Source organism: Bos grunniens, chromosome 8 (genome assembly GCF_055505025.1).
Source record: "Bos grunniens cultivar Pamir isolate PY7600 chromosome 8, Bosgru_T2T1.0, whole genome shotgun sequence".
NCBI lineage: Eukaryota > Metazoa > Chordata > Mammalia > Artiodactyla > Bovidae > Bos > Bos grunniens.
This window is the reverse complement of record NC_141172.1, coordinates 8,102,872-8,605,511: the sequence shown is the minus strand read 5'-3', so window position 1 is coordinate 8,605,511 and position 502,640 is coordinate 8,102,872. Positions and strand designations below refer to the sequence as shown.

Here is a 502,640-nt window from a genome sequence, read left to right as displayed (position 1 = left end):
GAGGCAGACCCTCGGCAGGTCTGAGGTGGGGCCCAGGAATCTGAATCTGGAAGCCCACGTGATTCTGATGCCTGGGGCCTGAGGACCACACTTAGAAAAAATCCCTACACATCATAGATTCTCAAACCCGTTAGGCAGCAAGCACATCCTCTGTATCACAGGACAAATAAGCAGGTGATGATGAGTTGTTTTGAATACTTCTTGAGTTTTTTTTTCCCTTTCCCCTTTGTCCCCGAATCCTTGGCTCTGCAGCAGCTTGCCTGTGGTGTGGGGTGGGCACGTGGGAAGTGTGGACACCTGCCAGCCAGCCTGGTGGGTGCACTGCAGCTCCAGGGAGGGACAGGGCAGTTCTGAGTCACCTTTCCTAATGAGCATCGCTTGTTGACTGACTGGAGGGGAGGAGCTCATTATTCATGTTTGGCCCAGGGCCTTCTCTCTTGATTACAAAGGAACAGAGGCCCCACGGCTTCCACAGTGTTCACCTCTGTGGAAAAAGAAGTGGAAAGATCATCAAAGCAACACTTTAGTTCACCCTTTTCATTGAAAAGAGTTAGATTAGCTGGAAGGAAGCTTATGAGGCTGTTTGGCAGAGAATTTTCACACTTGATCTATTCCTTTCTTCCTCCATCCATTACCCCTTGCCCAGCCCACCTTGATCCCTTGAATAGGGACATTGTCTGCTCCAAGTCATCCAAAACAAAGCCTCTGTTCTTTTGAGCAATTCCTGCCCCCCCCCCCCCACTCCAGTGCCCAGATGCTTCAGAAACACAACCCCTAAGAAAACAACAGGAGGTTAAAGAATATCATGTCAGTATCCCTATTCCTGTAAAAGGGCTGGCCTAATCCAGAAACTTCATTTCTCATATTGTCCTTGTTTCAAAATCCTACAGTACCTTTTTCTTGGTCTCTTGGTAGAACTCTCAAATAAAGCCCCTAGAGCCAAACATATTTGGAATTAAAAATTAAGTTGGAAAACAGGGTGGAATTTGTGGAGCTCAACTCCAAAGTGTCTTCCTGGACCAGCCACAGCTAACACTTCAGGATGATGGTTTCAACATAAACAACCTTCTTTAGTCATGAGACAGCTCTGTACAGAGGCGTAAGGGGAGGTTCTTCCCTCCCCAGAAGAGAAAGGTTCACTTTGTCCTGGCCCCTGGTTCTGTAGCCCACAGGGACTGGAAAGGAGAGAAGCCTTAGCTCCTCTTCCTGCAGCCTTGGCTCCCATTCTCCATCCATGGCACCCAGGACTCCTACTGGCCCCTGGACAGCTTCTGGGCTAACCTTGTGTAGATTAAAAAATGTCCATTTTCATCTGTGGGAGTCCCTTCACTAGGTCTTGAGAGGCGAATGATTTGCTAAGATAACACTGTTCAGAGGGGTGGCTCCCATCTGATGTCATTCTAGAATGGCTCCTATCACCAAGTTTGAAGACCACGGTGCTCGCTTTGAACGTGGGGCATAAGTTTAGATGAGAGAGAAGCTGGGGTGGCGAGGGGAATGCCCATCTTCCTTTCTTTCTTTGCGGCTCTTTTTGCCCACTTCTCCATGTTTCTGCCTCGTGGCATCTTTTTCTTTGCTTTTGCTCCTCTGTAGCTCTGTTTAAGGCTTCCCTGGTGGCTCAATGTTAAAGAATCCACCTGCCAAGCAGGAGACTCAGGTTTGATCCCTGGGTTGGGAAGATCCCCAGAAAGAAATGGCAACCCACACCCGTGTTTTTGCCTGGAAAATCCCATGGATAGAGAAACCTGGTGGGCTGCAAGCCATGGGGTCACAAAAGAGTCAGACACAACTGAGTGACTAAGCAACAACAGTCTTGTTTAAACCAGGAGCTCTTTTTTTTTGGCTGCACCACTCAGTTTGTGGAATCTTAATTCCCTAAGCAGGGATTGAACCTGGGATATGGCAGTGAAAACCCAGAATCCTAACCACTAGGCCACCAGGGAACTCCATTAAACCAGGAGTTCATGGACCCCTTGAATATATAAGAATATGGCTATTTTATGGGAAGAAGCCCACAGTTTTCACATTGTTCAAGTGGACTGAGAAAAAAGAACAATCATTCTAAACTTTCCCCTCCCTTTTCCTTTCTCTGACACTCTCACTGGCCCCTTAGGATTCTGACTCCTGTTCTGTTCTGACCCTTCCTCCCTGATCCATGTCTCTCCTATTTCTCCGCTCATGTGCTAAGTCGCTCAGTCATGTCTGACTCTTTGTGGCCAATGGACTGTAGCCCGCCAGGCTCCTCTGTCCATGGGATTCTCCAGGCAAGAATACTGGAGTGGGTTGCCACGCCCTCCTCCAGGGGATGTTCCTGACCCAGGGACCAAATCCCTGTCTCTTACGTCCCCTGCTTTGGCAGCAGGTTCTTTACCACTAGCGCCGTTTGGAAAGCCCTTCTTCTCTCCTGCCTTCTCTCTTTCTCCTTCTGTCTTTGGCTTATTGCCCCGTGCCACCTTTTTATTTTTTTCCGTGAAAATAGGGTATAATACAAAAGTGAATACTAATAATTGTCACACATTGAACAATGTTCAGTAAATGAAGGTTAAATTTCCCTAGTTATCTTCTTAATTTTAATAGCCACTGAACTGGATATTTTTCTCTAAAAAAAAAAAAAATTCAGGAGGGGTAATTGTTGGCTACTTTTTTTTTTAAACTCATCTGTGACGGTTCATTTTACCCACTGTGAGCCCTCGGCTGTGAATGAGAGCATAGCTTCCTGCCCGCGGTCTAATCAGACATCGGGAGGGCAATCGCGCCCCCTCGTGTCGCAGTTTTAGATTGCATGTTGCGTTAGATGAGGAAGGTACCTCCAAAAGCAAGAAATCTAATTATTTAACAGAATTTGAATCCATGAACAGGATTGCTTTCAGCAGCTTGCTGGTCTACCCGAATGGGGGGCTTCAGAGAGAAAGAGGAAGAGGGAACAGGGAAGGGTCTGACTCTTTGTCAGCGGAGCAATACAAGACTCCTCAGCCATTAGATAGAGTGGATCTTTGTCCTTAAAGAGTACAGATTGCAATCCCACCTTCTGGTGTTTCGATGTTTTGATATATTAATATTCCAGTATTTTGCTGGCATAATGCTACCATTATGGTAATTTAAAAAATCTGAAACGCATCTTGAGATACATTTAGAGAGTTAGACACTGAATTAATTTTCAAATGGTAAAGTTTACTCATCTGCAAAGTGTTGTTTTATGCCTGTATAACATTCAAGAAGAGAAAAAAAATCAACTGACAGAGAATCTCTTGCAAGAATGAGTCTCTATTTTCAGACTTTAGAAACTTCATTTCTCATATTATCCCAGGAGAAGGAAATGGCAACCTACTCCAGTATTCTTGCCTGGGAAACCCCATGGACAGAGAAGCCTGGTGGGCTACAGTCCATGGGGTGGCAAAGAGATACGACTTAGTGACTATCCCTGCTTCAAACCCCCTAAAGTACCTTTTTCTTGGAACTCTTTATCTCTTGGTAGAACTCTAGAATAAAAACCCAAGAGCCATGCTTATCTGTTGGGAGTTAAAAATTAAGTTGGAAGATAAGGTGGAATTTGTGGAGCTTAATTGCAAAGTACCTTCCTTGGACCAGCCCCAGATGCCACTCCAAGGAAAGGGAAGAAGCCTGGGGCAAAGGTCAGCATTAGACACTTGAGGTGGAAGGTTTCAACACAAATATCCACCTTCTTTAACCACGAGACCGGTCTACACAGAAGTGCAAAGGGAGGTTCCTCACTCCCCAGAATTCTACGGTGTCCAAATGTAAAATTGCTGTTGTTCCCCGGGCATTCATCTTGTTCCTATGTAATGTGCAAAACTGACATCCATTCAGGGATGGGAGGAGGACAGCATTCATGGGAGCCTCAGGGACCAAGGGAGGATATGGTTCTGGAGGTGAGGAACAACGATGGTGTTACAGGCTGTTGTCAAAATGCTCCTATGTCAAAACAGCTGCACTGAACTCTCAGGAACCTAGTAAAATACGTAGTTACCGAGGCGCCGGGAGGGAACCATGTAGGGGCAATTTATATTGATTGCAGGCCAAGCAGTGGGAAGAAATGAACTTACCATCTCATCTTTTTTAAGAGACATGGGATGAGGTGCTGTGAAATGGGAGTGGGAACCAACAACTACCGAGCACCTACTGTATGCCACTCGCTGCCTCTCATTTAACCTTCAAAACAGCTCTGGGTGGTAGGTAGTATTAAGCCCTAGTTTTCAAGCATCGAGAACTGAGAATCAGGTTAAACGGCATGATTTTTTTCATGTTCCTACGATGAATTTTCTGAAATATCCCACAGTAACTCCCTGCAAAGCTGAATCAAAGGTGCGGTCAGCTGTAGTTGCCCAGACGTCACTCTCTAGGACTCTCCATTCTTGCTGGAGTGTAGTAACGTGGAAAACGTTAATTCCACTCCCACCCCCGCCCCCGCCCAGCACTTTCTCTTAGGGAGAATAGAATAAAAAGCTGTAAGAAATAGTCGATGGGCTTCTGAGGGTGAAGTGGAGTTATAACCCCTGGCTCCTAGCCGTCCTTCTGGAATGCGGAGAAGGCAGTGATTAACTCATGGTTTGCTGAGGTGGTATGCAAGGTTAGAGAGAGCCGAAGGTTTTGGACGGCGCAGGAAAGGCGGAGCGGCTGCCACCAGAGGGCGCCCTTCCCTCCAGCCTGCACCCCAGACCCGTCCACACTCAGCGCAACTCTAGCCCCAGCCTGGTCTCCACCCGCATCTTTTTCTTTTCTCCAGTCCTTTTCTTTCTCCCCGCCCTCCTCCCTCCGCGCTCACCCGCTCCCGCTCTTCTCTCTGAGGATCATAAGGTAGCAATGAAGGAAACCTCCTGTAACTGCTTTTCCACCGCTAGGCACTTTGTTGTGTCTATCCGTGGAGGTCGTTTGACAATTTTATGTGACCTTCACTTTGGGTAAATCTTTTCAGTCCTTAATAACAACGTTGCTGGAAATTGTTTTACCAGGGGAAATACAGCAAGCCCACCATACTAGAATTAAAACAGGCCTTGCTTTTAACTTTTAGAGTGACAGCTAGTTAAAAAGCCAATTTCCGGGTGACCACGTAAATGTGTGTCTAAATTAATGGGAAAGGTGTTTCATAAAACAAAGCCTAGCCTTTTTCCAAATTCCTTTTAAAAACGAAATAATCCAGAATTTGTAGAAAATAGTTGGATCTTTTCCCCACATGATAAGAGCAAAGACATAAGTGGGAAGATTGGGAAGAGAGAGGGGATCACACAGAGGGATGGGGTAGAAAAAGAAGTAGGAAGATAAGGGAGATATAGTGGGAGGAGGGCAGAGTTTGACCTGAGGACAAGAGGGTGAAAAAGAAGAGAAAAGGGAAAGAAAAGAGGTGTAATGGTTCCTGTATCACATGCCCAGAATGACTTAAGTGGGTAGAAATTAAAGCCTGGGTGTTAGCACCTTAAGTTTTCCTTGCCTCTCAGGTGGAAGGTGAGGGGGAAATCCAGGGAAAAGAGTCCTAGAGAAACTGCTAACTCCACCATCTTTCTCAGAGCCTGTGCTCATCTTCTGTACCCACAGCAGAGGAAACTGCAGAAGGAAGGTCCAAATCTGTTCCCCTCGCAAGGTGAGTGTGCTTCCATCTGCCAGGCTGTCTGCTTGCTTTGCACGTCTCCCCAAATCATATGCTAACAGCACCCATCGTCTGCCATCCTGGCACAAGCCCAAGAAGACGCAGCTAAATTAGACGTGGGGGAGAGGAGGAGAGCACGGCTTGTTTTCTGCTCTGGAATTTGTCGTAATTCATGAGTCACTGCCATTGTTTAGTCGCTCAGTCGTGTCCGACTCTTTGAGACCCCATGGACTGTAGCCCACTAGGCTCCTCTGTCCATGGGATTCTTCAGGCAAGAATACTGGAGTGGGTTGCCCTTTCCTTCTCCAGGGGATCTTGAGGCCTTTGGAGGTCCGGACAATTGGGATCCTTAAGGAAATGGCAACCTACTCCAGTGTTCTTGCCTGGAGAATCCCAGGGACGGTGGAGCCTGTTGGGCTGCCGTCTATGGGGTCACATAGAGTCGGACACGACTGAAGCGACTTAGCAGCAGCAGCAGCAGAAAAGGATTCAGGGTTTTGTGTTGAGCTTGCCCAGCCTCTCCTCATTCCCTTTGACCTGGTTGGTGCACTTCTGAACATCAGCAGATTTTTGTGGGACAGTCTTGGGATTCAGTTGAAATGAACGCTCCTCCAAGATAAGGCTCTTTAGTTCATTTTTGGTGGTTTGGGGTTCATTCCTTTTTCGATTCAAACAACAAGTATTTGTTGCATGACTTCCACATGCCAGGACAGGAAACAGGGTGGGTTGAAAGATCCCTGCTGTCTCACAGAGAATCTCTTCTCACAGAGCAGGACAGGCAGTAACCAAAGAAATAAACAAGAAGTCCATCAACAAGTAACATGAGCTACACAAAGAATTACAATACGTCTCCGTAATAGCGAGTGAATGGGTGGGCTTCTGGCACGGGTCGTCTGAGCTAGTGACATCACTTGGAGTATCAGAGGCCCTCGCCCTGCCAAGATGTGAGGGACACATTGCAGGCGGAGGCACGGCTGGTGCAAAGGCCCCAGCCCAGGACTAAGCGTGGAACATCTGAGGAACAGAGACAAGGCTAACTTGTCCTGAGCCCAGTGAATGAACAGAGTGGTGTGGGATGAGTTGGAAAGACATTGGAGGGTAGCCGGGATCATTGAGGCTTTTCTGACTCAAAAGAAGGAATTTGAAATGTTTTTCCAAGTGCAGTGGGAAATCATCGGAAAGCTTTAAGCTTAGGGATAATTTGATCTGGTCTGTATTGGCTCAGATGGTAAAGAATTTGCCTGCAATGTAAATTTGATCCCTGGGTCGGGAAGATCCCCTGGAGGAGGGCAAGCAACTCACTCCAGAATTCTTGCATGGGAAATCCCATGGACAGAGGAGCCTGACAGGCTATAGTCCATAGGGTTGCAAAAGAGTTGGACGTGACTGAGTGACTAACACATGCACACACATATTTTTAAAAAGGTCACTGGTGGGTTTGTGAAGAGGGAACAAGTCTGGAATCAGGGTGGATACCACAATGGTAAAACAGAAATTCACTGTGGCCCAGACTTGATGGTGGTAGAGTTGTAGAAGTAGAGATGTGGAGAAGAAAATGGATTAGGGTGCATTGTGAATGTAGCATTGAAGGCCCTGAGGAAAATGAAAGAAAGAGACCCAGGAACATCCCTAGATTTTTGGCTTAAGTAACCAAGTGGATTATGTTGCCCTTTTCTGAGACGAGGTGCTTGAAAGAGGAGCTGGTATGGATGTGGGAAGGTAGAGTCAAGAACTCTCTTCTGAGCAAGTTCATTTGAGATGCCTGTGAAACCATTCAAGGCTTCATCTAGAGTTCTGGGCAGAGGTCAGGGCTGAAAATACCAAATTTGGGAGCCATTGGGCTGTAGGGAGAACCCCCTAGTGCTGTTTTTTAAATTGCTATTGCTTTTATCTTCCTCTGCTTCCCTGGTGGCTCAGATGGTAAAAAATCTGCCTGCAGTGCAGGAGACGTGGGTTCGATCCCTGGATCTGGGAGATCCCCTAGAGGAGGAAATGGCAACCCACTCCAGTATTCTTGCCTGGAGAATTCCATGGACAGAGGAGCCTGGCGGGCAATAGTCCATAGGGTCACAAAGAGTTCAATACGATTGAGCGACCAATTCTTTCCTTCCTTTTTGTCTTCCTCTGCCCACATTCTCTTCTAAGACCATGCAGGCTTCTTTTCTTGATCTACTGGCTCTTTTTCTTTGTATGTATGACGACCTAGGCTGACCAAAGTCCTTATTGACCCTGATCATTTTTCCATGTTGGAAATATGGGAGTAGGACCACGTTCCCATCTATTCCCATCAGCCTCCACTATCCCCAGTGGGATGTGTATACAAACACACTCCAGTTTGTATACAAACACACACACATATACACACTTTTGGGTCTTACAGCATATATATGTAAATACAGGTTAAGGAAAGCTCATTGAATTGAGCAGTTGGGGAGGCTTCCAAAATATCAATATCAAAAGATAATATCAATTTTTAATGACCTTTACTGGTGGCTCAGACGGTAAAGAATCTGCCTGCAACGTGGGAGACTCAGGTTCGACCCCTGGGAAGGGAAGATCCCCTGGAGAAAGGAATGGCAACCCATTCTAGTATTCCTGCCTGAAGAACTCCATGAACAGAGAAGCCTGATGGGCTACAGTCCATGAGGTCACAAAGAGTCAGACATGCCTGAGCAACTAACAGACCCACACCCGGTTTCTCTGATGGAAAAACTGAACTGCAGGTGGATCTAGGTTTTCATGTAAGCTTATCAGGGTAGAGGCAGAGACTAAGCCCCGTTCTGTATCTCATTTGCTGGAGAGCAGAGCTACAGAGACGTGGTAACACACCTAGGGGTGCCTTCATCCCCAGCCTGAACTGATACCTGCAAATACTCTGCCTGTTGCTGTCATTGGGTCCAGAGGAAACAGGAATGAACTGCGACTCCAGAGCCCAGCACTGAGCTCTAGCTCTGACCCTGAGATCCAAAAGAAAGAAGGAAAATGATTACTGAGGATTCTCATGTGGCAAAACTGTGCCAGTGCTCTTCAGGTTTCAGTCTTAATTTTAACAGCAATCCTGCGAAGTGATTCCTGTTATGCCTGTTTTACAGATGAAGAAACAAGGGCTCAGACGGGCGTAATGACTTCTTGGTGTTTGGGAATCAAGCCCTGATCTATTGGAAGCTATTGTCCTGTGTTGCTCCACCTTGTCATGTACCTAAGGGCCAGATTTTTAACCTCTCAGGCCCAGACTGTCTTCATTTATTAAATGGAACATGACATTTTTTATTTTTATGGGTTCATCTAACTCTGATATTCTGGATTGTAAATGCATTTTAATTTTCTACTTTTCTAAGCAAGAGTTTTGAATCATACTGTGAGTGACATGCTTTAGCCAGGGTGTGACTTTCACCCTTTCACTGAAAGAGGGGATAGTTGGGGATAATTGACCTTGCTTGTGGAGTAGATTTGTTACCCTGACACCCAGGAGTTAAAGGCCACTTAGACACAGAAAGGATACTGACATAGCTTCTTTGTTCCCCTTGTTTATAGCTTTTGGTTTCTTCTTTTTCTTTGTCTCTGGAAAATGCTTCTCATTTTCTGAATCCTTGTGCTTTGAAGACCAATTTTGCCAGAGAAATGTCAAAGGAGACACGGGGTTAAATACAGAATTGATTCTGTTCACTTTGAGCTGCAGTAGCCTGACTGTCACCCCAGACCTCGTCATCCTGGTGAAAGCAGAGGCTTGGCATTCTGGGATCACCACTTCCTTTGCCAACAGCAAAGGGCAAAGGGTTCCTTCTTAATTGATGTTTGCCTGTCTGGATCCTGAAGAGCATTCTGATGGTAGAAAGGAAAGGCAGCACCCCGCCTGGCAGCATAATGTTTTGGTCAAAATCTGTCTTCACTGCAAAAATTCTCATGGTGTGATAATCTCATCCCTTTGGGTGGTTGTCCATTTATAACATGTTTTAAGACTTTAGCAAGGCAAATATTCTTAGTGTTCTTGACAATTATCTATTCATGAAGAATTGTTATTATTAATTTTGTATAAAATGTATCATGAATGAGGGTTGGATTTTATAAAGTAACTTTGCTGTATCTATTAGTATGTTCATATGATTTTTCTTCTCTAGATTGATATGCTGGGTTCCTTCCATTCGTTGATTTTGGAGGGTATGCAAGGCTAGAGTTTTGAACTAGCCTTGTATACCCAGGATAAATTCCATTATAAAAGAATGGTATAAAATTATTTTCATATAGTGTTGGCTTCAACTTACTAATGATTCTTTAAAGATTTTTGCTTCTGTGTTCATGGGAGATACCAGTTTTGTTTTCTTTTCTTGTGAAGTCTTTGTCTGGCTTTGGTATTGAGATAGTGCTGTCCTCATGGAACGAGTTAGGAAGTGTTCCCTGTGCCTCTCTTTTCTGGGAAAGATGCTAAAGGAATCGATACAATTTCTTCCTTAAATGTTTGTTAAAAGTCATCAGTGAAGCCATCTGGGCCTAATGTTTTCAGTGTTAAAAGGTTATTAATTATTGATCCACTTACTTTCTTTAACAGAGAAAAGCCTGTACAGATTATATATTCTCTTTGTGTGAATCTTCGTAGAAAAGAGTTTCGGGGAAAAAGACCTGCATCTTCAAGGAATTGAACCATTTCATCTAAGTTATCAAATTTGTAGGCATAGGTTTGTTCATTATGTTCCTTTATTACTCACAACATCCATGGGAGGTGTAGTGATAGCCCCGCTTTCACTTCTGATATTAGTAATTTCTCTTTTCTTTCTTTTTCTCTTTATTAGCTTGGCCGGAGGTGTATCCATTTTATTGATCTTCTCAAAGAATTGGCTTTTGGTTTGCTGATTTTCTCTGTTGCTTTCCTGCTTTCAATTTCATTTATTTCTATTCTAATTGCAATCTGCCTCCCAATGCGGGAAACTTAAGAGATATGGGTTTGATCCCTGGGTCAGGAAGATCCCTTGGAGGAGGCCATGGCAACCCACTCCAGTATTCTTGCCTGGAGAATCCCATGGACAGAGAATCCTGGTGGGCCGCAGTCCACAGGGCCGTAAAGAGTTGGACACGACTGAAGTTACTGAGCACTCATGCATGCACAGTATAAGCTTAGATGACTGGGTTTAGATCTTTCTTCTTTTGTAATAAATGTATTAAATGCTATAAATTTCCATTTTTGCACTGCGTTCTCTGTATATGATACATTTTGATAAGTTGTGTTCTCAATTAGTTTAAATTTTTAAAATCTTCTCTTGACACTTCTTTGACCCATGTGGTATTTAGAAGTGTATTGTTTAGCCTCCAAATATTTTAGAATTTTTCAGCAATCTTTTTGTTACTGATTTCTAGTTTATTTCCACTGTGGTTTGAGAGCTACTTTGGTTCCTCTCTTTTTTTTTTTTAATTTGTTAAGGTATGACATGGAAGCAACCTGTGTCCATTGACAGATGAATGGGTAAAGAAGATGTGGTATACATATATATACACGCAATGGAATACTACTCAGTCATAAAAAGAATGAACTAATGCTATTTGCAGCAACATGAATGGACCTAGAGATTATCATACTAAGTGAAGTAAGTCAGACAAAGACAAATATTGTATGATACTGCTTATATGTGGAATCTAAAAAAAATGACACAAGAGAACTTATTTACAAAACAGAAATAAACTCATGGACATAGAAAACAAATTTATGGTACCAAAGGGGAAAGGGAGGGAGGGATAAATTAGGAGTTTGAGATTAACATTAACTATTGTCTATAAAATAGGTAACAAGGATCTACTGTATAGCACAGGGAATTATACTCAAATCTTGTAATAACGTATAATGGAAAAAGAATCTTAAAAAGAATATATAGTTTTCTCTTGATTAGTATTAATGTGGTGTATCTTTCTCCATTTCTTGGATTTAAAAAACTATTGTATCACATCTATCACCAGTGAAATTATTACTTTGAAGAATGTAACCACTCTTGGAAAAGGCAGGATAGTAAGCCATTTTCAGTCATTCACACCTTAGCATAAGTCAGTGTATAAGCTCCTTTCAGTAAACAGATAAGGACAGTTTTATGTGGAAGGAAATGGAGAAGCTGTAAGAGCTGATGAGTCAGTAGCTGAGAAAGGGAGATGGAAGCCCTACGGAGAGAAAGGAGAGGCAGTCAGATGTAAAAAGCAGATCTTGTGCTCCTTAAGATTTTTGCTCAAGGCTGATAGTGCCTGAATGTGTAGGAGCTTTCCTTTCTAGGTGAGTTCATCAGTAGCTGTGTACTGAGTGTGGACCTGGATATGGAGCAGGAGCTAGGAACACACGAGGGCTCCCAGAACAACCCAGTGATCACCTAGTGGCTCCGAACAGTCTGTCTTAGAACTTGCTGTGGTTTTGCTCTCTAGGTATATGAAACTGAAGGGAAAACAAAAGTAATTCACAGGCTTATTCCCCAAGGTTCCTTTTTTGCTTCCTTCCTTAAGCCACATCATCTCAAACCCTTTTTACTTGGACTGCATCAAGGTAGCCTAGAGTTCCCAGTTATGCTCAACCCCAGGAAGTGGGATGTTCTTTCAAAGCCCATTTCCTGTCAGAGTGTCTCAGTCTTGAGAGGATCTGTCCAGGCAGGACTAGCCCTTCAGCCAAGCTGAGTACATGGTGCGTCTTGATGGTCTGATTTGAGGAGCACCCACAGGGTTCCCACACTAAAAAAATTTCTTCCCCACTCATGCCTAAAATCCTATCCGTGATGATTCATACCTGTTGTTAACACCTGGTGCCTGGAAGGGAAAGACACCTGGCTGTTTACTTCCTAATTTTGCCTGGCAGTGGCCCAGGATTAGGATCATAAAGGGACTTCTGAGTGTACGAATTGGAATGTCTTGCAACTTCTCATAAATGCTGACAAAATTCAGTATGAGGCCTCAAGGCTTTGGGGCAGAGGGAGAAAATCAAAGAGGCTTTCGGTGATTATTTCTTAGGAAGCAGGTTAACACCATGGGCTGGGTTTGACCAAACTTAGGCTAGATCATGGCATTCAACACATGACCCATTGTATACCCTTGTTTGTGTTCACGTCATGCAAAAGGATGTGAAATAAGGTTGCATGTTGGCGTCTATTCCACTCTGTCTTTATTGGGCCATATTTATTATATGGTAGTGATTTGGTAGCTTGACTAAAGCTCTGTTGAGTATTCAAATGACCACTTAACTCTAATCTCCCTTCTTTCCATTTATATCCCATTCTTAGTTTTTATTTATTTATCTTTTGGCTGTACCAAGTGGCATGCAGAATCTTAGTTCCCCGACCAGGAATTGAACTCGTGCCCTCTGCATTGGCACAGACTCTTAATTACTGGATTGTCAGGGAAGTCCCTGACAATGGAGAAAAGGGAACCCTCTTACACTGTTGGTGGGAATGCAAATTAGTGCAGCCACTATGGAGAACAGTGTGGAGATTCCTTAAAAAACTGGAAATAGAACTGCCTTATGATCCAGCAATCCCACTGCTGGGCATACACACTGAGGAAACCAGAAGGGAAAGAGACACGTGTACCCCAATGTTCATCGCAGCACTGTTTATAATAGCCAGGACATGGAAGCAACCTAGATGTCCATCAGCAGATGAATGGATAAGAAAGCTGTGGTACATATACACAATGGAGTATTACTCAGCCATTAAAAAGAATACATTTGAATCAGTTCTAATGAGGTGGATGAAACTGGAGACTATTATACAGAGTGAAGTAAGCCAGAAGGAAAAACATAAATACAGTATACTAACGCATGTATATGGAATTTAGAAAGATGGTAACAATAACCCTGTGTACGAGACAGCAAAAGAGACACTGATGTATAGAACAGTCTTATGGACTCTGTGGGAGAGGGTGGGAAGATTTGGGAGAATGTCATTGAAACATGTGAAATGTCATGTATGAAACGAGATGCCAGTCCAGGTTCAGTGCACGATGCTGGATGCTTGGGGCTGGTGCGCTGGGAAGGCCCAGGGGGATGGTATGGGGAGGTTGGGAGGGAGGAGGGTTCAGGATGGGGAGCATGTGATTTTTTTAAAAAATATTTAATAAACTTAATAAAAAAATAAATAAATAAATAAATAAATTTTTTTTATCTTATCTTCCATTCTTTTCCACTCAGCCAGTTAATATCCACATACCCACAGCTGTCTCCACACCATTTTACTTTCTGAGAATGACTGCATGTGGACATTTATGGGCATCAAATGTGGACCTGTTTTTATCTCCCTTGGGTAAAGCCCCACTTCTAACTGCAGGCTTCCTGGAGCCTCCTAAGTAACCTCTTCAGGCCCTGCTCCCTTCAGTCCTCCCACTTCCATGGGATAGTCCATCTGAGAAAGTCTGTAATTCAGTGGGGCAAAGTAGAAACATCCTGGACACAGGCCAGAGGCTTGAGCTTGAACTCCTGATCCGTCATTTTCCACTTGTAGATGATTCTGTAAGATAAATGGCACCTAGCCAGTTCTACCTTAGTAATAAGATCTGACTATGTGGAGGCAAGAACGTGACGTGTTAACCAATGTTCAGAGCAGAATTATTCACAATAACCCAAAGGTGGAAACAACCCGGATGTGTATTAACATATGAATGGATAAAAAAAAGGTGGTATATTCACACAGTGGAATATTATTCAGCCACAAAAGGAATAGAATTCTGACACACGCCACAACATGGATGAACTTTGAAAATAGGCTAAGTTGCAGATGCCAGATACAAAAGGACAATTATTGTATGATTGTGTTTATAGACAATACCTAGAATAGGCAAACTCCTGGAGACAGTAAATTAGACATTAGATGTTAGTGGAGAGTGGGTAACGTAGAGAGTGGGGAGTTATTGCTTAATAGGCTCAGAGTTTCTGTTTAGGGTGATGAAAAATTATGGAAGTAGTGGTGATGGTTGTATAATTTGTGACTGTCACTAATGCCACCAAATTCTACACTTAAAAAATGGTTCAGGGGAGGAGGAGCCAAGATGGCGGAGGAGTAGGACAGGGAGAACACTTTCTCCCCCACAAATTCATCAAAAGAGCATTTAAACGTCGAGTAAATTCCACAAAACAACTTCTGAATGCCGGCAGAGGACATCAGGCACCCAGAAAAGCAATCCAACTCTTCGAAAGGAGGTAGGAAAAAATATAAAAGACAAAAAAAGAGACAAAAGAGGGAGGGACGGAGCTCCGTCCCGGGAAGGGAGTCTTAAAAAGAGAGAAGTTTCCAAACACCAGGAAACCTTCTCACTGCCGAATCTGTGCCGAGCTTTGGAAGCACAGAGGGCAACGTAACAGGAAGAAAAAATAAATAAACAATTAAAACTCGAAGATTGCGAGTCCTACGGTAACTCCCCCAGTGGAGAAGCAGCGCAGACGCCTGCAGGCGCCATTAACAAGCGGGGGCTGAGCAGGGAGGCGCAGCGCGGGCTGCATCGCTTAGAGTAAGAATCTGGCCTAAATACCCTGAGCACTATCTGAGCGAAATAATTTGGGCTAACAAACCAGACTGTGGGATATCTACTACGCGAAAAGCCAGCCCCAACCTAAGACCGCCAGGCCCGTGCACGGAACAAAGAATTGAACAGAGATAGCCGGCTGCAGACCTTCCCCCTCCGGTGATAGGCAGCCAGAGCCGGAAGGGGGCAATCGCAGCCCCAGAGAGACATTATCTATAAAACTGTAAGCAGGCTTCTTTGCTAACTAAAACTTCTTGGGGGTCTGGACGGTTAACATCTGCCTAAGAAGGTGCGCCGGTTTTGCGCCCAGATAACCGAGTGGCGGGGAGGCGATAAGTCGCAGCATTGGCGCTCGCCAAACACCTCATCACTTGAGCTGCTCGGACCTGGGAAGAGCACAATACTCAGGCCCAACTGAGTCTGCGCCTCTGAGGACTATCCGAGTGCCTGAACCTGAGCGGCTTGGACCTGGGAGGTACATGCAACCCAGGGCCAGCCTTGGATTGTTCCCGGCGGAACAACCTAGAGCCCGAGCAGTGTGGGCAGGGAGGCTACACGCGCAGTGAGCGGGGGCAGACCCAGTGTGGCTGAGGCACTGCGAGCGCACGCCAGTGTTATTTGCTTGCAGCATCCCTCCCTCCCTCCCCACAGCGCGACTGAACAAAGAGAAGAAATACAGTTCCACCCATCAGAACACTGACACAAGCTTCCCTAACCAGGAAACCTTGACAAGCCACCTGTACAAACCCACACACAGTGAGGAATAGCCACAATAAAGAGAACTCCACAAACTGCCAGAATACAGAAAGGACACCCCATACTCAGCAATTTAAACAAGATGAAGAGACAGAGGAATAGCCAGCAGATAAAGGAACAGGATAAATGCCCACCAAACCAAACAAAAGAGGAAGAGATAGGGAATCTACCTGACAAAGAATTCCGAATAATGATAGTGAAATTGATCCAAAATCTAGAAATTAAAATGGAATCACAGATAAATAGCTTGGAGACAAGGATTGAGAAGATGCAAGAAAGGTTTAACAAGGACCTAGAAGAAATAAAAAAGAGTCAATATACAATGAATAATGCAATAAATGAAATTAAAAACACTCTGGAGGCAACAAATAGTAGAATAACAGAGGCAGAAGATAGGATTAGTGAATTAGAAGATAGAATGGTAGAAATAAATGAATCAGAGAGAATAAAAGAAAAACGAATTAAAAGAAATGAGGACAATCTCAGAGACCTCCAGGACAATATTAAACGCTACAACATTCGAATCATAGGGGTTCCAGAAGAAGAAGACAAAAAGAAAGACCATGAGAAAATACTTGAGGAGATAATAGTTGAAAACTTCCCTAAACTGGGGAAGGAAATAATCACCCAAGTCCAAGAAACCCAGAGAATCCCAAACAGGATAAACCCAAGGCGAAACACCCCAAGACACATATTAATCAAATTAACAAAGATCAAACACAAAGAACAAATATTAAAAGCAGCAAGGGAAAAACAACAAATAACACACAAGGGAATTCCCATAAGGATAACAGCTGATCTTTCAATAGAAACTCTTCAAGCCAGGAGGGAATGGCAAGACATACTTAAAATGATGAAAGAAAATAACCTACAGCCCAGATTATTGTACCCAGCAAGGATTTCATTCAAGTATGAAGGAGAAATCAAAAGCTTCTCAGATAAGCAAAAGCTGAGAGAATTCTGCACCACCAAACCAGCTCTACAACAAATACTAAAGGATATTCTCTAGACAGGAAACACAAAAATGGTGTATAAATTCGAACCCCAAACAATAAAGTAAATGGCAACGGGATCATACTTATCAGTAATTACCTTAAACGTAAATGGGTTGAATGCCCCAACCAAAAGACAAAGACTGGCTGAATGGATACAAAAACAAGACCCCTACATATGTTGTCTACAGGAGACCCACCTCAAAACAGGGGACACATACAGACTGAAAGTGAAGGGCTGGAAAAAGATTTTCCATGCAAATAGGGACCAAAAGAAAGCAGGAGTAGCAATACTCATATCAGATAAAATAGACTTTAAAACAAAGGCTGTGAAAAGAGACAAAGAAGGTCACTACATAATGATCAAAGGATCAATCCAAGAAGAAGATATAACAATTATAAATATATATGCACCCAACACGGGAGCACCGCAGTATGTAAGACAAATGCTAACAAGCATGAAAGGAGAAATTAACAATAACACAATAATAGTGGGAGACTTTAATACCCCACTCACACCTATGGATAGATCAACTAAACAGAAAATTAATAAGGAAACACAAACTTTAAACGATACAATAGACCAGTTAGACCTAATTGATATCTATAGGACATTTCATCCCAAAACAATGAATTTCACCTTTTTCTCAAGCGCACATGGAACCTTCTCCAGGATAGATCACATCCTGGGCCATAAAGCTAGCCTTGGTAAATTCAAAAAAATAGAAATCATTCCAAGCATCTTTTCTGACCACAATGCAGTAAGATTAGGTCTCAATTACAGGAGAAAAACTATTAAAAATTCCAACATATGGAGGCTGAACAACACGCTGCTGAATAACAAACAAATCACAGAAGAAATCAAAAAAGAAATCAAAATTTGCATAGAAACGAATGAAAATGAAAACACAACAACCCAAAACCTGTGGGACACAGTAAAAGCAGTCCTAAGGGGAAAGTTCATAGCAATACAGGCACACCTCAAGAAACAAGAAAAAAGTCAAATAAATAACCTAACTCTACACCTCAAACAACTAGAAAAGGAAGAAATGAAGAACCCCAGGGTTAGTAGAAGGAAAGAAATCTTAAAAATTAGAGCAGAAATAAATGCAAAAGAAACAAAAGAGACCATAGCAAAAATCAACAAAGCCAAAAGCTGGTTCTTTGAAAGGATAAATAAAATTGACAAACCATTAGCCAGACTCATCAAGAAACAAAGGGAGAAAAATCAAATCAATAAAATTAGAAATGACAGTGGAGAGATCACAACAGACAACATAGAAATACAAAGGATCATAAGAGACTATTATCAACAATTATATGCCAATAAAATGGACAACGAGGAAGAAATGGACAAATTCTTAGAAAAGTACAACTTTCCAAAACTCGACCAGGAAGAAATAGAAAACCTTAACAGACCCATCACAAGCATGGAAATTGAAACTGTAATCAAAAATCTTCCAGCAAACAAAAGCCCAGGTCCAGACGGCTTCACAGCTGAATTCTACCAAAAATTTAGAGAAGAGCTAACACCTATCCTGCTCAAACTCTTCCAGAAAATTGCAGAGGAAGGTAAACTTCCAAACTCATTCTATGAGGCCACCATCACCCTAATACCAAAACCTGACAAAGATGCCACAAAAAAAGAAAACTATAGGCCAATATCACTGATGAACATAGATGCAAAAATCCTAAACAAAATTCTAGCAATCAGAATCCAACAACACATTAAAAAGATCATACACCATGACCAAGTGGGCTTTATCCCAGGGATGCAAGGATTCTTCAATATCCGCAAATCAATCAATGTAATACACCACATTAACAAATTGAAAAACAAAAACCATATGATTATCTCAATAGATGCAGAGAAAGCCTTTGACAAAATTCAACACCCATTTATGATAAAAACTCTCCAGAAAGCAGGAATAGAAGGAACATACCTCAACATAATAAAAGCTATATATGACAAACCCACAGCAAACATTATCCTCAATGGTGAAAAATTGAAAGCATTTCCTCTAAAGTCAGGAACAAAACAAGGGTGCCCACTTTCACCATTACTATTCAACATAGTTTTGGAAGTTTTGGCTACAGCAATCAGAGCAGAAAAAGAAATAAAAGGAATCCAAATTGGAAAAGAAGAAGTAAAACTCTCACTATTTGCAGATGACATGATCCTCTACATAGAAAACCCTAAAGACTCCACCAGAAAATTACTAGAACTAATCAATGATTATAGTAAAGTTGCAGGATATAAAATCAACACACAGAAATCCCTTGCATTCCTATACACTAATAATGAGAAAACAGAAAGAGAAATTAAGGAAACAATTCCATTCACCATTGCAACGAAGAGAATAAAATACTTAGGAATATATCTACCTAAAGAAACTAAAGACCTATATATAGAAAACTATAAAACACTGGTGAAAGAAATCAAAGAGGACACTAATAGATGGAGAAATATACCATGTTCATGGATTGGAAGAATCAATATAGTGAAAATGAGTATACTACCCAAAGCAATTTATAGATTCAATGCAATCCCTATCAAGCTACCAACAGTATTCTTCACAGAGCTAGAACAAATAATTTCACAATTCGTATGGAAATACAAAAAACCTCGAATAGCCAAAGCGATCTTGAGAAAGAAAAATGGAACTGGAGGAATCAACCTACCTGACTTCAGGCTCTACTACAAAGCCACAGTTATCAAGACAGTATGGTACTGGCACAAAGACAGAAATATAGATCAATGGAACAAAATAGAAAGCCCAGAGATAAATCCACGCACATATGGACACCTTATCTTTGACAAAGGAGGCAAGAATATACAGTGGATTAAAGACAATCTCTTTAACAAGTGGTGCTGGGAAATCTGGTCAACCACTTGTAAAAGAATGAAACTAGAACACTTTCTAACACCATATACAAAAATAAACTCAAAATGGATTAAAGATCTCAACATAAGACCAGAAACTATAAAACTCCTAGAGGAGAACATAGGCAAAACACTCTCTGACATACATCACAGCAGGATCCTCTATGATCCACCTCCCAGAATATTGGAAATAAAAGCAAAAATAAACAAATGGGACCTAATTAAACTTAAAAGCTTCTGCACATCAAAGGAAACTATTAGCAAGGTGAAAAGACAGCCTTCAGAATGGGAGAAAATAATAGCAAATGAAGCAACCGACAAACAACTAATCTCAAAAATATACAAGCAACTCCTACAGCTCAACTCCAGAAAAATAAATGACCCAATCAAAAAATGGGCCAAAGATCTAAATAGACATTTCTCCAAAGAAGACATACAGATGGCTAACAAACACTTGAAAAGATGTTCAACATCACTCTTTATCAGAGAAATGCAAATCAAAACCACTATGAGGTACCATTTCACACCAGTCAGAATGGCTGTGATCCAAAAGTCTACAAATAATAAATGCTGGAGAGGGTGTGGAGAAAAGGGAACCCTCTTACACTGTTGGTGGGAATGCAAATTAGTACAGCCACTATGGAGAACAGTGTGGAGATTCCTTAAAAAACTGGAAATAGAACTGCCTTATGATCCAGCAATCCCACTGCTGGGCATACACACTGAGGAAACCAGAAGGGAAAGTGACACGTGTACCCCAATGTTCATCGCAGCACTGTTTATAATAGCCAGGACATGGAAGCAACCTAGATGTCCATCAGCAGATGAATGGATAAGAAAGCTGTGGTACATATACACAATGGAGTATTACTCAGCCATTAAAAAGAATACATTTGAATCAGTTCTAATGAGGTGGATGAAACTGGAGACTATTATACAGAGTGAAGTAAGCCAGAAGGAAAAACATAAATACAGTATACTAACGCAGGTTTATGGAATTTAGAAAGATGGCAACGATAACCCTGTGTACGAGACAGCAAAAGAGACACTGATGTATAGAACAGTCTTATGGACTCTGTGGGAGAGGGTGGGAAGATTTGGGAGAATGTCATTGAAACATGTGAAATGTCATGTATGAAACGAGATGCCAGTCCAGGTTCAGTGCACGATGCTGGATGCTTGGGGCTGGTGCGCTGGGAAGGCCCAGGGGGATGGTATGGGGAGGTTGGGAGGGAGGAGGGTTCAGGATGGGGAGCATGTGATTTTTTTTTAAAAAAAAAAAAAAAAAAAATGGTTCACATGGCACATTTTATGTTACATGTATTTTGCCACAATAAAAGATAGTGAAAAGAACAAACCCAAAACCTGGGGGTTTAATAATAAAACTATCAATGTGACTCAAGATTCCTGGCATGGGAAAAGACCCATAGAGCTAGGAAAAGACTAAAAACTCAGGAAAAAAAGTATTAAGACCTAAAATCAAGCAAACATGGATTGTTTGGGAATGGCAACTTAGATAAAGTGAAGTTACCAGGAGTGGGGAGGCAGATACAGCTGATGAGTAGATGCCAGATCAGAAAAAACCTGTGTCTAGAGTCAACCCAACCCAGGAAAGGGTTTTTAAGCAGAAAGGAACATACATGTATCAGCTTTGCTCATGGGAAAAATCACCCCAGCAAGGGTGGGGGATTATTGTACAAGAACACCATTGAGGAGACTTCCCTGGTGGCCCAGTGGCTAAGAATCCACCTTTCAATGCAGGAGGCACGGGTGCGATCCCTGGTCAGGGAACTAAGATCCTACCTGCTGAGCAGTGGCTACGCCTGTGCGCCACAACTTCTGAAGCCCAAGTGCTTTGGAGCCTGCGTGACGCAACTGCGGAGTCCATGTGTCCCAACAAAAGACCCTGTGTGATGCAGCAAAGAGCCTGCGTGCGCCACTGAGCCCTGACATGGCCAAACGAGTGACTGAATTAACAGAAGGACAACACTGAAAGCAGAGTCAACGTCTGGGTCAGGCTGGAGGGCAGGTGCACCGCTAGTCTGCACTGTCAACAGGTCAGAGCCCCTGAGAGCCAGCTGGAGCGACAGGAGACCCAGCAGTTTCTCTTGGCTGTCTTACGTGCCTTCAGCTTGGCTCAGTCGCTCAGTCATGTCCAACTCTTTGCAACCCCATGAACCGCAGCACACCAGGCCTCGCTGTCCATCACCAACTCCCGGAGTCCACCCAAACCCATGTCTGTTGAGTCGGTGATGCCATCCAACCATCTCATCCTCTGTCATCTCCTTCTCCTCCTGCCCTCAATCTTTCCCAGCATCAGGGTCTTTTTCAAATGAGTCAGCTCTTCGCATGAGGTGGCCAAAGTATTGGAGTTTCAGCTTCAGCATCAGTCCTCCCAATGAATATTCAGGACTGATCTCCTTCAGGATGGACTGGTTGGATCTCCTTGCAGTCCAAGGGACTCTCAGGAGTCTTCTCCAACACCACAGTTCAAAAGCATCAATTCTTCAGTGCTCAGCTTTCTTCACAGTCCAACTCTCACATCCATACATGACCACTGGAAAAACCATAGCCTTGACTAGACGGACCTTTGTTGGCAAAGTAACGTCTCTGCTTTTTAATATGCTGTCTAATATTCTTGGTCATAATTTCCTTCCAAGGAGTAAGCGTCTTTTCATTTCATGGCTGCAATCACCATCTGCAGTGATTTTGGAGCCCCCAAAAATAAAGTCTGCCACTGTTTACACTGTTTCTCCAACTATTTGCCGTGGAGTGATGTGACTGGATACCATGATCTTTGTTTTCTGAATGTTGAGCTTTAAGCCAACTTCTTCACTCTCCTCTTTCACTTTCATCAAGAGGCTTTTTAGTTCCTCTTCACTTTCTGCCATAAGGGTGGTGTCATCTGCATATCTGAGGTTATTGGTATTTCTCCCAGCAATCTTGATTCCAGCTTGTGCTTCATCCAGCCCAGAGTTTCTCATGATGTACTCTGCCCGCCTTCACACAAGCTTTATCAGCTATAACAGGAGCCCACGTGTGCCTTGCACTGGGCTCAGCCTCATACCAAGACCCTCAAGTGGGAGAACGACCTTGTGGATGTAAGCCCAGTGACACGACAGCTGGGTGAGCCCCGGAAACTCTCACCTAAATGTCCCTCTTCCTGCCAAGGTCATCTCAGGGCAAACACCCTCAGAAGGGAAATGAAAGAGGGGCGTTTTCCTTCAAGCTGAGAACATTCTGATTGCTTCACTAGTGCCTGTTCTATTTCTCTTACCCAGACTGAGTGAGCCTCTCCCAGCTTGGAAAGAATGCACTTTCTCCTGCTGGGTTTGGTCTCCTTGCCCATTCCCCACCCGCACTGCCCTGGAGGCTGTGTGGGGGCCCAGATTCTCATGGCGCTGCCCCACTGCCCATGGCTCCCCACTAGCATTGCTGCCCAGTTGGAGGCTTTGCTCTAAACCCACAAGGGCTGCCCTTCTGTCTGCTCCCAGAAACGGCTCCTTGGCAGCCTCCCGGCTTTGAGACCCTGAAACCAACTACCTGGCCTCGGTGTTGGGCGTGCTGGCACTCCAACTCTGCATTCAGTGACCTCCTGTTGATAGCTTGAAATCTACCAAGACCCTCAAGTGGGAGAACGACCTTGTGGAATGTAAGCCCAGTGACACGACAGCTGGGTGAGCCCTGGAAACTCTCACCTAAATGTCCCTCTTCCTGCCAAGGTCATCTCAGGGCGAACACCCTCAGAAGGGAAATGAAAGAGGGGCGTTTTCCTTCAAGCTGAGAACATTCTGATTGCTTGTGGAAGCGTTTATGATGTTAAACTCAGCCACTCTGCAGTGGTGCCGAATAGAATCTCAGAGACAGAGTTTTGGGTGAAGTAGAAAATTATAGCTTTATTGCTTCACCTGGCAAAGGGGGACACAGCAGGCTCATGACCTGAAAATCTGTGTGTCCCTACCCAGGAGGATTTGGTGAGGAGTTTTATAGCAATGGTACAAGGGCGGGGTTGTTGATAAGGATCTGGGTTTGTGCAGGGTCTAAGTTCCTTTGATCTGGCCTTAGAGGATCCCCTAATGAGCTTTTTGATTCCCGAGGTTATCAAACTGTGACCTTCTCTCTGGCATGAAGGATGCTTCAAGTAGTTAGCATCTCCTGTTTGTTCAGGTCTCTAGTTCTGCAGAAGAGCTCAAAGATATTGCTAAGTGTATCCCTTAGGGTGGAACTGGGATTCTATACCAAGGCTGCACTCTTGTTTCTTGGCCTCTCCTCCCTTATCTCTGCAGCCTCTCCCTTCCCTGATTAGCAGCTATTTGAACCTGCCCTTTGGAGAAGGAAATGGCAACCCACTCCAGTACCCTTGCCTGGAAAATCCGATGGACGGAGAAGCCGGGTAGGCTACGGTTCATGGGGTCGCAAAGAATCGGACACAACTGAGTGACTTCACTTCACTTCACTTTGGGATTCAAGGAAGGTCATGGAGGCTAGGGCTTTCCTGATAGCTCAGTTGGTAAAGAATCCACCTGGAATGCAGGAGACCCTGGTTCGATTCCTGGGTCGGAAAGATCCAGTGGAGAAGGGATAGGCTACCCACCCCAGTATTCTTGGGCTTCCCTGGTGGCTCAGCTGGTAAAGAATCCGCCTGCAATGTGGGAAATCTGCGTTCAGTCCCTGGGTTGGGAAGATCCCCTGGAGAAGGGAAAGACTACCCACTCTAGTATTCTGGCCTGGAGAATTCCATGGACTGTATAGTCCATGGGGTCACAAAGAGTCAGACAGGACTGAGCGACTTTCCCTTTCATGGAGGCTGAAGCCTATTTCCTACAAACAAGAAAGGAGGACACAGAAAGTTTTCTATGCCCAAGAGCCCCACAGGCTTCTGCTCAGTTTTATTTACATCTGCAAACACCATGAATTAGAGCTTTTCTTTCTGAAGAGTCAGTTGTTTTTATCAGTATACCTCCAATTGGACTTCTCGTTCCTTTAAAAGAATTAACAAACAAATAGATGGAACTGGAGGTGTTAGGGCTTTGTTCTCTTAGACATCTTCTGGGTCCCCATCATCTCCAAAAGCAGGAGGCAGAACTCAGTAATGATTTTAAGCTTATGAAACCATGTAGTGAGATGAATTGGGAGAGGCTGGCTCAGCTCAGGAAGACTGGATCAGTCCTTCCAATGAATATTCAGGACTGATTTCCTTTAGGATGGACTGGTTGGATCTCCGTGAAGTCCAAGGGACTCTCCAAGAGTCTCCTCCAACACCACAGTTCAAAAGCATCAATTCTTCGGCACTCAGCTTTCTTTATGGTCCAACTCTTGAAAAACCATAGCTTTGACTAGACGGACCTTGTTGGCAAAGTAATGTCTCTGCTTTTTAATACTCTGTCTAGGTTGGTCATAGCTGTTCTTCCAAGGAGCAAGTGTCTTTTAATTTCATGGCTGCACTCACCATCTGCAGTGATTTTGAAGCCCAGGAAAATAAAGTCTGTTACTGTTTCCATTCTTTCCCCATCTATTTGTCATGAAGTGATGGATGATTTTAGGAACAGATTTTATGATCTCAATCCTTGCATCTCCTCATATCTAAAGAAGCACTAAATCCATTCATGGTGACATCAGATCCTCATGACTAGCAAAAAACCTTTTGTAAAATGAGTGCTTAATGGTATTGAACTCCCCCTTCACCAAAACCTTATATATTGACTTCCCCCCACTACTTCTTTGGAGCAGTCTCTCAGAGCTATCTGAGATGCTGCCTCTTGGGCTGCAGTCCTCATTTTGCCCCCAATAAAACTTAACAGCTCTCAAGTTGTGCATCTTTTTTAGTTGACATCCCCAAGCTGAGGCTCTTATTGGCCTCCTGAACAAAAGTTGAGTTCTTCACAGGAGGGTGTTTGTGTGTGTTTTCCAGTGATGAGATCCTGCTTACAGTTCTCCACCCACAGCCTCTCTGACCTGGTGCCTTCCTCCCTGGGCACATGGACAAGCCCTTCCTGCAGGAGGTCAGACACCTCTGATCTACTATCTGTGAAGCTAAAGGCTATCTTCTTCCATTAATACCTCTGGTTCCACTGGGAAAGCCTGAATGGTGTTAGAGGACAGAGAGAAGAATGCTGTAATCAGTTTAGTTTTACTGTGTTCAAGTTGACAGGGTTTTGATATGTTTGAGATTGTGTGCTGCTGCTGCTGCTAAGTTGCTTCAGTCATGTCTGACTCTGTGCAACCCCATAGACGGCGGCCCACCAGGCTTCCCCGTCCCTGGGATTCTCCAGGCAAGAACACTGGAGAGGGTTGCCAATTCCTTCTCCAATGCATGAAAGTGAAAGTGAAGTTTCTCAGTCGTGTCTGACTCTTAGAGACCTCATGGGCTGCAGCCTACCAGGCTCCTCCATCCATGGGATTTTCCAGGCAAGAGTACTGGAGTGGGGTGCCATTGCCTTCTCCATTGAGACTGTATACAGGATTACTAAATAAAAAAGACTGAGTGCAGAAGAATTGATGCTTTTGAATTGTGGTGCTGGAGAAGCCCTTGAGAGTCCCTTGGACAGCAAGGAGATCAAACCAGTCAATCCTAGAGGACATCAACCCTGAATATTCATTGGAAGGACTGATGCTGAAGATCCAATACTTTGGCCACCTTATATGAAGGGCCAACTCATTAGAAAAGACCCTGATGCTGGGAAAGATGGAAGGCAAAAGGAGAAGAGGGTGGCAGAGAATGAGATGGTTAGATAGCATCACCGACTCAATAGACATGAGTTTGAGCAAACTCCAGGAGATAGTGGAGGATAGGGAAGCCTGGCATGCTGCCGTCCATGGGGTCGCAAAGGATTGGACATGACTTGGTGACTGAACAACAAACCCCTCACCGCTCCCAGAAGGAATCAATCCTGCCAATACCTTGATCTCAGACTTTCAGCCTTTAGAACTGTGAGACAATAAATTCTGTTGCTTAGGCCAGTCAGTGGTAGTTTTAGCTCTAGTAAACTAATACACTCCCCTAATAAATTTACTTTTCTTTTGTGCCCCATCAGGGTTTGCAGATAAGCAAAACTGTCTTGGTTCACTAAAACCTCAGAATTTTTTCTTTATCATGTAAAGTGAAGGGAAGCTAAAATACTGCATTTCCATCCAAAATTAGAACTAGTCCCCCACAAGTTAGAAATGTTTAAAAAGTTATTTAGTAAAGATAAAACAACCTTGCATGCATGCTCAGTCTTTCAACTTGTTGGGACCCTATGAACTATAGCCTGCCAGGCTCCCGGGTCTATGGGATTTTTCAGGCAAGAATACTAGAGGGGCCATTTCCTCGCCAAGGGATCTTCCTGACCCAGGGATCGAACCGGCATCTCCTGCATTGGCAGGCAGGTTCCTTACCACTGAGCCACCAGGGAAGCCTTAAGACATATTAAACTCTATGTACATTGTTTCCAAGGTTCTTTTCACATTTGGTAACACATATATTTTCACATACAATCACAGGCCATGTGCTTTCTTGGGTTCTGTTTTTAACATTATTTGATAGAAATATTTCTAGTTAGTGATGATATTAATATTTTTATTCAAGTAGCTACATATTATTTTTTTAAAAGATGGTATTAGCTCAGATGGCAAAGACTCTGCCTGCAATGCAGGAGAGCTGGGTTCGATCCCTGGGCCGAGGTTGTTTTATTAAATAAGTGAGCAACTAACACACACGTATTATTTTTATGCCTTTCACGTATTTTTAGCTGTTTGTTACTTTCTAATTTGTCACTGTGAATATTTTTGTATAATTTATTTTTACCCCACTTGAACTGTTTCCTTGAGGGGTATACAAGAAGAAAGACAATTCTGTAGTTTATGTTCCGTATTACCGTTATTCTCTAGACAGATTGAGCTGATCTGTGGTTTCACCAGAACTAAAAACTGTGTAGGTTTTTCCATAATCTTCATGTCACTTAGTTTCATGGTTTTAAAATTACTTTTCCTAACTTAAAAAGCTTTTCCGAGACTGACAGTTGCTTAGTTTTTCACTTATATCACTACCCGGGAGGGGGCCCTAGGCACTTTGAAAGCATCATTTATTTTGATCTTTGAGATGTGCAGCAACAGGCAACCAGTACTAGCTCCCTGTGGTCCCCCTGAGCGCCCGGCGCCTCCCCTGCCTCGGCCGGTTCCCGCACACGGTCCCCGCCGGCCCTGGGTTAGTTCTCGGACGCGCCCGCCAGGGGTCAGCGCAGGCTCGGCGGCGGGCTCCGGCTTCCCACAATGCACCGGGCGCTGGGGTCTGGAGGTGACCGAGCTGCGGCTACGGCGGCCGAGCCCCGAGGGTTTGCAGGCGGCCTAGGGGCGGGGCGTCAAGGGGGCGGGGCACTATAGGGCGGGGCCAGAGCCGCAGCTGTGGCCTCGGTCGCCCGCAGCTGAGCCTTTCCTGCGGGCAGCGCCCGGACTCCGGTCGCTTGCTTCCCGGCCTCAGAGACCTGTCCACCTGGCGCTGTAGCAAGGTAGTGGGGGGCTCTTCCGGGCCATCATATTTTTTCTTGGTGGTGGGGTGGGCTGTGAAATCTTAGCTGTTGCCAACCGGAGAAGCCCTAACATTGCTAAAATTTAGGGATGGAGCAACCAGTTTCGCTCCGAATAATTTAAAACTCTTGTTTCTGTCCCATTCTCCCTGTGCCCTCCAGTCTCCGCTGGGCTTTGGGAAGCCTGATTTGGGGTGCCCGTGCCAGGGTAATTTCAAACTCTAGGTTCATCTCTCATGCCTTATGTAGGGATGCTAACTAGCGGGTGGGGTTAGAATGCGTGAGAACTTTTATGGGTGTAGGCTGGTTTCTTCAGATGTGTGCCTATGTAAAAGTGTGAGTAGGGATCCTGAGTCCTCGCTGTTTCAGGGAGTTAGAGGCGTCTGTCTCGTGCCCGCCTCCGCCACCACGTAGCCACCAGGAGGTAGCAATCCTGGGATCTAAGCCAGTGGGTGCCCTCAAATTCTACACCCCAGGACACTGCTTCCTAACTGTCCGTGCCGCCGCACCCCGGAGCTCCTCAGCACAGCTGACCCTCCTTTGGAGATCCAAGCTTTTCAAAAAAGTAAAGTTTGGCAGACACAAAGCGCTGGAATATGCGGGCACCTGGGACAGCTTAAGCTTGTTGGAGGTCTGTCGTCCTCAGCCTGTTTCTTGGTCACACTGCATGGCTCAACCCAGTCGGTCTACTTTCTGTTACCCCAGTGCTCCCCTTGGTAAAAATGCCGATCTGAAGTAATCCCAGTGAAAAACCTGCAAGTCTAAAGTGACTCCACCTTTCCCCACTTCTAAAGGCTTAGAAAAGCTCTTTAGTGCCCTGATCCTTAACTTCAGTGCAAAATCATAGTTTTAAAGGTTTATTTTTCTTTAAAACCCTCACCCAGTAAATATCAACTGGTTGATTTTACTTGTGAAATCCAAGCAGTTTCATTTACTGGTTAGTAATAAAGATCGTAACTAGGAAAACTTATCAAAATGAGAAATTGATTCAGATGACCGTAATTAACCAAGTAGCTGATAACAAAAGGCAGATGGGAAATCAAGTAAGCTTGGGTCTAAAACATTTCTGCCTCCGAGAAGTTTGGAAAGATAAACTTTCCTTCTAAAAGTAGAAGGAACACAGATTCCCCCACCCCTTTTTTTAGACTAGACAGACCTCTTAATTTGAGATGATCAAAAATAAGAAAGCTCTTTCAAAGTGCTAGCACCTCACCTGTGTCCACCCAAGGAAAGAAGTTAAGTCTAGGAGTTGTTAGGATTCTAAATCTTTAAGTAGAAGTTCTTAATGATCCTTAACACCATGTCTGGGTACGTTCCTCCAGAAGTGTCAGTTCTCCATCAAATATAAAATTATTAATTTCTCATTATGTATAATATTTTCTATTTGGAAAATGTTTTCCATATCTAACATTAACATTTACTTAAAAGCATTGTGCATTTCTGAGTAAAATGGTACAAATCTTTAAAAGGTTAAAAGCAAGGGAAAAAATAGTCTTAGCTAGTCTACATCAGTGATTCTCACCCTGAGGTCCTCAGTTAGTGGCAATAAACCCTAGACATAAAAATCAAAATCTGGGGAAACTTCCCTGGTGGTCCAGTGGTTAAGAATCTACCTTGCAATGTAGGGGAGGCAAGTTTGATCATTGGGGGAGCTAAGATCCTACATGCCTTGCTTGCAACAACTAAGCCTGAGCATCAGAGCTACTGAACTTACTCGATGCGGCCAAATAAATAAATTTTAAAAATTCAACAATAAAATCAAGTCATTAATAATTAATAATTGCCAACACCTGTAAGAACTAGACTGCACCATTTGAAGCTTAAAAGGAGCTGATTAATGGTGGCTCAGGTGGTAAAGCATCCCGCTACAGTGGAGGAGAGACAGGTTCAATCCCTGGGTTGGAAAGATCCCCTGGAGAAGGAAATGGCAACCCACTCCAGTATTCTTGCCTGGGAAATCCCATGGACATAAGGATCCTGGAGGGCTATAGTCCACTGGGTTGCAGACTTAATAACCTCAGATATGCAGATGACACCATCCTTATGGCAGAAAGCGAAGAAGAACTAAAGATGATGAAAGTGAAAGAGGAGAGTGAAAAAGTTGGCTTAAAGCTCAACATTCAGAAAACTAAGATCGTGGCAAATAGATGGGGAAACAGTGGGAGACTTTATTTTTGGGGGCTCCAGAATCACTGCAGATGGTGTCTGCAGCCATGAAATTAAAAGACACTTACTCCTTGGAAGGAAAGTTATGACCAAGAATATTAGACAGCATATTAAAAAGCAGAGACGTTACTTTGCCCACAAAGGTCCATCTAGTCAAGGCTATGGTTTTTCCAGTGGTCATGTATGGATGTGAGAGTTGGACTATAAAGAAAGCTGAGTGCCAAAGAATTGATGCTTTTGAACTGTGGTATTGGAGAAGACTCTTGAGAGTCCCTTGGAGTGCAAGGAGATCCAACCAGTCCATCCTAAAGGAAATCAGTCCTGAATATTTATTGGAAGGACTGATGTTGAAGCTGGAAACTCCAATACTTTGGCTACCTCATGTGAAGAACTGACTCACTTGAAAAAACCCTGGTCCTGGGAAAGATTGAGGGCAGGAAGAGAAGGGGACGACAGAGGATGAGATGGTTGGATGGTATCACCAACTCAATGGACATGAGTTTGAGTAGGCTCCGCGAGTTGGTGATAGACAAGGAGGCCTGGCGTGCTGCATCCATGGGGTCGCAAAGAGTCAGACACGACTGAGCGACTGAACTGAACTAAATGCCAGTTCTTTGTTTTCATGCACTGATGAGAAATAGCTTTGGGATGACTTCTTATCAGGCGGTCGTGTCATCATGACTACAAATGTAGAGATCAGAATATTTCTCAGATTCTAGGAAAAGGAAAGCATCTCTCAGAACTGTGCAGACTCAAGGAACTCAAAAGTACCTTGAAAGTACCCTTTGGTTTCCATCCTTTGTGGTGCCAATTTTTAAAAAATGCCCCATTTCATAGTAATACTAATTATTCTCTAATAGTCATGTAGTATGAGACTACAGAAGCAGTTATTCTGATTAACTCAAGAGTTAATCCTGTGTGAACTATTTCAACTTTCTTACAATAAAAATGCCACCCTGTTTTTATAGTCATCTATTTGTTCAGTAAACAGCCTGGCACTGTGCTAAGACCGGAAGTACAGAGATGAGTCTTCTAAACCCCTGACTTTGAGGAGCTGATATAGTTGGGGAAATCAACAGATGGTTATAATGAAGCATGTGCTTGGTATGGTGATAGATCTCTGCTCCTGGTGCCGTGGGCCTCGAATCTAATCTAGTGGAGCCAGAAAAGTTCTGGAAATGTCAGAAACTAGTAATTAAAGGATGACTGGCTTTAGCTAGGATTGGAGGAAGGGTGCTCTAGGTGGAGGGGACAAGCATTAAGAAGACCATGGGGGTGGGACTTCCCTGGTATTGCAGTAGCTAAGACGTAGTGCTCCCAGTGCAGGGGACTAGGGTTTGATGGCTGGTCAGGGAACTAGATCCCACATGCCACGACTAAGAGTTTGCATGTCCCAGCTAAAAATACCACGAGCTGCAACTGAGGCCTGGTGCAGCCAGATGAATTCGGGGTAAAGTGGCAAGATCGGAGAAATAGACTGAAGAAAGAAAGGCCTGGCAAGGGTGAATGGTAAAAACCTAAGTGGGAGGGGCAGGCGCCTGTCTGCTTTAGAGAGTTCACTCTGAATCTGTAGTGGAGGAGGGACTCAAGAGGCCAGGGGGCAGGAAGCTGTAGCAAAAGAAAGAAATGAGGAGAGCTTAGCATCTGCAGAATGCATGGCCCTTTCCAGCTCTGTCATCTGTTACTTTGGTTTTCACAACCACCCTTTGCAGTCAGTAAGGTGAGATTCACATCTTCATTTTCTTTTCTTTCTTCTTATTTTAAAAAAATATTTATTTGGCCATATGAACTCTTAGTTGCAGCATGCGAATTCTTAGTTGAGGCATGTGGGATCTAGTTCCCTGACCAGGGACTGAACCCAGGCCCTCTGCATTGTGAGCACAGAGTCTTAGCCACTGTAACCACCAGGGAAGTCCCTACATCTTCATTTTCTAAATTCTTACCTCACTGCTTTGTGCCTCATCCCTGACCCTTATAAAAAACCTGTAAATTAAGTATTATTGACCCACTTACTGACCCACAGTATCCACTTTATAGAAATGGATACTGAGGCAGGGTCAGGCTCAGACCTAGGTCTAATGTAGAAAGCATTACTTATTCCAAACAGCAGGTGGGTCCTTCTCCTCTAGAGAATGAGGCAAGACAACCTTCTGGGCAGATCTGCACCCAGGCAACATCTGTACCTGGGCAACATCTCTCAGCTTGGCAGAAGGGCTGCCGTGCCAGCTCCTTAAGCACTTCCATCTCTGCATTTAAAAGTCCCATTGAACAAAACAGTGTGGTGGTTCATCAAAACAATAAATGTAGAATTACCATGTGATCCAGCAATTCCACTTCTGGGCATACACCCAAAAGAAGTGAATGCAGGGACTCGGGTACTTGTACACTTGTGTTCATGGCAGCGTTATTCACCATAGTCAAAAGGTGGAAATGACTCAGGTGTCCATTGATAGAAGAATGGGTAAACAAAATGTGGTCTGTACCTACAGTGGAGCATTTTTCAGACTTACAAGGAAGGAAATTCTGACACAGGCTACAACATGGATTAACTTTGAGGACATCATGTTCAGTGCATTAAGCCAGTCACAAAAGGGAGAATAGTGTGTGATGCTACTTAGACAGTCAGGCTCACAGAGACAGAAAGTGGAATGGTGGTTGCCAGGACAAGCGGAGTAGGGATAGAAAGTTGCTGTTTAATGGGTAGAGAGTTTCAGTTTGGGAAGGTGTAAACAGTTGTGGCGATGGATGGTGGTATGGCTGCACGGCAATGTGAATGTACTTAATGACTCTGAACCGTCCATTTAAAAAAGGATACAATGGTCAATTGTACGTGTATTTTGCAAAAAAATTAAAAAGTCTCATTGAGCAAGTGACTTGCCCAGAGTCACTGAACAAAGCTAAAACATGGCCTCTGCCAGACAGTCATGCCTGGTCATTATAAGGAAGCTCTTTGGGCAAGCAGAGGTGTGATCTCACTTTCTTTTTAAGCAGAAAGAGAAACCAAGTTTTGCATTGTTATCACACTTACTGCAGCAAATTCATAGGACTCCAATCCTTGAAGAAATCTGGGTGCTTAGAACGTGGGGTTTGCTTGCTGGCTTTGTCTAGGTATCAAGGTGGGAAGGCGGTGATAAATGGAGTTTGTTGATTCATTCATTCATTCGATATTGAATATTTGAGAGCTTTCGTTGTGTCAAAAACTGTCTCCAGTTTCCAATGTTTCTGTCTAGCAATCAGCATCTGCCAGCTCTGTTCTCGGTGCTCTGCCAGTTTCCCTTGGACATAAAGTCCTAAGTTACATAAACCTTCATTGATTCCTGGAAAGGTCAATAGGGAAACAGGTAGAGCTGGAGGGGAGGTGATTTGAGGTGAAGTGGGAGGTGCCAGATGCCTAAGAGAGTTGCGATTCCAGTGAAGAAGCCGCCCAGCCCTAGATGAGTCTCCTGGGGTGTGTCCAGGGGCTGCAGATGCAGAAGCAGTGGGTCCGGCTCATGGACCTCGCCCCTGGCATAGGCCAAGTGTGGGCATTGCCTGTGTATTGTTGGTTTACAGTGTTGTGCTAATTTCTGCTATACAGCAAGGTGACTCAGTTACACACAGTCGTGTCCAACTCTTTGTGACCCCATGGACTGTAGCCCACCAGGCTCCTCTGTCCAAGGGATTTCCCAGGCAAGAATACTGGAGGGGGTTGCCATTTTCTTCTCCAGGGGATCTTCCTGACCCAAGGATCGAGCCCAGGTCTCCTGACATTGGCAGGTCAGGTGGATTCTTTGCCATCTGACACAGGGAAGCCCATACATTCTTTTTTTTAATACTCTTTTCCATTATGGTTTACCCCAGGAGATTGGATATAGTTTCCTGTGCTATATAGTAGGAGCTTTTTGTCTATCATTCTAAATGTAATAGTTTGCATCTACTAACCCCACACTCCTAGTTCCTCCTTCTCCCTCCCCGGACCCTTGGCAGCCACGAGTCTGTTCTCCGTGTGTGTGAGTCTGTTTCTGTTTGGCAGCTAGGTTTGTTTGTGTCATATTTTCGATTCCACATATAAGTGATATCATATGGTATTTGTCTTTTTCTTTCTGACTGACTTCACTTAATATGATCATCTCTAGGTCCATCTGTGTTGTTGCAAATGGCATCATCTTGTTCTTTTGTTATGGCTGAGTAGTGCTCCGTTGTATCTGTGTACTACATTTTCTTTATCCGTTCATCTGTTGATGGACATTTAGCTTGTTTCCGTGTCTTGGCTATTGTGAATAGCACTGCTGTGAACACTGGGGTACATGTCTCTTTTTGAATTACAGTTTTATCTGGGTGTATGCCCAGGAGTGAGGTTGCTGGATCTATATGGTTATTATATTTTTAGTTTTCTGAGGAACCTCCATCCTGTTTTCCATAGTGATTGCACCAACTTACTTTCTCACCGACAGTGTAAGAGGATTTCCTTTTCTCCACACCCTCTCCTGCATTTGTTATTTGTAGGCTTTTTAATGATGGCCATTCTGCCCAGGGTGAGGTAGTACCTCACTGTAGTTCTGATTTTCACTTCTTTGTTAGTGATGCTGAGCATCTTTTCATGTGCCTATTGTGTGCTAAGTCGCGTCAGTAGTGTCTGACTCTTTGCAACCCTATGGACTATAAAGCCTACCGGGTTCCTCTGTCCGTGGGATTCTCCAGGCAAGAATACTGGAGTGGATCAACATGCCCTCCTCCAGGAGATCTTCCGACCCTGGGATCGAACCTGCCTCTCTCACGTTTCTTGCACTGGGAGGCGGGTTAGCGCCACCTGGGAAGCCCGTTGGTCATCTATGTTTCTTCTTTGGAGAAATGTCTGTTAAGGTCTTCTGCTCATTTCTGGTGGATGGTTTGTCTTCTTGGTTGAGTTCTATGAACTCTTTGTATACTTTGGAAATTAAGCCCTTGTCAGTCATGTTATTTAGAAATATTTTCTCTTGTTCTATAGGTTCTCTTTTCTTTTATGGTTTTCTTTGCTGTGCAGAAGCTTGTAAATTTGATTAGGTCCCATTTGTTTATCTTTGCTTTTATTACTATTGCCTTGGCCTTGGGAGACTGACCTGAGAAAACAGTGGTACAATTTTTGTTAGAGAATGTTTTGCCTGTGCTCTCTTTTAGAAGTTTTATAGTATTGTGTCTTATGTTGAAGTCTTCAAGCCATTTTGAGTTTGTTCTTTGTATGGTTTGAGGGTGTGTTCTAACGTCACTGGCTTATATACAGATGTCCAGTTTTCCAACACACTTGCTGAAGAGACTTTTTCCCATTTTATATTCTTGCCTCCTTTGTGGAAGATTAATTGCCTGTAGGTGTGTGAGCTTATTTCTGGGTTCTCTATTCTGTTCCATTGATCTGTATGTCTGTTTTTTTTTTAACCAGTTCCATACTGTTTTGATTACTGTAGCTTTGTAGTATTGTCTGAAGTCTGGGAGAGTTATGCCTCTTGCTTTGTTTATTTGTCAGGATTTGCTTAGGTGGTTCTGGGTCTTTTATAGTACCATGTAAATTTAGATTATTTGCTTTAGTTCTGTGAAAAATATCATGGGTAATTTGATAGAAATCACATTAAATCTCTAAATTGCTTTGAGCAGCATTGCCATTTTAACAATACTAATCCTTCCAGCCCAAGAGCATCATATATCTTTCCATTTCTTTGAATCCTCTTTGATTTCTTTTATTAATGTTTTCAAGTTCTCAGTGTACATGTCTTTCACCTCCTTGGTCAGGTTTACTCCTGGGTATTTTATTTTGGTGAGAGTTTAAAAGGTCTTGCTTTTTTTACATTCCCTTTCTGATATTTCATTGTTAGTATAAAGAAATGCAACTGATTCCTGAATGTTATTCTTGTGTCCTGCTACTTAGTCTAATTCATTTATTAACTCTAGTAGTTTTATGTGAAGTCTTTAGGGTTTTCTCTATATAGTGTGGCGCTGCCTGGAGTTTTAACGTCTGCATGGAGGATTAGAGTGATGCCCATAGCAGAAATCCCAAAAAAGTAGATCAAAAAAGCAATACATGGAGACAGGCAGGGGTACAAAAAGAGAGAGTGATGTGGAAGACAGTGCAATCTGGAAAAAGGCCCAAGCTTTATGGACTGACATCCTCATTTTGTGCCCCAAAGGATAAAGCCTGGTTGGCTATTCATAACCATGTGCATAAATGTGACTAGAGCCTATTAAACAATCCAGAGCATTTGGATCTATCTGCTTCCAGGAGATTTGAGGTTTGAATACAAGGTAAAGCATAACTTTATTTATTTGTTAGAGGTATTTTTATTTTATTTTGTCTATTTTTTTCTGTTTGAGGGCTCTCTCTGGTTTCGGAGAGCGGGGCTATTCTCTAGTTATGGTGCTTGGGTTTCTCATGCTGCTCAGTGCAGCCTCAGGGCACGTGGGCTTCAGTAGCTGCGGCTTGCAGGGTTTAGAGCTCAGGCTCAGTAGCTGTGGTGCACTGGCTTAATTGTCCTGAGGCATGTGGGAGCTTCCCAGATCAGGGATCAAACTGGTGTCCCCTGCATTCCAAAGCACGTTCTTAACCACTGGCCCACCAGGTTAGCCCAAAGCATAACTTTAAAAATAAGGCTCTGGGATAGTTTAGTGAAACAAGCACTAGATTTGTAATGATGAGGGGAGGAAGGGCACATCAGAAGAGGCAGGGAGCCTGGCCTGTAGGAGACACACTGTCCATCAGAGCCTTTTTTCAAAATATAAAACGAAAATGGTCCTCGCAGCAGGGTGGAAGTTGGTCCTACTGGGCATCTGAGATGAGATACTTTGGCACAGTGTTTGGTTTTACGTTTCTTGGAAGTCATGATGTAAAGGAAACAGGTACGGTTACATCATTTGATTATTCTGGCAAGATAAAGTATACAGATTCCACTCTAGAGGAGAGCTTTTTTTCCCTGGAACTAAACTCGGGGAAGGATTTACCTCATGGGTTCCCTGAAATACAGTCTCGAAGCTGTGGACAATATCTTCAATAATGTTTTGTGGTTAGCTCTGAAGGTGTCATGCAGATGAATGGATTTTACTTTTGGTAGAAACCATCTGGAGTCAGCGCTGAGCATGAAAAGTATTTTTCTGTTATGATGCTGTAGCGGTGGGATTCCCAGACAGTCACTTTCAGGAAATTCCCTAAGGATGAGTCATCAGAGGGACCTGGAGAAGAGGGGGCTGAATTGGACACCTGAGCAGGAAAAGATCTAATTGTCCTTTGAGCTTGGTCATTTGTACTGTTCTCACAAGGTAGAGGATCTCTTGGCAGGAAACCAGAGCTAAGTGGTCCAACAGGCATTTAAGCTTTGAAGGAAGAATAGAATGAGTCCTGTGCCAATCTTGACACAAGATGGCAGACTCTGGGGATCGTCATTCCTGCTTCTGGTCAACTACCAAGCCCTCAAACACTAAACAGGAGGTTGTGCTGTGGTGCAAAGGGCATGGTCCTTGAAGTCAGATAAAGCTGCTTTAAATCCTAGCTCTGCTGCTTGCTGGCTATGTGATTTCACCAACTCCTTAATTTTTCTGCTCTTCAATGGGATATTAATATCTGCCTTGTATGAGTCATTTTACTGATCAGAGATAAGATATATAAACAGTCATAAACAACGATAATGCTGCTGCTGCTGCTAAGTCACTTCAGTTGTGTCCGACTCTGTGCGACCCCATAGATGGCAGCTCACCAGGCTCCCCCGTCCCTGGGATTCTCCAGGCAAGAACACTGGAGTGGGTTGCCATTTTCCTTCTCCAGTGCATGAAAGTGAAAAGTGAAAAGTGAAAGTGAAGTCGCTCAGTTGTGTCCGACTCTTAGCTACCCCTGCAGCCTACCAGGCTCCTCCGTCCACGGGATTTTCCAGGCAAGAGTACTAGAGTGGGTTGCCACTGAAGCAATGATAATAGTAGTAAGCAATTTTGTCAGTTATTATTATGTTTATTATCAAGATATCCGATGTCATGTTTATTCCAACTTAAAAATCCATAGTATCATTCAGGTTTTTCCAATTTATTCAAATAATGACTGCCACTCCCCTCCCCCCTTTTAAAAAAACTATGTATTTCTTCAGGGCCCTCGAGCACATCTCTAGTTGTACCGTGTGGGTTCAGTAGTTGTGGTGTGTGGGATCTCAGTTCCCCAAGCAGGGATCAAACCCATGTCCCCTGCGTTATGGGGCAAATCCCTAAGCCTGGATCACCAGGGAGGTACATCCCAAACTTCCAGCAGAGGAGCCTCTTGTCTGTCAGGTCAGGTGCTCAGTCGTGTCTGACTCTTTGAGACCCCATGGACTGCAGCGCGCCAGGCTTCCCTGTCCATCACCAACTCCCAGAGCTTGCTCAAATTCGTGTCCATCGAGTCGGTGATGCCATCCAACCATCTCACCTCTGTCGTCCCCTTCTCCTCCCGCCCTCAATCTTCCCCAGCATCAGGGTCTTTTCTGGTGAGTCAGTTCTTCACATCAGCTGGCCAAAGTAGTGGAGTTTCAGTTTCAGCATCAGGCCTTCCAATGAATATTCATTCAGGACTGATTTCCTTTAGGATGGACTGGTTTGCTCTGCTTGCAGTCCAAGGGACTCTGAAGAGTCTTCTCCAATACCACAGTTCAAAAGCATCAAATCTTTGGTGCTCAGCTTTCTTTATGGTCCAAATCTCACATCCATACATGACTACTAGAAAAATCATAGCTTTGACTAGATGGACCTTTGTTGGCAAAGTAATGTCTCTGCTTTTTAATATGCTGCCTAGGTTTATCATAGCTTTTCTTCCAAGGAGTGTCTTTTAATTTCATGGCTGCAGTCACCATCTGCAGTGATTTTGGAGCCCAAGAAAATAAAGTTTGTCACTATTTTCATTGTTTCCCCATCTGTTTACCATGAAATGATGGGACCAGATCCCATGATCTTCATTTTTTCAATGTTGAGTTTTAAGCCAGCTTTTTCATTTTCCTCATTAAGAGGCTCTTTAGTTCCTCTTCACTTCCTGCCATAAGGGTGGTGTCATCTGCATGTCTGAGGTTATTGATATTTCCCCAGCAATCTTGATTCTAGCTTATGCTTCATCCAGGCCGGCATTTCGAATGATGTATTCTGCATATAAGTTAAATAAGCAGGGTGACAGTATACAGCCTTGACATACTCCTTTCCTGATTTGGAACCAGTTTGTTGTTCCATGTCCAATTCTAACTGTTGCTTCTTGACCTGCATACAGATTTCTCAGGAGGCAGGTCAGGTGGTCTGGTATTCCCATCTCTTGGAAAATTTTCCATAGTTTGTTGTGATCCACACAATCAAAGGCTTTGGCATAGTCAATAAAGCAGAAATAGATGTTTTTCTGGAACTCTCTTGCTTTTTCTATGATCCAACGGATGTTGGTAATTTGATCTCTGCTTCCTCTGCCTTTTCTAAATCCAGCTTAAACATCTGAAAGTTCTCAATTCATGTACTGTTGTAGCCTGGCTTGGAGAATTTTGAGCATTACTTTCCTGGTGTGTGAGATGAGTGCAATTGTGTGGTAGTTTGAACATTCTTTGGCATTTCCTTTCTTTGTGATTGGAATGAAAGCTGACCTTTTCCAGTCCTGTGGCCACTGCTGAGTTTTCCAAATTTGATGGCATATTGAGTGTAGCACTTTCACAGCATCATCTTTTAGGCTTTGAAATAGCTCAGCTGGAATTCTGTCACCTCCACTAGCTTTGTTCGTAGTGATGCTTCCTAAGGCCCACTTGACTTCACACCCCAGGATGTCTGGCTCTAGGTGAGTGATCACACCATCGTGGTTATCTGCGTCATTAAGATCTTTTTTGTATAGTTCTTCTGTATATTCTTGCTACCTCTTCTTAATATCTTCTGCTTCTGTTAGGTCCATACCATTTTTTTAAAAATTTAAATTTATTTATTTTAATTGGAGGCTAATTACTTTACAATATTGTATTGGTTTTGCCATACATCAACATGAATCCGCCACGGGTGTACACGTGTTCCCCATCCTGAACCCCCCTCCCACCTCCATACCATTTCTGTTCTTTATTGTGCCCATCTTTGCATGAAATGTTCCCTTGGTATCTAATTTTCTTGAACAGATCTCTAGTCTTTCCCATTCTATTGTTTTCCTCCATTTCTTTGCATTGATCACTGAGGAAGTCTTTCTTATCTCTCCTTGCTGTTCTTTGGAACTCTGCATTCAAACGAGTATATCTTTCCTTTTATCCTTTGCCTGTGAGATTAGATTAGATTAGATTTGATTAACTCTTGTCTATAGTAACTGACAATAATGATGTTTACCTCTTTTTTTTTTAAGTTTCCTCTTTTTTTAAAAAAAATTCTTTTTGGCTGTGCAGGGTCTTCATTGCTATGCAGGCTTTTTCTAGTTGCAGAGAGTGGGGGCTACTCTCTAGCTGAAATGGCTTCTTATTGTGGGGGCTTCTCTTGCTGCAGGAGTACCAGCTCTAGAGCACAGGCTCCGTAGTTGTGGCGCACGGGCTTAGTTTCTCCGCAGCATGTGGAGTCTTCCTGGATTCCCTGAGCCACCAGGGAAGCGCTCATGTTTACCTCTGAACAGGCATTATGCTGAGTGCTCTACAGACATTATTTTATTTATTCTTCACAGCAACTCTCTGCAGTACGTATCACCTGTCACGTGTAGGTGCTCAACGAACGTTGTCCACTAGTATTACTGGTATCAGTTTTAATAATAAACTGATGACATAAAAGAGAAGAGGACATCTTTGCCATGGGAATTGGTGCCTTTAATACACAGGGCAAATCTGGCCCATCGCCTGCTTTTGTACAGTTGGTGGGCTAAGCATGGGTTTTACATACTTAAAGGGTTGAAAACAAATTAAAATAAGAATACTATTTCATGGTAAGGACTTCCCTCGTGGCCCAGTGGTTACAACTTTGCCTCCAGTGCGCGGGGTGCAGGTTCTATCCCTGGGTGGGGCGCTAAGATCCCACTTCCCTTGTGGCCAAAAAACCAAAAAAAAAAAAAAGTAAAACAGAAGCAAGATTGTAGCAAATTACAATTAAGACTTTAAAAATGGTCCACATCTAAAAATCTACATCTAAAGTCCACATCTTTAAAAATAAATAAATAAACGAGAGCTTCCCTGGTGGTTGGTAAAGAATCCGCCTGCCAGTGCAGGAGACAGATTTGATCCCTGGTCCGGGAAGATCCCACATGCCTCGGGGCAGCTAAGCCTGTGCACCCCAAGTGCAGAGCCTGGGCACTAGAGCCAGCGCTCTGCAACAAGAGAAGCTTGCACACCGCAACGAAGAGTAGCCCCCACTCACCGCAACTAGAGAAAAGCCCCTGCAGCAACAAAGACCCAGCACAGCCAAAAATAATTGCATATGAATACATAAATGAATGATTTTTTTTAAAGAATAATATTTCATGAGAAAATTATATGAAAGTCAAATTTCAGTGTCCGTAAATGAAGTTTTATTGGAACACAGCCAGGCCCTTTGGTTTACACATTGTCTACATCCGCTTTGCTGCTGGAGCATCAGAATCAAGGACCTGTGACCCAACCAAAGCTGAAACTATTTACCCTGTGGCCCTTTACAGGAAGGGCCCTTTTCTGACCCCTGATTTAGAGGAAGACCTCCAGAGGCAGTTTTGGTGGAGAAGCTCACTCAACCTCAGTATAAGCCAGACTGCCCGGGGTGAACATTAAGAAGGGGAATCTAGGATCAAAACTCCCATCGGCCTCATATTTGTACAGGGGACAAAGGGACTACTGTTCTGTTCCCCTGCCAGCATGGACGGGTGGAGGAGGGAAAAGAGGGCTTGGGTCAAGCCTTCTGTATACAAGTTCTAATCAGGAGCTGGAACTTTGTGAAGGAGCTAAGAAATCTGGGATCTGTGAGCTGTTCATTTTTATGCTTTTTGCAGTTTGCTTTTTGTTTTGTATTTGTTTACTTTTCCCTTTGTGCTTAGGGAAAATTCTTTTTCAACAATTCTAATCTTATCTAATCTAAGCCAAGGGAAAAAATGATTGATTCACACCTGGGCTGGGATAAAGTTCAAACTTCTTAACTGCTCTTAAAACCAGCCCAGACGCTGGTCCCTTCTCACTTGCGCAGGCTCATCTTCTGACCTCTCCCCACACCCTGTGTTCCATAATGCAGCCCACAGCCCCAGAAGTAAGCCTGTTCCTTGTCTCATTTTTTTCTTTCTTTTTTTTTTAATGTTCTGCTATTCCCTCTGCTTCCCACTCTTCCACACCTTCCCTGACTGGAGAAATCCTCATCCTTCGAGACTCCACTGAAACGTCACCTCCTCCAGGAAGCCTTCCTGGCTCTGCCCATCCTGGAAGAGATGACAACATCCACCTTTTGGCCTCCTTTGCCTCCTGTCACGGCACCTGTCACTCTATATTGGCACTGTTCCTGAGTCTGTGCCTCCTTCAAGGTTAGGAATGATGTGATATTAGTTCGTCACCTTGCTTCTAGCACGTGGTAACCTAGACGTGTGAAAGCTGAGGAGAGTCAGAGTGCTCTGAAGGGCCAGGAGGTAAGGACTTTCCAGCTTAAGAACCTGGAAATGTTAGGTCAGAAATGGGGTAGATAGGGACTTCCCTGGTGGTCCAGTGGTTAAGAAGCTCTCTTGCATTGCAGGGGGTACAGGTTCAATCCCTGGTCAGGGAACTAAGATCCTACCTCCCACAGGGCGACTAAGCCTGCATGCCATAACTAAGGAGTCTGCGTGCTACAACGAGAGATCCCACATGCCACAACGAAGATCCAATGAAGCCGAATAAATAAACAAATACTTAAAAAAAATAAGAAAAACAAATGTGGCAGAAATGAAAACCAGGCAAGGAAGGCCTTAGAGAGCAAAGTGCTGCCTGTTTTGTTTGTTTGTTTGTTCTTTATAACGAATATTGAATAATTTAGTAGGAAATCACCTCAACTCTGAAAGACCAAAAAACCAAAACACTATTCAGAGTGTTTACATCATACCTCTCTGAAGACAGAGGTAATTGTGATTCAGAAAAGACATTTCAGGAGGGCCTGAGACAAATATGGTCCAAAAACTTTGTTGAGATGAAACTAAATATAAGGATAAAAGTTGAAACTATAAATGACTAATGTGATTCGTAGAGGAGGCCTTCAAATACAGTTCTCTCTCACATGAGCTCTTATCATTCTCAACTGAAACTTTTGTCTTGATACTGGAAAGGACCTTATCTAGTGGCCTCTTGGTATTTGGTATTTATTCAACCCAGTGGTTGTATCTGGTCTTAACAGCATTGTTCCGGTCACTTCGATCTCTTAATTAGATGGTCACTGAGATCTCGAGACCTTTATTTTGCAAGCACAGTTTGAGTTTTGTGTTTTAGACCCAGATTCATTATCATATTCCAGCCTGCTGAATCTTATCGGGCACTCCAGATGCTGTCGTGTCATTTTGTGAGAATTGCCTGTGGTTTCTGTCCACCAGATTGGCAGTTAACTCTGCAGAAAACCTGCGGATCCTATCAGCAAACTGAAAAGTTCCTCTTTTAGGTCAGTGATGAAAACTATCCCAGTACACCCTAACGTTTTTTAATGTATGAAAGAGACTGTTTATAAATCAGTTGCCTCAGTATAAGCCAATACTTACTTTCAGATTCTATCCTTTCCTTGATGTACCCGATTTGGGGGAAACCACTCCATTGTTTGGTATTTGTTTGGTTGCCAAGTCGTGTCTGACTTTTTGCGACCCCATGGACTGCAGCATGCTAGGCTCACCTGGCCTCCACAATCCCCCAGAGTTTGCTCAAACCCCTGTCCATCGAGTCAGTGATGCCATCCAACCATCTCATCCTCTCTAATCCCCTTCTCCTGCCTTTAACCTTTCCCAGCATCAGGGTCTTTTCCAATGAGTCAGCTCTTTGCATCAGGTGGCCATAGTATTGGAGCTTCAGCATCAGTCCTTCCAATGAATACTCAGGGTTGATTACCTTTAGGATTGACTGGTTTTATCTCTTTAGATTCCAAGGGACTCTCAAGAGTCTACTCTAGCACCACAATTTGAAAGCATCAATTCTTCGGCACTCAGCCTTCTTTATGGTCTAAACCTTTATGCTGCTAAGCCCAACTCTCACATCCACACATGACCACTGGAAAAACCATAGCTTTGGCTATGTGGATCTTTGTTGGCAAAGTGATGTCTCTACTTTTTAATACACTGTCTAGGTTTGTGATGGCTTTCCTTCCGAGGAGCAATGATAACTGGTTTCTGTCATCCAGTGTGTCCTCATAGCTTCCAGTCAGTTCTTCTGTGTTTTCCTAGTCTCTCTTTCTCACTAGGGCTTCCCAGGAGGCACTAGTGGTTAAGAACCCTCCTGCCAATTCAAGAGACATAAGAGACGCCGGTTTGATCCCTAGCTTGGAAAGATTCCCTGGAAAAGGAAATGGCAACCTCCTTCAGTATTCTTGCCTGGGAAGTCCCATGGACAGAGGAGCTACAGTGGGCTACAGTCCATGAGGTTGCAAAGAGTTGGACATGACTGAAGTGGCTTAGAATACACACATAATCTCTCTCCTCCACGGCAAAGTTTCAGATGGCCTGCATTCTCCTTAAGCTTCCACTCCTACCCTTCTTCCCACCTGGCCCCTGTTCTCCTCTGTCTCAGCAAAGGATCCTGCTGGCTACTCCGTGGAGAAGATGGAGGCTGTCAGACTGTCATGCCATCTAGTTCCTGCTGCCACACCAGGACGTCTAGTTCATTCCTCCCACATCCTTCTGTCTATTTCCAGTGAAGAGATGCTCTTCCCTTGAATTGGAGCCAACCTCTAAGTCTATGCCTGCGCTCTGGACCTTCTGTCTCCTCCCTCCTCAGGGTCCCCCAGCTGACTGTCCCCCTTCCTGCATCCTCCCTGTTAGCCTTTACACATTCTCCCACAGCATCCATCTGAAAGCATCTCCCTCCCCAACCCTCCCCTTGGCAACTCAACGCCTCGACTTAGAATTATTTCTGCTCTGCGTCCTCACCTCAGCCCCTCACCCCTTCAGTCTGGATTGTACCTCTATCCCTCCACTGATACTGTCCTCACTGACGTCACCAACTCCTGCCTTGCAGCTAAACCCAATGTGGATGTCTAGGTCCGTGTTGGCCTTACCTCTCTGGAGCATTCAGCTTTACCAACCACGTGCTTCTCTGAGAACTTCTCTTCTGCCCGACTTCCCGGGCTCCTCCTTTCCTCTCTCTTTCTCCCTGGACTCATCTTCCCGTGTTGCTTCTTCAGTGGTGGTTCCACACTGGTCTCTCTACTCCTACTGTCCCCTCTCTTCCCTGAATTCTTTTGGTTTACAAGCCACAGATCCCAACTCAGATTGAACTAAACAACCCACCAAAACACCACCATCACCAAAAAGTCACAAGGAAAATTCAGTAATTCGTGTGTCCAAAACATCCAGTCATAGATCTGGAGAAGATTCTTTGAGAGTCCCTTGGACAGCAAGGAGATCAAACCAGCCAGCCCTAAAGGAAATCAACCCTGAATATTCCACTGGAACACTGATGCTGAAGCTCCAATACTTTGGCCACCTGATGCAAAGAACTGACTCACTGGAAAAGACACTGATGCTGGGAAAGATTGAGGGCAGGAGGAGAAGGGGACGAGAGAGGATGAGATGGTTGGATGGCATCACCGACTTGATGGACAAGAGTTTGAGCAAACTCAGCGAGTTAGTGATGGACAGAGAAGCCTGGCGTGCTGCAGTTCATGGGGTCGCAAAGAATCGGACAAGACTTAGTGAACAACAACGAGATCTGGGATAGCCGATCCAGAGGCATAAAATAAGAACGTCACGACAGCTTCACCGTCTCTGCCTTAGTTTCGTTTTCCTTTGTATTGGCTCCATTCTCAGGCAGCTTCTTTCTAAAAGATGGCATGACGCCCACCAGCAACTCCTGGCTTATATCCAATCCTCTTAGGAAACACAGTGGAAAATTTTCTACCCAGGTTCTTAAGCTGGGAGTCTAGGAATCATTTCTGACTCCTGTTCCCCCACATCTAAGTCACCAAGTCCTCTTCCACCTTCTTAATCTCTCTCCATCCTCGTTGTTGTTTAGTTACTCAGTCGTGTCCGACTCTTTGCGACCCCATGGACTGTAGCCCGCCAGGCTTCTCTGTCCGTGGGATTTCCCGGGCAAGAATACTGGAGTGGGTTGCCAGTTCCTTCTCCATGGGCTCTTCCTGACCCAGGGATCAAACCTGCATCTCCTGCATTGGCAGGGGGATTCTTTCTCACTGAGCCTCCTGGGAAGCCCCCGTCCTTGCTGCCGGTGTTCTAGTTCCGGGTGCCATTTTTCATTCAGATTCCTGCTGCAGCCTCCCTGTGATTTTCTGCCTTGAGTCTTGTTGCCCTCCAGCCTGTTCTTCACATTACAACCAGGATAATCTTTTGAAAGGGTTATGTGATGCCCAGCCACAATGTGTAGGAAGCAAAAGACAAAAGTCCTTGTTATGTTCTGGAAGGCCTTGCATGAAATAGCTCCTGCCTGCTTCTCTTAGCACATTATACCTCATCCCAGGCAGTTCAGCTGCAGATGCCAGACTAGCTAACTCCCTCCCAGCTCTGCCTTTTCATACAGTGCTCCCCCAACCTCGACCATTTCCCCTCCTGAGACCGCCACCTAATGAGCCTCTTCTTATTCATTTAGGCCTTGCATTTGATATAACTGTATTGAGAAAATCCTTCTATACTGCGTTATGTACTCTTCCTGCTAGAATATCCTCATTTTTCCACCTTAGCAATTATCACACTTTATCCTCATTGCTTGTTAAATCATTTGTAGCCCTCAGCAGACTGTAAGGTCCATGAAGGCAGATGTTTCTCTTGTTTTGTGAAATATCCCCAGCATTGCAGAGTAGAGACTTGATAAATATTTATGATACTGTAAAATAAAATAGGATGTGATTTAGGTGATTTTAGACTATACGTTGGTTTGCGAAGCTACTGGGAAGTCTAATGTCTATTGCTTTTCTTTTTTATATGCTTTGTGCGTGCGAAGCTGCTTCCATTGTGTCCAACTCTTTGTGACCCCATAGACTGGAGCCACCAGGCTCCTCTCTCCATGGGATTTTCCAGGCAAGAATACTGGAGTGGGTTGCCATTTCCCTCTCCAGTATATGGCTATTGGCCCTTTTTTAAAAACAAGAGTTTGGCAATTTCCTGGCAGCCCAGTGGTTAGGACTCATGCTTCTAGGGTGGAGGTGGCACGGGTTCGATTCCTGGGTGGGGAACTAAGATCTCACAATCTGCGTGGTGCAGCAAAAAAATTTTTCAAAAGAATTAAAAAAATAGTAGAGCTTTAGAATTAAAGTGGATCTAAACAACCATCCTGCACTAATTCACTGCAACTGACAGATTAGGAAGCGGGAGCTCAGAGTGACTCTGTGACTTGTGCAGACCACGGGGATATTCATGGTGGCCTTGAACTCAACTCCTGACTTTTAGTGCAGAGCAGTCTTCTCTTCATCATGATATTATTACTTTGAACAGACTAGTGTAGTGCGATTTTTGTATTAACACAAAGGAACCTTACCATCTACAGCCTCCCGTGTTTTCCTTGTTAAGATGGACTTAGTTTTCCTGGTGGCTCAGATGGAAAGAATCTGCCTGTGGTGCAGTTTCAATCCCTGGGTCAGGAAGATCCGCTGGAGAAGGGCATGGCAACCCACTCCAGTATTCTTGCCTGAAGAATCCCATGGACAGAGGAGACTGGTGGGCCACAGTTCATGGGGTAACAAAGAGTCAGACATGACTGAGTGACTAACACTCGCTGATTCTGTACATCTTGGTGGATCTGACACTTTATCAGGATGCAAATCTCCCTGGTCTGTAGATGCCCAAGAATCCTTTAGAGTTTGTTCTCTATGTCAGTGGTCCTCAACCCTTTTGGCATCAGGGACCATTTTTGTGGAAGAAAATTTTTCCATGGACCAGAGGCAGGGATCATCCATCATTTCAGGATGATTCAAACACATTACACTTATTGTGGACTTTATTATTATTCCATCAGCTCCAGCTCAGATCATCAGATATTTGATCCCAGAGGTTGGGGATCCCTGCTGGACACCATTGGCCCACAGAAAACCAGAAGCTATACGTTTGGCTCCCTCGTTCCCCCATTTCTCCTCATAAGGGTGGTTACTGAGTGGCTGTCATCTGGATTTAATCTGAGGAACACTCGTGTTGTGTAAAAGAAGTAACAGACTGGTTAACTGTTTGTGAGAACCACTCTTCTCTCTGTGAGGCTTGCTGACTGATGTCCATATGAGATAGGAGCGTAAAAAGAGAATTGCTTCCATAAAAACAAGTTTAAGTTTGGCAAAGACTGGGCAGGAGTAACTTTCTAAAAAGAATTGTAAGAACTTCCATGGCCGTCCAGTGGTGAAGATTTTGCCTTCCGATGTATAGTGGTGCTGGTTCAATCCTGGCTGGAGAGTTAAGACCCACATATCCACATACCCCACAATACATAAAAAACAGAAGCAAAATTGTAACAAGTTTAATAAAAACTTCAAAAATGACCCACTTCAAAAAAATCTGATAAATAAATGAAAAGAATTGTAATAGAGTTGGGTATAGGTGAGAAGACAAATATTGGGGACAATTTTTATTTAATAGAAAATAATTTTATATTAAAATGTTTTCTTTATTTAAAAATTTAAAAATGAAAGAAACTGAAAATGGAATCTGTTGACCAAAGCATGATGAAACTTCAATTGACCTATTCTCTACATAAATGTCTTCAAGTACTCTCTTAAAATGTTTAGTGTGGCTTCCACATTATGGTTCTTGCTTTAACTGATTCTTTCAGTTAACCAAATTACCTACCCTTCAGTCTGTTGTAGGTGGACTTGTTATATGTGGTTATAATTTTGCTTTTGAACCAAATTTTAAGCTTCTCAAGGGCTGGGACTGGACCTACATATTTCATTTCCTGTAAATCTTACAGGCCTAATGCAATACTCTGCGTATGTCTCTGATGATGGGATTTTATTTCCCTAACCAGCTCGTCTTTCCTTAGTGGGCCAACTTGTCTTTCTCATCTGGGTTAACATTATTATTTTGTTTTCATCTTTACTCCTTCCTTCTTGCTAATTCAAGGACATTGTTTCTTCTGAAAAGAAGAGCAAGAAAGAGAATAAATAAGGAGAGCATCGGCCTTCCTCCCTAGGGGGCTTGCCATGCCTTTGCCATAGGTCTTGATGCTAAAAAAGAGACTAAAAACGAAGCTAAGGACAAGTTAAAAATATATTTAAAACAGATGTTTGTGCTTAAATTAAAACATTCCAAATGCCACCCTTTGACCCAGCAAGTCTACTTCTGGAAAGCTATCCTGTGGAAGTATTTACACACATGCAGAGAAGACTTAGTTCTGCCATGTTCATCTCAGCCTTCTTTACAACGGAAAAGGTTTAGGAACAACTTGAATTTTCTGCCTTCAGTTTTCAAGGACATAACCTATAAACACAGAGGAAATCGATTATTATTAAAAAGAATGTATGTACTGACATATTAAAGAGAGTCACAAGGGCTTCCCTGGGGGCTCAGTAAAGAATCTGCCTGCCAATGCAGGAGACACAGGTTCAATCCCTGGTCTGGGAAGATCCCGTGGAGAAGGAAATGGCAACCCACTCCAGTATTCTTGCCTGGGCTATAGCCCATGAGATCTCGAAGAGTTGGACATGACTTAGTAACTGAACAACAACAACAACAAAAAGATAGTCACAATGTATTAATTGGAAAACAAGCTATAAAATGTATACAATTCAACCCATTTTTTAAAAAGACAAATATGCAGAAATGACTAGGAGTATATGCGGAAAGATTATATAGTGGCAATGAGATACCTTTTTTTCTCATCTGTGCTTTGAACTTTTTTTTACAATAAACTTCTGTAAAGTTTCTTTAAAGATGAGTCCAAATGAAATAGTTTCTATTACTGTCATTGTTGTATATGTCTTTTTCTTCAGAAGTAGTTGATTGTAAATTGTTGTTCAGTCGCTCAGTCCTGTCCAGCTTGTTGCAACCCCATGGATTACAGCACACCAGGCTTCCCTGTCCTTCCCATCTCCTGGAGCTTGCTCAGACTCATGTCCATTGAGTTAGTGACACCATCCAACCTTTTCATCCTCTGTCGTCCCCTTCTCCTCCTGCTCTCAATCTTTCCCATCATCAGGGTCTTTTCCAGTGAGTCGGGTCTTTGCATCAGGTGGCCAAAGTATTGGAGCTTCATCATCAGTCCTTCCAATAAACATTCAGGGTTGATTTCCTTTAGGACTGGTTTCATCTCCATGCTGTACAAGGGACCCTCAAGAATAGGAAAAGGAAAACATTTCCTTTACTTTCTTGCCTTCATACCACTTTTTTCCCCCAAGTACAGTGGATTCTAAATCCACTTATGTTAAGTTGGAGTCTTGTGAGAAGGGAGGAGGTGGCTAGGTTTTATTTGCTAATTCTCTTTAGAACTTGGGACATTTGGTTTCTGGCTTTTTGTCCAGTAACTCTCTGTAAAATGTGAACTCTCTCCTCATTGCAGCCCTAGCAGAGAGATTGAGAACAGCAGCAGGCTTCACTCCTTGCCTGGAACATGGCTGATCTCTGCTACAAAGCCATGATAACACATAATATTAATAAATACTAACTTAACCACGATTCATAATTCACCCGGCTACCCAAGGCAACTCATCATTCTCACCCTAACTACTGTGGACATTTACTAAATTGTCCAGTTAATTCTGAACCATTACTTATGCATTAATTCAGCAAATACCTGAAAACTGGCAATCAGGATTCAAATCCCGACTCTCCCATTTAACTCTGTGAGCTTGGGGAAGGAAGCTGATTTCTCTGTGCCTCCTTTATAAAATGAATAGTATAATTCATCACTGGAGACTTCCTTGGTAGTCCAGTGGCTGAGACTCTGTGCTTCCAAAGCAGGGGACCCAGGTTTGATCCTTGGTCAGGGAACTAGATCCCACTTGCTGCAACTAATACCTGGTGCAGTCAAATAAACAGTAAAATAATAATAATAATCCATTATTGTCGTAAGGATTAAATGAGATACAAAACGTGTAATGCCAAGCACGTAAGAAGCTCTCCTGTGTGCGAAATGGGCTTCCCCAATGGCTCATTGATAAAGAATCTGCCTGCAATGCAGGAGACACTGGTTTAGTCCCCGGTCCATTAAGATCCCCTGGAGAAGGAAACGGCAACCCAGTCCAGTATTTCTGCCTGGAGAATCCCATGGACAGAGGAGCCTGGTGGGCTACAGTCCATGGGTTCGCAAAGAGTCAGACATGATTTAGAGACTGAATAACAACAACTACAGCAAGGTGCCAAATACTGAGATTCACATTTCTTCACTCAACGAACATTTATTGAAGGTCTAGTAGGGGCCAGACCGTGCTGTCAGTGTTTGGATTATATCAGTGAGCAAAACAGATTTGCCTGTTATCATGAACTTAAATTCGAGCAGGTGCAAAGAGTAAATTCAATGTAGTTGAATCCATGATTATTGATATTATGAATCACTGTTATTACTACTAGTGTATTATATGCCAGCCACTGTGCAATTGATTTTCGTATCTAATCTTATTTTCTTATTAACCCCGTGAGGTAGGAGCTTTTGTTGTTGCTTGAGAGTGTGGAAACTGAGCCTCCAAGACGTTATGTAAATGAAGTTGGCAAGTGAGCGGAGGGGCTGGTATTTAGACCAGGTTGCCTGGCTTCATTCACTGCCGCACCTTCATGCCTTTGCTTGGTGAGTCATTGGTGGTTGTCATTTTTGCCTACAGTTCTTTCTTGACATCCTTGCCAACATGTTTTGCTCTGAAGTAGAAGTTTGGGAGAGAAAGAAATTTGCGTTTTCCTCATTTTGTATTAAATACTTAATTATCCCTGCAGGAGATGATCAGAGAGGGAATAAATGACAGCTCTGCTTAGTGTTTCTCTGAATCAGTTAGAAGTCACAGCTGACTTCCCTCCGTGTTCAGAAAAGATGTCACGGTTAGAGCGGGGAGTCGAGGTGCAGCCTGGAGAGAGGCGCGTCGCTGGGGATGGGGAGACTCCCAGCGGAATGGTGTTGACACTGGTCATCCTACCAGTTCAGGTGAAGGCAGTGGAGTTGGTGCCTCCCGTGTGTGTCTTCTGGTGTTGCATCATCATCGTTTCCGGGCTTGCAGTCTTTAGGAAAGATTCAGCTCCTCAGCTCTAAAGATCCCTCTTCCTCTGCTCTTCTGGAGTTGCCCAACAACCGGGCATGTTCATGTCCCCCAGAGTCAGGCTGAATAAATCTTGCTAGAATTTAAGAGAGTATTGAAATATTTCAAGTATTCAGAAAAGTGCAAAGAATATCATCTACTCACAATTTAGTTTTTTTTTTTTTTTTTTAAATTTTTCTTTATTTGACTTCTCTGGGTCTTAGTTGCAGCATGTGGGATCTAGTTCCCCTGACTAGGGATCAAACTTGGGTCCCCTACATTGGGACCACTAGGTCTTAGCCACTGGACCACCAGGGAAGCCCCTCACGATTTAGTTTTGTCAAACCTTAACATTTTGCCTCTGTGCTCCAGTTTTTAAATTTTTTTAAGTTTATTTTTATTTTTTAAATTTATTTATCTATTTTTGCTTTTTGGCCACATCAAGAGGCATGTGGGATCTTAGTTCCCTGACTAAGGATGGAACTCAAACTTCGTGCAGTGGAAGCGAAGAGTCTTAACCACTGGGCTGTCAGTGAAGTCCCTCCAGTTCCTTTTTAAGTAAAATATATAGATGTAGCTGAAACGCTCTGTGTACCTGTTCCCAAGTTCACTCTCCTTCCTCCCTTCCTCCCATCCAGAGGCCACCATCGCATTCGTTCATCCCATCATTGTTCCATGAAAATGCATGGATAAGCACCCTTACACTCGATGCCTAGAGGCACATTCTTATACCTGTGTCTTTGTATGCAAGGGCGGGAGTGTCTCTAGGATGTTGCTGGGGCATCATGAATCTGCAGTGACATGGCCACATTTCTCTCCAGGATGGTTGTGCCAGTTGATGGTGTATATGACAATTTCTGCCTCTCCATGACCTCAGTCATGCTTACTGCTGATTTTAAAATGCACTGCCAATCTGATGCATGTGAAATTGTGTCTCACAGTCGTATTTGTGTTTTTATTATTAATGAGATTGAGCATCTTTTCCTGTGTTGGTTGGCCACTTGTGTCTCCTCTTTGTTGAATTGTCCGCATTCTTTGCTTTTGCATCTATTATGTTGTCGTTTTTCTTATTGGTTGTAGTAGTTCATTGTGTGTTCTGGTTACTAATCCTTTACCAGTCACTGTGCAGAGATCGTCTCCAAGTCTCTTGCTTGTCTTTTACTTTGTTTATGGTATACATTGATGTACAGACAAGTTTAATTTTGATGTAGACAACTGTTTTGCAATCTTTTATTATTCATGCTCTGAGTCTTTTTAAAAATATGTATTTATTTTTGGCTGTGCTGGGTCTTCGTTGTTTCCTGCTGGCATTCTGTAGCCGTGGAGTGCAGCGGCTACTCTCTCGTCATGGGCTACTTCTCCTTGCAGTGGCTTCTCTCATTGCGGAGCACAGGCTCTAGGGTCACAGGCTTTAGTAGCTGTGGCCCACGGGCTTAGTTGCCCCACAGCATGTGGGATCTTCCTGGACCAAGGATCAGACTCATGTCCCCTGCATTGCAAAGTGGATTCTTAACCACTCTTCCACCAGGGAAGCCCCTGAGTCTTGCTTAAAAGAATTTTCCACCCACTCTAAAATCACGTGTATATTTTCCTCTATTTTCTTTCTAAGCTTTTTGAAGGTTTTGATTTTTGCATTAAGCATGGGATCCATCTAGAATTTATTCTGTGATTGCTGTAAGGTTGGGATCCATTTTTCTTTTTCTGCCATACAGATAATCAGCTGGTCCAGCCCCTTTATTATACAGTCTCTTCTTTCTCCACTGAATGGTTATGTCTGTCTGGTACCAGGTTTCCATACTTTCAGGGATGCGCTTGGGGCTTCTTTGGTCGACTGATCTTTTACCTGTTCCTGGGCTGGTATCATACTGTCTAAATATTATAGCTTTTCATCTATCTCTTGATGTCTCACAGGGAGAGGTGGCCTCTCTTGTTTTTCTTTTTTCAAAATTATTTTTTGTTATTCTTAGTTCTTCCATATGCATTTTAGAGTCAGCTTATCTAGTACCTTAACAGCACTCGTAAGTACTTGATCTTGAACCATCCTGGGCTTCATTAGACCATCATGCTTTAAACTCTGTCTGCTTTAAACTCTGTAGCGGTATCCTTCCTGGTAAACTTGCACCACAGCTTCTAATTCCTATGTTCACAGATCAGTTAGCACAGATTACTTTTTTCTTTTTAAATGTAATTGTAAAAAAAATATGTATGACAAAATTTGCCATCTTAACCATTTGAAGTGTGACTCAGCATTAAATACATAGTATTATGCAGGAATCACCGTTCTGGCAAAACTCCATGATCATTAGGCAGTAATTTCCTATTCTCCCCTCTGTAATCAATAGGCAATAATTTCCTATTCCTACCAGCCTCTGGCAACTACCATTCTACTTTCTGTCTCTATGAATTTGCCTTGTTAAACATCTCGTATACGTATAGTCTTACAAAATCGTTCTTTTGTGTCTGGCTTCTTTTAAGTAGTATCATGGCTTCAAGCTTCATTCCTGTTGTAGCATGATCAGAACTTCCTTCATTTTTAAGGATGACTAGCATTGCATTATATGGATGTGACATTTTGTTTGTCTGTTTATCCCATGTTGGACATCTGGGCTATTTCCTCGTTTTGACTCTTGTGGATGATGCTACAGTAAGCATAGGTGTACATGTATTTGTTTCATTCTTGTTTTCATTTGTCTTGGATATTTGTATAGGAGCAGAACTGCTGTGTTATAAGATGTGCTATGTTTAACTTCTTCAGGTATTTTTTTTTTTCACAGCAGATGAACCACTTTACATTCCTACCATCGATGTCTGAGGGTGGGATTTGTGCAATTTCTCTACATCCTCTCCAACACTTATCTTCCGCATTTTTTAAATTATAGTCATCCTTGTGGGTGTGAAGTGGCAGCTCACTGTGGTTTTGATTTACATTTCCCTAATGATTAATGATGTCGAGCATCTCTTCATGTGCCTATTGGGTATTTGTTTATCTTCTTTAGAGAAATGTCTAATCAGGTCCCTTGCTCCTCGCCTCAATGCCCCTGCGTTTAGAGAAGTTTTAAGTTTACAACAAAATTGAGTGAAAAGTATAGAGAATTCCCATATACCACCCCAATCCATGCACAACCTCCCCCACAATCGACATCCCACACCAGAGAGGAGGTATATGTACTAAAATCGATACACCTGTACTGACACAGCATTATCACCCAGAGTCCATAGTTGATACTAGGGTTCATTCTCGGTGTGTACGCTATCGGTTTTGATGTGTATAATGACATGCGTCCACCACTATAGTAGTATACAGAATAGTTTCCCTGCCCTCCACATCCTCTCTGCTCCACCTGATGAGCCCTCCCTTCCCTCTAATTGCTCCCTTTGCCATCTTAACATCATGTTATCTGACTTTGTATTGTTGACCTTTGGGAGTTCTTTATGTATCCTGTGTTGTTGCTGCTGTTGTTTAGTCACTCGGTCATGTCCGACTCTTTGTGACCCATGGAGTGTAGCCCACCAGGCTTCTCTGTCCATGGAATTTCCCAGGCAAGAGTACTGGAGTGGGCTGCCATTTCCTTCTCTAGTGTATTTGGCATATTAAATCCTTATTGGATATACGGTTTGCAAATATTTCCCCCCATTCCTCTCTTCCCCCATTCCTCTCTTGATAGTGCCCAGAAATTTTTGGTGCAAAGAAATGTTTAGTTTTCATGAAGTCCCATTCATCTGCTTTTTCTTGTGTTGCCTGTGCTTTTGGTGTTATATTTAAGAAACCATTGCCAAATCCAAGGCCATAAAAATTTTCCCTTACATTTTCTTCTAAGAATCTGATAATATTAGCTCTTAAATTTAGGTCATTGATTAATTTTGAATTAATTTTTATATATGGTATCAGGCAAGGATCAACTTCATGCTTTCGCATGTGGTATTTAGTTTTCCCAGTAGCATTTATTGAAGAGACTGTTCTTTCCTTATTTATTGGTCTTGGCCCCCCTGTCAAAATCAGTTGACTATAAATGTGAGGGTCTATTTATGGACTCTAAATTTTATTCCATTGCTCTATATGTCTCTTGTTATACCAGTACCTTAGTTTTGATTACTCTACCTTTGTAATAAGTTTTAAAATTAGGCGATGTGAATCCTCCACTTTGTTCTTCTTTTTCAAGATTATTTTGGTTATTCTAGGTCCATTGAAATTCCACATGAATTTCAGTATGGATTTTTCATTTTTTCAAAAAAAAAACCCACATCCTTGGGATTTTGGTAGTGATTTCATTGAATCTATATGTCGATTTGGGTAGTATTGTCATCTCAACAACATTAAATCTTGCAATCTGTGAGCACAGGATTCTTTCCATTTATTTAGACATTCTTTAATTTCTTTCAGCAATGTTTTATATTTTTCTCATTTATCACATTTTATGTTGGTTGTTTGCTGATAGTAGGAAGATAGTAGCACATTTCTAGAATACAGATAAGAGGTTTTAGATGTAGAGTCTTATAAATTTTACCTGTAAATGAAGAAAGCAACATAGTATTTATTTTAGTACCAGAATTGGTGTCCCTAGTCATGATCTTTTAGGAGCCTTGAATTAAGAAAAAAATAAGCGTGTCTGGGTTACAGAATCTCAGATTTTGTTGACCTCATTATGCTCAGTGGGTCACAATGAGATTTACCCTATGTTGAAATTTGACCTAAAAAAAAATTCACAGAGTTTATTGTTGAATCCATGTTTAATATTGCAGTAACTTTTCTAATTCCATCTTCTATCAGCATATTCATATTACAATCTGTGTCATAAAATCATGCAGGGAAAAATAGGTATTTGACTTTCTGAATTCCTGTCTTTCTTTCTTATACCCTAACTTAGTCATAATCCTTCAAATATTCAGATTTACTGGCACATGCCACTTACCCCTCCCCTGCCATCATTAAGTTAAACAATGTTCTGGGAAGATGACTTATGTTACTCAAATTTTACTAAAAAATTCAGGGAATTAACATTCTCAGATTTTTCTGTCTCCTTAAATACAGCATCTGGCTGTACTTCATCCCAAGAAAGAATGACTCCAAACCTTTTTCTTTAGATGATGGTTCTGCATCAAAACAGTCCTTAATAAAGAAAGCAAAGAACTATTATTTAAAATCTTTTCAGGCTTAGAGGGGAAAAAGGCAAATATTTGGGAACCAAAGCAAGACAGTAAGAAGGGTGCAGACTTAACCTCCTAGCCATCTGCAGTCCACTTGCGTTTGTATGTTGACCTTGGTAAGGTTAGCAAGAGTCTTCTAATATTATCTCATATATTGAAGTCCCTTACTACCTTGGCACCTAAAAATCTGACACCTGATTTAATCTTCATAATAAGTCTATTAAACAATATTATGTCTGTTTGATAAGTAAAACAGCCCCAGAGGTACTGGATAACATGGATAACTCCCATGGTCATGCAGAGAGTAAGTAACAGGGCTAGATTCAAACTAGAGCTATCTGGTTCCAAAACCCTTGCTCTTGTCTGGTCATTTTCCTAGTCTTGGCTTCATTAATCCTATATTTTCGGACTAAAAATCTTTCATTCCTTGATGGGTATTTGGCAAACAAGATCCTTGGCATCTATTTCTGTTTCTACTATTCACCAGTGATTCAGCCTGGTCAGTGGGGTTCTGAACCACCAGGACAGCACTAGATAGAGGGAAAGAGACTAAATGGAGGGTTGCTGTTGACAGAAACAATAGGAGTTGGTTGGCCATTGAGTGGGTGGGCAGGAGCAGGAGGTGTCAAGAAGAGTCAGCCTGCAGGCTCATTGATAACCATTTTACCTTTTACATAATGCCCTCCAGCGTCCTCTGTCTCTGGGATTCTCTGGACAAGAATACTGGAGTGGGTAGCCATTCCCTTTGGGGATCTTCCTCATCCAGGGATCGAACTGGGGTCTCTTGCTTTGCAGGCAGATTCTTTACCATCTAAGCCACCAAAGAAGCCCCCTTCACATAGTAAATCTTTTCATTTCAGAGAAGCACCTGCCATCAAAAATGCTCTTTTCAGAGGCATTCTGACCCTCAGTTGTTTATAATTTACCATCTGGGAGCAATTGGAGGGCGGTGACACATAACACTTTGGATTTTGCTAAGGCGGAACAATCTTGAATTGCGTGTGCCCTGAAGCTCGAGAATAGTAGGAGGGAAGTGCTCGGAGAGCACTCAGCCTCTTCGACTCACTGCACCGTTGCTTCCTAAAAACTTAAATAAATGACTCCCATAAAGGTCTGAAATGCCATTTACATTTTCCAGTTTTACATTGTTCCTTTTTACTGGAGTGTAGTAGCCTTTTCTTTGTTTTCTTATTTTGATCTGTCTGGCACCCGATGCGTTCTGAGAACGGAGGCGCTTCCCTTCAATCACGTGATTCAGATGGAGCTTCTACGTTCTTGCAGCTGATTGGCTCAGGGTGAACGCCTGACCGTCACTGGCCAATCAGAGACTTGTCTCAGGATTTTTGAATTTACAACTGGAAACAGATGGAAGTTTACTGTCAGTGGTGCTCCTTAACCTCTTAGTGGCTGTATCTCCTGCTATGTGGGGTAGGCGATGAAAATGGCATGTAGTGAGATGCATGAATGAGAGACAGGCAGGGTCCTGATAGTGTATGTATCCTGGGTCTTGTTTTCAGGGAAGCTTACTGCACCTCTTCCTGAATTTGGTTGTGCAACCATTCCTTGAATTCTGTCCTCCAGCACACTCCCCTTTCTGTCATTTGGATTTCTATTAATATATTTTACAGTCAAAAGAGTCCTGCCTAAAAGGGGGAAAGTTTTGTGCAGTAGTGCTGTTCCCAAGTTTGGAACTCAGGAAGGCTTTAGGATAGATTCCTTGCAAATATCAATGTCTGCTGTACTGTTTTCAAGCATTAAAAGTTGGCATCTAACTTTACTGATGACCCTTTAAATAAAACTGTTTGTGAAATGGTAAGAAACTTAGCCTCAGCTATGCACAAGCCTATTCAAGTAATTTGAATGTTAGCTCACTTTTCTCAGGATTAACTAAGAACCTGAGAAAAAAGTTGGTTGAGTTTCAAAATGTATTTTTAAGTTCCTGAGATAAATTGGACTATCATCAGCATTTGGGTTTAGAGAGTGGAGGCAGGAAAGTGGTTTGACTTGCTAGATGTCAAGTTTCAAACCCAGGGAGAGGAAGACAGTAGGAAGGCATATGACTCTCAGATGGAGAGAGAGAGAGAGAGAGAGTGTGTGTGTGTGTGTGTGTGCACGCACGCGCGCACTCAGTCTTGTACAAGTCTTTTGAAGCACCATGGACTGAAGCCTGCCAGGCTCCTCTGTCCATGGGATTTCATAGGCAAAAGTACTGGAGTGGGTTGCCATTTCCTTGTCCAGGGGATCTTCCTGAGCCAGGGATCGAACCCAAGTCTCCTGCATTGGCAGGTGGGTTCTTTGCCACTGAGCCACCAGGGAAGCCTAGTTGGCTGGAGAGGATAGGACCAATGCAGACATCTCTTTAATGACTGCGCTTTCCTGCCCGGGAACTGTGGACAGTTCCACTGGGCCCATCCTGACTAGGTAAGTCAAAGGGACCTATAGTCATGTAGTGTCTTCAGCATTATAGAAGAATTTTTTAAAAAATTATAGTATTCTTATATTTCTTGTTTACAACTGTAAAATTCTTTTTTTTTTTTTTACAAAAACAGAAGCATTTTTATTTCAGTCCTGTTGAGGGAGTGAGAGGGACAGAACACACAAAGTGAGGGGAGGGGGTCTCTTTATTCACACACGACATCAGGACCAACTACAAGGAACAATACCCATTTCCACCCCTCCCCTCAACTCCTACGTGGGGTCCAAGGCCCGCTGAGATTAGATGGTACAAGAATTAAGACACTATTGGCACAGTACAATGGCCAATTCTTATGCTGCCCATTTCAATTTCCATTAGCTTTTTTTTTTTTAATGTGAACCATTTTAACGGAGAAGGCACTGGCGACCCACTCCAGTACTGTTGCCTGGAAAATCCCATAGATGGAGGAGCCTGGTAGGCTTCAGTCCATGGGGTTGCTGAGAGTTGGACAGGACTGAGCGACTTCACTTTCACTTTTCACTTTTCACTTTCATACATTGGAGAAGGAAATGGCAACCCACTCCAATGTTCTTGCCTGGAGAATCCCAGGGACGGGGAGCCTGGTGGGGTACCGTCTGTGGGGTCACACAGAGTCGGACACGACTGACGCGACTTAGCAGCAGCAGAACCATTTTAAAAATTTTTATTGAATTTGTTACAACACTTCTGTTGTTTTTGTTCTGATTCTTTGGCCGTGAGGCATGTTGGATCCTAGCTCCCTGACCAGGGATTAAACCTGCACTCCCTGCCTAGGAAGGTGAAGTCTTAACCATTGGGCCACCTGGGAAGTCCCTCCTTTCTTCGTCTTTCAAAGTTTCTGGATTACATAAGAATAGTGGTTTGACTTGGTTTATATAACAAGGTGTATACAATATATACATCTTTTATCTTGTATGCAGTAGTTTTTGGTTTTTAAAAGTAATCTATACTCAGTAAAAAAATTGGAATGCACATCAAAGCATAAAGAGTAGGGGAAAAAAAAACAAACACCCATGATTATACAACTTGAAGCCCGCCACATTCACAAAAGCCGGCAGATTTCTCAGTGGTGTCTTGGGGGAGTAGTTTCCAAGCTTTACTTGGCAACCAGCCAGGTATCTGTTCCAGACTGTTTGACCTCCTGGGCTTCACTCCTCCTTTAATAGAAGTTTACTTAATCAACTCTGTCCTCCCCTTTCTGCCCTCCCATAGTGAAAATTAAAGCCTTCTTCTGGAAGATTCTGGTAACTGATGAGGATGGGGGGTCATGAGCATCCTGGCCCCTGGGGAGAGGTGGAGCAGTGGGCTCTGGCTGTGGTGAAGGAGGGGCACCTGGTGTGGACGTGGTTCATCTGGCAGTGGCTCAGAAGCCCTGGGTCCTGCCAGTGTGCGAGCTGTGGGCTCTCCACTCTCCCAGTGTCCCTGTGTTCACTGAACTACCCAAAGCTTAAGTCCAAGCTCCACCCAGGGCAAGGAGGCCTCCTGCAGAAGCCAGGTTCCTCCTCGTCCTGCTCTACCTTGTTGGGGGATGTTTTTCATTGTTTCCTTCATTGCTTTGAATAGGAAGACATTCACGTGGTTCAGAATATGTCTGTGCCTTTTAGATAGCAATTCTCCCACCTGCCCTGAGACCTTCAGCCTCTTCTTACCCTCCCCTACTCACTGCAGGTAATCAGCTTGTTTAAAAAAAATTTTTTTATTGGTGTATAGTTGCTTTACAGTGTTGTGTTGATTTCTGCTGTACAGCAAAGTGAATCAGCCATATGTATACACATATCCCCTCTTTTTTGGATTTTTGTTCCATTTAGGTCACCACAGAGCACTGAGTAGAGTAACCTGTGCTATCCAGTTGAGTTCAGTTGCTCTGTTGTGTCTGACTCTTTGCGACCCCATGGACTGCAGTACACCAGGCTTCCCTGTCCTTCACCAAGGATAACTCTCAGCTGGAGAGTGTGTATGTGTGTGTGTGTGTGTACACTCCTGGAGCTTGCTCAAACTCATGTCCATCGAGTTGGTGATGCCATCCAACCATCTCATCCTCTGTCGTCCCCTTTTCCTCCTGCCTTCAGTCTTTCCCAGCATCAGGGTCTTTTCCAGTGAGTCAGTTCTTCGCATCAGGTGGCAAAGTGTTGCAGTTTCAGCTTCAGCATCAGTCCTTCCAATGAATATTCAGGACTGATTTCCTTTAGGATTGACTGGCTTGATCTTGCAGTCCGAGGGACTCTCAAGAGTCTCCTCCAACACCACAGTTCAAAAGCACTGTGCTGTATGGTAGGTTCTCATTCTCTGATTTATCCATAGTAGTGCATATATGTCAATCCTGGTTTCCCAGTTCTTCCCACCCTCTTGGTGTCCAGACATTTGTTCTCTGTCTGTGTCTCTATTTCTGCTTTGCTGGTAGGTTCATCTGCACCATTTTTCTATGTGATATTTTTCACTTTCTGACTTCACTCTGTGTGACAGCTTTTAGTTTTTGTGTGTATTCATTCAGAGTTTACTTAATGAATGTTAAATCAAATACAGATACATTCTTTAAAAAATTTTTTTTAAATTGGAAGATAATTGGTTTACAATGTTGTGTTGGTTTCATCTGTATAACAGCAGTGAATCAGCTATGAGTATACACACATACCCTCCAGTATATTCTGTATTTTCATTTTCCCCTTCTTGCAAACAAAAGGAGGCATTGTACACACATTTTCTATACCTTGCTGGGTTTATTTTTTCCCACCACTTAATATATCTTGGAGACTTTCAAAAATACCAGTGCATTGAAAGCTTCCTCATGCATTTTTATACCTTCAGAATCTTCCACTGTATATAAGGAGCATAATTTATTTAGCCCGTCCTCTTTTCAAGGATACTTGAGTTCTTTCCAATCTTTTGTTATTTTGAATAATGCTGTAATGAATAACTGCATATATATGTTATTTCTTAAGTATGGCTAAAGGATTAAGTCCCAGGAGTTACATAACTGGGTCAAAGGAGATAATTCAGTTGTTATTTTGATCTCTGTGCCCACATTCCTTCCACAGGGGCTTGTACCAATTTATCCTTCCACTGGGAGAGTCTGAGAATACTTGTTTCTCTTGGGGGATTATTACATACTGCTCACATGTTACTTTGGAGGGTTCTTCAGTTGTTTTACTTTGGATGTTGTCTTCCCAATTAGATGGCAAGTTTATTGAGAGCAAGGGCCAAGCATTTTATTGCTTTTGAATTGTCTGCATTTATAAATAATACAATATGGGACCCTAGGAGTACAATAAATTTGTTTCTAGTGTTATTTGGGAGAAGAAGCCAATTAAACCTTAATGATAAAAAGATTTCTATACTTGGTTAGAATTCAGCTGAACTGATTTCTCTCCCTAAAGTAATTATGAGGTCTTGTTTCAATAATTATGGAATAAATATTGAGATGAGGTGTTACAGCAGATTCACTTGCTGACACGTGGGCTTCTCTCCTGGCTCTGTGTCATTTTTTGTTTGTCGTTTTGTTTTTAATATTTATTTGGCTGTGTTGGGTCTTAGTTGTAGCCTGCAAACTGTTAGTTACAGCATGTGGGATCTGGTCCCTGAGCAGGGATCAGATCCAGGCCCCCTGCACTGGGAGCATGGCGTCTTAACCACTGGACCACCAGGGAAGTCCCCGAGTGTCCCTTGACCCGATTCAATCCAGTGGGGTCTTGGCATCAGCCAGTCTAATTGAGAGCCTGTCCCATCACTGCTTTTCCTCTCTGTGTGCCAGTGCCTGCCCCATGATAAGCAGGAGAACACAGAGCTGCTTTTGAACTTTGTGTATCTATTAAACTATAATGACACAAGGTAAACACTGGCTTCCCAGTGGTAAAGAATCTGCCTGCCAACGCAGGAGACCTGGGTTTGATCCCTGGGTTGGGAAGATCCCCTGCAGAAGGAAATGACAACCCACTCCAGTATGCTTGCCTGGGGAATCCTTTGCAGAGAAGAGCCTGGTGGTCTACAGTGCATAGGGTGACAAAGAGTAGGACACAACTGAGAGACTAAACAGCAAGCGGTGTAAACACTGTGCCATTGTAACTTCATCTCCCTACATCCTAGCGGCAAAATCGTGCTAATGGTCTTCTGTCCTCTCAGTCTTTACCATGCTGGATTCCCCCACATGTATGATCCTCTGCTGGTATTCAGTGGTCTTCCAGTTTTTTGCTTGCATAGCATCCAGAGGAATTTTGTGAGATTACGTGCCCCTTCACACATTTACAGCCTATATCTAAAAATTTATGACAGGTTTAAATAGCTTGTAAAGGATATATTTTAAAGTATATTGTCAGTATTGACTTTAAAAACATGATTGTTCAGTATACCTGTACACATGTGTATTTCTACATGTGATAAGCTTGTATACACACAAATATTTATCCATCATACTAAGAAAATATCCCTCTATTCCTTTTTTTTTTTTTTTTGCTTTTTTCTCCAATTTTTAATTGGGCAAATTTTCCTCTCTTTATTTGCTTGGGATTTTTTTCTTTTACTGGCAATAAATCTGTCAATATAAAGTGTAGGATTTGATAATTTTTGGCTATTGTATGTAATTGCATAATCTCACCACAAAGTATATTCATGTTGATGCTGTATTATTGTATATATATCACATATGATGTATATTATATAAAGTGATCCCAGAACCCACTGGCAGATACCAAAATCCAAAGATGCTCAAATCCCTTATATAAAATGGTGTCATATTTGCATATAACCCATACATAGCCTCTCTTTAAATCACTTCTCGATTACTTATAATACCTAGTACAATGGAAGTACCATGCAAATAGCTTTAAATTCAATGTAAATGATATATAAAAAATATTTGCCAGTGTGCAGCAAATTTAAGTTTTGCTTTTTGGAACTTTCTGGAAACTTTTTTTTTCCTGTATTGTTTTTTCAGTTTGCAGTCGGTTGAATCCAACAGATTCAAACCTGAGCATGTGGAAGGCTGACTGTATCTGTATATATCCGGATTTGTGCATATACATATGTGTGATCTGCATACTCAGAACTGTTACATGATTCTTCTAAATGTATTCAGAGGAGTCTGATAGTGTTTGATACCCACCATCATCCACTAGAACAATACAGGAACACATGCTCTTTAACATCAGACCTTTTTATCATTCCTTTTTCCCCTTGAACTTGAATTTCCGTTCTATTTCTCACAGAGACTTTTCTTACATACATTTTTATGCTTGAAGTCCTTTACTGGTAGTCTTATTTATTAATAAGCAAAAATGTTAGTATTAACCCATGGATAGTAATATATTTTTGTTTCCTATAGCCTTACCTCCTATGACCATTGAATAATTTCTTCTGATGGAGCTGTCATTATAGTTTGGTAAAAATAACAATCTACTTCAAATGCTGCTGCTGTTGCTAAGTCGCTTCAGTCATGTCTGACTCTGTGCGACCCCATAGACGGCAGCCCACTGAGCTCCCCTGTCCCTGGGATTCTCCAGGCAAGAACACTGGAGTGGGTTGCCATTTCCTTCTCCAATGCATGAAAGTGAAAAGTGAAAGTGAAGTCGCTCAGTCGTGTCCAACTCTTAGCGACCTCATGGACCGCAGCTAGTAAATATAAAGTTACATTTTAGTGGAAATACATCCCTTAAATGACTGTGATGGGCTTTTTATCACAGTTGTTCAGTTGTTAAGTCATATTCAACTCTTGGTGACCCATGGACAGCAGCACGCCAGGCTTCCCTGTCCTTCATTATCTCCTGGAGTTTGCTCAAACTTGTGTCCATTGAGTTGGTGATACCATCCAACCATCTCATTGTCTGCTGCCCACTTCTCCTCCATCTTTCCCAGCATCAGGGTCTTTTCCAATGAGTTGGCTCTTCTCATCAGGTGGCCAAAGTATTGGAGCTTCCGTATCTGTCCTTCTATTAGTATTCAGGGTTAATTTCCTTTAGGATTGACTGGTTTGATCTCTTTACAGTCCCAGGGACTCCTAAGAGTCTTCTCTAGCACCACAATTTGAAAGCATCAGTTCTTTGGCACTCAGCCTTCTTAATGGTCCAACTCTTAACCATACATGACTACTGGAAAAAACCATAGCTTTGACTATATGGACGTTTGTTGGTGAAGTGATGTCTCTGTTTGTTAATATACTGCCTAGGTTTGTCATAGCTTTTCTTCCAAGGAGCAAGCATCTTTTAATTTCATGACTGCAGTCACCGTCTGCAGTGATTTTGGAGACCAAGAAAATAAAGTCTGCCAGTATTGGGGGTTGGTAATTACTCTTTGCTAGAGTGAGTCAGGGGTCACCATCGATTTTATGTCTCAATGAAATTACTGAAGAATTTTGTTCATATAAAAATAGCTTCGGATGGAAAGCATTTCGTTACAGCACTCTCAGTTAATTCTTTTAACTCATTCTGAGTCCCAAATTCTATATGGATCTATCATCAAGAATTGTTTTTTTGAAACTTCCCTGGCAGTCCAGTGGTTAAGGCTCCAGATTTTGATGCAGGAGGCACAGGTTCGATTCTGGTCAGGGAACTAAGATCCCACATGCTACAGAGAATGACCCTGATGCTGGGAAAGACTGAGGGCAGGAGAGGTGGCAACTGAGGATGAGATGGTTGGATGGCATCACTGACTCAATGAACATGAGTTTGAGCAAACTCTGGGAGATAGTGAAGGACAGGAAAGCCTGGCATGCTGCAGTTCAAGTGGTTGCAAAGAGTTGGACATGACTTAGCATCTGAAAAACAAATGCCGCACATGGTAAATAAATAAATGAATATTTTTCATGTCCTGTCTGTCTGTGACTCTACAGGGTCCCCTTTGGTTCTGTTGAAACCTCCTGACTCACACAACCACATTTAATTTATCCTTATAGTTGTTCGCTGCTTGTGCACCGGCACTGGTTGTTCCCATCTTTCTTTCTGTTTGATGCCCAGGAAAACATGCCCTCGTATGATTAGGATGGGTGAGAGGGGTCCTGGAGAACGAAAGAATTTGTTCATCACAGTCAGGGTCTCAGACAAATACACTGTTGAATTTATCTCGAATACCTGGAAATCGATTCTGTAAAACCACCGGTGCCTCCTGCCATGGAGAGAGAGTTTGCTTGCTCCCACTTGCAGCCCACTATTCCTGATGGTGACTGTATCCCGCCAAGCTCCTCTGTCCATGGGATTTTCCAGGCAAGAACATTGGAGTGGGTTGCCATGCCCTCCTCCAGGGAATCTTCCCAACTCAGGGATTGACACTGAGTCTCTTACATCTCTTGCATTGGCAGGCAGGTCCTTTGCCATTAGTGCCACCTGGGAAGCCCATTCTTTCTAGACTTAACTATTACTGTAATGATAATTAACTATTACTGTAATGGTGATATAGTGAAGGACAGGGAAGCCTGGCGTGCTGCAGTCTGTGGGGTTGGAAAGAGTCCAACACAACTGAGTGACTGAACAACAACTGTAATGATCATTGCTCATTAAATGGAATCTAGGTCATTAACATTATTAAATATTATTAAAAAGCAGATACATTACTTTGCCAACAAAGGTTCATCTAGTCAAAGATGTTTTTTCCAGTAGTCATATATGGATGTGAGAGTTGGACTATAAAGAAAGCTGAGCACTGAACAATTAATGCTTTTGAACTGTGGTGTTGGAGAAGACTCTTTAGAGTCCCTTGGACTGCAAGGAGATCCAACCAGTCCATCCTAAAGGACTAAAGGATTTTCCTAAAGGAAATCAGTCCTGAATATTCATTGGAAGGACTGATGCTAAAGCTGAAGCTCCAATATTTTGGCCACCTGATGTGAAGAACTGCCTCATTGGAAAAGACCCTGGGAAAGATTGAAGGCAGGAGGAGAAGGGGAACGACAGAGGATGAGAAGGTTGGATGGCATCACTGACTCGATGGACATGAGTTACTTGAGTAATCTTTGGGAGTTGATGATGGACAGGGAAGCCTGGAATGCTGCAGTCCATGGGGTCACAAGGAGTCGGACAGGACTGAGTGACTGAACTGAATTGACCATTACTATTAGTATTATTTTGACCCAGATTCAAATCATCTGAATCTTCTCAAGACAACTCCAACAATATTCCCTACATCATGACTAATATCCATATCTCCCTGGGTCTGGCAGATTGGCAAATATCTCCTAAGTATGAGTAATGTATAGAGTAGCCTTGCCTGCTCTCAGAGAAGCCGAGTCTCTGAGGCTCTCTACGGTTAGCTCTTTTGCTCTGAATGGCGATTCAACCTTCACTACAGTAACTATAAGGCAAGCTAACTTGATTGCAATTATACGGTGCATCTGGGCACTGGGGCATGCTTTTTTTATGACATAGTTGTTAAAGTAGTTACCTGCATCAGTACTTAAAGTGGAGTGGGTGTTAATATCATTGAGCTTGTCAGCTCTTGCCTTTTTTTTTTTTAAGATAATTTGATGTGGACCAATTTTGAAGTCTTTACTGAATTCATTACAAGGTTGCTTCTGTTCTGTGTTTTGGTTTTTTGGCCGGGAGACATATGGGATCCTAGCTTCCCCACCAGGGAGGGAACTGGCACCCCCTCTATTGGAAGGCGAAGTCTTAACCGCTGATCCACCAGGGAAGTCCCTGGTCTTCCCATGTCAGCAAATGCTTCTCTCTGCTTTACTTTTATTAATTGATATATCCTCCATTACCTCTTGACTTTAAAAAGTACATCTACAAGCTTTCAAGAGTTTGACAAGAGGCATGTGTGTTGCACAAAGTCAGGGGACAGTGGAGAGGAGAAAAGAGGAAACCTTGTCATTTTTGTAGAGAACATGGAGAAGAGTCAAGACAATGGACAGACATGGAACAGGATCCTTGCAAATCATAGACTGTATGGGCTGTCTCTGCTTCTGATATCACCTCTAACATTTTTTACTCTCGGATAATAACGGAGAAGATCCAACATTACAATAGGTTTTAAGTTTCCCTTCCAGTAAATCTCCACTCTGACATCTCTTCCCGGGCTGACAGCAAAACAGGGCTTAAATCACTGGTGAATCACAGGATCTGAATCACCTCTACCAAAATGTCAAGGTACAGACATCCTGTAAAGGGGGTTTGGTACTGGTTTCTAGTAGTGCTGATTTTTAATGGAGTATTGAATTAAAAAAAGAAGTGAGTTAGAAATTTTTGTCCTGTGCTGTGTGAGCTAGGAGTCTCCAGAGAAACAGGACCAGTGTGTGTGTGTGTTTATATATGAAGATATTTAGTATAAGGAATTGGCTCATGTGATTACAAAGGCTGAAAAGCCCTAAGATCTGCAATCAGAAAGCTAGAGACCCAGGAGAGCTGATGGTTTTATTCCAATCTGAGCCCAAAGACTCAGGAAAACTGACAGTATAAGTTCTAGTCCAAAAACTGGCAGGTTTGAGACTCAGAAAGAGCCAGTGTTTCAGTTTTGAGTGTGAAGGTGGGAAAAAGCCCGATGTCCCAGCTAAACAGTCAGGTTTAGAAAAACAGAAAGAGTTCCCTCTGACTCAGCTGGTTTGTTCAGTTCAGGCCTTTGCCTGATTGGACAAGGTCTACCAGCATTAGAGAGGGCAATCTGCTTTACTTAGTCTACCGATTCAAGTGTGACTCTCATTGAAAGAGACTGTCCCAGACACACCCAGAACCATGTGTGACAAATGTCTGGGCCCTGTGCATCCCCAGCCCCACCCTTTAGCCCAGTCAAAGCTGACACAAACTTAACCATCACAAATACTTCTTCCTCCACATTATTTGGTCTTTGGATAATCACTTCAACTTTTATGAAAAGAAAGAAGGAAAGAATAGGATGAGAGCAAATTCTTTTCCTGACAGCCCCACAGCTCCTGCTTTAAACGTTGGTTGGATCCTTTACTCATTCACCTGATGTGAACACGTCAGTCACTGAGTTACGATAAAAGTACTAGCTACTCAGACTTTTCTTTCCACTGGCACCACTCTGAGGAGAAGGGAGCCCAGGAAAGGAGAGTTACAGAAGTGATTTCTTAATTTTGAAAAAATGTTTTCACCACACCACATGGCATATGGGACTTTAAAGTTCCCTGGCCAGGGTTTGAACCCGTACCTCCTGCATTGGCAGCATGGAGTCTCAACCACTGGACTACCAGGGAAGTCCTGGGAGTGGTTTCTTTATTGTAGGTATGTTCTGCCTTTGCCGCAGTTATTTTTCAGATAATAGACTGTGTATTAGAACCTTGCTTATTAGAACACAAACCCAGTTTGTGTTTTCCCTTAAGTAGTATGGAGACACTGGAGGCTTCTAAGTGGGTCATCGTAATGAGTATTTGCTTTCCTTATGATACTTCTTGTTATTCAGTCATGTCTGACTTTTTGTGACCCCATGGACTGCAGCATGTCAGGCTTCCTTGTCCTTCACTATCTTCCAAAGTTTGCTCAGACTCATGTCCACTGAGTCAGTGATGCCATCCAACCATCTCATCCTCTGTTGCACCTTCTTCTCCTCCTGCCTTCAGTCTTTCCTAGCATCAGGATCTTTTCCAATGAGTAGGTTCTTTGCATCAGATGGCCAATATTTTGGAGCTTCAGCATCAGTCCTCCCACTGAATGCTGCTGCTGCTGCTAAGTCACTTCAGCCGTGTCTGACTCCGTGGGACCCCATAGACGGCAGCCCACCAGGCTCCCCCATCCCTGGGATTCTCCAGGTAAGAACACTGGCGTGGGTTGCCATTTCCTTCTCCAATGCATGACAGTGAAAAGTGAAAGTGAAGTCGCTCAGTCGTGTCCGACTCGTAGCGACCCCATGGACTGCAGCCTACCAGGCTCCTCTATCCATGGGATTTTCTAGGCAAGAGTACTGGAGTGGGGTACCATTGCCTTCTCTGCCTTCCACTGAATATTCAGAGTTTATTTCCTTTAGGATTGACTGGTTTGATCACCTTGCTGTCCAAGGGACTCGCAAGAGTCTTCTCCAGCGCCACAGTTCAAAAGCATCAATTCTTTCTTATGATATAGTTTTCTTATTTATTTGTTTGTTTATTTTTGGCTATGCTGGGTCTTCGTTGCTGCTCACGGGCTCTCTCTAGTTAGAGAGTAGGGGCTGCTCTTTGTTGCGGTGTATGGGCTTCTCATGCCATGGGTTCTCTTGTTGCAGAGCATAAGCTCTAGAGTCTGCAGGGTTCAGTACTTGTGGCATATGGGGTTAGTTGCCCTGAGACATGTGGAATCTTCCTGGACCAGGAATTGAACCCATGTCCCCTGCACTGGCAGGTATATTCTTAACCACTGGACCACCAGGGGAGTTTTCTTAAGGCAGATCAAATTAGCTTCTCTTGGTGGTAATGATCATTGGATATAGCAGTTATATCAACCTGACTTTACCAGTTCTCAAAGTATGTTTCCTGGGTCAACAGCAGCAGCATCTGAGAATTTGTTAGAACTAGACAATCTCAGTCTCACCCCAGACCTACTGAATCAGAAACTCTAGAGGTGGAACTCAGAGATCTGCATTATAACAAGCCTTCTCAGTAAATCTCAAGTTTGAGAACACCTGACCTAGTATATTTGCAGTTAAGTTGCTTGCTAGTGATGTATGTAATCTTGAAATTGTGCCCAAAGCTAGAGAGGCAGCCAATGATAACTCCAGAGAACTGCAAAACTATCCAGATCACATTCTTCCTTTGAGCGGATATTTTCATCACCGTGCGGTAAATGTAAGGCTTGCTCAGTTTGGTCAGATGTCCTTTGATGTGTTTTCGTTGGTTGGAAGAAGGCAGGCTCGCCCACTAATGATGTGTGTCCTACCTCAGTGTCCTTTCATGGTGCATTAGAGAGGATCCGGGGTTCCTCTCTGAAAAGTCTGGGACAGGCAGACCTAGTTTGCTCAAGGGTTGAAACGCAAGTTGTGCTTCCTGTGGCCCAAATGCAGAGAAACGCATGAGGGGGAAGAGACCTCTGCAGGCAAATTTCATACTGAAGTTCTGCCTCTTAGCGTTTTCTTCCTCTGTAGGCTTACCAAGCTTCTGAAGATTAATGAAGCTCATTTAAAGTGGAACAGTGATTAAGCACCCTTATTGTTACTGTCAGCAACTGAGGGACTTACTGCTTCCCCAGCTCTGTTTCAAAGAAAAGTCTTTCAGGGCCTGCTGCTTACCTGGGTAGCAGCTACTGTGGAGAGAGTTATTTTCACATTTTTTCTTCTCAGAATTAAGTAGAAGGGGGAGAATTACTCAGGATGGAAAAATATGCTTGTTACTGGTAGTAATAACAATTTGATATTGATGTTCTTTAAAAACACATGTAACATGTACAGCACAGGGAACTCTGCTCAATGTTATGTGGCAGCCTGGAAGGGAGAGGAGTCTGGGGGAGAATGGATACCTGTGTATGTATGGCTGGGTCCCTTTGCTGTGTACCCGAAGCTATCGCAACATTGCTAATCAGCTATGTTAATCAGTACTCTAGTATAAATAAAAAGTTAAAGTACACATAACAATTTTTCCTTGCAGATTCCAACAAGAAATTACTTCCAAACTGAATTAGGTGTTCCTGCATGTAACTCCCTAAGCTTCTCCCTTTCATAGAATTGAGTACAGTGTTCAGATTATCTGCCTACTTGCTAGTTTCCTTATTAGAGGAAAAATTCTAAGAGGGCAGAGGTGTTTTTTTTTTTTTTTTTTTTACCTTGCTCATTGTATCTGTGATACTCCTCACATCATATGTGTTCAGTGAATTTTTGTTTAGTGAATGAATTTTGTGATCCCCCTAGGTGTCACAGCCTATGAGTGGTGCTGACTATAGAGAGGCACATAAGGCAGGCTCCTGGCCATCAAGATATTACAGTCTTGGGACTTCTCTGGTGGCCCAGCAGTTAAGAATACACTTTGCAATGCAGGGGCCACAGGTTTGATCCCTGATAGTGGCACTAAGGGGCTTCCCAGATGGCACTAGTGGTAAAGAACCTGCCCACCAATGCAGGAGACATAGAGTCACAGGTTCGATCCCTGGGTTGGGAAGATCCCCTAGAGGAGGGCATGGCAACCCACTCCAGTATTCTTGCTTGGAGAATCCCCATGGACAGAGGAGCCTGGGGGTCTACAGTCCATGGGGTTGCAAAGAGCCAGACACGACTTAGCATGCATGTGGGGGTGCTAAGATCCCACGTGCCCAGGACAGCTAAGCTTGTGTGTGGCAACTACTGAACCCTCGCGCCACAGCTGGAGACCTGTGGGCTGCAAACAAATAAGAAATAGGTTTTTAAGATACTATAGTCTTGTAGAAAAGACAGACAAGAGTGGTTACTCCATAGGATAAGGAAGACTTCACAGAGGAACTGACATCTAGTGGGCTTTTGCAGGTTGAATAGAAGTTTGCCAGGAAGACAAGCTGAGGTGGGAAGGCATGAGGAAGGTGTCAGATTCAGGCACCAGGATGGGTCAGGATACACAGTTGTGAAGCTGCACGGGCCATTCCCAGGAGGTGATTCAGCGCTAGTGAAATACCAGTGGTGAATTTACAGAGGGGAGAATGGGTGGGAAATACACTCGATTGTGAGGCCAGTTAAGGGGCTTAGAAGTTAGAACCATGGGGATTCATTAAAGGGATTTAACCATGGAGGTCATGAGGTGGCTGCTGAAGGATGAACTGCTTAGGAAAGATGAGAGTTGACAGGGTCTGCCCCAGGGTGGTGGTGGACACAGAACCGTCTGTAGACTGAAACTGACCAGAGGGAGGGGAGAGGAGAGTCGAAATGACCACTCTGGGGACAGAGCTGCCCTACTGTCCAGATTTAAAAGAATTTGTTTTAATTTATTTGTTTGGTGCGCTGGGTCTTGGTCATGGAACTCAGGCCCTTTAGTGGTGGCACATGAGCTCTCAGTTGTGGCATGTGGGACCCAGTTCCCTGACCAGGGATCGAACCCAGGCCCCTGCGTTGGGATGACCACCAGGGAAGTCCCTGTCCAGATTGTTCAAATCGATGCAGAGTGGGCATACGAGGAGACATTTGGCTCATTTTAAACATACTGAGTTAAGAAAACTGTGCACCATTTTTGCAGAAAAGTCCAGAAAGCTGCTGGACATTCTGGAGGCTTAGAGAAGAGGCCAGGGATGGGGTGATCCTCAAATTTACTCACACCTGTGTTTGAGCAAATACATAACCAAATCAGCCTGTGAGTGGCTGAGGTCACATAGAGAAAGGATGACGCTCAAGAGAAAAAAAGACGCTAAGACAGAGCCTTGGGGAGTCAGACATGAAAGGGACAGAGAAAGGCAACCCAAGATGGTGAGGAAGTGGAGGTGCGGAGCACAGGCAATGTGCCAGGCTTGTGTGCTTGGTCATGCCCGACTCTCTGCGACCTCATGGACTGTAGCCCGCCAAGCTCCTCTATCCATGGAGTTCCCCAGACAAGAATACTGGAGAGGGTTGCCGTTTCCTCCTCCAGCAATTCTTCCCAGCCCAGGGATCAAACCTGAGTCTCCTGTATCTCCTGCATTGCAGGCAGATTCTTTACCTGTTGAGCCATCAGGGAAGCAGTGCTTCAGAATCACCCATGGTGCATGTTGCAGCACAGATCTTGGGACCCCTCCACCCACCCCCCTGCCCCACCCCCGCCACACACACACAGGGATTCTGATTCGGTAGGTCGGGGGTGGGTGTGAGAACTGCATGTCAGACGCTCTCCGATGCGGTGCTGATGTTGCAGGTCCACAGACCACCCTTTGGGTGGTGTTGGAACAGATTGTGAGGAGAAGGCAAAGGGCTGGTGGTTGCGGGGTGGCTTGAGGTTCCTGGGGTCGTGAGGATGTGGGCATGATTGTAGGTGGAGGTGAAGGATGTAGCTGAGACAGGGAGAGGTGGAGAGGTTCGACACCCTGGAGAGAAAGGGGATGGTCAAGGAAAGAAATCCAAGGACGAGAGGAGAGGAACTGCCCTAAGAAGATGGAGGTGCCAGTGATCATGGTCCCAGGAAAAATATGAGTGGGCCGTCATGTCCTTCGTGACAGCCAAAGCCCCCTTGAGGAAGGGGATTTACTTGTAGCTCCCCCCTCTTTTTTATCTCCCACCTTCTGCAGCTGCTGTTTACCTTCACCTCTCTGACTCTCCCACTGTGCCTAGGGCCCTTTGTCTCTCTGCCAACATCCTCCCAGCCCTGTCACTTCCGCATACAGATCCATAAAGAGATGACTTGCTACAGATGAATGCTCAGTAACGAATAGACTTTCTGAAACACAAGGCATTTCAAGGATAAAGGAAAATTTCAAAAAATGTTTGATCATTGTTGTTAAAATTGTGTCTCTACCACCTTCTTGCTAGACTGCCGTCAAGCTGTTTGAGAGCACCCCTGGGATGTCGGTCCTTGGCGTCGCAACCATAGCAAAGCACAAAACCCGGCTCTCTCCCCTCTGCTAACCAAAGCTCGCTTCCTTGTAGCCTTAGAGCCTGCAGCCAAACTAGAAAGGCTTCAAAAGTCACTTTGTATGATTTAAAAAAAACAGCCATTACCCCGACGATAGCTGTGAGCAGCTACATGCCGGTGTGTGTCACATTGTCTGAGTTCAAGACAACAAAAATTTATTGAAGGCTGGTCCTAGAACAAGCACCAGGAGAGGCGCCGAGACCCAAAGATTAGAGAAATACTGTTTGGGTTCTGAGAGGCCCTTCATGTCCCTCTTTTTTCTGAGTCCTGAACCAGGTGATAGAGGAAGCAGACTGAGATGAAAATATCACCTTCCTTGCTGCTAACGCTGGTCTGGAGGGTATAGCTTGGACCCGGGGGCAAAACGGGCATCTCATTTCTTCCTCCATGAACAGAACTCTCCCCGACACATAGGCTAAGCTATGGGAAAGCAAAGGAAACTGCTTTCTCACTACTGCATGAGCAGAGATGAAGGTATATGGCCTGTGGGACAGACATCTCCAAGAGGGAAACTCAGAAGGGGCCTGGGCAGTGTGTGTGTGTAGTGGCCCTGTGTGTGTGTGGGCACTCAGTTGTGAGTGACCCCATGGACTGCAGCCCACCAGGCTCCTCTGTCCATGGGATCTCCCAGGCAAGAATACTGGACTGGGTTGCTATTTCTTCCCTCAGGGGATCTTCCCAACTCAGAGATCAAACCCAAGTCTCCTGCATTGCAGGCAGATTCTTTACTGTCTGAGCCACCAGGGGAGCCCTATACCTAGTCTTATTAATCATAGAAGTACTTTTTTCTTCCTGGAGGAGGAGGAAATAAGGGAAGTAGGTCGAGAGAAGAATAGACGTGTTCTTCTCAGTACTGTGGACAGAGAATATTTCCTATGTTTTTAAACAATGTTCAGTTTATTTTTTAAACAAATATTTATGTATTTTGGCTGTGCTGGGTCTTAATTGCGACTCACAGTGTCTTCATTGTGGCATGTGGGCTTCTTAGTTGCGACATGTGGGATAGTTTCCCGAGCAGGGGTCAAAGCTGGGCGCCCCCTGTATTGGAAATGCAGAGTCTTAGCCACTGGACCACCAGGGAAGTCCCTATTCTAAGTTCTTGGTCAAAGAAGCCTAGAGAGATGGGAAGAGCATGGTTTCTCCATCACTCTCCAACTATATAATCTCTCTCTCTTTTATTTTTGAAATAACTTTATTTATTTTTGGCTGTACTGGGACTTCACTGCTGCACAGGCTTTTCTTTAGCTGTGGTGAGCAGGGACTACTCTCTAGTTAGTGTGGCTTCTCATTGCAGTGGCGTCTCCTGTGGGATGTGGGCTCTAGGGCTCGTGGGCTTCAGTAGCTGTTGCAGCTCCCGGGCTCTATCGTTGTGGCACATGGGCGTAGTTGCTTTTCTGCTGTATTAGCAGGCAGATTCTTTACTACTGAGCCACCAGGGAAGGCAACCATAAGCTCTATTAGCCCTTGAGTTTTATAATCAGACCTCTGGCCAACTGAGGATGGGGCTGCCCTCCTGAGATACATGTCTTGGAAGTGAGAAGACAGAAGTGCCAGGGGTTATATTCCAAGCATCAGGGGCAATTGGTTCAACTTTCAGAATATCTTTCCCTTGTGTAATGCTTCTGTGTACCTGCCTGGAAGCCAGTGTGGGCTTTCCAGCTATGCCTGCAGAGGAGTCCATAAAGGGACAGAATGGAGTCATTGATCGGATTAACCCCAGCACTGTGCTTTGCTCCGAACCAAAGGCTTATTTTTCTATTCTAGTTCTCAGCTCAAGAATGTCCAGCCATGTTTTGCTGCGAGCCCAAAATTTAGCATCAGAATATTACAGTAAAACCATGCGAGCAACATAAAATTGCCTTGAATTAGAATACTCCTCCCATGATTAAATTCCAAAGGGAATTTAAGTTCCTACCTCAAGAAGCTTCAACAAATAATTACAACCCAGCCTGAGCGCTGGCTTCCGCCATGGCTCAGTGGTAAAGAATCTGCCTGCAATACAGGAGATGCAAGAGATGCATGTTCATTCCCTGGGTCAGGAAGATCTCCTGGAGGAGGGCATGGCCCCCCACTCCAGTATTCTTGCCCGGAGAATCCCCTGGACAGAGGAGCCTGTCAGGCTACAGTCCCTAGGGTTGCAAAGAGTTGGACACGACTAAAGCAACTGAGCACACACACTGAGCATTTTAGGTTAAAAATAAAAACACAACAACTTACAGGAGGCAGGGTTGATTCTATCTGAGAGAGTGGGGAAAGTATTTCACATTAGTAATAGCTTTTAAAAAATATCTTATTATGAAAAAATTTCAAACATACAGAGATGCTGCAAGAATAGTAAGCATTCACTCAGGTTCACCAATATTAATATTTTGCTGTATTTGTTCTCTCTCTCTCTAGGTAAACACATACACACCTTTTTATTCCCCCAGTGGTGCTGGGAGGCATACGGTGATCTTCATTCCTGGACCAGGGATGGAACACGTGTCCCCTGCAGTGAAAGCATGGAGTTTTAACCGCTGGACCACCAGGGAAGCTCCCCTTATCATACACACACACTATTATTTTTATTAATTTTGCTGAAACATCTTAAAGTTGCAGACATCATCATACTTTGCCCCTAGATACCTCAGGATGTCTCTCTTAAGAACAAGGACCTTTTGGGACTTCCTTGGTGATTCAGTGCTTAAGACTCTGAGCTTTCAATGCAGAGAGTGTGAGTTTGATCGCTGCTTGGGGAACACTAAGATCCCACATAGCTCGTGGCATGGATTCACAACATATAATATTGTTTTAGTGCTATTATTATATGGTAAAGGGTCTTTTTTCTAATTTTATTGCTTGTTCAAAAAATGTATTTTATAGCACATTTTTTCCCAATGTATGAAGAGCATCTAACCCAGGGTTTCACATTACATTTACTTGTTATGTTTCTTTAGTCTCCTTTGATCTAGAACATTTCCTCAGCCTGCCCCTCCCTCCTTCCTTTTTTTTCCCCCATGATATTGACATTTTTAGAATATAGGTCAGTGTTCTGGTAAAATGTACCTCAGCATGGGTTTATTTGATTGTTACCTTGTGGTTAGATTGCCTCATACTTTCTTTTTCCCTTTGATATAATTTCAAACTTACATAAAAGTCAGAATTATACAGAGTTTTGCACCTTCTTTTTTGTAAGTTCCAAATGATTCTTCTCCAGATTCACCAACTTTTAACATTTTATCACATCTACACTTGTCTTACCATTTTCTCTTTCTCTTCCTCTCCCTGTATGTGTATTTTTATGTGTGTGTATAGAGAGTAGTTAAAGAGTCTGAACCAGTTAAAATAGTATCACCCTGTTAGTAACAGATTTGAAATTTTTAATTTTTTAAAAAATACTTATTTATTTGGCTGTGGTGAGCCTGGTTGCAGCGCTTGGGGTCTTCACCGTGTTGTGCCCGAGCTTCCGTTGTACTGCACAGACTCTTTAGTTGCGGCTTGTGGATTCCAGGGATGGGGGCTCAGTAGTTGTGGCTCACTGGCTTAGTTGCTCCATGGTATGTGGATTCTAGTTCCCTGACCAGGGTTTGAACCTGTGTCCCTTGCATTACAAGGCAGATTCTTAACCACTGGACCACCAGGGAAGTCCCAATTTTTAAATTTTAAATTAAAATTGTGTATATTTAAGGTATACAACATGATCTGGTATACATGTACATAGTAAAATGGTTATACTAGTCAAGCTAATCAACATATTCATTTAATCACCCTGGAATTGTTAACCTTTTATTGTGGTGAAATCTAACCTCTTAGCAAATTTCCAGTATTCAGGCCAGTGTTGTTACCTGCAGCTATCATGCTGCACACTAGATCCCCAGACTTAGTCATCTTGCAACTTTGTACCCTTTGACTGACATCTCCTTGTTTCCCCCGCCTCCACACCTCTGGAAACCACCATTTCACTCTCTGTTTCTCCGTATTTGATATCACTAGATTTCACATATAAGTGAGATCATGCTTTTTTTTTAATTTCTGCATCTGGCTTATTTCACTTAGCATAATGTCCCTGTGTTCATCCATGTCACAGAAGTCAGGGATTTTTTCTTCTTCTTTTTTAAAAAAGATTATTTATTTGGCTGTGCTGGGACTTAGTTGAAACACTCGGGATCTTTAGTTGTGGTATGTGGGATCCAGTTTCCTGACCAGGGAGCGAACCCAGGCCCCCTGCATTGGGAATGCAGAGTCTTAGCCACTGGACCGCTAGGGAAGTCCTTCTTTTGAAGGCTGAATATAGTTCCACTGTGTGTATCCATCCAGTGGATAATTAGGTTGTTTCCATATCTTGGCTATTGTGAGTAACAGTGTAGCAAACATGGGAGTACAGATTTCTCTTCAAGGTACTAACTGCATTTCCTTTGGGTATATACCCAGAATATGGTAGTTATCTTTTTAATTTTTTAAAGAATCCCCATACTGTTTTCCATATGGCTGTATGACTTCACAGTCTCAACAATGGTCTGCTAAGTTTCCCTTTGTTCCACATCTTTGGCAACACTTTGTCTTTTTGATGGTAGCCATCCTAACAGGTGTGAAGTGACTTCTCATTGTGGTTTTGATATGCATTTCCCTGATGATTTGGAGAAGGCAATGGCACCCCACTCCAGTACTCTTGCCTGGAAAATCCCATAGACGGGGGAGCCTGGTGGGCTGCCGTCTATGGGGTTGCACGGAGTTGGACACGATTGAGCGACTTCACTTTCACTTTTCACTTTCATGCATTGGAGAAGGAAATGGCAACCCACTCCAGTGTTCTTGCCTGGAGAATCCCAGGGACAGGGGAGCCTGGTGGGCTGCCGTCTATGGGGTCGGATTAACGATGTTTGGCGCCTTTCTTGTACTTGTTGATGATTTGTCTTTGGAAAAATGTTCAGGTTTTTCCCCCATTTTTTATATGGGTGTTTTGGTTTTTTTTTTTTTGTCACTGCGTTTGTAGGAGTTCTTTATATATTTTTTAATTTTAACCTTTATCAGATATATGGTTTGAAAATATTTTCTCCTAATCTATAGGTAGCTTTTTCAATGCATTGTTTCCTTTGCAGTGCAGAAGCTTTATAGCTTGTTTATTTTTGCTTTTGTTGCCTCAGTTTTTGTTGTCATGTAAGTGATAGCTTTTTGAAAAAATTCTTGAGGAGTGAAGAAGCTTTCCAGTTGGACGAAACAACTTGGGCGTGGGAAGGGAATTAAAACCAAAGGGATCAGCATGTCAGAAATGTAAGCCAGTGTGTGTATGATGTAGCTGGTGAAGAGTCAATATTTTAGAGTAACCAGGATGGGGGAGAAGTGACCAGGAAGGCAGCTGGGCTTTGTTCCATATGATAAAAAGAGATGTTGATGGTGTTAAAGCAAAGAGATGACAGGATCAGATTTAATTTCTAGAGAATTAAACTGCAGGGCAATTTGGAGGAGAAAGGGTAAAGCCGTGCAACAAAGTGGACATTGCATTAGACCAGACGGTGATGAAGGCCTGAGGAAGGGGATGTAGGGGGGAATGTTTGTTGAATTCCAATTATGTGCTGGCCATTTCTGCACATGGTAGCTCATTTAACTCTCACGAAACCCAGAGGTCAGAGAGGTTAAGTAACTTGGCCCAGAACAATCATTGTCAGCTTATGGTATGGTTAATATTTGAACTCAGGCTCATGTGACTCTAAAGCCCACTCTGAGCTACCACAGCATCATGAAGGACGGGGCAGGACTGATAGGATTCTGAGTATCAAGCTCTGATAGCCAGTTGGACACAGTGGGGAAGCAAGGGAGACAGGAAAGATAACTAGTTAATGTTAATAATGGAAATGTTATAGGGAAGAAAAAGAATTGGAGTAGATAGAGAAAATGATGACTTTGTTAACAGGCTCTATGAATTTGATTTTGAAGCCTTGGTTTTTTTAACCCCCTGGGACAAGTTATCTAGAGAGTAGTTTGGCTCAAGAGCTCAGAAGAAAGGTCTAGGTTAGAAGCAGAGATGTGGCTACTGGAGTTTTGACTGCATTCACTCCGTGAGTGTTGAATGAGAGCAGAAGATGGTGGAGGGCAGGATCCCGGGCACATGAACACATATAGGGTGGTGGAGAAAGAAGAGCTAGTGAAAGAAAAGAGTGGTGGGAGAGCTAAAATTGGACCATTTCAAGAAAGTGGGAGAAGGCAATGGCACCCCACTCCAGTACTGTTGCCTGGAAAATCCCATGGATGGAGGAGCCTGGTAGGCTGCAGTCCATGGGGTCGCTACGAGTCGGACACGACTGAGCGACTTCACTTTCACTTTCCACTTTCATGCATTGGAGAAGGAAATGGCAACCCACTCCAGTGTTCTTGCCTGGAGAATCCCAGGGACGGGGAAGCCTGGTAGGCTGCAGTCCATGGGGTCCCACAGTCGGACACGACTGAAGTGACTTAGCAGCAGCAGCAGCAGCAGCAGCAGCAGCAAGTGTCTAAGACTACCATGTGTTCTGCAAAAGGATTCCAAAAGAAAAGATTCATCGGGATTAATGACTAAGGAACTCACCGGTTACCTTTCTTCCCTGGTGGTCCAGTGGTTAAGAATCCACCTGCCAATGCAGGGGACATGGGTTGGATCCCTAGTTTGGGAAGATTCCACATGCAACAGGGCAACCTGCAAGCCGCAACTACTGAGCCTCCGGCCTAGAGCCCAGGAGTCATAACTACTGAGCCTGTGTGCTGCAACTGCTGAAGCCCGTGCTCCCAACAAGAGAAGCAGCCATCGAGAAGCCCTCACCCTGCCACTAGAGAAAGCACACGCGTAGCAACAAAGACCCAGTGCAGCCAAAACTAAACGAGTTCTGGTGGCTGATGATCGAGTTAACATTATGAGGGTTTACTATTTGCCAGGCGCTGGGCTAACAATTTATATTCATTATCCAGGATAATCCTTACCATAATCCTAAGAGGTAGGTACTATTTTATTCCCTTTTTCTGATGAGGCAATTATAGCTGAGAGAATGTAGAGAGGTTAAGTAATATGCCCAAAGTTATACCACCAGTGGGCTTCCCGGGTGGCACTAGTGGTAAAGAACCTGCCTGCCAATGCAGGAGACATAAGAGATGCAGGTTTGATTCCTGGGTTGGGAAGATCCCCTGGAGGAGTGCGTGGCAATCCACTCTAGTATTGTTGCCTGGAGAATCCCTGAGACAGATGAATCTGGTGGGCTACAGTCCACAGGGTCGCAAAGGACAAGACTGAAGTGACTTAGCATGGATGCATACCACCAATAATAGAATAAGGATCCAAAATCTCAACATTTCTGAGTTCAAAGCCCGTGTTACAAGATGATGATGCTTTAGGCCTGAGTCCGTGTACAAGGAAAACCCCTGTGTAGAGGAAAATCCCTGTGGTGAGGATGATACTGACTTTATGTAGCAAAGAGAGAATAGTTGATGGAACCATGTCTAAAGGAAAGATATTACATCTTATTAAAAAAACAGAGTGCCTTTACTTTGGAACTTCTCTTTGTCAAAAGCCAGATATGTACCCAGATGTCAGCTGAAGTAGCATTCTCTTTTGAGATTTAAGTAAGATTGGCTTGTCTCCATTCTGTATCCACTGGGGAGTTCAGTGCCCACTCCAAGATCTCTGTTAATTCCTGGGAGGTGATCTTATGGTTTGTTTGGCTGTTGCATTTCTGCTTCCACTAAATTTTATTTATTTATTTCTCTTTGAACGTCATTGTGGCATGTGGAATCTAGTTCCCTGACCAGGGATGGAACCTGGAGCCCCCTGCTTTGGGATCAGGGAGTCTTAACCACAGGATAGGACCACCAGAAAAGTCCCAAATTCTTCATCTCACTTGTACCTCAGTTCCCATGTTCTTATTCCTTGGTTCCATGCTGACCCAGGTGTAGAACTCAGACCTACCCCGGATCTTTTTTTTTTCTTGGATTTTCCCCAAAATCACTCACACAAGGCATTTGTACATGTATCAGGTATTACTGAGGGCTTAGGGCATTTTATATCCTTAGCAACACAACAATGTAAAGCCCAATAATAGATATTTCTATTTTAAACATACCTGCAGTTTCCCGATCCCTGGAGCTCTCTCCCTAAGCTTGAACCTCCCACATGGTTGTTTGAGCCTCATCTCTCTTTACCGCCCCACCCACCCCATTTCATCTTCTCTTTGCTCTTTCAGTCCTCATGTTATTGGTCTCTCTCTTTTTTTCAAATGTAAATCTGTTAGCTATCTCTTTGTTTCAGTTTTATTATAAGGCTAGCTTTCCTCTTTCGTATTTCAGGTGTTCATATGAAGTACTTTCCTCAATTAGGCATTTTCTGCCCCTAAGAGGAGCCCTGGCATCAACTGCTGAAATATTAACTTTGCACCCCGGTGTTTATGTTGCTGTTGTTCAGTCTCCAAGTCATGTCTGACTCTTCGTGACACCGTGGACTGCAGCACGCCAGGCCACCCTGTCCCTCACCCCTCCTGGAGTTTGCCCAAGTTCATGTCCGTTGAATCGGTGATGCCATCCACCAATATTTATCAGATCATATTTATAGATGGGTTTAAAAGTTGGAAGAGGGAATTTAGAAGAGATCCTGTCTGACCTGCCTTCTTAGTGCAGCGGGAAGCCCATCAGTCTCATAAAAGAGATTCTGTTTGTTGCTTCTGTTTTCTCTGTGAATAGAAGACATGCTCCTCTGTTGAGATAAGGATGGGCATAGTTAGGATCTGACAGCCATGATGAGGGATTCTGTCAATAGAAATTAACCAGATTTATAAAATATTATAAAATGTTACATTTACATAGGACGATATTCCTTTAACTAAAGCCTGCAGACTTGTAAAACTGATTCCTTTGCTAGAGCTGGATTTTTCAGTTTACTGAGTACTCTGGTCAATATGAGAGAAGTAGAAAAAGCAACAGAGAAGGAAGAAGTCAATGTAAGCAAACTGAAGCCAGGATAATGGACATCATAGACCTCGCTAATCCTTTCTCTCTCCCAACGTCCGTATGAATACACATTAACTGTTGTGGCATTGCGCTGGGGCCAGAGACCTGTTCATCTTGCAGCCAAAAAAGGAGTTGCATGAGTTATTTATTGTTCCATAACACGATACCTCACACTTCATCATTTAATACACAGCAGTTTATTATATCTCAGTGTCTGTAGGTCAGGGATTCAGCAGCTGCCTAGCTGGGCAGTTCTGGCTCAGGGTCTTCCATGAGGCTGCACTCATCCAAAGGCTTGACTGGGGCTGGGGGGTCTGCTCCCAGTGCCACTCACCTGGCTGTGGGCAGGAAGCCTCAGTTCCCATCACAAGGACCTCTCTGTCGTGTGACTCGTGACATGGCAGCTGGCTTCTTGCAGAGGGAGAGATGGAAGAATGAGAGAGCAACCCCCTGGCAGCTGAACAGCCTTGTATGACTTAATCTCAGGAGTGACGTGCCATCACTTTTCCTGTGTTCTCTTGGCCATACAGACCACCCCTGGTAGCGTGTGGGAGGGGCCCACAAGGGTGTGAATACTGGGAGGCAGGGATCACTGAGGACGTACTGGAGGCCTGCTACCACAGGAGTCTTTCCACAAATGTTTTTAAGCATGTCTGTGTGGGCTCATACTTAATTCATTTTTAAAACTGAGGTATAATTGCTTTACAGTGTTTTGTTTCTGCTGTACAACAAAGCGAATCAGCCATATGTGTACATACATGCCTCCTCCCTCTTGAACCTTCTTCCCGCCACCGTCCATCCCACCCCTCAGGTCATCGCAGAGCGTGGAGCTGAGCTTCCTGTGCTCTACAACAGCTTCCCACTGGCTGTCTGCTTTACACATGGTAGCTCTACGTATGTCAATGCCAATCTCCCAGGCCATTCCATCCCCTCCTCCCTCCCACTCCATGTCCACACATCCATTCTCTACATCTGCGTCTTTATTCCTGCCCTGCAAATAGGTTCATCTCATGAAGGAGTATATTTAGTTAACTGACTTTTGGATTTACTGGACTAGTAAGATAGAAAATAACTGGTAATGGTAGGGGGCAAAATAGGTATGTTTCAGTATTTTGTCACATGAGGAAGATAAAAAACTGCCATTTACCATTACTATAATTCCATAAAAATACCTTTTAACACAAGAAAAGGGAAAGGACATAATCGCAAAGTGAAGAACAAATAAACTGTAAGAATAATAATAATTATTATTAGGTAATAAATTCAATAAAGTAAATTGAATAAATTTAGCTTTACTAAAAACTCCGTAACTTGCCTTTGCTTATCTCATTTAACTGTGGATTGATGAAAACTGCATTCTATCTACAAACTGTTAGTCAGAAACCACTGAGACAGACATAGAATGTCTTTAGAGATGACTGTGAGAATCATGTAGAAACATATAGTCCATTCAAAGTAAGTGAAAACAGAAGAAATAGAAGTGGTTAATACATAGAGATAGCAGTTTTATAAAATTGTGCTTATGAGGTGGAAGGAAGGCACAGAATTGGCAATTATTTAATTTACCAATTTTTGTGAGGTTTTTTTGCTAATTCGTGTTCCCACTGATATTTACTTGTTTATTATTTAAGTTAATTAAATATGAAATATAAGGAAATATTGAGAATCTTTGCAACATAGTTAAATGTACATAAAAATAATACAAATGCATGTAGTATTTGAACTTTTAAAGGATTTTCATAATTAGCATATTTCACATGTGGTTAAAGCATTTTTGGATTATTTACATCACTTATGTCAGCCATCCTTTTTCTAAATAATCACCTCTTCACTTTATAAATAGGCTTTTTTTTATAACCTACATAGTGTAATGATGGGTTTAGTACTTAAAGAACATCAAGTTTGTAACAAGAGGATGAAATATCGGACATACTCTGTTAGAGTTGAGTTTGGGTTTTAGTTTTGGCCTCCAGAATTGACGTATTTGTTGACATGTGGTCACACTTCCATCTGGTTCAATTTTTTGACCTGTGGTATAGCAGTTGTGAGGCTTCGGAGGCTTGGGTTGGGGAAGGGGTCAATGATTATTTTGTTCTGGGATTGACTGTGTCCACTTGCATCATGTTCTTACCATTTAGTGTGAGAATTCATATTTGGGAATATTTGAGAAAATAGTATTTCTCTTTAAAATCTTGTTGCAAACCTTCATGAATTGGTTTAAAATCTCCACATTTTTCTTTTGAAAATCTGCTTGGCAGAAACTACTGTTTTTTTTTTAATACCTAAATTCATATGTTATTTAAAAGTTAATATGTTTTTAAAGTTTTGAGCAAGATTACATTCAGAAATTGCACTTTCAATTTTGATTTTTCAGCCAGATTGTTCAAGTAAGAAGCTAATTGATCTTCTTTAAGTACTTCTAAGACACTTGGCTAATTTTCAGTTGGAATGCCTTGTTTACAGGAAGGATTTATAAGTGGAAGTAGTGAGCAGTTGATTTTTTGAATCTTTGTGTAGTGATAACTTTGGTATTAGGACCATCTTAGAGTCATGGAGCTGCCTACAGACATGACATTGGAACTCAGCCATCAGTGACTCAGCCTGACTTGTCTTTTTTTCTGCTTATAGATCTCATTACCTTAAGTTCTTCAAGTAGGCATTCATGCCGTGCTGTGGCATGTTATGCTTAACTAGGCTCGTTTTCACTACTCATTGTCCTAATAGGGCATGTGTTAGGGGCCTGTATATTAGCCTTTGGGAACATCTGTAGCACTATTTGGAACTTTTAGGAGCAAGCTTAGGAAATTCTGATCGCATTTTGAGATGCACTGAATGTTCAAAAGCTGTGCTGACAACATGAGCAGAGAGTAAAAACTCACAGGAGAGGGGGCTTCCCAGGTGGTCCAGTGGTTAAGACTCTGTGCTTCCAATGCATGGGGTGTGGGTTTGATCCCTGGTTGGGGAACTAAGACCCACTGTGGCCTCACAGCATGGTCAAAAAAAAGAAGAAAAAAAAAAAAAAGGAAGAAGGGAACTTAAAGACAGATCTATTATATTTGAGGGACATGTGTGTGTGCTCAGTTGCTCAGTCATGTCTGACTCTTTGTGACCCCACTGACTGCAGCCTGCCAGGCTCCTCTCTCCATGGAATTTTCCAGGCAAGAATACTGGAGTGCATTGCCATTTCCTACTCCAATTTGAAGGACAGTAGCTGTTTTTTTTTTCCTTTGGCCATACAGCTTGTGGGATGTTCATTCCTGGACAAGAGATCGAACTCATGCCCCTTGCATTGGAAGTATGGAATCTTAACCATTGGACGGCTAGGAAAGTCTGGACAATAGCTAATTTTTAGAATGTTAATTGGTCATTACAGATTACATGTCTTATGTAGATAACTAGTTTCATATCAGGCTAAGTTTCCTGATGTGAAACTAGTACAAAACTTTATTATATATTTTAAAAATTTTCATTGGAGTACAATTGATTTACAGTGTTGTGTTAGTTTCGGGCGTACAGCAAAATGAATCAGTTATACATGTACTTGTATCCACTCTTTTTTTTAATCAATAGACTCTTTGCCCATATAGACTATTACAGAGTACTGAGTAGGGTTCCTTGTGCTATCCAGTAGGTTCTTATTAGCAAAACATTTTTCACAGCCACATGCAAGGTACTGAGGAAATGAATTAAATCCTCATTTTGATAATAATATGTGCTTTGTTTTGGAGCTCAGTTTAACTCAGTATTCTTACTACAAATTAGCCACAAACTGCTCAAACCATTCCTCCTTTTGCCAGATTATAAAACAAAAAACAAACAAACAAAAAAAAACAGCCTCCTTTAAAAGGTAACATCAAAGCAAGGACTTTTGGGTTGAGCTATTTAGCAGGCTAAAGAATGCCATCCATGGAGCCTCAGAAGATGACCTTTTGTCTTTCTGGCATTGATGGACCTTGGGACTCTAATCTAGAAATTGTCACACATTGTTCTAAATATAAGCCACAAAACTGCTCAATCATATATATATAGAAAAGATCTTGAGTGGTGGTTGTCAGCACTTTCTTCTAAAGTCAAAGCATTACAGAGAACAAGTTCTTATCTGACTTAAACTCACTGATAATTCCTGAATCATGCCATTTGAAGGTTGATGGGGATCACCAATGGCTTGGTTGTGATTTATCTAGAAGTCTTGCTGAGTGGATTGTGAGTCTGGCCATCATTGTGGGAAGTGACCACTGGCGTCTGCTTCCCTCTTAGGGAGTAACTTTAATCATTAATTTCCATAGGACTAAAATCCCCTTCTCCTGGGTATTAACATTTTGGGGAAACTAGGTAATCAGTGGGGACCCGCTGACAGAGCATTTTGCTGAAATTTTTAAACAATTTCCTGGTATAAGAATACAGTCTTACTTAGTATAATTTGTCACGTTATATGCATTTTATATTTCTCTGACACCTATAACTCAAACTGTAATTCCCTTGTGAAAAAAATAAGTGCTTACCATTCTTCTTCGGACAGCCAGTTTTTAAATCTTCTTTATCATTTCCCCATTTAAAACCAGATGCCTTAGTTAAATTGCAACATGCAATTCATGTTTACATTTTCAGCATTTCTCTCTCATTGCAATGCAGTTGATTTGTTAAGATTTCAGACTCCAGGATTAGACTGCTTGGATCCAAATCCTGCCAACACCACGGCTGTGTGATTTGGACAAGGGCTTCAGTTAGCTCATCTGAGAATGGGAATCATAATGGCACTGTGTAGGGTTGTTACAGGAACTAAATGAGATAATACATGCCACAAACAGAAACCTATTTAAACTAGTTTAAATAAGTAAGATTTCCTTTTTTGAAGTCATAGGGCTACATGGGACTTCGCAGGTGGATCAGTGGTAAAGAATTCAAAGCAGAAGATGTGGATTCGATCCCTGGGTTGGGAAGATCCCCTGGAGACAGAAATGGCAACCCACTCCAGTATTCTTGCCTGGGAAATCTCATGGACAGAGAAACCTGGCGGGCCGCAGTCCATGGGGTCCAAAAGGGTCGGACATGACTGAGCGACTAAGCAGCAAGGCTACACGAGCAATCTGAGGGACACCCAGTGACAGGTGGGGCGCATGCGTACCAGAGCTGGTGCGTAAGCAGCCTCTGGGGCATCTCACTGCATCTCCCACAGGTTTGTTTTGCTTCCTTGCATTGTGTTGGCTCTTTTTTCTGCAGACCAGTTTTCTTGGTTTATCACCGTGCATATGTCCAGAAATTCTTTGCCCCAAATCTGTGCAGTTTATTGAATGAAGTACTTCATCACCTGATTCAGCTTCATGGGGTCAAGTTTCCAGGTCCAGTCAGCTGGGGCTGGAGGGGAGGTGGCTCTTCTGAAGATTGACGGATGGACAGGGTTTAGTGTCTCTGAGAAGGTGGTGGGGGTGGGCCCAGCCCAGCAATGATTGTCATCTCTAGCATAATCATAGTGACAATGTTCAAGGGTGACTAAAGCTTCTTGCCTTGATCATTACTTATTTTTTTAAAAACATTCAAAAGCAAAGGATAATATCCACATAGAAAAGGACACATATAATAATCATACAACTTGATGGATTTGGATAAACTGAACATACCTGTGGAACCACACCCAGCTCAAGAGATAGAACAAGCACCCACAGAGCCCTTTTTTTGCTCCCCTCCAGTCGCTACTCCTTCAGAGTAGATTAGTTTTGCCTGTTTTTTATACTTTCTGTAAATGGGATCATAGCCTGTATATTTTCGTGTCCAGTTTCTCTTGCTTAACATTGAGACGTTCATCAATATTGTTGTGTGTGTTTGCAAAGCATTCATGCTCATTGCTGTATTCCACAGTGTGAATCTGCTGTTTAGTCTGTCACTGCATATCTCCGTAGTTTATTTCTAGTGGTGCAGCCCTGGCTTTGTTGAACATGTACATGCTAGCACTGATCATTTTTACCACCAGAGGCTTATACAGGGTGTGGTGAATTATCGTCCATTACATGTAACTGGATTGATGATCTCTTACAGATGAATATTGTTATGCTTTCTCTCTGGTGATTACTCATCTTTTTAAGCTGTGACTTTCATGGTATGAGGGCAGGATCATGTTTTAGATATTTTGCATATATGAAAGAACTTTGCATACACTTTAATAAGTGCTCAGTTGTTTATTTTCTGATTTTTTAAAAAACCTTTTTTGTTTTATACTGGAGTATAGCTGATTAACAATGTTGTGATAGTTTCAGGTGTGCAGCAGAGTGACTCAGCCATGTATATACATATATCCTTTCTCCCCAAACTCTTCTCCCATCCAGCTACCACATAACATAGGTATTTATTGATAGAATGAAAGAATGAACAAATGAATGAATGGTATATGCCTCCTTCTTTTCTGGGAACAAGTCCTATTTATAGGAGAAGCTCCATGTACTATATTTAGACAAGGCTTACCTGCTGCTTAGCCAAGGTTGATTGATCGAGGGGTGGACATGGGACTCAAGTGAGGCCAGTCATGTCTCTTCTGGAATTTAAAAGCTGGAACCAAAGAGAGTGGGCACTACTAAGTCCCTGTGACCATGCTCTGGAAAGCAGACTCATAGGCTCCTGCTGGTTGGTACCAAAGGCACACTCAATTCTGTTCTCTGACTCCTTGAAACAGATAAAAAGATCTACATATATGACTGTTAAATAGCAATGCAAAACTATTTTGATCAAGTTCCAAAGTGCAAAAATATACTGTAATAGGTATACAGTATGGAGAGATCGGTGAAGACGAGCTTCATTGTGTGTCCTGTTGCCTTGGCTTTCTTGCTCGAGGGAGATCCTGTGAATGTAATTGTATTTCCTAAGTCAGAAATTGAAATGGTTAAGGCAGTAGTCCAGGAGAAGACTCGTGAGGACTTGAGCCTGGGAATTAGGTGTGAGTAGAGATGGCAGACTGGTTCCAAATAGGAAAAGGAGTTCGTCAAGGCTGTATATTGTCACCCTGTTTATTTAACTTATATGCAGAGTACATCATGAGAAAGGCTGGACTGGAAGAAACACAAACTGGAATCAAGATTGCTGGGAGAAATATCAATAACCTCAGGTATGCAGATGACACCACCCTTATGACAGAAAGTGAAGAGGAACTCAAAAGCCTCTTGATGAAAGTGAAAGTGGAGAGTGAAAAAGTTGGCTTAAAGCTCAACATTCAGAAAACGAAGATCATGGCATCCGGTCCCACCACTTCATGGGAAATAGATGGGGAAACAGTGGAAACAGTGTCAGACTTTATTGTTCTGGGCTCCAAAATCACTACAGATGGTGACTGCAGCCATGAAATTAAAAGACGCTTACTCCTTGGAAGGAAAGTTATGACCAGCCTAGATAGCATATTCAAAAGCAGAGACATTACTTTGCCAACAAAGGTTCGTCTAGTCAAGGCTATGGTTTTTCCTGTGGTCATGTATGGATGTGAGAGTTGGACTGTGAAGAAGGCTGAGTGCCGAAGAATTGATGCTTTTGAACTGTGGTGTTGGAGAAGACTCTTGAGAGTCCCTTGGACTGCAGGGAGATCCAACCAGTCCATTCTGAAGGAGATCAGCCCTGGGATTTCTTTGGAAGGAATGATGCTGAAGCTGAAACTCCAGTACTTTGGCCACCTCATGCGAAGACTTGACTCATTGGAAAAGACTCTGATGCTGGGAGGGATTGGGGGCAGGAGGAGAAGGGGACGACAGAGGATGAGATGGCTGGATGGCATCACTGACTCGATGGATGTGAGTCTCAGTGAACTCGGGGAGTTGGTGATGGACGGGAGGCCTGGCGTGCTGCGATTCATGGGGTTGCAAAGAGTCAGACAGGACTGAGCGACTGATCTGATCTGATCTGAGAGATGGTAGACCTCTTGCAGATCAAGGCTTTAAGCCTTGAAAATGGATTTCACATGCAGGTAAAGAGAGACGTTGAAGATGATGCCAGGGGAGTTCCCTGCTGGTCCAGTGGTTAGGACATTGTGCTTTTACTGATGTGCTGCTACTGCTGCTAAGTCACTTCAGTTGTGTCCGACTCTGTGCGACCCCATAGACGGCAGCCCATCAGCTCCCCCGTCCCTGGGATTCTCCAGGCAAGAACACTGGAGTGGGTTGCCATTTCCTTCTCCAATGCATGAAAGTGAAAAGTGAAAGTGAAGTCGCTCAGTCAGGTCCAACTCTTAGCGACCCCATGGACTGCAGCCCACCAGGCCTCTCCATCCATGGGATTTTCCAGGCAAGAGTACTGGAGTGGGGTGCCACTGCCTTCTCTGATGTGAGCCAGGTTCAATCCCTGGTCGGGAAACTAAGATCCTGCAAGCCCCAAGGTGTAGCCAAAAAAAAAAAAAAAAAGATGCCAGGTTTTGAATTTCTATTTTAGGTAAGAATGAGTGCATGTGTGCGTGCTAAGTTGCTTTAGTCATGTCCGAGTCTTTGGGAACCAATAAATAAGGGGATTTGAGGAGAGTACACAGGGAAGGGATAAAGATGAGTTCAGTGTGGGAGGCATAAAGTTTAAGGGCCTGGCGAGACAGCCAGATTGTTCTGGTCCAGAATGTTGACTCTGGAGCTGGGGAGAGTTGGGAGTCGCATCTGTGATCACTTGGTGCCTCACTCTATGATCTTGGGCACCTTCTTTATTTAGCCTCTTTTCTTTTTAAAGATTTTTTTTATTGTGGACCATTTTTAAAGTCTTGAATTTGTTACTTCTGTTTTATATTTTGGTTTTTTGGCTGAGAGGCATGTGGGATCATAGCTCTCTGACCAAGGATCGAACCCACACCCCCTGCATTGGCAAAATCCTAGCCACTGAACCACCAGGGGAGGCATGATTTAGCCTCTTTACATGTCAGTTCCCTATCAGTAAGCTGATTTCACCCTGCAAGGATTGAAATGAGACAGTGCTTACAAAGGGTTAAGCATATTGCCTGGCAATTAAGTATTCATGAAATAGGTATTCACAGGATGGTGATGGTATGGTGATGTCTCGAGTGCAGTTGGAAAACAGACTGGGATGATGCAGTGAGGGATCTGCTTCAAGGTGGAGATGATGCTCAGAAGAGACAGTGGGGAGGAAAAGAAAGGAGCCCAGGGACTTCCTTGGTGTTCCTGTGGTTAAGATTCTGAGCTTCCTTTGTAGGGAGCATGGGTTGGATCCCTAATTAGGGAATTTCCATATGCCCTATAGTGCCCCTCCCCGCCGCCCAAAAAAGCCCAAGTCATAACTGGTTAGTGAGATGAACTGTGTGAAAGGAAGAAGTAGTGGAAGAGGAGAGACGTGAAATCCACAGGAGGCGGATGCTCGGGAGCACCTGGGGCTCCGGGGATGTAGAGACTTCACCACATTTTGGTTGCGTATCCTTTTTCTGCCTAAATCTTGAACTGTTGTTGGAATCAAGGAAGTCGACATTTGGGGCAGCAATGTGTTAAGTCACTTAGGTGGAGAAGTTGTCTGGGCTGAGTCCTCCGGGAAGAAGCTACCTGCAGGTCCTCGCTTGTCCACGGGCACACGAACCAGCACCTGGTGATGAACCAGCACCTGAGGACCTGGCCCTGGCTTCTGTTGCGCCTCCTACCACACTGCCAGGCTTCAGCCTGCTGTCACAGACCTCTGGAGGAGAGTCAAGATGAACTGTTAAAAAATAAAAGGACAACTTTAGGCTACTCATATTTGGGCAACAGTTTTCCCTATTTTTATTTCTTGCCGTGCTTTTGACTTTTAAAGCATTTTGATGTTTGCTTCCTTGCCTGCAGCCTTCTTGAACAAAACTGGCAAAAGCTAGAAAGGGGTTGTTTTTGCACATATATGATGGTGGTGAGACTTTGAAGGTTTGAGTTTGTTCTTTGTAATAAAGGGAAAAGAAGAGAGAAGTGTGTGGTGAGGGATGAGGAAGGAGATGTCGGGAAAGAGAGAAGAAAAGGGGGATCAGAAAAAGGAGGGGCTGATGGGTATGGAGAGAGGAAGTGTGCTCTCTGGAAAACAGGTTGCTAGGTTTTTAAGTTTTGTTTTGCGTATGGAATCCTTGGCCCAAACGGTCCCCTATGGGAAACATCAATCTTCAGGGTTTTGTCCGGCCTCTGGGCTCCCCCAGGAAGGGTGTGTGATGAAACAGGGCTGCTGTGAGTGGTCTCAGGGGGTTGAGCTCCTCTAAGATACAGACCACCCAAGCAGCCGGATCCCAGCCAGCAGCTTCTTCGGTGTGTTTCCGGTTCCCTGGTCTAGAAGCCCCGCCTTTTGGAAATTAGAAACATGTTTTTAAAAAGTTGAAGCAAATTTGATCTTAGCTCATATTGCAGTTATAGATTTTAAATAATGACTTAAACTCATTCTTGAGTGACTAATAATGATCAGGTCTATCTTTCAGGATTGGTGGAGTTCCTTCTTTTTCTTGGGGATAGTTTTGGTCACCGCCTCCTGTACAATGTTGTGAACCTCCAGCCACTCTGTCTTCCACATCCAGCGTCCTTCGCCCACTCCCACCATTTTTCTCCGAAAAGTCTTGTCTTGACTTTGCAAGTGTGAAGGTTGACAAGTCTCTTAAGAGTTGTACGATGTGTGCACTTTTCCATTCCGAGAGGTTGGCTCTTAAGTATTTCAAACGGCTTCGCCTTTTCCTCCCGGTTGTGGCTGATCACGCCAACACGACTGGACTAAGCCATTGTTTCTGCAAAGCCCCGGGATTTTTCCCCTAGGCATTCTTGCTGTCCGGCCTTTTCTTTGCTGTTAAATATTCAGTGTTTCCCAACTCCAGACCTTTTGGAGACCGTCAGCTCATTGAAGAAGGCCTTTTCTGTGGGGACGGCTTTAGTTTTAGACCTGAAGTTCAATGGCTGAGGCTCTGGAGTCGGAACGCGTTCCAGGATCGGCGGAGAGCTTTCGCTCTATACCCCCTGGAGAGGTTTTTCGGAGAGTTGGGGCACTGGTAGAAGGCGGGTCTGACGGCCGAGAGAGGCAGGCCCGCGCTTCTTCCCCACGGGCGGCTCCCACAATCCCCGGCGCCGCTGCTCGCGGACCCTGGCGAGCCCGGCTGAGGGGTCCGAGGCCTCCGAGGCTTTTCGGACGCCGTCTGCGGAGCCGCGGAAGCCCTCGCCCCGCCCCTTCTGCCCCCGCCCCTCCACCCCCCGGACCCCAGGCTCGAGAGCGCTGGGGTTCGGCCATTTCCGGCGCTGCGCACTTCGGCAAGTTCCGCCGGCACAGGTCGGAAATGGCTGCTCGCCAGCAGGGGGAGCGGAGGATCCGGCGCGGCCTGGAAGGCGGGCTGCAGGCGGAGAGTGCGGCTTTTGGGAACCCGAGTCTCGCGCAGGCGGCAGCGGCTCGCCGCTGAACTGGAAGCCGGTAGGACTCCTGGCGGCGGCGGGAGCCCCGAGCAGCCGGGGCGGCGGCCCGGAAGAGGCTCGTGGTAGGGACCCCGGGGCCGGCCGCGAGAGCCGGGCACCGGGCTGGACCGGGTCTGGCTGCTCTGGGGTCGCGGGAGCCGGGGGGGAGGCTGCTGCCCTGCGTGGCGGGGGCGTGCAGCCTCGGAGTAGGCCTTCCGAAACGTCTCGGGGGCCCGGGAAAGGACCTCCGGGGCCTTAGCCACCAGCGAGGAGGGTAACCGGTAACGGGCCCCACCCTGGGGGTACAGGGAGCTCTAAACGCGACCTCCCCACCCCCACACGCCCCCTAGAGCCCCGGTTACCTCGCACCCACCTCCACCCCTTTTTCTAAAGGCTCAGCCTCAGCCATGCAGCCACTTCTGCACGCGAAAGTCCTCCCCCATCCTTTGCCCCCCTGTGTTTGTCCAGCGGCTTCTGTAGAGCATCTCCGGTCCACGAAGGGGCATCCGGACCTCCCCCCCTCCCCTTCTGAGCGCGCACACACTTCCACATCTGCTTTCCGCTGCATTCAGACACGGCCGCCTGCAGCTGCTCTTCCTTGGCCTCTTTTCACCCGGCTCACCTCCTTTCACGAGGAGCCCGCAATCAGAATAGCCACTTCCTGCCCAAGGAAGGGTCCAGGTGCTGCTCTTTTGTGCATCTGGGGCTCTGGTACCCAGGCTCTATAGTGATGGGCCTAGCGCTGCTCAGGCGGGAGAGGGGCTGCGGAGAGCGCGTCTACACGACTGAAATCTTAGCCGAGTTATCCCAGCGCGCGGCACGGTGCAGTGTGAATCCGAAGCCCTTCGGAAACCCGGCAGGGCTGCCAGACTGCAGAGAGGCTGTTTCTCTTCTCGACCTCTTGAGCCATTGTTAATCGTGGTTCTCAAAAGACTTGACTTTGGTGGATTCTTATCCCCTCTTTTCTTTTCAAAAATTCGAAAGGGCTTCATCAAGCCCCAAGTTCCACTCCTTCGGAGGAGGAGCAGACACTTGTCCTTTTTTCCCATATGTGATTTACTTAAGAAGTCTCGAGTAGTTCACCCTCCAGTTTAGGTAGCTTCATTTTTTGAAGGCTGGGCTTCCTAAGTGTTTTGTTGTTGTTGTTGTTGTTGTTTTTAATCTGTGCTTTGTGGTCACACAGACTGCATTTCCCCCGGTTTCGCCCAGCCAATGTCTTGCGCTCTGGTTCAGTTATTCTAACTGTACTGAGTGGCTGGGATGGTAACCTGGGAGATCCTGATAGTCTTTTGAGTGGAGCTCAGCGTTCTCAGCAAATTTTAGCAGGGGGACTTTAAAAGAAACAAGACCCATCTTCTTAAATTCTTCCTTGGTTCATTAAAAATACCGTCTCCTGTGGGAATTTCCTGTGGGGAGCCTGAGGAGTCAGAAGTAATCAGAAGTATGAGGGAACCTAGTCTGAGTGCTTTCTGGAAGAGGGTTAGAATTGTAGATCTTCAGAACACTGAAAACATATTTTATTTAATACTTGAAGGTGTAGCCGCTGCTCTGGGGGACATATCTACTAGATAAATGATTGACCAGTTTGAGTCTTCAAGTTCCCACCTCTCCCTCTATCAAAGGGGAGAAAACTCTGGCATTTAATGTTCTGCATGTAGTTGGAATCTTTTTGTCATTAGGCTTCAGAGCTTTAACCTGTGAAGAGAAAAGGCTTCCTGCAAACAGGATAGAGAGAAATGAGTCAGGGGTAGAGTTAAGCCTGAGAAGGAGGAGGTTGAATGGATGGCTTGAAGCCATGGGAAGAATGTTGTGGGGATTAGATAAGAAGCTGCCCTTTTCCTCAGAGCTTTAGGCTAGCTGTTGAGTGAAATCACTGAAGGGTGGTGCAGGAGTGGGGCCCAGGCTCAGTAAGCTGTGCTGAGTAGGAGGGTCCCTAACTGAGGCACTAACTGGAAAGACTATCAGGATCTCCCAGGTTACCATCCCAGCCGCTCAGTACAGTTAGAATAACTGAACCAGAGCGCAGGACACTGGCTGAGCAAACCAGGGGTCATGCCCTCTGCATGCCCACAAGGCATAGATTTAAAAAAAACCAAAACAACATGGGAAGCCCAGCCTTCAAAAATGAAGCTACCTAAACTGGAGGGAGAAATACTTAAGAATCTTCTTGCGTAAATCACATCTGGGACCTCACAGTGGTCCCCTGGAGGGAGGGTTGGAAATACTGCCTAAAGCAGGAGGAGATTCAGGTTATCAGGAGAAAAATGAAGGTTCCTTTGGATCATCTGTTGGTAGAGACGTGAATGTCTTTGCATATAATTACTTCAGAGTGAGGCAAGGAATATAAACCTTTCATAAAGCCGTAAACCCGTGCACTAATTTCTGCTGGATATTAAGTTTAGCTCAGAAAACTTCTGTTAACATATTTATCTCCACCCTGTTTTTCTTTCCCCTTAATTTTCTTAGCTATTTCTTTCGAAAACCTGTAATGATAGGGTAACTAAGAAGAAAGGATATTTCATGTATTTGTAGGTTCCTTGAAAATAGGGGCGCTCAGGCAGATGGAGTTCGAGAACTCAGGGGGAACGGGTAGACTCTCCAGTAAGCGTGATCTTTTCGTGCCTGAACTGGTCCCACACTCCTTGTACACTTGGAGTTCTTCAGATCTCTTTGGTGATATTACTAGATGAAGAGAAGCGGTATTAAACTTTTTATAATCCTGGGTGTATCAGAGGAATATGAAGACCTCACCTGGTGACATTTACCTCCTCTGCACTTAGGCTGTAATCTTCAGTCTAGGATTTTGCTCACATGCCCCCCAGATGACCCATAAAATAAGGGATGGAGCTGTGGGAAGATGAACTATGTCTCAGCATCCAGCCACCTTTGTGGTTTGTAACCCCGGAGTACTTTTACTGAAAAGTAGGCAAACTTTTTCTGTAAATGGCCAAATAGAGAGTTTAGGCTTTACAAGTGTTCAGCTTTGCCATTGTAGAGTGAAACAGACATATAGGACGTATATGCAGCGTGTGCCTGCAGCAGTACATACGTGCAGTCCATGAGTGAGTGATCAGGACTCTCTTCCAGTGTACCTCTATCTGCAGAACAGACACCTGGCTGTGGTTTGCCAGTGCCTGCCTGTGAGCATCACCCCTTCACACACACGTTATTGCTTTTGTATATTCCTCTGTTTGACGGGGCCCAGTACCTTTTAGACTGACCAGTGAGTGATATTAATGATTAACCTCCTGGATGTTTGCTTTGTTGACTGTATGTTTTCTTATTCTCTTATATTTGTGATCATTTTAACCCTCTTCCTCCAACCTCTTTTTAAAATGTTTTTTCGACAAAGATTTGCTACTGAGTGAGGAATAAAAAAATAATGAATTGGATTTGGAATATGCCCTTTGTCTGTATAGTAGGAGAGGTTCGACATACATAAATACATGGTGATGGTAGGTTACAGTAATGTCTTAAATTACTATAGTCCTTGTCGATCATGTCTTCATATATTGTTTCTCACATAGATTTTGATCTTTATAGTAACTGAGAGATAGGAGGCTAAGTGTTAGAATATTCCATTTTTTTAAAAAAAATATTTTTTTGCCTGTGCTGGGTCTTCGTTGCTGCACAGGCTTTTCTCTAGTTACAGGGAGTGGGGGCTACTCTGTGTTGCAGTGTGCGCGCTTCTCGTTGCGGAGGCTTCTCTTGTGGCAGAGCATGGGCTCTAGAGCCCGGGCTCAACTGCTCTGCAACATGTGGGATTTTCCTGGACCAGGGATTAAACCTGTGACTCCTGCATTGGCAGGCGGATTCTCTGAGCCACTAGGGAAGATCCAGTATTCCTTTTTGTGAAGGGGAAGGAAGGTAGGAAAGAAAGCTGAGGCTTTGGGGGGTGGGGGGTGGGCTTTTAGTTATTTGGTCAGAAGATGTACTAGAAGGCAGAATTACTGACCTGTGTCTTTTTGAATACTTACAGTGATGCGAACCCCCCTGGGCCGCCCATTCTAATTCGCAGACTAGTTTTTAGGACGCTTGTCCTTACTGAGCTGCAGTTGGCCTCTCTGGGAGTGTCACCTTTCGGGGCTGTGTGGAGCAACTCTATTCCTTTTCCCTCTGGCAGTTCTTCAGATGCTGGAAGATAGCCGTCATGTTTCCCAGACATGAGTTGCAGATTGGTGTGTATGGATCAGAAGAGGCCTGTGCGTACGATTGGGCTGCCCATCTTACACCAAGTCTTACATTGGGTGCCAGTTCTTAGAATGGGGAGATTTTACATGAAAATCTCTATTTCTGGTTTTCTTGAGAAAAAGAAGCTTCAGTGTTGTAAGAGTTCACATTTCTGATGATAGTAATCTCCTTTAGGGTCTGCTTACGTGGTGCTAGTGGTAAAGAACCCACCTGCCAATGCAGGAGATGTAAGAGATGCATGTTCAATCCCTGGGATGGAAAGATCCCCCGGAGGGAGGGTATGGCAACCCACTCCACTATTGTTGCCTGGAGAATCCCATGGACAGAGGAGCCTGGTGGGCTGCGGTCCAGAGAGTCCCAAAGGGTTGGACGTGACTGAAGCGAGTTAGCATGCAGTCTCCTTTAGATGCCAAATATCCTGACAATTTTGCTAAAGTCTCTGCCTGCCAGCTTCACTCTTGTATTAACTTCACTCTCAAGGCCTCTGTGGTCCTTGAGATTACTGTCCTGTTTCCTGGGTCTTCTAGTCCACAGACTATTGATCTTCATTCCCTTCAGATGTTTCTTATTTGACAGTTTCAAATCCCCTGACCTATTTCTTAGCCCTCTGGCCTGCACTCACTTTGTTAATGTCCCTCTTAAAGTGTGGTGCTCAGCGCAGCATACAGTTTTCAGTATACAGTGTCATCTAACAGAGTACAGGGTAGGGGGGAACGCTTACTCTTTTGTTTCTGACACCATACTTTGTTTAAAAAAAAGACCAAAAAGAAAAAAATAGGTGATAATTTTTTTCCCTAATCAGTCTTATATATTAGTATATATATAATTTTTTTCTTGGGAGTATAGTTGCTTTACACTGTTGAGTTAGTTTCTGTTACACAACAGAGTGGACCAGCTGTATGTATACATACACTCCTCTTTTCTGGATTTCCTTCCCATTTAGGTCATGACAGCATTGAGTAGACTCACTGAAATGATACTAATAGTCACTGAAATCACAGCTGTGTGTGTGCGTGCTGTTGTTAAACTAAATTATTTCCCTGTGGTTTTGAGATCCAAGTGCTCAACTCTGCCTTTATTGTCTTTAAATGTACTTAGATATTCCAGACTGATAAAATCTTTTTTTTTGTATCCTGGGTTTTTTCCACCCTTGACTTACTCTTCCCAGTGTGACTTCCTTTGTTTCTGAAGTGGAGCTGTAAATATAAAACAACATCGTGGCATATAATGGAGAAAATAGTTGATGAGGACCCTAAATTATTATCAACACAGTGGAAAATTAAGGGAGGTCTTAATGCATTATGCTTGACATTTTGGAGGTGAAGCAAAAGGAGGTCTTGGGGATGGCCTTGCTACCCTGAGTTTGTATGTTGGTATTATTTCTCCCCCAGGGAACCAGTGTGTATGTGCTTTCTGTGTGCCAGGCAGTTGTAAGTCAGTGGGATCTCAGAATCTGAAAGGATCTTTGAGGTCATATAGTTGACCCTTTTTTTGGTGCTAGTGGTAAAGGACCTGCCTGTCAGTCCTTTATACCTCCTCCTCCCATACTGTGGAATCTGTATTTTTCACAGTTATATTGTGAACATTTTCCTGTTTGATTGAAACTGATTGAAAAGCTTATTAATAATCAAGGACTAATCAGTCAGACCCAGGGGCTCCATCCCTGGGTCGTGAAGATCCCCTGGAGAAGGGCATGGCAGCCCACTCCAGTATTCCTGCCTGCGGAATCTCATGGACAGAGGAGCCTGGTGGGCTACAGTCCATGGGGTCACAGAGAGTCGGACACGACTGAAGCGACTGAGCATGCACACGCATGCAGTCCACCCCTTTACTTTGTGGGTTAAAAAAAGATAAGCATTTGAGTCAAGAAGGACTGGAATTGTGAAGTTAGGGGTCCTGATGACTCTTAAAGATGGTTAGTTATAAAAGGATGACAAAATTGGAGTCTCAAGTTGAATTCAGCCATAAAGGTTGAATTCGGATGCCCGAGTCATAAAGCTGATTTAGGTCACGCTTAGCAAACTGCTGCATGAGTTTTCTGTCTTATTTAGGGAGGCCTGGAACCCTAATGATATGAATTGTATGCCTCCATAGCAGAAGGTGAAAATCCTATTTTCTTGAGAAATGGAAACTCTTGGAGAAATTAGTTTATGCTCTAGGCACTTGCACATCAAGTTAACTGTTCTGGAAAGATTCTTCAGCAAAATCCATCTGAAGATCTTATTAAAAAAACAAACAAACCTGTTTTTACACCTCCTCCTCCCATACTGTGGAATCTGTATTTTTCACAGTTATATTGTGAACATTTTCCTGTTTGATTGAAACTGATTGAAAAGCTTATTAGTAATCATATTAATGACATGGACTTACCATATGTAATGTTTAACCTTCCTCCTAATCTTGGACATTTAATTTATAGCTTTTTCTGCTGACTACTTGGTGACTGCATGTTTACAGTACACATCTTTGCTCACGTAGAATGCAGTCCTAAACAGTGGAGTTGCTGAGCCAGAGATGTGGCTGTCTTACGGCTCTTACGGATGGAGGCTTCGGTTTACATCCTACTGACAGCATCCGTGCGCCCGTCACTGTAGCCGCCAGCAGAGCGCACAGATGGCCTGTACTTTATTATAGTAAGTGGTGCGCTTTGTGGGCATTCTTGAAATTAAATCTCGGTTCGCATTCACGACTCTCTCTTACAAATAACTTCTGGAAGTGGAATTGAAGAGTCAGTGAAGGCAGGTTTCAGGGCTTCTATTGCTTCAGGCCTAATTGTGTTCCAGAAAGGAGAGTTGGTACCTGCTCCCAGCACTGGGGGTGTGGGGATGTTTGCCTTGATCCTGGTTGGTGCCACATACTGTAATCTTACTGTCCTTTGCTGATTTATAGGTGGAAAATGTCACTGTGTCCTGTTTTAAGGATACATTTCCTTGATTTCTGGGATGATTAAATATTGAAAAATGTTAAGCCTTTGGGCCCCTTCTTTTTGTGTAGCTTCCTGTTTATTTCCTTTGGCTATTACGGTATTGCTTTGCTTCTATTAAAGTAATGCTGTGTTGTAAATGCCTCCCCCAGTCTCTTCACTGAATTGCAACTTAAAAAAATAAATATTAGAAGCCTTTGATCCCTTTGTCATCAAGTTTGTTCAACTTTTCTTCCATGGATTCCATTTTTGCTTGGATTCCAGTACAAGTGGCTAAACTTATCTTGAAGTGAAATTTCATTTATGTTTTCCTGTTGTTCTTTTTGTAGTTTCATTTATTACAGTTACCTCTCAGATTCATCTGGGACTTATTTGGGGTTTTGGTTTGTCATGCAGGAATTCAGCTTAATTTTTTTCTAAAAAGCTGATTGTCACATTATGGGAAAATCTAATGTGGTACACTTTAAAGTGACTGCAGCAAAATAGCATTCTCCTTAATTATGTAAGTCGTACATGCTTATTATAAGTGAATGAAGGCAGAATGAGTATTTTAGTAAACAAATCATGAACCCGTGGGTAGTGGGGTACAGGTCTGGCACCTGGGTTTGTATCTGGGCTCCTTACCTTCTTGTTGTATGGCCTTAAACAGGTTACCTGACTTTGGGATTCATACTTACTTTTCTTCAAAGTAAAGTAGAAAAAACAGGCCTATCCCCCAGATGGTTGACGTGAGGATGAGATGAGATAGTATGTGTAAAGTATGTATACTGGAGGGTGTTGTAAATATAAATACAGTTATAACAAGTGGTAGGTCTATAGTGATAACAAATGAAGACCCCCCCCCACCCCCACCAGCCCTTGTCTTCCAGAAGTCTGTGCTGTAGTCTGTAGACTTTCTGCATGAATAATGTATATTGCTCTTTGACCTCCTTGCTGCTGCTGCTGCTAAGTTGCTTCAGTCGTGTCCAACTCTGTCCGACCCCATAGACGGCAGCCCACCAGGCTCCCCCTTCCTGGGATTCTCCAGGCAAGAACACTGGAGTGGGTTGCCATTTCCTTCTCCAATGCATGAAAGTGAAAAGTGAAAGTGAAGTCGCTCAGTCAGGTCCAACTCTTAGCGACCCCATGGACTGCAGCCCACCAGGCCTCTCCATCCATGGGATTTTCCAGGCAAGAGTACTGGAGTGGGGTGCCACTGCCTTCTCCGTTGGCCTCCTTAGTTGTCTGTAATTACATGGATTCAGATGTCATCAGCCCGAATGAGGACTGTCGTCAGTTCTTTGTTAGACCAGGACTTTCAAGTTTATGTGTGTTCTCTGCAATAAAGTCACCTGGAGCTTTGTCAAATGGCAGGAACTTGAGCCCCGTACTTGGGAATTCTGATTCAGTTACTGTTGGGCGAGCCTGGGTTTATCTTGTGAAAACATTCTGAGGTGATTTGTGCATCTTGATTTTGTATTACCCTAGTTAAAAAGTGACTTGTCAGACATGATTTTGATTTGTGGGATGTTATCAAACTGGTGGGAGGGGAAACAGTTAAAGGAATTGGCATAATTTTCCAATCAAGGACTTATCCTGGAGTTGAGACTTCTGGGTTGAGATTTATTACTGACTAAATGCAGCAATATTTGACCTAGGTTAATGAAGAGTGTTAGTTTGTGTGTTAATACGCTATATACAGTTGAGTAATGGAAGGAATGCTTATTTTGTGCCTGCTAGGGGCCTTTGTGGAACATCTTTGGACTTAGAAATCTGCTCTTGAGCCCAGGGTTTACTTGTTTTTCCTTTTTTCAAAGCCCTATAATAAAGGCAGCTCATCTCCGTGGTTCTCTGTGGTTGTGTCATAATCCTGACTCGTAACTCAGTAAGTGTATCAGTGCACAACCAGTTTTTCTCACCTGATTTTGGTTTTTAATTGCCAACAGCTTTCTATTTCCCCTGTTTTACACCCAGGTCACATTTCTCCAGTAAATAAACTATGGTGGTTGTCCTGTGAAAAGCACACATTGCCCTCCTGTAACTTGTCAGTTGCCTACATTCAGTTTTCACAAGTCACTCTTTATCAGCAGTTAGCTTCCCTGAAAGTGCATTTTGTTATTTTGAACAATAGAAGAGAGAAGTCAGAATCTTAACAGTAGTGCTAGTATCAGGAAATTTGTTTTAGTTTAATTCATTTAGCATTCAGGGTGAATTTAAAATGTAAAATTCAGACTACTAACTAGGTAGTCTTCCCAGAACAGGCTGTTTGTCATGCCTGTGCATAGCAGGAAATCAGGAAATGATGTTGTTTGGTGTCGCTACAGAATTAAAAAAATCTTTGAGATACTGCTTTCAACAACCTTATTGAAATGACTTTTGTGCAGAGCTATCTCTGTCTAGTTTGAGGGGCCTGTGGCCAGGGCAGTACTAGCAGCAGTGTGCACCTGGGTCGTGATAGGGCTCTGCCTGCTTGATGGGCCCGTGTACTAATTGCTGCACGCACAGGCACACAGGTAGGTCATTCACTCTGAGCACGTTGTTTTCCTGTTTTGTCAGCAGAGAAATCAGTATGAATATAGGGTTGACTTTAGGTTTGGAATAGCATTACCGTGTGTGTTAACTGTAACTGTCATTACCCGTGTACAGTGGAGCTGTAGTCTTCTGGGTAATTAAAAAATAATGTATGCACGCTGTGCCTGTGCTCTCTTTTCCCTGAATTAATGTCACAGGCAGTTTATCTTAAATGGTTAAGACATTAGTGAGTGTGGGCCTTAGAGTAACTCTGCTTTGAGTCCAAGTTTTACTCAGTATGGATGCCCCTGGGCAAATTTCCTAACTTCTGTGCTTTGGTTTCCTCATGTACATAGTGGGAATGCTAGTCGTACGTACGTACTTGATAAGATTGTCATGAAGATTACGTTTGTGAAGGAATACAACAGACGTTCAATAGATGTTCGCTGTCGCCACAGTTATTTAATAGATTAAAGGCAGCTGAAGGTTTCATTTGGGGACATCTGGAAGAGCGTCTCGCTTCTGGCCCCAGTCTCCCTCCACGCGTTTCAGATATATGCATAACTGCAGCCCAAGTGGAACCAGCTGTTTACTCCCTGCGTCTCTCCCTCCTGTCTTTTTTTCTTTTTGTCTCTCTTCATTGAATGTTTTACTTTAGCTCAGTTTAGTGTTTTTTTTTTTTTCTTAAATGAAGAAAATTATACAACTTTGTTGAAAGACATTAAAGAAGACCTAAATGAACAGAGAGATATGCCAGGTCCATGATAGGAAGTTTCAATATCAGAGTATTTTAGTTGTAAAAGAAGAGAAGTCGAGTCAGTAGGATGGTTGTACTATCAACAGACTCTTGAAAGCAGGGTCCTTATCGCTGGTAATGTTCCCACTGAGACGGAAGGAGTGTTAGAGGAGAAGGCACTCAAAGAGGAGGTGATGGTAGAGTGGCAGGTATGTTAAGGTGTAGGAGGGAGGAGGTGAAAGCACAAGACAAGCACACGTGGAATTCTGACTGAGAACTCTAAGCCCCAGCTAACTCCTCAGCAGATGTCCTGGACCTTTGACTTGAGTTACTTACCATTTCAGCTTCCAGGAATGTAACTAGTTTCAAGCCTTCCAGTGAATGGCTAACAGATGAAGAATTTCCATTTATCAGCAAAAATATTTTGGTTAAGAAAGGAGTAAAAAAGTTACGGCATCGGCAATGATCTGAATGATAAATGTCTGTACATGATATTTTGAACTTTTCCCTCCTTACTGGGAGAAGACACTAACGGAACCTCCTTATACTCAGAGATGTACCCTTGCTGCCATTGGAACATTGAGGGGTAGATGTCTGTGTTGCTGACCACTGGAGAAGGAGGTCAAGATTAGAGAGGTAACTTTCATAGTCATCCTGTCAGGGGGTGCTAATTGAAGCTGTTGGCAAACTCCAGTAAATAAAGATAGGGAAAGAGAGAAGAGGACAAGGGATAAACCCCCGAGGACAGACTGCACTTAAGGAGTGGTGAAAGGTTCCGGAGGGTGAGCTGCTGAGGTGGAGGACCAGAGAATGGATGAGTAAATTATGGAGAATACACAATAACTTAATATGAGACATTGGGGCAGGGATGAGGATGGCAAAACTGTTTGATAGGAGAAATAAAGGTGTGGCTAAATGGAGAGAATGAATATTCATGCTTCCGGATAAAATCAACAATGTTAAAATAACACTTCTCTACCTAAGAGCGATGTACTAATCATTTAATTCTTTTTATATATTACTGAATTCTGTTCACTATTATTTAGTATTTTTGTCTTATATTGATGAGAAAGATGTATCTGTCATTTTCTTTTTTTGGTGCTTTCTTTGGTTTGGGTATCAGGGCTGGTAAGATGGACTGGGAGGTGTCCCCCCACTCTGGAAGAGAGTGTATGTAATAGATCATTATGTTGGGTTGGCCAATAAGATGCAGTGGAAAAACCTGAAGGAACTTTTTGGCCAACCCAGTACTTTAAACACTTGGTAGAAATTCTCCAGTGGAAGCATTCGGGGCTGGACATTTCTTTTGGGGGACGTTTCTGTTGTAATTTTAAAATTACAAAGTCAGTTTGTTTCATAGTTGGAGGACTGTTTCCTATTGGGTGAGTGTGGCCATTTGTGTTTCTCGAGGCATTGGTCCCTTTTGTCTGAGTCGTCAAACTCAGGTGTGTTGAGTTGTTCCTAGTCTTCCTTTGTTAGCCTTTTGATGCCTGCAGGACTTGTGTGATATCCTGTTTCATTCCCATTGTTGGTGATTTGTATCTCTTCCTTCTTTGTCAGTCTTGAGCAGGTTTGTCAGAATTGTTGAGGAACCTCTTCGTTTTATTGAGTTTTGTCTTTATGTTTTTGATTTCATTGATTTATCCTCTTTATTATTCCTTTCCTTCTGCTTACTTTATTTTGTTCTTGTAGGTTCTTGAAATAGGAGTTTAGGTTATTGATCTGAAATGTTCCCTCTTTTCTAACATAAGTATCCATCTATCTATAATCTTATTTCATCCCCACAATAACCCTGGAGGTACATAGGGATTTTCGGTATCACTGTAAGAAGGAAATTATGTAATATTCTTAAAATTTCAAAGCTTAGTTCTGAACCAGAGATTCTGGCTGCAAGTCCAGATGGCCTGCAAGCCTCCTCCCAGCTGTGAAAGTCTCTCTTTATTTTCAGTGTTTCATTTCCCTTGAATCAAGACTCCATAGGCTCTAAATCTCAAACTTGTTTGAAAATGAAAATGTAAACTAAGACTTTCAACTAGTATAATTATTTATTGAGCAGTGACCTGGCACCCAGAACTATGTGGTATTTTGTAGAGGAGTTTCAAAAGTGGCGAGAAAAATAGTTTCTGCATCCAGCTGGAGAGAAACAAATTGCTTAGATGAAACTAAGGAATAGTTGAAGTTCGTCAGGAGAGTGATACAGACAACCGACTGTTGTGGTTAGAAAAACACTTTCAGAGGTAGAAAATTTGGCAAAGCAGGTGAACCGATAGTGAATGAAATGAGAAGCACAGATACTTAATGAGCTCAAATTGTTTGACCTCTAGTTATAAAGGGTAAATCAAAACTGTAGAATGACATTTTATCAAACTGTTTTTTTTTTTTTTTAATAGCATTCAGTTGGATTTGTTCGGTTAATTAATGCTTAACTGCAGCAACAGACTCAGAAATCTTAGTGGCCTGAGATAACCGAAGTTTCTCACTCTTCCCCATACAAGTGACTCTCTGCAGTGGTGACCCAGAGGGCTGGGTTGCTTTTAATCTCGCCACTCCATAGTTTTAGGGTTTTTTCCTTTCATTTTCTCAAGTAGTTGGGGGAAGAAGAATCCATCCCTGTTCTTAAGAGCCTTGTATGGGAAATGATACCCTGCTTCTTCTCATGTTCCCTCTGGCAGGAACTAGTCTTCCGATTCCAGCCAAACTGTAAGGCAGAGAGGGGAATGGAGGAGAGCAGATCCATACTGGTGGAGTAAAAACCGTCTCTGTCACACTGTGACTGGTCAGCTCTTGGGCAACAGATGCCCTCTGTGTTGTTGGTGGGAGGATAAATGGCCATCTTTTTAGTCGACAGTAATTTTTAAAATAAGATATTCTTGCACTGACCCATGTTAAATTTTTTTTTTCTTTCCTGAGGAGATACCCGTGGATGTGTATCCACGGTGGATGTGTGCAAAGATAGCTACAAGAATAGTTGTTAGAGCTTTGATTATGATGAAAAATTGAAAACAAATGTCTAACAAAAGAGGATTGGTTAAACAAATTATGATGTTTCTGTCTTCAGTTATTGACCATCATATGGTATAGCATGTAATGATGTGGGTCTTTGGGAAACATCAGATTACAGAAAGGAACATATGTCCCATTTTTGTAAGCATGTTTATTCATGTGTATAGTAAAGACTGGAGGAGGTCTCTGGTTTTGGCAAAATAGCAGACTAGATTAATATAAACTCCTTGCTACACAATGCATATTTTGCTTTCAGGAAAGAAATTCTCATTAAAATTAAAAAAGTGGAATGGGGGCAGGAGAGGTTGGGGATTTAAAAAGCATCTGATGAACAGTCTGATGCTATAGTCTCTTAAGGTATTTGCCAGTTTTGGTAACTTGCAGTTTAGTTCCCACAGAAATAAGAGAAAGAGCCTTGTGCCTGTGAATGTCAGACTGAGACACCAGAGAGAGTATGGATCTTCAAAAGGTTGAACATTCACTAAAGGAATGGGTAGACTAGAAAAAGATAAAGTCTCTGTTAGCAAGATCCAGAACTGGTTGGGGAAGGGAATATTCACTGAGAACTCAGAACCATTTTCCCTTCATATGAGTTTTGTGTTCAAATTTACATTTACTTGTGGCTTCTGGGAGACTCTCCAGACTGAGAGATCGACATAAAAAGCAGTCCAAAGCTGATGATAATAGAATCAGCAGACAGAAGAGACTCAGCACATGAAGGGCAGGAACAGAAAACGTGAGAAAGAGTAGGTGCTATCATAAAAAGAAGGCAGGTTTTAAAGAAGAAGCCAACAGAATTTCTGGAAATGTAAAAGAGTCATTGAAATCAAAACCCAGTGGTTTGGATAAACAACCCCTTAGACACAAGAGAGAGAATTAATGAGTTAGATCAAGAGTTGGCCAACTGTGGCCTGTGGGCTAAATCTCGGTTGTGGTTTGTTTTGGATGGTAAGAATGGTTTTTTATATTTTTAAAGGATATAAAAAAGAGACAAATGAAAATATTCTACTTAAACTGGATGTGGCTCCCAAAGCCTAGTATGTTTACTCTCTGGCTCTTTACTAAAAACATCTCCTGACCCTTCAACTGGGTAGATAATGAGGGCATTTCCAGATGGTAGCACAAAGGGTAAAAGAATACAGAGGAAAGGTTTAAAGACATGGAGAATGGAATGAGGAAGTCTGACATATGTCATACCTTCAAAAAGGAGAGAATGAATGACAGGTCCTATACAAAGAGTTAATGACTAAACAAACAAACAGATAATGATTGAACATTTTCTAGAATAATGAAAGACACGCATCTTAAGAACCAGAAAGTTAGAGTGCCGAGCATCCCACTCACCTCCCGCTCCTGCCCCCTGCTCCAGATTCCACATGTAGACATAGAAGAACTCCAAAGCTGAAGAGATCTTAAATATAGCCAGCATGAAGAGTCAGGTTATCCACAAGGTACAATAGTTAGACCGACATCTCACTTCTCAGCAACAGTAATAGAATCCAGAGGATTCTTCAGTTGGTGGAAAGGAATTATTACTCTAGACTGGTGCATGCAGTTGGATCATTATTTAGGATTTAGGGTGAAATAAAGTGTTTCACATAAAATTCACCACCAACAGACTCTGACTGGAGGAACTACTTTAGGAAAAAAGAAATAATCAGAGGGAAGGAATGAAATGTAGAAAGAAGTAGAGCTCTGAGTAAGGAGCTTGGTAACTATGTGGGTGAATCTAAACAAGTACGAATTGCATTTATGATAGTAAGGCTAATGTTGAGTGGGTAGAAACATGGTGGAGCTAAAATATCAGTCAGTATTGATGTAAAAGTCAAGAGAGGTCATCATAGGTAAAGTTGTTTAGTCGCTAAGTCGTGTCCGACTCTTTGCGACCCCATGGACTATATAGCCCGTCAGACTCCCTTGTCCATGGAATTTCCCAGGCAAGAATACTGGAGTGGGTTGCCATTTCCTTCTCCAGGGGATCTTCCCGACCTAGAGATCGAACTCAATGCGTCCTGCTTGGCAGATGGATTCTTTACCTCTGAGCCACCAGGGAAGCTCCAGTCATAGGTAAAGATCTTTTATTAATTGAGAAGAGGGACAGAATACTAGAGATAATGTTAAACTTTCAATTAATGTCATAAATTGAATATATAACTTCCAGACTGGTTCAGTTTAGTTCAGTCACGTCCGACTCTTTGTGACCCCATGAATTGCAGCACGCCAGGCCTCCCTGTCCATCACAACTCCTGGAGTTCACTCAGACTCACGTCCATCTATTGGTGATGCCATCCAGCCATCTCATCCTCTGTCATCCCCTTCTCCTCCTGCCCCCAATCCCTCCCAGCATCAGAGTCTTTTCCAATGAGTCAACTCTTCGCATGAGGTGGCCAAAGTATTGGAGTTTCAGCTTCAACATCAGTCCTTCCAAAGAACACCCAGGACTGATCTCCTTCAGAATGGACTGGTTGGATCTCCTTGCAGTCCAAGGGACTCTCAAGAGTCTTCTCCCAACACCACAGTTCAAAAGCATCAATTCTTCGGCTCTCAGCTTTCTTCATAGTCCAACTCTCACAGCCGTACATGACTACTGGAAAAACCATAGCCTTGACTAGACGGACCTTTGTTGGCAAAGTAACGTGGTAGAGGGTTTAAAAAACATAACAAACTTATCAACTAAAAGTCAGGAAAGAGATGGGAAATAGACAAAAGTGATAAGTAACCCCTCTTCAAAAAAGACTGTTAGTAAATCTTAATGTATCACAAAAGTGTAAGTAGATCAAACACTAGTTTAAAGTCAAAGGTTGTTAAATTAGAGTTCTATTAAAAGAATGAAATATTGTTCTCAAGTGTTTCTAAGGGGCACCTAAATATAAGGAAAGACATGGAAAGTTTGCTGGGAAAAGAATGGAAAAAGTTAAGCTAGGCAAATATTAGCTGAGAGCTGAGTGTCCGACCAAGTGGCAGGCAGTGCCCAAATATCCATCGAGAGTTCAGTGGATAAACAAAGTGGCGGGATGTGCCTACCATGGAATATTATTCAGTCAAAAAGAAGGATGAAGTTCTGTGCTGCAACACAGATGAACATTGAAACATGCTAAGTGAAATAAGTGAGTTCCATAAAGACAGATATTGTATGGTATTCCTTATGAATATTTAGAAAAGGCAAGTTCGTAGAGACAGTAAAGTAGAGATTACCAGGGGCTGGGATTGATTATATTCTTTGCAGCCAAAGATGGAGAACCTCTATACAGTCAGCAAAAACAAGACCGGGAGCTGACTGTGGCTCAGATCATGAACTCCTTATTGCCAAATTCAGACTTAAATTGAAGAAAGGGGGGGAAAACCAGTAGACCATGCAGGTATGACCTGAATCAAATCCCTTATGCTTATATAGTGGAAGTGACAAATAGATTCAAGGGATTAGATCTGATAGAGTGCCTGAAGAACTATGGACGGAGGTTCATGACATTGTATAGGAGGCAGTGATCAAGATCATCCCCAAGAAAAAGAAATGCAAAAAGGCAAAATGGTTGTTTGAGGAGGCCTTACAAATAGCTGTGAAAAGAAGGGAAGCAAAAAGCAAGGAGAAAAGGAAAGATACAGCCATTTGAATGCAGAGTTCCCAAGAATAGCAAGGAGAGATAAGAAAGCCTTCCTCAGTGATCAAAGCAAAGAAATAGAGGAAAACAATAGAATGGGAAAGACTAGAGATCTCTTCAAGAAAATTAGAGATACCAGGGGAACATTTTATGCAAAGATGGGCACAATAAAGGACAGAAATGGTCTGGATCTAACAGAAGCAGAAGATATTAAGAAGATGTGGCAAGAATACACAGAACTATACAAAAAAGAACTTCACAACTCGGTTAATCATGGTGGTGTGATCACTTACCTAAAGCCAGACATTCTGAAATTCGAAGTCAAATGGGCCTTAGGAAGCATCACTACGAACAAAGCTAGTGGGGGTGATGGAATTCCAGTTGAGCTATTTCAAATCCTAAAAGATGATGCTGTGAAAGTGCTGTACTCAATATGCCAGCAAATTTGGAAAACTCAGCAGTGGCCACAGGACTGGAAAAGGTCAGTTTTCCTTCCAATCCCAAAGAAAGGCAATGCCAAAGGATGCTAAAACTACCACACAATTGCACTCATCTCACATGCTAGTAAAGTGATGCTTAAAATTCTCCAAGCCAGGCTTCAGCAATATGTGAACCACGAACTTCCTGATGTTCAAGCTGATTTTAGAAAAGGTAGAGGAACCAGAGATCAAATTGCCAACATCCGCTGGGTCGTGGAAAAAGCAAGAAAGTTCCAGAAAAGCATCTATTTCTGCTTTATTGACTATGCCAAAGCCCTTGACTGTGTGGATCACAATAAACATGGAAAATTCTGAAAGAGATGGGAATACCAGACCACCTGACCTGCCTCCTAAGAAATCTGTATGCAGGTCAGGAAGCAACAGTTAGAACTGGACATGGAACAACAGACTGGTTCCAAATAGGAAAAGGAGTATGTCAAGGCTGTATATTGTCACCCTGCTTATTTAACTTATATGCAGAGTACATCATGAGAAACACTGGACTGGAAGAAGCACAAGCTGGAATCAAGATTGCTGGGAGAAATATCAATAACCTCAGATATGCAGATGACACCACCCTTATGGCAGAAAGTGAAGAGGAACTCAAAAGCCTCTTGATGAAGGTGAAAGTGGAGAGTGAAAAAGTTGGCTTAAAGCTCAACATTCAGAAAACTAAGATCATGGCATCTGGTCCCATCACTTCATGGCAAATAGATGGGGAGGCAGTGAAAACAGTGACAGACTTTATTTTGGGGGGCTCCAAAATCACTGCAGATGGTGACTGCAGCCATGAAATCAAAAGATGCTTGCTCCTTGGAAGAAAAGTTATGACCAACCTAGATAGCATATTAAAAAGCAGAGACATTACTTTGTCAACAAAGGTCCATCTAGTCAAAACTATGGTTTTTCCAGTGGTCATATATGGATGTGAGAGTTGGACTATAAAGAAAGCTGAGCGCCGAAGAATTGATGCTTTTGAACTGTGGTGTTGGAGAAGACTTTTGAGAGTCCCTTGGAGTGCAAGGAGATCCAACCAGTCCATCCTAAGGGAGATCAGTCCTGAGTGTTCATTGGAAGGACTGATGTTGTATCTGAAACTCTAATACTTTGGCCACCTGATGTGAAGAACTGCCTCATTGGAAAAGACCCTCATGCTGGGACGGACTGGGGGCAGGAGGAGAAGGGGACGACAGAGGATGAGATGGTTGGATGGCATCACCGACTCAATGGACATGAGTTTGAGTAAACTCCAAGAGTTGGTGAGGGACAGGGAGACCTGGTGTGCTACAGTCTGTAGGGTCATAAAGAGTCAGGATGGAGTGACTGAACTGAACTGTACGGGGAACAGGGAGGTGAGTTACCGCCTCCTGGTTACAGAGTTCTGCTTGAGGTGATGGAAAACTTTTGGAAATGGTAATGATGGTTGTACAACATTTTGACTATAATTAATACTACGAGCTATACTCTTTAAAAATAATTAAGATGGCAGTTTTATGTTGTATATGTTTTATCACAACAATGAAATTTTTTTTTACAAAAGCTGAGTGACTGATACTAATATCAGCCAGAGTAAACTTTAAGGCAAAAAGTATTTCTAGGGGTAATGAGAATCTCTAAATAATTATATTCCTTCTAACTGCCTGACAGAAAATATGCCATCTCTTGGGAAAATTGTATTTACTACTGTATTTATAGTACTTTTAAACAATGTCTAGAACACAGTAAAAAAAAATCTTAAGATTGCAAAGAAACAGGTAAACAGGATGTACAATCAAGAGAAAAATAGTAGAATAAAGTCTACAGGTGTGCCAGACAGTAAAATTAGGTAAGGAATTTTACTCTTATAAATATGCTAAAGAAAATAGAATAAGAGATGCAAAAAATAAATAGTGAAGAATTTCAATAGAGAAATGGAATCTCTAACAAGGGACTTAATGGACATTCCAGAACTGAAATGTATAATGCCTGAAATTAAGAATTTATTGGGTGGAATTAACCTTTAACTAGATATAGCAGAAGAAAGATGTGGTAAACTCAAAATCAGATCAGTTGAAATTATTCAAGCTAAAGCTTTATTAGATGAAAAGAATACTGAGTATTGCAGAGTAACTGAATCGTTACTCTGATTCAGAGTAATGCACAGGATAAATTGATGGGGAATTGAGATTAGGCATAATGGTTTGTTATGGTCCAGTATTAGGGTGAAGACAGTAGAATAAAAGGAAGGGATAAATGCACACATTGTAAATTATTATTATAAATATATTGTTACTATAATTATTATAAAAAAGAATGGATATAGTTTGGCAGATCTAAAAATAACTCCAGGACTTGTAGCCAATAATAGACTACAAAATTGAGATTCTGTGCAGGGTGATTTTTACTATCTAATTTTTATAACAATCCTGAACATGAGTTTTTTACTTATGAAAAAACTGCAGCTCATCATGGTTAAGTGACCATCTAAGAGCTTGCCAAGCTGTGATTTGATCCAGGTCTGGCCAGGAGGTCTATACTCTTTCCTGTATATCACATTGTTTCTAGTTTGTAAAAGGGGAAGAATGTAGTATCTTGGGCAGATTTTAAAGTTTTTGGAAAGAGGGAATATTTGGAATCACTAAGTGGCTATGCTGTGTCCTAGAGGAGGTAGCTGCTAAATTGTGTCTGACTCTTTGCGACCCTGTGAACTGCAGCACGTCAGGCTTCCCTGTCCTTCACTATCTCCCAGAGTTTGCTCAGATTCATGTCCATTGAGTCAGTGATGTCATCCAACCATCTCATTCTCTTGTCACCTCCTTTGGGAGCTGGAAATGCTGGTCTGCTAGTGCAGAGCAGAAAGGCTAGGGTGGGAGTAGTAGCTTTGGGGGTTGAAGCCATCTGAATGGATGGATTCATTATCAGATTATGTCAGAAGCCTTGGGGAGCACTTTTTGTATGAGGTAGGAGCACCAGTGGGTGCCAGCAAAGCAGAAAGGGACGAGTCAGGGAGACAGGTGGAATACCAGAGAGTGCAGTGTCACGGGCAACCAAGGGAAAGTTGAGAATTTGTAGAATGGGAAAGTAATTGGTGATATAATTCATTTATTTAACAGATGTTTACAGAGAAGCTAACCATGTGCCTGGCACTGTGCTGAGACCTGGTGATACGGGGCAGTGGTCCAGGCAGACAAGGTTCCTACCCCCAACAGTGAGGTTTTGTTGGGAAAGATAGGTAATAAAAAGTCAGGAAAGAGATATTATGAAGGAGATCAGTAGGTCAGTGCCAGAAAGTGTCAGGGGCTAAGAAAGGCTGCTTTAAACGGGAATATCAAGAAGTGAAAATATGAAGGGTGAGGAGTCAGCCAGAGGGGAGCCTGGGGAAGAGCATTTGAGATGGAAAGATCAGCAGGTAGAAGGCCTCTGAAGCAGTTGAGAGCTTGGGCAGTTGAGGAATTGAAAGGTGGCCAGTGCAGCTCAAGCTGAGCAAGCACGTGCGGCAGGGATGTCCTGTGGGAGAGAGAGTAGCTTGGTGGTCACGAGCTAGGGCTTCCCTTGTGGCTCAGCTGGTAAAGAATCAGCCTGCAATGTGGGAGACCTGGCTTTGATCCCTGGGTTGGGAAGATCCCCTGGAGAAGGGAAAGGCTACCCATTCCAGTGTTCTGGCCTGGAGAATTCCATGGACTGTATAGTCCATGGGTTTGCAGAGAGTCGGACACGACTGAGCGACTTTCAGGAGCTAGTTATGAAGGACCTGGCAGTGCAGTGGGAGAGCGCTGAACGTTTTTAAGGGACGGAGAGCCATGGTTGAACTCAAAGTTTAAAATGATGCTTCTGGTTGCCGCGTGTAGAAGGCATCGTAGGGCGCAGGCTGACAAGTTGGGCGTTCAGTGCAGTGGCAGATGACAGAATCAGTGAGGCGTGTGTATTGCATGTGGTGTTACATGGATAAGGAGACTGCTCCTTATCAGTGTTTCATGTGACTTATTTCTAGATCCTAGTACCTTCATTATCATGCTCCAGAGAATGGCAGAAGAGATTCTAAGTGTTTTTGTTTTTCTTTTGTGCTTGAAATGATGGATTTAGCTGTTTGGGAAAGAAAGTTCATGCTTCAGAGCACTGATGACACTTTTGCCTAATTCCAGTAAAAGAGATGGAACTTGATGGGGATAGAAATTTTAGAGTCAATGTTGAATTACTGGTTTCCATCAGGGCACTTGTTTCTTTTTCCAGTTCTGTTCACTGTAAGTTGGTGGTGCTAGCAATATGAGATTGTGTAGTCAGTCTCCAGGTGACTTTTTAAAGACATCTTGTTTAGACTCTGTATAGTTTGTTTTTGAGTTTTTAATATGAAAAATGTTAAACACATGTAAAAGCAGGCCCGAGTTTCTCCCCATCATTCAGTGTCAACAGCAGTCTGGTCATGACTCATCTTGTTTCACTGATACCCCAGAGTTCTTACCACCACGCTTGTCCTATTTATTTTTAAGCAAATTCCAGATAAATCGTCGGTAAATATCTCAGTATATACTTCTAAAAGGTAAGGACTTTTCTACATTTTAGTGCTTTGGTTTATTCCCTCTTGGAGCACATAAACAGGTAACCATATAGCTGGATGGTTTGCCTTTGAGAGTGCCAATTTATGCTTATTGTCCAAGTGTATTTATTGATAGGACCGCTTTTCACTTAAAATACTGTCTCCATTTGAACAATAAATTCTGTGATCGCCTTGTATACATGAGAAGCCTTTTCACAGTGGACAGTTAATAAATTCTTCAGTATTGAGTATTTCCCTAATAGCTTGTCGCTTCTCTGTCTTCAATCAGGAGAGAAGCCCCGGAGGTGACTGTTTCAGGAGATGACGCACCGAAGCGCAGTGCTGCGTGAGCCAGAGAGGAGGGGCCTGAGCCACAGGGTGAGAGGGGGTGGAGCGGCCGAGTCGCCCGGATTTTGCCACTTGTTTTCCTCCACCCCATCCTTTCTTTGTTAGGATTTGCTCATAAATGCAGAGCACATTTTTTTATTTTGAAAACAAAAAAGGATATTTTTAACATTTGAATTAAAAGGATAATGCTTTAATATTGACCTACATGGATATTTGGTAAGCTGCTAAACTAAATTACCCAAGTTTAGGTTTTTTTCCATGATTGATTACTATTTGGGTTTTGTTGTCCTTATCTCATGGTCTGCTTACTCAAACCTCTTAGTAACATTGTCATCACTTTCTATTTTTATCTAAAAGGAGAGATGACTCTATCAAACATTTAATAGTTACACATGGTTAGCAAAGGTGGAAGCTAGAGAGACTGACTGAGCATCCATAAAGTGAAAGTGAAGTCGCTCAGTCGTGTCCAACTCTTTGCGACCCCATGGACTGTAGCCTACCAGGCTCTTCCGTCCATGGGATTTTCCAGGCAAGAGCGCTGGAGTGGATTGCCATTTCCTTCTCCAGGGGATCTTCCCGACCCAGGAATGGAACCCAGGTCTCCGGCACTGCAGGCAGATGCTTTTACCGTCTGAGCCAAATGCTGGCCATAAATTACCTCTCATTTTACACTGTCTTGGGGTAGTTTCCTTGCTGTCTGTCTGTGTGTTTTTTAGGCTAAAAGTAGTTCCCTGAGGTCAAAGATTATTTTACATCCTAGCTTCTCCCACGGTTATACTTAGCATGTCTTAGACATGAAGGAGTATGATGAATACTCTTTGGAGGAAATGAATGAAGGAAGTTGGAGGTATTTTTGGCATGAAGTGAAGTCTTTTAGTTGTGTCCGACTCTTTGTGACCCTATGGACTGTAACCTATCAGGTTACTCTGACCATAGGATTTTCCAGGCAAGAATGCTGGAGTGGGTTGTCATTTCCTTCTCCAGGGGGATCTTCCTGACCCAGGGATCAAACCCAGGTCTCCTGCATTGCAGGCAGACGCTTTACCATCTGAGACACAAAAGAAGCCCTTTTTTTTTTTACTTCTAGATGTACTGAAATTGAGGAGAAAGCAAGTGCAAAAGTTTTATAACTTGTGATAGTAAAGTTTGGTAAGAGAAAAGGACTGGGAATGCTGGTTCAAGATTTATTAACCTAAAGTATCCTCCTTTATTTTCATAGCAACACAATGTATTGTTATCTCCACGCATTTATCTTTGTTTTGGGAGATTAGAAACCTGAGGCCTAAAGTCTCACAGCAAATCTCTGTAAAAGATAAGAAATAATATCCCCATTTCTAAGTACAGCGTTCTTTCTGAAAGACCAAGTTACTATTTATATAGAAGATAAATGAGAAGCAAGCTGGGAAATACATTTTTGTCTCTGGATTACTGCACCCACTGCTGGTGAAGATCCAGAGAGTTCTCTTCAGCTCTTTTCCACCACTTTGAATATAATAAATGGAGCTCCTCACAGAGGTTTTTTTTTTTTTTTTGCTTTTCCCCAATACTTAAAGAGGCAATTTTCCTGTCAGTAATGAACATAGATAGGAGGGTGTTTCTCTGTCTCACCACGATGCCTAAGTCTCAAATAACAAATTGTTATGAACATTTTTGCCCTTTGTTGAATGTAGCTGCTAATCATTTTATACGGCTCTAATTGGAAGAAAGTGGGTGTGTCTGAAACTGCTTTTGGACACTTACCTAATCCATCTCTTACTATTAATAACTCCAAGTACAATATCCATGCCAAAAAATAAAACCTGTATTGGATTTAAAATATTCTTCGAGGCACACACCAGTGATCCAATCCATTGTTCCGTCTTACAAGATTTAGGCATTTTCCAAAAAGTTTCAGAAGTGGGAAAGCAAGATTGTTGAGCATAAGGTCATCAAGACTGACACACTTCTCTTTCTTTTGCAGGCCTGAATATTGGCAGTGACACTTAAGAGGCTGGCATTTACTTCTGTTCTAACCAGCTACCTTATAACTGTGAAAAGTAACTATGCATATGTGTTGGTCAGCGAAACCAAGGAACAAGAACTATGGCGGTTGAGGAGGTCTGTCTGATTCCGGGGTGCTTTTCCCTGGCTCCACCATCAGGGACCTTCGCCCTCCCACCTCAACAACCATGTGGTACCCTCTGGCTTTTGACAGAGATTAAGGACATGTTCTTTGGCCTACAGCTAGAACTCAGAATCTGCTGGAGTAGGGTCAGAGACCATTTCAGTCACAGCTGAGGAAGATGAAATTTCCATTCTACTTGGTGCCTTGTCCAGGGAGCACACTAACTCTTGGGAAAGCGTGTTGAGTGAGAAGAGGCTGAGCCTGGCCCACTAGAAACCCGTGGTTATGGCGAGTGAGCCAACGTGACCAGCGGAGGCAAGAGCCGCAGAGGGACTCATGACGGGCTATACCATGTTGCGGAATGGGGGCGCGGGGAACGGAGGTCAGACCTGCATGCTGCGCTGGTCCAACCGCATTCGGCTCACGTGGCTCAGCTTCACGCTGTTCATCATCCTGGTGTTCTTCCCCCTCATCGCTCACTATTATCTCACCACCCTGGACGAGGCAGACGAGGCGGGCAAGCGCATCTTCGGCCCGCGGGCCGGCAGCGAACTCTGCGAGGTGAAGCACGTGTTGGACCTGTGCCGCATCCGCGAGTCCGTGAGCGAGGAGCTCCTGCAGCTGGAAGCCAAGCGGCAGGAGCTGAACAGTGAAATCGCCAAGCTGAACCTGAAGATTGAGGCCTGCAAGAAGAGCATCGAGAATGCCAAGCAGGACCTGCTTCAGCTCAAGAACGTCATCAGCCAGACAGAGCATTCCTACAAGGAGCTGATGGCGCAGAACCAGCCCAAGCTCTCCCTGCCTATCCGCCTGCTCCCGGAGAAGGACGATGCCGGCCTCCCGCCCCCCAAGGCCCAGCGGGGCTGCCGGCTGCACAATTGCTTCGATTATTCCCGGTGCCCTCTGACCTCTGGTTTCCCCGTCTATGTTTATGACAGTGACCAGTTCGCCTTTGGCAGCTACCTGGATCCCTTGGTCAAGCAGGCTTTCCAGGCCACGGCCCGAGCCAACGTTTATGTCACCGACAATGCGGACATCGCCTGCCTTTATGTGATCCTAGTAGGGGAGATGCAGGAGCCCGCCGTGCTGCGGCCCGCCGACCTGGAGAAGCAGCTGTTGTCCCTCCCGCACTGGCGGACGGACGGCCACAACCACGTCATCATCAGCCTGTCTCGGAAGTCGGACACCCAGAACTTACTGTACAACGTCAGCACCGGCCGGGCCATGGTGGCCCAGTCCACCTTCTATGCGGCCCAGTACCGGCCTGGCTTTGACTTGGTGGTGTCGCCCCTAGTCCACGCCATGTCGGAGCCCAACTTCATGGAAATCCCACCACAGGTGCCGGTGAAGCGGAAATACCTCTTCACCTTCCAGGGCGAGAAGATAGAGTCGCTGAGATCCAGCCTTCAGGAGGCCCGCTCCTTTGAGGAGGAGATGGAGGGGGACCCCCCGGCCGACTACGACGATCGGATCATCGCCACCCTCAAGGCCGTCCAAGACAGCAAGCTCGATCAGGTCCTGGTGGAATTCACCTGTAAGAGCCAGCCGAGAGCCAGCCTGCCGACTGAGTGGGCGCTGTGCGGCGAGCGGGAGGACCGCCTGGAGCTCCTGAAGCTCTCCACCTTTGCCCTCATCATCACGCCGGGGGACCCGCGCCTGCTTGTGTCCTCAGGGTGTGCTACCCGGCTCTTCGAGGCCCTGGAGGTCGGGGCTGTCCCGGTGGTGCTGGGGGAGCACGTGCAGCTCCCCTACCAGGACGTGCTGCAGTGGAGCGAGGCGGCGCTGGTGGTGCCCAAGCCGCGGGTCACTGAGGTCCACTTCCTGCTGCGGAGCCTCTCGGACAGCGACCTGCTGGCCATGCGGCGCCAGGGCCGCTTCCTCTGGGAGACCTACTTCTCCACCACGGACAGTATCTTCAGCACCGTGCTGGCCGTGATCCGGACGCGCATCCAGATCCCAGCCGCTCCCATCCGGGAGGAGGCCGCGGCCGAGATCCCGCACCGCTCGGGCAAGGCGGCCGGCACCGACCCCAACATGGCGGACACCGGGGACCTGGACCTGGGCCCGGTGGAGACCGAGCCGCCCTACGCCTCGCCCAAGTACCTCCGCAACTTCACCCTCACCGTCACTGACCTCTACCGCAGCTGGAACTCCGCCCCGGGGCCTTTCCATCTCTTCCCCCACACGCCCTTTGACCCCGTGCTGCCCTCGGAGGCCAAGTTCCTGGGCTCAGGGACCGGATTCCGGCCCATTGGTGGCGGGGCCGGGGGCTCCGGCAAGGAGTTTCAGGCTGCGCTGGGCGGCAACGTCCCTCGGGAGCAGTTCACGGTGGTAATGTTGACTTACGAGCGGGAGGAGGTGCTCATGAACTCCTTAGAGAGGCTGAACGGCCTCCCTTACCTGAACAAGGTCGTGGTGGTGTGGAATTCTCCCAAGCTGCCGTCAGAGGACCTGGTGTGGCCTGACATTGGGGTCCCCATCATGGTAATGATAGAGCCACGAGCGGTTTCTTTACCGCGCCAGAGGCTAGTTCATTCTTGATGCTCTCTTTCCTGTAAAGATGCTGTGTGTGTGTTTTTTTTAACCTATTCAGATTCTTACCCTTGCTTCTGTTTGAGTTCTTTCAGGTCTTGCCAGTTCTCTGCTGCTCACTTCCAAAGGCCCCTAAGACGTTCCCATAGGGAGACTGATACTGGCCCTGTGAAGGTTTACAAAACCCTGTCATCGACCTCGTAGACATCTTCTCTGTCCTTACAAAGGGGCTGACAATGAGAATGATGATGAAAAGCTGACGTTTATTTAAGAAGCACTCATAATTTTAGAGTTTATAGAGCTTACAGTAACAGTTATGAGCTAGTATGATTTCTTAACTGAGGCTTAGACATGTTAACTATTTTGCCCAGGGTCACGATTAGCATTTGTGGAGGAGCTGAGCTTTTAGTGTGCCTGATTCCAGGAGCTGTGGTTTTAATCATCTCCCAAAGGGTTTAGGAAGGAGACCTGTTCCATTTCACAGGATTGTCTTCCTCTGGGAGACTGGTGTCAGGGTTTGGTATTTTGGGAGTTGGAGACCTTGGACCTTTTCTGTAGTTTCATTCTCATAAAACTCTTCTCTGTTATGGTTAGGATGATGTATTCTACAGGAAAAGTAATACCCAAATATGCAGGATAGAGCTTTAGTTCTGAGTACTTTGTTTATCCACCTTCTGTTGTACGTTTGTCCATCTAGAAGGAGATTACCCATTTCTCTTAAATGTGAGGCCTAAGAACAGATCTCAAGCCACATGGCAACACTTTACCATGCAGCACAGGTACTTTCCAGAAAAGGCAGCAAAGAGGGGCCAAAGTCTGATAAGCCATCACTGCTAGACGCTTGCTTAAGAAAATTAGTCGTTTTTAGCAAGAATTTGCCTTGAAAGGGAACGTTTAGGCTAGACCAGTTTTTAAAATATTTATTTCATTGAGCTAATTCACATGAAATATTTTCTAATCAGCATTATGGTAAATGGGAAAGTATGAGTTTTGGCACAGTAGAGACCTAGGATTAAATAGTCATTTTGTGATCTTTGATAAGTTAATTAACTCCTTTGACATCAGGATTAAAGAGGGATCTAAGATAATACAGGGCTTCCCTGATAGCTCATTGGTAAAGAATCCGCCTGCAGTGTCGGAGACCTGGGTTTGATCCCTGGGTTCGGAAGATCCCCCGGAGAAGGGAAAGGCTACCCGTGCATTCTGGCCTGGAGAATTCCATGGGCTGTATAGTCCATGGCGTCTCAAAGAGTCTGACATGACTGAGCCACTTTTTCTTTCACTGAGATAATACAAGTAGTCAGTTAAGTCGCTCAGTCATGTCGGACTTTTTGTGACCCCATGGACTGCAGCACACCAGGCCTCCCTGTCGCTCACCAACTCCTGGAGTTTCCTCAAACTCATGTCCATTGAGTCGGTGATGCCACTCAACCATCTCATCCTCTGTCGTCCCGTTCTCCTCCCGCCTTCAATCCTTCCCAGCATCAGGGTCTTTTCCACTGAGGCAGTTCTTCACATCAGGTGGCCAAAGTATTGGAGGTTCGGCTTTAGCATCAGTCCTTCCAATGAATATTCAGGACCGATTTCCTTTAGGAGGGACTTGTTGGGTCTCCTTGCAGTCCAAGGGACTCTCAGGAGTCTTCTCCAACACCACAGTTCAAGAGCATCAATTCTTTGGCGTTCCACTTTCTTTATAGTCCAACTATCACATCCATACATGACTACTGGAAAAACCATAGCTTTGACTAGATGGACCTTTGTTGGCAAAGTAATGTCTCTGCTTTTTAATATACTGGAAAAGTGCCCAATAATTATTTGATTCCTATTTATTCCTTCATGTCAAAGGAGATGGAAGTCAGCATGGATGTTCTGCTTATGTTAAGGACCCACTTCACTGATAAACCTCCTTGTACCCACGACTTAATTTCCCTTGTGTCTTAACTGTTACTACCTTTCTTCTCTTGTACAAATCTTTTGTTTTCTTTTTTTTTTTTTTTTTACAAATGCCACTACTTTCTTCCTACTGCTGCTAATCTTTTCTTGTATTTTATTTAATTGAATTTATAATCAGAGACTCTTCAAAAACTGTAGGGTGCTGCAAACTTTTGACCCCAGAATTTATTTTGTATATTAAGAAAGCTTTGTAGACAGGGAGATTTCTCTCTAGACTTCTTCCCAAATACGTTTCACTTTTTTTCTTTCCTAGTTACAACTTTTTGAATGTCATCAAAATTAAAAAAAAAAAAAAATCGTTCTGTGAAAGGTCGATGCTCCTCATTAGCAAAGCAGCCTGTGTTTTCCATTTTGCTGAGTTTTCTGTAAATTTGTTAGGGACGTGGAGAAGCTGATGCCGCCACGGTTAACGGTGTCTGAAGTGCAGCAGAGTGCTTGCCAGAATGAGTCCTTCCTTTTAACTCTGGTGGGAGATAAATCGTTCTCTTTGATTACTGAGCCACTCATTGCAGCAATACCATGCTTAGTCAGAAAGGGCCAGAAACTCTCCAGGCTGGGGGCAGCTCTGAATAGCTTGTCCGTATTAGTGGTACACATTTTTTTTTTTGTCTTTCTCCCTAATTCCTATGAAAAAAGAAGAAACTCTTTCAAGCTGGAAAATTTCACCCCATTCTCTAAATATTTGGACTGCTTTCTATTCAGTATGTAGGAGAGGCAGGGTTTTTGGGCAGCAGTTGAGCTGCCGCCCTCTGGGGCACAGAGCTATCACGGTGGGCTGAGAGGGAGGGTGGCCCTCCGCGGTGGGAAGTGGTAGCGTTAGGAGCCGTCTGAGAGTGGGTTTTCCGCCGAGGATGCAGACGTGACCTCTTTGTTCATGTTGTTATAGTTAACAGTAGATCTCTGTAAGATGACCGGGCAGTCTTTCAGGTTCCATTCCTTCAGGGAAGATGATTTGAGCTAAAAGAAGCAACCCAGGAGCCTACCTGCCACTTCAGAAAATGTTGGGCAGTCTGTGGGTGTCTTCTGCTCAGGGTGCCATCGTAGCAGCGGGCACAAATGCTGTCTGTCTGTGGGCTGTGAAGTCTGTTGAGCCCTCGGTGTTCAAGTAGAGAGCAGGGTTGTCTCGGGCGTACCTACTGGGGCCTGTGGTGAAATCCCTCTCTCTTTTCCATTACTTACCAAGCAAGGGGGAAGCTACTCTGGGTCTGGCAGAGAGTAAGTGTGATTTTCACTGCCACCCTCCTGCCCAGCATGCTTTATGTAAAGAGAGTTTCAGTTGAGATCAGGTAGGGCCTGTTCGAATTGACAGTGCTGCCCACAGGGAGGTGGGTTCTCTCACCGGGATGGTAGGGATGGCTGCACCAGAGGTATCTTTCTGTCTCTTACTTGTTTGTGAGCAGTTGAATCGGGTTCCTTAGCTCCTTGAGTGGAATGTCATGAATGTTTAATGGAAGTCAAATGGAGGGTGGCGTTGGGCCAGGGGATTTGAAGGCCTGCCTTTTGAAAAGCTCCCTTCTAGGGGGGAAGTCAGCACTTTCATGCATCTTAAAGATTTTCCACTGTTTCCTGGCTGCCGTTGTTTGTAGTGATAGTCAGTGATTTCTCAAATATTTATTTCCCCATAGGTAGTGTGTTATTTTTCTCTGGCCACTTTGAAGACTTTTTCTATACACGGGGTTTCCAGCAGTTTGACTGTGATGCGCCTCTGCGTGGTTTTCTTTGATCTGTGTTCTGATTGGGCTTCACTTAGTCTCTTAAGGGCTTATCCCAGGTGGCTTAGTGATAAAGAACCCGCCTGCCAGTGCAGGAGATGTGGGTTCAATGCCTGGGTGGGGAAGATCCCCTGGAGAAGGAAATGGCAACTCACTCCAGTATTCTTGTCTGGGAAATCTCATGAACAGATGAGCCTGGTGGGCTACAGTCCATGGAGTCACAAAGAGTGGGACAACACTTAGCAACTAAACAACAAGGCTCTTAAATCTAGTAATTTATGTATTTTAAAATTATATTTGGGGAATTTTTTTATTCAATATTTAATCAGGTATTTTTTTCCTCTTTGGGGACTTCATTCTGTGTATACTAGGCATTAAAAAATATATTTTACAATTTTATTTGTCCATTATACTATACTAGGCATTTTGATACTGTCTTGCAGTTTTCGGCAGCTCTGTTTATTGTTTAAAAATCATTTTTTATCTTTGATAATTTCTGTTGATATGTCGTCACATTTGCTGACTTTGGTGTCTACACTGTTCTTCATTGAGTCAGTTTTATATTTCAGATACTGTGTTTTCCAGTTTAAGAATTTCCACGTTTTTAAAAATAATAGTTTCTGTTTCTCTCCTGAGATTTCCTGTTTCGTTTTTTCCCATTCTAAATACACCTCGTTTAAAAATGTATTTTATTTATTTGGCTGCATTGAGTCTTCGTTGCAGCACGTGGAGTCTTCATTGGTTCACGTGGGATCTTTCATTGCTGTGCATGGACTCACTAGTTGTGGCACAGGGGCTCTGGAGCGTGAGGGCTCAGTAGTTAAGCACACGGGCTTTCTTGCTCCTTGCCGTGTGGAATCTTAGTTCTCTGATCAGGGATCAAACCCACGTCCCTTGCATTGGAAGGCAGATTCTTAACCGCTGGACCACCTAGGAAGTCCCTACTTCACTTCAATGAGTGCAGTTATGTTAGCTGCTTTAACCTCTTGGTCTGCTAATTCCAGCATATGGGTTGAGTATTCATTGTAATTGGGGGTCATATTCTTCTGGTTAGTCTGGTTCTTTGTACAGCAAACAGTTTTGTATTAAATTGTGAATGTCGCGAAGACTGTGGATTTTGTTTTATTTCTCTGAAAAGTGTTGAGCTTTTAGTTTTAGCGGGAAGTTAATTTGGTTGGACAGCAAGTTCTCTTGGGTGGCAACACAAATGTTAGTTCAGCCTTTTTATCTGTAGCTGGTCTGCTTGTGAACAGCAGAAAGAATGCATGGTTCTGGGGTGACCTGGAGACTGGGAGCTTTATACACAGAACTTGGAGCTCTCCTGTCTGGTTCTCTCTCTGCTGCAACTCCTTTCTTCCAGGGGTGGTGGTTGCCCCAGGCTCTTTCCTCTTATTCCTCAGGCCAGAACAGCTGGGTGCTGTATGCAAGTTTAAGCTATCCTTGGTACCAGCTCTGGTCTACGCTCAAGGGGAAAGCGGCGGTGATTCTCCCCATGTCAGTAATTCCTTCCTAAATTTTGGCTCCCCTTCGTAATGTGTCGCCTTCTGCTCAGTCTGGTGTCTTCAGGTAATGCTCTTTTGGTATTTTTGTCCAGAGTTAATGTTGCCGTCAGTAGGAGGCTGCGTCTGGGTGGGCAGGAGCCTCCAGCTGGTCTCTGATACACAGCCCCACCCAAAATATTGGTTCAGGTTACTGGTTTATTCTGACCAATTAACACATCTTTTTCACTCTGCTTTACATTTTGGAAAATAGTATATAGGGTGGCCTTGTTGGAGCATCCTGTGGAAACAAGAACATCAAACTCGGTCCTTTTGCAGTTTTACAAAGGGGACTTTGCTGTTCACCGTGTAGTCTTGCCCACTCAAAACACTGTCCATCTCTAGGCTGTGAACTCGCTTGTTTGTACGTCCCTGACAGCCGAGGCCCTCAATCCTTAGTTTTTAGTTCTGTTCTCTATAAAGGGTACAGCTCCTTTAAATAGGGTGCCTAGGAGGACTTTTTTGAAGAGGTGACATTTGAGCAGAAGCCTGAGGGAAGTGGGAGAATGGACCATGTAAATTCTGGGGGGATGTACAGAGAACAGGAAGTGCAGGAAGCTTGTTGTGCTCAGGCCATGGCAGGGGGACCCTGTGTGCCCTGGGCGGAATGATCCAGAGTAGAGCTTGAGAGGAGGTTGGAGGAGACAGAGGCGGCACATGTAGGCCATGGTGAGGACTGAAGGTTTTATTCTCAGTGTGTGAGGGTGCAAGGGGAGGGTTTTGAGCAGAGAGAAATATGATACTGTGGGATGATGGGGGAAAGAGCAGACAGAGTTGAAAGGCTATTGCAGGAGCCCAGGTGAGGGGTGCTGGCGGCCTGGATGGGGCAGTCATGGTGGAGATGGTGATTCAGAGAGAAGTGTATCATACTGCTGTGGGAGTCTCCAGGGTCTCTGGAGATGAGGCCAGAACGCGCTGTGTTGCCCAAGAGAAGATTGTGGAGATATGAGGTGGTTTTTCAGCCCTTTTCCCCTCTCTCCCAGTCCTTGATACTAGAATTGAACAAGGCAGGTTCTGTCTGGGGAACTTAATGTCATGCCAGGGTGGTTATTTTAGTCCTGTTGCCCCAGGAGTCTGCTGAGGAAGGTTGGAGGAGAAACCGGCTGTGTTGTTAACTCAAGAGTCGTTACAGTTCAGGCTTGGGCCTCTGCCAGCTGGGCCGTTAAAGGCTTCATTTCTTGCTGGCTAGCCCGCCAGGCTCCTCTGTCCATGGGGTTTTTCCCAGCAATAATACTGGAGTGGGTTGCCGTTTCCTCCTCCTGGGAATCTTCCTGACCTGGGGTTGAATCTGTGTCTCCTGCATTGCTGGCTGATTCTTTACTACTGAGCCACTGGGGAGGCCCTCAGATACTGAGTTATTTGCTACTAATTCGGAAAAGACTTATCATGATAGCTAATTAAATACTTACTAAGTGAATTGATACTTGGCTAATTAACGTGAATTTTCGGATTTTACCTGGGTTTAGAAACCAAATGGTTAGTTAACATATTGGCAGAAAGGATTCTATTTAAGTAGTAGTTCTTTTATCATTCATAAAGTCCAGAATTCCTCAGAACCCGGGTTGAATGTTAACTGAGGATACTGATTGTTTTCCGTATGTTTTGTACGACATGTACAGCTCATGCATTTGCATACACTGGGGGTCTAGGTTCTGCCTGTTGCCCTATTCTTTTGTGGTGAGAAGAGGGGCGCCTTCATGAATGAAGGTGAACAGAGGACTAGGGGCCATCATCTGAGTACTGTATGTGAAACAGGAAAAAGAGCGTCAGTGAGCACTGCTCCTGACCTTGACTGTTGTAGGTTGATGGATTTTTTTTTTTTTTGCTCTAGAAAACTAGATTAGATACTAAGAGGTTTCAGTATAATCAGTGTTTATAGTTGACATATAAACTTTTCAAGTCTTTATTCCATATTCTGAAAATATGGATGGGACTGGACTAAGTTAGGTCCTATTTCCTGTTTGTTTATTCATTTGTAAAGCACTTGTTGAACACCTTCTGTATGGCAGGCACTGTGCTCTGTACATTCTGGTCAGTGTCATACCGGTAGTTAAATCAATAGCTTGAAGGTCAGTCTTCATGCTCACAAGTCACTAAGCTGTAGTCATAAGGCATGAAAAAAACAGCCAATGTTGAGGGAGCGAGGAGGAGCATTGTTTTAATTTGAAAGAAAACAACATCAACAGAAGTGAGAATATTTCCTAATCATGACATCTTCTGGTTGACTCATTTCTTTCACGTTTGATCTGCCCTTTGTCAGGTCCTTAGAGGCCCATGCTGTTCTGCATGTTTGCGTTACAGATATTTAAATCTCTTTGTCCTTCTGATTTTGGTGCCAGAATGGATAATGGTTGATTCACTGAGCTTTTGTCTAGCCATTAAGCACTACAGCTCTGAAGCAAAACTGGTAGAAGAAAGCTTTTCCTAAAAGAAAATTTTAATTTATTTATTTGGCCGCGCTGGGTCTCAGGTGTGCCATGTGGGACCGTAAGTTGCGGCATATGGGGTCTGGGATTGAACCCAGGCCCCCTGCATTGGGAGCTTGAAGTCTTGGCCACTGGACCACCAGGGAAGTCCCAAAGAAAGCTTTTACTTCGCCCACCCTTCCCTCACCCTTTGATTTTAGTTTGTATTTGCGAACTTTGTAAAGGCAGAAATCCTTTTGGTTATGAGAAAGAGGTGACGTGCTTACATTACGAATTACACGTATTCAGAGTTGGCTTTGCTCTCTCCTGGTGGTTGGTTCTGAAAATGGCGCAGTGACATTTGGGCTGGATAGTTCTGTGTTGTGGGGAGCAGCCCTGTGCAGTGTGGGATTGCAGCATCCCTGGCCTCTGCCCACTAAGTGCAAGCAACCCGCTGGCCACCCAGTGGTGACAACCAAAGATGTGCACAGACATTGTCAAGTGTCCCCTGAGGGTCACAATCACTCCTAGCTGAGAATCCTTAAAGCAGACCTGCTGACCGGAGTTTTTCGTGGGTTAACCACAAGTGGGCTGCAGCCATACTTGACTCTGTGTTTCTCTGAATCCTGGAAAGCTTCTCTTTTATTCCGATTCAGTTCCCTTACCCTGAAGATCTTGCTGTCGTCCAGCCCCGAGGAGTAATGCCAGGATGAGCTGAGACAGAACATGTGCTATATTCCTGAATCCAGAGGACTTGTTCTTAATGGACATGCCTCTTAATGAACTTTGATAAACTTGCTAAAAAACTGAATGTGAAATCTAGGCCAACACACACTTGATATGAGACCTTCCGCTCCATCTCGGTTTTCCACAGGACAGGCAGCTCCTCTTGATTGGATTCACTTTGTAATGAGACCAAAAGTCTGCCTGTGTTCTAGGTATCAGAGCATGATGGTGTTAGTTTTTATTGTTGTTTCTGAATTTTAGATGAAGGAGTTGACTGTAGCGTTGTCAAGTGTGGCTGGTAAGTAGCTCCCGTTTTTCGCACAACATCGTGCTGTGCTGACTCCGCACAGAGGCTGCCTACTCAGGTTCATGCATGTAGTAAGTGGTAGAATTGAAATCTGAACTCAGGTCTTTCTGGTTGACTCCAAAGCCATGCTTTCCCCTCTGTCCCAGCGCCTCTCAAAGTGCGGCGTGCCTAGGACTCACTCTGGAGATATTAAAACGCAGGTCCTGGCTAGGTAGGTTTAGGACGGCTGGCAATTCTGCCTTTCTAATGGAATCCTGGGTGACGCCCATGTTGCTGACTTTGGGATCACACTTTGAGTACTAGAGCTCTGTGCTGTGTTCCTGGATTTTTTTTGCTTTTCCTTCTCTTTTTGGTTCTGCTGAGTCTTTGTTGCTGCTTGTGGGCTTTCTATAGTTACAGTGAGTGGGGGCTACTCTTCCTTGCAATGTGAGAGCTTCTCATGGAGGCTTATCTTGTAGAGCACAGACCCCAGGGGCACGGGCTTCACTAGTTGCGGCTTGCAGGCTCTAGAACGCAGGCTCAGCCGTTGTAGCATATGGGCTTAGTTGCTCTGTGGCACGTGGGGTCTTCCCAGACAAGACCGGGTCAAACCCACGTTCCCTGCGTCGGCAGGTGGATTCTTATCTACTGCGCCACCAGGGAAGCCCCTGAATTGTTAATTGTGGTATAGATAATCCTCTTGGTGATTGACCCACAAAATTGGTAACCTACAGTTGAGCATTCAGTAACCGGATGTTTTACTGAATGTTTTCTTCGTTTTAAGCGATGTGTATTCCCTGGTAGGGTTGAGGGAAAGCTCTGTCCACTGAACAGGCAGCATTGCCGTTCTGTGTTGAGTGAATGCTGGGTGCGCTTGGAAAGTAATGGGAAAGATCCCAGGGTAGTTTGTGGGGGCAGGCATTACAGTGTGCAACTGCCGAGGTCCACTGACCCAGGGTGGACGTTATTTTACATTTCCACATGTCTGAAATTGGGTGTGTGTCTTAAACCACAGATGGCATTTTACCGGCACTGGATGCTGGCAGTTGACTTCTGCTACCGTGACCGGCGTCCTACTCCCTGGGAGTTGAGCTGGGCAACCCGCACAGCGAGCAGCTGGCCACCTCCCCTGCGCGTCCCTCTCTCTTTCCTGACCCGGCCTTCAGTGCCTTTGTTCTGTCACTGCTGAACCCAAGCTTGGGAGGTCCAGGCCATAAGCACGGAGATTTTTTCTTGTTCAAAAGTGCTGCAGGGCAAGATGGATTTCTGTGTCTTTTGCTTTGCCCCTGATGTCTGCTGTTGGTAGCAGCAAATCTGTTACCAATTTCCCCTTGTTCTTACTTGGTAGGGACTCCTCCAGGACTGAGTCGAAATTTTAAAAAGCTCTTACTAGAGTAAACATTCTAAATGGTGAACTATTTTTTCGTATTTTTCTTATTTGGCGGCATTTTTATTTCTTGATAGTACACAAATTAATAATGCATTTTTCATAGGGCCTATAGCTAGATGAGACTTACAGGTTTAACCTAAGTTTCCCAGAAGAAGACTGATTTGGAGTAGGGAGGCGTGAGTTAGGAGTCTAGCTCTGTGAGGGGCCTGTTGTCAACATGCAAAGTAAAAGTTGACGGAATGATCTCCGAGGCCCTTCTGGCTCTGAACTAATTGGATTCTAAGTGTGCTGGAATGAATGAATTGAAATGTGAGGTCTCTGCTTTAAGAACATAGAAGAAGTGATTATTAGTACTTTTGACAAGATTGGTGAGCAAGGAGACATCTGAGCCGGGTGTTCAGGGGGAGAATAGTTGTGGTGGAGGAATAGGAGAGAGAGAGGATTTTAAGCTGAAGAGACAGTGCTCACAAGGTCCTGGGAGAACCTTTAAAACCATTCACACGGACTTCCCTGGCGGTCCAGTGGCTGAGATTCTGTGCTCCCAGCGCAGGGGCCGTGGGTTCAGTTCCTGGTCGGGGAACTGAGATCCCACATGCTGCGCGATGTGACCAACCAATGAACAAAAACACTCAGCTTTTAGACCCTGGATAAAATTATATTCATCACGTCACGTAGAGGTGAGCCTCAGTACAGGTGTCCCATTGCAAGAAGGATGTCCCTTCCCAACTGTCTAAAAAGATGATTACTCAAGACGTTCTCTTTGTTTCTGGCTTTTGAGAATAAAATGATTCCTCACTAGTTAGTCAATACTTAATGGGTATAGAAACCATAAAATTAAAGGAGCTATCAGAGTACTCGAGTCTGTCCATCCTTGTTTGAGTTTCAGAGTCAAAGTGAATACTAAAGCTACCACCTAGTAGTAGCTACTATCTGAGGCACACTTGAAAGAAAAAAAGTGAAAGTGAAGTCTCTCGGTCGTATCTGACTCTTTGTGACCCCATAAACTGTAGCCCACCAAGCTCCTCTGTCCATGGGATTTTCCAGGCAAGAATACTGGAGTGGGTTGCCATTTCCTTCTCCAGGAGATCTTCCCTACCCAGGGATTGAACCTGGGTCTCCTGCATTGTAGACAGACGTATTATTGTCTCAGCCACCAGGGAAGTCCACTAGGGAAGCCTCCCAGGGAGGCACATTTAAATAATTTTAAAAGTTATAATGCAGTTCTTACGATCGAGCACTGCATCTTTGTTTCGGGAAGAAATAACAGCTTTGCATATGTCAGTCACTTGGGATAAGATTCTTTGAATTCGGAATTTCTTTGGGCACAGAAGCTCTTAGTTTTACTGAGTCAGGTTCCCCTTGAGAGAAAAAGCTCTTGTAAGTGTAGTCGGTGTTGCAGGTAGCAGTTGCAGAAGCAGAGTAATTAACCTCAACTGGATGGGCTCGCCTTAGTTGTTTCAGATGGAAAAGAAAGGCCTTTAAATCGGGACTCAGAAAGGACACAGACTCCAGGGAGTTCTGAGTTGGGTTTCCAGGGGATTCCGGAGCTGAGGATCGTAACCTCAGTTCTGCTCTGCCGCTTTGTGTTCTCTTGGGAAAGTTATTGTTAATATCCCTAAACCGTGTCTGTTGCATACTTAAAATAATCCTCAGCTTTAGCTTGTTTCCCAGGAAAATTAGTTAGCAAATGAATAAAGCTTCCAATGGGAAATCTTTATAAATTTGCCGAATTATAAGGTAGTTTTTGTTCCTGTAAGACGTGTGCTCCATTGTACAGTTTGGCTTTGTTGTTGTTATTCATTCTCTAAATCGTGGGCAACTCTTTGGGACCCCGTGAACCACAGCACGCCAGGCACCGTCTCTTCAGTATCTCTCAGAGTTTGCTCAAATTCGTGTTAACTGAATCAGTGATGCTGTATCCAGCCATCTCTTCCTCTGTTGCCCCCTTCTCCTCCTGCCTTCAACCGTTCCAGCATCAGGATCTTTTCCAATGAGTCGGTTCTTCACATCAGGTGGCCAAAGGATTGGACCTTCAGCATCAGTCCTTCCAATGAATATTGGAACAAGAGGCTCTTTAGTTCTTCTTCACTTCTGCATATTTAGCCACAATCTCCTTTGACCTAAAGACAGCCCTCTTTTGCATTCTGCATTACATCATTGATCATCAGTGTTTTTCCTTTCTCTTTACAGGTGGTTCGTACTGAGAAGAACAGTCTGAACAACCGATTCCTGCCGTGGAATGAAATCGAGACAGAGGCCATCCTGTCTATTGATGATGACGCTCACCTCCGCCATGATGAAATCATGTTTGGGTTTCGGTGAGGAGCTGATTTTTAATCAAGAAACGCTTTTGTTGGCAAGTGACAGGAAACTAACTCAAAGGCTGGATGAGGCAGCCAAATGAGTTTCGTAGCTGGTAGTAACTGAGACATCTTGTGTGCTAAGTCGCTTCAGCTGTGTCTGACTCTGTGCCACCCCAGGGACCGTAGCCCACCAGGCTCCTCTGTCCATGGGATTGTCCAGGCAAGAATAGTGGAGTGGGTTGCCATGCCCTTCTCCAGGGGATCTTCTCGACCTAGGGATTGAACCCTCATCTCTTACGTATCCTGCATTGGCAGGAGGGTTCTTTACCACTAGCGCCACCTGGGAAGCCCCAGGACCTAAATATCTCACTTTGAAGGAACAGTACAGATAAGAGAACAGAGTAGATCAGGGCCACTCAGAGTGTCCAGTCCTGGCGCTGACTCATGGACAGTTTATTTCCTGTCCAAAGTGAGGTAAGTACAGAAATTGAGGGTAGACATTTAGAAGCCTTTAAATAACTTGACATTTACCATGACATCCAAGTGTGAACGCTTTTCTTGTAATTCATTTTTGAGTAACATCTATTGAGTATAATTCATACGTCCTACAGTTCACTCATTTAAGGGTCCCATTCAGTGGCTTCTAGCGTATTTACAAGGTTGTGCAACTGTCACCGTGATCTGCTTTAGAAATCTTCATCGCCATCAGAAGAAAGCTTGTACCCATTAGCAGTCATTCTCTGTTTTTCTCCGACTCCTCTAAAGCATTGGCAACCATTAATGTACTTAGTTTCTCTGTAAGTTTATCTGTTATAGACGTCCCATATACATGGTACAGTGTAACATGTGCTCCTTGGTAACTGGTTTCTTTCACTTAACGGTGCTTTCGGCGTTCGTCTGTCTAGTGGCATCTGTCAGCACTTCATTCTGTACGGACGTGCACCTTCTGTTGACTCCCAGGCGGCTCAGTGGTAGAGAATGTGCTTGCCAATGCAGGAGACGTGGATTCGACCCCTGGGTTAAAGTTCCCTGGAGAAAGAAATAGGAACCCACTCCACTATTCTTGCCTGGGAAATCCCATGGACACAGGAGCTGGCAGGCTGCGTCTGTGGGGTCGCAGAGAGTTGGACACGACTGAGCACGCACGCACACATTTTATTTGTCCATTTTTGGACACTTGGGTCATTTCTGCTTCTTTGCTATTGTGAATACTGCTATGAACATTAATGTACATGCTTTTTTATATGACTATTTATAGATACATACTTGGTTTAACATTTTGAAGAACTCCCAGCCTGTTTTCCAGAGTAGCTGCACCATTTTATATTGTACCAGCAGCGAATGAGGGTTCTGATTTCTCTGTGTCTTTGTCGACACTTGATCTTTTCTGTAATTATAGCCCTCCTACTGGGTGCAAAGTGGTATTTCAGTGTAGTTTTGATTTGCATTTCCCTAATGACTTAGGATATTGCTCATCTTTTCATGTGTTTAGGAATAAACTTATATATCTTCTTTGAAGAGATGTCTATTTAGATACTTTGCTGTTTGTTATTTGGGTTGTCTGTTTTGTTTTTTTTTTAAACTGTAAACTTTTTGTTTTGTAGTGGGAAATAGCCAGTTAACATTGTGGTAGTTTCAGGTGAACAGCAGAGGGACTCAGCCATGTATCTATGTGTATCCATTCTTCCGGAGAAGGCAGTGGCACCCCGCTCCAGTACTCTTGCCTGGAAAATCCCATGGACGGAGGAGCCTGGTTAGGCTGCAGTCCATGGTATCGCTAGAGTCAGACACAACTGAGCAACTTCACTTTCACTTTTCACTTTCATGCATTGGAGAAGGAAATGGCAACCCACTCCAGTGTTCTTGCCTGGAGAATCCCAGGGACGGGGGAGCCTGGTGGGCTGCCGTCTATGGGGTCGTACAGAGTTGGACACCACTGAAGCGACTTAGCAATCCATTCTTCCCCAGACCACCCCCTCCCCCCGCCCCCCCGCAATCCAGGCTAGCACATAACATCGAGCAGAGGTCCCTGCTATACAGTAGGTCTTTGTTGGGTTTCTGTTTTAAATATAGCAGTGTGTACATGACTGGTTTGTCTTTTTATTTTTGAGTTGTCAGAGTTCTTTGTATATTCTAGGTACAAGTCCCTTATCAGGGATAATGATCTGTAATTTTTTCCTCTTATGCTGTGGGTTGTCTTTTCACATTCTTGATGGTGTCCTTCAAAGCACAAAACTTTTCGTTTTAATGAAGCCCAGTTTGTCTAGGTTTTCATTGGTTACTTGTCCTTTTGGTGTTATATTTAAGAAAACATGCAATTCATTTTTATTGTGTTGTTACAAAAGCATGACCAAGCCCAGGGAAAATTACTTCTTTGCCACATAGTTTGAGAAACACTGGAGTGGATATCTTTGAGGATCTCATTCAAACGAAGTATAGATTCCAGGACAAAAACTCTTTTCTCTGTGCTTTTGTTTCGGGCCCTGAGAGCCTGGCCGACCCCTAGCTTCCGGGCTTCAGCTTAGATGGTAAGTGCAGACGCTTGGATGGAAGCACAGCAGCTTTACTGCTCTATTTTCTTAGGTCCGTGTGTAGTCACCTGGCACATTTCTGACAAAGTGGAACATCTGCTCTTCCTCCCCCTCAGCCAGCCTCTCATTTCCTCTGACCTCCTCCTACCACTATGTTATTGAGGCGAGAATCTGTTGTTAGCAATTGTGAAAATCCCACTGGATTTCACATTACCATAATAATAAGTAAGCAGCTCTCTTGCCTTGATTTTATGAAGGGAAAAAAAGCCATGTGATGATAGCAGAGATGGGCCTTTGCCATCACAGTTGTTGTTATTGATGGTGACGGGAGGGACGGGAAGGTGGGGTGTTTCCGATACAGCGTGATGTACTTAAGAGTCTGCTGAGGGACTGGAGGCTGTGGACAGAGTCATGGGGTGTTAACAGGAGAATTGCCGATCAGCGCTAGATCCCGAGAACGATTAGATAAGCAGTCCTGCTTTGATGAGTTTGAAGCTTATTAAGATAACTGGTGTTTGTTCTTGATTTAGAAAGATTTTTGATCCTTTCCATTTGTCACCAGGTTTCCAAGTGGTGAGAGAATGATGGAAGCCTTATAACTGACGGTGTTGAGCGTCTTTTCATGTGGTCAGTGACCATCTGTTTATCTTCTTTGGAGAAATGTCTGCTTAGATCCTTTGCCTTTTTATTATCAAGTGGTTAAGAGTCTCTTACCATCATTAGAAATTTGAGGTTTAGTCTCTGGTTATAAGACAAGTGAATTATCTCTGACTCTACTTCCAAATCTTCTATTACCCTGAGTATTCTCTCATTTATTTGGGCATCCTTTGATCTAAAAACTTTGCTTTCGAATTAGAGTTTTCATCTTTTCCCTATGTATGCCTAGGAATGGGATTGCTGGATTACATGATAACTCTGTTCTTAGTTTTTTAAGGAACTGCCATACTGTTCTCCGTAGTGGCTGTACCAGTTTACGTTTCCACCAAGAGTGTAGGAGGGTTCCCTTTTCGAAAGGATACACGCGTTCTGACGTTCACTGCAGCACTGTTTACAGTAGTTGAGACATGAAAGCCACCTAAATGTTGAAATCAGCAGATGACTGGATAAAGAAGATGTGGCATATAGATACCGTGGAATATTTTTCAACCATAAAAAGAATGAAATAATGCCATTTACAGCAACATGGATGGACCTAGAGGTTATCAGACTAAGTGAAGTCAGTTAGAGAAAGTCAGATACCATATGGTATCACTCACATGTGGGATCAAAACAATGATGCAGGTGAGCTTATTTACCAAACGGAAACAGACCGAGACACAGGACGCAAGCGTGATGGTTCCAAAGGGGGAACGGGGAGCAGGGCTAAATCTAGGAATTTGGACTTAAAAGATACAAACTACTATACATGTGTCATTTCACAGAGCTGTACATGGCTGAGCGACTAACATGCACATGTATATAAAATAGATAACAAGGACCTGCTGTGCAGCACAGGGAGCTATATTCAATATCTTGCAATAACCTTTAATGGAAAAGAGTCTGAAAAATAATATATATAACTTAGTCAATTTGCTGTGCACCTAAAAATTGTAAATCAGCTGTACTTTGATTTAGAATCAGTAAATAAATACATCCATAGAAACTGTCCCTCTGGCAAAAGATAATGTGGATCTTGGCCGACTTCAGCTTATGTAGCAAAGAAGGAAATAGTATGTTTTTAAGTGATGGATAAAGAGACCCAAGAGAACTGAAAACATGTATCTGTATAAAAACAGTCCCTGACTGTTCATAGCAGCATTATTTATAAGAGTCAGTAAGTATAACATGATTCAGCTTATATGAGGCACTCACAGTAGTCAGGTTCATAGAGACGAAGTAGAATGGCGGGTGCCTGGGACTAAAGGAAGGCAAGAATGCCAAATGTTTAATGGGTCAGGTTTTAGATTGGAAAGATGGAAACATTCTGGAGATAAATGATTGTGATGATCATTTAACAGTGGGAATATACTTAATGCCATTGAACTATATACTTGAAAATAATTAAAATGGTAAATTTTGTGTCATGTGTGTTTTGCCACACACCAAAGAAAAATCAGTTGTCAAAAAAGCTAAAACAAGAGAAGTATAATCAGAATGTCCATCAGCTGATGAATGGATAAACAAACATATATCCATACAGTGGAATATTACTTGGCAACAGAAAGGAATGAAGTGCTGACACGTGCTGCAACATGAAAACAGGCTAAGTGAAACAAGCCAGTCACTAAAGGTCACGTACTGTGTGAGTCCGTTTGTGTGAAATGTCTGCAACAAGCAGAGCCATGGAGACAGAAGGTAGATTAGTGGTTGCCGTGGGAGACTGGGGTTGGGGGTGAATGGGAAATGACTGCTAAACTGCTAGTGGCTATGGAGTTTCTTTTCATTAATAGGTTATGAAAATATTCTGAAGTGGTGATGGTTGCATATATTACATACTAAACCCCAGCAAGTCATAAACTTTTAAACAAGTGAGCCTTCTATGTGGTTTATATCTCTATAAACTTTATTTTTAAAAAGAGCAAAAGTGTAAGCTTTGCAGTGAGGGATCATGGACTGGAAAGTAGGTTTCTGTTCCTGGAGGCATTTGAAGGGATCAGTATTTTTAGGAGTATTGATATAGCCTTCGGATATGCTGTTGGTATTTATTAACAATCCTTATATTCTGTAACTGTCAAAATATATTATTAAAATACAGCTTTTTAGGTGAGTGTTTGGAAGTCTGTGTTCGGAGATAAACGAGGATAGAGGTAGGGGTTTGGGTGGGATGTGGCAGGACGCCCATCTAGACGGCTGCTATGTTGATATAAGTTGTAATTTCTCATCTTCTGGGCTAGACTGTGTGTATGTGTGTGTCTGTGTATGCATCGTCAGTCGTGTCCAACTCTTTGTGACCCCATGGACTGTAGCCTGCCAGGCTTCTCTGCCCTGGGATCTCAGGCAAGAACCCTGGAGTGGGTAGCCATTTCCTTCTCCAGGCGTCTTCCCAGCCTAGATATTGGACCCTCGTCTCCCGCATCTCCTGCATTGACAGGTGGGTTCCTTACTGCTGGACCGCCTGGAAAGCCCATTGGACTAGGTTAGTTGCTTTCAAACTTAACAGGAGAGGGACTCTTGAAATGAAATCCTGTGTGCTTTAGGAGCTGAGGTTTCATGGGTGATGAGGGACTTTGTTAGGCAGTTTGAATATCTGTTGGAGTGAGGTGGAGGGAGGCGGTGGTGGATCCTTTTTTATGGTACACCTGAAGCACTTATGCAGGACTGTGGATTTCAGCCTATGAAACGGATTTTATTTGTTGTACCTTACCTAGAGGTAAGGTAAATTTGGAGATGTTAGAAAAGTTTATCCTGGAAACATTCCCAGCTTATTTCTTACATTTATGAAGCCTTTCATTTGTAGGGTTCTGTAGACCACTGCTTTTCATGGTACAGATTTCCACCTCAGCTCTGCTCCAATCAGAATTTTAGACTGTTGCACCTAACTCCAGGCAGCAGTCTCCTGTGGTTAGATCGGGGTCACTCAGTAAAAGAGGAGTTAAGTATACAATGTACATAGATTATGTACAAGTCCTACCATACTAGTATGTTACGATCTTTAAAAGTAAAGCTTAAGAAATTAAATAATATTAAAAAGAAATAGATATAAAAATTACCTTCTTTCTGCTTCTTAGCAGATTATTGTACTTACCCCATCCTGGAAACCTTTAACTGCCTTAGACTCCTTAGAGCCTTTCCGTGTTTCTCCAGCTTGTTCTGTATGCAAGGGCTGGAGAGATGCTGGCCCCCAGCATCAATAAGTTAGAGGATTGATAGGCAGGTGCTTATTAAGGAAACTGTGGGTGATACTTTGTTTTTATTCTGTTTGGTTTGTGATTGATTTGGTATATAAAATTAAAAAGAAAAAAGTAACAGCTCAAAAAGAGAGATCCTGCAAAATAGAGGCAATGATTTTACACATTTCTGATAACCTTAGAGCTTGGTACTCAGGTGTGTGCATATGCTTGTGTTTTATGAGGGTGTGGAGAGAAGCACGGGACCGCATTGTGGGTTTCCCTGGCCGTTACCATGCGTGGGACATCCCTCATCAGTCCTGGCTGTACAACTCCAACTACTCCTGTGAGCTGTCCATGGTGCTGACAGGTGCTGCCTTCTTCCACAAGGTAAGAAAGGGCTGGTAGGATTGGCATGACTTGGTCAGAGTTGAGCTTTTGTGTGGCAGTGAAATGCTGCTTTAAATAAAGATAACTCTCCTAATGCTTCTTACGTATCCCTTGCTTGTTAGAATTACACTACTTCTATCTTTAAAGACAGTGATCAAGATGATTATAGCAACTCTAGAATGAAGTCAGGATGGGAAGGCTGCTGCATTGGCCATTAGAAAATCAGTTTATCTTCCTGAGCATTGGCTCTCCCTCAGTAAAACTGAGAGCACTGGGGCAAAACATTTTCCAGTTTCCCCACAGCCATTCTGGACATGGCCTGGCCAACAAAAGGCTGAATGTAGCCCTCTCCTGATTCAACCACCTCTGTCCCAGGCCCCACCACAAGCTTCTGTCCATTCAGGCTCTGCAAGTTCTGTTTGATTCCTTAGAGCTTTTAATTTTCACGTTGCTTCATGTCCTGATTTCTGTTGAGTATTTAGGATGCAGACCCGTCCAGTCATTACTCCTCTCTTGTACTGTTGTTGCTAAACTGTTCTGTTTTCTTGCTCCTGACTAATCTTCTCTCTCCATTTCATCTGTTCTGTAAAATAGCCCCTGGGCACATGTGGCTGCTGAGCACTTGAAACGTGACTGGTCAGTGCTGAGATGTGCTCTCAGTGTACAGTATTGTACGTACCAGACTTTGAAAACTTAGCATGAAAGAAAGAGTGTAGACTATCTCTTTACTAGTTTTTTATATTGATTGTATGTTGGGTGAGTAAGTGTTAGTGTCTCAGTTATGTCTGACTCTTTGCCATCCCATGGACTGTAGCCTGGCAGGCTCCTCTGTCCAAGGAATTCTCCAGGCAAGAATACTGGAGTGGGTATCCTTCTCTAGGGGATCTTTCCAACCCAGGGATCGAACCCATTTCTCCTGCATTGCAGGCAGATTCTTTACCATCTGAGCCAATAGGGAATGATTGTATGTGCTGCTGCTGCTAAGTCACTTCAGTTGTGTCCGACTCTGTGTGACCCCATAGACGGCAGCCCACGAGGCTCCCCCGTCCCTGGGATTCTCCAGGCAAGAACACTGGAGTGATTGTATGTGCAATTATTTTATAAAGTGCAATTATTTTGGATACACTGGTTTAAATTAAAATATGTTACTAATTAATTTTACTGTTTCTCTTTATTTCTTAAAACTGTGGCCACTAGAAAATTAAAAATGACAGATGGGACTGCTCCATACCTTCCCTCCCAGGTCCTCTCTTTAGGCTATGAAGAGCCCCTGTTCTGGGATGGCCAAACTGCCTGTACCCCCACTTCACAGAAAACCTCCTCTGTCTCCTTGATCTGGTTGAAACCTGACTTTTCTCTGAGGACAGTGCTTCCCCTTCAGCCTATTCCTTCCTTCCAGGGACCGTGATTGAGACTATTCATTTCCCCACACTTGTACCCTGGAGCCAGGTAGAGAGAACCATTCCACTGCTCACTGGTGACTCTTCTTGACAATTGCTTCTCACTTGTCATGTGAAATCACATTTGAGACTCGTTGTATCTGTCTTGTTGCTCCAACTACCGACCTCCTAAGTCATCCGTTCATGGTCAGCAAAGATGTTACCACCTGGCCTGTCATCCTGATCTCCACTCCGTGCTCTCCTGACCAACCCAGCCAGGACCCTATCTCCCTATAATTATTGAAGTATTATACTTCTAGTGGCTCAAATGGTAAAGTGTCTGCCTACAATGCGGGAGACCTGGGTTCAGTCCCTGGGTCAGGAAGATCCCCTGGAGAAGGAAATGGCACCCCACTCCAGTACTCTTGCCTGGAGAATCCCACGGACGGAGGAGCCCAGTAGGCCACAGTCCATGGGGTTGCAAAGTTGGACACGACTGAGCGACTCCACTTCTTCACAGGGTTCTACTTCTGTCTAGCGCTTTTCTTTTTTTTAAAGTTGGTTCTTATTTTACACTGGAGTGTGGTTGATTTCCAGTGTTGTGTTTCAGGTGTGCAGCAGAGTGATTCAGTTGCACGTTACACACGTAGCTGTTCTTTTTCAGAGCCTTTTCCCATAAAAGTTGTTACAGAATATCGAGTGGAGTCGCCTCTGCTCTCAGTAGGTGCTTGTTGGTGATCTAGTTTATGTATAATTGCCGAGTGCTCTTCTTATTCTGTGTTGGCCTTGCGTCCTCTCAGGCTCCTGTGGCTTTTCTCAGCCATAAGCTGTGATTTCCAACCTTGCCTTTCCCCGAGAGCTTCACTTGTGAATTCATTTTCAGGACGTTCCTGTATTCCTCCTAGTACTTCAAACTGAACTTTTCCCCCCAAAGTTTCCTTGTTTGCCCTTTGGAAGAAACTAAGTTGGCCTTCCCTAGTCTAGAGCAATCAAGTTATTTTTTCTTTTTACTGTAAGTGCCTATCAGTAAAAACTTTTGGTACCTCACAAATGTATGTATGTATAAATTATAGTATGTGTACTGTACTACCATACTTACAGAAATTTTTATATGGTTGAGATAAGATGAAACACTTTCAAAATAATAGTCTCACTAAATTCTTAAATTTTAGTGAGAGCAATGACTGAACATGCCTTCTTATTTTTGAAAATCTTGATTTGACACGTTGTATACTGGCAGGTCAGTGTTCTGTTTCTAAATTGGTCTGTTTCTAAATTAAGCACATTTCTGATACTTTGTTTTAATCACTTTCCCTGGAAGAAATACCTTATTGCCCTGCTTCCAAAGTCCTGATGCTTATCTACCAATTTGGTAGTATTTTGTTGAAATTGTTGAATTTTCATCTTCTATGGCACCAATTTTTTTAAGCAAACTAATGAGCAGAAATCGCATTTTATATTTTAGAGTAGGTTCTAAATTCACTGAAACATTAAGAAGATTTTTAAACAGATTACAAAGTTTTTCTGTGTTTTAAAAATTATTTTTGGCATAAAGATAATATAATAGTGGAAATACTTCTAAATATTTGTTTTCATAATGCTTTCACCATATACTTTTAAGTCAGTTCTTTTTTCGTATAATGTCATGTTTCCCTTGATAAAGATATGGATTTTTAATTAATAAATATTCTTATTAGCATGCTAATGATAGGCAGTGGCCAGTTAAAGGGTCAATCTGTCTTTTCGTAAAAGAAAGATGTATAATTCATCTTTTAAGTTCACCATCTTTTAAGTATTTTGTCACAAGATAACCAGCAAACCACTGTTTGGTACAAAAATTTTATGGTTGTTTTGCTGTATAGATTCTACCATTTAAGGTAAAAAGATACCTAAGTCAGTTTTATTGGACACCTCACCTGTTCATTCATCATCAGCATATTGCACCAGATCTCGCTTACCATTTGGGGTGTTTTATGGCATTTATTCACTTCTGTGGTGCAAATATTCTTGCCATGACTGAGTTCAGGTTAACAACATGAGTCACTGAGCGTGGCTGTTGGAAGAGATGAGCAGTTACATGCCAGTTTCGTAGTATTTTCACCAGACAGTTATAATAGGCACGAGCAGCCTCAAGATGACAGTAAATGTGGGACTTCCCTGGGGGTCCAGCGTTTAGGACTGCACTTCCACTGCAGGGGATCGAGGGTTCGATCCTTTGTTGGGGAACTAGGATCTTCCATGCCTTGCAGCGCAACCAAAAAGTTAAAAAAAAAAAAAAAAAAAAGATGATAAATGTAATAGTTATAATTGTGTTAACTAGTTAAATAAGTGATGAGCTTTAGGTATTTATTGGCTTTTGATATAATGTATTTAGTTTTCAGTTGTCATTTAGTCGCTAAGGCGTGTCTGACTCTATGACCTCATGGACTGTAGCCCGCCAGGCTCCTCCGTCCATGGGATTCTCCAGGCAAGAATACTGGAGTGGGTTGTTATTTCCTTCTCCAGGTGGTCTTCCCAACCCAGGGGTAGAATCCGCGTCTTCTGCATTGGCAGGCAGATTCTTTACTGCTGAACCACCAGGGAAGCCCTTTAATTTTAAGTATGTGTAATTCTATTTTTAATAATGGCTGTTTTTCATAACAAGGTCACAAAATTCCTAAAATCCCTGAAAGTTCAGCAGTCGACATTCATTGGTAGGTGTGAGCCAGTGCACACCTGTGGACCTTGTGGGACATGTTAAGAACTTAGGCTTAATCTGAGTGAGATGAGAAGCCATTGAGGGGTTTGGAGTAAAGGAGGCCCATGTTTTAATACGATTGCTCTGCTGCGCTGAGGATGGACTGATGGGAGCAAGAAGGCAGCAGGGAGGCCGATCAGGAGGCTGTGAACAGTGTGGGCCAGGGATGAGGGTGGCTTCAGGCAGGGCTAGCCTGTGCCCAGACTGAGAAGTGAGGCCCTGCGGGATCTGCCATCTCATTACTCAGTGACTTACTGAGGTCTGAGAAGATAACCGGACTTTCCTCCTCGCTTACCCTTGCTTTGTCAGAGAGAACATTGTTCAGCTGAACGAGTGTCCAACCGAATTTGATAGATGTTTATGTTGTTGCAGAATCACTGTGGTACCAAGCATGAAGGTTTGATTCTCAAAGAGGGTGATAATGGCAGTTTGGATGGGCTGATTCTTCAGTGTGGAGGATCTGCCTTGCAGGTGTTCAGCATCCCTGGACCCACCTCCCTAAATGCCAGTGGTGCTTCCTGGAGATTGCCACCCCCAACCTCCCCCACAACATGCTTCCTAGCAGCCCTGCATGTATTTTCACTGAAAGGCAAAGAACTGTGGCCTCTAACACAGTATGTGCTTCTGTTTCTGCCCCGGCAGTATTATGCCTACCTGTATTCTTACGTGATGCCCCAGGCCATCCGAGATATGGTGGATGAATACATCAACTGTGAGGACATCGCCATGAACTTCCTCGTCTCCCACATCACTCGGAAACCCCCCATCAAGGTAGGGCCTCGACGTGTACGGGACTGGGGGTGTGTGTGTACTCAGCTCACTTACTTTGTAATCGTGCAGTGCATAACTCAGCGTACTTCAGAGTCCTCGTCTGTGAAACGGGATGATGAGGCCACCAGCCAAATAGGATCACTTCAGGGTTTAATGAGGGCCTTCACTTCCTAAGGTGTAAATGGATAGAAATCAGTGATTGGAATTTGAATGGGGAAATGTTACATCTTTAATTTTCACTGATCTTGGATTGGAATTTATCCTTTTTATCAGTTATAAAACAGGCTGTAATTCATAAGAGGATTGGTGGTAACTGATTTTTCACCGGAATTCACAGATACTTTCCTATCACGTTATGTTTATTGTGAAGTATTGTTAACTTTCCTCACTTCTTTGAAATTATGGCAGTTACTAACTTTTCCCTGGATTGTGTTACCTCTAAAAGAGTACATGTATTTCTGTGTTTCGGTATTACCTGTTTCCTTTGTTGTTGTTCAGTCCTTAAGTCGTGTCTGACTCTTTGCAACCCCATGGACTGCAGCACACCAAGCTTCTCTGTTCTCCACCGTCTCCCAGAGTTTGCTCAGATTCATGAGAAGGCAATGGCACCCCACTCCAGTACTCTTGCCTGCAAAATCCCATGGGCGGAGGAGCCTGGTAGGCTGCAGTCCATGGGGTCACAAAGAGTAGGACACGACTGAGCGACTTCACTTTCACTTTTCACTTTCATGCATTGGAGAAGGAAATGGCAACCCACTCCAGTGTTCTTGCCTGGAGAATCCCAGGGACGGGGGAGCCTGGTGGGCTGCCGTCTATGGGGTCGCACAGAGTTGGACACGACTGAAGCGACTTAGCAGCAGCAGCAGCAGCAGCATGTCCATTGAGTCAGTGATGCTATCTAACCATCTCATCCTCTGCCATTTCCTTTGTAATTTCTTATATTGTACATGTCTAAAAGCATTTTAAGGAGGGTCCACAGGCTTCCCCAGACTACCCAACCAGAATGGGAGGTGGTGTGTCCTTGGCACCCAAAATGTAAGAATTTCTGTGTGTAAAACTCTAAGAATAGTGCCTGGCACATAAGTTCTTCATAAGGTATTTATACAAAACAAAAGTACCCCCTAAATTGTAGAAATGTGAGTGCTTTCTCTGTCTTTGAGTTGGTGAGTAGATTTGACCAGACTATTAGCAGTTTCATACTCGGTGCACAGGAAGACCAGTCCCATCACTGTCTGTCATTATTGTGGATTCAGACAAGTGGAGCGCTCCTGGTGAGGGCTACGGTCAAGGCCTTGTCGCAGTTAATACTAGAGCGTCTGTCAGTTCCGATTGCTAGTGTTTGTGACCGTGCTCTGTCAGTGTCTTATGTTACGGATTCACACCTGATGTCCTCATGTTATTATCATCAACAAGTCGTATTATTTAATTTTGTAAAATAATTTTAACTTCATGGATATCATTAGGGCCATGAGTAAATAATAATTTGGTGTATATTTCATTCTTCTTCTTGTACATTTTGAATGTAAGTTCTAGACTAAGTAGCCACTAGGCTGAACAAATAATGATGGTCAAACTGTATCTTTAGTTTCAAGCAAGAGTGGTAACTAGAGAACACTGATTCCAGCAACAAAGCAAAACAGACAAGTAGAGAAGCCCCTGGGGCTTTATGCTTTCATTCATACCTATTCCAGCCTTTTGCCAAGTGTGGCTCAGGGTCATAACTTAACTCCTGGTTACCCCATAGTTTCTCAGATTCTTTAGCCTTCTGCTAAAGCCTTGTAAGAGAAGAATAATTAGCAAAATAATGCACCAAATTGTGTTTTTTTTTTTAAAACTCTGAATGATGATAGTATTTTTATATAAAATGACATGTTTTCCAGTTACAGTGGTAGATCTGATAGTAAATGATAAAAAAAAGCATACTTCTTCGTGAATTCTAAGGAAGGGAGGCAAAGGTCTTATAAAGAAATTAACGATGGGTGCACTTTTCTGGTCCTTATTTATCCTTTCTTGTGTAGCCAGGGACTGGACTCGAGCAAGATGTTTGCTTTCTAATTATAACTCCCTATTAGATCATAAGACATTATTCATGAAAATTTAAAGTATCTGAGTGATTAGGTACCTAATAATACCATCAGTCACATTAAGCACTCACAGACGGGGTGCATTTTTCATCCTCATGGAAGCATGTTTGTTCTGTTATTAGGCCAGTGTTTCATTGGTTAAACGTCTCTCCAGTGTAGAGAGTGAGGTGGAAATAATTTGTTTATGGTATACATGATTCTTTGGCTACCTGGTGTGAAGATCCGATTCAGTGGAAAGACCCTGATGCTGACAAAGATTGAAGGCAAAAAGAGAAGGGGGCTGCAGAGGATGAGATGGTTAGATAGCATTACTGACTCAGTGGACATAAATCTGAGCAAACTCGGGGGGATAGTGAAGGACGGGGGAGCGTGGCATCGCAGAAGGTCAGACATGACTTACCGACTGAACAACAAAAGTGAAAACTGGAAAAATTAGAATGACTTTTTAAAGTCAGAGGCTCAGTAAGTTGAGCCTGTCTTCAAATTCTGAGTCCAGTTGTTTACTTCATATTATAGAACCAGTTTGAACTCAGTATTTTCATTAATTTACCTAATTTTATCCAGTATATATACTATTATATATTATAAAGTAGTAATTTTTTTTTTTGCTTTAAATACTTCAAATTTTCACTGTCCCCTCCCTTGTTACAATTAGGAAAGCATGACTGTTTTAGGTGATAGCTATATTCTTTCAATAATGTTAATATCTTGACAATATTGAGTAAATAAACCACACAGGGTTAATTTCATCTTGTTCCTTTGAATAATGTCCTATTATTTTTTTGAAGAGGAGAGATCTAGAATGTAAATGACTTCATTCAGAATAAAGGATGAAAAACTCATAAAGCATTGAGAAGACAGGTGGAGATGGCTTATGGGATAAGGAAGTAGAGAGACAATACATAAGTAAGTGTCTTAATATTAATGCTGAGTAACTTCTCAACATCTATTCAAGATTTTCCTTACTATTACTAAGCAGAATTTTACTTAGATTAAATTACTTGAAATATTCCTGTGTAAAATATAATCCATGATGTCGCTTTAGTAAGTGTTCAAACTTCACTTTATACAATTTACTTTACTCTGCTTAATGTTTTATTATGTTACACACACACACAGAGTTGTTTGGTTGCTCGGTCACGTCCAGCTCTTTGTGGCCCATGAGCCCAGCACAGTAGGCCTCTCTGTCCATTACTGTCTTCCTGCGTTTCCTCAAACTCATGTCCCCTGAGTCAGTGATGCCATCTGACCGCCTCACCCTCTGTTGCCCCCTTCTCCTCTGGCCCTCAGTTTTTTCCCCCCCTTCTCTCTCTCTGTATATTATGTAGCCACTGGACCACCAGGGAAGTTCCTATATATACATTTTTTTTTTTAAATAAATGTATTGGGGTTGCAATCACAACATTTTTTTAGTAGTGGGTTACATGATTAAAAACATTTATTTGGAAACCACTGCTTCAGTGAAAATACCTTTATAAAAGGAGCATATATAAGGAGAAAATGCCGTATAAAAGCAGTATAAATACCTTTTTGTGCCAGAGTGGAGTCACTTGCAGGTTAAGAGACTTTTCCCCCTGAGGTTGAGTGCTGGCGTCTGAGATGAGGTACAGGGAGAACAGAGTAGAATACTGGACACGGATGTGGTTTGATTACAGTCTGCCTTCTCTAGGCCCTGACATCCATCTCCTGCTGCAGTCGAAGCTGATGGGGAGGGTAGTAAGTGACACACTGTTGTCTGTAAACTGGAAGATGTCTAGAGAACTGCCGGCGGGTGAGAGGGTGGCGGAAGGGGATGGTGGAGTCCTGTGGAGGGACCTCTGGGGGTCATGACTTCTTCAGAGTTTTATCTCTGGTGTGAGTGTCCCTTGGCGCCCTGGCCTGTGGTTATGATCACTCCTCAGTTTCAACTCTAGCAACTGGACTTCTGATGGCTGATACTGGCTGTGGGTGGTAAGTATTCTTCAGCTGGAATTAACAGGATGGGCCATCCAATTTTAATTGTTTTCTCAGTTTATCGTAGTAATAATAATTTTAAAATTATTCAGGAAAAAAATATATTCAGAAAGAAAATAGAACATGCAGATTTAAAAAACCTAAATAGAACTACTGGAAATGAAAATTATAGTTATTAAAATGACAGTCTTTGTGAATGGGATAAAATGATAAGACAGCTGAAGAGAAAGTTAATGACCTAGTAGATGATGCGTGAATAATGTGAATACATTTCTGAGAAGGTATTCTGGAGATATAAAGAGATGGAAAATAAGAAAGATGAAGAGATGTGAAGGCTGTAAAATCTAACACAGTGCCAGAAAGGGAAGACTAGAGAGATGGGAGGGGCAGTCTTGAAAATACAATATGAGAATTTCCAGAATTTATTGACTGCATGGGGCCTTCTCTGGTGGTTCCTGCAGTGTGTTAGACTGGAATTCGATACCTGGGCCGGGGAGATCCCCTGGAGAAGGGAATGGTAACCCACTACACTGTCCTTGTCTGGAGAATCCTATGGACAGAGGAGCCTGGTGGGCTACAGTCCACGGGGTCACAAAGAGTTGGACGCAACTAAGCAAAACACGCAACACTGACTGCATGAATACTATAGCAAATATTACACTCAATTGTGAAAGTCTAGAAGGTCCCTGTTGAAGTCAGTAGTAAGATAAGGTTTGGTTCAGTTCAGTCGCTCAGTTGTGTCTGACTCTTTGCGACCCCATGAATCGCAGCACGCTGGGCCTCCCTGTCCATCACCAACTTCTGGAGTTCACTCAAACTCATGTCCATCAAGTCAGTGATGCCATCCAGCCATCTCATCCTCTGTCGTCCCCTTCTCCTCCTGCCCCCAATCCCTCCCAGCATCAGAGTCTTTTCCATTGAGTCAACTCTTCGCATGAGGTGGCAAAAGTACTGGAGTTTCAGCTTTAGCATCAGTCCTTCCAATGAATACCCAGGACTCATCTCCTTTAGGATGGACTGGTTGGATTTCCTTGCAGTCCAAGGGACTCTCAAGAGTCTTCTCCAACACCACAGCTCAAAAGTATCAATTCTTCGGTGCTCAGCTTTCTTCACAGTCCAACTCTCACATCCATACATGACCACTGGAAAAACCATAGCCTTGACTAGACAGACCTTTGTTGGCAAAGTAATGTCTTTGCCTTTTAATATGCTGTCTAGGTTGGTCATAACTTTCCTTCCAAGGAGTAAGTGTCTTTTAATTTCATGGCTGCAGTCACCATCTGCAGTGATTTTGGAGCCCCCAAAAATAAAGTCTGTCATTGTTTCCACTGTTTTCCCCATCTATTTCCCATGAAGTGATGGGACCGGATGCCATGATCTTCGTTTTCTGAATGTTGAGCTTTAAGCCAACTTTTTCACTCTCCTCTTTTCACTTTCATCAAGAGGTTTTTTAGTTCCTCTTCACTTTCTGCCATAAGGGCGGTGTCATCTGCATATCTGAGGTTATTGATATTTCTCCTGGCAATCTTGATTCCAGCTTGTACTTCTTCCAGCCCGGAGTTTCTCATGATGTACTCTGCATATAAGTTAAATAAGCAGGGTGACAGTATACAGCCTTGACGTACTCCTTTTCCTATTTGGAACCAGTCTGTTGTTCCATGTCCAGTTCTAACTGTTGCTTCCTGACCTGCATACAGGTTTCTCAAGGTTACCCAGTAAATAAATGGAAGTAGAGACCACATCCACATTCACATGGTCAGGATAGCAGTTCTCCCCAGGTGTAAAATGTCAGTGTAACTAATCAAAATCCTGTTAGGTGGCAATAAAATTAACCACCACACCATCAAAAAAACCCCTAAATTCTAGTAGAATACTTTATTTGGTTTAATTTGGCTTGGAGTGAAACTTGACAAAGAGATCCTCAGATTTGTGTTGAAAGGCAAAGAGCCAGGATAGCTAAGGCACTAGTGAGGAAGAGGGCAGCTGACCCTGTCAGAAAGCGTGGCTCGGTATTAAAGTACGTAATCAGGACAGATGCCTGTGATCTTGGCACAGAAACTGACAAAGTCAGTGCTACAGGGCAGAATGCAGACACAGGCCCACGCCTGCATGGAAGCTTGACATATGATAAAGGTGGCATCTTGGGAATAACACTTTCTGTATGGAACAGAAGTACATGTCATACCATACACAAAGGAAATTCCAGATGGCGTAATAAACCAAGTGTTAACAGCAAGCTTTAAAACTTCTAACAAAAAATACAGAAGTATTTTTGTGATATAGACAGAAACAAAAAGTACAAAATCTGAAGGAGAAGATTGATTTGTTGGAATGTATTAAAGTTCAAAGCTTTGTTCAAAAAACTATATCTAGATGTGACGTTTGCAGTCCTGGTACATGACAAAGAATTGATACCCAGATAAAGGATTTCCAAAGGAGAAGACTACTCAGTTGATTCATTAAGTATGTAAGAAAGTAGTTCAGTGTAGTAGAAACCTAGATGATTAATGAACATGTGGAAGGGTGCTGATCTTCTGTAATAATCAGGGAAGTGGAAGTTAAAACAGTGTGATATAGTTTATACCATCAAGTGGGCAGAAATGAAAGTGTGATGGTACCAGATGGCTGTAAGGATGTGTAGAAATTGCAGATGTTGATCAGGGCTGGTGGGTGTACATTGGGACATTTATTTTGAAGAAAGTTTGGTTTTGTCAAGTATAACTGAAGGTCATGTTCCCCATGGCATTGCAGGAGAGGAAAGGAGGGAGGGAGTGGTGGCATACGGATTAACTCTTCGTAATATTCTGTTTCTTTTGCAAAAAAAAAAAGAAAAATATATGTGTAGCCTAAAACAAATAGGACAAAGTGTCAGTATTTGACAAACCTGGTGAGTTTGCTTGTTTGTTGTCTTTTTCCCCCCTTTAAGCATAACATTTCATTCATATGTTTTAACCGATAGTAATGTATGTTTCATACACACATAGCCATATTTGATTCTTTTTGGAGATACTTATTTATTTGGCTGTGTTGGATCTTGGTTGTGGCATGTGGGATCTAGTTCCCTGACCAGGGATGGAACCTGGGAGTGCATTGGGAGAGCTGAGTCAACAAATACCCGTGCAATAAAAATGATAACTAAAAATGAGAAAGTTTAACATTCTCACTACCAGCTCCTTGTATATGTATCTTGGTAATCCCGGCCTGCTGCTTCCCTCCATTGATAACTGCTACCCTGAGTTTAGTTTTAAAAATCACCTTCCCCTCCTCTCTTAAAAATAAAAGCGTTTTTACCGATGTATATTCATTTCTAGGGCTTTCCTTGTGGTTCAGCTGGTAAAGAATCCGCCTGTAATGTGGGAGACCTGGGTTTGATCCCTGAGTTGGGAAGATCCCCTGGAGAAGGGATAGACTGCCCACTGCAGGATTCTGGCCTGGAGAATTCCATAGACTGTATTGAATAGTCCATGGGGTCACAAAGAGCCCGACACGACTGAGCGATTTTCACTCACTCATTCATCTCTAAGTGATTGGCGTCTTTAAATTTTATGTAAATGAAATCAGACTATATGTGTTCCTCTGCATTTAGGTTTTTAAGAAGTCAGTCTGTGAGCTCAGTCAGTGTTGATGCTTGTGACTGTAGTTTATTTTCATTGCCCCAGAGTCTTAAATAGGCTCTCCCCCATACCCTTCTAAAAGTTTTAGGTTTTGCCTTGTTGTATTTAAATCACTAACCCTTGTTGAAGTGATTTTTGTGTATAATGTGGGCTAGGGCCCCAATTTCACTTTTCTGTCTCCTAAGCAGCATTCATTGCACACTCAGTTCACCCATGCCCAGTGGCGTGCAGTGCTGGAAGGTCACTCAGCACACGTCTGTGTGCACGTGGTTCTATTCACGTGTTCTTTACTCTGGCCTGCTGGTCCAGTTTGTTCACGTGCCAAATTCACATGAATTGTCATAGCTTTAGAATTAGTTTTTGTATTTGCTAAGACAGGTCCCCTCTAACGTAATCTTGTACTTCAGGAGTGTCTTGCCTTGCGCGCGTCCTCCTGCAGGGATCTATCCAGAAGGGCAGAGTGTGCGCTGGGCCCCAGGAGGCAGGTGGCTCAGCTCAGAGCAGGAAGGAGAGCTCAGCTGCGGAAATGATAGCTTTTTTCTGTTCCAGGATCAGTTTTCAACTTTAAATAAATGGAATCATACAGTTATCTCTTTCCACGTCTCTCAGTCTTTTTTTTTTTTTTTTTAAATAATGTTATTTATTTATTTATTTATTTATGGCTGTGCTGGGTCTTCCATGTCGCTCAGGCTTTTCTCTAGTTGCGGTGCCCGGGCTTCTCACTGTGGTGGCTTCTCTTGTTGCGGAACACGGGCTCAGGACCTGCGGGCTTCAGCAGTTGTGGCTCCCCGCCTCTAGAGCGCAGTCCAGTGCTTCTGGCGCGTGGGCTTCGTTGCTCTGAGGCCTGTGGGATCTGCCCACATCAGGGATTGAATCTGTGTCTCCTGCATTGGCAGGCGGATTCTTTACCACCGAGCCACCAGGTAAGCCCTCCATGTCTCTTCATCTTGCTTTCATATTTCTTTAAAGCTTTTTTCCAGTATTTTCCATTCTGGGAATAATTTTAGTATACTTTTTATCACTGATTTTCTCTTCACCCATCCACTGAGTATCTGATTTAATTCAGTATACTTTTTTTTCTTCCCAGTTTTATTGAGATGTAATTGACATGCAACTTACTGATTTGCCTTACAAACCATCACGAGATGATGATCACAATAAGTTTATGTACTTTCCGTTTCTGTTGTTCTGTTTGATTCTTTTTCCTTTTCTTTTTTGATTGCGCCACACAGCATGTGGGATCTTGGTTCCCTCCCCAGGGATTGAACCCGCACTGCCTGCGTTGGAGGCGTGGTGTTGACCACCGCCTCACCAGGGGCCTCCTCATCTGGCTCCTTTTCATGTCCGCACGGGCTTTTTCTGATAGCCCCTGTTTCTTCCATCAAACCTTGGGTAATCTTCCAACATCTCACTGTGCACCTGAGACCCGTTTACCGTTCCTGTCTCTGAGAGTCCTGCTGCTGTGCAGTGTTTCTTCTGTTGTTTCTTTCTGCATATTCTCCTCCATGTGACCCATCCCTGTTGTGCGATTTTTGACTGTGAGGTCATACTCTTTGGATGCTACTGACTGCCCTGCTTTGAGGCCTGGATCTGAGAGGGCTTGCACTTGTTTCTCTCACGTGCCTGGGCTCACCTCCTGCTTAAGACCTGTTCACGCTAAACTAGCATATTGGGACACACGGGTGACATAAATTGTAGCCTCAGCTGTGTGAGGCCGGCTTGAGGTTATAGTTTCTCAGAGGGGATTTTCCTCCTCCTCTTGGAGCTCAGACTCAGAAGGAAGCGGTGCTTCACCACCTTGCTCTGTGGGGCCGCCTCCCACCCACGTGGCCTTCCGCTTGTTTCTGTGGCTTCAGCATGTTTCTGATCTGATTTGATGACAGTGGCTGCCCCAGCTTCCGGAAGACTGGAGCTCCTGGCTGTTTCTCCGGATTCAAGCCTTCTCACTCCTTTGACTTCTGAGGATTTCATTTCTTTCCTTACAAGCTCAGCCAGTATGTTTAAAGAGGTGGTTTCTATATTTCGTCCTGCCTTTTCGGGTATTCTCTGCTGAGGGGCTTAGATTGTCGGGGCTGCCGTGTTGCTGACGGTGAAGCTGTTGTGTTACTCTGCATACATTCCTGATTGCTGGAAATTCATCATCATAATAACCAGTAAACTATAATATGATCACTTTCCCTTGTCTTTAAATATGACTTTCTTAAACTTCTTTTTAATGGATGTGCAGTATTTTATAATTATTTAACTAGTCCCCCTTTGATGGGTAGTTTTCCAGTATTTTCCTGTTCTTTTTAATGGATGTGCAGTATTTTATAATTAACTAGTCCCCCTTTGATGGGTAGTTTTCCAGTATTTTCCTGTTAAAAACATGAATGAAATGAACAGCTTTGTACCTACAACCTCTGGCTGTGCACCCAGGAGAAATACTAGAAGTAGAGTCGCTGAGGCTTCAAGGCTTCCAGTATCTGTTGAATATGGACCATTTGGAAGGCACGTCCTTACCAACAGTGTAGCTGTCGAATATGTCCCTGTGAGGAAGAGGACTCTGCGAGTGAGCGTGGGCATCGGGCTGTGTGTCGTCGCCATGGAAACGGAGGCCTCCTAGACTGAGCTGCGGGGCCTCTGTCAGTGTTAGCACCGTGGTTCTCACCCTCTGCCCTTTCTTCCCGGCTCCCAGGTGACCTCACGGTGGACTTTCCGATGCCCGGGCTGCCCTCAGGCTCTGTCACACGACGATTCCCACTTCCACGAGCGGCACAAGTGTATCAACTTCTTTGTCAAGGTGTACGGCTACATGCCCCTGCTGTACACACAGTTCCGCGTGGACTCTGTGCTCTTCAAGACCCGCCTGCCCCACGACAAGACCAAGTGCTTCAAGTTCATCTAGGGGCCTTGCACGGCAGGGCGAGGACAAGCAGAGCGGGGGAGGCGGCTCGGGGGCCCTGGACACTGAAGGGCCTCAGGAACGCCCACCATGGTCGGGCCAGGCCCTCGGCTGGGAGAGGCGCAGGGGGCGGGAGGGGCGGGCTGCCTTGCTCCTGAAGTGGGCGGCACTGGGCCCGGAAGCCTGGTCCCAGGCCACCAGGGCTCCCTAAACAGGGCACTGACGATAGCTTACACTGAGGACCATGGGGACTCTGGGGAGTCACTCACACAGCTCACGAGCCCAGCACAGCTGGCTTGTGGTTTTTTAATTCACTAACAACTATTATTATTATTTAAAGAGTTTCAGATCTGCCATTCAAGGTTTATTTATATATATGTGTGTGTATATATACACATATGTGTGTGTGTGTATATGTGGGTGTATACGGATATATGCACACACACTCACAGACATATACATATGTATGTATTCGAGGGGGAGCTTGGCGTTTCTGCCCATCTCACAAAGTGAGGGTCCCACCGTGGTGGTCTGTATTTTGGTGGAGAAGGATCCTGGCCTTCCTGTATCTGGCTCATCCTTAAAGATGGTCTCCCTCCTCCCCAGGGGCCCCTGTGTGCAGAAACAAGAAAGGGCTGGCGTGGCCCCGGGGGGTCTTGCCTGAGTTCAGACCTGTGGGTTGGCTCCTTCCCCGCTTCCTGTTGCCAGCAGCGCTCTGTGGCTCGAGTTGTCCTGCACTCAAGTTCTCGGTGGGATGGAGGGCCTGTGTATTTGGCGCAGCTGAGCTTCCCTGCCTGGGACAGGTGGGTCGAGGACTCCCTGCTGGCTGTGCTGTCTGTGTACTTGACCTGGCTCTCCTTTCCCCGCTGTCTGAGAGTGAATACAGGAAGGACCGAGACCTGCAGACAGACCCCCAAATGGTTCATTTTGTTTGACCCTCCTTTTAAGGACCTGTTGTGCTTTGGCTGCAGACTTTCCTGAAGGTTCTCTCACGTACAGAGCAGATGCCTGGCGGCTACACTTCAGGGGGGTCTGAGTGGTTGGTTGCAGGTCGGCCGACTCTCTCCGGCTCAGAGCAAGTGAGCACAGCACCCTTTGATCCCCACCCGGCTGGCCGGGAGCCACAGCAAGGCACCTGCCTTGGGATGATACCTGGGTGAAATTCACCTTCCCCACCCCATCTGGACCCGCATCCTATAGTCCTAGATCCCTCAGGCCGGGTGGGTGTCAGGCCCTCCCCGGGGTTGGTTTGGTCTATGTCAGAATGATGGGAGGATAGGATTTGTTGGGTTAAGCTCAAATCCAGCCTGAAATTGAACAGGTGTTCATATCCCATATTACCACTTGCCCCTGTGGGTTTCAGTCTCTCTTTTCCTGGGCTGAAATAGAAGGAAGCTTTTTTTTTCTGGAGGTGGCAGCAGTAGGGGAACTGAAGAGAGTGGTGTCGCTGGCGTTGGCTGGGATGTAGCACGTGACCGCTGCCGTTATTTCTGGACACCCCGTTCCTCTGGTGAGGCTGAGTCTAGGAGGTTCCCCTCAGTGACTGAACACAAGCTCGGGCCTGTCCTGGGCACGCACATGCCTTAAGCCAGCTCCCTCCTCCCCGGACCTCCACCTCCCATGCACCTATTTCCAGGGGGCACATCCGTCTCTGACCTGCCTGCCCACCAGAGGGTCCTCTTCAGGTGTCACCTGAAGCCAGCTCTGTCCTGGAGGGAGCACCCCCTGGAGGGCTGAGGGACCTGCCCTGTTTGGGGGGCAGGACCGGGCTGTGTCTTCCTGACGTCCCTGCTGGCATCTCCCTGTGTCTCCCCTGCTGAGGCTGCTTCCTAGGAAATGGGCTCTGCTGCTCGGCAGCCCAGGGAAGGGGTCCAGACCCCCGCCTCCTGACTTTCTAATTACTCCTCCTTTGACCCTGGACTTGATTCTTTTTAGCAGTAGCCTTCTTCCCTTTGGGAAGCCAAAGAGTGTGTTGTTTTGAGCTATAAATGTGGCTGCTATTTTTATCTTGTCTCTTTTAATGTGAGGAACCCCTGGACTGCCTCTGAGCACGGGGTCCCTGGTGAGAAAGTAGCCGTGTCAGGACCCGCCGAGGTGGAGCCAGGGCACGGGGTCCTGCGTGTCAGGGACAGATCCGGAGCAGCTGGTGCTCTGAGGTGGTGGGTGACATCACAGGGCACTGAAGGGTGGTGGGGGGAGGTGACGTCGGAGCAGACGAGGGGCTCTGTTGGACCTGAGCGTGACTCTGACTTGGAGGAGCCGGGACTGCAGGCTCTGGTGGACACGGGCCGCGTCTGTAAAGGACACTCCTCACGGCGAGAGGCGGGGCAGGGCTCTCGGGGGCCTGGTCGGGTCTCCCAGAGAACAGCCATCACATTTTGCAAGATGGGTTAGGGGGCCGCCCAGATCCAGGCTTCCAGTGCCTTTGACGCCTGTTGTTTACCTTGGGGAGTCCAGAGTCGTCTGTGCCACCTGGCTGACTCCTGGAGCCTGGCACAGCCCTGCAGACACACGAGACGTCGTCAGCTGTTCCGTGAACGCCCACTGCCGTCTGCGCTTCCAGAGCCCAGCGCATCCTTGCTCCCCAGTGGGCCAGTCTGCTCTCTCCCGAGAGACACCCACCTGAGGGGAGGCACCCACCAGACTTGCACCGTGGGCCTCCGCCTGTGTGCGCCGCTCCAGCAGGGCCCGGGCACCGTGCCCCAAGGAAGAGTCCCTCCGGAGCAGCCTGCCTGTGTGAATGTGGGCGCTCCTCTCTGCAGCGCTTGTGTTCTGGAGGGGCAAGCTCTACTAATACCCACGCCATGTCCATCCACCCCACCCCTTTTCCAGTCATGAGCACAATGGTCTTACGTTGGGTTTTTGTAAAAAAAATAAAAAATAGAAAATGGAGACTACAAGCAGCTTGGAGGTCTTTTATGATTTTTCTCTGCAGGATGGAGGAGTGGCCCGAGGAGAGGTGCCTCCTGGTTCCAGGAACCCCCCACCCCCCACCCACTGTGCACGGCCTGTGGCCCCTTCTTCCTGCACGGCTGTGCTTTCCTCGGGCCTGGAGTGGCCTGCATGCCTGAGCCCAGGTGATGCTGTTGGGGGCATGGGCAGCTTTGCGCATATCTAGTGTCCGTTTCCAGGATGGGTCACTAGATTAGATCTAGAGGAACTTAGGTGTCACTGATCTGGTTTGAGTGCAGACATGGGATGGCACGGGGCACATGTTTCCCACCTCTCTCACGGTGACTTTTAAGTGTGTGTGGCGTGGTACTAGGGAGCTCCCTGTGTGTTCCCTGGCCCAGAGCAGGGGGCTGGTTTATAATGGCCCCGTCAGGGGTCACGAAAAGCACGTGCATCTAGCTGGTGCTTAACTGGCTGCCTGTGGTCCCAGGCTTCTGCTCAGCCACGGGATCAGAGCCATCCTCAGGGAGAGAACACTGAGTCAGACTTGGAGACGGATGGAGACAGGAAGGAGGATGGGAAGCCAGGGAGAAGCTGAGTTGGGGTGCTCCTCTCTGGGTTCGGCAGTTGCGAGTTTGGACACGGACTTGGGCAAACTTTGGGAGATGGTGAGGGGAAGAGAAGCCTGGTGTGCTGTAGTCCATGGGGTCGCGAAGAGTCAGGCATGACTGGAAGACTGAACAGCAATGAGAACCCTAAGAATGCCTGGGACGGGAAGCCCAGCATTACTCGGAAAGGAAGGTTGACAACTGATGAGGTAGGTTTGTGGCAGGTGAGGGGGAGGATGATGTCGTATCGGGTGGGGATGCCTGCCTAGGTCTGGAGTGGTGGCTGCCAGGGTGCTGTTCTTCCAGCCAGCCATTTCCTTGTTATAACTTGTCCCAGGACCAGGGAAGCTTGAGGAAGTTGCACCAGGCTGTGGAAATGGGGGTCTCACTAGATGCAGAGGTGACACGTCTAACTTGGGTTCTGTTCCCAAGTTACTTAGTTCTGGCTTGGACCTAACAAGGTAAACCAAAGTGGTCAATGTTAGTGGTTGATATTATTGTCATTGAAATAGAAGATTCCACAATATTTGCAAAACTGGTTAAGAAAGTGTGTTTAAGGATGCTGGATTCAAATCCTGGGTCACCCATTAAACTGTGGTGGGAAACATGTTATATTTTACACTTCTCATCTATAAAATGGTAAGACTTGTGCCCCCATCTTGAAGACATGTTGAAAATGAACGTTTATGTGACGAGTCCACTCTGGCGTACAAGAGGCGTGGACTGTTGGGGTAACATACCGGAAGGTTCTCAGTGGCTGTTTCTCCACTTGTTTTTTAAAAAGCTTACTTAAGTTGGAGGGTAATTACAGTGTTGTGGTGGTTTTTGCCTTACGTGAATATGAATTGGCCGTAGGCATGTGTGTGTCCCCCCATCCTGAGCCTCCCACGTCCCACCCTCCCCCGCCCATCCTCCCGGGTCGCCACAGAGCCCTGGCGTACGTCAGACTCTGCTTGGTTATCTGTTTACTCGTGGTGATATATATGTTTCAGTGCTGTTCTCTCAAATCACCCCACCCTCTCCTCCACCATGTCCAGAAGTCTGTTCTTTATGTCTCCTTTGCTGCTCTGCACGTAGGGTCATCAGTACCATCTTTCAAGATGCCCTATATATGCGTTAATGTATGGTATTTATCTTTGTCTTTCTGACTTCCCTCTGTATAATAGGCTCTAGGTTTATCTGCCTCGTTAGAACTGACTCACGTGCGTTCCTTTTTATATCTGAGTGTTATTTCAGTGTGTGTATGTGCCACAACATCCTTATCCACTCATCTGCGGGTGGGCATCCAGCAGTTGTCAGTAGTGCTGCAGGAAACGCTGGGGTCCGTGTGTCTTTTTCAGTTCTGGTCTCCTCAGGGTATATGCCCAGTAGTGGGATTGCTGGGTGGTGTGGTAGTTTTATTCCTAGTTTTTAAGGGAATCTCCACACTGTTCTCCATAGTGGTTTTATCAGTGCTTGCATTTCCATCAACAGTGCAAGAGGTTCCCTTTTCTCCACGCAGTCTCCAGCATTTATCGTTTGCAGGCCGTTTTGATGATGGCCATTCTGACCAGTGTGTGATGATACCTTTTTGTGGTTTTGATTTGCATTTCCACTTGTTTTAATGCCAGCTCATTCAGGTCTCAGCTGAAGCACTGTCTTCAAGAAACCCACCCTGCTCAGAAGTTGCTGCTCACCCACCCTCACCACTGTCTCCTGTTGTGGGGGCTGCCCTGGCACTGTCATAGGTGTGTTCCCCACACCAGGTTGTGAGCCTCCGCAGAGCAGAGCACTGGAGCGCATTGCCACATATGTGTTTTGTAGATATTCCCCCAGTTTGGAGGTTGCTTATCCATTTTATGTTATCTTCTGATGAGCAGAAGCTTTTTTGCTGAGATCGAATTTATAACTTTTTTTTTTTCTTTTTTGTTGCTTTCTGTGACTTGAGAGCCCTGTGCCTAACCCAAATCATGAAGGTATTCTTTTAATTTTTCCACTAAAAGCTGTACAGTCCAGGCTCCATCTCAGGTTAATACTTGTGTATGGTGTGTGGTAGTGGTCGAGGTTCTATTTTTTTTTTGGGGGGGCTGTCTAGCTGTTCCAGCTCCACTTGTTAAAAAAGAATTTCCTTTCTCCATTCAATTGATTGGGGCCTTTCTTGACAACATAATGACTGTCTGAGCTCTCTCTTCTGTTACTGATTTGTTGCTAATACCAGGCTGTCTGGATAAATGTAGTTTTTTTGTTTGTCTTGAAACAAAAGTAGCATAAATTCTCTAACTTGCTTATCTTTCTTAGAATTGCTTTGAGTGTTTATAGTTACATTGTATTTCTATAAATTTTAGAATTAGTTTGTCAATTTTTTTCTAACCTGCTGGAATTAAATTTTTAAAAAATTCTTATAAAATACATAGAACTTAAAATGATTTCAGCCACTTTTATTTTTTAATTGAAGTATAGTTGATTTACCATGTTAATTTCTGCTGTACAACAAAGGGACTCAATTATACATATATATATATTTTTAATATTTTTTGATTATGGTTTATCACAGGATACTAAATGTAGTTCCTGTGCTGTGCAGTAGGATCTTGTTTATCTCTTAGATATGTAATAGCTTACATCTGCTAACCTCCCACGCTATCTCTCCCCTAAACCTCTCCCCTCTGACAACCATATCTTCTCTCTGTTTCTATTTCATAGATAGGTTCATTGTGTCATAATTTAGGTTCCACATATAAGTGATATGTGGTATTTCTCTCTCACTCTGACTGCATGCAGTGTGTATGATAATCTCTGGTTGCATCCGTGTTGCTGCCAATGGCATTATTTTTCTGGCTCAGTAGTATTCCCCTGTATATATGCACTGCATCGTCATCCATCCGTCGGCCAGTAGGCGTTTAGGCTGTCTCCATGTCTTGGCTGTTGTGAGCGGCGCTGCTCTGGACATACAGGTGCCTGTATCTTTTGGATTAGAGTTTTGTCTGGGCATTTGCCCAGGCGTGGGATTGACGGTGATGAGAATTCTTTGCCTATCATCTCTTCTAGGAGTTTTATGTGTCGCATCTTATGTTTAAGTCTTCAGACCCTCGTCCTGAATTTATTTTTGTGTATGGTAAGAGGATGTGTTCTAACTTCAACTCACATGTGGCATTTTAGCCACTTTTAAGTATACAGTATAATGGCAGTAAGAACATTGACGATGTATAACCATCACCACCAGCTATTTCTAGCACTTTGTCTTCCTGGGTAGAAAGGCTGTGCCCATTAAGCCGGAACTCTCCATTTCCCCTTCCTTCCAGCCCCTGACACAGCCTCTGTTATTTTTCTATGAATTTGTCTATTCTGGACAAACATATAAATGGAGTCATAGAGTATTACAGCTTTTTTGGTCTGGCTTTTTAAATATAGCATGTTTCAAGGTTCATCTATCTTATAGCATGTATCAGAATTTCATTCTTTTTTATGGTTGGACAATGGTTTCTTGTTTGTGTACAAACAATTGCAGCATGAAATACTGGTTATCCATTCACCTGTTGATGGATACTTGGGTTACTTCCATGTTTTGGCCATTGTAAATACTGTGATGAACATGGATGTACAAATTTCTTTTGTGTAGATACCAATGAGTGGAATTGTTGGATCATATGGGAACTCAATATTTAACTTTCTGAGGAATGGTCAAACTGTTTTCCCACAGCTGCTGTTCCATTTAATACTCCCACCAGCCACACACAAGGGTTCAGTGTCTTCACATCCTTGCCATTACTTGCTTTATAATTAATAATTTTAAAATCATAGCCATCCTAGTAGATAGATGTGGAGTGCACCTCACCCAGGGTCTGATGGACATTTGCCTAACGACTAACCATGGGCAGTCCCTTTTCATGTACTTATTGGCCATTTGCATTTATTATTCAGAGAAATGACTATTCAAGTCCTTTGCCCATTGGAAAGATATCGGTTGGGGACTTCCCTGGTTAAGCCTTTGCCTTCCAAGGCAGGGGATTCGATCCCTCGTTGGGGAGCTAAGATCCAACATGCCATGGTCAAAATAACCAAAACAAACAAATGAAAAAAGAGGCAATACTGTAACAATAAAGATTTAAAAAATGGTCCACATAAAAATTGTTTTAAAAAGCTTTTTAAAACTGGGTTGTTTATTGTTGCTGTTATGGGATTTTGATGAGATTATATTGAATCTGTAGACCAGTGGGTAGAAGTGAAATATAATAATACTGAGTCTCTAATCCATAAGCATGCTGTTCTCTCTTCATGTATTCAGATCTTCCCTAATTTCTATCATCAAAAAATTTGAGGCTTTTTATGTAGAGATCTTACACATCTTTTCAAAAGTTTATTCCTAAGTACCTCTTTTCACACTATTATGAGTGGAACTGCTGATTTTTAAAAAGTTCTTTTTCTAATTACTTATTATATTACTAATTCTAGTAGTTGTTGGGATTTTTTTTTTAATTGTTTGGAGGATAATTACAATATTGTGATGGTTTTTGTGATACCTCAGCATGCATCGGCCACAGGTATACATGTGTTCCCCCCCGCACCCCCCCCCCCGGTCCTGAATGCCCCTCCCGCCTCATCCTATCCCTCTGGGTTGTCCCAGAGCGCTGGCTTTGCTGCCCTGCTTCATGCACTGAAGATTTTCTGTGTAAGTAGTCTTTTGCTCATAGTCCTGGAAATCTGCCCCTGTATCCTTGGGAGAAGTCTGGGAGGAACCTGTACCTGGTCTGTTCTTCTGGTGAGCTAAGTCCTCAGAGACAAGCAATGCATAGGATATAACAGGTGTTAATAAATGCTCAGAGGGGTAGAAGGGCCCACAGATGACTGGAAAAGGCTTCGTAACATCAAAGTTCTTTATTTTGAAAGTATTGTGAACATTGTAATCTAGTTAAAAATTTATGTAATCTTAGGAAACCTTTAGTTGATAATGTGTTTGGTAAACCCAAATTACAGTATGTGAATTACAGTTACTTTTCATTTGTGACTGATTTCATAGTTGTATGCCACGGAGACATAAACTGCCTTAGAAAATATTGCCATGGTTTATTGTAGAGAAGTGTAAAAGATAAATTCTGCTAGCATAAGAGTGATCATGCACAGGACTTATCTCTTCCCCCCACTCCCATTGGCTTCAAATAACAATATAAGAGAAAGAAGAAATATTCTTCATGCTTAATGGTAAGATGTGTGCAAAACACCTCTCAATGATCTGTGGTTCTATGACTCAAAAAATGCTTAAGTGTAATACATGTAAGTCCCCCCTGTTTTATTGAGATGTTATTGATATATAGCATATGTAAGCTGAGGGTGTACAACATGATTTGATACACATTACACTGAGAAATGATTACCACAATAAGGTTAACTCTGTCCTGTCACATAATTGCCACTTCTGTGGTAATAACTTTTAAGATCTACTCTCAGCAGCTTTCAAGTATATCCTATGGCATCGTTAATTATAGTCACAATGCTGTCCCTTAGATCCCTACAACTTAGCCATCTTCTAGCTGGACATTTGTATCTGGCCCTTGACAACCACCACTCCTCATCTTTGAGATTCTCCGTGAGTGAGGCATACAGTGCTGGCATTTCTCTGACTCATTTCATTTCACCCTTAAGGTCCATCCATGTTGTTGTCAAAGGCAGGAATTCCTTCTTTTTAATGGCTGAATATTGTGCATTGTGTATGTCCCACATTTTAAAAAATCCTTTATCAAGGGAAACTTCAGTTTTTGTGTCGTGGCTATTTTGAGTAATGCTACGGTGAACATGGGGATGCAGCAATCTCTTCAGGGTAACTTTTCATTCCCTTGGGGTATATGCCCAGGATTGGGGTTGCTGCATCATATGGCAGTTCTACTTTTAACTTTCTGAGGAACAGCAATGCTCTTTTCCATAGTGACTGCACCAATTGACACCCCCACCGGTAGTGCACGAGGGTTCCCTTTTCTCCACATCCTTGACAAGACTTGGTATTTCTCATCTCTTGGTAGTAGCCATGCTGACCCGTGTGAAATGGTGCCTCATTGAGTTTTGATTTCCATTTCCCTAATGGCTCATCGTGTTGAGCACCTTTTTGTGCACCTGCTGGCCATCCCTATGTCTTCGGAAAAATGTACATTCAAGTCTTGTGCCCATTTTTAAGTGAGGTGGTTTTCTGCAATCGATTTCTATGAGCTCCTTATATATTTTAGCTATTAACCTCTATCAGATAGTTTGCAAATATCTTCTCCCATGTGATCACCTTTTCACTTTGTTGGGTCCCTTTGCCATGCACAGAGTTCCTTCTAGTTTGCTACTAGTCCCAGTTGTTGATTTCTCCCTGTTGCTTGTTTTTGGTGTCATTGCCAAAAATTGTTGCCAAGACCAGTGTCGAGCTTTCCCCGTTTTCTTCTAACACGTTTACAGTTTGAGTCTTACGTGTAAGTCTTTATTCTTTCAAGTTAATTTTTATGAGTGGTATAAGGGGGAGGGGGACCAATTCATTCTTCTGTGCATGGTTATCTAATTTTCCCAATGCCGTTTACTGAAAAGACTGTTCCTTCCCCACTGAGTCTTATGGACTCCCCTGTCAGATATTAGTTGACTGTATGTGTATGTGTGCATTTATTTCTGGGCTCTCAATTTTCTTTCATTGGCCCATGTGTCTGTTTTTATGAGCTTTTATTAAGCTTAAAATGAGGAACTGTGCCTCCAGCTTTCTTTTTCTTTTTTTTTGGCTATTCAGGATCTTTTGTGCTTCCATACAAATTTTAGAGTTTTTTTCTTCTCTGAAAGTTGCAACTGGAATTTTGAGAGGAATTGCATTGAATCTATAGATGGTGAAATGCTTTTACGATGTGATTAAGTCTAAAATGTGATCCAGGAATAGTGTTGGCTGCAGCCTTCAGCAAGACTAGACGAGTTTGCCTCAGTTCTACACTATCCATCTCCATAATTCAGTGGTACCTTCCTTCAGAATTGTAATTGGTTATTTTTACCGCATTCTAGGGCTTCCCTGGTGGCTCAGTGGTAAAGAATCTGCCTGCGGTGCAGGAGACCCAGGTTCGATCCCTGGGTTGGGAAGATCCCCTGGAGAAGGAAATGGCAACCCACTCCAGTATTCTGGCCTGTAGAATCCCATGGACAGAGGAGCCTGGCGGGCTACAGTCCATGGGGCTGCGAAGACTTGGACGTGGCTGAGTGACTAAACTAGCAGGTTTGAAAGAGTAATGTTATTTGCCCACAGTTGCACAGCGGTGAGTTTGTGAGCACTGAGGTTTTCTGCCTTCACAGTGTGGCATGAGACGGTGAGACGGCACTCAACTTGCCTCATGGCTGTTGGGGAAACACTGGACTTGGGCCCCCTTTCCTCACCAGGCTGCTGGGCTCACGTGAATACGTGATCATACAGCTTTGGAGGTTTCTTCACTCTCATTTCTGTTGATACTTCATTGTACAGGTAAACCTCATTTCATTGTTCTCTGCAGGTACTGCATTTTTTTTTTTTTTAACAAATCGAAGGTTTGTGGTAACCCTGTGTCGAGCAAGCCCATCGGTGCCATGCTTCCAACAGCATTACTTTTAAATTAAGGTCTGTACACTTAAAAAAAATGCTCTTGCACATTTAATAGACTGCAATATCAATGTAACTTTTACATGCACTAGGAAATGAAAAAATTCATGTGATTTGCTTTATTGAGATTTATTGTCGTGGTCTGGAAGCAAACTAACAGTATCTCCAAGGTAAGCCTGTAGTTTGGAAAAGCCAACTTCTGCCTTAATAGGACAACTGTGAGGCCCCAAAGCTTCAAGCCATCCAGGGGTCAAGAAGAGTAGTTTGTTACCTTTACTTAAAAAGGAACGAACAGGGCTGTCTCCTCTTCACCAGCTCTGTGATCCCTGGTGGTCACACATGATGGTACAGTGAGGCAGAAACCACTTGCTGGCGATGGGTTTTGGGAAAGTCACCCTCTGTACCTCAGTTTCCTTGTCCAGCACTTAGATGTTCTCTGTTTTCAGCTACTAAACGGGATAATTTGCTACACGGCAATAGATGCTGTTTTACAGAAAGCAAAGAAGTGAGAAAACCAGGTTCCTTCTCACTGGTTTTAATGGCTTTTCAATTACTATGTCATCACGAGGTTAATCATTAGATTTTATTAGCATTTTTCTAAACATCAGCCTCTGCCCCAGGTTGGTATCAATGGGCTGCGCTTCCGACAGCAGGTCCCACCGTTTTTTCTGGGTCGTCTTCTCACCGGTCTGGTTTGGTATCCAGATACCCAGACTCTAGGCAGTTATTCATACACGCTGTCTCCTAACGCTCTGCAGGGCAGGATCTAGATTTTCTCTGCTCTAACAAATGATTCTTCGTGTCTTCTTGACTGGCTTCTGCCATGAAGTAGGTGGTGATGATAGCCGAAACCTTCATAATTTCCTAATTATTTCCTGCCCAACAGTCTATCAACTAATTTACACTCACAGAGTGTTTGTCTCTCTAGTGACCATCTCTCGAGTAAGACCTTGGAATTGATTCCCTGGGATTACTTAAGCCCTTAACAGAAATCCAGCTTGGACAAACCCAAGCCATTCCTGGGCATGTCACTCACTGTTAGAGGACATTTGATTTCTTTCTATTTTATGCTGCTTTTGCATTTTTCAAGATGTTAAGACTTTAAAAAACCTTACCTTGATTTCTCTCAAATTTTGTTAGGGAGCATGCCTTCATGTGCCGCATATTTACAACTCTCCTAAGCACGAGCTAAATTTTCATAGCCCTGGCATGTCCATCTGTTGCGATGTCCACCTTCCCCCACTGTTTACTGTGGACACACCCGAGGCCCCTCGACTGGAGTGACCTGTACCTTGGGAAGCACAAACCTGTGGAAACATGTCTGTATCCAACCAAGGCTGGCCCAGCTGGAGATGGCAAAAATGAAGTTGTGTTTTCCCTTCTCTAAGGAAGAACTGCTTCCCAGGGACAGGGCCATGTCAGAGAGAGAACTGACAGTCAACTCTCTGTAAAATCTGAGCAGGTAGAGTTTTACATGCTACAGTTCTTGGGTCACTCAAGCCTGCTGTGATGCTCTGCTGCTGCCCAGGCTGGAGGACTGACTTCCAACTGAATTTCAACCAGTTTGAAAAGACGGTAAGCATTTGCTTCTGCTGTAGGTCAGTTCTAAGACTTGCGTGCTACTCCCCACCCCCACATCTTAATACAGAGCTGGCATGAGTGTGACAACTGACGCTATCTTAGACTAGATGGAGTCCGGTAAATACCTGTTTCAAACAATTCCATTATTGCAGATGCAGGCGTCTGAGTTTAATGTGCAGGCATGCGGACAATCTGTGGGAAGGGCAGTGACAGGCGAGTGGAGCCTAGTTCAGGCCCTCCCCCAGAAGGCCAAGGTCAGTGTTAGCGGTCTGTGCTGCTGTTTTCCATACAGATACAGCTCAGATCAAGTTAAGCACCCTTTTATACAACTGAAGAAATACATTAATGCACACACCAAACTAAAATTTGCCAAGTTCAGTTCTGTATATTTTCATATCTTTTCATAGATGCTAAGTGAATGCATAAATCCTAGGTTCAAGAGAACACAGCTACTTCTATAAAAAATAAATTTTATTAACAAAATGAGCTCACATTATAAAAGAAAATGAACCTTTGCTAATTTCTTGGCATCGTCTTTCTTACCAGGTACAGCACTGTAGACAACAAAATCAAAGACCAGTTGCTCTGCCTGAGGCCTGTGAAACTGTGACAAACGGGCCACAAGTCATCTTTCACGTTCCTCCCACCACCGACCCGACGCAAAGCTGCTGTGACTCTCACTCCTCCTCAGCCTGTTGCCTTACCTGCCTGGCTACGTAGGCCTGGGAAGGACACACGCCTAAAGTTTAAAGGGAGAGCTCTTTCCTCAAACACTGCTGAGAATCCAGACTGCGAGGTTCTGGCTGTAACTCCTGAGAAGGTATCTCAAAAGCCGCTTCTTTGTTCTTCGAGCCAGAGCCCACCACCACCGAGACCCACCAGCTGCGGGTCTTCCCTTCCTCCGCTGGGGGCTGGCAGCTGCAGTGGAGGACGCAGGGGTCCGGGGATGTGGAGGCGGCACGGGCCTTCCCCTCAGAACTTCTGAAGGAACTTGAGGACCAGGTCCCGCAGGCGGACCCGGAGCACCTCGTCGTCGTCACAGATGATATGGGTCGAGTCTTCCTCAATCTGGATGAGGGTCTCGGCTTCTTGCAGCAGGACGATATGGCCCTTGGCTGTGTCTTCTACCTTGATGTCGCTGAAGCCGTGCTGCACCGAGAGAAAAGGGGCAGGAAGGCATTTTAGCGTCTGAGATGCTCCTTCCCTGGTGGCTCACACGGTAAGTGAGGACTTGGCCTGCAGTACAGGAGACCCGGCGGACTCCAGTTCATGGGATTGCGAAGAGTCGGACATGACTGAGCAACTAACGCTTTCACTTTCCTTTCCAGCGTTGGCTACACTGAACATTCTAGAAACTGGCATTTTGGACTCTCCTCAATACAGTTCTTCAGAGCAGTCCCAGGACCTACTACAGCAATAGAATTCCAGGTGAAGCTCCCAACCATGCAAAAATCTCATACAAAACACAACAGAATTCCTACCACCTGCTTAAGCTTTTGTGTATCATCTGAGGAGCACATCAAGGCACCTGGGTTCAGGAGGCTGGGTGTTCCATCCCAGCCTCTGGGCCACACCTGTAAAAACCCTCCACCCTGTCCCAGGAAGATGCCTTCCTCACCACAGGTACCAGTGACCTTGTGATCTGGCAAGTCCCTGCCAAAGGGGAAGACGAAGCAGTGTATCAAATACTTCTCCAGGGCCCCCTCCCATGCTAACTCAGAATTTCCTTACACATTAGATGTAAAGTTGAGAAAGAAGAAAAGAAGTGGAAAGAAGAATGATTTGCCTGAGAAGGACACAAGATAGGTAATAATCATGACCTAGGGAGGTTCTCCGTCTTTGGCGCAGAAAGGGATGTTCCTCCTGCATGAGATCGGGGCAGAAACTGGAGTGGGAAATAGTCGGGTCCTAGAGATCAACTCCTGGGAAAGCCAGACAGAAGTAAATAAGATCTTTCTGGGAAAGCAAGGTGTTTCAAGTTTTCAAGAAACAAGTGAAGTGTGAGTCCCATCAGTACAGCCGGGGGCGAGACATGGTCAGGAGGAACGCTGGTGTGTGCACAGCACATGGGGTCCCCAAGGGGTGTCCCCACATCTCTAGGGGTCAGGGGAGCCCAACAAAGACAAAGCCTTTAAGATTGGAAAGCACCGAGGTACTGAGTTAGTCTGGACAAAAGGCAGTAACTAACTTAGAAGAAAATCTCTTTTCCTGGAATAGTTTCTAGTGCTAACTGCAGTTCTTCCCGCAAGCAGCAGCATGAAAAATACTATCTTTAGCCAATTGCTTCTCTTTTCTGTCAAGGAGTCTAATTTTGATGCCAAAACAGTGGTCTCTGAAGCCAGAATTACAAAACACTTTCAGGTTAATAAATTCTTTTTCCTCTTACTTGTAGTCATGAAATCTATTCCACCAGCCACCAGGGATGAAGAGTGGGAGGGGTGCTGACCTGGGGGAGGGACCACCATCCTCCACCATGACCGCCTGCTTCTCTCTCCCATCTGGGAGTCACTGGCCCCACTCCCTGAGCGCCAGGGGATCAGGACCCCTCTGCCCACACCACACTGGCATCTCCTCTGAGCCGGCCATGCAAAGGGTCTTCTCATACAAAAGTGGGGCCCTAAGGGGGCAGACCCTTCTTTCCTGGCCGGCCCCCTGCCCGATGTGTCACAGCTGTTTCTCAAGAAAGGCTCCTCTTTGGTCTGGCTCCCACAAGAAGTGGGGCTGGGGCGCAGTCTTGTGGCAGCCTGGTAGTGGGGTAGGGGGAGGAAGGTCAGCTCCCCTCTTAACTCTAAAGCTCCCGCCTGGTTCGGGGACAGCGCACGGACTCCCGGGAGGGACACCAGCGTGGTCAGACGGCGCATGCGCAAGCCCACAGCGCTCACCTTCTCCAGCGTCTGCACGAACTGGTCCACAGGGATGGAGCCACTCAGCAGAGGCTTCAGAACCTTGCAGTCTGGAATGTCGTCACTTGCCCGCTTTCGCTTCTTGCCGCCTGTGGGCTGGGCGGGCCTGGGCGGAGGCTGGGCAGGAGGAAAACAGGGGTCTCGTCAAGAAATCACTTAGGAGCCCCAGGTCGGTGCAGGCCACCCGTGGGACCCTCTTCCTGGGAGGGCCAGGGCCTGGCCCGGTGCCGCTGTGCCCTGTGTTCAGGGCTGTCCAGCTGGATCTCCACACAGTACACACAAGCTAAAGCCAACGAGCCACAGAATCATCACCTCAGCTGGCAAAGACACCTTCCTTTTAGCAAGATCCGTTTTTAATTTTCAGTCGACTCAATTCAGTCGTGTCCGACTCTGTGACCCCCGTGGGCTGTAGCCCCCCAGGCTCCTAAGTAAATTCTTAATAACCCACGTTGGCAGCTGGGCCTGGAGCAGTAGGTACCAGGGCTGAGGACACAGGCTGTGGGGCCAGACTGACCGGTTACAGTCCTTCCGTCGAGAAAACGAAGGGCAGAGCGACTGCCCCTACAGTGGTGATAGTAGAGGACTCTGTGAGGCCTAAATAAGACAATGGCTGGTCAGGACCTGGTCCCGCGCCCAGCACCGTAAGCGGCTGCTACGGGCACACAACCCTGGGGGATGACAGTGGCAGAGCCCAGCCCTGACGGGGGTCCCCACAAGGCTGAAGACGGGGGCCCAAACAGCGGTTCCCAGCCCTTGGCCTGACTGCTTCGGGGCCCCCGAGGGCAGGGGCTGCGTCTGCTGTTGGGTCTACCTTCCCTCCCACCTCATGCCTGCGGGCTCAGGACGGACACCCGATGAGAGTTTGTCTCCTGAGCACCACTGGGGGAGCTGATGCTCTTGGAGCTGTGATGGCTCTAGAATGGTGGGCGGCCCCGTCCCTATGAATAATTGTTTCTCCTCTCTTTTCTCTCTCCAAGGCACGTAGCCAGAGAAATAAGTAGTGCCCTTCCCTTCAGATCTGGTCCCTCAGGAAGTCTGACCTCTACCATCTGCTGGTGTGGGCAGCACTGTCCTGGCAGCTGGCTGGAATGTCGGCACCTTCTCAGGAGGAAGGGTTCCAGTCCCCACAGGCCCTGGAGGTTCCTCTTGCAGCCCAGCCCAGCCTCCCCCGATACCTGAAGAACATGCTTGTTATCTTTCGTGTGCAGCACAGCCGAGACGGTTGCCAAGGAAATGCCAGGCTTAATCTCCATGGGCACCAGCGAGTCTGCAAGCTGGGAGCAAAGACGGGGGTTTCAGTCAGGTTCCCTGTAAACTGGGGGCAGAGGGTGCTGCAGCCGTGCTGCCCAGGGTGAGGGGTTAGGAGGCCACGCTGGGCCACCGTGCCCAGCTCAGGGATGGACGGTGAGAAACCGAAAGTTGTACAATGACAGCAGGAGCCTTTAACGCCCCACTTACATCAGTGAATGGATCACCCAAACAGAAAATCAATACGGAAACACTGGCCTCAAATGATACATTAGCCCAAATGGACTTAATAGAGAGAGAGAACATTCTGTCCACAAACAGCAGAATATACCTTCTACCCAAGTGTACGTGCAACATTCTCCAGGGGAGATCAAACGTGAGGCCACAGTACAAGTCTCAGCAGGTTTTAAGAAGACTGAAATCATATCAAGTATCTTTTCCAACCATATGCTATGAAACTGGAAATCAACTACGTGAAAAGAACTCACACAAGTGCATGGAGGCTAAGCCATGTGCTGCTCTACAGTGAGCCACTGAGGGGATCAAAGAAGAAATGAAAACACCTGGAGACAAATGAAAATGTAAATACAGTGATTCAAAGTCTTTTTAACACATGCTTATATGGTCATTTATGACAAAGGAAGCCAGAATATACAATGGGGAAGACAGTCTCTTCAATAAATGTTACTGGGAAGACTGGACAGCGATATGCAAAGTCTTGTACCACATAAAACAAACTTAAAATGGATTAAAGACTTAAAATATAAGACCTTAAACCATGAAACTCCTGGAACAAAACATAGGCATCTTCAACATGGGTCTTTTATCAATTTTATTTCTGGATGTATCTCCTCAAGTATGGGATTCAAGAGCAAAGATAAATGAGACTGCATCAAAAAAAAAAGCTTTTGCACAATGAAGGATACGGTCAATAGAACAAGAAGGCTGCCTACGGTAAAGGAGAAGGTATTTACAAATGATGCACCAGCTAATCCAGAATTCACAGGGAACTCCTACAACTCCACATACCCACTCTGAAAATGGGCAGAAGACCCGAACAGGCATTTTTCCAAATAAGACATAGAGATGGCCAGTTACTAATCATCAGGCAAGTGGATATCAACACCACAACGAGGTGTCACCTCATACCTGTCAGAATGGTGGTTGTCAAAAAGACAGCAAATAACTGGTGGTGAGAATATAGAGACAGGAGAACGCGGGGGCACTGTTGGTGGGGTGGCAGATTGGTGGAGGTGCTATGGAAACAGTATGGCGGTTCCTCAAAAAATTAAAAACAGAACTACCAGATGACCAGCAAGTCCACTCCTGGGCATTTACGCCAAGGAAACAAAACACTAATTTGAAAAGATGCATGCACCCCTGTGTTCAGGGTAGCATTATTTACTATAGCTAACTAAGATATGGAAGCCACCTAAGTGTCTTCTGATGGATGAATGAAGAAGATGTGACACACACACACACACACACACACGGGATATTAGTCATAAAGAAACAATGAAATTTTGCTGTGACAACATGGATAGACCCAGAGGGTATTATGACAAGTGAAACCTAAAAAGCAAAACAAATGAACAAACATAAACAAACTCAGTTACGGAGAACAAATAGGTGGTTGCCAGAAGGGAGGCAATGACCAATTTCTCAAATAGGTGACCGAGACTGATTCAAGGGGATGAAATGTACATTATGGGAAATGCAGTCCATAATATTGTACCATTATGGTAACAGACTTAGTGTGGTGATCATTTTGTAATGTAGAGATACACTGAATCACCATGTTATTATGCACCAGGTACTAACATGGAGGAAGGCAGGTCAATTGTACTTCAACTTAAAAAAAAGGGCGGGTGGGTGGGGGCTTCCCTGGTGGCTCAGAGGTAAGGATTCCACCTGCCAGTGCAGGACGCACGGGTCCAGTCCCTGATCTGGGAAGATGCCATATGCTACAGAGCGGTTGGGCCTGTGCACAGCTATGGCGCCTGCGCTCCAGAGCCCAGTGCCGCAACTACCAGGCTCACGTGCCCTAGAGGCCACGCTCCGCAACAGGAGAAGCCACTGCAACGGGAGAGCGGCACGCTGCAGCTAGAGAGGAGCCCGTGCAGCAAGACCCAGCACAGCCAAAAATAATATTTTAAAAAGAGAAAAGAATGTAACAGTGTGAAATGTTCCCACTGAGAGATCCGTGCGCTCTAGGCCACGCCGATTCACAAATACCGTTTGCCTTCTGACGCTGCGCTGACAAAGGTCAGGCTGCCGGGCAGACCTGTAAAGCCAAAGACCTGTCCTGGGGCGGTTCACAGACTGCAGTGTGGGAGCCGAGCAGGCGGGGGACTCTCCCTGGGCGGCCCCAGGAATAAATTCATCTCCAAGGAGACTCTGAAGTGGCAGCTCAGCCACAGGGAAATCTATCCGGAGCCCACAGACGACTCAGTGAAGACATCTCTGGGAAGGAGGGCGCATTCACTGGCCACCCCAGAAACAGAGGTTTTCTCTTAATGGAGGCCCCTGAGGGCTGATGACAGGGCTTCCGCTTTGCACATGCAGGGAGAGAGAAGGAGGGTCTACCAGGGAGCTGATCTGGGGGAGAGATGAGCATCCACTAGCTGTAGCAAAACCGAAAGAACCGTGACAGACTTTTAACTCCTTCCTCTCACCTGTACTTCCCAGGCAAAACCAAATGATACTTCTAGTTCTCTCTCTACATCCCACACACAAAGATTTATGTTAAAGCATGTTTCTAAAAGTATTATTTGCAATTTGAAAATGCAGAAATAATAAATATCCACCAATACAGGAACAGTGAAATGATGAGACATTCACGATAGACCATCTTGAATGACACAATATACTTACCTTTACATGACAAAGGGATTATATGATACATGATTCAAACACACCCACAACACGGTGAACAGACAAGGCAAATACACAAAAATTGGAATAGTAATTATGTTTGGTATTCAAACTAGGATTGACTTTTTTTTTTTTTGTCTGTATCCTTTTCCTCCTTATTTCCCAAGTTTTCTAGAATGAACAAGCACACTTTTATGGAAAAATGAATCTTATGACAGGGTCATACAAATCAAGGCCTGAGAAGGCCAAGGGGCCTTAAAAACAAAAGGAGGCTGTCCAGAGCGCTGGTTCTCAGGTGAGGAGCAGGGATCCCACCTGGGCTCCGGAGACCCAATTCTGCCTTCCTTTTGCCTTTCACACTGGAAACTGACACCTGGTCTCTGACACCAGTGGTTCTCCAATTTTAGCGGGCATCAGGCCCACGAGGAGGCTGGCAGAGACCCAGAGGCTGGGCCTCACCTGGAGTCTCTGCCTCAGCAGGACTGAGGTGGGGCTGCAGAAACCTGCATTTCCAACAGGTTCTCAAGGCTGCTGCTGCTGGCGACAGTGGCCCCGCGTACCCCGCTGCGATCCCCACGGGAAGGCGTGCGCCACGTGCCCCAGCACCGCCACGGCCCAGATCAGCTGGGGGCTCTACACTCACTGGGATTAAAGGACAAAATCTTCACAGAATAAAATCTTTACGTTCTACTAAAATGCATGCAAATGATGATCATGCAGGGATGTAAACTTTCCTTACTTTTTGGTCACTTTCATGTCCTCCATCTACTGCTGAACTCAGTGAGACCTGAGCCTCACTGGCAAATGAGGTCCAGGAAGGACGAGACAGCCACAAGCCTAAGGTGGCTAATGACAGAGCTGACAACAGCATTATTTGTTCTCCAGGCTCCGACCCCCTGGGTGACACACTGAACTTTAATATAAGCGGCACTCCAGCAGGCCTGGTGTTGACATCTGTTACTTCATTACTGGAAACAGGAGGAAGGGGACTTCCCTGGTGGTCCGGCAGCTGAAGCTTCGCACTCCCAGTGCAGAGAGCCCAGGTTGGATCCCTAAACAGGGAACTAGATCCCAAATGCTGCAACTCAGAGTTCACGAAGGGCTGGAAGTTCTGGATGTTCACTAAGGGCTAGCTCACTTTTGCTGCAGCCAAAGAGGCAGCTGAAAAGCTCAGCCCGCTTCCCGCTTACCTGCTAAGGGTCTGTGTACCTTGGTTCATCCATGTGTGACACAAACTGCAAAGAAAGCCACCCCAGGACAGTCTTCCAGACTCAAGCGGAAACCTGGGGAAGCCCCGGGAAGCCCAACGCTCACCTCCGGCATGATTTCGATCTTCTCGTACCGACGCTTGAAGGGCAGGGCGAGGACCTCGGCACGCCGATAGGACATGGCGGGCGGCTGGCAGTCCACCATGAGGTCCATGCGGTGGGACTGCGCCGGGGGTGGCTGGGTGTACTGCTCGGGACAGACCACGTGGAGGGGCTGAGGATCGAGAGGGAGGGGTTGGGGGAAGGAGGGCGTGAGGCGGCAGCAGGCCCAGTCCTGACCTCACCCTCCCCAGACGCCACCCAGGCTCACCACAGGGCGGTGCTGAGCTCCCATCCTCTCAAACCCAAGTCACCAGTGACCACAGTGTTGGGGGGGAAGCACGGAAGTTTCAAGGAAAGCCATGGTGATGAGCAAGGGATTTACTGCCTTTGTTTCGTGCATTTGTTTTCTCCCTCTATTTAAGCCACTCTGAGGGTGACATCCAAGGGCCCATTCTCAAAGGGTCTCCAGTCCCTGGAGGGCAGCCTCTCTGTCCCTCAGCAGCACTGACTGGCACCCCGACTCGCTGGCGAAGAAGAGCTGTGGCTTTCTGTGCTCGTCTGGGTCTCCGGTCTGGACCTGTAGGCCCCCAGGTCCTAGGCAGTGGGCGATGGCCAGGCCGTGTCCTCAGTTGTGGAGGACACACCACGTCAGAGTTTTTTGGTTTTTGTTTTTATAAATGTCTTCTTTTATTATCTTGGGAGAAAAATAATTAGGAAGCCAGTGTTTACTTCGGCCAAATACCACCCAACTGGACACAAGTGGTCCTTGTCAAAAATAATACACTGCTTAGGCTTGCTTTTCCTTCCACTTTTGATTTTTTTTTTTTAGAGGAGAAACCTCTTTCAGGGTGGAAAGCCCACTAGTCTGGAACCTGGAGGGTACTGGGCCGAGCATGCTGGGGGGCGGGGGTGAGGACATTAGCCCTCATCTGCAGAGCAAAGTGCACAGACGCGGGAGCAAGTGGCACAGTGGGCCCCCACTGCCCCGCCCCTGTACCTGCACTTCTTTGAGCAGCTTCGACACCTGGATGAAATTTAGTCGTGTATCAATGGGGCAGTAGATGCACTTCATGGCCAAGGGCTGGTAGGGAGCCAGTGCTTCCAGGTACGAGAAGTCGGGTTCTAAGGGGAACGCAAGAAAGGAAATTCAAAATGAAGGCGCCGGGGGCTTCCTTGGCGGTTCAGTGGCTAAGACTCCGCGCTCCCAATGCAGGGTGTCTGGGTTTGATCCCTGGTCAGGGAACTGGATCCCCCGGGTCGTAACTAAGACCTGGTGCAGCCAAGAAAGTAAGTGTTAAAAATGAAAGCAACAGACGTGCGGCCATGTGAGGAAGCGGCTGGCATGGCCAAGGCCCAGCAGATGGACAGCAAGACAGCAAAGGCCCTGCGGGTACAGGAGACAGAGTCCTGACTGGGGGGAGAGGAGTGATCGCTGGGCAGAGAGGGAGAGGCTGGACCAAGCGCTGCAGGCCAGACGTGGAACTGCAGGCAGGAGTGTGAACTCGAGGTTTTCAACACTGACAGAGAGAGATGAGACGATGAAGGGATACCTAAGTAAATGAGGGAGAGAATAAAGCTCTTCTTTGCAACAAGATGCCAACTAACAAATGTAGAAGAAACCATGAAATCGGGAAAAAAAAAAAAAAAAAAGTCATGCGTTGGCAGCCATCGCAGGAATAATTTATTCAGACCAGAATCATCAATAGATGCTGGAAAAATTAGATAAACCTCTGGGGAGGACCAGATGAATAGACAGCCTCAAAGTGTCCCCCAAGAGATACTGATTAATACAAAAGTGGTGACTTCACATTGGAGAAGTCCGGCCCAGGCCACTCAAAGCAAGAGCTCAAAGATCACCCCCACGCAAGAGACAAATCCCACGCCTCCTACTCGACAGGATGCAAAGAAGAGAAGGATCGTGACCTGCGTCAACAAGACGCCTGTGCTGAGGCTGCTGGCCCATCCGTAGTGCCTGTCCAGCGCCCAGGAACCGTCCTTGCCTCACTGGCCGGCCTGTTCTCTGCGGAGCCCCACTGGAGCTGGCCTGCCAAGGACTGCTTACTCTAACTGAGAAAGCTGCCCACCTCGGGCCAAAAGCATTGGCTTAGTCCTGGCATGAAAAATGACCTGTAGGTTCCTGACACAGCCTGTGCCCCGTGAGGACACCACTTCCCATACGTAGCCCCCGGCTTCCACGCACCGCTCCTTACCCCGGGGAACTCTGGAGAAGGCACAGAGTTTCCAGGTTTCTAAATGCTCACTCTTCCGGTGGATCCTGTCTACCCAAGAAGAACCCAGAAACCCCCAAAGCAGCCTGACCTGCCTGGGGGATGACCATCTCTCTCTGATGGATACTGAGTATCCACTGTATGGATACAATTCCCAGGGGTCACACAACCAGGAAAAGTGTCCCAGAACCTAGCAGACACTGTAAATGATACAGCTTGTGCTCTGGAAGTGCAGCACACCAGTTTAAATATAAATTCCTGACCCAGACAAATGCTGGGTGACACACGTACGGACAGTCATGTAGCCCTTGCTTTCTTTTCAGCTGGCTGAAGGGAAGTTTCTGGTCTCGTGACACTTCTTCTGCGCCTTGTCCTACTGTGCCCACTGTCACATCAGAGCCAACATCCCTCAGAAAGAACAGGAGCTCCCTCTTAGTCCTACTGCTGATAGCCTTCTCCGGATGACTTCCTGTTTAGCCGAACCTGGCAATCAATGGTGAGGCTCTGGGCGGTGTGAACCTTACAGCCTGGCTTCCTCTGCCTGTGGCTAACAGGGGGCCTGGACGGAGCACAGCTGCCCCTACCAGCTGCTCCTCTGAGTGCTTCCGTCACTCGAGGCCAGGCCACGTCCTCCCGCTGCACACAAACCATCCCACACGATGCCGATGTCACAAAAGGCTGCTCGGTGACCACCATGGATCAAGACCGAAACAAGGCCCTCTGTAGTCATGCCTGAACGCAAGACCACAACCCTGTCCAAACCTCAAAACAAGCAAATGCCACCCTGTCCTGGCTCTGTTCTTCTAACCCTCTAGACAAGAATCAAGATGTCCAACCAGAGAACTACTTCCGGTCCTGATGACACCAAGCTGGAGCAATGAGCCCATCTCCAAGATCACCCCAGCCAAGGCCCAACCTGTAAGTTCTTTTGACCATGTCCTGTGAAGCCTCCCGCCTCCCCCTGGCAGTCTCCCCAACTCACTGCAGAGTCAGCACCCAAGTCTGTTTGATTACTGGGATGTTCCTGGTGGTCTCTGGCTGGCCCCACTGCTGAGCACAGGGAAGGGGCCACCTGGCCCCAAGGCTTTGGGCATAACTAGACTCCTCCACCACTCATGTCTTAAAAGTCATTAGAAAACTCCCAGAAGGCAACCGGTCCTTTCTCCCCAGGCTTTTGGGCCAGGCCTTGTAAGAACTCCTTCCTTATAACATTTCACTAAAAGCACAGAGCTGCCCGAGGAGGAGCCACCCACAGTCCCATCTTACAGAGGCGAGTAACCTGGCTGAGGTTACAGTAACTCCGCCTAGATTTCATATCAAGGCTCTTTACTTCAATGCCTATGAGAGTTTCAAATCCCAAGACTATCTGAAGACCCTGATTGATAAGATAATGATTAAGTAAAACCCCAAGCCAGAGCAAACTATAACCTAAGGAGAAAGATCCATCTCAGTCAGTAATTCCTTAAGGGTGAAGTGAGACTGATCACTGGAATTCCTGCAGTTTTTGAATAGCTTACAAAATCCTGTCAACAGCAGTTCTAGACCAGAAACCTGTCTCGGGGACAAAATCTACAAAAACAGCTATGAAAGCCCTGTCCAGTGCAGTCACCTAATGGGACACTTTGTTTGTTCTTCTCCTCCGCCTGCTGGTGATTTATCCTTTCGTATTTACAACAGAATACTGATCTAAAGGATTGTTGCTTTTGAACTGTGGTGTTGGAGAAGACTCTTGAGAGTCCCTTGAACAGCAAGGAGATCCAACCAGTCGATCCTAAAGGAAATCAATCCTGAATATTCATTGGAAGGACTGATGCTAAAGCTGAAGCTCTAATACTTTGGCCTCCGGATGCAAAGAACTGACTCACTGGAAAAGATTCTGATGATGAGAAAGATTGAAGGCAGGAGGAGAAGTGGGTGACAAAGGATGAGATGGTTGGATGGCATCACTGACTCAACAGACATGAGTCTGAGCAAGCTCTGGAAGATGGTGAAGGACAGGGAAGCCTGGTGTGCTGTAGTCCACGAGGTCACAAAGAGTCGGACACAACAACAACAACAGTATCATATTTACACCTTACTGTCAATTCTTCCTGGGGTCTCTACGTGGTAGGTAACATCCTACAGGTATTCAGGGATGGTCCCAGTGGGAAGCACAGGGTTTTGTTTGCTGGTTGATTCACCTGTGAAGATGACCGTGTTGAGACTCGACTTTCCCCAGAGCTCCATGAAATGGACCACGTCCCCGAACCGGAGGGAAGGGTGTCCAGTGAAGACCACGCACGGCTGCCTGAAGTCGTTGCTGAAGTCTCCATGGATGCTGGGGTAGTGCTTCAGCTTGTTGGTCTGAATGAGCTAGAGCACGTGTCAAAAGCACAGGAAGAGATGTTAGCCTGCCCATGAAGGAAGGACTGCTGCATGTCAGAGTGAGTGGAGAACATTAAAAATACAAGATAAGGATACAGGTTTTTAACCTACAGTGTGACCTTCTCCAACGATGGGTCTTTGGGTAACACTGGTCTATATGTGTGTTAGTCATTCAGTCGTGTCCGACTCTTTGCGTCCTCATGGACTGTGGCCCGCAAGGTTCCTCTGTGCATGGAATTCTCCAGGCAAGAATGTTGGAGTGAGTAGCCACTCCCTTCTCCAAGGGATCTTCCTGACCCAGGGATCAAACCTGGGTCTCCTGCATTGCAGGCAGATTCTCTACCATCTGAACCACCAGGGAAGCTCTACAAGTGTCATACTTATTGGAAACTTTCATTCAGGCTGTTCTGGCTGGATTCCGTCTAACCCTTCCTTTATAGCTTCCTGACACTCTGAGCCCCAGGCCCAGAAGTCCCCCAGAAGTCTTTGAAGTACAAGTAACTTTCCCAAACTCTGAGCATCACTGAGTTCTGTCAACAACTAACACCTCACACAGTAACCTCGTTTACCAGCACAGGACCACCGCTTGGGAAGGTGGAGCTGTGTTACGTCACCGTGGGGTCTGAAGCACAAGGACCAAGGCTTTCAGAAACGTGCGCGGGAGGCGTGACGTCCTCCCGACAGAGAGCTGCGGTGAGGAACAGGCCACGCACGGTTTCAAACCTGTCTCAAAAAGTGGATGTTCTGAACCATAAAGGTCCTCTTTTCAGTACAACCCCTGGAAATACTCTCCTGCCAATCAGGCCTGACCCAAGACAACACCATATACAGTGAGCACCACAGATGGCCTCTTGTGACACGGCTCAGAAGTCCTTCATGCTGCCCCAGCCCCACTGCTTCACTCTGGCACCAACAAGTCAGATGACAAACACCCACACTTCAGAGACCCTCAGTATCAACTAGTATTGCCTTTGAGAGGCTTAGTGGTAAAGAATCTGCCTGCAATGCAGAAGACCTGGGTTTGATCCCTGGGTCAGGACAATCCCCCGGAGAATGGAATGGCAACCCACTCCAGTATTCTTGCCTGAAAAATCTCATGGACAGAGGAACCTGGCGGGCTACAGTCCATGAAGTCTCAAAGACTCAGACATGACTTAGTGACTAAAGGACAACAACAACATTGCCCTGAGATGCTGTCTGATGGATAAAGAATTGGTGTGAGACATTTCTCGATCCTGTAGTCATTCCTAATGCATACGAGGGGAGCCCGCAACAACTCCAAGCCCACCTGTTGCCATCCCAACAGTGAGGATGAGGCAAGAATGGGGCCATTCCCAAAGGGAAACTCAACTTTCTTTACTCTGAAAGACTTAACCTTTAATTCTAAGAGACTGCTTTCATTAGCAAGACCACCCTGGAGGTCTTAATCAGGGCTCACATGCCTGGCTGGGATACGAATAGTAAACATGGAAAACTCATTGCATTCTTACTTCCTGGTTACATACTAATAAAACTGACATTTTTTATAACCTATGTGGCCCAAAGCATTACTCACCCCAGTTAAATAGATACATGGCTGACTAAAGGACCAGTTCTCTTGTACCCACACATGTCGAAGAGATGACTGGGAATCTAAGAAGAGCAGTAGGTCTTTGCACATAAGTCACTTTTTAGGCGCTCTGATTTTTTCCCCCATTATATCTACTTTTCCAGCTGACTTACTACCTTTTTGACAATCCAGAATTATCTCTGTGCTGTTTTAAGGTCTAAACTACACAGGCAGTGGAGCTGCAGGCAGGAATTCTGTAAAGCAGTTTTTCATCAGTACTAAAGGCAGAAGTGTATTTTCTCATGGACACTGGTCACGTGACACTGGCTATCAATTCCATCACGCCCTAATATCAATAAGTACGTATTAGGAACCCTGATTGTGCAACTTGGGTCTTTTCCCATCCCTAGCTGTGAGTGGGACAAAGGTCATTCGTGACAAACTTGTGGGTAAGAACACGGTAATACCCTTGGAGATCAAGTTCTAAGGAAAGGCTAACTGTTACTAGGGAAGAGGCAGGTACACTTTCAGTGTAAAGCCACCACCGAGCATGTTCTGCCACACTTAATGTTCTGACACGATTAGATTTCTACCCTGAGTTTCACTGTAGTAATGACAAAGTTTGCAAAAGCCTTGGCGGCTGTTAAGACAGTATGAGGGGGCCTTCCTGGTGGCTCAGTGGTAAAGAATCCGCCTGTCAGTGCAGGCGACATGGGTTCTATCCCGGATCCGGGAAGATCCCACATGCCACGGGACAACTGAGCCCGTGCGCCACAACTACTGAGCCTGAGCTCTAGAGCGTGGGAGCCGCAACTGCTGAAGCTCCTGCACCATAGAGCCTGTGCTCTGCAGTAAGAGAAGCCACCGCAAGGAGAAGCCGGAGCCTGCAATGAGAGAGTAGCTCCCGCTCTCCGCAGCTAGAGTGAAGCCCGTGCAGCAGCAAAGACCTAGCACTGCCCTCCCAACCCCTCAAAAGACAGTATGAGGGCTGCATGGGACTTCCCTAGAGGCTCAGTTAAGACTCTGCCTTCCAAGGAGGGGGCGCAGGTTCAATCCCTGGCTGGGGAACCAAGATCCCAGGTGCCACATGGTGCAGCCAAGAGAATTAAAAACAGAAACAGACAGTATGAGGACTGCAAGTAACTTGCTCAAAACCTTCCACTTGACGTCTTAGTTAATGAAAGACCCCTCCTTGGGAGTAGGAAAACAGTAATAAGATTTAAAATAATTAGCAGGACATTTGTTGCAATTTACTCAAGTCAAATAGTTAATTGCATAATATGTCAGTCAGTGAAATCCCTATACATAAGTACCTGCACAGATGTACCTAACTGGATGGCATTTTTACAAAACGAAAACATCCGTGTTCCCATTCGCACATCAAGAAACAGCATCACCGGCTCCTCAGAAACGCCCCTTGTCCGCTTTCCAGGCCCTGCCCGCCCCCACGGCTGTCTCTGTGATGACCACTCTCCTGACTTCTAATATCAAAGGTGAGCTTTCTGTATGTGTGAAAGTGTTAGTTGCTCAGTCATGTCCGACCCTTTTGTGAACCCATGGACTGTAGCCTGCCAGGCTCCTCTGTCCATGGGATTCTCCAGGCAAGAATACAGAAGTGGGTTGCCATTCCCTTCTCCAGGGATCTTCCTGACCCAGGGATTGAACTCGGGTCTCCTGCACTGCAGGCGGATTCTTTACCACCTGAGCCACCACGGAAGCCAAGAACACTACAAGACGTTCATATGATGTGCTATGAAATATTAGGCAGCAGCAATAACAGTGAGGCACACAGAGAAAGGTTCATCATTTACTGTTTGGTGAAAAACAAAAGTAGTCACGAAACTGGGCACACACAGCTGTATAAAAACACGACTGGTTCTGTGAAGAAGGGGGAATTTTTCTGTTTTTTAAATTGAAATGTTGTCATTTTCATCATTAAATATTTACACCAAGGACATAAGCTATGTTTAGTATCTTATACTAAAAAACATAACTTAGTTGCTCAGTCGTATGTCTCTTTGCAACGCCAAGGACTGTAGCCCACCAGGCTCCTCTGTCCATGGGATCCTCCAGGCAAGAATACTGGAGTGGGTTGCCATTTCCTTCTCCAGGGGATCTTCCTGACTCAGGGATTGAACCCATGTCTCTGGCGTCTCCTGCACTAACAGGTGGGTTCTTTACCACTAGCGCCACCTGGGAAGCCCTTATACTAAGACACAACCAACTCGTAGGAAGACTTTGACAATAAGTAAATCTATTTTGCAAAAAGGCAGTAGTAGATACTAGAATAAAATTCCTCACCCAGTCAATGCAACAGAAGTAGACTATGAACTGAGCAACATACTGGAAATGTAAGGTGTTAATAAGAAGAGAAAGTAACACATCTTCAGTTAGCATATTCACGCCACCTTACAAGGCAAACAGAAGGCTGTATCAGTTTATCTCCACATTTCTTAATTCTAATGATCTGCTATTTCCACCCACATACCTTTACCTACATTTCTTACTTGCTCTGACCTAGTGATTCCATTTTCTTACCTCAGCATGAGGAAAAGGCGGTTCTGGGAGGTACACCTTAGTCTGTTTGTTGTGACAAAGCCTTTAAAAACAAAAAAGATGAGCACATTAGGCACGGTACACAGAGGCATTTGCTGCCACCTAGTGGTTAAACAGTGCAAATACATGCTGAGGTTTAAAATTTTCCTGCCAGTGAATCTCACTGTAAATAGCTGGCATTTATAAAGTAATTAGGATGTAAGTCTCTTGTGAGCATATTTTTAACCTTTGAAATTCCTCAATACATTTTTTCCCTTAAAACACAAGCTTCTTATTTTGGAGTAATTTTAGATTTACAGAAAATTTGCAAAGATAGTACAGAGTTCATCATCTCACTGTTTTGTTAAACTAAGACACTGACATCAGCACACTACAGTTACCTAAACTCTAGACTCTACTCAGCTGTCACCAGTTTTTCCACTGATTTTTTTTTCTCCTCTAGGATCCAAGATACTGTATTTCATTTAGTTGTGGTCAGTTTTTTTGGCTGTACCACAAGGCTATAAGGATCTTAATCCCCAGACCGGGGACTGAACCCATGCCTCCTGCAGTGGATGCACGAAGTCCAAACCATGGACCACCAGGGAATTCCAAAGTGACCAATTCTGAGTAGAAAGTAATTTTCTGTTGAGACAGATTTCTATTTGTACATGTACCGGTTCATAAATAGCAGAATTTGGTAAGTCTAACTGGAGAGTAATAAATCTCTCCAGGAACTATCTTAATTCAGAGACACTGACTGTTTTAGGTAGTCTGTTTTTCCCTAGTCAGATGTGACATTTAAGACACGGAGATTTCTGGAAAACAAATATGATAAAAAGTTAATCAAGGTATGTGGTGCTCTGTAGGTCTGACATTTTTAAGTTGGGGGAAAAAACACATGCAGTGATTGTTAGAACCCGCTTCTAAGAACCCTACTAAAGCAGAATTAAAGCATTTCAACATTTCTAACAGATATTACTTTTGATGGAATAATTCAGGACTCTGGGGGTCTAGGTTTAGTCTTAGCTTCATTACACAATCTGTTATCTAATTTTTCCTACCTTTGGTTGAACTCGACTTTAAAAACATCACTTTTTAAAACATCACTTCCACAACTCCTTTGTGGAAGAAGATGTAAAACACAAAAACAAGATACTTTTTGAAGGGTTACTTATTAATAGTGTCTAAACAGACAATAGTAGTGTCTTTATTTCAAACTCAGTAAGAGGGATAAAAGAGCTTGGTTTAAAACTTTAATGTTGAGTGCTGCAAAGGATAATATATCAGTTAGCATCAGTATATAAAAGTATAAAACTAAAATACTTCTGTCAAAAAATAAAAGAGATAAATGCATTTCATGCAAAGATGGGCACAATAAAGGACAGAAATGGTATGCCTAACAGAAGCAGAAGATATAAAGCAGAGGTGGCAAGAATACACAGAAGAACTATACAAAAATGATCTTCATGACCCAGACAACCATGATGGTGTGATCACTCACCTAGAGCCAGACATCCTGGAATGAGAAGTCAAGTAGGCCTTAGGAAGCATCACTACTAACAAAGCTGGGATTCCAACTGAGCTATTTCAAGTCCTAAAAGATGATGCTTTCAAGTGCTGCACTCAATATGCCAGCAAATTTGGAAAACTCAGCAGTGCCCATAGGACTGGAAAAGGTCAGCTTTTATTCCAATTCCAAAGAAAGGCAATGCCAAAGAATGTTCAAACCACCACTTAATTGCACTCATCTCACACGCTAGCAAAGTATTGCTCAAATTTCTCCAAGTCAGATTTCAATAGTACATGAATTGAGAACTTCCAGATGTTCAAGCTGAATTTAGAAAAGGCAGAGGAACCAGAGATCAAATTGTCACCATTTGTTGGATCATCGAAAGAGAAAGAGAATTCCGGAAAAACACCTGCATCTGCTTCACTGACTATGCTAAAGCCTTTGACTGTGTGGATCACAACAAACTGTGGAAAATTCTTCAAGAGATGGGAATACCAGACCACCTTACTTGCCTCCTGAGAAATCTGTATGCAGGTCAGGAAGCAACAGTTAGAACAGGGCATGGAACAACAGACTGTGTCCAAGCTGGGGAAGGAGTATGTCGAGGATGTATATTGTCACCCTGCTTATATAACTTATATGCAGAGTACATGATGAGAAACGCTGGGCTGGATGAAGCACAAGCTGGAATCAAGACTGCCAGGAGAAATATCACTAACCTCAGATATGCAGATGACACTACCTTTATGGCAGAAAGCAAGAAGAACTAAAGAGCCTCTTGATGAAAGTGAAAGAGGAGAGTAAAAAAGCTGACTTAAAACTCAACATTCAAAAAACTAAGATCATGGCATCTGGTTCCATCACTTCATGGCAAACAGATGGGAAACAATGGAAATAGTGACAGACTTGATTTTTTTGGGCTCCAAAATCACCGCAGATGGTGACTGCAGTCATGAAATTAAAAGACGCTTACTCCTTGGAAGAAAAGTTATGACCAACCTAGACAGCATATTCAAAAGCAGAGACATTACTTGGCGGACAAAGTCTGTCTAGTTAAAGCTATGGTTTTTCCAGTAGTCATGTATGGATGTGAGAGTTGGACCATAAAGAAAGCTGAGCACCCAAAATTGATGCTTTTGAACTGTGGTGTTGGAGAAGACTCTTGAGAGTCCCTGGGACTGCAAAGAGATCAAACTAGTCAACCCTAAAGGAAATCAGTCCTGAATGTTCATTGGGAGGACTGATGCTGAAGCTGAAACTCCAATACTTTGGCCACCACATGTGAAAAACTGACTCATGTGAAAAGATCCTGATGCTGGGAAAGATTGAAGGCAGGAGGAGAAGGGGACAACAGAGGATGAGATGGTTGGATGGTAGCACCGAGTCAATGGACATGAGTTTGAGCAAGCTCTGGGAGTTGGTGATGGACAGGGAGGCCTGGCGTGTTGCAGTCCATGTGGTTGGAAAGAGTCAGAAATGATTGAGCGACTGAACTGAAATGCAACGTGGGGGACTCCTCTGGTGGTCCAGTGGCTAAGACTCGGTGCTCTCAATGCAGGAGGCCCAGGTTCAATCCCTGGTCAGGGAACTAGACCCCACATGCTGTAACTAAGTGTTCATATGCTGTAACAAAGACCCAGTACAGCCAAGCACATAAATATTAAAGAGGAATGAACCAATGAGTGCCATGTGCTACCCTGGATCGGATCCTGGAGGAGGAAACAGGCATTGGTGGAACAGCCGGTGTAATATGAATAAAGCCTGGAGTTCAGTTAATAATACTGTGCTTACGTTAATTTCTTAGCTTTGATACAGAATGCATGACCATGTAAGATATGAACATTGGGGGAGGGGGGAACCTGAGGAGAAGGTATATGGGAGTTTCTGTAGTATATCTGCAGCCTTTCTATACTTAAAATTATTTACTAAAAGGAACAAGTTATTATTGAAAAAACAAATTCAAAAGACAAAACTTAAAAAAGGGCCAAAATGGGAAACGTCTGTAGATATAACAAAGCATTAGGATCTTTAATACATGTATAGGGTTCAAATAAATAGATAAAGGTACAACACCTCTGGTACGTAAATAGGCAAATAAGGAGTAATTTACAGAAGACACAAACATTTTTCTGGAAAGCAATTTAGATTTGTATGATGAACATTAAAAGCTATGTACATCTTTTGTTCCAGTAATACTATTTTTAGTAACTTACCCAAAGCGGATGTAGTCATAAATATACAGAATGATATTAATCGAAAATTTATCACTAAAAGGAAAAAAACTGGGAAAAGCCTGTCCACCCATAAGACAACAGTTATGTAAATTATACTATGTATAAATGATGAGTGATGATGTCATAATGCAGTCAAGGAAAAATGATGGTATCAAAGATTTTCTAATGCTCTAATCTAGTATTGGGCTTCCTTGGTAGCTCAGCTGGTAAAGAATCCGCCTGCAATGCAGGACACCCCGGTTCGATTCCTGGGTCAGGAGGATCCACTAGAGAAGGGATAGGCCACCCACTCCAGTATTCTTGGGCTTCCCTGGTGGCTCAGCTGGGAATGAATCTGCCTGCAATGCGGATTAAAAAATTTAAAGGCAGGATTCACAATTAAATATTCAGCATGATCCCTACATAGAAAGATGAAATACATCAGAATCTAATAGTGACATTATTTCTGGTAGTGGGATCATGGGTTCGGATTATTTTTTACTGTTCTCTGTAACTTTCTTTTTCTCTAGTAAACATGTATTACACTCATATTAAAAACAAATAACAAAAAACAGGAACTCAAAAACCACCTACTCTTACCGGTCCCGAGTCCTACCCCATCAGACATTCTGACAAGAGTGGATGGAAGCACAGACACCAGTTAGGACACTGCCCACAGGGCTGGTCCCCGAGCCTGCATCGTTCAGTATTTTCAGCTGAGGCTCTGGATGAAGACGTTCAGGACATGCTGATGAACGTGCAGCGATCCTCATGTGGACTGCCACCTAGTCAAGATTACCTTCCCATAATGCGGAGAAGAGACTTCTAATCAAAGAAGAAATCCAATGGCCGCCAAAAAAAGTGACCTTTTATTGTTAGTCACTAAGTCAAATATAATATAAACAACAACAAAAAGTCCTATGAATGAACATGAATAATACACACGTTGGACGGAGAAGACTGAATTTAAAAACAGAAAAAAAGGGCCTTGAGCACAACTAAAATGGGAAGAAAAAAACGATACTTAAAAGTGGGGTAGGCAAGCGTGACTTTGGGATAATCTGTGCGAATATGTATGCTGCGCAGTTGCTGTTCAGTTGCTTCAGCACGCCAGGCTTCCCTGTCCTTCACTATCTCCCAGAGTTCGTGAACGTTGCACAGAATAATGTACAAATCCTCTTAAATCAGAGGCTTTGTGGACTATTGTGCCCATTAGGTCATCACACCAGTAGACGGGATTAAGCACACCTGTGTGTCACAACCCCATCCCCGGGTACCATTAAGTCCGGTGTGCAATTTACAGTATTTCCTCCTACCCTGCCTTTTTGTGGCCAGGTGAGTTAGATTCAAACATCTGTCTAAACAATCCTGAAAAGGTTCACCCACTTCATATTGTTCAATAATTTACCCATCCTAGGATTTGATCAAATAATTTCCTGTTGTAATAAAACACTGTCACCAAATATACTATTGAAATGGAAAAATAAGCTAGTTTTCCCCATCAGATTTGGTATTAAAAATTTCAGAGAACATGAGCTTGGGTTGGAGACTTTTTTTAGCTTTAAGAATGTAACTGCACTTTGTAACAGACAGAGGGAAGCATGTGAGAAGGTAAGTGCATAACAGTTTTATTGTTCATTTTGAAACTGGTGGCTAAGTTACGTCTTTGCCTTTCCTCCTTCCCTTCTTAATAACAATTCTCCTAAATCCTAGCAAAGTAACTGCTCTGGGTTTCATTAATACAATCTTCATATCACAGAAAGGAAAAAAGAAAAAAATGAAGGTTTCACAGTAAGGTGAGAAAAAATAAGATTATTTCTATTTCTTTTTAAATTAAAACTAAAAAGCTTTTTCTTTTCCTATTGCTTGACTGTAGGGATCACAGGAAAAACAGAGACCTACCACTCGGCAAAAATCTGTGAAAACTCCAGTGAACTGTTAGCCACCGGGGAGATGAAGTAGAAAGGGATGCTGGAGAGGCCGGCTGAATCGATGTACTGGTACAGGCACTCCAGGAGGTCGTAGATCACTCCCGAAGGGTAGCAGGGCACCAACACGTTTCCTCCATTCCGAACTGTCAGTGCTAGAAGGGTGGAAGCCACAGGACACTGTAACTCAGACGGACTTCATTAATATTAAAAACAAAAAAGAAAAGAGAAGAGCTGAGGCCAGAGGGGGGGAAAGTAGCATCAAAAGAACAGTTTTATACAGGGAGGACAGAACTTTACAAATTATGTTTGCATTTCTTTCATTTTTCCACTTCTGTTCCTATAATTCACTTCATTTGGGTAACAATCAACTTGGTTTTTTTGGGGAAAATGTACCAAAAAATTAATATTCTATCAACTGAGATATTTGGTGCAAAAAAGATTTTCATACCCATACATGGAAAAAAAAACCATGTAATCTTGCCTCCACTTTAAATGAATAACAAATACACTATTTTCTTAAGCAAAAGTCATCAAAGCAAAAATTTTCATCAAAACATAAAGAACAAAAAAAGATTTGAGTTCTGATTTTCAGTTGCTTGCTATGTAGTTCAAATAGCAATAAAATCAGCAGTATTATAGTGTGTAGGTGGGGAGGACCCTGAGTTATTTTTTTAAAGGAACAATTTTAGTACGGATTCTCAGTCACTGGTCCATTCAACAAACAATGGACTTTAAAAAAAATATGAACTATTTATTTTTGGCCCGCTGGGTCTTGGTTGCTGGGAGGGCTTTCCTCCAGTTGTGATCAGGGCTTCTCACCGCAGCAGCTTTTCTTGTTGTGGAGCACGGGCTCTAGGGTCTTGGGCTTCAGTAGGTGTGACTCCCAGGCTCTAGAGCGCAGGCTCAGCAGTTCTGGTGCACGGGCTTGGCTGCCCTGAGGCGTGCAGGAGTTTCCTGGATCAGGGATAGAATCCACGTCTCCTACAATGGCAGGAGGATTCTTAACCAACTAGACAGCAAGGAAGTCCCAACACTGACTTCTTTTGAAGACTAGCACCAGAGTGGGAGGGTCCAGAGGCTTACTGATGATCACCTGAGGGATCAGCAACATCTCAAGCCCAGGGACCAGGGTGTGCAGGCGTGGATTTGGGTTTTCAAGTTCCCAATGGCAGATGAGATTCGGGACAGACCATCCCAGCGCCTTCTCTTTTCAGCTCCTGCTCAGAACTTTGTTTCATTTGTCTCTGTTTGGGCTCTGATCATTGCTGAGTGACCCATAAGGAAATAGGCCAAGTTTTTCCATTTGACTCATTCTAGTGGCATTTTCTTCCATGAGTGTTTTGTCTATAAGAAAATCCTCTATTCTTTAAAGGCTTAAAATCAGTTATCAAATGAGGAATTGCAACTTATAACCAAAATCGTAGTAGAAACTGTAACTGGCTGAGACAAGTCAAGCTCTCAATTTCTTTCTTCGTCTAGTTTCCAATATAGATGAAAACAAGCAAAGTTAGGGCACAGAACCTGAACTCTCTGATGCCTTCTATCCTCCTGTATGTCCCAACTCTCACATCCGTATTCTCCAAGATGCTGTGCACGGAGGACTGGCTGACCCGCTACTACTGGAGTAGGAACCAAGGAAAAGATGAGAGCGCTGCAGGGCTCCAGTCCCACTCCATCTCAAGCTGTGGGACCTCAGGAAAGCCACTGCAACCTCCTGGGCCTCAGCTTCCTCACTGCTTACGAGAGGAGTGAACTAAATCGGTGGTTTTCAAGCCTTCTTTTGTAGGAAAATTGCCAGAACATGATAAACATACAACTTCTCCACTAGGCCTCCTCTCCTCAGACAGTCTGACTGTGGCACAGCCTCAACATGTGAGGCAGCTGGTCAGCGGACCCCTCTGAGCAACAGGGGATTACATGGAAGAGTCTTTCAAGATCCAAAGCCCTTGGATTCCATGATTCTAGAGTTATAAACACACATACAAAGTCTCTTTGAAACCAGTCCAATTGTTCTTCCAAGCTAAGAGTAAATTGTCGTTGTTCAGTTGTTCAGTAGTGTCCGACTCTTTGTGACTCCAGGGACTGTGGCCTGCCGGGCTCCTCTGTCTGTGGGATTTCTCAGCAAAGAATACTGGAGTGGGTTGCCATTCCCTTCAACAGGGGATCTTCCCAACCCAGGGATCAAACCTGCATCTCCTGCACTGGCAGGTGGATTCTTTACCACTGAGCCACCTAGGAAGCCCTAGAGTAAGTTACTGGTACCTTAAAATCAGCAAAGAATAAAAAAGTCTACAACTATTGGCAAGGGAAAATGAAATTTCACAGACAATATTAGAAGACAACCACTTCCCTCCCCCAGAGCTGAGGTAACAGGGCTGAGGGGCCTGAGCTCATGAACTCCTCTTTGGTAACAGTGATTGAATGAATGTGTCCCCTGAAGTTCATATATTGAAGCCCTAACCCTCAATGTGACAGTGTTAGCAAGGGGATCCTTTGGGAGGTGACCATGTCTATATGAGGTCATGAGTATGGAGCCCCCATGATGGGATTAGTGCCCTTATAAAAAGAGGAAGAGGCCCTGGGCCAGCCTTTCTCTGCCATCTGGGGACATAGCCAGAAGGCTGCTGTCTGTAAGCCAGAGAGAGGGTTCTTGACCAGAACCCAGATGTGCTGGCCACCGCATCTCTGACATCCTAGCCTCCAGAACTGTGAGAAATAAGTGTTGTTTAAAGCTACTAGCCTTTGGTATTTGTTACAGTAGCCGGAGCTAAGATAGGAAGCGACCTACATATTTCTAGAAGAAATGCAGCATTTCTAGACTTTACTGACAATTATTCCAAAGAAGCATACATTTATTCCAGGTAGAAAATACTCAACAAGTCTCTCACTTATAGTCCCCCCCTGCCCCACCCAAAGAAGAAAAAATAATACCAAGCAAATATTTTTGGGGAAAAAATACACCTGTTCAATGTATCCCTGTTGTGAATTCAAAATATTAAGTCTTTTCAGTGCTATTATTTGCAAAGCAAAGACAAGATTATTTCCTTCTTTAACTCTGCTTATCCTATAAGCACTCCTGACCCACCTGCAAAACCCACCAGCAAGAAGCGGTGGGCACCTGCCAGCAAGAAGAGGAAGAGTTTCTATATAAGTGGGAGAATGTTGAGCATCGGCTGTATAATTGCTAAAAATTCAAACTTACCGTTATAACCACCATTCTTATTGTGCCTTCAGATTTAAGTTGCTTAAGAACTGCTTTTGTTGACAACAGTAGGTTTTGAAGGATAAACAGAAAGCGTGGAAATAAATGAGGGAAAAGGTCATAATAGGGGGCATCAACAGGGTGTGAATGTGAAGCAAAGGGAGAAAAAAGTACCACAGGAGCAGGGCGATCACAAAATAAACGTGAACCATTTCCTCCCATGTAGGACTTTCCCGAGACACATACCTAGGTTGCTGCAGAACTCACCCACCATGCTATCAGGGTTTGCGGTGGGAATCTGGGTAAGGCCTGTCAGGATGAGAACATCGCTGTTTTTGAGAGATGCTTGGTCCATGGGCTGAAAAACCACAGAGAACTAGGCTTAGTATATTAAACAAAAAAAGGTTAGGTATCAGAAGGAAAGGAAAAAGAGAACACAATCAACGGTCTTTCCACGTCCAACTTGTCAAGAGGTCATCTCACTTCCTTTTACAACATGCCTATCATTGAAGAGTGGTTGCCCAAGGGAGATGGGTACCAATGGGAGGGAACTTTATGGGGCGATGAAAAGTTCTGACATGCTATGAAAACTCACAGAAGTCTGGGGAAGGGTGGATTCATGCATATAGATGACTGAGTCCCTTTGCTGTCCACCTGAAACTACCACATTATTAATTAGCTGTGTGTATGCTTAGTGTGTATGCTCAGCTGTGTCAGTTTCTTTGTGACCCCATGGACTGTAGCCCACCAGGCTCTGCTGTCCATGGAATTTTCCAGGCAAGAATACTGGAGTGGGTTGCCATTTTCTCCTCCAGGGGATCTTCCTGACCCAGGGATCAAACATGGCACCTGCACTGGCAGGGTTTTTTTTTTTTTTTACCACTGTGCCCCCTGGAACTCCATTATAAAGCAAAAAGCTAAAAAAAAAAAAAAAAAAGGATAACCCCCCAAAAATATGAAAAAAAAAAAAAAAAAGAAAGAAAAGAAGCTCTTTTTAAGCTATCTTACACGTATCATCACAAATTTGAGGTGGACCTCAAATCTGAGCCTGTACCAGGATCACCTGGAGGTGGAGTGCTGCCCCCACCCCAGGGTTTCTGATTCAGGTTTGAGGTGGGGCCTGAGAAGATGTAATTCTCATGAGCTCCCAGGAGATGCTCCTGGTGGGAATGTGGATGGTGGTCTGGAGACCGTGCCCTGAGATCCACTGCACTGTACAGTCTGGTTCTCAAAACAGCCCTGCCACGTACAGGAAACTGGGATCGCTGTGGAAATACAGAGGTCGAGACTCAAAAAGCTGGGGTGCTTTTCCCCAAGAGTCAGTGGCAGAGGAGAGAGGACAATGGATCAGGAACCAGAAAGGTAAAGCCCCCTTCAATTCCACTACCAGTACGGGACCTCAGCCGAGCCTCGGGCTGGGCTTCTTATAAAATGACCCGTCTCCCTTCAGGGATTTCTCAGAGTCTCATGTGCTAATTTACACGATCTTCCTGTAGCCTATGGAGTCCTATAGCACAATGTTATGCAATCCTTAGGTTCTATTTTTGAATTGCATTTTGACTGCTTTCAGAGCATTTAAAAAAATACGAAGTACCTCTTCCAAATAAATCAGGATTAAAACTGGAAACAAAAATGAAGGCCCATGCAAGGATGTATTGTACAACATGAGGAATATAACCAATATTTTACAATAACTGTAAATAGTACTTTTAAAATTGTATAAAAACAGGGACTTCCCTGGTGGTCCAGTGGCTAAGACTTCAGGCTCCCAAGGCAGGGGGCCCGGGTTTGATCACTGGGCAGGGAATTAGATCCCACATGCTGCAACTAAAGATCCTTCATGTTTCATTGAAGATTGAAGATTCCACACTCTGCAACTAAGACCCAGTACAGCCAAATAAATATTTTTTAAAACTGCATAAAAATTTTAAAGTATTTAATAAGAGGAATAGAAAGGGGAAAAACAGAAGGTCCAAAGACCGAGATGCTAGAGAGCTCATCCATGTTTTCATTTTGTAATGTATCTTTTGCTCAATTTCATTTAACCTACTCACTAGAACATCAGAAGGAAAAAACAGGAGGGATAAACATTATCCCTCCTCTTTCCTATCCAAATTTCTCAGTAAAATTCCAAATAGCAGTGCAGCCAAGACCTACCACGTGCATTGCTATTTCTGAGTCCACGTGCCTTTTGATGTATCATCCTTCAGCATCTTATATCTGCATGGACATATGGGCTTCATCAATTTTTTTTAAATAACACGATTGTGGATAGATAAGTTGCTTAATACTGTGAAAAGCATTTTTTAAAAACATGGATACAGGAGATGTACTGTTGTGACAACTATGTTGAGCAGCTTCTAATTGCTATTTGCACAGACACAATAATGCGTGTAAAGAGCTTTTCTTCTGCTCAGGCAGAACTGACCTGCGTATTTGCATTCTCAACAAACACACGTACGTTCGTTGTTTCCAGAGAAGGAGGGAAGGGGGAGTAAAGCATGGAGGTTCACAGTCACTGATGTGTGAGGAGCCTGGGCATGCTCAGTGTGTGCCTATGTCAAGAAGGAACTGGAATGGTGATCAAAGGGACCAAGCTTTGTTGGGCAGTATATTTAACTTATGGATGAGAAGGGCTTTCCAGGTGGCTCAGATGGTAAAGAGTCTGCCTGCAGTGCAGGAGACCCCAGTTTGACCCTGAGGTCACGAAGATCCCTGGAGAAGGGAATAGCAACCCACTCCAGTATTCTTGCCTGGAGAATCCCATGGACAGAGGAGCCTGGCGGGCTGCAGTCTGTGGGGTTGCAAAAGAGTTGGACACGACTGAGCGACTAAAACAAAATAAACCAGTATTCTTGCCTGGAGAATTCCACGGACTGAGGAGCCTGGCGGGCTACAGTTCATGGCGTCACAAAGAGTTGGACATGACTGAGCGACTAATACACACACACACACACACACTTAGCTTAAAAGGACAACAATTTTACAAGGACCTTATTAGAACAAACCACTAATAATTCACAGGGCTGATAGGGGATTCAGCAGCCCTCAGAACCTCCAAAAATCGTACAAACAATTCTGTCTCCCTATATCCATTCTCCCACAGATTTAATCGGGTTGTCATTTGGGGCCATGATCTCCAAAAGGTTAACTGAAGACAACTAATCTAAACAATGACTCAGAAGCAATTCTGGCCTTGAAAACACCATCATCTCTGAACCTCAGCCATTACCACCATGTTCCTTTAAAAATTAAATGCCCATAATAAAAAACAAAGGCAGTGCTACAACATGACTAGCAACATAATTGGGACGTTATAAAATACTTCATGACTGAGTCACACTGGATGTTCACAGATTTAGCCCTGTAACTAACTCAGACATTTCTTGTGGATTCCTCAGTTCTGTTCAGTTGTTCAGTCGTGTCCGGTTCTTTGCAACCTCACGGGCCACAGCACGCCAGACCTCCCTGTCCATCACCAACTCCTGGGGTCTGCTCAAATTCATCTCCATTGAGTCGGTGATGCCGTCCAACCATTTAATCCTCTGTTGTCCCCTTTTCCATCCTTCCCAGCATCAAGGTTTTTTCAAATGACTCAGGTCTTCGCATCAGGTGGCCAAAGTATTGGAGCTTCAGCTTCAGCATCAGTCTTTCCAATGAACACTTACGACTGATCTCCTTTAGGATGGACTGGTTGGATCTCCTTGCAGTCCAAGGGACTCTCAAGAGTCTTCTCCAACACCACAGTTCAAAAGCATCAATTCTTCAGTGCTCATCTTTCTTTATGGTCCAACTCTCATATCCATACATGACCACTGGAAAAACCATAGCCTTGACTAGATGGCCCTTTGTTGACAAAGTAATGTCTCTGCTTTTTCATATGTTGTTTAGGTTGGTCATAACTTTCCTTCCAAGGAGTAAGCGTCTTTTAATTTCATGGCTGCAGTCACCATCTACAGTGATTTTGGAGCCCCCCAAAATAAAGTCTGCCACTGTTTCCACTGTTTCTCCATCTGTTTGCCATGAAGTGATGGGACCGGATGCCATGATCTTCGTTTTCTGAATGTTGAGCTTTAAGCCAACGTTTTCACTCTCCTCTTTCACTTTCATCAAGAGGCTCTTTAATTCTTCTTCACTTTCTACCCTAAAGGTGGTGGCATCTGCGTGTCTGAGGTTACTGATAGTCCTACACATCATATCCAGGCTTCTGATGCCAATTAGAGCTCACTCTTCTCAGGGGTCTCCTTGATCCCCAGTGGGAAGGTATGTGCCCTGCTCCTGAATCCCCACAGCCCTTGACTGGATTTCTAACCTAACAGGACCCATCATTTGGACCCTGGATAAAGTCCTGTGGGCACCCATCTTCTTCCTCTACGGTAACCTGTGTAAATCTAGCACCTCCCCATTTATGTTTCCCTTACAGTCGCGCACAGCCCACTGTCCAAAGCAGGTTAAGAAATACCACAGACTAGATGAGGGAAGGAAGGAACGAACAAAGAGATGAAGGCATGTAAGCAGTGCACGTTAAGTCTGAGAGAAGGAAACACTGTGCCAGGTTAGAAACCAAACAGCATGTGCAGAAAGAAGACAGGAGTCCATTAAGTGGTACAGTCTCTCCCTCCTGGCTTCATGGGATCCGTTTCCCAAGTCCAATCCTTCAAACCAATCACGAACTCTTTGTAGCTCAGCTTCCTCACTGCTACTGCCCTTAAATATATTAGGTTTAACTCTCACTGGTTGGCACCGCCTCACCAGTGAGGACAGAGCTTTGTTTCCTCAGGACAGACCCGAGGAGGCTGAGGCTTTGGGACAACTTGGGGCTACGTCCATGGAGAAGAGAAAGCTTCTTGCGGCCTTGGCAGCTAAGGTGGGGAGCAGTACGCGGTGGTTTGTCCCAGACGTCTTTCTTAAATAACATTTTGGGGACATGGCTGTGTCCTTTCCCAGGAGGAGTGGGCCCTTCGTGGACATATCCAAGGGACCACTGCAGACAGATGTGTTACTAGAGACAGTCATCGGGTCTCCGTAGAGGAACTGAGGCCCAAAGAAGAGAAGTGATTTTTTCAGACTGTCCCCTCCTGAAGGGTCAATACTCAGCTTGGGCCTGGCTCTCACGTAGTGGGCTCTGATGCGACAGAAGACAGCGGAGAACTGAAGCCCAGGTGTTCCATGGGGCCAGCTGACCAGAGGAGCACAGGCGGCCTCAGCGGGCTATCCTGAAGCCTGGGTTCTGTGGAGGCAGGAAAATGTCTTTGTGTTGACCTTCATCTCCAGCTCTACCCTGGGCACCAGGTAAGCAAGTGGTTTTAATCCCTTGTGTTCTATATCAGGGAAAGTCAGACACTTTCAGAAAATTCCCAAGGACTGAACCTGATTGTAAGATCTCCATAAGGTCAGGCACAGAGGGAGAAACAGCAGCCTACAGATATTTCCTGAGAATATCTAGAAGGAAATGAATTCCTTCAAGAATTAATTCCTTAGAAGACTAAGGAGTGGCTGAAAAAAGCTAACATGTACATCCACGTGAAGATCTGCAGCAAGTCACAGATTTATAACAATACAATGCATTAGAAAAATCAATCAAACAAAAAACCAGAAAACTTTTATTCTAGAGCATCCAGATGACAGAACTGCATAAACAACAAAACACTTGGGGAATTCAGAGGGAAGAAGAAAAATGTAAAAAACAAAACAGCAAAACAAACCTACCCAAGCAACTGTCTTAACTCTAAAAACCTGACTCAAAGACTCCAAATTTGAGATATTTTCTTCAGAATTAAGAGAAGAATCTACATTTACATTTATTACTGCCAAAGACTTTAAGACCTCAGGAAAACTGACCAGGGGGAGCATCTCCCTGCACTCCAGAGGGAGAAGGGTCAGGAAGAGGAGGCAGAGAAAATACAGGCGGTGTGCTAGAAGAAAACATTCTCTCAGGCTGGCCACCAGCCTCTTCCACCCCCAAGGGCAAGAAGGAATTCCCACTGTGACCACCAGAGGCTTCAGGGTACTGACTGGGCAGAAATTCTCAATTGGTTTAAAAAAATTTTTATTTCTTACAAAGAAAAAATTTTCTTTCCAATGTTCTATGTCAGGGATTCTTAACCTGATGAATAACAATGGCCTTCTAAAGACTCTATAAGCTCAGCCTTCAGAAAATAAATGTAAAATGTCATATAGATATGCAACAGATTTTTTTTTTTTATTAACAGTTCTTATCAGATTCTTACCACCAGGATTTCGAGGCTGTGACCCACAAAATGTTAAGAACCACTACTCTATGGACTTCCCTGGTGGTCCCGCGGCTAAGTGGGACCTAATGTTCCTAATGCAGGGGGCCCAGGTTCAATCCCTGGTCAGGGAACTAGATCCCACATGATGCAACTAAGACCCAGCACAGTCAAATAAATGAATAAATATTAAAAAAAAAAAAAAAAGAAAAGAACCACTGCTCTAAGGCAGAAGTTTCCACAGGGAGCCGCTGCTGTCAAACATCTCTCCTCTCATTCTAACAGACACTCACCACCTGTCTGGCAACTGGAGAACCACCTGTTTGAGCCTCAAGGCCCAGTGTTAACCGGTTAGGAATTAGCCTGGTGATTGACTGAGCCTGGACTCCCTATTTTTGTTCCAGGCAAGGATGTAAGGGATAGTCCTCAGGGCAGGAGGGCTGAAGGGGTTTGGACACCTTTCCAGGTCCCTTTCGTGGTCAGGAGAAGGATGGGAAAAGATCAAAATCATAAATGAACCAAACGCAAACCCTAAAGCACCGCTAATACGAACAACACCAACAAACATCTACCACTAACTTTAAAGTTCCACACTTGAAAGTTTAGCCTTGGGACTTCCCTGGTAGTCCAGTAGCTAAGACTCCGCGTTGCCCACGCAGGGGCCCTAGGCTCTATTGCTGGTCGGGGAACCAGATCTAGATCCCAGATGTGGCAACGGAGACCTGGCACAGCCAAATAAACAATATTAAAACAAATTTTTTTTTTTTAGCCTTGCATGGGTATCAGTGTCCTGTCCTAGGCCAGCCTCTAAAACGACCCCCAAATTCTGTGGCTCCTCATGTCTGGGTATATGCAGGTTTTGCCCTTTTATACTGGTGATTTTCACATCTAAAACTCAAGCCCCACCCCTGAAGTCAGGCAAAATAGCCAGGAAACTACTGAAATAATGGGTATAAAGTTGCCTTTTCAAACCATAATAGAAAAATTAGTGTTCAACATTGGTTCACAATGCACAAGCAAATCCATTAATTTCGTTTCCAAGGCCCAAAAGGCTGCGGCTCTAATAACTAAAAGTGCTCTCTAGTTATTGCTAATGTGTTCAGGGGACCCATCCAATGGTTACTGTTTATTCTGTGCTAATAGTATTATAGTTTTTAAACTGTGTCCAACGCCCTCTTTCTGGGCATATCTGTTTGAAGAAGATGTTGTTTGGAAAAAAAAAAAAAGCTTTAAATATTTTAAATGTCTGACAGTGATAAAACAGTTAAGTACTTTACTGTATATCCTTATGATGGAATTAGGTAGCTATCAAATATCACGTGGTAGACCTAATCATCTAAGAAAAGTTCATTAAATCAGAAAGGGCAGAAAAGCAGGCTGTAAATTCTTTCTTAATCTTAAGATAAGTACATTTTTTTCCCCTCTGAGAATTTTATATTTTCGAAAACTACTAAAATAAGTGGCTCAGATGGTTAAGAATCTTCCTACAATGCAGGAGACCCGGATTTGATCCCTGGATCAGGAAGAGAAGGGAATGGCAACCCACTCCAGTGTTCTTACCTGGAGAATCCCATGGACAGAGGAGCCTGGCGGGCTATGGGGTCCATGGGGCAGAAAAGAGTGGGATAAGACTGAGCAACTAACACAGTAACACACAAAATTACTATAATAAACATAAATTACTGTTCTAACAGATGTATCTGGAGAAGAAAATGGCAACCCATGTCAGTATTCTTGCCTGGAGAATCCCATGGACAGAGGAGCCTGGTGGGCTATGGTCCATGGGGTCACAAATAGTTGGACACAAGTAAACGACTTAGAAAATAATATTAATTTAAAACAAAACGAAAAATCCTGACAAGACAGAGCATAAACACAAGCTGTTGGCTGTCTTGTAGAATTTCAGGGACAGCATAGAAAGAAAGGCAAACGACAAATTTTGAGAAAATGAAAAACTAGAATAAATTCCCAGAGAGACCATGGGCCCTGGAATGGAGACAAAGTGATGTCGTTGTTCAGTCGGTAAGTCACGTCTAACTCTGTGATCCCATGGACTGCAGCACGCCAGGAGGAGCCAGAGCCAAAAAGGGTTGGGCACTGAGGGAAGAGCAGGGGCCGGGAAGAGAGCCCTTTGATCCTCCTCCTCTGCAGTACCCTGGCAGACGGCAGCCTGCTCCAACATACTGCGAGGGAGAAAACACCAAACAGCTGCGTGAATGTTCACAGAGGCGCAGGCACACCCACAAGCCCCTGCTTACTCCCTTCACCCCACAAGGCTACTAAGTGGTAACAAGTCAGAGAGACAGATTCGGGGAAAAAAGCAGTGTCTGGAGCTGAGGTACAAGAGAGTTTCCCTGAGAGGCAGGTAAGTGGTAACAGCTGACGGGGAAATACAACCAGACGACTGACGAATGCAATGCCTACTAAAAACAATAAGCTAAAAACCCATCCCACACAGAGAATTCACAAACCGGATGGAACAGCGGCATTTACATTAAAAAAAGGCCATGCACAAATAAAGTAAAAATGAGTAAGTAAAATAAAAATAAGTATAGGGCTTCCCTCGTGGTCCAGCGGCTAAGACTCCAGGCTCTCAATGCAGGGGGCCTGGGTTTGATCCCTGGTTGGGGAACTAAATATCCCACGGGTTACACAAGATCTAGTGCAGCCAAATAAATAAAAATAAGTATTTAAAAAAGCATAAAAAGCAACATTTGGAGATACTGTATATGGAAATATAATCATTGAAATAAAGAATTCAATACACAGGTTGAAGAGAAGTATGGATATAGCTAAAGAATGAACTCATAAGTTGAAGCAGGAGGCTGTTAAGAGATGAGAAATATAAAAGAAGAGAGATATGGAAAACACAGACATCAATATCTATATACTAGAAGTTCTTCAAGGAGAAAAAAAAAACCAGAAGGAATAAATAATTTAAAAAACGATTAAAGAATTTTTCTATGTTAAATTGGAAGATCTTACAGGAAAAACAGACAGGAAAACAAACAGGAGAAAATAAACATTTAAAATACATCACAGTGAAATTTAAGAGCACTGAGGATAAAGGGAAAATTCTACCAGCAGATCCCACAGATGAACACAAATCTGAAGGGCTTTGCAATTCTTCAATGCAATAAGGGTACAAGTGGAAAATGAAGAAATAGTTTCATAGGGTTATAGGTTCAAAGTTTTTTTCCCTTTAATTTTATATCTACCTAAGCTATCATTTATTAGGGCTTCCCTGATAGCTCAGTGGTTAGGAGACCCTGGTTCAATTCCTGGGTAGGGAAGATACGCTGGAGAAGGGATAGACTACGCACTCCAGTATTCTTGGGCTTCCCTTGTGGCTCAGCTGGTAAAGAATCCGCCTGCAATGCAGGAGACCTGGGTTTGATCTCTGGTTGGGAAGATCCCCTGGAGAAGGGAAAGGATACCAACTCCAGTATTCTGGCCTGGAGAATTCCATTGACTGAATAGTCAGGGGTCACAAAGTCGGACACAACAGAGTGACTTTCACTTTCACTTAAGCTATCATGTGACAGTGAAAGTGAAGTCGCTCATTCATGTCCGACTCTTTGCCACCCCATGGACTGTAGCCTACCAGACTCCTCTGTCCATGGGATTTTCCAGGCAAGAGTACTGGAGTGGGTTGCTATTTCCTTCTCCAAATGATAAAAGCTATCATTTAAATGTGAGGAAAATTTAAACATATTCTCAGTAGTTCAAAATCTCCTAAGGATTACCATTTTAAGGCCCTCATGGTGAACATTCCTCCATTATTCCTGGAAAAAGAAAAGTAAATCTAGGAGGATTGTGAGCTTTATGGGAAATAAGGTTGAAAATAAAAAAAGAACAAAGTTCACTATTGTCTAAATATGTTCACCACCCTGTTGATGTTGAGTCACTAAGCCATGCCCAACTCTGCGACTCCACACCAGGCTTCCCCGTTACTTCACTATCTTCTGGAGTTTTAAACAGCCTGAGACTAAATTTTTAGATACTACTGACAATGGTGGGTAGGGGAGACGTGGGAGGAAAGAAGAGAAAGAAGATGAAAGGGACAAGAGGAAACTAGCTCTAGAGGGAGAGACAGACAGTGATAAAGATAATCACAGGAAGAACAGAAGAAGGAATAAACTGGAAGAATAAGACATACATAGATAACAAACAGGGACCTACTGTATAACACAGGTAACTCTGCTCAGTATTATGTAACAACCTAGAAGGGCAAAGAATTTGAAAAGGAACAGATACGTGTATAACGGAATCACTCTGCTGCACACCTGAAACTAACACAACACTGAACCAACTACTGTTGTTCAGTAGCTCAGTCGTGTCTGATTCTTTGCAAACCCATGACTGCAGCACACCAGGCTTCCCCGTCCTTCACTATCTCCTGAAGTTTTCTCAAACTCATGTCCATCAAGTCAGTGATTCCATCCAACCATCTCATCCTCTATTGTCTCCTTGTCCTCCTGCTCTCAATCAGGGTCTTTTCCAATGAGTTGGTTCTTCCTATTAGGTGGCCAAAATATTAGAGCTTCAGTGTAAGTCCTTCCAATAATATTCAGGACTGATTTCCTTTAGGATTGACTGATTTGATCTTGCAGTTCAAGGGACTCAAGAGTCTTCACCAGCACCACAATTAGAAAGCATCAATTTTTCAGTGCTCAGCCTTCTTTATGGTTCAACCCTCACATCCAGTACATGACTACTGGAAAAACCTAGCTTTGACAATATGGACTTTCGTTGGCAAAATGATGTCTCTGCTTTTTAATACACTGTCAAGGTCTGTCATAGTTTTTCTTCCAAGGAGCAAGTGTCTTTTAATTTCGTGGCTGCAGTCACTGTCTGCAATGATTTTGGAGCCTGGGAAAATAAAATTTGCCACTGTTTCCATTGTTTCCCCACCTATTGGCCATGAAGTGATGGGACCAGATGCCATGATCTTAGCTTTTTGAATGTTGGGTGTAAGCCATATTTTTCTATGATTCCTATGACTCAACTATGCTTCACTATAAAATTAAAAATGAAAAAATAGACAAATATGTTCAAACTTGCAAAAAGAAATTTAGTCTTCTAAAAAAAGGCAAGAAAACACAGGGAAAAGAATGAACTAAAAAAATGTGCAGATGGCAAAAACAAGACCCAAATAGTGATTTAGGAAACATAAATAGGTTTCACTAATCAAAGAGACTCTGTAGATTAAAAAAGAAAAAAAAAATTCTTTATTATGTTGTCTGCAAGGGATTCACTAGAAAAGGACACAGAAAGAGTGGGGGGGGGGGGAGGATGAAAAACACACTAGCAGCAAGTGTAGAAAGGAAAAAGACTCCTGGCTTTTAACGTAGTCTTGATAGAGAAAAAAAGGAAACATTCTGACAGAAAGAGCAATTGATCAACAAGACATAATGATAACATGAACACATACCCCTGATTATCGGCTTAAAATATAAACAGATAAATCAACAAATAACGCATCTTTTTCAGATACTGGTAGCTGAGCATGAATTAAAAACACAACAGACTCAAAGGGATAAATATATATGGAAAAAATTTTCATTCAGCAGTGAATACAGTCTTTTCCAACATATGTCAGATCAGATCAGTCGCTCAGTCATGTCCGACTCTTTGCGACCTCATGAATCGCAGCACGCCAGGCCTCCCTGTCCATCACCAACTCCCAGAGTTCACTCAGACTCACGTCCATCGAGTCAGTGAAGCCATCCAGCCATCTCATCCTCTGTCATCCCCTTCTCCTCCTGTCCCCAATCCCTCCCAGCATCAGAGTCTTTTCCAATGAGTCAACTCTTCGCATGAGGTGGCCAAAGTACTGGAGTTTCAGCTTTAGCATCATTCCTTCCAAAGAAATCCCAGGGCTGATCTCCTTGCAGTCCAAGGGACTCTCAAGAATCTTCTCCAACACCACAGTTCAAAAGCGTTTCAAAATTCTTCGGCGCTCAGCCTTCTTCACAGTCCAACTCTCATATCCATATATGACCACAGGAAAAACCATAGCCTTGACTAGATGGACCTTTGTTGGCAAAGTAATGTCTCTGCTTTTGAATATGCTATCTAGGTTGGTCATAACTTTCCTTCCAAGCAAACTTTCCTTCCAAGCAGTAAGCATCTTTTAATTTCATGGCTGCAGTCACCATCTGCAGTGATTTTGGAGCCCAGAAAAATAAAGTCTGACACTGTTTCCACTGTTTCCCCATCTATTTCCCATGAAGTGATGGGACCGGATGCCATGATCTTTGTTTTCTGAATGTTGAGCTTTAAGCCAACTTTTTCACTCTCCACTTTCACCTTCATCAAGAGGCTTTTGAGTTCCTCTTCACTTTCTGCCATAAGGCTGGTGTCATCTGCATATCTGAGGTTATTGATATTTCTCCCGGCAATCTTGATTCCAGCTTGTGTTTCTTCCAGCCCAGCGTTTCTCATGATGTACTCTGCATATAAGTTAAATAAGCAGGGTGACAATATACAGCCTTGACATACTCCTTTTCCTATTTGGAACCAGTCTGTTGTTCCATGTCCAGTTCTAACTGTTGCTTCCTGACCTGCATATAGGTTTCTCAAGAGGCAGGTCAGGTGGTCTGGTATTTCTATCTCTTTCAGAATTTTCCACAGTTTATTGTGATCCACACAGTCAAAGGCTTTGGCATAGTCAAGAAAGCAGAAATAGATGTTTTTCTGGAACTCTCTTGCTTTTTCGATGATCCAGTGGATGTTGGCAATTTGATCTCTGGTTCCTCTGCCTTTTCTAAAACCAGCTTGAACATTAGGAAGTTGACGGTTCACATATTGCTGAAGCCTGTCTTGGAGAATTTTGAGCGTTACTTTACTAGCGTGTGAGATGAGTGCAATTGTGCGGTAGTTTGAGCATTCTTTGGCATTGCCTTTCTTTGGGATTGGAATGAAAACTGACCATTTCCAGTCCTGTGGCCACTGCTGAGTTTTCCAAATTTGCTGGCATATTGAGTGCAGCACTTTCACAGCATCATCTTTCAGGATTTGGAATAGCTCAACTGGAATTCTATCACCTCCACTAGCTTTACACAACATATGTAAACATTTACAAAAAAAGGATTGTGTTTCAAAGTAAGCCTGAACAAATTTCAATGAATCTGTAAATTCTTATTGTAACGCACAAAAAAATTAGAATAGACTCCTGAAACCTAACCATGATATGACAAAAGTCTTGTTTAAGTCTAACCATACTGGATAGGCTTGAAACAAACAAAAGTATACTATAAAATAAACTCTGGTTATTTAAATCAGGAACATTAAGAAGGAAATTATGATATACTTAGATATAAATGACAATGTACTTATCAAAATTTAAGTTTCCCACAGATCAGTCTTCAGTCCTCAGCACTTATATTTAAAAAAATCTGATGGCTCTCCAGTTTGTCTGCAGGCTTGCCTTCACGTCTAAGTTCCAGCTCTGCATTTCCATTTGTCTCATGTTCTAATTCCCATTCATCATACCCACTATCCTCTTCTGCAACTAATGACCACCCCCGCCCCCAGCCAACTCCTCCTTGTCAACTGGATTCGTGTCATTATCACCATTCTCTGAGTCATCCAGGTATGAAATCTCTGCCTTACATTTTTCCTTCCCCGAAGATAGTCGGCATTCAAGAAATTTGTTGAATTTAAGATCCGCCAATATTTTAACTTACCTTTCCATCCCTACTATTTCAGGCTTAATCCAAAGTCTCATTTCCATTCGCTTATTAGATCAGTGTAACAGTCTGCCACATTCTTCCTAGCTCATGGGCTTCCATTACTAAAGCTGAATTGGCCCTTTACTATTAATATAAAGTCTAACTTTATAACTGCTGTGACAGGGTGTAAGCAGCTGCCAACAACCCATAAAACAATGGGTGTGGCTATATGTCAACAAAACATTATTAACAAAAACAGGTGGGAGATCAAATTTGGTTCAAGGACCATAGTTTGTTGACATCTGAAGTAGACTACTGAGCTTTTTCAAATCTTTTCTTATCCCTGCTAAATTCAATACAGAATCCAATCATCTGGGCAAAAGAAAATCTAATTTACTTTCTTTTTTACATACCATAGTGGTTGCCAGCTAGAAATTAAAATTAATTACTTAGGTATGTTACTCATTACTTTCAAGACCTTATTTTTCCCTTTAAATTTATGGATCTTGTAAGAATAATTTACTGGAAATTACATCGATAGTACTGTAAAGGCTTTGATCTAAGCAGGACAAATCGGAAGAACTGGCAGCCAAGTAATCTTTCTGTCTTTTATGAGAGAATATATCAGGAATGATAGAAGCTGCCAATACAAAATTTTGATTCCGTGAAGCAGATTAAGATGACACTGATGGGGTTTTGATTTCAGCAAGCGGGAAAGGCCCAGAATTCTGCTAGCTATAGGAAAAAATAGCAACTTGTCTGCTCTAGACCTTGAAACAAAAGTTGCTTATAAAAAAGGTATGAAAACAAAGCAGAGTGGCAGCTCAGAGCATTCTATTGTTCTAGACTTACAACACTCTTTTTCTCATATTAAAATGGGATATGGATTTCCATCATCCATTGACTATCTAATCTCCATTGCACTCCTTTATAAACATGGAAAGATATATGTGTGCTGTGCCAAGCTGCTTCAGTTGAGTCCTACTCTTTGTGACCCCATGGACTGTACTCTGCCAGGCTCCCTGTCCATGGCATTTTCCAGGCAAGAATACTGGAGTGGACTGCCATGCCCTCCTCCAGGGGATCTTCTGGAGCCAAGGATCAAACCATGTCTCTTACGTCTCCTGCACTGGCAGGTGGGTTCTTTACAGAAGCGCCACCTTTTATACCCAGATAATCACGATGGTGTGCTCACTCACCTAGAGCCAGACATCCTGGAATGTGAAGTCAACTGGGCCTTAGAAAGCATCACTACGAACAAAGCTAGTGGAGGTGATGGAATTCCAGTTGAGCTATTTCAAATCCTGAAAGATGATGCTGTGAAAGTGCTGCACTCAATATGCCAGCAAATTTGGAAAACTCAGCAGTGGCCACAGGACTGGAAAAGGTCAGTTTTCATTCCAATCCCAAAGAAAGGCAATGTCAAAGAAGACTCAAACTACCGCACAATTGCACTCATCTCACACGCTAGCAAAGTAATGCTCAAAATGGTCCAAGCCAGACTTCAACAGTAAGTGAACTGTGAACTTCCAGATGTTCAAGCTGGATTTAGAAAAAGCAGAGGAACCAGAGATCAAATTGCCAACATCTGATGGATCACTGAAAAAGCTAGAGAGTTCCAGAAAAACATTTACTTCTGCTTTCTTGACTATGCCAAAGCCTTTGACTGTGTGGATCATAATAAACTGTGGAAAATTCTGAAAGAGATGGAAATACCAGACCACCTGACTTGCCTCCTGAGAAATCTGTATGCAGGTTAGGAGGCAACAGTTAGAACTGGACATGGAACAATGGACTGGTTCCAAATAGGGAAAGGACTGCATCAAGGCTGTATATTGTCACCCTGCTTATTTAACTTACATGCAGAGTACATAAGGAGAAACGCTGGGCTGGAGGAAGCACAAGCTGGAATCAAGATTGCCGGGAGAAATATCAATAACTTCAGATATGCAGATGACACCACCCTTATGGCAGAAAGTGAAGAAGAATTAAAGAGCCTCTTGTTGAAAGTCAAAGAGGAGAGTGAAAACATTGGCTTAAAACTCAACATTCAGAAAACTAAGGTCATGGCATCTGGTCCCATCACTTCATGGCAAACAGATGGGAAACAATGGAAACAGTGACAGACTTTATTTTTGGGGGCTCCAAAATCACTGCAGATGGAGACTGCAGCCATGAAATTAAAAGACACTTGCTCCTTGGAAGAAAAGCTATGACCAACCTAGACAGTATATTAAAAAGCAGACATTACTTTGCTGACAAAGGTCCATCTAGTCAAAGCTATGGTTTTTCCAGTAGTTATGGATGGATGAGAGAGTTGGACCATAAAGAAAGGTGAAGCACTGAAGAATTGATGTTTTTGAACTGTGGTGTTGGAAGAGGCTCTTGAGAGTCCCTTGGACTGCAAGGAGATCCAACCAGTCCATCCTAAAGGAAATCAGTCCTGAATATTCACTGGAAGGACTGATGTTGAAGCTGAAACTCCAATACTTTGGCCACCTGATGTGAAGAACTGACTCATTTGAAAAGACCCTGATGCTGGGAAAGAATGAAGGTGGGAGGAGAAGGGGATGACAGAGGATGAGATGGCTGGATGGCATCACCGACTCAATGGAGATGAGTTTGAGTAGGCTCCGGGAGTTGGTGATGGACAGGGAGGCCTGGTGTGCTGCAGTCTATGGGGTTGCAAAGAGTCAGACATGACTGAGCGACCGAACTGAGCTGACCTTTTATAAACATGAAAAGATATATAAAATGAATAATAAATTCTTTATAAATATCTAAAAAATGGAGTAACACTTATAACAATACTTATACACTGAACTTCTTGTCAATATGACTGTTAATGAACGACTAACTTAAAACTTTCCAAAAGCTTCAGTCTATACATTCAAATAAAATTCAAATTTCTTATGAAGTCCTACATGGCTTGGCATCTTGGACATGTTACGATCACACTTCATGCAGTGCAATCACAAGGGTGTGCTCTGCTCTGCAGACATGCCCAGCTTGTTCTGGTGTTAGGAGCTCTTCATCTGCCATGTGTCTGTCACACTTCGCCCACACAGCTTTACATGCCTCATTTCTCCAGGTCTCAGTTCCAATGAGATGTTTCCCTCGAAGCTTTCTCTGACCATCCAAGTTAAACTAGTCACCATCACTCTCTACAGAACTCTGTTTTCAGTACCTGTGTCACCACCTGGAAGCATTTTGCTCATTTATTTTCATCATGCCGTTCTCTCTCATCATATGAATACTGACCTCTGAGAGGAGACTTTGTGGGTCACCACTGAATCTCTAACACCTAGATGAGTGCTTGACATGGCAGGCCCTTAGTTAATATTGAAAAATTAGTATTTGCTGAGTAAATGAGCGACCATCTCTGTTACATACATCAAGCTCTGGTTATTGAAAGTGTTGGGAAATCTCTAAATCCCAGAGGTGACCTAAAGGCAGAATGATCTTATAGAGTAACTATGATCCTAAATGTTCAGACACAAATAATCTAACTTTGATAAAGAGTAGGACATAAAATTTCAGGTAAGCAAGATGAAAAAGCTCTAGAGATCAGCTATACAATGCTGCACTTATAGTCAACACCCATGTACCATACAGTTACACTTTTATTATAAGGGTATAGCTTATGTTCTAGAGTAGGAAATGGCAACCCGCTCCAGTATGCTTGCCTGAAAAATCCCATGGACAGAGGAGCCTGGTGGGCCACAGTCCATGGGGCTGCAAAGAGTTGGACACGACTGAGTGACTGAGCACATACCTCATGTTAAGTGTTTTTACACAACAAAAAAGAATGTTTGTAGAAACTAAAATCAGAAAGATTTAAAAGGCTGATGCTTTGGTAAAGTTGCAGTATACAAAATTAATGTACAGAAATCTGTTGCATTTCTCTACACTAACAATGAAAGATCAGAAAGAGAAATTAAAGAAACAATCCCATTTACCATTGCATTGAAAAAGAGTAAAATACCTAGGAATAAACAAGACAAAGGCCTGTATTCCAAGAAGTATAAGATGCTGATGAAAGAAACTGAAGATGACACCAACACATGGACACATATACCATGTTCTTGGATTGGAAGAATCAATATTGTTGAAATGACTATACTACTCAAGGCAATATACAGATTCAATGAAATCCTTACCAAATTATGAATGCTATTTTTCATAGAATTAGATCAAAAAATCTTAAAAGTTGTGTGGAGACACAAAAGACCCTGAATAGCCAAAGCAATCTTGAGAAAGAAAAGCAAAAGGAATCAGGCTTCCTGAATTTCAGACTGTATTACACAGCTATAGTCATCAAGACAGCACAGTACTGGCACAAAAACAGAATTATAGATCGATGGAGCAGGGGGACAGAAAGGCCAGAGTTAAATTCATGCACCTGTGGTCAATTAATCTACAACAAAAGAGGCAAGACTATACAATGGAGAGAAGAGTCTCTTCAATAAATGGTGCTGGGAAAACTGGACAGCTACATGTTAAAAAAAAATGAAGACAGAACAATCTTTAATACGATACTCAAAAATAAACTCAAAATGGATTAAACACCTAAATGTAAGACTGGATAAACACTCTGAAAACATAGGCAGAACACTCCTTGACATAAACTTCAGCAATATCTTTTTTTGATCTGTCTCCCAGAAATAAAAACAAAAATAAACAAATGGGAGCTAATTAAACTCAAAAACTTTTGCACAGCAAAGGAAATCACAAGGGGAAAGAAAAAAAAAAAAAAAAAAGACAACCCACAGAATGAGAAAAAAGCTCATGCAGTTTTATATCCCCAAACAACCCAATCAGAAAATGAAGGGAAGACCTAAACAGACATTTCTCCAAAGATATAAAGACAGCCAACAGGCACATGAAAAGATGTGCAACCTCACTAATCATTAGAGAAACACAATCTAAACTATAGTGAGAGATCACCTCAAACTTGTCAGAATGGCTATTATCAAAAAAGTCTACAAACAATACATGCTAGAGAAGAAGTAGAGAAAAGGGAATCCTCCGACATCGCTGGTGGAAATGTAAATTGGTACAGCCACTATGGAGAACAGTATGGAGGTTTCTTTAAAAAAAAAAAAAAAAAAAGAGTTACCACATGATCCAACAATCCCATTCCTGGGGCTTTTATCCAGAGAAAAACATGGCTCGAAAGGATACACGGACCGAAGTGTTAACTGCACCACTATTCACGATAGCCAAGACGTGAAAGCAACCTAGAAGTCCACTGACAGAAGAATGGACAAAGAAGGTGTGGTAAATACATACAGTGGAATACTACTCGGCCATTAAAAAGATGAAACAATGCCATCGGCAGCAACATGGACAGACTTAGAGATCATCATTCTAAGTGAACTCACTGAGACAGAGAAAGACAAATACCGTATGATACTGCTTTACATGTAGAATCTAAGCAGATACAAATGAACTTACTTACAAAATGGAAGCAGACTCAGAGATTTACAGAATGAATTTATGGTTGTGGCCGGGAGGGCTGGGTGAAGTCACAGATTGGGAGTTTGGGACTGACATGTACACACTGTTCCACTTAAAATAGATAACCAAGAAGGACCTACTGTAGAAACGAATCAATAAATAAAAAATGACAAAGAGCTGACGCCACTCTGGAAACATTCTGAATGTAGGGTGAGTTACTGAAAATTCAGGGATTCCCTGGTGGCTCAGACAGTCTGCCTGCAATGCAGGAGACCCATGTTTGATCTCTGGGTTGAGAAGGAAAAGGCAACCCACTCCAGTATTCCTGCCTGCAAATCCTGTGGATGGAGGAACATGGTGGGCTACAGTTCATAGGGTCGCCAAGAGTCAGACATGACTAAGCGACTTCACTTTTAACTGAAAATCTGAGTTGTTACAAGAGAATTTAGAATTACCTGTGGGTGCGTGGTAAGCAAGGAGGATCCAGAGACATAAGACACTTTCTCATAATGGGACTGGATGATCCAGTTGGAGCTTCCAAGGGCATAGCCAGAGCTTAGAGGAGTCACCTGGACCGCACCGAAAAGCTCCTAGAAAAGAACCATTGTAAGAATGTGTGCTGAACTTTCAGTAGTGCAGTCATGCCAGTTAAGTTTGCAGAGGAAAAAAAAAACAGAAAATCCTTCTTAGAAACTATTTCAAGTGAATCAGAAAGTTTAAGAACAGAAAGATGGTGGAGACCATGGGACAGACACATCTTACAGTCTTTTACTTATCACATTTCTGAGAATTTCAGTCCATCCACATGTCACCAGGCACCCAGGTCCCACCCATTAAAAGGCAGAGATGATATATTATGATATAGGCCAAAGAGATAAATACTTAGGTTTTCTTCTTCTTTTTTTTTTTAACCCTTTTCAGGTTAGGAATTAATATCTTGGTTGTTCTGTAAAAAGTGGCTTTGGGCCACAGTTGACAGGAATGGGAACCCTCATCATGATCAGAGCTCAGAAGTCATATGTGCCAAATTATTTCTTGATCCCTTTGATGCTGTTCTCTACTTCACAAGTCCAAAACCTGTAAAGTGGTGTCACTGTTCTAAAGTAAACAGGATGAGATGCCTTTTTTCCCCTGACTTATTATATGCTAATGAGTGATGGGGAACATAAGATTTAGGACAGAGCACCAGTAAGAACCTGGGAAGGATGGAGGAAAATAACAGATGTCCTATCTTTCCACTTAAAAAAGGGAACTATAGAATCCTTCCAAACAATCAAAAGCATTCGTCAATCAGTTAAAATCGTATTAACACTCACAATTTTCTGAGAATATCCCACCAGCTGGATCTTACTGAGGGCAGAGTTCACCTCCTGCATAGTGTAGCATCTTCTCCAGGTCGAGACTTCTACTGCATCCTTGAGAGGAGAAGGGAGGAGCCTGGAAACAGATCATCAAGTCAGCTCTTATGTACAGAGAATACTGTGCAAATAACGTGCCCATTTTGTCTAAGTTGTCCAACCTACTGGCATATCTGAATGTTCACAGGATAAACATCCCTTTATAATTATTTTTATTTCTGTAAGGTTGGCAGTACTCTCCCTTCTTTCATTTCTGATTCTAGTAATTGCAGTATTCTCTCCACGGCAAACAGTCAGACATGGCTGGGCAACTGAACTCAGCTGAACTCCCTTCTTCTTGGTCAACCTAGCTAAAGGTCTGGTAGAGTTTTGTTGATCCTTTCAAAGAACTAACTTTTGGATTCATTGATTTTTCTCCATTGTTTTTCTACTCTTGATTTTGCATATCCAGCATATAGCTGGATCTTCTCTTTTGTCTTTTTAAACCTATGTGATTATTTTGGTCATCTGAACTATTTAAGCCATTCACAATGTTACTACTGATATATTAATATAATAGTTGGCTTACGTTTACCAATTTAATTTTTGTTTTTTATATATCACATCTTTTTTTGTTCTTCTATTCCTCCACTGATTTTTAAAAATAGTAAGTGAATATTTTCTGATGTAGCCTCTTAAATCCCTTCATGATTTTTCACTTTTTAAAAAGTTATTTCCTTAGTGGCTATCCCAAGGGCTTATCTTATATCTCTTAATATAGAGCATTTCTGTATAACCTCTCACATTCTCTTCCCTGTTCAAAAAAGATAAATGAAATAACATTACTCATGGGCCTGCAAAGTTATAGAAAAGAACTAGGTTAAACACATCTGAGGCAGAAAGAGGAAAATAAAACACATTTTGAAACTTTTCAGACCAGCATCAGGAGCAATCATTAAAACAAACAAAAATGTATCATTAGAAAGACATTTTATTCAATATTATTTTGCTCAAACACAAATAAGAATAGACCTAAAGAGTGACTTCTCTGAGATTCTCTATACAATACAGGTGAAGGGATTTCCAGAGAACGGAACCTGTGCATTAGCTCTGCTCTATCTCCTAAACTGACACTGAACAATAGTAAAGAATCACACACACACACACACACAACCAGCCCTTAAGACAAAGAGATGAGAGGAGAGCTAATAGCAACAGCATTTTATTTTATTTTTTTAACTTTCTAATTTTATTTTATTTTTAAACTTTACATAATTGTATTAGTTTTGCCAAATATCAAAATGAATCCGCCATCAGTATACATGTGTTCCCCATCCTGAACCCTCCTCCCTCCTCCCTCCCCATACCATCCCTCTGGGTCGTCCCAGTGCTCTAGCCCTAAGCATCCAGTATCGTGCATCGAACCTGGACTGACATCTCGTTTCATACATGATATTTTACATGTTTCAATGCCATTCTCCCAAATCTTCCCACCCTCTCCCTCTCCCATAGAGTCCATAAGACTGTTCTATACATCAGTGTCTCTTTTGCTGTCTCGTACACAGGGTTATTGTTACCATCTTTCTAAATTCCATATATATGCGTTAGTATACTGTATTGGTGTTTTTCCTTCTGGCTTACTTCACTCTGTATAATAGGCTCCAGTTTCATCCACCTCATTAGAACTGATTCAAATGTATTCTTTTTAATGGCTGAGTAATACTCCATTGTGTATATGTACCATAGCTTCCTTATCCATTCATCTGCTGATGGACATCTAGGTTGCTTCCATGTCCTGGCTATTATAAACAGTGCTGCGATGAACATTGGGGTACACGTGTCTCTTTCCCTTCTGGTTTCCTCAGTGTGTATGCCCAGCAGTGGGATTGCTGGGTCATAAGGCAGTTCTATTTCCAGTTTTTTAAGGAATCTCCACACTGTTCTCCATAGTGGCTGTACTAGTTTGCATTCCCACCAACAGTGTAAGAGGGTTCCCTTTTCTCCACACCCTCTCCCGCATTTATTATTTGTAGACTTTTGGATCGCAGCCATTCTGACTGGTATGAAATGGTACCTCATAGTGGTTTTGATTTGCATTTCTCTGATAATGAGTGATGTTGAGCATCTTTTCATGTGTTTGTTAGCCATCTGTATGTCTTCTTTGGAGAAATGTCTATTTAGTTCTTTGGCCCATTTTTTGATTGGGTCATTTATTTTTCTGGAATTGAGCTGTAGGAGTTGCTTGTATATTTTTGAGATTAGTTGTTTGTCAGTTGCGTCATTTGCTATTATTTTCTCCCATTCTGAAGGCTGTCTTTTCACCTTGCTAATAGTTTCCTTTGATGTGCAGAAGCTTTTAAGGTTAATTAGGTCCCATTTGTTTATTTTTGCTTTTATTTCCAATATTCTGGGAGGTGGGTCATAGAGGATCCTGCTGTGATGTATGTCAGAGAGTGTTTTGCCTATGTTCTCCTCTAGGAGTTTTATAGTTTCTGGTCTTATGTTTAGATCTTTAATCCACTTTGAGTTTATTTTTGTATATGGTGTTAGAAAGTGTTCTAGTTTCATTCTTTTACAAGTGGTTGACCAGATTTCCCAGCACCACTTGTTAAAGAGATTGTCTTTAATCCATTGTATATTCTTGCCTCCTTTGTCAAAGATAAGGTGTCCATATGTGCGTGGATTTATCTCTGGGCTTTCTATTTTGTTCCATTGATCTATATTTCTGTCTTTGTGCCAGTACCATACTGTCTTGATAACTGTGGCTTTGTAGTAGAGCCTGAAGTCAGGTAGGTTGATTCCTCCAGTTCCATTCTTCTTTCTCAAGATCGCTTTGGCTATTCGAGGTTTTTTTGTATTTCCATACAAATTGTGAAATTATTTGTTCTAGCTCTGTGAGGAATACTGTTGGTAGCTTGATAGGGACTGCATTGAATCTATAAATTGCTTTGGGTAGTATACTCATTTTCACTATATTGATTCTTCCAATCCATGAACATGGTATATTTCTCCATCTATTAGTGTCCTCTTTGATTTCTTTCACCAGTGTTTTATAGTTTTCTATATATAGGTCTTTAGTTTCTTTAGGTAGATATATTCCTAAGTATTTTATTCTTTCCGTTGCAATGGTGAATGGAATTGTTTCCTTAATTTCTCTTTCTGTTTTCTCATTATTAGTATATAGGAATGCAAGGGATTTCTGTGTGTTGATTTTATATCCTGCAACTTTACTATAGTCATTGATTAGCTCTAGTAATTTTCTGGTGGAGTCTTTAGGGTTTTCTATGTAGAGGATCATGTCATCTGCAAATAGTGAGAGTTTTACTTCTTCTTTTCCAATTTGGATTCCTTTTATTTCTTTTTCTGCTCTGATTGCTGTGGCCAAAACTTCCAAAACTATGTTGAATAGTAATGGTGAAAGTGGGCACCCTTGTCTTGTTCCTGACTTTAGAGGAAATACTTTCAATTTTTCACCATTGAGGATAATGTTTGCTGTGGGTTTGTCATATATAGCTTTTATTATGTTGAGGTATGTTCCTCCTATTCCTGCTTTCTGGAGAGTTTTTATCATAAATGGTGGATATTCTCTAGACAGGAAACACAAAAACGGTGTACAAATTCGAACCCAAAACAATAAAGTAAATGGCAACGGGATCATACTTATCAGTAATTACCTTAAACGTAAATGGGTTGAATGCCCCAACCAAAAGACAAAGACTGGCTGAATGGATACAAAAACAAGACCCCTACATATGTTGTCTACAAGAGACCCACCTCAAAACAGGGGACACATACAGACTGAAAGTGAAGGGCTGGAAAAAGATTTTCCATGCAAATAGGGACCAAAAGAAAGCAGGACTAGCAATACTCATATCAGATAAAATAGACTTTAAAACAAAGGCTGTGAAAAGAGACAAAGAAGGTCACTACATAATGATCAAAGGATCAATCCAAGAAGAAGATATAACAATTATAAATATATATGCACCCAACACAGGAGCACCGCAGTATGTAAGACAAATGCTAACAAGTATGAAAGGAGACATTAACAATAACACAATAATAGTGGGAGACTTTAATACCCCACTCACACCTATGGATAGATCAACTAAACAGAAAATTAACAAGGAAACACAAACTTTAAATGATACAATAGACCAGTTAGACCTAATTGATATCTATAGGACATTTCATCCCAAAACAATGAATTTCACCTTTTTCTCAAGCACACATGGAACCTTCTCCAGGATAGATCACATCCTGGGCCATAAAGCTAGCCTTGGTAAATTCAAAAAAATAGAAATCATTCCAAGCATCTTTTCTGACCACAATGCAGTAAGATTAGATCTCAATTACAAGAGAAAAACTATTAAAAATTCCAACATATGGAGGCTGAACAACAGGCTGCTGAATAACCAACAAATCACAGAAGAAATCAAGAAAGAAATAAAAATTTGCATAGAAACGAATGAAAATGAGAACACAACAACCCAAATCCTGTGGGACACGGTAAAAGCAGTCCTAAGGGGAAAGTTCATAGCAATACAGGCACACCTCAAGAAACAAGAAAAAAGTCAAATAAATAACCTAACTCTACACCTAAAGCAACTAGGAAAGGAAGAAATGAAGAACCCCAGGGTTAGTAGAAGGAAAGAAATCTTAAAAATTAGAGCAGAAATAAATGCAAAAGAAACAAAAGAGACCATAGCAAAAATCAACAAAACCAAAACCTGGTTCTTTGAAAGGATAAATAAAATCGACAAACCATTAGCCAGACTCATCAAGAAACAAAGGGAGAAAAATCAAATCAATAAAATTAGAAACGAAAATGGAGAGATCACAACAGACAACACAGAAATACAAAGGATCATAAGAGACTACTATCAACAATTATATGCCAATAAAATGGACACGAGGAAGAAATGGACAGATTCTTAGAAAAGTACAACTTTCCAAAACTGGACCAGGAAGAAATAGGAAATCTTAACAGACCCATCACAAGCACAGAAATTGAAACTGTAATCAAAAATCTTCCAGCAAACAAAAGCCCAGGTCCAGACGGCTTCACAGCTGAATTCTACCAAAAATTTAGAGAAGAGCTAACACCTATCCTGCTCAAACTCTTCCAGAAAACTGCAGAGGAAGGTAAACTTCCAAACTCATTCTATGAGGCCATCATCACCCTAATACCAAAACCTGACAAAGATGCCACAAAAAAACAAAACTACAGGCCAATATCACTGATGAACATAGATGCAAAAATCCTTAACAAAATTCTAGCAATCAGAATCCAACAACACATTAAAAAGATCATACACCATGACCAAGTGGGCTTTATCCCAGGGATGCAAGGATTCTTCAATATCCGCAAATCAATCAATGTAATACACCACATTAACAAATTGAAAAATAAAAACCCTATGATTATCTCAATAGATGCAGAGAAAGCCTTTGACAAAAATGCAACAGCATTTTAGAAAGTAGAAAGACAAATAATGACTGATTTCGCAGACCCAGGAAAGTTCAAGTCACTTAGTTTCCACTGCAGAACTCACAACAAGCTCAGCAATGGGAAACAACAGGTATGTCTTGTAGTGAGGTGAAAGTGAAAGTGAAGTCGCTCAGTCGTGTCCTACTCTTTGCGACCCCATGGACTGTAGCCTACCAGGCTCCTCTGTCCATGGGATTTTCCGGGCAACAGTACTGGAGTGGATTGCCATTTCCTTCTCCAAGTGAGGTTAAAGGTGAGCCTAAAAACAAGAAAATTCCTAGAAGAAACTGATTAAGAAATAGAACCTACTAATTCTCCTCACCTAATCCATATAGCTCAGCAATTGCCCCTTCCCCTCCCAGGCATGTCACCAGAGACTCTTCTCTAGGGAGAATAAAAATGAGAGTCTGGACCAGGGGAAACCAGCAACACCTGGAAGCAACCTCCTTAAGCAAAAGTTTACATACTGAGAGGACAATTTTCTTATCCTCAGAGCAGAACACTATCAGTTAATCTTATACCCTGCAGGGTAGGAGACTAGGAGAACCTTCTCTGAAAAACAAGATCAGCATCGAAAAACAAAACCAAAAAACAAACAAACAAAAAAACCCCCCAAAAAACCCCCAAAAAACCCTCAATGAAAAGATACTGACTGACTTGGGGTTTTACAATGAAATTACCGAACCAGACTATGTCATGGTAAAGTCCAGAATTCAACAAGACCTGGCACACAGACTTTCCAAGTAGCTTTTCTTTTTACCTGTCTAATTCTTAAATATGAACCAATAACCAAGGATCACCATGTATCTAAATAAAGCCTCTAAAATGATAAAGGCCAAAACAAATGGAGGAAGGAGAGGAAATAAATTAGGTAGGTAGTAAATAACAATCATTATTCTCAGATAAATAAAAGAGTGTACCTAAGAAATGAGAAGACACTTCTACTAAAAGGGTGAAGAGTCATTAAGAGAATGAAAAGAACACTTATAAATGAAAATATGGCATTATACAATGAGAGCATGCCAACAAAACAACACGATTTCAAAATAAGCTGCTGCTGCTGCTACTGCTAAGTCGCTTCAGTCGTGTCTGACTCTGTGCGACCCCATAGAAGGCAGCCCACAAAATAAGCTAAAAACGTTAAAAAGATATTCAAGACACAAAGACCCATATAAATGAAGAAATCAGAAAAGCTTAAAAATGAAGGAACAGAACTACATGAAGAATTAGAAATTTAGTAAGAATTCAGGAATGAAGACTAAACTGAAAGACACACAAGAGTGGATATACACAACAGACATGCCAAGAGAGCAAAGACAGATGCAACATACAGGTAACAGGAGTCCCTCACAGAAATCCAAGCAAGGGAACAGAATACCAAAAACCGTAAGTAGAAATAAAAAGAAACTACACACTGAAAGAACACAATGCAGACCCGAGAATACTGACCCAGGATAACTAACGCCAGATATATTCTGGGAAAATATTTAGATTACAGAGAAAAATCTTTGGGCGTGGAGGCAAAAAGGGCAAGTTATTTACAAGGAAAACAAAAAAAGATTACATCGGTTTTCAACAGTTATCAATGCTTTTTCTAGAATAAAATAGAGAAACATATTTAAGAGACTCAAAGAAAGAAAATGCAAGCCAAGGATTACATATTTAGCAAAACTTTGTGACTTTCAAGGTCACAGAGCACAGAAAAACAGTTATTAATCAGCAAGAACTCACAGAATACAGTTCTCATGATTCTATCCTGATATATCATCTGAAGAATGAGTTTCACACAACCCAAATTGACTACAGTAGAAACATCAATATAGGGGTTGATACTATTAAATGCAGAGTTCCTTGAGGAGAAAGGCCAAATGAAGTTGGAAGGGAGAGAGGACAGTATGTAACGGCTACATGTTCTGACAAGATAGACACAGTCAAAGTATAAAAGCAGCGGAAGAAAAATATATATTCTCTTTCCTCCAAAAAGGCCTCAAAACAACTGACCAATCCAGTAACAGTGAGCATTGTTAGCAACCAGAATGGGAGCTCAAAATCCCATTTCCACTAAAAGAATCCAGAGTTTCTTGGAGAAATGGGTGATTTCAGATTTAGGAACGTAAAAAAGGAGTCTTAGACATCCTGCTACATTGGATAACAAGCAAACTATCAAAAACTACAAACGATGTAACAAAAGGACATAGTGGATAAACTGAATATGCTTTCACTGACGGGACAATCTGAGCTGCAAGAAGGGTGATGTGGTGATGGGATGAAATCCACGCACTATGTATGTTTCAGCGCTGTGATTAGACTGGCGCACAGAGACCCGGTTTTTGAGTTACCAGACATTTTCTATCTCTTAACCTAGGTGGTGTTTATAGGGGTAGCTGCTTTACAATAGTTTTGTCAAGAAAATGCACTGTTCATAACAAACACCCTCTTCCAACAACACAAGAGAAGACTCTATATGTGGACATCACCAGATGGTCAACACCGAAATCAGACTGATTATATTCTTTGCAGCCAAAGATGGAGAAGCTCTATACAGTCAGCAAAAACAAGACCGGGAGCTGACTGTGGCTCAGACCATGAATTCCTTATTGTCAAATTCAGACTTAAATTGAAGAAAGTAGGGAAAACCACTAGACCATTCAGGTATGACCTAAATCAAATCCCTTATGATTATACAGTGGAAGTGAGAAATAGATTTAAGGGCCTAGATCTGATAGATAGAGTGCCTGATGAGTTATGGAATGAGGTTCGTGACACTGTACAGGAGACAGGGATCAAGACCATCCCCATGGAAAAGAAATGCAAAAAAGCAAAATGGCTTTCTGGGGAGGCCTTACAAATAGCTGTGAAAAGAAGAGAAGTGAAAAGCAAAGGAGAAAAGGAAAGATATAAACATCTGAATGCAGAGTTCCAAAGAATAGCAAGAAGAGATAAGAAAGCCTTCTTCAGCGATCAATGCAAAGAAATAGAGGAAAACAATAGAATGGGAAAGACTGGAGATCTCTTCAAGAAAATCAGAGATACCAAAGGAACATTTCATGCAAAGATGGGCTCGATAAAGGACAGAAATGGTATGGACCTAACAGAAGCAGAAGATATTAAGAAGAGATGGCAAGAATATACAGAAGAACTGTACAAAAAAGATCTTCACGACCCAGTTAATACGATGGTGTGATCACTGACCTAGAGCCAGACATCCTGGAATGTGAAGTCAAGTGGGCCTTAGAAAGCATCACTACAAACAAAGCTAGTGGAGGTGATAGAATTCCAGTTGAGCTATTCCAAATCTTGAAAGATGATGCTGTGAAACTGCTGCACTCAATATGCCAGCAAATTTGGAAAACTCAGCAGTGGCCACAGGACTGGAAAAGGTCAGTTTTCATTCCAATCCCAAAGAAAGGCAATGCCAAAGAATGCTCAAACTACCGCACAATTGCATTCATCTCACACGCTAGCAAAGTAATGCTCAAAATTCTCCAAGCCAGGCTTCAGCAATATGTGAACCATGAACTTCCTGATGTTCAAGCTGGTTTTAGAAAAGGCAGAGGAACCAGAGATCAAATTGCCAACATCCACTGGATCATCGAAAAAGCAAGAGAGTTCCAGAAAAACATCTATTTCTGCTTTCTTGACTATGCCAAAGCCTTTGACTGTGTGGATCACAATAAACTGTGGGAAATTCTGAAAGAGATGGGAATACTAGACCACCTGACCTGCCTCTTGAGAAATTTGTATGCAGGTCAGGAAGCAACAGTTAGAACTGGCCATGGAACAACAGACTGGTTCCAAATAGGAAAAGGAGTATGTCAAGGCTGTATATTGTCACCCTGGTTATTTAACTTATATGCAGAGTACATCATGAGAAACGCTGGGCTGGAAGAAACACAAGCTGGAATCAAGATTGCTGGGAGAAATATCAATAACTTCAGATATGCAGATGACACCAGCCTTATGGCAGAAAGTGAAGAGGAACTCAAAAGCCTCTTGATGAAGGTGAAAGTGGAGAGTGAAAAAGTTGGCTTAAAGCTCAACATTCAGAAAACTAAGATCATGGCGTCCGGTCCCATCACTTCATGGGAAATAGATGGGGAAACAGTGGAAACAGTGTCAGACTTTATTGTTCTGGGCTCCAAAATCACTACAGATGGTGATTGCAGCCATGAAATTAAAAGACGCTTACTCCTTGGAAGGAAAGTTATGACCAACCTAGATAGCATATTCAAAAGCAGAGACGTTACTTTGCCAACAAAGGTCCGTCTAGTCAAGGCTATGGTTTTTCCTGTGGTCATGTATGGATGTGAGAGTTGGACTGTGAAGAAGGCTGAGTGCCGAAGAATTGATGCTTTTGAACTGTGGTGTTGGAGAAGATTCTTGAGAGTCCCTTGGACTGCAAGGAGATCCAACCAGTCCATTCTGAAGGAGATCAGCCCTGGGATTTCTTTGGAAGGAATGATGCTAAAGCTGAAACTCCAGTACTTTGGCCACCTCATGCGAAGAGTTGACTCACTGGAAAAGACTCTGATGCTGGGAGGGATTGGGGGCAAGAAGAGAAGGGGACGACAGAGGATGAGATGGCTGGATGGCATCACTGACTTGATGGACGTGAGTCTGAGTGAACTCCGGGAGTTGGTGATGGACAGGGAGGCCTGGCATGCTGTGATTCATGGGGTCGCAAAGAGTCGGAAACGACTGAGCGACTGATCTGATCTGATCTGATCTGATCTGATCTATCAAGCTTTGTGGGGTTTTTTGGTCTGTGTTTTTCATTACAATATAAAAAGGTTAATTTTAAAATATAGAAAAATTTATGTCAAAACAAGAAATAAGTAGCAGAAACAAAAAATATTCATAGGAAGGTTGGGAGATAAAATAAATTCCCAGACAGAATAACAAAACAAAGTGACGGTAAAGAGGAGAGATAAGTATTTGAGTGTCAGTCCAGGAGGTTCAACACCCAAATAACACGAGTTCCAAAAAATACACAAAAATTGAAAAAAGGAATTTTAGAAGGGGAGAAAAATTCATTTTTTAAACCAGAATTGAAATTCTCCATTTTCTAGATTGAGGGTCAGCAAACATTTTAGATACAGGGCCACAGATGCTTTAAACTCTGGACGCCACATACAGTCTCTGTCAAGTTATTCAACTTGGCCATATACCACCACAATGATAAGAGTGTGTCTGTGTGCCAATAAAACTTTATTTACAAAAATAGTGGCAGGCCAGATTCAGACACAAATCAGGTACTTCACCATAGCTGCCGACACTTTTCTACACTGAAAGGACACACTAAGCTCAGTCCATGAATGTAAACTATCTTTAGGTAAGACACACCATCATAAACTTTAAGGACAAGAAGATTCTAAAAGTCTCCACAGAGGAATAAACAGTATACATACAGGAGATCAAGCCTTACTGGACTTTTCAACAGCATTTCTGGGAGACAGAAGAAAATAGTGCAATACTTTAAAAATTCTATGAGCAAAGTACATCTGGTTTGCATTTCTATCAGAGTGTGAGGGTAGAATGCAGACATTTTAGATGTGCAGGGTCATAGAAAATTTACTTCTCACGCACTCTTTTTCAGGGAGTTGGTGGAGGAGGTGCCTGGCAAAGTGAAGGTGTAAACCACAAAAAGAAAGGCCCAGAAAATAGAGCTTCTAACAGAAGAAAAGGGTGAAGAAATCTATAGGATCAAGGTGGAGAAAGTCCCAGACTGAATGCTGTGTAGTAGTCCCAAGAGCATCTGACACCAGGCAGGGTAAGAGTGAAGACTCAGGGAGGGGACTTCTAGAAAAGGAAGATAAAATTGTCAGACTATTCATCAAGTCTGAACATACTGAGGAGAGACTCAGACAAATGGGGGAAAGGTTAGAGATCAATTACTAATATAATATGTAAGGGCTTTCCAGGCGGCCCAGTGGTTAAGAATCCACCTGCCAATGCAGGAGACGCGGGTTTGATCCCTGGGTCGGGAAGATCCCTTGCAAAAGGAAATGACAACCTACTCTGGAATCCTTGCCTGGGAAATCCCATGGACAGAGGAGCCTCGCAGGCTATAGACAAGGGGTCATAAATAGTTGGACGTGACTGAGCAATTGAGCATATATGCACCCAGAAAACTAGGCAAATAAACAAGCAAGATAATTACTAACTCAAGGGGAAACAGAAGGTTGTGCGAGAAAAAAAAAACCCTAACAATGTTACACGGCCAGTGAATTGCATTTCCATGGTCATAATAATGTAAACATGGAACAGAGATTTAGTAAAAACAGCACACAGGTCACGTAGGTCCAACTCTCTTCATCTTTGTTTCTGCAGCAACAAAATACCAAAAATCCTTGTTACCTTCCGCATAAAGACAGGTGGCCGAGACCACCTGTCTCGGCCAGGTGCATATCCCGATTTTCTTATTTCATGTACCTGTCCTCTAGAGTGAATTGATTTAGGTTTCACAATATTGAGTCAATAAATATTTACTTAGCTCTGATTATGGCCACAGTACTCAAGTCCTGTAAGAAACTGAATAGGTATAACATAAAGGCCTCAGCTTACAGGAACTTAGTCTGAAAAAATTTTTACAACAGTACAAGGCAAAAAAGGAGACATGGAAAACCGTCATAAGTCATTCTTGCCTGCATACTTGTCTTCCCTCCCAGAAGGGGCTAAATGATACACTGAAAATGCAAATCTCTACACATACACACACACAGTCTCTCTCTCTTCTCCTCCAATTTAATGGTTCACCATTACATTCAGGATAAAATTGAAGGCTCTCAGCATGACTCATAAGGCTCTTCTTTATCATGGTCCTGCCTCAGCCTACATTCTACACATTGAACTATATAAGGAGCTCTCTAAGTGCCAGGCTCCCTCAAAGCTGTAACATTCCACTGTCCACTTCTTCATATTTTGTGTGGACAACGTGTGTGCATACTCAGTTGCGTCTGACTCTCTGTGACTCCATGGACTGTAGCCCACCAAGCTCCTCTGCTTATGGGATTTCCCAGGCAAGAATACTGGCGCGGATTGCCATGCCCTCCTCCAGAGGGTCTTCCAGACCCAGGGACTGAACTTGCATCTCTTGCATTTCCTGCACTGCAGGTGGATTCTTTACCACTGAGCCATTGGGGACGCCTTACTCCTGCTTCAAAATTTAGGCGACCTGTCACCTTTTCTCAGGTCTCGTGACACCTGTCTCAGCCAGGTGCATATCCCGTGTGCTGAGAAGATGGCTGACGGAGTCTCAGAGTCCAGGAAGTGGCACAGAAGCCCTCTCTGGAGCAGGTTCATGGCAAGGGGCCGCCACCGACACTTCTGTCTCCTTCCGCACCCCCTGCTACTATCTTCCACCCATTGAGGAAGGAGAGGTTTCTCTTGGAGACACCAGGGGAAGAGCAGACGATTTAGACTTGTCTGGATGTAAGTCTCAGCACTGCCTCTTCACCTGTGAGCCTCAGTTTCCTCATCTGTGAAAAAGGAGAGTATCACCTCCCTGTTAGAGCTGTCCTGTGAGGAGTGAAGGGCAGAACACACAGAAGTGTCTGCCATAGAACAGAGGCTGGGTGAGGACTCTCTCCAACCTTCCCCAACATACACAGCCATCGCTGCCCCAGAACAAGCATTTTCCAACAATACTGTGGGGGACTTTAACGCAGGGTAATTTCTTTAGATGAATCTGACCCTGAACTTGAGTGGCCCAGGCACTGCTCCAGAGAGTCTCAAGGAAGAACCCAAGTTACTCCCCTGCTTTGAGTGAGTATGTGTGCTCAGTCGTGTCCAACTCTTTGTGACCCCATGGACTACAGCTCGCCAGGCTCCTCTGTCCACAGAATTTTCTGGGGAAGAATACTGGAGTGGGTTGCCATTTTTTCCTTCAGGGGATCTTTCCTGAGCCAGAGATCAAACCTATGTCTCCTGCATTGGCAGGTGAGTTTATTTTTTTTCTCCCCACTGAGCCACCTGAGAAGCCCTGCTTTAGTGCCTCCTTTAAATTCCTTGACATCAGGAGGCCCTATGGCTTGGGCTTCCCAGGACTGCCCTTCATTAAGAATAAAGACTTCTTCCTTTGGGCTGGGTATGAGCAGGAGTTTCTTAACTTGCTACCCAAGCTGGAAGGTTATTATGTGAGTGGCTAGAGTGATAAATAATGATGCCTAACCACATCTTTCACCTCAGTTGGATCTGTTTTAACTGCTCTTAGCTCTGCCAAGGCCCTACCATAGAGACACTTCTTCTTGAGACTGTGCTAACAAGTCACACGCCAGTAGATCAGATACACATTCTTTAACTGACTTTAGGTACATCGGTTTATTTCTGGGCTGTCTATTTGGTTCCATTGATCCATGTGTCTGTATTATTTGAAGCTCAGTGGTAAGTCTGGGGAGAGGTGAGCCCTAAGAAAGCATGCAAGGTGGTAAGCATCTGGGAGAAACTGATCAGTGAGCCAGAAGAGCAAGGTCAGGCAGGTCCCCCACGACTCTGGTCTCAAGTCTGACCTGATCAGCTTAGGATGGGTGACAGGCAGCTTCTGACACAGCTTCCAAGGCTCCCCACCTCCCATACTTGCCCCCTCGTGTGAGCTCCTCCCGCCAGATATAGGTTGGACCTACCGGCTAGCTTCTAGTGAAGAGAATATGACAAAGGTGACGAGCGGTCACTTGCAAGATTAGGTTACAAAGGACTGGGACTTCCTTCTTGTCCACAATCTCTCCTCTGGCCTCCTGTTTGCTCTGATGTAGCCAGCTGCCATGCTGTGAGATGCTCTGAGGAGAGGCCCATGGGGCAAGGACCCAAGGGAAGCTTCAGTCCAACATCCCTGAGGAACTGAATCCTTCCAACCTCAACGTAAATGAGCCAAGAAGGGGATCCTCCTGGTGAAGCCTGAGAAAAGGGTGGCCTGGTGGGAGACCCAGTTACTAATACATTAGGAAGCGTCTTGGGCCGTGCTCTGGTACAGAGGCACTGTTTTCAACTAAGTTTGGTTTTCTCAGGTCTGGTCAATGACATTTTTACAAACTCTAACTGTACAGAACATCTGCAGCATGGTCATCATATCCAATTTAAATTTGATTTCTGCTTTAGTTGCAACATTGAATAATTCACCTAACCTCTTTCCTTCCCTTCATAAATCTAAATGGATGGTAAAATGTTTCCTTCAAAAACTGTTGAAGACCACAGCAAATGAGTAATCACACACACACGTGTATATGTATACTATATTATTAACATTATATATCTATGATTATTCAGTGCCTATGAATTCCTCCCCCTTACTCTTATGCTTAAATTCTTTGGGTATCTTATACTGGTACCTTATATATAGACTACACTACTTTCAGATCTAAAACTAATTAATTATCATTTCTCTATTGGAAAACATCTAGAGGTTTCCTTTATCACAAAGGTTTGGTGACTCTGTTTTCACAAACAATTTTGATAAATTTTCTACCCGCTAGACAAAAGACTTCAACCAGGAAATCAGTCAAATGCATTGTTGGCTTTTCCAAAAGAACAGCCTTTGAATATTCTTTTGTGCAGGGTTAGCTTGCAGTGCTGCTCTCCCTCGGGTGTGCACTGGCTAACTGCAATCCAACCAGTCCCTCTCAATCGTGCCATGTTGCCATGTTCTTGCCCACAATATCCTCTTATCTAAGAATGACCTCTTTCCTCATTCACCCTGCTTAACCTGCTAAGCCCGGCCCGAGTCTCGCTACCTGGATACAGGTACTATGCCTTAAACTTTTGGGGGCATTTCCCTACAAACTTATCATAATGCCAGGCCCTTGGGAGTTAATCAACAAACAAGACTGAAGTCCTCTGAGTTTCCTACTTCTACTCCCAAATTCCCTTCGCTAACACCATTTTTACTCTTTCAAGTTACATGGTCCCTTTCTCCTTCTATCACCTAACATCTCGTCTAACTCGCTTTCCCTAAAACTTATGCTTGAGGCCATAATTACAGAGAGGCCTTTACAGAGCCATTCAAAGCCATTAGGATTATTGGCTGATTAAGGATAAGTCGGATAAGGAAACCCAGTGGGAACTAGTTCTGTTTTTGCTGGCTTTCTAATTTATCAAAGTCAAGTTCTCAGAGTCTAAATGTTTAATAAGTACTTTCTAAAAGATTTCATTGTTTTGTTTTGTTCTTATCACACTTGAGTGCTTAATAAACATTTTTCTCTCAGGGCTTGACATCACGCCAGAACTCTGCTGTCTGTTCTTCCAACCAACCAGCACAAGATCATGTGTTTTCGTAAAAGAGCAAGACTTTTAGGTCCACAGGGACCACTTAAAAGCTTATAAATAAAACACTGGTTGGGCTTTTTCTAAGTGTTTGAGAAGAAAAGAAGCAGAAAAAATTTCTTTCCTCTCATTATAGTGAAGCGTGCTTAATACACACGGAGGTGGCGGGAGGATGGAGATGTGTCAGCGGACTGACGCTCTTTATGGTTTTCCTTGTTTAGTTGCTCAGTCATGTCCGACTCTTTGTGATCCCACGGGCCAGGTTTCTCGGTTCATGGGATTTCCCAGGCAAGAATACTGGAGATTAGCCATTTCTTTCTCCTGGGGATCTTCCTGACCCAGGGATCAAACTTGAGTCTCCTGCACTGGCAGGCAGATTCTTTATTACTGAGTCTCCAGGGAAGCCTTATGATCTTTATGGAATTTACCAAAAGCAAAACCTGAAAATCAAGCATTTCTTAATACTAAACTGAAATCAGATTATAAACCTTGATTTTTGTTTTAGATCAATTTCTCTCTTAAAAGCACAAAGGCAATTGTTTAGGCTACCAAAGCATGACATAAATAATTCTTGAGAGGGCCTAACCCATCTCTGCTTTCATTTTCTGCTTATCAAAACCCTCTTATCTATAATTTGATCTCTTTAAGTGGACTTGCTGCCCAAAACAGAGTCCTAGGCAGATGAACGCTCCTAGTTCTCAGGATAAAGTAATTAAACGGAGTTTTTGTCTGTCAGCCAGTATCCTGGGAGTTTAGTTAGGCCGAACCTGCCCTTCAGAGGCTAACTGACTCTAAGTGAAATGAAATGACTACGTTTCTGGAACTGCAAAGTTGTGATGATGCCATCAAAGTACCACCACTCTCTGCTGCTGCTAAGTCGCTTCAGTTGTGTCTGACTCTGTGCGACTCCATAGATGGCAGCCCACCAGGCTCCCCCATCCCTGGGATTCTCCAGGCAAGAACACTGGAGTGGGTTGCCATTTCCTTCTCCAATGCATGAAAGTGAAAAGTGAATTTGAAGTCGCTCAGTTGTGTCCGACTCTTAGCAACCCCATGGACTGCAGCCTACCAGGCTCCTCCATCCATGGGATTTTCCAGGCAAGAGTACTGGAGTGGGGTGCCATTGCCTTCTCCGACCACTCTCTAAGAACCCGCTTAAGACATCTTTAAAAACTCTAACATAAGCAAACTGTGTTCAATTCAATTCTCCTATATTACAGAAAAGAAGACTGAGTCCCAGAATCTGAATGATACTGCTAATGATCATCAACAGGGGGATTAGGAAAGTAACTTCTCTTCTGCTATACTAAATACGTTGCTCTCACTAGGAAAGGCAGTGCTGAAAGATAAGTAAGGCTGAGGAAGGCAGATGTGTGATGGTTACTGAAAGGGGGGTGATGCGAGCCACGCGTATCATTAAAGGGAGAAAGGATGCTGGTGTTCGCTGGGCACCTACCGTGTGCCTGGCACTGTTTTAAGGACTTTACTTGCATTACTCATTTAGTCCTCACAACAGCCTGGTGACGTTGCTAATACTATTCCTATCATATAAGCAAGAAAACAGAGCCGAGAAGAGATGAGCTTCTGCAGCCAAAAAGCAGATCTGAAATTCAAACACCAGTCTATTTGACCTCTAAGCCCAGAGTTTTAATTTTCTTCCTGCTACATAGTGAGACCTGATAAATTCATCTATAAATACCTAAAGAGTATCAGAACAGAGGAACTTCAAGTACAATATGCTTTTTTTTTTTTTTTTAATTATGTCTTCTATAAGGTATAAATCCACATTTTAAGTTCTGAGTACTGAAAACTGCCATAACATTTCAGCCAGGAATATATCGATGCATAATTCCTTAACGCTAGTCAGAGGATTGTGACAATATCCTATAATGATTTAGCCTCTTAATTATAATTGTAGATTTCTAGTCTTATACAAAAAGTGCTACATTTACATAAAAAATATTAGAAGATGGGTTAGTTTCTTCAGTGCAATATTGTGCTTTAAATTTTCCCACTAAAAACCTAAATTTTGAAGTGTATATGGGAATGTCAAGAGGCTCAAAAATTTTATGGTAGGGGATTCTCCTTTCCCTACCCTTCAAAAATCTCTTTCAAGAAGTGTAAGCTGCAATGTCAAAATGAGGAAGGATAGCTAACTTCTAAATAAATCTCAGGGAGCAGTGTCAACTGAGCTGGGGAGTCTGACAGCTGCCAAAAAGCAAGCGTAATGGTTTTTTTGGGGGGGATGGCAGGTTGGTAAATACACTAATACTAAATCAAATGCTAATTCAAACTAACTTCCTGTGATTTAAGGGAATTTGTCAGAAACCAATGAGCCTGAAAGATGTTCATATATTGTTTTTTTTGGTTGATGGTCTTATGAGTAACTTAAGCGACTAAGATGCATTTTAATTTTAAACACTTAACCGTGAGACAGCTTGTATAAGGTTTAGGTCAAAAATTAGGGGCTTGAATCCAACTCATGGAAGTGTTCTGCTTGAGGTGTTCATTGGTAATTTTATTTTAATGTGAGAGCCAACTTTTTAAAAGGTAGAAAAAAAAAAATCACATGTGAAACGTCCAGATCCTGAGCTTCTCATTAAAAAAAAAAAAAAAGAACAGGTTTTGGCAGTGATGGGCTCACTTTCCCATATGCCCTAAACTGTGCTGAAGTAGTGTGTCAGCTGCCCCTTTGGAGAGGTGTGGTCACCAGGCCATGGTTCCCGCCAGCCAACCCCACTCCTGTACTTACCTACCCCTTTCTCATCCCTAGAGGTATCTGAGATTGTGAACCCTATTTTATAGGAATGGAACAAGGGGAATGAAGGAATTAAAAAATAAATTGAGATATAAAGAAAAGATACAGCCGTATCATTTGGTCACTGTACTAAGTGACAGCAAGCAAACAGTGATTCGCGATAGAGTCTGTCACAGTGTCTTGGGACATATGATATCATCTGGCTTATGACGGGGAACTTTTCAAGGGGTGTAAATCCTTAAATGTTTACATGAAACGCTTTTAGTATTCTGGCACAAGATGACGTTCTGGGTGACTATTTTGAGAGAACTCTTTTGTCAGATTTCAATTACAAAATAGCTCCTCACATTTTTCTACCAGTTCTAATATTTATGCTGAATTTCTTCAAGAGAAAAAAAAAAGGACATGGCTTGCTTAATTGTCCGTCACCTTGGTTTAATCTTTCCAATAATCAGACTCTTCTCTTTCACTATCAGTAACTATGGCTCATCTCACACTCAGAAACCAAAACAAAATGCTTGATGGGGATCAGAAATATGCTCAGGATACACGAAGTAATGAAATACAGTCTCCGATTGGTCCAAGTTATCCTTTCTTCTCAACAAGCTACCTCTCAACAGTTTCTGGTTTTTGCCCACCAGGTGGCGAGATAACCGATTCAAGGTTTTATTTCAACTAGCACCTTTCTCAGAGAAGGCAATGGCAACCCACTCCAGTGTTCTTGCCTGGAGAATCCCAGGGACGGCGCAGCCTGGTGGGCTGCCGTCTATGGGGTCGCACAGAGTCGGACACGACTGATGTGACTTAGCAGCAGCAGCAGCACCTTTTTAAAAAAACAGAGATATCCTAAAGCACCTTAGGAAATTACTTTCAGGCCCCCTCCCTAGCCCTCTGCTCCTTCCAGTTCAATTCACCTTTTCCCCTAAAATACAATGGCATTTTTATCGGTGAGCCAGTTATCTTGTATTTTACAAAGAATGGGAAGCAAAGACCACTGCCAAGGATTCTGTCCAAGGTCACAAACAAAAAAGGCAAAATAAGGACTTGGACGTCTCAAGGCTTGGTCCAGGGTTTGGGAATCAGGAAACAGTGACCTTTGAACATCATTACTGGTGTGCCAAAATTCTTCATGGCAGAATATTTAAGGGTGTAAATTTAAAAGGAGGAAGTGAGGGGAGCCAAGGTGTCCGTGTTCCACAGCAAGTGAAAACAAACTCCTCAGGTTTCTAAGGAGGGGGGTGAAGCGAGGAACTGGGACAAGTGTGGGCCAGTGGGCAGACAGGAGAGGGGAAAAAAGGAGAGGAGGTATGTGATGGGCAGGAGGAAGGAGGCTGAGAGTAAGAAGGCACTCGGGACGGGAGGGGACCCGTGCTAAGCTGGCAGATCAAGGAAGGCAGCCACGAGCACTGAGAAAACTCAGAAATGCACGCGTCTCCCAAGTGTTTCCTAATGACAAGTCAGACAGATACCATGTCCCCAGTGAAGGAAACAGAGACACAAAGAAGACCCATAAAACACAGAAGATGTGCACTCTTATGCATTCTTCCATCACATGAGGGGCTCACATGCTCTGCAGGAGAGGCCTGTAATGGCTGAGGGGCCGCCCAGCACAGTGGTTAGCGGCGCGGTGCTGGGATCCAGACAAGCCCAGCTGCCTGGGTTTGAATCCAAATCCTACCATCCTCTAATTGGTTGAGCTGAACAAGTTACTTAACCTCACTGTGCCTGTTTTCTCTTCTGCAAAACGATCATGTTGAAGAACTAAGTGAAGTAAAGAAAACACTGAGAAGAGGGTCAGGCACGTAACAAGTGCTACTTAAGTTAAACAAGATGAATAACACATGTGATAAAGGAATGCATCGAGGAGACTCATATTCTCATCTCTGAGACAGTCACAGTATAAAAACAAAGCAGGGACTTCCCTGGTGGTCCAGTGGCTAAGACCCCCCTTCCTATGCAGGGGGTGCAAGTTTGATCGCTGGTTGGGAAGCTAAGGTCCCACATGCTGCATGAGCCGAAAACCAAAATGTAAAACAGAAGCAATATTGTAACAAATTCAATAAAGACTTTGAATATGGTCCACGTTAAAAAAAATATATAAGCAAAAACCAAACAAAGCATATTCTCCTAGCTACATGTTCATAGTGTGTATTAGTTGACCAGCTGTGTCTGACTCTGTACAATCCCATGGACTGTAGCCTGCCAGGTTCCTCTGTCCATGGGATTTCCCAAGCAAGAATACTAGAGTGAGTTGTCACTTCCTCCTCTAGGGGATCTTCCTGACCCAGGGATGGAACCTGGGTCTTATGCATGGCAGGCAGACTCTTTATGGTCTGAGCCACCAGGGAAGCCTAATCATATTCATGTATCCTTGTAGAAAGAATGTCACAAAACCCAAGACATTCTAAAGTTTAGGTAACAGATGGCTCACAAATCATGGACCTAGAGGGAAAGAACTCAATGACGAGGTAGCTGGAAGAGAGTAGAATGGGTAGGAGTATAAGGAACACACCTAAGAAATTACAGACGAGTTCTGACTCTGGACGCCAGGCCTGGAGGGCTGGGGCTGAGGTGCTGGGGGCTAAGGGCAGCAACTGGCAGGGGTGACCAGCTGCAATGTGTTAAGACTGACTGGTGTCCTCTACTATCTATCAAACATGAGCGCAGGAGAAGAACCAAGCTGCCTCTCTGCCTTCTCGACTGCATTTCCACTCCCTTCACCTCTTCATTCTTCCGCTACAGCCTTCTTAGTTCAGGCTTCTGTTCTCTTGCCTGGGTTTCTGCCACTGGGCTTCCTGCTCCTGTCTCTGTATCCCATCCATCCTCCATGCTGCTTCCAGGGTTGCTTCCTCTCAGTAGATATGCGATCATGTCTCTGCCTCGTCAACCTCCCCTGATGAACTTCCCACGCCCGATTACAGAAAAATCAGTCTTCACATGGTAGACTCTTCATTAGCTTGCTCCAGTGTCCCTGTCTAGGGACATTTCACCCTTCCCCCTCTGTACTCAACCAATTCTAATCCACCCTGGACTTCTCATTGTTCCCTGAATATACTATATCAAGGGCCCCAACCTCTGGGATCTAATGCCTAATGATCCGAGGTGGAGTTGATGTAATAATAACGGAAATAAAGTGCACAATAAATGCGATGCACTTGGACCATCCCCAAACCATCCCCCGCCCCAGTCCATGGAACACCTGTCTTCTACAAAATGGGTCCCTGGTGCCAAAAAGGCTGGAGACTGCTGTATCCTACGATGCTTTGCCTGGACCCCACTTTATGACCTTTTCTATCAGGAGACGTCCTTTTCTTTCTCTGAGACTAACCTTAATTGTCATCTCCTAAGGAATGTCCCTCCTCAGTTCCCTAAGCAAAGAAACACCTTCATTTTCGGAGCACCTATAGCCTTGTGACCAAGCATCTGTTACAATCCATGCCACCCAAGACTGTAATGTACATGTTTCATTGTCTGACTTCCCATTAACCCCTCTGCACCTCAAAGAGACAGCCAACTGTTTACAAAACACCCAAACCTAGCATACTACCTTGCATATGGCATGGCTGCCTCTCAAAATATGGTGGTTGAATCAAACACAGGGGAAAGAGAATCTCGGTTCTAATAGTATAAGCTAAGCAGAAAACAAGAAAACACTTCAGACAGCTTTGCTAAGCCCTTCCCCTGCCCCCCACAGCTGTCAAGGGGAGTGACCGCCCACTGCTCACCGCTGAATATCCTTGTTCTTCCACAGGGAGGCAGACTGGGCCTTGGGCACTCGTTCAATGAAGTTCACCAACTCTTCCATGAGAAGCCTGAGTGGAAACAAGGAAAGCTATGAACACCCAAAAAGAGCGTCAGAAAAACACGGCACTCTAACACAGTCAAGAGAAAAGGGCTTGTTTGCCTGCCCCTCCCCAATCATCTTTCTTCCTGTTTCATAGAAATGTGGGCACCATTTTATATAAAGCTGAACAAAAACTTAGACTCTGTCTTGAACGTCCATGTTAAAAAATCGGAATGTAAATGATTTAATTCACCTTTAAAATAAGCCTGGAGTGTCGCTTATCTTGAAAGGCTGAAATATTTAAACCTACAGTTTTACTCTCACTCTTAAGATCTCTGCCTTTATTGAAGTAATTAAAAACACAGCAGGAGAAAAAGCTAAATGAGCATGAAGTATCTGATTTTGGTGGTAGCAGAGGTAGGATCGTTTCTTAATGACGACATTAAATGGACATTTTTAAACAGGGAAAACAAATTTTCTTCACATTATGTTTTAGGAATGAACAAAATTCCACATGCAAGAACACTAATCCTAAAGCTCTAACTCAAGGACCTGCCAAAGGACAGGCTCTGCGACTGCAAGCTGGATTTCCACAGACTCCCACCTGAGGGAACCTGAGAGATGCCTCACTCAGCTGGTCAAAGATCTCATGCTCTGAGGAAGCCACGGAACAGAGCGCTGAGAGGCCCCTGCATAGCTACAGGATTTCCAGAAAGCTAGAAACAGACTTTTACATCTTGATTCCCCTATGTAATACAGTACAGATGTTCCGTATCGACTTAAATCCTCTCCCAATAAACATACAGGCGTGGCAAGCCATAAATTTATTAGCATTTTGAATGCTGGAAAACTTCATTTTGCTTCCATTTATTTACTTATTCCTAATACCATCACTGTCTTTCATCTCAAGGGAGCAGCACCTGTTCTGGCATTCGAAGGTCTGGGATTCAGGCTCATGGCTGTTGTGGCTGTCGCTTTCAGGAGAACATTCTGCTATGTCCATCCTCAGGACTTAGCTTTCTCACACAATCTAATGCTTTCAGTTTCTCCTCTCCCTGAAACTGATCCATCACCTTTACTTCTCTATTATGTCTTTCCCTCAGATCTTTTACAGTTTTTCTGTACACACTGAGGGTAATAAATTGGACACAAAAAACACAGACAGATTTTGCTTCACTCCTGGTAATTCCATCTTGCTGGACTTCAGCCAGACTCTGGAACCTAGAACGAAGAGTCTATATTGCATGTGGATCCTGTAGTTTGGGTCTTGATAGTTTTACCTCATACCATACTGGGCTGTTTGCTTCAACACCATTCTTTCTGTTCTGGGGTAATTTTCTTCACATAATTTTTATTTTCTCACTAAATGATGCTATGGTTACTTGAAACAATCTTCTGTCCCACAGAGACTTGGGAGGGGCTGGCATCTGGCTCACAGCATTCTCAGAGTCAAAGAAAGACTGTGAGGTTTTCATTTCATTGGGTCTTGAGTTTCACTCAGTCAACAGTACAGACAACTTCATCTAAATTCTTATCCTGTTTTCTACCAGCCATCTCTTTCTCTCTTTTTTCCTTTTATTGGCATGTGGGATCTCAGTTACCGGATCAGGGATTGAACCCACACCCTCTGCAATATTAAGTGTGGAGTCTTAACCACAGGACCACCAGGGAAATCCTGCAAGCCATCTCTGTTTATAGTCTGCACTAAAAGGCGGGGGGCAGGGGAGGGGAGCGGGCGGATTTTGAAAGCAAAGTAGTAAATTTTCTTTTTTTCTTAAATGTGCTGTGTTCCTTTCTCCCCCAAAGCCCTCTGTATTGCATCTCGGTGGCACCTACTGAATGATACCTCCCCTAATTAGTGTCGTCTGCATAGAAGAGTTGTCCCTCTCTTTCTGTTTTTCTAAGACTAAATGACCACTATTTGCAGCATCCATCTCTAGGCAACTCCAACGAACATTTGTTTTATCAGCAGAGTTGTCTATTCATTCTGTTTCTCTGGGTCAGCTGCTCAGGGGGAAACAACGGTGCCCCTGGGCACAACACTCTATTAGAGAGTCACTGTGGAAGGGAGGAGCTCTCCAGCCACTCACTCACAGCTCAAGCAGAAATGCCCTCACCTGCCGATCTGAACGGTGGGCTCCGTGGCGTAGACTGTGCCCGTGAACCCGGTGTGCTCGGTGATGTAGGGCAGGGCCATCATGCAGTGATAGTTAGAGATGAGGATCACATCCACTGTAGACAGATCTATTAGCTCGGTCTGGAAAAAAAGGGGAGGGAGTGATACGTATCTGTGCGCGGCACACAGATCAGCATGATGGGGCTGAAAAATGACACTGTCAGAAGGCAGAGGAGCGGCTGTGGTGCTACAGAATAATGATGCAGTCCCTGTAATGTTTCCGGTCTCTCATACGGGGATATTCCCTAGTGCTGACGTGGAGCAGCAGGACAGGACGGCTGCTGATTTTACTAAAACAGAGTTCTGAGAGGCAGACGTATGAGGATAAATGACAACGGGACACTGGCCACTGCTGCCTGCCAGGTGGAGCCAGGTGACAGGAAGCAGCTGTGAGGGAGTACCACACAGGAAGCAGATCTTCAGAAGTCCACTGTGGCAGACAACTTTATTTTTTTCGAGGTAACTTTTGACCACTAGTGCTGAATAGAGAACCACCCCCCCCGACAAATGTAGTGGCAGAGTCATAAAAGGAGGTTACACTCTTGTATTCTACCCTAATCACAACCCTCAGTCTACCCTTTACTCCACTATTAATGTCGTACGAACAGGGAAAAAGACAGGTTGGCAGGTGAGGAATAATGCTACTCATGTTGAGTAAATTTTATGAAAACTTTTAGTAGAAGGGAACGATTTTTACATAAATTTAAGCCCTACCTGCCTTTAAAAAAAATTATGAAGTATTTTTTTGGGGGCAATTGCTTCTGTGTTTTTTTTTTTTTTAATATTTACTTATTCATTTGGTTGTGCTGGGTCTTAGTTGCAGCACACAAGATCTAGTCCCTTCACCAGGGATTGAACCAGGGACCAGCCATTAGGAATGCAGATTCTCAGCCCTGGACCACCAGGGAAGTTCCCCTACCTGCTTTTTAAGGCTCAATTCTCTTCTCCCGCTAAGCCTTCCTGATTTGCCCAGATGAAAGAAAGCACTTCTTCCTAAGAACTGCCAAGGCACTTTGTGAATATCCCTCTTAAAGCAGTTACTACTCTTTACTATGGTGGGCACCTCAAAGTACCCCCTTGTCTCCCCAAACTGGAACATCTGAGATCAATAATCCCGTGGGACTCATCTCTGTCCCCTTCAAGCTGTGGCAGCCAGGACAGAACAGGCCTTGGTGGGTTGTTGTTGGAGGAATACATCACGAGAAGCAGCGCCCTCTGTGGAGGCGCCATTGTGAGAAGCTAGCAGCTCTGGTTCAGAGACATCTCCTCAGTCTCTGAGCTCTCCCTCACGGAACTTATCCCACAGAAACTGCATGAGGCGGTACAGATAGCATGGGGTAACTCAAGAAAGAGTTTTTGTTAGGAGACTGGGGCACAGAGCCACTGTGTACCCCACAGAGTAGAAGTAACAAAGATGTCTGCACCATCTTTGCAAACGACAGAGATAGTGCACCATTTTGGCTGTGGGTATTTTCTGGTTGAATGACTTTATGTGTAAAGTAAATTGATTTAATAAAGCCACCAAGGCATAATCAGCTTCAGCTCCTTAGGACAGAAAGGAGATTAGAGTCAAAAGCTACTCACTGCCAAGGCAATGGCAATCTGTGTGAATAAAATGTCTAAGGACCACAACTTAACTCTGTGTTGCGTACTGCACTTCCAAGACTATGTCTTCACATTAATGAAGGAAGGTCTACTGGTCCTATTTCTCACCTCCTCTCCAGAACGCTTTTTAAACAAATGAGAAGGTTAAGACAGAGTAGCAGAGTGACAGGTACAGAAGAAAACAAGGGAAGGAGAGTTGAAGCAACAGTAAAGGCCAAAAACTCCCCTCCCTTCCTTCTACCTCTATAGAAACTGGGTAGGGATATTTGAAATTTCTCTTTAAGGATGTAAGAATCAGTCCACAGAGTCTAGAATGATAAGAAATCTGGTGAAGACAGCTGGGGGACAAATGTGTGTATACACACACACACACACACACACACACACACACGTATTGCCTGTATATATATCAAAGACTGTCTACATAAACAATTTTCTGAGAAATAAATTTAACATCCAAACTATGTGTGTGTATTTACTTTCACTCAATGATAGCCCATAAAGATTATTTTTAAACTTCTATATAGACACTTTGGTTCTGTGTGTGTGTGTGCACGTGTGTGCTCAGATGTGTCTGACTTTTTGCGACCCCATGGACTATTGCCAGCCGGGCTCCTCTGTCCATGGGATTTCCCAGGCAAGAATACTGGAGTGGGTTGCCATTTCTTCCTCCAGGGGATCTTCCTGACCCAGGGATCGAACGCCCGTCTCTTGCATCTCTTGTACTGGCAGGCAGATTCTTTACCACTGCGCGACCTGGGAAGCCCAATACAGACACTTGGATTCTACAGACCATGAACTGGATCAAAACAATTATAATTTATTGGCTGCTTACTGTACTATCCTAGACTTTAGGCACAGTCTGTGGTACAGACTTTGGGGGAATACAAAGATGTTTAAAGTAGCTGCACTAGATTGTAAATTCCATGAAGACTAGAATTTTAGTTCTGTATGGCTCAGCCACAAGTCAGCCAAGGCTGGACTGTGTGTAAGTCCCTCTCTTCTGATTCCAATACTCTCCTATTTTCTTCTGATCGTACAATGCCCTGGTTTCCCTTAAAACAGTAAGTACTACTAATATGTCATGGGCTACCCTGGTAGCTCAGATGGTAAAGAATCTGCCTGCAATGCAGGAGACCCTAGTTAGATTCCTGGGTTGGGAAGATTCGCTAGAGAAGGGATAGGCCACCTACTCTAGTATTCTTGGGCTTCCCTAATGGCTCAGCTGGTAAAGAATCCACCTGCAATGCGGGAGACCTGGGTTCAGTCCCTGGGTTGGGAAGATCTCCTGAGAAGGGAAAGGCTACCCACTCCAGTATTCTGGCCCAGAGAATTCCATGGACTGTATAGTCCATAGGGTCGCAAAGAGTCGGACACGACTAAGCAACTTTCCCTAACATGTCATAAACTACAAATTCTGATGCAAGTTGTTAAAAAAAAACCTATGGCTCTAGAATCCAACATATAATGCTGCTGCTTTTAGCTTGGCAAAAGTGAACTGTGGAATGGTGACTGTCTAAATTAAAACTTTAGTAGGAGTCTATGGAGCAAGTCAGAAACACCCCAGAACCCCAAGCCAGGGATCCTCTGCTGTTGGTCACAAGCTGAAGGTTGCAGTGGTCAATGCCACAGGCAGTAAACTGAAAAATAAAAGCACCTGGAAATAGGAACCTTTGAACAGATGGGGGACTGGCCCACCAGCTCCTCAATGACAAATGAAGACGACAACGTTTTATCAGCAGTTAGGGAGAGCTCAGCATTTTGCTGTCTCCTTCACCCTTGCTCCTATTACTTCACCACAAACTCTCCCTTATCTGCCAACTTCAATGACCACGTCCTTCTCTGCTGTTCTTCGCTCTCTTTTGCTCTAAAAGGTCACCTCATATAGTTCAAAGAGAGAGAGAGAGAAAGTTTATCTAAAGGGTATCAACAGAAGTTGTAGAAATGGAAAGAGAGATAGGAAGAAAGGACAAAACTAAGAGACACAGCACACCCAATTTCTTTTCTCTCTGGCGCTGAACTGTGAAAGTCTGTTTGACAGGCACCGACACCCCCAGGGCACATGGAAAGGGCAGAATGTGGCTTCTCAGTTATTTGCCCAGGAACCTGGACAGGCTACTGGCATCCCCACAGTTCTCCTTTGTGCTGAGAACTCCACCCAGGCCACTCTGGGGATTAGCCCTGTCAGTTGAGATGTTTCCTTTAAGACTAATGCAAACTGATCTTTGTTTCCTTTAAAACAATGGAACTGGACTCAGACACTTATAACAAGTCTCATTGTGATGATAATATGTAAGCAACAGATATCCGTAACTCAGTTCAGAATCTGAATTTCAAGCAAAATTTCATGTGTTATTAAGTCAGCAAGAAGTTTTCCAGTTTACTGTACTAGTGGAATAACAGCAATTCCCAATTACCCAAGACTAGAAAAAGTCTGGCTAACCTAAGACAGAGGCATTATCCAATGGGCCCACTGCAATCCTGGATGTGAAACCTGTAGATTCGGAGGGTGTACTCTATTCATCGTACTCCATCATGTCGCGCGCTTGAGCATCTGTGGATTTTGGTACTCATGGGGGCTCCTAGAACCCATCCCCTCAGATACTACGGGATGACTGTAATTACAAAACTGAAAGACTTAGGTTATTCTTTACCCTGCTCAACACTATGCCCCAGTGTGAATGTCACTGGGGATTATAAAAAGAGCTAGGAAGAGAATGACTTCAGTGATTTATGGACAATACAAAAAGCTCCTAAATGATCGAATTTTAGTCGTATAATAAAGTGCCTAGGATAAGATTCATTTTGATTTCAAAATAAGAAGTTCAGCCCCTTAAAATTATTTCTTGTCTTCACTTTGAGACATGATCAGAAATGCTTTCTTCCTACAATAAGATTCACTTCACTCTTACCTCTGGTAGGCAGAATTCGGGTACAGAATCCACAAATACATGACCTGAGCACTCCTTTAGCTCCTAAAAGACATGAAAGAAAAAAAATTCTAGGACGAGATGGGTCAATAAACACAGTGCCAAAGAAATTCCATCCCCAAACCAGACTCTCTTTGAAGTGTTGCAGAAGGCTGGAGTTGGAGGAAAGTGGGAGAAGGTTATTAGGTCAACTGGTTCTTGTTTAAGCTCAGGGCAGCTGAACATTTTACTCAGTATTAAAAAAATCAGGGCGTGCATGCACATTTCTTGATGCTTCTTTAAGGAAGCCATGTGTGGAGACAGGCTGCTTCCACAACTCCGACCCAGAGCTTTCCAAATAATAGTTATATGAACTACACCAGCAATATCAGAATGATCTGGAACAGACAGTGATGGAAGCAGACTCCTGGGTTTTACCTAAGATCTAAGGGATCAGACATGGAACCTATATCCATGACAAGCGTGTCTCGTGATTCTGTTCTGCAATTAGACTGGGAGTCCAGAGTGCAGATAAATGAACTGGAACCCCTTTCTCCTCCTACCAAGGTTTGAGGGGCAAATAAGGAAGGAGATGAAGAATACAGGATAGGGATTAAATCACACCCCCACCACCATTCAAAAGAAAACGCTGTATTTATACACTGCAACTCCCCACACTGCCCATGACCTACAGTATTTAATAGGCCTATCTTCCTTCAAATTCTTTCACAAACAGACCCTGAGAAAAGGGTGTGTGAAAGCTTATAAGAGAGGTGCTAAAAAAAAAAAAAAAATAGCAGGAGGAAGGGCAAGTGATAAAAAAAAAAAAACAGCAGGAGGAAGGGCAAGTGATAAAGGGCAAAGAAGCTGGCCGATAATAGATGTGTCACACAGCCACATTCCACCGTGGGCAAAGGGGAGACTCTGAGAAACGGTATCAAACGTACACCCAGGAGTGATTCTACCCAGAGGCAAGGGACCTGGGATATTTATACAGCAATTTCTGCATCTAGGGGAGCTTCAGGAAAAAACTGTCAGGCAAAGCCATACAAATGCCAGCAGCTGTAAAATTCCTTTTGAATTTTACAAGTCTCCTATCAGAAGCTTAGAGAACATTTTCTACTCTTGCCTTCCATTGTAAATTCCGGTTCTTCTCCTTATATGACTACCATTTAACCAGTGAAATGCAGAGGCAGAAAGAGACTGAAACCATTTGTAATTACAATATACCTGCCAGTGAAAAACAAATGAGCAATTGCGGTTAATGGAGGAAGACCCCCAATTCCCTTGGGATGAGATTAAAAACGATTAAAGACAGATCATGGGAAACTGCAAAGCACTGCCCAGCCTTTCATCGGTTGTGTAATCTTCTTCCCCACACTCCCCATGCCCTGCCATGTACCAGGGTGCGGGGTCTGTCTACCTCGCCTGACAGATCCTCCTCTGAGGTGCTCATCTTTCCTGGCCTGGAGCAGCGTATTTGCCATTCTGAGCACTTACAATGTCACTGTATTTTATTCGCCACTCCCTCCTAATGAAATGCTCCCACAGACACATGCGAGTCATCTTGCTCACAATGCATGGGTAATGGGATGCTTCTGAGCCTTTCTCTGGGAACAATGATTTACAGCCAGCAAGAGACACAGGCTGAAATTTCATCAGGTGTACAGGTTCTTGAATGTCACCTAATTTTATAGTTAGGCTATGAGGGAAATCTGATTTCAAGTCATGCATCTGGCTTGCACTTGAAGCCGGGGTGAGGGGGCAGGTACAGGAATTAATTCTGTAAAAAGAGCTCCTCTTTATTTAACAATATCTATTAGGAGAAGGAAATGCCTTACTCAGATGAATCATTTTAAGGATCCTCATATTCAGTCTTTTAATTATGAAACTGGGGAGAGGAACAATGACATGGAGGTCTAAGAATGGCATGGATAAGCTTTACAGTGTCTAATCTTCCTTTATCTCTCATTTTTTTCAGAAGAAAATTTGGCTAGATAAGTTTTAACTTTTGTTTTGTATCTCTGGTCTCTCACATGGAACTTAAATGCCTAAAATTGATCTGAGGAAGGACATACCATGAAGACAATCTAATGGCAAAAATTTAACAGCCTTGAAAAAAATAAAAAGTAATTTGAGTCATTCAGTTTAGGCCTAGTTAGCAATTAAAGTCATTAAGAGAACTCCAAATTCCTGCTGATGCTGCTGCTAAGTCGCTTCAGTTGTGTCTGACTCTGTGTGACCCCATAGACAGCCTCCTACCAGGCTCCTCTGTCCCTGGGATTCTCCAGGCAAGAACACTGGAGTGGGTTGCCATTTCCTTCTCCAATGCATGAAAGTGAAAAGTGAAAGTGATTCGTGTTAAAAGAACCATGTTCTTTTTTCACAAATTATAAGAGTATCCATGCCAGGCTACGATCATAGACTGGAAGGCCCTTTGTTCACGTTTACTTGAACACGTGATTCCCTCTCACGGCCCCAGAGCACATGGCCTAGAAGTGAAACACTTGGCTCCTCAGTCTATTCTCCACTCTGCAGTCAAAGTGGTCTGAGCAGAGGATGACGCTGCCTGCAGCAACCTCTGTGGCCCTTCGTTACCTAAAGAAGATTCAAAGTTTTGACAATGCCCTATGTGACCTGGCCCCTAGGAGAGCCGTTTAAAACTCAACAGTGTTTGGTGGGCTTTAAAGTTATTTTTAAAAAAAGTTCACTCCTTACAGGAAGAGTCAGTATAGCCTCAAAACGAAATGAGCTGGACGGAATTCTCTAAACAAGCAATGCCAATGAAACACTCATCACAATTCTAGAAATAATAGCTTTCTTTTTGGGGTGATAAAATGTATTTCCAGCTGAAGTCCCTAGATTTTACACATGAGAAAACTGGATCTGTGTCTGAACACCAAGACTCCTTAAAAAGCTCTTAAAAACAGTAATTACCAAGTACTGAAGACTCTACATGGGTCACAGGAGTTTTTAGGGAGAAGACCAAGGGGAAGAAATGAACCCAGTAGTCACATTACTGTCGGGTGACTGCAGAACGACAAGATGGCTTCCCAGTGGGTGCAGATACACTTCAGCTTATCATTACCTTGTCCAAGAAAGCGTTTCCATCCTTTAGGGACCAGCCAGGAAGATTGGACAGTCTGGGACTGCAAAACAAAAGATTAAATTATCCTAAATAGATTATAATCCTCAGTGATTTCATGGTGACTGTACCGGCTCCACAAAATGAAAAACAGTTGAAAGGAGTGGCAGCAAGGCTCACCCAAAATAACAATCAGAAAGATGAAAAGTAACCAAGTGGTATCAAGCTTAAGAATTATGTGGCAATGGAACATTAAAAAGTGAAAGAGTTCTGCCCTCAATTGGGAAAATTAAAAGAATGCTATGCAGAATAATGAAGAGAAAAAAGAAAGATGAGGCACGACAGCATTGTATAGTTTTGCAGTCACTGGCCCTGACTTCTCCTTGCTTGCGTTTGACAACAGGCCTGAGGGGAAGGCCGAATGGGACCCTCATATTGCGGAGGACAAAATAGGCTCAGAGAGGTCAGGTGTCTGTCAAGAACACTTAGCTGCCTACCAACCAGAATTTACCACAAATGAAAATCAGAATTCGGCTCAAAGTCACCTCTGGATTCATTGCTTAAATGAATTAGTCACTTGTTACCTGTACCTTGAGTTTCCAATTCTGGCAAATGAAGCTAGCTTTTCTCAGTGTTATAAAACAACACCGTATCTCAGTGAGCAACTTCTAGAAGGTGAGGTTAATTTCACATATATGTTATATCAAAGAAATCTGAACCAGAAATCATTCACTTTGGCAAGCTCAGAATTTAACTGAGTGCTACGAGCTGACCAGAAGAATTACACTGGAGGCTGAAAACGCAAACACTTTGGGAGAAAAAAAAAATGTTGGTAAAAAGAAAAACTTAATGACCAAGGTGATATGTGAAGAAAACACATCAGAAGCACAAGGTAGATTGCAAAAGGATTTCAGCACTTCAACACAAAATTAAATTAAAAAATAAAGGGCAAAGTATGGGTGTGGGACTAAAAGACCCTATAACCCCAAACCAAATGAATGTATAGTACTTTATCCTCTTGCTAAACTGATTATCATCAAATTCTGACTTTGTAATTAGGTGCTAGGTATGAAAGTCAAATTGAAACAAATAATGTGAAATATTTGTCAATCTTCCAGGAAAGATTAAAAACCTGATTATATATATATATATATATATATATATGCATCTGATTTTAGCAAAAAAGGTAAGAATTTGACATAATTCCTAGTTCACAGAAAAGCTGTTAAGAATATAAATACAATGAAGTCCCACATACCCTTTGCCTAGATTCTCTGTTGACATTTTGCCTTTATTAGTCAAAAAGTGAGAATTCTGAATTTCATTCTTGAGAATGAAAATAACTACTAGGAGAATCAAATTTGGCTGGCATAAATTATATCTGAAAAACTTAAAAAAAATGCTTGGAGTTTTCTCAGAAAAATACTCTATTACCATTAGATGTTGAATTTCCATTTCATTTCATAGTCACATGTGTACCTTCACTTAGAGACTTTTTAAAAAAAATATTTACTACCAGATCAGATTAAAAAACCAAGCATTCTAATAAAAGTGTAATGATAGGCCAGTCTCAATACTATTCTCATTTCATGCACGTGGACTCTTTACAGGAAGGTTATAAATGTCCACTTCCCTTTACAAAGAGAACTGGATCAGAGGACTTGTATCCTGTTTGTTCCCTACTGGACACACACAACTCAGCCTTCAAATTACAGATGATTGATTCAATTAGTTTTGTCCTCAACAAGTGATTAGAAATGGTATGCTGCTGTGCTCAGTCGCATCCGACTCTTTGAGATCCCAAGGACCGTAGCCCGTCAGGCTCCTCTGTCCATGGGATTTCCCAGGCAAGAATATTGGAGTGGGTTGCCATTTCCTTCTCCAGGGGATCTTCCTCACCCAAGGATCAAACCTGTGTCTCCTGCACTTCAGGCAGATTTTTTTTACCGTGTGAGCCACCAGGAAAATCCATTTGCTGCTTATTAAAAAACAATTTTTTTAAAAGTAAAAATTTCAGGTATTATTGTTGGCTAAACATTGTTTATAACATCAAAGAGTTCTATGAAATATCTGGAGTTATTTTGGATTTGAGAAATTGCCTGTAGATGGGACTGAAGGCTCAAAGAGCCTGACCACGTTGTAACAATAGTGCCAAAGATAAAGGGGCACAGAAACGTAGCCCCGGCGGCAAACGGACGCTGACTATAGAGATGCAAAGGCTTTGTTTCTAGGTCCAATTAGGTTAATGACTAAACTATGAAGAGCTAGTAAATGTTAAGCTACCCAAGAGGAAGAAATGTACTACTTTGTTCTTAATGATTACAAAATTTCGCCATGTAAATTTTTTGAACAAGGAAACAAGTCTCTTCACAAAAATCTACATTAAAGAAATATGGGAGGTAATGATATTAGAAAAATTCTGACTACAGATGAACACATCTTTGTACCCACTATTTAACAATAATTTCTATGGGAAAAAAGGGCGCCAATAAAAAATGTTAGTCAAAAAAATATGTATACAAAAAATTTTTTACTAGTTTTAAAAACAGGTAAAGTATAAGTAACTAAATAAACAACCTAAGGTATTTGAAAATAACCTATTGTCTAGAAAAATAGTGAAAGGTAGAATGAACATGGTATCCAATTCATTTTCTCTTTATATGTTTCATTTTCCCATTTTCCGGCTTTGAAATGCATTACTTTTATAATCAGGAAATAGTGCGAGAGGCATGACTACATTCATTCATTCAAAATATATAAAAGCTTACTCTTGATTAAAATAGGCAAAGTAGAGGGATATGGCAATAAATAACCCTTGAGTTTGAGGAGCTTGCACTGCAGTACAGGGAGACGGTAAACAGCAATTACAATGGATTAAAATAAACGCTCCGACAGGGAGCGCACAGGTACTATGGTTCATACAGGAAGGGCAATTGTGACAGTGCGCAGAGGTGTGAGAGAGCAGGAACACGGAACAGGAGCACGAGGTGAAGACAGAAAGAGGGATAGGGAACGGCCTCATCATTTAGTGAAGTGTTGAAGCGGGAAAGAGGTATTCATCTTCACTTGTTCATTCATGAGTCTTGATTTATGTGTCAGGCACTCAGAGGCTGGTGATACTGACCACGAGCAAAATGTGCCTGTCATCCTGACAGGGTAGGGGAAACTGATCAAGTAGTCACACACACAGAGAGCAAGCTGTTACTAATGATGAGGCAGCGTCACACAAAGCACCACGAAGTCTCCTAACACGAGAGTGATCTAGGCAGCATCGGGACCCCTTGAGTCCCTGCTGATCGAGCTGAGATCTGGATGTTGGGAAGTCAAGGGGCAAGTGTGTGTGTGTGTGTGTGTTTGTGTGTGTATGTGTGGTGATTTGTCCTTCACTGTATCTGACTCTTTGCGACCCCATGGACTGTAGCCCACCAGGCTCCTCTGCCCATAGGGTTTCCCAGGCAAGAATACTGAAATGGGTTGCCATTTCCTCCTCCAGGGGATCCTCCCAACCCAGGGATGGAACCCGCATCTCCTGTGCTGGCAGGCAGGTTCTTCATCACTGAACCATCTGTAGTGGGATCAAAGGGCAGGGTTTGGAGGGAACAGAGCAAGAAGATAGCTGCAAAGCCCAATCACTCTCACCAGCCTTCAGTATGGATGTCTTAAAAAAGGTCATTCAAATGAAATTTCATGGAGAGTCCCATATACACTACTCTCCCCCTCAACCAACAAAAATGCCATCTCTCTGTCCTTCCCATGTAGCAAGGGGTATCAGAAATTATTTCAGAGAGGAGCTCCTGCTTAGCAGGTAGGCTAAGGCAAAGGTGGGATGGGGGAAGGGTGGAGAGCCTTCTTGGCTGAAGGAACAATCTGTGTAGACTGCTCCCAGGTAGGGGAGAAGTCTTTGAAACTGAAGGAATACAAAGAGCAGGAGACTAGAAGGGTATCAAATGTACCAAGAGGAACTTGGTACTTAACCTAAAAGCAATGAAAAATCCACTGAAAGATCTTAAACAGATGAGAGACGAGATTAGATCAGTCTTTCTGTTAATAAAAGGTGATTCTGGAGAAAACTGACATCAAGTACCCTCTGAAAACATGTGCCACCATTTGTGTGGTAATCCTACCAAAAACAGTAAGCCCAACCTCACTGTGAAGAATCACGAGACAAACCCAAACTGAAAGACGTTACATAAAATAATTGGCCTGTACTCCTAAAAATGGCAAGGTCATCAAAGACACAGGGCTGTGAAGACATGACTGAATGCAATGTCATCTGGATTGAACCCTGGACCAGTAAGTTACTTTTCTTTTTTGCTATAAAAGGCATTACAGAGAAATATGAGCTGGTGTAGCTTGGGAAATATAAATAAGGTGTTAAGTTGCTTCTGCCATGTCCGACTCTTTGCGACCCCATGGACAGTAGACCGCCAGGCTCTTCTCTCCACTGGATTTCCCAGGCAAGAAAATAGGAGTGGGTTGCCATGCCCTTCTCCAGGGCATCTTCCTGACCCAGAGATTGAACCGCGTTTCTTTTTTTTTTTTTCCTCTAATTTTTTATTTTTTAAAATTTATTTTAATTGGAGGCTAATTACAATATTGTGGTGGTTTTTGCCATACATTGACATAAATCAGCCATGGGTGGACATGTGTTCCCCATCCTGACCCTCCCTCCTACCTCCCTCTCATCCCATCCCTCAGGGTCATCCCAGTGCACCAGCCCTGAGCACCCTGTCTCATGCATCGAACCTGGACTGGTGATCTTTTTCACATATGGTAATATACATGTTTCAATGTTATTCTCTCAAGTCATCCCACCTTCACCTTCTCCCACAGAGTCCAAAAGACTGTTCTTTACATCTAGGTCTCTTTTGCTGTCTTGCATATAGGGTCATCATTACCATCTTTCTAAATTCCATATATATGCGTTAATATACTGTGGTGTTTTTCTTTCTGACTTACTTCGCTCTGTGTAATAGGCTCCAGTTTCATCTACCTTATTAGAACTGATTCAAATGTATTCTTTTTAATGGCTGAGTAATACTCCATTGTGTATATGTACCACAGCTTTCTTATTCTCTCGTCTGCTGATGGACATCTAGGTTGCTTCCATGTCCTGACTATTATAAACAGTGCTGTGATGAACATTGGGGTACACGTGTCTCTTTCAATTCTGGTTTCCTCAGTGTGTATGTCCAGCAGTGGGATTGCTGGGTCGTATGGCAGTTCTATTTCCAGTTTTTTAAGGAACCTCCACACTGTTCTCCACAGTGGCTGTACTAGTTTGCATTCCCACCAACAGTGTAAGAGGTGAACTGCGTTTCTTATGTCTGCTGCATTAGCAGGCAGGTTTTTTACAAGTAGTGACACCTGGGAAGCCCAATATAGCTCAGATATTAGGATGATATCAATGTAAGTTTCTGGATTTTGATTATTGTGCTGTGGTTATGTAGAGAATGTCCTCTTATAAAACAGGAACTTGAGTATTTAAGGGGCAAAGAAGCATCCTGTCTGTATCTTTCAAATGGGTCAGAGAAAACTATATATGTATGTATTAAGAGGAAGTGATAAAGTGAATGTGATAAAATGTCAATAACTGGTAACAATAATTGGGAATTGTGTGTACTATTCTTGCAACTTTTCCATAATCTGAAGTAACTCCAAAATAAAACATTACAAAAAAAGAAGACTCTGGATTCATACAGGGGCAAGGACAGAATTGAAGAAACTGGTCAGAAGGCTTCGGCAGTAATGCATGTAAAAGAGGATGACGGCCACCACAGTACCACTTATGAGAAGTGACGGGAGTCTAGCACTATCTAGGAGGTGAAAAATGACAAGGCTCAATGAAAGATTTGGCTTCTCTGGTGGCTCAGTAGTAAAGAACCCACCTGCCAATGCAGGAGACTTGGGTTCAATCCCTGGGTCAGGAAGATCCCCTGGAGGAGAAAACGGCATCCCCACTCCAGTATTCTTGTCTGGGAAACCCCATGGTCAGAGGAGCCTGCCCAAAAGAGTTCATGGGGTCGCAAGAGAGTCAGACATGACTCAGTGACTACACAACAGCTGCAACAACAAACGGAAGACCGGGTGCAGGGAGGGAGGAAGGCGGCATCTGGGGAACTGCCAGTTCTCTGGCCTTTCTATCAGGATGCCCTTTCCTAAGACAGGGCAGCAACGGGCGGGACCAGGTCTGGGAGGGTCGGTTCTCCTCTTCTGGACCAAGTCTAATCACGATTTCAGTCTGAGGCATGCTGAGTTCTGAAGTGCTTTCAAAGGTACATCCAAAGACAGAAGCCGAGTAGGTGTTTTGGATTTATGAATGTGGAACTCAGAAGAGCATTATTAACTGAAAAATATACATTTGTAAGTGACTGTCTGGATGGTTATCGAGGCCTTGAGCATTTATTAAATTCCCTTGGTGGAGGCTCTGTGGCTAAGCACCGAGTACTTTAGAATTCTGATGTGTGATGGCTAGATGGAGGAAACTGAATCCCGAAAGGAGACAGGAGAGGAAGAGTCAGAGAAGTAAAGAAAACCAGGATGGCATGATCATGGAGGAGAGTGATGCTAATGGCCGAGGAGAATGAGGGTGACAACTGAGTATAATAGCTAATGACATGGAAGTCATCTGTGATTTTACTGAGAGATGTCCTGGTGGGTTGTGTGGGCAAAGCAGATGGGAGAGGAGCAGGAATGCTGAAGGGGACAGTGGAGCTGAGAGAACTTAAAAAAAAATTTTAAGTTAGAAGTGATTGAGCATAATTAAATGGGAAGGAATAAGTCAAGATGCAAAGATTCAAGATAAAGGAAAGATTATAAAAGTGAAATGACTCAGAGGCGAGAAGGGTTGAAAACCAGAGAAGATAAAGTGATTTATTCATTATCACAAATATTTACTGAGCAGCTACTGCATATCAGGAACTATTTTAGGCACTGGGGATACAACAGAGAGCAAACAAAATCTCTGCCCTTATAAAACTTGTCTCTCATTAGAGAAGACAACGATATGTAAAGCAAATATGTCTGTATGATACAACGAGAAGTGCTCTGAAGACCAACAAAGCAGGACAAAGAGGTGGGGGGGCGGGGACTGGGGATACTATTAGTATTTCAGCCAAGTAGATTGCCAAAATTTTGAGCAAATGAAGACACTTTTTGTGGGGAACTGCCATGGGCTGCTAATCGTCCCATTAGTATAATGTCCCTCTGAGAAAAAAACAATGACAAGAAGAGAGGGTAGAAGCAGATTTTCTATCTACTTGAGAACACAGAACTGGTTAAAGACAGGAATGAACAGGACAGGGAAAACATGCAGCGAGGACTATCTACACAACCCAGGTTTGAATACCTAGATGACCCATGGCCCTACAGAGTATGTGGGTGCCCTTTTGGGAACCCTCAGCATAGCCTGCTTTTTCTTTTTTTTAGTATTTATCACAAATACATAGACAGTTATTTTTGTAACACAAGTATAACTAAATCTTCAGCAGTGTAATTCTTTTTCTCCTGATGGACTACAAATTCCGTGAGGAAAGAAGAGCTGTCCCGTTCTTGTCTGTGTCCTGTGGTCCAGGACACTGCAGATTTTTAACATCAAGGGAATGAACATTTTAATCATTGGAGGGAAACAGACAATGATATTAGGCTATTTTAATAAGGAAAAACTTGTTCATCATTGTTGTCAAGAAATACATGTGACACCTACAGTTCCTGAATCAATTCTGAATACACTTCTTTTCTCTTTTGGATAATATCAGTGGATGGTAAATGTACTTCTAAGTGCTGGGTGTGATTATAACTGAATGCTATCAGTTATGCATAAAATGGAATCTGGAATTCTCTTTGATCTTGTCCCACCACCTTACCTCATGCCTCTGTTGTTGTTTAGTCTCTCAGGCACGTCTGACTCTTTGTAACCTCATTGACTGTGGTCTGCCAGGTTCCTCTGTCCATGGGATTTCCCAGGCAAGAACGCTGGAGTGGGTCGCTATTTCCTACTCCAGGGGATCTTCCCGATCCAAGGATCAAACCTGCATTTCCTGCATTGGCAGGTGGATTCTCTACCACTGAGTCACTGCTGTATGCCTTATCTCAGAAAAAAGTCAATCCATTTTAATTATACCTTTTCTAGAAGGTTCATAGGGTTATCATTATGAATAATCACTGAACACAGTGAATTCTTCAGCAGTGAATGAGAACACATGAGATGGTTTACCTAGCTTGTTAAGCTTTTAAGTTCTTAAATCTGCTTGAGATGGCTTCTGGGAGTATGCTTTTTGCTTTTTGCTACTGGGAGTATGCTGCTGCTGCTAAGGCACTTCAGTCGTGTCCGACTCTGTGCAACCCCATAGACGGCAGCCCACCAGGCTCCGCCGTCCCTGGGATTCTCCAGGCAAGAACATCTGCTTCTAAAAGGATCCGCTTCTTTTATAAATTGCTGCTTCTAAACAGCAGCAAGTTGGAAAACTGATCTCTTAGACAAGGTCTTCGTAAGAGTGAACAGTGCTGCCTGTAGGCTTGGGGTAATCTGTCTGCTTTAAGACAAGGACTTTGGCTTCATATGTGATTCTGTGATATCTACAGATGATCAGTATCAGATACTGCTGCTGCTACGTCACTTCAGTCGTGTCCGACTCTGTGCGACCTCATAGACGGCAGCCCACCAGGCTCCTCTGTCCCTGGGATTCTCCAGGGAAGAACACTGAAGTGGGTTGCCACTTCCTTCTCTAATGCATGAAAGTGAAAACTGAAAGTGAAGTCGGTCAGTTGTGTCTGACTCTTCATGACCTCAGGGACTGTAGCCTACCAGGCTCCTCCATCCATGGGATTTTCCAGGCAAGAGTACCTGATTGGGTTGCCATTGCCTTCTGCAGTATCAGATACTAATAGATATCTAATACATAGATACCTACCAAAAACAAATGTCAGGCTTTATGATGTCAAGTCCTTGCAAATGATTCTAAAATTCAATTCCTGGGGCTTATCAGTTGACCATTTATCTGCTCCTACATGAATTAGCAAGAAAGATGAAATATACATGACCTCACTTGCACTGAGCAGTTGCAGGAACATTTTACAGAAGCTCAGAAGAAGTTGTAATAAAGACGTCAATCAATAAATCAATACAACACTTTCCATCAACCCAGCCAAAGAATATTATTTTAAGAACGTTTTTAAGGGAACCAAGTAAACTCTGGACAACACACAGGGCACTGCCATCTTGATGCTACTGGGGACCATTTTTCAGCCAACTAAAGCCCAGTCTATTTCAGATACATCAGTACACACCTTTGAACAAGTGGCAAAGGAAGGAAGTTGAGGGTGGAAGTCATGTCCAATCCACAGTCCAACATAATGGTGGTTGATTTGAATTTGAGCACGTTGCATGGTAAGGTTGGGTGCCCTGACAGGCAATACTGAAAAGAAAAAAAAAAACTTTTGTCAATAATCAATTACAGAAGAAGTCTCAAAAATATAGTGAATTAAATAAAGCTGACCATCTTCTCTCATTACAATAGGGTGTAAATTCAGCTAACTTTCTATATGGTTTCCTCCCTTTCACAGCTCTGGATACCACTTCCCCTCACATTCAGCATTCTCTACCCCGATCATATCCAGTTCTTTGTAGGGTGCCAATTTACATCTTAGGCAAGCAGAGTTTCAGAGAGGCCGAGGTTATTCCAAATAGATGGTTTCCAGGCTGTAGTTTTCTGCTCCATTCTCACATGACACATTCAAACCCCCCTATCCCACCATCCCTAAGTACTGTGTGAAAGTGAAATAGAGTCAAAGTTGCTCAGTTGTGTCCACTGTGTGAAGTCAAATTAAATTCCAAGCTGGAATCTCAAACTGTGCTACAGGTTAAGTTTTCTCCTCTGTAAATAAGTCAGATGACTTTCCTTTAGGAGGAAACGCTGGGCAAAGGTAAACAAACAAGCCTTAGGGTAACGGCTCCTAATGGCTCAGCCTTGTCAGGACAAATGACCTCCCTGATGTGCAGATACCAGGCGGGAGTGACGAACACCAACTCCCAACCACTCAGGAGCCTCCTGCTTGTGGCAGCAGACCTCAGAGGTCACAGGGACAGGAGCCACCAAGGTGACAGGGCAAACCAACACGCCGACTGCAAGCACTCTTCACGTCTTCCTCAATGGAGTGGAGATGACAGATGCACCACACTGAGAATTATTTATATGGGATGGACTCTGTGTCACCTTTTATAATTTGACTGCTGCTCTGAAGGAAAAAATGAAAGAAGAGAAAAAAGACCTTTTCTCTCACGTTTTAAGTCATCTTACAGAAGCCTCTCTTGAACAGCAAAGTCCAGAAAATGGAAGGATCAATGTTCTTCATCTCTGGACAGACACATTTTTCTTTCTGATTTAAGTAAAAATCAGGGTAAAGTGGGACTTCCCGGGTGTCACAGTGGTAAAGAATCTACCTGCCAATGCAGGAGACACGGTTTCAATCCCTGGGTTCAGGAAGATGCCCTGGAGAAGGAAATGGCAACCTGCTCCGGTATTCTTGCCTGGAGAATCCCATGGACAGAGGAGCCCGGTGAGCTACAGTCCATGTGGCTGCCGAGAGTCGGATGTGACTGAGCACCCATACACACACAGGTAATGCAACACCACTGCTGTCCCACATGGCCACCGCAGCTCCGGCTAAGTCTTCACAGGTACTGGTTGCTCTGCTGGTTCTACCACTGGATACATTTCCTACTTTTCTCCAGAAGACAGTACAGGAACCGATGACTTTTTAAAACCGCAGTTTCTAAAACTGATAAGGCCGAGAGCCAAGAAATTTTGGGTATTTTGCAAGCTTCTTTTCTGGCCACGCTGTGTGGCTTCCAGATTTTAGTTCTGCAACCAGGGATCAAGCCCAGGTCCCTTGTAGTGGAAGTGCAGAGTCCTATCCACTGGACTGCCAGAGAAGTCCCTTGCAAGCTTCTTTATTCCAAGTTTATATAAGATAATTGTATTTTTCATTGTATAATTCACAACTCATGGCCTAAAATAGTACAGGGTTACTTACAATAAAAACAGTAGCAAGAAAGTACTAAAAAAGTCCAGGAAGCATGATTTGGGTAATTATACTTTACCTTAAGTTCATTCCTTAAGAGCTATCAGAACTACAGAATATATTTTCCAACTAATCAAGGCAGAGCTATCCACCCCCGCCCTTTCTCCATCTGTTTCCTATTGCCAGCTTGGTCTTCACACTTATCTAGGAATCATGTATAAATTAAAGATAAACTATCTCAAAATGAACACAGAGCAACCTGTGCCCCAAACATAACAGGGGTTCTAATAAGAGTTCTCCTATAAAAAAACAAACCAGATATTCTGAAAAACCTAAAAAGAAAAGAATTGGAATGTATCTAATAATGATTATTTCTGGGTAGAAAGATTAGTGTAATTATCGTCTTTCAGCTTTTTGCATCTTCTCAATGCTTGACCAGCATTTACCATACTTTTGTAATCAGAAAAATATATATAACTAAAACAAAGCTGAAAATTTAGCCAGCCACATCGAATGACAAATCTCTTTGATCTTCATCTTTAAACCACGGATAACAAGCTGCAATAGAAGACAGAAAATGGACATGGCAAAGCTGCTGCTCAGATTTCAGGCTAAGGAAGTTAGCCATTTAACTGCTCCTGTCATCCAAGGATAAAAAAAGACCAGGACCACTTCATAAGGGCCATAACCGACTGCAAGACACTCCCAGAGCCTCTACTAAGAGTGCCAGGCTTTGATGTCAGTAGCTCCAATTTTGTGAGTCAGGAAATAGAGCTTTTTACACAATTGAAGGGGCTGAGAAGACAGCCAAAGACACACAGCAAGTTCTCCCGACTCCAGAGACCTTACTCCTGCTTCCCAAACCGCACTGCTCATTTTGTGAGGGTCAGCTCAGTCTGCTGAGACAAGAGTAATTGTCACCAGTCAATGAGCCACCTGGCAAGGTTCCCGAAGTTTCTCTGCTCCACTGATGCTCTCTGCCTGTTTCCAACATGCAGTTGTGAACAATCACCAAGTAGATGATAATCTAGTGAGGCTTAGGAGAGTAATGCACAAAAACAGTAAGTAATCATGTGACTTTATAAGTAGAAAAAAGATGACAAAAATTTTGAAAAATACTCCTCACCAGCATTTTTCCAGTCCCTGACTTTCTTCATATTTGTAAAAGCTATAATTTTAGTGCACTACTCCTCTGTGTGCTGCTCTTAAGACTGACAGCTGTATTTTCTTTGTCTGTCATTACATCGCACTTCATCTTTACTGGCTGCAATACACCATCACTTGTTTAATCATTCTTTTGCTGTTGAACATTTAGGGTCGCTTTAGGTGCTGCGATTCATGGGGTCTCGAAGAGTCGGACACGACTGAGTGACTGAACTGAACTGAACTAGGTTGCTCTATCACAAATACGGTTGTAGTGTTAACTTTAGCGCTCAAGGCTTTTTCCACACTGGACTGTTTCTTCAGAGGATTTCCAGAAGTGGCATTAACTAGGTCAAAAAAATATGAGCATTTTATGGCTCTTGAAATATGCTGCCAAAATGTTTTCCAAAAAAGGCTGTGCCTATTTACAATATCATCAGTCATACAGCAGAAGATCCATTACACTGCTTAGTCCCATTAGCATTAGGGTCAAAACCATCTGGAATCTACCAAGACAGAGGTTAGTAAATGTTAGCAGTGGCTATCTAGGAGCAATTAAATGACCCTAAACAGGAAATCAACTACTTGATAAATGCTTTAGTTTTGGGAGACAGTTTGAAGAAATGATTTAAAGCAGGGAGTTTGAAGCAAGAATGCCTGGGCTCAAAAACTGGTCATGCTCATTATTAACATGTGATTTTGGGAAAATTACTTAACTTTGCAAAGATACAGTTTCCTTATCTACAAGATCTAGTAATAAACGCTACCTTCCTCAAGTTGTGAGGACTAAGTGAACAGACACAGAACCTGACATACCGTATGTACTCATTGTTACTGTAGTTACAGAAGGGGCTGAAGAGGCTACCGAAATATTTTTTGGGAAAGTTAGGAAAGTTAAGTCGCTCAGTCATGTCCGACTCTTTGCGACCCCGTGAACTGTAGCCCACCAGGCTCCTCCATCCATGGGATTCTCCAGGCAAGAATACTGGAGTGGGTTGCCACTTCCTTCTCCAGGGGATCTTCCCGACCCAGGGATGGAACCCAGGTCTCCTGCATTAGAGGCAGACGCTTTAACCTATGAGCCACCAGGGAAGCCTTATTTTTTGGGGGGGACACCTAAATTTACAGCATTTTAAAGAATAAATTCTATTTCATTGAGGCATTCACTAATGTTTTAGACATCTGTGTATCCCATGAGACTAGGCAGGGACATCCCTAGTGGTCCAGCTGGTTAAGAATTTACCTGCCAATGAAGGAGACATGGGTTCAATCCCTGTCTGTAGACAGGGAAGTTAGGATCCCGCACGAGCAACTAAGTCCACAAGCCACACCTTCTGTAGCCCCCGACTTGTGCAACTAGAGAAAGCTTGTATGCAGCAATGATGACCCAGCCCAACCAATAAATAAATACACAGCACAGGCAATCAATTAAAAAATAAAAAGACTAGGTAAAGTGAACGAACAATTTTACAAATATTTTTCTATTGCTAGTTTTCCTTCCTGGAGAAGGCAATGGCACCCCACTCCAGTACCCTTGCCTGGAAAATCCCATGGGTGGAGGAGCCTGGTAGGCTGTAGTCCATGGGGTCGCTGAGGGTCGGACACGACTGAGCGACTTCACTTTCACTTTTCACTTTCATGCATTGGAGAAGGAAATGGCAACCCACTCCAGTGTTCTTGCCTGGAGAATCCCAGGGACGGGGGAGCCTGGTGGGCTGCTGTCTCTGGGGTCGCACAGAGTCGGACACGACTGAAATGACTTAGCAGTTTTCCTTCCAGGAAGATAACAGTTACTACTGCAAAAGTGAATATTCTAGCAAATATAAGGTTTTATAATTTTTTTTTTTAGAATTACTGACATTTGGGGGGTAAATTTTTTTTTTTATCAATTATAGTTAGTAAACATATTTCCAATTCTCTTACATTCCTTTAAAACCATCTTATTATGGAAAATTTCAAACACACAAATAAGCATAATTAGTACAATAAACTCCCATCACTCGGATTTAACATCTGTCCATTTTCTGTGTTTCTCTTCACTGCCCTCCTTTTGATGTTGACACACTTCTGCAGAATGGCTACTGTGCTGACAAACCAATCTGATCTCTGAAAATACTGTTTTCATAGAGAGTCTTAAATCTATCTCTTACCCACAACTGCGACAAAAACATGATTCCATTTTTCTAAATATCATAGCAAAATTCATTAAATGTAACTTCTTCCACCTTTAACTCATCTTTAGTTTTTAACACCTGGGAGTCCTGTAATACCTATTTCTGAAATCTCTATTTTGTCCACTGTCCTTTTTTGGTTTTGTTTTCCATTTCTCTCAATGCTGTAGTTTTACTATATTGAAATATTTGAAAACAAGTTAGAATGAAGACTTTACTACTAAAATAGTCTTCCCAAGGATCTTAATGGAGGCTACATTTAAGCTATGTATTTAGGGAATGCTGCCATTTCTACTATATAACAACGTTTTTCTGACCCAGAAGCAATGCACTGATTTCTCTTTAATTTTTTTTGCTCTTCCTTTACAGTTTAAGATGTTTTATTTCTTTAGTTCAAAACCAACTAGTCAATTATCATTAACATAAATATATTTTTGCTTTTCAATTTCTACTCTTGGTTTTATTGTTCAAGTTTTATCTGTAAAAATTCCTGCAGTTGGACGTGCAGTGTAGCCCATTAAGTTACGCATTCAGGCTACAGATAGCCCTCTAAGTGATGCTCTGGAGGCATTTTTCAAATTCACATTGAGTTTTCAATCCATTTCTAAGGACTTAGTGACTTCTATTGTGATTTCTGCTTTGAGCCACAAAGAATTGGGTGTTGTATATGTACATGTGCTTGGTTTCACTTTCAGATATAAAGGTGGTAACGGTTATCTTTTGGTAATTGATTTCTAACTTTCTTGTGGGCAGGGAATAGATTTTATACATACTTGCTGATATTTATTGAAACTTGCTTTGTAACAGTATAGTGTGAATGGTTGATTTTTTAAATAAATGAACCAGTGTGCATGAAAACTGGGAATATATAATCTAACTGTTGTATACAGAGCAGATCGAGTTTATTATTTTACCTAATGCCTCCAGAGCATCTCCTATATCTTTACCTACTTTTGAGTCTTAGGAGAAAAGAACTTGTCGATTTCTTTTTGAAATTCTGTCCTATTTTGCTTTTTACATATCGAGGCTACATTGCTACATAATCGAAATTACTACTATTGAATATTTTATCATTATGTAATGCTCTTTGTCTAAAAATCTATTTTTAGATTTATTTCTAAATAATATTATAGCTATATCAATTTTTCCTTCAGTGAATCAGTCTTGTGTTTTTTAAATGAAATTTACATATATATAGTTAAAAGTGAATCACCAAATTCAAGAAGTAACTACTTGTGAGCTATTTCTTCTAGTTATTTCTCAGTAATATCATTATCCTATTATTTCTTGAGTTATAGTTGTTACTGACTTTTTTCTGCTATGGAAACTATTTCAAAACTGATGAAACTTTGCTATGGTCCATAACCAACATATGTACAGAAGGATTCTCTATCACATCTGAAGCAAAGCTTATGAAGACAACTGCCACTTTACTTGAACTGGGTAGCAAAAATTTAAAAGGAATGAGAAGTTTGTGTAACAGATTAATGTACCGATTAACACAATCATTAAAGCAACTTATCAGGATTTAACTGTTTTTTCTCTCAGTGCTATGCAAATTAAAGAAAGATATATCCTAACAATAGTATTGTAGAGTCAGTGAATTAGTCTACACTTTTTTTAAGTTAATGATTATTTACCATCATCTTAACCAACTTCTTTGTTCACCAATGCTTCTTGTATCTCATTACTCTCTTTTAGGGTCAATTCCCTTTTTCCTGAAGTACATACTTTAGGCTATTTGGTTCAAATGGTAAACTCTTAGTCATTACTAGTCTGGAAATTTCTTAATTTTGACTTTATTCCTCAATAGTGATGGTGGTGGAATTATAAGGTAGCAGACTACTTTCAACAGTAAATTTATTAATCCAACTGTCCTCTGGCAACTCTTAGGGCTAGTGAGAAATCTGCTGCTGGTCTAACTGGTAATCCATTACAGGTGGCTATTAAAATCTCTTTGCCAATAGTGTTTTGATATTTTATTAAGATGTACATTGGCATTTTTGGGCGGGGGGGCGAAATTATGCTTCTAACATATAAGGACTCGTCTTTCATAGCTGTGAAAAACACTGTCAGCTATTATCATTTTTAATACTATCTCTACCGCATTCTTTCTTCCTAGTTTCTACTAGTGAAATGCCTATTAAATGTATGTTGCAATGTTTCATTTTACTGTCTCTGTAATTATCCTTTCATATTTTGCTTTTTGAGCTCTGTATATTCCATTCTGGATACTTTTCTCAGCCCTATCTTAATTTGCTAATTCTTTCCTATTGGTGTCATATCTGCTATTTAAACTCCTCTACTGAAATTTTCTTTTCACGGACTACTTTTCATTTCTAGAAGTTCTCTTTTTTAAAAAATAACATCTTGGTCTCTTCACAGGTTTGATATCTTCATTTATGTATTTGATCATTTTAATGTTTTAATTTTAGACTCTCCATCAGATTGAACAATTGTCTGAAGTTCTTAGGAGTCTTGTTAGGTTTGATGATTCAAATTGATAATGGATTTCATTACTGTTGTTTTAAATTTTTGGATGGTGAGCCCATCTTTGGTGGGGCTACATCTGTGGGAATTCTATGTACCACCATCTTGAGATCAATCTTTAAGCTGATTTCTCAGCTTGACTATTTATGCTTAGAGAGGAGCAGACAAATCAGATTCAAAACTCTCAGAGCACTGGCCCCAGCTCCTTGCAGAGACAATCTTCCCTACTGATCTCTTGAACAAGCAAATGGTATTTTCTAGTACTCCTTTCATTGAGGTACACAGCCCTTTGTGGCGGGAGGGGGGGTGGGGAGGAGGACAGTTTCTGGTTTTGAAATATATGTTTCTGGATATTACAACTGTTACTAAGAAGACTCATGAAACCTCAGGTTTCAGCAAATTTAAAAGACTTTAATTTTAAAAAGCTGCTATGAACACAAAGTGACAACTAGCCAATCTGGCCTCACAGAAGTCTTTAAAAGCTGTATGAATTTACTGTAAATAACAAAATTTGGCAAATCAACTATATCTCAATTAAACAAATAAAAAATAAAGAATTTGTCAGATTAGTATGTATGGTGAACTTGGCAATTTCATCATATGGCAAATTCAAGTTTAGTGAACTGGCTTTGAGAAGTTAAGTCTGTCGTTTGCAGAGAGAACCATAGACTGAAACATCACATACGAACTCCTCTCTCCTAGTCTTCTTTAAAATGATGATAATACATAGAGTTATTATGATATGGTATTTATTAACTGTCAGGCACTCTGCAGGAACTTTCCATTTAACTCCTTTAATCCTCCCAGGAATGCTATGAGGTAGACACTATATTCCCATTTTACAGATGAAGAAAATGCAGCACAGAAATTGTGAGGTCCCAAAGCTGTAGAGGCTGTGCCAGCATGTGAACCCAGGAGAATGAGATCTGGACACAGAGCATTTCACCACCACTGCATGCCACGCCACACAAAGAGAAAGGGACGTTACAGACTGGCAAACATCGGCAGAGATGACGTGCTCTGAAAGGCCGTAGTTTGAGTTGATAAGAATGTAGACTGAATGTATAATCTAGTGAACAAAAAAATTAGTTTGCTGGCTAAGGTAAGGCAAAGCAAAGATTAAATTATTAAATACGTCTGCATTCTATCATAAGCAGTAATTTTTTTTCTGTTGGCTTTCCCCTTCCATTCCAAAAAAAAAAAAAGTAAAATAAATAAATAAAAGATGATAGAATTCTCTTGCTGTAAAGTAGTTTTACTGATGAAACTGTTTTTAAAGCTCTGTAATGTAACCTTTAGGTTGAGCTAGTGCCAAAAGCTCTTTAATCTTGTTTGGGAGAATTTTACACACCATAAAGGAACTTTTTTTATAGGTAACAGTGTTACCTATAAAAACACCATTGCCATCATTTTTTCCCTCTTTTTCTCAATTTTCTATTTAGCCAACTCATATATTCACTGTGGATATATGCAAGCAGAGAGAAGCGGTTCATTTTTCTCTCTCTGGTAGTGAAATAAACTTTAGTTCCTTCTGATTCAAATATGACATTAAAAAAATACTTCTAGCAAATTGATTTTAATGAAATGCTTTTCCTTCTTGGTACAACATTAGAAAACCAATTAGTATAATTAACATACAAATGAATATAGGGAAAAACAAAACTCAAAAGCTTGAGAAAATGTATTTAAAAAACTCAATATCATTAAAAAGGCAAAAAGTCTTACCAAACTATAAACAGAAGAATATTTCTTTAACCTGTTAAGTTGCTAACCAAATTCTACATCATAGTTGATGATGAAGCATAAGAAACAGTTTCCTGAATGTCAAGAACAAAAGGCTATCCACTATGACTGGTTAAATTCAATACTATACTGGAAAAGATATATAATGCAATAAGACAAGAAAAATAAAAGATAAAATGGTTAGAAGTGCAGAAATAAAAATGTCACTGTCCACAGATGATATGCTTATAAGACATTCTGAAGAAAATCTACTACAACTATAGAGTTCATCAAGATTGCTGGATACAAAAAAAATCAGCCTACCAAAATTAACTGAGATCTTACATACCAGCAATGAACATTCAGTAAAAGTAAAAAGAATTAAAATGAGAATACCATGTTGTATATGGTAAAAATTTAAACGCATCATAAAAGTAAAAAAAAAAAAAAAAGTATAAAACCCTATAAAAAATTAAAAAAAAACAAACCCCAACGTATAAAACTCTCCTTAAAAATAATGTTAATTGGAAAGATAATAAGCTGTTGTAAGAAACAGAAACAATAGGTGAGGGAGATTAAGAGGTTCAAACTTCCATATGCAAAATGAATGAGTCATGGGTTTGAAGTGTACAGTGTGGGGAATATAACCAATAGTTATGTAATATATTTGTATGGCGACAAATGGTACTAGACTTATTCTGGTGATCATTTTGAAATACATTTGAAATACCCAGAAATATTTGAATCACTATGATATGTAATGGGAACTAATAGTTATAGGTAAATTATACTTCAGAAAGAAACAAACTCACGGAAAAAGAGGTCAAACTGTTGTTACCACAGGCAAAGCAGTGGAAGGAGGAAGGATTGGATGAAGGTGGTCAAAAATTACAAGCTTCCAGTTATAAGATAAATAAGTACTATATAATATAAAACATGATAAATAAAATTAACACTGTTGTATGTTATATATAAAAGCTGATAAGAGTAAATTCTAAGAGTTCTCATCACAAGGAAAATTTTTTCTTTTCTATTTCTTTAATTTTGTATCTATATGAGAAAATAGATGTTCACTAAATTTATTGTGGTCATCATCTTGTGATATATGTAAGTTAAATCATGCTCTACACCTTAACTTACAGAGTAATGTATGTCAATTATATTTCAATAAAGCTGGAAGAAAAAAAGTATAAAAACAGGGAACTTGGAAAAAAAGACTCTATGAGACAAATAAAAGGGGAGAGAATTCACTGCCAGCAGACTGTGTTATAAAAATGTTAAGGAAGTTCTTTAGGAAGAAAGAATCTATACCAAAAAAGTGAAGAACTCTGGAAATGGTGAAAATAAATGCACATTTTAAAAGCTACTTTTTAAATTGTTTAAAAATATAATTAACTGTCTAAAGGAAAAAATGGCAACAATATTGTGTGTAGCTTATAATGTATAAACATGTGTGACCACCACAGCACAAAGAATGGGAGGGAAAACTTGAAAGTAAACTACTGTAAGGTTCTTATATTCAACATGAAATGAGCCAATTCCTCAAAACAAATCTACTTGAAAAAAATCAGTTCTCACTAGTCTACTTTTTATGGAAATTAAGAATCATATGAAAGAGTCAATTAAGAGCTAAGATTAGCTAAAAATACATTGAAGAATAAATATTAGAGAAGATTTAAATTTTCTGATATTACAACTTACTACAGAGTAATTAACAGTAAGATGTTGCACTAAAGTAGCTAATGGACAAGTGGTAAAGGAGTCAACAGTCCAGAAAACAGGTACATACGTGTCTTGGAGTCTGACAGTAAAAGCAGCATTACCAAGGTAATGCTGTGCTGGGAACAGTTGTCACCTATTTGGAATAATTACTACATACCACACAAAAAAATTATTTCCAGATGACTTAAGACAAAAACTTCACAATTTGTAATGAAAAATAAAATGGAAAGAGGATAACACCTTATCACTCTGGGATAGTGGGGAATTTCTTAAAGAGATAAGAAGCACAAAGTGTAAGACAAAGATTCATATATTTGACTACGGTACCTTAAAATGAAAGCCTTCAAAAGACACCACTAACAGAATACACAAGCCAGAGATTGAGACAAGGTATTTCCAATATATGTTATTTTTAATAAGCACTGGTAACCCATTCAGTACAAAAAGCTCATTCAAATTAACAACAATAAAAAGATTTAAAAATCCAACAGAAATAGGGAAACAAAAGTGGTCAATAAATAAAGATATAAAGAAGCTCAGTACCACCAGCATCAAGGATTTGATAGGCTAAATAAGACAATTTCGATAGCCTAAAATTAGACTGATGATATTATATTTTGGAAAGAAGGTAGTCAAACTGGAGTATAAATTGGTATAATCACTCTGGAGAATAATCTGGCAACACCTAAAAATACTGAGGGCTGCCCTGGTGGCTCAGTTGGTAAAGAATCCACCTGTAAAGCAGGAGACCCAGGTTCAATCCCTGGGTGGGGAAGATCCCTTGAAGAAGGAAATGGCAGCCCACTTCAGTATTCTTGCTTGGGAAATCCCACAGACAGAGGAGCCTGATGGGCTACAGTCCATGGGGTTGCAAAGAGTCAGACAGGACTTAGCAGCTAAGCCACCAACAATACTGAATATATATACACACACTGCAACATACACTAAACTAATAAAGCCACGCGTGGGTGCGCTACACGTCAACTCGAGGAAACAAGTGACTTCTGGAGAGGGAGCAAAAGTGACGACTGGGAATCTTGCCTTTAGATCCGACTTACGTCAAAAGTGGGGAGAAGAGGAAGAAGAGCTGATCCAAAACAAGAAAAGAGGCAAACTGTTAACATCTACTTAACATTAGTAACGAGGACAAGAGCGTTTTTCTGTATTGTTATCGACGCTCCTGCAGACATTAGAATTCTGTAACTATACCTTTCCTACTGTTGTCAAAATTTGTAGTGCCCTTTTCTTTATAACAAAAGTTGCACAGTACAAAAGCAAACTCTAACAGAGTTTAATGGATAAATATTTGAATATTAGTATAGTGTTTGCCAGGTATGTTTGTTAATTTTCAAGGAACTACTAGTGATAATGGTTCATGAGTTTCATTGATGCAAAGGGAACATGACTTACAACTACTGACATGGCAATAGCAATGGAATAAAGTGAGAATACTACCTCACAAAATTCAGTAAGATATTGCCTTGGAGGAAGGAAAGAAACAGATACCACCCAGATTTTTATCTCAAGTTTTGAGATTACATTAGTAATTTTAATAAACTCCTTGATGCTCTCTGAAGTTTGGCAAAACATTTCTCTAGCAAAATTCAGCAAGGCTTTTTAATTTTATGAGAAAATTTTCAAATGCTATTGATAATTATCTAATTAACAGAAATGTTACATTAATCTGATAGCTATATTTATAAAGAATACATATTCATAAAAATAAACATCAATGCTGACACCTGAAAATGAATTCTAAAAATAAAAGTAGACCCTTGCTTAGAAAGGAACAGGAATTGAAAATATCATTGTATGAATTACCTCCAGTAACAATAAGAATTACTGACAAACATTTTCTATCCAATATTAAATTAGCTCTTACCCCCAAACTGAATGAAATGAATACTATCAATATCAACTTGATTGTCAATACCCAAGGTCACACAGTCAATAACAGACTGATTTTGCACTCAAATCAGTACACGTTCCAAATATTTTCTCTTAAATCATTCCACTAATACATTAGAAGTTTTATATATATAAAATAGTGCATTATACTAAGAGCAATAGAGTTAATATGGATTGGATAGTTGGATAGAAAAAAATTCAAGAATCTTAGCAATAAAAATGTCCCTATTTTTCTCTAGTAATCTCTTCTAATTTCTCCTTCAATATTGCTTCCCTGTTGTACCACTACCTAACTCTTGCTAGGTTACTTCTAAGACAGTTTGGAATAGACCAAGAAAAGGTGAAGTGAAAGTGAAAGTCGCTCAGTCATGTCTGACTCTTTGCGACCTCATGGACTATAGGTCCACGGAAGTCGCCATACCAGAATACGGGAGTGGGTAGCCTTTCCCTTCTCCAGGGAATCTTCCCAACCCAGGGATCGAACCCAGATCTCCTGCATTGCAGGCAGATTCTTTACCAGCTAAGCCAAAAAGGAAGCCCAGGAATACTGAAGTGGGTGGCCTATCCCTTCTCTAGCGGATCTTCCCAACCCAGGAATCAAACTGGGGTCTCCTGCATTGAAAGGGAGAGCATTCAATTAGTTAATTAAGATGGCCGAAAGAGTTATTTCCATACTTCTGAGAAGTTGTGCATTCGTATACTTTAGCCTTTAAAAAATATGGTATTTCCTAATGGTAAAGTCCCTGACCTTGGGAGTGGGGTAGCTCCTGTCAGTCGCTGCCCCTGACTATAGGAAAATTTGGCCTTGGAGTACGGAGTGAAGCAAGGCAAAGGCTACTAGAGTTTTGCCAAGAGAATGCACTGGTCATAGCAAGCAACCTCTTCCAACAATACAAGAGAAGACTCTACACATGGACATCACCAGATGGTCAACACCAAAATCAGACTGATTATATTCTTTGCAGCCAAAGATGGAGAAGCTCCATACAGTCAACAAAAACAAGACCGGGAGCTGACTGTGGCTCAGATCATGTACTCCTTATTGCCAAATTCAGACTTAAATTGAAGAAAGGAGGGAAAACCACTAGACCATTCAGGTATGACCTAAATCAAATCCCTTATGATTACACAGTAGAAGTGAGAAATAGATTTAAGGGACTAGATCTGATAGAGTGCCTGATGAACTATGGATGGAGGTTTGTGACACTGTACAGGAGACAGGGATCAAGACCATGTCCATGGAAAAGAAATCCAAAAAAGCAAAATGGCTGTCTGAGGAGGCCTTACAAAGAGCCCTGAAAAGGAGAGAAGCGAAAAGCAAAGGAGAAACGGAAAGATATAAGCATCTGAACGCAGAGTTCCAAAGAAGAGCAAGGAGAGATAAGAAAGCCTTCCTCAGCGATCAGTGCAAAGAAACAGAGGAAAACAACAGAATGGGAAAGACTAGAGATCTCTTCAAGAAAATTAGAGATACCAAGGGAACATGTCATGCAAAGATAGGCGCGGTAAAGGACAGAAATGGTATGGACCTAACAGAAGCAGAAGATATTAAGAAGAGGTGGCAAGAATACACAGAAGAACTGTACAAAAATGATCTTCATGACCCAGATAATCACGATGGTGTGATCACTGACCTAGAGCCAGACATCCTGGAATGTGAAGTCAAGTGGGCCTTAGGAAGCATCACTACGAACAAAGCTAGTGGAGGTGATGGAATTCCAGTGGAGCTATTTCAAATCCTGAAAGATGATGCTGTGAAAGTGCTGCACTCAATATGCCAGCAAATTTGGAAAACTCAGCAGTGGCCACAGGACTGGAAAAGGTCAGTTTTCATTCCAATCCCAAAGAAAGGCAATGCCAAAGAATGCTCAAACTACCGCACAATTGCACTCATCTCACACGCTAGTAAAGCAATGCTCAAAATTCTCCAAGCCAGGCTTCAGCAATACGTGAATCATGAACTTCCAGATGTTCAAGCTGGTTTTAGAAAAGGCAGAGGAAACAGAGATCAATTGCCAACATCCGCTGGATCATCGAAAAGGCAAGAGAGTTCCAGAAAAACATCTATTTCTGCTTTCTTGACTATGCCAAAGCCTTTGACTGTGTGGATCACAACAAGCTGTGGAAAATTCTTAAACAGATGGGAATACCAGACCATCTGACCTGCCTCTTGAGAAACCTATATGCAGGTCAGGAAGCAACAGTTAGAACGGGACATGGAACAACAGACTGGTTCCAAATAGGAAAAGGAATACATCAAGGCTGTATATTGTCACCCTGCTTATTTAACTTATATGCAGAGTACATCATGAAAAACACTGGGTTGAAAGAAGCACAAGCTGGGATCAAGATTGCTGGAAGAAATATCAATAACCTCAGATATGCAGATGACACCACCCTTATGGAAGAAAGTGAAGAGAAACTAAAAAGCCTCTTGATGAAAGTGAAAGAGGAAAAAAAAAAAAAAAGGAAGTGAAAGAGGAGAGTAAAAAAGTTGGCTTAAAGCTCAACATTCAGAAAACTAAGATCATGGCATCTGGTCCCATCACTTTATGGGAAATAGACGGGGAAACAGTGGAAACAGTGACAGACTATTTTTTTGGGCTCCAAAATCACCGTAGATGGTGATTTCAGCCATGAAATTAAAAGACCCTTACTCCTTGGAAGGAAAGTTATGACCAACCTAGAAAGCATATTAAAAAGCAGAGATATTACTTTGCCAACAAAGGTCCGTCTAAGTCAAGGCTATGGTTTTTCCAGTGGTCATGTATGGATGTGAGAGTTGGACTATAAAGAAAGCTGAGTGCTGAAGAATTGATGCTTTTGAACTGTGGTGTTGGAGAAGACTCTTGAGAGTCCCTTGGACTGCAAGGAGATCCAACCAGTCCATCCTAAAGGAGACCAGTCCAGGGTGTTCATTGGAAGGACTGATGCTAAAGCTGAAACTCCAATACTTTGGCCACCTCATGTGAAAAGCTGACTCATTGGAAAAGACCCTGATGCTGGGAGGGATTGGGGGCAGGAGGAGAAGGGGACGACAGAGGATGAGATGGCTGGATGGCATCACCTACTTGATGGATATGAGTTTGGTTGAAATCTGGGAGTTGGTGATGGACAGGGAGGCCTGGTGTGCTGCGATTCATGGGGTTGCAAAGAGTCGGACACGACTGAGCTACTGAACTGACCTTAACGGTAAAGTCATTTTTAAGTCTTATTTTGAAATTTAATTTCAGTTAGATCTTCTGAATGTACTTAAAATTTCCTCAATAACAGAATCGAGTATCAGCTTTTAAAGTTTAATTAATTAAAATAAAATACAATTTTATACTGTTTAATAGCCACATGCAACTGGCAGATACTCTAATGCATAGGGCAATTTTAGAAAAAGAAAGGGAATGTTAGGCAAAGATTTCTGAGATCAGACAAAGGAGAAGAACCATAAAAGAAAATCTATAAATTGGACTTAATCAAAATTGAAAACTTCTTCAAAAGACACCCTTAAGAAAACAAAAGATAACTCAGAGACTGGGAGAAAATATTTGCAAAACACATCTGATAAAGGACTTGAAAAGAGAAAATTAAAAAGAACTTTTACAATTCCAGCCAAAATAAAAAACTGAATGTTAATAAATGGGTAAAATATGTGAAGATGCATTCACTGAAGACGACATATGGATGGCAAATGACAAAATGCCAAACATGAGTCCTTAAAGAAATACAAATTAAACGCACAGTAAGGTACCATGACCCTCTTACTAGAAGGTCAAAGTTAAAGACTGACAAGTGCAGGCATGGGTGCAGAGCAACTGGAAATCTCAAACACGACCGGTATAATCTGGGGCTTCCCTGCTGGCTGACCGGTAAAGAATCTGCCTACAGTGCAGGAGACACGGGTTTGATCCCTGGGTGGAGAAGACCCCCTGGGGAAGGAAATGGCACCCACTCCAGTATTCTTGCCTGGGAAATCCCCTGGACAGAGGAGCTCGATGGGCTACAGTCCCTGGGGTCACATAGAGTTGGACACAGGACTTAGCGGCTGACCACCACCACTACCACCAGTATAATGCCTCTGAGAGTCATCCCTGTTGTTGCAAATATCAATAGCCCACTCTTTTTTATTGTTAAGAAGTATCTCATTGTATGGATGGACCGTGTGTACTTATTAATAATATCCACAAGCTGATGGATATTTGTGTTGCTGTTTTCAGTTTTTGACCATTATGAATAAAGCCACCATAAATATTTACATACAGGTTTTTGTAGGGGGATACAATTTTTCATTTCCCTTGGGTAAATCTGCGACCAGATGCCATGATCTTAAGTTTTTTGAATGTTGAGTTTTAAGCCAGTTTTTTCACTCTCCTCTTTCACTTTCAACAAGAGGCTCTTTAGTTCTTCGCTTTCTGCCATAAGGGTGGTGGCATCTGCATATCTGAGGTTACTGATATTTCTCCCGGCAATCTTGATTCCAGCGTGTGCTTCATCCAGCCCAGCATTTCGCATAATGTACTCTGCATATAAGTTAAATAAGCAGGGTGACAATATACAGTCTTGACGTACTCCTTTCCCAATCTGGAATCAATTTGTTGTTCCATGTCTGTTTCTAACTGTTGCTTCTTGACCTGCATATAGATTTCTCAGGAGGCAGGTAAGGTGGTCTGGTATTCCCGTACTTGGGATATGAGACTTGGACCATAAAGAAGGCTGAATGCTAAAGAATTGATGCTTTTGAACAATGGTGCCGAAGAAGACTCTTGAGAGTCCCCTGGAGAGCAAGGAGGTCAAACCAGTCAATCCTAAAAAAAAATCAGCCTGAATATTCATTGGAAGTACTGATGCTGAAACTGAAGCTCCAATACTGTGGCCACCTGATGCAAACAGCCGACTCACTGGAAAAGACTGATGCTGGAGAAGACTGAGGGCAGGAGGAGAAGGGGGAGACAGAGAATGAGATGGTTGGATGGCGTCACCAACTCGATGAGCATGTGTTTGAGTGAGTTCCAGGAGATGGTGAAGGACAGGGAAGCCTGGCATGCTGCAGTTCACGGGCTTGCAAAGAATCAGACATGACTTAGCAACAGAACAACGAACAACAATGAAAGTATAAGAAATTACTTGATTTATAAGATGGAAAATATTCTAAGATCACCCAGTCCAAATATTAATATCTGTTTTAAAAATGAGGAGCCAAGCTCTTTCAAGGCTTGTGAACTTCTCTCTGCACCAACACACCTAAGTGTACACATTCACTACCATCAATAACTATAGTTCACTAGGAGACCCACCATGTCCTAACAGGGTGTGAAAGATTCTTAGTGTGGTAGACGAAGGGAAAGTGCTCTTTGTCGAGAATCCCCGCCTGACACCACAGCATCCTGAGCTAAACTGGCTTCCACTGAGCCAAATCTGCCTAATTTGGAATTATTATCCCTGCTGAGAACTGTGAGCCAGGCTCTCCAATACTCAGAGATTTCTATAAATACATTTCAATTTTATTTGGTAATCTTTCATTTTCTTCCACTTTGTCTCTTGATTCTATCTTGCAGGAGAGCTGTTAAAGGTGCCAATCACACTCACTGTCAAACTGACTACACAGCTGGATAAAAGAGGGTTCATTTTCCACTTGAGCAGCAAGTCTGTAGCATGCACGGTGAACAGAGAAGCCACTTGCTGGTTGGGGCACAGCTAAATATCACCCACAGCTGGTAACTGACACAGGGCTCTTCCCTCTTGCTTATCCAGTCCTCTGACTTGGCTCTCCGTGAAAATGAGTAAAAAAGCAGAGTGGTCAGAAAAAGCAACTTCCCACAGTCTCCAAGAGAAGTTTAGGAAGGTTGGGAGTGTTGCCAGTAAATATTAAGGGTGAGGGAGGGAAAACAGGGCTTGGCTTGGGAAGGAACATTGTTGGCTGTCTCGCAAGAGAACTTTAAATCTGTTAAAAAATAATCATTGGTGGAAAAAGAGTTCAGAGAGTTATGTATATGACCTTATTTATGATGGCTCAGCAGTAAGGAATCCGCCTGTGATGCAGGAGACCTGGGTTTGATCCCTGGGTTGGGAAGATCCCTTGGAAGAGGAAATGACAACCCAGTCCAGTATTCTTGCCTGGAGATCCCACGGACAGAGGAGCCTGTAGGCTACAGTCCATGGGGGTCGCAAAGAGTCAGACACAACCGAGTACATGCACACGTGCACGCACGCGCACACACACACACACACACACACACATCAATTACATAAATATACTTTTTAGTTTAAAGAAAAAAAAAAAGATTTGAAGCTCATAAACCAAACTGGTAAAAGTGGAGTGAGGGTGGTTGACCAGATGGAACTTTCACTTTCTGCTCTAGATATTTCTGTACTCCTGACTTTTCCTTTTTAAAAACATTAACTTTTTTTTTTTTAATCTGAAAAAAATTCACTTTTGGAATAATGAGCAACCACAGAGGTTTCTGTTGGCAACAAAGTTGTAAAAGTGGTTGAGAAGAAAGAGGCAACAGGATTTGGAGGAAAGGACATAAGAACATGAGAGAGACACACAAGGACAGAAATAGCTTAATGACAATAATAGGATAAGTACTCCTCTAAACTGTCATAGAAACGATGAATACATATACTCCCCACAACAAAAGCTGTGTCCCACCACCACCAAAAAAAATTGTGTTAAAGGTCTCATATGAGTGACCTTCGAGCTCTTTTGTTCTAAAGTGTTTAGCTTCCTTGTGATTGGTTTTCAGGTGTTTAATGAACATTATTAACCCAATATGTCCTATAAGAACAACAGAGGTAAGGGTGATAAAAGTGCTTGTAAAAAGCAACATACGACTACGACTGATAAAGATAATTTTAACAAGGGAAAAGAGGCATAGAAGTGGTAAGTATCATTTACGTGATGAATTATTTAGCAGTAGAGGCAATCTAAGGACAATGTAATTTATACAAACAGCTGCAAATCTGCAGCAATGACAATGAGCAAGAAGGAAGAAAAAGGATTAACAAAATGGTAAAACTTGTGAGCGGCTAACAGGATCTGCATCAACAAGGACACCTATTAGTCTACTATTAACTCAAGAGGAAGCCAGGGATTTTTTTCTAGGCATGTTAAAAATTTTGTACATTCCCCGCCCCAAGTCACAGAGAAATGCATTGGTTCAGTCTCTCAGTCATGTCTGCCTCTTTGCAACCCCATTGACTGCAGCACGCCAGGCTTCCCTGTCTATCACCAACTCCTGGAGCTTGCTGAAACTCATGTCCATTGAGTACGTGATGCCATCCAACCACCTCATCCTCTGTCGTTCCCTTTTCCTCCCACCTTCAGTCTTTCCCAGCATCAGGGTCTTTTCCAATGAGTCAGTTTTTCACATCTGGTGGCCAAAGTACTGGAGTTTCAGCTTCAGCATCAGTCCTTCCAATGAATATTCAGGACTGATTTCCTTTGGACTGGTTTTGATCTCCTGGCAGTTCAAGGGACTCTCAAGGTTCAAGGTCCAGACAAATCTGGACATCGGTCAAACATGAGGGAGACAGCAGAGACATCACAGTTACTAGGAGTTCCCTGTGGCATTTGTGTAGGTAATCGGGAAGGGGTGTTACCTAACATACCTTTCAGTGATGGCAAGACTGTTCTAATGTTTAGGGTGGTGACGGTGGTTTAGTCGCTAAGTCGTGTCCGACTCTTGCGATCCCATGGACTGTAGCCTGCCAGGCTCCTCTGACCATGGGATTCTCCAGGCAAGAATACTAGAGCAGCAAGAATACCATTTCCTTCTCCAGGGGATCTTCCTGACCCAGAAATTGAACCCGGGTCTCCCACATTGCAGGCGGATTCTTTACCGAGCTACTAGGTCTTATCAGCACAGAGAAGAGTATGGCTAACTCAGCTTTTGAATGAATGTGCTTCTGCATGAATCAGGGGAATAGCTCACATCTCTTTTAGTCACTTAACGATTTTCAAAGACATGAATTGACCAATAGTTTTTGATTAAGTGAATACAGTTCTAAAAATAGCTACCATTTATCAAGTACGTCATGATGGTTCTTTACATGCATTAATTTATGTTGGAGACAAAAACCAAGCTAGCAAACCATGTTTCGGGGGTACAGAAAAGGCTTCTGAACCAAAAAATGTCTTAGTAGTCACACCAGTATCAAGTCAGGGGTCAATAAAGGGCAGAGCTTTCATCTGACTCTCCCATCCGGGTCCTTGGGAGAGAACAAAAAAGCAGGGTTTTGCTTTTCTTTTTTTTTAAACTAACACTGACCCTATAGAAATGGCAGCAAGGAGACATACTCTTACTGGAGGAACTAATTTGATTTTGATTTTCAGATTGTTGTGGTTTATGATAAAATACTTCTTGGAAAATCTGTATATGGAGTATGAGCAGAGAAATTTTAAGACTTAAGGGAAATACTTGATATAATCGTGGGGTAGGAAAAGCACCATCCTAAAGCTATGATCCTACTAGAAAATGACACATTTGATAATTTATAGTAAAAATTCTGATATGGCAGAAACCACTATAAACAAGGCAAAAGATAGAATGTAAAAATTTTATAAAATCAAAACAAAGAAATTTCATCCTTAAAATATAAAGAACTCTAACAAATGAGTAACAAAAAGATTCCAATGGAAAAATGGGCAAAAAAAACTCCAGGTCATTCACACATGATTATAAAGGGTCTCCCCCACCTCAAAAAAAGAACAAAGTAAAGATGTTCAACCTTTATAAAAGTAATACAAGTACAAATGAAAACTACGCTGAGGGAAATTCCCTGGTGGTAGAGTGGCTAAGACTTCGTGCTCCCAATGCAGGGGGCCTGAGTTCAATCCCTGGTCAGGGAAGTAGATTCCACGTGCTGCAACTAAGATTCGGCAGAGCCAAAGGAAAAAAAAAAAAAAGGGCAAACCCCCAAATCTAACACTGAGAGAAAATTCTCTGTCTACACACTGCTGCTGCTGCCGCTGCTGCTGCTGCTAAGTCGCTTCAGTCGTGTCCAACTGTGTGCGACCCCAGACATGGCAGTCCACCAGGCTCCCCCGTCCCTGGGATTCTCCAGGCAAGAACACTGGAGTGGGTTGCCATTTCCTTCTCCAATGCATGAAAGTGAAAAGTGAAAATGAAGTCGCTCAGTTCTGTCTGACTCTTAGCGACCCCACGGACTGCAGCCCACCAGGCTCCTCCGTCCATTGGATTTTCCAGGCAAGAGTACTGGAGTGGGGTGCCACAGCATAGGATAAAGAAACTGACTGTGAGGGTGTGGGGAAATGGCAACTCTCATTGACACTGGGCCGGTGAAAATGAAAGACGAAAATGAACACTGAATCAAAATTTGAAATGTGCATATATAGCAATTTTACCTAAGAAACTGACACTAGGCAAACACCGAGATGGGTGCAAAAAAATATAAATAAAAATATGTTCTCTTCAGCATTGTATGGGACAGTAGGGAACAAAAACCAAAATGTCCAAAGAGGAATAAATCCACACAATGTAATCCTATAAAAAGATCCAAAGTGAGCTTGCTGCTGCTGCTGCTGCTGCTAAGTCACTTCAGTTGTGTCTGACTCTGTGCGACCCCACAGACGGCAGCCCACCAGGCTCCCCTGTCCCTGGGATTCTCCAGGCAAGAGTACTGGAGTGGGTTGCCATTTCCTTCTCCAATGCATGAAGGTAAAAAGTGAAAGTGAAGTCACTCAGTCCTGTCCGACTCTGAGCAACCCCATGGACTGCAGCCTACTGGGTTCCTCCATCCACGGGATTTTCCAGGCAAGAGTACTGGAGTGGGGTCCCATCGCCTTACAAATATTCAAAATGGAAAGGCTTGTGACAGACACAGTCATCTCATTATCTGTATTTCCCTTTGCCCTTTCATAGGAAAACCCCAAATCGCAGGTGGAATTCTAGCCACTTGGAATAAAGATTCCCCGGTCTTGGGACTTCTCTTATGGTCCAGTGGCTAAGACTCTGCTCCTAATGCAGGAGGCCTGGGTTTGATCCCTGGTCAGGGAACTAGATCCCACATGCTGCAACTAAGATCCAGCACAGCCAAATAAATAAACAAATAAGATTTACCAGTCTCTCTTGCAACTAGATGTAGTCATTTAACTAAATTCTAGCCAAGAGGAATATATTGAGGTGTGCATGCAACTTTGAGAACCAACTACAGGGAAGGTGCATGCCTTTCCTTGCTCCTCCCTCCCTCCTGTGTATGCGTGTGTGCTCAGTCATGTCGGACTGTCTGTGGCCCCATGGACTGTAGCCCGCCAGGCTTCTGTGTCCATGGAAATTTCCAGGCAAGAATACTGGAGTGGGTTGCCATTTCCTACTCCAGGGGACCTTTCTGACTCAAGGATCGAACCCATGTCTCCTAGCACCACCTGGAAGCCTCACTCCTGCTGACTAGAAAAAGGATGTGATGGCCCAAGCTGGTAAAGTCACACTGGATCACAAACAGTAAGCCACACTTTGAAGATGGTGGGGACCTGGACTCTTTACACCTGGACTTCCTTCGTAAGAAACAAACAACTGAACTGTTTCAGCCATGTTACTTCAGGCTTCTTATCTCTCAGAGCTGAATCGAATCCTAACAGATTCACAGCATGAGACAGTCTGAAGGGTGTCAGCGCACACATCTGTTGGGGACCAGAGTGAGGTACTCCGCCCGTGGCAAAGGTCATGAGGAAGGAGGCTCGACATACACAAAGGCGGGATCGAGCCTCAGGAGTCCCCCTGGAAATCCTCGAGCATCTACCCCCATAACCAGAGCCTGCCTACTACTTTGTGCTCTCACCTACACCTCTGACTTTACGGGGGTCTGTCCCCCACCACATCTTTCAGAGAAGGAGTTAACTTAGAGCTTCAGTTAATAAAAACTCCTGGGCATGACAAGAGTGTTTTAACCTACAAACTCCTCTGAAGGTTCTCTAGCCTGCCTGACAGGCTTGTCCGGCCACATGTGATTGCTCACAGCCTCCCAACCGTGAGAGGCACGAGATGCTTTAAACCTTCTAAAAACAGGTTCCTTAGAAAAGTTAGAAAACTATTAGTATAAGTATAATGGGCTGATTAGAAATTGTATTGGTGAAGGGTTTTTTCATTTGTTGAGCCAATGTTTGTTGCTAAGTCTCCACATCCCCTGCCCTTACACACATTAATGAATATATAGAAGAAATAAGTATTAACCTTTGATATTAATCACGTTAGACCTTAGGCTAAGTAAATTCTTTCCTTAACTAAAACCCACTACACCCTCACCCTATAGGAATGTAACTTTATTTGGGTGGCGTCTGTTTTAAGAATAATCACCCTTGGAGAAATAAGTGTCCTGGTTGACTGACCACTGTCACAAGGAGAGGGTCATAAATTGTCAGCAGGCCCCCTGGCCAGAAGATGATGTAACACCCCCAAGACCTTAGTATACATTTGGATGAAGCACCTGACTTTTATAAAAGTCAGGACTGCTGACCCCGCGTGACTTTTGCGTAACATCTCAGTGTATAAAAGTAGACTGTGGAAAATAAAGAATTGGGATCAGTTTCTTGAAATACTGGTCTCCCCATGTCTCTCTCTCTCTCTCACTCTGGCTGAGTCTCCATCTGGAGTGCGGAACCCACCAAGCTTACTAATTTTGCTTGGGCTTCTAAGATCCGACCGGGGAGGCCTCAGTGTCTCCTCTCCTTCGGGAGAACGGAAGGACACCTGCGGCCTACGTAAGTGGTGCAAGCTTCTTGTCTTGAAGTTTTATTGGTCTCCCGTGTAAACCAAGCTACTCAGCCTCTTTTCTCCACTGAATTTTCCTACTGAGCTATCCTCATTCTATTACTCCTTACATCTCTAATTAATATCTAATTGAATCTATTGTATCCTGATCCTTGCCGACGCCGTCCCCACTTCAAACTCCCTCGATCAGCCGAGGCTGGACCCCTGCACACATCCATCACAGGAGATTAGAGACCAGAATCTGACACGGTGATTACTCTAGGTGGTGAGATTCGGGCGAGTTTTTTTCTTTTTATATCTTTCAGTTATATTCAGAAAAAAATGTATGAGTATGTATTGGTTCTATAATAGAGCTATCTTTATTTTGAGAAAATATTTCTAAAAATTCAAGTGAATTAAACAAGTTTTCTTTTATTTTGTCTCTGTGAAGAACTGTTACTTTAGCTAGATGGATTGCTTTTTAAAAGAAGCCACGTTGTCTCAGCCGACAGTCTCCCACTGAACAGAAGCAGCTTGCCTGGCCCAGAAATAGGTTGTGCCAGGCTGAATTTCTCAGGCTTCCCTCAAGAAAACTACAAGGAGATGGTAATCCCGCAGGCACTTGGCCAGTCCTCTCCCAAGCTGCTATTTATGGCCGGGTGACACAGTTTAACCAGCAAGCCATCAATTTCATCCTTCGAAACTTTCAGGTCAACAAAATGCTGAGTTACAGAAGCCAGGCACAAGAGAACACACTCAGATGTATAACCAGATACAAATTTACCAACCGTATGCACACATGACATGCTTGCTACTTCTATTGTCAGAAAATTTTATTTAAAAAAATATCCTGAGGACAGCATCACACTTTTTTTTGGAAACTTCTCTCTATTCAACCTATTGATGTGACCAAGAATATTCTAGGAATTCATCCGTTCTGCGGGAATGGGGCCTTCCCCACCTCTTTCTCCATAAAGAAGAACGTCAAGGAATCAGTGAGGGTCTCTGATCTCTTTTTCCACTCTGGACAATTCTTACATGGTGACCAGCGACTGAGCCCACTGATTCTCGGGATCCCTCTCATTTTCTGATGTATTCACAACTTCTGTTACTGTTCATAAGGTCCCTGTAAAGGTGCTTAGTTTAGACAAATCTTGTCCTAAGTAGGTAATTCTGACTCTGATTTACTTTGATGCGTTTGTTAAGCTCCTTAATGCCTCTTGTTTTGATTTCACTTTAAAAAATATTTTCTGTAACTGCAACAAATCATCTTTTTTGATTTCACATTTCAAAGCTTTTAACTGTGTAAAATACAGTTCTTCTAACTCCTCTGTCCTAGGTTTCTGAAGGGATGAATTTAAAGCTTTGGGTGTGTAAACATTCTTAAACATCTCTGAAACAACTTCTTTAAAAAAAAAAAAAAAAAATCCTTACTCTTACTTCCCAAACCAGTAGGTCTCACATTGATACTCCACCACTGTGGCTTCAATCTGCCTTTCTAACTTTCATTCCAGCAAGTCTGTCCCTGGCCCTAACTGCAGTGAGCTAGAGCTCCAATCACATGTACGAAAGTGAAGCCTCTAGTCGTGTCTGCCTCTTTGTGACCCCATGTACTGTAGCCCACCAGGCTCCTCTGTCCATGGGATTCTCCAGGCAAGAGTACTGGAGTGGGTTGCCATTTCCTTCTCCAGGGGATCTTCCCAACCCAGGGATCGAACCTGGGTCTCCTGCATTGCAGGCAGACACTTTACCATCTGAGCCACCAGGGAAGTCCAATCGCACGTATAAACATGGATAAATCCTTCAGATGTTAATAACACATATGATAACAATGTTGATATTCTAAAGTCATGAATTAGAAGAATGTGAGGGACAGAAATGTGTTCATTTTGGTACACACTGCTACAGAGCAAAAAACGTATTAAATTCCATATGCACAGTATCTGGAAAATGGAACACATTATTTGGAAAACGGAACACTCACTTCCAAATCTTTTTTTAAACCACCCTACTGATACATGACTGGTATGTGAAAAGGTGTATGTATTTAATGTAAATAGCCTGCTGAGCTTGGTGATAAGCATACACTTATGAAACCATCACCACTATCAAGTTTATAAACATATCCCTCACCTCCCAAAGTTTCCTCTCACTTATGACTATTATTATTATTTTTTGTGCGCTGGGGGTGGTGGTGGTGGGGAAGAAGATAAGAACTATGAACAAAACCCAAATCCCTTAACGGTTCCATCTACCTGGAATAAGACCATAATGTTCCTCCTCCAACTTATTTATAAGCCAAGATATTTCCAAGGCCAGCTCAAATTTTACTTCTCTAGGAAATTTTGATTCTCGGGATGGAATTCACCTCATAATCCTCTTCCCAGGCAGTGCTAGTGGTAAAGAACCCGCTTGCCAATGCAGGAGACATATGAGACAAGGGTTCGATCCTTGGGTCGGGAAGATCCCCTGGAGGGCATGGCAACCCACTCCAGCATTCTTGCCTAGAGAATCCCATGGACAGAGGAGCCTGGCGGGCTACAGTCCACAGGGTTGCAAAGAGTCAGACACGACTGAAGCGTCTCAGCACACGTGCACAGTCAGTAAAACCTCACACACTCAGGCACACACGTAAACAGCGTACACAGGACATTCATCTACGGTTTATTAAGTGATGAGTTACGGGAGGGAAGGTCTATGTCTTACTCATCTTTTGTTTGCCCTACGGCACCTAAGAGGTTTTGATTTAATAAAAGATAGTCATTTAACAACATTTATTGGATTGTATAGACAAACAGGGGAATTTTGATTGGTTTCTCTTAACTGTTAGTTTTAACTACCCCATAGTTAGTTGTTCATCAAGTTTCTTCCTATTGGATCTATGCAGCTCGAATCAAATGCAGCTTAAAATAAAAAGCCACTGCCTAGGGCTCTGAACTCCTCTCTGTTTCTTCAGGTTTTTTATTTTTTGGTGTGGTAATTATGTTTATTTTAACAGACAATTTGTTTACATTTCTTGCCTTTATCAGGCCTGTCTCTTAAGTACAGAGAAACTATTTCTGGCTGTTCTGCTTTCCAAGGAAACCAGGCAATTTTCTTCTAAGGTCATGGAATTCTTTTACTTCCACAAGTCTGCTCTGCAGCACCTAAGACTTGCAGTTATAAAAACCATTGTTTTCTCAAAAGTCTGGAAATGGCCTGCAAGATATAATTAACTACCTGGAACAAACAATATCACACAAATAGATCTTCCCCTCAGAAAATAACTGTTGGCTTATGTGAAAACAATCTCACTTTTTTTTAGTGACTAGAAAATTTTGGAGCAAGAAAGCAGTATGTAAATTCAAATATACAAAAGTTTCAAGCCAGAAATCAATATAACAGTTTATATGTTCAGTTCAAGCAGCATGTCCACATATCAGAAATAGAACAGAAATGCCTATTCCAATAGAAATGCCTACCACCCCCGCTCCTATTCCAAACTATAAGCCAATGTAATTACACTATTGGAGTGGGGGATGAGGAATGAGATTAAAAATATTATCTGCCAAGTTACACACTTGAAAACCTAAAAGAATTAAATGGAAAAAGTATTAAATTTCAACATAAGAAAATTCAACAAAGCGCTGTGTAGAGAAAGCAAAAAAGAAATACCCTTCTTATAAGTGAACAATGCAGGGAAAGATTCCAATTATAGCAATAACCAAAAAGACATGTTTAAAACCGGGTTTAGATAAAGGAAAAAGACATTTCTTGTTCTTAGATTCAATGATATGATGGAAGAAATAAGTCAATTCTCTCTTTAAATTTTGTAAATTTAACCTGATTCCAAGGAAAATATGAAAAGAATTTTATTGGAAACTCATCATTCTGAATTGCATATGAAAAAAAAAAAAAATAAGAGTAGTCTGGAAAATTCTGAAGTGAAGAAAAATGGATGGGCACAAGTACCACCACATATTAAAATACATTATAAAGCTACAGAAGGTAGAACAGTTGAAAAGTGAAGTATGAATTGACCAAGTGGGGGAGAAGAGAGAGGAGAAGGAAAGGGAAATAAAGATGCTTTTCTAAACATATGAAGAGATGTTCCATGTCTTACATAATGAGAGAAAAATAAGTATAATGACATATCTTTTTTTTTTTTTTTCACTTCCCAGGGAGGAAAAAAAATTAGACAGCTTGATGATAACGCTGTAGTGGTGAGCTGGGATATAGTTGCCAGCAAGAGTGTAATCTGCTAAGTCGCTATGGGGGCATTTTGACAACAAAATGAAATAAAAGAATGCATATACCTTTTGAAATGTAACCTACAGATATGCTTCCAAAGATGGTCACAAAAGAGATTATCTATGCAACACGATTTCTAATTGCAAAAGGACTGGAAATAACCTAATGCTCACAGAGGAAGGTTTGGTTAGATAAATTACGGTATGAATACCTAAACAACAAAACACTATGCCACTGATTTTTTTCTAGCAATAGTTTGAAAATATTTTTGAGATGTGTTGATACTAATTTCACATGCTATGTATTATGGTTTATATTAGCAACAAAAACCATGCCCTAATCTTTAACAGTGAAAGACTTTCAAATAGTTGGGAGGGATGTATGTGGGGGAAATTGAACTCTACCTTTGAGCCTAACATCCTGATTCTGAACTCCTCCTTTAGACAATGAAAAGACAAAGTTTCTGGTAGAAATATTAAAAAAAAAAAAAATTGAAAGGAGTATTGAAACTCTTTCATTGTTGAGAATGAAAGTATCATGAAAACAAATGACCCAGGATCTTGTTAAACTTATTAAGTATGCATATGGAGTGTTCATTTTAAAATGAAGCTGCTCTAGATACTGATATGAAATGATCTCTAAAACGTATTTCTAACTTAAAGAAAAAGAAACATGCAAAACTAGAGAGGGAAGTATCTTAACTTTCATGTAAAAAACAAAGGGATGCAAATTACGCAAATGTGTATATTTCCACAGAATCTCTCTGATGTATACACAGGAAACTGACAACTGAGATTGCTCTTGGGGAGAAAGATAAAGGTGGTAAGGGATCTTTTTTCTTTTAAAACTTGTGTACAGGCTTTTTTTTTTTTTTAGTTAAACAATATGCATGTATTACCCCTATCTTAAAAAAAAAAACCCAAAAGACGCTCAAAATCACTAAACAGTAGGGAAATGTAAATCAAAACCATAGTGAGATAGCAACTAAACAGTAACAGTGGATGTGAAGCACTAAGTCACGTCTGGCTGGACTCTCTGAGACCCCAGGAACTGTAGCCCACCAGGCTCCTCTGTCCGTGGGATTCCCCAGGCAAGAATACTGGAGTGGGTTGCCATGCCCTTCTCCAGGGGGTCTTCCTGACCCAGGGATGGAACCCACGTTCCCTGCTGAGCCAAGGGGGAAGCCCTGATGTCCCACAGCCTTTAGGATGGCTTTATCTAAACAGACAAAGAGCAAATGACAAGTGTGGGACAGTTGTGCAGATGTGGAGAATCAGGATCTCTGTGCAATGCTGGTGGGGATGCCCTGAATAAAATGCGCAGGTACGGACACTATTGGAGACAGCATGCTGCTTCCCCAGAAAGTGAAACTTAGAACTACCATATGATCCAGCAATTCAACTTCTGGACATACACCCAAAGATCTGAAAGCACAGACTTGAATAGATACTTGCACACCTGTGTTCACAGCAGCTTTATCCACAGCAACCAAAAGCTGGAAACAAGCCAAGTGTCTATCGACAGATGAATGGATAAACAGTATGTGGTATTCAACCCTAAAAAGGGGAGAAATTGACACAGGCCACAACACGGGTGAACCCTGAAGATACGATGCCAAGTAGTGTCTGGAAACGGATGGTGGGGCTGCGCAACAATGTAAGTGTGCTTAAAGCCACTGAGTTCAGTTCAGTCGCTCAGTCGTGTCCGACTCTTTGCGACCCCATGGACTGCAGACTGCCAGGCCTCCCTGTCCATCACCAACTCCTGGAGTTTACTCAAACTCACGTCCATTGAGTCGGTGATGCCATCCAAGCATCTCATCCTCTGTCATATCCTTCTCCCTCCACCTTCAATCTTCTCAGCATCAGAGTCTTTTCACATGAGTCAGTTCTTTGCATCAGGTGGCCAAAGTATTGGGGAGTTTCCAGCTGAAAGGTACACTTAAAAATGGTTAAAATAGTAAATCCTATGTTGTGTATATTTTATCACAATTAAAAAAAATGTAATGCACAAATAGAAAATCTGAAGAGAACTATAGCAGGTAAAGAAATGGATACAGCTGATTAAAAATCTTCGAGAAAAGCCCAGGCCCAGATGACTTCACTGATGAAGTCTACCAAGCATTAAAAGAGAAAATAATACCAATTCTCACACAAACTCTTTTGGAATACAGAGGAGAGAGTACTTCCCAACTCATTCTGAGAGAACGATATTACTGATATGAAAGCCAGACAAAGACATCAGAAAAATACTACAGACCAATTTCTCTCATGAATATATATGCAAAAACCATCAACAAAATATCAGCAAACCAAATTCAGCAACATCAGCAAAGGATTTTACTTCATGATCAAGTGGTAATTATGCCTGGAATGTAACACGGATTTAACATTCAAAATTCAACAAAGGTAATATACTATATTAATATAAAAAAGGACAAAACCCACATGATCCTCTTGATACACATAGGAAAAATATTTGATAAAATCCAAGACCTATTCATGATAAAAATGATCAACCAACTAGGGCTAGAAGGGAACATCCTGAACTTGACGAAGGTATCTATAAAAAACCCTACAGCTCAGGACTTCCCTGTTGGTCCAGTGGTTAAGAATCTTCCTGCCAAATGCAGGGGACACGGGTTTGATCCCTGGTCCAGGAAGATCCCACATGCCTTGGGGCAACTAAGTCCATCTGCCCCAGTTACTGAGCCAACGCACCCCACAGCCCGTGATCCACACCGAGAAGCCACCACACTGGGAAGCCCGCACGCCCAACCAGAGAAAAGCCTGAGCGTCCATGAAGACCCCCACCCCCATAAATAAGCAAAACCCTACAGCTTCTCCCATCCTCAGAGGTGAAAGGCTGAATGCTTTCTCCCGAAGACTGGGAAGGGGGAAAAGACTGGCACCCCCGCTTGCTCCACTTCCATTCAGTATTGTATTGGAGGTTCCGGCCAGTGCAAACAAGCCAGAAAAAGAAATGAAAACATGGAGAAGTCAGAAATTAACACTTCTGTCCACACAGTATTAACAGTCCCAAAGTGGAAACAATCCAAATATCTATCGACATGGTACATGGATATACAAAATGTGACATGTTCACGTAGAGCATGACTGAGCAATACCTGCTGGAAGTCAGACACCTAAGACTGTGCATCACATGAGTCAATTCATATGAAATGACCAGAAAGAGCAAATCTACAAGACAGAGGACAGATTAGTGGCTGCCTGTGCCTGGAGGTAGTTATGAGGATTGCTAATGGGCTCGAGGAATCTTTCTGGAGTGATGAAAATATTCTAAAACTGGATTGTGGTGGCTGTTGTACAACTTTGTAAATTTACTGAAAGTCACTGCATAGTATCTTTTAAATGTATGAGTTTTGTTGTATGTTAAGTATACCTCAATAAAGCTATTTAAAAAAAAATGCAAAAGAAGGACTTCCCTGGTGGCAGAGTGGATAAAAATCCGCCTGCCAATGCAGGGGACATGGGTTTGATCCCTGGTCCGCATGCCTTGGGGCAACTAAGTGCCACAGCACTGAGCCTGCATGTTGCAATTACTGAAGCCTGAGCATCGGAGCCTGTCCACTGCAGCGAGAGAAGCCGCTGCGATGAGAAGCCTGCACACCGCAACTAGGGAGGAGCCTCACTCACCACGACTAGAGAAAGCCCACGTGCAGTAACGAATAATAATAATTATTATAAACAGTTTAAAAATTAAAAATGCACAAAAGTAACAATTATAATATCTTTTACATTAATATTACTGCTTGTTTACCTGTATTTTCACAGGCTGATTAAAAAAAATGAGAAGACTTACTAAATTAGAGCATCTAATTATGCATTTCTCTATTTTACTGGAAGAGAAAAATGCAGAAATAATGTATTCAGGAAAGGCCAATCTTTGCTTAAGCCATAAATTTGACGAGTAGATTATGTAAGACCTTTTATTATTCACCTTCCCTATCCCCTTCATAAGCATGAGTGATGAAAAATAAACTGTACCTTAAGGGCAAAAAGAGTGTTAGTTTTGCAATTTCTATTAAAGAATGGCTTTCTTTAACACCATCTATCTGATGATCTATCCATGAGAGAGCCAAAGTTCATCTGTTTGTGTTTTCTATAACTTTAACTGTTTTAGACCTTTAGGGCACTTCCTTCAGATATATGGTCGACTAGGACAATTGGAGAAGGCAATGGCAACCCACTCCGGTATTCTTGCCTGGAGAATCCCTGGGACGGGGGAGCCTGGTGGGCTGCCGTCTATGGGGTCACACAGAGTCGGACATGACTGAAGTGACTTAGCAGCAGCAGCAGGACAATTGAAACTTACTTACTATTCTCACAGTCAAGTTCCCATCACAGTGCAGTCTTGATCGCTGAGACCCTTGGAGCTCTCAAGCCAACTCCTTTCTCTTACAGTCTTTTCTGTTCCCCTTTATCCTCTCTGTTAGCATTCTTGCCTTTTTCTCAGGATCGCTGACAATTCTGACACCTACCCTTCTGACTTAGCCCTTCCTGACGCCCCAACTCCTGGCTTCATGTCACTGGTCATCCTCTTCTTTTCTGCAGGGTGTGGGGTCTCCTCTGCCACTGAGGCACGCCTGACCCAGCTGCTTCTCCGATCTGCCAGATCCCATAATACTGTCATAATAATTACTGCTGCCGTGCATCAGTGCTTTCAAAGCAACACCACAGGTTCTTTGAAAAGTTCCTTTTGAGGATTCTTATGGCCAGCAAGTACATACTGCTATATTTAAAATGGATAACCAACAAGGACCTACTGTATAGCACAGGGAACTCTGCTCAATATTATGTGGCAGCCTGGAGGGGAGAGGAGTGAGGAGAGAATGCATACATGTACATGTGTGGCTGAGTCCCTTCGCTGTTCACCTAAATTAATCGGCTGTTTTGCTGTTTAGTTACCGAGCTGTGTCTGACTCTTTGTGACCCCATGGAATTAGCTTGCCAGGCTCCTCTGTCTATGGGATTCTCCAGGCAAGAATACTGGAGTGGGTTGCCATTTCCTTCTCCAGGGGGTTTTCTGGACCCAGGGATTGAACACAGGTCTCCTGCTATACTCCAGTATAAAATTAAAAGTTAAAAAAAAAAAAAGGATTCTTACAGCACCACCTTTTTATCTGAAGAGATCTGATACATTTTCCCACATCCACACATCACTACTGTAAGGACGTTTTACTAAATGTGGCTCAATCTAAGAGACGAGAGGATGTGAGAACTCATAAAGGAGACAGTTACATTAGTAAGACATACAGTTAAAGAAACAGATGACGTCCTTGGCAAGGGTGGGGAAATATATTCTCATACACTACTGGCACAATGGTTAAGCCAGAGGGCAAGCTGGCCATGTCTGTTACAATATCAAGGAGGTACCTTCTAGGATACCATTAAGGGCATTTTTGGGGGGCAACAGAGAGTGAGACGGTTGGATTCCATCACTGAATCAATGCACATGAGTTCAAGCAAACTCTGGGAGCTGGTAAAGGACAGGGAAGCCTGGCATGCAGCAGTCCATGGGGTCATAAAGAGTCAGACATGACTTAGTGACTGAACACCAACATTTAAAAAGTACTTGAGGGACCTCCCTGGTGGTCCAGCGGTTAAAAATCTGCCTTGCGATGCAGAGGACACAGGTGTGAACCCTGCTCAGGGCACCGAGGCCCCATTTGCCCAGGAGCAGCTAAGTCCACTGCTGCAACTACACCCTGGAGCCCAAACACTGCAACCAAGGAGTCCGTGCAATGCAATGAAAGAGCCAGCCTGATGCACGAAGATCCTGTGTGCCGCAACTAAGACCCGACACATCCAGATAAATACATGAGTACTAAAAAAAATCTACTGACGCCAGGGCCCAGTGATATCTCTCCATCAGAAAGTTAACTGTAATGCTGTTGAGCTGCACAGTGGACCTGCTAGACTTTACTTCCCATAAAGGCAGGGAGTAAATCTGTCTTCTCCACTGGAACATACCCATTACCTTAAGCAATGCCTAGCACAGAGAAGGCAGGTGTTCAGGAAGATCTGGTGAATGAAGAAATGAGTGGTGATGATGACTGAAGAGCAGTTTCTGCCTGGACCTCAGTTGGTACTGGCTAAGCCAGGAGCGAACTTTCCATTGGGAATGCTAGTTCCGTGGCCATGCTGCACTCTTGGCCTAGACCTTCAAGTACCCTTTGCTGATCGTCAGAGCAAATGGCAGAGGAATCTGAGTACTCAGAGCAAACCGGTTACGAAACAAACGTGCCACTACAGTTAAAAGCAGCAGCAATGCTGTCATGCTCGTATTGTATGTCAGATTGTGTGTGTGTGCTCAGTCGTGTCAAACTCTTTGCAACTCCATGGGCTGTAGCCCCCCAGGTTCCTCTGTCCATGGGATTCTCCAGGCAAGAATACTGGAGTGGGTTGCCATTTCTTTCTCCAGGGGATCTTTCTGACCCAGGGATGGAACCGGGTCTCCTGGATTGGCAGGTGGATTCTTTACTGTCTGAGCCACCAGGGAAGCCCTATTACATATACACAAATACAAAATTTTCCTTTTAATTCGTTACTCACCTTGGTGCGTGTATATATATATATTTTGCCTTAAGTATAAAAGGTTTAATCTTCAGAGTCACCATCAGGACTTAGAAATGCCCAAGAGTAAAATATCCAGTTTAATCCCAGAGCACAACTGAACAGTGGTCCAGCCTTATGTCAGTTTTCAGAGCTCGAGGAAAACATTCTCAGGGGAAAAAAACCCTATCATACTGAGGTGGTGACAGAAAGGGCCTTTCTAAAGCTTGAAATGATATTACACCACAGAGACACACGAGGGCGCTCTAATCAACTAGCAAGGAGAAACACAGAGCTAGTGAAACCAGGTTGACATTTTAACAATTGTACTGAAAGAGGTGAATTAAGTCCTGGTAAAATTATGTTTGTTATTTACAGCGAGCCATCTTCTGCTCCTGATCCAAAGTTTGAGAAGCCAAAAGGATTCTGCAAGTCTTAAAATTGCAAGAAGAATCCACTGCTCTCAGATCCAAGGTAAGAATTAAGCACATCCCTTCCTAATGTTTGTTAAATTGACCTTGAGGCAGGATTTGCCCCTTTCAAGCCAGTCTTTTCTTTCAAATCTGCAATTCCACTTGGTGGTTTACCTGTCCTCAGCTGGAAGTGGCCCATGAATCCATTTCTTTGCTCCACCTGCTTTCTTAAGAAAAATGGTGAGTTATAAGTTTGCACCTCTCCATCCCCGCCCCCAAGCCAGTAGTAATGAAAGAGCATTTTGTACAAAAGGAGTCCAGACCGCTGAAGAAAGTAACTCACGGCCTTATTGAGGTTTTAAATTCATAAAGACAACTACAGCATATAATTTTCTCCATCAAATTCAGAGTATAGCATAGAGCGAGCGTTCAAGTGACCTTTCTTTCAGATCTTTAACAAGAGAACAACAGAACTGCAGAAAGTCCTGGATTCTGAGGCAATCAGGCTCATTTTACTAAGGATCATCATTTATCTTAAAATCACATTCAAACTTTCGTCTCAGCAAAATTACAAATAATTCCATGTCATCGATCCTTGAGGTCAAATTCAATAGTTAAAATGCAAAGTATTAAAACTTTGAATGCCACGGGTATACTGTGGTTGTATAATACATCCTTATTGACTGAATAAACTAGAGGATTCTCTCCAGCTCTGGAACTATCTACAGGAAGCATGACAAATAATTCATTTTTGAACTGCTAGTTATTTTATTCACTTTAACGTTCATCTATTTGAATGACTAAATCCCTGGCCATGATGTTTCAAACTTGATTTCTGTCAATGAATTTGGGTTTTTGTGGGGGGACGGGGGCTCCCAAAGTCTTTTGTTAAAGATCCTGGTGAGTTCAATTTTCTATGCTTTGCTGAATTTGGCCATCAGGGTATACCCAATTAGGCTCAATCGATACTAAAAGGGGAATAGGCTCTAAAACGTGCTAATTTAGAGGATATGTTTCTAATTTTCCTGTTCTTTTCAAAGTTGTCCTGATTAATTGAAGATGAATTTTCCTCAAATAAAGTTGCCTGATATTACAAAGAAAAAATGAAAGTGTTAGTCACTCTCAGTCATGTCCAAATCTTTGCAATCTCATGGACTGTAGCCCACCAGGCTCCTCTGCCCATGGAATTTTCCAGGCAAGAATACTGGAGTGGGTTGCCATTTCCTACTCCAGGGGATCTTTCTGACACAGGCATCGAACCTGCATCTCGAGTTGCCTACACTGGCAGGTGGATTCTTCACTACTAGCACTACCCGGAAAGCCCAACTGTATGGGAAGCATGACAAAAAAGAAGTCCAACTTGCTGTCAATGTTTCTGAAACCACTTTGCTGTGTTGAAAGATACTCCTGTATTATAAATCATCAAGTACCAAATGAGTTTTAGTTATTAGGTGGATGAACAATAAAGAGGGAAGGAGTACAGATAGAACAATTCTTCTTCCTCTCAGGCACTTTATGGTTCTTAAAGGAAAAAAAATATTTCTACTTTTTCCACATTTTCACATCTCTACATGAAGCAAGCAGGAGAATTTTACAAGCAAACCAAAGTATAAGTAAATCAAACCCTAACTCTGATACCCTCAGCAAATGAGTTGTTACAGGAGAAGAAACCTGCTTCCCACTTACCTGCCTGCCTTCGCACCACACACATTAACCATGATTTATCTTTTATTGACGAAACATGGTCTGTGTTTCAACGATTTAGGTGCCAAGCTCTTTGGCTTCTCTCAGCTGAACCTTCTTCAAGGAAGGCCCGAGCCCACTTGACATTCTTATCAGTTCAAGAACTACCTTTCCAAAGGAGGTGTATCTGACTCCCCACACACCCCCAGTATCCTCTCAATCCCCAAACCCTGAACATGATGACTCCAGTTCACCCAGATGGAGGTGAATTATAATTTTTTCATTACTTTGTATCTTCTTCATTAGATTGCATGCTTCTTTAGGACAAGGGTGGTGACTTTCAATTCTGCATTTTGAAATGTTTGGAAAACTGACGCAAAAGCAAATTGACACTCTCAAGGTTTACTGATCTGTGTGCCCTTCTTCTAATAGAAACAGCTTTAGATAGAGACAGTTTTAGAACTGAATCCACCTTTCTTATGTTCTCTACCGTCTCAAAGAACAGCTGACACTGTGCAGAGTATATATGCCGGTACCCTGTGTGGGTACGTACACACGTACTTTGCAAAAGCATGCTCAAATAATTAAGAGAAACCTTTTGTTTTTCCTCAAAAACTTCAGAAAGTAAAGCCTGACAATACCTGGCTGCAGGAACATGACTTTTAAAGCCTGAGAAACAGCATCTCACACCTTCTCTACTCAAATTATGCTATTACTAATTCCAATTAATTAGTTGGAGTGAATTAATTAAACCTGTGCACACTGAGAATAAAATGGCTCAAAACAAAAGCCTGAGCAGCTTTCCTATAAGCCAAGCGTCTGAGTTTTCTTTTTTCTTTTTTTTCTGAGTTTTCTAATGCAAAACTTTTCCAGGTATCCTGGCATGTTCCATATAACCTTAGCTCACGCAGTCCCTGCTGCTGCTGCTGCTGCTAAGTAGCTTCAGTCTGTCCGACTCTGTGCGACCCCATAGACGGCAGCCCACCAGGCTCCCCCGTCCCTGGGATTCTCCAGGCAAGAACACTGGAGTGGGTTGCCATTTCCTTCTCCAATGCATTAAAGTGAAAAGTGAAGTCACAAGCTCAGTCGTGTCCGACTCCTAGCGACCCCATGGACTGCAGCCTACCAGGCCCCTCCGTCCATGGGATTTTCCAGGCAACAGTACTGGAGTGGGGTGCCACTGCCATTGCCTTCGCTCTATATTGTAACGCCATGTAACAATTCCTCTCAGCCCATCTTATACAGAATTTAAGACTCAAACCATCCAAGATCACACTCTGACTTCGACCTCCTTTGAATGATCAAAGGCAGTTAGGAGTCTATAACAGAGAATTAAATAAGAGATTAAGATCCGCCTAGAATTTACCAAACTCTGTTCATGTTACCAAACCGTCTCAACAACTGTAAAAAGGAACGCTTAATCAAGTGTCAATCCCGTGGAAAGCAGTGTACCAATTATAACACTCACGTGGCAGCTGAGAAAAAAATCAACCCTCGTTCGTAAAGTCCAACCTTGGTCCGTACGTGAAGAAAGGTGACAAGATTCAGCCTCTTATCTAACCAAAAGGGCCGCGCCAAGGGATGAATTACATCTAGCAGTTGTGAAGGGTCTGAGTTGGAATTCAAACTCAACAACATCAGCTTTCCTTGGTTCACCCCACCTTCTAGTTTCCCGCCACCCCTCGTCCGAGACGGTTGCCTTCCTAAGGTGGAAACGACGAATTCCAAAAGGATATGCCCTCCGATCTAAGAACGGGGACTCACCAGTTTCATGCTGGACTTTTCGCTGGTAAGAAGCAGTTCCTCGACTTCTCAAACCCAGAAAGCGTCTTCCGGTTCAATCTCCGCCACGGCCCCGCCGAGAGCATCGCGGGACATGCAGTCTTTTTTCCCTACGCCCGTTTCCCGGCGCATCATGGGAAATGTAGTCATCTCTCCGTGCATCATGGGAACCATGGTCATCTTTCCTTTTCCTCTCCTCTTAGAACGCCTCCTTCCGTCAGCTCAAATTCATCCGCGCCGCCAATTCATCCTCCGTCTTCACCCCAGCATGATATCATGTCCCTCATCTGGGCCCAGAATCCACGGTATTCTGGGATATGTAGTCCCTACGGCTCTGGCGCCCCTTTCCCCTCCTCCCTGTGGGAAGACGCACGGGCGCGGTACTTGCCGGGAACTGTAGTTCCTTGGGGCCTCCGGACGTAGAGTCTCGCACCTTTACTCAAGGGAGGCAAAAACTACAACTCCCAGGGCCGCCCGGTGGCAGCAGGTGGGAGCGGGGCTGTTGATATCAATATGGCGGTTGTCAGCCAGACAAAGACAGTCAGTCTGATGTGATTGAGACAAGGGAGGTTTTTCAGGGGGAGACTGGGAGATAGGGGCCTCCCCTCCCCCTTCTCCTCTTCCTGCGCCGGCCTCAACCCCTCCCCAGACCCCTCCCGACGGGCGCCCCACGCGGAAGACACCCCTCCCCCTCCCGTTTTCCCCTCCTCCCTACCTCAGACCTCAGCCCTTCGTACCGGGACGTTGGGGAGGGGGCTGTGCCGGGCGGAGAGAACTCAGCAAAGCATTCTGAGGTGAGTCGAGTGGTTTGGAAGCCTCAAATCTCTCCAGTCTCTTTCCTCACTTCTTTCTCTTCACTTTTTTTGGGGGGAGGGTGTGGGTGTTGGGGGGAGTAAGTGAGTGGGCTGGGGATGAGTGTCTTAAGCGGCCCAACTGAGAGGAGGGAGGAAGCGGGGGGTTTCGCGGGGGTGACCCGAACGCAGGGTCTGGGGTGGGGCAGTTTGTGGGGGCGGTAATTGAAAGGCGTCCGGTGCTCCCAACTCTTTTTTCCTGGTTGCCTCCCCAATGGGCGGAAGGTTTGAATCCTGGAGGTGGGGTCTCCAGTTTGGAGTTTGGGAAACTGTGAGGGGAATTTGAGGTGCGTGGGTTTGTTTGGGGTGCAGAGCTGTGTTTGAAACTGGGTGACGTGCACTCGGGCGATGGGTTAGCCTTGAATAAATGTCTCTGGAGAGGAAGTTCGGGAGCCGGAGTCGGAGCTTTTAGCTGGGCCTGGGCGGAGAGGCGTGCGCGAGGTGCGGCTCTGGGACCTCTGGGCTAGCGGAGCGGCGCGGGGTGGCCGCGGGGAGCAACTCGTTTGTGTCCCATCGGCGGCTCACACTCCTCCTCCCCTTCTCCCGGGACCCACCTCCACCCCAAACTCAGGGCAGGCGCCTCGGAGAGATGAGGTGCGGTAGAGGTGGCTTTTTGCATCCTCAAGTTGGTAGCTAGGTGGGAAAGGAAGAGTGTTCTTAATATTTTATTCCGGAACCGTGTTTTGGTTACACTATTGGGGCTACTTGGAAAGGAGTCCTCCACCCATCCTCACCCCGAAACCGTAGGTCTCGTTGGTCGTCTTCGCCTTCCATAGATGAAACATTACTTAAGATTCGGGGGCGGAGGGGTGGGGGTCGGGAGTGCCCACTTGTGTACGCGACCCTCTGTGTCTCCTGAAGACACGGAATGACTGTTGTGTATCCTGTGGTTGGGTGACTTATTTTCGTAGTAGGAAAAACTGTTGGAAATTGTTGAGGGGGGTGCGTGGGGACTCGCTAAAAGGCGCAGCTTGTATTTTTCTTCTACCCCACCCTGTTCTGCCTCGCATTTGGCTGAAAGCTGGTATGGAAGCGAGAGGAAACATTGGGTGAGTGAAGGGGAGAATGCACTTGGCATTACAAATACTGTACTATGGAAAGTTGAATGATGGTATAGAGTGATTACCGTTTTTATTTACCCTGAAGCTTTAAAAATCTTACGTATCATGTAGGGTAGAGTGATGTGACTAGTTAATTTCTATGGGATCCTGCAGGTGTAGAAACCTCTGCCGTCTCTCTCTGCCTGCCCTCCCGCCCTCCCTCCCTTCAGTGCTTCGTTTCTGTTCTGGCATGGTACATTTCTCTTCTTTGATGGACATGCTGCCTCCTGTGCCTGTTTCTTTAGTTGGTTCTATGTGGTTGTGCTTTTAGTGGTTTTGCTGTAAGATGCATCTTTCGATGAAGAGGACCTGCATTTGTTTTTAATTTGCATTTATTTCTCAGGTAATTATCACATCAAGATTGTAGTGCTTTGCGTTAAACTTATTTTAAAATTGCACAGCTGAGTTAGATCTAGTTGAGTTAAGTGTGTAAGTCAAGGTTGGGAAATTTGAATTCTGATTTCCCCCCTCCCCCCCGAGTTTCAATTGGAGTTACAAAGGGAAGAGGATTGCAACATCTCTTGTTTCTCACAGTCTTTAATATTTAAAAACATTACACCAGAAGAATTAACATAATTTGTACTTCTTTCACCCGGAAATGTAAGTTTTTCAATAACCATTCTTTTGTCATATATTTTTAGTATAATGAACTTTTAAATAAATTGGCATAATTTGTCTTTTCGACTGCTGAGAATTTAATGTATTTACATATTTGGCTTATCAGTTCTTGAACCTATCAGTAAAGGACCTTAGATACTCTAAAAACTGGAAGTTACATCATATGTAATTATATGGTATGTTTTATAACCTGTGATTTGCAATTTCTGTGGTTGGTCATTTACACAGATAAGCTGACTTGTAAGTATGAGGTAGCATATTTATTTAGATTGACCTGAATAGAAAAAAAAGAATGTGTTTTTTCTAAATCTCAAACTTAGGATATACAATGTGTTGATACAAAGCTGACTTTTTAGTTTGTTATTAACTAGAATTTCCAGAATTATTTGTTTTAATCTTCTATTTTAGCCTGAAATATTACCTTTGCAAAAACTGGAGAAATATCCTATATAACTCCATATAACAGTGTTTTTCTGCTTAAAGATATTCTACTAAACGGTGTCTTTAAATGTTCAATGATTATTTTATAAATAGAAAAACTAAAATGTTTGTTTAGAGTTGGAAAACTTTAAAATATAAGAATATATTCCCTTCCCCCTACCCTCATGTCAGATTTTGGTTTATTCTATGGAAATGCAAAGTTACTTACTGAGAAAAGCATTCATTAAACTTTTTCTGACTAGTGGTTTGGTTGAAGCCAAATATATTCCTTGCATTGGATGGGGTGATTCTGTTGCATTTCAGGCACTGAGCAATAAAATGATGTAAAGCCTTTACTGCAGGTTAAAGCATAAAACATTCTCAGCATGTGGAAGTCATATGGTTTACGAAAAAAGTAGAAAATCAGGGCATTGGTTCCTGTCCAGCTTAAAATTTCATCTGGTAACTGTGGAAGAGACACATTTATTTAATATGATTACTTCTAAAAATGTTGCCTATATAATGAGAAGTTGAAAATTCAAACTGTTTTTAACCAATCTGTTGCTAGTTTAGTGTACGGCGTGCTGTGAATACTGTGGTTGCAAATGTGCACCAAGGAGCCTTTAGGGGTCAGCTTTATCTCAATGTCTTTAGCGAGGCTTCATTTTTCACTGCTGTCTGAATAAATTTCAGTCTTCTTAGCACAGATCTTAGTTGAAGCATCTAATTGAAACTTAGTAGCTCGGTATTGGTAAGTTACAAATATATTGCAACAAACCTTTCCTTGGTTCATGTTTTGAAAAAAAAAGAAGTAACCAGTTTATGGCAGTTTTTGTAGCAAGTATTGATTGGATGGCATTGCTTGTTCCTGAAGATATTAAACACACTGGGAGTGTTTGTGCTTAATTTGTTCATTTTGGATCTTTTGATCATTATAGTGAGTCCATCCCACTTTTAATGTTTCAGGTGGTTTCTATGTTCCCTGTAAAACCATGTTTGCTTTTTCTATTCATTTCTTTGCAGTTCTTCTGGTATTTTTGTATGCAGATCTTAAAATTTGACTTATTTTTCTCGGGTATTAGAAATTTATCCTAGGATGTCACTTTTCATAAGTGAAAATTGGTATACTCTTCAACTTTTAAAAAAGGTTAACATTTATAGATAAACTTTAACAAGCTCAATGCAAGTGTGCTGGATTTTTTCGTTTTGTGTATCTGCTTTATTTAGGTTTTTTTTTTACTTCCAGGTTTAATTTTATAGCTCCCTTTGCTGTTTGGCTAATTTATTCTTTGAACTGTTGGCGTTTACTTCTCAATTTACTAGAAGTTTATAAAAAAAGCTCTTTGAGTGGAAATCACAGGTTGTCTGAAGTGTCATATATGTACATTCACATATATAAAGCACCTTTATGTGTGCTTTTGTATGAAATTGGTATATACCTATCAGACATACAACCCATAAAAAAGAAATCTGAACCACAAGTAACAAGAAGCTTTAAAAAACTCAAGCTTGAAATCAGAGTTTGCACCACCACGTTTGTTCACATTATAGAAGTTATGGAGATTTTTAGTATTACTGCAAATCATGATTTTTGCAGATTCTGCCAAAGTCTGCTTCTTTCCAAAAGAAAGCTAGTGGTGTTGAAAATTTTCTCAAAATAATATTAATATGTGATTAAATTCCTAGATGCAGCACCCCCCTCTCCCCCTATCTGGTTACTCACTGGTCTTAGGTACCATCCTAAGTAAAAAGTACGAAGATTTTTTTCTGAGTGATTCGGTCATGTAAAACTTTTACAGTGAGCCTATTTAAATATGACCCAGTGTTTTTAGATAACTTGTTTTTGTTGATCTTAGATGAAATGAATTGGAAATTTACTAACATTGTTTTGGACACTTTCCAAGAGCATTTAGTTACTGGAAGGGCCTGGCTTTAGTGTTGTTTTTACCTTACAGTGGTAATAAGGTTGAAGTTATAGTAAGTTTTTTCAGTACATTTTTTTCATTGTTCGTTATAGTACATTTGTACATTATAGTACATTTTTTCAAAATGTAATATTTTACAGATCCTTGACTTAGACTATAAAAATAGTGGTTTTTTGTTTGTTTGTTTATTTGCATTTACAGACAGAAAAGAAAAACATAATTGATTTAACTTTGAAGTTATGAGTTGTTTTACTTTTTTTGAATCTCAGGACTTATCTGCAGGCCCCTTCTAAGTGATAAAATGATTTTGATCCATTTAAAGGGCGTTTAGGTTTTCCTTAAATTTAGAGTGCTAAATATAAGAATGTTTGCTAAATCTCACAAACTCTAGCTTTTCTGTCCATGTTCAGTGATGGTCTGCGTGTGGTTTTATAGCTCTCTTTACTGTCTGCATATTAAACAATTAGTGTGGAGTTGCCTGGTGGCAGTAATTTTAAGTTATATAGTTACATTTTTAAAAGAGGATAAAGTCAGATGCTGTGCTGTTGTTGAGAAGAGGGTGATTTAATACTAAACCTTTCTGCTTTAAGGTTTTGATAAAGTAACAGGATCATTAAAATGTGCAGCTTTTGGTTTGGACCTGGTCAGTGAAGGCTTAGACTCATCCTCACTCTTCCTTTTCTAATCATGAAGTCAGGCTGAATTTTTCTCCTTTGTATCTGTCTATTCACTTGTTTTCATTCTATTGCTATTCCCTTAATTCGGGTCTTCGTCCTTTCTGTCTTTCCACAGCCCTTCTTAACTCATCTTCAGGTTTCCGGTTTGGTTTTTTTTTTTTCTTTCATCCTTATGCTCCCACCTGAGCGATCTTGCTAAAATAAAATGTGAATTTGCTTGTTAGTCATACTTGGCTTATAATCCTTAATTGGCCCCTTAGCCCTTAGGTAAAGGCATATTACCATTCAACCTGTTCCAAATCTTGGCTCTGCCCCATCCTAGCTGTGTGACCTTCAGTTCCGTTCAGTTCAGTCGCTCAGTCGTGTCTGACTCTTTGCGACCCCATGAATTGCAGCACACCAGGCCTCCCTGTCCATCACCAACTCCCGGAGTTCACTCAAACTCACATCCATTGAGTCAGCGATGCCATCCAGCCATCTCATCCTCTGTTGTCCCCTTCTCCTCCTGCCCCCAATCCCTCCCAGCATCAGAGTGTTTTCCAATGAGTCAACTCTTTGCATGAGGTGGCCAAAGTACTGGAGTTTCAGCTTTAGCATCATTCCTTCCAAAGAACACCCAGGGCTGATCTTTAGAATGGACTGGTTGGATCTCCTTGCAGTCCAAGGGACTCTCAGGAGTCTTCTCCAACACCACAGTTCAACAGCATCAATTCTTCAGCGCTCAGCTTTCTTCAGTCTAACTCTCACATCCATACATGACCACTGGAAAAACCATAGCCTTGACTTAGACGGACCTTTGTTGGCAAAGTAATGTCTCTGCTTTTCAATGTGCTATCTAGGTTGGTCATAACTTTTCTTCCAAGGAGTGTGACCCTAGGCAGATCATTTAATCTGTGCTTCAGTTTTCTCACCTGTTGAATGGGAAGAACTAGTCCTTACTTCATAGGATTATTGTGAGCTCTTAGAATGATGTCGACATATTGTAAATGTTAACTATATTGTATTATACCAGATATTTTATGCTCCTCTTCCTGCCTTATATTTTATCATTACCAATCCCAGACCCTATAGGCCTTAGCGATCGATGCCAAAAAAACCTCTTTAGCATAGACAGGGTTGGGTGTTCATTTGTGAGAGCTGCAGCTGTTACTAATGTCTTCAGAAGTAAAGAATTGTGACCTTTAAAGTATTATTGCTATGTTTATGCTTCCATAGTCTGTTGCTGTGACTTCTGTTTTTTCTCCCAAAATAAAAAGTAACATTATTTAAACCATAGCCTAATTCAGGATACAATTTTAAAATTCACTTTCCTAGCCCCTGCATGCTTAAGTTTCTTACCTAAATCTCCCCCTGTTAATCTAACTTTTTGTCTCATAACTTCAGTGAAGACCTATTAACTTTGTGTAGTTTTCTTCCACTTTCCCCCTCTGTTCCACCCCCAGAAATCTGAATTCTTGTTCCATTTCAGGTAATGTATTTTCTTTACATTGCAATTGGGACAGTTGAATACTTGCTTTATATGATCTGGAAGCCACGTTTTAGACAGACATCTGTTTTATTTACCTGCTGATGTTTATACTTGAGGTTGGGTGGCTCCACTGCTTCAAGTTGATTTTCCAAAGTGGTAGATGATGCATATATGGTGATTTATATCTGTAACCCGTTTCTCTCAAGGAGGAGAAAGAATGACTTGTATTTACCAAACTGAGTCTCGTAAGGATAAATGTTACTCAAACACAGGACACAGGGTAACAGCTAAGGTATCAGTTCAGACTGCAGAATGTAATTTTTGTAGGAGGCTATATTATGACTGTAGTTTGCAACCACCAATTTAGCCAGCATTTGCCTTCATGGAACATAATTGTTAACTATGGGGAACTTGAAAGTAGCTATTCCAAGTATTAACTTTATCTGGTTGAAAATCCATTTTCTGGAATCAAAGGTAGCCAGCCTATGTTTAGTTTTATATTATAGCTGTTTAGAGCCATTCAGGTCAGGAATAGTTGTGCACTTTGTTGTCTGAGGATGACCTCTTTGTAAAGATGGCATGGTCTTATTTGGAATACTGTGTCCTGCTTTTCAGTAAACTCACTTTGCTTCAGATGTGCAAGTTCTAAGGTTAAATATAAATTTGTTTTTGAGTTTTTTTCCCCTCTCAGAAAAAGTTTCTTCCTTCAATAAAATGTAATAATTAAAAAAATACTGGTTGCATTTTAATGCAACACAGGCATCAGCCGACTTGATCATCTTTGGTTAAACAAGATATTGTTGATGACTGCCAGCGATTGATTACTTCTCATTTTATGTTTCTTGGTTGACAGCATTTCATTTAAGTGCCTTTACTCTGTTACTGACAGTGAAAGTTTGTATTACCTGGTTAGGTCTCAGTTTTCCAGTCTGTTGAATAGGGGATTTAGGTTAATTTTTTAAATATATATAGTATTTTTGTTGTCATTGATTAAAAGCTATCCATTTACTTGTTTATTTTTAATCTTTAAATAATTACAGGTTCATAGGCAGTTGAAGAATAGAGAGGGCCTGGTACCTTTCACCCAGTTTCCCCTCCTGGTTACATCTTACATAACTTTTGTGCAGTATTAACACCAGGAAATTGACATTGGTACTCTGTGTGTGTGTAGGTCTTTGCCATTTTATCACACATGTAGAATTTGTAACCAGCACCACAGTCAAGATGCAGAACTCTTCTGTCACCCCAGAGATTGAATGATCCCTCTTTATTCGTAAATTTTGTTGTGTTGTCAGTATAACTAAGAAGAAAGATACCAATTATTGGATCAGTAATTTCGCTCTTGCCTTTTGTAGTTTGGAAGTTCTTTTGGCATATCTTGAAAGTTTTTATGGAAAATTCCAATTAAACTTTCTTATAAGAATTTAAAAATTGGCAAGCTTTTCTTAATTGAAGATTTTTAACATCAGTACCTGTTAAACTATTTTTAGTAAAAGGTAAGAATAATATTAAAAAATTCTATAAATTAAAAATTTCTGTAAATCAAATGTGTATGATTTAAATGCATTCAAGGCTTAAGTGATATTTCTTGCCACAGAGGATGTATGCTAGAATCAGTATTGGGTAAACAAAATCAGTTATTCTAACGTTAGTCTAGTCTTTGACGGTGTTGACGCATACTTGTGGGATTAATTGATTATGAGCTCAAGTTTTAGTTTTATTTGGATTTGTTACAAGGGAATTATCTTCAAAGGTTCAAAGATTGTTTTCAGAGAAAATACCTTAGAAGGAAAAAAGTGGTAAAGATACTTTTATTAGTCTAGGTACAAGAAAGAACCATCAGGTTAAAGACTAGTTAAGGAGCTGGCCTTTGCCTCCCCTTTATCAGCTGTGTGAGTTATAAAGCCTGTCTTCAAAAATGAGGCTGTTAATCCAACGTATCACTGATTATTACAAACCTCAAACAACAAAGGTCTGCTTTAAACAGGCTTACAAAATATTTGCAAATATGTTAACAGAAAAGATATATCATGTGGTTTTTGTCTCCTGTGGATTTGAGACAGTTTCTTGGTCCACACTGATATTTGCTTTGAAAACATCAATTAAATTTTAATTTGTTTCATTGGTAAGAATATGGTAAATATTGGTGGTTCTTCTTGATAAGTCAGATTCATATTTAGAAAACGTACTGGCTATCCGAGATTTCACTTTCTTCCTGATTCAATTTTTTTTTTTCTCTTTGGATTTATCTGTTGCCAGCTTTTTATATTGGCTTCATGTGCATTCTAAAAAAAAATAATGCTTTAATCAGGAATTGTTTGGCTTGAAAGCGAGGTTGTGGTAGGGATCCGGTTCTTTTCGGTTGATAAAGAACAACTAGACCTTGTATAGATGGGGAAACTGTTAGGATCTGAGAAGCTAGTGTCTGTGTCATTCTGGGGCTTTATGGTTCCTTGTCTTGCCCTCTCTTTCCGTGTCTGCTTAATCTGCCTTTCCCATTTCTCCCTTCCACTTTTGTTTGCTTTGCTATAGTTTTTCAGTTTCTGCTGCTTCATAACTTGGACTTGCAGGTGCATTTGGTTTGCCATGTTACTGATTTGAACTGCTCTTTTCCTTTCAGCTAAAGCTTACCTCCTAATATTTCTTTAAATTCTCTTGGCGAGAGAGAAATCTGAATGCATTGCATGACCATGAGTTAGATGTGTGTTGCTGTTCTGTGGCATTGGTGAGTAGGATGCAGGAGGACTCTTGTGGTAGGAATTGAAGAGGGTATTCAATTAAACATGTCAAGTCTAGCAGTACATAGATAGATACTCTGAGTTACAAAGATGAGTTTAATCCTCTTCGTGTAGAGCACCCGGTGGTATTAGCCTTAATAAAAGGTGACTTCCAATGTTCATAGCAGTATTATTTATAATAACCAAGACATGCTGCTGCTGCTGCTAAGTCGCTTCAGTCGTGTCCGACTCTCTGCAACCCCATAGACGGCAGCCCACCAGGCTTCCCCGTCCCTGGGATTCTCCAGGCAAGAACACTGGAGTGGGTTGCCATGTCCTTCTCCAATACATGAAAGGGAAAAGTGAAAGTGAAGTCACTCAGTCGTGTCCGACTCTTTGAGACCCCATGGTCTGCAGCCTACCAGGCTCCTCCGTCCATGGGATTTTCCAGGCAAGAGTATTGGAGTGGGGTGCCATTGCCTTCTCCAACCAAGACATGAAAACAACCTAAATGTCTATCGCCAGATGAATGGATGAAGAAGATGCGGCATATATACATTGTGATGTGGGAAGTGTTCTGGGTAAGCAAGGTGTTTTTCTGGTTGTTACGCTTAATGATTAGTATTATGCCCAAACATCGAGCCTTTAATGGTTATATCATCAGTTCATTTTTTAAAGTTTTATATTTTCACATTCCAACTTTTAAGGCAGTCTTCCCCCCCGTTTTTTTTTCCTTCAATAAATCTCTCCTAGTTTTCTATATCCATTAAACAAGATTTTTTTATAGTATGCCTTTTTGTATAGCAACCATCTCTTGAAATTTTGCTCTGACAGCTTTAATTACTCACTTTTGGGGGGGTCTGCCATCATTCTCAGAGTCTTAAATAATCCTGTTTGAGCTGGTTGAGAGCATGGACTTAGGAGCCAGACAGTTTAGGTGTAAGTCTGGCCTCCATGACTTACTCTGTAACTTTAATAAATCCTTGCCGTGTCTCACTTTCTCCATCTGTGCGTTGGAAGTGAATGATAGTACTTCCATTACAGGATTGCTGTGAGTGCTTCAAGAAGTACCGTAACGTGCTTAGGATAGTGGTGGGCACAGATGAAGACATCTTTTTTATTAGTTGGCCCTGCTTCTGTGTCTGTGGTATTTACCTCTCTGCTGTAAATAGAATTCTCATATGTTGAAAGTAGTCCCTTCCTAACTTATTTTTTGGTGATTTATTTCCTCAATTATACTTTTGTAGGCCTTATTTGCATTTGATACAAATGGCTATTTCCTTCTAGTTAAGATTCCTTCTATCCAGGTCTTCTTCCTTCCATTGTCTTTTTCCTTCCTTGCTAAAAGTTACCTCTGGTCTTAAGAGTTCCTACATTTGAAACCTTTAAATCACCCTTCAGTACTTTTCCTTTCCTAACTGTTCTCTGTCCTCCCCCGTCTAATTTCTCCGCAGTGTGCTGCTGATTTTCTCCTCCTCATGTCTCTCAGATCGTTCTCGTCCTTTTTACATCCGTAGTTGCCACCCTCACCCCTGCTCGCCGAGATGATTGCAGCAGTGGAACTGGCCTTGCTGCCTCTTCTGCACAGTCCCGTTAGAATAATTGTCATCAAGCTCTTTTCATCCAGTCGTTCAAGAAGTACCTTAGTTCGAGTTGTGTTATATCCCTGTTTTTAATCCTTATATTTGCTTTTTTTTTTTTTTAAGATTTTCTAACATTTTCTTCCCTCCCTTACTAGCATTCTGTTTTCTTATTTCTAAAGATGTTTTCTCTGTTAGTCAAGTAAATTACCTTTCTTTCTCCTGTATGTTTTCATTCTTTACTTCTTGATACATACTACTTTCTCTGTTTAATGTGTTTGTATAGGTTTATCTTGCCAGTTTAAATGTTCTTAATAAGACCTATTTTTTTTTCCAGATCACTGATTGTATTTTTATTATGTTTGATTGCAAAGCAAAATATAGCTATAAACTATTTTTAAGATAACCATTAACATTTAAATTTACAATTAAATTAACAATTTATTTTATTTTTTGATATTTTATTTATTTATTTATTTTTTCGTTATTAGGATTTTATTTTATTTTTTTGAAATATGTATAATATCATATATGAAACGAGTCGCCAGTCCAGGTTTGATGCACGATACTGGATGCTTGGGGCTGGTGCACTGGGACGACCCAGAGGGATGGTATGGGGAGGGAGGAGGGAGGAGGGTTCAGGATGGGGAACACATGTATACCTGTGGCAGATTCATTTTGATATATGGCAAAACCAATACAATATTGTAAAGTTAAATAAAATTTAAAAAAAAAAGACCTATTTAAAGCCTTCTCTTCTGAGGAGACATTTTCCAGTGAACCTTGTCTTGCTCAGACCAGTTCATTTTCTCCATAAATAAGCTGCACTTGTATACTCAGTTAATAGTGTATATAACTTTTTGTGTTCACTTGTAAGTATATCACGTTTTAAATATATTGGTTTTCATTTCATGTGTATGGATTGGATTCTTAGTTGGAGTGTAAAGTCCTTGTGTCTCTTATTGGCTCATCTATCTCTGCCATTCTTTTCTCTTCTCCTTTAATTTTCATAGTTCATTTATTATGGCTCATTCATCCAACCAATATTGACTACATAGTATCCATATAGACTCTAGGAAGCTCATGGTTTGGTTTTGATAGGATCAGAAGGAGGACTCAAACCTGAGTTAAAGATCTCAGTACTATACCTGAGTTATTCTCAGCCCAGTAATTTCTCAGATCCACGCTTAAAAATAGTAATTAGCATTTGATAGATTGCTGAGTCTTAAGTTCCTCACAAATATTTGTGCTACAGAATGCTGGTAGTAATGGCAGTAGTTAAGCATGGTCAGAGTAGAAAGTTTAAGTTCACTGTCTTCTAAGGATAGAAGATTCCCCCCCGCCTTTTTTTTTTAAACCTGAACAGTGGGAGATCTAAGGATCTTAAAAAATTTCTTGCTTATGAAATTATTGTATAGAAAAGAATTCAAGCAATAAAGTACATGTAAAATAACAAGCGTACCTTCCCCCTCTTCTTCCCAACATGTTCTACTCTGGTTTCTGTCCATTGCTCGTAAGAGACCTTCCTGAAATGTAGTAGTTTAAAACAACAATAATTATTATTATTTATTATCCTCTAAGGGTTCTGAGAATTGGCTCAGTTAAATGGTTCTCACTTTGGATCTCTCATCTGGAGTCATCTGAAGGCGCTCTCACCCCTGTGTCTGATGCCCAGGTTAGGAGAGCTCGAACAACTGCAGGCTGGGATAGCTGGGCCTTGTTTGGCACCTCTCTTGGTCTCTGTGATCTCTCCAGTGTGGTTTGTTCACTATAGCTGGACTGCTTACATGGTACCCCGGGGGCACCAACGGCAGGGGTCCCAACAGAGAGAGAAAACCAGGTATATATTGCTTTTTGCATGACCCCGTGGACTGTAACCCACCAGGCTTCTCTGTCCATGGCATTCTCCAGTCAAGAATACTGGAGTGGGTTGCCATTCTCTTCTCCAGGGGCTCTTCCTGACCAGGGATAGACCCCAGGTCTCCTGCACTGCAGGCAGATTCTTTACCACTGAGCCACCAGGAAAGCAGGAGTGACGAGTTCTAGAAGAGCATGTATGAAGGAATATTGTTGTCAGTTATGGAAGATACAGACCAGGGATAAATGCTGTTAATAATTTGGTTTACTCTTAAATCATTGTCTTTGTATGTACAAATCATACTTCCAACTGTCTACTTATATGATTTTATCATACTCCAATTTTTTTATGTCATTAGGTAACTTTGCTCTATTTGACATGGATATATGTTATCCCATTACATGACGAACATATAATATTGTAAGAGGTAAAACAACTTATTTAATGTTAGAGTTACTATTTTTTTTTAATTTTACTTTATATTGGAGTATAGTTGAGTAGTGCTTCCCTTGTTTCTCAGACAGTAAAGAATCCGCCTGCAGTGCGGGAGACCTGAGTTCAGTCCCTGGGTTGGGAAGATCCCCTGGAGGAGGGCATGGCTACCCACTCCAGTATTGTGGCCTGGAGAGTCCGCATGGACAGAGGAGCCTGGCGGGGCTCTATGGGGTCGCAAAGAGTCAGAAACGACTGAGCAACTAAGCACAGCACATAGTTGAGTAACCAACTTATTTTTCATTTAACAATGTAATGGTGTAAGTACTCATCTTATTTGTGTTGAACATCATAAATTCCCTGGTGGCTCAGATGATAAAGCGTCTGTCTGCAATGCAGGAGACCCAGGTTTGATCCCTGGGTTGGGAAGATCCCCTGGAGAAGGAAATGGCAGCCTACTCCAGTATTCTTGCCTGGATAATCCCATGGATGGTGGAGCCTGGTAGGCTACCGTCCATGGAGTCACAAAGAGTCGGACACAACAGTGATTTCACTTTCACTTTCATAAATGAGTGAATTATAATTTGCTGTAACCACTCACCTAAAGTAGACATTTAAGCTCTCTGGGAAAGATTGAAGGCAAAAGGAGAAGAGGGTGGCAGAGGATGAGATGGTAGGATAGCATCACAGAGTCAGTGGGCATGAACTTGGGCAAACTCCAGGAGATAGTGAGGAACAGGGACGCCTGGTGTGCTTCAGTCCACGGGGTCACATGGAGTCAGATACGACTTGGCAACTGAACAACAATAGGCTTTCTGGAGTTTATGCCTAGGAACCTTTCTTGACTGGTAGTAAATGTTGCAATAATAGGGCTACTACTAATAATAGTCAAGAGACAATAAGCTTTTTCCTTATGCTGCTCTTTCAACCATTTGGAAATTATTTCTCAAAAAAAATTTTTTTTTCCTTTGCTGCTGCCTCCTTTTCTTCTCTCTGCTCTAATTCAATAATTCTGTGCTTCTGTCTTGCTCTCAGAGAAGATATGGAAGAAGTGGGAATACCATCATATATATAGTAAAGCTGTCTTATTTGGCACTTTCCCATTTCAAGGATTGTTTTTTTTTTGTTCCTGTTAAGTAATGAGAAGCCATTAATTTGTAAGTTGTTAATTAATTTAAAAAAATTGGCTATAGTAAAAATCATTAAAAGCTGATTACCTAAACATTTCTCTTTAATGAAAAAAATATATGTGTATTTAACCATCACTTGATACAGCCTGTGGTTCTCAATTGGGATGATTTTACCCCCTTGGGATATTTAGCAACATTTGGAGACATTTTTGAGGGTCAAAACTGGGTTGGGGTGCTGTTGTTGCCATCAGGTAGTGGTAGAGAAGCTAGGGATGCTGCCAAACATCTTTTAATTCACAAGACAATATTGCTCTCCATGCCCTCCCCTGCCTCCAAAGAAAGAAGTCTCTAGTCCAAATGGTCCATAGTGCTGGGGTCAAGAAACCTTTATCCAGGGCCAAGGTCTTTTCTTGATAAATGAATTCACAGACTGGCAGTCTGCATCAGATTTTCATGCATAAACTATACCCATAATGTATTATTTATAATTTTGAGTTTTGATTTCTTTTGAATGGGAGGTAGACCTTAAAGACATATAATCTGTGAGTCATCTTAATATTTTATTATTTTCCCCACATCTCCAGTAGTCCCACCCACACTCAATTCAATAGCATTTTTAAAAGTAAATCATTTATTTTATCAAAATAGTCCATCTTTTTTTCAACCTAGTTTTTATAGAAACAGTTCTTTATACTCATATTTTGTTAGTTCAGATAAGATATAATTAAATTCCAGCTTTGCAGGAGCAGCTGATAAAGGGACTTTGGTTACCAAGACTAGATTAAGTGGTTAAGACTTTGCCTTCCAATGCAGCGGGTTTGAGTTTGATCCCTGGTTGGGAAACTAAGATCCCCCAAGCCTTGTGGCCAAAAATCCAAAACATAAGACAGAAGCAGTGTTGCAACAGATTCAATAAAATACTTTTTTTAAAAAAAGGACCACATCAAAAAAGTCTTTTTAAAAAAGGGACAACTGACTTAAACAGTGAGGGAACAAATGATATAAACAATCAGCAAACAAATCAACCTTCTTTTTTTTGGTGCAGAGTAAAGTATTTGAGATATTAGTCTTTAGTATCTCATGTCAGTTTGATTTAGAAGGGCAGTCTAGAAGGCATTGGTTGATTGTGATGGCTGGTTGAGTGTAGGTTGGCTTAGAGCTTTTATATGAGCAATAAGAAATGGGAAGAATTTTTTGTTTATCAAAAAGAATTGTTTTCAAAGTAAATTCACTGGAAACCAATTCTTACTTAAGCTAAAAAAAAAAAAAAAAAATGCCCCAAACAAAATCCGCACACATACACAGAGCAAAAATAGACAAACAGATACACCTACAAGCATGCTATAATGTTAACATATAACTGTTATATATGTAACAGTACATGTTATACATTATACTGCAATGTTATTACATATAATGCAATGTAATGTTGCACCTGTACATGCAGCATTGTGGTTGCATTTTGTCTTGCCCCAAATTGGTTGGATTTAGGAGGACATGATAGAGGAGAGTGAGAAGAGGAGATGCCAGTGGTAGTCATTTGAAAGAGAATAATGGTCTCCACTCTTAATTAATACGCTTTAGTGGTAGGAGTCTAGTGATCTTTGGGTATTCAGGATAATCAAGAAGCCTATTCTATTTGGAAGTTATTAAATTATTTTGCTGGGTTCCAGCCCCTCTCATATAATATATTTAATCATATTTTTGTGTGTGTGCTTCAAAGACAGTGGTGTTATCCTATTTAACAGATCTCTATTTTAAATGGACTGACTTGCATGATTATCTTCTTTTAGATCACCGTCATCTGAATCTTTGCATGTTAAACCCCATCAGCCAGTCTCTTGCCTTGTACCAAAACATTTCATATGCTTCTTTAAAATACTTGAACTCAGGATCTCAGTTTCTCTAGTTAATTACAGAATTGATTCTAATAGACATTTCTGATCTTTGCCTTATACTAGCACTGTTTTCAGCGGTGATTATATGAATTTTTAACATATATACATAATTTTGGCTACATGAACTTGTGCAGGCTGACTTACTGCCTAATAAAAATTATGTTATTTTGAATTTAATCCGAGATTAATCAGAGAAATCCAGAAATTGACATTTTAGATACCCTAATGAATTATCTAGTCACCACTAGCCAGTGGGAAATACAGCTTGAATAGATGGTTAATCTTCTCAGAGCTAGAGGATTAAACTGAATTAGCATAAGATTGCTTAAGTTGTTAATTACTATTTCTGTAGTTGTTGGAAATGTTAGCTTTTCTTTCCTGCACTTTCTGCTAATGGTGGTAATTTCTTTATGGAGAAAAACTTGTAAGAGAAGCCTAAGAGATTACTTAACAATGTAAGTAATCTTTTTTCCCCCTCAAGTTAACTCTTAGTTAATGAGATTTTTAAAAATTATCATTTCTTCCTCTCAAACATACATAAAAAGAAAATTCAATGTATAAAATGTTGTTTTGTATATTTATGTAATTGTCTTACAAGACATTTCTAAAACACTCAATATCTAAACATTTTTAAACTTTGTATATCCATTTCCTCTCCTTTTTCAAGCATAATGAGATTCTTAGGAAAAACTTTTTGAAAATGATAATTATGAATGGATTACCAAACTGAACTGATCAAGTTATCAGAGTTATTTGAAAAATAATTAAATGGAATCTGGGGGGAAAATTCATTTTTTTAAATGAAAGATTATTTTTCACTAGTGTCAGGAAGCATTTAACAGGAGGCTTCCTGTGTGCTGTTTTGGATCTGTCAGGAATTCTCTGTTCCTTATTAATTCCTGAATATTCAGAAATTAAGAGGAGAGGCAAGCCTCTCCCAGGGGCTGAGGAATCCAGGCATTTCCTTCATTAGTGTTTCTATGTGGTGATAAGTACCCTCTTCCTTCTTGTGAACCGTATGGTAAAAGTGATTGTTTACAAATCTCTCTCTTTATATGGATTGCCTATGTTTTGTAAGTCTGGAATATTAATCTTTATCTTTGCTGAGAGTAACTACTTTGTAAGACGGTATATATGCCCACACCATGTTGATTAAAACACCTTTGCTCCATCAGAGCTCTGGTTCCCATGTCTTTCTTTTTCTTTCTTAGTCTCTCTGAGTTCACTTTCCTGCCTGGGCTTCTAAGACCCTCTCGAGAAGGCGCTCTGCGCCTTCACCCTATCGAGAGGGCGCCTGAGGCCTTCGTGAACAGAGCGAGCCCCGTGCAAGGGCTTTACTGGCTTTCTGCGTAAACCAAGGAATATCAGCCTCTTTCTCCCCTTTAGTTTCTTATCGTCGACTCTGGACCACCAGGTTCCGGTCCGTTAAAGGACCTCAGCACACATGAACCAGGTGCATATGGGGTCAGTTTAGAAGAGGCGTAGTACACATTTTAGGGCAGTTTGTTCCATGTGTGGTGATGATGTTTCACACTGTTGGCAGTTGTATCAACAAGGTGTAATGTATAGTTCTTTAAAGAAAAGGACTGGAAATGATCTGGTTTATCATTTGCATCCAATAAGGAATTGAAGGAAGAAAGATTTCCTTGTTTAAAGTCTTTCTGTCAAGGTAGAACTCAGGTCATTTATCTCTTTGTTTCACACTCTCTTCATTGTTCTGCCTGTTACCAAAGACAGTGAACTCTAATTCACTTTGCTCAAATTCTGCAAATTAGTGAAGGGCAGTTAGGGGATTTGAATAACTTCCTTTTTATAGATGGGTCTATATTTTTAACAGTAATTCAGTTTATCTCTCTTGTTTTCATTATCACTTTAGTGTATAGTATCCATTATCTAACAATCTCATTCAGGTAGTATAAAAATGGTTCAGTCAGTCACTTATTTGTCATGTACCTCTGCATTTGACCATGTTGTCTTAGGAAGCCTTCAGGCTGCTCAGCTTCTCTCTGCGATCTTAGGTATGTATAGCTACTGTTGTATTTTTGTCTTGAGTTTTCCAACCATTTGCTGACCCTCGCATTATGAATCTCTTCTGCTCGAGATCTGTCAAATAATCATTATTGTATATCTATATATGTAGTCATTTTATTGCCTGATTTAATTCATTGATAGACATTTGAGGCATCATGTTGTATAATGTGTAGACACTGGTTTATATCCATTTACATATCATTTTTGCATCAATTTACAAATGAGCATAGAAACATGTTTTTGGTTTAGTTTGTATTTTTATTTTAAAATGAAAACATAATCAGCTAGCCTTTTTTTGATTTACAGAACCTTTCCTAGGACCATAATTTGTCCATGTTTAAAGACTAGGTTTGGTATTTTTTTCAATTTAAGCTTTTTTTAGTTGAGGAAAAAGGGAAGAAATGGACCTTTACTAAGTATATATAGTTTGAAAATGTTTGTCTTTATAAACTTGAAAATCTTTTGATAAAAACAAAAAAAAATTATATGAATATCTGTTAAAATATGGGTTATACAGAAGGCCTTAAAATTAGGCATTGATAAATATACCACCAGAGTTGCTGGAGTATTTGAAGCAGGTTTAAAGAATTTTTTGAGATCATGTTGAGTTTGACCTACACTGATAGGTATGATGGCCAGTTTAGTTTAAGACAGTGGAAGAGCAGTATACATTGACAAAGTCTAAACGTTAAGTTTCCAATCACTGACTGAATATTATGTAAAATACAGTAAAAAGTGAATGACTGGAAATAGAAAAAAAATAACCTAAGAAATATAGGATTCAGGTCCAAACATTATCAGATTCAGCAGACATATTATTTTGCGAAATTGCTATTGAAGTTTCTAAACACATATTCTTAGCTTCTGTAATTATCTAGTCATGGATCAGTCTCAGACAGTAACGGTGCACATAGATTGGCATTGGTCTGCAGATCACATTTTGAGAAGGACTGTTCTAGAATATACAAGTGTTGTAAATACCGTGTTTTAGAAGTCATTCCTAGACTAGAAAACTCTGTTTTACAGGAACTACTGCTGCTGCTAACAATACACTGGGGCCTAACCCTAAAGTGCTGAGTGGCCTCCTATGAGGACCAAAAAAGGGAACATGGGAATTAAAAAAAGTTTTATTGAGGTGTGATTTATGTAGCATAAAATTCACTTCTACTCAGTGTATACAGTGACTTCAGTTAATTTGCCAACTTAGGTAAAACATCACCTGAGAACAGGTGATCAAACAAAACTTTGTAAACAAATTTCTACAGCAGCATTATTCATAATAGACAAGTAGAAACAGTCCGAATGTCTATTAATTGATGAATGGATAAACACAATTTTAGAACATTTTAATCACATCAGTCAGATCTTTCATGCTCTTTTGTATTTATTACCCATTCCTATCTCCATCCCCCAGTCAAGCACTAATCTATTTTTTGTGACTATAGACTTACCTTTTCCGGGCATTTCACCTAGACAAAATCATACAGTATATAGTCTTTTGTGTCTGGTCTCTTTGATTTAGCGTTTTTTTTTTTTAACTTTGATCCATGTTGTAGCATGTATCAGTATTTTGTTCCTTTTTATTATTGAATTAAATTTCATTTTACAGAAATAACACAATTTGCTCACCAACTGATAAATGTTTGTTTTTTCCCCCAGATTTTAGGATATTATGAATAATGCTTACGTGAATATTTGCATGCAACTTTTTTTTGTGAACATGTTTTCATCTCTTGTTTAACTTTTAAAGAAATCCCCAAGCTGTTTTATGGTGACATGAACTATGTCCTAAGGTTTCAGTTTCTTCACATCCTTTTCAACACTTGTTTTCTTTTTTGATTATAGCTGTTCTTAAACAAGTGATGTACTGTCTCATTGTGGTGCTAATTTGCTAATGACATGAACATCTTTTCATGTGTTTTTTGCTCATTCATATATCTTTTGTGAAATACTTATTCAGATATTTTGCCCATTTTATAATTGAGATGTTCGTCGTCTTATTGTTTTAAGAATTCTTTTTGTGTTTTGGATACACATCTCCTGTCAGATATGTGATTTCCAAATGTTTTCTTCTAATCCTTGACTTTTTTCTTTTCTTTCTCTTATTGATGTGTTTTGAAGTGAGACTCAGTGTTTGGTTACATTGTTCCTTATTTTAAAGAATCACAAGGACTAATATATGAAACGGGAGATCAGTGGCAGGGTGTGTTCTTTAGCCTGTTTCAGAAACTGCTTGCATATTGCTGGGCTTTGCTTCTGAATTATGCTAAAGACCGAGCGACTGTTTTAAGCCAGGTCTCCTAGTACGTGTGTTGGTGGAGTTGTTTGGCCAACATTTCATTGACATAAGCATCCCGTTTCATTGTAATTCCTCAAGTAGGTTTATTGGTTGGAGAAACAAAGACTGACTCTGGCTATTTAAACTAGTAGTAAACTTATTAAACGGATGTCGCGAAGCTCTCAGCATGTCTGGGAATACTAGAGACCAGACTGGTACAACGGGCAGAGCTGCTGCTGACCGTCCCCTGGCAGGAGTCGCAGGTCCGGCTTGCTTAGGGCAGCATTCTGCTGCTTGAGACCTGTGCTGCTGCTGTCGGACTTCTGTTTCTGTCCCGAAACTTAAATCAGGCTGCAACGGTCCTCTCTACTCAAGAATGTTCTTTCTGCTTGTTTGTAACACACATTCCTGATTCAAAGTGTGAGGCAGGTACCTCTGCCTATGGTCTGTTTCTGAAGGAAGCTGGGAAATGAATATTTGGCATTTTCAAATTCTTAATAAGAGATAAATCCTACCTCTCATTAATGTTTAATGACACAGTATTTCTCATCTAAAAAGAAAAGGAGAAAAGCAGTCTTTCTCTCTCTTGCTCATCTAGACACTGCTGTGTCTCTCTTCTCTACTCTGTAGGCCATATGGACTGGAGGCAGTTTTCGCCTCCGTCTGCTGGCCTTTTGTGGATCCTCAATCCACTGAAATCTGGTGTGCACTCTTCTTCCATAAGGTGCCTGAAATTCACAGACAGATGTCAGTCTTCCGGTTTGATGCATCAACAGTGTTTGTTAAGGATCATGCCTCTTTTCTGAAACAGTTCCTTCCTTGATGTCTTTGAAACCTCCATATTTTGGCTTTCTTCTTAGTCTCTTGGAGGCTTCTTCTTGCCCTCTAATAAAGTTTTTCAGGTTCCTTGAAGGTGTGCTCCAGGCCCTGTTTTCTTCTCATTGCACACTCCACGGGCAAGCTCATCTATTCCGGTAGCCTCAGTTACCACTTATAGACCAGCACACACAACTCTGTTGAGCTGCAGAGAGAGCTGTATATACAGTTAGCTGTTTCCTCTTGGGTATGTCAAAGATATCTCAAAATCAACACTTTTGAAAGCCACATTTAGGTTTTCTCTTCTAGTATTACTTGTTTTGACACCAGCAATCAAACATCTGGTCAAGCTAGAAACCTGGACACTGTCCTTGAACTCTTCTGTTGACTTCATACCACTTCTTCTAGAATTCTATTTATTAAATGTCTCCTGAAATTCACCAGTTCTCGCTCTCCTTCCTGCAATCACCCTGGTCCAGTGGTGGCCTAGAATGGTTCACTGTAGAACTTTCTAGTAACACACCCTCTTGCTGGTCTTGCCTTGTTTCCCACAGGATAGCCAGATGGATAATTAAGATAAAGTCCAGACTGCTGAACCTGCCTTTTAAGGCTCTCTAAGATATTTACCCTCACTTATCTGTAGATCTCTTGATAACTGGCTTTCTTCTTCCACTTGATACTTCAGTTATACTAAACTTCCTTCAGTTTCTCAATTGGGCAGACATCTTGCCTCATTTATCCCACATGCTGTTTGAGTAGTACATTTTCCTCTCCCACTTCTATTTTAGTGTCCCATGTCTCCACTCGTAACTCAGCAGTGCCCACTGAGTCTTCCTGTTGTAGTTTCAATACAATTCCCTAGACTAGGTGAGTTCCTTCTTTTGCATACTTTTGAAACACCTTCCCTAAAATAATACTCTTTACAATTTATTGTAATTATTTGTCTTTTCTCCCAAGACTTCAAACTACGTAAGGACCAGAATCGTGCTTAAAGGTGTATATACACACCTACCTCTATAGCACCTACCATAGAGCTTCACACATAGTAAATGTTCAATAACTGTATGTTAAACGAATAAGAGTCTCTAATCTGTTCAGAGAGAGAAGGCCTTCTTGTAGTACCAGTAGAACCACCTGAGATGGATGAGTTCAATGTACTGGGCTTAGGTTAATCTATTTTAAAATGCCTAGAATTTCATTACTCTAAATTATCAAAGAGAATATTAGCATATTATTGGCACTTACATAGTAAAATCTATCTTTAGGAACTTAATAAAATTATAGTTGTGGAATTGAATATGTGTCAATGGTGGTGGTTTAGTTGTTAAGTCGTGTCTGACTATGATCCCATAGATTGTAGCCAGCCAGGTTCCTCTGTCTATGGGATTCTCCAAGCAAGAATACTGGAATGTTTGCCATTTCCTTCTCCAGGGGATCTTCCCGACCCAGGAATCGAACCCGTGTCTCCTGCATTACAGGCAGATTCTTTATTGACTGAGCTATGAGCGAAGATTTATAATCTATTAATGGTCAGTGGGAAATTTAACTTATAAAACTTGAAATAATGCTCATCAAAATTATCGTTCCTCACTTTTAACTGTGGGGTGGCATTTTACAGAGGGCACAAATATCTGAGCATATGCTTCCCCTCTTCTCCTTCATCATGACAAACACCTGTGTCAGGTTCAGCCTGGTATCCTTTGACCCACAGCCCTGAAGGCAGCCATGACAGTGATGTGGCATTGAAACCTTTTTGACTTCCCTAGCTTAAGTAAGGGCTCAGTAGGGTTTCAATTAATAAGTGAATATGTGGTTTTCATTTTGGTGAGAATTTCTTTTTTCTCTATGCCTATTTCAATGGGAATCCACCTATTTGCTTAGAAGTTATTCTAAAAATTAATATTATGGCTTTAATACCTTCATTTCCTGTAATACCTTCATGGAAATGAAGTGCTTTCTAAAAGCCAGTGAGTGCATTATAAACATACATGAATAGAATGAAAGAACTGTAAAGAAAATCTCTGCAGAACATATTTTTATTTATTCAAAAGTGGCAATAGAAGAAACACTGCTGGGTCAGAGTAAAAGTTGGGATGTTTCAGTTGCAAAATTAGAAAATTTAGGAAGATAATTTAAACTAAATTTAAACTATATGAAGTGATTTATTTATGTATCAGAAAAATCCAAAATTGGGGCAGCTTCAGGCAAAAGCTGATCCAGAGACTTTGATACCATCAATAATCTTTTTTCATGTTGTGTTGTTGGACTTTGCAGTCTCAATTTCCTAGAGCAGCCCTGTCCAACAAATATAATGTGAGTGTCCTTTGTAGTAATAAATATTCTAGTAACTATGCTTAAAAAGAAACAGATGATTTTAATAATATCCTTCATATAACTCCATATGTCCAAAATATTTCCATTTTAATATGTAATCTGTGTAAAGTTATTAATGAGATATTTATATTTCTTTTTCATGCCACGTCCTCAAAATCTTATATATTTTATCCTTAAAACATATCTCATTTGGGACTAACCACGTTTCACGCACTCTGTTAGGTACACATGACTGGTGGCTGCTGTAGCAGACAACACAATTTTAACATTTCTGCTTTACCTTAATGCTGCTTTTCCCCATTTCTTCAGGTTGGCCACCTGCAGTGATGGAACCTATCCAGGCCTGGAGTTTTCTTTGTTGGGATATTTTAAAACTATGAACTTAGATGCTTTAATAGCTGTTGGACTATTCCTTTGTTTCTTTTGATCGTTTGTATATTTCAAGGAGTTGGTCTGTTTCATCTAAGTTGCTGAGTTTATGTAAGAGTTTTTTAATTCTGTCCTCGCTTTCATTATCAAGAACCATAACTGGTGAAATATTTGTGCTTCATTTGAGTGTATACACATCATTTTACACCAGCACACCACGCTTAAATGCTTCCAACTTAGCAAAAGTGTCTAAAAGTAGTAAAATCGAGATCATTCAAAAATAGTCATTTACTGGGACGTGAGTGGACAGATAATTAAAAAAAGGTCTACCAATGGGGTTTATGAAATGTTATCAAAATCATTTAAGCACCTGAATTCAAGGAAGGCTGCTGCTGCTGCTGCTGCTGCTGCTGCTGCTGCTGCTGCTGCTGCCGCCGCCGCCGCCGCCGCTGCTGCTGCTGCCGCTAAGTCGCTTCAGTCGTGTCCAACTCTGTGCGACCCCAAGGAAGACTACTAAAGTCATAATCCAGTTTTAAAGATCAGGAGCTTCTTAAGGACACTTATAACATTATCCAAACATTGTAGCAGCTTTTAAAGCATTACTATATTCTGTCAGTTCTAAATTGAATAAGTTAGGGAGTTAAAAAAAGAAGGATGTTATTTTTCTTGACCAAAATACCAACAAAGAGGAAAGTGGCAGATAGAATATTATTTGTTCAATGTCCCTGACGTAGCCAACTTTCCTTTTACAATGAAAGATTAATCCTGTAGCAAATGTAAAAGATGTGGGATCCACACGACCTAAATGACCTGTTTATAATTCTGAATGTCAAGGTAACATATGTATTTACCTCTCTTTCAACAAAAACCATATCCTTGAAAGGTAGTAAATAACACGAATTTTTATGTACCAAAATTTACTAAATTTTGTGGTAGATGTAAAACATTAAAAAAAAAAGCCTTTAAATACTTTCATAAAATGAATAGTCAAAGATCACTGTTAGAAACATTTGGTCTTCCATAGTACTTTTTCAAGTTCAAAGGTAACTATAAATGCAAATTTTGTTTAGGTGAAAGTAAGCATTACCTTAATTTAAAAATGAAAGTCTTAGTCAAAGATCTTTCAAGTGTTGAATATTATAAAGAACAAGCAAAGTGTTTTTTTCAATAGCTAGGCTTAGAGATGTATTGCATACAAAATTGGCTTATGAATAAACAATTATGTTTATTGTGACAAATATAGCATTTTAAAAATATTTCTTCCCGAATTTAACATTAGCTGGGTAAACTTCACAGCAGCTCTAGTTTCAAATATGTATGTTAACCTTTTAATTACATTGTTTCTTCAGTCATTCATCAAGTCTTTTATTATTAAGGTCCTACTCTGTGGTGGGGCTTACAGTTGTGAATAAGATAGACTTGGTCACATAAGTCCTTCATATTTACCTGTAGATTAAAATCCTGTGCAATATCTTCTTAAAGTCTGAATATATTATCAGTTTATTAAGAAGATTTATTGTTCAGTTCAACATGAGATGGTGTGATAAACCTACATGTTTATTTATACATATTTATTCACTTATACATATATACATACATGTATTGGCATGTTGGGACTTAATTAACAGAGCATAACTCTGGAGTTAAGTTACCTGAATTTGAATTTTCCACCTGCTGCTTACATGCTGTGTGATCCTTAACCAGTTAATACTGTCAACCTGCCTGATAGGGTTGGATTAAAGGAGTTACTTGGTGTAGATTTAGTGCCTGTTAAATGTTAAGGCTTCCCAGGTGGCGCTAGTGGTAAAGAACCCGCCTGCCCATGCAGTAGAGCCAGGTTCCATCCCTGGGTTGGGAAGATTGCCTGGAGGAGGAAAAGGGCAACCCATTCCGGTATTCTTGTCCGTGGGAGAATCCCATGCACAGAGGAGCCTGGCGGGCCACAGTCCATGGAATTGCAAAAGAGACACAGCTGAGCGACTGAACAGGCACAAATATCAATACTTAGGGTTCTGTTAGTGTTATCATTTACTCTGATGACTAATAACCTATATTTTGTCAGAAAATAAATGATTCTGTTTATTAATTTGAAAAAATTAGGATAAAGCCTGTGAAATCTCTATTAGCTGCAAATGAGCTGTCTTATGTTAATTGTCATCGTTATGTTAGTTTGGACTTTATTCTCCAATTTGACTTGACAAGTTCTGTCTATCTCCATCATATAGCCCCAAACTGTATTACATATATGGCCACCTCTGTTTTTTAAGGGTGCTTGGTGACTCCCATTGGCAATATGAACAAAATCAGAGTTTTGTTAGTAAGTAACAAAGGAAAAAATATTTTCAGCAAGCCACTAACAATGTCTGCCATAATTATTTTCTGTAAAGTTATTTTTCTTCCTCTTGTTTTTATAGTTCATATCAGGGATTTCCTTTATAAGCAAAACAATAAAGGAATTATAAAAAATAAGAGTGTTGAAAATAATTCACTTTATAATGTATTTTATACCATATACCATCTTTGTATATCCTTCGAATGCCATGGTGATGTTGTAAATAAAGATTGATAGCTATTTTATTTTAGATATTAGGTAACCTTGACTCTGGAGAAGGCGATGGCACCCCACTCCAGTACTCTTGCCTGGAAAATCCCATGGGTGGAAGAGCCTGGTGGGCTGCAGTCCATGGCGTCACTAAGAGTCGGACACGACTAAGCGACTTCACTTTCACTTTTCACTTTCCTGCATTGGAGAAGGAAATGGCAGCCCACTCCAGTGTTCTTGCCTGGAGAATCCCAGGGACGGGGGAGCCTGGTGGGCTGCTGTCTGTGGGGTCGCACAGAGTCGGACACGACTGAAGTGACTTAGCAGCAGCGGCAGCAACCTTGACTCCAGTGAAATTTTAAGTTGCGTTCTCTTTTCTGAGGAGGGAAGATGGTTTAAGTACATCCTATCCTTGTAAGGGACTAAGTTATTTTGGCTCTTGAAATTTATCGCATCACTGTTTTTTGCTTACTTAAGAGAAACAACATAATAACTATTAAGATATTGTATGATTGCATTATGTTAAGAGCTTTATTTTCTTTAGTGATTCTTTATAAACTACTCATTTATCAATACTGACCTCATACCCAAATATTTCCCCAAACAAATTAATGAGCAGACATTAATTGAGCATCTAGAATGCTAGAGATTGTGCTTAGGTTTTAAGGGAAAGAAAATGAAGCAGAGTCCCCTACTTAACCTTTTTAAGATCAACTATCTGATGAAAGAAATAGGGATATAAATGAATTGAGCATTATTATATTATTATTGCCATAATAGAAATATGCCCAAGGTAGTATAGAAGCAAAGAGAAGGAAAATGCTCAACTCTCCTTTGATTTTTGAGAGTAGTGTCTCAGACAACGTTTCATCATTCTTTTGGAAGACTAGAAGTTCTATGAAATAAATGAATGGATGAAATAGTAAGAATGTAAATGAAATTGCTAACCTGAGTGGAAATTTGATTTCACTTCCTATCTCAAGTTCAAGGGTAACTTAGTCTTAGATAAACTAGACTAAACATGGAAGAAAACTCTTTTTGGAGCTAGTATGTGTGTGTCAGTCAGTTTAGTTGCTCAGTCGTGTCTGACTGCGACCCCATGGAGTGTAGGATGCCAGGCTTCCCTGTCCATCACCAACTCCCGGAGCCTACTCAAACTCATGTCCATTGTGTCAGTGATGCCATCCAACCATCTCATTCTCTATTGTCCCCTTCTCCTCCTGCCTTCAATCTTTCCCAGCATCAGGATCTTTTCCAGTGAGTCAGTTCTTCGCATCAGATGGCCAGAGTACTGGAGTTTCAGCTTCAACATCAGTCCTTCCAGTGAATATTCAGGACTGATATCCTTTAGGATGGACTGGTTGGATCTCCTTGCAGTCCAAGGGACTCTCAAGAGTCTTCTCCAACACCACAGTTCAAAAGTGTCAGTTCTTTGGCACTCAGCTTTCTTTATAGTCCAACTCTCACATCCATACATGACCACTGGGAAAACCATAGCTTTGACTCAATGGACCTTTGTTGGCAAAGTAATGTCTCTGCTTTTCAATATGTTGTCTAGGTTGGTCATAGCTTTTCTTCCAAGGAGCCAGCATCTTTTAATTTCATGGCTGCAATCACCATCTGCAGTGATTTTTGGAGCCCAGAAAAATAAAGTCTGTCACTGGTTCCCCATCTATTTGCCATGAAGTGATGGGACCAGATGCCATGATCTTAGTTTTCTGAGTGTTGAGCTTTAAGCCAACTTTTCCACTCTCCTCTTTCACTTTCATCAAGAGGCTTTTGAGTTCCTCTTCACCTTCTGCCATAAGGGTGGTGTCATCTACGTATCAGAGGTTAGTGCTGCTTCTCCCAGCAATGTGTGTGTGTGCTCAGTCACTAAGTTGTGTCCGACTCTTGTGACCCCCATGGCCTGGCCCGCCAGACTCCTTTCTCTGTCCATGGAATTTTTTAAGCAAGAATACTGGAGTGGGTTGCCATTTCCTATGCAAGAGGATCTCCATGACCCAGGGATTGAACCCACGTTTCTTTGTTTCTCCTGCACTGGCAGGTGGATTCTTTACCACTGCGCCACTTGGAAAGATTGGAACTAGTATAATTGTTAACAATTAAATGGTTTGGAATGTCTCTAAGTTTGTGATAACCAAAAAAAAAAAAACAAAACAAGAAACTTCAAAATGAACATTTTGTAAACATTCAGATCATATTCAAAACAGGCGTTTTCACAGTTCCTTTGTCGTTACTTGATATCAGAATGGTGAATTATGACCTTTTATTCTTAAGTTTGTCACACGGTGAATAGTGTTATATAAAGGAAACTTGTAAAGCGTCTGGAAAGACTTTAATATTTTTCAATCTGTAGGTAAAATAGGCATTAATGATGTACTAGTGAAGTGAAGCATTAGTAAATATGGTTGACCAAATGAAACAACATGGTTAGGAATTTAATAATGAGTTTGATAACTGAATATGTTTCATTCATTATTCAGTGTTTTAACTGCAAAATTACTCGTAAGATGTATGCCTCATTTGAAATATAGAACATGTACTATAATAAAACATGCTTACAGTTAATTTTAAAAGACATATATAGAGCTTACAGAAATAAAATTATGTTATCTTTTATATTCCAGGACTACTAAATAAGTAACAGCAAACAATCCTCTGTCCTTTGGTAGCTTGTCATTTATGGAAGTAGAGGCCTCCACACAACTGTTAGTGATCCAGGCAATAAATGCCGAAGTGTTAAATTATACTAAATCAACAAATGAGAGGTACACACGAGCCAATTATTGCGAAAGTAATGTTTAGAACAGGAATAAGAGACAAGAAAAGTAATTATGAACTAAAATCTTCCAGGAAAGCTCAGGAAAGAGGCTGACCTAAGCTTGGTTTTGAAATAATAGAGCATCACCTTGGTGGGTGTTTATCTTTGAATTCTTTTTTTCAGGAACTTTATCTTTGCAAATTGCTTTGAGAAATCAAACAAATTATCCTTCATATAATGGAATCTTTGTGGCTTACCAGTAGTTGTTAACCTGGGTACCACTGAAATCTGAAAATTATTATATAAAATAGCGTTAGACACAAATATACACATAGAACATTTTCATGTAATTTCAAGCAATTCTCAAGCTTCTGCTTGAGTTCTCCAGGCATTAACCCTCTTGTTTTCTTCAGTGGTTCTTAATTTATAATAGAGACTTGGAGTCTATAAAGTTGTAAAGAGAAATGCCAATATATTACTGTAGTATTCTATCAACCACTATTACGAAATCTCTTTTATCCAGAGTGTGTTTTGATAGCAGCTGCATTTTTTTCTCGAATAATAATATGTCAATAGTTTATAAAGTGAGACCATGAACCAAATCTCATTTTACACATGGAATAATAATGTAGAAAGGCTTGTAGGTAGGCAAGAATTATCGCCTTTTTGTTTTGGTCCTTTTTAAAATTATTCTCTCTTTTGAAAATAAATTGTATATAGCAAATACATATGACATAAATGTAAAATTTAACCATTCTAGTGCATATAATTCAGTGACTTACAGCATATTAACTATCGTGCAACCATGAGCTCAATCTGCATCCAGAACTTTCTCATCACTTCAGAAGGAAACCCTGTAGCCATTAAATAATACTCCTGATCCCTCCCTCCCCTATTCTATGCTATGCTAAGTCGCTTCAGTCGTGTCCAACTCTGTGCGACCCCATAGACGGCAGCGCACCAGGCTCCCCCGTCCCTGGGATTCTCCAGGCAAGAACACTGGAGTGGGTTGCCATTTCCTCCTCCAATGCATGAAAGTGAAAAGTGAAAGCTAAGTCCCTCAGTCGTCTCCGACTCTTAGCGACCCCATGGACTGCAGCCTACCAGGCTCTTCCATCCATGGGATTTTCCAGGCAAAAGTACTGGAGTGGGGTGCCATTCCCTTCTCCGCCTCCCTCCCCTAGCCCCTGCCAAGGACTCATCTACTTTAAATCTCTGTGTTGTTGTGTGTTCAGGCACTCAGTGGTGTTTCCGACTCTTTGTGACCCTGTGGACTATATATCTCGCCAGGCAAGAATACTGGAGTGGGTTGCCATTTCCTCCTCCAGGGGATCCTCCCCACTCAGGAACTGAACCTGCATCTCTGCCTCTCCTGCATCGTTAGGCAGGGTTTTTTTTACCACTAATGCCACCTGGGAAGCTTAAGTCTGTGGATTTGCCTATTCTGGACATTTCGTATAAGTGAAATCATATATTATATGGCCTTTGTGTTTGGCTTATTTCACTTCGCAAAATGTTTTACGGTTCGTCCTTGTAGCTCTAATCAGTACTTCATTCCTTTTTATGACTAGATACTATTTCCTTATATGGATATGCCATATTTGTTTATCCATTCATCTTTTAGTAGACAGTTGGGTGGTTTTTACTTTTGTCTATGATGATACTGATACCATGAACCTTTGTATACAGATTTTTATGTGAGTATCTGTTTTCAGTTGAATTGTTGGATCATGTGGTAATTCTGTAACTCCTTGCGGAACTACCAAGCTGTTTTCGCAGTGACTGTACCATTTTACATTATCATCAGTGTAGGAGGGTTCCAGTTTATCTACAACTTCATTAACTGTGGTTATTTCCCTGCCTTTTTTTTTTTTTTTTTAAATTCTAATTAGAGTTAAAGTGTTAATGGCTCAGTCGACTCTTTGCGACCCCAGGGACTGTAGCCTGCCAGGTTCCTCCGTCCATGGGAGTCTCCAGGCAAGAATACTGGAGTGGATTGCCATTGCCTTCTCCTGAGGATCTTTCAACCCAGGGTTTGAACCCAGGTCTCCTTCATTGCAAGCGGATAATTTACCACTGAGCCACCAGGGAATATCAGTGGGTGTAAAGTGGTATCTCATAGTTTTGATTTGCATTTCACTAATGACTGATGTCACTGAGCATCTTTTGATGTGCTTGTTGGTCTTTGAAGAAATGTCTTTTTAAGTCCTTTATCCATTCCTATTTGTTTGCTTTTCTGTCCTTGAACTTGGGGAGTTTCTTGTATTTCTGAATATTCCTTATCCTGTGTATAATTTGCAAGTATACTTTCTCATTTTGTGAGTTTTGTCACTCTTGTGGTAATGTCCTTTGCACAGAAGTTTTTAATTTTGATGAGGCCCAGTGTACCTAATTTTTCTTCTGTCACCTGTGCTTTTGTTGTCATACCCAAGAAATCCTCACCAAATCTAATGTCACAAAGATTTTCCCCTGTGTTTCCCTCTAAGAGTTTTGTAATTTCAGCACTTTTATGTTTAGATATTTGATCTATTTTGAGATATTTATTATGTTTCTTTTTATGTGTATGTATATATATAGTTGAAGAAAGTTTAGTGTGAAGTCATGGATCACATATAAATCATCTATCAGTGATTTTTCTTCTAGTCTGTGCGTTGATAAACTATGGCTCAGAGGTCAAATCTGGTTTACCACCTGTTTTAGTACAGTATAGAAGTTAAGAATGATATAATTAAAAAATTTTTAAGTTAAATTTTGATAGTTGAAATCAGGAAAACAGTAATGTAACATGTGAAAATTTCATTGTCTGCAAAAGTTTTAGTGGAACACAGCCACATTGATTTGTTGATGTGTTATTGATGGCTACAGAGTATATTACATGTTTTGCATCAGTGACTAAGAACTGAGCCCTTCAGTCAAGATACATATCAGATCAAACTGGTTTGCAGAGAGGTCTCTTCACTCCCCTCCCCATAGGGTGTTTTTAATCCTAGTTTTGTTCTTTTTAAACTAGAAATGTATAGTAACTATTTAATCCTTTCTTACTATGTTTCATTATTGGCGAGCTATTATTATCTGCTTTCAGCTATGTGGTGGTGATAGGGAAATGTTCTAAAACTACATGGAGTTCTATAGGTGAAAATTAAATGTGTTTCTGAGTAAAGTTCTATAGGTTAAGCACCTTGGTCAGAAATACTGACTCAGCTTTGAGAGTTTGACTTAAAGCACTTAAAACCCTAACAATCTTTTGTGAAGAGTCTCCTACCTATAGGGTTTCTTCCTTATTGTTTTGCTTTTTTTAGTCTTGCATTTTTAATAAGAGGCATTCTTTATTTCACAGAATCTTTTTATTTGATCCTTGTTGAAGTCAGTTTTTCTGTATTTTTAAAATAAATATAATTTAAAAATACACTATATGCAGCTAAAGATTTTCTCTCAACCGTTACTTTTGGTGACCTTGAATCTACTACTTTTAGATACTTAGGGAAAGTGAAAGGTTGGAAGCAGTTAAAATTTATTGTGCAGATGGCAAAAATGTAAATAAACCATAATTATTTCATTAGTTTTAGTTTTTGATGCTGGTTTATTTAATTGTAATAAAATGTATCTGTCTGCTTTTTGCGTTCTAAAAAATTTGGTAAAACGTTTAAATATAAACACACAAACAGGAGAGGGTTCAACATGGTTACATAGGAAGATACCAAACTAACCTCCTCCCACTGACATAGCAAATCTACAACTACATACGTAATAATCCCCTCGGAAAGAGACCTGAAAACGAGATGCACAGTCTCCAAAACAAAGGGTCAAGTGACAGCATCAAAACCGGTAGGAGAAACAGATACACTGTTATGCCAAGGGAGAAAAACACCACATCCCAGATGGCAGTTCTGGAAGAATTGCAAAGGTACAGTTATGTTCCCTAGGAGTAAGGGATTTGAGCTTCACTTCAGGCTCCTCAACTCTTTAAATACTGAACAGGAGACACAAGCCCTCAAAACACCTGGCTTTGAACAATAGGGAATATATCTAGGAAAACTGTAGAATTATAGGGAACAGAAAACCCATTCTTAAAGGGCTCACACGCAGGCTCACTTGATCCCAACTCCAGCACATTAGCACCAGGTTGAAATGTGCATTGACCATAGGGGAAGGGAACACATTTAGTAATCTTGAAGCATGTGACAGAGGCAGGAAAGAGCTGGGACACTCTCCGAGGACTGAGACACTGATGGGAACCATTTTTTGTGTTCTCAGGCTATTTTGCTAATACTAGAACTGGCAGGTACCGTTTGGGAAATCTTCATCTAACTTGTTAGCACCAGTGGGCATATGTCTTTGAGAGCCCCACCCACCCTCCACCTCAGGTGGGCCTCAAAGTCTGCTGGACAATAACCCCAGCCACCAGCACCGGCAGCCACTGCTGCCAGATCCCACAGCCATTCCAGAGGCCAGCTGCACCCGCAGTGTGCTGCAGCAGCAGCTGTGGGCCTGTGACAAGAGGGTGCGTACAGTCCACGTAGTAGATGGCCTGCAGCAAGAGGGTGCATACCTCCACGTAAGAGGTAGCCGTTGAACACTTGGCTCTATGGCAGGCAGGAGTGCCCTTCTGATCCCCATGGGACATCTCTATAAAGCCAGTCCTTCGATGCTGGGAGATGGAGCGGATTTACCAAACATGTGAAAACAAACACAAAGAATTAGGCATAGTGAAGAGACAGAAGAATGTATTCTAATGGAAGAACAAGACAAAACCTCAGAAAATGAACTAAATGAAACAGAGACAACCAATTTACCTGATTACAAAGTTAAAAGTAGTGGTCATAAAAATGCTCACTGAACTTCAGTGGATCAACAGAGTGAGAACTTTAACAACATCAAGTGGAATAACATTTGCAGTGTAGCGATCCCAGCAGGAGAAGAGAGAAAAAAAGTATTATTTTATTTAATACAGGAAATATTTCCTGACATATTTGAGGAAATAAAACTTCTTTAGTCTGAGGAAGGAAGCAATCATCCAGATCTAGGAAGCCCAGAACACTTCTGAATAATATGAACCTGAAGAGGCACCAAGCACAGTATATAACTAAAATGGTCAATGTTAAGGATATGTGAAAATCATAAAAACAGCAAGAGAAAAACAACTTATGTACAAGGATAACATAAGGATATAGGCTGCTTTTTCAGCAGAAATGTTATGGGCCAGAGGAAGTGGATGACATATTCAAAGTGCCAAAAGGGAAAAAACTTTCATACAAGAATTCTCTACCCAGCAAGATAATCATTCAGAATTGTAGGAGAGATGGAGTTTCCCAGATAAGCAAAAACTGAAGGAGTTCATCACCCCCAAACCAGCCTTATAAAATATTTTAAAGGGACATCTTTTAACTGAAAAGAAATTGTACTAATATATGTGAAAGTAAAAGTCTCCCCGTAAAAGTAAGCATATAATAAATGTTGTGGATCAATCCTGTATAAAGCAAGCATGAATGTTAACAGAAAGTAAAATTAACTAAAACTGCAATAATTAGTTAAGTAAATTTGCCATTTACTGAAATAAGACTGCTGTTTTTATTTGGCTTATTTAGGGAAATTGGGGAGGGGAAAACTACTTACGCATTCCCTTTGGACCTGTTGGAAATTCATGAACTGTTGGATGTTTATGTCATGACCTCAAAGGAGAAATCTGAAATGGAGAAATAAATTGGTGAGGTTTACTGTACCTCTTTTACAGTGAAACAGTTCCATCCTCTGGCCACCGTACTCTTGGTTCTTCCTACCGTGCTCCCTCCCCCACCCACAGCTCTTATTTTCTAACATACTGTCGTTTGTGATGTTATGTGGCATATACCTGTGTTACATATTTTCTGTGTTTGTTGTGTATTGCTTATATCCTCCTCCTAATCCCAACTGATAAGTGTCAGGAAGGCAAGAATTTTTGTCCATTGTATCTCCCATGTGAAAATCAGTGCCTGGCAGTTAGTAGGCCTTCAATAAATATTTGTTGAATGTTCAATGAATGAATGAAGAAAGATATTCCACTGTTTTTAAGAGATAAGATGAAAGAGGATGGATGCAGCTGTAGCATGCTTTTGCTTTACATTTGGAAAGATGTCAGAGTTCTTGCATGATGATTATTTAAAGTTTTATAAAAAGTCATCTCACAGCGAGAGAAAGGAATGTCTGTCCGAAGATCAAGGAGAAGGGAGATTTGCAGTAGCCATGGTGGAGTGTGGGAGAATGGATTAACCCGAGAAATGTAGGATTGTTCCCTTGTGTGGAGGGCTCCTTTGAGATCAACAATGGTGAGTTTATCATGGAATCATCTTGCCCTTTGAAGATCTTTCGTAGTCAATGGGCTGCTCAGGTGTAGTCATGCATGGATAAGCTGGATAAAATAGGGTATCTGAGTTTATGAATTTTGGTGGCAGAACATTTTAAATAATGATCAGAGTCCAGGATTTCACATTGACAGTAGATGGATAAAAGTTGGAAGATGAACTTTCCTGTTTATTGTTGAAGACATTGTCAGAGGCACATTGGAATGATGTGGAAGATGGAGTGAACTGGTGGGAAAGTACAGGGCATCCTGAGGATGGACCTTTGACAACATGGTGAAAAGCATTGTGGAGTTGTTTTCAGCTTCCTTTTTTAAATTGAAGTGAAATTCACATATATCAATGATTTTAAAGTGTAAACTTAGTGTCATTTAGTGTGTTCACAGTTTTGTACATCCCATTATCCCTGAAGGATATCCCTTAGTTGTTGTGTGTGTGTGCGCATGTTCAGTCATGTCCGACTCTTTCTGACCCCATGGACTGTAGCCCACCAGGCTCCTCTGCCCATGGGATTTTCCATGGATCACTTGGCTAGTTGATGGGTGACTTAGAGCACCCTCCTTGGAATGTGTAATAGAGGCTCTAGGAACTGGATGTGCTGCTGTTGCTTCATATTATAACTCAGAAAACTCATGTATTAATGAAACCAGACTCTCTATTACTAAAAATAGCTCTTCTCCAACTGAACTTAGGTGTTTCTCTCAATTTATACCATCATTCTCCCAGCAACTGAGGACTAAGCTCTGGTAGCCTTTTTACCTTTTTCAGCAGTCATCACCATACTCATAAATTGCTTCCATCCTTTCCATTCCCACTGCTGTCACTTCAAGCTGGATCCTTATATGCCTGAACTTATAACCAGGTACTTAGGGCCTTCGACAGTCTTACCCTTTCTTGTACTGTTGTTTTGGTGATCAAATGAGATAAGTGAAATATTGCCCAGATTCCCTGATGGCTCAGACGTTGAAGAATCTGCCTGTAATGCGGAAGAGCTGGATTCAGTCCCTGGCTGGGGAAGATCCCCCCAGGGAACGGAATGGCAATCCACTCCAGTATTCTTGCCTGGAGAATCCCATGGACAGAGGAGCCTGGCAGCCTACGGTCCATGTGGTTGCAAAGAATTGGACACGACTAAGCGACTAACCCTTATGGCAGAAAGTGAAGAAGAACTAAAGAGCCTCTTGATGAAAGTGAAAGAGGAGAGTGGAAAAGTTGGCTTAAAGCTCAACATTCAGAAAACTGAGATCATGGCATCTGGTCCCATCACTTCATGGTAAATAGATGAGGAAACAGTGGCTGACTTTATTTTTTGGGGCCCCAAAATCACTGCAGATGGTGATTGCAGCCATGAAATTAAAAGACGCTTACTCCTTGAAAGGAAAGTTATGACCAACCTAGACAGTATATTAAAAAGCAGAGACATTACTTTGTCAACAAAGATCTGTCTAGTCAAAGCTATGGTTTTTCCAGTAGTCATATATGGATGTGAGAGTTGAACTATAAAGAAGGCTGAGGACAGAAGAATTGTTGCTTTTGAACTGTGGTGTTGGAGAAGACAGTCTTCTTGGACCTTGTGAGTCCCTTGGACTGGAAGAAGATCCAACCAGTCCATCCTAAAGGATATCAGTCCTGGGTGTTCATTGGAAGGACTGGTGCTGAAGCTGAAACTCCAATACTTTGACCACCTGATACGAAGAGCTGACTCATTTGAGAAGACCCTGATGCTGGGAAAGATTGAAGGCAGGAGGAAAAGGGGATGACAGAGGATGAGATGGTTGGATGGCATCACCGACTCAATGGTCATGGGTTTGGGTGGACTCCGGGAGTTGGTGATAGACAGGGAGGCCTGGCGTGCTGTGATTCACGGGGTCGTAAAGAGTTGGACACGACTGAGCGACTGGACTGAACTGATAGTTATTTGACTTCATCTTTGCCCTCGCTGTTAACTTTATCAACCTCCTGTTTGAGTCAAACTGGTCTAGTCAATATCTGTAAGCATACTTAGTGTTTTTTTCCCTCACTTGACATCTTTGTTACAGCAATTCCACTTCCCTAGAATGCTCATCTCCCTTTCTTTCCACTTTTGTATATAATTCCCACATCCTTTATGAAGTCTTTATTTATTTGTGTTTCAGTAATCAGTCATTTATTTGAAATTAGTTGGAATATAGATTGTTGTACCACTCATTTGGCATTAAGCTATTTTGCCTTCAATTATTGTTTTTAACTGTACTTTAACTATTAATATTTGGAAAAAGATAGTTGTAAAGGTTTGAGGGTAGAAAACATGTTACCTAGCACCTCGTTGAGTATTCTGAATATAAATTGCTGACAAATAATATTACACAGTGTTGAGAGAGTCGCCAGAAATCCTTTTAGGAAATACTTGGCTGCCCTTTCTCCCAACCCCCTTTTTTATTTTTGTTAAAACATTGCTTTTCAGAATGATACATTCACAAAAAGTGATTTTTTTCCCCCATTAAGCTTGATGTTAGTTTATAATCTTAATTCAGACGGGGAGATTTAAAGCTAGTTAGATCATTTTTCCATATTTACTAATTCCAGATGATTAAAAATTAACAACTGTAGGAAGTTTTATAGTGATTATTGAAAAGTCTCTGTCGCTCACCAAGTTCCTTTGCAGATTCCTCCTCATATAACACTGTTTTTTAGATTGTTGTATATTCTTATAATTTTTTAATACAAATACATAATTTTATTTTCAATTCCTTTTTCTACAAATGTAGCATATATGCTTTTCTTCATCTTATTTGGCAGTCATATAATGGAAATTTTTTCATATCAATACATAGAGAATTTCCTCATTCTTTCTTAACATTTGTGAAGTATTGCTCGCAGTGATTATTAAACTTTTTTTGCGTAGTCCCGGAGAAGGAAATGGCAACCCACTCCAGTATTCTTGCCTGGAAAATCCCATGGACAGAGGAGTCTGGTGGGCTATAGTCCATGGTGTAGCAAAGAGTCGGACACAACTGAGCAACTTCACTCACTTTAATGGTGCTCATTACGTTCAAGTTTGGTTAGGATGAAGATAGCTCCACATTCTTCTATTGTTCTACATTTAATTATTAAAGGTTGTGCAGTGGTAAAAAATCTGCCTGTCAGTGTAGGAAGTGCAAGAGACGCGAGTTTGATCCTGGATTGGAAAGATCCGTTGGAGTAGGAAATAGCTACCTCCAATATTCTTGACAGAGGAGCCTGGTGGGCTACAGTCCATAGGATTGCAAGAAGTCCACTGTGACTGAGCAGACGTGCCTGCACATGCGCGCACACACACACTCTGAAGATAGCACCACATTCTTCTGTTGTTACGCTTTTAATTGCTATTTTAGAAAACCATAACCAAGAGGATACCAGTAAAGGGAATAATAATGACTATCAAATTTGTGTATTTTTTAAGCACTTGACATAGCAGATTTAAATGAAATTCAAGAAAAATCATGTGTTGAATGCCTGCCAAATACTATAGAAATGTTTTTATTCTCAGAAGTTATAACAACTTTTTAGAAATGAAAATCTTTGAATCTGACATTTGTGCCTAAAATACGGATTTCTCTTTTCCCTAGTGAAAAATAACATACAAGTTTTGTTGGTCATATTAAATGGAGACTGTTTCATGAATTGCTTCAGGAAATTGGTTTGAGTTCAGGCATGAGAAACTGCAGTACAAAAAGTGTAGTGAATCCCCAACTGGGTCCCAAGAAATTAAAAGCTCCCTAGAAGTAGGATTGTTCTGAATGTCAGGGTCATTCACAGAGAAGAAGATGTGGCAAAGCCAGAAGTTTTTATTTGTGTGTTAACTAGAGTTTAAGGTAGCTCTCTGAGACTGGTGTGCAAACTGAGGCTCTTCAAACTTCCAGAAATTCCTCTCTTTGGGAAATCAGAGGCAGAAATGGAAGTACGTAACCAAGAGGGAGAACTAAAATGGTATGCACTGAGGTGACAAAAAGATGTGTGGATCAGCATAAAGCAGCAAACTGAGGAAAAATTCAGATTAAACTAGGAATCTTTGGGAAAGGAAACTGAGACAAAGAACGCCCAAGGGGTGTCCAGGAGTTATTAGGGATTTTGCCTATTTTTGGAGATATGCTGAATATCAGGTACCTAAAATTCAAGTATTAACTCCTGAATGAAAGTATATTGACATAATTTAGAAAGATCTTTAGTGATCAGTATTGCTACCATGAAATATTTTTGCTCTAGAATTAATTCTTAAGTAAACAGTACCTTACTTGACCTTGTAGACCTGGCATTTTAGGAGAACTGTTTGCCAGAAAATGAGATGATTTTGGCTTCCCAGGTGGCATTAGTGGTAGAGAACCTGCCTGCCAGTGCAGGAGACATAAGAGATGCAGGTTTGATCCCTGGGTTGGGAAGATCCACTGGGGAAGGACATGGCAACCCACTCCAGTATTCTTCCCTGGAAAATCCTATGGACAGAGGAGCATGGTGGGTTATGGTCCATAGGGTCGCAAAGAGTCGGACATGACTGGAGCAACTTAGCACGCAAACAGTATTTAGCAATGACTTATCCCTTATCATTCAGGTTAAATACAGTTAACTGTAAATAACTGTTGATGAAGTCACAAGAAAGACTTGAAATGATAACTTTAATACTGAGTTTTCTTACTGAGAGTTGAATCCTGGGTAATTGTGTTTGGCTTAGTACTCATAATGTCTCTTTTTCCTGTTTTCCTCAAGTAATTTCATATATTTGCATATAAGTATCACATTTTTATGTCCAAAGAAGTATGTTCCATTTACTGAATGCCTGTGAATGTGGATTTCATTCTGTGTTCATCTGTTAACCTTTTTACCAAAAGCTGTATAATTATGTGAAGTTCTATGCATGTATTTATTTTGTCATCAGTCACTCAGTTGTGTCTGACTCTTTGCAACCCCATGAACCGCACCACACCAGGCCTCCCTGTCCATCACCAACTCCCGGACTCCACCCAAACCCATGTCCATTGAGTCGGTGATGCCATCCAGCCATCTCATCCTCTGTCGTCCCCTTCTCCTCCTGCCCCCAATCCCTCCCAGCATCAGGGTCTTTTCCAATGAGTCAGCTCTTCTCATGAGGTGTCCAAAGTATTGGAGTTTCAGCTTTAGCATCAGTCCTTCCAATGAACACCCAAAGACTGATCTCCTTTAGCATGGACTGGTTGGATCTCCTTGCAGTCCAAGGGACTCTCAAGAGTCTTCTCCAACACCACAGTGCAAAAGCATCAATTCTTCGGTGCTCAGCCTTCTTCACAGTCCAACTCTCACATCCATACATGACCACTGGAAAAACCATAGCCTTGACCAGATGGACCTTTGTTGGCAAAGTAATGTCTCTGCTTTTTAATATGCTGTCTAGGTTGGTCATAACTTTCCTTCCAAGGAGTAAGTGTCTTTTAATTTCATGGCTGCAGTCACCATCTACAGTGATTTTGGAGCCCCAAAAAATAAAGCCAGCCACTGTTTCCCCATCTATTTCCCATGAAGTGATGGGACCAGATGCCATGATCTTCGTTTTTTGAATGTTGAGGTTTAAGCCAACTTTTTTCACTCTCCTCTTTCACTTTCATCAAGAGGCTCTTTAGTTCTTCACTTTCTGCCATAAGGCTGGTGTCATCTGCGTATCTGAGGTTATTGATGTTTCTCCTGGCAACCTTAGCTTCATCCAGCCCAGCGTTTCTCATGATGTACTCTGCATATAAGTTAAATAAACAAGGTGACAATATACAGCCTTTACGTACTCCTTTTCCTGTTTGGAACCAGTCTGTTGTTCCATGTCCAGTTCTAACTGTTGCTTCCTGACTTGCATACAGGTTTCTTAGGAGGCAGGTTAGGTGTTCTGGTATTCCCATCTCTTTCAGAATTTTCCATGGTTATTTTGTCATTAAATAACATTTATCTCTACTTTGTAATTAGTACTGTAATTAAATTAGAGCCAAAAGAGAAAAGGTTGCTGTGCTGCCCTGTGATCTTAAATAAAGAGCTCCCAGGTCCAGGCTGACACATTTGAGACAACCTTAAATAGTCTAAACAGTTACTTCAGGTTGTAGCATAAAATTTCCCCCCACCTAGAAATATTATCATATGCAGTATAGCTTTACAAACTCATGCAGTAAAACTCTTCAGATGTGCTATCTCTATAGCAGTGTTGTTCATTGATTTTCTGCCTCTACATGGTTGCTTCATTGAGTATATCCTCGTGAAGACAGAACATCTCTCATTAGAGTCACTCTGCCCTCCTCTTCCCATAATGCCGTAAAGATGTTCCTGGTATTCATGTGGGTACAGGTGTAAATCCTTACTGAGGGAGCAAAATCACTTAGGCTCTTTGACCCAGTAGTATTGTGAAGTGCCCTCTGATTATGCTAGACCCATTTACTATCTTAATATACAAAAGTATGCTCCACTTTGAGATCCAATGACTGGTTATTTAGACTGGTTATTAAATGAGGAATGTACCAGGAAATTTTTTTGTTTCATAAAGAAATAGCTAAGGTGACTGATAGAGAAATGGAGAAGGCGATGGAACCCCACTCCAGTACTTTTGCCTGGAGAATCCCATGGATGGAGAAGCCTGCTAGGCTGTAGTCCATGGGGTCGCAAAGAGTCGGACACGACTGAGCACCTTCACTTTCACTTTTCACTTTCATGCATTGGAGAAGGAAATGGCAATCCACTCCAGTGTTCTTGCCTGGAGAATCCCAGGGATGGGGTAGCCTGGTGGGCTGCCGTCTATGGGATCGCACAGAGTCAAACATGACTGAAGCGACTTAGCAGCAGCAGCAAGGTGACTGATGTTATCTAAGGAAGGCATGTCCTTCTTACAAAAAAATACATTCCTGTATAATTATGATCTCTCTGATTGTTGTGATGTGTCTTTTCACTATTTTCAATTGAAAGATAGGATATTGTAAGAGATAGTCTGAATTCAATGATTTTTTAAAAAATGAGCTTATTATCAATGTTATTTTTATGTGAAATAAGTGCACACATCATTGGAAAGATCATTCAGAATTACAAAATAAATGTCCATGCATAGACCAGTTTAAGAATAATGTATAGTATTATAAAAAAAAATGTATAGTATTATAGCAGTGATCTGTAAGTGTAAACAAATAACTCTTTTACTCTGGAAGTTTAACCCTTTGACCTATAGTTAATCTTGTTTTTATCTTTTATTACTCATTTGTGCTTGTTCAGTGGTCCGAAGCACTTGGGATTCACATTGCCAATCAGACTTGAAAGAGAGCTCTGAAATATAGCAGCTGTCAGTCAAGAACCAAACCAGAAAGCCACAGTAGCTCTCTGACTCTTCTACATCCTGATATTTATTAATCACCCAGCAGTAATTAGTGCACCCACTTTTATTTGACCTCCATTTGCAAATGCCTCCTTTATGTCAAGACAGGTTAGTACTTTAAAATGCCAAAATGCTTCAGTGACTGTTGTACCTAACGTGACAAAATTGTTGTTTCGTTCAAAGGCTCTAGAAAAAGACACTACGTGCAATTTTGTAGTCTCTTTTTCATTTACTATTATATCCTGAATATTTTCCATGGCATTAGATGTTGATTTCTAAATTTTTCCTTAGGAATATATATTAATGAACTCTGTGTCATAATATCTTTAATAATCATCTATTGCTGACATGTGGATTGTTTCCAGTGTTTCATTATTTTAAGCATTCTTGTGACTTCATATTTGCACATATCTATGTGATATATTCCAAATTTGAAATCTTTATATAAATATATTATCTCATTGTAATATTTTCTCTATTGGTACCTTCACACATATGTACGTAAATCTGCTTTGGTAGATTCCTCTAGTATAGATTTCAGTAAAAATGACTTATAATCTTATTTCGGAAGGATAATTTAAATTTCCTGAGAATTATATAAGTCATACATGTGATGTCATCGAAGACCTGAATACTAAGGAAAAGCTTTTAGAAATATTAGTATTTGCAGTTGGACCTTTGTGTAAGTACTCTTGGTTGCCTAGTCTGTGGGTCTCTTTTTCCTTCCTTGCACTACACTGATTTTGTTCTTGTATAGGTCAGTGAACCTACACATGACATTATCTATAGCTTAAAAACAATAAGGTGTTGTTTCTCAGTGGGAATGGCAGAGTGCGGAAGAACAAGAGGGCTCTTTGCCAAAGGTTATTGGTCTTTTCAGTTAACTTATTCCAAAGCTGTCTTGTCTTCCAGCCTCCTTGTTATATGAAATAGTAAATGTTCTTGTAGTTTAAGGCACCTTGAGTGGCGCTGTCTGTCATTTGCTCTAGAAAGTATGTTAGTGAAACTTTGAGAGATAGAAGTGATTTGGAAAAGGTGAAAAATCCTGCATGTAACATTCTCAGTGGGAGAAATCACATAAGCCAAAGTGTTCAAGGAGTCATCAGATTGATGGTCATATGCAAGTTTCTTGTGCCTTACACCAAAAAAGGGAGAGTTACCACATCAAACTCTGTTTTCCATAAGTGATATATCAGCCCTAAAGAGTCCTCTAGGACTCTCAGGAACATCTGCAGACTTTCTTACCTCATTTTCTCCAACAAGCTTGAAACTTGGCTTTTAAGGTCTAAGTTGTACTTACAGTTCTCCTATGAAGAAAGCTGTAGTCAAAGCTCTGTAGGAGCTAATAGGAAAACACTAGTTTAGCGTCATGTGTTCACACACAGCCCTGGGCTGTAGCAGAAAATGTGGGAGTTGTGCTAGCATGGAACCCATGTAGTTGATGGTGACGGTTGATTAAATAATACTTTTCTTGTGCCTTTCAAAATACTTAATTCTCTACTACTGGAGAGCTTTGTCTTCTCGTCCTTTCCCAAATGAATACCTTATCTTTACATAATTCATTAAGAAAAATATTTAAGCACCTTCTTTTTGCCAGACTGTTTAAGGTCCTGGGAATATAATGGTGAAACTATCTTTATTTAGATAGGGCTGGGAGTTCAGATATATAAACAAGTAAATAATTTTAGATGGTGGTAAGTTCTAGAAGAGTATACATCAAGGTTATGATAACAGTATTTTAAATTATGTGGTCATGAAAGGTCTCTCTGAGGTGACATTTGAATTAGCACCTCAGTAGGAAACCAGGCGTGAAAAGAATATTTTAGATGAATGCAGTTAAACTCTTAAAACAGGAGTGAGCTTGGGGTTTGTTTGTTCATTTAGTGGCTAAGTCTTGTCCGACTCTTTGTGATCCCATGGACTGTAACCGCCAGGCTGCTCTATCCATGGGATTTCCCAGGCAAGAATACTGAAGTGGGTTGTTATTTCCTCCTCCAGGGGATCTTCCCAATGCAGGGATTGAACCCATGTCTCCTGCATTGGCAGGCAGATTCTTTACCACTGAGCCACCAGGGAAGTCAAGCTTGGGGGATTCAAGAATAGAAAGAAAGCAATGGTGCTGGAGGTTTAGGGAGTGCGGGCAGAGGCTGAATCTTTTATGGCAGTGTATGTAGGTCATGATAAATTTTACTCCATACGCACTGAGAAGCTACTGTAGCATTTTAAGTAGGGGCAAGGCATGATTTGAATTGTAGTTTTAAAAGATCATTTTGGCTGTCATTGAGAACGATTTGTAAGCTCTGCTTTATAAAGAGAACAAATATAAGCAGACACTAATAGCCAATGAAAAGCCAATGTATAAATTGTGGGAAGCCCTTAAGTTCTTTTACTTCATACCCCTCCTTTTTAAAATTTTTATTTTATAGTTTTTGTGGTGTTTGAAAGAGTAGGTTTAGCAGTCTTTTAATTGACTATAATGTTCCGTGTGTTTTTTCCCTTATCAACTTCTTAGAGGAAAATCTTTTAATCTATTTTTCTGTCAGTACTCAGTAGTTTCAGTTAATTACAGACTAACTGGCCACTTCAAAACTTAGTGAGTTGAAACAATGGGGATGTATTTCTCCTGATTCTGAAGGTTGGCTGGGCTGCTTCTCTGTTGGCTTTGCCTAGGTTTACTCCTGTGGCTCCATTTAGGTGGTTAGACTAGACCACAGGTCCAAGGTAGCCTTACCCACGTGTCTGGCTGCTGGTTGGTGCCTTGGTTCTCCTCTGTGTGTCCTCTCAACTGCCAGGAAACTAGACCATCTTCTTTACATAATAATTTCATGATATCTCTGGAAGAAAGAGAAAAGCAGACGTTCTTAGAGGCTTAAGGTTTAGGTCAGGAGGTTGTGTGACCTCACTTCCATCACTTTCTGTTGGTGAAAGAAGTGCAGTCAGATTCCAGTCCTCTCTCTTGATGGGAAGAGAGGCAAAGTCACATTGCAAAGGAGCAATTATTATGACCCTCTATGAAAGTAGTCTGCCACAGTTCACTCTCTAACCACTAAAGTTTATATTCCTGCCAAATGCAGATATGCTCATCCTCTCCCCTGATTCCTAAAATCTAATTGTAGCCTTACTCTCCAAGTCCGAGATCTCTTGATCTGCACTGGGTCTAGATATGAATAAGGCCCCTCAAGTTCATTTCCTCTGAACTCTTGCTCCAGAGACCTGTGAACTAAAACGAATACCGAATCAGTGATCTTAGGTTTCTAGCTTAAGAAATTGGACAAACATGAGCAAATTAAACCCAAAGTAAGCCAAAGGTAAGAAATAATCAAGAATGATAATCAGTGAAAAAGAAAATAAGCAGGGAAATCATTGAAACCAATAACCGGTTCTTTGAAAAGCTTCTTAAAATTGACAGACCACTACTACATTGGTCAAGAAAAAAGGAAAAGACACAAACTACCGATATGTGAAATAAAAAGGATATCTCTACAGATCCTCCGAACATTAAAAGAACAGTAAGAATATTGTGAACAATATTGTGAACAAATTTGATTATTATTTTTTATTATTTTAATTTATTTTTAATTGGATGATTGCTTTACAATAGTATGTTAGTTTCTGCCATATAGTGTCATGAATCAGCCATAGGTATACATTTGTCCCCTCCCTCTTGAACCTCCCTTATGCCAATAAATAACTTAGATAAATGATCAGATTCCTTGATGGATGCAAACTATCAAGGATCATTCAGAAAGAAAATAAATAACGTGAAAATCCCCACGTATGTTAAAGAAATTGGATTTGTAGATAAAAACCTTACCACCACCACAAAAAAAATATGGAAAGTAACTCCCGAGTCAGATGTCTTCTCAGTGAATTCTCCCAAACATTTAAGAAAGAAATGATGCCAATTCCACACAAGCTCTTTCCAAAAATAGAAGAGAAGAGGAACACTTCTGAACTCATTTCATGCAGCCAAGATTCCAAGACAAAGACATGACAGGAAAAGAAATCTGTCAACCACTATCCCTTGGGAACATACGCAGAAATTCTTATTAAAATATTGGGAAATGATAAACAAAATGGAAACAAATTGAATCCAGCAATGTAATAAAAAGTTATTCTGTCCTGACTAATGTAATGTCAAAAAATGTAAGGTTGGTTTAACATTCGAAAATCAGTCAGTGTGATTCACCATATTAACAGGCTAAACTGAAAGAACAGTGTCATGGTGGTTTAGTTGTAAGTCATGTCTGACTCTTGTGACCCCATGGACTGTAGCCCGCCAGGCTCCTCTGTCAGTGGGATTCTCCAGGCAAGAATACTGGAGTGGATTGCCATTTCTTTCTCCAGGAGATCTTCCTGACACAGGAATTGAACCCAGGTCTCCTGCATTGCAGGCAGATCATTTCAATAGATGGAGAAAAATACCATTCATGAAACAAAAAGCCAAACTCGGCAAACAAATAATAAAACAAACTTCTTTTTTTTTTTTTTTAAAAAAACAAACTTCTTTAAACTGATAAAAACCTAAAACTAGCATTATACTCACTTGTGAGGACTGAGTGCTCTCCTCCTATGACTGGGAACAAAGCAAGAGTTTCTGCCCTTGTGCTTTGCTCAACAATGTACTAGAGTTCCTAGGCCATATGTTAAGGTAGGAAACGGAAAGGCTGATAGATTAAAAAACAAAAACAAAAAAACTGTCATTATTCACAGGCAACCTGATTGTGTTTGTAGAAAATGCTGTGGAATTGAATTTTTTTTTTAAGCCCCTAGAACTATTAAATCAGTTTAGCCAAATCACAGGGCGTATGGTCAACATACAGAAATAATTTTTAGTTTTGTATACCCTTATCTATTGGAGAAGGAAATGGCAACCCACTCCAGTGTTCTTGCCTGGAAAATCCCATGGACGGAGAAGCCTGGTAGGCTGCAGTCCATGGGGTCGCACAGAGTCAGACACAACTGAAGCGACTTAGCAGCAGCATACCCTTATCTGGTATTAGCAGTGAACATTGGAAAGTCAAAGGTCAATAACAGTGCCATTTATGATAATATCAAAAAATGCAATACTTTAGAATGAATAATGTACAAGACCACATTTTTTATTATAATGCTGAAAACCACAGAGCATTGCTCATATACATTAAAGAAGACCTAAATAAATGGAGATGTATAATATGTTCATGGATCAGAAGACTCCGTTTTAAACTTTCATTTCTCCCCAGATTGATCCATAGATTCAACACAGTCTTAAAACCCTAGGAGGCTTTTTTGTAGAAGTTGACAAATTGGGTCTATAATTTATATGGAAATTTAGAAGACCTCTCAGACCCATTAGAAAAAAGAACAGCAAAACTGGAGGAATTGCACTATTTGATTTTAAGACTTACCGTAAAGTTACCGTAATCAAAACAGTGTGGTATTAGCCTAAGAATATATCAGTTGAACAGAGTTTAGAAATACCCACACATTTATGGTCAGTGGATTTTTTACAAAGATGCCAAGGCAATTCATTGGGTAAACAGTACTGGAGAACTGTTTATAATAGCCAAAGCATGGAAGCAGCCTTCATGTCCGTTGCCAGATGAATAGATAAAGAAGATGTGGTACATATATACAGTGGAATATTGTTGTTGTTTAGTTGCTAAGTCGTGTCCTACTCTTTTGTGACCCCATGGATTGTAGCCCTCCAGGCTCCTCCATCCATGGGATTACTCAGGCAAAAATACTGGAGTGGGTTGCTATTTCCTTTTGAAGGGGATCTTCCTAATCCAGGGATTGAACCCATGTCTACTGCACTGGTGGAGAAGGCAATGGCACCCCACTCCAGTACTCTTCCCTGGAAAATCCCATGGACGGCAGAGCCTGGTAGGCTGCAGTCCATGGGGTCACTAAGAGTCGGACACAACTGAGCGACTTCACTTTCACTTTTCACTTCCATGCACTGGAGAAGGCAATGGCAACCCACTCCAGTGTTCTTGCCTGGAGAATCCCAGGGACAGGAGAGCCTGATGGGCTGCGTCTATGGGGTCGCACAGAGTCGGACACGACTGAAGTGACTTAGCAGCAGCAGCAGCAGCAGCTACTGCATTGGCAGGTGGATTCTTTACCACTGAGCCACCAGGAAAGACCACAATGGAATATTACTGAGCCATTAAAAAGAATGAAATAATGCCATTTGCAGCCAATGGACCTCAAGATTGTCATACTGAGTGAGGTAGGTCAGAGAAAGACAAATATGGTATGGTATTGCTTATATACAGAATCTAAAAATAAAGATACAAATGAACTTATTTACAAAACAAACAGATTCACAGATTTAGGGAATGAATTTATGGTTACAGGGGTGTGGAGGGTAAGGGAAAGGATAGCTAGGGAGTTTGGGATGGATATGTACACATTGCTGTACTTAAAATGGATAACCATCAAGGACTTACTGTATAGCATAGGGAACTCTGTTCAGTATTATGTAACAACCTAAATGGGAAGAGGATGAAAAAGCATAGATCCGTGTCTACGTATAACTGAATTACTTTGCCATACACTTGAAGTTTAGTGAGGGACAGGGAAGCCTGGCATGCTGCAGTCCATGGGGTTGCAAAGAGTTGGACATGACTAAGCAACTAAGCAACAACAACACTTGAAACTAACACAACATTGTTAATCACTTATCCTCCAATATAAAATAAAAAGTTTATAAAAATGGTGCTGGAGAAATTGTATATACTGATGGGGTAGGACTGAAGGGAGGAGAGCAGGGGAGAGACCTTGACCCTTGTCTCATATCATATCCAGAAATAACTTGAATGGGATATAGTCCTTAACCTAAGTGCTGAGACTTAAAAACATCTGGAAGAAACATAAGAGAAAATGTTAATTCGCAGAGGCAGCATTTCTTCGAGAAGACCCAACAAGCGTGAATGATAATAGAATGAATATTGATAAGTTCACTACATAAAATTTAAAACTTTCTTTGAAAGGGGTGATTAAAGAGCAGCAGTATCATATTACAAACAGATGTAATTTGTATTTTTATTTTGCAATCTCTTACTACAGTGTAGTGTAGAACAGAGTGCTGAGTTTAAAGTCAGTAATTTTCTCATTTGTAATCCTAACTCTGACATTTGTCAAAGATATAGTTTACTAAATTACTTAGTGTTAACATTTTCAGAGCCTTGGTTTTCCTTCCTTTTCTCTTTTGTGAAATAGTCATATGAATGCTTACCTTATGGGATTACAGTGATGGTCAAAAACAGGAATAAAAATATAAGAGTGCTGTTGCTGTTCTTCGTGTGTCATTATTGTTACACACGTTGTTGATCCTTCACTTCTCCACTCCTAAAATGGTACATGTGAAAGAACCTCCCTTCCACACATAACCAGCTATAATCAGCTTTTAGGGAAAGTCTGAAAGTTTTTAATGTTTCAGTAGATATTTAAATCTCCAGTTTATCCTTCTGATCCTTGTTGATGATGGAAATCAAAGTAGGTATAGTGACATTATTTTCATTTTCTTTTAAGAGAACTGCTCACACTACTTTTTGTAGTTTTATGCCAAACCAGTCCTTTTTACTAGTAATATTTTAATGAACAATTGAAAAACATTTCCTAAATGTGTAGAGATACTAATAACTATGTCACTTATTATATGAATAGCTATTGTAACATTTAAATATATACTGTGTATTACATACTTAAACTGTAAAACAGTAGAATCAATTAGTCAGTAGTGTACTTTCTGCTTGGAAGCTTTTTCCATGTAGTTTTTTAGCATAGTAGGTTCAGCTATCCTTTAAAACGTGCAGTTATACTTGCAGTTATATACTGTGAGGAATGAAGGATAGTTAAGTGGTTCCCAAGAACATATCAGGTACTTTGAGCTAAAAAGAGAATAATTTCATGTCAAACAGGATAAACTCCATTGCTTCACAAATCCACTTGGCTTTGGCACAGAGAAAATGAGTTTTTTAATATCTGAAAGTTAGATTGTAGAGCTTCATCCATGACTCACTCGTCCATTATAAGTTTAAACTTTCTATATTACAGACGTGTAGACCCTCTCTCTGTAAAGGACCACTGAATCCAAGGGTTAAAAAATAACAGCAACCACAGCCGCTTTCAAAAAGGCCAAATTAAGGGATTTGAAGGCAAGAGAAATAGAAAATGTTACTATCATTCTGCTTTTTAAAAGTACAAGATTGTTTTTCATTTTATATCAGGGTAGATAAGACAAGATATGAGACAGTGGTATGGAAGAGATCAAAAGGAAAAAAACCACTGTCTTTTTTTCTGTGTTCTGTATTTCTATTTTCCTGTTTAGTTGTTGGTCAACTATGCTCGCCATCACCCAAGCTATTCCACTGGGACAAGATGAGAAAAATGAATATAAGATGGGTGGTAAAAGATGGTACAGCGGAGGTAGAAAAACATTTATAAACTGGTTCTGGGAGGTTCAAAGCGGGTGTCGATACTTCTATACAGATTTCCAAAGTTCTTTGGATTGTGCTAATAAGTTATTGTTTTTTTATCCATACTCATTGAAACTCTGTTTTTCTCCTTAGCAGTTAATCATTATTCCTAACCTCTATTCTTTTTGACTTTATGTTACTTTTAACTCTAAGGAAGATTATTCTTATATATACAACATTATCATTTACTAGACTACTTACTTACCATAGGTCAGATGGCTTCATAAGCCACAGGCACCCAAGTCCTTGGGTTAGTCTATGAGAGACGAAATCTTATTCATGGCTCCCACTCAGGTTCTTGGATCAATCTCTTTGTGATATGGAATCTTCTTATTAATGGCTTTGAACTTTTCTATTCTTTAGAGAAAGTCCTTTCTATTTATGAAAATAGAGTAAAGCCCAACAGATTTTCTTGAATACAATCTAGTGATGATATCTTTTGGTATTGCTAAAACATAAATCTTTGAGACTGGAGACCTGTCTCCCATAATACTTATCTTCCATTAATACTTTGCACAAGAGTAGAGGCTTAATATATGTTAATAAAAGTAAGAGTATTATGTGCATCATTTAGAGTCCTCCATGTATTGGAAAAGGAAAAGAGGAATAAATATGTTTGATGACTAAGAACAGCATAGATTTTCAAAGTGAGATCATCAAAAATTTTCTTGAAGACACCTTGTGGGAGAAAATTGAAAAACGACTTTAAAACATTAGAAAGTGCTATTTGAAGGTAAAGCATGTCTCCCCTTATTCATTTTTGTTCCTTAATATATTGTGCTACTTATTTTTTTCCCTCCCTCTTTCTCCCAGCCCTTATCCACAGCTGCTTTTTTTAAAATACTTGAGTTATTAGGTCTTATCAGGGGTGCCTCATTTGAATCTCTGTCTCTGTGTATCATATTCTCTTTCTCTGAGAAGATTACTGGCCTATTACATTACTTTCATTTATTTAAAGCCAGGATAACTGGCTTTTGCCTCAAGGTATCATAGAGTTCTTATGTGTCTAACATCCCAAGCCTAGTTAGTTCCCCATATTTCATGAAACAGACTTTGATGGCTGTTCCACATGCTAGTGATCGAGTATCTCTAATGTTATAAAGAAAGAGCACTGTTGAAATGTGACCTTGCACAAGTCAGCCTCATTCATCTGCAAAATGGAGAGAATTAATGTGTCCTTGAACCTAATATGGTTTGTTGTGAGTAAAGATTAAACCAAGCTTTGTAAAAAGCTACAGGACCTCTACAGCTTTAAGATGTTCTGGGGATGATATTTCTAAAGTACCACGTAGGAAAGATTGCATTAAAATAAAATATTCACACACTGTGAAGCAGCAAGGGGTACCTTTTCAGTCTCATTTCTCTATCTGTAGTAGTCTCTTTATCCTCTGTCTGTAGAAATTCAATCCACCTCTAAAAGCCTAGGGCAAATGTCACCACCTTCGAAAATTTTTTCTTTATGTTCTAAATTAAAAGTGATGTCACCCTCCTAGAATTCAATAACTTGGCAGTTTTGGTTTTTTTTCCCCCACCATTGTTTAAAGTCTTTATTGAATTTGTTAGTGTTGCCTTTGTTTCACATTTTGGTTTCTTGGCTTCCAGGCATATGGATCTTAGCTCCCTGACCAGGGTTCGAACCCCTACCCTCTGTATTCGCAGGCAGAGTCTTAACCACTGGACCATCAGGGGAAGTCCCATTTTGGCAGCTTTTTAATGGATGTAGCAGTTCCCTTATTTTCTCATTATTGGCCACTCGCCCCCTATACCTGAGAGAACCATCTAGATATTATAAAACAATGATTAGACTAGACCTGTGGTCTCTCCAGCCTTAATGTGTCTGAGCTCACATGGGGGATTCTGATCTCACTCACTCTTGGAAGTTGGGGGTCAGAACTTCTGCTTCAACCACACTTTTCTTCCTTTAATCTCTTGCATTTTACATGCCCACTCCCACAGTAGGTCTTTGTGCATGATGTTGCCTTTGCCAAGAATTAGTGTTTCTTTCTTTGTCTTTATGATGCTTATCCTTCAGATGTGAGCTTTATCATTAATTCATAGTAAATTCTTTTCTTGGTCAGCTTTCCCACATTGTATGTTCTCATAGCCCTGGATACCCCATCATAGCACTTGTCACAAATGAAGCTTTGCCATTTATCTTTATAATCATTTAAATAATGACTCACTGAATTGGCAGCTCCACGAGGGTAGACACTATGTATGTTCCTGTTCTTTCTTACATTCCTATTGCCTGTATAAATGCCTATAGTTTCTGGAACATAGTTGTCCTCTAAACTATTTGAATATATAGATGCATAATAGTCTACAAACACCCTTTGACACAGACGCTCTAGACCCTTGCATTCGATCCTTGATTTATAATTGATTTGTAAATTCTCTCTTAACCTTTCTTTGTCTTGGTGTCTAAAACTGAATGAAACCTGTGTTGCCTTCCTCACAGGGTATGGTGAGCATCAAATGAGAAATGTGAAGATATTTTGAAAAGTATAAAGTGCTATTTGAATATAAAGTTACATTAAATAGCTAGTAATGTGAGAGACACTGTCATGGATATAGAATATATTACATGGGCCTTGTTATTTGTTCTGTAACAATAGTAGTTGCGTTTTGAGATGGAGTTTAATCTTATGTATTGGATTTCTTATCTTAGAAATTCTCTCTTCACTACCCATTGTTTAGGGTAGTGAGTATCATTTATTTCCTCTTTTGAAAAGCATATGACCCAAAATTGCCTAACATTGGCCTTCAAATTCACTTTTTTTTTAATGGTTCAGTAAGCCCTATTATGTTAGTACAAACCACATCTTTTACAAATGGCTTATCTCTGTATTTATAATTACTTAATGCTGTGTGCTATGAGGCATAACAGGATTGCATATGTTACTTTAACTCTGGACAAAATGGAATAGGAAAGCATCAGTTAAATAAATTGAATTGATACTCTGTTGTATTTTCGGAACAGGACAAGATAGCCTCTTTTTTTTTAAACAAACTTTCTGGTTATTCCACAATTTTCTTAAACTATATTTATGTTTAAGAAATCTCTGTTTTCTGTTCCCAGTTCTTCCCCCTTCACCCTTTTAAATTTCTCTAATTTTTCTTCTTTTTTACTTCAACAGTCTGGGTTGCAGGGGGGAAAAAAAACCTGGCTGTTAATCAAGAACATGATCTCATTGCTTTCAATGGCTTAGAAAAGAAACATTTTAAAGCAGTTGAAAGATTTCACTTTGGAAAGTAGGTACTGCATAACTAAGTGTGTTGGTTCCCAGCAGAGCCTTGAGTAATCTCTTTCCAGCCATCCTCATATTTTTTTCTCTTCTACTTCCTGTTCAGTGAGCAAGTGCCTAAGTTAATTAAAAAAAAAAAAAAAAACGTAAGACTTCTCTTTAGGAGTTCTTGCCAGAGTATTGTTTTCTGTTCCTTAACTGGTCCACGTATATTTTTATCCTTTTGTGTCATGATTATTTCCCAACTTCATCACTTATATAGAGATGGAGTTAATTTTTAGTTTCCCTCTTTACTCATACAAGCCCCCAGCCCTCTTCAGAGTTCCCTTAAGTGTATCTGGGAGCCCTTGAGTGGAACATAACATGTATCCGTTAAGTGAATATTATTGTCCTACAGCCTCCTTGGGAAGTCCGTCCCCTCCAACCCACCCTAATGTGGAACCTCGTCGCTGCCCTGATGTTGCGTCCTCGTGAGGGACAGCAGCCATGCCAGGACTGCTGTCTCTGGGGCCGGCAGAGCAGCGGTCTTCAAGTGCTCAGAGGAATGGGCTGAACTGCAGCCACCTTCCCCCACCCCCAGCTCTGTACCACACTCTGTCTGCAAGTCCCAATGTAGCAAGAGCTTGTGCTCACAGCTTCACAGTCTCTGTTGAAAAGGTGTCTTATCTTTTGAATCTACCCTTTTACTCTTTCTGGGCTCAAAACCAGTTCAGAGAGCCAAAAAAAAAAAAAGACACCATGCCATTTCTTCCATTGTTCTTATTTCATCTCACTTGCCTTCTCTCTTTCTTCTCCCCCCTCAGCCTCCTCTAGGTTCCCACTGACATTTCCATTCATGAATTAAAAGGCAAAATACCATCTATAGAGAGAGGTCCCTGACTCACTAGTTCTGGTAGTTGCTGAGTTCATAATCATACTTGGAATCAGCTCAGCCTACCTGTTACATTCTTAAAAGTGTTTTTCAATAGATATCCACATACCTGCTACAAAATTCGTAAGATAGAAAAATATAATGAAAATTCTTCCTAGCACCTCCATCTTTCAGTTATCAGGTTCCTATCCTGTAGAAAATCAGTGTTCCAGTTTCCTCTGTATTCCTCCAGAACTCCTTATGCAAGTATAAACAAATGTATAGGTAGTTCCTTATATATTCTTTCCTACTTTGCTCTTCTTTTCTCCCTCCTCCTCCTCCTTCACAAATGACATACATGCCATGCTCTTCCTTGTTCTTTTCACTTGGAGGCTGTTTCATGTTTGCATATAAGGGGTTTCTTATGGCTGCATTGTGTGATTATACCATAATTTATCTATTCCCCTAATGGTGTACATTTAGCTTGTTTCTAATCTTTTCCTATTAGAAATAATACTGTAAAAAATAGCACTGAACATAATTTAGTTTGCTCGCTCATGTACATCTGTAGGGTAGACTTCCTAGAACTGAGATCGCAAGGTTAATGGTTATACAGTTTGGAACCTGTGACATTTTCAGTTATTAAATTCTGAGGAGGTTGTTTGTTCTGTTTCTGATTTCTGACTTATATTCTAGAATCTGCCTTCTAGCTTTATCACCTATTTGTCGATTGCTCAGGCAGTGTGCAGGCAACATAATTAAGTGGTCCAGATGTAAGGAAAACAAATAGATTTAGTTTTTGTTTTCAGACTTTTCATAGAGATATAAGAATAAAGAATTATTTTTTCTATCATGACACAAACTGCAGCATGAGCTGGGTCATAAACAGCAGCTGATATTTAGTGTCTAGAGGTGACCAGGCCAGTGGTGACCGGGAGCGTACGTGTCTGATATAAGAAGGGGAGATCAGTTCCAGCCAATTGTTGGCACAGGAGGGATTATGAACTAAGGGTGACTCGGAGGGTAATAGATGCAGCAATTTTTTTTTCTATAAAAGTAAAAACTTGGATATTTATATTCAGTCTCCTGACTTTTAAATACCAGATAGACCAAATAAACATGCATCCACGGGATTGATCCATCACCCTAAGCCTCCAGTTTATGCCCCCAGCTGTTGTGCATATAGAGGCAGCTTCTTGGTCTGTTTCTCTAACTCTGACCTCCATGTATTCTAGTTCCTCATCTGCTGTCAGCCAGGTTCTGTCTCTAACATTCATTGATTCCTAAAGATTCAGTTCTGCATATCATCATTGTCCATGTTCTTAACTATTTAGACTTTCCTTCACTCTTGATGTTTTCCAGTCATAACATACAGAATCAAGAGATTTAAATATCATATATCTATTCATTTAGTCACAATATCTTATGACTTGCAACAAGTGTTTTCTATTTTAGAGGTGTAGACTTTAAGAATTTTAGCTGCCAGAAGCAGAACATAATGATATTTATTATGTTCTCTTTATGATTTCTACCAGGATTCTTTTTAGATTTTGGTCATTATTTGAAGGGGCAGGGGAAACACAATCATAGATATGTGATTTATCTTTAATATGAAGTATTAAAGCTTATTAGCAAGAAAGCTTTTTCTCTCTGAAATCAGTTATGACTTTCTTTGGATGTGGTTTATCTGTGAGGTACTGAAAGAGTATCTAAGAGATACTGAGAGAACCAAAAAAGTCTCCAGACTTTGCATCATGATTCCCATCAGATTCTAAACTTAGTTGGTAGATAATTACTGTTTCTTTATTCCACTTTTCAGAATTTCCACTAGAGAGAGGTATACGGTTGTCAGCATCACATCTTCCTTCCCTCCTGTCACTTTCTTCCACCCTGCCCCCAACGTGCATTCACCATTCCTTTAAGATGTTGAGAAACTACTGCCTTTGATACCTGTTCTCAAATAAAGTCATTTATTCATAGTTAGAGTAATTAAAAGGTTAGGGGTGTGTGTGTGCTGAGTCGTGTCTGACTCTTTGCGACCGCATGGATTGTAGCCCGCCAGGCTCCTTTGTCCATGGGATTCTCCAGGCAAGAATACTGGAGTGGGTTGCCATTTCCTCCTCCATCGATCTTCCCAGCCCAGGGATCAAACTCACATCTGCATTGGCAGGCAGATTCTTTACCACTAGCACCACCTTACAGGCACTGTTAAGAAAAACAAAACTGAATTGTGGGATAAAACTTGGGATAGGGAGTCCTTGCGGTTACTTGGGGGAAACAAGCCTTGTCCAAGCAGTTCTTGGCAGAGAGCTGTCTGCCAAATTGGGATTTCTGTGTACTCATGAAACCACTTTCTCATCATAGTTTAGTTTTCCAAGTAAATTCCCATATTAGAAAGCAAGTACTCTCAATACCAGCCTTTGCATTGCTTTTCTGCTACTCACCTTAAATCATTTTTCCCCTCAGGTGTAATAACCTTTATGAAAGATTGCTGCTTCAGACTTACAAAGGAACACGGAGGCTAACATTTCTGTGTGCCTCCATAAGGAACCTTTTTTTTGTGTGTCCTGTTGAGTCCTCGTAGTGACTCTTTGAAGTAAATGACATGGTCCGCAGTTTGCCAAGGAGGAAACCAGAGTTTAACAGGATAAGACATTTGTACAAGGTCAAACTACTAACAAGGGGTAGAACCTGGGATTTCAAACACAAAGCAGTCATGGTCCAAATCTCTTACTGTGTACTCCTCTGTCCTACTCCCAGTTGGGTGTTTTTTTTTTTTTTTTTTTTGCACCTTAGAAAAATTAACTTAACTATGTGTAACAAGAATAAGGATGGAGCCAGAGAAGGCAGTTGGAAACCATGGCATTAATCCAGCAGAAAGAGGAAGTCTCAAGGAAGATACAGAAGGTCACAGATAAAAGAACCTACTAAGGAGGTTAATTAACATTAATTTGGTTTAGCTTGTACTTGTATTTTATTTTAGTTCTCCTTGTAAAGAGTGGATTTTTCTAGCTATAAACTTCAGTTTAAAATGACAGCCTATCAATTATATTAATATCTTGATGTTATCTAACATGATATCTGGGAATATGGCAAAAAGTATAACCGTAGAATTTTAAGACTGAATCATTTTCTACCTTTCATAGAGATTATCTTTAATATGAAAGAGCTTGGTAAGTATTTTAAGATTTTTTATTTATATATTAACTCATATGAAAAGGCGTAATAAGGAGCATGGGATACAGAGTCAGCACATTTTTTGATGCTGGTTAAACATAAAAGAATTTAAAACAGATCTGAGTCTGGAAATTATTCTAAAGATTGAAGAAGTCTTACCACCTATAATTAGACATAGATCTGTAGTATAGAGGGTGCGTTTTGAAAGCTGATTGTATTCAGAAGGATATAGTAAGTAATTTACAATATTAATACTATTTCCATGGTACATTATACATTATGCTTCTCCATATAGTTGGAGAACTCCTGAACTTTACATAGGTATCTGAGGAAAATAATTCAGAATAAGGGGTTTGAAATACATGAAGACTTTAGCAGATAAAACTGAGATAAGCCATTATGAATCTGGAGTGGAATAAATAATCATGCTGGGATGACCAGATCATGGGGAAAACATGAAGGAAAAAAGAAATAGAGAAAATAGGATGGTTGTCTGAAGCCTGAGGGTTTTGGTTTTTGTTTTTTGCTTTAATTTTTATTTTATGTAGGAGAATAGTTGATTCACGGTGTTGTGTTTCAGGTATACAGCAAAGTGACTCAGTTATACATATACATGTATCTATTCTTTTTCAAATTTTTTCCCATATAGGTTGTTATAGAATACTGAGCAGTGTTCCCTGTGTTATACTGTAGGTCGTTGTTGATTTTCTGTTATAAATATTAGCAGAGTATACCTGTCAACCCCAAACTCCCTAACTATCCCTCCTCCCTACCCTTCCTCCCTGGTAACCAGAAGTTCATTCTTTGAACTTGTTTCTAATTTGTAAATAAGCTCATTTGTATCATTTTTTTAGGCTCAGACAGTAAAGCGTCTGTCTACAATGCAGGAGACCTGGGTTCGATCCCTGGGTCAGGAAGATCCCCTGGAGAAGGAAATGGCAATCCACTCCAGTACTATTGCCTGGAAAATCCCATGGACAGAGGAGCCTGGTAGGCTATAGTCCATGGGGTCGCAAAGAGTCGGACACGACTGAGCGACTTCACTTATTTACTTCACTCACTTTAGATTCTGCATGTAAACATCATATGATACTTGTCTTTGACTTCACTTAGCATGATGTCTAAGACCATTCATTTGCTGCAAATGGCAGTATTCTATTCTTTTTAATGGCTGAGTAATGTTCTACTGAGTATGTATACTACACCTCCTTTATCCTTTCATCTGTTGATGGATGTTTTAGGTTGTTTCCATGGTTTTGGTTATTGTAAACAATGCTGCAGCAAACCCTCGGCTGTATGTATTTTTTCGAATCATGTTTTTCCTCCAGATGTATGCCCAGGAATGGGATTGCTAGATCATTTGGTTGATGATTTGGTTGCTCTATTTTTAGTTTCTTATGGAACTTCCATACTGTTCTTCATAGTAGCTGTACCAGTTTACATTCCCACCAACAGTATAGGAAGGTTCCCCTTTCTTCACACCCTCTCGAGCATTTATTGTTGGTTGATTTTTTTGATGATGGGCATTCTTACTGGTGTGAGGTGATAACCTCATTGTAGTTTTAATTTGCATTTCTTTAATAATTAATGATGTTAAGCATTTTTTCATGTGCCTGTTGGCTGACTGTATGTCTTTGAAGAATTCTCTCTTTAGGTCTTTTGCCCTCTTTTTGATTGGATTGTTTAGGGTTTTGTGTTTTGTTTTTTGTTTTTTGGATATTGAGCCACATTAGCTGTTTGTAAATTTTGAAGACTAATCCCTCGTCAGTCACATTGTTAGTAAATATTTTCTTCCATCCTGTGGGTTGTCTTCATTTTTTAAAAAATGATTTCCTTTGCTTTCCAAGCCCCAGGTTTTCAAAGGCAGAAGTATGAGAAAGTTGCATGCTCCCCAGCTCAGGTGCAGAGCCTGTCCTCATGACTTGAGGTATGTTTTTGTCTGTTCAGTCAGACGATACAAAATGTGAGGGCCTAACAATGGTAGACTGTGGAAAAATGTAAAAAATAAAAGAAACTTGTCCTTGGGATGCTTATGTATTGTAAGTAGTGAATAAAGTATAGATAGGCTCCCTGAAATTTGTTTGACCATAGCTTTTACTTGGAAACAATCTGATTGACTGTCTTCCTATTTTGAATTATATATTAGCATACCTCCTGAGATACAAGAGATAAAGCATGTCTTCACCTCTCTGCAGTGGGAAACATGAATTCCCTTGTCCTCAGCCTTCTTCATCCCCTTTTCAGCACTCACCTCCTAGTAAATTGACAAGGGTATGCTTCAAAGCTAGTCATTTACAAAAGTAGTTGATAATGCTCTCAGAAGTATAATTTAATGGATGCTGGGAATGTCCAAAAATAACATCTCTCTGGCAGCCTGTTGATGTTAGAAATTCTACTGTTAGCAATTCATGATAAGTTTCCTATTAAGTTGAGTCATCCCTAGGCTATTGATTCAACCCCAGTCTAACTAAGTAATATTTCATATTTTTAACAGAAATTTTCAGTTACAGATTCCTCTTTGATCTTGTCCTCCCAGTAACCCCCAGTTTCCATGTTCTACTATGCTATCCTTTGCCCATTTAACTCTGGCCACACTGTCCTTGGCGCTATTCTTTGAACATAGTAGACAATTTCTGTGTCAAGGTCTTGACCTTAAATGTCCTTTCTCCTATATCTACATGGCTTTCTTCCTATTTAAAAGTTATAATCCTGAATTCGTTCCCAGCTTTATTTTTCTCTATTGTATTTATCATGATCTGAATACTATATGATTGACTCTTTTTTAAAATTTGTCTTTTACCACAGAAATGTAAGGTTTTATGTGAACACAGTTTTATTTTGTTCACTGCTGTACTTTTCAGTGCCTAGCGTATACTAGGTGCTCGGTAGGTATTTGGTAAAAGCGTAAATGAATGAATGCAAAACCCTGCAGTATTGAGGCATAAAAGAAGTTCCTCTGGGGAAAGTGTCTAACAAACACTTCTTAAGATAGTATTTCCCAAAATATGTTAAATTTGATTTCTCCTTCTGTAAGAAATACTTGCCTAAGTCCCACTATGGGACAACTTCTGTTTGCACACTTGTCATAATTCTGAATTCTTAACAAAACTTTTAAGTGACATACATTTAAATAGACCCTGAGTTTCTGAATGACTGATGGGAATATTTGCTTTTATTTGTTGGTAAATTTGTGTAAGCAGTAATCTGGGCATCAGGGTTTCTGGCTCCAATTATCAGATTTTTTTTTTCCCCCTCTGTAAGCTGAGGTATTTAGGAAAGATTATTAACATCAATTCCAGTTTAATATAAGATTTTATGAGTCACTTTATTCTAGCTTAATGAAGTATCTTACTTCAATTCCATTGTTATTTCATTTATTAAACCTGGGAAAACTGCTGAGATAGGGGAAATGCAAAATGGTAAGGAAGATATTGGATCATCCAGAAATGCAGAATCACAAGTTACTGTTCTGGAAATTATCAGTGTGTTAATATAATCTTCCTGCAGAAGAGAATAGAGGCTTCAAAGGCACATGAAAGTTTGAGCAATAGATGGGAGCATCTGGATTGGTTCTGTGAGTAAATTGTTATATTTTAACGTCGAGATATTCTAGATGTATGCCAATAGGAATGTTTTTTATGTGTCTTTGTTTTGGTCCAGGGGATATTTGAATGGTAGTCACACAGACTTTAAAATTTATTTATAACGATGACAGGAGACTCTTGCCGTTCAAATCGCTGTTTTCCTGTGGTAGTGAACTCTGGAGAACTGTCTTGGCCTATTCAACATGGAACTGTTGGACTGCTGAGTTCTCCATCCAGTATTGTTAGCTCCCTAAGGGACATCAACAGTCCTAACAGAGTTTGGCTCCAAGGACACTGAATGTCGATTGTAAACCAATGACAGAATGTCTCTTTGGGAACATTAATATTACTTACCCTGCTATCAAGAGCAGAGCTCTGTTTTTGTATCTTTAGCATTTGCTTATCCTTTGGCCTATAGGACATATTCAGTATTTAATAAATGCTTATTAGTTTTCTTGGAAAATGATCCAATTACATTAATTTTTAATTTAGTAACATCTTTTTGCTGTTAATTTCAAGGATCAGGACTGTTAAGATTATTTTGTTTGAAGAGACTTGAAAATAGACATTTTCAACCATTTCTTAACTAAGCAAAGATTTATTTACTGTTTATACCTTGGCAGTAGGAGTAGTGTTAGTCACTCAGCCGCATCTGACTCTTTGCAACCCCAGGGAAGCCCCACAACTCAGTAAGAGCTGGAACTACAGCAGTTGATAAATAATCCTTGCTCTTAAGAAGCTCACATTTTAGGAGAGAGACAGATTTGTATATGAATTATAATGTAATATGGCAGAAATATATTTGTGGTACCCTACTAGCAGAGAGTTTTGCAAAAGTTTGCTGTCTTATAAGAGTCTCTGAAATTGGTGGAAAGGAAAGGCGGAAGGAAGCATTCATTTTTTTGCAGGGCTATGGGAACTCCTTGGCTGGCACAAGTACTTACTAGGTAAAGGAGGACATTACTTTTAGAGAGAAGACTAATTTGAGAATATTTATGAATTGTTTTGACCAATGTCTATTATATGAGTTCCCTTGAAGTAGACATATCTTATTGTTGGTTAGTCGTTAAGTCATGCCTGACTCCTTTGCAACCCCATGGACTATAGCCAGGTTCCTCTGTCCATGGGATTTGCCAGGCAAGAATACTGAAGTGGGTTGCCATTTCTTTCTCCAGGGGATCTTGCCAACCCAGGGATTGAACCGGTGTTTCCTGCATTGGCAGGCACTGTTCTTTACCCACCGGGAAACCCCAGACATATCTTCAGTTCAGTTCAGTCGCTCAGTCGTGTCCAACTCTTTGCGATCCCGTGAACTGCAGCATGCCAGGCCTCCCTGTCCGTACCCAACTCCCGGAGTTTACTCAAACTCATGTCCATTCAGTCGGTGATGCCATCCAACCATCTCATCCTCTGTCATCCCCTTCTCCTCCTGCCCTCAATCTTTTCCAGCATCAGGGTCTTTTCCAGTGAGTCAGCTCTTCATATCAAGTGGCCAACATATTGGAGTTTCAGCTTCAGCGTCTATCTTTCCAGTGAATACTCAGGACTGATTTCCTTTCAGATCAGATCAGATCAGTTGCTCAGTCATGTCCGACTCTTTGCGACCCCATGAATAGCAGCACGCCAGGCCTCCCTGTCCATCACCAACTCCCGGAGTTCACTGAGACTCACATCCATTGAGTCAGTGATGCCATCCAGCCATCTCATCCTCTGTCGTCCCCTTCTCCTCCTGCCCCCAATCCCTCCCAGCATCAGAGTCTTTTCCAATGAGTCAACTCTTCGCATGAGGTGGCCAAAGTACTGGGGTTTCAGCTTTAGCATCATTCCTTCCAAAGAAATCCCAGGGCTGATCTCCTTCAGAATGGACTGGTTGGATCTCCTTGCAGTCCAAGGGACTCTTAAGAGTCTTCTCCAACACCATGGTTCAAAAGCATCAATTCTTCGGCGCTCAGCCTTCTTCACAGTCCACATCTAGTATTAATGATGGGGAGATGTGTAGTTTTATTTTCAGGTTATATAATTATTTTAGAATGGAAAAGCAGAGGAAACATAGAGGGTAACATCAAAAGCACTGCATATCTTAAAAGTAATCAAAGGCTATAATTCCTGTATTAGATTGATGTAGTAAATTCTAGAGGGCATGTGGTAGTTATGGCTCTTCTGATTGTGTATTTCTTGATAAGGTGTTAAGATCATTTAGCAGTGAAGTGTAGTAGTTTAGAGATTGCTTCCCAGAAGCCAAAAGGATATGCATGTTCCACCCTCTTCCATCTGTTTGTGAGTTGCTGCTGCTAAGTCACTTCAGTCATGTCCAACTCTGTGTGACCCCATAGATGGCAGCCCATCAGGCTCCCCCATCCCTGGGATTCTCCAGGCAAGAACACTGGAGTGGGTTGCCGTTTCCTTCTCCAGTGCACGACAGTGAAAAGTCAAAGTGAAGTCGCTCAATCATGTCCGACTCTTCGGATTCCCATGGACTGCAGCCTACCAGGCTCCTCCGCTTATGGGATTCTCCAGGCAAGAATACTGGAGTGGGTTGCCGTTGCCTTCTCCGTTTCTGAGTTAGTTCAGTAATAAACAGTGCTTGTTATATTCCAGGTACTACTTTAAGAGTACATGCAAAAAATAGACAATAATGACACAGATAATAGACAAATAAAATATATAACATATATCAAATAGTAATATTTACATACAAGAAAAAAAAAGCAAAAATGAAACTATTTTGCTTTTAAAAACAAAAAAAGCCTCAAGTTTAGGAAAGGGAAGCCTGGATAAAAGCCTGAATCAGTTCAGTTGTCTCTTTGATGTTTAATCACTGCTTCTTTAATGAATGTGCAGAAGTTTTGTCTGCAAACTTAATACACTCACAAAAATGACTTGGTAGTGGGAGAAAGTAACACAATTTTGGGTTCAGAACAAGAAAACTAATAGTTCCCTATATCCTGCTCTGGTTAGGTTCTCTGCAGAAGTCTGTGCTGAATGTGGGGAGACCCGCTTTTTAAAAGAAGATTAGATAATGACAAACAAGGAAACCATGTCAAACTGGAATCATGACTGGGACTGTTTAGCATGGAGACTCTTTCTGAAGATTTTACAGACATTTAAAACACTGCCTTGTGGAAAAGAAAAGAAATGTAGTCTTTATTGATTCAGTCGGATAAGTGGCTTGAAGTTATTAAAAAAGTTAGAGTCTGTTAAAAGAGTATCTTTATCAGCAAAACTCTACATTAAACTTCCTGTCATTGGAAATGTAGGAGGAGCTACATGAGTATTTCTGTCTTTAAAAGTTTGACAAGTAGTATATGTACTAATTCTTTGGGAATAAAACTCTCCATGGTATACAACCTTAAGTAGTGAATCATAATGAGTAAAACATAAGAGGAACATCATTAGTATCTTAGTGGTGTATCTGTTGACCAGCTTGTTGCATGGTACTTAACACAAGTAAACATTTGCTCCATAGAAGTGATAAAATTATATCGCTAATCTTATATTTTGAAGAAAGAGTAAGACTAACATAAGTACTTCAGTTACACTTCTAATAAGAAAAGGGAAGTCATTAGTTGATTGACCTTGGGCAAGTGGTGTGTGCGTGCTAAGTCACTTCAGTCGTGCCTGACTCTTTGCCACCCCAAGGATTGTAGTCTGCCAGGATCCTCTGTCCATGGAGTTCTCCAGGCAAAAATACTGGAGTGAATTGTCATGCCCTCCTCCAGGAGACCTGCCTGACCTGGGGATCGAACCCACATCTCATGTCTCCTGCATTGGCAGATGGGTTGTTGTTGTTTGTTTGTTTGTTTTAGGAGTCGGACACGACTGAGCGACTTCACTTTCACTTTTCACTTTCATGCATTGGAGAAGGAAATGGCAACCCATTCCAGTGCTCTTGCCTGGAGAATCCCAGGGACAGCGGAGCCTGGTGGGCTGCTGTCTCTGGGGTCACACAGAGTCAGGCACGACTGAAGCGACTTAGCAGGGCCGTCTGGGAAGCCCTGGGCAAGTGGTGTCTTGTCTTAGTTATCTACCTCAGAGGATGGTGAGATTGAATGAGTTTGTATATGTAAAGCACTTAACCAGTGAGTGTTGGCCAAGGGTGATAGTTGTTGTTTAGTTGCTAAATTGTGTCCAACTCTTTTTCGACCCCATGGATGGTAGCCTGCTAGACTCCTCTGTCCATGAGATTTCCCAGGCAAGATTACTGGAGTGGGTAGCCATTTTTTTCTCCAAGGGATCTTCCTGACCCAGGGATCCAACACAAGTCTCCTACTTACAGGCAGATTCTTACTGAGCCACCAGGGAGACTTGGCCCAGAGTAGTATTCTTTAAATGGGCCACCTGGGAAGCCCTGGGCAAGCTACTGCTACCCAATAGTAGTTGCTATTGGGTTTTCCTGGTGGCTCAAATGGTAAAGAATCCACCTGCAATTCAGGAGACCTGGGTTCAGTTCCTTGGTTTGGGAAGATCCTTTGGAGGAGGGCATGGCAACCCACTGCAGTATTCTTGACTGGAGAATCCCATGGGCAGAGGAGCCTGGCGGGCTATAGTCCAGGGGGTCGCATAGATTCAGACACGACTGAGCAACTAAGCACAGTAGTTGTTATTTACAGTTAGTAGTTGTTTCCAGTTTTAACCTGGCTACCTAGAAGCATCATTTGAAAGATTATTAATAGTATTCAAATTTAGGTGAGTCTTTGATTCCTAATATCTGGTTGGTTTTCCTCACATGTCACCAACCATTCATTGTAGTAAGGCCTCACTTATCTGGCTTTGTTCAGGGAAAAATGTTTGACACATGTGAAACACCTGATTAACTTCCTAAAATGAAAACCTTTGTTTTAACCACTTCAGCTTTTAAAAACAAATCGATCACATACTTACCTGTCTTTTAAAAATGAAGATCCTAAACATGATTTGAACTATTTGATAAGTGGGTATTACGTGTATATATCTGTAATTAGTTTTTTAGTTATTTTGCTCTTTTCAGGTAGCTGTCATTCCCGCCCACCCCCCCTTCCCCCTGTGGTAAAGCCTTTTTATACCCTTTGTGTCACTTGCTGCCTTTTCATACTGTTCATGGGGTTCTCAAGGCAAGAATCCTGAAGTGGTTTGCCATTCCCTTCTCCATTTCCGAAGTCAAGTGGGCCTTAGAAAGCATTACTACGAACAAAGCTAGTGGAGGTGATGGAATTTCAGTTGAGCTCTTTCAAATCCTAAAAGATGATGTTGTGAAAGTGCTGCACTCAGTATGGAAAAGGTCAGTTTTCGTTCCAATCCCAAAGAAAGGCAATGCCAAAGAATGTTCAAACTACTGCACAGTTGCACACATCTCACACGGTAGCAAAGTAATGCTCAAAACTTTCCAAACTAGGCTTCAACAGTACGTGAATTGTGAACTTCCAGATGTTCAAGCTGCATTTAGAAAAGGCAGAGGAACCAGAGATCAAATTGCCAACATCTGTTGGATTATCAAAAAAGCAAGAGAGTTCCAGAAAAACATCTACTTCTGCTTTATTGACTACACCAAAGCCTTTGACTGTGTGGATCACAACAAACTGGAAAATTCTTAAAGAGATGGGAATACCAGACCACCTTACCTGCCTCCTGAGAAATCTGTATGGAGGTCAAGAAGCAACAGTTAGAACTGGACATGGAACAACAGACTGGTTCCAAATTGGGAAAGGAGTACATCAAGGCTGTATATTGTCACCGTGCTTATTGAACTTATATGCAGAATATGTCATGCGAAATGCTGGGCTGGATGAAGCACAAGCTAGAATCAAGACTGCTGGGAGAAATAGCAATAACCTCAGATACGCAGATGACACCACCCTTGTGGCAGAAAGCGAAGAACTAAAGAGCCTCCTGATGAAAGTGAAAGAGGAGAGTGAAAAAGTTGGCTTAAACTCAACATTCAGAAAACTAAGATCATGGCATCTGGTCCCATCACTTCATGGCATAAATAGTTGGGGAAACAGTGGAAACTTTATTTTTGGAGGCTCCCAAATCACTGCAGATGGTGACTGCTGCCGTGAAATTGAAAGGTGCTTGCTCCTTGAAAGAAATGCTATGACCAACCTAGACAGCATATTAAAAAGCAGAGACATCACTTTGCCGACAAAGGCCCATGTAGTCAAAGCTGTGGTTTATCCAGTAGTCATGTATGGATGTGAAAGTTGGTCTATAAAGAAAGCTGAGTGCTGAAGAATTGATGCTTTTGACCTATGGTGTTGGAGAAGATGCTTGAGAGTCCCTTGGACTGCAAGGAGATCCAACCAGTTCATCCTAAAGGAAATCAATCTGAATATTCATTGGAAGGACTGATGCTGGAGCTGAAACTCCCAATACTTTGGCTACCTGATGTGAAGAACTGACTGATTGGAAAAAGGCCTGATGCTGGGAAAGATTGAAGGCAGAAGGAGAAGGAGACATCAGAGCGACAGAGGATGAGGTGGTTGGATGGCATCACCAACTCAAAACATGAGTTTGAGCAAGCTCTGAGAGTTGCTGATAGCCTGGTGTGCTGCAGTCCATGGGGTCGCAAAGAGTCGAACACGACTGAGCGACTGAGCTGAACTGAACTGTCCCTTTCTAAGTTCCTATGTCTTATTTACTCTGGATTTGGAAACCAGATACTGAAATTTGAAGAGAATTGCAGGTTAAAATGATAAGATACCTGAAATTGGCCTGAAAATACCCTTTGGAGCCAGGGGAACAAGAAAGAGATAATTTTTCAAGGAGGGTGATGGGTACCTAAACATTTATTATTCTGGCTTTGTACATGTTTACAAATTTTCATATTAAAAAGTTTTTAAAAACTACCATTTAAGAAAGAATTCTATGTTAGATATATAGTATATTAAGTTCTTAATTTTAATATTTGTAAGGATTTACAAGAAACTTAATAGTATTTATCTTTTTACAGAGGACTGAGGATTAAAGGGGAGAAATGTTCTTTTTATTCTGGTGCAGTTTTATGACCTTTTTTTTTAACCTCCATGTGCTACATTTATATATCTGTGTGTGTGTTTAATGTGCATCCAGCAAGGAAGGAATTTTACGTCCTCATCATTAAATTCAAAGTACGAATAGTATCAAACTTATGGGATTGTAAGGCTTATGTATCTCTGTATATTTACACATTTTTTAATTTTACTGTAAATTGGTATTTTCGATGGATAACAGTGGTTTCTGTGTCAGGTGCTAAAAGAGCAGTAAAGGAGCTCTGTAATGGCTGTTTTGAACTTCTGAGAGATCTTTTTGGATATCCAGAGCTGAGCTTACAGGCCTCACTAGTTGGCCTTAGCAGTGTCCTGTTACCTCTTCCTTTGATGACTAACTTGCTGCCTGTGCTGTTAGAGCAAACTCTTCCCTTTCTCTTGTGCTTTGCTTTCTTAAAATATTCTGCCCTTTCTATGTTTACCATTATTGAATAAAACAAGATACATACCAAACTGCACAATGTAAATTCAATTTTAAATCACCAGTGACATACTGGATTCACAGTTAAGCATTTCCTGAAGGTAGGAGTATAAATTGATCTTCTTTAGGGAGGCCATTTGACGAAATCTCTTTATCATAGTTTACAAGGTATATGCTTTTTTTCATAATGATTCCTCTACTGGGAATTTACCCTAAAAGTTACACTTCGATGTTCAAAGATGTATGAAGGAACTGTATAATGTCTCAGTGGAAGAGAAAAAGGAGTTTGGGATAGAAGACAGACTTAACTTTTGTTTTGTATCTTTTGAAATTCTCCTTTATCTTATATGGTTTAATACTTTTTATATTAAAGAGAAAAGCTAGAATAAAAAGAACCTGTTTACCACCATCTACCAGTTCTTATTCCTAATGGATTTTCCAGGTTACATTTTTTCTTCAAGGATCATCAATGCTGACAACAGACTTTTTCATTATGGAAAAACCTGACATTGTGTTGCATTTTTACAACCCTAAAATCATTATTTGATATTTGAGTCCAGTTCTGATAGTAGGAATGTTTACAATTTGTTTGCATTAATGTATCTTTAACTATTGCATAGATGCATTTGTCCTTCCTTACACATATTCGCTATGTATACCCTCATCCTTAACCCCACCTCCAATACCTGTTGACTACTTAGTTTTTCTCCATGTTCGTGTATGTATGTATGTCAATAAACATACTGACAAGAGACACGCCTATAAAAGGACTGTTTTTGTTGGTAAAGAGTCTGCCTGCAATGCAGGAGACCCCGGTTGGATTCCTGGCTTGGGAAGATCTGCTGGAGAAGGGATAGGTTACCCACTGTAGTATTTTGGCCTGGAGAATTCCATAGGCTGTATAGTCCATGGGGTGGCAAAGAGTCAGACACCACTGAGCAACTTTCACTTTTGTTCTTGTAGGTTTTCTTTCTAAATCTCATCATACTCATTTGATTGCATTTTGCTGTTTATTTTTTAACTCAGTGTGGCAATGTGCAAATCCCACCAAGTCACCTGATAAAACTCTACTTGATTGCATTGTGTTCATTGATCAAAGTATATTGTCATTCATTCAGCCATTCTTGTATGGACTGAAACAGTTCTTTTTATAGAGACAAGAAATAGGAAAATAAATGACAATAAACATCCTTGTACGTATTGTGTATGATTACTTTTGTTTCTATATGATAGATTCCCAGAAATAGGACTACTCGTTAAGTTCAGTTCAGTTGCTCAGTCGAGTCCGACTCTTTGTGACCCCACAGACTGCAGCATGCCAGGTCTCCCTGTCCATCACCAGGTCCCGGAGTTTTCTCAAACTCCTGTCTTTTGAGTCAGTGATGTCATCCAACCATATCATCCTCTGTCGTCCTTCAGTCTTTCCCAGCATCAGGGTCTTTTCCAGTGAGTCTGCTCTTCACATCAGGTCGCCAAAGTTTTGGAGTTTCAGCTTCAACATAGGTCCTTCCAAGGACTATTCAGGACTGATTTCCTTTAGGATGGACTGGTGGATATCCTTGCAGTCCAAGGGACTCAAAAGTGTAAATACTTTAAATTTCAATTTATGTTGCCAGATTTCTTTCCAAAAGGACTTTGTCCTTAGACCAGTGAAATGACCGTACCCTTTGAGGACATATTATCAATCTTTTAAATTTTTGCTGAAGTTATATCTCATTATTAAACTAATTTATTATTTCTCTGACTTCTAGTAAATTTGAGTGTTTTTTTAAATAAACAATGACAGCTTGGATCTATTCTTTCTCTACATGTCAAATATTTTTTCTGATGTGCTTGTAGTTTTTTTTTGGTTAAGTTGCTCAGTTGTGTCTGATTCTTTGCGACCCCATGGACTGCAGCATGCCAGGCTTCCCTGTCCTTCACCATATCCCTGAGCTTGCTCAAACTTATATTCATCGAGTTTGTGATGCCATCCAACCATCTCATCCTCTGTTGTCAAACACCCTTCTCTTCCTGCCTTCTATGTTTCCCAGCATCAGTGTCTTTTGCAGAGAGTTGGTTCTTCATATCAGGTGGCCAAAGTATTGGAGCTGCAGCTTCAGCATCAGTCCTTTCAATGAATATTCAGGATTGATTTCCTTTAGAATTGACTGATTGGATCTCCTTGCAGTCCAAGGGACTCTCAAGAGTCTTCTCCAACACCACAGTTCAAAAGCATCAGTTCTTTGGTGCTCAGCTTTCTTTATAGTCCAATTCTCACATCCATACATGACTGCTGGAAAAACCATAGCTTTGACTACACGGACCTTTTTCGGCAAAGGTGTCTCTGCTTTTTAACACCCTGTCTAGGTTTGTCATAACTTTTCTTCCAAGGAGCAAGCGTCTTTTAATTTCATGGCTGCAATCACCATCTGCAGTGATTTTGGAGTCCAAGAAAATAAGGTCTGTCACTGTTTTCATTGTTTCTCCATCTATTTCCCATGAAGTGATGGGACCGGATGCCATGATCATAGTTTTTTGAATGTTGAGTTTTAAGCCAAATATTTCTCTTCTCCTCTTTCACCTTCATCAAGAGCCTCTTTAGTTCCTTATGGCTTTCTGCCATAAGGGTGGTGTCATCTGCATATCTGAGGTGAGTGATATTTCTCCTGGCAGTCTTGATTCCAGCTTGAGCTTCATCCAGCCCAACATTTCGCATGATGTACTCTACATGTAAGTTAAGTAAACAAGGTGACAATATACAGCCTTGATGTTCTTCTTTCCCAATTTGGAACTAGTTCATTTTTCCATGTCCAGTTCTAACTGTTCATTCTTAAGGTTTCACAGGTTTCACAGGAGATAGGTAAGGTGGTCTGGTATTCTTGTCTCTTGAAGAATTTTCCACAGTTTGTTGTGATCCCCACATTCAAAGGCTTTAGCAGAGTTAATGAAGCAGATGTTTTTCTGGAACTCTCTTGCTTTTTTGATAATCCAGTGGATGTTGGCAATTTGATCTCTGGTTCCTCTGCCTTTTCTAAATCCAGCTTGAACATCTGGAAGTTTTCAGTTCATGTACAGTGCTTCCTAAGGCCTAGTTGACTTCACCCTACAGGATGTCTGACTCTATGTGAGTGATCACACCATCGTCGTTATCTGAGTCATTAAGACTTTGTTTGTATAGTTCTTCTGTGTATTCTTGCCACTTCTTAATACCTTTTGCTTCTGTTAGGTCCGTATCATTTCTGTCCTTTATTGTGCTCATCTTTGCATGACATGTTCCCTTGGTATCTCTGATTTTCTTGAAGGGATCTCTAGTCTTTCCCACTCTGTTGTTTTCCGTTATTTCTTTGCATTGTTCATTTAGAAAGGCTTTCTTGTCTCTCCTTGCTGTTCTTTGGATCTCTGCATTCAAATGGGTATATCATTCCTTTTCTCCTTTGCCTTTTGCTTCTCTTTTCTCAGCTATTTGTAAGGCCTTGTCAGACAACCATTTTGTATTTTTGTATTTCTTTTTCTTGCGGATGGTTTTAATTATTGCCTCCTGTACAGTGTTTCAAACCTCCGTCCATAGTTCTTCAGGCACTCTGTCTACCAGATCTAATCCCTTGAATTTTTTCATCACTTCCCCTGTATAATCATAAGGGATTTGACTTAGGTCATACTTGAATGGTCTAGTAGTTTTCCATACTTCCTTCAATTTAAGTCTGAATTTGGCAGTAAGGAGTTCATGATCTGAGCCACAGTCAGCTCCCAGTCTTGTTTTTGCTGTCTGTATAGAGCTTCTCCATCTTCAGCTGCAAAGAACATAATCTGATTTTGGTGTTGACCATCTGGTGATGTCCATGTGTTGTTAAAGCTACGACCAGTGCATTCTCTTGGCAAAATTCTGTTAGCCTTTGCCCTGCTTCATTTTGTACTCCAAAGCCAGACCTGCCTGTTATTCCAGTTATCTCTTTACTTCTTAGTTTTGCATTCCAGTCGCTTGTGATGACAAGGACTTTTTTAAAAAATTCTTTACTTTATGATTTTTTTGTAGTAGGAAATTTTAAACTCTTATGTCTACCTTTTAAAGTTTCTTCTCTTTGATCTTCTAAATTTTGTTGTAGAATGTGTGTCTGAGTTTTATAGATTTATGTCTATTGCAACTGGAATTTAAATTTTTATATATAATTTAAGATAAAGATCTGATTTCTTGCTAGATGATAAGTTATCCTCATTTCAGTTAAGGTCAGTCATTCAGTCATGTCCGACTCTCTGCGACCCCATGAATCGCAGCACGCCAGGCCTCCCTGTCCATCACCAACTCCCGGGGTTTACCCAAACTCATGTCCATCGAGTCGGTGATGCCATCCAGTCATCTCATCCTCTGTTGTCCCCTTCTCCTCCTGCCACCAATTCCTCCCAGCATCAGGGTCTTTTCCAATGAGTCAACTCTTCACATCAGGTGGCCAGAGTACTGGAGTTTCAGCTTCAACATCAGTCCTTCCAATGAATATTCAGGACTAATCTCCTTTAGGATGGACTGGTTGGATCTCTTGCAGTCCAAGGGACTTTTTTTTTTTTTTTTTAATTTTATTTTTTTAAAAAAAATCACATGCTCCCCATCCTGAACCCTCCTCCCTCCCAACCTCCCCATACCATCCCCCTGGGCCTTCCCAGCGCACCAGCCCCAAGCATCCAGCATCGTGCACTGAACCTGGACTGGCATCTCGTTTCATACATGACATTTCACATGTTTCACATGTTTCAATGACATTCTCCCAAATCTTCCCACCCTCTCCCACAGAGTCCATAAGACTGTTCTATACATCAGTGTCTCTTTTGCTGTCTCGTACACAGGGTTATCGTTATCATCTTTCTAAATTCCATATACATGCGTTAGTATACTGTATTTATGTTTTTCCTTCTGGCTTACTTCACTCTGTATAATAGTCTCCAGTTTCATCCACCTCATTAGAACTGATTCAAATGTATTCTTTTTAATGGCTGAGTAATACTCCATTGTGTATATGTACCACAGCTTTCTTATCCATTCATCTGCTGATGGACATCTAGGTTGCTTCCATGTCCTGGCTATTATAAACAGTGCTGCGATGAACATACTTAAAATGATGAAAGAAAATAACCTACAGCCCAGATTATTGTACCCAGCAAGGATCTCATTCAAGTATGAAGGAGAAATCAAAAGCTTCTCAGATAAGCAAAAGCTGAGAGAATTCTGCACCACCAAACCAGCTCTACAACAAATACTAAAGGATATTCTCTAGACAGGAAACACAAAAATGGTGTATAAATTCGAACCCCAAACAATAAAGTAAATGGCAACGGGATCATACTTATCAGTAATTACCTTAAACGTAAATGGGTTGAATGCCCCAACCAAAAGACAAAGACTGGCTGAATGGATACAAAAACAGTTAATTCATTCTTATGTCTTATTAGTTTGCTATAATCTTCAAGTTAGTGTTGAATCACAAAGGGTTCAGTGGGCTCCTGCTTTTAATTCCTATTTTTATTCATTTGATTTACTGACTGAGCAATAACATTCATATGGTTAAAATGATACAGTTCTCTGAGAACACTTCCCTTCCCACCCTTTTCCGAATCTGTCCAGTTCTCACCCTGTACTTACAGTAACCACCATTACTGGATCTCTTCCACAGATCAGATTTCTCTATGTGGAAAAACACACACATATATGTAATATGTATTTACTGCATGTCCTATGTAGCAGAACACTAAAACCATTTCAAATAAAATAAAGATTTTGATTTCTTTGATCCAAAGATGATCTAGTTCATCTTGTTTATAAGTAAAAATGTTTTTGCACATTTTTCTTAATTTTTTATATTATGTGTCTCAGTTGAGGTAACTGAGGAAATACACTCTCTGAACTCTTGCATATTTGCAGTGTTTTTCTTATATCAAAATGTAAGCTTTGTTGGTATAGAATTCTCTCAGTCATCTGTGAACTTTATTCAGCTCTTTCTCTTTTAAGTATAGTAGATGAGAAGTCCAATAAGTAGGTGATTTTTTTTTATCTTTTATAGCTTACTTGCTTTTTATAGCTAGGTGCTTAAATATGATCCAGCATCCCTAAACTTTTATCCCTGATACCTTTTAATAAATGTGTTTTCTTTTACTGTAACGCTCTCCTTTTTGCAGTAATAAAGCATAGATAATATTAAATTTACCATTTTAACAGTTTTAAAGCAAACAGTTCATGACACTAAGTACAATAAACATTGTTGTACAGCCATCACTGTCATCCATCTCCAGAACTTTTTCTCATCTTCCCAAACTAAAACTTCGCACCATTAAACAGTAACTCCTCCTTCCCCAGCCCCCTTTAAGAACCAGTCTTCTTTCTGTCCCTGAGTTTGAAGACTGTAAATATCTTGTAAAAGTGGAATTATACAGTATTTGGCCTTTTGTGCCTGGCTTCTTTCACTTAGTGTAATGCCTTTGGTGTTCATTGATGTTAGCATGTCAACATTTCCTTCTTTTTTAAGGTAGACTAATATTCCCTTATATGCATGTATCACATTTTGCTTAGCCATTCATCCGTTGATAGATATTTGTTTCCACCTTTTGGCTTTTGTGACTATGCTGCTATGAACTTAGGTGTACAAATATATGTTCGAGTCCCCGCTTTCATTTCTGCGTATATACTTGAAATTGAAGTTGCAGATCTCATGATAATTCTAAGTTTAAATTTTTTAAGAAACCACCATACTATTTTACATAGCAGTACCCTCCATTTTGTATTTTTCATCAGAGCACACAAAGATTTTATTTTATCCACATCTGTGCCAATACTTGTTATTTTCTGTTTTTTTTTTTTAATTATAGCCATTCTAATGATGTGTTGTAATACACAGTTTTAATCTGTCAATTTAAAAAATCTGTCTCATGCTAGGAACGCTCTATGATACTGAAGCTGAGAGCAGAGAACTCACAGCAACTTGCTTGATCTTCTGTCCTTTGAATGTTTTATTTTTATGTATTATTTCAAGTCCACTTATGTCTGGAATATAAATGACATAAATTCAGTGATTTGCACTTACACAGGTCTGTATCAGTGTCTTAATCTCCGTTTCCTCATCTGTGAAATGAAGGTCTTTGGTGATTTTCCCCCTAGATTGTCTGATTCAGTTGTGGTGGTATTCTCATATTTATAGAATTAAGATCAGAAATACTGCAAGGCATTTATGAGCCCTTCATAGACTGTGGAATTCCTTCCTTTCTACCTGTCTGTTCCTCATACATACATGTTAAAGGCCAACAAGACAGGTCTACTTAGTCCCTAAACATCCTTCATAATCTTTTTTTAAACTGTTTCCTCTTCCTGATTCTTTCTTGCACTGATTCTGACTTCCCTTCACACTTTGATTTGGTGGAAGTCTTATTCTAAACTTCAAATAACAGCTGAGATCTCACTTAAAGAAGTCTTTCCAGTTCTCTGTAACCAATTAATTTCTGAATTGCTGTGCTCATAAATCTTGTATTTTTAGTCTTAATGCCTTTTATTGGAGAGGTGTGTGTGTGTGTGTGTTATTTTTGTTTTACTCCCGCCCCACCCCCCCATAGTTTAATAAGCTCTTACACTACTGGGACCATATCTTACTCATGTTATGACCTTGTTTCTATTTCAGGACTAGTATTTAGTATATTTTAACTAAACTTGAGCACGAGTGAAAAAATATATATATATTGACCAGTAATCCATGTGTGGCTTGTTGTTGGTGTTTTGTCCAGGAAATGCAATCAACAGTATTTTTAGGAGGTTTTCTTTGTGTTTTATATCTGCCATTTAGGACCAGTATTTCTCACGTCAGCAAGAAAATTAACTACAGCAGGAAATTCATTAAAGCTACAGTTTAGAATATGCAAATGTGAAAGGTTTCTAACTTTACCGTGTACATTTCACATATATCATTAGTCACTGTTAGACACTTTGGTCTTGCTTAATATAATTCAGTGCTGAATGTGTATTTTAATGTGAGAGTTTTTGACATCAACATTTTTGGCTTTCATCTATTTTATAATATTAACTTGCAGTTAATGGAAATAGTTCCCATATATTGTGGTTTGAAACTGCTAATAAGTGCCGTCGGTAATACATGATCTTTAGCTCCTAAACTGTGAATAGTAGATTTCATTTTTTGTTAAGACCTACATGTGATTTAAACGGGGTCACAGCGTCTGAACGCTGAATAAAGCAGTAGAATGTTAATCAGAAGATAGAAGTACTGAACTCGCTCCATTATTAATTTAAGCCTGTTCAGGAATGGACACCGTTATTGGTGTCTTTTTAAAATTAGTAGTAAAAGCCCCTGCTACTTGATAATTTGTGAAGTACTTCATCACCACCATTTAAAAAATGTTTTAAACTCTTGTAACTTTTTGAAGTAGTTCCCTATTACCTCTGTTTTATGCATGTGGAATTGAGACTCAGAGAAATTAAGTCACTGTAAGATTTGGCTAGCAGGAAAATAAATAATGGGCTTCCCTGGTGGCTCAGTGGTAAAGACGCAGTGCCAATGCAGGAGACATCGGTTTGATCCCCGGGTCAGGAAGATCCCCTGGAGAAGGCAATGGCAACCCACTCCAGTATTCCTGCCTGGGAAGTTGCATGGGTAGAGGAGCCTGGCGGGCCACAGTCCGTGGAGTCACAGATAGTCGGATGTGACTTAGTGACTAAACAACAACAAAATAAAAAATAGACTTGGAACTGCACCCCAGGTTTTACCCCCCAGTTAAGACTGTTAGCTTCAATCATGCTGTGGTATGTTTTTTGTTTATAGGATTCTACTTAAGTGTACTGGAGTTCTTATCAACAAGTTATCCTGAATGTCACAATATTGTGTGTATATATATATTCCATTTCATGTTTAAATCTGTTTCCTTGGGTGGTATCTGGTAACAGATAAACTTCAGGGATGATTTTCGTTTTTCCAAGTGAGTAATTTGAAAGCTTTAAAAAGTATTTTTCTATCTTTAAAATAGATGTTTATTTGAAATAAAAAGTAATTTTTAAAAACCTGGTTATTTGATGTTAACTGTTAATCCTTAAATTATATAATTAACATTTTTATTCAGTATTTGATTTCAGTGTTTCTGAATTCTCTTTTTTCCTACAGAATGATGAATAACACTGATCATCTCTAGCAAGGACATTACTTCCCCTCATGTAAAGCATGCTCAGTTCCTTCCCAGTGGTGTGAGTATCTAGTTCTCCTCTTAATTTTCATCTTCTCTATTGTTTTAATAAAGTTAAGAAAGCATTATAGTACAGAAGTGATAGCAGTGATTTGTAGAGTTGAAATAATTTTTTCATAGTTATGTGGTAAGGAATGAATTTTCAGATCTGTATAATCTTTGTCTTTTACTATTTCTGTTTTCAGCTTTGAAGTCTAACATAGATTTTCAGTTGAACATAAAATTACTTATAATTTTAAAGTGCTTAATAGCCTAGAAATTTGTGAAACAGATGGCTAGTATTAACTTCCTTGTGACAAGCAGAATATTGGTAGAATGTTACTTTAGTGCTGCCTTTTGTATGCAAACTCCTAAGCACCAAAGCCATTTTCTTTACCTGCTGGGGATAATAAGCCTAGTTATGCCTATTAGCTAATACAGTTGGTAGCCTTTCTTTGGAGTCTGGCAAAAAATACAAATTGGATAGTGGTATTATGTTGAGAGATTTTTTGTGCTAGGATATCAGCTGTAACCACTAGTTCATATTAAATAGGCCTCTGAACAGAAGTATTCTGGAAATTTCAGATATTAGAGAAGATAAAGTATCTATTAGCTCATTAAATGCATCTTTAACGTAAGTATTTTTTAAAAATTTGGTTCAGTCTACATTTCAATTAAATTCCTTCTGTTCTGGTTGTCAGTTCTGTAATCCAGTAAGTGGAAGAATGGTAGATTTTCCTTGTTACTTAGATTTTTTTGTTAAACATTTTTCTTCTCTTGTTGACTTTATAGTACATCAGAAAGTCTCTGGAATAGACCAGGTGGTGTGAAGTGTGGCCTGAGGTGCTGCTGAATAGTTGTGTGCTTGGGAAAGGGATGATACTCTGTTGCTTTGGGCCTAATTTTCCCTGTTTTAAAAAGTACAGTTTATTTGTTGATGGCTGTTCACCATAGCCATTAGAATGTAAGCATTGTGAGGCTTTTTTTTTTTTTTTACCTTATTTTGCCCTTTTTTTTTTTTTTTAACCTTATTTGTGCCTTGTTGCATCCTTTTTCCGTTGTATGTAGTCTGACACATAGAGGTTATTCAGTAAATGTTGTTGTTTAATCCCTAAATCATGTCTGACTCTTTGCAACCCCATGGACTGTAGTCCACCAGGCCCCTCTATCCATGGAATTATCCTGGCAAGAATACTGGAGTGGGTTGCCATTTCCTTCACCAGGGAATCTTCCTGACCCAGGGATGGAACCTGCATCTCCCGCATAGGCGGGCAAATTCTTTACCACTGAGCCACTGGGGAAATCTCAGTAAATGTTAATTGAATTATTTTTGTCTAAATGGTCTCCTATTCTCTGATTCCACACCTAATTTATATCTCCCTCTATAGACTTTCATGTTTTTACTTGGATTTTATTTTCCACATTGTATATAGATGGCTATTATTTAAAAATCTCAACCTTAATTAGTGGTAATTTAAGAACTATTAAAGTGTAATTATGAATTGAATATAATCTTATTTTTCTCAAAATCTACATATTTTGAAAAGAACATTTTTATGCTCTTTACCTATAGTGATAGCCTTTGTTCTTTTGCATTAGTCAGTTCTCCCATTGGTTTGAATTACAGAATCACTTTTCCATATTGTAAGCTCAGTCCCCAGCAAATCTTCATTTCTTACTCTTGTCATTTTCTTACTTTAAAACTGCCATTCCTTTGATGGTAATAATAGTTGTGAGAGTAATGTGCCATAAATAGTACAAAGAGCCTTTAGTATGTCTTTAGTTGGTTAATATTATGATTGACTCTATAATGTGTTAAATCATCATGGAACAAATACCATGAATGACAAAACTAATATATGACTGTACCATATTTTGCCTAGTCATTCTAGATAAAAAGATAAAGACAGCAGAGTCCAGCTCAAGAAAATACTGTTATCCAGTAAAATCTTATTAGCTGTTGATACTTTACAAGTAAGGTGGTTCTGTCATTTTTGCACAAATGATTTCAAGATTAGGCATTTGTGTATGCTTTAACCTTCTTTCCTCTACATGTTTCTAGGATTTAGTTAGAGTTTGTTCTGAACCTCAAGACTTATTCAAGAAGGGTTTACATATACAGGTAGAGATAAAATTAATTGTATAAATGGTGTACTATTATGGTCTTAATAGTATGGTGTTTTAGAATGTCACTTTGTGAACTGAGCCATAATTCCTGAATTTAATTGTTCTTTTATGCCTTTAACATTGTCTGTGTTATTACAGTGTCGAAATTCTTCTCACATCATTTTCAATTATTGTTGGCCTGAGTCTGCATTCAGATGAGTAATTTAAAGTGAAAGATGTTCCTTATCCTGTGAATAGTTCTTGTGTTATATAGGAAAATTAATTCAGTTTTTACATGTTATCTTTTTCTGTTGTGAAAGAATTGCTGGTATCATGGACATAGATGACCTTTCTAGGTCATTATTGCCATAATCTCATGATGATGTGCTTAAACTAGGTGAATTGTAAGAAATAAAATTTGAAAATGACAGGATGTGTGCCTTTGTTTATGTTAATGCACATTGGAATATTATTCTCAGTATCTAAGCGAGCTTCTAATCTTGGCATTTTCTCAATAAAATATTGTGCCTTCAATGTCACATGTATGATTTGATCCTGCTCATTATCCCACTGTGCTCTAGAGCAGTCATAGATTTTGCTCTAGCAATTGTAGATCTTTTTACTTTAGGTATGTCTTTGTATTAGGGACCTCTGTTGGTGCTGGGCACATACGTCTAATTTAAACAAAGTGAAGCATAAAGGGAAGTCTGTGTGAACTTAAACTGTTTCCCTGTTGGCTCAGATGGTAAAGAGTCTGCCTTCAATGCAGAAGACCTGGGTTCAGTCCCTGGGTCAGGAAGATCCCCTGGAGAAGTGGATGGCAACCCATTCCAGTATTCTTGCTTGGAGAATCCCATGGACAGAGGAGCCTTGTAGGCTACAGTCCATGGGATTGCAGAGAGTTGGACATGACTGAGTGACTAACACTTTCACTTTCATGCTGTTACACGACAATATAAGAAGAAGAGCAGGGATGTAGTAGGGGCTTAGGAATGACTAGAACAAGGGATGTGAATACTGTAGAGTTTTCCACTTTGCCCTGCATTTCTTATTATGCCTGCCTTATTTTCCTACAAACTAGCTCCTTCTACATGGTGAGGAATATACCAGACTAACATCTTCTTGCAGCTGACCACAGTTACAGTGACTGTCCATCTTCCTGCCACTCTAACCTGCATATTTTGAGAAGAGCATGACTGTTTCCTTGTGTGCCCACACTGTTGGCCAGAAGGTAGGGCATTTTGAGTGGCAGGGCTTCCCTGGTGGCCTGGATGGTAAAGATTTGGAAGATTCCTTGGAGAAGGGAATGGGAACCACTCCATTATTCTTGCCTGGAGAATTCCATGGACAGAGGAGCCTGGCGGGATACAGTCCATGGGGTCGCAAAGAGTTGAACACCTTAGCTACTAACACTTCCACTTTTCACTTTCATCCTTTCCAAGAACATGTGGTTGGAAACAGACATTCTGGGCGGACAAAATAATAGGTGCCTTCTTTTATCTTCTTTTACGACTTTTGAATTAACCACTTTTACAATGGGTTTCCGTAGGGAATTCGCTGGTGGTCCAGCCTTTAGGACTCCACACTTTCACTGCAGAGGGTGCGGGTTTGATCCCTGATCAGGGAACCAAGGTCCCACAAACTATGCAGCATAGCAAAAAATAAAGTGGTTCCCATAATCAATGACTGAAATGACATAAATACATTGTTTTAGATACTGTGGAATCTTTAGTTCTGGTCGGTCTAATATAAGCTTTATGGTGGATACTTTTCAGTTAACAGGTTAAATTCACATAATTCATTTTAGTTTTATACTGATATGCAGAGTGCTGCCCCATACAGAGGGAGGTTTGAAAAGTTACATATAGAATACTATTAGCTCTGATATAAATGGGATAGGAAAATATCATGATTTTTTTTTTGTCTGCTAAATAAAACAGTCCTTGACATCTCATATATAAAATAAGGTCTGTTTATGACATGTTTTGAAAGCATGAAGACTAAAGTTAGCAGTGAACAACTCCATTTTCAAGAGAAAAGAATATATAGAAACCTGAATTTACCAAATCAGTAAGTTAAAGGGTAAATTATTTGGATTACTAAGGGGCAGCTACTTTTAAAAAGAACTTCCTGGTATTAAGAACTAATATGTTACTAAGCACTAGAAACGACCAAGGGCTGAGGGTTAAGATAAAACTATAGTGTCAAGTGTCTCTTATAAGCCATTCAGAAAAGTCTACACAGCTCTTTCAGCAAATTTTGAATATAATATACCTACCGAAAAATGTACGAATTAGTAGTGTACAGCTTGGGGAATGTTCACTTATTATGCACCTGTGTAACGTAACTAGCATGCAACAAAACATTACCAGTGCTGCATATTATTTTAATAGTAGAGCATTTATGTTAAGCAAGGTATACTCTTCTGTTGACATCAGGAGAAAAAATAAATGAATTACTCTGGTTGAAAGTTATATGTTTTTCTCTCTCACCCAACTAGTCAATGATATATTATGGGTTGGGGATGGGGGAGGGGGGCATATATACGAAGCTGACAAGGAAGAAAGTAGAGTACAACTGTAATAGCCAGAGCTTTAGAATAGCTAGTAATTGTCATTCCAAGTGTCTGAAATAGAATAGCTAAACAAACCTGTGGTATATTCCTACAATAAAGTACTCTTCAGCAATAAAAAAACATAAACTGCTGATACATACAACATCATAGATGAATCTCAAAAACTTCATACTGAAAGAAGCCTTACACAAAAGAGTACATAGAAATTCCATTTGTATGAGGTTCTGGAACAGAAAAAATTAACCTCTGTCATGAGAAAAAATCTGAGCAGTGGTCACCTCTGAGGAGAGAGAATGGGGACTGACCAGGAAGGAGCACTATGGAACTTCCTGGGTAATGATAATATTCTGGATCTTCCGAGGGATTTAATTTCACAGGTGGATGTACTTCTCAGAACTCAAAAGAATGGTAAATGTAAGATTTGCATATTTTATTTTATGTAAATTTTACTTCAGTAGAAAAAAATACCTGAACAAATACTGAGCTCTAGCTAATGATCTACATGTGGAAGGATTTAAGGAGAGATATACAGATGTCTGTCACTGATTTTGAAATGCATCAAAAAATGAAACGAATAGAGGGATTCATAGAGCGTGGATAGATTATGTGGTAAAGCAAGTAAAATACTAATGGTAAAATCTCGATGATTAGTGTATGTCAGCTTTTTTTTTCACCTTTTCTGTGGGTTTAAAATTTTTCATTATAAAATCTTGGAGGAAGAAAACAATCAGGAAAGAATGTAATAATCATGAAAACAGGATTTTTATGATGAATGGCTTGTTACAAATGAATATTGGAAGAGAGCAAAAGGAAATGTAAATAGGCAGAAGGCAGACAGTGTGGCCCATGGACACAAAAACCTGCAGCATATTATTTTAGACCTGCAGAATGTCTGTTTTTATTTTTAATGAGCTGATCTCTAAAACTAGAATGACTTCACATAAAAGTTATAGATTTCTGCCTGCTTATTTTTTAAAAGGACTTGGAAGGCAAAACAGTCACTCCAAAGGTAGATACAGATTCGTGTGGAGTTTTCGTATACGATAAAGTTGGTGTTTCAGACCAGAGAGGAAGAGATGTACTACTTGATAAAGCGTATTGGACAAGTGAACTATCCTTTTGTGGAAGAATAAAGCTCAAATCCTTTCACACTCATTCAGTAAATACAAATTCTATATGGACTAAAGATTTTAAATATTAAAAAAAGCTGTTACTAGAATCCCTAGTCCCTCAGTGGAGTGGTTTTGTCTAAGTGGTTTAAATTGGTAACTTAAAAAAGGACAAAAGCCTGTGTCCCATATCATTTGATTCCAATAATTTCTGCCATATATGCATGCTTTTGGAGTCAGTAAGATCTAGGTTTAAATCTTTTTTCCTATGTCTTAATGAGACTTTTTCTAAGATACAAAACCATCGTGAGCCTTAGTTTCCTCAACAGTCGTCAGTCAGTGTAGTACTGAAAAAAAATTACCATAGAGTGTTGTTATGAGGAACTGAGATTGTATGACATGAAACTATTGCCCAGTGCTGGCCTAGAGTGAATATTCAGTAAATTTTTATAGAGGGATATGTGTGTGTGTGTGGTAGTCACTTAGTCATATCCGACTCCATGTGACCCCATGGACTGTAGCCCACTGAGCTCCTCTGTCCATGGAATTCTCCAGGCAAGAATACTGGCGTAGGTTGCCATTCCCTTCTCCAAGGGATCTTCCTCACCCAGGGATCGAACCCAGGTCTCCTGCCTTGCAGACAGACTCTTTACCCTCTGAGCCACCAGGGAAGCCTCTTATAGAGGGATAGAGAAACTGATCTCCAAGAGCTTAGGAGAACTGACTCAGTAGAAGTTTACCTGGAAAGGAGGAGAAAGTTCTTTGACATTTATTTTCATCAGCAAACACTTAACTGAGAGCCTGCTGCATGCCATGCAACCTATTTGGCATTAGAACCATAAAAATAGAAGAAATTCCCACTTAAAAGAATCTTCAGTACAAAGTCAAGTTTTATAAGAAAGGAATTCGAATGGTGAGAGTTTTTATGATATTTGACAATTCCCTTAAACTTAATATTGTCATCGACTCTGAAGCACTTTCTGGTGCACTGCAGTACCTTGTGTTAGTTAAAGGAAGCATAATATGGAAGCAGTTTCCCACGAAAAATGAATAGGTCATTGTGGACACAACCACCCAAGATCCATTTCTTGAGATAACTACATAGAGAGAATACATTACAGAGATGAAATACTCATGAAATTGCAAAGTGGTGGGTGAAATGGTGCTTATTAAGTTTTTTTATATGCCCCTATCACGTTTCCATTTAAATATTTTTGCTAGTTATTAGTTATTTACTTGGGCTAAGCTTACCAAATTGTTTTTGTCTATGCCAAATAAAAGTTACAGAATTCCTAGGTCAGTTTTGCCTATAAAACAAAGTATTACCCTTAATCATGTCTTAGTCATTTTCAGTAAAGACGTTGATAGAGAAATATTTTGTCTGTGTTCATTCTCAATACATAATGATACATTCTTTGGTAGATATTATAAATAAAGGGACTATTTTATTTTATTTTTTTTAGTTTGCTGGAAACCATGTCTCACTATACAGATGAACCCAGATTTACCATAGAGCAGATAGATCTGCTCCAGCGCCTCCGGCGTACTGGAATGACTAAACATGAAATTCTCCATGCCTTGGAAACTCTGGACCGCCTTGATCAAGAACATAGCGACAAGTTTGGAAGAAGGTCCAGCTATGGAGGAAGTTCATATGGGAATAGTACCAACAATGTTGCAGCATCTTCCTCTACAGCTACAGCTTCCACGCAGACCCAGCATTCGGGCATGTCCCCGTCACCTAGCAATAGTTACGACACCTCCCCACAGCCTTGTACTACCAATCAGAACGGGAGGGAGAATAACGAGCGATTATCCACGTCCAATGGGAAGATGTCACCAACTCGCTACCATGCTAACAGCATGGGTCAGAGGTCATACAGTTTTGAAGCCTCAGAAGAGGACCTAGATGTAGATGATAAAGTGGAGGAATTAATGAGGTTAGTTTCTTTCTTATTTAGAGTCCTCCAAATATTTATGTACTTAGACTGATTTTGAGTAATAAAGCTGTATTTCAGCTCTTTACATATGACAACTGTGGCTTCCCTCTTCCCCTTTGGTGATAAAAAATTAAAATTTTTATGTTTTTAATTCAAAAAATTTTTTTTCTCTACCTAAGTTCTTTCTCTTTGCTGCTTTATAAGTCTTTTCCATTCTGTTATGTAAGCAAAGGTTAGCTTTCTTTCTCTTTATGGCTCTTATTTCTAACTTCTGAATTTTATGAATTGCTAACAAATATGTTGTAAGCCTTAAATGCATTGTAAGTACTTTCTCTGAGAGGTAGGATGTTTTTGTAATAATATGTATACTCTTAATTTTTCCCTCCAACATGCTAATTGACAAGCTAATTTTGAGCATCTATTATTTAAAAAGCAGTGTTCTTAAGAAAAATAGACATGGTTTCTGTTCCTAAGAAACTGAAGTTCTGATTTTTGCAGTAGATGCTGTGTACACACACACACACACACACAGAAATTTAATGTCATCTATTATAAGTGTAAGCACCTTGAATTTGAAACCCTGAAGAAGTCCAGTTTCAACAGAGGTAATTAAAGGGCTTCACCCTGAAGCTGAGACACTTTGAGGGCAGCACTGCTGTGCTTTCCATTCTTGTGTCTCCGGAATCTAGAACTGTCCTTGGGACATATTAAGGGCTTATTATGTCAAGTGAATAAATGAATTTGAGCTAAACTTTAAAGGATAGCTTCTGTTTTGAAATATAGGAAGTTTATTTAAAGTTAAGGGAATAGTAACAGAAAAGGCAAGACATGTTTAGTCTTCTAAGAACTGCAGATTGGCTATATATGGTGACAAGAATAGTATATTGGGAGGCCAGTACAGGTTTGGGACAGATTTGAATTACATGTACATGATTTTATGTTTAACATGATGGAAATTAAAGGATTTTTTTTTAAGAGGTCTGTAGGAAAGAGATAACAAGCATTATTTTCGGGAGATTAGCACTGCTGTAGTAGGGAAGAGAGCCTGCAGATAGATTTGTTGTGGTTTATATGAAAGAAACTGTAGCAGGAATATGTCAGAAATAAAATTTTAACTTATAATTATGAGTTATAGTTCTTCTATAACACTGTAGGCGTTTAAGATAGTATAATGGTGACTTAATATTGCCATCTGAAAGGTCTGTAGTACCACGGAGGTAAAATAATCTTTTGAACAAACTGTCCTGAATTTACATTTAGGGTGGAACTGCCATATAGGGAATTTTGGGCTAAATGGACTGTTGCATCTAGATTCCAATGTAATTCCTGTAATAAATGGTTTCATAGAGCACCTACAGGACCTGTTATTTAAGCTTTGTAAAACTTAAAAGTATAAAACATCAGTGTGGCTTTTCATTCATTTTCCTTGCTTAAACAGCTGGCCGAAGTTTATGTTCATTTTGAATTTAACATCTCCATCACTGTCAAGATTGAGAGAGAGGATCATTTGGGCAAACGGAAATTACTTTAATAGTTAACATGTAACGAGGTTAGTTTTTAATTGTCCTAAGAAGAGTGGGTATCAACAATAAAATTTGTTAGGATGATAGCCTTTTTGTTGTTGTTGTTGCTGTAATTAATCAGGTTTAGTGGACTTTAAAAGCATTAGTTAATTCCCAGATGTGTTTTAGACTAATGGGAAGTTTGGGAAAAGTTTATTTTTAACAAAAGTCTCTGGAAGATTGTCCAGAATCTAAAACTTGAGTATAATGGTCTAAAAGCTTGACAACAGGGTTTATGGTTAAATCCAGCAAGTACACACGTTCAAGTTTCATCATTAGATATATGTGTGTGTGTGTGTTTGTAATTGTTGCCAGTACTTAATTTACATACTGCCCCTTGTTGCGTAGGTAGGATATTTTATGACTTCTTTCTTAGAACTGCTCCTGTGCTGTCCTCTACTCATCTAGCAGTCTCATGGATCCTTCTGGCGCTCTGTGGTCCTCTGTCGTTGCACCCTCCCCCACACCTTCACTCTTCCTTTGTGCCCATCTCTCATTTTTCTCAAGTCTACAAATAATCACAGTCCTCAGGTTTGAGGGAGAAGTTTATTGCATGACTATTTCACTTTTAATTATCACAACCATGCTATATGTGAGGTAGAGCGGACATATTGAGATACACAAAAATTAAATAACTGACCCAAGAAAACTTAAGTGGCAGAGCTCAGTTCTAACCCATGTCTTTATTTCCAGTGTGTCTGTCACTGACTGGTGTCTGTTGCTTCTGTAAATACATTTTTCATGTGTGTAGATTTCAATAAGATTTTAGGAATGATCATTAATATAACTCAAAACAAAGTGTGAAAGCCTTAATGTACTTATCCTCCACTCTCCCCCTAAGTGATATTTGTCACTTTAAGTCACTCCCTTGGGTAGCCTAATGAATTTTTATTTGGTCGAATGTTAGGGAATGAGTTTTGAGCAGCGAATCTTTCCGAGAACCCTGTGCCCACTTAGGGCTCCACTCCCCTTTGCCCCCTCCACACTCTGATGATATAGAGGGTTGTACTCTAGGTAGGGAGAACGGATACCTAAATGCCTTCCTGCTTCCTTTCCTACATATGTCACATGTAATTCACCTCGCTCATGCTCACATTACCCAGCCTCCAGAGCACTCAACCCTAAGATTTAGCTTTTAAATCTCATAATCCATTGGGTCCAAAAACTAAACTCCTGAAAATTTCAAGGTACACAAAGGAGAATTTTTTTTTTTAATTTGATTAATTTGAAAGAAAGTAACTGCTACTTTTTCCATTTTTGGATTGATCAGGGTTTTGAAAAAAATCAAAGGGAAACTAGAATGTGGATTCTCAGCAAATTGGTGAGTGTAACATTTTAGGAAGGACTTTAAAACCAAGAGCTAGGATAAAGACCGATTTTACATGTTAATATTTTTAAAATGCATCTATTAGTATATATGTTTATATATAGTTGTATATGTATATCTGCTAATAGTGTATATCAAAGTGTATTGTCCTACTGTGTATGTATAAAATAACAATTGAAATGAGGCTTATCAGAATTAATTTGTCATATAAAAGATGTTATTCCTGATTACCCACATATTAAATTTCATGAGTGTTTAGTATTTTATCTAGGATTCTGAGACATTATTCCGAGTTGATTATCTATATGCCTGATAGATTATTTACTTATGTAGGTAGGGATTTATGTTCTGTAGGACATAGTATTCAGTTACCGTGTTGTTTACACATACAGAGTAGATTTTAACATTATCTTGTAAGCTCCTAAATTATGCTTTTTCTCCATGAGTAGAAATTAAAGGGAGCAGTTTCCTATTCGTACGTGAAAGAATTTGTGTGTAGTTAGTTACGTTTTTCCGCCAGTGAAATAGTCTGTATTGGTAGGTATTGCTCCACCTCTGAAAGTCTTGAGATAGATGACTTCTTTTAAGAGGTCTTAAAGAATGTGTAGTGTATATCAACTAAGAAAATTTGGATGTTCTTAAAGCATACAACTTTTAAACATTCAGTCTTTAATAGTCTTTGTTCGAGAAAAGAAAGCATTACCATTTTGAGCTAGTATACATAACTCTCTTCCATTCTGTTTTGGGAAGCTTAAACATATTTAACATTAGGAATTTAGAGCTGTTTTTAATAAATTATGTACATCAGGTTTTCCATTTTATAACCTTTTGTCTTTAACTACAGATTTTTTCATTTATGGAGCAAATTAAGCTCTAATATATGCAAACTCCATAATGAATAAGACACAATCTTTGTGCTCAAGGACTTTGCTAGTAGAGATAAGACCAGATCAGGAACTACTATAATACAGAATTGCATGTAATATATTGGTATGTATATTTGAAATGGTTAAAGTTAGCTATTAGAAGAAACAATCTTTTTTTAGCTCTGAGGGTCAGAGAAAACTTCTCTGATTAGATGGTGATTATTATTTTAAGATGTCTTTTAAAAAGGGTGACTTCATGAAGAGGCATTACTGAGTGTATCTAAGTGATTAGATAGAAGTAGAGTGGTAGCTTATCTTGGAAGAAAACTATGGAATCAAAGAAAGATCAGCCTACACTTCACTTTACTGTTAAGACTGGAGAAGTAGAAATCATGAGGATAGTGAGAGCTTATAAGGGTGGAAAAATGGATACATTCTCTTTAAAGATGTCGAATTTTAGACAGAGGAAGTAAGGCGTAAGAGGTGAGACAAATTTGGAGTAAATGAAGGAATTTTCACACCAAGAAATTGGTGATTTCACAGGATATGATGTGGACATTAGGAGTGGCAGGTCGTTTGTTAAATGTGGAATGAATGAGGGGGAATATGTGAAAGCTTAGAGAACAGGTTTAACCCAGTAGGATGGAAGTTTTTGAAATACATAAGAGAAGGTTAAATGCTGTTACTATTTTGCAGCCACCTAGTGAAACCAACTAAACGACAGAACACTTGCATCTAAAATGACTTTATAGAAATCTTTTCATGCTGCCTTAAAATACCCAGTACAGATGTTAACTTCAGTCTTACGTACTTATAGCAGATCATTTGTTTCTTTTTTTCCTGGAGTTCTCTCTGGCGTATTATAAAATGATAGTCATTGTTTATATAATGCTTTTACAGTTTCAAAAAGTCTTACACTGAAGAATTTTTAAATTTTATATATTAGGTATACACATTTGATAATAATTTTCATTTAATTTTAATTTCAGTGCTTGTAGAAAAATCTTTAAAGCCTTGTGATGGGGTAGGGGGCATATTATTGTTCTTATTTTACCAGATGATGAAACCAACTTTATTAAATAACTTGCCCAAGCACACCCTTTATCTTTTAAGTTTTGTTTTTCTTCAGTTTGAAAAAGCTTCTTTCTGGTAAAGCAGTTGAGTAAAGAGGTTTTTATTTTTAGTTTTTTAAACTCATTATGGATATTTAGAAACTCCCACGTAACTAAAAATAGAATCTCTCAGAGGGTTAAATGAACTTCTACTCCTTTGCAGACTTTTTGGGGTTCCTTCTGTCTTGCTGCAGTGCTTGGTAATATCATACCGCAGGGCTGTGAATAATTCACAAACTGGATGTGCCCTATTGGAATAATTGAGTGTTATCTCCTCCTTATGACTTAAGTCTCTACTCGAGGAGAAATTGATTTTAAATAAATCGATTTAAATTCCAATTTAAATCAATAGTCAAGAAAATACCATCTCATCATTTTCCCCACAAAAGCTCATTTTTATTTAACCTTACTAAATACTGTCTTAAATTCAGTTTTCATTTTCCTAGAAGGATATTCTGTACATTGGAATGCAATGCTTTACTTAAATTTTTTCAGCTTAATTTTGCATCTGTATCAGAAACCAAACAATTTGGTTGTTTTATTTACATAAACCAATTGAAATAGATACTGCTGAAGTTTATCTCTTGCTCTACTGACTGTTGTTGGATATTTGAGAGCCAGATGGTAATGTAGACGGGTATTTTGACCTTTAAATGTATTGTGCCCTTTTCTTTCAGATATATAAATTTCAAATTACGAATGCATATTTTTCAAAGAAATGTTTCCAGTATGAATAAGCATTTTGGAAGGAATTTGGCCAGTATCTAGATCAGTATGAGAAGCTTTAAGTACTGGATTAGGCTGCTGATTCTTTATTTTCTTCCTCTGGGAATCTTTTTGATTAGGATTTCCAACCAGTGGATGAAGAGTAGACTGTGGAGCTCCAGATTGGAAGCTGTCCCTACCATCACTTCTCTGCTCTTTTCCAGAATTCCTGAAAGGGAGCATGAAATTCACCAACAGAGCACTTAGCTCCTCCTCAGCAAAGGACTGCCAATCTGCTCTGAGTAAATCACTGCTGATTCTTTGGGGATAGGATACTTTACTTTTCTCATTCCAGATAATCTGTAGAGAGACTTGAGCTCCAGTCAGGAGTTTGCAGTTCACAAAGCAATGTATAAAGATTTCATGGTCCCTTTGTCTGAGATCAGGAGTCCGCAGAGCTTTTCTGTAAAGGGTTAGATGGAAAACATTTTAGACTTTGTGGGCAAGAGGCAAAATCGAGGACATGATACAGATACTTATATACAAGAGAGAAAGCAAATGATCACAAATTTTTATTTGCAAAATTCAATATAGAATAATAATTGATCATCAAATACCATCTTTAAGATACAAGCCTACAGAGAATATTAGAATTTTTTGGTGAGAAGGGGATAATATTTTGCTCAATTCATGTTCAAAGTTAGTATTCCCTATCTCAAATTGATTGCAAATGTTCATCATGAAAACTGCTTTTAGCTCATTGGTGTATAAAAACAGATGGGAGGCCAGATTTAGTCTATGGGCCATAGTTTGCTGATCAGCTGCATTAGACCATAAGTTACCACTATTCAGTTATTTTGAACTTGAACAAAAAATCCATTTGTGTGATTCTTTTGAACATTCAAAGAGAAATTGATTAGTTTTAAGGCTTTAGGTATAATTTTCATTGCAGTATTATGTTTGTCTTGGTTCCCATTCATTGTCATTCTAGTGAATGTCTCATCTTTTTGAGAATTTCTTGGACTTTTAAATAAGTAAAAATTTATAAGAGTCTTAGTGGAGGAAAAATTAGGTCTATGATATGTAATGTCAAGGACATAGAATATAGTATAGTTTTAAGTATCCTGTGTATTACATGTATTAGGACATTAATGTGTCTTTTATACTAAAATTTTATATTCAGCCCACCCTGGTTAAAATTTTTTTGGTTTATTAAGGACAAAGAAGGCAAATTAAAAGGCAAAAAAGCGCCTTAAAATGGCCAGCATTTTAGCAGTTGTGAGAATGATGATTTTTGTTCCTTTGACAGAGGTTTTCAAATGAACTGAACATGATTTATGCAGTTGCATAGTTAACATGCAGAACCACAATCTACTCACAACTGATTTTTGTTGTTGTTGCTGCTGCTTTTTATTTTTCTAGGATTTCTGTCTGTATAAGATACATTCATTCCCCAGTAATGAAAATTTGCATATACCATATGGCAGCTTGTTCCTAATGTGAATTATACACAGCATGCGATTAACCGTCTCTGGTATGAGACTTACATCTACTGTGGCATTCACTAAAGCGTCTGTCTGATGGTGTGCTGTTTTAGGACTTGAATATTTGGTGTTTCTTGGTTTGTTTTAATTTCATATTTTCCCACAAGCTCGGTCTGTTTTACCTTTATTTTTGTGTCCTTTCTTTCTATGTTCTCCCCACCTCTCTGCTTCACCTTTCTTAGCAAAGATGAGGATTTCTACCTTCAACATACATTGTTGGTCTTGTCTTCTGTTTTTGTTAGGAGGGACAGCAGTGTGATAAAAGAGGAAATCAAAGCCTTTCTTGCCAATCGGAGGATTTCCCAAGCAGTTGTTGCACAGGTAACAGGTAAGAGCTGACGAGCCCTTTATTCTGGAATCTGGTCTAGTCTCTGCCTTCTAGTGCAGATGTTGGAATATTGCTTGCATTTCTGCATTGCAGTGCAGATCTGTCAACTTAGGCATAATAATGTATGCCTGTGATTTAAAACCCATTGTCTCCGATATCTTGGAACTTCTCCAGTGATTTTTTTTTTTTTTTTATCTTGTGCTAGTAAATTTTACAGCATTTGTAAAAAGCACAAAATTCCCTATTTTGTGACTAAAAAGGATTCTCTGGTTTTCTTGTAATTGTGACAGAGCTTATGACACATGCACATCCAACTGCTTTCAACATTTCATATTTTTAAAAGCTTTACAGTCCTCCAAATCTACTCCTTGATTTTACCAATTAAAAAAAGATTCATGGGAGTGAAGGATGTTGTGTGTTTTAACCACTTTTTCATATGTAAAAGAAAATGTATATTCTCAAACCATAACTGAGAAGATAAGAATTACCAATGTCTTCTCTTTATTTTTTTATATCCCATCGCATTACCCAACCAACGGCAGCCCCATCCTGAGTATGTGGTGTATATGTGTCATTCTCTATTCAGATTGCATTTTTTATGAAGTTCTTGAATTGGGGGGTAGCATGTCTTTTCTTTGTTGGTCTGTAGTCTTCTTTTCTCAGCAATAACTTCTAAGAGCTTAGTAAAATCAACTATGTCTTAGTCATGGGAGGAACTAGAAACTCTTTCAACTACACACATGTTGTAGTTGATATATTGTTGTGTGTTGTATATTAACAGATATAAAAATTAATTTGTTTCTCCCATTCTTTTTTTTAACATTCCAGTAGCATCTCTGTGACTTTGGCCTTTTTAGCCTTTGCACCTCAGTTTCTCCTATTAATACATTGAAATAGTTGAATCTGGTCTTCAACAGCACCTTCCAGTTTTAAGATGCTATTTCTGTTCTCTAGACATTGATACATATCGAAGCTCATTTTCCTCAAATGTTATTACTGACCATTTGGTTAAAAATGAAACGTGAGATTTTGGAAATCTTAAATTTCAACCCAAGAATCTAAGGTCACCCAGTCTTAGTATGTGCGTAACATATTACACTAGTAAAGTATTTTATAAATGATACTTCTGTTCATGGTTTAAAAAAAAGTTAAAGGCATGTCCCTTCCTGTAGAACTATTTATGAATCTAATTTTTGTAATCTTCAGTTGTTTTTCAATAGGATGCTTAAAATGTTACTTTTATCTTCAAGGATTAAGGTGTGGTGCCAAGGGCATTATAAGGGCAGTTTAAGTGGGTTTTATCAAAACCCACTGATATGCACTGTGGAAAGATCAGTTGTCTCTCAGGACTTTTAATTCAGCCCCCAAGATTAGAAGCAATAGTATCTTCTAGTTTGCCAGCCTAAAAAAGAAAAAAAAGAAAAAAAGAAAAAACTATAGTGTTATAAACAGCATGATAAAGTTGATTTTGCCCAAGTGGAAATATTTCTGAATCTCTTGAATACCCTGAATCTTGAATCATCTTGGACCTTTAAAATAGTGTCTTTGAAATCCATCAGATGTTGATGCAAATTATAATACAGTACCTCTAAAAGGAATTTCTTTGACATATCTGAGGCATTAGCTATACCATACATCAAATACTGCCTTTTTTGAAAGGGAAATTAAAGATGTTTTAGCATCTTGCCATTTAAAATGTAGTCCGTGGGATAGCGGTATTGGGAGAATGTACCCAATTCTCCATTTACATTTCTATGTACATCTGTCTATCTCCATTTACATTTCTCCATTTAGAGAAATTTCTACATTTAGAAATGTACCACCCTAAACCTACTGAATCAGAATTTACATTTTAACCAGATCACCAGGTGATTTGCCATGAGAAGTAGTGTTCTAGGAAACTGGTGAGCTTTCCTGACATTAACTGCCATGGATTGGCATTGTCTAGCATTGTCTCAGTCAGTGACAGTCGTCATGATGCCATCTCTTGTTTAGGAAAGCAAGAGTTGAAATTTTTCCATGTGTTGTCTGTTAGAACTCGTGGACTTTTGCCACTGTAATCATAGGATTTGGTACCATTAAAAGGTTCTTCCCCTCATTTCTGCCTCACCCCAAGTGATATCACTGCCTCTTCCTCCTCTTCATTCCTAGTCCAAACTTGGGTTCATTCATATATCTTTGGTTCTCCATTGTATGGAAAATGAAGTTCTTTATAATCTACTCCAGCCTGCTGTTTATAGCCATCTTGTTTTCAGTATCCTTGCTAGCTGGACTCAGCTACTTGCCATTTCTGTATCTGTTCGCCTGGATGCTCACAGTTGTTGACTGTGCCTAGCTTGCCTTCATCTGCTCACCCTGGTCTTACCAATTCCTGTTGATCAGTGTTGTTGTTGTTGAGTTGCTGAGTGATGTCTGACTCTTTGTGACCCCCTGGGCTATCTCCCGCCAGGCTCCTCTGCCTCTGGGATTTCCCAGACAAGAATATTGGAGTGGGTTGCCATTTCCTTCTCCAGAGGGTCTTCCCAACCCAGGGATTGAACCCAAGTCTCTTGCATTGGCAAGCGGATTCTTTACCACTGAACCAGCAGGGAACCCTTTATCAACATTACTTCTGTTACTATCCTCATTTTGACTTCTTTGATCACTGTAGCCCATGTAGACCTCTCTTTTTTGCCTGAAATTAATACACTTAGTTTACCACCCTGAGAGGTTAAACTTCATTTCAGTTCTGCATTTTAGAGTAGTAGTCTTTAAAAGCAGAGATCTTAAACATTCTCAAAGAGTCTAGCATTGCACATACTCTCTGAAGATCTCATGTTTCCCTAGAAAAGGAGTACTAGTGAAGCTAACACAAGGTATACATGTGAAAATTTATCCAGTGACTTTCTCCAGTGATATCTCCCCTCTGGAAATACTTACTTACTCAACAAACGCAGCATGAATTTCTGCCCTTAAGGGATTTGCATTTTTCTTTTATCTGCTTTAATTCAATTGTTTATGTTAGGCAGGGGCTCAAGGATGATTTATAACCAGATTGGTTCATTGTCCCTTTGGTCTACTTACTGAATTCATGTATTTCTCATGTATTACTGTCACATTTCCACTCAGCCTGTCTAACCATCCAGCTAAACTCAGAAGCAATGCTTTTCATTCCAGAAAAGAGATCTAGCTAGAGAATAGTAAGTTAGTGAGAACTAATATAAAGCTTAGCCCTCATAACTGACCCAGCTGAGATAAAGAAGCCAAAGTTAGAAAGGCTTCTAGGCACTTGGGCCTCACTCACTGGGGCACCTGATTAATATATTGGCACGTTTTTCTGCCTGTTAAACAAATTAGTCAAGTTTATCTTAGAAGAATAGCTACCTGATGAAATCTCCCCCAACATAAAAGATGTGGTGCTCTGGAATCTGTCCTAGATTGGAGTCAGTTAAGTTTAACTCCAGTATGTGACGTAATGAAATAAATCAACCTTGGGTAAAAATGAGAATGAGTGGTGCATAACAAAAGGAAATGCTAAATAAAAATGTGTAGTGAGGTGCAAAATTACCACACATGTGCTTGTTCCAGAAACAAAATACAGAGGCTTCTTTTTATAGATTTGGAGGATTTCTATAATAAGATCAACAAGAAGTTCATAGGTGGGGTCTGTATAAATAATATCCTACTGATAGGAAAAATGACAGTATAAACAGGATATAATAACAGTGCCTGCTGAATTTCCCAGCATGTTATTTGTAGCTTCTTTCACAGAGTCATAGCTGCTCCCGAGAGTGGATTTTTACCCCTGTAAGAGATCGGGCAAGTTTCAAAATTCTCACTAACAATGGTAAGGTGGGGAGCATACATAGTCTTTGCTTTAGTAATAAACATGTAGGTTTTATATTCACTTTCAGGGTGAGACATTTTCTTGGGGTGTGAGAATTATTAAGACATGATTTTCTTCTTAGGTGACCTCTGGGGAAAATCAGGCTGGCAAAATAAGTGGGTAAGTGGGCAATGCTTTAGTGTGTGCTCATCAGCTAAATAGGTATCCTAATTAGATTCATGTCCTCTTAAAAAGTAAATACATAAAAGAAGAAAAAAAGAGTCCTCTCTGAGTTTTAAGAAATTTACCCCAATTCTGTTTTCTTGGATGGTAGTGGTATATAATGGGAAAATGACCATTAAACTTTTGAATGCCAAAATTCTAGTCCTTCTGTCAAATAGCCTTGTGATCCAGGGCAAATCACATAACTTTGCTGAGCCTCATTTTCTTTATTTATAAGATGTGGGGTTTGACCAAATGTTTTCCAAGTATCTTTTCTAGTTGTCAAACTCCATTCTGTTTTTAAACAGCTAAGTACATTTAACAAGTGTGCATTTTACCCCTCCCTCATGACTCTTATTCTCCAAATGTAAGAATTTGTATAAAGAGAAGCTCTGAACCAGTTTTAGAAATGTTTCAGCTGAATTCAGATCACTTTCCCTTTCTTCCTTATCTTTAAAATGAAGAATAGGGACTTCCCTGGTGGTCCAGTGGTTAAGACTTCATGCTTCCACTGCAGAGGGCATGGGTTCCACCTCTGGTTGGGGAATTAGGATCTCACATGCCATGTAGCATGGCCAAAAATCAAACAACCATAAAATAAAACGAAGGATAAAAGCACTACATATTTAGTTTAACTACAGTAATTTCTTTACAAAGTTTTGTACCTATTGATCCTCTCCCTGATTAGAGAACTTCAGACCTGACACTAGAAACCAACTAAAATGTCAATATACCTTTTAAAAAAAAATGGACATTATGTTTCAGGGTAGTTGTATATTCACAGCAAAAGTGAGCTATAAGTATAGAGTTCCCATATACCTCCTGCCCCTCCACACACACACACACAGCCTCCCGTATTCTTCGCATCTAGCACTTTATGAACCTACATTATCACCCAGAGTCCCGATTTACTTTAGGTATAAATGGTTTTGTACATTCAAATAGGTCTTGAAAAAATGTAATTACTATTGTCTACCATTATAGTGTCAGAAGATGACACTCTAGTTTCATTGCCTAAAAGTTCCCTGTACTCTACCTATTCATCCTTCCCTCTTATCCCCTGACCCTTGACAACTGCTGAGCTTTTTGCTGCCTCCATGGTTGTGCCTTGTCCAGAGTGTTATCATATAATATGTACCCTTTTCAGGTTGGCTTCTTTCACTTAATAATTGTTTAAGATTCTTTAATGTCTTTTCATGGTTTGATAGTTGATTTCTTTTTAGTGCTTAAGTAATGTTTCATTGGATGTACCACAGTTTATCCATTCATCTACTGAAGGACATCTTGGTTGCTTCCAGCTTTGGGCAATTATGAATAAAGCTCCTGTAAGCAAGTAGAATTTACGTTTATATTAGAAAAGTAGTATTGGTTGGGCATAAGTCACAGACTATGGTATTATCCTATTATAACCAAATATAATTCTAATGCTTATCTAACAAGATCTTATCAATTCCTACCTGATGAATTTTACTAGCTCATGTAGAGCTCTACTATGAAGGCTATTATCTGTCTATAAATATGGCAGATTTCTGCATGTAAGTTGGAACTTGTGTTTCCAAATTGAAAAGGTTTAGAGCTTTAGTTTCTATTAGGAGAAAACGTCCTTTCAAATATAAATGTTTTTGCAAAGTACATTTTAGGATTTTCCCTTGTCTCTGAAGAATAAGAACAGATGCTATCCTCTGGTTCAAAAAAATTATTTTATTCTCATTTTCTTCTACATTCAGCAATTTGTTGCCAAACTGTTTTCTTACAAATACAACACATATGGTTACCTTTCTTTTCCTCAGTAAAAAAAATCCAGGCTGTATATCTGAACACCCATTTTTCTCACTTTGGTGAGAGCTGTGAAAAATTGGAGTGAAAATAATTTCAGAGGACACTTTTTGTCATTAGAAAAATCAGTTTTCTATAGTTTTTGATATTTAATGTCTTACCAGGGCTATTAGCATCTCACATGCAGTGTATGGGATTATACATTTTTGCTGTTAAACTTAAGGTTGATTTTCAGTATAAAACAGGATTTCTCTTCCACCTGTGTTTAAAATAGAAACTTTATTTTAAAAAACTTTATTCTACCAAAAGCTTTGACAAAAGTGATTTTAAAAAGTTAGGCACAAGTGTGGTTTTTCATCCCTCAGTAATTTTCATTTTTGTTTCTTGCCCGTTCTTGCTTCCTAAGATCATGGAGAAAAGTCTGTACTTAAGGTGTAATATTCCTTCAAGAGTTTTATGAAATACTTCTTACCTAACATAAGTAAATTTTCTTTATATTAAAAAAACCTACAGGAAAAAATAAAGAAGAAATAACCCCGGTAAGAGTCAGACGGTGTCTGTGTCTGATAAAATAGCATAGCCTAAAGTTCAGCAGTAGGCAGTATTATAAATAGCAACCTGCAGAAGAAGACTCAGAGGGAATGGAATAAATACCATTTTTACGAAATTACAGTCTTTTATGCCTTAAGGAATATTCCTGCCAACTCTTGTTAATTCATCGGTTGCTGCATTTATTTATTATTATTTTCTGGTTGCACTGGCTGTTCATTGTTGCACGTGGGCGCTCTCTAGTTGCAGCGAGCAGGGGCTGCTCTTCGCTGTGGTGCGCGGGTTTCTTTCTGTGACGGCTTCTCTCGTTGCAGTGCACAGGCTCTCTCGGCACGTGGGCTCAGCAGTTGCAGCTTGCAGACCCCAGAGTGCAGGCTCACAAGTCGTGGTACATGTGCTTAGTTGCTCTGAGGCATGTGGAGTCTTCCCGGTCCAGAGACTGAACCCAATGTCCCCTGTATTGGCAGGCGCTTTCCCATCCACTGCGCGCCGGGAAGTCCCTGTATCTATTTAGGTGAGGAACTGAAGCTTGAACTAACAAAGCTTGAGGGCCTTGATATCTGAGAGACCCATAAAATTTTGAAACAATCATGCAAATTCTTAAGGCCTTTAAGAAAGCTTTTAACATCAGTGTGTATCAACTTCAGCTAAATTTAACTACATTCTTTGACAACAGGGGTTTGAATTGTGTGGTTCCACTTTATGTGCGTTTCCCCCCCTCCCCAATAAATGTAGTATCACATAGTCCATGGTTGTCTGAATCCATAGATTTAGAACCATGGATTTGGAAGGCCAACTCTAAAATTATACTTGAATTTTGAACTGGGCAGAGAGGTCAACACCTTGAGCCGTGAAGTTGTTCGAGTGTCAGCTAACTGTATCATTTGATCCTCACACAGTAAAGTTGAGGTATATAGGAGAGTGTTTTTCTTCTTTTTTTTAAATAGGCTTTATTGAGGTAAAAACTTTCTTAAAAGTGGAGTTCTCTCTGAGTTGTACCAAGTTTACAGAGTGGTATAATCATTACCAAAATCAAGATATAGAACATTTTTGATATCTCAGCAAGTTTTCTCATGCCTCTTTGCAGTTAAGTATCTCTCCCCACTGCCAAGTCCCTTGCAACCATGAGTATGTATTTTGTTAGTAACATTATATAACTAGAATCATGCAATATATACTTTTTTAAAAAGTTTATTTTTATTCAGGGGATAATTGCTTTGCAATATCGTGTTGGCTTCTGCCATAAAAAGTGAATCAGCCATGAGTATCTTATGTCCCCTCCCTCCTGACCTTCCCCCTCACCCCCTACCCCATCCCACACCTCTTGGTTGTCACAGAGTACTGTGTTGAGCTCCCTGTGTCACACAGCAACTTCCTGTTGGCTGTCTGTTTTACAATGCTAATATGTATGTTTCAAGGCTACTCTTTCAGTTTGTCCCACCCTCTCCTTCCCCCACTGTGTTCAAACTCCGTTCTCTATCTCTGTATCTCTATTCCTGCCCTGCATGTAGGTTCATCAAAACCATTTTTCTAGATTCCATAAATATGCATTAATACATGATATTTGATTTTCTCTTTCTGACTTATATCACTCTGTGTAATAGCTCTAGGTACACCCACCTCAATAGAACTGACTCAAATGTGTTCCTTTTTATGGCTGAGTAATATTCCATTGTATACATGTACCACAGCTTCTCTAATCCATTCATCTGTTGGTGTATGTCTAGGTTGCTTCCATGGTCCCAGAGCTATTGTAAATAGTGCTGCAGTGAACATTGGGGTGCATGTATCTTTTTCAATTATGGTTTTTTCAGGGTATATGCCCAGTAGTGGGATTGTTGGGTCATATGGTAGTTTTACTCCTGGTTGCCTAAGGAGCTTTCATACTGTTTTCCATAGTGGCTGCACCAATTTACATTCCCATCAGCAGTACAAGAAGGTTCCTTTTTCTCCATACCATCTCCAGCATTTATTGTTAGCAGATTTTTTGATGATGGCCATTCTGACCAGTGTGAGTATCTGACTTCTGTCAGTTAGCATGAAATTTTTGAGATTCATTAGTGTTGCTAAATGTATCAGTAGTTTGCAACTTTTAAATCCTGAAACTAGTTCAGTGAATGGATATAACAAAGTTGATTTATCTGTTAATCAGTCAGTGGACATTTGAGTTTTCCTGGTTTTGGCTATTCAAGTAATGAATATTTGTCTGCAAGTTCCAGTGTGGATATATGTTTTCATTTCTCAAAGCTAAAAGTAGTTACAGGGTTATTAGTAAGTAAGAAACTGCCAAACTTTACCAAAGTGGCTATACTATTTTGCATCCCCATCAGGAGTATATGAGATTTCCGGTTGCTTTGCATTCTCTTACTTGGTATTTGTGGTACTCTTTGAGTTTAGCCATCCTAGTGCATATGTAATAGCATCTCACTCTAGTTTTATTTTGCATTTTCCTAATGACTATCTTTTCAGATGCTCATTTGCTATTCATGTATCTTATTAGATGAAATGTCTTGTCATATCTTTTGCCCATTGTTTTTTAATCAGGTTGTTTCCCTTATTGATTGTAAGCATTTTGTGGATATTCTGGATACAAGTCCTTAAATATGAGGATGTACAGATACCCAAGTCTGAGACTTGCATTTTTATTTTCTTATTGTTGTCATTTAAAGAGCAAATGTTAAACGTAATTATGTTTATTTTTTCTTTTTCCTTTGTGGTTCATGCATTTCGTGTCCTAAGAAAATCTGCTTAAATGAAATCTCAAAGATTTTCTTTAATTTTCGTCTACAAGTTTTCTACAAGTTCATACATTTATTTGAGTGTGTGAAACATTTCATGTTAGTTTTTGTGTATGTGTGAGGTAAGGATCTAGATGTATTTTTTTTTCCCCCCACATGATTATCTGATAGAGTACCATTTTTGGAAATAGTCAGCAGTTGTCAAGACACTAGACCCTATTAAATTACATTGGCACCTTTATCAAAAATCAATTGAATGTGTATGTGTGAGACTCTTTGTGGGTTCTCTATTATGGTCCATTGGACTTTATATCTAGTCCTATACCAATACAAAGCTCAGCCTTTCAATTTCTATAAAAAAGTATATTTGTAGTGAGATTGTGATTGGGATTGTGTTGAAAATATGGATAAAGCTACCATCAAGAATCTTTGACTCACACTGAGTGTTCCCATCTACAAACAAGGTATATCTCTCCATTTGTTTAGGTCTTCTTTATTTTCCCTCAGCCATGTTAGTAGGTCTTGCACATACTTTCTTAAATTCATCTAAATATTTTATACTTTTGGTATTACTATTTTTATACTATTTTTAATTTCAATTTCCAGATTGTTTCTTGCATCATAGAATAGTTGATTTTGGTATTTTGACCTTTTATTTTGTAACCTTGCCAAAAATCCATTTACGTGGTACATTTTTTGATAACTTTTTTGGTAAATTCTTAGAATTTTCTACATGAGCAGTTATATCGCCTGTGAGTAGAAATAATTTTGCTTCTTCCTTTTACTGTGGTTGTCTTCTATGTCTTTTTTTTTTGCCTTATTGCGTGGACTAGCACTACCAGTTAAATATTAAACATAGTAATGTGTATAGACATCTTTGCCTTTTACCTAATCCTAGAGAGCAAGAATTCAGTATTTCATGAGTAAGTGCCATCTTAGTTGTAGATTTTTCGTAGATGTCCCACATCAAGATGACCCTTAAGGGAAGTTCTCGTCTACTTCTAGTTTCTGAGAATTTTTATTGTGAATGGATATTGTACTACATCAAATGCTTTTTCTGTATCTGTTGAGATGGCAATGTGGTTTTCTCTGTCTCATTATGGTAATTACATTGATTTTCAAATGTTAAACCTTTCATTCTAAGGAAAACTCCACTGAATTATGATGTATTAGTTTTTTATGTAGTTTGACTCAGTTTGCTGGTACTTTGTTGGAATTTTTGCATCTGTGTTGATAAGGGGTTATTGTTCTGGGTTTTATTTTTTTATTCTTGTAATGTCCTTGTCTAGTTTTATTACTATGATAATGTGACGTCATAAGATAAATTTGAAAATGTTCTCTTATATTTCTAGAAGAATTGGTATAGAATTTGTATTATTTCTTCCCCAAATATCTTTGAGACTCTGATGGGTTTTTTTTATAGTGACTATCATATTAAACTTGGTCGTGCTGCTGCTGCTAAGTCACTTCAGTCGTGTCCAACTCTGTGCGACCCCAGAGATGGCAGCCCACCAGGCTCCACCGTCCCTGGGATTCTCCAGGCAAGAACACTGGAGTGGGTTGCCATTTCCTTCTCCAGTGCATGAAAGTGAAAAGTGAAAGTGAAGTCCCTCAGTCGCATCCGACTCTGCAGCCTACCAGGCTCCTCTGTCCATGGGATTTTCCAGGCAAGAGTACTGGAGTGGGGTGCCATTGCCTTCTCCAAAACTTGGTCATGACTTACTGTTAAATCTAATCCTGCAGGTCTTGTGCCTGTATTGAAATCAGCAAAATGGAATGTACAAAAGTAGAGATGTAGGGGTCATTAATACTTCACATATTGCCAATACTTTTCTACATGATGTTACCCTTGGCAGAAATGTTTTTCTCTTGGCAGTGGCCTAGGATATCAGGATTATAAACCACAAACCAAACTGAATTTGGTTTGGATACAGCAGTAGCCCTTCTCCTGTGCTCTAGTATGTCTGAGTAAAGAACATAGTTTTCACTCACTTCAGCTAAGGGATTTTGCTTTTTCTAGAGTTTACAAATGTTGACTGACCTATCTCTGAATCTGTCCCCAAGCAGACCCATGGACAACATCTTGGTTTTTTGGACACACTGATTTTAATGTATATGTCCAGTATAAAATTGCCACAGGATTGCTGTCATTGTTTATGATGGGAATCATAGTAAAGAGTTTTTAGAAACATACTTAATGTGGCCCCTATTGAATATTTCTAGACATTTTAAGAACTAGGATATGCTGTTTTCATAAAATTGTTTCTTTTTTCTCCTTGGACTATTTTAAACATATAGATTTTTCGTGTTCCAAGCCCTTCCATTACTAAATACTGTTAGAAGGGCATTCATTACCAATTTGTCTTGATTTTTTCTAAAATATAAAGAGTGACTTTGAAATGTTTGAGTGCCCTTAAAATAATTATCACACATAAAAATATTCAGTAGGAACTCTCTCTTAAACCACTGTTGTCTGTACGATTTTCAGTCTTTAGCTCTGCTTTATCACTGTGTTGAGATCTGTCAGGACAGCGGATAGTCCTCTGAGCTGTAGATGACCAGTTGGTCTGCTTTTTACTACTGTGCACCTTGTGAGCTATGCCTCTCTTTTTGGAGAGGTTTTTTTTTTTATTTTTAGCTGTAATTTATTTTAACACTTGGCAAGTGCTAGATGCTGTGCTAACTGTTTTATATATTTGAGAGGCAGGTGTTAACTTCTTCAGTTATAGACGAGAAAGCTGAGGCTAAAGGAGTCTGAACCATTTGCCCATAGTCACACAGCTAATTACTGTCATGCTGCCAAGCCAATGTTCTAGTGGTCAAGTGCGTGACTTTGAGGATTTAAAATATTTTTTCTGTCACTTACTAGTTACGTAACTTTGGGCAAGTTCCTGAATGTCTTAAACCTCAGTTACTCCTTTTAGAAAATGCAAATAATAATAATACCTACCTAAGGGTGTTCTTGGGATTTTCCTGATGGCTCAGATGGTAAAGAATCTGCCTGTAAGACAGCAGACCAGGGTTTGATCCCTGGGTCAGGAAGATCCCCTGGAGAAGGGAATGGCTACCCACTCCAGTGTTCTTGCCTGGAGAATCCCATGGACAGAGGAGCCTGGCGGGCTACAGTCCGTGGGGTCGTAAAGAGTCAGACACGACTGAGTGACTAACACTTTTTTTTCTTTCATAGGGTGTTCTTCAGTAGATTAAATGAGTTACTTGATATAAAGTTTCTAGCACACAGTAAATGCCATAGAAAATTCTTTATTTTTATGATTATTAACCATTATACTGCTTAATGTTCAGCCAGCAATCATTTCCCCTTCATCTCTCTCCAGACTGACTTCTGAATCTAAGCTTCCTGAACTAAATACGTTAACCAAAATGTTTCCAGCCTTGGACCAACATAATATAAACTTTAAAAAATACGTAGTGCCCTCATGTTCATTGAAGCATATTTACAGTAGCCCAAGACATGTAAACAACTGAAACGTAAACAGTGTATGAATGAGAAAAGAAAAATAAGTCCTGGAGATACAATGTATAGCATATAGTATATTTGAAAGATGCCAAGAGAATAGACGGAGAAGGCAATGGCACCCCACTCCAGTACTCTTGCCTGGAAAATCCCATGGATGGAGGAGCCTGGTGGGCTGCAGTCCATGGGGTCGCTAAGAGTCGGACACGACTGAGCGACTTCACTTTCACTTTTCACTTTCATGCACTGGAGAAGGAAATGGCAACCCGCTCCAGTGTTCTTGCCTGGAGAATCCCAGGGACGGGGGAACCTGCTGGGCCTCCGTCTCTGGGGTCGCACAGAGTCGGACATGACTGAAGCGACTTAGCAGCAGCAGCAGCAAGAGAATAGATCTTAAAAGTTCTCACCATACGTACACACAAACACAAAAGTGTTTGTACTTAGGAATGGTGATGATTTTAACCAAACTTACTGTGGTAATCATTTCATAATAAATGAATTTATTAATCATTATGTTGTACACCTAAGACTAACACAATAGAAAAAATTTCAGGAAAAGTGGATTTTAATGTAACGAAGTTTATATTAATGAAAAAGTTCAGTAGTTGATTTCGCATTCAGCATTTCAACTGACCTTTAAGAATGGATCCACTTGTCAAATTTCAGTTTTGTATCAGAGAATACCACAGTTTTGGGAGAAGTTACTAAAATAATCCTTCCTTTTCTATCCTAAAAAATTATATTGTCTCAATTTCATCTTGACAATAACATAGGGAACTTTCTTTACCATAACTAGCCTTCCACAGTTTGACATGCAAAAAATTGCCTTAAAAATCTGATTTATATAAATTCCTCTAATATCCGGAGCAGAATTAGGACATGATGAGGACAGACTCCAGCTCCTTTTGTGGCAAGGTCTTCCTTCTCTCTGCCCCATAATCTTTCTGTGTGCTTACCTTACTGGCATTCTGACTAGTATTCTCATTATATTATTCCAAAGAAAGGGAAATCAGTTGTAGTAATGCTTGCACAACTCTCTGAGAATACTAAAAACTATTGAATTGTACACTTTGAATGGGTGAATTGTATGGTATGTGAATTATATCTCAATTAAGCTACTATAAAAAGTTAGGGAAGGAGAAAAATAAAAATCATCTAAACTATTTTCTGAACAGAATTAGTTTCCTAAAGTGGGATGTTAAATTTTTCTACGTATTATTACCAAAATAAAAAGCTAATAATAAAACTAAAATTAAAAACATACATTGACATTCTGTATTAGAAATATATGTTCATGTGGTCAAACTTCAGAGGGCATCTACAATCCTTAACCTCTCCTGTTTCTATCGGTCATAGTTCCCTTCCTAGAATAGACTACTGTTACACTTTGTGCAGGGATATTTTATGCATATGCAAACCAGTATATCTACAGTCCTTTTCTCCTTCTTTTTTTGCCACCAGATAAATGGTATGCTATATACACTATTCTGCACCAAGCTTTTCTAACTTGGAAGTATCCCATGTCAAGTACATAAAGGGTATTATCACAGTTTTGTTTTGTTGTGCTTTTCTTTTCCCCAACAGGTTTTTTTTTTTTTTTTTTTTTTGGTATGTAAAACAATAACACATCTTAGAGTCAGTGCTGTTGTAGATTTGATGAAATGTATGGCACCCCACTCCAGTACTCTTGCCTGGAAAATCCCATGGACGGAGGAGGCTGGTAGGTTGCAGTCCATGGGGTCGCTGAGTCGGACACGACTGAGCGACTTGACTTTCACTTTCATGCATTGGAGGAGGAAATGGCAACCCACTCCAGTGTTCTTGCCTAGAGAATCCCAGGGACGGCGGGGCCTGGTGGGCTGCCATCTCTGGGGCCGCACAGAGTCGGACACTACTGACGTGACTTAGCAGCAGCAGCAGCAGCAGTATAAACATTGATGAACATCCAGCTTGGATCATTCTCCAAACCAGTTGTAAGCATCTGCATTCTAAACATTGCTCTCCATCTTTGTCAATAATTGATATATTGTTAGACTTTTTCATGTTTTTCCAACTGGATAGAAGTGAAATGGTATGTCATTGCAGTTTTATTTTTAATTTTTTAAAAAGGATTTATTTATGTATTTATTTTTGACTGTGCTGGGCCTTCATTGTGGCACACGGGCTGTTTGTTGCTGCACTTGGGCTTTCTCTAGTTGAGGCGAGGGAGCTTCTCTCTGTTGTGGTGCGTGGGCTCTGGGCCTGCAGGCTTCCGGAGCTGTAGCACAGGGACTCCGTAGTTGCAGCTCATGGGCTTAGCTGCTCAGCAGCATGTGTGATCTTCTGGATCAGGGATCACACCCATGTCCCCTGCACTGCAAGGCAGATTCTTAACCACTGGACCGCCAAGGAAGCCCCATTTTTAATTTTTTATTAAGGTATAGTTGACATGTAACATATAAATTTCACATGTACTACATAATGATTTGAATTTTATATACATTACAAAATGATCACCATAACACATCTAACTAACATCTGTCACTATACCTAGTTACAAAACTTGTTTTTCTTGTGATGAAGACTTTTTAAGATCTACTCAGAAACTTTCATCATTGCAGTTTTAAATGCATTTCCCTGATTACTGTGCAGGTTAAACATCACTTCATGTTTATTAGCCATTTACATGTCATTTTTGTGAATTGCCTGTTTAAATCAGTTGCCCATGTTTTATAGCATTGTCGTCATCTTTTTTTAAAAAAAATTTTTTTGACAAAAATTGTATATATTTAAGGTTGTACTATGCGGTGTTTTGATATATGCCTACATTATCCCTTTTTAATTATCACTGTTTTTTAAAAATCCATTCCAGGCTCTGAAGACTAATTTTCAACCAACTGTTAAAATTTAGCAATTCAGTAACTGTCTTAAACCATTTTTTTGCCTTAATCTCACACAGAGACATTAAATACTTGTTTAATAATTAAATAAATTTTGTTTAGCTAAATATTTAGACAACAGTTCAACTTGATAATATATTACTTTTAAATGCACTTAGTCTTTTGTATGTATAACATTTCTATTTTTAAAAAATGTATATGTACATCCCCTTTGATCATATAATTTATCTCTTAAGATTTTATCCTATAGAAATATTTGCTTATGTCTAGAATAATGAATGTGTAGGAATATTTATTGCAGCATACGTTATGATAGCAAAAGGCCATTAATAACCGAAGTGCCCATCAGTAGGGGACCAGCTAGATAAATTATAGTGCATTCATGTTATGGAGCACTGTTTGTCCTTAAAAGTATAAAAGTATAATGCAGCTTAATATGTGTTAAGTGGAACGAGGAGGGAATGGGTTTTAAGCTGTGGGAAGGAGGTGACTGATTTTATTTTTAGGCACCAGTTTTAAAACACAACCATGTCATAGGCTCAGCAGCAACATGTTCTGGCCACATTCAGCTCAAGTTTCAACAGTTTGCTCTGGGTGCTTTTTGATACCAATCAGAACCACAACAGGATTATGTCATTTTTTTAACCTAATTCTAAAGTTCATCTGTAGGAAAAAATTCATAAGAATAACCAAGACATTCTTTAAAAGGTACAGAGAAAAGAGTTTGAACAAATTTGTCCTGCCACATATTAAACTGTATGTTTAGAGTGATTACATAATATCGTATTGGCAGATTGGTAAATGTATTGTTTGTACAAAACAGATTTCAACAATAGATCCTTGGATCTATTAGGAAATTCAGCTTAAGTAAAGGAATTCTTTTAAATCTGTAAGGAAATAATGTTTTCCCGTTGGTTGTCCATTTGAAAATGAGAAAATAAAAATAGGTCTTAACATCTCACCAGAAACACACATCAGTTTTCATATGGAATAAGGATATCTATATATCTGTATATCTCTGTGTGAATATATATATATATCTGGAGAGGGACTGGCAACCCACTCCAATATTCTTTCTTAAAGAATTCCATGAACAAAGGATCCTGGCAGGCTGGTCCATGGCGGTCACAAAGAGCTAGACGCAACTGAGTGACTAACACTTTCATATATATGTATTCAAGCTGGATAAAAAGCCTTAACGTTACTGTTCTGAATATTTTTTATTATTTTGTAATAGGAAATAACACATAAATCCCCAGAGATAAATTTAGATAAATTTAACTGTATAAAAACTTTAAGCATATATCCAGTAAAAGACACTATAAACAGAATTTACCCTGAAATATAATTTGAAATAGCAAGAGCAAAGAATTGGTATCTATAAATGTCAAAAGAGCAATTGCAAGTTATTATGAAAACAACCCAGTAGAAAGATTTGCAAAGCTATCAGTACATAATTTATAGAAGATGAAGTATAAATGGCCAACAAACATAACTAAAAGATTTGCAGCCTCTTGGAAAATTAAATAGGATCAATCAGGCTACAAGTTAACAGGCTTGCTTTTTTTCCCATTACATCACTAGATTTTAAAAAATTGAAAGCTACCGCTAGTTAAAAATAATAGAATTTTTTTCCATTTCTGTCTCATCATAACCCAGCATAAACAATAAAAAAAAAAAAATTCAGTCTTCACTAAAGTGGTGAAGAACCTTAAAACACAGTCTAAATAAAATAAGAATTCCGAATCTAAGGAAAATGTTAGACATTGACACATGCCTCCTCCATCCTGGGTAAGCTAACAAGTTGCCCTGAAAGTATTTTAGTTATGAATGGTTGATCCCTGATCTTTGTTTAAAGGTAACAGTTCTAAAGGGGTGAGGCAACAGGAGTCATGGGAATATTCCTACATAGACTTGTTCAACATAGAAACCCTGTATCTGTAAGCAAAAATTCCTTAGTCCCTTATTCCCTCAGCTCCTGGCAATCACTAAGTTATTTTCTGTCTATAGATTTACCTATAGACAGAATTCTGGGTATTTCATGAAATAGACTCATACATTATATAAGCCTTTGTGTCTGCCTTCACTGTTTTCAAGGTTGATCCATGTTGTAGTATGTATCAGCACTTCATTCCTTTTAAGAGCTGAGTGATTTTCCTTTATATGGATTTAACACCTTTTATTTATTCATCAGTTGTGGGACAATTGGATTATTTCCACTTTTTGGCTATTGTGCGTAATGCTGCCATGAACATTTATGTACTAGTTTTTGTGTAGGCAGATTCTCTTAGAATATAACACAGAATGGAATTGTGGGTCATATGGTAATTCTATGTTTGATGTTTTGGAAAGCTGCCAAACTTTTCCATTTTACAGACCCACCACAAATGTACGAGCCATCCAGTTGTTTTACATCTTTATGACACTTGTCTTTCTAATTATAGCCATTCTGGTGGTTATGAAGCCGTATCTGGTAGTCTTGATTTGTGTTTTCTTAGCAGTCACTGATGTTGAGCATTTCTTTCATGTGCCTTTTGGCCATTTATACATATTCTTTGAGGAGGTATCTAGTCAAATCCTTTGCCTGTGTTTTGAGTTTTGTTTTTTTCATATTGAATTGTAAGAGTTCTTTATGTATTCTAGATACAAGTCCTTTGTCCTATAGAGGGTTTGCAAATATTTTTACATTCTTGTTGGTGACTTTTGAAGTACCTAACTTTAATTTTGATGAAGTCCAGTTTTTTGTTGTTGTTTTGTCATAGCTAAGAAACCATTACCTGATTCAGAGTCACATAGATTTATGTCTGTTTTCTTCTAAGAGTTTTATAATTTTAGCTCTTATATTTAGGTTTGATCCATTTTAAGTTAGTTTTCATACACAATGTGAAATGGGAGTCCAGCATAATATTTTTTTGTATGTAGGCATCTAGTTCAGCACAGTTTGTTGAAAAGACTGGTCTTTTCCCATTCGATTTTCTTGTTACCCTCATCAAAAATCAATTGATGATAAATGTTTGGGTTTGTTACCTGACTTTCAGTTCCATTCCGTTGACCTGTATGTCTCCTAATGCCCGGCTTCCGTGGTGGCTCAGTGATAAACAATCTGCCTACAATGCAGGAAATGCCAGTACCACACAGACTTGATTACTATAGTTTGACAGTATGTTTGAAATTGGGAAGTGTGAGTTCTTCAACTTTGTTCTTCTTTTTAAAGATTATTTTGGCTATTCTGGGTCCCTTACATTTCCATAGGAATTTTAGAATTTCTTTAGAAAAGCCAGCTGGAGTTTTAGTAGGAGTTAGACTGAAGCTATAAATTAATTTAGAAAGTATTGTCATTTTAACAGTGTTTAGTCTTCCAAGCTATGAAAATGAGATGTTCCTCTATTTAGGTATTTTTCAATTTCTTTCAACAATATTTTGTAATTTTCATTTTACAAGTCTTGCATTACTTTTGTTAAGATTTCTTCCTAAATAGTTTATTGTTTTTGAAGCTATTGTTAGTGGAATTGCTTTCTGAATTTCATTTTTGGATTGTTCATTGCTAGTGGCTAGAAACGGAGAAGGCAATGGCACCCCACTCCAGTTCTCTTGCCTGGAAGATCCCGTGGATGGAGGAGCCTGGTAAGCTTCAGTCCATGGGGTCACTAAGAGTTGGACACGGCTGAATGACTTCACTTTCACTTTTCACTTTCATGTATTGGAGAAGGAAATGGCAACCTACTCCAGTGTTCTTGTCTGGAGAATCCCAGGGACGGGGGAGCCTGGTGGGCTGCCGTCTATGAGGTTGCACAGAGTTGGAGACGACTGAAGCAAATTAGCAGCAGCAGCAGCAGTGGCTAGAAATAGCATTTAATTTTTGTATGTTCATCTTGTATCCTGCAGCCTTGGTATATATGTTCTTCAGTTCTGATAGTTTTTGTTTGCATGTACTCATGTGTATTTCTTCAGAGTTTTCACAAGATCATGTCATCTGCAAATAGAGGTAGCTTTACTTTTCCCTTTTCCATCTGGATGCCTTTAATTTCTTTATCTTGCCTTATTGCCCTGGCTAGCACCTCCTTGAGAAGGCAATGGCAACCCACTCCAGTACTCTTGCCTGGAGGATCCCAGGGACGGGGGAGCCTGGTGGGCTGCCGTCTATGCGGTCGCACAGAGTCGGACACGACTGAAGCGACTTAGCAGCAGCAGCAGCAGCAGAACCTCTTAATTATGCTGAATAGAAGTAGTAAGAGTGAACATCCTCATGTTCCTGATCTTAGTGGTGAAGCTCTCTATCTTTAGCCACTAAGTATGATATCAGCTATGGGTGTTTCATGGATGTACTCCATTAAGGTAAGAAGTTTACTCCTAAACATAGCTTATTGAGTGTTCTGTATCATGAAATGATGTTGGATTTTTCAAAATGCTTTTTTTTGTGTGTCTTTTAAAATAATTTCATAGGTTTTATCATTTGTTAATATGTTATACTTCATTGATTGATTTTCATATGTTGAATAAACTTTGCTTTCCTGAGGTAATTCCTACTTGGTCATGGTGTATAATCCTTTTTATATGTTGTTGGATTCAGCTTACTAGTCTTTGGTTGAGGATTTGTATATCCATGTTCACTGGGGACATTGATTTGTAGTCTTCATTTGGTTTTGGTATCAGGGTAATACTGACCTCATGGAATGAGTTGCGAAGTGTTTCCTCCTTTTCTGTTTTTTGAAATTTTGTAATGAGTTGGTGCTAGTTTGTGTGTGAAATTATTTTTCAAACACTTGGTAGAATTTACACTTGAAACCATTTGCTCATCCTTTGTGGGAAGATTTTTGGCTACTGATTTGTTTACTTGCTATATATCTTATTCAGATTTTCTGTTTCGTGAATCAAGTTCTAGCAGTTTATTTTATCTAGGTATATAATTTGTTGGCATACAGTTCTCAGAATTCCTTTATTGTTCTTTTTATTTCTATAATGTCAATAATGTCCTTTCTGGAGAAGGCAATGGCACCCCACTCCAGTACTCTTGCCTGGAAAATCCCATGGACGGAGGAGCCTGGTAGGCTGCAATCCATGGGGTCGCTAAGAGTCAGACACGACTGAGCGACTTCACTTTCACTTTTCACTTTGATGCATTGGAGAAGGAAATGGCAACCCACTCCAGTGTTCTTGCCTGGAGAATCTCAGGGACAGAGGAGCCTAGTGGGCTGCCGTCTATGGGGTTGCACAGAGTCGGACACGACTAAAGCGACTTAGCAGCAGTAGCAGCACAGTAGTATTTACTAGGCAGGTTACACGTCTGTCTTTCCATTAGACTGAGCATTTGAGAGGAAGGACCATGGCTTATTTATATTTTTATTTCCCACCGTTCTCAAAATCCTTTGCTCATTAACATATGTTTATTAAATGCACAGCAAAAGAAAAAAAAATAATGTCCTTTCATTGCTGATTTTAGTCATTTGAGTCTTTTCTCATTTTGCTTTGTAAATCTACCTAAAAGTTTCTCAATTTTGTTGACCTGTTGAAAGAACCAATTCTTTATTACATTTATCTTCTCCACTACCTGTTTCTATTTTCTATTTCATTTGTTTCGCCTCTACATTATTTTCTTCCTTCTGCTTGTCTTGGATTTAATTTGCTTTTCTTTTTTCTAATTTTTTTAAGGTAAAAGCTTAGATTATTCAGATCTTTTTTCCATATTTAATACAGGCATTTATAGCAGTAAATTTCTCTCTGTGCACTTCCTTGTCTTCATCTCATACATTTTGGTATGATGTGTATGTGTGTTTAAGCATCTCAAAGTAGTTTTAATTCTCTTGTGATTTCTTATTCTTTGACTCATTGGTTAGGATTGTGTTGTTTAATTTGCACATATTTATGAATTTCCCCAATTTTTTTCCTATTATTGATTTCTAATTTCATTCTGTTGTGTTTGGAGAACATACTTTGTTCAATTTAAAAATTGTTAACACTTGTCTTGTGTCCAGAAATGTTCTATTCTGGAAAATATTTCACATACACTTAACTTGAGAAGAATGTGTATTCTGCTGTTATTGAGTGAAATGTTCTATAGATGTGTGTTAGGTCTAAAAGGTTTTTATTGTTGTTCAAGTGTTCTGTTTCTTTCCGATCTTCTGTATAGTTGTTCTATTATTGAAAATGGTATGTTAAAGTTTCCAGTTATTGTTGAATTGTCTATTTCTCCCTTCAGTTCTGTCCGTTTTTGCCTCACACATTTTATATTTTTCATTATGTCTTCCTCATGTTATGTCATTCTAAAATGTTTTTATCTCTTGTTACAAGTAGTATCTTTAAGTATGTTTTGTGTAACATTAATATAGCTACTCCAGTTTTTATTTGGTTACTCTTTATGTGGCGCATCTCTTTGCATTCTTTGACTTTCAATCTATTTGTATCTTGGAATAAAAAATATATCTCTTCCATATTTTCTGGCATCTAGTATTACTGCTAAAAGTCTATAAAGCTTATTATCTTAGCGATTAAAAAAAATTGAATGAGGCTTGAACTTCTAAGCCAATTCTGAGAATATAAAGAAATACTATGTGGAAAATAAAAAAGAAGATTAGCACATGGAAAAAAATGTATCTCTTATAAACTGTATACAGTGTGATCAATTTTTAACCCATTCTTCCCATCTGTTTTGTCTAAGAATGTATAATCCATTTACATTCAATGTAGATATGATCAAGTAAGATTTATATCTGCCATTTTGTCATTTGTTCTGTATGTCTTGCATCTATTTTATTCCCCTGTTGCTCAATTTCCTCCTTCTTTTGTTTCATACATATTTCATACATATTTCTGGTGTACAGTTTAAATCTCTTGTCCTTTCTTCTGCTTTTTAAAAAATTTGTTGTCATTGATTGCCCTGGAGATTACCATAAAATCTTAGTTTATAATAATCTAGTTCAGATTAATACTAACTTAATTTCAATAGTATATGAATTTTTTTACTCCTTTAGAGCTTCATTCCCTATCCGCCCCTCAGCTTTGTGCCAGTTTTGCCATTCAGTTTACTTAGATTTATAAATCTAAGTTTGTGCCCATCAACTTAGATTTATAATTATTGCATTTTCCAGTTTTATTTTAATTCAAATTGGGAAAAAATAAGTTACAGAGAAAAAATACATTTATACTGTCTTTTATATTTACCTGCTGTAGTTACTTTTGCTGACACTCTTTATTTCTTCATGTGTATTTGAATTCCGTGATTCCTAAGATGTCAGTGTTTGCTCTTGCCATCTCCTGCTTGACCACGTCCAGTTTATCTTGATTCATGAACCTTACATCCCAAGTTCCTATGCAGTACTGTATTTGAATTACTGTTTAGTGTCCTTTTGTTTCTGTTCAAAGAACACTCTTTAGTATTTCTTGTATGACAGGTCTTCTGGCCATACAGGATTCTCTCTGGTTTTGTTCATTGGGCAGTGTCTTAATGTTTACTTTGCTTGGAAGGATAGTTTTGCTTGATATAGAGTACTTATTAATTGGTCTTTTTTTTTCCCTTCAGCACTTTGAATATATCATTCTTCATGGTTTCTGATGAGAAATCAGCCATTGATATGCTTATTTTTATTTTTTTTGAAATATAGTTAACATCTCTACCTCTCTTGCAAGTGTGCTTAATTATGTCCAACTTCTTATGACCCCATGGCCAGGTTTCTCTGACCATGGAATTTTCCAGAGAAGAATACTGGAGTGGGTTGCTATTTCCTACTCCAAGGGATCCTTTCTACCCAGGGATCAAAGCCACATCTCTGTGTCTTCCTGCATTGGCAGGAGGGTTCTTTACCATTGGTGCCACCTGGGAAGCCCAATATATTAATTTCTGGTTTGCAGTATAATAGACCAGCATTTATATGCATTGCAAATTAGTTATTACAATAAGTATAGTTATCTGTAGTGAGTAACTTACTGAGCATTCCTTGTACATAGTAAGTCCCTTCTTTCTTGCTGCTTTCAAATTTTCTTTGACTGTGGTTTTCAGCAATTTATGATGTACCTAGATTGGATCTGATAGAGGTGGAGCACAGGATCAAAGTAGGTGATTAAATAGTTAATCCCACTAGGGGATTGTCGGAGAAGGCAATGGCACCCCACTCCAGTACTCTTGCCTGGAAAATACCATGGACGGAAGAGCCTGGTAGGCTGCAGTCTATGGGGTCGCTCAGAGTCGGACACAACTGAGCAACTTCACTTTCACTTTTCACTTTCATGCATTAGAGAAGGAAATGGCAGCCCACTCCAGTGTTCTTGCCTGGAGAATCCCAGGGATGGGGGAGCCTTGTGGGCTGCTGTCTCAGGGGTCGCACAGAGTCGGACACGACTGAAGTGACTTAGCAGCAGGAGATTGTAAATAGAAAAAAATATAGGAGACCCCAGTAAGTTAATGATCACTCAGGAAAGCAGGTTTGCTTAACCACAAAACCAGACAGGCTTGCTGAGCAATAAAACCATGCAACAGAAGCATGAGAAGTGCGCCTAAACAGTAAAACAATGGTGGCGTGAGATCCACATCCTGCCCAGTGAGCTCAGTAAGTTAATGAACCCTAGGACATGCTCTCTGCACACATGAAAACAATAATTGATGAAAAGGTGACCTTTCAAAATGAAAGACTTTCATTGTACTGACACCTGAAATAATTGTTCTATAGTGCCATGACAGTCCTGGCTTGACCATTTAGGGAGGAAAAAATGCCCCTCCCCAGTCTGGAGAAGGGGTTGATGTAAGCATGACGTCTACTTAAGAATGAGGAAGAAAGTTGTCTTTTCCCCCCTCCCTACTTTTCCTCTGATTACAAAACTGTAGCCCACTAAGTTCCCAGAGTGTAGCACCCTCTCACCTACCTGGTAAGCCACACAAACATCCTACTCCAGTAAGTCACTATTTATCATTTCTGCACTAAGCATAAAAGTCCAGAGCTGTTTGAAGCCCCTCTGAAATGCTACCTACTTGCAGATTGTTGAGCTTCTTGAATGTGTAGGTTGTTTTTCATTAAGTTTTTGAATTTTATGACCATTTCAAATATTCTTTCTTTTTTTTCTTTAACTTTACTCTCTCTCTTCATCCTGGGAATCCCGTTATGTATATGTTGGTATACATGGTGGTGTCCCACAGGTTTTTGATACTCTACTATATTTTCCTCATTATTTTTATTTCTCTTTCTTATAAAAGATCATCTCAATCAACCCATCTTCATGTTTACTGAATATTTCTTTTGCCAGTTAACATCTGATGTTGAGTTTCTTTAGTAATTTTTTCATTTTACTTATTGTACTTTTCAACTCCAGAATTTGATTCTTTCTTGTCATCCCTGCCTCTTTATTGATATTCTGTTCGATGATGCATTTTTCTCATACTTGCATTTAGTCCTGATTGAAATCTTTGTCTAGTAAGTCTAACACCTGTGTTTCTTCGAAGACGTTTCTTAGTGACTGCTTCTTGTGCTGTGTGTGTCATACTTTATTGCTTCCTTGCATGGGTCATAAGCTTTTTTTTTTTTCCCCCCAAACTGGCAGTTTAATGTGGAAACTCTTGAAATCAGATTCCTCCCTGCCCCTTGATTTATAATTGTTTTTGTTGCTCTTTGTTTAGGTACTTTCCTGATCTAATCCTGTAAATTCAGTATTCTTTATCTTTGTAGTATGTGGTTTCTGAAGTCTCTTCCTTGTTAGCTTAGCAATCAGCTAATTATTGGATAGAGATTTCTTTAAATGCTTACAAGCAATAAATTTCCCAGCTTTGCTGAGGGACTCTGTATATATATTGAAACATTCCTTTAATGCTCAGGCAGACAGTTTATAATTCTACCTTACCCTTCACTTTCTGCTTGTAAGGTGTCTCAGAGTCAGCCAGAGGTGAGGGCTTCATAGTTCTTTGCTGTGACGCATGTTGCCCTGGTCATGCACACAGCCCTAGACATGTGCACAGCCCTGTACATGTACCTGGCCTTGTAGATTCCTGGAACTATGTCAGAGTTTTCCAAAGACCCTCATAGACATCTTAAGAATTCCTCAGCTTTTTAAATATTTTGTTCAGTTCTTTGTTTGCCCCAACTGTTAGCATCATCACTTCAGGCACCTGCAATGTTAAATGATCACCACTGATCGTTTTCTACAAACCACTTCCCTTCCTTCTCCCCTCCCAGGGAAAAGGCTATTCACACTGAGTGAGGTCTGGATAAGGTCAAATGAGAATAGCCTTTGCAAATGGGAGTTTCCCAGAAGTTGCCAAACAGGTGAAATAATGACAGTTCTCTTAGAATGGTGTTTTGGGGAACTCCAAACATGTTTTTCCCTCTCCAGTGGCTAGTAGAGCACCCTTGCTATTCACTGTGATTGCAATGCTGGTATGATGGGAATGAGTGTAGGTCAAATTAAAATTTCGTATAGCTGGCCTTACTAAAATTTAGCTTTTCTTTTGAATACTTGTACACCTTTGGTTAATTTCCAGATTTCTGAAAAAGTTCATTTTGACAACTTCAGCCAGTACTTTTATGGTAGAGCAGTTTTTGCTCTCATTGCATTTTGGGGGGACTAACTATTCAGAAAGCCTTACTTTGCTACCTCCTGACATTACAGCCATTTAACATTTTAAAGGAAAGTGTAACACTCTCCCCTAAAATTCCCTTGTAGTGTTTTCCTTAAAGAATAAACGTGAAAGGCAAGCATACAAGGACTGGGGAATGCAGCAACAATAAACCTTTGCTGGTAAAAACTGAAGAAATCTTACTAACCAAAAGTTTAAAATAGAAAATTAAAGCATTAACTGGAAAGAGGACAAGGGGAGTCTTTTAGACAGCATGAAAATAATCTATACCTTGATTTGAGTGATGGTCACTTGTGTGTATACGTATGTCAGAACTCATTGAACTCTTCACTGTATGTAAAATACGCCTCAGTTAAAAAGGGGACAACAGAGTTGTTGAATAACATCACTGACTCAGTGGACATGAGTTTGAGCAAATTCTGGGAGATAGTGGAGGACAAGGAAGCCTGGGGTACTGTAGTCCATGGAGTCACAAAGAGTCAGACATGACTTAGCAACTGAACAACAAAAGCAAAAATACAGAGCTAGGAATGGAAACGGTGGGAAACTGTATGATAAATCCTGATTTCATTTAAATATACAACTGTGAGCAAACAGCTATGGCAGTTATGAGTCCAGGACAGAATGTTGACTATACAGAAATAAATAGTCAAGTATCTCCCAAATATAGGAGATGGATATACAGACTGGAGAAGGAAATGAGGAAAGTATGTTATAATGCATGTGTATTAGTTATCTGTTGCTACTGAAAAGATTACACTGACCTTAGCAACTTGAAAGAACCTACATTTTTATTCTCTCACTCAGGCTTTATAGATCAAGATTCCAGAAGCAGCTTAGGTCATTCTCGTTCAGGGTGTCTCAGGAGGCTACAGTAATCAGTAGCTTAGCTAATGCTAGGGGAATGACTTCTAAGAGGGCTCACTTGCATAGCTGTTAGTGAAACACTTCAGTTCTTTGCCACATGGATTTCTTCATAGGGCTGAAATGGCAGCTAGCTTTTCTCAGAACCAACTATTAAGAGAGAGCAAAACAGTAACTTTTCATGACTTAGCCTTGTAAGTCATCATATTTTGTTGGTTGCACACACCAACCCTGAAGCAGTGTTGGAGGGGATTACATACAGGTAGGAACACTGAGAAAATCATTAGGAGTCATCCTGGAGCCTAGCTATCACAGTCAGCTAATTTTCTTAGTTTTTTTAGCCAGGAGCCATTAGATACTGCCCACAAGTTAGAAAACAGTGCTTCCAGCCTCCTAATGTTTTTATATGATCCTTGTTTGTTTGTTTGTTTTATTGCACCCTTAGAAACGCCATTTCCCTTAGAGAAGGATTTGCTAAACTTGAGTAGATCTTTCTCTCAGGGTTCCCTCACGGCTCAGACAGTGAAGAATCTGCCTGTAATGCAGGAGACCTAGGTTCGATCCCTGGGTCAGGAAGTTCCCTTGAAGAAGGAAATGGCAACCCACTCCAATATTCTTGCTTGGAGAATTCCTGTGGACAGAGGAGCCTGGCGAACTACAGTCCATGCAACTGCAAAGAGTCAGACATGACTGAGTAACTAACACTTCTCTCTAGTGTATTTAAATTTTTTTTCTTGTGTTAGAATCAAATCAAACTTATTTGATGTTTTTACATTTTAAAATTCAGAATGTAGTAGTATCTCATTTTAGTAATTATTTCTGCCTATTTGGTGTCCAAGTATGCTTGGAGTGATTTTGTAATGAGTGTAGTTATTTCTAAGTGGTAAAAATCTGGCTAAATTTATTTTATTAGCTATCCTCCTAAGTTTTTTACTCTCCTCTGAATCGCTTAGAATTCTTTTTATAATGAGCATGTGTTAATATTTACAAATCAGACTTAAAAAGTAAATTTTATAATATTTAGTAATGGTGATGATGTAGGGGAAAATGCTCATCCATGTTGGTTAGAATATAAAACTGGGTACAGTCTTCAGGGAACAATTTGGTAGTATCTATCACAAAGTTAAATGCCACTCATATGCTACAAATCAAATTCCATCCCTGTAAATTAGCCCTAAAATATTTATTTACATACACAAAGACAGGCATAGAGTGTTCATTGCATCATTTATAATCATAAAATGTTAGCAACAGTTGAAATGTCTAATAATAGGTCAGTGTTTAAGTGGATTATGGTGTATTTCTGCTGTAAAATACCATGTAGCTTAGAATGATGAAGATTCATAGTGTGCTACATGAGAAAATTCTAAGATGTGAGAAACATTGTTACTTACTACGTATGGAATAACTCCAAATGTGTGTTTTAAAAAAAAAACCTAGATGGCATATATGTAAAAGTGATAGTCACTCAGTCATGTATGATTCTTTGCAACCCATGGACTGCCCGCCAGGCTCCTCTGTCCTTGGGATTCTCTAGGCAAGAATAGTGGAGTGGGTCGCCATTCCCTTCTCCAGAGCATCTTCCCAATCTAGGGATCAAACCATGACTCCTGCATTACAGGCAGATTCTTTCCTGTCTGAACCACCAGGGGAGCACATGTATGTACATGTTTGTTTGTTAAATGCATAGGAAGGAGATTGGAAATATTCACACCAAATAAACAAGGATACGTTTAAGGATGAGAGAAGGGTTAAAGATAGAGGAAGGACTTTTTTCTCTGAGTTTGTGACTTATTTTTATGGGGAATGGATGCATGCCTTCTAACTTAAAAATGTTGAGACATGTCTCTCACAGTGTGGAAGGTGAATTGCAGAAATAACTGTAGCTCTCAAGTAGAAAATTTCATGAAGCACATTCTACTTTTTCTAATTAAAAAGGATCTGATCTTGAGGGTTTTTCGTTTTATGTATCTTAGATGACTTGTTCTTTTCATCAAAGTTATTTCCATTATCTAGGCAAGGGAGGCTGAGATTCCAAACTGCAGGAATGAGGACTGGAAAAAGAGAGTTTTTGGAAGAGAAAAGGTTGGATTTAGTAAGCATGTGAGAGTTTGGAGAATGAGTGGAATGGAAGATAAAATTGAGATGGAGGACACAGCAAGAAGAGCAGATTTAAAGGAGGAAGCTAATGAATCAAGTTTACTGTGTTGAAGGCCTGTGGGAAATTCTCATGATGCTATCCAGCAGATGGTTTGAAAGGAATAGGCTGGTGCTCCAGTGACGGCTGAAGTGACTTAGCAGCAGCAGCAGCTAGAAGTCACTGGTATTTAAATACTTTAAACCATGATTTTTGGTAGATGAGATGACCAAAGAGAGAGTGTAGAGTGAGAAAAGATGCTTAAACATGGAATCTTGGGGCACTAACATGAGAGGAGATAACATAGCAATCCCTGAAGCTGGCTAAAAAGTTGTGTTGGGGTTTGTATCCAGCATTCCAAGCATGAAGATGATGTATCACACGCCACAGGAAGTTAGAGGAAGAAGCAGCATTGAAATTTGCAGTACTGGGGGACTTGGACAAGAATGGGTTGTGGTGGAGAGCCCTCTAGTGGAAGGGAGCATGGTATTTGAGGGACTGGAAGGAGCCTGATAAAGCTGACACTCAGAAAGGAATATGAATGAGATGGGCAGGGAGGCTTTTTCATCCTTTGAATACAATGTGATCACTTCCTTATCGGAAAGAAATTAATCAGGGGTTAATTTTAGTCTCTCAGTGTATGAAGGTTATATGTAAATTTCTCTTTTCGTCTGCCCTGTGCAAGGTAGAAAAGAGCTTTTGAGGAGATAAAACTTTCATCAGAGAATGACATTGTTTTCAGCAGTGGAAACAGTGGTAAAGGGAATTAGGAGAATTTTCTCCCAGTAAAGAGAGGCTTCAGGGCCTTTTGACACTAGCTCAGTTGAAGTTCAAAAGACATGGAACAGCCCCAGAAGAAGTTGCTAACTAAGAAATATCATTGTGAAATGTATTATTGTAGATGCTCTAGTTTTATAGTGCCTTTTCTGGAAAAAGCTACCTGATTTATTACTTTGTTTTCTTACAAAAAGTGAGATTAAGTTTACAAGAAGTTCCTTGTTTATTTCTTCCCCTCACAAAAGACTGGACAGGAGGCTATTCTTTATTAACTTCTCTCTCTGTTTTATTAAATTAATTATTACAAATAGAGAAAATTGCAAAACAACATATATTAACAGTTAACATTGCTTACCCCAGAATGGAATTGGCCAGGGAAGGGTGAAATTAACTTCTTTTTGCACTTATGTTTTGTTTAACTTAATTACAGTGTTCATAAAGCAACCAATAAAGTTTGTTGTGTTTAAAGGGAAAAGATAAAAATAACATTAATAAATATTTGTAGACAGAATAAGAAAACAGTATAGAGATGCACAATGGAGGGAGAGTCCACCATTCTATGTTCATATAGTGTATCTTTGGCTATATATGAGCTTTTGTTACTGTACAGAACAACATAGATTATATAAAAATATGTGTATTCATTAAACTATGTACTTTTCCATATATCATGGACATCTTTCCGTATTGATACATACTTCATTTTTTTTAGCACTACATAGAATTTTTAAAACTTTTTTTGCGGAAAAAAACCATTTTTTATTGAAATACAATGTAAAGAGAAAAGTACCCTGTTTAATAACTTTTACAAAGTGAAGACACAAATGCAACCACCATCCAGATTAAGTTCAAGAAGAGCGCTGGTGACTACATAGGCCTTTCTCATCATGCCTTCAGTCATTAACCTCCCTCCTAATCAGTTAAGCACTATTCTGATCATCATACATACAGATAAACTGGGTCTGTTTTTAAACTTTACGTGAATTGAATCATACAGTATTGTGCATGACTCTATGTGTATGTCTGACTATTAATTATTTTTGTGAGATTTATCCATGTGATTGCATATAGCAGTAGTTTACCCTTTTCCTACTTGGTATAGTAGTCTGTGATGGCTCAGTGGTAAAGAATCCACCTGCCAGTGCAGAAAATGTGGGTTCAGTTCCTGGGTCAGGAAGATCCCCTGGAGTAGGAAATGATAACCCACTCCAGTATTCTTGCCTGGGAAATCCCATGGACAGAGAAGCCTAGCAGGCTACAGCCCATGGGGGTCACAAAGAGTCAGACATGACAGAGTGACTAAACTATAGCAACAAATAACAGTGTATAGTAGTGTGTGGTAGAATACACAGATACCACAGTTTGTGCATTTTCCTGTTATTTGTATTTGAGTTTTTTTAAACTAGGGACTATGATAGAAAATGCTCAAAAAAGCCTTCGTGTATGTGTTTTTGAACACATTCTCTTGGGTATGTACACATTTCTGTGGGAATGAATTGCTGGATCATATATGTTCAGCTTTAGTAGATTCTAGTAAATTTAGTAAATCTAATAGATCTTTTTAGTAGATCTAGTAAATCTAGTGATTTAGTAGATAAACTCAGCTCTTTGCCAAAGGGGCCCTGATATGTTACCCTTCCATCAGCTATATGAAAGTATCCTATACTCCATTCCCTACCAACGCTTGGAGTTGATGGCTTTTTGTTTGGCTGGTTTTGGTTTTCTGTTGTTTGTCTTTGGCTGTTACAGAGCATTAGTTTAAAATTCTGCCCAGGATTTTATTATATGAATATACCGTAATTCACTGTCCATTTGCTGGGCTCTTGCCCTGTTCCCTTGCTATAGCACAGCTAGAGCTTGAACAGCTCTAATGCCTAGTCGGCGCTGTGGTTTGTTCTGTGTGTGATCTGACTGACTGAGGAAGATGTAATACTGTAGGTACCAGAACCAATATATTCTTTGATTTTTTCTTAACAGATTTTCCTCAGATTCCCTCTGTTTTTGAGTAGTATATGATGCCAGTGTAAGAATCCATGTAAAATAGTTTCATTTTGTTGACATGAAAATCAGTTTTGATTTCATGGTGGTAAATGGTTGTTTTCTTCACTCTTGTTAAAAAGTCACGTTAAAAAAAAAAAAAAAGTGTAATGCCTGAAACCAGACTTTCAGTGAAAGCACTGGTAAACACAGCTAATTTAATTATACTGAATAATTTGCATTCTCCTAAAACAAGCATACAGTGATAGCTACCAGCACCTGCGTGACATAAATCTTCAACCCATTGGAAAACTGCTGTGAGAATGATCTGAGAACATAATCCCTTTGTTTTTGGAAAATTCTGAATTTCATCCTTTGAAAATGAAAGGTTTCCAATCAGAGAACCATGCTTCAGCTCAACCTTAACAAAACTCCCCTCCCCCATTTACTCAACTTTTCTTTTAATGTGGAGTTTTACAAGTACAGAACTCTACTCTGGGGACTTCCTTCTAATTAGTTCAATGTGATCACTAGACCTGCTGATTCTCATGTTGGGCGTGTGATTACTTCATGATAACCACTCTTCCTATTGTGCAGTATAACTTTAAACAGGTGTTTCACAGGTGGTATTCAGTACTATCCAGTTACCATAAGTAATTCCTTGTGAGAGTTTAGTGCTGTTAACCCTTTATGGTCGCTGAATGGTCTTTTGGAAAGTGCCTTATGGGCATGTAAGATAGTTTTATATTTCCTATTATTCTTCGCTTTTGTCAGTTGTATGTTGAATTATTCATTTTTGGAATAGCTATAATGACCCGAAGGAGCATGTTATTCTCATCCTAGTAAGTTTTAGATGTGCTTTTTTACTTTCACGTGGAGGTGTTTCACATTTATTATTAATTGCTGTCAAGAACTTTTTAGTGATAGCTGAAAACTGCTGCTTTATATTCTGCTCAGTGTTTGGATAAGTCTGTTAAAGGAACATCTTTACCTCTTGGGGTTTTTTAAGAGGTGCTATTGTACATAAGCTGTAAATCTTCCAGCTGTTAGTTATCTGTACTAACAAGCCTGAAAATAAATCAACAAGCGAGCTAGCCTAAATGAGTTAACATAATCCAGAAACCTTACTGAGGAGAGTATTTTCAATGACCTCTCCTTTCTCAGCCCCTAAATCTTTTTATCAGTATCAATAATGTGTTGTCTTGGTTTTTTTCCTTCTAAATATCTGGTAAAAGTTCTAATGTCATAAATCAGTATTGGGGTGGAGGTGGTGACGGTGGTTGAAGGAGCACAGATTGAATCAACTTCTGACTTTATCTCATATTTGGGACCTGGTTTAGAGATGAATTTAGAAAGCATTTTGAAGTCTTGGTAAATAAAATGCTTTGACCTCTGATAGATCATTTCTGAATCTATCCTTGCAGCCAGCTTTTACAAAGAAGCCCAATATTAAAAGCCTTGCTCAAGTTGCAGCTTCCTTGTAGAGTAGGAGAGTAAAGTACCCAGTAACCTAGTGCCAGCAGACGCCTCGTGAACGTCCGTCACTGCAGCACCCACAGCAGCTGTTTCTCTTTCTCCATAGGTATCAGCCAGAGCCGGATCTCTCACTGGTTATTGCAGCAGGGGTCAGACCTGAGTGAACAGAAGAAAAGAGCATTTTACCGATGGTATCAGCTTGAAAAGACAAACCCTGGTAAAAAAATTTTTCCTTTTTTTAATTGCCTTTGAAACAGGACAAGTATAATTAATTCCTTCATTGAATCCGTGTGCTGATTTGTCTTCCCCAAGGTAGTTTCATACACTGCTGTTGCTCCTTTATGCCAGAGAACTCTCTTTAACCATAAGATCTAAGCCCTGATTATTATACTAGTTTTTAGTTCAGTGTTCAGCATTGTCTAGTCATCTTCACCGCTTCCTCCAAGGTGCCTCTCTGTTTCTAGGTTATATGACATTTCTAACCGTAATTGGAAAGAATGGTCATGATTGTCAGTGGTCATTTCCCCCTGCCCTCAACTAAAGCTACATACAATATTTCATACCTAGTTTTATGTGTTTTTCTAAATCTTGTTTTAGTAATATAAATTTAATATTTTTATTTTGTTCACAGTATACCATATCCAGTGGTTTCTGCTAATAATTTTCTGTTTCTAATTCTAATTGTGGGTAATGAATATGTTTTTGGACTTTAGAGTGAGCTGCCCTGTTGACTTTGGGGCTTCGAATAGAATGAAATCTTAAGGGAAAAGATCACAGAAACCTTTGTGTCAGAAGTTAACAGGATATGCAAGATCTATTGCAGGATACAGGTGGTATATGAAGTAAAATCTGAAGTTTTTGACAGACTGTTTCAGTCTACACATTACAAAGACTGGTCACAGTGAGGTCAGTCTCAAGTTTAACCTTGTGACTGAGCTTCTTCTGTAACACTATAGCATTAAAGCCTTTGTTTAGAGACTAAATTATCAATCCAAATATTGTGTATTGAAGACTCTTAGCTAATAATAGCATTGGCTCTGAGGTGGAAATAGTGTTATGGAGACATGTTTGTTTGTGTGTCTGTGGTAAGACTTGTTTTTCAAAGATCACTTTTTATTTGAAAGGCTTGGGCAGACAAAAGAGAACAGCATACTCTCCCCAATGAATTTTTTAAACTAACCAGCGCCCCATTTTCTATACTGAAATGTTACAGATGTACAAAAAAGTTGAAAAACTAACTCACTTAACACCTGTTTACCCTCCTCTTAGATACAGTGATTGTTCACAATTTGCTGTGTTTGTGTTATACCTATAAAATAAAAGAATTTTTAAATGTATGGTTATATACAAACACACTCTTTCTCTCTCTTTAGTATTAAAGAAAAAAAGAAAAAGTGAAAGTGAAGTCGCTGTCATGTCCGACTCTTTGTGACCCCATGGACTGTAGCCTACCAGCTCCTCTGTCCATGGGGTCTTTATCATTTGTCTGCTTAAAAAAAGGATAATACTACTTAACCACAGCCCCTACTATCACATCTAAGAAAATTAATTATAATTCCTTAATATCAGCTAATATCCAGTCCATATTCATATTTCTTTAGTTGTTGAGAGAATGTTTTTTGTAGCTTTTTTTAAGATTAATTTTTAATTGGTGTGTAGTTGGTTTACAATATTGTGTTAAGTTTCAAGTGTATAGCAAAGTGATTCAATTATATATGTTTCAGATTATTTTCCATTACAGGTTATTATAAGATACCGACTGTAGTTCCCTGTGCTGTACAGTAAATCATTATTGCTTATATATTTTATGTATAGTAGCTTGTATGTGTTAATCCCATACCCTTGATTTATTAGCTTTTTTAAAAATTAAATGTTATTTAGGCTGACAAATTGGAATTTATTATGTCTCTTTAGACTCTGAAATCTAGTCACTTAAAATTTTTCTTTCATGGCATAAATTTTTTAAACCATCTAATCTTACAAAGTGTCCTACATTCTGGGCTTTTCTTTTTCCTCTTAGTGTGAACTAACTTGTTTTTCTATACCCTGTGTATTTCACCTAAACTGAAAGTTAGGATTGGAAGCTTGGTTAGATTCAGCTTCAGTTTGTTTGGCAAGAGTAATTCATACATCGTTTACTGATGGCCTTAATTAACTTTGAAGCACATGAGGATAAAATGAATGTGATAAACTAGGTATAGTAAAATATTAGGGAGTATAGGTACAGATAATCACTATAAAATTCTTTCATCATTGCTGTATGTTTGAAAATTTTCACAATAAAACATTAGGGCAAATGCTTTGTAGGTAATTTTACCTCATGTTACCACATGTCAAGAGGCATGTAAAAGTCAGTCTGTACCACTCCTCATTTGCTAAGTTTGATTATTTGTTAAATTGGTGGCCACTAGATCCTGGTTTTGCGGGTTGTAAATAATCTCTCAGGCGTTATTTTGACACTGGATAAATTGCCTTTTTTGTAACAACCATTTTGCCAATGGTCTTAGCATCCATTGATGATGCTCACCTGAATCAGTTATTCTGATGGAGGAGTGTAAAATGGTAATGATGTAGTCTAGCACTCCTCCACTATTTATTAGCTGGCAGTTTTTCTATAAAGAGGAATTTTCATCTTTAGATATTTTTCTAACAACATCTAGATATGCAGGCAAACCTCTCAAAATAATGACTTTGCTGTTGCTGCCGTTAGTGACACATTCTAAAACAGCACAGTTTAGAAAAAAATATAATGCAAATGATGTATATAATTTTAAATTGTCTAATAGCCAAATTTTAGAAATAAGAAATTGCTAGAATTAATTTTGATAATATATTTATGTTTGTGTTATCACTTCAACATTTAATCAACACTTTAAAAGGTTACTGAGATCTCTCCCCCACCTTCTGTACTTCCTTTTTCTTTCCTTTTTCCCTCTCTTTCTCTCCTTTTCTTTATTTTTCTTTGAAATCCAGTGTGTATTTTACACTTGAAGCATCTGCCATACTTCACGTGCTCAGCGGTCAGGTGTGGCTAGTGGCTTCCATATAGGACAGTGCAGTCTAAAGATTCATGTTGAGGCCACACTTCAATCTGAGCTCTAAGCAGTCTTCCCAAAGAGCTGGCTTCTTCGATGATCCACAGCACAGCAAATCAGGAGAGGAACAAAAACATGGCACTTGATCTGTTGAATACGGCAGCTTACACTATGATAGCGAGGGTTGCTGCTGCTACTGCTAAATCGCTACAGTCGTGTCCAACTCTGTGCGACCCCATAGACGGCAGCCCACCAGGCTCCCCCGTCCCTGGGATTCTCAAGGCAAGAACACTGGAGTGGGTGATAGCAAGGTTTAGGCAAGGTAAATAAGGACCTGTGTCCAGGGGTTTCATAAACCTGGTCATATGCTGGCAGTTGGCTACCAGGGAGACTATCAGAGGGATTGTTCATGTTGCAGAATATATATAGCAGAGCAGTGAAGAATTTGGAGGACAAACACTAGTCAACTCTGTCAGGCAATCAGCCTCTGTAAGAGAAGGGATTTTTGTCTCTTAGGTTTGGCACTCAGATCAGTGTTTGACATATAATCTAATCATGGCTGATAAAGGTAAATTCCCACACTGGATTTCAGGGCTGGACTTTAGTCTCAGACCGGAACATGGATACCAGGAAAAGGAATTCCCTAGAAACAGGAAAGCAGACTATCAGGTCAGCATTGTTGTAGCTGATCAAGATAGCACTGTCAATTGTGGAATTTGATGATTGGAATTCAGTTTCAACAGGAAAAATGGGAAAGGGCTAACAGCATTCATCCAAATGTTGATTAGCAGGGTTTTTTTAAGGATATAGAGTCTCCCTTTAAGAATGCTACTGCTGCTGCTGCTGCTGCTAAGTTGCTTCAGTCGTGTCCAACTCTTCGAGACCCTGTGTACTGCAGCCTACCAGGCTCCCGCGTCCCTGGGATTCTCCAGGCAAGAACACTGGAGTGGGTTGCCATTGCCTTCTCCACCCTTTAAGAATAAGTTCCTCTAATTATATGTATTTGCTGTTCAGTGAAGTTACATTACCCACTGTCCCCTTTTTAAAGGCTTCCTGTTTTTCATTTGAGAATCAGATCCATTCTGGTGGCTTCCCCGGTGGTTCAAAGAGTAAAGAATCAGCCTGCAATGCAGGAGACTTGAGTTTAATTCCTTGGTTGGAAAGATCCCCTGGAGATGGAAACCCACTCCTGTATTCTTGCCTGGAAAATCCCATGGACAGAGGAGCCTGGCGAGCTACAGTCCATGGGGTTGCAAAGAGTCGGACATGACTAAGTGACTAACACACACACACATCCATTCTGGTTCTGAGTTCTAACTTTCTAGTCTTTTCTGTAGGATGTAATTTGAAGTTAGCTGAAGAAAAGAGGATAAGTTAGTGATGATCAGTTGGTCATTGTTATTACATCAACAGTAATTAGATATTACCAGTTGGAATTTAACTTTTTAAAAGGTTTTCTTTGTACTCTCACCTTGATTAAAAGAACTAATATGGTACAGAATTTTTTCTAGATAAATTCACTTTCATTGATCTTGAAATAACCTTTGGTTTTAGCTAAAGGATTGTATTCTTGTTTCATAGGCACTTTGGAACTATTAGCCAAAATTACATTAGCATCTAAGAATAGCTTATCCACTGTGTAGTCAGTAGTTGCCTGTAATACATCAGAATCTTCTTTGCAAGTCATTGCAGAGGTGATTAGAATCCAACTAAATGTATCTCAGTCGAGAAGTGGTTAAATAAATGATGATACGTTTGTAGAATGGAATACTGTGGAGGCTATGTAGCTATTTTTTAAAGGTGACTTTACAGGAATTGAATTTATATGTGGTAATATCAAATTTGTAAGTGAGTAATGTAGGCTACTAATGATATAGTATATTTCTGTTTATATAGGGGGATACATACACATACATATGTAGTTCCATAAACATGGAACATCTCTGGGAAGGTATATTAGAAATTGATAAGAAAGGCTCTGTGGAGGGGAACTGAAAGAAGAGGAGGCCAGGAGTGGCAGGGAGGTTAGTTATGCAACTTTTTTGTGTCTTTCTAAATTTTGTACCATGTACTTGTGTTATATATTCCAAAAACACATTGAGAAGAGAGGGAGGGAGAAAGGCAAAAAAAAGAAAATTATCTATCTGTTTATAGCTTTCAAAATATAAAAAACTGAAGAACCTAGGTCCACATAGTTCATACCTATTTTGAGAGGCAATTAGTTAGAAAATACAATGTCACTGATTTTTCTTGATCTTTTATTTCATATTTTTCTCTGTCTAGGACAGATAGCTTATCAGAAGAAATGTAAATGGTATTATCCCTTTGCATATATTCTGAGAAAAAACTGAAAAATTAAGTGAAAAAGTGCCCCTTTTCCCCTCCCTCTAAATTTAAGCATTTAGAAAAACAACCAAAAAAAAAAAAAAAAAATTTGTACATTCTGTGCCTTTATTCCTGGGCTCAGAGCATTTCTGTCTCTATACCTTATTGAAGTTCTTTCTTTTCAACGTCTTCACTCTGGATCCATTTGAATAGTTCTTTTTTTTTTTTTTTTTTTAAGTCTCTCTTTTAGTAGACTCAGCAAGAAAAATAATAGAGTGGATATTTATTTTTTACTGATAATCCTACAGATATAGTGTAGTTCTCTGATAAACAGACCAATCATCAGAATTTCCCAGCACAACCCTACCCCTGCCAAGACATATGAATAAAATAGGCTGATGGAAGCTGATCAAATACATTTTATCTTGTTTCTTACGAAAACATTTACAAGAAAATGCTTATTTTTAAAGCAGTGAGTATGAAATTTAGCATGGTTGACATCAAAAGCCCCTTTATTTAATTAAATTAAGCTCAGCAGTCCTTTTGCTTGTCTAATTTAAACATTAGTACAGCAGACAGGGCTTGATGAGTTCTTCTTGGCTCATGGCTGTGATTCTGCATATTTCTAAATTAAATAGTTAAATAAAGTTTGCCAAGAGGTTTATGCAGCAAGCACATGAAGTAAATTTGGAGATCAGAGGTAATGCCTCCTCCTTTCGCTGTTGCAGAGTTTCAGAGCCTCAGGGAGATCATGTGTGTGACAGTGGGGAAGATGAAGAATTACTTATAGAGAAGCTAGTATCTGTGAATGGAGTAGTGATATCGTGCTTGTTGTCATTGTTTTATTAGCTGATTGGCAAAGGCTCACCCAAAAGTAATTCCGAGAAGCAAGAAAATAATTATATATGCAAAGACAACAGTTACCAAAATGTTAAAAATCTATCAGCAGTTTAGGAAGAATTGTTTTTTTTTTCTCTCTCTCTCTCTTAGGTTTAGATTTGCTAGATAAATCTGCAGAATTTTGTGTTGCAAATTTTGCATATGTTTTGAGGGAAAATGCAAAATTAAGGAAAATCATACAATGAAAAGGTACCTTTCTTCCCCTCTAAATGTAAGCATTAAAAAAAACAAACTAAAAGTGTCAGTCTTTGTATCAGGGATGGTATGTGCATTTTCTTAACAAAATTTTGTCTTAATGGGGGCCCAGATATAATGTGGAGAAAGTTTCTGAAGAGAGCACAGGTAACACACTTCCTATAGGGAAAAAATAGTGGCTTCCTTAGCCAACTCAGAGTGCCTGTGTTTACTTCTTGTATACATTGTTCCTGCATCCCACTATCTTTGTATTTTTCTCTCAAAGTCAATAATTTTGAACGCTTTCTTGGGTTATTCATTGTTCTCCATCCGTTTCAACCAAAGCAAGAGGAACATGTTTCTAGGTCATACTTGTGTTTATTGTAATATTTCCAGGATGCTTCTTGTGCTGTTTTAAAATACTACTACATTGACAAAAGAAAAGGAGCAAGAAGAAACCCTCAAGAGTAATATAATAATATTATGTTTCAAATTAAGTTTGTTTGTAAGTTTGAAATCATTCAGTTTCTACCTTCTGTGCATAAATATCCTTGAATTCTTTTAATGTAACCAGGCCACTTCTTACTTCACTCTCTTCTCTTCCTCCTTCCCTTTCTCCCCTTTCCTTTTCCTTCCTGACCAATTTTATTTCATCTGAGTTTCCTTTTTCTAGAAAACCTGGAAAATACAGAATATTATGAAGAAGTATAGTTACATTACCAATCAACCTTAATATCAGGAAAGAACCATTATTGTCACTTGGCTTATTCCATTTCATGATTTGGTTAAGAGTCTTTGTTTTCTTTGTGCCCATTTATCACTCTAAGAAAGCATGCCATAGTTACAGATACGGCATACTAGTTGCAACTCACTGACCTATTTCTTGTCCTCCACCCACTGAAGCCCTGAAGTTCTATATCCTTTTACCAGAGCAGACCTTGGATGGGGCCCTGCTGCCTCACCCAGATCTTCTGTCTTAATAAGCCATAGTAACAAGTTTGGCTCTGTTTTGGACTGTAGAATCGTGGCTGTAGAATAAAGTCTGTATATTCTAACTTAGACTCCAGAGCCCTCGTTATACTGTAAATTCTGCTTGCATTCAGAAGAATACCAAAACAAGGATTCTGAAACTCTCTAGCCCCATAATTCCCTTTTTACACCTAAACTTTGTTAATTTTGAGTTGGGCCCAGATCTAATTGCCAAGTTATTTTGGCAGAACAGAGCCCTCTTTCTTGAGCTATCTAAAGAAAGGTTTCAATTTAGAGTTTCATAGTGTGTGGGCCAGGAATTTTTTAAATCAGGGATCAGCAAACTCTCCCTGTAAAGGGCAGATAGTAAATAGTTTAGGCTCTGCAAGCTGTGTGGTCTCTGTCACAGCTACTCAGTTCTGCCATTAGAGTACCAAAAAAAGAGGCAATATGTAAGTGACGAAGTGTGGATGTGTGCCAGTAAAACTTTTATTTAAACTATGGCAAAAGGCCAGACTGTGCCACACCTTTTAAGCTATCAGTCTATAATATCTTCTGCAGGTGACATATTTGCCCATTTGAGGAAGAAGTCAAATATTTACATCACACATAACAGGAGATCATGTATATATTAAGAGTGCAAACAAAAGTGAAAACTAAAAAAATATTCTGAGTAATACAAGATACATTGACCATAAAGGAACAGATGAACAGATCTGACTATACAAAAATTAAGATCACAAAGCACACCATAAACAAAAAGTCTAAAGACAAACTGGAAAAAAACAGTTGCAATCTATATGGTTGGCAATTGGTGGTGTATCTATACGCCAGTGAGAGGAATAACCTGAAAGAAGGACAAAAGATAAAAGTTCACAAGAGAAGATACATTAAATAATTGTCAGAAAATAGGAATAGATGCTCATTCTTACTAATAGTGAAATCTTTTTATTAGAATGTTTTTTGCCTGCCAAATTTATAAATGTGAATGATTTGTAACACAATACTCAATGTGTTGGAGAAAATTGGGGAAATAACTGGAGATGGTTGTGGTGTCTTCTATTAGTTCTATCTTATTGTGTAACAAATTACCCCACAGTTTAGCAGCTGAAAACATCAAGCATCGATTATCTCACAATTTCTGTGGATTGGGAATTCAGGAGTTGTTTATGAGGTTGTAGTCAAGTCTTCTTCTAAGGTCACTCCTGTGAGTCCCTGCAGGCTCCAGTTGCTTACAGCCTATTGGCTAGAGACGCCAGGTCCGTCACATGGACCTCACCATTGGCGTCCTGAGTATTCTTACTACATGGCCACTAGTTTCCCCCTGAGCAAGTGATCTAAGAGCCAGAACAACAACACAGACACCACAATGTATTCTGTAGTCTAATCCCCCAAAAGTGGGATGCCATCACTTCATGACATGTTGTTGGTCGCATAAACTAATCTTGGTACAACAAGGTCAATATGAGGAGGTGGGATTCCTCAGGAGCCACCTTGGAAGCTGGTTACCACACAACTATATTGGGACTGTATGTCTGGAGCCTTCAGTCTGTCAGCTGTCCTCTCTGCATAGCTTCTGCTGCAGCTAGGGTGTCCAAATTGGCTTTTTTTCTCAAATGTCTGGTGCCTGGGTGGATTTCACAGGAGCAGCTGGGAGCAGACTGGGCCTCTTTCACTCCATATGGCTGGCTTTGGCTTCCTTAAAACAGCGTGGTCTCAGGTTAGTCATGGTTCTTATATGGCAGCCAACTTCTCCAAGAACCAGCATTCCAGGAAGTCTAGTCAGAAATGCAAATTTTCTTAAGACCTGTGCTGTGTAGTTCAGTCGTGTCCAGCTCTCTGCAGCCTCATGGACTGTAGCCACCAGGCTCCTCTGTCCACGGAATTTCCCAGGCAAGATACTGGAGTAGATTGCCATTTCCTACTCCAGGGGGTCTTCCCTACCTAGGGATCAAACCCACTGTCTCTTGCATCTTCTGCATTGGTAGGAGGGTTCTTTACCACTAGCAACACCTGGGAAGCCCTTATGACCTAGCCTCAAACTATCTCCATTTTCAGCATGTCCCAGGGCCTACCCAGATTCAAAGGCATGATTACCAGGAGGTGTGACTTACTGTGAAGGGCCATTCTTGGAACCTATCCAAGGAATTTGTGTTTAGGAGAGATGATGCTGTCTTACTCTAAAGTGGGAGCAGTGAAGATCATATAAATTGGTCTGATTCTGGATATATTTTGAAGATAAAATTGATAGGATTTGCCTGTGGATTGCTGCTGCTGCTAAGTCACTTCAGTCGTGTGCGACCCCATAGACGGCAGCCCACCAGGCCCTGCCATCCCTGGGATTCTCCAGGCAAGAACACTGGAGTGGGTTGCCATTTCCTCCTCCAATGCATGAAAGTGAAAAGTGAAAGTGAGGGTGCTTAGTCGCATCCGACTCTTAGTGACCCCTTCGACTGTAGCCCACCAGGCTCCTCTGTCCATGGAATTCTCCAGGCAAGAAGAATCTCCCCGACCCAGGGACTGAACACAGGTCTCCCACATTGCAGGAAGACTCTTTACTGACTGAGCCACCAGGGAGCAACAATTTGGGTTATCTTAAATTCATCTCCTACCTGCATACTTTGTTTAAAAGGCTCCATTTTCTCAGCAACCTGAAGACTTAAATAGTAACAAAAGGATCTGAATGTGTAGGGTATATTGTTCAGAAAGATTAAAACTGTCAAGTAGGAATCTCAAGAAAATTTTTTCAGAAGATTCTTTGACTAAGTTGTCACTGGGCCAAAAACCATATATCCTTTTTCCCCTGAAGAGATAGATTTTGAGCTTTGTTGACATAAACAAAAATAAAAGACAAATGACTAGCTGGAAAAAAAAAATGACACTTAAAATAATTAATGATGGGTTTTTTTCCTAAGGAAGAGTTTTTATCTCCTGAGATTTTTATTTTGGTCAAATAATTTTTTAAAATATAAGTATCAATGTATAGGGCCTGCAAGTTCCAGTGAAGGGGCAAAAGGCAGTTGTTGATTTCACGATATATTTTTCATGCTGGTTTTAGTAAATTACAAGATATTTACAAAAAAGTATCTTGTTTATTTTCAGGGGCTACGCTAAGTATGAGACCAGCACCCATTCCAATAGAGGACCCGGAGTGGAGACAAACGCCTCCCCCAGTCTCAGCCACGTCTGGCACCTTCCGACTACGGCGAGGCAGTCGATTTACCTGGAGAAAGGAGTGTTTGGCTGTCATGGAAAGGTACCTGTCTCCTTTTCCTAGGAGCAGTCTCCCAAAGTGAGGAAAGAGAAACTTGGGATAGATGTGGACCCTTCATTTCAAACAAGTAATTTGAGATCTAGATTCTCTCAAATTATTTTGAGGTAGAATAAGTACTATATAATTGAAATACTATTAATCTTACCATAGAGAATTCATAAAACTATAGTTAGCATTTCTCAATGTAATTTGTGTCCTCAGTGATTTAAGAAACTTTAAAATAATTTTTTTGAGTTTAGATCTTTGTATTATACTGTAGAAAAACTCATTGAAGCCTTATTTTCATAAAAAATATTGAATAATTGTGTAGGAGGCTACTGAGACCTAACTTTTTTATGCAAGTGAGGTCTGGCCCTATTTCTTCTGACTCGTAACTTGGATGGAGCAGCAGTAACAGGACCACCATCACTGTAGTTCCCTCCGTATGACTCTGTGGTATCTTCAAGCATCCCCCATGGGTTTTAGTCTTGGACTTTAATTCTCTCAGTCATGTCCTACTCTTCGCAACTTCCCTGGTGGCTAAGATGGTAAAGCATCTGCCTGCAATGCGAGAGACCTGGGTTCGATCCCTGGGTTGGGAAGATCCCTGGAGAAGGAAATGGCAACCCACTCCAGTATCCTTGCCTGGAGAATCCCATGGACAGAGGAGCCTGGTAGGCTACGGTCCACGGGGGTCGCAAAGAGTCAGACACGACTGAGCTACTTCACTTTCACTTTCACTTTTCACAGCCTAAATGAGCTTCGTCCTGAAGGCTAGAAGTACATGTTTTTGACTTTGATTTCATGTCCTTTGACTCTAGCACCAGTTCCTGATCCATAGTAGGTACTTTGTAAACTTTAATTTGACCTTAGCTTTAGTCTTCTCATTTGAAATTATGTAAGTTAATTAAATGTGGTTATGAAATGTTCTTTGGCAGTAAGCCGAAGAATTGATGCTTTTGAATTGTGGTGTTGGAGAAGACTCTTGAAAGTCCCTTGGACTGCAAGGAGATCCAACCAGTCCATCCTAAAGGAGATCAGTCCTGAATATTCACTGGGAGGACTGATGCTGAAGCTGAAACTCCAATACTTTGGCCACCTGATAACGATGAACTGACTCATTTGAAAAGACCCTGATGTTGGGAAAGATTGAAGGCGGGAGGAGGACGACAACAGAGGATGAGGTGATTGGATGGCATCACCGACTCAATGGACATGAGTTTGAGAGTAGACTCCAGGAGTTGGTGATGGACAGGGAGGCCTAGTGTGCTGCAGTCCATGGAGTCGCAAAGAGTCAGACACGACTGAGCAACTGAACTGAACTGATGAAATGTTCAGTATATTTAAGGTGGATCCTATAGTATAATTATCCTTTTCATCTCCTACCTGTAAGTAATGTTTATAGAATCTTGTTTTGATGGACAGTTTTTGTATGCAGTAAGGTAATAATTGTCTATTAGAAAACTATCTCCCAAGATTAAGAGGTAGAGAAAAAGAATATATTAGGCAGAGGTGAAAAGCATTGAACTTTTTCATATTGTGATTTCTCAATAATTTAAATAATAGAATGGAATTGAATGTTTAAAACTAAATTTAACTTCTAAGCATATACGTACTTACATTGAGCCCGCTTCACATTATTTTCCTGCTGTCTACTCTGGCCAATTGAATGGTATACTAAAAAGAACATTTGACTCAGAGTCAGAAGACCTGGAGCCTGATCTTGGCTTTGCCATTAACAAGCTGTGAAACTTTGTTCCAGTCACAGATTCTGAACTTTAGCTTCCACTAAAAGGTGGTTTTGCCACAGCCAGAGGTGAATTATATGCAGTCTAGGACTTTTGCCATCTCTCTTCCTGCCTTTGTCTTTCAGTCACTAAGTCATGTCCAACTCCTTGTGACCTCATGGACTGCAGCACACGAGTCTTGCCTGTCATCCACTATCTTCCGAGGTTGCTCACGGTCATGTTCAGTGTGGCGGTGATGCCATCCAACCATCTCATCCTTTATCGCCCCCTTCTCCTCTTGCCTTCAGTCTTTCCCAGCATATTTCCGAATGAGTAGGCTCTTCACATCAGGTGGCCAAAGCCACCGTCAGGGGCTTCAGCATCAGTCCTTCCAATGAATATTCAGGGTTTATTTCCTTTAGGATTGACTGGTTGGATCTCCTTGCTGCCCAAGGGACTCTCAAGAGTCTTCTCCAACACCACAGTTTAAAAGTACCAATTCTTTAGCGCTCAGCCTTCTTTATGGTCCAACTCTCACATCCATACATGATTACTGGAAAAACCATAGCTTTGAAAGTAATGTCTCTGCCTTTTAATATGCTGTCTAGGTTTGCCATAGTTTTTCTTCCAAGAAGCAAGCGCCTTTCAATTTCATGGGTACAGTCACCATCCACAGTGATTTTGGAGCCCAAGAAAATAGTCTCACTGTTTCTACTTTTTCTACTTTTTCCCAATCTATTTGCCATGAAGTGATGGGACCAGCTGCCATGATCTTAGTTTTTAGAATGTTGAGTTTTAAGCTAGCTTTTTTACTTTCCTCTTTCACCTTCATCAAGAGGCTCTTTAGTTCCTCTTTGCTTTCTGTCATTAGAGTGGTATCATCTACATATCTGAGGTTATTGATGTCTCCCGGCAGTCTTGAATCCAGCTTGTGAGTCATCCAGTCTGGCATGTCACATGATGTACTCTGCATATAAGTTAAATAAGCAGGGTGACAATATACAGCCTTGATGTACTCCTTTCCCAGTTTTGATCCAGTCTGTTGTTTTGTGTCTGGTTCTAACTGTTGCTTCTCTTCCTGCATATTTCCCAGGTCATTAACATCACTGCCTGAAAGAAGGAGATTTTCAGTGCTGAAGTTCAGACCACCTTTTTATTTTTGTGATCAAGTTGAAATTAAAAGCCTTTCTTAATGAGAAGGTTGGACCCAGTAGGCAAAATGAAACTATAGAGATCCATTGATGTTTTATCATCTGTTCCTTTCCTGACTCTGTTATAGATCAGAAAAAAGGCATTTATTGAATAATAATCTTTATAGGCTTGAGTGGTTAAAGTGAAAGAGTGAGACTTTATTGTATTAAAGACATGACATTTACAATCTCTTCTGTTTTTCTCATTTAGAAATTTGGATCCTTCTAAAAAATTCCTTCAGAATTTATCACAGAACAGACATGCATTTAAATAATATCTAACTTGAATTATTTCCAATATTTTACATTTTCCTCTTGATAGCAAAATAGCTGTTGTATTAGTTTCTATTTGGTATAAGTACTGATTGTTTTATTGATTGAGAGTTAAATTTTTTGATGAAGATGTTGCAGAAAGGGAGACTCCTTCCAGGGCCCATAAGTGGGCTCTTGTCTAATATTTGGAAATGAACTGTCTAAGGAAATGCATGTGCTGACAAAGCAGGAGACTTTATTGGGAAGGGGCACCCAGGTGGAGAGCAGGAGGATAAGGGAACCCAGGAGAACTGCTCTGCCACGTGGCTCATAGTCTCAGGTTTTACGGTGATGAGGTTAGTGTCCGGACTGTGTCTGGCCAATCACTGTGACTCAGGTTCGTTCCTGATGGTGCATGCATTGCTCAGTCAAGATGGATTCCAGGGAGGAGGATTCTGGGAGGTTGGTAGGACATACGCACTGGCGTTTTCTCTCTCCTTTTGACCTTTCTGGAATTCTTCCGGTGCATGGTAGCTTGTTAGTCCCACCTTACCAGGACCTCCTGTTAGTAATGCAAGTGGCTGCTGTCTCGCCTGGCCAGAGTGGGCAGTTTCAGTCAGTCGTCCCCTTAACAAAAATACTAGTATCCATTTATCGCATAATGTCAGTTTGAGGAAGGATTAGTTAAAAAATTGCTAACATTAATAATAATGGGTAATATTGCTAATACATTTTCAGAATTGAACCTTGAAAGCTTTGCGATTCTTTTTTTCCCAAGGCAACAAGAACTGGCCACAAAATCATTGATTAAATTTCACCTAAAAAGACATTGAGCAATTATCCTATGTGAGGCTCCTGTTCTATCTTAGTTTTCACTTTTTAACCTTAATTTTAATTAGTGTGTCTTTAATCCAGGAATTAGTTATCTTTGGTTTATCTTACCTGACACAGTCAGTAAGAAAGTATGATGTAGTTTATACCAGTAGTTTCAAAAATGCCAGAAGCCTTTGAAAGTTTTTAATAGCAGTAATACTGAAGGTCATAGTATGATCTTCTTTCTGTGAAAATGGAACTTTTTATTTTCTAACACAGAATATAAAATTCCCTAGCCTTAGAGCAATTCTTGACTTTTTTTCCTAGACCAAATGGGCAAATAAATACATATGCACAGACTATAAAGCCAGCAAAGTACCAGCCTTACTCCAATATATTAGTACCAGTCAAAAAATATTGCATTCTTCACCTCATACACTAAGATAAATTTCAAATAAATCAAAAAAGTGAATCTATATAAATAATAGAAGAAAACATGAATGATTCATCCATATCCTAGAAATGGTGAGCTTTTTCTTAAGATTCAAAATCCAAAAGCAATATGATTACATAACTTACAAGAAAAATTGGGAGCAGAAAAAAACAATGAACAAAGTAAAATAAAAGAAAAGTTGGATAAAAGACTTGCTGCTTATTATTGTCCCTAAAGTATAAAGAACTTTTAAGAGAGAGAATACCAACAACTCTACAGAAAAATGAACTAGAGGTATCAGCAGAAAAACAAATACAACTGGCTCTTACACTTTATGAAAAGATGTTTAACTCATTAAGAGAAATTAAAATTATATGGTATTAATAACTACATTATTCCCCTATCACATTGGCAAAAATCCAACAGTTCCACAGTGTTTTCTGTTCTTTGAGCTGCAGAGAAATGGGCACTCTCATGCATTGCCTGTGGGAATGCAAAATGGAACAACTTCCATGGAGAGGATTTTGCCAGTATTAGGGAAAATTACCCATGGGTTTGCTCTTTAACTCAGCACTCCCACTTATAAAAAATTATCCCAAATGTAAACTTCTAGAAAATCATCCCAAAGATATATGTTGGAATAATACCAAAATACTGAATTCAACCAATACGTCTGTTGGTGCACTGGGTGAATAAATTATATGGTACATCCATATGTTGGCTATCCGGGCTTACATAATGAAGTGCTATGCAGCTGAAAAAAGGAGGGAATTTTTCTTTTCATAGAATGAAAACCGTAGTGTGTCCATCTGTACTATTGATATTAAGTATTTGAAAGGGGTTTTTTGCATTTTTACAGTTATTGCAATGGATACTTCTCTGTATGATAGTGATATTCAGGATATAATGTTTTTGTAAAAAGGCAATATCAAATGTATATACTATGCTATCACATGTATTTGCTTACAATTTGTTTATGTATTTGCTTATAATATGTTTTTAAATGAAAGAATAAACCATGAAATAGATAAAATGATTTCCAATAGAAAAAAAAACAGATTAGAAGGAATAAGGATAGAAGCTAGATTTCTCTGAATATACCTCGTTTTGACATTGTAACCATTTAAATATTTTTATAATTATAAAACAAGATTAAATTGAAATGAAGGGGAAAAGGCGATCCCTGAAAAAAAATAACTAATGAAACCAACAGACCTACTATGTGTATAAATTGATGACTTAGACACTCAGGATATTTATCAAATAACTTTATACTGCACAATTTTGACTGTGCTTCATGGGTGGGATACAGCTTAGAAATAAGAAGAACTGAAAAAATTTCACTGTTTTTATTAATATTGTTATTCAGATAATCTATTTAGATACAGATAGAAAAAAACAAGTAATAATTAATGTTATCAGGAACCAAAATTTTCATTATAAAAGAGATTCAAACATTAAATCAAAAGAATTAGGTAAAAGACTGTAATCTCTGTATGTATGTGGATAAAAATAGCCATTTATCTAAAATTCTTTATTAAAAATAAACAGCCTTGTTGAAATATGATTCACCTATTCAAAGTGCACAATTCAGTGCTTTTCAGTACATTTACAGTTAGGTAACCATCAATCACTATAATCAATTTTAGAACCTTCTCTTTATCCCCCAAAAAACCCTGTACCAAACAGCTGTCATTCCTTCTCCCCCTCCCAGGCCCTTCCAAATCTATGTAGCCATTAGTCTTCTTTCTCTGTATATAGATTTACCTGTTCTGGACATTTCCTATGAATGGAATCATATAATGTGTGGTCTGTGTGACTCCCTTCTTTCACTTAATGTAGTGTCTTCAGGGTCAGTATTTCATTCCTTTTTATTGCCAGCTGATGTCCCGAAGTATATGTGTTGTTGTTGTTGTTGTTCAGTCACCAAGTTGTGTCCATCTCTTTGCAACCCCATGGACTGCAGCACGCCAGGCTTCCCTGTCCCTCACCATGTCCTGGAGTTTGCCCAAGTTCACATCCGTTGAATCAGTGATGCCATCCCACCATCTCGTCCTCTGTCTATACCATATTTTATTTATTCATTTATCAGTTAATGGACATTTGGGGTTGTTTCCACTTTTTAACTATTTTGAATAATGCTGCCTTGAACATAACTTGTGTACCAGCAGAATTGCTGGTTAAATGGTAACTCTCTTCTCACCATTTTGGGGAACTGCTGTATTGTTTTCCTAAAACAGAGTCACCATTTTACATTTCAGCCAGCACCATATGACAGTTCCAGTTTCTTGTCAACACTTATTATCTGTCTATTTGATTATAGTCCTCCTAGTGTGTGTGAGGTAGAATCTCATTGTGGTTTTGATTTGTGTTTCCTTAGCTAATGATGTTGAGCATATTTTCATATGCTTATTGGCTATTTGCGTATTTTTGGAGGAATGTCTGTTTAGATCCTTTGCACATTTTTGAAAAATTTTATTTGTTTTGGCTGTGCCTGGTCTTAGTTGAGGCCTGCAGAACCATTAGTTGCGGCCTGCAGGATCTTAGTTCCCTGACCAGGAATCAAACCTGTGCCTCCTGCAGTGGAAGTACAAGTCTTAACCACTGAACTGCCGGGAAAGTCCTTGTGTCATCTTTTTATATTGAATTGTAAGATTTCTTTATGTATTCTACATACAAGTCCCTTATCAAATATATGGTTTGCAAATATTTTCTCCCAGTCTGTGGGTGGTCTTTTCACATACTAGATATAATGACCTTTGAAGCATGCAAGTTTTTACTTTTGATGAACTCCAGTTTATTTTTTTGTATGCATTGTCTTACCTAGGAAGACTGTACTAAATCAAAGTCTCCAAGATTTATTCCTGTGTTTTTTCCAAGAGTTTTATACCTTTAAGACCTATATTTGCCTTTGATCCATTTTGAGTTACTTTTTGTGTATGATGTGAAGTAGGGACTCAGCATCATTCTTCCACATGTGAGCCATCCAGCACTGTTGAAAAAACTTTTTTCCATTGATAGTCTTGGCATGCTCTCATGTCAAATCAATTGACTATATATGTGAGTGTGTTTCTGGACTCTCAGTTCTATTCCATTGATCTATATATGTCTAGTCTTACAACCTATTTGTAACTCTTGCATTATAGTATTGATAAATTTTGCTTTCTTCTGCAAAGTTATTTTAGCTATTCTGGGTCCCTTGCATTTCCATATGAATTTTAGGATCACCTTGTCAGTTTTTAATAAGAAGCCAGCTGTAATTTTGATGGGAAAATCCTGTAATCTTAAGTTTGAATTATAAATAATAGTAAGAATTAGTTACGTTTTCTCTTGGAAAAAAAAAGTGGGAAGAGGGTATGTTACTTCTCATCTGTACCTACTCAAAAGGCCTGTAGACAGTGATCAACCTAGTAGAAATTAAGCATGCCTGGGGCCCAAGTTGTGGTCTAAATACCATTAGCAGTAGGAGAAATATCTGATTCCAATCCTGGGGCAGGAAATACAGTGATGAGACTGGACATTATGTTAAAACAAGAAGGCTACTGCAGATAAGTGAGTGATTTCAAAAGAACTTAGGGGCTAACTTGAAGAGACTCCTGTTGTCCAAAGAAGGGAAGAGTTTGAACACTAGTAATAATAACAATTGTAATATTGAAGCTCATCAAACTGATTAAAAATCTCTTTGTAATAATGATACTAAAAAAATTACTGATCACACCTAGAGAATTAGCCACCCAACTAAATATTTGAAGGCATGGAGAATGTAACCTGCTCTGCACATATGAACTTTGATTTACAAGTTTTTCCCTGAGGAAGGATTCCAGCTAATAAATGAAGAAGGAATGATTAGAGTTTCATTATTTTGCAAACTCTGAAGGAAATAATCTGACAGTGATCATTGATAGCTGCTAACATCCCATAGAAATAGATAAGCAGGCATTAGGTACCTCTTAGAGGATATTAACAACACCGCTTATGGAGTATCCTTCTATCAAAATTGAAACTAAATCAAATCACATCTCTAGATCCAGCTGCAAGTTTTTAGGAAATATGGAACAAAGTTCTGTTAATCAGTACCATGGAGATTCAAGTCAACCAGATTCATGACGTGAGAGACCCTAAGCATAATAACTCAGTTTCTTCAAGTGTTTAAAAGAAAAACAACTTCAGCCAGGTGAGGAAATTTGAACCCTGACTGGATAAATGGTGATTCTTGTTTCAGTTATGATAATGGTTGCTTATATGTAAATGTTGCTGCGTTTATAAAATTAGGGTTCTTGTCTTTTAGAAACATGTACTGAAATGTATTATAATAATATGATAAAATGATATCTGGGATTTACCTCAGAATAACACAAAGCATAAAGATAGGGGCAAGGGTGCGTGCAAAACAGGAGTGGTGTCAGTAAGTTACTGATTCTTACAGTTGGGTGATGTTTACCTGGGGATTTATGGTTCTCTATACTTCTGTAGATATATGCGTGTTAAAGGACAATCTAAATTTTGGGTCAAATCACATGGAACTAGGAGAAATGTAAAGCCTTCATATATCACAAAAACTCAACTATACAATGTTATCTAATAGTAACATTTACTTGATAAATATTTGCTTGTCAATGCAGTAGCAGCAGTACAGTGGTGAACATTGTAAACTTGTTCCTAGAGAGTCAGGTTGGAGAGACAGAAGTTAATGAAATAATCATAAAAATCAAGGTAAAATTGCAATTGTAATACATGTATGAAAGGAAAGGTACATTGTGCTTCAAGATCTTATAATGGGGGATGTGGTAATTCAGGGCTTCCCTGGTGGCTCAGATGGTAAAGAATTTGCCTGCAATTCAGGAAACCTAGGTTTGATCCCTCAGCCAGGAAGATACCCTGGAGAAGGGAATGGCAATCTACTCCAGTATTGGTTGGAGAATTCTGTGAACAGAGGAGCCTGGCCTGGTGGCCTACGGTCCATGGGTTGGCCAAGAGTTGGACATAATTTAATTAGGTCAAAAGGAAGTGGGGGCTTCCCTGATAGCTCAGTTAGTAAAGCATCTGTTTGCGATGCAGGAGACCCCGGTTCGAATCCTGGGTTGGGAGGATCTGGTGGAGAAGTGACAGGCTATCCACTCCAGTATTCTTGGGCTTCCCTTGTGGCTCAGCTGGTAAAGAATTTGCCTGCAATGTGGGAGACCTGGGTTCGATCCCTGGGCTGGGAAGAACCCCTAGAGAAGGGAAAGGCTACGCACTCCAGTATTCTGGCCTGGAGAATTCCATAGACTCTGTAGTCTATGGGGGTCTCAAAGAGTCGGATATGACTGAGCAACTTCTACTATCACTTTCAAAGGAAGGAGGAAAATATTGCAGGTAGAAAAGAAAACTATATTCATGTAGAACTGTGCTCTCTGATGGTGGCCAGCTGTGGCTATTTAGATTTAAATCATATAAACTTTTAAAACTTTAAAATTCAGTTCCTTAGTCACACTAGCCACATTTCAAGCACCCCATAGTCATATATGGTTACTGACTATAGTTTTAGACAGCACAGATATGTAACATTTCTATCATCACAGAAAAGTTTGATGGGCAGCTCTAATACAAACCAACTGTATCTCATCTCTGACAGAAAAATAATGGTTAATATTTGACCCATAATGATTTGTTTTTATTTTTCTCTTTACTCAAAATCTTAAGGAATATCCAAATATAAATTAAAACCCAAACATTAAAATGTTTCAGAAAATTTTCTGTGTGACCATGATAGAAACATAAATATTTCACTAATTCACATATAAAATTATTACACTTTTGCATCCTTTTCACATCTGGCCCTGCTTTTCAAAGTACAAAATTGAATAATTCATCACTTATAATGATGAGTCTTTTCTGTCTAATTAGCATTCATTCATTCATTCATTCATTCACCTTTTCATTAAACATGTATTTTATACACTCCATTTGGTCTCCTGAGTTGCTTAATTGTAACAGTTGCTGTATACATCCAAACACACATACATATACACACAGATTACATGCTGTTTATTTGTTAAAGAGATCAAGGTATTTTATCCTGTTGATTTTCCCACATTTTAGATTTGGACAATTACATCCTCTTAGTGTCTCATTACATGACCCTATGTTTTCTGTAGACGGGTAGTTAGAGTCCTGCTTAGATTCTGGTTCAATTCTTTGACATATAACTGGTGCTTTGTTCTTCCTATTACATCGTGTAAGGAGACACACAATATCTGCTTGTCCCCCATAATAAGTAGTTGTTGCTCAGTCATGTCCGACTGTTTGCAACCCCCTGAACTGCAGGCACCAGGCTTCTCTGTCCTTCACCATCTCCCGGAGCTTGCTCAAACTCACATCAATTGAGTTTAACATACCATCCAACCATCTCATCCTCTGTCGTCCCCTTCTCCTCCTGCCTTCAGTCTTTCCAGGCATCAGGATCTTTTCTAATGAGTCAGCCCTTTGCATCAGGTGGTCAAAGTATTGGAGCTTCAGCATCAGTCCTTCCAAATGAATATTCAGGGTTGATTTCCTTTAGGATTGACTGGTTTGATCTTTCCTCTCATTAACTCTCTTTTTTAACATCTATTTTTACTTATTTATTTATTTGACTGTACCAGGTCTTAGTTGCATCACAAAGGATCTAGCTCCTTGACCAGGGATTGAATCCAGGCCCCCTACATTGGGAGTGTAGAGTCTTAGTCATTGGACCACCAGGGAAGTCCCTTCTCATTAAATCTTTAGTTGCCTAGAAGTATATTTTTTCATAAACTTGGAGTGGAGAGATACAGTCATCTAAATAATTATAGAACTAAGGAATGAATGCTATCGTGAAAATGGTTGATTAAATTTATGGGGTCTTGAGATGCAGGCAAGCAGAGGAGAGAGTCAGGAAGACTTTACCAAAGTGATGACATTTTGGCTGCATTTTGATGGGTGATGAATAGAAATTCACCAGTCCGAGAATCATAGAAAGGATAGTATGACGTTAGAGACTTTCTGTGGCCGAACATAGGGTTTTTCATCAGGAGCATCTCTACTTAGGACTTCATCGTACTATGCACTCTATAATTAAATAAAACCATGCTTAATTAAACCATAGCTTTGGTGTTCAGGCTTTATCATAAAGGAGATGTACCTGATCAGATTGGTCTGTTAGATAATGTTAGTAGGAGTATGGAAGATGGGCAAGACATCAGCCAGCTAAATATGTATGTGAGCTTATAGCATATACCTAGAGCCAAGGTAAAATAAATCTAAGTTGTAGTATCTGCCCTCAAAAATCTTGATAATAATAGCTTTCCATTTTACTGTAGGATTCTACAGTCTATAATTATTGATCTTATTGATAATTATTTTGCATGAGAAGTGAATTTATTTAATCTACACAGTTCTGTACTATGGAATTTTATTATTTATAATTTATATATGTAAGTGCTTCAGAGGAAAAAAGTGACTAGCTTATATGTAAATAGGTTGAGGAGGGATATTTGGAGGCTGTTAGGGTAATCTATGCATCATTGATGAGGGCCCAAATTAATAATAATAAAGCAAAAGGAAAGAAAGTAGATAGCAGACAATAGATATCAGAAAAAAATTGCAGGAAAAAATCAACCTAACTTAGTTACAGATTGAACATAGAGATAACAGAGCAGGAAGTGTAAAATAATTTAGCAGTGGTGACGCTCAAAGAGCATTTATCTGGGAGATACCCTCTGCACCATTAGAAAATAGTTTGAGTTTGGTCAAATCATTTAATGTCTCTTAACCCCCATCACCATATTTATAAAAAGAAGAGTTAAGTACTGTGATAGATAGTCATACAAACTTGTGGTTTAGTCCCATTTTCACCTGATATTAATCTTTGGAAATTTCCGTTTTCTGTTAAATGAAGTTGGTTATTAGAGTCAAGTGAGATAACATAATGTAAAACACACAGTAGAATGCCTTTCTCGTGAGCAGTATTGAGCACATGTTCTCTTTCTACCCAAATTCCTTCCTCTAAGAGCTCTGACTGTGAGAGCACCTCGAGATCTCTGTATGAGCAGATTTCAGTGGCCCTAGACATGGAGATTCAGGGGTCATCAGTGGAGTAGATACAGATAGAGCCATAAGTCAGAATATACCGTTTATACATTCATTTCTTCTGTTTCTGTGTCTTCGTTTATACTGTGTCTGCATTTTGAGAAGAGTTATGAAGAGCTAAATATGGCTGCAGAAAAACTTAAAAACCCTTCTGACTGAGCTCATTTGAAATCCATGACCATGAACCTCAAGTGGATCTCTAATTCTGCCAGACAGTCATACTATACCTTCCTGGTTCATTCTTTCCCACTCTTCTAAACCATTATTTCACACTTTATTCTCTCTGCAGTCTCCCCATCCTGTCACACAATGATCTTTCTTCCCATTTAAATGAAGAAAGTGAAGGACTTAAAGGAGAATTTCACTAACTACCCTGCTGTTCATATGTAACACAAACAGACTGTTTTACTACTCCTTACCATCCCTGCAGCACTTCACTAACAGTCCTGAGCACATATCTTAGTGGTGCCTGCCTTACAGTAGATTTATGTAGATTTAAATAAAGATACTGATATAATTAATACACGGGCTTCCCTGATATAGACATAGATACATAGATCACCTTTTTTTGATCACCTTTTTTTGGCCTTTTTCCACTCTGACCTCATTGCATTGTCTGTACCACATATTTGACTTTTAAAATATCTAGTTCCAGAAATATTCCGTTTATATGAAATACCCAGAATAAGTAAATATATACAGACAGAAAGTAAATATGTGGTTTCCCAGGATAGGGGAGGTTAGGGACATTGTGGGGGAGGATGAAGACTAAGGAAAGAGTGTTGGGTTTCCTTTTGGGGTGATGGAAATTTCTAAAACTGATTGTGATAATGCTTGCACAACTCTGGATATACTGCTAAGTCACTTCAGTTGTGTCCGACTGTGTGACCACATAGACAGCAGCCCACCAGGCTTCTCCATCCCTGGGATTCTCCAGGCAAGAACACTAGAGTGGGTTGCCATTTCCTTCTCCAGTGCATGAAAGTAAAAAGTGAAAGGGAAGTCGCTCAGTCGTGTCTGACTCTTCGCGACCCCATGGACTGCAGCCCACCAGGCTCCTCCGTCCATGGGATTTTCCAGGCAAGAAAGAGTACTGGAGTGGGGTGCCATTGCCTTCTCCGATGGATATACTAAAAGCTACTAAAGTGTACAATTAAAGTGGGTGAATTTTGGGGTATATAGCTTTAAAAAAAAGTTATTTAGCACAGTATTGGGAGTTTCACATATATTTATCCTCCACATTTAAGTCTCATAACAGTCCTGGTTTCTTCTTTTTCTACTGAGGCAACCAGGGCTCTTCAGAGGTTGAATACCTTCCCAGGGCCACAAAGCTAATAAGTGGCCTGGCCACATGTAGAACTTAGACAGTGCTTCCCATAGATTTGAGTTTTCCTTATTAACTAAGAGGAGTATATTTTTATTTGGGTGTACATTGACTGTTTTTAATATATGGACTTTACCTTTGATAATTCTGAAGTCTGATGCTACTAGATTAACATGGGATGCAACCTTCCTTGCTTAGGAGCTTTATGGAGATTGTAAATGGGAAGAGATAAAACAAAAATGAAAAAATGATTGATAATTGTTGAAGCTGGGTAATAGGTACATGGGAGTTCATGGGAATATTTGTGTAGTTTTGAAATTTTTGTAATCATAAAAATTTTTGTAATTAAAAGATAACAAAAAAAATAACAGGGGGACTTGATTAAGATTTTGATAGACAAAATAGAATTAGATAATTGACTAATATTCTTTCAATCATTTATTTATAGAGCATCTGTTGTGTGCTAGCACTGAGCCAGGCTTACCTCAAGTGGTTTACATATTCACAAAGGGAAAGAGTATCATCCGTATCATATATCTGAAATCCCTACAAATACAAATAACATAATGTAAGACTCAAATGTGATTTTTATTCAGCAAACCTAACTGTCCCTTTGTTCGTCCATTCAACAGAGGTATGAGGCAGATTGCTAGGGATGTTGCGGATGGGTGTGTTTGAGGGTGAAGACATAGAGGATTATGGATGGAGTAGACCTGAAGTGTCTTTAGGGTTTATGGTCAGAAGCTGTGAAGGCCTTGCGGCCCAAAAGCAGAGCATGTGATGACTCTTCCCCTTTTAACCTTTCTGCCTTTGGTACTGGGGATTCTTTCAGCTTTAGAAGCAGGTGTGTCTTCAAAGAGTGTTTAGATATTTGACTGAGACACAAAAGAGTGAGACCTGACTATTGTGCCTGTTCTGGTTCAAGGGAGAAAGGTCAAAGAAATCTTGAGTCTCCTTATATAGGTTTTTCAGCCCAGTTAACCAAGATAGAGCAGCAACAACTTGAAGAAAGCTTTGACTAGACACAGGAATAAATAAGAGCACCCTGGGACATGTAGAAGCAATAGTACCCTCTTTGGAGCTATATATATGTTTATAGATTACTTACTACTGTTATTTTTCATCAAGAGTAGCCGAATGATGAGACTGTACCTGGGTGTGTCCAAGAAAATGAAGGCAAAATGAATCTCTCTGTGTGTGTTTGTAATTAAGACTATTTCATTTGTGTTTTTTTACAGAAACAGTACACCTATGATTTGTTTTTTGTTCCTTTTAGATTTTTTTCATGCTCATCTTCAGTGAGCTATTATAAAACAAAATCGTTACTTAAGCCCAGAACCCTCTGAAATTATAAGGAAAACATTTTTTGTTGTTGTAACCTTTGTCAATCTCCAAAACAACTTCAGAAAATTAATCCAAGTTATTCTCCCCAAGAGGCAAAGAATCAGTATTCAAAATTTCAGCTTAAGAGTGTCTCTTCCCCTCAAATTTAAGAATCTGAAAATTGTTTCTTCAGATAAAAGTTCCTCTTTATGAACAAAAATAACTTCATAGCCACAATGCTATAACATACCAAAATTAAGTCTTAGCTCTAAATTTGCTGTCACTTCTGTTAAGCTGACATGTTATACAGTCTGAATGTGAAATCTGAAGCAGAGACCTGGGTCTAGTGCACAAGTGCATTTTATATAAGTCTATTGTACATCCTGGGAGAATTAGCATAGAAGAGACAAATATGTTTGTAAAGTGTGTTTCTAGAATGTTGCTTGAGGTTTCTGTAATTTAATTCTCTTGGTCTTTACAGCATTTTGGAATTCTTCCCAGGACAGTTTATTAGTACTTGGATTTTGGTTTCAGTCTCTTTCCTTTCTCCTTTTTACTTTTAATTTTTTCAGTGAGTACTTGGACTGTGAAGGTTAGGAAGACCAATAGTTCCAGAAACTAAGCTCTATATTTAACTGCAGACTGGGTGTGGCTCAAAAATTGCAATGCAAGCTTGCTAGTATTTTGCCAGTCATCAAAACCCTGACCTGCAGGGAACATTGCTTTTCCTAGTCTTCTGACTCTGAAATATGCTGAATTTTGATGATATATGGTGTGCACTTTTGTGTGTGTAAATAAAATAAAGAGAGGGTCATGTAGATTCCAACTTGAAGTGGTTCTGGAAGACTTGTTTCGTCTGTATTCTTTTATAGTGGGACTTCCCTGGTGGCTCAGACGGTTAAGCGTCTGTCTACAATATGGGAGACCCGGGTTCGATCCCTGGGTCGGGAAGATCCCCTGGAGAAGGAAATGGCAATCCACTCCAGCACTGTTGCCTGGAAAATCCCATGGACAGAGGAGCCTGGTAGGCTACAGTCCATGGGGTCGCGAAGAGTTGGACACGACTGAGCGACTTCACTTCACTTCTTTTATAGTAATCTCAAATGATATTAACCTGCCCTATATTCATGGTGCCACTTCCCATTATCCTTTTATTACTTTTAATTACCACTGTGCAATTTAAAAATTTGTTACACAGGAAGTCTTCTCCACTACATCCTTCATTTCATGAAGCCACATTTTTTTTTAATGTTTTTATTTTGCTTGGCTTTGAGACAGTTTCCTAATTACCATAAAAAAAAGGAGAAATAACTGCTTGTTCTCCTAGTAAAAATTTCCATCATTTAAAAAAAAATACTCTATCTCTTGAGGAGAATCCTATTACTTTGTAAAAGGAAAAAATAATCAACTTTTCCTCTTTGGCAGGATCCTTTTGTATCCTTCTGTAGGGTAGCTTCCAGTATCATTTGGTGTCATTCATATTATGCAGATATCTGTGGAATAAGAGACCTGCTCATTTCAGTAAGATTATACCTAGCCAGAAAAAAATTTGGAGTAGAAATTCTTATAAGTGCTTTCCTAATATTGCTTTTCCGAGAGATTGAGACCCATCCAGGTGTTTCTTTAAATGACAACTCGTATCATGTGAACTATAAGGGGACTGTTTTGCCTTTGTTGTACAAAAATATATAAACTGCATCTGCTGACCACTGATTTGGTTTAAGCAACATTTAAGAACCTTCCTGTGATTTCATTTGCTTGTATTTAGTTACCATTTGTACAGAGAATAAGGAAAAGACCCTAAAGATCATCTAGTTCAAAGTTTGTTTTTTAAAACAAGAATTAAGAAGTTAATTAAATTAGCTAAACTCCAGAAGAAATGAGTTTAAGTTGTTTATTCTGAACCCATAACCATGTGAACCATAGAATCTTTTTGTTAAACTTTCCGTTCTTTCACTTTTTTATTTTTGTTAGATAAACATTTATTGTCTGCTATGTGCTAAGTCATATGCTAAGAATTGAGATGCAGAGATGAATAAAACAAAAATCCTTATTGCATTTAACTTCTTCCAGTCTGTGTTTCTTTATTCATCTCTCATTTCTCTCAGGCCCTCTTAATCTTCCTTTTTCCCCTCCTAAATTCCTTTCTATATCTTTCTCAAGATACCTCACTTTCTGTTCTTTATCTTGCCAGAATATTTTATTTTTTTCATTTTTTTTCTCATACTTTCTTTTAAGTATGCTTCTTGCCTGCCCGCCTTTAATTCTCAAAATTGCACTGCTGTATGATTCTGAATAATTTCTTGTTATGTGTGGAGCCTTTGTTCTTACTAAGGCTCAGTGACTTTCGATAGGAAAATACTTCTCACCCTAGAAGTAAATCTTTGAAAACTAATTGCTTTGTATAACTACATGAATGAATAGACTAGCTTCAAAGAACAAAATCATCTCCATGATAACCAAGTTCTATGAGAAGACCAGTTATCTAGAATTTCATTTACATACACACACACACACTCTATATACACACACACACATATATATATAAAATCTCCACATAATTTATCTCAGTACCTTGTTTGGTCGTCAGCTTGTATTTCAGTCCCTCAGTATCTCCGTTTCTAGTAATGAAATAACTTAAGGGTATTACGGCCTGAAAATGCAAAGAAATCATTGTTCACCTACCTTTTATCAGTCAAGATAATGAGAAAATTACTTCCTTCTTCTTTATAAAATGAGAAAACTAAAAACATTTCTCACTGCTTAGAAAAAGTTTGCTTCTCCTATTTTTCATTTTATCTCCCAAGAGTAAAACTTCCTTCAGTATTTTACAATAGCAAAGAAATTTGCACCTCATTTTCATCTTGTTATGTTGCTGGTGAATTGAGTGCACTAGGTAAAGAGAGTATCTTTTTCATATCTAGTATCAGAGGCCGTGTGTCTGACCAAGATAGCAACTATGGATAGGAAATTCAGAGAATTTGTTTTCAACTTCTTTACATTTAACTATGGCAACTTTGGGGCAAGTCACTAAGTTATTACATGAAACATAGCAGTAAAGTAACAGATATGACCTATGTAATTTCAAAGAAAAATGTGAATGAAATAATGTTATGCAATAGAATAAAAATTGCATCACTACGATAATGAAAAAGGAATAAACATAAAGATTGGGAGCAGCAATAAAAATTTTAAGTACATGCTGCTGCTGTTGCTGCTAAGTTGTTTCCGTCATGGTTTGCCCTAAATGTCGAATAGTTTGTACACTTGAGGTTACTTTTTGTCTTTCTGTTTGTTTCTGATGCTATAGTGGTTAAGAACACAGACTTTTTTGTAAGTTATTTAGTATAATTGATCTACAGCATTGTGTAATTTCTATTGTACAGCACAGTGATGCCGTTATACCTTTACATATATTCTTTTTTCATATTCTTTTCCATTATGGTCTATCACAGGATACTGAATATAGTTCCCCAGGTTGGGAAGATCCCCTGGAGAAGGGCATGGCAACCCACTCCAGTATTTTTGCCCGGAGAATTCCATGGACAGAGGAGTCCATAATGGTCAAAAAGAGTCAGACATGACTGAAGCAGTTTAGCATTCATGCACATGTTACACAGCGGGACCCCATTGTTTATCCATTCCATATATGTTAGTTTGCATCTGCTAGTCCCAAACTCCTAATCTATCCCTTCTCTACCCCAACTCCCTCTTTGGTTACTGTAAGTATGTTTTCTGTCTGTGAGTCTGTTTCTGTTACATTGATAAGTTCATTTGTCATATTTAGATTCTATATATAAGTGATATCATATGGCTTGTCTTTCTTTTTCTGACTTAGCTCACTTAGTATGTGAAGTACTTACTTCACTTAGTAATCTCTAGGTCCATCCATCTGCAAATGGCATTATTTCATTATTTTTTTGGCTGAGTAGTACTGTGTCCCATATCTTCTGTATCCATTCACCTGTTGATGGACATTTAGGTTGTTTCCATGCTTGGCTATTGTAAATAGTGCTGCAGTGAACACTGGGGTGCATGGTTTTTTTTGAATTGTACTTTTCTCTGGATGTATGCTCAGGAGTAGGATTGCAGGATCAAAACTTCTATACTGCTCTCTGTACTGGCTACACCGTTTGACATTCCCACCAACAGTGTAGGAGGGTTCCCTTTTCTCCACACGCCCTCTAGCATTTATTATTTGTAGGCTTTTTAAGATGGCCATTCTGACTGGTGTGAGGTGTTGCCTCATTGTAGTTTTCATTTGTATTTCTCTAATAATAAGTGATGTTGAACATCTTTTTATGTGCTTGTTAGCCTTCTCGCTTCTTTGGAGGAATGTCTGTTTAGGTCTTCTGCCCAGTTTTTGATTGGGTTGTTTTGTTTTTGTTAGTGAGCTGTTGTATATTTTGGAAATTAAGCCTTTGTTAGTCACATCATTTGCAAACATTTTCTACAAGTCCGTAGCTTGTCTTTTTGTTTTGTTTATGGTTTCCTTTGCTGTGTGAAAAGCTTTTAAGTTTGATTAGGTCTTGTTTATTTTTGCTTTTATTTCTATTCCCTTGGGAGACTAATCTAAGAAAACATTGGTACAATTTATCTCAGAAAATGTTCTGCCTATGTTCTCTTGTTAAGAATTTTATGGTGCTATGTCTTATATTTTAAGTCTTTAATCAATTTGGAGTTTGTTTTTATATATAGTGTGAGAGTGTATTCTAACTTCATTGATTTACATACCCTTATCCAACTTTCCCAGCACCACTTGCAGAAGAGACTATCTTTTCTCCGTTGTATATTCATGCCTCTTTTGTGAAGATTAATTGATAGTAGGTGTGTGGTTTAATTCTAGGCTCTCTATTCTGTTCTATTTTTTAATCCATATGTCTGTTTCTGTACAAATACCATGCTGTTTTGATTACTATGGCTTTGTAGAATTGTTTGAAGTCTGAGAGGGTTATGCCTCCTGTTTGTCCTTTTTCCTCAAGATTGCTTTGGGAGTTCTGGGCCATTTATGGAAGAACATGGAATTTTTAGTTAGAAGGACTGGGATTCTGGTCTCAACTATCTTACTCACTAGGTATGTATCCTTAGACAAATTCCTTGCTATAAAATGACAATGACAGTCATACCTATCACATAAGAACGCTGTGATTTAATACTGAACAGCAGTGTATGTAAAGTACTACCCACGGTACACAACACACATAATAGGTATTTAATAAATACATTCCTACTAGAAAAACGAGAACTTTCAAACAGAATCCTGGGTTTCTTCAAGTGGAATTTCTGAAGAGTTACCATTTTCCTAAGCCTCAGCCAATAAAAATCGATTTAGCATTTCTTTACTCAAAGTCATTAATCACCTCTGTGCCAGTCACTGCACAAGTGCTGAAACATATTTAAAGATAAGATTTTGCTCTAGTAAGTGTCAGTCTAGTGGAGGAGTCTGGTTTTAAAATACTCACAGAAGAGACAGGCACCAAGTCCAGCAGGACACAGAAGAGAATGGTGTGCGGAAGGGCCCCACGAGGTGACTGAGTGAGGCCCTACAGGGCGGAAGGCTGGGAAAAGGAAGAGCAGCGTTCTTGTCGGTGGAAGCGGTATGTGCAAAGCACAGACGCGGGGAAAATTAGGTCACTGGAGTATATGGTTAGCCAGGCGGGAAATGAGGCTGGGGTTGCAGCCAGACTCTGGAAAACCCTTGTATCGCCACAATTGCAACATCTGTCTTCCTCAAGCATTCAAATTGGCATCCATCCAAAATATGGTTGTTCTAAAGCCATTGTTTACGCTGTCTGTGCCACTGTCCTCTCACGTGTAAAGCGTTGACGATAGTCCTTTTATGACAAGGACTCAAATTATTTGTGGGGATGGGGGTGGGTCTTTATGTCTAATATCTGTAAAACATCCTAGGAATCAAAAAGTTGAAATTGTTTCCGGAATTTTGCCCTTTCACTGCTGAGGGCCTGGATTTGGTCCCTGGTCGGGGAACTAAGATCCTACTACATGGTACATCTGAAGGAAAAAAAAAACTGAAACTGTTTTGAAAATCTTCTCAGCCTTCCTTTTTAAAGACAGGAGCCAAAGTGATACTCCCTTTTCTATGTGACAAGGAAATATGTTGAAATTCCAGCCATTTTCACTTCAACTTTTTGACCCATTGTTTTTCCCTGCTAAAATCTGTATTATAAAGGTAGATTATTTTAAAATTATAAAATCCAATTTTCCTACTGACTTCTGTTATAGCAGTACATTGTTAGGAAAAAAATGTGAGCCATAACTTTACCAGAATGAATTATTTCATCATCTGTTAAGTAAATTTTACTTGGTACTTAAGTGATGTAGTTCATGTGCCCCTACAGCCTAGGGTTTGGTTACAACCAGTGGGCTCAGAGGCAAGCATATTGCTCTACATAAAGTCTGACATTGGTAAGTGTTGCCTGAACTTGATGGAACTGACTACTTAAGAAGACTCTACAACTGAAACAATATTAGAAAATGGTGGTTTCTATCTCCTCCACCAGACATATTAGACTTGGGGAGAGTATAGAGTAATACAATATTTTCTGATTTTGTTAAATTGTAAGGCATTGAATTCAACAATGAACAATAATTTGATGATTTAAAGTGATCCATTAAAAATAACTCAGAAACAGCAGAAAATTTGCTTCTAAATGCCTCAATGTCATTTTTCCTTAGCCTGATCACTGTATTATTTTCCCCCAACAGAAACAGCTCTGTGGGGCTTGAATTGGGTCCTGTAAAATCTGAGAGTTGTCTTGCCTTCACTGCAGCCCCTGGCAAGCTGGTCTTCCTTTTCCTCTCTTCTGATGTCATTGCTGTTCTAGGATAGAAAATGCTGCAAGAATACATTATAAATTTTGGAATTAATGGATGCTGGAAGATGAATTTTAAAAAGAGTTTAACCTCTTTAATACTCCTTATGGAATGACTCGGGTAGAACATAATGAACTACACCTCCCGTATCTCTGCAAATAGAAGAAAGTTCTTAACATTTATATAAGACAGCAAGAGCCTGAACATGACCTCATTTCAATCCATTAGACTATTTGAGGAAAAAAACAACAAAACTTTCCCACTTATTGACAAGTAAAGTTATCCCAATCCATTTCTCATAGCCAGTAAGAAGATGAACTGTCCTTAAATGCATTTTAAAATTGGCAAATTACACTTCCTGGTTCCTCTTTGGTCAACCAGAAATAGCCAGAAGAGAAATTATCATGATTTTTTTTTTTTGAGGCAGATTAAAAATTCTCCCCCAATCCTTATTTGGAATATGTGCCAGCAGTTTTATTTTGTGCAAACAACAGACCCCTCATTTCTCTAGTCCCTGAGCCAACTCAACCAGACAAAAGACTCCGTGTTCGTCATATTGCCCTGTGGCCACAGTTTACAAAGAAATGAGGTATAGTTGGGTAAGTATGGTGTTATATATAATGAATCACCCAGTAAAGGTATGATTCATCCCAGAAGCAGATTTATATGCATCATATTATAAATATTAATACTGATGGAAATCAGTTTATGGACTAACTAGAAAATATTCACAGAAAATGAGTGAGCTTTTTCTTTTATAAACTCAACATTTATTGAGGTTCAGCTTCAACTTCCCTTGTGGCTCAGATGGTAAAGCGTCTGCCTAAATGCGGGAGGCCCGGATTCAATCTCTGGGTTGGGAAGATCCCCTGGAAAAGGAAATCGCAACCCACTCCAGTATTCTTGCCTGGAAAATCCCATGGACGGAAGAGCCTGGTAGGCTACAGTCCACGGGGTCGCAAAAAGTTGGACACGACTGAGCAACTTTCTTTCTTTTCATCAGTTCAGTTCAGTCGCTCAGTCTTATTCAACTCTTTGCCACCCCATGGACTGCAGAATACCAAGCTTCCCTGTCCCTCACCAACTCCCAGAGCCTACTCAAACTCACATCCATCAGATTGGTGATGCCATCCAACCACCTCATCCTCTGTCGTCCCCTTCTCCTGGCTTCGATCTTTCCCGGCATCGGGGTCTTTTCCAATGAGTCAGTTCTTCGCATCAGGTGGCCAAAGTATTGGAGTTTCAGCTTCAACATCAGTCCTTCCAATGAATATTCAGGACTGATTTCCTTTAGGATTGACTGGTTGGATCTCCTTGCAGTCCAAGGGACTCTCAAGAGTCTTCTCCAACACCACAGTTCAAAAGCATCAACTCTTCGGTGCTCAGCTTTCTTTTTATAGTGCAACTCTCGCATCCATACATGACTACTGGAAAATTCATAGCTTTGACTAGATCAACGTTTGTTGGCAAAGTAGTGTCTCTGATTTTTAATATGCTGTCTAGGTTGGTCATAGCTTTTCTTCCAGGGAGCAAGCATCTTTAATATTCATGCCTGCAGTCACCATCTGCAGTGACTTTGGAGTTCAAAGAAATCAAGTCCGTCACTGTTTCCATTGTTTCCCCATCTATTTGCCATGAAGTGATAGGACCAGATGCCATGATCTTAGTTTTCAGAATGTTGAGTTTTAAGCCAACATTTTCACTCTCCTCTTTCACTTTCATCAAGAGGCTTTTTAGTTCCTCTTCACTTTCTGCCATAAGGGTGGTGTCATCTGCATATCTGAGGTTATTGATATTTCTCCTGGCAATCTGGATTCCACCTTGTGCTTCTTCCAGCCCAGCGTTTCTCATGATGTACTCTGCATATAAGTTAAATAAGCAGGGTGACAATATACAGCCTTGACGTACTCCTTTCCGGATTTGGAACCAGTCTGTTGTTCTAGTTCCAGTTCTAACTTGCTTTTTGACCAGCATACAGATTTCTCAGGAGGCAGGTTAGGTGGTCTGGTATTCCTATCTCTTGAAGAATTTTCCATAGTTGTTGTGATCCACACAGGCAAAGGCTTTGGCATAGTCAATAAAGCAGAAATAGATGTTTTTCTGGAACTCTCTTGCTTTTTCCATGATCCAGCAGATGTTGGCAATTTGATCTCCGGTTCCTCTGCCTTTTCTAAATCCAGCTTGTACATCTGGAAGTTCACGGTTCTCGTACTGTTGAATCCTGGCTTGGAGAATTTTGAGCATTACTTTCCTAGCGTGTGAGATGAGTGCAGTTGTGCAGTAGTTTGAACATTCTTTGGCATTGCCTTTTTTTGGGATTGGAATGAAAACTGACCTTTTCCAGTCCTGTGGCCACTGCTGAGTTTTCCAGATTTGCTGGCCTGTTGAGTGCAGCACTTTCACAGCATCATCTTTGAGGACTTGAAAGAGCTCAACTGGAATTCCATCACTTCCACTAGCTTTGTTTGTAGTGATGCTTCCTAAGGCCCACTTGACTTCACATTCCAGGATGTCTGGCTCTAGGTGAGTGAGCACACCATCGTGGTTAAATGAGTCATGAATCTCTTTTTTTGTACAGTTCTTCTGTGTATTCTTGCCACCTCTTCTTAATATTATCTGCTTCTGTTAGGTCCATACCATCTCTGTCCTTTATTGTGCTCATCTTTGCATGAGGTGTTCCTTTGGTATCTCTGATTTTCGTGAAGAGATCTCTAGTCTTTCCCATTCTATTGTTTTCCTCTCTCTCTTTGCATTAATCACTGAGGAAGGCTTATCTCTCCTTGCTATTCTTTGGAACTCTGCTTTCAAATGAGTATATCTTTACTTTTCTCCTTTCCCTTTAGCTTCTCTTTTCTCAGCTATTTGTAAGGCCTCCTCAGACAATCATTTTGCATTTTTTCATTTCTTTTTCTTAGGGATGGTCTTGATCACTGCCTCCTATACAGTGTCATGAACCTCCATCCATAGTTCTTCAGGCACTCTATCAGATCTAATCCCTTGAATCTATTTGTCACTTCCACTGTATAATCCTAAGGGATTTGATTTAGGTCATACCTGAATGGTCTAGTGTTTTCCCTAATTTCTTCAATTTAAGTCTGAATTTGGCAATAAGGAGTTCATGATCTGAGCCACAGTCAGCCTCAGTCCTGTTTTTGCTGACTGTTTAGAGCTTCTCCATCTTTGGCTGCAAAGAATATAGTCAGTCTGATTTCAGTATTGACCATCTGGTGAGGTCCATGTGTAGTCATCTCTTGTGTTGTTGGAAGAGGGTGTTTGCTATGACCAGTGCGTTCTCTTGGCAAAACTCTGTTAGCATTTGACCTGCTTCGTTTTCATACCGCTCCTTATGATAGACACTGGTTAGGATACAGTGATTAGCAATACAGATATGGAAATCATTGTTGATAGAATAGACATTGACAGCACAGACCAAGTTTGTCGTGTGTGTTTGGTGTTTGAAGATCTCAAAGTAGTGTAATATGAACCTGTGGGTAAATATTCTGCTTCTGTTTTAGTTGCCTTTTGGTTGAATAACCATGTATGGACCTTGTAATTTCAGTGATAGCATACAAAAGTGGTCTTTTTGAAAAGCTGCATATCATAGAAATCTCGATCATAATGGTGCCTCATCCACATATTCTGTTTTATTGGTTCCTACTTTGTCACATTGTCCACTTAAAGCCTGAGACAAACCTATAGTTCTAACCATTTTGAGACTGTCCTATAGTTCCCATCCTTCTGGGGATAGAAACATTAATTTGTCATCAAAATACCTTCCCTGGAACACGACTGTATGCCAGATTTGCTCTGATATCACTGTGAAGAAATTTATTGTGTACAATTAGTAAGATAACCTTTCAGTTCTGACAGTAATGCTGTAAATAGCATGTTTTTGGTCAAGTGTTATCAGAATTAATTTGACTTTTTAAAGGCAATTAAGCAGTCATTTATGTATATCCTGGGTAGTTTGATTGGCCAAACTAAAAACAGCAGCAAACCCATAACACAGGAAATAAAAAAGTAGGTTTAAGAGAAAGTAGCAAGTACCTTTAAATACAAGGTATTGTTTCTCCCTCTTCAGAGAGGTATCAGAATAATCCCAACCAGTGAACCTCTGATTCTCTAAAGAATCTAAGCTGTTGTCCATGTTTGGTTTGCTATTTGTTGAGATTCCCCCGAGAGGACAGATTCTCATTTTAGATACAGACCATATCCTTTTAGCAAGAGGTGGTCATTTTGTAGAAGCGTAGTATTGATCATAAGAAAAAACATGCAGGAATCAGTGGATTGATTTTATCAATCTTGTTCTATTGATCTTCATATTATAGTAAATTGTTGGTCAGTAGTGTCAGATTGGTAAAGGGTGAATTTATAATTCAGTGCTTTATATTTAAAAATAGGCTCTCTGCCTCAGGGTTACTTGTACACCAAGTGTAAGAAACTTGACAATTCCAGATCACCTTGTGTGTGTTAGTTGCTCAGTCTGACTCTGCAAACCTGTGCACTGTAGCCCACTAGGCTCCTCTGCACATGGGATTTTCCAGATAAGAATACTGGAGTGGGTAGCCATTCCCTTCTCCAGGGGATCTTCCCGACCCAGGGATCAGACTTGGGTCTCCTGCATTGCAGGCGGATTCTGGGCCACCAGGGAACCCTCCAGATCACCTTGCAAATCTTTGCTAATTCCTACTAACAAAGGCTGACAGAATAGGAAGATACAGCTGCTCTCAGCCAGAGGGGAAGCAGAGGCAGCAAGGGGCCTTGACCAGGCCTTGACTGAGATGTGGTAGATGCGGTTCACTCTCCCAGGTAACATGGTGTTTCCGCTAGCGTGAAGTTCACCTAATTATCACTGGCATTTGATAGTTTCATTAGGAAATTAGGAAATCCATAGGACAGCAAAACCAAACACTGCCCTCTTATGCATGTTCTTTTTCTTATTAAAATAAAATGTAGAGTGAGCAAACATTTAATGAATTCAGTGGTATGCAATCGAGAGACATGTCTTAAGAGAAGTACCATTTCTCAGTTGTTTTTCTTTAAGATGGTTAGAATTTGTCAGTTTTACTGTTTTTGCCTGACAAATCCAGAAAATTGCCTACATTCTTCTTTTTCAGTCTTCATAGGACTAATGACTAAAAGGTAATACATATTAGAAGGCAAACTTGTTCTACATTGTCACATAGAAACTCACACCAAATGACAGGATAAAATGTATTAAACACTCAATTCCTGAATTCACTGTTAACCTTGAAATCTGTTAATAAAATAGCAAGTAAGTTCTAGTGGCATTTAGCATGCTGCAAGTAAATATAACATTTAAACATAGAACCTTTGCAGGGAAGGATCTTGGGTGATGAAAATTTTATCTCAGGGCATGTTTCATCCATGGTATCTATAATTTTGTCATATATGGAATTTTCTTTTTTATATTAGTGAAGAAAAGCCATTGTGAGGATTTGGAAGCTTTTTTTGGTGCCAGTGTCTGAAGAGGTACCACTTTCTTCTACAATAGGGTGAAGTGAAGTGAAAGTGGCTCACTCCTATCTGACTCTTTGTGACCTCATGGACTAAACAGTCCATGGAATTCTCCAGGCCAGAATACTGGATTTGGTAGCCTTTCCCTTCTTAAGGGGATCTCCCCAACCCTGGGATCAAACCCAGGTCTCCCGCATTGTAGGCAAATTCTTTACCAGCTGAGCCACAATTAACTGCTAGATATATCCTTTAAATGTGTATGGATGTTGTGTTTCAAAGGAGAAGTCCCAAAGTTTATTAAATTCTCCTGCCCCAGTTAAAAAGGTAGCTCGGTGTTATTATGGTTATTATGGTCTCCAGAGCAATTACATTTCCTTTCCCAGGAGGAAAAAGCCCGTAGGTGTAGCTGCAGTCCTGGGGCTGTCAAGGGGTTCTCACTAATGCTGTCACATTTTTTCTTCTGGGAGCTCTTGTGAAACTTATAGGAGTTTGGTTTAGGTGATTCATTGCTACGGAGATTTGGCATCTTAAAGGAAATCTGAAACAATACTATATCATAGCTAAATAATGACCACCATTCCTGTGGGCCCTTTGAGCCAAAGAACTGAGTGAGGAAACTTGAGTTCTGGGCTGTGTGACCTTGAACAAGTCAAGTCTCCTTTCTGGCTCTTCATTTGTCAAGTCCATGTCTTCATCTGCAAAATGAAGAGGCTGACTTGGTAATATCTCCTTCCAGCTTAAAATTCTTTGATTCTTTGTAAGAATATACTCTGTGGTATATCTAAATCCATGTGTAATGAACTGTGTTATGGGATTTCATTGCATTTATGAATTAAGATTCCAAAAGTCAGCCTTTCATATATGAATCCTTTATAGGTCAGTACTAATTTTTCTACTTAAAGTCTTCCCTTTTCACAGGCTTTTCTATTCTAAAACTTTAAGATGCCGCAGAGCCTCAAAAACTTAGCTTCTGTAATAGGACTCATTTATATTTTAGCTTTTACTTGGTAAGTCATGTGAACCTCCCCAAAGTCTGATTTAGAGGGAGCCATTATTTAAGTCTATAGAATAAAAAGTGAACCCTTATTCTTAAAACATACATTAGTGTAGAACATCTTTTGTCATACTTTAGTGTGTTTACGTAACAAATGTTTAAATTGTGAATGTTTGTTGCCAAAAAACATTAAGATAAACTAAGACATCTATTTAAAAATAATTTTGTGCAGTTCTATTTTGCTCATGCTTTGGGAGAGCAAACTTTATTTTCAAATAATGCTTTTTTGATTACAAAATTAGTACATACTCACTACATAAAAAATGGGGAAAGGCAGGAAAATGTAAAGAAGAAAATTGAAATGCCCTCAACACCACAGATAATCATTAATATTTTGGTGTGTTTCTTTTCAGCCATTTTTCTGTTATGTATGTATCTGCATATCTTCTAAACAGAAGAAGGTTGTATAAGAATATACCATAATTTTTTACACGCTGCTGCTGCTGCTGCTAAGCCGCTTCAGTCGTGTCCGACTCTGTGTGACCCCATAAACGGCAGCCCACCAGGCTCCCCCGTCCCTGGGATTCTCCAGGCAAGAACACTGGAGTGGGTTGCCATTTCCTTCTGCAGTGCATGAAAGGGAAAAGTGAAAGTGAAGTTGCTCAGTCGTGTCCGACTCTCAGTGACCCCATGGACTGCAGCCCACCAGGCTCCTCCGTCCATGGGATTTGCCAGACGAGAGTACTGGAGTGGGGTGCCATTGCCTTCTCTGAATTACCTAGAGAATTACCTAGTTACCTAGTCCCCTGCAGTTGAACATGTGTGTTGACAGCTGTGTCTAGCTCAGGTCCTTACTTCATAACTGTTTATGTTGCCAGTTTGTAAACAGATACAGGGATGGTAAATGAAAGAAAAGTATTTTGAAATGCAGCTTAAAAAAAAAATCAGAGTTAGGTTTTGTAATACTACATAACCCAGTTTATTTTATTATTTTTTTTTATTTTTAAACTTTACATAATTGTATTAGTTTTGCCAAATATCAAAATGAATCCGCCACAGGTATACAAGTGTTCCCCATCCCGAACCCTCCTCCCTCCTCCCTCTCCATACCATCCCTCTGGGTCGTCCCAGTGCACCAGCCCCAAGCATCCAGCATCGTGTATCAAACCTGGACTGGCAACTCGTTTCCTACATGATATTTTACATGTTTCATTTTTATCTTAGGTAATTTTTTATTAGAAAATTAATAGTAACAGATTGTAAACTATTGTAAAGAAGAAAATAATATTTACATTCATAAATAACCATAAATAACCAAAAATATTTTGGTACATTTACATTTAGTATTTCTATCTATGTGTACTTTGAAAATGATTAGAATAAGTCATACCTGGTTTTGTAACCTGCTTTTCTTCACTGACATTTTGCAGTGTCATTTAGTGCTCTTTGAAAACATGATTTTTTTAAACGGCTCCTTCCTTTTTCTTCAAGTGTCTATACCATAATCATATTTAACAATTATTACCGTAGGAGACATTTAAAGTCTTCCCAGCTTTGCCCTGTTAAACAGTACTGACACAGACAGCCTTGTTCTTACCTGTTGTCCTAAAAATAATATTACCAACTTCTTCCAAACAGCTGAGTTTACCCACATCACTGGCCTTGAGCATCCACTGGCACTGCGACTGCAGCCTGCCTTCTGTGTGTGCTGTATCTTCTTAGTCAGTGAAAAACCTCCATTTTGCTTATCTGGAGGGGAAAAAGCACTGTTTTAGTTTTGCTATGTTTAAACTTCTCTGATTACTAATGAGACTAGCCTTACATGTTTATTAATCATTCATATTTCATCTTTTGGTATTTGTTCCTTTACCCATTTTTCTGTTGTGTATTCATGTTTTCTGCTTGACTTGTATATTAATTCTTTATGGAATGAGCTCATTAACCCTTTCTGCTATATATTTGCAATTTATTTCACTTTTATTTAAATGTAGATAAGTGCACCACTTTATTCTTGTGTGACTGCCTCCATCCCTTAGACTTCTTCATTCAGATGTTTTCTTTTACATTTAGCCATAAAACATTGAGTTTGTAAGGTGAATATCTAATTTGGTCTTATTTTCCAAATAACCAGTTTTCCCTTTCTTAAGATTTAAAATTATTTCTCGCATATAAAGTTATTGTGTTTTTTGGTTCTATTTCCTATCAATCCTTGGACCACAATTATGATTATCATATAATTTCACAATATTTGATGAGAGGGCCCATTCACTAATATTTATTTTTAAAATGTTCTTAACCATCCTCATCTGTTTTTTCAGGTGAGCATGAAAATAGTGTTGTTGACATACCACTCCCACTGAGAAAAAAGAGGGGAAAAAAATATATGATTGAAGTTAAGCCTAGAAATTAATTTGTGAAGAAGTGTCACTGTCATATTATTTATTCTTATCTAAGAATGTGTTGTATGCCTCTCCATTTCTTGTCTTTTTTATACCTGTCAGTGAAATGAGTAACATTTTTAGTTTTTTGTATATTTTATATATTTTTCTTGTTAGATATTTTTATTTTAATCCTCATTTTTCTTGCTCTCATGAATAGAGGCCTTTTTTCTATTAAGTTGTCCAGCTGCTTATTGATACACGGGAAAGTTTTAGTATCTTTGTTGGTCTGTTTAGTCCCCAGCAATCTGATTGATCATTTCTGAGACAATTTGAATTTACCCCTTGGTTTTCTTGGTATAGTATAATATGCAAATGATATTTTTGTGGCCCTCCTTCCCAGTTTGTGTCTTAATTCTCTTTCATTTCCTATTGTAATGACTAGGACTTTTAGAAAAACATTAAATTGCAACAAGAGAAAAGGTTGTATTGGGGATGGTGGGCTCTGTTGCCCAGTTTCTGATTTAATTTAGATGCTGCTAGTATTTCCTCATAGTTCAGTAGGTAAAGAATCTGCCTGCAGTGCAGGACACCCAGGTTCGATTCCTGGGTCAGGAAAATCCCCCAGAGAAGGAAATGGCAGCCCACTCCAGTATTCTTGGCTGGGAAGTCCCATGGACTGGCAGGCTACAGTCCCATGGGGTCGCAAGAGTCGGATACGACTTAGTGACTAAACCACCATGACCACTAGCATTTTATCATCTTATTAATGTTACCAGTTACTATTTTTCCAACATATTATTGTGGAAAATTTTAAACATACAGCAGAGCTGAAAGAATTTTACAGTTATCACCTAGATTCTACCATTGTTTTACTATACTTGTTTTCTTATACATCTCTTAGCAGATTGTTTTTCATTATTGATTGTAGTCTTTGTTGTATTGCAGAAATATTTATCTGTACTTAGTGTTCCAAGATTTTAAAAAATAAGCACTGCTAAATTAGTTGCTGAAGATAGAGATGAATATAGCAGTCCCTTAGCTCCATTTGTTATCATGAAGTAGCCAATCTAAAAAGTCAGTAAAGCTTTGAAATAGGGATTTAGTATGAAAACCGTTCAAATGGAGGACAGTGTTGAGCATCAAAAGAAGGGTTGCAGCCAATTTGGATTACAGAAGGAAAAAGAACTGAAGTTAGAATTTTTCTGTATTTCAGGAGAATGCCTCATTCACGTGTTTACTTTTAGAAATCAGAAATAGCTGCTTATTTCAGTTGGCCTGCAGGTGTAGTTCTATACTGAAATGGTGTCCATTAAGCTATGAGTTGAATCACAGTATCTCTTAAGACCATCCCATTCTTTTTGTACTGATTCTATTTACCCAGAGTATTTGTTTTGTACGGCTGACATAACAGATTTCCACAAACTTGGTGGCTTAGAACAGCAGAAGTGTATTTCTCACAGTTCTGGAAGCCACAATCTGAAACCAGGGTGTCAGCAGAGTGGGTTCCTTTGGGAGATTCTGAGGGTAGAAACCCTCCCACACTTCGAGCGTTGGTCAGCCATCAGAGGTCCTTGGCATTCCTGAACTTGCAGACCCATCACTCTGCTTTCATTTCTGCATTGTCTTCTCTGTTTGTGTTCTTTTCTTTCTCTTATGAGGATACTCATTGGATTTAGGGCATAGTGTGACCTCATCGCAATCCTTCCCGTAATTACATCCACAGAGACCCAATTTTATATACAATCACTTCCTGAGGTTCCAGGTGGACGTGAATTTTCAGGTGACACTCTTCACCCCCACTGCACCCAGCAACTTCTTAGCAAGCAGGAATGGAAAAGAGCGTGGGCCTGGAGGTCAGGACACTCGGTTCTCGTCCTAGCCAGCTCTGTGACGTTGGGGAGCTTATTGTCCCCATTTCCCCATCTTTCCAAGTCCCCGACGGTCCAAAGTTCACAGCAGATGACGAACAGTTGTATGCATGGCTGACTTCCAGCTCTGCTTCTCCTGTTTCTCTCTGACTCCTGGTTGTTTCTCGGGGATATTTTAAGGTATGATGAGTATCAGAGGAGCTTTGAGATCTTTGGATAAAATACAGGGTATCACTCTCCTGGTTTGTAACTGAACCATGGATGTCGTTAGGCTTTTATGGATTAACCAAAGAGAGGTGCTGTACTTGGAGAATGTGTTCCCATTTCTGTCATCTCTTGCTTCCTTCTGTTATTTAAAACAACCACCACCACTCCCCCACCCCCCCAAAAAAAGAAAATATTTTAATTATTTTGTTGTTGCTGAAGATTATTTAACACATAGATGCTCTCAAAGTGGATATGGGACGACTAGGTTCCAAACTATTTCAGTTTAATGGTATTCTTTCCTGCCCTCCACCCAGTAATTATACTTAGTGATAAAGAAATATACACTGGATTATAGATAGTGAGCAGTGTCTGACAATCCTGAAACGTTATTTTTTTAATTACTAAAGTGATGAGGTTTAAATCTCTCTTCAGGGGAGATAGTTCATTTAAAAACACAGGGTGGCGGGGCGGGGCGGGAATAAGTTCATTTACATGGCATTATCCTGGCAGATCAGACAGTAAAGAGTCTGCCTGCAATGCAGGAGACTTGGGTTCAATCCCTGGGTCGGGAAGATAACCCAGAGAAGGAAATGGCAACTCACTCCAGTATTCTTGCCTGGGAATTCCATGGACAGTGAAGCCTGGCTGGGTAAACTCCATGGGGTGGGACACAACTGAGTCACAAACACACACCTTGCATGGGGTCGCAAAGAGAGGGACATGACTGAGGGACACACACACGCACCTTGCTTAGAGAGCCAGTTCCTGTCTTTTCTATGTGCTCCCTGAGACACAATGGGAGGAACTTTCCGGTTGTCGTTTTTATAGACTTAGGTGCTACTGAAATGAAGGTGCTTCAAGGACATTTCCATTTGTTACCAGCTTATGGTATCTCATCTCATGTAAATGATTTTGCCACTTTTCATTTTAATTCTTTGCTGTCATTGTCTTGCAAAGTGATCATTTGGTTTCTCTCTGAAGATATTCACTGGTCATTCGGCTGACAATGTCCTTTGTCTATAAAGTATAGTGCCCTTAGGATTTATTTTATTGCTTTTATATTACTACCTGTAGATTTCTGTTTACATGTCTTTCCCTTTTTAGTCTTATAAAATGTCTAGGGCTATAAACATTCTTACATGGGACAGAAGTGTATTTCAGAACAGGTCCCTTTCAGAGTCTTAAAGCCAAGTTCTCCCACAATTTATCCACCTGGTAACAGTAGAAATATCTAATCCTTTGACATAATTTAAGGATGAAATGCCAGAAGGTGAATAATAGATAGTATGTACTATTCCTAAGGCTGTCTTGATTTGGTGGAAGGGAGGAAGTGGTGCCTAAACCCAGGAAGTGAGGGTGTCTTGAATTTTTATTACCATCCCAATGTCTCTTGAATTTTATCTTTCCTTGTAGTCCCATGCCTTAGCCTGCTTCAGATCCTCTCCTCAGCTTTTACCACAGCTGCATAACTAACTTTTACCTCTAGTATCACCAGAGATACTGCCATACAAAATGTGTTTGATCATATAATACCCTTGCTTAAAAAACTTTGTCCAGTTGCCTGAAGTTAAGTGCAAACTCTATTATACTCTTTAAAATATGGACCCAATACTTTTCTTCAGTTTGATCCCCAGTCACCCATCTCGGGTTTCCCTGGTGACTTGGAGGGTAAAGTGTCCGCCTGCAATGCGGGAGACCCGGGTTCAATCCCTGAGTCGGGAAGATCCCCTGGAGAAGGCAATGGCGCCCCACTCCAGTACTCTTGCCTGGAAAATCCCATGGACGGAGGAGCCTGGGAGGCTGCAGTCCATGGGGTCGCTAAGAGTCGGATACGACTGAGTGACTTCACTTCACCCATCTCATGTACATTCATCCACACTGAACTCCTCATTCTCAGAACATTTTAAGCTCTTTTATAACTCCCTTCCTTTTATATTTTGCTTCCTTTGCCTCATGCTATTTTACTTTATCCACCCTCCACACTCTGCCTTCAAGAAACCTGCACAAATGTTGATTCTTCTCTGTTCCCATATACTACATTCATTCCACGAATACCATGCATCTTACAGTGAACTCTAGAGTGTGTTTTGTAACATACATATATCCCCAGTATTTACATTAGGAGGCTCTGCCAATTGCTTGGTATAAACTAGGACTCAGTCAACATTTTGAGTTGACTAAATGATTAATTACATCTAAAATCAGTCATTAGACTTATTTCTCAACTTTACTGATAGTCTATTGGTTATGTATAGTTCAAAAATAAACACTACTAACATAATTGTATTCAGCTATGTCTGAGTATAAAACCTCTGAATGAAGCAAGGGAAGACAGTGCATTGTACAATACGGTAAGATCCCAACTGCTTTTCTCCTGAAAGAAGTATTGTCGGTTTCACTAAAGGCCTTAACTGAAACCAATGTTTTCTGCTTTCCCCTTTGTTTCTTTCTTACATTAATTTATTCCTTCACATATACCTTTATTCAGCCATCTTTTGATCAGACAGTTGCTTACTGAGTGTCTGTTACAGGCCAGGCAGGTTCTCTGGACTTACATAGCTCCTCTTACAGGTAACTAGATAGAAACTATAGTTACTAATTTCTTGGATACTTCCTTTTTTCTGACAGTTGCCATGTCCCCTTCACAAAACACCTGTGAAAAAAACATAGAGTTTTTAGTTAACATTAAACTCAGATGAGCCAATAATGTGATACGGTCCTGGACTGACTATATAATTTACTGTCTAAATGGGATAATGTAGGGGAATGAGAGTGCATGCTAAGTCACTTCAGTCATGTCCAGCTCTTTGTGACCCCATGGACCATAGCCCACAAGGCTCCTCTGTCCATGGGATTCTCCAAGCAAGAATACTGGAGTGGGTTTCCATGCCGTCCTCCAGGGGATCTTCCCAACCCAGGGATCAAACCAGTGTCTCTTAGGTCTCCTGCATTGGCAGGTGGGTTCTTTGCCACTAGCACCACCTTGGAATGAGGGGCCAGGGGTTGTTAATAATCCAGGATAAAAGCACTGTTTCGGGCAAACCCTGAATATAATCCTTATAGTCTAATCAGATTGCATTACTAGCTGCTTTTTGTTGTCTGAGCACATCTTAGGTTTTTATGTTTGTTTTTATTGATAATTTTGCCCTTTCCTCTCCAATGCCTGAAGCCTGTGCATCCCTCAGAAGAGATCCAAAGCAGTAAGCTTTCCCAGAGCAGTATAGTCCATAGAGATAGCTCTCTAACCTGGATTTATTTAACATATCATTTATATATTTAATTAGCAGCTAGACATATTCTGACTTGTCACTGTTTTACTGTTTTGACTGTTCTTTTGACTCCTTTTGTTTTAACTTCATATCTGATGTCCTCAACTGAACTGTGTACTGTTAAGATCAGGGTCATTTTTGAACTTACATCTACCTCTCAGACACATACTTATGCTCATGTAATACATACTGGGTGAACATTTTATTTCCTGACCTGCCTTTGTCTTTCCTGAAAATTCTTTCACTTTGCATCAATATTGTGTAGCTGTCTGCCCCCTACCACCACCAAGAAGAAAGCTTTAAGAGCTTTGTAATTCTTTGCAAAAAAATTTTAACTATTACATTTTAAATTTAAATACTTACCATGAGGTATTTTAAAATATATTACTTTATCAGTTTACCTTATACTATATATATTTAATTAATATATTGTAAACATTGAAACATTACAGAAAGATGAAAGTAGTAATCACAGTCCAGTGTACACACCTGCAGCTGTATTAGCACATTTTAAAGAAAATTGATATTTCTGATAGGCCTACATTTCTTATAATAAGTCTTTAGCAGAAAAGAAAGGATTAATTGCCAAGCTTACAGATTTAGAACTATAGTTAGTACATTATATTCTTGAACCTTTTATTTGGAAGGTTTGATTTGGAAGGTTACCAATTTGTTTTTATTCTGACTATATTTTATATAGTTAAATACTAAGTACAAATTAAATAACATTTTTACAAAAATTTTTAACACATTACTCGTATATGCCTGGGTAGCTCAAACAGTAAAGAATCTGCCTGCAGTGCTGGAGACCTGGGTTCAATCCTTGGGTCAGGAAGATCCCCTGGGAAAGGGCATAGCAACCCACTCCAGTATTCTTGCCTGGAGAATTTAATGGACAGAGGATCCTGGTGGGCTCCAGTTCATGGGGTCAAAAAGAGTCAGATACGACTGAGCAGCTAACACAACAATCATAAATGCCACAACTGCAACTTCTTATTTGTTGTTTTGTTCCGTTACCAAGTGGTGTCCAACTCTCTGTGACCCCATGGACTGTGGCACTCCAGGCTTCCCTGTCCTTCATTATCTCCCTGAGTTTGCTCAGACTCATGTCCATTGAGTCAGTCATGCCATCCAGCCACCTCATCTTCTGTCGTCCTCTTCTCTTCTTGCCCTCAAACTTTCCCAGCATCAGGATCTTTTCCAATTAGTCAGCTCTTTGCATCAGGTGACCAAAGTATTGGAGCTTCACTTCAGCATCAGTCCCTCCAACAAATATTCAGGGTTGATTTCCTTTAGGAAATGACTGGTTTGATCTCCTTGCTGTCCAAGGGACTCTCAAGAGTCTTCTCCAGCACCACAATTTGAAAACATCAGTTCTTTGGCACTCAGCCTACTTTACAGTCCAACTCTTATATCTGTACATGACTACTGGAAAAACCATAGCTTTGACTAGATGGAAGTTTGACAGCAAAATGATGTCTCTGGTTTTTAATATGCTGTCTACATTTGTCATCGCTCTTCTTCCAAGGAGCAGGCATTTTTCAGTTTCCTGGTCTGCAGTGATTTTGGAGCCCAAGAAAATAAAATCTCACTGTTTCCACTTTTCCCCATCTGTTTGCCATGAAGTGATGGGACTGGATGCCATGATCTTAGGTTTTTGAATGTTGAGTTTTAAGCCAGCTTTTTCACCTTCATCAAGAGGCTCTTTAGTTCCTATTCTCTTTCTGCCATTAGGGTGGTCATCTGCATATCTGAGGTTATTGATATTTCTCCCGGCAATCTTGACTCCGTCTTGTGAATCATCCAGCCTGGCATTTCACGTGATATACTCTGCATATAAGTTAAATAAGCAGGGTGACAAAATATAGCCTTGATGTACTCCTTTCCCAATTTTGAACCAGTCTCTCATTCCATGTCTGGTTCTAACTGTTGCTTATTGTCTTACGTAGAGGTTTCCCAGGAGGCAGGTTAGGTGATCTGGTATTCCCATCTCTAAGATTTTTCCACAGTTTGTTGTGATCCACACAGTCAAAGGCTTTGGCATATCCATTGAAGCAGAAGTAGATGTTCTTCTGGATTCTCTTGCTTTTTTATGATCCAGCAGATGTTGGCAATTTTGATCTCTGGTTCCTTTGCCTTTTCTAAATCCAGCTTGTACGTCTGGAACTTCACGGTTGACATACTGCTGAAGCCTAACTTGAAGGATTTTGAGCATTACCTTGCTAGCATGTGAAATTAGTGCAGTTGTGTGGTAGTTTGAACATTCTTTGGGATTGGAATGAAAACTGACCTTTTCCAGTCCTGTGGCCACTGCTGAGTTTTCCAGATTTGCTGGCTTATTGAGTGCAGCACTTGCACAGCATCATCTTTTAGAATTTGAAATAGCTCAGCTGAAATTCCATCACCTCCAACTAGCTTTGTTCCTAATAAGGCTTCCTAAGGCCCACTTGACTTCCCACTCCAGGATTCTGGCTCTAGGTAAGTGAACACACCATTTGGTTATCTGGGTCATGAAGACCTTTTTTGTACAGCTCCTCTGTGTATTCTTGCCACTTCTTCTTAATCTCTTCTGCTTCTGCTAGGTTCTTGCCATTTCTGTCCTTTATTGTGCACATCTTTGCACAAAATGTTCCCTTGCTGCTAAGTCACTTCAGTCGTGTCCGACTCTGTATGACCCCATAGACGGCAGCCCACTAGGCTCTGTCCCTGGGATTCTCCAGACAAGGATACTGGGATTCTCCAGGCAAGGATACAGGCATTTCCTTCTCCAATGCATGAAAGTGAGAAGTGAAAGTAAAGTCGCTCAATCGTGCCCGACTCTTACCGACCCTATGGACTGCAGCCCACCAGGCTCCTCCGTCCATGGGATTTTCCAGGCAAGAGTACTGGAGTGGGTTGCCATTGCCTTCTCCAAATGTTCCCTTAGTATCTCCAATTTTCTTGAGATCTCTAGTCTTTCCCATTCTGTTGTTTTCCTCTATTTCTCTGCATTGTTCACTTAAGAGGCTTTCTTATCACTCCTTAATATTCTTTGGAACTCTGCTTCTTTTCTCAGTTATTTGTAAGTCTTCCTCAGACAACCACTTTGCCTTCTTGTGTTTCTTTTTCTTGGGGATGGTTTTGAACACCACCTCCTGTACAGTGGTATGAACCTCCATCCATAGTTCTTCAGGCACTTTTGTCTACCAAATTTAATCCCTTGAATCTATTCATCACCTCCACTTGTATAATCATGAGATTTGATTTAGGTTATACCTGAATAGCCTAGTGGTTTTCCCTTCTTTCTTTAATTTGAGCCTGAATTTTGCAATAAGGAGCTGATGATCTGAGCCACAGTCAGCTCTGGGTCTTGTTTTTGCTGACTGTATAGAGCTTCTTCATCTTTGACTGCAAAGAATATAATCAGTCTGATTTTGATATTGACCATCTGCTGATGTCCATGTGAAGAGCTGTCTCTTGTGCTGTTAGATTAGAAGAGGGTGTTTGCTGTGACCAGTGTGTTCTCTTGGCAAAACTGTTAGTCTTGGCCCTGCTTTGTGTTGTACTCCAAGGCCAAACTTGTCTGTCATTTCAGGTATCTTGACCTCCTACTTTTGCATTCCAGTCCCCTATGATGAAAAGACATCTTTTTTCGGTGTTCTAGAAGGTCTTGTATATCTTTATAGAACTGTTCTACTTCAGCCTTTTCAGCATTACTGATTGGGGCTAGACTTGGATTACTGTGATGTTGAATAGTTAGTTGCCTTGGAAATGAACAGAGATCATTCTGTCGTTTTTGAGATGGCACACAAGTACTGCATTTCGGACTTTTTTGTTGACTGTGAGGGCTGCTCCATTTCTTTGAAGGGATTCGTGCCCACAGTAGTAGATATAATGGTCACCTGAGTTAAATTCCCCTATTCCCATCCGTTTTAGTTCACTGATTCCTAAGATGTCAATGTTTACTCTTACCATCTCCTGTTTGACCACATCCAATTTACTTTGATTCGTGGACCTAACATTCCAGGTTCCTGTGCAATAGTGTTGTTTATAGCATTGGACTCTGCTTTCACCACCATACACATCCGCAAAAGGGCATCATTTCCACTTTGGCTCATCTCATCATTCTTTCTGTAGCTGTTGCTCCACTCTTCCCCAGTAGTATGTTGGACACCTGCCACCTGGGGGGTCTCAGCTTTCAGTGTCATATCTGTCTTTTCACACTGTTCATGGGGTTATCAAGGCAAGAATACTGAAGTGGTTTGCCATTCCTTTCTCCAGTGGACCACGTTTTGTCAGGCCCTGACTACCAGGGACATGCCCCTCAGCCACTCCACGTAGCAGGATGACATGTCTGGTGCCCTGGTTGTTCCACTGCTGGTCCTCATTAAGTGTGTGAACCTTCACTGGCTGCTGGTATTAGCCAGCCTGCCGCCTGGGGGCGGGCAAAGGCTGTGGAAGTCACTGGGAAGGGGATCCGGAGAAGGCTGAAGCTGGGCGTTGGAGGATGCTTAGCCTCTCTGCTGCCACTGGGTGCCCTAGCTGGGCTCTGGTCCCCACCTGTCCTCTCCTCTTGCTCTTGGCCATTCTTTTCCAGGCCGGGTGAGCCTGGCCCCTGAGGAGGGTGCTTAATGCTTCACAGCCTCATACCCCACCATGCCAGGGACTGGGGGCACTGGTCAGTACGCTGCTCATGCCTCCTCCATGGTCTCCGCAAAGCCCATTTCTGACTTGTCACCTCCTCAGGCCCTGTTGTGCTAGGAAAAATTGTAAATTCTTATTTAGCTTCCAGAAATACTGTGGTTTTATTCTGTTACTCACTAGAATGGCAGTCACAATCCTAGTATTTTCTAGATGATTCAAATCCATTTTTCAAAACAAGTTATTTAGGGAGTTAGATTAATAAGCTACTTCTTAATTGTTTAAATGTTTTCCTCATGTTCTTTTATTTTAAAATAATGTATTTTCATTTTAGAAATTCAATAGAGAAGTAAATATGTAGAGCAGAAAGTGAAAATCCATCTTAATTACTACCAATGTTTCCCTGTCTTCTACCCCAACCCCCACTCACCCAACCCCAGGATTCTTGCTCCCAAGACATAATCACTTGTAACAGTTTAATATGTACCCTTCAAAGCTGTGTTGTGATAACTCTACATATACCCTTGATGGTCAGCAGTTCATTTACAGTGATAGCCATTTCTTTTGGAGGCCCCTGCACTGGGCTGGTGGTGACTCTGTCCATCATTATTGAGGAGGACAGCTCATCATTGAGGAGTGCAGATGAGGGTGAGTCAGACTTGGACCTGGTCTCAGGTGGCTCTTGGTGTAGCAGGGGAGAGAGGTGTACAGTGATAACTATAATACAGGACGAAAAAGGTGTGAGAGAGGAACAGGTGAAGTGCTGGATTCACAGGATGAGGAAATTACCTTTGACTGGCCAAGAGGTGACAGTGGAGCTGTATGGTGACAGACAAGATGGTTTGGAGGCAGGGAGGCAAAGAGCATGTAAACGGACAGTAGAAAGGCGCAGAGATGCAGGGGTTGACGAGGCTGTTCCATTTCCCCAGACTAGCATGCATATATGAGAGCAGCAGTAGATAAAGCTGCAGAGGCAGTTTGGGGGAGAAGGGGACTCTGAACACCTCTATAATAAATCTTTAAAAAAATTTTAATAGAATAGCAGCATGACTGGAGATACACATTTAGGTATATTAATCAGACATTAGATGGAGTAGAGTGTCAGTCACAGGCTTTGCAATAATTTGGAAGAGTTAGCACAATAAGGTATAGTAGCCATTGAGCTGTTGCCAAAATGGGACCTCTAAGTCTTAGCAGCTACCACATTCCACCAAATCTAGGAAGGCTTTGATTGTATGACACACTTTTATTTTATATACTGGCATGGGGTGGGTGGGATGCTGCCAGTTAATTTTCAGACACAACGAATTATAAGATGTATCCTAATTTTAGAATCGTAATAATGAAGAAATATGTATCATAAAATGAGTGAAATAGAGTAAATTATGAGGGCACAGGGAAAGGATATGCAGGTGAGACAGGGTGCTCAGCGCTGGTGCACTGGGATGACCTTGAGGGATGGGATGGGGAGGGAGGTGGGAGGGGGGTTCAGGATGGGGGACACATGTACACCCATGGCTGATTCATGTCAATATATGGCAAAAACCACCACAGTATTGTAAAGTAATTAGCCTCCAATTAAAATAAATAAATAAATTTTTTTTAAAAAATAAAAGATGTGCAGGAAAGAAAGGAGACATGAGAAAATGAAACAGGGCAGGATGATGAGATCAGAGACACAAGTGGAGAAGTAGACCTCAAAGAGGAGACTGCATCTTTCTCTTCCATGAGATGCAGAGGTGAACGAGCAGTGACTCAGAGACATACAGAAGTTGAGAAGCTAAAAACATTAAACAAATCCTAGTAATCTCCATCTTGGTAAAAGAGGAGGCAAAGTGAAAGTGAAGTCGCTCAGTCGTGTCCCACTCTGCGTGACCCCATTGACTGCAGCCCACCAGGCTCCTCCACCCATGAGATTTTCCAGGCAAGAGCACTGGAGTGGGTGCCAAGGGCATCTGCAAAAAGAATGACAGTGGTAGGTCTAAGGGCTTGAGCCTTAAGCGTGGAAAGGTTTCAGCAAAGAGGGGCATGAAAAATAGAGGATTATAGACGGTTGGCTAGAAGAACAAAAAGCATTCCCATCAGAAACAAAGGGCCTAGTTAAGGTCGAGAAACACAGGGTTATAAAGAAGTCACTTGGCCCTGTTTTATAACTTTGCCCAGGAACTCTTGGTACCCTGATTGAAGGATGGAAGAAAACAAGTGGAAGGTGCTTTCTGCAGGGTGGGAGATTGGCAGGACAGGTATGGTGGAAGGACAGAGAAGCTGAGTAACCAGAATTTCTCCTAAGAGATGCTGTTGTTTGTTTTCTTTTTTCTATTGAAGTATAGTTGAATTACAGTGTTAACTACTACTGTACAACAAAGTGACTCAGTTACACACACACACATATATGCACACACACACGTTCACTTTCATACCCTTCCTCATTAGGGTTTATTACAGGATATTGAACACAGTGGCCTGTGCTGTACAAAGTCCTTGTGTCTCCATTCTCTGTGTGCCAGTTGCATCTGCTAATCCCCGATCCCCACTCCTCCCCTCCTTCACCCCCTAACCCTTCAACCACTAGTCTATTCTCTGTGTCCCCTGATGCTGTTTGTTTCATAGACAGGTTTATTTGTGTCATATTTTAGATTCCACACTTAAGTGATATTGTATGCTATTTGTCTCTCTTTGACTTACTTGAGTTTGGCTTCCCTTGTGGCTCAGACGGTAAAGAGTCTGCCTGCAATGCAGGAGGCCCAGGTTCGATTCCTGGGTCGGGAAGATCCCCTGGAGAAGGCAATGGCACCCCACTCCAGTACTCTTGCCTAGAAAATCCCATGGATGGAGGAGCCTGGCAGACTACAGTCCACGGGGTCACAAACAGTCAGACACGACTGAGCGACTTCACTTTCACTTAGTATGATAATCTCTAGTTGTCCGCATGTTGTTGCAAATGCCATTATTTTCGTTTTTTCTTATGACTCCACTTGTCTGTCGATGAACATTTAAGTTGCTTGTCTTCGCTATTGTGGATAGTGCTACTATGAACATAGAGCTGCATGTATCTTTTGAATTATCATCTGGATGTATGCCCAGGAGTGGGATTCCTGAATCATATGGTATCTCCTAAGAGATACTGGTGCTTCAGCTTGCCATGGAATTCAGGATGAGAAGCGAGATGAGGTCAGAAGAGTGATAGACGAACAGGTTTTTTAAGTTGGGGAAGGGTTTTAAAGGATTCAAGACTAGTGTAAAGAAGAAGAAATTTGAAGAGGTGGAGTAGGTGAGTAGAAAGTTGACTAGGGAATTTCAGAATTTCAGATTTAGATGTGGAGTTCTAAGTCATCTTGAATCTTGAAATGTGCTGTCTTTCTAAAACGCAGCCGGGAGTGTATCTCTGTGCGGTTTTTAAAACCTCTATTTCAAGATGAAATCTTTATTACATATGGAACATCACAAGGTGGCCCATCCTACTCCTCCAGACTAGCATCTCTCATTTTTTCTTGTGAACCCTGTATTCTAACCACACTGAACTCTTCTCCATGCCCAGAATCATCAAGACTTTAATCTACCTTTTTGCCTTTGCTCATGCTTTTTCCCTTTCATGAAAAGTTGTTCTTTTTCTTTGCTTTGCAAACTCCTATCTTGTCTTCGAGAGGTAACTCAGATGACACTTCCTCTGCCAAGTCTCACGGCAACACTGAGCACACCTTCCTCCGTTCTCCCACCTCCTCTGTTCAGACAGCCTATGGAATCTCATCACAAGAGCAGCGATATGTGTCTCTTCAGTAGATTATGGGCTTCCCTGGTGGCTCAGATGGTAAAAAATCTGCCTGTTGTGCAGGAGACCCAAGTTCAGTTTCTGGGTCAGGAAGATCCCCTGGAGGTAGAAATGGCTACCACTCCAGTATTCTTGCCAGGAGAATTTCATGGACAGAGGAGCCTGGCGGGTTACTAAGAGTTGGATACGACTGAGCAACTAACACTTTCACTTGAGCGACTAACACTTGCACTTCACTTTCAGTAGATTATAAACTCCTTGTGGTTTCTCATTCTCTTCTTGACCCACAGTGGATGCATATAACATTAGATACTTAGTATCTGCTTTTGTTGTCTTTGTTGCTGAATTTTAAATGAATGCGCTGATCCTGTGCTTTTCAAACATTAATGTGCAGTCACATTACCTGGAGATCTTGTTAAAATTCAGATTCTCATTTAGTCTAAGGCAAGGTCTGGGATTCCCTTTTCTAACAAACCCCTGGGTAAAGACTGTGCTGTTGGTTAATGGAAACTAATCCAGTGTCTTTGCCCAAATAAATAGCAGAGGTGGAGTTAACATGAAGTCAATAGGAATGTGGAAGTGGAGCAGTGACTTGGAAGAATCCTCAGGATGAACATGGAAGGTCTAAAAATGATAGCAGAAAATCACGTGGAGATGTGCAAATCCCGGACTGAAGCAGGAGACCGCCGTGTGGGGTGGTGGCTGCACAGCTGCATTGATGGAATCCTGCTGCTTACATTGTAGAGAAGGAAGGGCTGTTAGCTGACGGCAGCTGCTGTGTCGGGGCTCCAGCGAAGGATGCTCTCCACACGGAGAGGTTGCGGGGCAGAGGAGCTGTACCGCCGAAGGCAGGGCTCACGCGAGGTTAGGGGCCTCCCAACAGAAGAGCACTGTCACCAGTGCAGACAGAGAGAGGATGGGGGAAGGGAGGCCCCAAGGAAGTGAGAGGAACTAGGATGTGACAAGGAATCACTTCCTGACCTTACGTTTCCGGGTTCAAAGCACAGATATTCTGCTTTCCTTTTTGAAAACTCATAGGTGACAGAACAAGTAGTACTAATAAGCATTCTGTTTCCACATATAGTGTCACAGGTCTGATAATGCCAAGGATGGGTTCGTAATATATGCATTTTAGCGTATGGAAAAAGGCAAAAATAAATCTTAAAATGTTTAAATTTCCTCCTACTTATCCCTTTCCCCACGATAAGGTAATCAACCTTGATGTGTACCCTTCCAGCTTTATCCATGCAGATTTTTTATGAGGACGTTTTATTAGAGGATAAGTATATCAATATTCTGATACTTAGTCACTTAGGTTTTTTTTTAATTGGAGGATAATTGCTTTACAATGCTGTGTTGATTTCTGCCGTACAGCAACTAAATCAGCCATAAGTATGCATATGTCCCCTCCCCCCACCCTTTATCCATGCAGATTTAAGTACACATATGCAGGAATTTTTTTTCTCTTTTAGATTTTTATATTGGAGTATAGCAGATTAACAATGTTGTGACAGTTACAGGTGCACAGCAAAGGGACTCAGCCATATATATATATGTATACACACACATGCATCCATTCTCCCCCAGACTCCCTTCCTATCCAGGCCGCCACGTAACACTGAACAGAGTCCCCTGTGCTATACAGTAGGTCCTTGTTGATTATCCATTTTAAAAACAGCAGTGTGTAGATGTCCATCTCAAGCTGCCTAACTGTCCCTTCCCCCACTCTTTGCCCCTGGCAACCGTAAGTTAATTCTTTAAGTTAGACAGGAATTTTAAAAATTTCTTAATAGTACTTTTTACATGCACATTATTCTACAGATTGGTTTTTTTTTTCCCCCACTTAGGACCACGTCAAGAACATCTCCTCAGGCCAGTGAATAGTTTTTCTAGTCCTTTTTAAATAGCTGTGTATAAATACAGATGTCTCATAACTTGTTCTATCATTCTCCTACTGATGGACAATTGGGTAATTTCCAAGTTTTGCTACTACAAACAAGACACGAAAAGAGTCCTGTCGTCACCAGTGCCTCAGTAACGGAAGTCTGGGATTTCAACCAGCCACCCATATCACAAGTAACGTTTATATCCAGTACATCTTTTATCGAAGCCGAGCAGTGGCTAAACCTGTCCTATCCAATATAGTAGCCACCAGTCACATGTAACTGTTTAAATTTACTAAAATCAAAAATCCACTTCCTCCATCACATCAGCATCATTTCAGGTGCTCAGCAGCCACATGTGAGTAGTGGCTGCCCGGTTGGACAGACTGTTTCTATCCTCATAGGAAATTCCATCAGACAGCCTGGACTAGACATTAATATTACATCCTAGAAAAGGACATCTTTTTCAGTGAGCCTGTGTGTTAAGGAGAGCACATTTCTAAAAGTACAAACTTTGTGTCTTAATTGATTGCCTCTGCAGTTACTTCAATGAGAATCAATACCCAGATGAAGCAAAGAGAGAAGAAATTGCAAATGCTTGCAACGCAGTGATACAGAAGCCAGGTAAGGCAGTGAGCGCGCCTGGCTCTGGGCTGCGCTCGGACCAGCATTTGGGACCTCAGTCTCTTCCTCATCCCGGTGGTGCTCTTGGCTCCGTTCCCACCATCCTCCTGTGGATGGTCATTGCTCTGTCTTGTTCACACTGTACTTCTGAGGGGGTGATTACACTACTCCAAATTAGGCTTTATGTGGGAAAGTTCCAGTGAGTGTCCTTGCTTGAGATGCGCAACCTTGAAATTACTAGTTTTAAAGAGTGTATCGATTTCTTTTTCCAAAAATACAGCATAAACATACCAGTTTCAAAATAGTTTGAAAGTTGGCATACTTAATCAAGATTTGTTAATGTAAATATTAAGATAGTTTTGTAAATATTAAGATAGTTTTGTTTTGTAACTGTTGAAAATTGTATAATTCTGTATTTCTGTTTAAAGAAAGAATTCTTTATGGAGCAGACTTCTTCCCATTTCTACATTGGGATGACTTCTTAGCTTGGAGTATTTCCATTCTGAAGTCTAGTTGTTCCTATGCAAGTCAGCAGAGCCCCTGAAACACTCATACGTCGTGTGCTAAAATGTTCTTCCACAGATTATGGTGGTGGTGGTGTTTTTTTTTAAAGCAGAAACCATTCTCAGTGAAGAAGAATTGATCTCCATTTGGCCAGTTAATTGGATTGGCTTAAAGGATACATACAAAAGTATCACTTTTTTATGTTTTAAGTTTTATCACTGTTTTGTGATAATTAAATACTAATTTATTCTCCCTTAGTTAGAAGCCAGACTTCTAACCGTCCAGAACATACACACTCAGCTATGACATCGGTACCCTTACTTCTCACAGGCCAAAGCCCTGGCCCTAACGCTGTGCTGGATGGAACTCAGGCTCTTCCTGGAAAGTATTTAACCTCCGTGCATCAAGTGCCTGACCTGTTTACTGGTCCCACTACCCACTGAGGGCTAAAAGCCAAAACAGAAAACGATGAAGGAGAAGGATGGTTGCCATGTTGGTAACCGTGGTGCTATCCGTAAACCGTCACATTTGACAGCAGTTTGCAACTTGAATTGTGCTATGTGTTCCAGTGTAGTTACAATACAGATGGGCATAGTGACCTCAGTCTTAAGAAGACATGGAGAGTGGTCCCTGTCAAGACAGCAGGAAACTAGTTTACACAGGGCCTTAAAGATGTAAGGGGACTTCAGCTATCTGGGAATGTGGTAAAGAAACAGATTCATCTGAGTAAATGATGCTAATTAAATGAACCTTTCATGTTACTGTCATATGAACTTTGAACGCTAGCAGGCTGAATCCTTTAATATTTTATGTTGGAATTCATATTGTGTGACTTTCTGAATTGAAGCATTTTGTGTTATTAGAGCTGTCTGTATGTTTATTTATCCATCCTATCCTAAGTTGCTTCAGTCATGTCTGACTCTGTGTGAACCTATGGACTATAGTCTGCCAGGCTCCTCTGTCCATGGGATTTTCCAGCAAGAATACTAGAATGGGTTGCCATGCCCTTCTCCAGGGAATCTTCCCAACCCAGGAACTGAACCCATGCCTCTTGTCTCCTGCATTGGCAGGCGGGTTCTCTACCACTATTTATATGTTTATTCTGGAGAAGGAAATGGCAGCCCACTCCAGTATTCTTGCCTGGAGAATCCCATGGACAGAGGAGCCTGGCAGGCTGTAGTCCATGGGGTCACAAGGGTCGGACACGACTTAGCGACTAAACCACCACCACCACCATATATATGTTTATTCATTCAGTAATTAAGTCTATATATAGTACTAGATCATGCTAAAAAAAAAATTCTATATCTGTTATTCTGGCAATAAATGCAGTGAAAAGAACATTTGGGGAAAAAAAAAGTATTGTCCCTTAAAACTAGCCTCAGATACAGATTTTCTGAATTTTATGGCATGTCTTCACAGGCAAAAAACTGTCAGATCTGGAACGAGTTACCTCCCTGAAAGTATATAATTGGTTTGCTAACAGGCGGAAGGAGATCAAGAGAAGAGCTAATATCGGTAATGTATCCGAGAGGCTGCTGTCTCTCTGAAGGCAGTCCTGGGCCTTGTGTTTAAGAGTGACTTCAGTGTAGAACTGCAGGTCTAAATGAGACTACCCTTTAAGCCTAACAAGAACTGCCCTTATGTTTTTCTTCATTGTATTTTTATAATGTGAAGTTAATATTAATCATACTATTTGTATTGTACTAAGAATGGCATTATTTCTAAACCTCATCATTCTTAATGTGCAGGAATCTGGAATTAGACATGATCTCTGATCAGTTACTCCTGTGGTGCAGATGAAAGCTACCTATAAGGCCTTGAAGGGGGAATGTGACACCCTAAGCCTTTTCATTGTTACCAGGCTATGACCCAGAGGCTAAGAAACAGCTGATTAACAGAATTGGAATAAAAGCATCTTAATATACAGGGAACCTAGTAAAAAGCAAGATTGGAAAAATAAAGCATTTAAGAAACATGAATTGATGAGATCAGGATGGTGGGCTGGTTTTGAGCTTCTTAAATTGTATTTCACTTATAAACTTACTTCTTCATCATGACAATCCTCAAATGCTTTATAGAACCCCAAGACAGGAGAGCCATTTAATTAGCTGGTAAGTATGAAGCACCTACCAGTCAGCCACTCAGATGTACACACGAAGCAGCAGGGGCTCCAGAAGGGCAAATGTGTTGTTCCTCCCCCGACCACTGTGCCATTGAATTCCACCTGTCTGCAATTGAGAAGAAACAGGACTTAGTCTAGGGTTTTGTTTTAATTGCATTCTTATTTCCTCAATACAGATTCAGTGTTAGACCTTTATGATATGGTAACAGAAAATTTAGGGATCTGTTTGCTTTTTTCGAAGAAGCAGCAATCCTGGAGAGTCATGGGATAGATGTACAGAGTCCGGGAGGCCACTCCAACAGTGATGACGTGGACGGGAATGACTACTCGGAGCAGGTGAGCCACGGAGCAGGTGCTGCTGGGTACAGAGCGGGTGGGGTCGTATGACAACTCAATTCTGTGGGTGCGCTTTGTCCGGGTAGGGGGGTGGGGGTGAGCTAAGGTCCCTTCAGCTCTGCTCATGTGTCTAGTTAGATTTTCATATAACTTGAATGTGGTTAAGATTCAGTTGTCCTGTTGAATTTGTGAGAAATCCTTATTCACCCACACGGATTTATTGTCATACAACAGGATACTTGGCAAGTACGCAATGGGGAGGAGGAGGAGGGAAGAAGTTCAGAGGGAGGCAGAGAAGCAGAGAAGGTAGAAGAAGAGAGGAGGATCTGATCCAAACAAGCAAGTTCCACCATCCACCACACACACACTCAATGTCTGAGAGGTGCTAGGGGCTTCGGGCAGCCGCGGCCCTGCCTGGACATGAACCCACCTGCACAGTGGAAGGGCCTACCCGCTTCGGCCCCGTGCCGTGGGAGCCCTCGTGCTGAGACCATGGTCCCTCCAGAGTCTCTGGCACATGGACACACACACACCCTCTCATAAATGCATGTCTGCTCACCTCACCCTGACTTCCTCTTCATTGCTTAAGGGGGAAAATATATTTAATTGTAGCCACTGGATGGAATAATTCAGTAACTAAGAATGTAGGAGTTTTTCCTCACTTAAAGATTTAAATTTTCTAAGGATTTTAAACTCACTCCACTTGGAATATGAAGAGAATTGTGGTCTCTTCTAGGCACCAGCGGGAACACATTTGCTCTTTCCTGGTCAGTGCACCCCGCTCGGCCAGCTCGTAAACAAGAGTCCACCATGCTCTCCTGTTCACCGTCCTGCAGCTTGAGCGTAGACACTGCCAGAGTCCCTACAGTTCCACGCTGATCCCTGTTTAAACCAAAGAGCAGCCTGTGAGAATGAACAGTGTTGCCTGTACTTCCCAAGGCTTTCTCCACACACCTCCCCCCACCAAGAACCCCCAGTCAGAGCTGCACATTTCACTCTAGAGAACGTTCTGGGAGTCTAAGCAGAAATATCCTTGTTAGTTGACAAGTGTAGATGGATCATTTCCATCCTTTTTCCAGAGGCCCTAAGGGCAGCACATACCATGCTTTTTTCCCAGGAAGGGACTTGCCCTTCCCAAAGCTTTCTGCTGTAGAGTCCCCTGAAGATGACAGGTGAGAAACTTCCACCTTATTTGTAACACCAGCTTCAGTGCCTGATGAACACCCTGCAGTGCAGCTTCCTTTACAGCTGTGTTTATCACACAGCAATTTGGAAGGCAAGCTTCACACCTTCCAAGTAAGCCGGAGAGCGTAGCCACTTCCGACAGTTACCCTTCTCGCCTGTTGTAACTGAGAATTTGGAGTTTTAGGAGGGTTTTGGCTTATTTTCTACTAAAATGCATTTTTATCCATAAGGTGTTGGTATCTGTAGTTTTGTCTGGTTTTCTCAGCTGAGTAGAGAGATCCTGTGAATTGTAATAATCTGTAAGAGCACCCATCCAGAATGTAAGCTCACTAGTGTGGCCCTCAATCACTAGTGCTATGGTGGTTGCAAACCTGGAATGGTCCGGGTTTGGTCATCATCCCCAGCAGTCTTTCTGACAGAAGGAAAAATTCTCAGCCAAAAAAAACACTTTAGTGCTTTTTATCTGCTGAACCATCGAAATGCCAACCAGTAGTCTCTGGACCTGTATCCATTCAGTGTCTACTTAAATACATTTCACCTCTACCCTGTCATGACCCCTCCCACGAATGTTCTGCTTCCCCTTGCCCCAGCATGCTTTTCTGTGAGCTGCCGGATCTCACCAGTCCCCCAATAACATCTGCTTCTTCTTTCTGCACGTCTAGGATGACAGCACTAGCCATAGTGACCACCAAGACCCCATCTCGTTAGCTGTGGAAATGGCAGCAGTCAACCACACTATCTTGGCACTGGCCCGACAAGGAGCCAACGAAATCAAGACAGAGGCCCTGGATGACGACTGATGAGGGAGGGCTGAACGCAAGAAGTTAACTTAGTTTAGACGTAGCACCTTAGCAGACTTTCCTCGGTCCTTAACATGTGTTCTTACAGTATAACTTGCAGTTTCTTGTATGTCAGTTAGCCCTTAGGGTCTTGTTCTGTGAAGATGGCATGGTGCCCTCAGCCTTTGCATATACTCTCTCAGTATTAATTCCCAGTAACTAATAACCAACCAACCAACCAAACTTCCCTCTCCCAGCCCCCGAGGCTAGAAAATCTTGCTGCTCTGTCTTAGCATTCCAAGAAAGTGCTTCCAGGTATTTAGCTAGCCCTCAGTTCTCAAATAGTAGGCTCCGTGTAAAACCTTGGGTACCTTTAGATTCCTGTAACACTAGTCTCTACCCCTCTTCCTTCCCCAAGACTGGTAGGATGCAAGCTGAGGTAGTGTGGCCAAGATTGACAGACGCCATTTGGGGAGTGTCCGCAGAGTAAAAGGAACACTAGAAACCCCCCCGTCCACGTGGGAATAATTGATTTCCAGCTGCAATAAGCCGTGCCTCATAATAGTCACACCGTGGCTAGATTATACTTCTTTGGGTGCTGTGCTAAGACAGTGGAAAAACTCGATCTCAGATTTTGGTTGATGTTAACATGCCTGACACAGACATCCTTTGCTCTCACAAGCTGTGTGACTGAGTAGATAAAATACTGCCTTCTGCCTTTGGGACCATGATTAAACAGAAAAATGACAACAAAAAAAAAAGTTAAAAAACCCACAAAACCCAGCTTGAGAGCATTGGGAAAAACCATGAGCCGAAGGTGTAATGATGGTGGGTGTTATTAGAACCACTGTACAGTGCGTGGCGCAGGCACGCCCACCGGGAAGGTGCCGGAAGTCACGCGGAAGCGGCTCTGCCTCCTGTCTGTGTCCCCTTTCCTTGCTACCAAAAACACAGAAAGGTGATTCGAGGATGGAGCTAAGGCCAACAGTGAGTGAACGAACATCCAGTCCCTGTAGCCATTAAACTGAAGCCCCCTCAACATGAGAGGTTGGTAGAGGACTCTGTAGTGGGATTATGCCTGCTGACTGTCACAAGCGCAAATGCTTTCCTAAATAGGAGCAGAAAAAAGCAGGGGACATTTGCAATTTCTGTGGCGGGTCTGGGAGATATGACTTGCTTTGGTGTTCTCTTTACTCTGTCCTTGTAGAGGTGTGAAAAGCTATATTGCTACAGGCAATTTATTTAATAATTGGAAGCCATATTGATAATGGATGTGGTAATATTTGTAAAGTTTAATCTACTTTAAGCAGCAGTAACTAATGGAATTTTTTTCCTTGATCACATATGTAGCACTTTTGTTACTTTTTAAAGATATTTATATTTGATAAATCTTTTTTTCATTTTGAGAACTCAAAATACCAAACAGTGAACTTGCGTTAGAAAAGTCACCCTGTGATCACCTTGTCATCCAGTAGCGAAATGATGAACTACTCATGCATCCAAGAATATTACATCTGCCGGCCTCGTATGAAAATGATCTCTTGGCATCTCGATTAAAGGACACAGTGTCACGGTGCGTAAGAGGAACAGCCTCCAGTGTAGGCTGCGTCTGAAAGAGGCACGGCCGCTCTGTATTTCCTGCCTCGCTCCACCTCTGTGAACAACAAAACCTTGTTTAAAGGGGAATATGCAGAGGGCTGGCTCTTAAGCAAGGTTTCGTCTGTCTGTCCGTCACCTGTAAATGATTTGTAAGATTGAAGGAGGGGGTATTTCCTGACCTCTTCACCCTTCCTCACGCACCAAATGTTTTCAACTTAAAACGATTGAGAGAGAGAGAGAATGACTGGCCTTCCTGTTTTCCCTTCCTCGTCAGTGAGATTCTGAGTATCCGCCAGCTTCTGGCTGGTCTCGCTCCACCTAAGGCACCTGCTGATGCGCTCGCCTCCGTGTCTGTCCATCCTGCTTATGTCAGTGTGAGGAGGCCTTTGGGAGGCATGGAGGTGCTGCCTCTGTGGGTCCGTGACTTTATAGAGCTACAGGCAGGACCTGCTCTTGTCCTAGGATTTCAGGGGGAAAATGTATATATTTTTTTCCAGCTTCCCAGAATTGAAGTAAAGTGGAGTAGTCTTTTTCTGTTTCACTGTATTACTTGAACCAACAAATTCAAGAGTAGCATTTGTTGTTCTCAGGAATGACCCGCCCTCCCCCACCCCCCACATTCATCTTCTTCTTGGTGTGTTTGACTTTTTATTGCAATTAGACTGTGTTAGCTTTCTTTCCTTTGATATTATTTAGAAAAAATATAACGTGTCTATCTTTCCATCTCGGTGGAATTTTTGTCTACTTACTTTCAGTTAAATCAGAAAGAAGGAGAGAGAAAAATATACTGTCTGACAAGCTGCATCCATGATTTATTGTAAGGAGATTATTATAATTGATAGCTTCTTTATGATGGGATTGCTAGTATCATCTGTTCTTGCTGGTTCCTTTTAAAGAAACAGACTCAAACTATAAAGGCAGCTGCAGTTTCTAAAGAAACAGAGTGATTTCCAGAGAAGAGCCAAAAGGTTTCAGTGTTTTAAGACCTTTCAGGAAGGATAGAAAGCTTCGGAGAATAAAGGTGAGTATCCGTGAAGGGAGTACCAGGTGCTACCCAGAAATCTGGAAAAAGTGAAAGAATGTGTTTGCCAGGCAGGGTAGCAGCTCCTTGGGTTCAGTAGGAGCAAGAGGAAGGAGCCTTCACCCCTTTCATTAAAGACAACTGCCGGTCTGCTCTTAACTGCCACTGCCATATGTTTAACTCAGCTTCCTCACCAAGAGTGAAAATTTAGTTCTTTGGGTCTTCAGTTTAAATCTACTATAGGTTTTTGGTCATCAGCTTTAACTCCGCTGTCTTCTCTGGGCTACCTTAGTTCTTACCATGGCATGTGGAGTTGCCATTAATGAGTAATATCTTTGGGGAGTAAATTTTTTTCTTCAGCTTTTTCAGGTTTAAAGGGTGGTATTAAAATAGAAACCCTAAGTTGCTCTCTGAAGGGAAGATAGACTCTTTGAAAACAATCCCACTGTGTGCTTGTGGCTTTTCTGTCCTCTTTTCTCACTTCCTGCTGTACATTTTTCAGGCCCCAGAGGACTGTTTCAGGGGCTGCTGCTTCCCAGGTGAGGAACCCTTGCAAGCAGTTCCAGGTAACTTATTTTTTTTTTAAGACGCTTTCATTGAATTACTGCAGTCAGATGCGTAAACTTCCTCCCCTTCTTAAAACAGAGCCTTACAGAGGAAACTTTTAAAGGTGGACCATCCTAATGCCATTTTTGCATTAAATGAGAACCTTAACACCAGATCAAGGCCAGTTGGTACCAAGTAAACAGTGTGGTTTATTTCAGAAGGGTTTGTAAGGCTGGTTAGTAAAGCTTAGGGCAGTTTTCTTCATAATCTCGGTCCTCTGAGTGTTAGCTTTTGAGTATTAGAGGAGTGTGGTTAGCTTCTCCCACCTTCGGGGTCTGTAAAGTTCCCACAGTCTGGTGTTTGGCGGGGTAGATCTTCCCCACATCCCCATTGTCCTTCACAGGAAGACCACTTAAATCCAATCGAGGAGATGGGAGAGTCCGTACCCAGGCCTATAGGGTTGCAGCAGTCTGTGACCAGCAGCTCCTCTATCCAGATGGCCAGGTATGTCTTTACCTCAAAAGGGACAACTCATGAAGAGCTAGCGACAGAGTTGTTTCAATTCTCCCTGTTTGGCCTTTGTACAATTTCAACTAGCAGGTATAAGAAAATCGTCTTTCATTTCATCAGAAATCTACAGGCACATCCTCTCTGTCTGTGGTTAACTCCTCTTCTCTTTGGGCTCCAAACCAAGGCCTCCTCTCGAGCTGACTTCCTGCTGGAATTTTCTCATCTTCTGCAGCAGGCAGAGTAGGGGGTGTGGTCCATCTCGTCACACAGGAGAAGGAGTGTTTACTCCTTCCTGTCTTGCAGCTCTGCTTTTTGACTAGCTACTTATTCCAGTGACCAGCCATTCTCTCTGCCCACCCAGTGGGAATAATCCCTTTTTTCATAAATGAGCCCCGACCCCCGTCCTAAAAATGTGAATATCAAGTCCTTCTCTCTCTTTGGTCTTAAGAACAATTTGGGTAGAAGCAGTCTTCCCATGCAACTATGACTCTGCCTTTTAAAATTGCTTTTTGTTTTTGTTGTCAGAGAACCACCAGAAGATTTTTTTCCCCAGTGAGTCTCAACAGATTCTTAGGCAATAATTTCTCTTGTTGATGACTTTGTGCACAGTCGTGCGCGCTCTGCATTGAATAGCCTGACCCTCTACTTGTGCATTGGTTTTCTGTGCTAACCTGTCTGTGATTTAAATCTTAGGTCAGAGTGGTGATAGAGTTTGTCATTTTGTTGTTGTGATTACATTAGTGTTTTACTACTGTATTCATTGGGGCTGCGTTGAGACCAGCCAAGTCCATTTATAGCTTTACTGAGCCGCATTTGTTTGTCAGGATTTCCCAAGTGAAAGTTGGGCGCACTGACCAGCTCCTGCTGGTGGTATCTGTTTAGGGGTGGGATGCGGGGTGGGGGGAGGAGTTACAGAAAACATTCCTTTTTGTGTGTTCTCTAAATAACAAGGGTGTTTACTCAGGATTTGGGGATCAGTTGTTCAGTTCGGTCGCTCAGTCGTGTCCAACTCTGTGACCCCATGAATTGCAGCACGCCAGGCCTCCCTGTCTATCACCAACTCCCACGTTCACTCCAACTCATGTCCTTCGAGTTGGTGATGCCATCCAGCCATCTCATCCTCTGTCGTCCCCTTCTCCTCCTGCCCCCAATCCCTCCCAGCATCAGAGTCTTTTCCAGTGAGTCAACTCTTCGCATGAGGTGGCCAAAGTACTGGAGTTTCAGCTTTAGCAGCATTCCTTCCAAAGAAATCCCAGGGCTGATCTCCTTCAGAATGAACTGGTTGGATCTCCTTGCAGTCCAAGGGACTCTCAAGAGTCTTCTCCAACACCACACTTCAAAAGCATCAATTCTTCGGCGCTCAGCCTTCTTCACAGTCCAACTCTCACATCCATACATGACCACAGGAAAAACCATAGCCTTGACTAGACAGACCTTTGTTGGCAAAGTAATGTCTCTGCTTTTCAATATGCTGTCTAGGTTGGTCATAACTTTCCTTCCAAGGAGTAAGCGTCTTTTAATTTCATGGCTGCAGTCACCATCTGCAGTGATTTTGGAGCCCCAGAAAATAAAGTCTGACACTGTTTCCCCGTCTATTTCCCATGCGGTGATGTTAGCCACATTAAGTTTGGCAAACTGAGTTGTGTGCTCTGGAAACCCTCTTTTTCCTGGTCTCCATACTGTCTAGTTGACCATTACCCGCTAATACCTAAGGTACCCAGTTGAGAGCAGAAGGGTTTACCTGCAAGGCAGCAATGAGTGCCCAGGCTCTCCTGAGGGAAAGTTTCCCCAGAGCTGAGGGGGCCCTTCCTTTTCTAGTCCTGTGGTCTCCTTCACTATATGCTTCTCTTCCCAAAAGAATGCTAATCACTTTAGAGAAAAGATCTCCTTATCCCTCTTGAGAGAAACTGCGAACCCCCTGCGCTCAGGTGGTGGGTTTCTAAACGCATCAAGCCCACAAGCCCATCTTCCCCCACAGAAACCCCCTCACAAACCAGCCATACAAGAGGCCGTTCTTCATGCTTGCTGGCTGTCCATGCCAGCTGCTCATCTTGCCATCTCAGAGGCTGACTCGCTACACGCTTATAAATTGAGAACTTTCCATATCAGCTGCATTCCTCCTCCTCAGTGGGGAGGAAAAACAGCAGCAGAAGGAAAGCTAACAACCTGAGAAATCTAGGTTTCTATAATAATGCTTTTCTTTTCTAATCAAGAGGGGAATAAATGTAGGAGAGAAGAGAGGGAAAATCTGGCTGCACCCGAGGACCCTACATCCTGTGCTCACCCAGAGACCTCGAGGACTCTGGTAGGCACCCTGGGAGTGCAGGCATGTCCGTCCTGGACTTAGTTACCTCGTTCTTTCCGTGACACCTGGGGCCAAGCAGCGAGCAGAACTAAATTTAGTTCATTCCATTCAAGTGAACTCAGTTCACCACCCACATTTCACACCCACTGACTCACTAGCCAGCTCCCAAACACCAAGCAGGAGGGCACTTTGGCGGGGCCTCTGCCCTTGTCTCCTGGCATCCCGTTTACTTGGAGAGCTCTGGGAGCCGTTTGCCCTCATCTGGACAGCAGTGTTGTGCCCGCCAGTGGGTGTGGGGGCAGCAGTGGGACAGGGACACCAGCCTCAACTGGCGCTTCAGACACCTTGGGATACCGGCTCCCTTGACTCTGTTCTCATTTTCTCTCTCTTAAATAAAAATGGCTCTCTACAGCCATAATTAACTCTCAAATTCACATTGGTGTGCTGTGATCAAATGAAGGTTTGCCTGAATCCTTTCAAAGTGTAACCATGGTAATTGAGGGGGGTGGAGAAGAGTGAATATATAAAAATATAATGACAATTGTTCTGAATGACTGAGTGTCCTCCTGACATGTAATTAGCTGTTTTAGCAAGATGTAGATTGGCATGGTCATAATTAAAAGGATTTCTGTCCTTTATGTGACTGGAGATGGCAGATCTCCCGTTCCCTGTTCCCTTTGAGCTCTAATGCTCCCTAGAACGTTTGGAACAGCAACTCAGTAAACTGAAATAATGACATAGTGTTTGCGTCCGCGCCGAAGTGAAAGGAAAGGATTTGGAGTGATTTCAGCTCCCAAATGGAAGCCTTTGATTAGTGCTCCCCAGTTGACTTCTAAGTCGCACTAAACCTCTCCCTCACGTCCGGTCTCGGCCTGCTCCATCTTTGGGATTCTGACTCAAGTTTCTGCCAAACAGAGTCTACCACCGCGGCGCCTCCAGGCCACTCTGTCCCACGTGCTGACCAGCTCAGGTGCAGCGTTGGCCTTACCTGAGGCTTCCTGCTTAACAGACTCCGGAGAATTCTCCATTTCTCCTTGGTCGCCTGAGGTCTCCATTGCTGTCACCATCAGAACATGTTTTTCAGACAAGAGCTTGCACTTGAGCTAAATGAGATTTTCATAACCTAGGGCAGAAGACATGGCATGAACACACTTGAATGAACCAAAACATAAAGCACGATGCGGCCTGAGTGGAGTGCTAGTGTCTGCAGTGCCCCACCACTGCCGCAGGGTAGGGCCTGCCTGAGTCTCACCCAGGTCTGCTCACGTCACTGGCGGTTCCCAGCTTCCTCGTGTCAGCAGCCTCTGGTTCTCGAACTTTCCCCCCTTGTACTGCCATGTCAGTGGGATTGTCCCCCGGCCCTTCCCCACCCACGTTCCCTCCCTCCCACCTCGTCCCTTTGAACACCATGGGGTCTTGACACCGTACACAGCTTCCTGCCCACAGAGCCCGCATTCTCACCTGGAGGCCTCAGGCTGGACGGGATCCGCCACCTCACTCTCTGAATGGGCCTCGTTTGGTTTCCCTGTCACTTCAGTTGCACGATGCGGAGTGAGTCTACGTGAATACCAGCACCAGCAGAGTGCCAGGGGCCCCTCACAAGCTGCTTCACCAGAGGCTCCTGACCACGCTGGTGAGCCTGGCCCCTAAGCCCTTTCTTCTTCAGGCCTGGACACTCCAGGGCAGGACAGCAGCCACCCTAGAGAAAACACAGCTCTTGTTTTTGTTCACAGTTTGCTGCTGACCCTTGTGCAGCAGCCTTGCCCCCTCATAGGAGAGGGACTCCTCCTCCAAACATTAAATGTCAGTTCCATCAAAGGGCTGAGGTAAGCTGCTGCTTCATAACCGTCCTCCCCCTTCATCCCCAAACACAGACACACACAATCGGGATAGTTGCTGCCTTGGGGTTCTTTCCCCTCCCCCCTCAAAATACTTACAGTCCAGTGTACAGCAGTCAGGGAAGATAATGCCAGAAGAGGTTCTTCCTCAGAGCCGCTTCTCCTACAAGATCAGAAGCAACTGACCCCTGCTTCCCCATCCATGCACAGCCATGGTGCCTCTCTGGGGATCCCCGCCATCTTCTGACGGTTGGAATGGTTGCAGGTTTATGAAGGCCAGAGTATTGCATCTTGTCTTCCCAACTGCTAAGTGTCTCCATTGGAACAGAGAATCTGTTTTAAGATTAGCGATTCAGAAACTGACCAGCTGAGTCTATGATTTGTGAGCCATGCATTCAGCCAGCGAGCAGAACATTCTGATTATCTGCTTACATTCAAAGAAAATAGAACTATCACTGCAGTTAAAACCTTCCAACACAGTCTTACTATTTTAGGGATCAAAGTCTTAGATGTGCTGCTTAAAGGATGGTTCTACTTAAAAAGAACTGGAGGTGGTGAGACATTTCCCTACCCAGATGCTTCCAGAAGCCACTCTGGTGATTCAGGAAACCCTTCACCACCCCAGCCCCCACTAAAAAGAAAGTAAAGCCAACTTAACAAAATCAGTGAAAACATAGATAGTGCTTATCCCTGAATATGTATTTTTGGGAATAAAACACCAGAAGTAACCAGAGTACAAGCCGCCGTCCTAAATTGTCATAAACACTCAGACCACCCAAGCATCTGAAGTGCATAGTAGCTGCTGCCGTGCACTAGCCTGTCCCGTGTGCCTGGCGCTGTGCTGAGTGTGTTCACTGTCTCGTTTATTCTTGGAGCAGTACCCCCTGCGTGGAGTCAAGTAAACTCTCTAGGTGCTGCTTTCATTTTAGTAGGCAGATAGCAGGATGTCCTGGAGAAGGCAATGGCACCCCACTCCAGTACTTTTGCCTGGAAAATCCCATGGATGGAGGATCCTGGCAGGCTGCAGTCCAGGGGGTCGCTAAGAGTCGGACACGACTGAGCGACTTCCCTTTCACTTTTCACTTTCCTGCATTGGAGAAGGAAATGGCAACCCACTCCAGTGTTCTTGCCTGGAGAAGCCCAGGGACGGGGGAGCCTGGCGGGCTGCCGTCTATGGGGTCACACAGAGTCGGACATGACTGAAGTGTCTTAGCAGCAGCAGCAGGACGTCCACCTGGCCTTGTTGATGAATTCTCTGCACTCCATCTGCTCCTCTTTCGCAGGCAGGGCAGGCTGGTGCCCGCTGTTGCCATCATTTCTTTGCCGACACGGGATAGCGTCACCATGATGATCTGGACACCAGGTCACCCCTCTTTGGCTCTCCTTGGTACCTCTCCTCTGCCACTCGTGGTGACGGGCACACAGTGGCACTTGGCACCCGTGGCGTAAGCCCTCGTTTCAAGTCCACTGTCCCATCTCCACCTCTAGGAGGTGGATGTGAAGGTCTTGCCCTTTGCTGGGAAGGAAGGTCTTGGCTCTGTTTTATGGAGGGGAACCTGAATGTCCCAGCTCTCGGGTGTGGCTGCACTTTGTGGAGGCAGAGTATCCAAGGTCACTCTTCCTGTTCTCTCTCTATTCTGAGCATCTTTTCAGTGCCTGTGTTTGGGAGGTTCGCTAAGCCATTCCAACTCACTCTGCCGCGCCCTCCACCATAGTCACAAGAGGTAGTGGGGCTGGGCCAGTGCTGGGTCAGTGTCTGCTCCGCCGTGGGCTCTCTGGCAGCCAGAGCTTTCTGATAACCATGGTTCAGCCCAGGGGCCAGCTGCCTGGATGTTCGTGTGTCACCTCAGTGACTGTTGTCAGGGACACGGGCTCCAAGGTGGCCTGAGGACTTCAACTTGACTAAAATTCACGTCCCTCCTTCCCCTCTGCTCTAGCTCTTTGCCTCCCAAAGTCGATGGTTCTCCAGGGGCCAGCTCTGTCACCTCTCTTCAGCCGCTTAGTCCCACCCTCAGGAGACGTGAGAGACGCGGGTTCGATCCCTGGGTTGAGAAGATCCCCTGGAGAAGGAAATGGCAACCCACTTCAGTATTCTTGCTTGGAGAATCCCATGGACAGAGGAGCCTGGTGGGCTCAGTCCATGGGGTCGCACAGAGTCGGACATGACTGAGTAGCACTTTCATGCATTATTGAAGCCCCCGAGAGTAGAAGCCACGCCAGGAGCAACGCCTCACTGGGAGTGGCCCCGGGAGAGGGTCTCCAGATTGACAAGAGGGCTCGGTGGTCCCTGGGATTGGCACCTTGTTTCACTAGCTGGGTTGTGACTCCCTGCCAAATAAGCCCACCCTTAGAGTGAAGGGAAGAAGGTACTGGTCCTGACTTGACGTCTCTGGGGGTGGGGGGTGGGGGTTGGGGGCAGTGAAATGTGAAAAGGGAGACGTGGACTCTCCCTGAGGAAGGCGAGTGTGACTCACCAGTTGGTGTGCACGCCGAGCTGGTCACAGCACACAGTTCTAACGTCCCGGCGCTTCCAAGTCGGGTCTGACGTAATTCAGGCTTCCGTGGAGCACGGACACCTCCTGCTTTACTGGAACCATGAGCCCTGCAAAAAGTGGTGAGGGTGATTTTTCCAATTCATCATTCATTGAAGCAGTTAAACTGGAAATAGAACATTAGTGCTGTGTTAAGGTAAACAGCAGCCCGTCTAGTGGTATTACCATGAAGTCTCTAGTTTTTAATGTCAGATCCGTGGCAGGCGGGCAGTACGTTAGCGATGGACTGAACGGAGGTGAGAGAGCTCAGGCGTGGGCTGCTGTCAGGAGCAGGAGTGTTAGTCATTTGCCTTGAGAAACACATCTCAGTATTGTTAGTTAGTGAATCCCTTAATCACGCGTCTCTGAAAACGGGCACCACAAAACCAAAGTTACTGGGGGCAGGGGGCGGCGGCACTCTGGCAAGGCTGCTCTCGATGGTGTGCCGGTTCTCCTCGGACGCTCCTCTCAGAAGGGTCTCTCCTCTGCCTAATAGTTTTACTCACACTGGTCATAGAAGGCAAGTCCGTGCAGCCCACGCCCCCCCCTAGCCCTCTGGCCCTCGGCCTGCCCCTGCATATGTTCTGCCCACCTTGGGTTCACCCACTGTCCCCACCAGAAGATGCCAAGAACATCCTCGCCGCCTCCCTGGAAGAGCCCACAGCCTTCTCTGACCCCCTGGGCTCCCCTCCCTCCCACGGCCACTCTGGGTACGCAGTACCTTCCGAGGGTCAGTTTCTCTTTGTTTTTTAAGTGCCTGCACAAGGTGCGGACCTCTGGGACCTGCCAGAGAGTCGGCCTGTGCCCTGCCCTTCCCTCCCCGACCCTGCACTGGGCCCCTGGGGGGTCTGTGGCAGCTGCCCCCTGCCAGGGTCCCCGGGCTCCACAGGCAGGACAACTCCAAAGGTGAGCGCACGGGGTGTGGTGTTTGAGGCTGGCTGTGTCACTCTTGCCTGCGCTGCTCTGGTCACAATCACAGACTGTGAAGGCACCTGCTTAGCTAGCGAGTGAGGAGAGTGGAAGTGGGGCAGCCGCCGCAGGTGCATCAGACCCAAGAGGGCAAAGAATCAGAGTTAAGACCAGGATGACTCACCTGCTGGTCACTGGAACCCTGGCTGCCTGGCTCATCCTGTTCTTCTGTCTGTGGGATTGAGGTGTCTGCCCACAAGGGCTGAGGAAAGCCGTCACCAGTAGGGCGAAACGAGATCAGAAGTGCGCCTTTGAAGATGACTGTGAGAGTATTCGTTTGTTTCTCTTTTAAAGTACGTGGAGTCTGAGCTGAATTCGGGGCCTTGGCCACGTGGCAGGTGGACGAGGGTTCTCCTGGGACCGCGCTGTTGACATCAAGGCACTGAGCTGTGCTTGGATGGGGGCTGGTGCGCTCCAAGGGTTTGCAGAATGGGACAGTCCATACCCAGGCACTTTATTTTCATGAATAATCCAGGCTTTTCGTTCAGACAGTGGAATAACCCACACGCTGGGCCTTCCCATTTAACACGTATGGCGTTTGCCGGAGGAACTGTGAGCAAGTGGCACGAGGGGGTTTGACGGAGGCAGTGGGTGGGCAAGTCTGCCGTGGGGCGGCCACGCACAGGCCCCTGGTTCTCCAGGTGCCGGGTCCAGGTTCCGCCAGCGCCGGTCGGCTCCCTGGGTTGTAGCTGTGGCTGAACTGGGGGAGAGGCTGGTTTCTCTCAGCTCACCTGCATGTGGGCTCTGGGTCGCCGGGCACTGGCTGATGGTTTGTTCCGTCTTCCTGGGCATTCGTTGCAGGGATGGGAGCTACTGGTGCAGCGAATTCTAAAGTGGAAAGTGAGTTGACGATGGTCATTTGATCAGATGCCTCGGGACTGCCCGAAAGTATTTAGCATCCACCAAATAGTCGAGTACCTGTGACAGGCCGGGGGGCCCTGCCCAGCGGGGGCGGGTGTTGCAGGGCACATCACCCCTCTGCCCCTGCTGCCACGTCCTAGTCTTCGTGTTTCCCTCTGGCGTCTCTGGGTCTCTGTCCCCACCTTGTGCACCATGCGTCCCTGAGGGGAGTCGCACCTGTGTCTTGAGTCTGCTGTAAGGTGTTCAGTCTACCTCAAGGGGTCGTCATGGTCAGCTCTGTCCCATAGCAGTCCTTCCCACGTCGCCACACACACTGGAATGTATATCTGCCCTGGCCCCGGCCCACCTTCGTCAGTCACCCTCCTGACCCCATCTCTTCCTCTGTCACCACAAACTCCTAGTGCAAATTGGATGCTGCTTTAAATGTGAAAACAATTGTTCAAAAGCTATGAAACCTGAATGAAAGCTAAAGCTGAATTTATAAGCCTTGTTGCATATGAGCCAAAAGTGCAAAAAGCTCTATATAATGAACTAACCTGCCACTCGTATAAATATAAATATATATAAATATATTAAAATCAGACTGTTCTACAAAATTGTGTATTTGTATTTTTGTGTACGTACAATTTTCTGCTAAGCAGAAGGAGGATGTAGTATAGGAAGCTGTGAGAAGAGATTCGGTTTAATCCTGTTTCTTTGTTACTTATTTTTGTTAACATCAGATGCCTGTCTTTGTCTCACGTGTATGACACTGTTTGGAAATCTGCAGTATCTCTCTTCCTTAGGACCAGTGTCCTCTAGAGAATGAAGCCTGGGTGGAGAGCGCCGTCCTGGGCACCGGACGTGGGGCGGTGGCCCAGGTTGCCCGGGTGCCACTGGGGGCCCTGAGGTGGGACTGCGGGAACCAGAACTCCCCTTTCTAGAAATCAGCTTCCAAAACAGGACTGTCAGCGCTAAGGCAGACTCCCCACTGGGAGGGGGCGCGCACGAGGGCCAGAAGGTCGCCCAGAAAGCCAGCCTGGCTCCCTGGGCTCTGGCCCCTCCCCCACCTAGCTGCTGCCTTTTTCAGATCAGGTTACCAAATGCCTCCCCTCTGCCGAGCTGCTGGCGCTTCATCCCCCAGACCTCCAGCCCCAGCTCCCTGGAGGGTCTCAGAACCCACCTTCCCGGTGCTAACACACGAGAGGCAGTAGTGCGGCTGCCAGCAGGGGCCAGAAACGAGCGTCAGACTGGCTCTGCGTGCCCCGGACAGCCGGCCTTCCCCCGACAGAAGCCCCAGGCCTGGGCCTGCCCCCACTCCCGCCCACCTCTCAGCGTGCTCCCACCAGCCAGCACCTCCCCAACCCCGACGTGAACCTTCTCTAGGGAGAGTGATACTGCACCTTCGCCTGTGGGACTCATATTTATAACAATGTGTGATGACTGTAGCAAACAGCCCTTGTTTCTGGATGTACATGGTCTGAGAAACAAGCGCTCTCTTGTATTGATTAAAATAGTTCTGATGAGTCCTGTATCCTTGTATCTCCTATTCTGGATTAGTGCCTTTTGGACAGTAGACTGTTCTGTAATTAAAATGTAGTATACTGCTTTTTTGTACAGTTTTGTTTTAATAAAACTTTTTTTTAATTTGTGTTTATTTTAGTATTGTACCTATTAGAAAATAAAATGTATAACTGAACAAAGGCTGGCCGGGATTTCTTTGAGTAAGAACAGTCATTTGGGAACTGCCCAACCCTTCTGTCTTGAACATTGGTCCCTTCATGCTTTAAGAACAGTCTAGCATCCCAGAGACAGGAGATCGCTGGGAAGGGGTTCAGGGGATGATCAGGCATCTCCTGGTTGAGGGAATGTCTGCCGGGAATCTGGCCCCTGCTGCCTCCAGCCTGCGCTCCCTTCGTGTCTGCCTGAATTTCCCAGGAGAAGCCGTGCCTTCCCGTAGCTTCCCCTCTGTGGTCCCCTCAACACAGGCCCCACGCCCACGTCCTGAAATCACTAGGATGCCAGCAGCTGCTCTTCCCCGAGGCCCACAGCCCTTACTTTGCCAAGCCGCACCCTCAGCACCTCGCTTTCCTACGGAAGCCCTCTTTCCTGGGGCTTCACCTTCAACGTGAGAGAAAGCTGAAGCTTTGTTCCCTGCGTTTCTTTAAGGCGTCTAATGGTCGAGAGCAAATTCTTAAGCAGGACCGAAGGACCAGGTGCCCAAGCTCCCATCTCACCTGACAGGTTTACCAACCCCTTCTCAGAAAAGGGAGCCGGGGTTCGTCTTCTCACACATGGTGTCTCCAAGCTTTAGGCTGCCAGTAGAGAGATGAGCAGGCTTGCGGAGGAGGGCGATTCCAGGCCACCGCCACCCCATGCTGCTCCTGTTTGGGCCAGAACTGCTCCTTCCGGTTGTGCCCACAACATCCCATCCCTGCGCCTCCATCTAGGGTCCTCCAAACACATTTGCCTGGAGGGAACCTCCTCCGCCCCCCAGAGCTCCAGGGCCCCCGGCTGGTGGGCACCACGCTCTAGTTCATGACCATGGGGCTCATCCGGCAACACGAGGCCCGGTGCAGGACGGCACGAGCTGTTGTTCCGAGTGACCCAGCGAGTGAGCAAACGGACACAATGTGACACCCCCACTGGCACCATCTTAGGGTCTGAGCGACTAGAAACCCCACAGCCTCAGGCAAAGGAGATCTCATTGAGTTGCAAGAGAGTAAGTAGCCGCTCAAAAAACGAGATTTATCCTAGGAGCTAGATCCATCTGAGACGCTTGCCTCGGAGCAGGATAGCTCCTGGCTGCCAAATTTCTGTCATTATTTGGCAGCGCTTATCTCTGAGAACAAGTCCCGCCAGGACGTGCTCTGACTGCTGGCCACCTCCCCGTCAGCCCTCCCGGCGGCTGTGGCCCTTACATATGCAAGTACATTTTATCTCAGGCG

At 41.4% G+C, this 502,640-nt stretch overlaps 4 protein-coding genes, 3 long non-coding RNA genes and 1 other non-coding gene across 67 annotated transcripts; 4 read left to right on the top strand and 4 right to left on the bottom strand.

Annotated features, from left to right (window-relative positions):
* Positions 1-28,055: 28,055 nt before the first annotated feature.
* On the top strand, positions 28,056-160,143 carry EXTL3 (exostosin like glycosyltransferase 3). 5 transcript variants are annotated; one of them, XM_086414768.1, is made up of 7 exons: positions 28,056-28,191; positions 118,087-118,175; positions 120,106-122,733; positions 134,982-135,109; positions 141,677-141,821; positions 146,580-146,708; positions 157,037-160,143. In XM_086414768.1, the coding sequence occupies exons 3-7, from the start codon at positions 120,586-120,588 to the stop codon at positions 157,244-157,246; spliced, it is 2,760 nt and encodes a 919-aa protein (XP_086270894.1). In that variant the 5' UTR covers positions 28,056-28,191; positions 118,087-118,175; positions 120,106-120,585; the 3' UTR covers positions 157,247-160,143. The 5 variants fall into 5 exon arrangements, with proteins under 5 accessions (XP_086270894.1, XP_086270893.1, XP_086270896.1 ...); XM_086414767.1 differs by lacking the exon at positions 28,056-28,191 and adding an exon at positions 95,700-95,882; XM_086414770.1 differs by lacking the exons at positions 28,056-28,191; positions 157,037-160,143 and adding exons at positions 95,700-95,882; positions 155,049-155,179.
* Positions 90,686-97,128, bottom strand: LOC147366635 (uncharacterized). Of its 2 annotated transcripts, none has more exons than XR_015169421.1 (2): positions 96,486-97,128; positions 90,686-94,178 (listed from the first exon to the last, which is right to left on the bottom strand). It is a non-coding gene; the product is annotated as an uncharacterized LOC147366635 (long non-coding RNA). The 2 variants fall into 2 exon arrangements; XR_015169422.1 differs by lacking the exon at positions 96,486-97,128 and adding an exon at positions 96,237-96,382 and having other exon boundaries at positions 93,116-94,178.
* A 7,594-nt stretch (positions 160,144-167,737) lies between the features above and the next one.
* TRNAR-GCG (transfer RNA arginine (anticodon GCG)) lies at positions 167,738-167,808 on the top strand. The gene has a single exon. It is a non-coding gene; the product is annotated as a tRNA-Arg (tRNA).
* LOC147366632 (uncharacterized) lies at positions 167,743-172,264 on the top strand. 2 transcript variants are annotated; one of them, XR_015169417.1, is made up of 4 exons: positions 167,743-168,316; positions 169,439-169,873; positions 170,426-171,098; positions 171,208-172,264. It is a non-coding gene; the product is annotated as an uncharacterized LOC147366632 (long non-coding RNA). The 2 variants fall into 2 exon arrangements; XR_015169416.1 differs by lacking the exon at positions 167,743-168,316 and having other exon boundaries at positions 169,225-169,873.
* Positions 170,333-297,152, bottom strand: INTS9 (integrator complex subunit 9). Of its 3 annotated transcripts, XR_015169409.1 has the most exons (18): positions 297,057-297,152; positions 257,803-257,930; positions 248,518-248,578; positions 245,433-245,495; positions 240,857-240,996; positions 238,681-238,767; positions 216,432-216,552; positions 215,571-215,705; positions 195,996-196,107; positions 192,519-192,699; positions 186,894-186,954; positions 182,623-182,794; positions 179,212-179,336; positions 178,219-178,386; positions 174,519-174,593; positions 173,958-174,056; positions 172,762-172,899; positions 170,333-171,028 (listed from the first exon to the last, which is right to left on the bottom strand). XR_015169409.1 is itself a non-coding variant. In XM_086414772.1 (17 exons), exons 1-17 carry the CDS (start codon positions 297,063-297,065, stop codon positions 170,852-170,854), a joined length of 1,977 nt encoding a protein of 658 aa, XP_086270898.1. In that variant the 5' UTR covers positions 297,066-297,152; the 3' UTR covers positions 170,333-170,851. The 3 variants fall into 3 exon arrangements, 2 of the variants coding, with proteins under 2 accessions (XP_086270898.1, XP_086270899.1); XM_086414772.1 differs by lacking the exon at positions 174,519-174,593; XM_086414773.1 differs by lacking the exons at positions 174,519-174,593; positions 297,057-297,152 and adding an exon at positions 296,761-296,980.
* Positions 297,153-297,559: 407 nt separating this feature from the next.
* On the top strand, positions 297,560-489,855 carry HMBOX1 (homeobox containing 1). Of its 50 annotated transcripts, none has more exons than XM_086414782.1 (13): positions 297,734-297,868; positions 358,129-358,208; positions 376,410-376,489; positions 377,053-377,101; positions 383,721-384,197; positions 391,556-391,641; positions 424,978-425,088; positions 435,377-435,530; positions 482,522-482,604; positions 484,531-484,626; positions 485,475-485,569; positions 485,804-485,875; positions 487,417-489,855. In XM_086414782.1, exons 5-13 carry the CDS (start codon positions 383,734-383,736, stop codon positions 487,552-487,554), a joined length of 1,299 nt encoding a protein of 432 aa, XP_086270908.1. In that variant the 5' UTR covers positions 297,734-297,868; positions 358,129-358,208; positions 376,410-376,489; positions 377,053-377,101; positions 383,721-383,733; the 3' UTR covers positions 487,555-489,855. The 50 variants fall into 50 exon arrangements, 44 of the variants coding, with proteins under 44 accessions (XP_086270907.1, XP_086270905.1, XP_086270931.1 ...); XM_086414808.1 differs by having other exon boundaries at positions 485,804-485,908; XM_086414781.1 differs by lacking the exon at positions 358,129-358,208 and having other exon boundaries at positions 297,560-297,868.
* On the bottom strand, positions 437,367-447,108 carry LOC147366630 (uncharacterized). Its single transcript, XM_086414818.1, has 4 exons — positions 446,901-447,108; positions 446,300-446,448; positions 444,538-444,601; positions 437,367-438,364 (listed from the first exon to the last, which is right to left on the bottom strand). The coding sequence occupies exons 1-4, from the start codon at positions 446,977-446,979 to the stop codon at positions 437,859-437,861; spliced, it is 798 nt and encodes a 265-aa protein (XP_086270944.1). The 5' UTR covers positions 446,980-447,108; the 3' UTR covers positions 437,367-437,858.
* LOC147366628 (uncharacterized) lies at positions 465,196-497,412 on the bottom strand. 3 transcript variants are annotated; one of them, XR_015169420.1, is made up of 6 exons: positions 494,976-496,826; positions 494,503-494,637; positions 486,268-486,451; positions 485,242-485,339; positions 470,918-471,092; positions 465,196-465,732 (listed from the first exon to the last, which is right to left on the bottom strand). It is a non-coding gene; the product is annotated as an uncharacterized LOC147366628 (long non-coding RNA). The 3 variants fall into 3 exon arrangements; XR_015169419.1 differs by lacking the exon at positions 465,196-465,732 and having other exon boundaries at positions 467,023-471,092; XR_015169418.1 differs by lacking the exons at positions 465,196-465,732; positions 470,918-471,092; positions 485,242-485,339; positions 486,268-486,451 and having other exon boundaries at positions 490,648-494,637; positions 494,976-497,412.
* Between the last annotated feature and the right edge of the window lie 5,228 nt (positions 497,413-502,640).

Bases quoted from the DNA above. Each gene is read 5' to 3' on its own strand.
- LOC147366630 (XM_086414818.1), bottom strand. From the start codon at position 446,979: ATGCTCCTGATGAAAAACCCTATGTTCGGCCACAGAAAGTCTCTAACG. The intron at 446,449-446,900 runs GTGAATTTCTAT...TTCATTTGGAAG, and splicing joins TTTCTATGATTCTCGGACTG to GACTGATGCTGAAGCTCCAA. The intron at 438,365-444,537 runs GTAAATGTTACT...TCCTTCTTTCAG, and splicing joins GACAAGCAAATATTTATCAA to GCAGTGATGTTAATGACCTG.
- HMBOX1 (XM_086414774.1), top strand. From the start codon at position 376,467: ATGCTCAGTTCCTTCCCAGTGGT. The intron at 384,198-391,555 runs GTTAGTTTCTTT...TGTTTTTGTTAG, and splicing joins AAAGTGGAGGAATTAATGAG to GAGGGACAGCAGTGTGATAA. The intron at 435,531-482,521 runs GTACCTGTCTCC...TTGCCTCTGCAG, and splicing joins TGTTTGGCTGTCATGGAAAG to TTACTTCAATGAGAATCAAT.
- EXTL3 (XM_086414768.1), top strand. From the start codon at position 120,586: ATGACGGGCTATACCATGTTGCGGAATGGGGGCGCGGGGAACGGAGGT. The intron at 122,734-134,981 runs GTAATGATAGAG...TTCTCTTTACAG, and splicing joins ACATTGGGGTCCCCATCATG to GTGGTTCGTACTGAGAAGAA. The intron at 146,709-157,036 runs GTAGGGCCTCGA...CCCGGCTCCCAG, and splicing joins CTCGGAAACCCCCCATCAAG to GTGACCTCACGGTGGACTTT.
- INTS9 (XM_086414772.1), bottom strand. The intron at 216,553-238,680 runs GTGAGCAGTGGG...ATCTGTTTCCAG, and splicing joins AAGAACAAGGATATTCAGCG to GCTCCTCCCTTCTCCTCTCA. The intron at 196,108-215,570 runs GTAATTCTAAAT...GTGGTTTTTCAG, and splicing joins TGCTTACCACGCACCCACAG to CCCATGGACCAAGCATCTCT.